A 435,973-nucleotide genomic window follows, 5' to 3' on the forward strand; every position below is an offset into this window, starting at 1 on the left:
CGGACGTAGCAGTTTGAAGAGCCCCATTACGCCCGTGAGCGAGAAAGAGCTCAGTCCTTTCTAGCTTAGGAAGCGTTCGAAACACTTTGTGATTTTGTAAGTAAAGAGCTCTGCCATACGTACCTATACTTCTTTAATCACTGCACTAGATGAGCACCACAAATAAACAAGAATTGACAAAAACACGAGAAAAAAGCAGAATGTATAAGTGATCGTGTAAGGACCCTCAAAGTAAATTTTATACACAATGCACTGAATGTGTCAATATTTAGTACATGTACATGAAAGATAAAACACAATGAATCATATATCTTTTTATTGCGATCGTAATTAAATGGACACTCCAAGCGCATTTCTTCCGTCGCCGCGAGGTTCCGTGTGGTGGGGCGATAAAAGCGCGGTTCGCGCTGCGAGGGGCGCCGACGATCGCGGCTCGCCCACGGGAAAGAGACGGGCAGAAAGCCTCCCGTCGTGCGCGATGCACCCAGCGGCACCGGGGAGAGGCGATCCTGCTGCCAATGCGCATGTCGCGGCTGCAGACCGTACCTTGAGAGCGATCTGCGCCCGGGTCAGAGTCTAGGGTCGTCGGTGGCTCGTAGCTTTTGTGCGTGCTGTCTGTTCTCGGCGCTCACTTTTCCTTGATGCGATAGACAACACAATAGCTAGATAGATAGCGCATTTATTCGTGCCAGTCTCAATGCACTAACAATCAGGATTACCAATGCCTCAAAGTGCTTGCGTGGCAGCGCCTGGCAGACAGCGAACAATGACATAAATGTACAAAAAAGATGATGCAGACGTTGAAAAGAACCTGACAAAAAGTGAATTAAATAGCACAGAAAATCAACTACAAAATTTGTATAGGGACGAAAGAGCTACACAATAGAAAGGAATGAGCATTTTGCAATGAAGTCAGTAACAGCAGATAAACACAGTTATGGTGGAGGAAGCGACGAAGAGATTATTATTATCATTATTATTATTGTTGGATGGATCGCAAGATTTAGTTTTTCATTGCGAAAGCAATACTACTAGCACTATCGGCCCATCGGTGGTCGTGGCGCCTCCTTACACAGCTGCGCGTCACGTGACCATGTGACGTCACGCCAGACCGAGAGACGGGGCCCCAGCTCGCGGCATCGATGGTGGAGGCGAAGCCTTGCGCGCAGCTGCTGCGGCGCTACCGAGAGAGGGTGCTCGCTGGTGTGACGTCACGCTAGGAAGATAAATGGGGCTACAGCTCGGCTCCTTGCAGTGGTCGGCGTGCTGCCTTGCGCTATGTCGGATGATGTATAGCCTTAAGTTTAACAAAGGGCAACCATGTCCACATCATCGGCGGCACCAAGGCGCAGCCAAGGGTATTGCTTTCGCAACATTCCAGGCTTAACCAAGCTAAGCCTTCAGCCAATTTATTTTTCACTTCGTCACTCTAATGTCACTTCACTCGCTGCTGCTGCTGCCACGTTTTCTCACTCCAGCGTTTTGGCACGGAGCTTACGCGGTCGTCGAGCCAGATGTTTGCTTGTAAGCGCGTGACACCATGGGCGTTAATTTAGTTGCGGGTGGCTATGTTTGCAAGCCTATAAAACTACTATCCTTACTTCGTCCACGAATTTCCTACTGCAATCCTACTGCAATCGATGTATCGCCTTCCCGCCAAATGGGAGATTTTGTCAATTTTTCTTCTGACGAAATGTTATTCCGTTCAACTATGTGAAAGTAACATTGTAGTTAAGCGGTGCAAGATCGCAATCGTTACCAAATCTTTTAAACGGTATATAGAAAGGGGTGCTTTGACGCACATTATGCATCGGTACTAGACTTTGGAGGTGGGATAGTGACACGTGTACTTGTTTATATTTATCCGCCGACCTCGTTTCACCGCCTAACGAATGTTATCACACAGCGCAGGACGCGCCAGCATGTATCGGATGTCTCTGCAATGTTATCGATGGTTCTACCCGCGTTCTGTGACCGAGCCTTGTGTAAACTGATTGCATGTATGCGCGACGTGAATAATGTACAACTTTGTGGAAGACACGCGGGTCTCAGCGATTACTCTGGAACATTCGACGACTGATGTATGAAAGCCGACGCGCTTGACCCGCTGATCATATTTCGATGACCGCCGATCGTGTTCGCCGCTATTCCTCTCCTTTGAATGCAAGTTGCTTTTGTGGGCACAAGTTTGCCCAATAAAACGCTAGTTGCACCTTTCACTGTCACTACGACGCGACATCTGGTGGAAGTGCTTGCGCGTTCCTGTACTAGACGCCCCCGCAAAGCCGCGATCCAAGCACGAAGCCCGAGGACAACACCACTGTCGCCATGGACCAGCGAGCTGGCCGCAGGCTGCAAGGACTGCCCCGGAGCACGGACGTTTGTCTGATACGACCAGGAAGATCGTTACCAAGTCAACGACCACAATGGCAGCACCAGCGTCCCCCATCGTCCTGCAAGAATCTAGAGAGCCACCCACCTTCCGTGGAGCTTCGGCAGAGGATCCAGAAACCTGGCTGGAGAAATTGGAAAGGATCTCGGTCTTCAACAACTGGACCTTTGAGTGCAATCTGCACCCGCCGTGGTTGCTCCGTGGCTATGGTGTTGCGGTGCTTAGCACGAGGTCGTGGCATCAAATCCCGGCCGCGGTGGCCGCATTCCGATGGGGGCGAAATGCGAAAACACCCGTGTACTTATATTTAGGTGCACGTTAAAGAACCCCAGGTGGTCCAAATTTCCGGAGTCCTCCACTACGGCGTGCCTCATAATCAGAAGGTGGTTTTGGCACGTTAAACCCCATAATTTAGGATAATCTGCGGCACGTGTACTTCTCCTTAGAAGATGCCGGGAGGACCTGGTTCGAGAACCGGGAATCGACCCTTACTACGTGAGGCTGTTCCGGTAACTTCTTACGGCCTTTCACGGGCATCGTCCGGAAAGAAAGGGCCGAGGTTCTATTGGAAGCCCGAGTGCAGCTACCAAACGGGAATGTTGCAATCTTTACAGACGAAATGAGCCGCCTATTCCACCACGCCGACCCGGAAATGTCCGAGGAGTACAAGGTCCGCCTACAGATGCGCGGTGTAATTTTTCGCAGGAATAGTACGAAGCCCACCGAAGACCATAGACGCGTTTCTTGACGAGGCCACCAGCATCGCAAAGACAGTGGAAGTGCGGAACCGGCAATTCAACCGCCGCACGAACTCGACAAACTACGTCGGAATTCAGTCACTCGTCACCGACGACCAGCGCGAGGCTATCCCAGCGGTCTTGCGGGAGGAGTTAGAGAAGCTGTTCCCTTCATCACAGCCTCATGTGGCTTCGACTGCCGACGTCGTACACGAAGAGCTCCAACGACAACTCGGAGTAGCCGAGCATCAGCAGCAAGCTATGACATACGCCACTGCAGCCCGCCGTCACGCTCTCCCTCCGCGCTCACGCCAGGGCCCAGTGACGTCGTCCACCACCACCCCCGCCACCAGCATGCCAAGCCGTCACCGCACGCAGCACTCCAAGAAAGACTGAGGTTTGGCGCGCCCCCGACCACCGTCCACTTTGCTATCACAGTGGAAGAGCCGGGCACATCTACCGCCGATGCCCTTACCGCTAAATGGGACTGTGAGGGTTCGCCATCAACGCACCGCGCCCACAGCAATGCGAAAGCCCACGTGACATCGCCGACTATCTCACTGTCACACAGTGGAGCCCTCAACGACCGTCCCGTTCGCCGTCGCCATGCCGCTACCTGGCGCCGCAGCGAAGTCCATACACTGGCCCAGCCCGGGGCCGGTCCGTCAGCCCATATCCGAAAAACTAAAGTTAGGAACCGATGGAGGTGCGGCTGCTGTTTGTCGATCTGACAGATATCCTCTGCTGGTGACGAAGACGCCGAAAAGATGATCTCGACCATACATCAACGAGACGCCGCAGTATTGACGAAGCCATAAAGTCTACAACACACCGACGAAAAAATACGCGACGTTCAAGCTTCAGTTCAACACTACGCAGCCGTGATGCGACGCCAAGACCCAACTGCAACGCAAGACAAAGAACAAGGGACCTCGACGTGCTTCTCGACGGCCACGCAGTCACTGCCTTAGTTGATACAGGAGCCGACTGCTCCATCATAAGTGGACCCATCGCCGCCCAGTTGAAGAAGGTTAAGACTGCAAGGGAAGGCCCTCAAATTCGCACCGCTGGAGGACACCTAATAACGCCGACTTTGGATCGCAAGAATTACAGTTCAAGACCGGACCTACCCTGCCACCTTTGTCATACTCCAAAAGTGTTCAGGAGACGTCATTCTCGACTTAGACTTCTTAAACCAACACGGCGCAATCATCGACCTGAAGTCGCTGTCCGAAGATCAGGCGATACCGCCGGAGGGCTGTCGCAGTCACCATGCCTTGAGTGTGCTCGAACACTAAGTTAGCATCCCACCTCGCTCTAGCATTGTCATTCCCGTCGGCACGAAAACACCTGCACTCGAAGGCGCCATCGAGGGTGACCGAGGAAAAACGAAAGTGTTGCTGTCAAGCTTCAGCCAAGAGTTCAAACACATCAACAAGGGAACGACGATCGCATACATCGAGTAAATTATGGAAACAACAATGCGTGTGCCCTCTCGGAGTCTGCCGCATCTACCCCAACGACCGTAGTTCCCTAACCAGACTTCCACATAAATCCAAGTCTCCCCATGATTAAGCAGCAACAGCTCAGAAGTCTGCTTCGACAATACAAAACCTGCTTTTCGTCGTCATCGAGGATTCGACAAACAGCAGTGGCAAAGCAAAGCTGATAACTGAAGAGTGCATTCGACCACTCCGCCAGAGCCCTTACCGAGTTTCGACGCGAGAACGTGAAGCTATAAGACAACAAGCTGACGAAATGCTGCGCGACATCATCCAGCCGTCTAAAAGCCCGTGGGAATCACCTGTTGTCTTAGTGAAGAACGGACGTAAGCCTACGTTTTTGCGTAGATTATCGTCGACTGAACAACCTGACTAAGAAGGACGTGTACCCTCTTCCACGGATAGACGACGCATTGGATCGACTCTGCAACGCTAAATATTTCTGGTCGATGGATCTGAAATCTGGCTATAGGCAAATAGAAGTCGACGAGAGAGGTCGCGAAAAGACGACCTTTATCACGCCAGAGGGCTTCTACGATTTGAAGGCCGTGCCGTGCGGACTGTGCTCGGTGCCTGCAACGTTCCAGCGCTTCATGGACACGGTGTTAGCAGGGTTCAAATGGCAGACCTGTCTTGTTTACTTGGATGACGTCGTCGTTTTCGCCGTAAATTTCGACGATCACCTTTGGCGGCTTGCGACAGTACTAGAGGCCATCAAATCATCAGGGCTCACTCTGAAGCCGCGAAAGTGCCGCTTCGCTTATGATGAGCTTCTGTTCTTGGGCGACGTCATCAGCAAACCTGGAGTCTGCCCGGACCCACAAAAGACAGCCGCCATCGCAAAGTTGCAGCGGCCTATCGACAAGAAGGCAGTGTGTAGATTCCTTGGCATGTGTGCCTACTACAGGCGCTTTGCCAAGGACTTATCACGCATCGCTGAGCTGTTGACACATCTAACTGAATGTGATGTCGAGTTCAAATGGGAAACGCCGCCGATGCATTTGAAGAACTCAAACGACGTATGCAGTCGCCACCGGTACTTGCGCACTTCGACGCCGATGCAGAAATCCGTAGTGACGCCAGTAGCCTAGGCATCAGTGCCGTTCTAGTCCTGAGGAAAAACGGAGTTGAACAGGTGATAGCAATTACGCTAGCCGGTCACTGTCAAAAGTGGAAGGCAATTATTCTACGACCGAAAAGGAATGCCTCGCCATCGCTTGGGCTACAGCAAAATTTCGCCCTTAACTGCATGGCAGGCCATTCAAAGTCGTCAGCCACTATGACGCCTTGTGCTGGCTAGCGAACTTAAAGGATCCTTCAGGACGATCGGCATGGTGGAGCCTCAGACAACAAGAATATGGCATCGCTGTGACCTACAAGTCTAGACCAAAACATTCCAATGCCGATTGCCCATCACGTGCCCCCATTGAACCGCCACCACAAGATGACGAGGATGGCGACGCCTTCCTTGGACTAATAAGCACAGAACGCTTCGCGGAACAGCAACGAGAAGACCCGGAGCTGAAAGGCCTCGTCAAGTGTTTGGTAGGGCACACCGACGTTAGGTCATTCAAGTGATAATTGCCTTCATTCTTGCTTCAAAACAACCTACTATTAAAATAGAACTTCTCACCAGTCCGCGGCAACTACCTTCTTCTTGTTCCCTCAGCGCTGCGTCCAGAAGTACTGCACGCCCTGCATGAAGATCCAACCACTGGACACCTAGAATTCTCTCGGACGCTATCGAGGAAAGAGGAAAGGTATTTATTTATTCAGCATTGATTTAGACACAGATTACTGGCCACGCCTGATCGCCGACGTTGCCCGTTACGTCAGGACATGCCGAGACTGTCAGCGACGCAAGACACCTCCGACAAGGCCAGCGGGATTACTAAAGCTGATCGAGCCTCCTTGCCCGCCATTTCAGCAGATCGGGCTGGATTTGTTGAGACCCTTTCCGACGTCAGCAACAGGAAATAAGTGGATCGTTGTTGCGACGGACTACCTCACGCGCTTCGTTGAAACGAAAGCTCCGCCGAAGTGTAGCGCAGCGCATGTGGCGAAATTTTTCGTGGATAACATCCGTGAGCAACATGGCACCCCAGAAGTCCTCATTGCCGGCAGAGGAACGGCCTTTATAGCCGAGTTCACCCAAAGAATTCTGCAATACATCCAGAGAAGCCACAGGAGAACCACTACCTACATGCCACAGACGGATGGTCTTACGAAGCGCCTGAATAAAACCCTCGCCGACATGCTAGCCATTTACGTCGACGTCGAACACAGCAGACCTGGGATGACGTCCTGCCATCAACTTCCGCTCACATCACGGCGGTGCAAGAAACACCACAGATCACGCCGTTCCAGCTGGTTTACAGCATAAACCCGATGACTACTTTCGACGCCAAGCTGCTGCACGTCATCGACGAAGGGAGTCTTGACGTCGCCACCTACCTCCAGCGCGCCTAAGAAGCCCGACAGGTCGCCCGCTTACGGATGAAGAACCAGCAGCGTACTGACAGCCGACACTGCAACCTCCGATGTCGCTGCGTCGAGTAGCAGCCTGGCGACCGTGTTTGGGTTTGGACCCCAATGCGCCAAAGTGGATTCAGAAAGAAACAATTGCGTCGCTTTCTCGGGCCCTAGAAGATAGATCATCCGACGTATTGGCAAACTCGACTATGAGGCCGGGCCAGACGGCATTTCGCATTTAGAAGGGCGCCGCGCACGATCTGAAGTGGTCCACGTGATGCGTCTTGAAGGGCCGCTGAGACGGTTCGTACAAATATGGTAAGTGCGTAGGGTACAGCTTAAGTAGAACATTCCCACCACAATTTAGGCGAAGCATTACGTATTAAGGGAGCTACAAGCGATTACAAGTTACCCTCCTCCCTAGCTATGGTTTTCCTCCTCAACTCGTTCGCCGAGCGATCGGCACTAAGTTCCGCCTTCACTGATTCTGCGTCACGACGCGATGTCACATAAAACCCTCTTCGTCCATCACATCCAAGTCACATCGTCCCCTTCCGGTTGTTTTGGAGCACGCCCCCGCCCGGGCGAAAGCTCTCCGCTAGCGGCTTGGCCGTCGATCACCAGCGAGAGCTATCCAAGCAGCATGCGTTGCAATCTGTCGGTTGTTGGTCATTTGCGTCATGGACCCGGAGCTTGAAGAGCGCTTGCGCCGGATGAGCGAAGAGATGGGTTTCGACCCATAGAGCGACACACCTTTTCGCAATCTGCTCCACGCTGACGACGGCAGCAACGATTCGCCACCGCCAGCCTCACCGAATTCCCCTGACGCCCTTAACGGGGACAACAATCACCGGTAAGACTTAACGTGAGTGAAAGCATGCGCTGGTGCTTCGCACAAAAGACCGCGCTTGAATACGCGAAATTGGGACACGCTTTGCGACGCCCCTAGAACTTAGTCGCGTTTTACAGCAGTACACGAGCGCTGCCGTGAAGCCCACTGAAGAAGCCAATATGGTTTCAAGACATTGCACGTGGTCGCAGACGGCGCTCTTAAGATTTAACGTGAGTGAAAGCATGCGCTGCTGCTTCGCACAACAGCACGCGCCTGAATGCGTGAAATTGGGACATGCCGTGCGACGCTACTACAACTTATTCGTGCTTTACAGCAGTACACGAGCCTTGCCGTGGAGTCCGCTGGAGAAGCCAATATGGTTTCAAGACATTGGACGAGTGCGCAGACGGCGCTTTAAGCCTTAACCTGAGTGTAAGCATGCGCTGCTGCTTCGCACAAAAGCAAGCGCCTGAATGCACGAAATTGGGACACGCTATGCGACGCCACTACACCTTAGTCGCGTTTGACAGCAGTACCCGAGCCCTGCCGTGAAGCCTGCTGGAGAAGCCAAAACGGTTTGAAGACATTGCACGAGTGTGCAGACGGCGCATTTAAGACTTAACGTGAGTGAAAGCATGCGCTGCTGCTTCGCACAAAAGCACGCCCCTGAATGCGCGAAATTGGGACACGCTGTGTGACGCCACTACAACTTAGTCGCGGTTTACAGCAACACGAGCGTTGTCGTAAAGCCCGCTGGAGAAGCCATTACAGTTTCAAGGCACTGCACGAGTGTGCAGACGGCGCTGTTAAGACTTAACGTGAGTGAAAGCATGCGCTGCTGCTTCGCACAAAAGCACGCGCCTGAATGCGCGAAATTGGGACACGCTGTGTCACGCCACTACAACTGAGTCGCGTTTTACAGCAGTATACGAGCGTTGCCGTGAAGCCCACTGGAGAAGCCAATACTGATTCAAGACATTGGACGAGTGCGCAGATGGCGCTCTTAAGACTGAAGGTGAGTGAAAGGATGCGCTGCTGCTTCGCACAAAAGCACGCGCCTGAATGCACGAAATTGGGGCACGCTGTGCGAAGCCACTACAACTTACTCGCGTTTTACAGCAGAACCCGAGCGCTGCCGTGAAGCCTGCTGGAGAAGCCAAAACGGTTCGAAGACATTGCACGAGTGTGCAGACGGCGCATTTAAGGCTTAACGTGAGTGAAAGCATGCGCTCCTGCTTCGCACAAAAGCACGCCCTTGAATGCGCGAAATTGGGACACGCTGTGTGACGCCACTACAACTAAGTCGCGTTTTACAGCAGTACCCGAGCGCTGCCGTGAAGGCAGCTGGAGAAGCCAAAACGGTTTGAAGACATTGCACGAGTGTGCAGACGGCGCATTTAAGACTTAAGGTGAGTGAAAAAATGCGCTGCTGCTTCGCACAAAAGCACGCCCCTGAATGCGCGAAATTGGGACATGCTGTGTGACGCCACTACAACTTAGTCGCGGTTTACACCAACACGAGCGTTGTCGTGAAGCCCACTGGAGAAGCCAATACAGTTTCAAGGCATTGCACGAGTGCGCAGACGGCGCTGTTAAGACTTAACGTGAGTGAAAGCATGCGCTGCTGCTTCGCACAAAAGACCACGCTTGAATGCGCGAAATTGGGACACGCTGTGGGACGGCACTACAACTTATTCGCGCTTTACAGCAGTACACGAGCGTTGCCGTGAAGCCCACTGGAGAAGCCAATACGGTTTCAAGACATTGGGCGAATGCGCAGACGGCGTTCTTAGGACTTACCGTGAGTGAAAGCATGGCCTGCTGCTTCGCACAAAAGCACGCGCCTGAATGCGCGAAATTGGGACACGCTGTGTGACGCCACTACAACTGAGTCGCGTTTTACAGCAGTACATAAACGTTGCCGTGAAGCCCGCTGGAGAAGCCCATACGGTTTAAGACATTAGACGAGTGCGCAGAAGGCGCTCTTAAGACTTAACGTTAGTGAAAGCATGCGCTGCTGCTTCGCACAAAAGCACGCGCCTGAATGCGTGAAATTGGGACACGCTGTGCAAGGCCACTACAACTTAGTCGCGTTTTAAAGCAGTACACGAGCGTTGCCGTGAAGCCCACAGGAGAAGCCAATACGGTTTCAAGACATTGCACTTGTGCGCAGACGACGCTCATCGACTTAACGCGAGTGAAAGCGTGCGCTGCTGTTTCGCAGAAAAGCACGCGTCTGCATGCGCGAAATTGGGAGAGCCTTTGCGACGCCACTACAACCTATTCGCGCTTTACAGCAGTATACGAGCGTTGCCGTGAAGCCTGCTGGAGAAGCCAATATGGTTTCAAGACATTGGACGAGTGCGCAGACGGCGCTTTTAAGACAACGTGAGTAAAAGCATGCGCTGGTGCTTCGCACAAAAGCACGCGCCTGAATGCGCGAAATGCGGAGATGCTGTGCGACGCCACTACAACTTAGTAGCGTTTTACAGCAGTAGACGAGCGTTGCCGTGAAGCCCAGTGCAGAAGACAATTCGGTTTAAAGACATTGGACGAGTGCGCAGATGGCGCTCTTAAGACTGAAGGTTAGTGAAAGGATGCGCTGCTGCTTCGCACAAAAGCACGCCCCTGAATGCGCGAAATTGGGACACGCTGTGCAAGGCCACTACATCTTAGTCTCGCTTTACAGCAACACGAGCATTGTCTTGAAGGCCGTTGGAAAAGCCAATACAGTTTCAAGGCATTGCACGAGTGCGCAGACGGTGCATTTAAGACTTAACCTGAGTGAAAGCATGTGCTGCTGCTTCTAAAAAAAGCACGCGCCTGAATGCGCGAAATTGGGACACGCTGTGGGACACACCTACAACTTATTCGTGCTTTACAGCAGTACACGACCGTTGCCGTGAAGCCTGCTGGAGAAGCCAATACAGTTTCAAGACATTGGGCGAGTGCGCAGACTGCGTTCTTAGGATTTACCGTGAGTGAAAGCATGCGCTGCTGCTTCGCACAAAAGCACGCGCCTGAATGCGCGAAATTGGGACACGCTGTGTGACGCCACTGCAACTGAGTCCTGTTTTACAGCAGTACACGAACGTTGCCGTGAAGCCCGCTGTAGAAGCCAATAAGGTTTCAGATATTGGACAAGTGCGTAGATGGCGCTCTTAAGACTTAACGTGAGTGAAAGCATGCGCTGCTCCTTCGCACAAAAGCACGCACCTGAATGCGTGAAATTGGGACACGCTGTGCGACGCCACTACAACCTAGTGGCGTTTTACAGCAATACACGAGCATTGCCGTGAAGCCCACTGGAGAAGCCAATACGGTTTCAAGACATTGCACTTGTGCGCAGACGACGCTCATCGACTTAACGTGAGTGAAAGCGTGCGCTGCTGCTTCGCACAAAAGCACGCGTCTGAATGCGCAAAATTGGGAGAGCCTGCGCGACGCCGCTACAACTGATTCGCGTTTTACAGCAGTAGACGAACGTTGCCGCGAAGCCCGCTGGAGAAGCCAATAGAGTTTCAGACATTGGACGAGTGCGCAGATGGCGCTCTTAAGACTTAACGTTAGTGAATGCATGCGCTGCTGCTTCGCACAAAAGCACGCGTCTGAATGCGCAAAATTGGGAGAGCCTGCGCGACGCCGCTACAACTGATTCGCGTTTTACAGCAGTAGACGAACGTTGCCGCGAAGCCCGCTGGAGAAGCCAATAGAGTTTCAGACATTGGACGAGTGCGCAGATGGCGCTCTTAAGACTTAACGTTAGTGAATGCATGCGCTGCTGCTTCGCACAAAAGTACGCGTCTGAATGCGCGAAATTGGGAGAGCCTTTGCGACGCCACTACAACCTATTCGCGCTTTACAGCAGAACCTGAGCGCTGCCGTGAAGCCTGCTGGAGAAGCCAAAACGGTTTGAAGACATTGCACTTGTGTGCAGACGACGCTCATCGACTTAACGTGAGTGAAAGCGTGCGCTGCTGCTTCGCACAAAAGCACGCGTCTGAATGCGCGACATGCGGAGATGCTGTGCGAAGCCACTACAACTTAGTAGCGTTTTACAGCAGTAAACGAGCGTTGCCGTGAAGCCCACTGGAGGAGCCAATACGGTTTAAAGACATTGCACGAGTGCGCAGATGGCGCTCTTAAGACTGAAGGTGAGTGAAAGGATGCGCTGCTGCTTCGCACAAAAGCACGCCCCTGAATGCGCAAAATTGGGACACGCTGTGTGACGCCATTACAACTTATTCGCGCTTTACAGCAGTACACGAGCGTTGCCGTGAAGCCTGCTGGAGAAGCCAATACAGTTTCAAGACATTGGACAAGTGCGTAGATGGCGCTCTTAAGACTTAACGTGAGTGAAAGCATGCGCTGCTGCTTCGCACAAAAGCACGCACTTGAATGCGTGAAATTGGGACACGCTGTGCGACGCCACTACAACCTAGTCGCGTTTTACAGCAGTACACGAACGTTGCCGTGAAGCCCGCTGGAGAAGCCAATACGGTTTCAAGACATTGCACTTGTGCTCAGACGACGCTCATCGACTTAATGTGAGTGAAAGCGTGCGCTGCTGCTTCGCAGAAAAGCACGCGTCTGCATGCGCGAAATTGGGAGAGCCTGTGCGACGCCACTACAACCTAATCGCGCTTTACAGCAGTATACGAGCGTTGCCGTGAAGCCTGCTGTAGAAGCCAATATGGTTTCAAGACATTGGACGAGTGCGCAGACGGCGCTTTTAAGACAAAGTGAGTAAAAGCACGCGCTGCTGATTCGCACAAAAGCACGCGTCTGCATGCGCGAAATTGGGAGAGCCTGTGCGACGCCACTACAACCTATTCGCGCTTTACAGCAGTATACGAGCGTTGCCGTGAAGCCTGCTGGAGAATAGAATTGAGGCGTGCAGACAGGACACAAGAGTAGAGAAGTGGACAATACGAACGCCGACTATCAACTGAAGGGAGCACAGAGGCGAAAAATGAAAGAAGACACAAAACTCATCTGCGCATGCTCAGGAATGGTAACACTACGTGTCAATCGGGTACACGTGCTGGTCTACGTGAGAGATAACTGTTAAGGCACTTAATCTCTTCCTTATGTAAAGTAATCGAAGGCTGACTCACGCACGCACTTCCACCATTATAGATATGCCATGCCTCTACCATAAGACGCGTATCTTCATTCTTATGCCTGTACAGTATCGCGCATTCATCTAACTCTGGCTTGCAGCTACAATCTCGGCAATGTAGCGAAAGATTAGAAGGCGATCCACCGGTTAACGACCTTTTATGCTCCATTAGCCTCTGATTGATACACCGTCCCGTTTGCCCTACGTAGAACTGGCCACAGCTAAGGGGAATTTGATAAACCACATACATACGACACTCAGTAAAGCTGTTGTTCTTATTGTGCTTCACTGGACAAATATCTGTTCGTTTTTTGCCTTTAACCCGCTCCTTTTTATTCTGTACGGCAGCGCATATCTTACCTAGCTTATTGGGAGCAGTGAAAGCAACATTAACATCATATCTACTAGCAACTTTTTTAAGCCTGTGCGACACTGAATGAATATACGGAATAGCCACTACTCTTTTTTTGCGATTACTGCTCTCTGTAATTACGTCCGTCCCTCTCGAAACCGACTTCTTTAGGCGCTCAGCTACAGTGGCCACCGCTACACTAGGATAACCTGATTCTAATAGGCGCCGGACCTGCGCATTAAAACTGGCGCTCATTTTATGCAAGCAAGATCTTGTGAGGGAAGACTTAAGGCACGACATGGCGATTCCGTTTTTTACTAATTTAGAATGCTTGGATTGAAAGCTTGGATTTCAGTGTGTTTTTTCTAAACATGAAATGGAAGTGGACAACTAGCATTTTATTTCATATTATAATACAATGCGAGGATGTTTTGTGCAAGGAGTAGTTGAGTACTAGTGAGAGAATTTAACTGAGGAGTGCTTTCATCATCAGGCAAGTGCTTGAATGTCCCGGGGGAGTCTCTAATCATGTCCTGCATTTAGCTCGATTTCTCTGTTATTAAGGCTCTGTTCGCGATAACACTGGCGCCTTAGAGATTCTCGAGCACTATCACTTTAGCTTGACTTAGTATTTGCTTATAGTGTCCCTTTAAATAACGGCTTAAGTGCCTTTCACAGGCGTCTAAAACAGCATTTTTAATGCCTAAACATCCGGTCTATAGCACTAAGTCCTACACTGCGCCTCTTCGATTTTCGGAGTTCTGGCAGCTCGCTGGGAGCCAGACGGCAGTCAGCTAGTTCCGGTTCTGACAGGAAGTCGCGTGGGCTGGGATCCCAAGACAACCCGAACCTGCCGGAAGTTTGCAAAATCGAACGCCTGTACAGCTGGCCAAATGTAAACATGCTACCAGTATGGCAGCGCCCGTCGAGGCCGACGCGCGCTCGGCGTAGTCGGCCCATTTATGCGTTGCCAGCTTGAAAACGAGAAAACCATGGCCAGGCGGCGCTACTGCGCCTCTCCTGACAGCGCCCCAATGTGGAAACGCCAAGCATCGCGGTCGCGTCATGGCGTAGTCTCCGCTTCGTTTACGTTGGGCCGTCCGCGCTTTTCTTCGCTGCTCGTTCTCACGGCGCTCCGTTTTCGACGGCGGCAGATCGCCTTCTTGCGCAATAGCGATGCAAAGATTGCCGTGCGGTTTCAAGAAGGTTGCCGACGCCGACAGCTTTTTTTCGTGGCGGCAACCTCACGATAGGGGAGCGTCTGCTTCCGAACGTGTACGGCATTGAACAAATTGTGGACGGTGATGTGAGAGTGAAAGCCAAGTGCGTGTCACAAGTGTCCGACAAGATCGTAGACGACGTCGAGTTAGAGGTACGCACCATGTTCAGAAATTTAGCCACGTTTATTTCAATTACACCATAAGTCACACTGGCAGCAGGAACTTCTGTTGTCATACTACTCGATCACTGCAGATCCATTGGGCTGCTTCTTGACGGTTCCGTCACTTCACAAAGGCATGTTCTGGAGTCTGTTTCACACGTGTCTTGCTGCTGCTCAAGAGCTGCGTCGCTGCAGTACGAAAGCACATGTCCCGGTGGTGCTGACTGCTGAGAAGACTGTTGTGATTGCCATTGGTCTGTTTGGCGCCGCTTCCATCTGCATCGCATATAAATGAAACAGTATGTGTGCCTATTTGTTGTGGGGATTAAATTACTCCCAATAATATGTTTGCAAAGGTAACGTTCCTGTGATTGTGTGCATATATTATTCTACAAGAGTCGTACCCCTACAAGTTATGATACTTGCACACTTAGATACTTAGAAAGCATGGGCAAACAAGAAACATAACGCGCACGTCTCGAGCGGCTGCTTTCCGATCTGCCGCTTCCCGACGCACGCAACGACCGCGGCTTGCATTAAATACGGTCTGCTACCACACAAAAGTAGCGCGCGGCCCCTTTCGTTATCTGCACAACTAGTAATTTAAGTTGCAGCGTTTGGAAAAGGGAAATAACTTTCTTGAGCTCGTCCATGCCGATCGCGAGGGAAGGCACAGTGCAATCAAATAAATTCGGGGGTTCTAAGTGCCAAAACCATGCCAAAACCACGAAATCATTATGAGGCCCGCTGTAATGGGGAGTCTCAGGAATAATTTTAACCTCTGGGGGTTCTTTAACGTGCACAAAAATCAAAGCACACGGTAACAACGGTGTTCTTGCATTTTGCCCCTTTCGAAATGCGGCCGCCGTGGCTGGGAATCGAGTACGCGTCGTTGAGCTTAGCGGCGCAACACGCATGCATTTACCGCTAACAAACGGCGGATGCCACCACAATTCAACAACGCGACACGACTAAACAAACGGCCGTGCACTAAAAACGGGCATATGACTATTCCGCTTTCAAGATATAACACGCGAATGCGAAAGTATGAGACTTACTTGGCCGCGCACTGCAGTTATCCATGCTTGCCGTCTGTCCTTATCGTACCACTTCCCAGGAAATCTGTAGAACTTCACGGACGGCGTAGGACCTTTCGTGTTTTCGAGGCTGCTGTGGCAATCGACAACACATCAGTATTGCCTGCCACCTTTCCTGGCTGATGAGGTCGCACTCGGCATCGCAAAAACCACGCGCACGAGCGCTCCCGCCGTACAGAACACGGGCGCGCGCCAGCGCAGCGACGACCCTCGAAACTTCCATCGGTCCGCTAGGGGAGCATTCGGCGCTGGTGCCGCGCGGGCAAACTTTAGGTTGCCTCGTCAGGAATACGATCACTTTGGCGCGACTCGGCGCAGGACGCGTACTCGGCCAACCTCGCCTTGCGCAGCGCAACAGGTGGTCTCCGACGAGGCGCATGACAAGACGCGAAATCGTGATTGTATACTCGAAAGCGATGGCTGGAGGATCCCTGCTCGCAGCGATCACGTCGACCACCGGCGACATTGATGAGTTGGCGTTGTGTCATCACAAGACATGAAAAAGCAGGTTATCGGGTACGTACGTCTCATACGCATAAAATTTCGCGCCTACCTGTTTGGGCTCGGATTTCAGGAAGTTTGTGGTGGCTGATGGTGCTTCTCATTTAAGGAGCTGGGAACGCGGCTGGCGCGTGAAAATGCACGTCGCCTGTGACCAGCGAATCGTTTCACACGAAAAACAACATTGCTCGCAATCATGAGAGCAATAAGCCAGTGTACGTGTGTCTAAATGTACTGAGTGTAATCAGTGTATTCTTAGATCAACGGCCTGCAAGTTCGAACACATATCGGTTTCGAGCTGCCACCTAAGCATACGACGGAGAGGCGGAGCGAACACGGGCTAACTGCAAAGCCTTCGCTAACTGCAGAGAAAGAATCGATAGATATACATACGCGAAATATGTGAAAATGAACGCCACCAGAGAAAGACGAACCAAAAATGTACCGCAATGTGTGAATGAGCGCCTAGAGCTTGCGTGGAACACGATGCAGATAACATGCACGCATGAGAGCGCGGCGTGCTGATCATCGCCGCGAAGAAGCAATCAGGGGACACACCCACACACAAAAGCTTCAAACGGTTCACCACGGCTCGCATCACACCGCTTCGCGATGCGGAACGGAGCGTTAGCACTTAAAAAGATAACGCTAGAAGTAAGAAAATCCGAAGATGACCGTAGACAGTTGACTGAGCGAGGTAAATTTAAGTCCTCAAGCGCCCGCGTTGCAATCCGTGAAGTCCCCGTAAAGATGGCGGCGAGCTCCCATCGCCTCTTTTAGTCGTCTGCTAGCCAGATAACTTCCAGAGAGCAGCCAGACCAAAATCGTCCTGGCAAGTTCTGGCAGCCCGCGGGTAGCCAGAACCGTCCAGCGCGAGCAAAACGAACGCCCGGCGGAAGTGCGTAGGGCGGTGGGCGGAGCAAACCGAGAAAAACGGAGACGCTCTGGCTGGCTCTGGCAGCCCGCGGGTAGCCAGAAGTGGAAAATCGAAGAAGCCCACTCTAAGAACAGTTTACACCCTTTGGCGTGCCTCTTCTGCCACACAACGATAATCGTCATCTGCCTTGATGCGTTTCCTTTCTTTAACGCACCCGCCGTGGTTGCTCAGTGGCTATGGTCTTGGGCTGCTGAGCACGAGGTCGCGGGATCGAATTCCGGCCACGGCGGCCGCATTTCGATGGGGGCGAAATGCGAAAACACCCGTGTGCTTAGATTTAGGTGCACGTTAAAGAACCCCAGGTGGTCAAAATTTCCGGAGTCCTCCACTACGGCGTGCCTCATAATCAGAAAGTGGTTTTGGCACGTAAAACCCCAAATATTATTTCTTTAACGCTGCGAGCCCGGAACTTTCCAGTAACGAACGGCATGCGCGTTATCAGCACAGAACAGTTTACACCTTTTGGAGTGCCCCTTCTGATAACGCGCGTGCCGTTCGTTACTGGAAAGTTCCGGGCTCGCAGCGTTATAGAAAGGAAACGCATCAAGGCAGATGACGATTATCGTTGTGGGGCAGAAGAGGCACGCCGAAGGGTGTAAACTGTTCTTAGAGTGTACTATGCCTCACACGACGTATGCTGTGGGTGCGAGGGTGAGCCAAGAAGGATGGTGGCTTGATGCTTCTAGCACGGTTGTGGGTGCACATGGTTGTCAGCATGGCTGAAGGCACATGTGACCCGTGCGCATTATCTTGGAGATTATCTATGCCAGGTGCAAAGGCTTGCCAAGCGGAGGCTTCATGTGCGCTGTCTTTTTAGGCGTTTAGTGCTGGATGTCGTGTAACTAGGTTTCGTAGACGCATTGAAGCGAGAGGCAGACGAAGTGTTAGCTTCTCTTTGCTTCTGCTCTTCATAATAGTGTCATCCAACTGTGGGCTACACTATCAACCGTGGTGATTGAGTGGACGTGAAAGCTTTGCACGCTTCGCTTGGTACTGCCGATGTGGAAATATCATCGACACTACATGACGCCGTACTTTGATCACCGAATCCCACATTCAACAAAGTGACAGCTCTTTTTTTTACTGAAATTAGTTTCTCCCAATTTCCCAATAATTTTGAATATTTTATGACCCCCTTCTTGAAAGAAAGATTCGCTGGCAACTGTATACTTACTTGCATAAAATGTTGCGTTTCAGTAGAACGAAACTTCAATATATAACGTGCCGATTTTAAGGACTTCATTATGTCGAGGTTTATGTACGCGCTTATAAAAGTTAACTTTAAATCTAAAAACTGCAGGGTGTTACGCAGTGGAAGTTCATTTGTAAATGAGAGCCCTTGCTGTGGTTTCTAAATATGGTTCAACTGCTAGAACAGTGCGTCAGGAAGCCTTCTCAGTTAAAAATAACCAAGAAATCTTTTACGTCAAAAAGCCTTGAAATAGCTGAAACACCTTCACTTTAAAAGACACAAGCAAAAGAGCTACAAGAACCACAAGCCCTGCAGTGGTTTGTTATGTTCACAAGTTCACCCCTAATCTCAAGATGGGTGGCATTATGTGCAGGGTGGGATTGCGAGAACAGCTTTTGTTGCAACTTCTGGGGCAGGAAAATCTTCATTTGGGAGCAGAACATCTCGAATTTGGTGCAGGTTAAACGTGTGGAAGAGGACATTTTTGGAGCGGCAAATTTCAAATTTTGGGCAGCTGTTTTGAGACTAACACCCCATGGAGCAGCTCAGTAAGCTAAGGGGCCACAATTTGTAGATTAGTCCTTCATTTTTGGATTAACTCCTGCCATTTTTATTAACTGCCTCACAGCTGTCATAGAACTGACTTCAGAGTATGCAAAAAAACTGCAGTCTTCCATTTTCTAGTGTTTAAAATATACAGTGAAGTCCCTATAATTTCAACTCCTATAATTTGAACTAACGGATAACTCGAACTGTACTTTGGGCCCCGTCATGGCAGGGGACCTTTAAAGGGAGAGAAACTCTTCGCGTATGATGAGCAAAACGAGAACAACGTGAAAGTAGGAGCCAATTTTTAAACAAGTGGACTTTTCTTCAAGGCCTTGAAGAAGACAAATCCACTTGTCAAACGTTGGCTCCTGCTTTCACCTTGTTCTCGTTTTGCTCATCGTCTTGAATTTCCATCTCCTACCTTCCCCATGTTTTCTTGGTGTATGAACACATAAAGGTGCAAGACCGATATTTCATGCAAAATTCCCGATTCCACCTACCACTTATCGCAGAAATAACTAGAATGGCCAAACACAAACCAAAATTACAGTTGAATGCTAAGGCGCGTGCAACTGCTTTTTTTTTTTTTTTGCCCAAGCCATGGTCAGACTACATATTAGAGGGATTTTCTACCCACCAGGTACCAGCAGGGACCACGTGATGCCGGTGCAGTAGGGGACCTACAACTCCATTCCATGCATGGCTATAGGTAATAACTTTGGGCATACCAAAGGGGTGCGTCCTCGGCTCCCTGTTGTTTTTAATCTACATAAACAACTTGCCAGAAAACATTTCTTCCTGCATGCGAATCTTCCCTGATGATTGCATCATATATTGTCCAATAACCTGTGCCGACGACCACTTAAGGCTGCAAATCTGCCTTTACCACATTAACAACTGGTGTAAAAAATGGATTATGTCGCTGAATACTGAAAAATACTAAATAATCTCCTTCACACGCAAGCAAAACATTTCCATCTATTGCTACACCATTAACTACTAACTGTCGCAGGCATCATCTTATAAGTAAGTACCTTGGTATTCATTTCATATCCAGCCTCTCCTGGTTTCATCATATTACCACCAGATGCGGAAAAGCTTCAAAACCTTCAGCATATTTACGTCCAAATTTACATAACTGTCCCATTCACGTTCAACTAGCTTCTCAGTCCATTGTTTACTCACAGCTTGAATTTGCCGTATCTATCTGGTCTCCCTGCCAAAATTACTTAATTAACATGCTTGAAGCGGTTCAGAATAGGGCCGCTTGTTTCATTTCACGCAATTATGACAACCATAACAGCATAACGCAAATTAAGCTCAATCTTTCACTTGAACTCCCTACTGCTCGTCACGAAATTGCCCTTTCATGTCTTTTTCACAAACACGCATACAGCAACAGACCATTCCCACTTCAGTTGCACAATCACTTTTCACACGATTATATGGGTCAACTCACGCCTTCAACTCATCCGCTCTTCCTCGCACCATACGTTTGTGGAATGGTCTTCAAGGCAACATCGCATCCGAACCAGACCACGATAGTTTCCGTCAACTTCTGCACTCTTTCTTTTCGCAATAAGAGCTTACTAGTTTTTCCAATCTTGTTTTACTTCCTGTGCCATGTCCTGCATCCCGCCTATGTATTTATTTAGTATTTGTTATTTTTACAGCTTTAAGACCAAAGACATCTATCATTTTTTGTACCATTGCACGTGTTTTTCTGTTGTTTTTCTTTCAATATCTCACTTTGTGCCCAACTGCACTTTTTATATTGATAAATGTTTTTACTGTGCACATGATTAGTTCCTGCGTTTTTGTCGTGCCCTACCATTGTGCCTCTTGTAAACACTGTCGACTGTTCCTGCGCCTAGAATCCACATATTTGGCTGCCTATCTTTGTTTGTAGTTGCTTTTCTTTTTCTGTTGTCATTATGATTGGTATACTTTATTGTTCTTGAGTCCAGTTTTGCCATATGTATAATGCCAGCCAATATTTCTTTTTCATGTTATCCTTTTTCCTGCCCAACCTTATATTTGCCGTCATACCACATTATCATCGATTCCTCTCCATTTCTTTGTGTTAAATTGCAAATTTGAGCCGTATGTTTGTACACTGACAAGTTACTTTGCCCTTTTATTACCCCCCTTACTCAATGCCGCAAGGTATCTTCAATAAATAAATAAATCGTTTTCCATATTGTAGACGTTCTTCCAGCAATTCTTATCGCAATTTGCATAAAAACCTTTCGTCATCAAACATGTTTTTGAGCATTATTAACTATTTTGTGAATTTACAAGTGCGCTGTTCCCCCATGGATGCAATTTATTTATTTATTTATTTATTTATTTATTTACGGTATCCTCAGAGTAAGTATGTGAGAGAAGTAAGTGAGAGAAACACTAATGTGGCTCCCAGAAGCTGCTCGAGCACTTTGGCATTCACATACTGCTATACTGAATCCTTTTATTGGCATCGCCGACGCACATATTACTAAACGCAGCCAACACTGACCTATGGGCACCTTATCGAACCAATCAGGCTTCCAGTGCGAGTGCCTTCATGCCTATCAGTCTATATCAGCACAAGCATGCCCATGCAATTCACTTCTTTCCATTTGCTTTTACAAACTAAACATTTTATTTTTGTGGCTTAACAACACAGGCATAGCAGCCAGTACATGGCCAATAAATTTGCGGTGAGGCCTCTGTTAGCAAGCATCAAGTATGTTTAATGCAATTATGGGTTGCGAACCATCTTATTGCAGTGTAGCTTTGTATCCCTTAGCTAAGCCTTTCACTTTATGGTCCGCTTGGTGCTAACACCTATAGCACCATGCAAGAAGAAAATATTTGACGAAGGTGGTAGCATTCTCGAAACATATGCACTTCAAGTGACCGAAACGAAGGTCCCGAGACTTCGATACGACTTTTGCGCAGCTACAGTGTTCCTAGCATTTCAACACACAGCCTATTCCTAGCAGCTTATGCTACGTACAAACTGTCGGACATTGTAGAGACTTCATGATCACCCAATTTAATCAGGTTCTAACATTTCTTCACCAAAGTACAAATTCCATCGTCGTTTTAACAGACACCGCAGATGACTTCGCAATCTGTGTTTCTTTCACTTTTTCTTGTCCCCTACCTGTGTAGACAGTCACCATGCGGTAGGCTCACGTTGGATGGCCAGCACAGAAATCATGCCACTGCCGTCATCTACAATGCGGTTTTCATCATGCTGAAGTCGTCGCATACACTTGCAAGCCACCCATACCCAACTACTGAACTTACAGGAACATGTTGGTCCTCCTGGTATCGGTTTGCGAAACGTCAAACAACATTAGATAGCCAGGTACCTGCAAAATGCTTCGTATAACATAGGCTCCCACAGTGCAGGGGATCTGCACAACTTTTTCTTTTTTTTTCTGATTTACTTCGTATGCTTCATGCGAAGACCACCGGTCCTTGCACATTAGCGTTTCAATGTTTGTTAAATTAAACAAATGCAAACATCCTGGTCGCATGCTTCGATTCTCACATACATTTGGCTGCTTGGTCTACATGTTTTGCATGTGTTCAGCCTTTGAAAAATGTTTTGGTTATAGTGCAGTACTGCTTATGAGCATATTCATGACTCTGGCGACTTACGCTAAAAGCGGTTTATGCTGTATATTGCTTCTGCTGTAATAAGTCTGAAATGAGCTGCTTTCACATTAAACTGGTTGTCTCAACAGCTGTAAAAGAATAGTTAGGTGGGCTAGTTGGTAACGCATATTAATAAAAACTTGGAGCACTCGTGTGGGGTGTGTTTCTTTTTCTACGTCTTTCGTGTATTTAGCGCTCTAAGTTTTTAATAATCAACAGTTTCATCAACTCATTTTTTTCGCGAACGGCAACTGACTGGAATGGCCTTACCCACCATATCGCTGCCATAACCTGTCCATCCACATTTTCGACTTCTGTAAACGCCTGCATCTCATAAACCCCACCCCTTATGTAACACCCCAAAAGGGATCTCTAAGGAAAATAAAGTGATGTGATGAGTTGTGATCCATCTTCTACACGTCCGTCTTTATGTCTAATTATTCATGGGTATGCACCCTAAGTACATCAGTTGGAAGAGCTGCCCGTGTCGCTGTAAATGTTTTTGCCTTTTTGTGCGTGTTCTCTAGGTGGAAAATAATGTGCAGCAAACACCTTGCTTATTTTGCTGCACTGAAAGAGTGGCACCATCTGGTAGTGTCAGGGCAAAACACAGTGTGCCTTATTTTGCCATTACAGTGAGAAATAGTGGTCATTGTTTTGTTAACACAAATTATACATTCTTGTCAAGCATCACCACAAATTAAGCTCCTTCCGATTTATTGCGGGCAAAACAGACAGTAATGCAACAAATCGTGTCATTAAGCTGCATGCACTGTGAAATGCCACCCCTATGTGAAATCTGAGCATGAACATGCCTGCAGTTGAAGGCAGGCAAGCCACATATACCCAGCACTCCCATTGACACATTAATATTCCGCAGTGTGTGGAGATGGCTTACAGGTTAATTGAGCATGCCAAAAATGAAAAAGAATTACAATATTCACCTGCAGGCAGGCAAGATTACATCTGCACATGTGAGCATGTCTCTTGTGGCAGATTGTGTATCACACACTACGCTAAAGATCATGATGGCTAAAACACTAAAATATTTCATGCATGGAACATAAAATTGTGTGGTCAGGTTTCACCATGCTGAGCAAATAAAGACATGCATCTTATACAGAGGTACAATTTTTATGCCACCTTCTCTCACCAAAACGAGTGCCTGCATGGGGGATGAGACACAACGTCACTTACACATAAGAAAATACAACAATTGTAAGTTGATAATTGAGAAGGCAATGTTATGGTGATGCATGTCCCCTGTAAAGGGCACTAAACCATGTTCAGCTGAACAGCTTATTTGCAAGTGGAACATCTATACAAGAAATATTCTCCCACACAAATCTTTCAAAAAAGCCGTAGTAACAGCTGGGCAGCAGGTGTTTGGACCAATGCTCTCCCCCGAGTGTTGTGGTCTGCAGCCCAAAGCTAATGCTTTGAATACACAAATCCATGTGCTGTATGTCTACTGCTGACTTCTGCTGCATTCTTAGCAAACAGTGCAGTGGATTGTATGTGAACGCCATAGGGTATGTCTTAGTATCGCACCAGTGCCACGAGGCAGAGAGATGCTGGGAATTTCTTGCTCACTGCAGCATGTTAACATATGACCTGGAAAGCAGTGATTAGGTGATCAGCCCACTGCAATTGTATGAGTTGTTCATACCTGTTTAGTGATAATATTATTTACAAAAAGAAAATACACAGGGGTAAGAAAAATAATGAACAGGCCTGAAGGTAGGTAAACATAAACATGGGCTTGTACACACGGTAGCAAGACAAAGGTCAGGTGGTCAGTGCAATATAGGCATCCACAATACTTAACTAAAGCAACATGAGTAATGCCACTGTTAAAGCTAAAAAAATTAGGAACTATTAATAAATAATTAGTGCAATGTCAGTCCTCCTTTGGTAACAACCAAGGGGTGGCTGTGCCCCAGGCTGCAAGGCGTCCCAGCAGCTCAGTGCGCACTGTCGCTGTCACCTTGGTGGCCAGGCTGGTGGCAGCCGCAGCCACAAACACCACGTTGTAGGTGAGCACCAGTGGAAAGCTGGCCAGCCACTCAATGCGGCCAAAGTCGCCCAACAGGTCAAAGTTGGTGATGCCTGCATGCAATGATGAGCAACCCAGAGCACGTTTTTGTAAACAATTGTGTACGCTGTGCATTTCTTGCTTTTCTGGCTCAAATAAAAACCGCACTTCTAAAATTTTTAAGCATTTAGGTTATTCACCATCCTTTGTGCGACAACCTGCTACAGCTTCAGAGCTTTCTTTATGAAGGGCAATGATAACATTGCAGAGGTGGGAACACAGCAGCAAGTAATAGAAAACATTGGTAGCTACTCATTCTAGTTGAGATTCAGGGGTAGAAACCTCTCAGATCCTGCTTGAAACGCCAAAGCCCAAAAACAAATGTAATGTTCAGCGCATGCTCGGTATGCTGATTTACTTTGCTAAGTACGTGCCGCGAATATCGGAGTGGACTGCGCTTCTGCGAGTGCTTATCAAAGAGCGCACATGTTCGAGTGGATGGAAAACCACAGGACAGAGTGAAAAAGCACCTCACAGATTCTAAGCACAATGCCCGTGCTTGCTATTTTTGATCCTCAGAAGCAGCCTAAGATAATGTGCGATGCATCCAAAGACAGAGTAGGCGCAGCGCTCTTGCAGTGCCACAATGGTGGTGAGGCCAGTGGCCTATGCATCTCGTGTGCCAACACAAGCTGAACAGCGTTACACACAGAATGAAAGGGGGACTCTCAGCATTTCATTCAGCTGCGAGAAGTTTCACCAGTTCACATACTGCCACAAAGTCGTTATTGAGACAGACCATAAACTGCTCCTATCCATTGCTGCCAAAGGGATTTGTGACATGCCACCCTGCCTTCAGAGGTTTTTGCTAAGGCTTCTGAAATACGACTTCCTATTGCAGTGTGAACCAGCAAAACACCTAATCTTGGCTGACACGCTGTCAAGGTCATCGCTGGTGCTGCGGACGACATGGAGGTGCACACGGTACAAATCCTGGGCTACTTGGTCACAGATACTACGTGTCAGAAGCTGGTGCGTGAAACTGCTTGTGACTGCTACCTAAGCACAGTCATATCCAGCCTATTGAGCAGTGAGAGCCTTCAAGGTGAACTAAAGCCATTTACGTCAGAGCTTTCGGTCGTGAATGGAATACTGCTAAAAGGAACGAAAGTGGTCCTACCAAAAAGCATGTGATGTGAAATCTTAGGATGAATTCATGCTGGGCACCTGGGATTGCAGAAATCCAAAGGAAGAGCACGAAGCCTGGTTTTTTGGCCTAGGCTCAGCAATGACCCTGCCCTACCTACCTGCTGACTTAGAGTTACTCTACTTGTCGAAAGTTTTCTTACAAGCAACCGAAAGAACCATTAATGATACGCCGAGTCCCATTCTGCGTATGGTTTCGCATCGGTGTGGACATTTTTTTCGTTTGGGGGATGTTCGAACATCGTGGCATATCACGCGCTTTCAAGCTTGCTAAAAGTCCAGAAACTCCTGGACGCCACTGCAAAAACAGCGATTTCGGCTCTCAGCACCATATTCGCCAGATATGGTGTATTCCTAGAGGTGTGCACCGACAATGAGCTGCAGTTTTCAAGCTGCTAATTTGCTGAATTCACAAGAAAATACGACTTCCCTCACAACACATCAAGTCAGCACTTCCCACAGTCCAATGATCTGGCCAAAAAAGGTTTTCAGATAGTGAAGCGCCTCCTGAAGAAAAGCGAAGACTCGGGCAAAGACGGCAGATCCCCGGGAGAACTTCTTCAAGGCAGGCGCCTCAGATCTAATGTACCAGACATGCAGTCTACGGCGATCAAGAAGCATCGTCAGCACAGCGGCGGAAAACATTTATCGCCCTTGGATAAAGGGTCCATCGTAAGGCTTAGGAACGCAACATGGTCACGGAAGGGAACTGTGGTTAGAAGAACTTCTTCGAAGTCCTACGAGGTGGAAACAGAAGATGGTCGTGTGTATAGACGTAACAGACGGCATCTCCTTCAGACTCACGAGCAGTGTGCAGCAAGCATAAGTGATGATGCCGACTGCGGTTCCCCAGACAGTCCGTCCGCTGACTCTGGTGCCCCTGCATCAAGCAGCTGTGGTGTTACAGTGCCTACATATCCGCGACCACAACCGTCGTCCGCCGAGGGCGCGGAACCTATGACAGCTCAGCACGTGAAAGCAATTCCTCCAAGGCCAATACTGGTCTCGAGGAGGTCGGGTCGAACAGTCAAGCCACCAGAGCAACTTAGTTACGATGAGGGCTTTAATCAACTGACCTGAACTGTGAGGCTTCTGAACTGCTGTGCTTCTTTGTTAAACTGTTATTGAACTGTTGTGCTTCTTTACTGAACCTGAACTGTTGTGCTTCTTTATTCCCCCCAGAGGATGTATCAGGCATGCGCTGTATGCTCACCTTATCACAACAGCACGAACACACTCAGTGCTGTTGACTGTTATAGCACTCTTGCCTATATAACGACATGACAATAAACCCTACTCTCATTCCTGTTCCTGCTATCACGTAGTGCCTCAATCTTTTGCAAGATGCACATCGCTTCGCTAAGAATACAATCACGTTGTCTAAATAACACAAGCATGCACATCTTTTGAACCCATGAAGCAGAAAGTCCATCATTCGTTCGAATGTGTATGGGGTATTACACAGACCAAAATGCATGACTTTGAACTGGTAAAGCCCATCAGGAGTTACAGAAGCCATTTTCTTGTGGTTCATGGGGTCCATAGCAATCTGCCAATATCCAGATCAAAGGTCGATAGAAAATACGTAATTGACACCATACAGAGAAACAAGGGCATCATGAATTTGTGGTAACGGGTAAGCGTGTTTCTTCATAATGTTACTGAGGTGCCGATAGTCCATACAAAAGCACCACAATCTGTCTTTCTTTTTCACTAAAACAACAGGGGATCCCCAGGGACTGGAGGATGGCTCGGTAATGTTCCTCGCAAGGATCTTGTTGACTTCCTGCTTGATGACGCTTCGCTCAGACACAGACACTCAATAGAGGCGACAGTGAACAGGGCTGGCATCGCCTGTGTGTATGCGATGCATGACAACGGATGTCTAGCCCAAATGCCAATCACCAAATGTCCCAAGAAGACTTGAGAATACGTCTGAGGGCGTCGGTGTGCTCAGGCGGAAGGTCACTGGCGATCGAGCTATGAACTGTGCGCCTGCTACAAGTTGTCAGCACCGGAGCGCTCTTCTGAGGACGTGTGGCGTCCATTGCAGAAGCTTCTAGCTGGAAGTCTTGCAGGGGGCAAATGTGGACTATGGAAAACCACTCTGGAAGTACTTGCTTGATGAAGCTGAAATCCACAAGTGGAAGGCAGGTTCTGTTTGTTGTAATGCACAGGACCGTGTAGGGTGCAGCAACATCGTGTGTGAGCAGGACATCAGTAAGAGGTGTCACATAGTAGTCGCCATCTGGAACAGATTGCAAACATGACAATTCGAAATACATCACAGTTTTAGATGGCAGGTGAACAAAATCGCTGCAATGTAAGTGACACGAAGGAGGTTGGTCACTGGGTTCACAGAGGCGAGGGAGTTGAAGGCGGAGGATACCGGTGGAGCAATAAATCAGAGTAGAATTAGCAGAAACAAAATCAAATATAAGTATGAGGCCATGAGGGCACTGCGCAAGGACTATTAAAATAACAACCACCTGGTCCCCAGCAATGGTAACGCGAGCTTTGCAGATTCCAACAACCGTGACCACAGCACCGTCAACGACACATGCGACTCGGGTCGTGGGAAGTGCAAGGATCTTCTTCATGGAACGATGGAAACTGGCACTCATGACAGAGACATGTGTCCCTGTATCAACCAAAGCTCTGACAGAGACGGTGTCAACATGGACTTAAAGTTCTGGTGGACATGTGTTGGCAAGAGACGCCATGAAGTCAAGCATTTATTTAGACAGCAACACGAACATAACAGACAGCAACGATTCACTGGCTTCGCCTTATAAAGGGAGCATGGGTGCAACCGAGGCATGCCATTGGCTAGCAATACAAAAGCACATGTGAACAGTGACCGCGTGCATCAGATACGCGGCGCACAGTGACTAGAGACAACACGCTTGATAAACAATGCACAGATACAACACTTCTCCTCCAACAAGATCAGAATGTGTCATACGTCAGACGATCCAGCTTCCGCTTATCACGAGCACTGCACCTGGGTAGCAAAGGTGAACTGGCATCGCTCTGTTGTGACGTTGATGCACTTTGCGCTCCATGTGAGAATGGGTAACCATCACTCTGATCCAACACTGGCCGGTTTGAGGCAGGTGCAAGAGACTTTCACTTTAAAACAGTTCACTTGCATGGGGAAAAGGTACATCATTTTCTTTCACAACACCACCAGGCTTTACACAAGAATGTCGCAAATCGTCCGTATGCACAAACTGCGTCTGCCCATCCACAACCACAAGGTACGTCATTGCTGATTTCACATCCACAATCTTGCCTGGATGCCATTTCACCTGTTCCCCACATACTAAACGCACAAACACTCTATCCCTAACAGAAAATACTCTGGGTGAACTCCTCCTCTTGTTTGCACTGCGTACATTCCTCCCAGATTTGGCATTTATTGCATCATCTGGTTTCAATAATGACAACCTTGTGCGCAACTTCCTCCTCACGCAGAGTTCAGCAGGTGTTTGGCTGGGAAATGTATGCGGCGTTGTTCTATAAGCGAACAGAAAATTATCGATTCTGAGTTGCAGTGACCTGAAACTTTCATTCCTTTAGTTTTCCAGCAATTGCTTCAACAGCAACTGCTTTACTGTTTGAACCGCACGTTCGGCCGAACCGTTGGACTGTGGATGATATAGCGGAGTAAGCGTATGCTTAACCCTGTTTGCCAATAGAAAGTCCTCAAACTCTTTTGCACGAGACTGCGGCACGTTATGAGTGAGTACCTCTGTCGGTAGGTCATGACCTGTAACAACAAGCGCACTGTTTCGATCATGCTTTGCGCGGTCGTTGACATCATGACTCTTATTTCCAACCATTTGGAATAGGAATCTACAGCTAAAAGGAACATCTTTTTTTCTTTTTCAGCAAAGTCTAGATGTATCCTCTCCCACATGCTTGTGCCCCACTTCCAAGATGAAAGCGGCGCTAGTGGCACCACAGATTTTGTGCTTTCACAAATTTCACACAGCTTTACAATTTGTTGCAAGCAGTTGCCTATCTTTGGCTACCAAACCATTGACCTTGCAAGGGCTTTCATCTTTGTAATGCCAATGTGTTGCTCATGCAACAAACACATAACTTCACTTTGAAGTGAATGTGGTATCAGGACTCTGTTGCTCCACACCACACAACCGCGATCCACAGAAAGTTCAAATCGCCTCACGAAGAAAGGCTGATAATGAGCATCCACAGCATGCGGCCATCCGTGCCATACCATTTCACAAACAGCACTGAGAACCGGTTCTTTCACAGTTTCACGCACTATATCTTTCGCAGTTATGGGGAGTTTTTGACAGGCGAAAAATAAAAGATTTCTTCTGCCTCGTCACCGGCTTACGGCAGTGGAAGGCATGATAATCCATCTGCATCTTTGTTTCAGGTCTGTCCAAAATACGAAAGCAGTAGTTTGCAAGAAAAATTCCCCAGCGGTGCACACGAGCTGCAGCTACTGCATTTGTGTGGTGTTTTGCCTCAAATATGACTGTGAGCGACTGGTGATCAGTGATTACACTGAAAGTACGCCCGTACAGATATTTATGAAATTTCTTCACTCCAAAAACTGCAAGCAGTTTTTTTTTCCACTTGCGCGTAGTTACACTCAGCAGGCGTCATCGTCCGTGATGCAAACGCCATTGGTCGCTCTACGCCCTCAACCACATGCAACAGCACTGCGCCTAAGCCGTAAGCATAAGCGTCACATGTCAGCTGTATATCCTTCTTTACATCATACAGTTCCAAGACCATGTCGGCACTGTTCAAATTCTTACAGCGACTGAAACATGCGTCACACTGGCTCGACCATTTCCATATGCTACCCTTGCGCAACAGTTGGTGGAGAGGTTCTAGCACATTTGCTAGGTCAGGCAAAAATTTGGCGTAGTAGTTTACTAGGCCCAAAAATGCCTTTAGCTGAGTCACATTACTTGGTTTTGGCACTTCTCGAATCGCCTTTACTTTTTCCACAGCTGGGTGTATGCCATGCTTATCTAGCTCTTGCCCCAAGTAACAAACAATTTCTTGGAAAAATTTGCATTTCTCTGATTTTATACAAATACCGTGCTTGCTGAGTGTTTGTAGCACTTGCTGGGAATGGTCATAGCACTCTGTCAGGTTTTTATCTGCTATTAACACATCGTCCAGGTAACAGGCTGTCCCAGGGATGTTTCGTAAAACCTGGTCCATCACGGCCTGAAACATTGCAGGTGCGCTTGCCACTCCATATGGCGATCACCGGAACCTGAAAAGTCCCATGTGCGTATTCACCGTGAGCAGTTGCTGTGCCTGCTCATCCAGCTCAAGCTGTAGGTAAGCCTTCGACGAAACCAGTAAGGTGAACACGGTCCCTCCAACCAGTGACGCGAATATGTCTTCTGGCAGAGGCAGTTGATAGTGGTCAAGTTCAATATCCCGATTGACCGTGACTCTGTAATCCCCTCATATCCTAATCTCTTTTCCTGTTTTCTTTGGCACGATAACTAGCGGTGTAGCCCAATCACTGCGCCCGACTCTGTACACCACACCAGCTTTCTCAGGGTCACGCAATTCATTCTCCACTTGTTCGCGCAAAGCATATGGTACTGGTCTCGCCTTACAAAAAGTTGGATGAACATCGGTTTTCATTCGGATACTACCAGTGAATCTTTTGATAGAAGCACAGCCTGGCTCAAACACACCACCATACAACTGTTTCAACTTCTTTTCAGCTTCCGCTGCTACCATCTGCCTGCCCTCCTGTACGTTATACACGTCACGTTGCAACTGCTGAACAGCATTCTGCAGGTCAACTTTTAGTGTAGTCATCCAATCGCAACCTAAAAGCGTCGGCACGCGGGCTTAATTTTCTTGCTTTGCAACTGTCAGAGGCAGATTGTAGCTTCGGTTCTGATAAGATACATTGACATTTGCTATGCCTTTCACTTTGAGTGCAGTGCCATTATACACTCCTAGGCGCACGTCATCTTTGGAACATGGGTAGTTTGGAAAATTTTCATCAGTCTCTTTCAGACATTATGCTCGCAGCTGCTCCCGTTCCATCAGAATCTCCTTGCCGTTTACTTTTACTTTAAGCACAATAGGCGGAGAGCTAAGAACTTGGTTACTCGTACCAACAATAAGCAAGGCTGTTGATGGCAAGGTCTCCTCAATTTTGTGCACGACCTTTGTTTTGCATATTTTCGCTACATGCCCTGGCTTCGAGCATTGGAAGCAGGTATTTTTGAGAAAAGGACAACTCACTGGCGCGTGCAGTCCGCTGCATCTATGACAGGGGCGAACAATGCCTTTCCCACGTTGTTTCCTTGGACCGTTTTGGGGGGCATGCTGCTCGTTGCTAGCGGTCTTCGTCGCATGTCACCTGCCTTGCGTGGTGGGCTCCCGATGCCAGTAAACGTCGGCAGGACTGGTAGTTGACCCCTCCGGTAGCATTTCTCTGGTGTCTTCTGCGCCTTGCCTTTACTACTTCAAGCATGAACCAACTAGCCCAAGCAAGAGTTTTACTTGAGCACATTTCTTCTACATTGGGCCCTTTCTTTCAACAAAGCTTTCGCACCGATCCTGCCATTTTCTGCATCAACCTGATCACCGTCTCAGCTTGCCAGTCTCGAGTGGCGCCGGTCCTGTCATTTGTGTTCTTCCCGAGTCCTGGTCTTCTGCGCCTTGCCTTTACTATTTCAAGCATGAACCAACTAGCCCAAGCAAGAGTTTTACTTGAGCATATTTCTTCTACATTGGGTCCTTTCTTTCAACAAAGCTTTCGCACCCATCCTGCCATTTTCTGCATCAACCTGATCGCCGTCTCAGCTTGCCAGTCTCGAGTGGCGCCGGTCCTGTCATTTGTGTTCTTCCCGAGTCCTGGTCTTCTGTGCCTTGCCTTTACTACTTCAAGCATGAACCAACTAGCCCAAGCAAGAGTTTTACTTGAGCACATTTCTTCTACATTGGGCCCTTTCTTTCAACAAAGCTTTCGCACCGATCCTGCCATTTTCTGCATCAACCTGATCACCGTCTCAGCTTGCCAGTCTCGAGTGGCGCCGGTCCTGTCATTTGTGTTCTTCCCGAGTCCTGGTCTTCTGCGCCTTGCCTTTACTACTTCAAGTATGAACCAACTAGCCCAAGCAAGAGTTTTACTTGAGCACATTTTTTCTACATTGGGCCCTTTCTTTCAACAAAGCTTTCGCACCCATCCTGCCATTTTCTGCATCAACCTGATCGCCGTCTCAGCTTGCCAGTCTCGAGTGGCACCGGTCCTGTCGTTTGTGTTCTTCTTCCCGAGTCCTGGTCTTCTGCGCCTTGCCTTTACTACTTCAAGCATGAACCAACTAGCCCAAGCAAGAGTTTTACTTGAGCACATTTCTTCTACATTGGGCCCTTTCTTTCAACAAAGCTTTCGCACCCATCCTGCCATTTTCTGCATCAACCTGATCGCCGTCTCAGCTTGCCAGTCTCGAGTGGCGCCGGTCCTGTCATTTGTGTTCTTCCCAAGTCCTGGTCTTCTGCGCCTTGCCTTTACTACTTCAAGCATGAACCAACTAGCCCAAGCAAGAGTTTTACTTGAGCACATTTCTTCTACATTGGGCCCTTTCTTTCAACAAAGCTTTCGCACCGATCCTGCCATTTTCTGCATCAACCTGATCACCGTCTCAGCTTGCCAGTCTCGAGTGGCGCCGGTCCTGTCGTTTGTGTTGTTCTTCCTGAGTCCTGGTCTTCTGCGCCTTGCCTTTACTACTTCGAGCAATATGTCCAGCTCGGCTGCAGTGGAAACAGATAGGTTTCTCATCAGCTGTTCTCCAGTCCTACAGGTTTCTGGAACGACGAAGGGTGTACGGTCTGTGACGAGGCCTGTCCACAGAGACTAGGACAGCGTCAGGAGTGTTCATGTTGCAAACAGTAGAGCAGAGGCCAAGGTTAGCAAATTCCTGGTGAACAACAGCCGGTATAAATGAAACAGCTGGCATCGAGGTGTCAGGTACCGTGGGTTTATAAGCCGGATAGGTGGCCTTGAATTCTTGGTGGACAATGCACGTCACACCATCTGATGTTAATGGATGACAAGGAGTTGCCTCGTAGGACGATGTTGCAGTGGTATTCGGCAGACACTCGAACTGAGGCGAGATGCACTTACTCTAGATGACGGCACTGTCACACTGTCGACGGTCGTCACGTTGGTGAAGACAAGCAGATTGAATGCATAGACTGCAATACCCTTCAAAATGTGGGTGAACTTGTTAGCCTCAGACATCTTCTGGTCAGCTTGTAGACACAAGGCCAGGCTGTATGTACAACAAGTAAGGCATAGTTGACATCTGGATACATACCGCCAGTTGTTTCTTGGCAACAAGCTCTCGACCAAACAGGTTTTCAAAAAGGTCGTGGAGCTCCTGCTTGAACGTGTCCCAGCTGGTAAGATCGTCCTCGTGGGCCTGAAACCAGATGCGAGGGGTGCTGCCGAGGAAAAATATGACATTTGCCAGCATTATAATTGAATCCCAGCCATTCTGTTTGCTGACTTGCTCATACATGCTGAGCCACTCATGCATGTCAACGCTCTTCGTCCTGGGAAATGTCCTGGAATCGTGGGCCTGTGCGAGGGTGATAAACTGGGTAGTGGTCGCAGGCGTAGCTGGGGCGACGTGTCATCACCTGGAGGCATGGCAGTAGATTCGTGGGGGGGGGGCATGCGCTGTGAAGCTCCATCGTCAGAAGTGCCCCACACCTCCACCAAATAATATTATGTGAAAGAACAGTAGCAAAACTATTTACAGGATGTATTTACAAAGGTAACAAGCACTGCCCAACATGGAAGCCAGCCAACATCAATTAAGGCATGTCGTCATCAGATCAGCAGCAGTTACTTATGGGTCATCATCATCATCAGAATCAGCCTGTTTACGCCTACTGCAGGGCAGAGGCCTCTCCCATACTTCTCCAACAACCCCGGTCATGTACTAATTGTGGCCACGTCGTCCCTGCAAACTCCTTAATCTCATCCGCCCACCTAGCTTTCTGCCGTCCCCTACTACACTTCCTTTCCCTTGGAATCCAGTCCGTAACCCTTAATGACCATCGGTTATCTTCCCTCCTCATCACATGTGCTGCCCATGCCCATTTCTTTTTCTTTATTTCAACTAAAATGTCATTAACTCCGTTTGTTCCCTCACCCAATCTGCTCTTTTCTTATCCCTTAACGTTACACCCATTTTTCTTCTTTCCATAGCTCGTTGTGTCGTCCTCAATTTAAGTAGAACCCTTTTCGTAAGCCTCCAGGTTTCTGCCCTGTAGGTGAGTACTGGTAAGACACAGCTATTATACACTTTTCTCTTCAGGGATAATGGCAACCTGCTGTTTTTGATCTGAGAATGCCTGCCAAACGCACCCCAGCCCATTCTTATTCTTCTGATTATTGCCGTCTCATGATCCGGATCCGCCGTGACTACCTGCTCTAAGTAGGTGTATTCCCTTACCACTTCCAGAGCCTCACTACCTATTGTAAATTGCTGTTCTCTTCCGAGACTGTTAAACATTACTTTAGTTTTCTGCAGATTAATTTTTAGACCCCCTCTTATGGGTATGGGCATATCCCATATGGGTATATCCCACTAAATCCAAAGGTCAACGTCATCGCCTTCTAGTATAGCACGTAGCAATGTAAATGTGCACAGCGCGCAAAATCATGCACTGCATGAAACAAGACATCGCAACAGCTCGTGCGCAACGCCATCAGCAAAAGTGCGCAGTGCAGAAAAAAAAAAAAACAAGCGAGGAGAAAAAGAACTGAAGGCAGGTCCCGTGATGTATGCGTCATGCAATCCTCGAGGTTCAGTATGGGAGAACGCAGGGAAGGAATTTCGCTTGCGGAGGCTAGATGGGGCGAGTGGAGTGAGTGTCTCACTATGCAGTGGAGCTCGCCTTCTGAAATCGTGGGTTCCTGCACTGAACTATTTCTATCTCGGCTATTAATGAGCCGATTTGAAAAATTTTTGCGGCAGAACGCTCCCTAGAGGACACGTGGCAATCAGCAGCGTATAACCAAAATTGGCTATGGGGCCTGGTGAGCGGCCCTTTAGGCAATGGTTCACACCACCATCACCACCACATAAAAGTTTTTCTTCCTCCTTCTGCTCTCCATTACAATGACAAAAGAGAAATGAAATTCTGTACTGGATTGATGAGTGGCAAACGAGCCAGCTGTGGAAGAAAACGACGATGGTCGAGCCATTGCTGATGCTGGTAGTTGATGATGATGATGATGATGATGATGACGACGATGACGACAGTTTCTCGTTGCCAATGAATGGCTCATACCCCCTTAAGCAATGAATGGCAAAAGAGCCACCTGTGGAAGGAGATGACGATGACAAATGTGTGAGCAGTGCGACGCGCATGTTCACATGGTTGTGTGCACCAACAAGCTAGTTCGTCGGTTGTTCGCAGACGATGGAAATGCTCTAGCCAAATACTGATTCGCTGCGAAAAAGTGGTCATGTAATCAAAAAGCTGTGAGAAACACTACATTAAACACTGCTCTGAAACATACGACTAAGTGAGTAGGACTTTTGCAAAGTGATAAGTGAGCAGGACTTTTGCATAATGATAAGTGAGCAGGACTTTTTCATAATAATAAGTCAGCAGGACTTTTGCAAGGGCCTTGCACACATTACAACAAAGTTACGTAAGCTGTAAATTCATATACTGAAATTATTGCTTCACATGCTCTAATGGATGCAGTTTACAGAACTGCGATATCTGTTTTTGGTGCATAGTTATGAACTTGTAAACTTGATGCTTCTATGTTTGCTAAACTTTCTGATTTTTGCCAATTTTTGTAAAAACTTTCCAAGCCGTAAATCAAAATTCTGCTTCCTAGAGTCACTTCAATTCCAATTTCTCACTCAAATGCAACCAATTTCATTCAAATGGGTTCAGCAGTTGTGTCATAAAAGCATTTATGCGCTATACCACGGTTGCTCGATGCAAAGCAAGGTGCGGCCAGCTACGTCGCGCCGTGGACAATAGGCGGGCGCGTCTCGGCCAAGTTTACAGTTGCGACCTCTTTTCTTGGTGAGGGCGCCACTGCTCGGGGATGCTTTTGAGACTTCGCGCCGGGGCTAAGAGGGCGTTGGTTCTCGCGTCAGAACGTGTTTGCCTCGTGCTCTGTGCTAATCTCGTGCTTTCTCGCGTGCGTGTGTGTAAGCAAGTTTGCCTGTGCTTGCTGTGCTTTGTTAAGGCTCTTCGGTGTGTGTGTGTGCCGTAGCCCGCCTCGTTCATTAGGCACGACGCCGTGCAACTGTTGTGTGCCACTCTGCGACGCAAATGCCAAAAAGGACCCGACTGTAAAATATCAGAAGTTCCCCTGCGACTTGAAGCGTCCAGAAGCGTGGCTGAAAAATATCTCTCATCAATGAGTGTCGGGAAAAGGAAGCAAGTGGGAACCAAGCTATAGGTCTCTGGTATGTTCCCTGCACTTTATAAAAAGTGACTATAAAAAGAACACGAAACTTAGGCTCCTGCGTCTGAATGCAGTAACGACCGTCTTTTGTAAATATCCACAGCACCTGCAAAAAGGGAATGTGCAGCCAAAAAAACGCCATCAAAGAAACTTTACTGATCACACAGTAGGTAAGGCAAGCGATAATTGCGGCAGCTCAGGAGAAAGCCCCAACATCGAAAGTGTCTTGCAGTTTCTCAGCAATGAGGTGGAAGCTCTAGTTCCAGAGACTGCCTTGGAATCACGCTCTGAACGTAGTTTTTCTGTTGACCAGGCCTGTCAAACTACATTTGATATTGTGGACGTCCTAGAACAGTCAAAGAAAGCAGTCAAAAGATTGAAAAAAAAAAGTTGCCCGTTAAGGAGAAGAGTTGAAAAAATTGCAGTCCAAACGGGACGAAATGAAAAACCGCCTCTTAGTTTATGAAAACAACAACGAAATTCAGTCCTTTATTCAGGTATTACAAAGAGCGGAAAAAGGAGACAAAGCTGCTGTTTTTATCAGCAATCAAGTGGCCACTTCAGGGAATAAAAAACCTTCCTACAATGAAAGAATCCTGCGGGAATGTGTTTCATGGAAAGCGTGCTCAAATAACGGGTATGAGCATGTTTGAAGCAGAGGCCTTTTGAAGCTTTGTTAAAAGGGGCGCACTCCTTAGATAACCTCTAGCATCACTCAATATGCTTCGTTTTTATGAGAAACAATCCACTGATGATTATTTACAATGATAAGCATTCTTATTTCATCTAAGTTAGTTTGCATTACTTGGGAAACTTTGTACAAGTTCTTCCTATGTAAAATTTTTACTTTGCATACGTGTTTACGAGAAGCGAATAAAAGTACTGATAGATTGCTTCAAGCAGAACCTCTCGATGGAAGTGCATCACCTGGTCGTGCATCATACGGGCAACCGTCACGGATAGCGTTAAGGCGTATTCTAGAACAGATTTCCACCCCTGTGACAATCTGTTCCGTTTGTGGTGTAATCAGCACTTACAATTATGACTTAAAAGATTTTGTCTGCAATTTCCAAATATAGAATGCATTATTTACGCCTTGACTGGAGTGGAAATTGCGCATGCCGACGTAGCTGTGAAGGCGCTCTCTATCAGCAGCCATCCCCGAGCAGTGGCACCGCAGCGGGCGCATGGAGAACTAGGCCCGAGACGCCATTCAGGCGCGACGCAGCGGGCCGCACCTTGTGATTTTTGATCGAGCGGCCGTGGCTTTACATATATTTTAATAGGCGGCATTGGAGTTGACCTCAAGCTAAAGCTTCCCCTAAATAGCCACTAATTAGGAGGAACTTTTAATGTCTGTCAGACAGACGAAGCAGAAGTACACCTCTCTCGCTCCAGCCAAAGTAAAACAAAAAACAAGCAGCCATTCTGTTTGTGTGTTTTATTATTTCTCTAAACTTCAATTCGTCAATTCAAGCAACAGATCACACAAATAACAGATGTTGCCGTGAATAATTCTGGAAGTCACTTGTCACCACAAGCGATGTCACACTGCGGACCCGACCACGTAGACACAGGCATGCAACTATGTCACCCTCCAGCTTGGAGGGTAGGGGGTAGGGATGATGGGGGGTTCTTGAGCTTAGTGCACTCTGCAAGGATGTGTGCTAGAGTGCCTTTTGATCATCTGCAAAACGGGCATGAAGTGTCATGCTCTGCTGGGAACATCTTGTGCAAGAGCACGGGATGCGCTCCCCAGCACCAACACCCCCCCCCGCCCCCGAGCGATGGGAGACCTTGTTGTTCAGCCTCAACCTACCGCCACAGCTCGCGCTGGCAGCTAGGGGCCAGGAACTGCTGGACGCATATGGGACCTGAGAAAAAGGTTCCACCCCATCTGGTGCCAGCGTGCCCTAACCGTTACTAAGGGCTCAGTATAAAAGTTGACTCTCTCTCTCTCTCCGGCTTGGAGTGCAGTTGCCGCGAATGAAGGGGAAAATGGCATATGGATTGAAACTTCAAACCTTTCTGGGGTGCATAGCAATGTTATTTTTTGCAGACACGATCGTTGGCACCTATTGTATGCTCAGCTCTGCCCCTGGTAAGGGGCCCTATAAAGGGCCCGAAATGAGCCAGATATCGAAATTTATTTGCTGTGTTGCAGTTGTGCACCAGTCTGCAATGAACACTAAGCCACGAAAATTTTTCGAAATGCTGCCGTAATAGCGGAGTCACACGCGTTTGATGAGTGAAATGCTACCCTCGCTTGTTTCGCTCTTTCCTTCGCTACTCTCTGTTTTTTGGCTGGTCTCCTTCTCGCCGAGTGCTCCTCCAAATGTCACGACATACATCATCGCCTACGTGCTTTTCGAAAAGCCATCCACTACCGATTATCCTGACTCCACGATTTTCAGCTACCCGTTCCAATCCATGCTCTTGCGAAGCATGCCGCTATGGACCCTGTTTTGCACACACATCTACAAACGCTCGCCAGTATAATTGATCTGCACAGTGCATGCCTTGTGAAGCACCTGCACTGGAGACGATGAGCTGCCATCGCCGATTTCCCCAGATCGTGGTGATGATATGGGTTGGTGCGTTCTGCTGTTTTCGTTCACTGGCTGTTAACCCGTTTCGCGGTAATGGCACCATCAACGCAGGTGCCCGTGTCATGAGGAGAACGTTTGCTGTAGGGAGGTGACAGACTTTGTTGCTAAAGGATCGCTGCATTACACGGCACCCATATCTGCCCAGCATATGTCTGAATCCTGGTATCCTCAAGGTGGCATACTACGCTTTCCGGGAACTCGGCAAGCAAATAAAAGGAGAGTTACACAAGTGAGCAAAATATGCGTTCATTACAACGTTACTAGGTTAACTCATGGAAACAACAACAGCTGGAAACATTAACAAACTCACTGTCTTACAAAAACGTATTATACGCATTGCATTTAAAGTGCCGTATTTCTTCCACACTGCAGGCCTTTTCCATCAACACAACATTATACAGATGAAGTCCATGTATAACTACAGACTGTGCTATAAATATAAACTCGCCATGATGAAAAATGACGACTCCTTGCTTAGACTTGCTGGGTTAGAGCAGAGCAGAACTGTGTATGATACCCGCACAACAGAACCTTGGAATGTTAAGAAATGCTGCACAAACTATGGCAAACAAATGTTGCAGCATACCTTACCGACACTTCTGAACCATTTGTACTGCTACGAGAATATTGATTTATCTAATATTTCTCTGAAAGAATTGCCCCAAATGTTCGTGTAGTTTTGTACTGTACAAGTACAATGTACTGCGTACTGAACGTGCATGTCTCATTCTCTGTACCGAACATACGTGTTTTTTTTGTTGTTTTATTTGTTTTTCTCCTCACGTTTTGCTTGTTGTTGTACTCCGCCGCCGTCAATGCTGCACTGTAAGAGGAAGCCAGGACCTCTCAAGCTGTCTATACAGCTTTTTCCCTGGCTGTTCTCGCAACACCAGTTGCGGAAAATAAACGTTCAACCTTCAACCTTCAACTCCAATGCACTCAATCCAGGCATTGCACAGGGCGTCATCATGAGGCAGCCGGTGTTCCGTCATTTTGTTTTTCCAGTTGGCTCTCTTGCAGCCAAGAACTGCACACGGATGCCTTCTAGCCATTGCAAAACACTGTTAACTCCGTTCGTGCAGCTAATCAGACCGGTAAGCACGAATGTATTAGAACGCGAGCGATTTGGCACTTGTGTTGTGGGCTGTAGTTACCGATTCGCAAGTGTGCACAAGCAAGCAACACGACAAGAAAGAGAGGGGAGTGCGCATACCTGCTAGCGGACTAACCAGAAGTCATAGTTCTTGTTCGACCAACCGACAGCGTCTTCTCCTGGTGACATCACCAAATGCACCCTGGTGACGTCACAACAAGCAATGGGGATACCGAAAAGGCCCAGAGGGGAGCACGGGATTTCTTTATTTTGTGTACCCATGGCACGTAGCACTGCATCGTTGATCGTGACTGCATTCTAAACTCAATGCGTGTGTTTACTTGAAATGTTTAAAATATATATAGTAAAATCTCATTAAACCGTACCCGCATAAACAGTGGTTTCGTTTTAAAAGTAGTAAAGTCAAATCCCCAACTCAGGGCCATTGAACATAATGTGTTTTGTATCTGCATAAACCATACCAGCTTATTGCATACGCAGTACACCACTTTTCGTCGCACAAACACGCTGGTGCGTCGTCTTCATTGGGCGGCCCGGCAGAAACACAAGCCTCAGAGATCTGAACGTCAGTGCATGAAGTCACATCAACATTAACATCATTTCGGCACCATCCCAGAGACTGTTGTGGCATCATGCAAGCAAGGACTCGCATCATGCTGAAGCTCAGATAAAAAAGATGCCGAGTGCTCAGCACAGAAGAAAAATTAGACATTGTTCGTGCTGCCAAACGTGACACAAAGGAGTCGACGCTGCCACGCAACATGGTCTACTGTGGACTACGGCGTGTGGCATTTGGAATGTGAAGAAGTTGCTCGGCAGTGCTGCTGCGACTGCGAAGAGATGTCAGCTGCGAGGTTCGACTTTTCGCCATTGTTGCCTTTGTTTTGCCGAAGTGTCGCCTAGCGACAGTGATAAGGATGACATGGAAAGCAACAGCACAGGCGATTCAGGCCTGACAGTGGCAGAAGCTGCGCGTTACGTCAGCCTCAAGAATGCAATCATCGCAATGAGAACAGCACCCCGCAATGAAAAGGTGTCCCGTGACTTCTGCAATGCTACCGCGCCCGTGCACGGAGAATATGCAATGCCAACGAAGAATCTGCAATGCGAGTGTTTGCCGCGAAGAGGGGCTGGTTGAAAAGCTGGCTCGCAGCTTCAGTAAGTTTGAGGCTGCTGCTGTCATTGCTAGGCCGCTGCGGCATCAAACGAAAATAACACTTTTACCACGCAAAGTATATAAATACTGCATGCTTTTTTTCCCCTTTCATCGCACTCCCTCTGAGTTCCGTTTTTGACAGGTAAGTGGGCAATCTTATACTATTTCGGTTAAACAGTAATACCGTTTAGTACCTACTTTTCCCAAGCTCCGGCCAACTATAGTTTAATGAGGTTTCACTGTAGAAGGTGGCTTAAGGGCCCTTGAAGGGGGTATGAGCCATTCATTGCCTTACGTGACTGGGCACATTTAATAAACACAGGAGATACGAGAATGAGTATGTGTGCCTTTCGTCACAATAAACACCAATGAGGACAATAAATATCTTCGTACCTTTGTTCAAAATTTTATGTCATCTCTGTGTCATGTGATAAACAGCTTTGCAGGTCATCCACAGTCGCAGAGTGGAATGGCTCATGATTATTTTTTTAGTACTACCAAACCTATCATGAGCCCACTTTTACAAGCCTACCAAAAATTTAGTTCTTTCAAGGACAAAATAGATTTACATTTTAATTTACTTAAAAAGGCATTACCCAAAGCAGAGAGAGCTACCAAATAATGTTTTTTTTAACGTTTAATTTAACCATTCATTAATGTATATTAATGAGAAGGATGTATTTGCTTTTTGATACAACCATATCTGCTGAACCCCAATTCTAGTTTCAGTGAGGTAAAACTGGCCGCAGTTTGGCCGCTGTATTCCAAGAAGTCTTCTTTGTTGCGACTGTTTCACCGTCCATGTTGTGGTCAAAACTGATATTACACCCTGCATAATAAACGTCCTTTCAGGAACGACATATACAATAAAACCTCGCTATAACGAAGTTAGAAGCCAAAATTACTTTGTTATATCCATGCAGGCACAAGGAATTCATGCTCTATAGAAGGACATGCGCAGTCGAGCGATGGAGTGAATGTGAGACCCACACGAGAGCTGAGGTACATCTGATCTTCAAACTGACAGCCATGGGTCATAGTAACTACAGTGGGGCAGTTGAAGTGAGAGATGCAACCGACAACAAAAACTGATGCCATGGTTGATGCTGTGATATTGCATACTGGAAACACCTTAGATCAGTGCTACACACAGGTTAACACAGGTTCAGGGTGTAGCGTTTACCACGTGATGGAGGCAGTGGACCTACAATGTTAATGTGAACATGGCCAAAGCAAAGCGATAGTGGGGAAAGCAGAATTGTGGAAGTGGCAACTCTGTCTGGTGGGTTGTTTTTGCTCACTTAAAATGCATGCACTAACAAACCCATCTACGGACGTCGGTGTTGATGCCGGGCCATACGAGAGGCAATGAGACACTGAGTGGCATGGATGCCAGGATGGCTTAAGTCAAAGGGGGGACACAAGTCTTAGAGACAGAAAAATCGCAGGAAAGTCACTTTCTTGAAAATATTTTTTTGGATTATACAGTGTCTGATGCATTATCTCAGAAATTTTCACGCATCTTGGACCAATATCTTGGTCGTGATGATGTTTTATATTGCATCGTTTGGACAGAATCCAAGAATGAAAAGAATGCTTATTCAGGAAACACGCAGGATATATATATTCGTCAGCATTCACAGGCACGTGTTGCTGTAATCTTCGTGCTGTCAATCAGTTCAAGCTGATACATGTGACACATGCGTAGTGGCTGCAATGGCTGCACAATACATCTTTCTCAGTTTTATAGTTTGTTAAAGCTGAGATACACGATACACTTGATTGAAATTGTGGTCATACTGCAGCCATCTTGGCTGACGAGTTATACACTTAGACCGTCTTGGGAGCGGTGTTGTAAGTTGAGTCAGGTTTGCATGCACTTCAGTTGGGGATGTTACCGGCTGGTCGTCCTCGGTTTCCGGCTCATCACTGTTTAGGTCATTGTGTCGATATGGCTCACGCATTGGAATCAGGTGTCTCCGATTCCGACGAAGTACTTGGTCATCTTCAGTAACAATGCGATAGGACCTAGGCGCTGCCGGTCCCACGACCTGCACTTTGCGGGTCCATGCTTTATCTAGGATCCTCACCACTTCCCCTTTTCGGAGTACTGGTTAGTCCTTTTGTGGGCGCCATGTTGTCTATGCTTAAACACAAAATATTTAGGTTGCGAGCTGAAGTCTGGAAGCCTGGTTCGTAGTCTCCTGCCTTGCAACAGCTCACCCGGGGAATGACCATCCTCCAGTGGTGTAGATCGGTAGCTGAGCAGGCCCAGCCAGAAGTAGTCGTGATTTTCTTGTGTTTTTTTCATGATCCGTTTTACTATTTGGACGCCTTTCTTCGCTAGTCCATTGGATTATGGAAAGCCAGGACTAGATGTCGCGTGCTTGAAGTCGTACCTGGACACAAAGGTGGCACACTCGTGAGACATGAACTGGGGCGCCATTGTCAGTGCATACCTCGACTGGGATTCCATATCGCGCAAAAATGCAGCTCAATTTAGCAATGCTCATGCTCGACATGGTATCGCCCAGTTTTTCCAATTCTGGGAAGTTTGACTGCGCATCGAACACGCACAAGTACGAGCTTCCCCCATGCTGAAAGATATCAACGCCAACTCTGTACCAAGTGTGATCCGGCGTTGGTCTGAGCATAAAAGGCTCGCTTGGTTGCCTGTATGCGTACTTTCGGCAGACGGCGCAACTTTTTGACATAGTTCAAATATCTGCATTAAGTATGGGCCAAAACACCAATCATCAGGCTCGTGCTTTGCATTTGTTTACGCCCAAGTGCCCTTCGTGTATACGTTGAAGCATTTCGTCCCTCATAGACTTTGGAACAACTACTTTGGTTCCTTTTAGCACCATTCCCTCTATTCGTGACAGCTCAGTAGCAAAAGGTTTCATGCAGCCATCAAGATTGCCGCTGCCCCTGATGTAGCGCATCACTTTTTGTAACTCCGGGTCACTCGCAGTTGCGGCAATTAAGCAGTCAAGAGTTTTTCTGCTTACCAGTTTCGAGACTGCACCAATTGAGTGACCCTCTATTTCTTTTGTCCAGTCACTCGTGTCTCCTCGGTGGTTGATGGGCGTTGACCCTGAGAGCATGTTGGCCAGCAGCAGTTGCTTCCCTGGTAAAAATTCGAGCACGTAGTGTTGTGACGCCTGTTTCTTGAACCTCAACCGCCGTTACTATTGGGTGGTGTGGCGTTGTCAGCAGGCTACAGGCACCCGGTAGACCATGGTGACCAGGCAGGGACGAGGTGATTTCTATTAAGAAACTTGCATTGTTTATTCAGTGGTTAGTGAAGGATAAGAAGATGAGAATGAATGAAAGATACATCATGGGGCCCCTTAAATAGGCCCATTAAAATCATAGGTGGGATCTTGCTCACATTCACGTCATGTGACATGCAGTGAGTCCCCCTCAGTGCTTTTTGGCTGCTCCCACTTTCCTTGGCGATGTTGCACGTTCCCGTTGGTGCTTTGCGGCTGCTCCTTCTCTCCTGGGCGAGGTTGCATGTCCCCGTTATTGCTTTGTGGCTGCTCCCACTTTCCTAGGCGACGTTGGTTCGCGGGAAAGGGTCTCGCCTAGAGTCGGACAGTTCGTGGAAAGGGTGTTCACGCACACATACAAAGGGGCCTGTAAACACTGCGGGGCATCAGCCAGAACGGCGAGCACTCAAGACAACCATAACAAATTAGGAATCCATCTTCCGTTTCTATGAGGCATGGTGATTGAGCATCCTTTTTGCCCGGGGTATTACATGCCAACCGTAACAGCAGCAACCACTTGAGACAACCATAGCAAACTAGGAATCCACCCTCCATTTCGATGATGCATGGTGGTTGAGCATCCTTTTTGCCTGGGGAGTTACACGCCAATCGTAACAAGTCGTAGTTCAGTAAGCGCATGAAGAAACGCTGAAGACGCAGCGGCATGTCACTGATTCCTTTGGATGCAATGGCTAGTAGTGGTCAGTGGTCGGTCTCTATGAATATCTTACGCCCATATGCGAAGTGGTGAAATTTTTCACACCTGAACGTTATGCCCATTGCCTCTTTTTCAATTGGCGAATATCATTGCTCAGTCTCATTCATCACGTGCGATGCATATGCAACAGGCCGCCAGCTGTCACCGTGAAGCTGTAGAAGTGCAGCGCCGAGTCCACTTTTAGAAGCGTCAGAAGAAATTTTAGTTTCCCTGGCTGCATCGAAAACAGTCAACGCAGGTGCGCTGCTTAGCCATGTGCAGATGGCTGTCTATTCATTTGCGTGGTTGGCCGACCATTCAAACTTGGAGTCCTTTTGATGATACTGCGTAAAAGTTTGGTCTTTTCTGCCAGATTCAGAATGTATTTTCCAAAGTAATTGGCAACACCTAACATACTGTGCACTGCAGCTTTGTCCGTTGGCTGCAAGATTTCTTCAAGGGACATGTTCACTGTGGCATTTGGCCTTATTCCGTCTGAGCTGATGACATCACTCAAAAAGTGAACTTCAGTAAGCCCGAACTTGCACTTGCTTGTGTTAGAAGTTAAGCCAGCGTTTTTTGCCAGTTGCAATACATTTTGGAGGCGTGTTTCATGTTCTTCTTTAGTAATGCCCCAGACAAGGACGTCATCTACATATACACGCACCCCTGGAGCCCTGTCAAAAATTTCGCTCAATGTTTTTCGAAAGACTTCAGTAGCCGAGGCAATACCGAAGGGCAGCCTCAGAAAGCGGTAGTGACCAAAGGGCGTGCCAAATGTGCAGATTTTTGATGCAGCGTCATCCAAAGGAATTTGGTGGAAACCTGAATTCGCATCGAGGTGGGAAAAATATTTAGAGCCAGCGAGCTCAGCTTCACTGCCTTCACGCTTAGGCATCTGATAGTGCTCACATTTCAGGCGTTCACTGATATGCCTAGGATCAATGCATACACGTAGTGTGCCGTCCTCTTTACGTTTAATAACAAGTGGGCTCACCCAGTCCATTGGTTCGGTCACTTTCGTGATAATGGCACCCCGTTCCATGGGGTCCAACTCCTCCCGCAGTGGTTCTTGTAGTGTCAAGGGTATGCGCCGTGCTGGCTGGACTAGAGGTATGAAACCAGTGCGTAATATCATCCGATACTGACAGGCAACAATGCCTGTTCCTTGGAAGAGTTGAGGAAATTCCTGCAGTATTTCGTTGGCAGTGCTAGCGTTGACTGCATCTACTCACCCCGTGACCAGTCCGAGCACGTCACTTGCACATAGTCCGAGTATTGCCTGGTTGCCTTTTCTGACTATGAAGAAGTTGAAACTCCCAGCCTGATCTTTTATGGTCACTGGTAACGTCGCAACGCCTAAGTGTTTGATGGCGTCACCACTGTATGATCGAGGCAAGGAACTGCTTGGCTTCAAACTTTGCGTCCCTTTGCACTTCCGATAGATTGAGTAAGGCAGCAAGTTAGCTTGAGAGCCTGTGTGCACTTTCTTGAAGGCATCCTGGCTGGCCACTTCAGCATTTACGATCCAGACCGTCGAGCTTCTCACACTGCAAGTTTTTACATCAAGGATGTCGAAGGTGTCCTGCATGATGACGACTTGGCCTACTGTTGGCCCTTTCTTGCAACATGCTGCAAAATGATTGGCACCACCACCATACAAAACACGTCTTCCCGAACGCTGGACACCTAACGTTCGTGCGACCGGTTGCATTTCATGCATTTAAACGGATGCTTCTTTACCGACACGACCTGTTTTTCCGCCTGAGCCCATGCCTCATTCTGCTGGTTGGACAGTTCAACAGCCTCGCAGATTTGTTCAGTCTTGACTAGCATAAGGTTTTTCACTTTGACAAGCTTCTCTCGCAACTTGGGGTTATGTACACCAAACACAACCTGGTCGTGGATCATTGACTCAGTTAATTCAGCGAAGTTGCAGCTTCGAGACAGCCTTCGTAGGTAGCGCAGGAAATGCTCAAAGGGCTCAGGTTCATCCTGGGTTCTTGACCAGAAAATGTACCTCTCATAAACTTCGTTTGGCTGTTCTTGACAGTACTCTTTAAACTTGCGCACGACCGTCATATAATAATCTTTGCGTTCTGCCTCGAGAAAGGTGAAGTTGTTAGATGCCTCAAGTGCATCATCACCAGTAACACTCGGCAGCAGCGCAGCCTTGACAGCTTCTGACCTTGTTTCTTTCATAGATGCCGTCACTTATAGGAACAGTTCGAACTTCTGGATAACAGGTTCCAATTCTTCGCGATGTTGCTGGATGAGGCAGAAAGTTGCAGAAGCTCTGGTGGCTTGACTAGCTCCATTGCTAGTCAAGCCACCGTCAAGTCACGCACGCAATCCTCGGACATGCGGCTAAACATTTCACGCATAGGGAGTCTCCAACTCGGCAATCATGCACATAGTGCGCGGACTTCTTGGTCCGTCACCGATGCATTTAGTGCATCGGTACCTCCGACTGCGCAAATAAGCTCGTCGAGTGTCGACTCCTCGAGCCCGCGACTAGGCATTTCGCGCGTTGGCACCTTGGACTGTGCGACGTAAGCACATCGTGCGTCGGTGCCTTGTATCTGCGGCTAGGCATTTCAAACATCGGCACTTCAGGCCTGCAACCAAGCATATTGCGCGTTCACTTTGTTATCATATTGTCACCATAGTTCCTAACAATATCTATCATACAACCCCTTCATAAAGAGAACCTCATCATGAGCTCTGTTCACTAGGCCCCTTGGTCTGGCACAGACACCTGGCTGCAGAAGTAATTGAGGCATCATACAAAAGTAAAATTCTGGAAAGCACCTAGCAGCTGCATATCTATCACTGGCTGTCTGATCCTATGTTCTGCAGCCATTGTCCCAAGTAAAGATGACTTCGGAGCCTGCTGACACTCAGAGCCTTCATTCAGTAATTAACATGGTCAATTCTACCAAAGAAAGAAAAAAAAAAGCCTCACTGATTGTACTGGAGATTGCTGTCAATCAGGCAGCCTGCTGGTACAGGCTGCCTGAATGTACACTGGAACTATATTCACACCCACACAGGGTTCTGCACGTCAATTGGTTTGAAACCTAGGCACCATGCTATTTGTAGAGCAGCAGTAGCAAAGAACGCCCTATGAAAAGAAAAAGGGGTGGGGGAAAGTACATCAGACCAGAGGCCACATGTACAAGAAGCCCCACATCACAAAACACCCCAGAGACTACAAATTTGGTGCCTTTTAGAGAACTGATGAGAAGGTGAAACTTTGAGAGCCATTTTCTCAAAACTGTTTTTCTGCCTTTCTGCTCAGTTTCTGGAGCTAATTTCTTTGTTACCGTTTAACATATTTTGACTCTGTTTTATATATATATATATATATGTATATTTTTTTTTGTCACGTTCCTTGGGCTGCAGTGCAGGTCGTGACATTCTCGCTTTCTTATCTTGACCCTTTGTGAGTTTACGATATGGCTATTCGTCTACCCTGAAAGTGTGCTTGATGTGAAGGTAACATAAAATATGGCACTCCAAAATTTGTGTTGTGAAAAAAAAAATGCAAGAATGTCACGACCTTCAGCATGCATTTAGCTATGCAGTCAATACTTAACAAGCCTTCTATCACGTTTTTTATGTTCCCCAGGCTCTCCAGAAAGTAAGAGGGGGAAAAATTGTGCTCAATAAAATTAAATAAAATGTTCTCAAGATATTGCTCTGAAACTTTTATGGAAGTATCAGGGAGACATTCTAAACATTTGTGCCAATTTTCATTAAAATCCATGAAGAGATAAGGAAGTTGACTTTCAAAGTCACGTCACCCCTTAAACGAGTGAGGGGTTCTGCTATCCCGGCGCCTACATTTAGGTAGCATGGAGGACTCCTTGCGGAAGGTAAGGAAACGGTCTAAGGTTAGGAGCATTTCAGAATACGGCCCTAAAACTCTTGCATCCCCGCATCAAATACGTCAAGTAACACTGGTCTTTCTCACAGCCACGCACAGCAGTTTACTTGCACACAAGCAGCAACTCACCATCGCACTTCTCCAATGACCTTTCTATCTGGCATGTGCCTGGCTAAGCGAAACGCGCAGTGGTGTGAAAGATTGGTGCATTCACTTCTACTGAGCAGCATGACGTGCAGGCAGGCGCTGCTTCATGCGACCTCCAAGATCTCTCTGGTAAAATCTCGGGGGTCAAGCACAAGCCCGTGCGGCTATGAGTGGTGGTGAAAAAGGTTAGTGCATTCACTTTACTCACTTTCACTCTACGACGCGCCGCACAGGCAGCCGTAGCTGGGCCTAGCCTCAGGGATCTTCCCGGCGCAATATCAGGGGGCCATTCACTTCTGTTTTCTGCCGGACGCTGTGAGGGCTGGCAGCTGCATGGCCTTTCAGATCGCATAGGCATCGGTGGAATCACTGAGACCACGAGCCAGCAGAGTCAAGCAGGCACAGCGAAGTTCGGCTGCCTCCTCAACCACACAGCGCAGTCATGTGTTGTGCGCCACATGTTGCTCGACCGCGACGAGCCAAGTGGAAAGCAGACGCGAAAGACCATCACAATGGAACAGAAGGCAGCTATCTAAAGGCTGTTGTACCAGGTGCTAGGTCGTGTGTTGCACATGCCGAACATTTTTTTGTTGCTTCATTCAAATTTTATTGCATGCGTGGCCATGTAGCAGTTCTGCGGGCTGCAAAGCCGGCTTCTTATTTCTATGTTTACAGTTGTGCACCCCAATGGGCATACACTGCAGTATATGGCAATAATTCATAGTACAACGAAGCAACGGATATAACAAAGTAATTTCGGCTCCCCCTTCATTTCTGGCAAGCAGACAACAAAGTGTGGGCCACCAGGGAAGGCTCACCCAGAGTTCTTGCCAGGACGGGCAGTGCAGAGCTGAGCACTAGTAGGACTGCACAGTTGCCGATGATCTGGGTCAGCGTGGCTGATGATGGCTTGGGTCGCAGCCGACAGAACATAGGCAGGGTGAAAAAGCCCACCACAGATGCCAACCACAGGTAGCTGGCACAGCTCAGGAAAAAAACTTAACTGGCACAAAAGCATGAGACTTCACCTCAGGGCCAACTCTAATTTTCATATTCATGTAAAATACATAACTGTTCTCATCACACAACCACTGGGACAACCTAAAAGAAACCTGCAACATTTAAGAGATAACGCTGCATTCTTCCAACCGCAAGCAGCACATTTTTGATTCAGGGCATACTTTCTTTTTACAAAAATTTACCAAAAAAACTGTTAGGCTCCAATAAACTTAAAGCACAAAATTTATAAATGTATAACTCTGCACAAAAGACAGATATCGCACTGCTGTAAACTGTCACTGCAAGAGCATCTGAAGCAGACAAATTAGTTTTTCACACTTTGAAGTGGGATGCCTTTTAACCATGTTTCATAACTAGACAGCAAATATCCCACCACACATTCTGCACTGTATAGAACTGTAGTAAGCACACACTACATGCTATTCTTGCTCTCCCAATAGCGCACTTTATGAAAAAAGAAACTGTTAGTTAGTTGAATGTGGTTTAATGGCGCAAAAGCGGCTAAGGCTATGCTGCAGCAAACATGAGGTGTTTTATAATCCAGTTTAGGAAGTAAAAGGCCGTGTTAATAATCCGTATTTTATGTAAAAATCCTGTGTCATCTAGAAATTTACGCACGTCAGATAGTGGGGCTAGCAGATCATCACCTAAAATTAAAGCAGGGTGTAAAGGTATGTGTAGTTGATATAACCAGTGCAAAAGCTTTCATCTGTGTATTTCAATGTGTGTACATGTCAGTAATATATGCATAACTGTTAGTGGTTCTTGGCATTTCTTGCATGTTGGTGTGTCTTCTGTCGTAAGTAAATACAGTGGAACCTCGTTAATTCGAAGTCCGTTGGACCACGAAAATTATCGAATTAACCAGGTTTTCGAATGATCAAAAATGGACAAAAAAACTATAAATAAACATACGAAACGTGGCTGTATCAACACTGCACCTTTATTTCGCCTGAAAAACGATCACTTGAAGTAGTCATCGATGCGCGACTGCTTGGCGCGGTAGTTAGCTACATCGTAGGCTGTGTCCTCCAGTCTGCTTACAATACGCAGCAATTCACTGTTACACTCAACAACACCGCTACACTCCACAAAACTGCGCACTGCGCACAACGTTCAGCCACTCAACGACTCAACGACTGCAGCTAAAGCTGGTGCTCGGGCGGGCTCAACATTGCCTTCACCTTCGTTGGAAGGCCCGTTGTCACATATTTCTCCTTCCAAGTCGGCATAAGACGTTTGGACATCAAGTTCCACGCTCAAATATTTCGCTAAGGTCAATCCGTTGCTCTTGTCGCCATTTTCTTCATCGAAGTCGGTCATGCGCGCACACAATGACTCTCCTTCATCATCCAGGGTGCAGTTGGCATCAGATGCATCCTCGGAACTGTCATCTTGTTGCTTGGAAAAACCGGCATGCATAAAGCAACGCCTGATCATATCTCCATCCACCTGCTTCTAGGCGTACACGATTAGGCAAATGGCACCCAGTAGGTCCCCGGAATATTGTTCACCATTATCATAGCACAACAAGATCCTTTTAAGCAAATCGCAGCGATAAATCTTCCTCGCTTGCAGAATGACGCCTTAGTCCATAGGCTGCCATACAGCTGTAACATTCCGCGGCAGGAAGACAAGCCTAGCTGCTGTCAAATTCTGGATGTCGGCATGGGCTGGGCAGTTGTCAACAACAAAAACAACTTTTCATCCCGCGGCAGCAAACTTACGGTCAAGGTGCCTCAGGTACTCCTCGAACAGTGCTGCCGTCATCCAAGCCTTTTTGTTACTTCTGTACAGCACGTCATCCTTAGAAGGAAGTCGTGCATTCTTGAAGCACCGAGGCTGCTTCACTTTTCCGATGATCAGCAGCAGGAGTTTGTGACTGCCGAATATATTCGCACCAAACAGAACGGTTATTCTGTCCTTGGGTTGTTATTTTCCCGTGACTACTGCATCCTTTGGGGGCAAATGTCTTCATTGGCAGCATTTTATAAAACAATGCGGCCTCGTCCATGTTGTAAACATCGTCCTCCGCATACTGCTGAAGCAGTGGAGCGAATGTATGCTTTTTCCCATTCTCGACAATATTTGGGTCGACGCTCCCGCTTTCGCCGCACACTGTCACGAATGTGAGGTTATTGCGGTCTTTAAATTTGGACAACCAGCCTTTGCTGCACTTAAATGCTTCATGGCCCAGCTGCAGTGCAAGCTCATCAACCTTTTCGAGCAGCAGTGTGCCGTTCACAGGACGGTGTGCTGTATTTGCATGCTGAAGCCACTTTATCAAGGCATCTTCAACATCTGGATACGTAGGAAAACGAATCCTTGTCCGCTTCGTCGAATGCGTCTTCCCATAGGCCTCGAGGATCTTTGTCTTATTCTTCAATATTGTCTAAAGGGTCGATAAAGGCACCTTGTGCTTTTCCGTCCGCTGTGTTTTGGAGCTCGCCCATTTTTCAGCCTTCTCAATCAGGCACCCTTTCTGGCAGAGAGTCAGAGTTCTGTACTTCGACATTTTTCTTAACACCAACACCGCACACGTGGTCAAGAATAACTAGCAGAGCACAGAACATGTCTGGTCGCGGCACCGAACAATCAAAACACTATGAGCAGTGCCTGCCACAAGCTAGACAAAGAAACAACATAAACGTAACCAGAAAAATTTAGACCTCGCGGTACCTGGTTGTTGCTTTGTCAACAAAACCTAGTCTCCAAAACCGGCTGTAGCACTGTGCAGATCCCTGAGGCACAACAAAGCGCCGGAAACAGAAAGTTGATTTGAAGTGCCACCTGGCTGCCACTCCGGCAACTATACTGTCGCCTCGATGACTGGCACACGATCTTTTTTTTTTCCGGATCACAGAGGCACGGAAAAATCACAGAGGCCATGGTTTAAACTGACGTATTATCTGGATATGGGCAAGCTGGCTGTTCAAATTATCTGGCAAAATTTGCATACGAATTGTTGGGACCGCCAAAAACCTTCGAATTACGTGGGATTTCGAATAAATCGAGTGCAAATTAACGAGGTTTTACTGTAATTGTGGGTGAGGTGTGTGTGCCCAATACGTAGTCGGCATAAAACTACTTTGAAGAACCGTTCTTGATGATAACATGTCTTCCACTCACCAACTATTGGTTTTGTGAGATGTACCTTGTTGTCGGCACAACGGTCCCATTCATGTTGCCATTTTAATGTTATGGCTTTTCTAATCACACGGATACAACTTTATATGGAAGTGTTGTGTTTGTTATGTCTTTGTATGCTGCCATCGATGCACATCTATCAGCTGCTTCGTTACCCGGTATCCCAACATGGCTCGAACCCAGCAGAAACGAATTGACCTCTCGTATTTGTTAAGCGCCACCATGTTTAATATGTCTCCTATCAGGGGGTTCACACTCAGACTTGAGATGTAGAGCCTTCAGTGTGCTTAAAGAATCAGTGTATATGACTGTATTTTCATGTTTATGTTTGTGGTGACCGTAACGAAAAAAGAAACAGGGGCCACACTTGAATGTACAAAAGTGCAAGCATGTGATAAGGATACAGGATGAGCACAATCTCCAATGATGAGCCGATGACACCCAAAGCTGAAAGTGAGCTGATACCCAATGAGAATTGCTGAAACAAGCAGTACACTGGCGTAAGCGGCATTTCCCCTTTGAGAAAAGCTCTTGAGGAGCAGGAAAAATTGCAATTTCCAAGAAGACACTTCAGGGCCAGGCAATTTACTTACCATGCCATTCTACCTCAAAACAAAATGTTCTGAATAACTGCACGGTGATTACAATATGATTCTTGCACAAGTCAGAAGCGCACCTGACACAATGGCTGCTTGCAGTGCATTATGTGCAATGATTTCCACAGGGTCTCTAGGCATGCTGTATGTGCTGTACTAGAAACATTATACAGGAATGATTTTCTTAAATGCTCCTTAACCTTAAAATAAGCAACAATAATCATGTCAGTGGTGAAGAAAATCCATCTTTTCTCATTTATGAAAGAGGACAGTGATGCACATTTAAAACATTCAGACAGCCATCTTAACACTAAAACAAATGTCATAAAATGTTCATTTGGACAATGATGCAGAACATGGCAGGTGAGTTTGAAAGTTATGGCCTGCTTATGCTGGGAAACATGAACATGCGAAGTTAGAAGAAACTCCTCTTGCAAGCATGCTTTGTAATTTTCTATTTCAAAATTTATTATGCCAAAAGTGTGAAAACTATTTGTTACGTTGTATGCATCCACAACCTTTTTTATAAAGCTTCCCAACTAGTCAAAACATGTTTCATTGTCAAACTTTGCAAACAACACTTTACCTTCATGTGGCCTAGAGCAGACGAGTGAAAATAGTCATTTTTGAGACTGAATCAAATATGAATTGAGAAGTGGCAGAAGTGAATATAACTGACCACTTTTCAAGTTGTTCTTCAATAATGAGTAAGTGCTTTCACCATTATTATAAAATAATGTTCACATCCAAGTATATTCATAATGCTAGCAAGTTTCTATCATTACACTGCATATTATGAAGCGCTGTTCATTACAAGCAAAAATGAAGCATTAGGAACAAATATGCAGTTTTTTCGCATGCTCAGAACTCTTTTCGAGTTCAAAGCAGCTATTTCATGGCAGACCAGAAACACAAGGAAGAGAGGACAGGCAATGAACATTACCTTATTATGAAAGGATTAAAGGTGTTGCAATGCTTCAAAAAATGCCAAACATGCACTCACAAAGTAATTGTAAAAAAATTGTACATATATCATACAGCCATTCTAATCAGTACAGAAGCTGGCAAATTAGTTATGTGGAAATCCACAAGAATGGGCAAGTTTCAGTAAAGGGATTTCCACAAAACTGTTATTCCGTGCATTGCTCTTTGAGTTGTTCAATCTCTCTCACTCTTTAAGAGCAGCTCAGATGGTGGAGCGACTGCGCTGGAAATTTGGTGGCCTCTGGTACATACGCTCAACCAGGACAAAATTTTCTTAAACTACTAAGCTTTCTTTCTAAGAAACCTGTCTGGGTTTTATTCACAGCTCCACGCTACTGTCAGGTGGATGGGATTCGTTCCCTTGTGGCGGAGAAGCTACACTCTATTTGTCGATCAGAACGGCCACAGAAACACCCAAGATGAATTCTAAAACTTCCAAAGGTGCACTGCAATATTTGCTTCACAACAGTGGTGCAGCCTGTCCTCATTGCAAACATGCATTCAACTTCTTGTGGAGAAGCCCCCAAACTGGAGCTCAATCCCTCCATTGATGTGGCTTTTAGATGCCTCTACTTTTGCTTGAATTGTGCTGCGATGAGCTGCTGCTGCTGCTGGCACAAGTATTCACAGAAGTCAAACATGAGAAATGATGCAACAGAACAGCTTGTTGGCCTAGTTGGTGCTTGCTAAAAGACATGTTTTTTGCCACAATTGAACACTCACAAAAGAAAGACATATAAAGACAACACAAGCGGCACTTCCAACTGATTTATTTTGGGCTGTGACCCAAGAATATATATATATACACACACGCATGCGCTGGCTGTTCACAGATCTACGCTACCCAGCGGTCAGACAATCTAGTTTCTGATTTATAGAGCACGATAGATTTATCACTAATGCAATTTGTTCCTTTCTTTTTTATATAGTAGGCTTCCATCAGCTCACGTGTGGTTTGAAATCTACTTCTGCCAAGAATCCTAATCTCAGGAAACCGTGGTTTACACATGCAGGCCTTGCAGTGTGCAGGCAAATGTGCCACACCATCTTTCATTAGATTTAGTTCGTGTTCCCTGGCTCGTTCATTTATGCAGCGTCCAGTCTCTCCTATATAGGACTTGCCGCACTCAAGGGGAATTTCGTACACCATGCCTGTAGCACATCTCCCGTAGGACGTGCTATGCTTCTTGCCACAGCCTTGCGAACCGGTCTCGTCGCGTGTGGTTTTCGAATAGAGTCCACCCAGTTTGACGGGGGCAGAAAAGGCAATGGGTACACCATACCGGCCTGCCACCTTCTTGAGGTTATGGGAAACCTTATGAACATAAGGAATCACTGCAGGTCTTACGGTTCTGGCTCTTTCTTCCTCCCTTGTGGCGCTGGTACCTTTAACTTTCCGCAAAAGGCTTTCGGTGACTGAGGTCACCAATGAGTCAGGGAACCATGCTTCTTTCAGTCGCTTAATCTGATTATTGAACGAGGCCTGCATCGTGTGTGTACACGATTTTTTGAGGCCAGACTCCAGGCAGAGCATAGTGTTGTGTCGGCAGCGGCAGGCAAGCGGGGGGCCCCGACCAGCGAACGCCCGGCTAACGCCGGCGCAGTAAAGGAGGCGCGGAGCGAACTGCTCCCGTTGAAAACCGGAACGAAGACTCGGCCATCCTCGGCCGTTTATTCCTAATAAAGGGTTCACACGCCAGATGACACCTCCCAATTGGTCCAATGTTCATCACATGACAGAAGGGGGGTGCGCCATCTAGCTCAACAACTACAAAACATACATATGCGATGGCACATAGATCTGACAGGGGGCGACACTATACTACATCATCCCCCCCTGGAAACAAAGTAACACACAGTGAAACGCGCACACACGACGCGCACTTAAGTCCAAAGATTTCAGTTCATTCCCCCCCATGTTCACACACGCGCACCAGTTGCACACAAAGCACGCACTTAACTCCACAACAAATTCAATCCGTCCCCGCCCAAGTTCACATACACGCGCACCAGTCTTGGGCACTAAAAACACAGGCAGTCACTCAAACAAAGTTCAACAAGGAACACGGCACAAAACACTGTACCGCAACAAGGAACACATTTTACCTGTGTGAACGAAAAATGTGAACTGCCTCCTAAATGTCACAGCGAGGCCCCTAGCCGTGGCATTTCGAAGACGGCAAAACGCTCTGCATTCAGGAAACATAATCGTCAAGCCGCGGAGGCCGTTTTTTGACACGATGAGGACGCGTGCGTACCTCAGAAGAACTTTGGGGGTTGCGACGCGTTTCGGTCGACTTTAAAGACCCAGTCGTCCCACTACTATCTCCCTCCCCCTGGTTGGAAAGTTGAATGTGGTTGTCGTTCGAAGCTGGAGAGGGTTGCCCAGGACGCTCCTCTCGAAGTCCCAACAAGTCCTGGGATGCTACCAATTCCCCCACGGAATCTGAAACTATTGCTGACTGTGTAGGCTCGGAAGCGATACAGTCAGATGCACTACTTAAGCGGTGCCTATGAAAGGACGATGTCACGCCAGACGACTCATCTGAATGACTATCCAGGTTTGAATACGAGTACAAAAAATCTTTGTCAGTCGTGGACAATGTACTATGGTTTGAATTATCGACTACTGTGGTTAACTTAGACGCATTCCACGTCTTCCCATCACTGAGTACAAAAGAGGATGGTCCTACCTGGGCCTTAACTGTACGAGGCGTACTGTACTTAAAAAATCCTTTCTTGGCAAGTTTTACTTTGACGGTGTCTCCCACCTTGATACGAGTTGCCTGAGCACCTCTACGTTTGTCTACATACTGTTTAGTTTGCCGCTGTTTCTGCGAGACTCTCTCGCGAACTTGCGGAAGAGAACTGTCCTGAACCGTTATGTGCTTACGCAACCTGAAGTTGCTAATATCTATCTTTTAACGAGGTTGACGACCATGAAGTAGGAGAGCTGGGGAGAGACCCGTTGTAGCATGTGGCGTAATCCTATAAGAACCCAAGAATTCTGAAATGCTTTTCGAAGCATCTCGACCTTCAATCCTGGCTACCTGCAGGTGTTCCTTAATGACTCGGTTGAACCTTTCTATTTGACCATTACCCTGAGGATAATAGTTGGAGGAGAAAAAATGAGCGATTCCTTTTTCCTTTAGGTAATCTTGGAATTGTTTTGAGACAAACTGCGGACCATTGTCTGTAACTATAGAGTCTGGCAACCCTTCACGGCTGAAAGCCCAGTCAAGAAGCTTAATGACATCATCTGTGGAGATGGAATTAGTACCAAGTACTTCTGGCCACTTTGAGTAGTAGTCAACAAGGGTGACTAGATACCTAGGGTAGGACGTGTTTAATGGGCCAATGATGTCCATTCCCAATTTCTGCCAAGGCCCGTTCGGCCATTCAACTGGTTGCAATGGAGCTACATGAGGCTTTGCAGACTTGTCTGCCAGCTTGCATACATGACAATGCTTTACATACTGTTCAACAGTGCTATCCATCTGGGGCCACCAATAGCGTTCACGAAGAAGCTGCTTAGTACGTACTATGCCCTGATGATTTTCATGTGCCAGCTGTAGAAATGTAGGTATGAGGACACTGGGTATTACCACACGATCACCACGCATGAGTAATCCATCTACAAACGACAATTCTTCATTCACATGAAAGTAAGCTATTAAAGCATTGTCTATGTTTTTCTTAGAAGGCCAACCCTCTGCTAGGCATTTACTGACCTTCTGAAGCGTCTCATCCGTACTCGTTGCAAGTTGCACTGTTTCCTTGTCAACGACTGATGTGACCAAGGATACTATTTCTTCCTCCTGAACTACATTCTGCGAATCCTTTACAGGAAGTCTAGACAAGGCATCAGCGACTAGGTTTTCAGATCCTTTGCAATATTCAATCTGAAAGTTGTAATACAGGAGCCTGGCTGACCATCTTGAAATGCGAAGAGGTCGGCGACCTGAGTCGCCAGCGGACAGTAATGCAACTACTGCATGATGGTCAGTTCGAAGAGTGAACCACCTACCCCAGAGGTACACATGCCATTTTTCACATGCGAACAGACATGCTAGCGCTTCACGCTCTCCTACAGAATACTTTCGTTCAGCTACAGACAATGTTCTAGGTGCAAAAGCTACAGTTTCTAGCTTAGAACCATACGGTTGCTGTAACACAGCACCAACACCAACATCAGATGCATCAGTCGTGACTACCACAGGCAATTCAGGGTTGAAAATCTTAATGACAGGGGAACATGTAAGACGAGCTTTCAACTGATTGAAGCTACGTTGTGCATCATCAGACCAAGCAAAATTTTGCCCTTGCCTGAGCATGAGACGAAGCGGTTCTACAAGTTCTGCATAATGATCAATGAACTTGGCATAGTAACCAGCTAATCCTAAGAAGGATTGCAGTGACTTAATATCTGTAGGAGCAGGCGCATTCAGGATTGCTTTTACCTTGCTCTCTGTAGGCGAAATGCCTTCAGCTGAAATTCTATGGCCCAGAAAAGTCAGTTCTCTCACAGAGAAGACACATTTTTCATTCAGTTTCATACCACTGTTTGAAATACAAAGCAAGACTTCTCTTAAGTTAGCATCATGCTCAGGTTTTGAGCGACCCCATACCAAAATGTCATCAAGGTAACAGACAACATTCTTACAACTCTGCAAGATTTGCGACATCATTTTCTGAAACACTGCTGGCGCGGATGCCAAGCCAAAACAGACACGCTTGAACCTGAATAAGCCTTCATGAGTTATGAATGTCATGAGATCTCTACTACCTTCTTCCAGTAACAGCTGGTGGTAAGCAGATGCTAGATCCAGCTTAGAAAAATATGTGGCACCATGAAACATTTGCAATAACTCTTCTACGTGCGGCAAAGGATACCCATCAATGACAATTGCCTTATTCGGTTCCCGTAGGTCAACACAGAGCCGGATGGCTCCATCCTTTTTGCGCACCACGACAAGTGGAGACACCCATTCAGAAGCCTCGACGCGCTCGATGACGTCGCAGTCCTCGAGACGTCGCAGTTCATTCGTCACCTGGTCACGGAGAGCCAGGGGTAGTCTGCGCAACTTGGATGATACTGGTTTCATACCTTGCCGCCGATGTATTCGGTGCACGAAGTTTTTGACGAGTCCCAACTCGCCACTGAAGAGGTGATCAAAACCCGGAGGCACACCTGTGGGGCTCTGTACTGGAGGAAGCGTAGCCAGGCAGCATGTCAGCGACGTACCGTCGATTTGTATTCCCAAGCGCTGGATGGCGTCAAGACCCAGCAGTGATGTTCCTGTAGACGTTACATGGAACGTGACTGAGCACGACCTTTGAAGAAACTGGACAGTGGCTTGGAAAAGGCCTTGAATGTCGATGCGTTGCCTGGAGAAATTCCTCAAGTCCACTGCTGTTTTTGACAGTCTGTGCTGTCGACCAAAGTGCTTCCCAAAATCCTCAGCAGTCATCAATGAGACTGACGCTCCTGTGTCCACGAGCAGCCGCATGGCGACGTCGTTAACCACGACCGGGATTTGTAAATCCCTTTTAGCTTCCAACGTGCTCACCGTCAAGACAGACGCGGACGGCTGTCCTGCGGAAGTTGAAGACAGCGTCTCTGCGGAAGAGACGCGCTGAACAGTACGGGTTTTTCGGCATACGGATGCAAAATGGCCCAACGTGTGGCAGGCGTTGCACCGCCGGTTCCTTGCGGGACAGTTCCTGTATGTGGCAATATGCTTCGTGCTGCCACACCAGTCGCATGTACTGCGGTCGAAATTAGGGTCCTTTGCATCCTGTGCTTCGTTGCGGGTCCCGGAGGAGCCTCGCGGAAAATGTTGATAATCTGGGCGGCCTCTTGGAAGACGTCGGCCATCTTGGCGGCTCCTCGGAAAAAGTCGGCCATCTTCATGGCCTCCCGGACTGCGTCGGCCATCTTGGCGGCTCCCCGGAAGAAGTCGGCCATCTTCGCTCGTCGACGGAGCGCCAAGATGAGCTGCCTCGATTCTCTGTATTTTCTCCGAGTCGAACGCGCGGTTTGCTCGATGTAGGGCTTCTAACGAGCGTCCGATCTCTTCTGCCTTGTCCAGGGACAAGGTTTCGCCATGGGCCAGCAACTTTTCGCGAACGCTGGCGTTCGCTATCCCGTGTATGATTTGGTCTCGGACGCGCTCGTCATAGCTTGTGCCGAAGCTGCACTGTACCGCCTTCTCCTTCAATGCGGTCACGAATTCCAGGAAGCCTTCTCCCTCGAGCTGCTTTCGGCTGGTGAACTCGTGCCGTTCCGCCAGGACATTTGTTGACGCGGCGAACAGCCGGTCAAGCCGCTGCAAGAGTCTCGCAAAATCTGACGCTGGCGGGACCGCATCACTTGTCGTTGACGCTGCGCCGGTCGACTGCCTTGCTGCTTCGCTTGAAGCTGACGCTGCGCTGGTTAACTGCCTTGCTGCTTCCTGCTCCTCGGCTGCGAAGTGCTTCCGTTGTCCCTCACGCCCGAGAACGCTGACGAGCGCAGACGCTCGCCGTGCGTCCGTCCAGTCGCCGCCGCCGGCCGCTTCGAGGTGGGCGAAGCTCGTTCGTTTCCCGGGGCTTCGGTCGGAACCGCTGCGGGAATCCCATCCTCGTCGCCAATGATGTTGTGTCGGCAGCGGCAGGCAAGCGGGGGGCCCCGACCAGCGAACGCCCGGCTAACGCCGGCGCAGTAAAGGAGACGCGGAGCGAACTGCTCCCGTTGAAAACCGGAACGAAGACTCGGCCATCCTCGGCCGTTTATTCCTAATAAAGGGTTCACACGCCAGATGACACCTCCCAATTGGTCCAATGTTCATCACATGACAGAAGGGGGGTGCGCCATCTAGCTCAACAACTACAAAACATACATGTACGATGACACAGAGATCTGACAGGGGGCGACACTATACTACACATAGCAATTCCACGCTTCACAATTTTGGAATGGCATGAATTATACGGTAGCAACCCTTTCTTGGCACGTGGGAAATATTGCCAACAAGCTTGTCCATCATGAAAGGTTAATCTTAAATCTAAAAATTGCAGGGTGTTACACTGTGGCACTTCATGCGTAAACGAAAGCCCTTTACCATAGTCCCTAAATATGTTTAAAATGTCATCGCAGCACTTCAATGAGCCTTGTCTGTTAAAAAGGATTAAAAAGTCGTCCATGTATCTAAACACATTTAAAATGTTTAAAGTGCTGTCCTGTTTAAAAGCCTCTTCGAGCAGGCGGCCAACACTAGATAAGAATATGTTGCACAGCAGCAGCGCAATACACGAACCAATGCAAATGCTGTGTTTTTGCAAAAAAAGCTGATTGTCAAAGGAAATAAAGGTACTATTAAGATAGACTTCCAATAATGTTAAAAAGTCCTCAAGTGTAACACCAGCTGCATATTGAAAAGCTATGATGCCACTTTCTTCTATGCACATCTTTACGGCAACAAAAAGTGCATCATGTGGAATTGAATAAAACAGATCCTCAACATCCACAGAAAATGCATTGCCTATGGATTGTTTGTTTCTTAGAAACTGCACTATGTCTTGTCAATTGACCTGTCGAGAAAGGATCATTTACTTTAACAGTTTTTAGCACCTTTAGAATGTGCCTACTAAGTAACAATTGCCACGTTCCACGTTCACTCACGATGCTCCTAAACGGCACATTGGGCTTGTGCGTCTTAGCACTGAAAAATATGTTTAGCGCTGTAGCTCTCAGATTGTTAATATCCTTGGCCAACTTGTCCAAGCTGAACTCCTTACACAGCCTGACAACTTTGCTCTTTACTTTTGATTCAGATTTCTTAATCTGTACAAAGTTTTTGTTTACAGCCTCTGTGGCTTTCTCATTGTACATTCCTCTAGGAAGTACCACAAAACACCCCTCTTTGTCTGCTTCCAAAATAACTGGGTTATGATCTCTGCAAAACGTAACAGTCTTCCGCATAACAGCAGCATCACGACTTGACCTACACCCTGAAACGCTTTTTTTCTAGACTGTCCACACCGTCAAGCAAACCTCCTTCTTTGTCCTCCTGGGGAGCTTTCTTAGCCACATTTCTGTTAAACGCTGCAAGTTCATGCACAGGAACGCCGGGCTCAATGCTGTACTTAGGTCCTTTCGTAAGAAGATTTGTGGTACTTCACCTGACCGTTGGTGACCTCAGTCACCGAAAGCCTTTTACGGAAAGTTAAAGGTACCAGCGCCACAAGGGAGGAAGAAAGAGCCACAACCGTAAGACCTGCAGTGATTCCTTATGTTCATAAGGTTTCCCATAACCTCAAGAAGGTGGCAGGCCGGTATCGTGTACCCATTGCCTTTTCTGCCCCCGTCAAACTGGGTCGACTCTGTTCGAAAACCACATGCGAGGAGACCAGTTCGCAAGGCTGTGGCAACAAGCACAGCACGTCTTACGAGAGATGTGCTACAGGCGTGGTGCACGAAATTCCCCTTGAGTGCGGCAAGTCCTATATAGGACAGACTGGAAGCTGCATAAATGAACGAGCCAGGGAACACGAACTAAATCTACTGAAAGATGCCGTGGCACATTTGCCTGTGCACTGCAAGGCCTGCATGTGCAAACCACAGTTTTCTGAGATTAGGATTCTTGGCAGAAGTAGATTACAAACCGCACGGGAGCTGATGGAAGCCTACTATATAAAAAAGAAAGGAACAAATTGCATTAGTGATACATCTATCGTGCTCTATAAATCAGAAACTAGATTGTTTGATCGCTGGGTAGTGTTGATCTGTGAACAGCCAGCGCATGCGTGTATGCATATATATATATATTCTTTGGTCACAGCCCAAAATAAATCAGTTGGAAGTGCCGCCTGTGTTGTCTTTATGTGTCTTTCTTTTGTGAGTGTTCAATTGCGGCAAAAAACCTGTCTTTTATGAGAAATGATGTGTTGCACTTGGCATTTACAGTGAGAATGGGCTATGCCACAACTGTGGATGAAATTTTGCAGTGCAGGAAATCTGCCTTGTAGGTGTTGTAACTTGCCTGCATGGTTAGTACTAACTGCCTACAGTTACATGGTGACTGAGAACCTGTCCCATTTTGTTTGAAAGTTCAAGAAATTCTGCCTTCATCCGAGTCCTTAATGACAGGGAACTGGTAGTTTTCAACAGCCTAGATTGCTAAACCGGGGCTCTGTTTCTTGCCTAATCATGTAGACAGTGGAAGTGAGTAACACAGTCGAGTCTTCAATTAACCTTTTCTGCTGTGCTGTACTCGAAACAGCTTCATACAGGAATTCATAGACAATAAAGTGATGTTCGTACTACATGGCTCATCACACTATACATGTCAAAGTGTAAAACTTTGTCTTTCACTCATAAATCTTAATTCACAGTTTATCTACAACATTAACAATAGTATTATATTCCTGACTACACAATATAGGTATCTGAGCATGCACCTTACAGCTAACCTATCATGGTCTGAGCACATTACGCATGTCACTGCCAATGCATCCAAATCATTAGGGTTTCTGTACCGGAACTTGCATAGTGTTCCATCTGCCTCGTGTAAACTGGCTTACTTAACGTTCGTGCGACCCCAGCTTTAGTATGCATCTCCCATTTCGTCACCACATCGTAAATACCTACTGGAGCGTTGGAAATTATTCAGAATAGGGGAAGTCATTTGATTACTCGTAATTACAGTAATTACTCGCTGTGATATTGCATTGCTGTCATTGTTCCATAAATTCCTTCTCTGTAACGGATTATCCTTGCCATGCTTGAAACACCACATCTTTACATTGCGCAGATCATACAATAGTTTCAGCTATGCCCATATATATGGCGTGAGGCAACCATTTAACTTTTCCCCATTGCATCGCACTATCCATCTCTCGAACAGCCTTTCAGATAGCACTGATTCGCTTAGAAATCATGCCTTTTGCAGCAATTTGGCCAAATATTTTTCTCCACACTGCATGTAGAGTTGAATTAGCACATGCATGGATACTTATCAATCCCATAGTGTTTATGTTTCCAACGCATTGTCACGCATTGTGCCATGTTCTTTTCTTTTTAACATTACGCAATGTATATTGACCCAACACAAAGTAACTTGCTGCTTTTATGCAATCCTTCTTGCTGTTATTGCTGTACTTCCCATTTTTATGCAATGATTATATGTTCAGTTCTTTTTCTTTCTTTAACATCTTTCTGGTTTGCGTGATATTCAACATTGCTTCGTTTTGAGTTAATATTTGAATCATTGTATGCATTGATATCTCTTTACTAATTGCATGTTGTGATAAATTGTACCATATGCTCCCCTTGCCCTATGCCTCTTCATAGGCCTGTGAGGTCTTCCTAAATAAAATAAATAAAACAAAACAAAACATTCAAAATCCAGTCTAAACAATTATGCAAAAAGTCAACAATTTTGTCACCTGATAACTAGACTACGGTGTGTTATGAGCAGGAGGAACAAAAGTTTTGGACTTACGCCAATGTGCACTGCTGTAAGCAGGTGGTCAAAAAAACCAAGATAACAATCATGTGAGCAGCACATTCCTCAGAGCAACCTAGTCACTTTGAATATGGATCTATCATGACTCAGCTGCACAATTTCTGGGCAATCAGTGCCGCACTTTTCACTAGAGCACCTTCAGGCTGACTGCTAGCTCGCTAATGCCAGCACACACCAGTAAAATCAGCTTCAAGATGCTGAGTCGGTAGCAGTGGAACTTCTAGCTGCAGGTCTCACTAGTTGATTGCACTTTTGTACACATACAGCAAGATGCTGAGTCATCTACTGGGCAGACATGTGTTGCAATAGTCTTTTGCAAATTGATGTCCTAGGTTTATCTGTTTTTGAATGTAGCAATGCTTAATAGTCACATCTACAACATCTTGCACACCACATACATAACTTATCACAGCAGTTTCCTCATCTCACAAAGGGTACAGAAAGTAAGAAAGCTTTCAATGCACAAAAGTATATTCACAGCACAGGTGAAAGGAGCTGATGTAACAGGTTTTCTTACAAGCTGTTTTTTTCCTTTAAAATTTACAGCAACAAAACATAATTATTTGTTGTAATTATTTAAACACTAGCTTCCAATGCACTTTAATACACAGTTGAGCACTCACTGAACAAAATGCCACCTCACACAGCTTGACCAGAGCCATAAACACATTAACAAGCTTGCATCTGCACGAACTATTTCAACAGAGGTACGCAAATACTCGAATATTCATTTTTGAATCTAATAGCAAATGTTTGAATAATTTGACTTCCAAATCAAATATCTCGTGCTCAATTCCTCCAATATTTCATTTTTCTAATATTTAATATATTCGATGATTGACCCAGCCGTGGTTGGTGCCTTGATGCACATTGTGTTTTGATGGCACGCAGACTGCATTGATACAAGGTTAAACCTCGTCAACCAGATCAATCGAAATGATTGACACTATGCGTACAAAAGGAGTAACAAAAGCAGAACGCATGGAAAGCACGGCAGCATGCGTGAAGATCGGGCTGATTAGACACAGGAATGTAAGCTGGTCATATCAAATATGCAAGTTCAATGTCTACGCATGCAGATTGGCACATGTGCTCACAGTAGTTGCCAGCTGATCGACTGTGGACCTGAACTCCACTTCAACAGCTCGGAATCTAACCCAAACGCGTGATCTTGCGACCAATTGCCAATGAGCCACCTGTACGAACACATCAGCAACAAGCTTTGCACAACAGTTTGCAATGCCACCGGCCTGTTATCACACTGGCTGGTGGTGTATTTTCATCAAGGCCACAGTATTGGCAGCACTGTCTGGCCCGTTAGGCCTAATCAGAGCTGCTTCGTCAGGTGTCGGCAACTAAAGTTACCGTTTCATACTGAATCAATGCACATCTCCAACGAAAGCGCGGTGACAGAGGGACAGGCGCGGTGGTGCCAGAGGGGCTGGCATTCTTATTGCTGTTCACAATGAGCTGTCCCGCTACCCTGTCAGTATTTCATGTGACCACGAAATTCTATGGCTCATCTGCCATGCCGATCCCCAACTAATCATTCTTGGTGTATGCTACAGACCCCCTAACCATAATCCTGATTTCCCCAGCAAACTTAAGGGGGGATGATGCAACTGAAGTGGTCAGATTGTCAGAGTTTTCTCTTTTTCGATTAATTTTTTTTTTTCATGATCTATTGACCTTTACTTACCTCGTGGTGAAATATTATAATGAAATACTGGATACAAATAGAGAAAACAGCAGTTTCCTAAAGTGCTGTCATCAAAAACTGCAAAAAAAAAATCGGGCTTTGGAAAGCCCGTGGCACCGCGGATCACTCGTCGACAGTGAACTAGAAGGTTTTGAAAGCTCCTCGTAGTTCACTATAGCTCGGCTATCTATTGATGCAGTGCTGCCGTTTTGGTACCATCATAAAGTGGAGAGATCGGGGCTCCGAAAAATAAACCAGCAAACACAGGCGAAAAAAAGGCAGATGCGGCATTGCGATTGGGTGCAGTAGTCACGTGGGATACAGGGCACCCTCCTATTGGTTGCTGTAGATTTGGATTGCTGAAAAACCTCTCTCGCGCACATTTGCACAGCAGCAAGGTGCGTGATCCAATTGACGTCAGTGACGATCATGGCAGCTTAACATATGTGTTCTGTGATGATCGCTAAAGGAATCAAGTCCCGAACAGCCCATGTGTATGGAAGACCAGAAAAGGAGGCGAAAAGAGGGAGGCAGCCACTCATAGAAGTGGATGATGCCGAGCTTGTCGACGAGGCATGACCGGCGCACGTGAGTGACCGGGAAAGCGCATACGGGTGTGGTGCTGACGACGTGACCGTGGGCTATGATGAAGGCGTGTCAGCGAGCGATGGTAACGGTGTGTCCGCGTGTAGTTACGACGGCAACGCGATTTCGGCGAGAGCAGAAATTTTGCATCAAATATTCAACTTCGGATTTCAGCTCCAACTCTCACTACTAAAGAGGTTGCGCGACCAGAGAAAAGAGCGGACGTTTTGAATGCGCTGTCATCTACTTCTACACAACGCATGGATGCACGACGATCAAAAAGGCAACTACGGTAAACGAAACTGCTGCAAGAAAGCAAAAAGCAACATCAAAATGTAAAGAAAATGTGCCATCCCAGGAGGGTTTTAGGTGCTCGAAGTCACCGTAAAAGCCTGCGTATAATACGAGTTTTTTTTCCTATTACAGTAAAACCTCGTTAAACTGTACCCGTTTAAACAGTAGTTTCGTTTTAAAAGTAGTAATGTCAAATCCCCGACTCAGTGGCCATTGAAAATAATGTGTTTTTTATCTGCATAAACAGTACCAGCTTATTGCATACGTATCGGTTAACACGTAGTGTTTCCACTTTTCGTCGCGCAAGCACGGTGGTGTGTCATCTCCATCGGGTGGCCCAGCAGAACAACAAGCCTCAGAGATCGGAACAATGGCCTCCAAGTGCCCTGTGCATTTGCGCGTGAAGCCACATCAACATCAACATCATTTCGGCGCCGTGCTAGAGAGCCTTGTGGCGTCATGCAACCAAGGACTCTTGTCACGCCGAAGCTCAGATATAAAAGACACCGGGTGCTAAGCATAGAAGAAAAATTAGACATTGTTCATGCCATGTTTGTGCTATCAAACACGACACTAAGAAGTCGACACTGGCATGCGACAGGGATCTGCTGTTGACTACGGTGCGTGGCATATGGAATGCGAAGAAGTTGCTTGGCAGCTGCGACTGCGAAGAGATGTTGGCAACGAGATTTGACTTTTTACCTCTGTCATAGCTGAAGTGTCGACTAGCGACAGTGATGAGGATGACACAGAAAGCGGCAGCATGGGCGATTCAGGCCCGACAGTAGCAGAAGCTGCACGTTACGTCAGCCTCACAAATGCAATCGTCGCGACGAGAACAGCACCCCGCGACTTCTGCAGCTCTACCGCGTGTGTGCACCGAGAATATGTAACGCCAACGAGGAATTTACCATGTGAGTGTTTGCTGAGAAGAAGGGGCTGGCCGAAAAGCTGGCTTGTAGCTTCAGTAAGTTTGAGGCCACTGTCATCGCTGCTAAGCTGCCGCGGTATCAAACGAAAATAACACTTTTGTCGAGCGAAGTGAATAAATACTGCATGTTTTTTTCCCATTTCATCTCACTCTCTCCGAGTTCCGTTTTTGACAGTTAAGTGGGCGAGCTCATGCTATTTTGGTTAAGCAGTACTACCTGTTTAGTATGTACTTTTTCCGAGCTCCAGTCAATTATGGTTTAATGAGGTTTCACTGTATTAGCATCCCAAAGTTTCGCCTCGTAGTATATGCAGGTCTGAACGAAAATTTCAGTCAGAAATTTGGACTAGAAGTTTTGGTTTTGTTATTGCTGCGTGGCTATGGCTCGACTTTGTTATTGCTGCATGGCTGCAGCTAGGCTTTCTTGTTGCTGCGTGGCTACGGCTTGGTTGTGTTATTGCTGCGTGACTACAGCATCATTTCTTTATTGTTGAGTGCGCACCCTGGCAGCCCACGTGCAAACCACGCTTCGCAAAATGCATCTTCTTTTTTTATTCCGCATTGAAGGACCAAGATGTCCGGACCACGAAAACAGTACTTGGCTGCTTTCAAGAGAAAGGTTATTTTAGCCACACAGGACATCGGCAACAGTGCGGCCGGGAGGCAGTTTGGCATCAACGAGGGAAGCAGTCGGGGATGGTGTCGACAGAAGGAGACCCTTTTCGCGTGCAGCGGAACGCGAAGAAGCTTTCGCGGCCCGAAGTGTGGGACATTCCCTGAAATCGAACTAGCTGAATTTGTACGCCAACAGTGAGCTGCGCATCTAGCTGTGAGCGTGGAGCTTATGCAGGCAAAAGCTAAGGAGCTTGCAAGAGAAAAAGGGCTACCGAGCTCCACCTTCAAAGCAACAAGCACTGTGCCATGCTGGTTCTTTCCTTACACCACCGAACTTCAATTTCGCAAAAGCTGCCCGAATCATTCAAAGAGCTGCTTCTGGCTTTCTGGCACCACATTATTTCGCTGCACAAGTCCAAGAACTTCCAGCTAGGGCTAATCAGCAATGCTGTCCAAACGCCTGTTTATCTGGACATGCCATTACCCCTCACCATGCACAAAAAGGGTTCCAAACAAGTTTATGTCCAGTATACTGGCAACGAGAAAACGCGAGTTACCATCATGTTGTCGTGCACGGCAGAAGGACACAAGCTTCTGCCCTATGTCATCTTCAAGTGCAAGACAGTGGATAAAGGTGAGGAGCTGCCAATATTGTGGTCGTGAGATGCCATGAGAATGGCTGAATGAACAGGAATCTTGTGCTTGACTGCATAAAGTTCGTCTGGTGTAGGCGGCCTGGCACACTGCTGTCGTTCCCGTCCATCCTTGTGCTGGACGCATTTCGTTCCCGTTTGGCCAACTCAGTGAAGTACCTGTTGCATGAATCCGGCACTGAACTAGTCGTGATCCCAGGCAGGATGACGTCTCAGCCTTTAGATGTTTGCGTGAACAGGCTGTGTTATGCAGATTGGATGCGCTCAAGTGAGCCTGCAGTGACGCCGACCGGGCGGCTGAAGCGGGCTTCGCCAGCCGCGCTATGCAAGTGGATTGTGGACGCATGGGCCAGCATACCAGAGTACCTTGTGCATCGCGCATTCAAGAAGTGCGTCACCTCGAACGCGCTCGATGGCACAGAGGATGAGTACCTCTGGGAAGATATGTCCAACAAAGAACTATCCGAAGAGAGTGCAGCTTAGGAAGACAGTGATCGAAGTGCGGAGTGCAATTTAAATAAATGTTTTCCTTGAGTTTTCCTGACTCGTATTATATGTGGATAAAACTCTTTTTTTCCATTTCGCATCCCAAAAATTTCACCTCGAACTATATGCAGGTTCGTATTATACGTGGGTTTTACGGTAATATTTAAATGTTTACAACAAATGAAACTGAGCTCCATTTTCTCAGCTTTCACTTTCTGTGCAGTTGCTTTCAGTCATCCCAGTGCCATTTCACAATGAACGAAAACAAAATTGTTCTGTCTTTTGCACTTACAGCCTGAAAAATTTATGAATGCAATAAAGCTGTCCATCTTTAACTGCACCTCATAAAGAGATTTACGATGAATTTTCACAAAAGTTGTTAGTAAGATAATATGCACAGGAAAGTTAGAAAAATATTTTTATGCTCATTTCAGCATTTAAAAAATAAACTAATCGCTTTATTGCACAGAATGGGCATTTGCGAACATGGCAATGTGGAAATCTTGGCAAACTTATGTGTAATTAATTAATTTGGGGGCTACCATTAAAGGTTGTCAAATGTTGTAACTCGAAAACTATATTAGATAGCACAATACTAATTTCAGTTCAGCCAAATTTCACCAATTTATTCCCATAGATAAAAAGTTTTCATTGCCACGTCCCCCCTTAACAAAATTCTGAACAAATTAACCAAAAAATATCCTAATGTGTGTATCTTGATTTTCGGTGACTTTAATTACCCCAGTATTGGTTAGATTGCATTGGAAAAACTTCAATAAAAGTCCTGCAGGACACATGTCAGCGCGCAGTGGGCATCTCCCACGCAGGTACCGACAGGGAGTACCTGGTGGCCGGTGCACGAGCCTGCTGGACGGCTCCAGCAGGCTGGTTGGACTACAGGTAACTACAGGTAACTTGGAGACTGTCGAATTTCTTGACTTCTGTCTAAACCATAATCTGACACAATGGATAAATGAACCAATCCGTGTCACGCAAGATAATGCAAACATCCTTGATCTTATTCTAACCACGCACCCTGAATATTTCTCATCCATTGCTTACCTTCACAAACTCAGTGACCACAAATAACTCATGCTACATTTTCTTTCAAACCGTCTTGGCACCAGTAACACATGAAAAAAATTCGCCTCTACGAAAAAGGGAGCTACTCTGCTATAAACGACAAACTGCAGAAATTTTACCAAACAAACGAGTCCGCTTTTGGAAATCGGTCTGTGCAAGGCAACTGGTTATTATATTAGAACAAGACAAATTCTTTAGTTGATAAGCATATTCCACTTATCTCTATTACTACTAACCGCCACAAACCATGGTTCACCAATACCTTGAAAACACTTGAGAACAAAAAGAAACGGCTATTTCGCTCTGCAAAGTTAAAACCAAATGGCGACTCGTAGGACAGTTACTATCAAGCTGAGCACACCTATTTAACAGCAGTTTACCAACGTAAGCATTCTTTTTTCACTCAGACCTCCCCCGCATGATAACTGATAATCCTCGTAAATTCCAGCAGACCGCGAACCCTCAGCCTACTCGCACTACCAGCCTACTCAGCCTACTCGTACTACCGGGACAATGATCCTGGTAGTACTCTTTCAGACTCTGAGTGCACTAATACAAGTTCAAGTTCAAGTTTATTCTTCTTCTAGTACAGACAAGAAACATCCTCCCGGGCTAAAAGCTGCTGTCAGCAGCTTGACTGGACCCAGGAGGCGTTATACATGGCAGCGCGATAACAGTAACTTTTTAGTACAAAAAAACTTAAGCAGAAATTTACTAAACATAAATTAAACATAAAATTGAAAACTCAGATACATGCTTATGACAGGATATGTAAGAAACAACAAGACATTTTTGTACAAATAAAACAAAAAGGCAAAAAAGGAAACATGGTCATTTATATTGTCACGTGGTGGTGACGTTAAGAACACAGTAGCAATACTGTGATAGACAAAACTAACTTTTATTGGGCGAACCTGTGCCCACAAAACAGGCTACACTTATAGCGCAACAATAGCGGCGAACACGCTCGGCGATCGTCGAAAATCTAATCAGCGGTTCAAGCGCGTCGGCTTTTATACACAATCGTCGAATGTTCCAGACTAATCGTTGGGACCCGCGTGCCTTCCATAAAGTTCTACATCACTCGCGTCAGGTGAATAAATCAGATAACACAAGGTTCAGCAACAACAGACTGCGGATAGAAGCATCGATAACTTTCCAGAAACTTCGGATACATGCAAGCGCGTCCCGCACTGTGCGATAAGATTTGTTAGGCGGCGAAACCTGGTCGCCCGATAAATATAAATACACGTGTCAATACCCCCCTCTTAAAAAGCATCGTCCCGATGCTACTAAGAGAGCGAAACAGAAAGGGACACTTATTAAACATAAGTAACAGAACAACGAAAAGAAATAAAGTCCAAAGGTCAGTTACGCGAAGTCCCAAAGTTCGTTAACGCTGGTGGTATGGCTTGAGCCGCACAACATGGACAATTTCAGGTCGTGAGCGGCGCCGCTGTGACAGCGAAATGCCGTCTGGCACGACCTCGTAGTCCAGTGCGCCAATATGTCGGATGATCTTATACGTTCCAAAATAGCGACGCAAAAGCTTCTCGCTCAGTCCTCGTCGGCGTATAGGGGTCCAAACCCAAACACGGTCACCGGGCTGGTACTCAACAAAGCATTGTCGGAGGTTGTAGTGTCGCCTGTCAGTCCTCTGCTGGTTCTTGATCCGCAGGCGGGCGAGCTGTCAGGCTTCTTCGGCGCGCTGGAGATAGCTAGCGACGTCAAGATTTTCCTCGTCAGTGACATGGGGCAGCATGGCGTCGAGCGTCGTCGTCGGATTCCTGCCGTAAACCAGCTTAAACGGCGTGATCTGTGTTGTTTCTTGCACCGCCGTGTTGTAAGCGAATGTTACATACAGCAGGACGGCATCCCACAACTTGTGTTCGACGTCCACGTACATCGCTAGCATGTCGGCGAGGGTCTTATTCAGCCGCTCCGTAAGACCATTCGTCTGTGGGTGGTAGGCAGTTGTCCTCCTGTGCCTTGTCTGACTGTAGTTCAGAATGGCTTGGGTGAGCTCCGCTGTAAAGGCCATTCCTCTGTCGGTGATGAGGACTTCTGGGGCACCATGTCGCAGCAGGATGTTTTCGACAAAGAATTTCGCCACTTCGGCTGCGCTACCTTTCGGCAGTGCTTTAGTTTCAGCGAAGCAGGTGAGGTAGTCCGTCGCCACGACAATCCACTTATTTCCGGTTGTTGACGTCGGAAAGGGTCCAAACAAGTCCATCCCGATCTGCTGGAATGGTCGGCAAGGAGGCTCGATTGGCTGTAGTAATCCGGCTGGCCTTGTCGGCGGTGTCTTGCGTCGCTGACAGTCTCGGTATGTTCTGACATAACGGGCGACGTCGGCGGTCAGGGGCGGCCAATAATACTTTTCTTGTATCCTTGATAGTGTCCGGGAAAATCCTAGGTGTCCAGCGGCCGGATCGTCATGTAGGGCGTGCGATACTTCTGGACGAAGTCCTGACGGCACAACAAGAAGGTAGTTGGCGCGGACTGGGGAGAAGTTCTTCTTCACGAGTAGATTGTTTTGAAGCGTGAAGGAAGATAATCCGCGCTTAAATTCCCTGGGGACAACGTCGGTGTGCCCTTCCAAATATTCGACGAGGCCTTTTAGCTCCACGTCTGCCCGTTGCTGTGCAGCGAAGTCTTCCACGCTTATCATTCTGAGGAAGGCGTCGTCATTCTCGTCGTCTTGCAGCGGCGGGTCAATGGGGGCGCGTGATAGGCAATCGGCATCTGAGTGTTTTCGTCCAGACTTGTAGGTGACAGTGATGTCGTATTCTTGTAGTCTGAGGCTCCACCGCGCGAGTCGTCCTGAAGGATCCTTTATATTCGCTAGCCAACACAACGTGTGATGGTCACTGACGACTTTGAATGGCCTGCCATAAAGATAAGGGCGAAATTTAGCTGTAGCCCAAACGATGGCGAGGCATTCCTTTTTGGTCGTAGAATAGTTGCCTTCCGCTTTTGACAGCGACCGGCTAGCGTAAGCTATCACCTGTTCGACTCCGTTTCTCCTCTGGACTAGAACGGCACCGAGGCCTAGGCTACTGGCGTCAGTATGGATTTCTGTATCGGCGTACTCGTCGAAGTGCGCAAGTACCGGCGGCGACTGCATGCGCCGTTTGAGTTCGTCAAATGCGTCGGCCTGCGGTGTTTCCCACTTGAACTCGACATCACATTTCGTTAGATGTGTTAGCGGCTCCGCTATGCGTGAAAAGTCCTTGACAAAGCGCCTATAGTAGGCACACATGCCAAGGAACCTACGCACTGCCTTCTTGTTGATGGGTTGCGGGAACTGTGCGATTGCAGCTGTCTTTTGCGGGTCTGGACGGACACCAGATTTGCTGATTACGTGGCCTAGGAACAGAAGCTCATTGTAAGCGAAGCGGCATTTTTCCGGCTTCAGAGTAAGCCCTGACGACTTGATGGCTTCTAGTACTATCGCAAGCCGCTTGAGGTGATCGTCGAAATTTCCGGCAAAGACGACGACGTCCTCCAAGTAAACGAGACAGGTCTGCCACTTCAGTCCTGTTAATACTGTGTCCATGACGCGCTGGAACGTTGCAGGCGCCGAACACAGTCCGAATGGCATAACCTTGAACTCGTAGAGGCCGTCTGGCGTGATGAAGGCGGTCTTTTCGCGATCCCTTTCGTCGACTTCTATTTGCCAGTAGCCAGACTTGAGGTCCATCGATGAGAAGTATTTAGCATTGCAGAGCCGATCCAATGCGTCGTCTATCCGTGGGAGGGGGTATACGTCTTTCTTCGTGATTTTGTTCAATCGACAATAATCGACACAGAAACGTAGGGTTCCGTCCTTTTTCTTCACTAGAACAACTGGAGACGCCCACGGGCTTTTCGATGGCTGGATGATGTCGTCGCGCAGCATTTCGTCGACTTGGTGTCTTATAGCTTCGCGTTCTCGCATCGAAACTCGGTAAGGGCTCTGGCGGAGTGGTCGAGCGCACTCTTCGGTTATTTTGCGATGTTTGCGACTGGGGTTTGTCGAATCCTCGATGACCTCGAAAAGCAGTCTTTGTATCATCGAAGCAGACTTCTGAGCTGTTGCTTCTTAATCACGGGGAGACTTGTATTTATGTCGAAGTCTGGCTCGGGAACTACGGTCGTCGGGGTAGATGCAACAGAATCCGAGAGGACAAATTCCTCGATGTATGCGATCGTCGTGCCCTTGTTGATGTGCTTGAACTCCTGGCTGAAGTTTGTCAGCAACACCTTCGTGTTTCCTCCGTGCAGTCGAGCGATCCCTCTTGCGACGCAACTTTCACGGTCGAGCAGTACACGTTGGTCGCCTTCGATGACGCCTTCTACGTCAACGGGTGTTTCGGGGCCGACCGAAATGACAATGCTGGAGCGAGGCGGGATGCTCACTTGATCTTCGAGCGCCCTCAAGGCGTGGTGACTACGAGGGCTCTCCGGCGGTATCGCTTGATCTTCCGACAGCGTTATTGACTTCGACTTCAGGTCAATGATTGCGCTGTGTCGGTTCAGGAAGTCCATGCCGAGAATGACGTCTCGTGAACACTGTTGGAGGATAACGAAGGTGGCAGGGTAAGTCCGGTCATGAACGGTAATTCTTGCTGTGCAGACTCCAGACGGCGTAATGAGGTGTCCTCCAGCGGTTCGAATTTGAGGTCCTTCCGATGCAGTTTTAACTTTCTTCAAATGGGCGGCGATGTGTCCACTCATTACGGATTAATCAGCCCCTGTGTCCACTAAGGCGGTAACTGCGTGGCCGTCGAGAAGCACGTCGAGGTCGGTGGTCCTTTGTCTGGCGTTGCAGTTAGGTCTTGGCGTCGGATCACAGCTGCGGCGTGTTAAACTGAAGCTGGAACGTCGCGTCGTCAGGTTGTCTTTCGTCGTCATATTCTTTACTGCCAGACTTCGTCAGGACGGTGGCGTGTCGTCATGTCGTCGAGGTAGTTTCTTCGGCGTCTTCATCGGCGGCGGAGGATCTTCGTCAGTTCGACGAACAGCAACCGCACCTCCATCGGTTGCTGCTTTTAGTTTTCCGGATATGGGCTCGTAGAACGGCCCCGGGCTGGGCCGGTGTATGGTCGGCGCTGCGGCGACAGGTAGCGTCCTGGTGACGGTGAACGGGATGGCCGTCGAGAGCTCCACTGAGTAGCGGCGAGGTAATCAGCGATGTCACGTGGGCGCTCGCCAAGCTGTGGACGCGGCGTGTTGACGGCGAAACCTCGCAGTCCGATCTCCCGGTACGGACATCGTCGGTAGACGTGACCCGCTTCTCCGCAGTGGTAGCAGCGCGGGCGGTGGTCAGGAGCGCGCCAAATGTCCGTCGTCCTCGCGTAGGTGCGCTGGGCGACGGGTGGTCGTGCTGGCGGTGGCGGCGGCGGACGACGAAACTGCGGCGTGACAGGGCCCTGGCGCGGTCGCGGAGGGGGTCCTTGATGGCGTGCGACGGCGGCGTAGGTCATCGCTTGCGGCTCAGGCTGCGGCGATTCAGGGGCTACTCCAAGTTGTTGTTGGAGCTCCTCACGCACGGCGTCGCCAATCGAAGTCACTTGAGGCTGTGATGATGGGAACAGCTTTTGTAGCTCCTCCCGCACGACAGCTCGGATAGTCTCGCGTAGGTCGGCGGCGGCCAGTGACTGAACTCTGGCGTAGTTTGTCGAGGTCGTGCGGCGGTCGAATTGCCGGTTTCGCATCTCAAGTGTCTTCTCGATGCTGGTGGCCTCGCGAAGAAACTCGTCGACGGTCTTCGGTGGGCTTCGTACCATTCCGGCAAAAAGTTCCTCTTTCACACCACGCATCAGCAGGTGGACTTTCTTGTCCTCGGGCATTTCAGGGTCGGCGTGGCGGAAGAGACGGCTCATTTCTTCCGTGTAGATCGCGGTCGTCTCATTAGGTAGCTGCACCCGGGTTTCTAATAGCGCTTGGGCTCGTTCTCGGCGTACGACGCTTGCGAATGTCTGCAGGAAGCCGCTTCGGAAAAGTTCCCAGGTCGTTAAGGTGGCTTCTCGGTTCTCGAACCACGTCCTGGCCGCGTCTTCCAATGCGAAGAAGACATATCGCAGTTTGTCGTCGCTGTTCCAGTTGTTAAACGTAGCGACTCTCTCGTACGTCTCAAGCCAGCTTTCTGGGTCCTCGAAAGTTGAACCACGGAACGTCGGAGGCTCCCTGGGCTGCTGCAGCACGATGGGCAATGCCGGGGCTGCCATTGGGGTGGACTTGGTGGCGATCTTCCTGGTCGTCTCAGGCAAAAGTCCGTGCTCCGGGGACAGTTGTTGAAGACGGCGGCTTGCTCGATGGTCCGGGACCGCGTTGGTGTTGTCTTTGCGTTTTGGGCTTGGATCACGGCTTGTCGGGGGCGTCCGGTACATGGACCAAATGCACCTCCACCAGATGTCACGTGGTGGTGATGTTAAGAACACAGTAGCAATACTGTGATAGACAAAACTAACTTTTATTGGGCGAACCTGTGCCCACAAAACAGGCTACACTTATAGCGCAACGATAGCGGCGAACACGCTCGGCGATCGTCGAAAATCTAATCAGCGGTTCAAGCACGTCGGCTTTTATACACAATCGTCGAATGTTCCAGACTAATCGTTGGGACCCGCGTGCCTTCCATAAAGTTCTACATCATTCGCGTCAGGTAAATAAATCAGATAACACAAGGTTCGGCGACAACAGACTGCGGATAGAAGCATCGATAACTTTCCAGAAACTTCGGATACATGCTAGCGCGTCCCGCACTGTGTGATAAGATTTGTTAGGCGGTGAAACCTGGTCGCCCGATAAATATAAATACACGTGTCAATATGCACCGTTATACATGAATATATATGTTATAGGTTAACGAAGTACATCTTCAACTCCTTACGAGATAATTTATTAGCGTGAACATGATTATTTAGAATTTTCGGCAAATTGTGTTTAATAGATTGTAACTTATACTCGGTGCGAAAGCACGGTACAAGCCAAGGTTCAGGGTTTCTGAGATGCACAGGTATGTCATAGTGCTGCAGGGTCGCTAGTGATGTAAAAAAATCTCTCCATTCTTTCTTTGCAAAATAAAATATTTCAAAAAGACGATATTCGTAGTATCGATCTACCCATATGATTTGGTATGTTTGCGACAATGTTTTTGTTGTTGATCAGGCTTCAATATTAGCAATGTGTCGGAAAAGCGCCTTTTGTAATGCAACTATTTTATTTATGTTAGTTCGTGTTGTGGTTGCCCATACTAAACTGCAATAATTAAATTGCGATAGCTCATAATACTTTCAATGTCGCTTTTTCATCAGTTTTTACAATTGAGCCTGAAGTTCTCCTAGACATTTTCTTCAGCTGCCACGTCTACAATGCCGGCCATACATTTTTCGGCCAACGGCATTGCATTACTAATAGAAAAAGTAAAAGTATTCGTTCGCGGGTGTTCATGAAATCACCTCTAGACTATTAAAAAACACTAAACATATTTCTGCCGCATTATTAACTTTGTTGTTGACCTCACAGTCTTTTGTCTTCTCGCACTCTACCAAATGAATGGAAAGTAGGCAAGGTCGTTCCGATCTACAAGTCAGGTAACCGATTTTCACTGTTAAACTAGCAGCCTATCTCCATAAAGCATACCATGTAAAATCATCGAGCATATCATTTACACTCATACAATGTACTTCCTTGATTCCAATAGCTTTTTTTCATCCATCACATCATGGTTTTCCCAAGGGACTATGTTGTTAACTCTGTTAGCCCTCTTCTTTCATGACCTATCATCACCATCATCATCACTATCATCATCATCATCCTGGTTACATCAGCCTTTGCCCTGGGAGGGCAAAGGCCCCTCCCATACTTCTCCAACTACCCAGCCATGTACTAATTGTCCCTGCAAACTTCTTAATCTCATCCGCCCACCTAACTTTCTGCCGCCCACTGCTATGCTCTCCTTCCCTTGGAATCCTGTCCGTAACCCTTAATGACCATTGGTTATCTTCCCTCCTCATTACATGTCCTGCTCATGCCCATTTCTTTTTCTTGATTTCCACTAAAATGTCATTAACTCACGTTTGTTCCCTCACCCAATCCGCTCTTTTCTTATCCCTTAACGTTCCACACATCATTCTTTCCATAGCTCGTTGCGTCCTCCTCAATTTTAGTAGAACCCTTTTCGTAAGCCTCCAGGTTTCTGCCCGTGCGTGAGTACCGGTAAGACACAGCTGTTATACACTTTTCTCTTGGCTTTCTTGCCATCCATTGCCAGAGATGCAAGTGCAAACCAAGATTTAAAGAAACAGTGATCATGAGTAGAAGCAGGTGTGAAATGACGCGCTTGATAATAGAAGCCAGATACATAGCAACATTCGGCGATGCATGCGTCAGTAAAACTTCCATTTCATTATCATCAAAAGAGCTGAATTATCTTTGTTCGCGTTGAATGTGTACATGTCTTTGAATATGTGAATCAAGAAACTGCCTACATGTGGTTCCCAGTTTATATCTTTTGTTTATTTTTCCAAAAATGTTACACGTGGTGTATGACGGGTCGAGGGTGTATATATAGCGACGAGAACGAGAAATAAACCTGTGTTGAAAGTAGCGCTGTGTGTGTCAGATGTGCCTTCTTTTGTCCTTGTCTAGCTTGCGCTATAAAAAAATAAGATATGCTTTCTTTATGGAGGACTACGGTGGTTGTGGAGCCGCTATAGATATCTTTCAGTATTTTTACATACGGTTCGTCTACACCCTGATTCCATAATGCCTCCATGACTGCTGAGGTTTCGACTGAATCAAACGCTTTCTCGTAATCAATGAAAGCTATATATAAGGGTTTGTTATATTCCCCACATTTCTCTATCACCTGACTGATAGTGTGAACATGGTGTATTGTTAAGGAGCCTTTACGAAATCCTGCCTGGTCCTTTAGTTGACGGAGGTCTAAGGTGCTCCTGATTCTATTTGCGATTACCTTAGTAAATACTTTGTAGGCAACGAACAGTAAGCTGATCGGTCTATAATTTTTCCAGTCTTTGGCGTCCCCTTTCTTATCGATTAGGATTATGTTAGCGTTCTTCCAAGACTCCAGTAAGCTCGAAGTCATGAGGCTTTGCGTATACAGGGTGGCCAGTTTTTCTAGAACAATCTGCCAACCATCCTTCAACGAATCTGCTGTTACCTGATCTTCCCCAGCTGCCTTCTTTTCCATAGCTCCCATGGCTTTCTTTACTTCTTCTGGCATTACTTGTGGGATTTCAAATTCCTCTAGACTATTCTCTCTTCCATTATCGTCATGGGTGCCACTGGTACTGTATAAAGCTCTATAGAACTGCTCAGCCACTTGAACTATGCCATTCATACTAGTAATGGTACTGCCAGCTTTGTCTCTTAACGCAACGCATACATCTGATTCTTGCCTATTCCTAGTTTCTTCGCTGCTTTTAGGCTTCCCCTGTTCCTGAGAGCATGTTCAATTCTATCCATATTATACTTCTTTATGTAAGTACCCCACTAATGCTTACTATTCAAACTTTCTCATTTGGGCTTGCATCCAGCTGTCTTACGATGGATTAAAGAATTCCTCACTTACCGCTCACAGTATGTCAGCATCAATAACACTGCCTTAAACCCTGTCCCTGTATCATCTGGCGTCCCCCAGGGCTCTGTTTTGGGCGCCCTATTGTTGCTCATATGCATAAATGATCTGCCACTGAAAGTTTCTTGCACAATTTACATGTTTGCAGACGATTGTATTACCGTATTACCAGATGTGGGCTCAGTGGCTGTGCCACAACACAGTTGTCTAATCCACTCGTCTTCGCCATGCAGGTTTGCTCGCCCTTGATCATCTGCGTCATGCTCCCTGCTGTCTTTTGCGCTCCCTAGGCGACCACGATAGAGCATGCGCCCTAGTGCGACGTGGCTGATGGAGGGACATTCTGCGCAGCAATCCCCAACACCCCCTTTTCCGCTCTGCTGACTCAAGACAACTTGACCCTCAGCGCAGATTGGAAGGCCCCATCGTCAGCAACCGCACTCAATGTGCAAACTATAGATGAGCAGCGACCATCCACCACACCCTGTGGGCTCGGTGGCTGTGCCACAACACAGTTGTCTAATCCACTCGTCTTTGCCATGCAGGTTGGTAACCATCGGACTTTATTCACAAAAAAAAACCAGCAACTACTTTTTGGTACAGCTTCCGAGCCTCCAGTGTTGCCTTGCTACCTGTATCGAGTGCTTTCATGTTCTTCAGTCCCTATTACTGATGTGTGGTGACATTGAGAGCAACCCTGGCCCCGACAAGCTAGACGTAATCCTTGACGAACTAAAAAAAATGTCCGCTGGCCAGACTGAATTGGTTAATGAAGTGCAGGAGCTCAAGGGCCAACTGCTGTCAATGGACCAGAAAATGACTAACCTGACTACGCGTCTCAGAGCCTTAGAAACTCACTGCAAAAGTCTACCTACACTCCGCAGTGATGTAGAGACGATTCAAGCCATTTCAGCTGCAATGACTCGTTTAGTTAATATGCTAGAAGCTCATATAGATGATGCAGAAAATTGCTCCCGGCGAAACAACCTACTTTTCTATGGTTTACCCGATACTAACACCACTGAATCGTATTCGCTTACAGAAGACCTAATCATTCACCACTGCTCTGACCACCTAGACACCCAGTTAAGCCCTAACGACATTGAACCCGCCCATCGCCTCGGACGTCACTCTAAGGACAGGAAACACCCAATTATAGTTAAATTTAAATCCTTTAAAACTAAGGAATCAATTCTTTCAAAAGGTTCAAAATTCAAAGGCATCGACTACAGCATAGGTGAAGACCTTTCACGCCGCGTTCAAATTTGCCGGAAACATCTTGTCGCTTTTGCCAGGGCAAAACCCATACCTTTTTCCTTGAGATTTAAAACATTGCATATTGGCCCAAAACGTTACGTTTTTGATGGACTTTCAGAATCTGTAAAAGAAATATCTTTACAATCAACTCATCCTTGCTGGTCATCGCGCTATCCCCCACCTACACCATGTGCCAACGTTTCACAATCAGTAGTCTTTACTAACATTCGCAGCTTCTTGCCAAAATGCGATATCGTATCAAACCTTGTAACTTCGTCAGGCAGCAATCTACTTACATTAACCGAACCGTGGTTGAACAATGGTATCACTGACTAGGAAATTCTGTTTGACGCACAATTTTAATCTTTTTCGCGCTGATCACAAGTATTCTCGCGGGGGAGGAGTTCTAATAGCAGTCAGCGAACAATTGTCATGTTCTGCCATTAATGTCGCGTCAGACTTAGAAATGTTGCGGATTATATGCTGTGCTTCACCACTCACGTTATTAATTGGTGTGTGTTATAGGCCACCTCGCAAAAGTCCTGACTTTCTCCGCATGCTCCACAATGCTCTAAGTAAACTAGTTTCAAACCATCCTAAAGCACACATCCTACTATTTGGGGACTTCAATTACCCCAATATCGACTGGAGTAATCAACCTCAGCCCATAGTTGGTCAAGAAGAGCTAAATGACTTCATTGATGTTTGCCCTAATTTTAACTTGACCCAAGTTGTATCCGAACCGACACGCGTCGCAGGGAAAGCAGATAACACTCTGGATCTCATACTGATCACTCATTTAGACAGCCTTAATTTCATTACAGGACTCCGAGAAATCAGCGATCACGTAGTAATCTATGCCAATTTTCACTTCTCACCTGAATTAAAACAAACTTCCCAGAAAACTATTAGTATCTACGATAAGGGAAGCTACGAAGCAATCAATACTGAAATAACGAACTTTCTGTTGGTCTTTGAAACGACCTATCTTTCCAGAAGTGTAAATGAGAACTGGATCCTTTTCAAACATAAAATTATTGAACTAACGAATAAATACATTCCGTCATGCCGTTCACTAAAGAAAATCAGAAACCTTGGTTCACAAAGACACTAAAAAGGCTAGAAAACAAGAAAATACTTGCATTTCGTACAGCTAAACGCCACGCAAATCCCCACGCATGGGAAAAGTATTTTGAAGCTGAGAACGCATACTTGGCCGCGATTGGAAGTGCTAAGCACTCATTTTACAAAGTAGTGCTACCAAAAATTATAGTCGATAACCCCAAGAAATTCTGGAAGGTGATAAACCCGAAGGAAGCACGCGCTATCACCCTCACTAACAATGCTGGTGAAATCATGGCTGATACCGACCGTGCAGACACCTTTAGCACTGCATTTTCATCTGTCTTTACCGACGAACCTGAAGCGCCATGTTTTAAGTTACCACTTATTATTACTACAGCCATGGACGCTATGTCGTTCAACAGTAGTGGAATTTCGTGCATAATAGATAAAATAAAAAATTTATCTGCCGCCAGCATAAATGACATTAATCCAAAAATTTTGAAAAACGCTAACCTAGCCTGTTCCAGTATTTTCTGTTTATTGTTTTCACAATCACTCTATGAAGGAACTATTCCAGATGACTCGAAAGTGGGGAAGGTCGTTATCGTGCACAAGACAGGTAATACTGATTCACCTCTTAATTATTGGCCCATTTCATTAAAAAGTATACCCTGCAAAGTCATGGAACATGTCATTTACTCCCAAATCATGCAATTCTTAGATTCCAATAACATCTTCCATCCGTAACAGCATAGTTTTCGTAAGGGTCTTTCGTGCGGGACTCAACTAGCCATTTTTCTTCATGACATTCACGCCAACCTTGATATTAATCTACAAACTGATGCCATCTTCCTAGACTTCGCTAAGGCGTTCGATAAAGTACCTCACCAATGCTTGCTTCTTAAACTTTCCCAGTTGAACCTACATCCAAACATCATCGCGTGGATTAACAAATCCCTCATGCATCGCTCTCAGTCTGTCTTCATTAATAACCAATCCTCCAATCTGCTCCCAGTCACCTCCGGTGTCCCGCAGGGTTCCGTCCTCAATACCTTGTTATTCCACATTTACATTAATGACTTACCCCAGTGCATATCTTGTGAATACAAATACCTTGGCCTTGTTTTCACACCCAGTATGCCTTGGTTGAAGCACATCGATTTAATAACTTCAAAAGCCCTGAAAAAGTTAGGCTATCTGCGCCGCACACTGACCACAGCCCCAAGAGATACTAAACTACTCATGTATAAATCACTAATCCGGCCTATACTCGATTATGCTTCTCCCGTCTGGAATCCACACAAACAGTGCCACATTAATCAAATTTAAGCCATCCAAACGAAAGCGATCCGCTTCATATGTCGTAGGTACGATAGGGATTTTTCGCCGTATACCGCGCTTTCATCCCTAGGCTTAGAACCGCTCTCAGATCGCCGACGCACGGAATCACTAAAGTTTTTGTATTGCGTTATTAACTCTTCTTGCCGTGTATCTTCGGATAACTACCTAACTCCTGCGAAACCATCTAATACTAGAAGTCACCATCACCTAAACATCTCACCTTATTTCGCCCGTACGGACACATTTAAATACAGTTTATTTCCCCGTGCAATCGAGTACTGGAATTCCTTGCCTGGTGCTACTCGTTCTTTTCCTTTAAACTTATTCTTGGCGGCCATTGAATAGTTTCGGTTTGTGTTTGTTTGTATTGTTCGTATTGGGCCTGTATTGTTTACTATTTTCATTTTCTCTGCCTTTCACACCCACTCCTGCAATAGCCCGCTCGGGCTGCAGTATGTACAAATATATAAATAAATAAATAAATAAATATCCGCTTGTTCACTGATGATTGCGTTATCGTGCGGTAACTAACCCTTCTGACCAAGAATTCCTTCAGGCAAACCTAAACCACGTGCTAAACTGGTGTTCGCAGTGGATGATGACACTTAACCCTAACAAATGTAAGTACACATCTTTTCACCGCCGTTGCAACCCTTTTGTTTTTGAATATACCATTTCTAACTCCCCTGTTGACATCGTCCAGTCTTACAAATGCTTAGGTATCACCATTTCTGATTACTTATCTTGGCGTCTGCACGTGACTAACCCAATATCATCAGCTAATAAAACATTAGGTTTCTTAAAACGTCACCTACAGGAAGCCCCTCAACACGTCAGACTACAAGCATACACCTCCCTTATCAGAACTAAACTGGAATATGCATCGCCTATCTGGAACCCTCATCGAGCATATTTAGCAAATGCCATCGAAGCTGTACAAAACCGGGCTACCAGATTTATTCATTCTTCATACTCATACGACGTTAGCATGTCATCTCTAAAATTTCAATCAGGTTTGTGAGATCTTTCCGCTCGCCATCGCATTGCCAGTCTTATTTTGTATCACAAGTTCTTTTATTTGCCCTCAGACAAGAACCATACATCCGCGCACCCTCACCACGCAGATCCCGTCACATCGGTCACTCTTTAAATTTAGTGTCCACCAGCCTGTATTACTACATTCATGAACTCATTTTTTTTCACGAACGGCAACTGACTGCAAGAACCTTCCCCACCATATCGCTGCCATAACCTGTCCATTCACATTTTCGACTTCTGTAAACGTCTGCATCTTGTAAACCCCACCCCTTATGTAAAACTTCAAAATGGGTCTTTAAGGAAAATAAAGTGATGTAATGTATCTACTTGCATAATGATTACACTTTTTTGTCAAAAAATTGCCACAATTTCAGGGATGCCATCATTATGTCCTGCAAAAAGAAAACATTTTTTTTCATCCTGCATTTGCTGCGGGATAACAACAGACCAACAAACAGGCGGCTGCCGCTGTAACAGTGCAGGACATCAAAACAAAAATGGCAGCCGGCAGAACAAGCCGAACGTGCATTGAAACAGTTTCTTCCATATCAGTAAGGAATAATATTCTTAATATCGGCAAGTCTGCAGCAATAATGTAGCCACGTCCACTTTGAGGGCACAGAAACAGAGATGGGCGTGTTTGGCTACCAGTGACATAGCAACACACGGCAGGTATGCTGTGGAAACTGCGGCATTTGTCTTCACTACTATCCTAATATGGCACGTTTCCGCTAAGGGTGGGCGAATATCTTAGCTGTGTTACAAACGTCAGCGTATGAATAGGGTACACTTCTAACGTATCAGTGTAAACGTGGCTACTATCATTGCCACTCACGATTTGTTGCGTGCGCACGAGTGCAGACGAGAAGAAATGAAAGGTGCCTGTTTTGTTGTTGTTAACCACAACCATTATAAAGCCTACAAATAATAAAGCGAAGGCAAATTTGGTTGTAGCCTTTTTTTTTTTTTCATGGAAGTGTGGAAAGTGATGAAAGGAATGAAATGGGCATCTGCTTAAGAATATTTGATGCGTGCAGACCTCTTGGTATGTCTTGAAGAGTCGTTCACATAGCATTCGACAGCATTCGACAGATGGTAAGCGTGACCATCCTTAGCTAGACTTCGCACGCGACGTATCACTGAGGCAAGTTCGGGGTGCGATCATTACACAGGAAAGGAAACCAGTCGAATTTGTGACCATTACGCAAGTGCAATCATTATGCAAGTAATTACGGTATTTATTATCATCAATAATGATGATGATGAACTAACACTAACAACCATGTCACACTGCAGCACACCGTAAATATCCCAAACTGGTGCGATCATTGGCTAATGGTTCTAAATCCCACTAAATGTGAAGCAATATCTTTCACTCGGTCTCGTAACCCTCTCCTTTTTCTGTACACAATTTCTAACACTCCCACTGAGACCGTTAATTTGCTTAAATATCTAGGTGTCACTATCTCTCAACATCTCAATTGGCTTCCGCATGTGTCCAACATCAATTCAATTCAATTCAATTCAATTCAGTTTATTTTTCATTGATAATAATTTGTACAAAGGAACTGTTGGGCCTGTAGCCAAAGGCTAGTGTAGGCCCATAGTCATATTTGTAGTAGCAGCTACAATGTCATGCGCTTATCTAGTTTTTTAATGATACAACCTAATATAGTTAGGTGGATACATGCAATCAAAAACATTACAAAAGAAAAACAGTGCATATCAATCAATGGTAATAAAACAGAACTGTCAGGAGAATACATGCACATACACAATGAAAAAACCGAGATAGCATATTATACGTAGAAGTGACACATTTGCAAGGGTCTGTGTTGAAGTGTTTAGGCTTTCTGAAAAGATTCAGCACAGTATGAAACAGGTGGAGAACCAGACTGACAAAAAATCACGTACTTTTTGATAGGTATAGCTTTTTAACAGTAGACACGAAGTTGTTGGCCATTTTTACCTCAAGAGGTACTGTATTCCAAATTTTAGCACCATGAAACTCAAGTAGTCGTTGGCCATACGTGTTACGAGCGATTGGTAGGTTAAAATTTATATTTGTTGCACCCCTTGTATTGCGATTAGGTGTAACAAACAGGCTTGGTGATAATGAGTGATTCCCATGTAAGATATTGTTAATCAAAATTGCAACTTTCATTTCGCATGCCAGAGATAAAGGTAATATACCGAGACGACAGAACAGCATGTCAGTATTATCATGTGGGCTTGTGTATGTCATAATGCGCAAGGCCCTTTTCTGTAACCGAAAAACGGGATCTATGTATGTTTTATATGTGCTTGACCATGATTCAGAACAATATGTGATGTGACAGTGAAATATGGAAAAGTAAACAACTTTAAGTACGCTAAGGTCAAGATATTCCCTGCATTTTATTAATAAATAGCAAGCCGAAGCTAATTTCGCGCATATACTAGATATATGTGGTCTCCAGTTCAAGTTGCAGTCCAATAATACCCCTAAATATTTTATGTGATCGAGCTGTTCTATTGTTCCACCTAGAAGGTGAATTTGCATGCCAATTGTGTCACCCCTGGAATAACGGGAGTTGAATACTATGTATTTTGTCTTATCTCTGTTAAGTGTTAATTTATTACAAGCAAACCAAGTTGATATGTTGGATAACTCGCTGTTTATAGTGTTCTGCAATATTCCAGGAGATTTACCTGAAAATAATAGCGTGGTATCGTCAGCGTACATGATACATTTTGGTGACTTTAGTATTGTTGGGAGGTCGTTTACATACAGCGAGAACAGTATGGGCCCCAATACTGATCCTTGCGGAACTCCTGTGACTATAGTAGTATACTGGGAAACAAAGGAGCCAAATTTTACATATTGTTTTCGACCATTTAGGTAGCTTGAAAAGAGGTCCATTGTCATTTCGCTAAAACCATAAGTTCGTAATTTTTTTAGAAGTATGGAATGACAGACCGTGTCAAATGCTTTCTTTAAATCTAAAAATAATCCTACGGCAATCTCGTTTTTGTGTAGGGCTGTGTTTATACTCTGGGTTAATTCTAACACTGCTGAAGACGTTGATCGATTGGCTCTAAATCCATGTTGGCAATCTGTTAGAAGCTTGTTTTCGTTTAGGTAGTGCTTCAGTTGAGCCGCGATTACCTTTTCAAATACAGTATTTATTATGCTAAGCACAGAGATAGGCCGATAGCTTCCAGGGTCATTGACGTCACCATTTTTATATATAGGAGAAACTCTTGCTATCTTTAATATATCAGGGTATGTGCCTCGAGTTATACAGTTATTAATTATTTTAGTGAGTACTGGCACAAGGATATCCATATTGTCTTTCAATGCTTTTACAGTAATGCCATCGTGGCCAGTAGCTTTGTAGCAAGGCATGCCTAATATAATTGAGGTTATGGTATGCTCGTCCACTTGAACCAAGGAAAAACATGCATGGATGATGGAGCAATCGACATTGCTTTCAGTAACTGGAATACGCTCCGCTAGTTTTGGGCCAATGCTAGTAAAATACGCATTAAAAGTGTCGGCGCACTTGGCATCGACATGTTCAGGAGCGATTGGTTTTTTATTTGGTTTATCAATTACTGCTTTTATAATTTCCCACATTTTCTTGGTATTGCCTTGTGCTTGTTTTATTAGGAATGCGTTGTATTCTTTTTTCCGCCTCCGGATAACAGCTACTACGTGGTTACGAGATATTCGATAATTTTGCAAATAATAGGTGTTATCTCTATGTTTTTTCCATTTTTGGTACCATCATCTCATCTAGTAACAAAACCCTATGTATTCTGTATTCCATTTGGTAACATCATCTCATCTAGTAACAAAACCCTATGTATTCTGAGACGTCATTTACTAAACACCCCTCCTCATGTTAAACTCATCGCATAAAGTCTCTAATTCGTCCTAAACTCGAACATGCATCAGCAATTTGGATAACTAATCAAATTTCTTATAAATGCACTAGAGATGGTGCAGAATCGTGTCATTAGGCTCATCCATTTGCCGTTTTTATACAACATAAACATATCTTCATTAAAGGCAGAAACAGGTCAGCCCCCCCTTTACTGCTGCCGTTGCATCGTTAGTCTATCCCTTATTCACAATATATATCATAGTTCTCTCAATCAGATATATTACATCTTGCCACCAGCTCACATATCACTTCGTACAGGACATTTTCTAAGTATTGCTCACCCCCGAACCCATACTCTCACCTTTTCGTCCTTTTTTTTTGCACCCACCACTGCAGACCAGAACAGCCTTCGCCACATCATCTTGGCCATCACCAACCCACATGCCTTCATTGACACTGTAAGAGCTCACTACTCATCCTGAATGGTCAACGTCTTTTCCTTTCTGTACACCCACCATTATGTAATAACCCCCCCCCCCCATGAGGCCTTTAGGGTAAAAAAAATGAAAGTGAAAGCAAGTGTATGGAACGACCATTGTTCATGGTCGCCATATTTGCAAAGCACTGCACAGTTGTCCCTTGTTTTAAATGTCGTTTGTAGGCATGCAACAGTCTCTTTTTGTAGACTCAAGCAACCCATCAAAAGACCAGCTTTGGATTTACATAGCGGGCTTGAAAACGTTATCCAACTAGCATGCCGACCCGCGCTGCAGGCATATTTTACACAGGTGGCAGATGGACGTGGCCAGACAACAAGGAGGGAGGGAGGGAGGGCATTGCGTGAACTAGTTGTGGGCCTCCCAATTCGAGAATTCTTTAACGTTGACGCCGACTGCAGTCGACCCATGCGGCGCCACTGAAAGCATGGGGCGGTGCCCAGTCACATGATATGCATTCCCCACTCTGTGATACAGACTGGCCTTAACGAGCTGACGATTACACATAGAAACCACCTGCCATAAAGATGGAACCGCCCCACCGTTTTTTACTAGAAAACTGGAGAGCAGAACTTTCTAAGCAATACAAGAATGTCATTAGCACAGTATGGCCCACTGTTGAACTGAAAACCCCATTGGTATTCAGGACAACTTCACTCTTTTTTTTTTTTGCTTCAGGGGAAAAAAGCACTTGATTCTATTCATAAAAATATTTTCCAGACTTTTGTGTACGATCTGGGTGGTTATCAGTGCTGGAATACTAACTTGGTGTTCTCTTTAATAAGAGTGGAGCATACTATGCCTCATGATTCCTAGGTACCTAAGTTACTGATACCTAGCAAGACTTTTGTCACATAATCTAAGTAACTTCCTGAGCATGCGCAGCACAATGCTTTTTGCACAAAATTTGTAAGCACAAAATATTGTGTCAAGATTGTGTCAAGATTGTGTCAAGTGTGTGTCAATATTCAATATTCAGCCTTTTTTATTATTCGATTCGATATTTGATTCGAAGTCACCTATTCAGTACTCGCACACCCCTAATTTCCAAGCAAATGGTGGAGGATGGAAGGACGTGCAGGTGCATGCTGTGAAAGAAGCTGACAAGGCACACTGCAAAACTATATGCTGAATATACATACTTGCAACATGCTCTGCTGCATCCTAACATTAAATTTTCCAGCTGCTTCTAGCACTTGCACACTAGTCCCTCACGTGCATATGTATATCTGCTAAGCAGTGAAAAAAATTTGCAAGAAACCCCGGAGCCTAGAAACCAAAATGGAATGGGTGAGCTTTTCCGGAGCGCACACCTTTTGTGCCACTCATGCCATTTATTAACAATGATTTACCTTTAAACAGAGCACCCAAGCAGCAGCAAACTTGAAGCAGCAAGGACTGAGAAGCAACACATTTTTTTTATACATTGTTATGATCGGCCAGTGGGGACAGCGGCCTTCAAACCTCTCGATTTCCCGATACAAATCACTTCAGCTTTGTGAAGTTAACAGTATGTACCATCAGCCAGACCAGTGTCGACACAATGGTGCGACAAGTTTGGCAGAAGACAACGTGCTTGATCGATGCCACTGGGCCGACGACCACGATATTGAGACAAAGAAACTACCTGGAAAGTGCATTCTGCATCGTTTCATTAGGGTCGGCGCTAGCCACCATAACTTACCGTCCCAAAAACCAGCTAACTGCTGGGCTATTCCATGAGCCAGATGTGTCAACTGAGACAACAGTATTATAGTATGGTCCTATAATAATATAGGACCATACTTGGTCCTATATTATTTAATCTATATATCAATGACCTTCCTAACATTTCTTCCTCACCTAATATCATCATGTACGCAGACGATACTAATCTTTTCTTTGCAAATTCTTCCTTGCAATGCATACAAAAAGAAATAAATGATTATTTAAATTTATTATCTGAATGGCTGTACATAAACAAACTACAATTGAATGTCAATAAAACCAAATATATAATATTTAGACCGATAAACAAGCCATTGCCTGTTAATATAACTGTTCTATTTCAAGCAAAGAGGCTAGAACAAGTAACAACGCAAAAGTTTTTGGGGGTATGGTTCCAAGAAAACCTCTCCTGGGATAATCATGTCAATAAGCTCTGCAATGATCTTAGCAAAGTAGTAGGCTGTATGTATAAAATAGGTGATTTAATTCCTTTATGGCTAAAGAAATCAATATACTTCGCCCTTTTTTTCTCGAAGCTATCTTATTGTGTCTTGATCTGGGGAACAACTACAACAAAAAACTATGATAAGTTATTAGGCTTGCAAAAACAAGTAGTCCGAATTTTTGAAAACTACCATGGTAGGCCGCGTGACTTACCCACACACAATCTCTTCGACAAACATTTAATGATCCGAGCAAATCAAGTATTTTATTATAGATTACTCTTACACATAAAAAAACACAAGCTCCATGTTGTCAGCATACCCACTTCTTTTCGATACCCATTACGTTATCAAATCAAGAAAATACCATTCACGCGTACTAACTACGGACGTCAGGATATAAGCTATCAAATACCTAGGCTACTAAACATTGTTGAGCAAAAAATTGATTTCTGTGCGCCTAATTTTAAGCAATATATAAAAAACCTACTCATACACTATCAAATTAATTACACATAAATTGCTCTCACACTAATTTTTTTTTTAATAATGCACTATATATGTATTGCTTAACCTGCGCGGTAAATGTGATTGCACAAACAAAAACTGTAGCATAAATGTCTTTTACACATAGTCATTGTATAATGTACACATTATCTTGTTTACTTGTCTTTTGTACATCGTACTTGCTTGTTTTCCTGTTATATTTGCTATTTTGTTTGTACATCGTATCATCATGTAACCCGAACGCACTTAGGAGCAAGAGCCCCTGTCAGGCCGTATGGCCTTTAGCTCTTGTTTCCTCTTTCTTTATGTAATGAAGAAAGGAAATAAACTTCAAACTTCAAACTTCAAACTTCAATGCGTGTCTCCTCCATCCTCTGGGGCAGTGAGCCGTGTGCGCCAGAGGGTACTTTGCCAATTTCTGATTTCAGTTTCTTGGCTTCTGATGCCGTGTGGGCTCTCGATAACGGTATGATCCACATTGCCAGCTTGTAATGTCTACTACCGGTGCCAGAGTTATTTCAATTCTGGATGAAAAAGGACTGGATTCCAAGTGAAAGTTGAAACTGAAAGGACCGTGTATTTCTATCATAGTCAAACGCCATGCTTACTTTGCCAATTGCATTTGGTGAACAAAGCTGCCAGAGTGATTATGCACACCCTTGCCCTCAAGGCGGAGCCTTCGGCGACTTTGGACGCTCCGGTTGGAGAAGGTGTGACCGCATATTTACCTGACCTAGGGAGGGTAAAAGGGATATAAGAGGACTTTTTCGGCACCTCTGGTGTGCTGGTGTGTGCCGATGTGTCCTGACGTGCTCTCCCAGAAAGATGTAGGTTGGTCTAACTGTAGCTCATGCTATGAAAACAATGTACTGCAATCTGTGCTCCAGCCAGTACGAGTATCACTTGTTTTGTAAATAAGTTTGTCTCTCCTATGTAAATAGACCTCCTGTTCCATTTCTCCATCCTCTCAGCCTCGTACTCATCACTAAAGAAGCAACCCTCACCAGGAGAGCTTGGACGGCGGTGCAGGCCAGCTAAGCCTACGTGTGATGCCCCAGTAGCATAGGCCAGTTACACATTCGGAGACGCACCGGCAGTGTAGGCTTAGGCTAAAGAGCCACCCTCAGTGTGATGCCCAACTCTGAGGCCACGACCCTTAAATCCTACAAGATTCACAACTTTCTCATGACTTTGCTATTGCCGATTTCATCAGCATCAGGAACATGACTCTATAAATTTGATTCTAGCATAGCAAGACAAGAGGCAGCGCTTCCTACATGCAGTATGGAAGGAACCTGGCACAACAACTGGGCTCGTTGGAGGAGGACCAAAGCAAGCATGGCGTTTGACTATGATAGAAATACACGGTCCTTTCAGTTTCAACTTTCACTTGGAATCCAGTCCTTTTTCATCCAGAATTGAAATAACTCTGGCACCGGTAGTAGACATTACAAGCTGGCAATGTGGATCATACCGTTATCGAGAGCCCACACGGCATCAGAAGCCAAGAAACTGAAATCAGCAGACGCAGATCAAGAGCAAAGCTGCTCAACATAGAAGCCATGCTGACTGCATTCCCGTCATTCGACCTGTACTCGGATTCGACATCGCTCGCCCCACAGTGAACTAAATGGCAAGCTCGTTTTGACAACTTTCTACTGGCAGCAAACATACAGAATACAGCCCGCAAACATGCTATGCTGCAACAGTACACAGGAAATGCGGTGCATGACACTTTTCTGACGCTTCCTGATCGAGGCAGGGACTATAAAACAGCAGTCACACAGCTGAACACACGTTCCACGCCAAAAAAGAATTAGGTCCATAAGAGGCATGTTTCCCGTCAAGAAAAGCAAAGCTCCAAAGAAACAGTGGACCAATTTCAAGTTAGGCTCAGAAAGTTGGCTGCAACATGCAAGTTTGCGAACGAAGAACAAGAAATCGTATAGCAAATGATAGAAGGCACCAATTCAGCTGAGCTGTGCTGCAGTGCACTACAAGAAACTCATGGAAATAGACCGCAGCCTCGAGACCACCGAAATTCCAGCAACCAGCACAGAAGGCCGTGAGCATGTCAAACTTGTGCAGAAAGTTACTAAGAAGAAGCAGTGGCGTCACAACACACCTTCGAGCCGCCAGTCAGAATTCAAGCTGTCGAGCAACCGTCCAGAAAACAAGCAATCTGAGAAGTGCAGCTGTTGTGGAGGAGCATGGCACCACAAAGGAGGGGAAATGAGCTGCCCAGCATGGGGAGCCACTTGCTACAAGTGTCAAAAGAGAAACCACTGCGCCAAGTTCTGCAGACGAAGACCAACTGTACACACCATTGACGTCACACAAACCCCCGCGAGCACACAGCAGGATACAAGCATGGAGGATTATGTTTTTCATGTGCAAAGTCACAGCCAAGAATTACCAGTGGTAAAAGTTACAATCGACAACACACCAGTTGAGTTTTGTGTAGACTGTTGAGCAGGTGTCAACGGTATCGAAGAGATAACACGGTGAAAGCACCTACAAACGATGCAGCTAGAACACAAAACCACAAAGCTAATGCCATGTGGGTTCACCAAGAAATCCCAGTCATGAGAAAGTTTTCTGCAATGTTCTGTACTCAGGCCAGATCATCGAAGCGACAGTATATGTCATAAGAGGGGCACATCGATCGCTTCTGAGCTACAAAACAGCATCAGACCTAAAGCTCGATCAGCACAATACTTCAGCTGGTCACTGAACATAGTAGTGTTGACGAAAAGAAAGAGTTTCCAAAGCTGCTTGGCAAGGTCAGCTGGCTCAAAAACTTTCAATACCAGCTGAACATCTCACAAGACGTCCAACCAGCAGCCCAACAACACCGTTCCATTCCCTTCCAATCGAGAAAACCTGGAGAAGCTGGACATCATAAAGTAACCGGACCAACACCTTGGGTGTCGCCAATCATCATCGTTGCCAAATTTCATGGTCCCAACGCAGTCAAAGTGTGTGTTGACATGCGAGAAGCCAACGTGGCCATTGAACGAGAAAGATAGATTGTGCTTACTGTAGAAGATATTATCAGCATTCTGAATGGAGTTAGAACTGAAAGAGGGCTACCATCAGCTTGAACTTGGTGAAGAATCCAGGATGATAATCGCTTTCGCTACCCATTGTGGTCTGAGAAGATACAAGAGGTGGTTGTTTGGTGTCAACGCTGCTGCAGAGATTTTTCAATATGCCGTAAGACAAGTACTTCCGTATGAGGACAGAATAATCAACATCAGTGATGACATCACCTCTGGATGCACCATAACAGACCACAACCAAAGACTTCGTCTGGTGTTAAAACACCTGGAAGACACCGGGCTAACTCTGAACAAAAACAAGTGTGTCCTAGGCCCTAAGAAGCTGAAATTCTTTGGGCACATGTTTTCTTCTGCCGGAGTCAGTGAAAACCCAGAAAAGGTCGAAGCAGTAGCCAGAATGACACCACCAAAAAGCCCCACCTAAGTCAGAAGTCTCCTCGGCATGGTAAACTACAGCAGCTGATTCATTACTCACCTAGCCTAGATGGTGGAGCCATTCAGAAATATCACACATGCTGGTACAGAATTCTGTTGGAACGAAGAGCACCAGAAGGCCCTGGATGATATCAAGAAAGAAATATCTCAAATGTGCACTCTAGCATACTTCAATAACACGAAAGAGATCCACATCATTACTGATGCTGGATCACATGGGATAGCAAGGGCGCTGGGTCAAGAAGATCCAAGAGACAAAAGCCGCAGCATTCTGACATACTTTAACAGAGCATTGACACCAGCAGAGAGAAAATATCCACATGTTGACTGTGAAATGTTGGCCATAGTGGCAGCTATTGAACACTTTCACACGTACCTCACAGGCAGCAAGTTCTAGATGAAGACATACTACCTGCCTTTGGTGTCTATGATTCGAAAGCCAAGCACGAAGCTCTCAGCAAGGCTTGAATGTTTGAGCCTGAGGTTACAGCATTACACCTTTGACATTGGGAAGAACAACCCTGCAGACTTCCTGTCAAGGAATCAGCCACCTACCGACAGTATAGTCCCCAGCCAAAAAGCAGGTGCGACAGAAGAGTATGTCTGCTTCATCATGGACTCAGCCATTTCAAGGACACTGAACTTTGCAAGAAATTGAGAAAATGTGTGCAGAGGATGCTCAGATGTAGCTCTTGACCAAGGTTCTGCAGACAAACAGCTCAAAGACTTGTGAAGACCTGTGGAAAAGCGACAAGCTGAAACTATTTGCTCAAATAAAGGACGAGCTCACAGTTGCAGAAAATGACTTTGTGCTAAGAGGAACATGACTGGTTATTTCCTAAGGAGCACAAGCCCAAATCATTCCCCTCACACACAGAGGTCACCAAGGCATGGTGAAGACCAAACAACTAATTAGAGAGAAAGTGTGGTTTCCAGGGATTGACAGAAAAGTAGAAGCGGCAATAAAGGACTGCAAAGCATGCCAGAGAATTGCGGTTGAGAACAAGTCATAACCGCTAATCATGACACCTCTTCCAGATGGACCATGGCAGTCTGTGACAGTAGACTTTGCCAGCCCCTCACCTAGCAACAAATTCACCCTAGTCATTGTCGATGAATACTAATGCCTTCCTCTGTCAGCAGCACCTTCGTCGCTATGTTTGAAAGATGTGACTGAGGGACTAAGCGACATGTTCACAGTACGCGAAATGACACAGACATTAAAGACAGACAATGGACCTCCGTTTTTTGGGAAGGCTTTTCTGGCTGTTCACTGACTCCTGCAGAATAAAACATGTACTCCCAAAGAATTTCAGCTTCTTAGTGCCTAGGACACACTTAAGAAAGAATTTGCATAGTTCATGAAATCTTCTGGAATTCATCATCATTGTTTCACTCCTCTGTTGCTCCAAGCCAATGAAGAGGTCGTAAGGTTCATAACAAACACCAAAAATCTGGTGAAGAGTGCTGGTGTTGAGTAGAGAGCTAAAGAGAGGTGGAGCTCAATGAATTCCTCTTAAACTACAGGGCGACATCTCACTAAGCAACTGATTTCACACCTGCTGAACTGCTATTTGGACGAAAGATTAGAATCAAGCTTCCTGAAGTTCCTGAGATGTGCACGCATTCGAAGCTGGCAGACAACAGGCAGCAGGCCCTCTATACGCAGTACGGAAGGAACCCGGCGTCAAACTGGGCTCATTGGATGACCGCCATGAGCAAAGCATTCAATTGCAATACAAATAAACAGTCCTTTCAGTTTCAACTTTCACTTGGCATCCAGTCCTTTTTCATCCAGAATAGACATAACTCCTGCACCGGAAGTAGACACTACATTGATCTAAGTAAGTATCCGCCTGGCTTTCTTTTGCCATCAGAAGGATTTCAATGCGCTGAAAACCAGGAAGCCAAGTCGAAGTAGAGAAGGTCTTCTCTATTCGACGCTTGCTAAAAAACTATTAAAAAATGCAGGTGCACACATGTACCCGAGTGCGCGCCTGCATTTTTTTGGAGTTGTTTTTACAATCGTCGAATAAAGAAGACGTTCTCTATTTCGATACGGCTTCCTGATTTTCAACATACGGTGCTCTGACCATGATATCAGATCTACACTTGAAGACCCCTGATCATGAAGCGAGCTACCTGAAGAGGACGACCGACTGATGGGATCAACGCAACGACGCTGCGACAGAATCTAAGAACGATCCACGTCATCACGAAGCCACCGATTCCCGATGTGACGACATGGAAAGACTACGACGGAAGCGTGCTATCATTCGAGCGGCGGTCACCAGGATCATCAACACCATGAAAACTCTTATGCAGACAGAACCAACGCCATATCGTGAGCTGACCAACCATCTTAACCTATTAAAGATAAAGGAAACTATGCTTACGGACCTTCATAACCAAGTAGAAGAGCATGTTACCGATGATAACCTTGAGGACGAGCTTCAAAGCGCCGGACAGTATCAAGAATATATCGTCCTCGCGAAATCCCGCGCTGAACGTGTTTTATCCGCTTTGCAATCAACGACTACGCACGCATCTCACGATGACTGTGAGATGCATGCATTAAGCTACCTAAGCTCAATGTGCCTAAGTTTCATGGTGACCAGAATTTTGGGATCAATTTGAGTCTACTGTTCACCAGAATCGATATATCACAGACGTAGACAAATTGAAATATCTTTGGAGCTATTTGATGGGTAAAATGGAAGGTATCAGCGGCCTGTCGACAACTAACGAAAGCTATAGCACAGCTATAGAACTTCTCTAAATAAGATTCGGTCAGAAGAACCTGATTGTTAACGACCACATGCGTCGTCTTCTAAACCTACATAAAGTTTGTTCTTGTGAAGATTTCCAAGGGCTTTAAAGGTTGCACAAAGAAGTGCAGACTCACGTGAGATGCCTGCATAACCTTGGCATCAAAGAAAAAAAATATGGAGTGCTTCTGAAAACTGCTTTAATGCAAAATATTCCGCAAAAAATGGTACTCCGTTATACTCAGCGTATGTTGTCTTCGACAAATACAGGCGTTACTAGTGACAGGCTAAATGAAATGTCTGTTTTTCTAGACTTCTTGAACCTTGAAATAAGAAGCCGGGAACAGACTAATGATGACTTCTGACAAAATAGAACAAGCCTCAACCTCAAAACGACAATCCAATGAGCATTTCCAAGGTCCTGCATCTATGTTAACCATGAAACTGACTGCAGAGAGTTGTATATTATGCGGACACAAAGATCACTCGGAGGATGCCTGCCCAATAAAACTAACATTAGACGAGAAAAAAGATACTCGCAAATTAGGATGTTGTTTCCGTTGCGCTACTCAATTTCACAAAGCCAAGGAATGCCGAAGCTGGAAGAAACTAAGCTGTGCGAAATGCAAGAGACGACACATCACCACGAAGTGTGACCCAAAATGAAAGCAAAAGAATAGAGAAACGCAGACAACTGTTTCCTGCTCGTCAACTGACTCGCTAAAGTACACAGTTCTTCTGCAGAACGCCCAAGTTTGGGCTGTGGGTACTGGAAGCAAATGCTTTGGAAGAATGTTGGTTGGTGGCAGTCAGCGCAGCTTCATCACGGATGCGTAGGAAGCTGAAAGCCACTGTGATAGCCGAAGAGCAGCTCACCATCTCAAGATTTGGAAACGTTTCAGCACCGCGGAAATATTATCGGACAGTACGAGTCACACTGCATAGCCAGTGCGACTCAAACTCACTGGAAGTAGAGGCTATAATGTTCCCGAAATATGCAATGACTTGTCAGCATTGACAGAAACAAATGTACTTGCAAAGTTGAAAAGCAAGAACTTACGTTTGGCTGACGTCAACGCAGTTCAGGTCTCGCCTGAGCCTGAGCGTCCTTATAGGTGCAGACTATTACTGGCAGCTCATCAGCGTAAGAATTCCTCGACTGGATGACTCCTTGACCGCCATCGAAACTATCATAGGATGGACACTTCATAGAGATACCAGAAGTCCACCTAAGCTCTACAAGCCAAAAACCGTAAGGAACTTCAACATATGCCTAACGGAAGCCAATGTTTCCCAGCAACTCGGGTCTTTCTGGGAAGTAGGACATCTGGGACTGACTAACGAAGACTGACTTTCAAAAGATGACGAACACGTCCTGAAGAACTTCGTGGGAACAACTGTTAGAAACAATGGTCGCTATCAAGTTGAACAGCCATGCCGCAGCATTTGTTCCCATCTTAAAAATAACCGGGATGTCACGTTAAAGAGGCTGGAGTCCTTGCAGAGAACGCTATATCGAGAACCAGAGTTTCGGAAGCAATATGACACTGCCACTAGGAGCTACTATAACAAAGACTTTGCTGAGAAGGTCACAATGGACAGTACGAGTGAACATATCACGTACTACATGCCACATCGAGCAGCAGTGCAACGCGACAAAACTACGACTAAAGTATGGGTGGTATTCGACGCCTCTTCTCATCTTTCGGACTCGCCTTCACTCAACAATGTCTTGTGGACAGGGCCGAATTTGAACCCCAACATCCTTGACTTACTGCTGAAGTTTCGCAGCTTCAAGATTGGAATTTCTGCCGACATCGAAAAAGTGTTTTTTCAAGTGTCACTGGCTGAACACGACTGAGACACGTTTCATTATTTCTGGTTTGAAGAAGGGTCTTCCAATATTGAAGAACTGCGCATGACAAGGGTTCCTTTTGGCGCCTGCAGCAGTCCCTTTCTCCTTGCTGCAACTCTGCAGCACCACTTCCAATTGATATCGGATAAATCGGAAGCTGGACTAGATAGCAAAGCTCTACATTCGCTACGCGTCATCGACCTCAGATCTGCACTTGAAAAACAAGGACTACCGAAAAGTGGGAGCAAGAAGGAACTTGTTGAGTGACTGAAGTTACAACTTAAGATGGAGAAACTGAACGAGGAGTCTTTGAAAGCTGAATAATGTGTGCCCAACCTTGACCTCCAAGATGAACTGACCGGATGGCATGAGTTTGTCAGGCAGTACTTCGCAGCCCAACAACAAGCATATGCAATGCAACTTAAAGAACGCAGACTGGCCAAGATGCAGGCCTACTGCAGTGTTCCAGAACAAGTGGGTGGTGAAGAGGCTGCTGCAGCACCAGAGGTGCTCAAGCCAGCTGGGTATGAGAAGGGCAGCCACCAAGTGTCTTGCGAGCATCCACGTAGAGGCCGCACCTGCCCATCTTTTATAGATCCAGGAGGGGATGCTAGCCATAGTCCCAATCAAGGAAAATTGCCTGTCGAAGCAAATGATGCAGTGGACCCTTGCAGAAAGAGTAGTCTTCACCAGCAGGAACAACAGGGGAGCACAAATGAAGTTGCAAGCCAGAGTTCAAATTTAAAAGCAGCCAAAGTGAGTGCAGCATGCATGACATGGTGCAAAGGATTGTACTGTCACCTCGAAAAGGAGCAGTAGCACTTGCTGTTTCCCCCCCACCAACTGAAGAGCAGTAAGAACAGCGGTACCCTTCAAGAAGGAAACAAGGGCAGTCTGCCAGTGAAGAAATTGTCAATGCTTTACAGTCTAAATGCACAGTAGCCATAATCAATGATGACAAAGACTTGTGTGATGCAGAAATATGCCAAACAACACCAGCTGGCCACCAGGACAGACCTGTTGAAAAATGTAAATATATGAAGGCTAAACATACATGGATAGAAAATCCGTCCCCAAGGCTCCAAATAGAAACACACGAAAAAAAAAAAAGCAAGTCGTGTTATATACTCATCTTCAAATGTGCAGTCGTCAGAGCAGTTCGTCTGGAGCTTGTCACCAGTCTTACTTACGACAAATTCTTGATAGCATTTAAACAATTTGTGGCACGAGAAGCAATTTCTGAGATTGTATATTCTGACAATGCCAAGACATTTAGAAAGGCCTCACGGGAGATCCAACGACATTATGAATTAATGAAATCACAGGAAGTACAATCGTATTTCGGAAGTCACAGGATTGTTTGGAAGTTTATCACTGAACAAGCTCCCTGGTGGAGAGGATTTTGGGAACGACTCATTAGATCTGAAGTCTACATCGAAGAAAACACTGGGAAACGATTTCTTTAACTATGAAGAACTTTCAAGCATGCTCTATCAAGTTGAAGCGATGATAAATTCACGACCGATAACATTTGTGCATGCAGAAGCCTCTGAACCAATGCCGCTTACGCCAAGTGGTTGCCTCAGAGGCGAAATATTGACTGTGCTTCCTCCAGACTTGTTCAGCACAGCAACAAGAAATACACCGTCGTAACGTGAATTACGTACGTCACGCAAACACAGAGAACATGTGTTAAACAATATCTAGAACTGGTGGCGACGAGAGTACCTCCAAGAACTTCATTCAGCTCACATTAATGAAACTAGGCACTCAGAATCAGTGAAGCTTGGAAACACAGTACTGATAAATGAATTAAACTCGCGAAGACAATTGTGGAAGAAGGGACAAGTGACAGAATTATATCCGGGCAGCGACGGCAAAGTTCGCTCACGCAAAGTACACACTTCTAGTGACAACACATTGTGGACAACCCGTACAGATGCTGTACCACCTAGAATCTGCTAGACAAGCTCCATTTTGAAAAGGAACAAGCACACACAAATTGTTCTGCTGGGTGCTGTTAAATATTATGCTCCGAAAAAGATGAGAAGAAGACAAAGTTAGAAGCGAGCGTGGAGCCAAGTACATACACATCTGCATTTTTTTAGTTGTTTTAACAAGCGTCGAATAAAAAAGACGTTCTCTACTTCGGCTCCGCTTCCTGTTTTTCAACACTATTGGAAGACTCTTCTTCAAACCAGAAGTAACGAAACCCATCTCGGTCTTGTTCCGCCAGCGACACTTGAAGAAACGCTTTTTCGATGTCGGCAGCAATTCCAATCTTGAAGCAGCGAAACTTTAGCAGAAAGTCGAGGATCTTGGGGTTCAAATTCGGCCCTGTCCACAAGACGTAGTTGAGTGAAGGTGAGTCCGAAGCATGAGAAGAGGCGTTGAATACCACTTGTACTTTAGTTGTAGTTCTGTTGCGTCGCACAACTGCTCGGTATGGCGTGTAGTATGTGGTATGTTCACTCGTACTGTCCATTGTGACCTTCTCAGCAAAGTCTTTGTTATAGTAGCTCCTAATGGCAGTGTCATATTCCTTCTGAAACTCTGGTTCTCTATGTAGCGTTCTCTGCAAGGACTCCAGCCTCTCTAACACAACATCCCGGTTATCTTTCGGCTGGGAACAATTGCTGCGCCATGACAGTTAAAGTTGATAGCGACCATTGTTTCTAGAACGACAGAAAGCTGAACTAGTTGGTAAGGATTCATTATGCAATAAAGGTGAGGCATGCAGACAGGACACAATAAAAGTGGACAACAGGAACGGTGTTCGTGTTGTCCACTTCTCTTTTGTCCTGTCTGCACACTTCACCTTTTTTGCATAATGAACCATTGTTTCTAATACTTGATTCCACAAAGTTCTTCAGGATGTGTTCATCATCTTTCGAAAGTCTCTCTTCGTTAGTCAGTAACAGATGTTCTACTTCCCAGAAAGACCTGATTTGCTGGGAAACATTGGCTTCCGTTAGACATATGTTGAAGTTCCTTATGGTTTCCAGCTTGTAGTACTTAGGTGGACTTCTGGTATCTCCATGAAGTGTCCATCCTATGATAGTTTCGATGGTGGTCAATGAGTTGTTGTCTATGAATTCTTCCGCTGACGAGCTGCCAGTAGTAGTCTGCACCTATAAGGACGCTTAATGTAGGCTCAGGCGAGACCTGAGAGTTGACGTCAGCCGAACGCAAGTTCTTCCTTTTCAACTTTGCATGTACATTTGTCTTTGTCAATGCTGACAAGTCATTGCATATTTCGGGAACTTCTATAGCCTCTATTTCAAGTGAGGTTGAGTTGTACTGGCTATGCAGCGTGACTTGTACTCTCCGATAATATTTCCGCGTGGTTGAAACGTTTCCAAATCTCGATATGGTGAGCTGCTCTTCAGCTAACACAGTGGCTTTCAGCTTCCTAGACAATTCTTCCATAATGAAGCTGCGCTGACTGCCACCAACCAACATTCTTCCAAAGCATTTGCTTCCAGAGCCCACAGCCCAAACTTGGGCAGACTGCAGAAGAACTGTGTACTTAAGCGAGTCTGTTGACGAGCTGGAAACAGTTGTCTGCGTTTCTGTATTCTTCTGCTTCCACTTTGGGTCACACATAGTGGTGATGTGTCGCCCCTTGCATTTCGCACAGCTTAGTCTCTTCCAGCTTCGGCATTCCTTGGCTTTGTGAAATTGTCTAGTGCAACGGAAGCAGCATCCTAATTTGCGTAGTTTCTCCTTTTTCTCGTCTAGGGCAGACATCCACCGAGTGATCTTTATCTCCGCATAATATACAACTCTCTGTAGTCAGTTTCACCTTGGAAATGCTCATTAGATTGTCGTTTTACGGTTGAGGCTTGTTCTCTCTTTCAGAAGTCATCATTAGTCTGTTCCCGGCTTCTTATTTCAAGGCTCAAGAAGTCTAGAAGAACAAACATTTCATTTAGCCTGTCACTAATAATGCCTGTATTTGTCAAAGACAAGATGCGCTGAGTATAACGGAGTACTATTTATTGTGGAAGATATTGTATTATAGCAGTTTTCAGAAGCACTCCATATTTTTTTTTCTTCGACGCCAAGGTTATGCAGGGATCTCATGCGAGTCTGCACTTCTTCAAGCAACCTTTAAAGCCCTTGGAAATCTTCACAAGAACGAACTTTACGTAGGTTTAGAAGACGACGCATGTGGTCGTTAACAATCAGTGACTTCTGAGCGAATCTTATTTTGAGAAGTTCTGTAGCTGCGCTATAGTTTTCGTTAGTTGTCAACAGGCCGCTGATACCTTCCATTTTACCCATCAAATAGCTCCAAAGATATTTCAATTTGTCTACGTCTGTGATATATCGGTTCTGGTGAACAGTAGACTCAAATTGATCCCAAGATTCTGGCCATTTATTGGGGTCACCATGAAACTTAACATTGAGCTTAGGTAGCTTAACATGTGCGCGTGCTTGATGAAAGTCATAGAGAGATGCGTGCCTAGTCGTTGATTGCAAAGCGGATAAAACGCGTTCAGCGCGGGATTACGCGAGGACGATATATTCTTGATACTGTCCGACGCTTTGAAGCTCGTCCTCAAGGTTACCATCGGTAACATGCTCTTCTACTTGGTTATCAAGGTCCGTAAGCATAGTTTCCTTTATCTTTAATAGGTTAAGATGGTCGGTCAGCTCACCAGATGGTGTTGGTTCCGTCTGCATAAGAGTTGTCATGTTGTTGATGATCCTGGTGACCGCCGCTCGAACGGTAGCATGCTTCCATCGTAGTCACGTCGGGAATCGGAGGCCTCGTGATGACGTGGATCACTCTTTGATTCTGTCGCAGTGCCGTCAGGTTGATCGCGTCGGTCAGTCATCCTCTTCAGGTAGCTCGCTTCATTATAAGGGGTCTTCAACTGTATATCTAAATCCAGGTCACGGCACCATACTGTTGAAAATCAGGAAGCCGTATCGAAATAGAGAACGTCTTCTTTATTCAACGATTGTAAAAACAACTCCACAAAAATGCAGGCGTGCGCTCGGGTACACGCTCATTTCTAACTTCGGCTTCTTTTCATCTTTTTCGGAGCATAATATTTAACAGAATGGAAGGTTCAAAGAGTATTTCCTGTAGAACTTGGTGCAACATTCGTAACATTATAAAGCAATCCAAAGTTTGTTAACCTTACAGAAAATTCAGAAGGGTTGGCAGGTATCCATATGCTCTCTGAACTGGCATAATGAATCCTTACTACTGTCCAGCTCTCTAGGACGTGCACAATGCCACTACAGAGCATGCTGTACAACCAAATAGGCTGGTGCCCATGTTCATGGCAAAGCAAAAAAAAAAAAGAAGATCCTGTGTATAAGTCTCTAACCTCTCCATGATTATGCAGGCCACTGTATCCATGTTTAGGAGTGCACACACTATGCCTTGCAGCATGCGATCACTGTCCTTCATTTGGGTATGTTCCAAGGGCTAGTCAAAATACAACTTGTATTTTGACTAACCTTACCTCAACCTGAGGAGAGCACTTACCTCAACCTGAGGAGAGACTGGCAGAGCTTTGATGCCAATCAGGAGCTGCAGCGTGTTGTGGATTACCATCAGCAGAGAGATGATCTGGGGAAAGCCAGGCCGAAGGCGTCAAAGCCAAATAGACATTTTGTCCAAGTTAAGCCTTCTCTGTGCTCCAGATTAAGACTATGCATTTCTAATTCAGTAAAGTACATTAGCACACTGTCTATAAAAAAAAAAAACTCACATATGAAATGCATCAAGAGTGGTCTCGCTTGCCATATACGTTATGCCACCACCCCACAGACGGCCAGTAAACAACATATTCATCACCTACTTGGCATCAATATGTCTTCACCTTTCCAAGAAAATATTACCATAACTATCATGCCCTGCTCTTACGTTTCTGATTATTTCACCCTCACTGCAAATGAACTGAACTTTTTGGACGTGGACATATTATTGGACCCGGCAAATCAACAGACAGAACGTAGAGGGAAGGTAGCAGTAGTGCCCTACCTGTATAAAACGGCACATAGTCTTAAGAAAATGGCTAGCCGGGTGGACACAAAAGTGGTCTTTTCAGGACCAGGAAAGCTGGCAAAAATATGTCGATTAAAGGACCCGTACCTATAGCCAGCTGTCGGATGCTCAATGAATCATCGTAAAGCACCAGTGGGTTCAGGAATACTTTGTTTAGTGCAAAACAACAGACACAAGAAAGACGACAGAACAAGTGGGTTGCATAGAAGCTATTGTTTATGAGCTCCCTGGTCCTGTGGGAAAAAATACATCGGATAGACAGGAAGGTGTCTTAATGGCCGATTACGGGAACATAGCCTAAACGTGAAAAATAAGCAATATGGTCATCTGTCAACTCACTGTCAGGAATGTGGCTGTGCATCGGTGCATGGATCATGCCAGGTTCTTGCGACGCACAAAGATAAAGATGTGCGAGAGATTACTGAGGCTCAGGCTATCTGTCGGAATAGTGATACGTGTATTATTGCCCCTTCGGTCGACTTGCTAGATAAGGAGACGGCTTTTTGGATGGTTAAGATTTGGATGAGGTGCACTGTGCATGGGTTAAAAAGGTGCGTTTCCTGAAAATCAAGTTGTCGAAGTTAGCACATTGGGGTGTCGTCTCCCTTCTGTCCTTGTTTGTTGGCACTAAATATGCTTTCCAATGTATATATACGCTCATCACGGACTAATAATGAGGAGTGTTGTTCGATGTATGGCCTGGGCAGTTCACTTTGCGGCTCTCCGGCGCCCGTGGCATAGTCAGGCAGGGCACAACGGTGGATACAACAGTTGGCGACAAGGATTGAAGCGCCCAAAAGCGGAAGAAATGAGCCTACATCAGCTTCCCGAGTTCCTGCTGGCACCAAGGAAGCCCGCCATTCCTTGGACGCAGTGGCACCGCCTTTTCAAGAATTATCTCCTGGCATCGGGGAGCGACGCCAACCTACCTGCGCGCATCACAATGCTTTGCTACTGCACTGTTTGGGTATTGAAGGCCAACGCTTGTACTATGCATTGCCAGAGAAGAAACCGTTGATGCCAGATGCAGGGGAAAAGGATAAAGGTGGCACGTGCGACGAGTACAATGCAGCAGTTAGACGCTTACTTCACTTCTAAAATGAACGTCATCATGGAGCGGCATAGGTTTGGACAGTGCATCCAACTGCCTGGGGAGACCGCAGCAGCATTCGTCATGATGTTACACGAGTTGGCATTGAGTTGCGACTACAGTGAGCAAGTTGACGATTTTATTGGTGACCAACCTATAGCAAAAACGAGAAACCATGTTTTTCGGGAACGCCTACTTCTAGAAGGCACTTCACTTACTCTTGAATGTGCGCTGGCTATTACGAACAATATTGAAGAAGATACGAAATACTTGCTTGAGCTGCATTCATCCGCTACGAGCATTCAAAAGGTCGAAAAACGTCAGATTCTATGCCGTACAGAATCCCGATTACCAGCGCAAGTCTTGTTTTCGTTGCGGGTCTTCGCAGCATCTTGCAGATTACAAGAAATGCAAGGTGCAGAATAAGATATGCAGCGAATGCGTCAAACGAGGACATTTTCAGCGTGGAAGAGCGGCATACCAAACGAGCGGGCCCTCACAGTCCGAGGAGTCGATACCTGCAGTACATCCAGCGATTTCAACGTCTTGCTTCTCATGCAACCTAGCAAAGCAGGAATACACATCCAAGTCCTTGTGCAAGATGTACCCGTATGTTTCCTCATAGATACAGGCTCTGCTGTCTCGATTCTGTGCACCATCAGGTATTCAAGGTTGAAATGCCTTTCCATGCAGCCAACATCAGCGTCCCTTTATGATTTTTCTAGGTGCAGGACAAGCACAGAGGGGTGTTTGACAGTGCCAGTCACCTTCCAGAGTCGACATGCTGACATACTTTTCTACATCAACGATGCCACTGACATCCTTGGCATCGACGCCATCAAAGCACTGCGGCTACACATCAATGGTATGTCATTGCAATGCACCCACATTATGCAAGTGCCATAAAGCCTTGATCCGGAACTTTTTTGGCAGTTTTCGCACTTGTTTGATGGAAAATTAGGTCTGGCAAAAAATTTTATTCATAAGGTCAAGATAAGAAAAGGAATCCTGCCTGTCACTGCTTAGTTACGACGCATGCCATTTTCGGTACGAGATCCAGTACGTGAAGAGCTGCAGTGCCTTGAGCATGATGATGTCATAGAAAACGTTGATGGGTGTCTGAATGGGTATCGCCAATTGTAGTAGTTGCAAAGAAAAATGGCAAGATAAGGATTTGTGTCAATCTGTGTGAACCAGGTTTCTGCCCCGTAGGTGAGTACTGGTGGTAGGTGGTACTGGTGAGTACTGGCAGAAACCTGGAGACTTACGAAAAGGGTTCCACTCAAATTGAGGACGACGCAACGAGCTATGGAAAGAAGAATGATAGGTGTAACGTTAAGGGATAAGAAAAGGGCAGAGTGGGTGAGGGAACAAACGCGAGTTAATGACATCTTAGTTGAAATCAAGAAAAAGAAATGGGCATGGGCAGGACATGTAATGAGGAGGGAAGATAACCGATGGTCATTAAGGGTTACGGACTGGATTCCAAGGGAAGGGAAGCGTAGCAGGGGACGGCAGAAAGTTAGGTGGGCGGATGAGATTAAGAAGTTTGCAAGGACAGCATGGCCACAATTAGTACATGACCGGGGTTTTGTTGGAGAAGTATGGGAGAGGCCTTTGCCCTGCAGTGGGCATAACCAGGCTGATGATGATGATGTGTGAACCAAACAAAGCGATTGTTGTTGACAACTTTCTGCTGCCGCACATGGAAGAACAATTGCACAAACTTCACAGAGCAGAGTATTTTTCCATGATTTATTTAGCAGCCGCCTACCACCAAGTTTTTCTGACTCCTGAAAGCAGAGAATAGACTACCTTCATCACCAATAGTGGATTATAATGATTCAAATGAGTCTGCTTTGGCGTTGCATCAGCCCAGTCTGCCTTTGTTCACTATTTGTTCACCAGCCTGCCTTTGTTCACGATGTTCACTATTTTGCAGAACTGCAAAAACACTTTGTGCTACATCGATAATGTCCTTGCGTATGGAAGCACACATGAGGAACACTTCGAGAATGTGGCAAGAAGCTGTTCTTCTGAAAACGTAACACCGTTTGGCGAGCCACAGTAGGAATGACAATTTTAATATAAATAGCATAAATTGGCTTGCTCTTGATTGTTTCAATTTAATGCCCCCATGTTGAATGGCAGCATAAAGCAGAAAGCCTTCACTCTCACACTAGGCCAGGCTCACCGTGAGGCTCAGCAGAGCCAGCATGGCCAAAGGGTAGCCCAGGTTCCTCCTCCAAGGGGATGCCAGCTGCTGCAGAGCTGCACATGCCAAAAATCAAGACAAGGCCAAGCAAGCGTTACCTTATGTCGACAAGCCCTTGTGATGAAGGACAGGGCCTGCTAGAGCTTCTCCCATAGTGTAGATCGCTGCCACGACAAGGTTTACATAACAGTCACAACACAGTAACCCATTCATGCAAAAAACAAATCACAACTGGAATCATTTGTCTGCCTAATTAGTAAGCACCACTAACATAGGACACTTTCGTGAAGCAGCACCAACCAGCATTACATTATGTGCCCCATCACCTAGTAAAATTTGTTTTACATTTACTTTTCTGCGTTACATGCCTATTTGTTTGATTTCATAATGCTTGCTAAACATTTGTTCTTATTCATTTCTGCATGACTGTACAGTAAAAGCTCGTTAATTCGAAATCGCTTAATTCGAACCGCCGGTTAATTCGAACTGATGCCCGGGTCCCTGCAAAGCCCTATGTATATCAATGGGCCGGAACGCCCGATAATTCGAACGTACCGGTACTCACGTCGGTTAATTCGAACTAGGAGCCGGCAGCCGACATTGCTTCTCGTAAATAGAAGTCGCCTCGTAACGAGTACAATGCATTGAATTTTTTTTTAATATGCACAGCGACGAGAATAAATAAGCCAGCGCGCATTTTTGCACGCACGAGGCGAGCCGCCAATTTCCTTGCTGGAGCCTCCAGCGTTGTTGTTGTTGCGACTGAGGGAAGGATGAAAAGTGCACGGGCCTGCCGATTGGCTCAGTCCGAGCCATCACCGCTGCCGCGTGCAGATAGAGGAGAGTTCAAAGATAAGAGGAAAAAAAGAAAAGACGCGCGTCGCAACAACCGCGTACGCCGCAGCGGACGCTGGCAGAAAAAACAGATAAGCGGCCGAAGCCGCGCTCGCTCATCGCTCGCTGCACACCACTCTCCGGCGCATGCCGTAGCAGGTTTTCTCTGACGCGCGGGCGCCGCCGCCGCCGATGCTCCGGAGCAAGCCGTTTCAGGTTTTCGTTGCGCTGCGGCGGCTGCGATCGGTGGAATGCACGAGTAGTCATTTCTTGTCGCATTTTGCATGAGCTTGCTCGTTTGTGTGGTATCTCGCCGCTGACGTCTCATCGACTGTGCCGATCATGGCGAGCCGTGGAAAGTACTCGGCAAAGGATTTAAAGACTAAAGTTGAAATATGTTGGGCAAGTTGCAGACAATGCTTCTCGAGTCGCGGCGAAGAAAGCGCAAACAAATGCAAATCTCCGATTATTTTTCATGTTGATATGCTTCGATCATTATTCTTTTGTTAATAAACATGTTTTTGAAGCATAAATAGTGTCATATTTCATCATTAAGCCTGACGCTCACGTGGGTACATTTATCATTAGTTCCAGGCGCATAAATTGATTGGATATCTTTATTTCCTTTGGTATTTGGACTCGCATGATTTTAATACCCGCAATCGCCGACCTCAAAGAGTAGTAGTGCGTATTCCTCGATGACGATCCCTGATATGGCTATTTTGGCTTCGGCCCTAGCAGCCAAATGCAATGGCCATCTTTTTTTTTTTTTTGCCGCCCGCTCGTTAATTCAAACTCCGCTTAATTCGAACAATTTTTCAGTCCCCCACGAGTTCGAATTAACGAGCTTGTTCTCAATTTGCACATACAAATACAGTAAAAGGTGAAAGCAGGAGCCTGCTTTCACCTTGTTCTCGTTTTGCTCATCGCCTTGAATTTCCATCTCCCGCCTTCCCTGTGTTTTCCCTGTATTTGCATGTGCCTTTCTTACTCAATCAATGACCAATTTTTCCAACACCCCTTTGTTTGACATGCCTGGTAATTCGGACACATTCGCAGTGCCGCCACATACCCTGTGAAGTCAATGTACAAGGAAGTCTGAAATTTTGGATAAAAAACAGTTCACTGTTCAAATTTTCAAACTTTTAGCCATGAACCGACATTAATTGAAGCCACCACCACCACCATTTTGATTATCTTACAGCCTTGAACTGTCGTACGCTGATCCATTGGCAGCTGTAGCCACTGTGGTCAATGTAGCCACTTGTGTTTGGCCACATAGTGTCTGATGAGGTCAGAGCTGACAACATCAGTTACGCCTTTCGTAGTTGTATCCGTCATATTCCTCATTGCATTCAGCGTCTTTTTCGTCATCGGGGTCTTCATGTCATCGTTCATTGATAATGGGGGATGTGGGGAAGTTAGAGTACTGGCAGTCTCACCCCCAGAGGTCGCTGCGACTAGTTTCCCTATTGCGGGGTAGGGGACCTGCCCCTAGTGACCTGCCCCTAGTGACGCCGGCAGAACTGTGATGAGTCGGTGAATTGTAGCGCACAGGAGATGGAGAAGGAGAACGTGATCGGGGCACTGTCATATTTTGCGGCTGACTGTTCACAGGAGCGTCATTGTAGGCGCGTTGACCATCCTATAGAGAATAGTCATAGTTGGCAGGAAAGCTTGGCAGGAAAGCGGCGCGACAGTTCTTCCACTTGTGGCAAACTCGATAGACGTGTCCAGCTTAACCACAATGGTAGCACATTGGTCAATGATCGACAGTGCGCCACAAATCGGTTTTCCGACGCTGATAGTTAGGTAGCAACTCTCCATGGAGCCCAGGAGTTGCATGCGCATGTTGAGGATACAGCATTGTTTGTGCTGGTGTGATCAGCGGGGTCGGTAGAGTTGACAGGAGTGACAATATTGCCACCTGGTGTTTTGAGTCAGCAAACGGTCAACATTGCATGCCCAGCAATGCGGCGAAGAAGACGATGAAGTCAAAGGCCCCGTGCCAGCTGGAGAACCTGCCTTCGTGTCTGGCATTCGTGTCTGGCATTTTTCATGTCTGGCTACTGGTACTGTTCCTTACTCTTGCCTTAGCGCATGACGAACTGGTGGAGGTGCGGGGTATAATCTATGCACCAAACCCCTCTGAGCAGCAGGAGCTCCAGCCGTGGTTACGCCTGTACACTGCGCCAGCAGAAGGATCCGTGGACAAGCCCCTGAGTTTAGACTCCTCCCAGAGAAAATGGCAGCTCCGACCACCCCAACCGGTATGGAAGGCACAACACCGATTCATTGTACACTACTCAATCTGCGAACGCCGAATTCCTTCCACGGCGCCATACATGAGGATGTTGAAGATTGGCTGGTGCACTATCAACGTGTTTCCGCATTCAACAAGTGGGATGATGCAGACATACTGAAAAACGTATATTTCAGCCTTAACAACGGCGCACGTGTTTGGTATGAGAACCGTGCAGATGCTCTAACTTCATGGGCAGAATTCAAACGCCGGATTCTTGAGACGTATGCGAGCCCTGATCGTCGAGCATGATCTCCAGTCCCGTATACACATGCCGAACGAAGGTGTCGTAATGTATGTCGAGGACATGACGCGTCTCTTTCGACGAGCCAACCCCAGCATGTCGGACGAAAATAAGGTGTGGTACCTGATGCACATGGGTGAAAGAGCAGCTGTTCGGCGGTCTCGTGCGCAGTCCTCCCAAAACTGTGTCAGAATTTCTTTCCGAGGCCGTCACCATGGAACAGACTTCTGGGCAGCGGGCACCATCATACAAACGCCAAGTGAACTCTGCCTCATCTACGAACGTCTCCGGAGCTCTCGGGGGCCCCGTCAATTTCTTTTGAGAGCTCATTCGTACCGTAATCCGCGAAGAACTCCAGAAACTGTCGGTACCATCACAGCCAACGCTCAGCTCCTTGTCCAGCGTTCTCCGTGACGAAGTCCAGCATGCAATAAGAGAACCATCTTTCAACACAGAAGCTCGACCGCTAAGAACTGACATCCCTCATATGTCGTATTCACAAGCTTTGAGGCAACCTGCTTCACCTCCCTCCCCGCTTCGCACCACGTGCCCGGCCATGCTACAGCCTGTACAAGCGGCCCGTATTACCAGGACCCCCGATAGGCCCCAAGGAAATTAGACGTGTGGCGGGCACCTGATCGTCGTCCCCTTTGCTTTCGCTGTGGCAAAGCTGGGCATGTCTACCGACAGTGCTCCTATCGAGAGGTCGGACTATGCGGATTCTCAGCAAACTTGCCGCGGCCTAGGTTCGACCAGCATCCTCCTGAAATTGAAGAATATGTTGCCCAGCAGCGCGAATCCCCATCAGCTCAACACCAGTCACGCTCCCCTTCGCCGCGGCGGTTCTCCGACTCGCCGTACGTATTCGAGCGTGGTGCGGGGTCGGTCGCCCAGCCCGCGCCGGGAAAACTAACCACAGCGGCCTTCGGCGGCGAAGCCCATCAGTCTGGACGTGCTCAAGAAACCCTACTGAAGCGTATGCAGACCGACGATACATCAACAGGAACGCTTGGGTATTAGTATCAGTACTAATACCCAAGGTAATAGTAGTAGTGGGTATTAGTAGTACCTGCTGATTACGGAAGAATTTCCTTGGACATTCCTGTACTGTTCAACAGTCGTGAATTGACAGCTTTAGTGGACACTGGAGCAGATTATTTTATAATTCTTCTCGTCTGCACTCAACAAATCGCAAGTGGCAACGACAGTAGCCATATTTACACTGATATGTTAGAAGTGTACGCTATTCATACGCCACCACTTCTAATACAGCTAAGATAGTCGCCCACCTTTAGCAGAAACGTGCCGTATTAGGATAATAGTGAAGACAGATGCCGCAGTTTTCGCAGCATGCCCGCCATGTGTTTTTATGTCACTGCTTATGTCACTGTTTAAGCGCACCCATCTCTGTTTCTGTCCCCTCACTGCCACAAACTGTCCTCACTGTCCCCTCACTGCCACAAACTTGACGATATTAACAATATTATTCCTTACTGATACAGAAAAGCTGTTTCAACGCACATAATGTACTCACGAGAAGAAAAAAAATCGCATTCAGCCTGCTCTGCCAGCCGCCATTTTTGTTTTGGTGTCCCACACCATTCCCACATTGTTACAGCGGCAGCCGCCTCTATGGCAGCTGACTGTTTGTTGACCTGTTGTCATTCCGCAGCAAACGCAGGATGAACAACAAAATTTTCTTTTTGCGGAACATTTAACCCGTGTAATGATCACACCCCTGAATTTGCATCAATTTTTTTTTGACAAAATAGTGCAATCATTATTGCGAGTAAATACAGCAACACAGGCTTCCAAGAGCGGGAGTGACTTGGCATTACAGGGATGCCCTCTCCCCTCATGCAACACCTAGCCTGCTACCGCGGCCCCCAGCAGGTGTTCCCTTTCAGCCGCTCTGCTTCGTCAAGCCGTGCTCGTGAATTGGCATAGCAGCCAATAGTAATTTACCTGCCGTTTCGCTGCTACAGACAACAGATGCCGGCTTTTTCGCACAATAGGCCACTTGATGCTTTTGCATCGAAATATGGCACCAAACAGCAGAAAGCCCAGTAGCACACGTCGAAACAGCTAGGCCTAGCATTGCAGAGCACACTACAGCACAATATGACCACACAACCATGTACCAAAGACCATATGGCGAAACACAAGGTCTGTTTGATTCACCTTCACCACCTGAACTAGTTATCGAGGAGCTGCACACTGTCATTCATTTCAGCAGTGCAGCAATGGCACCCTCTGAACCACACCGTTAATTTCAAAAGATGCAGATGATGATGTGTGGTGTTTTATGGCGCAAGGGCCAGGTTTGGCCAAAGAGCGCCATGACAAGTGGTAGTGTTGACGATGTATTGTGGATGACGTGCACAATGAACTCATCATGGTAGATGTGATATGGCTGTAAAAGGGCCTAAAAGCTTCCGCTGTAAGTGTCGTAGAATATATAGGTGCTAAAATAATGACGGTGACTAGGATGTGATGAGGGCTATGGCAATGGGCTTTCGTTAGAACATGGTGCAATAAAACATAACACTGAGGCCAGCATTTCAAGAGAGCCCTTGAATGCAGGTTTGTTGGTCGTGTGCTACAAGTTGCCTGGCCAAATGATTTTCAGAGTGTTCGTTTCCGCTAAAAATTCTAAGACTGTTTCCAAATTAAAAAGCGGTTCATCGCTAATAAAAAATGCACGGTGAAGGGGTATATTCCACGATATGCAACAGGAAAATACTTTTTCCTCTCTGTTTCTATTGCAGGGCACTGAATAAGAACATGGAGGACTGTGAGACTATTGCTGCACTTAACACAAGTTGGAGGATCGCCCCCAGTCAACAGGTGAGAGTGGGTACCGTACGTGTGGCCTATCCTTAATCGGCAAAGAATTACTTCCTTGTACCTTGCTATTTTTCCATTTATCCAGTTCCCGAGTTTTGGTTTTATTATGTGAGGCTCATTCATTGCTTGTGTATCCCACTCGCCTTGCCAATGGTTCCTCAATTTACTACGTAGAAAAGGCTTTAGGTCTGTGGCAGGGATGGGGATATTTCAATCTGCATCGCTAAAAATTACTGACCTAGCGCTTTGGTCAGCAGCCTCGTTGCCTTTTATACCTTTGTGGCCAGGTACCCAGCATATGACAATCACTTGATTGCACATATATAGGGAGCACAACAAACTGAACAGCTCACTAAAAAATGAGTTCTTATATTTTCTTGGACTAAGTAGGGCTCAGACTACACTTAGTGAATCTGTAAATACAATAGCCCTAGCAAGTTTTGTGAACCTTATGTTTTGAATAGCCGGAAGTATAGCGTAGGCTTCCGCTGTAAATATACTTGTGTGTGGATTTAGTGCCCCGGATACTGAAAATGAAGGTCCCAGAGCTGCGTAGGAAACTCCTTTAGAGGACTTGGAAGCGTCTGTATAGTATTCTGTACAGGAGTACTTCTCCTGAAGTTCACGAAAGTGGAATTGTATATGTGCTTCTGTCGCCCTCTTGGATATTTCTACAAAAGAGACGTCGCATTCAATGGCCTGCCATTCCCGTGGTGGGAGCAGACGAGTGAGTGCCATTAGGACATTCTCTGGGACTAAGACACCTGTTTCTTCTGCCAGTGTTATCAAACGAAGGTTTAACGGAGCTCTAATAGTTGGGCAGTTACGAAACAACCTGGCTGTAGATACTTCACAAATAGATGAGTGACATGGATGCTGCACGTCTGATTTAACCTTGAGAGCATAGGAAAAGGTTAAATATGTCCTTTGGAGATGTAATGACCATTCATTACACTCCACATACAGGCTTTCTACGGGACTTGTCCTAAAAGCGACTGTAGCCAGGCGTATACCCAAGTGGTGAATGGGATCTAGCATCTTTAAAGCACTAGGCGCAGCAGAGCTATATACTATTGCTCCATAGTCGAGGCAGGACCGTATAATGCTTTTGTAGAGGCTCGAAAGGCATCTCCAGTCACTTCCCCAAGATGTGCGGGACAAGAGCTTTAGTAAATTCATTGTCTTCATCTCGCTCTCATATACTTAAGGTGAGAGGCAAATGTTAGTTTCGAGTCTAAAATTATTCCTAAAAATTTATGTTCGTTCCTAACAGATAGCGGCTGTCCATTAAGATAGACAACAGGGTCAGGTAATATACCTCTCTTTTTAGAGAATAGAACGCACGTGCTTTTTTGCGGGTTTAACTTAAATCCATTCTCGTCCGCCCACTTAAATATTTTGTCTAGGCCAAGCTGTGCACGTTGCTCACAGATAGAAATATTGCATGATTTAAATCCTATCTGTACGTCATCCACATACACTGAATAAAACATTGTTCTTGGTATGACCCTATAGAGGGAATTCATTTTTACGATGATTAGCGTGCAGTTCAGCACACCACCTTGTGGCATACCTGTTTCCTGCGTAAATTGACGAGACAGCACTTGACCAACCCTCACACAGAAAGTATGATTAGAGAGGTAGCTTTGGGTCAGGTTCAACAGATTGCCTCTGACACCCATACCAGCCAGATCACGAAGAATTCCAAAACGCTAGGCTGTGTCGTATGCCTTTTCCATGTCTAAAAATACCGCTAATAAAAACTGCTTGAGCACGAAGGCATCTCGGATATTCGCCTCCATGCGGACAAGGTGATCTGTCGTACATCTACCTTCCCTAAAACCACACTGCAAGGGGTCTAGTATTTTGTTGCTCTCAAGACAATGAATTAGGCGTCTGTTTACCATTTTCTCAAAAAGTTTGCATAGGCAGCTTGTGAGGCTATAGGCCTGTAGCTGCAGACCGAAGTTGGATCCTTGCCCTCTTTGAGAATAGGAATTACGACTGCTTGCTTCCAGGCAGATGGAATGTAACTGGCAGAGAATATGGAATTAAAAGAGTAATAGCAATGTTTTGTGTCTTTCGGCGTGTAGGTGTTCAATCATCTCATAAACTATTCGATCCGCTCCAAGAGCTGATTTATTGTAACAGTTCAGTGCAGCCTGAAATTCCACCATATTAAATGGTCGGTTGTAAGGTTTATTTTTATTTGCTTTCCGGTTCAGGGGCTGTCGTTCCGCTTGTTGCTGATATCTTAGAAACGTATCTGAGTAATGGGATGAACTCGAGATGTACTGGAAATGTGCCCCTAGCGAATCAGCTTGGTCCTCAATAGTGTCTCCTTGTGTGTTTACTAAAGGTAGAGGGTGAGTTTCGCAGCTTTTTATTTTGTTGACCCTATTCCAGGCTTTCCGTTCGTCTGTATATGGATTGATGCCACTGATGTATTTTTGCCAACTTTCCCGCTTGGCCCGGCGGCGTGTTCTTCTACCTAGCGACATTATTTTCTTGAAATTGATAAGATTCTCGGCAGTTGGAGATTTGAGAAGGTGACTCCACGCCTTGTTTTGATTCTTACGAGCTTCTTTGCACTCCGCATTCCACCAGGGAACACGTCGCCTAGTGGACGATCCATTTGATTCAGGGATACACAGTGATGCCGCATCAACAATAAATGCTGTCAGGTATGCCACGGCGTCATGAATAGGAAGTGCAGAGATGTCTTCCCAGGTCATGCGGGTGAGTTCTTTATAACGTTTCCAGTCGGCTGACTCGACTATCCAGCGGGGGACGCATGGGGAGCATTGATCATGTTTTGTTGATTTTATGACGATTGGAAAATGGTCGCTCCCATATGGGTTTTTAAGCACGTTCCACTCTAGATACGGTACGAGTGTAACAGATGCAATGCTCAAACCGATCGATGAAAATGTTTTGTTTGCCACGCTATAGAATGTAGGCTCTTTTATTATTTAGTAAGCATGCACCTGTAGTGAAGAGGAGGCTTTCTACTAAGCGTCCCCTGGCATCACAACGACAACCTCCCCAAAGAGTGTTGTGTGCATTGAAATCTCCGACGAGAATATAAGGTTCGGGCAGTTCATTAATAAAGCTTTGGAATCATGTTTTTGAAAGATGGCAGTTAGGGGGGATGTATAGTGAGGAAATTGTTACTAGTTTATTAAACAGTATCGCACGGACGGCAACTGCTATAGGGGTATTTTAAGCTGTAATTGCCGGCAAGCAACACCCTTATCTACAATTATTGCCACACCGCCAGACGAGGCAAGGGCGTCGTTCCGGTCTTTTCGGTATATGGCATACTGCCGGAGAAAGTTCGTGTGTGAAGGATTAAGATGTGTTTCTTGGACACACAGCATCTTTGGACTGTACTCATGTAAGAGTTCCTTAATGTCGTCTAGGTTGTGGAGTAAACCCTCGACATTCCATTGTATTATTTGTGTATCCATAATGTATGTGTTTTGTGCTGTGTGTCTAAGAATAATAGATTAGATTACCTCACGAGACCTTTCCAGGCCCCGTGAAACGAGATCTCTCTATCTTGCGGGTGCACTCGAGGGAGCTGCGCCGCTCCTTGGGCATCTGAGACGCCAGGTTTGTGCTCGTATCCATCACCTCTTCTGAGGCGGTGGATACTGCCCGCAGAGCGGGCACTTTCGCGGGAGTGGTGGGCCGATCTGCACCGGCAGTGGCCCTGGGTTCAACAGGCCCGGAGGCCAGCTGGCCCTCATTTGCGGGAGATGGAACAGCGTTGGCTGTTCCAGTCAGGGGGGTGGATGGCGTGACCGCCGTCACTCTCCGAGTGACTTGGGCGGCCGCCGAACGATGTGGCGCTGCCCCCCGCCGTGCCACATTGGTGTAAGAAGGACTGGTCTAATTGTTGGAATGGAAACACTTGCGTGCCTCTGGGAAAGTCAGATTTAGTTTCACCTTGAGTTCTATTATTTGTTTTTCTTTTTTCCACGAAGGGCAGGATCGAGAGTAAGCAGGGTGGTCTCCTTCACAGTTGGCACAGTGGGTTGCTGAACTGCAAACATCAGAAGAGTGTTCGATGGAGCTACACTTGGCACAAGTAGCACGCCCTCTTCAGGTTTGGGACCTGTGCCCAAAACGTTGACACTTAAAACATCGACGTGGGTTTGGAATGCATGGCCTGACATGTAGCTTGCAGTAACCGGTCTCGATTGATTCAGGAAGAATACTGGTTCCAAAAGTTATGATAATGTGCCTAGCTGGTATTTCTTTGTCATCTCGTCTTATTTTAATCCTTTGCACCTTGACAACGTTTTGTTCTTGCCATCCTTCTAGTAATTCACTTTCACTAAGTTCCAGAAGGTCATCTTCCGAGATGACCCCGCGCACTCTATTCATCGTCCTGTGTGGGCCTACTGAGACGGGAATGTCCCCAAACGCTACAAGTTTTGAGAGTCTGTCGTACTGTGGCTTGTCGCGAACTTCGAGAAGAAGATCACCACTTCCCATCTTTGTTACTTTATACCTTGAGCCTATTGCTTCAGTGAGGGATTTCGCTACAAGAAAAGGTGATATCATTCCAACTGTCTTAGTTTCGTGTTGACTGTGAACGATGTGGTATTTCGTAAAGGACTCTTTTGGTTGCATAATAAAGCTGAAAGGTTCATCGGTGCGCCCCCTCTTCAGGGAGCGATCAGGTAATAGGGGAAAAGCTTCAGCCATAAAAAATTGGAAAATTCGGCGGTGATGGTGGCCACCTACCACAGAGCCCAACAAGGGGACGCTACAAGGTCGGGAAAATACCTGCAGATGCCAGCCATGCATCGCCGCTATAACCTAATATACGATACCCAAGGTTGGATAACTACACCAGGTTAACCCTCGCCACCTGGAAGTCTGGAAGTAATAAAATGCGAAGAGAAGACAGGAAAGATTGAAAGTGAGAGAGAAAGACGAAGATTGAAGAGAAGGACAGGAAAAGATGACTGCCGATTTCTTCCAGGTGGGTCAGCCTGGAGGTGCCGTCTATGTGAAGCCGAGGCCGAAGAGGTGTGCTGCCTCCGCCGGGGGGCCTTAAAGGTCCAAACACCCAGCATCGGCTCAACCTCCAGGATCCCCTTTTCCCCAGACACGGCTAAGCCGCGCACGGCTACACGCGGGAGGGTCCAGCCCTCGTGTGCTCGGGTACGTGGTGTCGCAACACAACAAACGCCTGCTGACGCAGACGCCCCTGCGGGGAAAAGATGCAGAAAAGGTGCAGGGCTGGTTCGCAATTTTCTGCACCCTTCCTACTGATGGTGCTGACTTGGTGCAGACATGCATGTGTGAAGCAACAGCGCCGCAGAAGATGCCAAATACTGAAACTCTTTTTTTTTACCTTGTCATGTTCTTATGCTGCGGTCTTTGCAATCACCTATATATATGTTCTTCGTTTTAATAAAAATTTAGTTGAGAGTTAGCGCTCATCCTGTCTGCTCCTTTCTGTGTCCGTGTTCACTTCGCACTACAAGCCAAGACCATGTTACCGTACCAACTCGCCCAACTGTCTATCCTTTTGCAATGAAACCCCACTTACATGTATATGTGGTGTCTGTGCAATGTGGGGTGTGTTGCTTACATGTCGCAAACTGCACATGATTGAGACATTTTCAGTGTGTCTACCAAGTTGAGATTTCCAAATTCCCCTAGTTTTCCAGGTTTTCCCTGAGCACCTTTGCGTAATTCCCTGAGCGAGCCAGAACTTTATTTTATGTCAAGACGAGCTGACAACAAGTTGCCCGATGCTGTCACTCTCTAGTAAGCATGTTGAAACAAATAAAATGATGAGTTAATCCAGTTTGAATAGCAAGGAGTAATATCTATTTTATTCAAAAAGAAAACAAAGAAGGTGATAGTAAAATGCACAGCGGGAAAAATGGTAAAACCCATTCCGAATCGATTCGAATATTTTCAAATATGAATGAAAAGGAGATGCATACAGAAGTAAATATTTACAAATATGAGCTATTTCCATCAACTGATAGCAAGCTCATCGGTACGAGGCCTGAACTTTGTCACAACTAAGATTCTTTCTCAGCAGTTGGGAAGTCAACCTCAACTGTCCTGACATACTCTCAGCCCGTCTAAAATACCTCAGTGTTGGGTTTCACTGCTTTAAAGAGTTTATTTTGGTTTGGACGAGAGACACCTGCATCTCGGTGTCAGCCAACACTGTTTTCTTGAGCTCAAGCTCCTTCAATGAGGTGGCAGCACGGTTCCTTTCTTGTTAATTCCACGGTGCATTGGTCCTTTCTGTTCTCATCCTCCTTCCGCCATGCGTTCACCCCAGGGATCGTTTGAAGCATCCTCTTGATCAGTTGTACAGTCAACGTCCAATTTTTCGGACTCCCTAGGCGCTGCGAAAACATCTAAAAAATTGGGCAGTCCGAAAAAAATGAATGCATGTCTTTAACTGCCCTTAACTCTTTTGTTACCACGCGTACTAAAATCGAATACCGGTGATCGATACTTTCGATCGCAAATTTCAACATGTTAGAGCCATTTCATATCCACTTAAGGCCATCCAGTAGATAGTACAGGAACTGAACTTTCAGAATCGGTTCAACTTTTCGCGCTCCGGTGATGTGATTTTTGACGGACTTTTTCGCAAACGAACGCGCGTATGTTGTAGCAAAAAGAGGCATGGCTGTCACCTTCTGCCGTGCTCGAGAAAAAATTATGTTGCTCACGATTACACTGCACTAGCATCAAAATTTTGTAATCAAATGACTCCCAGTAAGCCAAGAATTAAATTATATCCCCAGCTATGCCGTCCGGTAGTGCTGAGCAGTGATAATTAACCGAAAATGACGCCAGCTGTTCACTAGTGAGCTTTGGTTTGGAGTCCAAGTCGTTTTATTCCACCAAAGTATATTTCTGAAGGTAAGCCGCATGTCTAGAATGTGGACCTGGCATTTTGAACCACTTTCCAAGAGTATCGGTTTCACTTCTCGTAAAATCGAGGCAAGGGGTGCTGCCGGTGTCACTGTGCAGTTACTGAAAGTGGCTCCCATGGCGTCATACCGCGCGGCTGTGTCGCGAGAAAAGCATTGCGCTTGCAACTATGCTCCACCTGCACTTCCATTTAGTAGTGAGGACTCTGAAGATGACAGCAAAGCAGATTCAAGCTCTGACGGCAACAATGTTTTGAATCAGCATGGGACATCCGCTGTTCACCGGCGAGTTTCCGTTATGGCCTTGAGCGGTCTCCTTCCTTGCGAGCACTTATCTGCCGATCTTTTTGCACAACCTGAGAGTTTCCCTGATTATCTTCAGGGCGTATACTTCACTTCGTTATGATATGCTGCGATCGGCAGCAAAGAAACTTCCGTTCATGCCAAGAAGACCACCTGCAGCACAAAACAGTTTGCAATGGCACGGGATTTCTTTCTACTCTTCTTCTTTGCAGAAGTGATAAAGACAACCTGCAAAAATGCAAACAGATATGCTTGGATTCATAATCTTGTAGTTGCCCAGCTACGCTGAGAGCGATTGGTCCTGGAAGAGGTGCATGACTCTAGACGCACTGGTGAAGTACGTTTCCTGGACTTCTCATCGGACCATCCTCAGAAGATACCGAAAAGACGGAACTGCAATTTGTGCTACGAGGACCGCAAAAATGAACACATACCAGACATTTTGTGAGAAAAGTGCGGAGTGCACCTATGCTTCACAAAATCCAGGAACTGCTTCACTGCATGGCATGAGCAATGAACTGGTCTTAGTTTCTTTTTTTGTATCTAAAGAACAGCAGTGTACTGAACATTTATTTTTTCAGACACTATTTCTGGGTTACTTATCTTTCAAACGTATATTCGGAATTTCCTTTGATGTTAATGTTTTAGCAGATATCGCTTTTTTATTGTTTTTATCAACTGGCAGCAAAAATGGCACTTTCTAGAATTTTTATGCTTTACCGAAAAAAAATTGTTTGGCAACGTATGTTCTTGGAAATAGAATTTCATTATGCACAACATGCTATGTTGCAATGTGTGCTGGAATATTATTTGTAGTGGTAATTTTTTTTTTTTTCGAGACCTATAAGATACTACCATTTTCTCGCTGTAACGAAAAGTTAAGGGCTCAAATTTTCACAGGCACGTTCGAAAAAGTTCTGAAGGCCTGCCAGTACACTTATTAGGCATATCGGTGCTCATACTGTGACAGGAGTCAGGAGTGCACGCGTGTATAATTAGGGAATACATACTGTGTCCCGTGACAATTGCCCCTTCCCATGCTTGTTATGCTTCACCACGTAACAGTTCTTTATTGAGGCGAAGCTAACATTCAGAGACTGGCATTACGCAAGCAACATGCTGTGTTTTGCGAGTTTCGAAGCCAATTGCAAGGATGTGTGGGCAAGGCAGACTAGGTGCGGGCATGTGGCCTCACAAGCCTTTACTCTGCTTTATGCAGGTGCTCGTTCTTGGTTTGACCGGAGCGACGTATCACCGAAACTGTTGTTCTACCGGATCTACAAGCTGCCAAAATGTGCCTGTTCCTTCCACGTGTTTTCTTAACACGTCAGCAACGATGAAAACTTATCACGAAAACCGCTTCCTCCCACGTCACACCAGCTTAGGTCCCACGCACTCCAACCCTAGCACCACCTACACATCATGTGACATCAGTGGGCTGCTGTACAAAAGGACGACTGCAGCTGCACAGTATCAGTGGGCACAGTGGACCAAATGCGGGCATGTGGCCTCACAAGCCTTTCCTCTGCTGCAGGTTAGTTACTACTCTGCCTCATTTAGGAGCGATTGCCACTGTCTTTTGGTCTTGCCGTGACCCCGGCGTTGTGCTAGTATTGCTTACAAAATGTACTGTATGTGCTTACTTTTGCTGTGTGGTGACGGTGAGACAAATCCAGGCCCCCATATTGAAAAATTGCTGCAAGAAATACTGGCAGGACAAACCAAGTTGGTTGAAGATATGGTGATGCTTAGAACGCAGCAGAACAATATGGAAAAACTTATTACTGATAGGCACAATCGTTTCGCTGCTTTAGAAAAACATGTCGCTCGTGCAGATCAACTCGAACAAACCATTAAATCTCTAGAAACCAAGACAGTGGAATTGGAAGATAGGAGTAGGCGTTCCAATTTGATACTATTTGGCCTTCGGGAAAAAGCCGCTGAAGCAGAAACCGAGCTTAAGCAAAAAATTGTGACTGACATATTTTCCCATATGCTAAACGTAAATTGCAGCTCGATTGGAAGAATCCACCCTTTAGGGAAGACTGGTAAACAAAGACCCGTTATGTTCTTGCAGGACTTCAATGAAAAACACGCAATCTTAAGAAACGCCCACAAACTAAAAGGGACCAGAATTCCTGTACAAAATGATTATTCAATGAAACCCTCAGAAAATGTAAACTGCTTTGGGATAGCGTGAAGGCTGAGAAATTAGAAGGCAAAAAAATTAGTTTGATAGACGCGAAACTGCGGGTCGACAATGAATACTTTAGATAGAAGGATGCCACGAACACCAGGATTAAAATTCATGAATACCGCAGTACTTTAAAAAAGGAACGACTTCCTCCCCCTCAAGAATTCTGACCGCAGTGTTATCAACAAGAGTGATCAGCTTGACGCAACTATTCTTGTGCATAACCCACACATTCTCATCATCACAGAAACATGGTTGCGTGAAGAAATAGACAATACAGATGTCTTTCCCTCTAATTACCATGCTTTCCGTCGTGATAGACCTACTAGAGGTGGCAGTGTTGCTATTTTGGTAAGACAAAATATCTCGGCAGTTCTCCTACGTCAAGCTGCTAATCTTGAAACAATCTCTTTAAAAATTTTATGCCATAACGCCTCTGTTTTGCTTTTTGCTGTTTATTGAGCTCCTGATTCCGCTCCGCAGTTTCTCAATGATTAACGTGATGACATGGCGTCTTTTGTACACAAAAAAAATTTTTCTAATAGGCGATTTCAATCTTCCGGGAGTTGACTGGATTTGCGGAACTCCTGGTGCTGATGTTAATATAAATAATGAGCACTTGTGCGGCATCATCTTGATGCACAACTTGCAGCAAGTGGTTACTGAGCCAACACGAATTAGCACTGCTTCCGCCTTAATACTTAAACTTGTGTTTATTAGCCGGTCTTTAGATAATTATTCGGTCTCTCGTGAACATGGCATTTCTGATCATGAACTTGTGGTTCTTTTCTTGCTACCTTGATCCTCCCAAATCTACTCATTGTAAAACTATTACTGTAAAAGATTTTCCACGCGCCAGCGATGAACGCATACTGGATGATCTTGACTTTTGTCTTAGCGGTTTTGTGGGACATGACACTGTTCAATTTTGGGATGAATTTAAGAATATTTATATGCACTGTATCGAAAACTTTATTCCAACTAAAACAAAGAAAACATCTAGAGGTACTCCCTGGATGACGCGTGACATAGTGCACATAAAAAGAAAGGTTAAGCGACTAAGATCACAGGGTATTTCTCGTGACATAGTAGGACTCTACCAAGTAACATTAAATGAGGCTGTCAGTGCTGCTAAGCTTCGCTATTTCCAGTAAACACTCTCTAACTTCATCAGAACTGTTCCTTCCAAGTTTTGGCGCTATCTCCGTAAAAAAAGTTAATCAGTTGACCATATTATGCATGAGGGCAATCCTGTCGTAGCTAAGCAAGATATCGCTCATCACTTCAATGCTTATTTTACCCGTGTCTTTTCAAACTCGCCCGTTTCCCCTCGTGTGAATGGCATAGCACACAATGATGATTTTAGTTTTTTTTTTCTTTGTCTGGGATCTTTTCTATGCTTCTGAATATAAAAACGAAAACGTCTCCAGAGCCTGATAACCTACCAAACGCGTTCCTTCACAGGCACGCCAAAATGCTATCTCGCTTTCTCGTTATCTTTTGTGCGTCCCTTTCATCAACAATGCTTCCTAACGACTGGCTTTGTGCTCGTATTGTTCCGTTACTAAAGATAGGCAATCCATCACTAGTGGCAAACTACCGCCCCATATCACTAACCTCATCTTGTTGCAAACTTGTAGACACATTATTGCTTCTGAAACCAATAATTTTCTCGATGATAGAGCTATTCTATCTCCTATGCAGCATGGTTTTTGAAAGGGCCTCTCCACTGTAACCCAATCAACCACTGTAATTCACAGTCTCGCTAGCAGTGCCGACAAATCAGCGCAAACAGACATTATATTTTTGGACTTCAGGAAAGCATTTGAACTTGTATCGTATGCAAAGCTAATAGAAAAACTTGAACATTTCAACATTTGTTCACATCTCGTAAACTGGATTCGCGCTTATCTTTCCAACCGTACACAATTTGTAATAGTTGATAATTGTTCTTCCAGTATCCTTCCTGTAACTGGTATTCCTCAGGGTAGTGTTCTTGGACCATTATTATTTAACATATATACTAATGACATTGCAGGCATTGTTACTCAGCCCGTACAAATAAAACTATTTGCTGATGACTCCCGAACTAGACGCTGCCTTCACGGAAGCAGAAGTCCGAGAGGCGATACACAACCTAAACAGCAGGTCAGCCTCAGGACCCGACGGCGTAACCAACCGAATGTTACATAACTTAGATGACCAATCCGTTACATTACTCACGAAAGACATCAACCACGTGTGGGAAACAGGAGAGGTACCAACGCAATGGTGCACTGCCTTGGTGGTCCTCATTCCCAAACCCGGCAAACCCCTTAGCCTGGTCAATTTACGACCCATCTCACTTACTTCATGCGTGGGTAAAGTAGCAGAGCACATCATTTACAACCGTCAGGCTACATTGAGGAACACGAACTCCTCCCATACAACATGGTAGGGTTTCGACCCCACCTATCCACTCAAGATGTCATGTTACTCCTAAAGAGACAGATATTCGACGTTAAAACAGGAGACGTTCAAGGCATCCTCGCCCTCGATCTCACGAAACCATTCGATACCATCCCGCACCGCTTCGTACTGGAGTCTGTGGCAGGCCTCGGCCTTGGCCAGAGATTTCAGGAGTACGTATGCTCCTTCCTTAAAGACAGAGAAGCCCGACTGCGAGTCTTAGAACTAGAGTCGGACCCTTACACGCTTGGCTCCCTCAGAAGACCTCAAGGCTCAGTCATCTCTCCATTACTATTTAACATAGTGAAGAAGGGACTCGCAGACAAACTACGAGACATCCTGAACGTAAACTGCGCTTTATACACAGATGACATCACCATTTGGAGCCCAGGAGGCTCCATGGCAGACATGGAGCAGGCATTACAGTCTGCCCTAGATGCCATGGAAGACTATCTACTAGACACAGGAATGAAACTATCCTCCACGAAATCGGAACTCTTACTATTTCGCAAGTCTTGCCAAGGAATCCGCTCCCTAACACCTCTAGACGAACTTCTGATCGCACTACACACAAGAGACAGACAACAGATTCCGCGAGTCGACCACGTACGCATTCTTGGGCTCCTAATCGAAGCCACCGGATGCCACGGACACACGATCAAACATTTAACCACCAAAACCGAAAACATGATCAGACTCATCCACAGAGTCTCAGGGCGCAGGAAGGGTCTCTGCGCAGATAACCTTTTGCGCGTATACCACGCATTCCTTATGAGCTACATTAATTACGTCGCCTCTGCCCACAACTGGATGAAAATAGAAAAGACGAAACTAAACACACTCATTCGCAAGAGCATCAAACAGGTCTTGGGCATTCCACAAAGAGCAAGTGCAGCAAAGGTTGACCAGCTAGGCATGCACAACATCGACAAAGTGATTGAGGCTCAGACTATGGCACAAATACTACCTCTATCCTCATCCAAAGCCGGCAGACTAATCCTACACGAAGCTAATAACTCCCCATCTCCCTATTTTGAGCACGCGATTACCCTACCGAGCGAAATTAGAGACAACTATAAGGTTTCACCATTTCCCAGGAACGTCCACCCACAACACAATGTAAACAGGCGCCGGGCCTGCGCCCGCGCGATTCTCGACCACGTCGACGCGGATCGTGAAGCCACCGCATTTGTGGACGTGGCCCAGTACAGCAACTCATCCACTTTCGCGATAGCAGTCGTGGACAGTAACGGAACCTTACGATCATCTGCATCGGTTAAAACGACCACCAGCGCTAAAGCAGAACAGATAGCCGTAGCCATCGCCATGGCAGACCCCACATTTACCCATGTCCTCACGGACTCGCGTGCCGCAATTCGGGCCTACGAAAGCGGCAACGTATGTAAAGAAGTAGCGCACATACTACTAGCGAGCTCAACGGTGAGCAAATGACGCCTCTCCTGGTTCCCCGCTCACATGGGGAAAGACATTCACCCGTGAAAACCAAACCTCAATCAAACGGCCCACAACCGTGCGCGCGAACTTGCCCGCCGCGACGGTCCCACCGCCTCCAAGGGGCTGGACATTCAGTTTAATGACCCACTACTCACTTATTACGAAATAACCTCACACTATCCCAAAGCCAAACAAACCACTCAACACTTCTAATCTCAGGCCTATATCACTAACCTCTTGTCTAGGTAAAACATTCGAACACGTCATCCTCAACCGACTCAGTATATACATGGAGGACAACAATCTTTATCCATCAGAAATGGTAGGTTTTCGAAAATCTCTCTCATGCCAAGATATCATGCTTCCAATGAAGCATGACATCATTACACCCAATAGCAGTCTAGATACGCAAGCAATTCTCAGTCTGGACCTCCACGGAGCCTTCAATAACGTTTCACATTCCGCCATCCTCCGAGAGCTTAATCTCACTGGGGTTGGCGGAAAGACATATGACTACAGATGTACCTTCTTATCCAACCGTACCACAACGATACACATAGGCACAGAGCAATCCCTTTCATACGCTTTAAGTAGCTACGGCACGCCCCAAGGCTCAGTGCTGTCGCCTTTTCTTTTTAATCTTTCTATGATGCCAATGGTGCAAGCATTGCGGTCTATTCCCGATCTCAAGTTTTCACTCTACACCGATGACATCACTCTTTGGACAACTAGCGGGTCCGATGGAGAGATTCAAGGAACTCTACAGGCCGCAGCAGACGCCATCATGGCTCATGCCGGGGCTATGAATCTCACATGCTCCCCTCAAAAATCAGAGCTACTTCTTCTGCCATCCCACCGGGGGGCCAGAAAACACGTCTAGTATACAGGTCATCCTAAACCACATCCCCATTACTAGAGTAGATAGGCTCCGGGTGCTCGGTTTACACATTCAAAGCAACCGGCTCTACACATATACCCTACATACACTCCACACCACAGTCGATCACACCCTGCGCCTTCTAGGGCGAGTCTCCAATAAACATAGCGGACTAAAGCAGGCCAAACTTCTCCGCTTGATTCAGGCCTTCGTTATCAGTAAGATTACATTCACACCACTATATCTACATTTCCTTAAATCAGAATCTGATAAGATTGACACTCTTTTACGCAAAATATATAAATTCACTCTGGGGGTCCCCATACGTACCTCCACTGAAAGGCTAATGCTTACTGGAACTTTCAACACACTTACTGAACTCCCAGAAGCCCACCTCACATCCAAATATAGCAGACTTTCTAACACCGCCACAGGTCGACACATTCTACAACCTCTTTCTATCACTCCGGCACCCGTCATCAAGACTAAATATACCATTCCACATCACATACACGAGAACCTCTGCATCCCCCCACTTCCTAAAAACATGCACCCTGTGCATCACAAACAGCGCAGGAGGCAGCGAGCAAAGGCTCTCCAAAAACAATTCTCCACCTCTAAAGACATGCTTATGTTGATGCCGCCGAATATGGGAACAGAATGGCAATATCAGTCATTAACTCTCACGGCCAGGTCGCTGCCGCCGCCTCCATTCCTGGCTCTTCCTCGGCGGAGGCGGAGAAAGCGGCCATAGCCCTGGCCCATACAATCCAAAATTCATCAGTTATCATTAGCGACTCCAAAGCAGCCATACATAACTTCGGAGCGGGTAGGGTCTCTAAGCCAGCCCTTTCTCTCCTTTTGGCCCATCATTTCCATCTAACTGTGGCATTAATCTGGACTCCCGCGCATGCGGGCCTTGCCGGAAACGAGGCGGCTCATGCCAGTGCCCGAGGATTTACAGTCCGGGCTCAGGCATCAGATGTGTCAGACCTCGCCACGGAGGAGGTGCCGGTTACAGCGCGGGATCGACTTATTACTTACCACGACATCTGTACACACTACCGATTAGACCGCTTAACCTTTCCGCCACTCATGGGCAAATCGCCGCATAGGTGTGAAGTTCTATGGCGACAGCTGCAGACTCACACCTTTCCTTCCCCTTACCTCCTCCACCACATTCATCCCGCCATTTACCTTTCTCCCTTTTGTAAATTCTGTGTCTCGCCCAAAGCAGACTTAAACCACATCATGTGGGGGTGCCCTAAGCACACCCTTTCCTCAAGCAATTAATATCTAGTGAGGAGCAGTGGGAGGTTGCCTTGCACAGCTTCAGGCCCGATCTTCAGGAGGCCATCCTGGAGTGGGCTGGGAGGATAAAGGAGGCCTACTTCAAGTAGTTCCTCCCCACCCTCTATTCCATTGCCCCCTTCACTTTAAGAGGGATAAATAAAGTTTTTCATCATCATCATCATCACACTACTGAAAAGGCAGAATGAAATACCCGCTCCCGCACTCCAAACTCGAACGCGCGCAGGCGGCCTCGTTTAGAATGGTACAAACGGACTCGTATCCGTCACAAGGCCTACTGAGTCACTATAACTCAGACATCCCGGCAAATTGCCCAGACTGCCAAGAACTCTATTGTTCACTCTTGCACATGCTATGGCAATGTACCGCGTTACCAAAGGGCCCTCTCTCCAGTGAGCCCGAATGGGAAGAAGCACTCAAAAGCCCGGACCTCAAACTCCAGCTCAAGGCCGTCCAGAGGGCCCAAGAACTGGCGGAGCGTCACCACGTTCCCGCCCCGACTTGGGCGTCGCCTACGGTTTCGGCCTGAGGAGCTCCCCGCATGGGATCTCTAACGGCTTAAAACTCCTCAAGACCTCACTGAAGTTCTTGACTGACTGACTGACTGATGACTGTCTCATGACTGTCTCCTCTATATCGAAATTACCTGCCAACAAGATCAAGTTACTCTAAACTCTAACCTTCAAGACATACTAGCTTGGTGTGCACGCTGAGATATGCAGCATAACATTGATAAAACAGTATTTATGAATATCACTAGAAAAATTAATAAATTGTCGTTTACCTATAGCTTAGCGTGCAAACCTCTTACGGAGGTGAATGAATATAAGTACCTCGGTGTTACAATAGCCAGTAACCTTAATTGGAACTCGCACATCTCTCATCTTTGTGACTCAGCTTTTAAAAAGTTTTGCTACCTCAAGCATAAATTAAAACACGCTCCTTCTGAAACCCATCTTATCGCCTATGCCTCTCTTGTACATCCTAAACTTGAGTACGCAGCTATTGTATGGGATCCCTATACTAAAACTAACATCGATACTCTAGAAATGATACAACGTAAAGCGGCTTCAGATTCATCTTCTCTAAATATCACTCATCTTCTCTAAATATCACTCAAGCGATTCCCCAAGTGAGTTCATGGCTGAACACAATATTCAGTCTTTGCAACTCAGGAAAATTCACACACTTAAATTTCTCTTCTAACTGAGTAACAATAAACTATCTCTTTCTCCCGAACCTTATATAACACCCCTTACTGCCCGCCGAACAAGACATCTCCACGCTGCCTCATTAACACCTTATAATGGTAGAACCAACATGTTTATGTATTCCTTTTTCCCTCGCACAGTAATGGAATGGAACAGCCTACCTTCTAGCAAACTTGTCAGCACTGACTCAATAGCGTCCATTACTATATAAAATTAATGCTTGTTGTTATAAAATATTGTTTCAATTTGTATCGTTATGCAACATTTATTTATTTATGCATCGTAATAATTTTGAATTATATACTCCTCTTTTTCTATATTACATTTCCAGTGCTTCGAAATTGTGTTAATGAAACAGCATTTCAATTTGTATTTGCCACTCTCTATGCATTGTTTAGGTGCTTTACTCATCATGCATTCCTACTTTCTATTACATTTTTTTGAAGCTTTTTTCGTCAATCTTTTGTTTTTTTTGTATGTACCTTTCACCTCCTGCCTTGGCCTTCTAAGGTCTGCAGTATTCCTAAATAAATAAATAAAATTACAAAGGTGGAGTCACTGCCATCACTGACAGCAGCAAATTCTTGCAAAGAAAAACACAGCACCGCACGGCAAGGAGCTAATGAACGTAGAAGCAGCTAGGCCTGCATTGCGTGGTGGTACCTACGGCTGCCAGCGGATCTGCGTGTGAGAGCACCGGTTCAAGGCGGCTGGATAATCGAAATGGCAGCGGTGGTGGCTTTGATTAATGCCATTTCAGACCTGCAGTCAGGGCAATATACATCGACTCTATGAAGTATGTGGTGGTGCCGCAAAGCCGTGCGAATTATCGAGCATGTCCGAAAAATCTGGAAAATCCGTCGTTAACTACTCTGGCAAATACCTTGTGCCAATGACACGGCGTCAATGCCGATTCGTTGCAATTCATCTGTTACTGGAGCCAGCATTCACACGACTTTCGCACCCTTTCATTAAAATTACAGCCTATTTTTCTTGATAGAAGCACAAATTCCGAGTGTTGCCCGAGTATTTCCAGACTATTAAAATTCCCTGAGAATTCCCGGTTTTCCCGGCTGGTAGACACACTGATTTTGTTAGTAGGGGTGCTGTGAAGCACGTTGATCTAGGTACATCCACAGCAAAAATGATGTGCCAGGAACGAATGGAAGCGCGTATGAAGTTGATTCGTGATATATTCATGAAATGGAAGGGCAAATTTCAATTGACACAATAGCTTGATTTTATAAGTTGGTGTCTGTACTGCACTGGTAGATCTGTAAAATCGACAAGCCTAACAAATAAGGCTATTGGACTCGCTAGCGACTGTATATTGCTACGGAACAGTATTTGCGATGAAAAAGAGGTGAGCAGGGTGAACACGACAATGACGATTAGAGACTACCGCAGGCTGTTGCCTCTTGGCCAAGTGTGGCGTATTGCCTTGTAAATATACTCGTATCTTGCTTTTCATCGGCGCCTTCCTACCCAACATATCTGGTGGAGGTGGACGTTCCCTGTTGGAGGTGGACGTTCCCTGTACCTAGTCATGGCGCTTCGCAGTGGACGATACGTCGAGCCTCCCTTCATGGCTCCCGGCGACGACAACTCGACTCCGCCGGCTCCAAAAACCTGCTGCCACTTCAACGACCTACATCACTCTCCCCACTCCCCGTGATCCTGGCATATTCTCGGGCAAAGATGGGGAAGACGTCGAGGACTGGATCAGCCTGTACAAACACGTCAGCCACAATAATCGGTGGGACCCTACTATCACGCTCGCTAACGTAGTCTTTTACCTCGGTGGCACACCTCGAATTTGATTTCGAATGCACGAAGATGAGCTCACCAGTTGGGATTCGCTTAAACAAAAGCTCCGAGACTTGTTCAGCAACCCCTACGGTCACAAACTTGCCATGCAGAAGGCGCTTTCTGGCCGTGTGCAGATGTCAACAGAGCCCTATGTCACGTACATTCAGGACATCTTGGCTCTGTGCCGCAAGGTTAACACACACATGACTGAGTCAGATAAGATTTCCCACATACTCAAAGGCATTGCTGACGACGCCTTCAACTTGCTCGTTTTGAACGTGGCGACGGTGGATGCAGTTATAAAAGAGTGCCGTCGCCTGGAACTCGCTAAAAGCCGACGTATCAACCAGCAGTTTGCCTGTCTGCTCAACACCCAGCGACATCTTGCTGTGCCGACGCTCCTCGTCCCAACAACAGTGGCGATGTTACCAAAATCGTCCGGCGTGAGATCGAGGCCGCCTATCTGGCTGCCTTCAACTCCAGCCCCTCCAACGCACCTGCAGTCACGGTTTCCCTGATCCAGGCAGTTGTCTGCCAGGAGTTCGCCAACATGGGTTTGCTCACCACCACCACTTGCTCACACCATCTGCTCAGCCCGTCACCCTGATACCCACCCAGCTTCTTCGATTCCACCCCGTCCCGCATCTTCTTACGCACCACGTTTCCGCAACCCATCTGAATGGCACACAGCTGACAACAAGCCCATTTGTTTTCACTGCAATCGAATCAGGCACAATTCTCGGCACTGTCGCAGTCACTGGAGTTCCCCAAACTGGTCTACTTATACTGCCTACTCTAGCCCCCCAAGTGGCCCTTTTCGTCCCTATGCTGCCTGCTCTGATAATGGCGCCACAGATTCTCCTGCGCCGAATCGCCCCCATTCTCATTCGCCTTCACCCCAACGACGACAGTCTCGCTCCTATTCGCCGACTCCCTTCGGACGCCGCTTCTGACGTTGCATTGCTTCCTATGCCGCCAAATCCTTTACTAACGTTGCCCACCCATCTGAACCTTTTTGACGTGCAAGTCGACGGTATTTCTGTATCTGTCTCATAAACACTGGGGCGCATTTGTCGGTAATGAGCACTAACCTTCGTAACCGGCTGAGGAAAATAATCACTCCCGCCACGATGCCTGTTGTCCGTGTCGCCGATGGCGGAACAGCCCCCGTAATTGGTATGTGTTCCGCCCGCGTCTCCTTCGCCGATCGCTCCACTATCGTGCTATTCACAGTCATCGCTCACTGTCCCCACGACATCATCCTCAGCTTAGACTTCCTCTCCGCACATTCTGCTCTCATCGATTGTTCTGCCAGTACTTTCTGCCTTGACCTGCCTTGACCTGCCTGTTCTGGATCCCGCTGAACCACACCCCAGTCGCCTCAGTTCCGTAGACTTCGTTCGCTTGCCACCTTCGGCACTGACTTACGTTGACCTAGTGTCATCCCCACCAGTCCCCGACGGTCACTACGTCGCAGCTCCTATGCAAGACGTCCTCCTTACACACAGGATCACAGTACCTCAAACAGTTTTATGTATTACGGCGAATTGCGTCTGCCTGCCAGTGGTCAATATTGGCTTGACAACACAAGTGCTGCCACGCGGGATGTCTCTGGCCCAGCTTTGCTCATTCGAGGATCACTCAGTAGCATCTATTGCAGTAGAAGACAATTCAGCCAATCCTCCTCTACCATCGCAGTTGGCAACTTGTACCATCGCCGACTTACAGAAAATGATTGCGCCCGACATGCCATCCGAGCACGCTCGCGAGCTCTACCTGATTGTTTTCCTACCACGATATTTTTTACTTTAACGATCGTCCTTCGGCCCAAACTACAGCTGTTAAACATCTCATAATCATCAGCGATGCCCCTCCTATTCATCGCCGGCGGTATTGAGTATCACCGGCTGAGCATCAAGTTATTCACAGCAAAGTTCGCAAAATGCTTGCCAAGAACATTATTGAACCGTCATGTCCATGGGCGTCACCTGTTGTACTGGTGAAAAAGAAGAATGGATCATGGCGCTTTTGGGTGGATTATCGGCACCTTACCAGGGTTACCAAAAAGGACATATATCCCCTACCTCGGATTGATGACGCCCTTTACTGCCTCCACGGTGCTCGCTATTTTTCCTCTATTGACCTTCGCTCCGGCTACTGGCGGATTGCCGTAGACGATCTCTACCGCGAGAAGACTGCTTTTGTAACCCCCGACGGCCTGTATCAACTCAAAGTGATGCCGTTCGATATACGTAACGGCCCTTCCACTTTTGAACGCATGAAGGACTCCCTTCTCCATGGTTTCAAGTGGTACACGTGCCTGTGCTACTTGGACGACGATATAGTATTCTCCCCAACGTTCGCTACGCACCTCGAGCACCTCTCAGCAGTCCAGGACGTTTTTCGTCGAGCCGGTCTGCAACTGAATGCATCAAAGTGCCAATTCAGCCGTCGCCAGATTACCGTCCTTGGCATCTCGTTGACGCTAACGGAGTGGAACGGGACCTTGGCAAGATCCATGCTGTTACGCACTTCCCTGTTCCAAAGTGTGTCAAGGATGTGGGCAGCTTCATCGGCCTTTGCTCGTACTTCCGCCGTTTCGAGAAAAATTTCGCGGCCATAGTACGACCACTACCCGAGCTTTTGAAAAAAGACGCCCCTTTCCATTGCGGCCATAACAAGGCATCTGCATTCGCGCTTCTAATCGACCTTCTCACAACGCCTCCCGTTCTGGCCCATGTCGATCCTTCTGCGCCTACCAAAGTCCATACTGATGCCAGCGGTCACGGAATTGGCGCAGTAGTGGCACAATGCCAGCGCAGCCACGACCGTGTTATCACTTACGCCAGCAGACTCCTCTCGCCCACGGAGTGCAACTATTCCATCACTGAGCGTGAGTGTCTGGCCCTAGTTTGGGCGGTTGCGAAGTTCCACCCATACTTATATGGCCGACCCTTTTCTGTTGTCACAGACCATCACGCGCTTTGCTGGTCATGCTCCCTGAAAGATCCTACAGGAAGACTTGGTCACTGGGCCTTACGCCTCCAAGAATATTCGTACTCTCTCACCTACAAATCTGGCCAACTACACAAGGACGCTGACTGCCAGTCTCGCTATCTGGTAGACGAGCCTGACGATGCCGACAGTAGTACCGCCAACAGCATTTTCTCTGTGTCTGCCTTCGCTACCATTGCCGAAGAGCAGTACGGAGACCTATCACTGCGAGTACTCATCGAGCGTCGGCGCTGTACACCTACCGACGTATCCGTTCGCCGATATGTCCTCCAGGGTGGCATTCTGTACCGAAGGAACTTCCTCCCTGACGGCTCTGATCATCTTCTTGTCGTGCCAAAACATCTACGACAGACTGTGCTCTTTGAGATGCATGACGCACCCACTGCAAGACATCTTGGGGTAACCCGCATGTACGACCGCGTCTGCCGCCACTTCTATCGGCCTGTTCTCGCTCGCTCCAACCGACGCTATGTTGCTGCCTGTGATCCATGCCAGCGTCGGAAAACACCTCAGGTGTTACCTGCCGGTCATCTCAAGCCAATCACCGTCCCTGTGGAACCGTTCTTTCGTGTTGGATTAGACCTCCTCGGTCCCTTTCCCACGTCATCCTCTGGGAACAAATGGGTAGCCGTCGCAACTGATTACGCCATCCGATACGCTAACATTCGCCATAGCTATCCCAAGTAACATCGACATCATCAAATTTGATGGAAACCGCCCCTCAAGATTTCTTCGCCAGTGGGCAAGGCAGCACCCGAAGGATGCAGTCACGGCTAAACCTGTTCGTCTTTTTCATGCAGGTTAGTAGATATCGCAATTCCTGTGAATTTAAAAGCGATTCCCTCTGTTTGGTTGTGCTGCCTTGCCCAGGCGTCTTGCTTGAATGTTTTGCTGAGTGTTTTGACTCATTTTGTCTGCTTGCACTGTTGTTAAGCGGTGACGTTGAGCTTAATCCAGGCCAAGGGATAGCAGATCAACTCGAAGAAATTCTCCGAAATCAAAAAGCTTCTTCATGTGAACTAAAGGCTATCGGAGTTAATTTAAGCTAGACTCGCACATTACCTCGACAAACGAGAGATTGTCTTCCATTGAAGGTAAACTGGAAGTGCTTTCACAGACAGCTAAAAGGATGGAGACATGCGAACAAACGCTTGTGGAACTAAACGAAGAGATTGCTTCGCTAAGGAGAAATGTGGACAACATTGAAAATTATTCTCGACGAACAATCTGCTCGTGTATGGGATTCAGGAGTCTGAAGCAGAGACGGTAAATAGTCTTAAGGAACATATTCTAACAGAAATTTTTGAACGTAAACTTGAAATAAAAGTAGAGAGCCTAGAAAGTTTACACCGCCTAGGAAGAAAAGCGGTAGGGAAAGCGCGTCCAGTGATTATAAGGTTTTTTTACTTCACTGAAAAAGCGGAACTTCTCAGAAATGCTTCGAAGCTGAAGGGAACTCAAACGTACATTTCGGAAGACTTCTCACCTAGGCTAAGAACAATTAGAAAGCTGCTCTGGGCTACTGCTAAAGATAAGGAGCCTGAGGATAAAGTGTACCTTAAGTATGATAAATTAGTCATTAACAAAGAGGTCTACGCGTGGGACGAAAGGAAAAATAAAAGGTTTAAAGTACCTGAAGCCGCTTCACGCGGTATTGATCACAGTTATGAGAGCGGTGTAACGAAAGCCTCACAACCGGGGAAAAATGCAGGTTGTCCGCGAAGGAAACGCGCCAATGCTTCTAGTACTTGACAAGCCACAGGTTCAGAATCACTGTCTTTTTTTTACGCCCATGGTTCTTCGAATCAAACGAAGCATAAACCGCCATCGATTAATATTAATGCCGGTAGTTGTCGTGACGTCAAGACGACCCCATCGCCAGATACGTGCCAGTTACGTGTGATATCCCTGAATGCTAGAAGCATTGTAAACAAAATAGATAGCCTTGAAGTTCTGCTCATTTCTTACGATCCTCACCTACTGGTGATTTCCGAGACATGGTTACATAGCGGTATTCTTGATGAAGAAATTGTGCCACCGGACTACGTCATATACAGACGCGATCGCGGCTCACGTGGTGGAGGCGTTGCTGTGATTGCGAAACGTACAGTAAGCGTAACGCTGCTAACAAATTGATCAGCATGAAAGTTTATTGTTGCACGTTACTGCGCATGGTCTCACTTTTCTTCTTTGTGCTTTATATCGTGCACCTGATGCAGCGGATTCTTTCATGTATAGTTTATTTGACCGCTTACTGCCTTACCAAAACCGGAACTTAATTATTACCGGTGATTTTAATTTCCCTGCTATTGATTGGGATAAACCGTATTATGGCCTGTCTGCCTCATGTGATATTATTCTTGATCTGATGTTTTCTTTAAACCTTAAGCAAACCGTTCATGCATACACCAGAGAGACATCTGTCTTAGACCTTTTCTTTGTTAGTCAAACCTTTTTTGATGGAGTGCTTAGTGTTGAAGCTGGAATCTCGGACCATCGTCTCTTGTTCTTCTGTTGTGTTTCGTCAGTTGTTGCCGGGATGCGACCGATTAAAATGATCAAGGACTACGCACGCGCTGACGATAACACAATCATCGACTCTTTACAATCACAGTTAGATAACCTTTGCAGCAATGACCTTCATAGTTTATGGCAGCACTTTAAGAATACAGTACAGTATACTATTGAACATTTTGTTCCCCTTAGAAAGGTTTGTATTAATTGCCGCAATCCTTGGATAAGTCGTGAAATTATTCAAATGAAACGTAAAGTAAGGCGCTGTAAGAAGAAAAAAATACCTTGTCCGCAACAGTTCCAGGTTCTAAAAGAGGAACTTGCCTATAAGTTAAAAATAGCAAAGTCCCGTTATTTTGACACCACGCTCTCCGAATTTATCAGAAGTGATCCCCAAAAATTTTGGAATTTTCTAGGTCACAGGACTGACCACTTGACCAAAATTCGAGTTAATAACAGCGTTGTAACCGACTCCACGATCATAGTGCAAAGTTTTAACTCGTATTTTCAAAGCGTGTTCCTTATGGAACGGGCAACCACAGCAAGAATTCCAGTTGAAGATCCTGGTGACGTACCAACTATCTCTGTGAACGGTGTTGTGTGTATGCAGCGTAAACTCGCAGATAAAAAATTCGCGGGGCCCGATGGGCTTCCAAATGCCTTTTTGAAGCATTTTGCAGCACAGGTGTCTGTTTTCTTAACGAGGATCTTTCAAGTCTCGTTACTTTCGGGAGATGTACCGGAGGACCGGAGGATGGCCCGCGTTGTGCCACTTCTAAAAAAAGGGGACAAGCTAACCATTTCTAATTATCGACCAATCTCAATCACTTCCTCTTGTTGCAAGCTGCTTGAACACATAGTATCGGGTTATCTTAACTCTTATCTTGCTGAAAACAACATTTTATCACCTGCACAACATGGCTTTCAGAAAGAAATGTCCACTGTGACACAGTTAGTTACAACAATTCATGATTTTTCTGTTGCGCTTGATAAATCGGGGCACATTGATGTACTTATTTTAGATTTCCGCAAGGCATTTGACACAGTTCCCCACAGTAAACTTATTTATAAACTGGAAAGTATTGGCGTCCCTACTTACCTTGTTAATTGGATTAATGCTTATTTAAAACACAGGACACAGTACGTAGAGGTTAATGGTTGCAAATCTGAAGTGCTTCCAGTTACGTCAGGTGTACCCCAAGGAAGCGTTTTAGGCCCACTGCTATTCTTAATTTATATTAATGATTTGCCGGCTGCTATTTCCGAAAATGTTTCTGTCAAGCTTTTTGCAGATGACTGCATTCTCTTCAAGAGCATAAACGAGCGTAATTATCATTACCTCTTACAAAACTCACTATTAGCTGTTCATCAATGGTGCCTTAAATGGAATATGCAACTTAACCTAGATAAAACTGTCCTCTTGCGAATTTCGCGCAAAAAACAGGTTTCTCCTTTCTCTTACAGCCTTCTAAATCATTCTATTATGGAGGTCACACATCATAAATACTTAGGGGTTACAATAACAAACGATTTAACTTGGTCTGAGCATATTGCAGACATTTGTTCCTCATCATTTTCCAAGCTGTGCTTTCTGAGGCGGAAGCTTAGAGGCGCTCCAAGTAAGCTTAAACGTCTTGCATACATAACATTCATCAGATCATCAGAATTAGAGTACGCGTCGGCCTTATGGGACCCGTTCATAAAGATGGACATTTACCAGCTTGAGATGGTGCAAAGGAAAGCGATTAGGTTTATTTATAACAAATACAGAAGGCTTGATTCACCTACGACACTAATGAAAACAAATAACATCCAACTACTTCAAGTACGTAGGAAAATGTCCCGTTTGTTGTTTTTGCATAACCTTTTAGCATATAAACTAAACATTTCGCATCCCACAGAACTTAAACAGTTATCGTCTAGACGAACACACCACACAGGAAGTCATTTACTGGAACCAATTTTTGCAAGAACTGAAACATTCAAACACAGTTTTTTCCCGAGGACCGTTTCCGACTGGAACTGTCTTCCAGGGGCCATCTTCCAGTCCCCTAATTTTGTTAAAGCTCTAGAAGAGCATTTGTTTGACTGAATGAGAGCTGCATATGTGCGCAAGCGTACATATATGTATGAATATGTACATGTGTATACATATTTTTCTGCTTGTCTATTAGCAGCAATCTGTTAAACTGCTGTTCTTTCTTTTTATTTTTTGATGTCACAGTGTATTTACATGCCTTGTATAGCCCCTCCTGCATGGGCCATAACTGTTGGCCTGCAGTATTCTGAAATAAAATAAATAAAAATAACACGCGGGCTCTCTCTACCAGTTGCACCACTGACGTCGCAGACTTTCTCTTGCAGGACATTATCCTACTTCACGGCGCGCCACAACAGCTGCTTACAGATTGTGGTTGTAACTTCCTCTCGAAAGTTATCGCCGACATTGTGTGTTGCTGCTCCATTCAACAGAAGCCGACTACCTCATACCATCTTCAAACCAATGGCCTGACAGAGCGGTCAAACCGTACCCTTACCGACATGCTGTCCAAGTACGTTTCCAAGGACCACCACGACTGGGACATTGCCCTTCCTTACGTCACATTTGCGTACAATTCTTCCCGGCACGACACCGCCGGATTTTCTCCATTTTATCTATTGTACGGTCGCGAACCGGCCTTGCCCCTAGACACGGCACTTCCTCCTGCTGCGATCTCAACAAGTGAGTATGCGCGCGACGCCTTCGCCCTCACCGACCATGCTCGCCAGCTTGCCCGTACTCGACTGACGGCCTCGCAAACCACTCAGCAGCGTCAGTACAACACCCGCCACCGTGACGTACAGTTTTCGCCTGGTGCGCTCGTCCTCCTGTGGTCACCCTCTCGTCATGTCGGACTTTCAGAGAAGCTCCTTTCGCGATACACAGGGCCCTACAGCATGCTGCGCCAGGTGACGCCTGTGACATACGAAATCGCTCCTGTGCATTCAACCTCGTACTCTACTCTGGCATCTAGTGATGTTGTGCACGTCAGTAGGCTCAAGGCCTCGTACACTGCTTCCGATTCCAGCATTTAGTCGCTCCGGGACAACGCTTTTGCCGCCGCGGGTAGTGCTACAGAACAGTATTTGCAATGACAAAGAGGCGAGCAGGGTGAAGACGACGACGACGATTAGAGGCTAGTGCAGGCTGTTTCCTCTTGGCCAAGTGCAGCGTATTGCCTTGTAAATATACTTGTACATAGCTTTTCGTCGGCTTCTTCCTAAGTAACAATATTTAGAACTCGTTTTGCCCTAATTTAGATGCAAATGAAAAATTATAAAATAATTTATCTTTATACAAAAATCACAAACAAGCTCTAAAGGTCAGGCATTTTACAATAAAATTGTAAAAGTTGACAGGTACGCAGAAAGCATCTTCTCCAAGTTGAACCGAACTTTTGAAAGGACTTGCTGAGGACTTAAGACAGATCTTTATTTTTTTAGATTGAAGGGTTTATTTCACTATTTCAGCACATCAGTACACAACAGAATGTATTTAAATGGTGAGGATAGCGGGAAAATGCTGATTTAGCATCTTGACTAGCCTTGCCACCTCCTGGTTACATGTCACAAAGTTGGTACATTTGATGTAAATAATGAGGGCAAAAAGAAAGAATTTCACTGACAATTGGCGGCGTCTAATGAGCACTTCGGAGATCACGCCTTGGCCTCCGGGGCGGCTCAGTGCCACTCGTCCGCTACCATCATGGAATATCAAGTAGAGGGAGAAAATACTCTCCCGGAGGAAGTCACTCAAGAGCAGGGATGGCAAACCGCAGGTGCTAGAAGAGCTGGCGCCAAATCGCGGGAAGCTAAGCCGAACGCCATGGCAACGCCTTTGGCTCCCCATAGCTACAAGTCTAGCGGCACAGCGCTGAAGACCAAGATTATTAGGGCGAGCCGAATGCCTGTTCTTCCCAAAGAAGACACGGAGATCGTTATTAGACCAAGAGGTCGGCTGAACATTTCCAAAATTGGAGCAGCCACAGTGGCTGACGCAATACTTGCAGCCTCCGGCATCAGCCAGCACGAGCTCACACAAGACACTCTGTGCCCGAACTTAGAGCAATACATCATGGTGGCCAGCACTCCCAGACGGGAGAATGCCGATCAATATGCCCGCATCAAGCAAATCCGAATCACGGGCAAGATTCACGAAATCTGCGCGTACGAGACAGCCCCGCACTCCACGTGCAAGGGGGTCATACGTGGCATACCGTTACAAGACGACCCAGCGACGGTGGATGGCAAGATTGTTAACCAGAACAACCCTCTTGCACTAGCAGCCAAGACAATCGCTCAGACTGGGACCATCATCATTGCCTTTGACGGGCAGCGGGTACCGAATTTTGTCAGGTACGGAACGCTCCTGATGAAATGTTCCCTATATCGAAAGCAAATGGACGTATGCCACGCCTGCGGAAGACTCAGGCATCGCGCCGATGTATGTCCAACGCCGAGTGACGTCATCTGTCGGGGATGCAGCCTGCCAAATCCCGATGAGCAGCATCAATGCACCCCAAAATGCAAGATCTGCGGTGGTCCGCACCTTACAGCCGGTAAAGAGTGTGCGCATAGATTCAAGACGCCGTACATTGTTCGCCGACGACGCTTCGATCGTGCCATGCAGCAAGAGCAGCTCCCCACGCCAGCACCAACAGCACCAACCGCACCATCCAGCACCAACCGTAGGGGCAGAAGACGCTTGCGCTCGAGAAGCCGCTCTACAAGCCAACGGGGCTCCAGAAGTCGCTCTACCTCGAGATCGCGACTCACATCACCTTCTCCAGCGCGCTCCAGCTCCAGAAGGTGCTCCAAGTCCCGTACTGGGAACGACCCATCCAACAGCTCATGTTCGAAGACCCCCAACGGCGGAAAAGACAAGTCCTCTCTAATGTGGGCCGATAGGGCCCATGGCAATCAAACGCAGGCGTCCAACTCTCAAGACTCGCACGACCTGCGTCTTACGAATGAGCTCGAAGAGCTCAGTTGTGCCAATGATAGTCTTAGAAAGGAAAACACTCTGTTCAAGCAGGAAATCAGTCGGCTAGCCGCCGAGATGGTGAAAATACGAAGATTGGCGCTCACACAGCCAGCTTCTCAGCCTGCCGCACGCTTTTCGGCCATGGACACAGTGGAGGCCCCTCCCAAGACGGTTGCAGTGAAGCGGCGAGCCCTGGATGACTCAAGGGGAGACGAGATGGTAGAACTTCTGTCTGACCTCAAGAACGCCATCTCCAACATACAGACAGGTCTCTCTCACGTACAAGAAATGATCGCACACCCTCAGCTGGGCCTGGTCGCCCTCAGCGCTAGAATACTTAGGCTGGAGGGAACCAGCCACGGATCTTTGCCAAGCACATCTACAGCACAAGTCCCAAAGTTGCACAGCGTCATTGCCTCACCGATGGAGGGTGCCATTATGAATGCGGCACTTTCGCAATCCATTCCCAAGCCCAAACATGGATAACGGAACAAACGTCATAACAATGTGGCAGTGGAATTGCACAGGGTTCGCCAGCAAACGGGCGACCCTGCGACAATACCTAAAAAGCGTAAAGGACAAACCCCAAGTAATCGCCTTGCAAGAAATGATCACGTCACCTATCAAGCTCCCCGGTTTCCTTACGGTGGCTTCCATCGAAGGAGGAAGGGGGGTCGCTATCCTGGTCAGTAAAAAGTTCACGTGCCTTCAGCGAGACCTTGGTCCCGCGGACAATGGGATCGAGTATGTCATGGCCGAACTCCTTGTCGAGCCCCTTACGCAGTGCTTAAGAAGAAACAGTATCTTCATACTGAATGTTTACTGCAGACCCAGCGTTCACAGAGCCAGGCCTGGTGGTATTCTCAAGAAGGCCGTGCATTTGGCCGGCTGTCAGCCTCTAGTCGTCATGGGGACTTTAATGCCCAGCATCAGGCGTGGGGCTATTGTACCAATACGAAGAAGGGTAGAGACATATGGGACGCGGCAACGGAGGAAGATCTTACGCTGATAACCGATAAAGACTTTCCAACCAGGAGAGGGAAATCGGTATGCCGAGATACGACTCCGGATCTTACCTTTGTCAAGAACCTGGAAAACGTCAAGTGGACCAACACAGCCATGGACCTCGGTAGCGATCATTGCATCATCGAAGCTGTGATCAAGACTGCCCGCAACAAAACGAGTACCTCTAGATTCACTGACTGGGACTTGTTCCGAGCCAACCGCTCCGAGCGCGTCCTTAACGATGATATGGACCTAGACTCTTGGTGCGACGAGATAAAGAAGGATGCGGCTAGAGCCACCAAGGAGGCGACAACCGATCTGGAGGTGGACAGGATGCACTGTAGGCTGGCGCATCCTTTGGAAGCCAAGCAGGCACTGCTCGTGAGATGAAAGACTCAGCGCCATAACAGAAGACTACGCAAGAAAATTTCCGATATAAAAAAGATGACAGAGGCTCATTGCAAGGTGCTATGCAAGCAGCAATGGGACGAGCTGTGCGACTCGGTGGAGGGCCAGCTCAAGAACGGTAAAAGCTGGGGTCTCCTTAAGCACCTACTGCACGATGGCAACACCAAGTCCAACCAGAAGAGAGCTTTGGCGAAAGCTGTCCATTTGGCCACCAACTCGACTCCAGATGAGGCAGTCACGGAGCACCTCATTGACAAGTACCAGGTGGCCACGGACAATCCGGTGCCCCCCCAGTTTCCCGAGTATGAAGGGCGTGACGTACCATCTATGGACGAGGATTTCACCGTGGCTGAGGTCAAGCGAGTTCTCGCATCCCTCAACGGCAGATCTGCCTCTGGGCCCGACGGGATCACCAACAAAATGCTCAAGCATCTCGACGACGCCTCAATCGAGTTTCTTACGTGCAAGATGAATGATATCTGGGGCAGCGGCCTCATTCCCAAGAGCTGGAAAGCAGCCTACACAGTACTCATACCGAAGCCAGGTAAGGCGCCGAGCATCGACAATCTAAGGCCCATCTCCCTGAAGTCGTGTGTTGGAAAGATGGCCGAGCACGCCATGCTTAACCGCGTCACTGACCATCTCGAGTCTAACGAATGCTATACACACAACATGATTGGCTTTCGTTCGGGGCTTTCGACTCAGGACGCCATGAGACTGATCAAGCACCAGATCATTGACTTTACCTCCGCCGACACTAAGGCAATTCTCGGCTTGGATCTGGAAAAGGCTTTTGACAACATATCGCACGCCTTTATTCTCAAGAGCCTGACAGAGTGTAACGTCAGCAAACGGGTGTACAATTTCGTGCAATCCTTTCTTTCCTCAAGGTCCACTAGACTCAAGATTGACGAGTTTTTGACCCACGAAATCCAGCTTGGGCCAAAGGCAACACCTCAGGGGGCAGTGATCTCCCCGACGCTGTTCAACATCTCCCTAATCAACCTGTCGAGGGCCTTGAACAAAATCCCCAACATTAACCACACGATCTACGCGGATGACATCACCATCTGGTGCTCCAGTGGATGTGAAGGGCAGGTTGAGGGTGCTTTGCAAGAGGCCATCGATGTGACGGAGCGGTATCTTATCCCCACCGGGCTAAGGTGCTCGCCCGCTAAATCTGAGCTCTTGCTCTACAAGAAGAGGCCCAGAGGCGGTTCACACCGGTCCTGGAAGCCAGCAACAGAGAGCCACATTACATTATTCACCGGTAAGGGCTCCCCAGTACCGCAGGTAGACACTATCAGGGTCCTAGCAATGTTTATCGAGTCGAACGGGGCCAATGGAGCTGCCCTCAAACGCATTTGTTCCAAGACCGAATGCCCTCAGCCTGATTCGAAGAATCGCCAACAGGTACCGCGGAATCAAGGAAGACAATCTGATCCGGATTATCCACGCCTTCGTGCTATGCCACCTCGCTTATTCAGGGGCTATGCACAACTGGCTCGTATCGTAGCGCAACAAGATCAATGCCCTAATCAGAAGAGTCTTCAAGCTTGCCCTCGGCCTTCCCATCCGAACGCACAAAAAAGACCTCCTCAATTTGGGAATTCACAACACGTTAGAAGAAATCGTTGAAGCCCAAGAATTTTCCCAGTTTGCCAGACTCTCCGGTACCCCAGCGGGCCGAGCCATACTTGGCAAGCTGGGACGTAACCCCATGGTCGTCAGTCTCGATGCTGTGAAGCTGCCCAGCGACGTAAGGTCCCAGATTTACATACACCGGATGCCACGAAATATGCATCCCACCTACAACGAAGGACGAAGACGAGCCAGGGGTAAAGCTCTGCTCACCAGTGCCCGCTTGAATAAGGACCGAACATGCTTCGTAGACGCTGCTTCGTACGTTCAAGAAGAGGCCTTCTCCTCAGTGGTCATCGACTACGATTCTAAAATCCTTAGCTGCGTTACCGTCCGCACTTCTAATTCCAGCGTTGCAGAGCAAGTTGCTACTGCTCTTGCATTGACGGACAGTGCACATGACACGATTTATTCAGATTCTAAGACCGCTGTCAGGGCCTTTCAGATGGGAATGGTGGCTCCCCAGGCCCTACGTATCATCCAAAGTGCCATAGACATGAAACATCACTCTTTGGCCTGGTTCCCTGCGCACCTTGGAACCATTGAGGGTGCCTCGATCAAACCCAACGAGGAGGCACACTCGGCTGCACGAGGTTTGACTGACCATGCGCTGGGCAACGCGTCCTCTCCTGGGCGACCCGAGCCTCTCTGCTCGTACAACGAAATCTGCAAATACAATTATCTGTCAAGAAGAGTCCTACCTTCGCCGCACTCTTGACTGTGCAGGGCCCAGGCAGTCACTCTCAGACTTCTGCAAACAAGCACTTACCCGAGCCCCGCGGCGCTGCACACAATGTACCCCGAACGGTTCCCAAGCCCGGACTGCCCTCTGTGTGGTGATTATGCGGACTTCGAACATGTCCTGTGGGGCTGCGCCTCTGCCGGTCCCCCTTTCACTGAAGAGGAAATGATGAAGCTAATTAGGGCCCAGAATCAGACCTCTCAAATCCTGGCAGTCCAGAGGGCTCGCAACAGGGCCGTCAGGTTCCACCTGATGGTCCCTGAGTGGGCCTAGCCAGGTGGCGTGGAGTTTGCTTAGGTCTATAGTGGACAAAATAAAGTTGTTTCACTCACTCACTCACTCACTGACAATTACGATACTCTCTAATGCCAATTTCGAGCATAGCTGTTTAGGCATTTTGAATTTGCAATATATTATAGCAAAGAATCTGATTCTGAAGGACAAGGTGCTCTTGGCAGCGGCAGTGAGCCTTTCTGCAGGGGCCGCTGCTTGCTAAAGCTTGACGCCGCCGCCGCCGCTGCCGCGTGCTCCCAAGAAAATGCGCCCCCATACTGTATGTGCCATAGATGGTGTGAGCGAGGGCTTAGCCCGCGTTCCACGTGGCTATGACGACCAGGTAGCTCACGTGCTGTCCCGAAAAGTACGCCATCGGCATGTAAACGTGAAACTTGTGGGGATGCGCGACCCTCGCACCTCCCCTGATGTTTTTCCCGCATAGCGCGTCTCCTGTAATCTCGCTTCGCCGCGTGGCCTGCGTGACGTCCGCGGCGGTCAATGTGGTTGAAGCGCAGTCCGAGAGATGGCGCGAGTGTTGCACTACTAACGCCGCCGACAGGCGAGGTTACTTGGGCGCCGGGAGGAAGGCGCTTGCTCTCTTGGGTTGGAGACAGCTAGCAGCACGGACGTGCCGCGCGTGCAACGACCCTCTTTCCCGGCGGGTCGGCGAACAGCGCGGACATTCCGCGCGCGCGGCGACCGATGCTTCTGCGAGACCGCCTCGCGTGGCCGCCTTCGAACGCGCCACGATTCGCGTGACTATACACGCGAACGAGCAGGTGTTGGGATCCAGGATGGGGCGAACACATTCGCTCGCTTCCGGTCGCGGTAAGTCGGACTTCTAGATTTGTCGCGCGCCCATCGGCATGTTTTGTGGATAGCAACTCGGCTAGCAGGCATTGATGTATGAAAGGTGCAATAAATGCCCTTGTGATTGTTTGCACTACTGTGTTGTCGTTCCTTTGTCCCAAGAGTACGGTGTGAGAATCCCACATCAGACCCCACAAACTCAAGTTTCCGAAGACACAAGTTTCCTGGCATCATCTACAGGATTCCATGTGAACACAACGACTGAGTATATATCGGCGAGACAGGCAATTTCGAACAGCTGATGCAGCATGTTAGTTGAAGCAGCATGTCAATGATGTGAAAAAGAAAAAAGCTGCATGAAACGCCTTCGCAAAACATGCAGGTGACTTGGGCCACAGGGTTGATTGGGATAATGCCAAGATATTAGAAAAAAAAAATTGAATTCAGGACAGCCCTTGGAATCCCTCCTAATCCAAATGACAGATAGCACCCTCAACCGGAATGACGGAACCCTCCCCATCTACACGCGCTGCTTACGTCCTATTTTAAAGCCATATAAACATTGTATAGCACGTCCTTGATTCCATTGTGAACAAGGCTCCTGTCAGGAGAGCCAAAACGTGTTTTCTTGTACTTTTTCAGTGGCCGGTGTTCTTCTTTTTACCCTTCTTCAAGATGCCTTCCGACCAGACAAGCTTCCGTCAAAACCTCGACTTCACTTCCTTCTACTGTAAGACTAAATAAAATGCTACTTGTCCAGTTCTATTTTTATTGAGAATGGCTCTTTAGTATCTCGGCTTATGGCTACAAACAGACAGATTGAAAACATCAGTCTGTCTGTCTGTCACATTTTATTTGGTGCTCTTGTGCCTGCAGCATTGTCTCAGAAAAATATCATTTCATGAGCTTAGTGCAGTACTAATGATTTAGTACCGTTTCTTGTTCTCGCCTCCAGTCATTGTTTAGTCCCACCTGCTTTCTCAGTATTTGTATGCAATACCAGTATTGTGATCAATTTTGTTGATTTGAATGATTGCAATGTACAATTTATTCATAAAATCGATGTACCCACTCCTGCCACGGCTCCCAAAAAGTAGCCGGCAGTACCTGACAAATAAATAAATAAATTTCATTTTTAGAAAAAAGAACTCACTGAAATTGCCCTTGACAACGACGTGGGTGGTCTAAAAATTTCGTTTTCGCTTGACTCCGCACCGCCCATGCTTTCATGTTTCAGTAGTTTAGTTATCACGTAGTGCTGTGCTAGTTTTGCTGGTTTGCGAAACTTGCACAAACTGCAAGTAGCAGAGAATTCAACTTCCATGTGATCTCACGGGATGCCCAAATGGTCTACACCACTTGACCAAGAAGCAGCTGCAGCGGTGAATCTGCCGCTCTGTTTTGGCTTGGTACCGCCATCTGCTTGGTGCTGTTTTACTCACCAATGGCAGCAAAGGGTGGTGATGGCATATGCAACGTCACCACTACCCCTGTTGGATGGCAGGATATTTGAATTGCGATAAAAGTATTCAGACCCTTAGGTGCAATTTTCTCGTAAACCAAGTCTTTTATTGTCACGAAACAAGCATTGTGAGGTTTCTGGAATGGTAATTAAACAGTGCACGTCGACTTAGCATTTGCCTTTAGTGACCCTTTAACCGTATGAGGGTTGATTTTTTCGCCATATGCGCCCACCCAGGCTCAATTTTTTTTTATTGCAGATTCTAATTCTTCTTAGGGACTTAGTTCGAAAAAAATTTACCGTAATTTTTTTAGGATGACCGTAAAGTGAGAAAAAAATATTTTGCATTGGTATATATGTACTCTTCATTCATGAAAAACAACAATAAAAAAAGGAAATAAACTTATAAGAATTAAAAATTTGATGCATTGTTATAGTTCAAGGCTTGGAATATGCGCACAAGAGAATATTTTGCAACTCTCACCTGTTCCTGCTCTTACACTAATATTTACGTCCATAGCGTAATCGAAGTGCGTAGGTGGGTGCACTCAACAAAACTGTGCGGTTGTGCGCCCGTCAAAAAAGCTAAATGTGTGGCAAACTTCCGCTAATCTTCATCTTATCGTGAACCAGAGGCAATTAGTTTTCGAGAGTGTCTAAAAAAAAAAGCTACAGAAACGCATGCACGGCGGCATCCTTCCTATGCACACTCTTGTGAGCATTAAATGAGCCTGAAACAAGCAGTAGCCCTTTGAGCAATTAGTAATGAGATAGCCATCAGTTTTGCAAGTGAAAGAAGCCAAAACCACCCGCAAAACAAAACCCAAACCGCCACCCACCCCCGCATGTGCCAATGCACGAGCGGTAGTATATAGACGCGCGGCAGCAAACTAGTGCTAAAACAAACCATGCAACGAAAACCGAGAGAGGTAGGCGTGCGAAAAAAATTCCCTGTATTCCCACATAGTGGTAGCACATGATAGAAAAAAAAAAGTTAGGAAATTGGCGGGCTTTTCAAATGTACAGACGATGCCGTAAAGATACGACATTGACCATTTTTGGACTTGTTTGCGGCACCGTATATTTACGTCATTGATCCTCAAAGGGTTAAGGGAGCAGGCTACACTTGAAAGGCAACTTTTTTATTTGTGGGCAGATCTGAACGATGTTTTCACACTGTGTATTTTAATGTGAATATTCTAAAAGCATAATTAATTACGTCATAGGATAAGTAGTTTCCGATATACTCAAAAAGATTCTATATGCTGGGTTCTTTGTTTGGAGGAAAATTAGCATCTAAACAGAAAATCTCAACAGAGTGATTTGAGTATAAAGACTATCTAGAATGTTCAGGGAATGTCATGAAGTATTAATCAATGTCCTACGCCAATTTGAACGAGAGTTAGAGCTTATAAAGGTTGTTAGAACAAATGCCATCTTCACATATCAAACATGTGACCCATTTCAAAAAATTTTTGAGAGGAGCACTGCCTTGAACAAAGGCATATTGCTTACTGTATATATTTATCTTTCTGGCAAAAAAAATTGCTTTAATCATGCCGATAGCTGAAATAGGACAGAAGCTATTTTACCTTCAAAGTTGGAAGTGTGTCAAAATTGTTTTGAGAAATCAAGGAAAAACATTCTGCAACATCTTTATTGGGAACATACCAAATCTCAAGGAAATGCATCCAAAGCATAATCTGGATGCATCCCATCCTTATGCCTCTTCTTGGCCGGCTTCCTTGCACTCAAAGAGGCTTCTTGCTTCTTGCTAGAGCTAGCACTTGTGGGGGTTCCACTCTGCATGCGACTAGGGCTGAACGCGAGCTCTGGATCTAGCCCCACGCAGTCGCTTCGTGGTACTCCCAACCCGTAGCGCGGGAATCACGGCTACGTCGGGTTCGAACGAATAAGGCAACCAGTGGTGTCACTGGTAATAACGTTTATTGCTATTAGCAATAGCAAACACTCGCAGAGGGTCGTCCTCTCAGTAATAGTAGTAAATAGGCTTGCCTTGTTGTCTGGGTTGGTCAGACAAACGAGATCCCTCACGAGATGCGGCACGTGCTTTCGTCCAGGCGGTCCAGGTGTCGGCGTCCCAAGAGAGAGAGTCTCCCCCGGTGGCGCGCTTTTATGCCTTTTTACCTCTTTGCGAGGGGAAGTCCTCCTCGCCCACCGGATACGTTTCCCTTTCCCGTGAGCCCATGGGGGAGGGGGGTACGCGCGTCATAAGAGCGACGGGAAAAGGGATGGTGCGTAGTGCCTCTCTCCCTTGTCTACGCCGGCTCGACCCGTCCGCCACGTGCGAACGGGACGTCGCGGGTACGCAGGAGGAAATGGAGGCGGGTGCTATCCACATCCTCCTTCCCTTAAGAAGGCCCTCGGACGCAGAGTCGGACGCCGCTTTGTTCGTCAAGAATGGCCCAGAAGCCGGTCTCCTGGGGCTCCTCCGCCGCCTCCCTGTTGTCGCTGTCGGCCACTGCCGCAGCATTTTCGCTCGCTGTGCCACCCGTCGTCTTCACGGCTGGCTGCTCCACTGCTGGTGGTTCTGCCGCTGGCTGCTCCGCTAATAGTGGCTCCGCTGCTGGCTGATTTGCCGTCCCAGCAGCGGTGCCTGGGTGTCCGGCCACCACGTGGAGCAGCCATTGCGCGAACTCGTTCTCACGGGCCACTCGGGCCAGCATGGCCTGGACTGCTCCGTTTGGTGGTCGTGGCTGCGGCGGTGGCGTACTGGTTCCTCTCGTCCAGAGCCGGTGCAGGGCCCCTCAGTTGTGGCTCTTGTGGATGCGAACCGAGCCACAGCCGCGCAGTCTTGTACCCGTCAACAGGGGCAGGTAGGCGCCCCCCACCCTCCGGTCGGCATCGCGTAGAGTCCGGCCCCGGAAGAGCCGGAACAGCTGTTCCGGAGGTGTTCCGATTCGGGCCCTCTTCTGCCGGCGCCAGGGTCGGTCGGTTACGTATGCGGCTGGCGGGTCAATGCCATCCTGTGACGTCCAGGTAGCCATGTCCCAGGTGCCGCGGCTATGTTGCCTGGGGTTCGTTGCGCCGGGTTCCCTTGGTGGCCCTGACTGGGCCTCGGACAGACAGGTCAGGCGGCGAGGTGATGGGTCCCCGAGGAAACGGTGACGTCGTCCGCGATGGGCTGGCCCTGCGGGCATCCGGGGTGAGGCCTGGCGACGCCCCTGGTGGGTCGAGGGCCCTGGAGGGGACACGTCAAATGGTGGGCGTCCCGCCGCCGAGTCGTCTTGGCGGCACTTAGAGTTGGCGTCGTGGTCCATCTGCGCGGTGGAAGTCGACACAGATAAGGTTAACACTCGCATTGCACATAACGCCTTGTACTCCGCCGGAAACATCAAACGGGCCCGGTAGTGCCGGAAGGTTTCCTCTTGCTACGCAAGTTGTAGCGCAGCAGCGGGCTCGTCCTTCGGTGCTGGCTGCTCTCTCTCACCGACCGTCGTTGAAGGAGGGTCTCGTTTTCATCCCACTGCTCATCACGCGGCACGTAGCGTTTCAGGTCGCATACATGTACCAGCCCGCCGATTGGCTTTCCTTTCATGTTCTCGAGCCGGCAAACGTGCGAGGAAACCTCTCGCACTTGATACGGCCCAGTCCACTTCGGCGCCAGCGAGGCAACGAACTGTTTGCTAGAATCACTGAGAATGTGCTGGCATCGAAGCACCAGATCGCCCACTTCGTAGCGGACGTTCCGATGCGAGCGGTCGTACTATGCCTTCTGTTGCGCCCTAGCAGTGCGAAGATTACGGCGTGCTTTGTGTAAAGCTTGTCATCTTGGCACGTAAGTGCGTTGCATATTCCGCTGCGATCCGCGAGAACTCTATCCATCGGACTCAGCAGCTCTCTACCCAGGTTGAGAGAAGAAGGCGCATACCCAGTCTAGCGGTTCACTGTCGATCGTAATGCAAACCCGATCTCTGGAAGGTAGGTATCCCAGTCCTTATGTCTTTCAGAGAACGCGACAAGCATGTGCTTAATGTTGCGATTGACCCGTTCAGTAGGGTTTGACTGAGCATAGTAAGTTGTCGTTTTCTTGTGCTTAATGCCAAGTGCAGCACACGAGTCGGTGAAAACCTTCGTGGTGAAGTAGGACGCATTGTCCGTTATCAACTGCTCCGGAAAGCCAAATCTAGTGAAAACCTCGATCAACTTATCCATGATCACTCGTGCCGTCAGTTTTCGCAAGGGGAAAAGTTCGACCCATTTACTGAAGTGATCTGTGACTACAAGCAAGAATTTGTTCCTGCTCGGTGTGGTGGGATACGGTCCAATGACGTCACACGCCACGATTTGCCAGGGGGCTTCTTCGATTTTCGGAGTTCTGGCAGCCCGCTGGGAGCCAGACGGCAGCCAGCTAGTTCCGGTTCTGACAGGAAGTCACGTGGGCTGGGATCCCCAAGACAACCCGAACCTGCCTGAAGTTTGCAAAATCGAACGCCGGTACAGCTGGCCAAATGTAAACATGCTACCAGCATGGCAGCGCCCGTCGAGGCCGACGCGAGGAACACGATCACTTTCGCGCGATTTCGCGCGACTCGGCCAACCTCGCCTTGCGCAGCGCAACCGATGGCCTCCGACAAGGCGCATGACAAGACGCGAAATCGTGATTGTATGTTCGAAAGCGATAGCTGGAGGATCCCTGCTCGCAGCGATCACGTCGACCACTGGCGACAATGATGAGTTGGCGTTGTGTCATCACAAGACATGAAAAAGCAGGTTAACGGGTACGTCTCATACGCATAAAATTTCGCGCCGACCTGTTTGGGCTTCGATTTCAGAAAGTTTGTTGTGGCTGATGGTGCTTCTCATTTAAGGAGCTGGGGACGCGGCTGGCGCGTGACAATGCACGTCGCCTGTGACCAGCGAAACGTTTCACACGAAAAACAACATTGGTCGCAATCATGAGAGCAATAAGCCAATGTACGTGCGTCTAAATGTACCGAGTGCAATCTGTGTATTCTTAGATCAACGGCCTGCAGTTCGAACACATGTCGGTTTCGAGCTGCCACCCAAGCATACGACGGAGAGACGGAGCGCACACGGGCTAGCTGCAAAGCCTTAGCTAACTGCAGAAAAAGGAGATACATCCGCATGCATACGCGAGATATGTGAAAAGGAACGCCATCAGTGAAAGACGAACCCAAAATGTACCGCAATGTGTGAATGAGCGCCTACAGCTTGCGTGGAACACGATGCAGATAACATGCACGCATGAGAGCGCGGCGTGCTGATCACCGCCGCGAAGAAGCAATCAGGGGGGACACACACACACACACAAGCTTCAAACGGTTCACCACGGCTCGTATCACACCGCTTCGCGATGCGGAACGGAGCGTTAGCACCTAAAACGATAACGCTAGAAGTAAGGAAATCCGAAGATGACCGTAGACAGTTGGCTGAGCGAGGTAAGTTTAAGTCCTCAAGCGCCCGTGTAGCAATCCGTGAAGTCCCCGTAAAGATGGCGGCGAGCACCCATCGCCTCTTTTAGTCGTCTGCTAGCCAGAGAACTTCCAGAGAGCAGCCAGACCAAAATCGTCCTGGCAGGTTCTGGCAGCCCGCGGGTAGCCAGAACCGTCCAGCGCGAGCAAAACGAACGCCCGGCGGAAGTGCGTAGTGCGGTGGGCGGAGCAACCCGAGAAAAACGAAGACGCTCTGGCTGGCTCTGGCAGCCCGCGGGTAGCCAGAAGTGGAAAATCGAAGAAGCCCAGGGAGTCTGGCTGTCGATAGGCTGCGTGAGGCCGGGTGGTCGTACACCTCGGGGCTTCACGCTTTGGCACACATGACATGAGCGGGCGTAGCGCATCATGTCCCGTTTCATGCTTGGCCAGGTAGCGAGACAGCACAACTCAACGTAAGTCTTGGGGCTGCTCGCGTGCCCAGCGATGCACGAGTCGTGAAAGTAGCGTAGCAGTGCTCCTCGCAACGCGCGCAGTATCACCATCTTAAACACCTCACTTTCGTCGTCCTCGGTGCAAATATACCTCAGCAGGCGCCGTCGGAATTCAGCAGATAAGAATCCAGCGCGCTAACAACTGTTCCCGAGCGCTTAGCACAGACATCAATACCAGCTGCCTCCATGTGTGCGGCGGCCGCACCACCCTGCTCCCGGAGCTCAGCGAGCACTTTTCGACAAAATGAGTCCTTCTGCTGAGCCTCGAACAGCTCCTCTCTGCTGAAGATGACTCCTGCGGAACTGACAACATCTACGTGGTTCACAACCAACCCAGGATCGCAACAACCCAGGATCGACGGTTGTTCCGCGTCCCTTACTTAAGCCTCTCCGTCGCCTCGGACTGGCGCTCACGAAAGTGCGTCAGTTGCGGCATTGCTTTTTCCTTTGCGGTAGCGCACGGTGAAGTCGTAATGCTGCAGCAGCAGTGGCCAAGGCGCCAGGCGGCCACTCGGCTCGCTCAAGCACCTCAACCAAGTGAGAGCCATGTGGTCAGTCTCAACCTTGAATGCCACTCAATCGATGTAATAGTCGAACTTTCGCAGAGCGAAAACTATCGCGAGGCACTCCTCCTCTGTCACCGAGTAGTTCCTTTCGGCCGGCGTCAATGAGCGACTCACGAACGCAACCGGTCGGTGAGTGCCTCCGTGCTTCTGAAACAAAATTGCACCTAGGATTAGGTCGCTTGCATCTGTTTGAATCGCAAACTCCCTATTCAAGTCGGGCAGCTGCAATTCGGCCGTGTCAGCGAGCACCTCCATGAGGCCACGCAGTGCCGCCTCCTGCTCCTGACCCCAAGTCCACCGTTCGTCTTTCCTCAAGAGCTTCGTCAAAGGCGCTTGCACTGCCATGCAGTCTGGAATGAATTGGCGATAAAAGTTCACCAATCCCAGAAAGCGCCTCAGTTCCCCGATATCTTTCGGCGATGGGTACCTCAGTATAGCCTCGAGCTTATCCTCACTCGACAGGATGCGGCCATTTTCCAGCGTGAATCCCAACAGCGCTATTCCGCTCGCAGCTAGCTGAGCTTTGTTCGGGTTCAGCGTGATACCCGCGGACCTCAGCCTGTCTAGGACATCTCTCAAGTGGTGCAAGTGCTCCTCGAATGTTTTCGAATATACCACTGTGTCGTCCAGATATGCGAGGGCATGTTGCCACTTCACGTCTCCTAGCACTCGGTCCATCAACCTTTGATAAGTACCGGGAGCTCCGACCAAACCAAAAAACATTCTCTTAAATTGAGAGAGCCACCGTGACAAGTGAAAGCCGTTTTCTCTTTGTCACCCTTGTCCATTTCGACTTGAAAGTATTCATGACTAGCATCGAGCGTCGTAAAGTACTTCGCCCCGCCTAGGTTAGACACTAAAGAGGAAATGGAGGGTAGAGGGTACGCATCCTTCTTCGTAACCTCATTCAGCCTGCGGTAGTCTACACAAAGGCGATAGGTATTGTCCTTCTTCGGGACTAGAACTACTGGGAAGCCCCATGGGCTATTTGACCTTTCCATCACGCCTGGGTCGATGAGTTCGTCTAAGGCGCTATCAAGTGCTTTCCACTTAGTCAAGCTAATCGGCCAAGGATTAGATTTTCATGGCGCTGCGTCACCCGTGTATATCCTGTGCCTGACTGGCGTAGTGTGGCCCGGACGGTCAGTGAAAATCGCGTCATATTCGTACAACAGCGATGACAGTCGTGCCCGTTAACAAAAGCAGGTGCGTTACTCCTCGCAGAACAGTGGCGCACTGTTGTGCCACCGTGTCTCTCTCCTTGCCTGCGCCGATTACGGTTCGCTCGATTGGCTGTGGCCAGGTGTGGCCCAGTCGCACCGCGCCCGGAGACTGGCGTGTCTCCGCTGCCACGGGCGCTTTTGCGAAAAGCTTTAAAGCACCCGTTCCGTTCTCTCGGTAACCCCCGTTGCCGATGTCTATTACAATGCCCGACTTGACAAGAAAGTCTCGACCCAAAATAACAGGCACTGATAAACCCGGGAGATGTACAAGGCGTTGTCGCGTGACGCATTCCTCCCAACGGATCACTAACCTAGCTGCAATGCTCGATTGTGCTGTGCCGGACGCCAGTCGGAAGGTGGTGTCATTATCTCTCAAGCGGATATTGCTCTCGTGGAGATGATGCAACACCTCGTCACCAAATAATGAAGTGCTTGCTCCGGTATCCAATAATGCAGCGAATTTTTTTCGGGCTATCGTTAGCTCGATGAACGGCGCCTGCGAGTCTGCAACACCTCCTACGCGACAAGCCAAAGGCGCAAGTAGCTCAATACCACCGGCTATGTTCGACATCGCCGCACGGGACCCAAGGTGGATCACCGGCGGCCTCGCCCGTTTCCCGAGCCACGCGCTCGGCCTCGGCCCGGCGTGTGGCCGCAGTCACAGGCGATGTGCCCTGATCAGCCGCATTGGTAGCAGCGGCCGCTGAAGCCTCGGTGGCCTGGGCGGCCGTCGCTCCACTCTGGCCCACCGTAGCTTCCTTGAACTGCGTTCAGCGTGTGCCGCTCCTCCAGTCTCGCATCGGCCTCTCGTTCCTGTCGCGGCGCGCTGAGTGCGGCATTAGTCGGTGCTGTTCTCAGCGCGTAGGCGTACGGGTCCAAAGCACGGTCTAATAACTCCCAACTATGCTGGACCTGCTGCTCCGCGAACGATGCTGACACGTCGACTCTAGACGAGTGGAAAGTGATCGCGCCGCCGTTCCACGCGCAGCGAGGCTCGAGTGACAGCGCCGCGGCTGGAGGCGGGCAGTACGCTCGCGCCGCGAGAATGTCTCCCTGGATTCACTTCGCCTCGGCGGCGAGTTCGTCTAGGTCTCTAAACCTACGCCCTCTGAAATAGGCCGCGAAAGTGGCATGCGCCTGCCGTGTGACGCGCTTAACTTTCTCTTCATCGGTGGCGAGGGGGTTCACGAGACGATAAAGTTCGTCCATCGCTCGAACATATTCCAGCAGGGACTCGTCCGGATGCTGGGTACGAAGCTCCTGCTCTCTACTCAAATGCCACTCATAATTGGCCAGAAGTTCGCGAAAGTTCGCGCGGAACTTTTCTACTGCGCTGCATTGGTGTCCAGTCAGTCGGAACCATCAAGCCGCCTGGTCGGTCAGTGAAACCGCGATCACGCGCGCGACTAGTTCGGCGTCTGAAAGCCCGGTTGCCTGCTGGTAATACAGCAGACGGTCGAGGTACTCACTTGCACTCGTGCGATCGTGGTACCCACTGTAGGTAGGCATGTATACTTTAATCCGTGGTCGCTCGCTCTGCGACGAGGCCTGCATTGTGCCTTGCAGGGCGCCGGCTAAGCTCTGCATGATTTGCAACGCATTTTGCAGCATTGCCTCGCTAGACGGCAAACTCTCGCCCAAAGGGCCGGATGCCTCCGCCGTCGGGGTTGTGTTATTTAGTGGCACGTGTGCCTGTGTGTCCGCATCGCGATGCGGCGAGGGGCTCGACGTGGTAGGCCTCGTATTGGGGTTAACCTCTGCCCACATGGCATTTGCGCCAGCCTGACTGTTCCGCATGAAACACTCAAAACCAAAGCTGCTGGTTTGTTCAGCAGCTGCCGCCGCGTTAGCAATAGGCTGCTGACTTTGCGTCGCTACATTTGACAACATGAACAAATCTGAGAGGTCAGACAAGCCAGCCGCCATTGTTCGCTGAAACGTAGGTAGTCCTAGCGCCAACACACACCAGAAGACTCGCCGTGTTGCTGAATTCAATCCACGTTGGTAGCGCCAAATGCGGGGTTCCACTTTGCGTGCGGCTAGGGCTGAAGGCGAGCTCCGGATCTAGCCCCACGCAGTCGCTTTGTGGTACTCCCAACCCGTAGCGCGGGAATCGCAGCTACGCCGGGTTCGAACGAATAAGGCAACCAGCGGTGTCAACGGTAATAACGTTTATTGCTATTAGCAATAGCGAACACTCGCAGAGGGACGTCCTCTCAGTAATAGTAGTAAATAGGCTTGCCTCGTTGTCTGGGTAGGTCAAACAAACGAGATCACTCACGGGATGCAGCAGGTGCTTTCGTCCAGGCGGTCCAGGTGTCGGCGTCCCAAGAGAGAGAGTCTCCCCCGGTGGCGTGCTTTTATGCCTTTTTCCCTTTCTGCGAGGGGAAGTCCTCCTCGCCCGCTGGATACATTTCCCTTTCGCGTGAGCCGCGTGGGGGGAGAGGGGTACGCGCGTCACAAGAGCAACGGAGAAAGGGAGAGCGCGTAATGCCTCTCTCCTTTGTCTACGCCGGCTCGACCCGTCCACCACGTGCGAACGGGACGACGCGGGTACAGGAGAGGAAATGGAGGCGGGTGCTCCCCACACACTTCGGCAGAGATCTTTCTCCTTTGCTCTCTGAGATGCACTGCCACAGATATTCATGTATAGCTGCCATAGAATTGCAGCATACATGCATGCAGATTCCCAGTGTTGAAGCATAGGACAGCTTTCGCAACAGTAGCTTACACGGCAAAGAGAAATGCATGCTGTTCCTTTGAGATCGAACTCCAAATCACAGAATGTAAGGAGCGGTAGGTTGATCTAACAATGGCGCCGTCGCTGCATGCCTCTGCGAAGGCTCGACCTTCCGTGCCATTGCTGGTGCCAACCAAAGCCCCTCAAGTGTGGCCTTTTCACGGGTGGGCGCCTTGCGCACTTTTCCGACACCGAACATCAGTGTCTATTCTCATACGGCCGGAGTCTGCATCGCGCACGCTGTCACGGGAAGTGTCCTCGTGCACCTCGCAGTCACCGATAGCATCCCTCTTTATCCTAATATGGCCCGAGTCCACACAGTCAGGGGAAGCGACCGCACGCACACCCGTCACCAATAACACTGATGTTTGCACTTACGCGGCCGGAGTCCATACTGCACGTGCTTGCCGGGGAAGCGCCTTCAGTCACGACGGCGTTATCTGGTGATGTCATAGCTAGACTGTTCCTCAGATGCTCCTGCAACGCAGTAGCAGCTCCAACACGCTTTCTGCCCCTGCCTTTCTTTTGTCATGCACGCATGAAATGATGCAGAGATCAGAAGTTCGTCGCACCGCCGGGCATGATGAACCACATGATCACGTTAGGTATAACACACCTCCGAAATAACTCTTCATAATGACGATGCAGGCACAACAATGCTGAAAACAAGCTTCCCTAGCCCATCAAAAACCACCATTTTGGTCATGTGCACCGACCAACCAATAGAAGCTCACGCTGCATATTATTTTGCCGTTGCTTTCTTCTCTTTAGCCTGGTGAGCAGGGTTGCTTGCTGAAAAAAGATGAAACGCTGGAAACACGAGCTTTCCAACAAGAGGCAGTGGTGGAGCACATAGTTTGTGGGCTGCGGGTGGTTGAATTAGGGCGACTTTAGACTTCAATTTAGAGGTCCGCATGCGCACATTAGCCGTTTGTATCTTTTATATTTGATAAAATGTGCACAATTTTGAAACCATAATCTGCAGATCAGTGCAGAAGGGTCTTGGCAACGTGAAAATGGAGAGATTGAATTTTCGGGTCAATTTTCGTATTTCAAGTGCTGCATCCCCCCTTAAGCTTTGCGATAGCATTCAAATATCACTGACTGCTTCTCATGCTTCCCGGCAAACTGCAGTTTATGTAACCATAATGTTTACCAAGACTGGCGAACGCTATGCATGAAGGCGAGCTTTCTGGCAGAAATGCAGCCTCTAGCGCGGGCTGCGGACGCGAGTGCCACCTGGATGGTGTTGCAAGGAACCAGACACACCACTCTATGGATAGTAGAAATGCTGGAAACGGGGTTTGTCTTCGAATTTCTGCATAACAAAATTGTTTTCTCGTACAGCATAGACCATTTATAATGTAACCGCCTATAGTGCGGGACCGCATATATTGCGGCTTTATGTGACCACCAGTACGCCTCCCATAGAGTTTAATGTGTCAGCATACCGTTTAGCGCGCGGTCGCGCACGACGGAAGTCCGGGTATAGTGCGGTTTCTCCGAAGAGAAGGGAACGCACCCCCCGGCACTACAATGCCTGCACCCTCTACAAAAAGGGAGAAGAAAGCCACGAAACCCATCACAAGAGGGGAGAAAAATAGAGGAGAGAGAGACTGTGCAGCGTGCGAAGAAAGAAGCACAACTAGCCGCCTTATCTGGTGCTTTTCTTTGTGCAGCGCCGCGAGGGCGGGGCCAAGCCAGACCGAGCACCCGCGCCGCCGTCGTAACCGGGTGGGTCCCACTCAGTGGGAGAGAAGGGGAAACGTTGGGGAAGTCCATTTGCTAAGGGTGGCCGGTTGACATGCTGGCTTTGCACATGCGCCACTCCTTTTCTCCTGTGTGGGTACGCGCAAGTCGTCGTCTTGTGATACCGAAGTGTGCTGCCAGCGTTGTAGGCCTAGCTACCGGAAAACGTGTTTCCTTCTCTTGCGTTTGTGTCACGCTGGGCTAAGTTGCCATGGCGCCTGATCCTTCCAACTCGAGAAAACGACAAGCTTTATCCTTGGAGACGAAGCAAAGTATTATAAAAGACGTCGAAAGTGGCCTAAAGAAGGTTTCCGTCGCGCAGAAGTACGGCATCGCCGACACAACAGTGTCGGCAATTTGGAAGAACAGGGACAAGGTGCAACAGCAACTGCAAGAAAATTGTGGATCACTAGAAAGGAAGCGGATATGTTCATCAAAGTATGAAGATGTCGACGCCGCTTTATTCAAATGGTTCTGCGAGGTGCGAGCCCAGAATGTGCCCGTGAGTGGTCCGATTCTACAAGCAAAGGCCAGGTCATTTGCAAACTTGTTGGGCCACGATAGTTTCAACCCATTAAATGGGTGGATTCAGCGATTTAAGGACCGGCACGGAATAAGCTGCCGTGTTATTTCCGGGGAGAGCGCACAAGTTGATGATTCTACTGTTCAGGCCTGGCTCAGTATAAACATGGAGACCATGCTGGCGAAGTACGCCGAGCGGGACATTTACAATGCGGATGAGGCTGGCGTGTTTTACAATTTGCTCCCAAACCACACACTCGCACTGTCCCACGAACGCTGCTCTGGTAGAAAGGCTTCGAAGGAGCGGTTTACCGTTCTCTTCTGCACCAATATGGATGGCAGCGACAAGAGGCGCTTATTTGTGGTCGGAAGGTTGGCGCGGCCGCGCTGTTTCAAAAAAAAGAGGGTGCCTGCCGATTACATATAAGGCCAACAGAAAGTCATGGATGACTCGGGAGCTATTTGCAACTAGGCTTAAAAAATTTGACGAGGACATGGTGTTAGAAAAGCGACAAGTTGTCCTAGTTCTTGACAACTGCAGTGCCCATCATGTAACTTTAAAGCTCAGTGCAGTGAGCCTCAAGTTCTTGCCCGCAAATACCACAGCCAAGAGCCAGCCGATGGACCAAAGCGTAATCACTGCAGTGAAAGCGCATTATAAAAGACGAATCTGTGAAAGAGTGCTATTAACCTTCAGCGAGACGAAGCAATGAAGGTAAACCTGCGGAGTGCTATAGACATGATCACGGCATCTTGGTGGCAGATAAAAGCATCAACCATCGCCAAGTGTTTCGCAAAGGCGGGGTTTGTGCGCAACGCCGTGGTCAGCGATCCTGATGTGAGGAGCGACGATAGCCACCGCGGCGACGATGTCGACGCAGTCCTCAATGTGGATGATGTGTGGTCGGATCTGGTGAAAAAGAACATTGTTGGACAGGACGACATGTTCGAAGGCTTCGTGAACGAGGATTGCGATGACTTTGTCTGCAAAGAAGCAGACTCAGACGAAGCAATTGTAGCAGCAGTGCGTGATCGCGATGACAGTGTATCGGACGATGACGATGACGAAGGAGACAGCACACCGGGACTTCCGCACAGAGATGCACTGGATTACATAAGCAAGCTCAGGGTGTACTGCGCGCCGAAGGGCTTGAGCGAGAAAGCTTCCCAGCGTCTGATAGCTATTGAAGATGAGATGGTGCATAATGCGGTGAAGGCTCAGCGCCAGACGAAAATAACAGCATTTTTTCATTGATGAAAAAAAATAAAACATTTTGTTTAGTGTCCAATTCTGGTGCTTTACTGCGCGTTAAGTTGTAAAATACATAATAAAAGGTGGGTTGACCATATTTGCATGTGAATAAGAGTCTAAAAATGGCTCATTTGATATAGTGCAGTACCGCTTATAATGCGGATTTTCCCGACTCCCGCGACCTACGTTATAAGCGGTCCATGCTGTATATTAAAATTACAATCCGACGTTATCATGTCTGTAGGTTGAGTGTAAGTCATACTTTATGATTGTTCTGACGCATTTTACTTTGAGAATATCAATTAGTTCAATAACATCTCTGTGCTACACGGAGGGCCTGCATGGTTAGGTATATGTGGGTCAGGATAATTTTTCGCTCACAAGACGGTTGACGTTGGACACGGGATGCCAGATTTTCTGCGACATGGGGCCCTTAACAATATAGTAATCTGTATCCAAGGATCTCTTAAAGCGATATGTGCTCACATGGTACTATGTGCACATGCGAAAAACTGACACAGTAGAATCTCGATGATACAAATCTCTGGGGACGGCGGAAAAATTTGTATCACCCAAAACTAAATTCAACCAGAAACGTTAAAAAACCCAGAAAAATAGGGAAATTAAGGGGATACGCTGCAATGAAACAGACAATTTGCTCAAAATTTTCTATTTTGCAATTTCTTTTTCTCTGCAATCGTAACACCTTTCTTACTCTCATGGCGAAATATCTGGAAGATATACCAGGGTGTCTACCAAGTTGACATTTCCAAATTCCCTGAGTTTTCCAGGTTTTCCCTGAGCACCTTTGCGAAATTCCCTGAATGAGCCAGAACTTTGTTTTATGTCAAGACAGGCCGACACCACGTTGCCCGATGCTGTCACTCTCTAGTAAGCATACTGAAACAAAAAAAAGACTTAATCCAGTTTGAATAGTAAGGAGTAATATCTATTTTATTTAAAAAGAAAACAGAAGGAAGGTATAAAATGCACAAAGAAAGAAATAGTAAAGCCCATTCCAAATTGAGTCGAACATTTTCAAATACGAATGAAAAGGAGATGCATACATAAGTAAATATTTTTTTAATATCAGCTATTTCCATCAACTGATAGCAAGCTCATCTGTATGAGGTCCTGAACTTTGTCACAACTAATTATTAAGGTTCTCTCTCAGCAGCTGGAAAGTCAACCTCAACTGTCCTGACATACTCTCAGCCCGTACACAACATCTCAGTGTTGGGTTTCACTGCTTAAACAATTTATTTTGGTTTGGATGAGGGTCACCTGTGTCTCAGCGTCAGCCAACACTTAGTTATTTTAGCTCAAGCTCCTTCAAAAAGGCGCCGGCAATTCCTTTCCCGTTAATTCCTCAGTGTGTCGGTCCTTTCTGTTCTCATCCTCCTTCTACCACGCTTTCACCACATGGATCATCTGAAGCATCCTCTTGGTCAGTTGTACAGTCAACATTTGATTTTTCGGATTTCCGAGGGGCCGCAAAAAAGAAAACGAAAAAAAAACCGGGCAGTCTGAAAAAAATTAATGCATGTCTTTAACTGCCTTTAAGGGCTAAAATTACCACAGGCAAGTCTGAAAAAGCTCTGAAGGCCTGCCAGTACGCTTATTAGGCATATCAGGGCTTGTACTGTGACAGGAGACGGGGTGCACGCATGTGTAATTAAGGAATACATACTATGTCCCGTGACAATTGCCCCCTTCCCACGCTTGTTATGCTTCACCGCCTAACACTGTTGTACTGAGGCGAAGCTAACTTTCGGAGACTGGCATTACGCAACGCGCTGTGCTCTGCGAGTTTCAAAGCCAATCGCGAGGATTACAAAAGCGGAGTCGGTGCCATTGGTGATAGCGGCGAATTCTTTCAATGAAAAACACGGCACCGCACGGCAAGAAGCTTAATAGCGAACATAGAAGCTGCTAGGCCTAACGTTGCCGCGGTGGTGGTTAGGGCTGCCAGCGGATCTGCCTGCGAGAGTGCCGGTTCGAGGCGGCGAGATAATCAAAATAGCGGCGGTGGCGGCTTTGATTAATGCCATTTCAGACCTGCAGTCAGGGCAGTATACATTGACTATATGGAGTACGTGGTGGTACCGCAAAACCGTCCAAATTATCGGGCATGTCCGGAAAATCGGGCGTCTAGAAAATCGGTCGTTAACTACTCTGGCAATACATCGTTCCGATGACACGGCGTCAATGACGATTCGTTGCGATTCCTCTGTTACTGGAGCCGGCATTAACACGACTTTCGTTCCCTTTCAATAAAGTTACAGCTAATTTTCCCTGATGGAAGCACAAATTCCCTGAGTTTTCCCTGAGTTTTTCCATACTGTTCAAATTCCCTGAGAATTCCTGGTTTTCCCGGTTGGTAGACACCCTGATATACGCAGCAAAATTTGACAAAATTACACTTTTTAGTGTCATCATCATCATCATCATCAGCCTGGTTATGCCCTCTGCAGGGCAAAGGCCTCTCCCATACTTCTCCAACTACCCCGGTCATGTACAAATTGTGGCCATGTCATCCTTGCAAACTTCTTAATCTCATCCGCCCACCTAACTTTCTGCCGTCCCCTGCTACACTTCCCTTCCCTTGGAATCCAGTTCATAACCCTTAATGACCATCAGTTATCTTCCCTCTTCATTACATGTCCTGCACAAGCCCATTTCTTTTTTTGTTTTTCTTTGATTTTCTTTTTCTTTGACCATCCTATGGTCACTGCAGTGCACCTTGCCGAGCACGTCTACATCTTGTATGATGCCAGGGTTAGTGCAGAGTATGAAGTCGATTTAATTTCTAGTCTCACCATTCGGGCTCCTCCACGTCCACTTTCGGCTAACCCGCTTGCGGAAAAAGGTAATCATCCTCAATTCATTTTGAACCATCCTGAAATTTGCATCAGGCATGATTGTATCACCTAGATTCCACTTTGAATCCAATTTGAAAGGTACAGGTACAGGTGATGTGGTATCCTGTGTTAACTTCTGGTTTCGGTTTTGGGTCTTTACATCAGGGCGCCACTCAGCGCCAAATGCTGTAAAGACCCAAAACCGAAACCAGAAGTCAACACAGGATACCACAGATTGCTCATTCTCTTCTAATAGAAACTTTGATTTCGGTCAGGAAATATTGAGAACCTGCAATGTTCAGTCAGAAGTTGACAGTCATTTCTGCAAAACAACCTGGAATACACAAGGGCAACAGATGGTGTTTGTAGACAATGTTTCTTTAGTGGCAATCCAGGCTAATCCAGATGTATTATAGCAAATTACCCTTCTACAATACTAGGAAGTCAAATGTGCACCCACCTAGTTCTCTGCGCATCTTGCTGAGCTGCGACAGTTTTCGTTGAAACACAGAAGCAGCACAGCCATTTGTTCCATTTCTGTGACCAGGCACAGAGTAGTGGATCTCCAACTCTGCACACAGATTCCAATGCATGTTTAGAGGGCCATCCTATGATCACTCGTGCTTATTTCAAAGCACAGGAGCTTAGTCATCTCAAACATGGCTGCAGTTATAGATCATACGTATGAACTAAGGCAGCACTTTGTTCTTCACTGTATTAAGGCTCCAGTGCTTCTATTTCATGCATTATACTTCCACATTACAACACATGCAAATTTTTCCAGTGTGCTACAGTGGCTTTTAATTTAACATACAAGTTCTTTAGGTGAAGACACATTCCTTTATTCAGACAGAATGACGCTGCTCTAGGAAGCCACAGAAACCCAAAATATTCTCAGCAACAAGAACAGTGTGCGACTACAGCTGCAGCAAAACATTCGAGATCCAGACGAGATAAGACACTAAAATGCATGCAACTAACACTGTTGGAGCAATAATCATTTCAGTTCACTACAAATGCCCATCGAGGTAAAAGAAAAAGCAGTCACGAAGCAAAGCACTGCAGCAAAGTCGTTGCAGCGGGTTTTAGCAAATGGCAGGCTGTTGATGTGTGAGGGACCCCCCCATTGCTCGTGCAGTCACCCAAGTTAGTGTTGAACCTTGTTAAAACCAAGTTGCATCTGACATGAAAATACTTATGTTGCAACCAATATTCGTAATAAGCATATATTTGCTATACGCTGATATTGGTAGAAACATTTTATATTTACTTCCATAATATCCGATAACGTGCTACATGGAGGATTCACTGTTGCTACAGCGACGAAGTTGGGCAGCTCTTTCAGACACAGCCTAGTACCTGCATCCGCACCAGCCCAGTGCCTGTGAGAGGCACCGAAGCACCCATGAAAAACACCCACATTAAGTAGCTGTTGTCATGGGACAACTACTGCACCAATTTTGATGAAGTTAGTTCTATTTAAAAGTAAAAAGTAAAATCTACCAGATGTAGGGAGTATATTTTTTCCCTGAAGCCATCAATCCTTTCACAACATTCTTGAACAGAAAAAAAAACGAGAAAATTAGAGAGATTCTGAGAATTGCCTAAAAATGCATGCAAGCATTCCTTGGCTCAGCTGTTACTTAGCTTTTCATTTTGTTTCCCAAATTTCAGTTGGCCCAACCCTACTATTGGCTTCCCCACGCATTTTCTATGGAGCCCTAGGTATCCCTATGGGTAAGGGATCATGCTTTTCGCGTTACAGACCCAATTTTGCTAACTAAATTCTCTCCGATCAAGTCTTTGTTTGTTTCAATTGCTCGTTGTCACTTATAAAGCTACCAATCGTCCACATTTACGCTATTATAATGACTACATGTCTTAATTTCGCAAATTACACATTTTTGTGCAGATATAAGGCATTACACTTCTCGCGTGACACATTTAGCTGGGGTACTCGCCAAAGAATGCTTATGGATTAATAAGTTTACAACTCTGACTCGGCAATAAAAACACTATATCCCAACTCTGCAAGAATTGCATCTATTATAACATCTATAGTGGGCAAAACAGATGTTTTATACACCATTCTGAAACAGCACTAACTTCTGAGAGCTCCTGCAAAACCTTCATAAGCCCTGTAAGTTACAGCTTACATGATTTTTTTCTAATGCATTACCATTAGAAGTGTCAAAGTGGGAAAAAATCATGCGGATCCCATGCACTGTGGGAATCAACGTAAGCAATGCTTTCTATGCTGTTTGCTTTGATTCACAATAATTAGCAGTGACCTAGACAGCAAAGGTTTAATTTATTCAGCATTTAGTACAATACGAGATTGGTGAGTTCATGTTAAACGTTATCTTGCATGCAATACTACTGTTTGTCTGAGTAGTGCACAAAACACACAGCGAGACGCATGTGCCTGAGGCGTTGTTGTGTGCCATTGTTCATAACCTTAGAGAAGGTAGCATTTTCCCGGCATATCGCATCGTGGCATAAGTGTTAAACTCTAAACGAATTATGGGGCTGCACGTGCCAAAACCACAATCGGATTATGAGGTATGCCGTAGTGGCGGACAACAGATTAATTTTCACCCCCTGGACTTGCTTAGAGAGCGCTTAAACCTAATTACACGAGTGTTTTTGTATTTCACCCTTGCCGAAATTCAGCCACATCAGTCAGGATCAAACCCGCAACCTCAAGCAATGTCATTACCCCAGGGCTACCACGGTGGACCCATAAGTGTTGATTTTACATGCAACCGCTTCCATGTGTCATCTAAATGCTATGGTGCTTTAATGCGGCTTTGCATCTGCACGTCGTGAGTCAGTTGCCGGCTTGACAAAATTTGCATGGTGTTTATTTTTCAGAAATAAGAAACATACCGCACGACATCTTAAACGTAACATTGTCCAGCTTGTCTGCAACCACTCTCGTGTCTAGTAGTACCGTTTGCCTGCATTCTTACATCGCCTTTAACCTGTCGCGCCCTCCTCCCATGTGTGGGAACTGCGAGGGAAGGGTGGCAAGGCTGTCATTCACTCGTTTCATGGCTGCTTCAATTCTACCTATTCTCTGCAGCCTCTCCCTACCTTCTCTCTACCTTTCTATCTCCCCTCTAGGCTGTTGCATGCTAGTAGGAAGATAAGCACGGCAGTTTCTGCAATGCATCTGTGGCGGGCCACAGGTAATTACAGCTGCCAAGATGGTATTATGCCAAAGAATGGCATAATAATAATTAATAATAATTAATTTGGTAATTTGGTAATTTGGCCTAGGCAGCTCCACACGGCATTGTGAGAACCATCGATGCGAAGCTCCAAATGAGTTTCTTGCGTCATGTTTCGTATCTGTCTATGCTCCTGCCCTGTATATTCCGCACTAAACCACTTCCCAATACGGCGGTGCAATACTGCAGCAGCAGCGGTGGAAAAGTCGAAGGAAGAGGCAACGAAAGCTTTGCTTTAAAAAGTGTACATATGTGAAGCGTGGAAAGCTGGTCACATGGTGCAAAGGCGGGAGAGCTTAGGGGAGGGGGAGAGAGAGAGAGAGTGTGTATGTGTGTGTGTGTGTGCATGCGTGCGCACGCGCACGTGTGTGTGTGCGTGTGTGTGTGATGTGTTTGCGCGTGCGTGTGGAACCTCGATTATACATCCCCTTGGTCATGCAACTAGCCACGTTTTACTACGAGTTTTAAAATGTATTTTGTATTTTACTTTTGTATTTAATTTGTATTTGTATTGATTTGTATTATGACTGCTTTTTGACGTGGGAACACGATGTTAAAGAAAGAAAAAAAGGAACTCGCAAGTGGGTTTCCTGACTTCTGCAGGGAAATGTGGGCTGAAATGAAGGAAATAAAAGATAGTCTGCGCTTCTGTAGCGACACCTGTGATAAAGTTAAGGCAATTGCTAGTGACATCAAGGTGCTACATGAAGAAATAAAAGCGTTAACAGTTCAGAATTAACATCTCAAAGCAGAAAGCGAGAGACTTGAAAAGAAAGTTGACGAGCTCGAACAATATCAGCGAAGTAATAACCTGGAAATTAGGGGTGTGCCAGAGGAGCTTCACTCGACCTCAATGATAAAACAGATCTGTGAACTTGTGGGTGAAGCGGTAACTGATACTGATATCAACATTTGCCACATGGTGGCCATGGCCTGCGGTAAGGATAAGAACATCGTTGTACGGTTCATATCGTGAACCAAGGACAACATGTTCCTTGCCAATAAAGAAAAAAAAAAGACGCAGTCATCTGAAGATGTGGGATTTGAGGGCACCAGCACCACTACCATTTACATGAATGAGCACTTAAAGGGAAGCTGAAACAGTTTTCAATTGCCATGAATTACTGAGGTTGGGAAGAACAGACCTATTAATTTATGGTTCTGAATTTTTTTTTCTGCGTTTTGTTAACGTAAGGGACGGAAATCGCTTTCTAAATTCCCCCCCGCAGACACGCCCCCGTCACATCCTGGGGCGCCGGGTGAGGAGGCAGCCGGAGGAGAGAACCGGCGAGAGTGACGTAATTCCCGGGGACCGTGCTGCCAGACCGGTGTGCTGGCCTGTGCTGGCATGTTTCTTTCCGTCCTGCGCTTTAGTAAACGACGCTATGAGAGATCTGTCACCACTCACGTTTGTTTGCTTTTGCGATTTTCGTGAATTGTGCTTCCTTTCTGTAGTGTGTAAGTGCCTACAGCCAAGGGCGCCCAACATGCCCTCATTCTGTGCAGCATTTGCCTGTGCAAACACAGGCGGGCGAGACGATGTGGTGTTTCACATGTTTCCGAAGGACAAGAAGCTTGCACTTAACTTAACAGTTATCTCTCACGTAGACCAGCACGTGCACCCGATTGACACGTGGTGTTACCATTCCTGAGCATGCGCAGATGAGTTTTGTGTCTTCTTTCATTTTTCGCCTCAGTGCTCCCTTCAGTTGATAGTCGGCGTTCGTGTTGTCCACTTCTCTACTCTACTCTTGTGTCCTGTCTGCATGCCTCACATATTTTGCACAAGAGAAACGCCTCGCCACCTCCAAGAGCGGCCTTTGCCAAGAGGAAAAAGCTTGAGATAAGGGTTTTTATGTGCAGACGGGCAATTTTTTAACAGATGATCACCTCAGTGTCGAACAAACGACCTTACAGCGGCCTATGACGAAGCGCGGTGGAGGCACAGCCGGGAATATGCACATGCGTGCAAAAAGCTTGCCCTTTTCATCCTGTTTTGCCACTCCACTTTGTCATGGAACACTGTACTATGGCTGTTTGTTCGGCGCTATTTTGATATGGTGAAATAACTGGCCGGGGGTATGCTTGCCCAATCAGTGATACTTGTTATTTGTCCTAGCACGCGGTGTCCGCAGGTTTAGATGTTCAGCATTCGTGTTCAAAACGCATGACATGAGGCGTTACGGTAATATTTTCATGCTCGCATTAGAGTAGTTGAACTCGGCGTGTAAAAACTTCGTTCCGGAGATATCGCACTCACAGCTTGCTGCCAGCAGCGAAGTGCCACAAAAACGAGCGTCGGCACAGCCGCGCCCGTGGCAAGGCGAATGGGCTCAAATAATGAAGTAACGTTGCGAGGTATTGAACTTGTCAGCGTTCGACGTGGTCTAGCCCAATACAGGCATCGCTGCTGGACAAAAAAAATGTTTTCTTGCCCTTTTACCTAGAGAATTAGATATGCATCATGAATGGCAAAATTATTATTTGAAAGTAATTATATTACAGTACTCATTACTTTCTTATTACGCTCACTGATTTGAATTACATTAGCGATTACCGCTTTCAAAAAAGTATTGGTATTACTTTACGATTGCTTCCAAACAGTTTTCATGTATACAAGCAAAAAGCAAAGTATAAAGGGACGCCAAATTTTCTTCAAGGTAACATACACTTGCCACCATTTCATGCCCTCCCCCCATATACCTCCGTGACACCTCACCACACTACCAACGTTCTGGCGCCGTACACAGCTTACTGGTGCACATTTAATGTAATTAATAAATTACTTTAGCCATGAAATTACAGGCACCAAATAATTCACATTACTAAATCACTAGACAACTAATCCATCACATGAATTATTGAAAAAGTATTTCAATTACTGTAAGTAATCCAACAGTTGTCATGTTTGCTGATATGCATGATATGCTGAAATTCATGACATCCATGCCTTGCACTCAGGTTCTAGCAGAGCTCCTTGAGAACCGAGCCCCTGATGAACCTGTTCCACTACCATCACCAATCGAAGAGTTTGAAACAGCCAGTGTGACACAGCCATATAATGTTAAAGACTTTGAAGTAGCCAAACGCGGCACTTATGTTCGCGATCGTGTATCAACACACAAAAAACCATGAAACTTTAGACAAGCATATTTGAAGTAGTAGCTTAGCGCAAATAAAACCACAGACACAAGGAAGACAGACAAGGACAAGCAAATACGGTGACTTGTTCAAGGAATTTTAAAAATATCGCAACAAATTAAACACTTATATCAAGAAAGCCAAACTTGCATATTATGAAGTTTATTATTATGTTTCCTTGTGTCTGTGGTTTTATTTGCGCTAAGCTACTACTTCAAATATGGACGACCAACTAGCCCAACAGTCAACTCTTTTAGACAAGCAGCGGCAAGGTGCTTGGCATCGCGGAATTCAACCCGTGTTTGCAATCTAATGAGAAGTTAATGCTTCGGTATTCTTCCAGCAGCAAATTCCCAGGGACACTTTAACGCATTTTCTTCTCCCGTCATTGGAAGGTGCAGCTACATGAAAAAAACATACATGCTAGCTAAGATTTCCATCGCGCGAGAAGGTGCACACATTGCTCTTGCTGTTGGCACAATCAAAATCGTCGTTGCTGCCATTGCCGCCATCATATTCTGTATCGGCTGTTGGTTCGAACATGTACGGCGGAGATACAACTGTCCAAGACAGCGAGAATGTTCCATAATGCTTACAACTAAGCTGTGAAGCCAGAACAGAACCGCGTAGTACGCTCTGAAGCGGCGGCGCAAACCAGCGGTCCTCGTGAATGACGTCACAGCGGTCCCGACCAATCACGGGCAACAGCGGCACTGGTGCTGGTGAGCATTTTCGTGCAAAAAACAGCCGCTTACGTTTGTTTCCACCCTTTTTATACAAGATATTTGTGTACGGTGGACTCAAAACTGTAGAGTGCCGCAGGGAAATCATTTTTTTCTAAAAGTGTTTCAGCTCCCCTTTACCATGACAGAACAAGCAAATTCTTAGTGTTGCCCTCGCGGAAAAGAAAAAGGCCAGATGGAAATATGTTCGGGTCAAAGATGAACAGACCGCTGCCATTAGAATTGGAAACAAAGAAGATATCGCCCGCATCAAATAATCTTAGACGTCATAGTGCTGGTCCGGATTTCTCATTAAATCAGTATTATGCTCAACTCAGCCTCTTTAATTACTGAACCGTCCACACAAAAATCAAATCTTCCAATATTTACACCCATGTTTTTCCTTATTACACTTGAATGTCCGTAGCATGAGGAACAAGCAAGATGAGCTGGACATTTGGGTAAAGGGCCTGCAAATTAATTTTGATGCATTCATGTTCACAGAAACATGGTTAAGCAAGGATGAGCCGCCTTCCCCTAGTTTTACTGATTACATGCCAATACGATTAGACAGAACCGGTAGAGGTGGTGGCCTGATTATTTATCTACAACGAAAGTACACATATCATATTGTCGATGAGTGCACAGTTATGAATAGGGATATAGAGTGCCTAATGGTGAAAAGGAGCACGTTTTTAGTTACTGACCTGAACAGACCACTGACTGGTTACAAGTGGCATTTCCTACAGCATTTAGAAAATGTAGTAATCAATTGTATTAATACTAATAAGCAGTTCTTTCTCTTGGGAGATGTAAACATCGACAGAGTGGCCAACGACTCTTCTGCATGCGACTAAAAATTAATCTGCAGAAAACTAAACCAATGTTTAACAGTCTCGGAAGAGAAAAGCAATTAACAATAGGTAGCGAGGCACTGGAAGTGATAAGCGAATACATCTACTTAGGGCAGGTAGTGACCGCGGATCCGGATCATGAGACGGAAATAATCAGAAAAGTAAGAATGGGCTGGGGTGCTTTGGCAGGCATTCTCAGATCATGAACAGCATGACTGAGCTGCGTCTTACCAGTACTCACCTATGGAGCAGAAACCTGGAGGCTTACGAAAAGCATTCTGCTTAAATTGAGGACGATGCAAGGAGCTATGGAAAGAAGAATGATAGGTTTAACGCTAAGGGATAAAAAAAAAATGAATCATGACTCTTATCCTCATATGGGTGCGAAAATGCTATTCGTATGCCAACCCGAATTACTTCACGAAGTTCTACTTCTATAGACATATGTGCTTCAAACCTGAATGCATCAGATTTCAAAGCAGGAGCATTATCATGCAACATCAGTGACCAACTGCCTATATTCTTTGCCACACAACACACCATAACCACTAACTATAAACGAAGTAGGCTTGGTTGGTGAATGATTCCTCCTTAAGCTATTTTCATTCTTTAATTGAGTGGGCTGACTGGTCAAATGTGTACTTACAGCAGGATGCAAATTCTGCGCATGAGGTTTTTCTTCGGGTCTTTCCTAGTTGCTACAATGATGCATTTCCACGGAGAGAGTGCAAAAAATGCAATCGGAAAATTGAAAAGCCCTGGATTGACACTGCCTTACTAAATCGCATCAAGAAGAAAAATAATATGTGTCATAAATTCATAAAATGCAAATACGGTGACTTGTTCAAAGAATTTTAAAAATAGCGCAACAAATCAAACACTTATATCAAAAAAGCCAAACTTGCATATTATGAAGTTTATTATTATGTTTGCTAGGACAAGAACAGATCTGGCGAAGATCTGGAGACTGGTAAATTACATTACTGGCAGAAACCCATCACCGGTTCAGGCTAACCAAATAGTAATCAATGACTCTTTAGGAGGCAAGACACTAGCAGATGAAATTAACGAGTATTTCATTTATGCAGCCGTACCCAAGCCGTCTGTTCAACAAAGTGGGCTCTATTGGCCTTCTTGTCGAGTCAATTCACCTGTTTTGAATGCCGTTACCGAAAGAGAAATCAATGGTCATCATCATCATCATCATCATCATCATCATCATCATCCGCCTGGTTACGCCCACTGCAGGGCAAAGGCCTCTACCATACTTCTCTACCTACCCCGGTCATGTACTAATTGTGGCTATGTTGTCCCTGCAAACTTCTTAATCTCATCTGCCCACCTAACTTTCTGCCGCCCCCTGCTATGCTTCCCTTCCCTTGGAATCCAGTCCGTAACCCTTAATGACCACCGTCCTCCTCATTACATGTCCTACCCATATCCATTTCTTTTTCTTGATTTCAACTAAGATGTCATTAACTCGCGTTTGTTCCCTCACCCAATCTGCTCTTTTCTTATCCCTTAACATTATACACCTGTCATTCTTCTTTCCATAGCTCGTTGCGTCGTCCTCAATTTGAGTAGACCCTTTTTCGTAAGCCTCCAGGTTTCTGCCCCGTAGGCGAGTTCTGGTAAGACACAGCTATTATACACTTTTCTCTTGAGGGATAATGACAACCTGCTGTTCATGATCTGAGAATGCCTGCCAAACGCACCCCAGCCCGTTCTTATTCTTCTGATTATTTCCTTCTCATGATCCGGATTTGCCGTCACTACCTGCCCTAAGATGTATTCCTTTACCACTTGCATTGGAGCATAGGAGAGATCGTACCTCCCTGCCTGACGCCCTTCTTTATTGGGATATTGTTGCTTTCCTTATGGAGGACTACGTCGGCTGTGGAGCCGATAGATATCTTTCAGTATATTTACATACGGCTCGTCTACACCCTGATTCCGTAATGCCTGCATGACTACTGAGGTTTCGACTGAATCAAACGCTTTCTCGTAATCAATGAAAGCTATATATAGGGGTCGGTTATATTCCGCACATTTCTCTATCACCTGATTGATAGTGTGAATACGGTCTATTGTTGAGTAGCCTTCACGAAATCCTGCCTGGTCCTTTGGTTGACTGAAGGCCAAAGTGTTCCTGATTCTATTTACGATTACCTTACTAAATACTTTGTAGGCAATGGACAGTAAGCTGATCGGTCTATAATTTTTCCAGTCTTTGGCATCCCCTTTTTTATGGATTAGGATTATGTTAGCGTTCTTCCAAGATTCCAGTGCGCTCGAAGTCATGAGGCATTGCGTATATAGGGTGGCCAGTTTCTCTAGAACAATCTGCCCAGCATCCTTCAACAAATCTGCTGTTACCTGATCCTCCCCAGCTGCCTTCCCCCTGTGCATAGCTCCCAAGGCTTTCTTTACTTCTTCTGGCGTTACTTGTGAGATTTCAAATTCCTCTGGACTATTCTATCTTCCATTATCATCATGGGTGCCACTGGTAATGTATAAATCTCTATAGAACTCCTCAGCCACTTGAACTACCTCATCCATATTAGTAATGATATTGCCGGCTTTGTCTCTTCACACATACATCTGATTCTTGCCAATTCCTAGTTTCTTCTTCACTGCTTTTAGGCTTCCTCCATTCCTGAGAGCATGTTCAATTCTATGCATATCATACTTCCTTATGTCAGCTGTCTTACACTTGTTGATTAACTTCGAAAGTTCTGTCAGTTCTTATCTAGCTGTAGGGTTAGAGGCTTTCATACATTGGCGTTTCTTGATCAGATCTTTCGCCTCCTGCGATAGCTTACTGGCATCCTGTATAACAGAGTTACCAATGACTTCTATTGCACACTCCTTAATGATGTCCATAAAACTGTCGCTCATATCTTCAACACTAAGGTCCTCTTCCTGAGTTAAAGCCGAATACCTGTTCTGTAGCTTGGTCTGGAATTCCTCTATTTTCTCTCTTACTGCTAGCTCATTGATCGGCTTCTTATGTACCAGTTTCTTCTGTTCCCTCCTCAAGCCTAGGCTAATTCGAGTTCTTACCATCCGATGGTCACTGCAGCGCACTTTGCTGAGAACGTCCACATCTTGTATGACGCCAGGGTTAGCGCAGAATATAAAGTATATTTCATTTCTAGTCTTGCCATTTGGGCTCCTCCACGTCCACTTTCGGCTATCCCGCTTGCAGAAGAAGGTATGCTTTACCTGCATATTATTCTGTTCTCCAAAGTCTACTAATAGCTCTCCCTTGCTACTCCTACTACCTATGCCATATTCCCCCACTGACTTGTCTCCAGCCTGCTTCTTGCCTACCTTGTCATTGAGGTCTCCCATCAGTATAGTGCATTTCGTTTTGACTTTACCCATCACCGATTCCACGTCTTCATAGAAGCTTTTGACTTCCTGGTCATCATGACTGGATGTAGGAGCATAGACCTGGACGACCTTCATTTTGTACCTCTTATTAAGTTTCACGACAGGACCTGCCACCCTCTCATTAATGCTATAGAATTCCTGTATGTTACCAGCAGGGGCGTAGCTTATGGGGCTTCAGCCCCCGCCGAAATTTTTTCGTGCTGTACATGGACCGTCGACCAAAGCAACACCCAGCGCCAGAAATCATTCTGAATTTTGTCTAGAATGTACTTTTCATGCTCGAAAAGACATTTCCCCACGAACATTGTGAACTCGGGCTGGATTTCGCGGCAACGCACATGCACTGGGAGTCATATAACGCAAGCAGCCCCATCAGAGCACAAAGTTTCAAGGGCGTGAAGATGGCAAACGGGCTCGCCGCAGAATCGCGCGGAGGCCGCGGAATCTACGGAGCGCGTGGATGTCAATTCCGAAACTTTATGGGTATAAAGTTGTCATAAACTTTTGAAGTGAAAGGTGCATTGACATTTACAAAGTTGTGCTCTAGATATTCAATTTCGGAGGTTTGTGGGTTTGATGTTGTTATAAACATTTGACACCAACTGTGCATTGACTCTTCTTAAGTCTTCTATCGGAACATACGAGACAAGCCAAATCAACACATTATCAGGCAAGTTGACAAAGCATGCAGCGAGGTCCGATGAGACGAACCGTTGTGGTGGTTTATTTGAGCTATCATGTCCCGTAAAAAATATCACAATTTTTTTTTTTTTTTCACCTATGCCAAAGCATCCATGTCAAGACACTGAAGCCAGCCAGGGTAACTACGGTCTTATCGATTTATTTCCTACTTTGACTTTTGTTTGCGAGGATACATTGAGCCTCTTCAATTTTTTCCCTCTCGCTACCCTATACGCTCGGGCTGCCAGAGCCAGCCAGAGCGCATCCGTTTTTCTCGCGTTGCCCCGATCACCACGCGAGGCACTGTGGTGCGCGTTTGGTTTTTTCTGGCTGAGTGGATTTTCGCCTGGCAAAGTTTTGGACACCTTCTGGCTAGCAGACGAGAAAAATAAAAAATGGTCGCTCAGCACCATCACTGTGAGGACTCGACGAATTGCACCGGTCGCTTGAGCACAACCTCTTCGGAAAGTCTTGTCTCGCCGGTGTAGGATGCCGAGCACTATGCGTATGGTTCTCGGTGGATCAAGCGTCTCACGTTTTCTTCTATATTCACTCGGTAGCCACATTAGGTGCCCGGTGCAGGCATTCAATTATGGCCAAAAGGCTTTCCTTGCGTGTTTTTCATTTCCTTACCTTTTTTTTTTTCATTTCGGTGTCCCCAACCCACAAAAGGAAAAAAAATACATTGTTGCAGAGCAGCAAATTGTCGCATGGTGAAAGTTCGATTTTGTTACTTCTTTTGCGGAAAGTAATCGGCCACGGGACATTTCATTTGCCGGATACTCTTATTACATTAGTGTGATAGCAATTATATGAAGACTCCAGGCGCATTCCTGCTGTCGCCGTCTCCTTCATGTTTCGTATGAAGTCCAAGGGCGATAACTTCTTGACCACGCCGCATGCTGTATGTGCGAGTAAAGGCATAGGGGAGGGGGAATGTTTGAGCCCACGTTGGTGGCTCAGTCTTGTGTGCGCAAAGGAGAAAAGCAGGGAGCAAGCACGCCGCCTTCCGTCGCGCGCGATACATCGGGTGTAGTCGATGGAATGGGGGCAGGATCTAGGATTCTGTGAATCCGTGATTGCGCAGCACGTTTATTTGCCTTCTTTGATGCATTATATCCAGTGACTTATTCTCAGATACGTAGATTTATGGGAGACTTACATGTATACTTAAATATCTTGTTGCGAGGTTTTCTGTATACGTGCAGTGAACTTTCTTTCCAGTGACACTTTTTTGCCCTTTATGAAGGATTTGTATATTCCATTGTAACTTCGCATTTCTAATGAATGAGGGCAAGTCAAGTGAAAGCAAGCTTACCCATCTCACGCAATAATGGTTCAGTTTATTATATGCAAGGCATGTGCGTAGAAGAGAGGGATGTCTCATTTACAAAAGTGACAGACAGGTGTGAGGATAAAGGTTCTGTAATGCTCTCATACATTCGGTTGAACATGGTTGCGTGACATATTGGAAACTCCAAAAGTTGAACAGCATGGTGCCGTGAAGTTTTTGACTGCTGAAGGTATTTCGTAAAAAGAAATCAGTCACCGTATGGTTGCCAAGTACGTTGAACATCGCATTTCATTGGCCGCTGTGAAGCGTTGGAGCAAACGGTTCAAATTAGGACGTGAAAGTTGCTAAGACGATCCAAGACAGGACTAAAGCAATCGTGAAATCACCCTTAACCCTTTCACTGCCGGGTTTTTTCCTCACTGCCACACACTCCCTGCCAGATTTTTTTTTACATATTAGTTTCTTTAAAATCTTATGCTAGTAACACACTACAATGCTCTGAAGGTCATGTAAACATTTTTATTCTGGATTATCTCACAGATATCAGTTTTCCTTAAAGAAATTGGCACTCAACTAATTAGCAATAATTATCTGCTAATTAGGATGTCCAGGTGCTTAGAATACTTTTTTGGTGTGGTATTCTTCAAAACAAGGCACCACACAAAGCGGCACCTGGCAGCTAGAACACAGATAGCGAGACTCTTTTCGTTGCTTTGGTCGATGCTGTGTGTTAGCGCAGACGCGGCAGACTCGTGTTGGGTTTTGCTTCGCGGTAGTCGGTGGTATTAGAGACAGGAAGTGGCGCGCTGTCAGCCGTGTTGGATCTTCACCCTTCGACGGGCGTCCTCCCTTTGGCTTTGAGTTTCCTTCGAGGTATTTCTCGATGAGCTGGCGGACAAGTTCGAGTCGAAAGTCTGCCATGCTTCTTTTTTTACCAGAAGCTGTGATTTGCAGTAAATTGCTGTTGAGGATGGTAATGTCCAAGAGGTGAAAGAAGTACTTCTTGTACCACTTCATGCATTTCTTTGTGACTGTGCCGGTCACGGTCACAACCATGTCTACCTTGTCTACAGCACCCATGCATATGTTGTACTTGGAGACACACAGGGGAATCCTTTTGTTCTCGCCCGTCTTCCTGTCTACCTTCCCGGACTCTACCATGCCACTCTTATGCTTCGTCGTGAGCATGAGCACTTCACGTTTGTCTTTCCAGCGGACGAAGAGAAGCTGATCATTGCACATCTCGCTGGTTTCCCCTTCTTCCAGTCTTTTCTCATCGCGTGGGATACCCTTCCGGTTCTTCCGGACTGTACCGCAAGCATTGGTCTTCTTTTCGAAAAGGTAGGTGAAGAGGGCGGGACTGGTGTACCAATTGTCAACCCAGAGGACGTGCCCTTTGCCCAGGTACTTGTCCAGTAAAGTGATAACAACTGAGGCTCCATATCCCATCTCAGAATCGTTGATCTCAGTTGAGGATCCGGTGTACAACACCATGTCCAGCACTACGCCTGTCTTCACATCACCGAGTACGAATGATTTTAGGCCGAATCTGCTTCGCTTGGATGGGATATATTGCTTGAATGCTAATCGCCCTTTGAAAAGAAGCAGGCTTTCGTCAATACAGACATCCTGGTATGGAGATAGCGCACCTTGAAAGTTTTTCCGAAGCGTCAAGAAAACCGAGCGCACCTTGTGCAGCCTGTCACCATGAATCTGATCTTCATTATTGGAGAAATGAAGAAACCTCAAAATGAGGAGGAAGCGGTTGCGACTCATCAGCTTCGAGAATGCAGGTGTACTCAAGAGGGGATCCGTGGACCAATACTGCGCAATGCTGCCTTTTCTTGCATGAGCCATGAGCATTACGACAGCAAGAAATAAATAAAACTCACGTGGAGTCACATCTTTCCACTGGTGTATACGTGATCCTGGCGTCGGTGTCAGCGCGGCACGTACTTGGCACTGGAAAATGTTCGTTTGGTCCACAATTGCTTCCACAATGTCCGGCGTGAACAAACTTTCAAAAATCTCGAGCTCACTGGACGCCGCTGTGATGTCATTGCAGATTCCTGAGTGAGCTGGATCGAAAGCATGCACCTGGGGTTTGAACTCTTTCTTCTTCCAGCAGAAATCCCGCTCGCCAAGTTTCCTCTTCTTTCGCGGATTTCTCGGTGGTAGGGGCTCTTCATCACTCTCATCACTCGACAAGGCACTTACATGGGCTGCTTCCTCGCTGTCACTGTCGTCGGAGTCCGAATTCATAAGCAGTTCTTGAATTTCTTCGTCCGTCAAAGAGCGGACACACGTGGAACGCTGCCTCGCCATGGCTGCTCTGCCGAGACGAAGACGAAGCGACGCGGACGTAGAAACATGCGCGCCACCTGTTGAAAAATCATCCTACTGGTTTTATGTTATTTATGTGGGATCTCCATAGATGGCGCTACATGCTTGTATATTTTTCTTTTAGACGAGTATTATCGGGAGCGGCAGGGAGTGAGTTAAAAAGCCAAAACGAGTATACTCGGGCGAGGCAGGGGGTGTGCATGTGTGGTCGCCCGAGTTATCTCGGGAGTGGCATTGAAAGGGTTAACAAAATTGCAAAAGTTGATGAGGTGATGAGACAAGAGCGGAGGATAAGCATAGATGAACTGGCAGAGCATATGAACATCAGTCACGGTTCGGTTCACGCCATAATTCATGAATACCTCGGTTATAGGCTCTTGTGTGCATAATGGATGGATAAGATTTTTAATCACCACCAGAAGATGGAGCAGTTCTGCGCTGCCTTGACTCATCTCATCCGGTATCACAATAAAGGTGACGACTTCTTGTCTGCAACTGTGATCGGGGACGAACCATGGTGCCACTACTACGACCCTGAAACACGACGGCAAAGCTTACAGTGGAAACATTCGAGTTCACCACCCGCAAAGAAAGCAAAGGCCGTCATTTCCGGTGGGAAGGTGTTTTTGGCTTTTTTTCTCTATCGTCAGGGGCCATTACTGATAGAATTTGCTAAACCCGGAGAGACTATCAATCATTTCCGATATTGTGAAATGCCAGATCGGCTGCGCGTCACAATCAAGAAGAAACGACGTGGGAAATTGACGAATGGGGTCATATTGTTCCATAACCTGGCTATGGTGTTGGGCTGCTGAGCACGAGGTCGCGGGATCGAATGCCTGCCACGGCAGCCGCATTTCGATGGAGGCGAAATGCGAAAACACCCGTGTACATAGATTTAGGTGCATGTTAAAGAACCACAGGTGGTCGAAATTTCCGGAGTCTCCAACTACGGCATGCCTCATAATCAGAAATTGGTTTTGGCACGTAAAACCCCATAATTTATTTTTCAATTGTTCCACGACAATGACCGTCCCCACATCGCTGATGAGATTAATACAAAACTGGCAAAGTTCAAATGGGAAATACTGCAACATCCGCTATACAGCTGAGACCTGTCGCCTTGCGACTTCCACATTTTGGGACAAATGAAAAAACAGCTCAAGGGAAACAGATTTGTGTCGGACGATTATGTGAAAGAGTCAGTTGCAGGCTTTTTGAAGCAGCAACCCAAGGAGTTTTATGAGACGGGAATCACGCAACTCGTTAGTCAATGGGAGAAATGTCTAAATGCTCACGGCGACTATTTTTAAATAAAGTACCCCGTTTGTCATATAAACGCATTGGCTCACTTTCATTTGACCTGCCCTCACATATTTTGCAGATCGGCTTTATTTTGTGCTCTCTGTTAGGACAATAATTTTGGGGCAATTACTCACGATACACGACCGGTGACAGCTGCTCCTGCATAATACATTGGAATAAATGACAGCGTCATTAAGGGTTTTCACTGGCTGTTGCATATGTACAAAAATGTTAACAAGGTTCTTGATTGACAAAGTTTCATTAATATATTTGTCCTCAACATGTTCACTTCATGGCCTTTACATTTTTCATATCAGTGGCATGCACTGCTTTGCTGGTTTCGAACTGATATAGTTCTAAAGTTCGTGTGATATTTTCTTTACTTATTAAATAAACAAAAACACGGAAGCATTGATAGCAGTTATTTTGGGCACAATTTTTGGCACGTACGAGTATATTTTCTAATAAAAAAATACATGTTTTGACAGTGCATAGCGTTCAAGAATTCGATTGCAGCATCTTTGACAAGGGCTATGCAGTTATTATTCATGTATCTGATCCCTTGACAAATTGTTTAAGAAGAAGCTCTGGCTTGGGCCCAACTCCGACGTGGCCTATTCAAATACATGTAAAACCCAGAAATGCTTTTCTGAGATAACCCCTAAATCGCTTTTAATGAAATTTGTTGCATTTGAGAGCAAAAGCTAAATTCTAGTATCTGTTGGAAGCGGAATTTCGATTTAGGGCCTGAATCTTGTTTTAAATATTTTGAAAAAATTCAAAAGTGCGAAAGAAATAGAAGCACGACGTTTTAAACTAATAGCTCTGCATGAAGAACAAATATTACAGTTCTGTAAACGGCATCTATTATAAGAGTCAAAACGGACAAATTTGGGATGTCAATTTGTACCTTCCGTAACTTGGTTACGTGGTGTACAAGGGTTCTGCAAAAGCAGCATTTCCATTATACACAACTTTTTTAGATTCATGAGTGACATTTCAGCTTTGTCCGCTGTAGATGTACTACTACATGCGATTCACAGAATTGTGATATTATTTTTCATTGTTAAGTTACAGAGTATTAAACGTAATAGTTTCGTTTCCTGGAAATTTGCAATTTTTGACAATTTTTGATAAAGAATCGACAACCTAAATGAAAACTTCGAAACCATAAATCAGTAGAATTCAAGTTTTTCTTTTTTAATGCAACAAACCTCATCAAATTGGTGCAGTGGGTGCCGAGAAAAACGAATTCATTTTTTACATGAATTTACCTTATCAAAAGCTACTTATCGTTTCGGCATCAGTTTGTTAAAATAGATTGTGCTTCTTCAAAACAGCTTGACATTAAACTAGGTGTCCCTCAAGGTTCGATGTTTGGCCCGTTACTTTTCTTCTTATATGTGAATGACATTACGGAACTACAAAGAATACCCACAATAACCATGTTTGCAGACGACACTAGTTTATTCTTTACAGGTAGAACACTGCATGAAATTGAACAATCGGCCAATCTGTATTTAAATAATTTATCCACATGGTTGCAACAAAACAAACTTCAGTTGAATACAATAAAAACAAAGTAGATGATATTTAAGCCAACCAATAAGCATAAAAAAATGATTGACTTACAGTACAGAGGACATAACTTAGAACAAGTAAGTGTGCAAAAGTTCCTTGGGGTATGGTTTAGTGAAGAGTTGTCTTGGACTCCTCATGTCAATCATCTGCTCTCCGAACTCGCGAAGTCTGTTGGATGTACTGTAAAAACCGGAATATAGGTCGAACTTTTTTTCAAAAAGCTATTGCGAAAAGTCGACACTTGTCTTATATACCGGGAATTGGCAGAAAAACTATGGAAGTCTTGCAACAATGGGCGGATGAAGTAAAGAAGTGCCTTCGCCATCGCCATCAGCAGCAGCACGTCGTGGCGACATTGTGGTACTATAGAGGTCTAGTCGATTCAGCCAAGTTTCTCTGCACCTTCTGCACCTATTCACGGTTCACTGCACCTAGACCCTCAATTCCCTGAGGTGCAGCAGTACACCCTGTACCCCCGTGCTCGATTGAACGGGGTGCAATGCAAGGTGCCGCCGCGGTGCACTGCACCCTTGAACCTTGCAGCGAGTGGGTGCAGCCCAGCACCCCCTCCACCTTTTCAGTTGTGGTGCCGTGCACCTTTTTGTGAATTGAACACACCTTAGGTGTTCTGTGATGGCATCGCCCATTTGCGTTTCATCATCATCAGCAGCAGCAGCCTGGTTACGCCCACTGCAGGGCAAAGGCCTCTCCCATATTTCTCCAACAACCCCGGTCATGTACTAATTGTGGCCATGCCGTCCCTGCAAACTTCTTAATCTCATCCGCTCACCTAACTTTCTGCCGTCCCCTGCTACGCTTCCCTTCCCTTGGAATCCAGTTCGTAACCATTAATGACCATTGGTTATCATCCCTCCTCATTACATGTCCTGCCCATGCCCATTTCTTTTTCTTGATTTCAACTAAGATGACATTAACTCGCATTTGTTCCCTCACCCAATCCGCTCTTTTCTTATCCCTTAACGTTACACCTATCACTCTTCCTTCCATAGCTCGTTGCGTCGTCCTCAATTTGAGTAGAACCCTTTTCGTAAGCCTCCAGGTTTCTGCCCCGCAGATGAGTACTGGTAAGACACAGCTATTATACGCTTTTCTTTTGAGGGATAATGGCAACCTGCTGTTCATGATCTGAGAATGCCTGCCAAACGCGCCCCAGCCCATTCTTATTCTTCTGATTATTTCCGTCTCATGACCCGGATCCGCAGTCACTACCTGCCCTAAGTAGATGTATTCCCTTACGACTTCCAGTGCCTCGCTGCCTATTGCAAATTGCTGTTCTCTTCCGAGACTGTTAAACATTCCTTTAGTTTCCTGCAGTTTAACTTTTAGACCCACTCTTCTGCTTTGCCTCTCCAGGTCATTGAGCATGCATTGCAGTTGGTCCCCTGAGTTACTAAGAAAGGCAATATCATCAGCGAATCGCAAGTTACTAAGGTGTTCTCCATTAACTTTTATCCCCATTTCTTCCCACTACAGGTCTCTGAATACCTCCTGTAAACGCGCTGTGAATAGCATTGGAGAAATCGTATCTCCCTGCCTGACGCCTTTCTTTATTGGGATTTTGTTGCTTTCCTTATGGAGGACTATGGTGGCTGTGGAGCCGCTATATATATCTTTCAGTATTTACATACTTTACATACTTTACATATATCTTTCAGTATTTTTACATACGGCTCGTCTACACTCTGATTCCGCAATGCCTCCATGACTGCTGAGGTTTCGACAGAATCAAATGCTTTCTCGTAATCCATGAAAGCTATATATAAGGGTTGGTTATATTCCGCACATTTCTCTATCACCTGATTGATAGTGTGAATACGGTCTATTGTTGAGTAGCCTTTACGGAATCCTGCCTGGTCCTTTGCTTGACAGAAGTCTAAGATGTTCCTGATTCTATTTGCGATTACTTTAGTAAACACTTTGTAGGCAACGGACAGTAAGCTGATCGGTCTATAATTTTTCAAGTCTTTGGCGTCCCCTTTCTTATGGATCAGGATTATGTTAGCGTTTTTCCAAGCTTCCGGTAGGCTCGACGTTATGAGGCATTGTGTATACAGGGTGGCCAGTTTCTCTAGAACAATCTGCCCACCACCCTTCAACAAATCTGCTGTTACCTGATCATATTGTCACGACCTCGACACAGCATACAGCCACTCGGTGCAATTCGGTGCCACATGCTAGGCATGTTGGGTGGCTCCGAGAAGAAGAGAACGACGAAGGTGCCAGGACAGCGACATATATAAAAGATCTTTAGCGTCGACCGAAGTCTTTTGTGGCTTTGTCTGTGACAAACTGGTGGAGGCGCTGGGTACACGTCTATGTACTCTGACTCCCAGGAACAGAGCGTGGACAACCTACACAAAAGCCGACGGCTTCAAAGACTGCCTCCGGAATACAGCCTCCAAGATCTGCAAGGATGTCCACTACAACCGCAAGCCAGACACAGGAGACGTACGGTACGGGACAGCCTCCTGCGTCGCTGGTTTTCCACAACCCACGCTGGCCGCAGCCATTCCATGGTGAGCCTTTTGAGGACGTGGAAGACTGGCTCGACGAATTCGATCGTGTGGCTGACGTCAATTATTGGGACGAGCAGAAAAAGTTAAGGAACGTGTACTTCGCCTTAGAGGACTCTGCCCGAACATGGTTCGCTAACCACGAGCCATCTACCACCACTTGGCAAGAATTTCAAAGGCAGATACGCGATACGTACAGCAGCCCCGCAAGAAAAGGGCGAGCAGAGCAAGATGATGATATGTAGTGTTTATTGGCGTAAGGGCCAAGTGTGGCCAAAGAGCGCCAAGGCAGTGGTGACGAGTACTGAATGAACTGATGTGATGTGGCTGTACAGAGGCCTAAAACTAAGAGCTATAAGTAGCATAAAATAGTCAAGGAATAAAAGTATGAGAATGGCTGAAGTAGGGTATGCTATAAGTATAGGATGTACAAGAATGGTGTAATAGTGTTACATGAATAAAAATGGAAAGGTGATTGTTGTTGACGAATAGCACAACAGCCTCGGCTGATCCCTTGAGTACAAGGGCCTGGAGGCATGTGCTAGAGCAAAGGTTCACATCGCAACAGTGGCTTCTCGCAAGAGGCCGTGTTACGAATTTCTTGCACAGAAAACGTGCAGCGTGTCAACGTCGCTTAAATAGGCTAAGGTAGATTGCATGTGAAATAGCGGTTCTCTGCCTAGAAACAGTGCCAGGTGAAGTGGTATACACTGACTGTATGCGAAAGGGAAGTGTTTTTTCCTCTCGACTAGTGTTTCGCGGCATTCTAGGAAGACATGCTGAACACTGAGTGTCTCCCTACATCTACTACATATTGGACGTTCACCGCCACTCAACAGAAAGTTATGTGTACCGTAAGTGTGCCCTATTCTGAGACGACAGAATAGGACATCACTTCATCTAGACTTGGTCAGTGATGGCCAGTATCCTAGATGTGGCTTAACTGTGTTGAGTTTATTATGGGTTTCAGAGTCCCATTTATGCTGCCAGTAGCTTCTAAGTTTTTTCCGTAAGTATGGCTTTAGGTCTGAGACTGGGACGGCTGCGGACATGTTGGAAGCTTTTGTGTCTAAGGAGGTAGCAATTCGGTCTGCCAGGACGTTACCTTCAATACCTCTGTGTCCAGGCAGCCAGCATATCGTTACGTGCTGGCCAGAGGCATAAATGGTACAGAGGAGACAGAAAAGATCTGCAATTACTGGATTTGTGTGGTTGAAGCATGACATCAATGCTTTCACAACGCTTAATGAGTCTGTGAATGACCGCCTTATGTAATTTTAACTGTTTAATGTGTTTCGCAGCCGACCACAGTGCATAAGCCTCTGCTGTAAAGATGCTTGTTTGAGGGTGCAGAACATCGGACTCGGAAAAGGATGGGCCGACGGCTGCGTATGACATGCCAGCATGTGATTTAGACGCATCTGTGTAATACTCTGGACAAGGGTATTTAAATTGTAATTCCATTCACATGCATATGAATGTGCGCCTCTGGAGCGTGCTTCGTTACCTCCACAAATGACGTGTCACAGTCAATGATTCGCCACAACCACGGTGGAAACGGCTTGGTAGAAGCCATTAGACTATTTTCACGGATAGGAACATCCATCTCCTCGCTCAGCTTTGTCACACGGATCAAGAATGGCTCTCTGGCTGTAGGTTTGTTATGAAAGAGTGTTGCAGAGGTCGTATCGTTTATGGTGGGATAACAAGGATGGTTTTTGTTAGCATGTACTTTCAGAAGATAATTGAATGTAGAATATGACCGCTGCAGATCGAGCGACCGTTCATTCGATTCGACATAGAGGCTTTGAATCGGACTCGTCCTAAAGGCGCCGGTGGCGAGGCGGATACCAAGATGATGCACAGGGTCCAGCATCTTGAGAGCACTGGGTGTAGCTGAGTGATACACAACGGCACCGTAGTCTAGACGCGATCGTACAAGGCTCCTGTAGAGGTTCATGAGGCGTTTCCTGTCGCTTCCCCATGTTGTATGTGACAGTATTTTCAGGATGTTCATTGTTTTAAGGCATTTAGCTTTCAAATACTTGATATGGGGAATGAAGGTTAGTTTTTAGTCGAGTATTATGCCTAAAAATTTATGTTCAGTGTTGAGTGGTATGTGTTGTCCATGCAGCATAATATCAGGATCTTGTATCAAACCTCTCTTTCTAGAAAAAAGTACACAGGAGCTTTTGAGGGGGTTTAGCTTGAAGCCATTTTCATTTGCCCATTGTGAGACCTTGTTCAGTCCGAGTTGGACATGGCGCTCGCAGACAGCAAGATTACAAGACTTAAATCCTAATTGCACATCGTCTACATATATTGAAAAAAACATTGAGGATGGAATGACTTTGTGGAGGGAATTCATTTTCACAATGAAGAGGATGCAGCTAAGCACGCCTCCTTGTGGCACACCAGTCTCTTGAGTGAATAGCCTGGACAGGGCATTGCCCACTCTAACACGGAACGTGTGGTTAGTCAAGTGGTTTTCTATCATATTTAGCATGTTGCGCGTATGCCCATCGCAGAGAGGTCTCGGAGGATTCCAAATCGCCATGTTGTGTCATAGGCTTTCTCCAAGTCCAGAAATACAGAGAGAAAAAATTGTTTGTGTATATAAGCCTCCCTAATATTTGCCTCAATGCGAACTACGTGGTCTATTGTTGACCTACCCTCCCTGAAACCACACTGAAGGGGATCAAGTAGACGGTTGCTTTCTAGGAAATAGATTACACGCCGATTTACCATTTTTTCATATAACTTACACATGCAGCTTGTTAGTGCCATTGGCCTATAACTACTGGCTAATGCAAGGTCTTTGCCTTGCTTATGAATTGGGATGACAATCGCTTCTTTCCATGAGGATGGAATATGCCCAGATACCCACATGGTGTTGTAGAGGGACAGAAGTGTGTTCAATGTTTCTGGATGCATATTCTTGATCATTGCATACATTATGCGGTCACTACCTGGTGCTGAGTTGCTGCAGGAAATGAGAGCAGCCTTCAATTCAGCGAGACTAAAGGGACAGTTGTAAGGTTCATCGGCTGCGCATTTTCGTTCAAGGCGCTCTCGCTCTATGCGTTCCTTGAACTTTAGGAAAGTTGATGATGATGATGATGTGTGGTTTTTTTGTGGCGCAAGGGCCAGGTTTGGCCAAAGAGCGCCATGACAAGTGGTAATGTTGACGATGTATTATGGAACATGTAACTTGGCTGTAAAGTGGCCTAAAAATATTCGCTGTAAAGTGCGTAAAATTAACTTGTTATAAAATTATGGCGATGACAGATGACGAATACTACGAACATTAAAATCCATCGCAAAAGAATGATGCAGAATAGAAAATATATGAGAGGGTAAAAATGCCTGGAGCAATGTTGCCTCGCCAGAGCCCTTGAAACACAAGGGCCTAGAGGCAAGTGCTACACGAAAAAACTATCGCAGCGCCATCCACTGAAGAGAGGAGACGCTACAAACATGTTGGGCTAACAACATGCAACACAACATCTTTCAGATAACTTAGGACTGCGTTAGTGTCGAAGAGCGGTTCTGGGCCAAGTAACATTACAGGATGAAGGGGAATATGCTGCCGGTATGCTAACGGAAAATGTTTCTTTCTGTCAGATTCGGCTTTCCGACACTCCAGGAGGACATGGAGGATGGTCAGCCTCTCTCCGCATCTCCCACAGGCTGGAGGCTCACTTCCAGTGAGTAGGAAATTATGGGTGCCAAACGTGTGTCCTATTCTGAGACGACAGAATAGGACATTCGTTCGGCGCGATTTTGTAGTAGACGGCCAAAATCCTAACTGTGGTTTTATCAGGTGGAGCTTATTATCCGTTTCCGCATCCCACATGTGTTGCCAGTGATCTCGCAGCCTCCTTCGCAAGAAAGGCCTCAGATCTGTGACAGGCACTGCAGCGGTAGGGTTAACAGCTTGCAATGTGATTGACGTGGCCATCTCGTCCGCCAGAACGTTACCTTTGATTCCCCTATGGCCAGGGACCCAGCATATTATGATGTTCTAGTTAGTTGAGTACGCTTTGCACAAGACCGAATAGAGTTCATTAAATACGGGATTTTTATGTTTGCTGAGTGACATTAAGGCCTTCACGACGCTGAGAGAGTCTGTATAGATCGCTGCTTTTGGAAGTTTCGATTTTCTTACGTGCTTTACAGCAGAGAGTAATGCGTAGGCGTCGGCCGTAAAGATACTTGTTTCCGAATGCAGTACATCGGATTCCGAAAACGATGGGCCGACGGCTGCATAGGATACCCCAGCATTTGACTTCGAAGCATCTGTGTAAAACTCTGCGCAGGAGTGCTTGTGCTGGAGCTCTAGGAAATGCATTCGGATTTCGGCCTCAGGAGCGTGCTTTGTAACTTTTATAAAGGATATGTCACACTGTATCACCTGCCACTCCCAAGGAGGTAAGAGCTTGGTTAGGTGCATTAATCGATGCTCGAGGAGTGGGACATGCATTTCCTCACTAAGCTCCTTCACACGCAGCGAGAAAGGCTGTCTTATGGAGGGACGATTGCTGAAGAGTGTAGCACACGTCATATCGGTAACGTTATGAAAACATGGATGTTCAGGATTGGAGCGTATTTTAAGGAAATATGTAAAGCTGATGTATGATCTCTGTAGGCGGAGAGACCATTCATTTGATTCTACATATAGACTTTGTATGGGACTCATTCTGAAAGCGCCAGTGGCCAGTCGGATTCCTAGATGGTGCACTGGGTCTAGCATCTTTAGTGCGCTCGGGGCGGCAGAGTGATAAATCACGGCACCATAGTCTAGTCGCGATCGAATGAGGCTTTTATATAGATTCATTAAACACTTTCTGTCACTACCCCACGTAGTCTGGGATAGAAGTTTCATTATATTCATTGTTTTCAGACATTTTTCTCTAAGATGTTTAATGTGGGAGACGAAAGTGAGTCTGTAGTCAAGTATGATACCTAGGAATTTGTGCTCTTTGCTGATAGGTATTCGTTGTCCACACAGTTCTAAGGAAGGATCCGGAACCAGGCCTCTCTTTCTTGTAAAAAGAACGCAAGAGCTTTTGTTAGGATTGATCTTAAATCCATTCTTGTCTGCCCACACTGAGACTTTGTTCAGGCCATGCTGTACCTGTCTCTCGCAGACTGCGAGGTTACAAGATTTGAAAGCTATTTGAATGTCGTCCACGTAGACAGAGTAAAAGATGGCGGGTGGTAATGAAGCACGAAGCGTGTTCATCTTCACTATAAAGAGCGTGCAGCTGAGCACGCCTCCTTGGGGTACACCCGTTTCTTGCGTAAAAGGGCGTGAAAGTGCATTGCCGACTTTTACTCGGAAGGTACGATTTGACAGATAGCTTTCTATTATATTATGCATATTACCGTGGATGCCCATTTCTGACAAGTCTCTTAAGATTCCGTAACGCCACGTCGTATCGTACGCCTTCTCCATATCGAGGAATATGGATAAGAAGAATTGTTTGTGTACAAATGCGTCCCGGATATTTGCTTCTACACGTACAAGGTGGTCAGTTGTGGAGCGTCCTTCTCGGAAGCCGCACTGATAAGGATCAAGAATTTTGCTCTGTTCAAGGAAAAAGATGAGTCGCCGATTTATCATTTTTTCGAACACCTTACAAATGCAACTTGTAAGGGCTATCGGGCGGTAACTTGCCACTGAGGAAGGGTCCTTGCCTTGTTTCAAAACAGGGATCACAATGGCTTCCTTCCATGCAGCTGGAAGGTACCCTGCATCCCAAATGGTGTTGAAAAGTGTGAGTAGTGTAACCTGCGTGTCATTGTGTAAGTGTTTGAGCATTTCATACATGATTCTATCAGATCCTGGTGCGGAGCTGTTGCATGCGCTCAAGGCAGCTCTCAATTCGGCACTACAAAAAGGACGGTTGTAAGGCTCATTCTCTCGACCTTTTCTTGTTAATGGCTTACGTTCTTCTGTTTGTTTGTATTTGAGGAAGGATTGTGTATAATTTGTTTGACTTGAAACGCTCTCAAAATATTCCCCAAGTGAGTCTGCCTGGTCTTGCAGTGTATCGCCCTGTGTGTTTACCAGGGGGAGTGAATGTGTTTCCCGCCCTCTAATCCTATTAACTCTGTTCCAGGCTTTGGCCTCATCCCTAAACGAGTTAATACTCGATAAGAACTTGTGCCAGCTTTCTCTTCTGGCCTGTCGGCGGGTTCGCCTGCCTTGGAATTTAGTTTTCTTAAAGTTCATAAGATTCTCTGCAGTGGGAGAAGCGCGTAGCAACCCCCACGCCTTGTTCTGATTCTTACGGGCGATCCTACATTTGCTGTTCCACCACGGTACACGTCGTTTGCATGCCAGACGACTCGCTTCGGATATGCATTTTGATGCGGCATCTATTATGAATAATGTAAGATACTCCATTACAGCATACAGCAGCATCAATTTCTAGAGAAGACATGTCGGCCCATGAGATGTTAGTGAGAGTTCGAAATTTCTCCCAGTCACCTGTGTCTATCTTCCACCTAGGAGCTTGCGGAGGATATTCGTTTTCTTTAGATGTTCTTATCAGTATAGGGAAGTGGTCGCTCCCGTAAGGATTGTTCGTGACTTCCCATTCGAGTTTGGGCAGTATGGACGGGGAAACTATGGTAAGATCTATTGAAGAAAAGGTTCTGTTTGCTAGGGAGTAATACGTGGGTTCCTTCTTATTGAGCAAGCACGCACCTGAAGAAAAAAGGAACTGTTCAACAAGACGACCTCGCGCGTCTGTACGAGTGTTGCCCCACAGGGAGCTGTGCGCATTGAAATCGCCAAGAACAACATAGGGTTCTGGCAACTCGTCTATAAATGACTGAAATTGATGTTTGTTTAATTTGTAGTGTGGGGGTACGTAGATCGAGCAAATGGTGACGAGTTTATCCAGAAGAACAGCTCGAACCGCCGCTGCTTCAAGGGGCGTTTGTAGCTGTAAACGCTGACAGGAAACACTTTTATGAATCAAAATGGCAACGCCGCCTGATGATACGACAGCATCATCGCGATCTTTGCGAAACTTAATATACGGTCGGAGAAAGTTTGTATGTTGTGGTTTTAGGTGTGTTTCCTGTAGACACAGCACTAGTGGATTGTGTTTTTGGATAAGCTCTTGCACATCATCAAGGTTCCTAAGAAGACCTCTGATGTTCCATTGAATTATTTGTGTATCCATATTGGAGGTCAGTAGGTGCTGTGTGTACAGAAGTAGTGATTATCGAAATTACAGAGATTAAATTACAGAGCCCTTTCGAGGCCCTGTAAGGGGGGTTTTGCCCTTTCTGGAGCGTTCGAGGGATCCTCGCCGCTCCTTAGGCGCTTGGGGCGCCTTGAGGATAGGTGTTGTGTCCATTGCCTCTTGTGAGGCGCCGGACAGGTGCTCTTGCGAGCGAGAAGTTATCAGGGCGAGTCCCGCCTTGGAGGGCAAGACCGCTGCGCCCACCAGCCCGGAGGTCGATGGGGCTCCCTGGGGAATTTGGCTGCGCCGGCTGTTGCCAGCGCTGGAAGGGGCCGGGGTGGTTGGAGCAGCCTCAGCTGCGCCCAACTTCGGGGTAGAAGGTCCCTTCTGCTCGGTTGGCGGAGCAGCGCTAGCTGCAACCACCGTGGGGGCAGACGGCGTAAGTGCCGACTCACTGTTTGTGGGTCGGACAGGCGCCGGACGCCGTTGTGACGCTGCCCCCTGACGCGCCACTTCGGCAACGCTTTTCTTTGGCAGGTATGCAACCCGCCTGCGTGCCTCCTTGAATGAGATATTTTCTTTCACATTGATCGTTACTATTTCTTTTTCTTTCTTCCAGGATGGGCACGACCGTGAGTACGCGGCGTGCTCCCCATCACAGTTTACACACTGGAGAGCGTTCTCACAAGTTTCAGTGGTGTGTTCTGTGGCACTGCATTTAGCACAAGTTTGGCGGCCGCGGCAGCTCTGCGAGCTGTGGCCGAAGCGCTGACATTTGAAACAACGGAGTGGATTGGGCACGTAAGGCCTGACACGGAGCTTTATGTACCCGGCCTCGATTGATTCGGGCAGGACACTTGAATTGAATGTGAGAATTAGGTGTTTGGTCGCAATTTCCTTACCATCGCGCCTCATCTTTATTCTTTTCACATTAACAACATTTTGCTCATTGAAGCCCTCTAGGAGCTCTGCCTCTGTCAACTGAAGCAGATCATCATCTGAGACAACGCCGCGTGTAGTGTTCATAGTGCGGTGCGGAGTCACTGTCACTTGAAAGTCTCCAAAAGACACTAGATTAGGTAGCTTTTCGTATTGTTTCAGGTCACGGAGCTCCAAAAGGAGATCTCCACTTGCCATCCTTGATGCCTTGTAACCTGGACCAAGAACCTCAGTTAGAGACTTCGAAACTAGAAATGGGGAGATCGTGCGTACTTGTTTATCTGACTTTTCCGAATGAATTACGTGAAATCGCGGGAAGTTGGGTCTTTGTCGTCCAAAAAACTGAAATACGTCTTCGGTGCGCCCTCTTTTCTGAGGGCGATCTGGGAGGGTAGGGAAGGAACTAGCCATAGAATAATTTAATTTTCGGCAACAACGCCAACCACCCACCGTGGAGCCCTACAAGGGGACGTTACAGGGACTGTAAGAACAGGTCCTGCAAACGCCAGTTGTACGTTATCACTATAACCAAATATGAGATAACCTAGGTTGGTTATTCACACAAGGTTAACCCTTGCTGCCTGGAAAATTTGGAAGTAAACGGAAGCCAGGAGAAGACAGGAAAGATGAAAAGTAAGAAAAAGACGAAGACGGGAGGGAGAGAGAGACAGGAAAAGGCAACTACCGATTTCCCCCGGGTGGGTCAGTCCGGGGGTGCCGTCTACGTGAAGCCGAGGCCAAAGGGATGTGTTGCCTCCGCTGAGGGGCCTTAAAGGTCCTGGCACTCAGCATCGGCTCAATCCCCAGGATCCCCTTTTCCCCGGACACGGCTAAGCCGCGCACGGCTACACGCGGGAGGGTCCAACCCTCGTGTGCTCGGGTACGTGGTGGCGCAGCACACCAAGCGCCTGCTTGCGCAGACGCCCCTGCGGGGAACTTTAGGAAAGTTGGCGAATAGTGTGATGCACTAGAAATATTTTCAAAATGCGTACCCAGGAAGTCTGCCTGATCTTCCATGGTGTTGCCTTGAGCGTTTACTAAAGGAAGCGGTTGTGCTTCCCTGCCCTTTAATCTGTTCACCCTGTTCCATACCTTACCCTCATCTTTGTAAGAATTGATACTACATATGTGCCTTTCCCAGCTTTCTCGCTTAGCACCTCGTCGTGTTCTTCTGCCCTGTGATTTTGCCTTCTTGAAATTAATGAGGTTCTCCGTAGTTGGAGAGTCACGAAGCAGGCTCCAAGCTTTATTTTGTTTTTTCCGTGCCTCTTTGCATGCGTCATTCCACCAAGGCAAACGACGCTTATTGGCAAGTCCGTTAGTTTGTTTTACGCATTTTTCAGCGCCGTCAAAAAAAAAACCTCTTAAATATGCCACTGCAACATCTATGTTTAGAGAACTCATATCATCGTACTCTAAATATGTGATCTCTTGAAACATTTTCCAATCCGACGAGTCGATTTTCCATCGGGGAATCTGTGGAGCGGGATCAGCTCATTTTCTTAAAGTTAAGAGAATAGGGAAGTGGTCACTTCCGTAAGGGTTTTTTAGGACCTTCCTATCAAGGTACGTCATTACAGATGGAGAGGTTATGGTTAGGTCTATTGATGAATATGACCTATGTGTGGTGCTATAAAATGTGGGTTCTTTTTTATTGAGAAGAACTGCACCGGTACATAAAAGAAAGTCTTCTATAGTACGCCCTCTTCCATCACAGCGCGAGTCGTCCCATAGCGCATTATGTGTGTTCACATCACCTGTTAAAATGAATGGTTCCGGAAGCTGATTGACTAGTGTTTCAAGATCCCTTAGTTGCAAGCAATGTTCGGGTGGTATGTAGAGGGAACAGACCGTAACCAACCTGTCGAAAAGAATCGCCCTAACCGCTACTGCCTCAAAATTAGTTTGAAGGTGGAGGTGTTGGCAAGCAACTGACTTCTGGGCTATAATAGCCACGCCACCAGACGCGGCATGGGCATCATCGCGATCTTTCCGGAATAATGTGTGTTGTGTTAGGAAATTTGTATTTGATGTTTTCAAGTGTGTTTCCTGAACGCAGAACAGCCTAGGATTAAATTCTTGTATTATTTCTTTGATATCATCTAAGTTGTTTAGAATGCCACGGGCATTCCAATTAATAATTTGTACATCCATTTTATGAGGATGAGAAATGTTCCGTGTTCAGGTGTGTAGTGGTGTACTTTAGGTAACAGGACCGTCGTCTGGCCCTGTTATGGGTTTTTTGTTTGTTTTGGCGAGCTCGAGAGAGCCATGCCGGTGTTTCGGCACCAAACGTGCCGGTGTTGTGTCCATTGCCTCCTGGGAAGCACTGGACGCCCGCGCATGCGGGCTTCTCGCTTGTTTGTCAGACCTCGCCTGGCGAGGCGTGGTCTTGAGGCCCGACGTACCCGGGGTAGCCGGCCTCTGTGTCTTGGTAGGTGGCGCAGGTTTAACTGCCTCCACCTCGGGGGCGGGGGATGCCACAGCCAACGACTCGCTGTGCGCGGGCCGGGCAGGTGGCGCAGGCCGGTGCAGCGCTGCCCCCTGACGCGTCGCATCGGCGCACGTTTTGGTGTGGATGGGGAGCACCTTTTTCGTGCTTCCTTGAAAGAGATATTTTCGTGTACTTTTAAGGTGATTATTTCCTTTTCTTTTTTCCAGTTGGCACAAGATCGGGAGTATGCTGGATGTTCACTTTCACAGTTTACACAGTGAGGTGTTGCTTCACATTTATCTGAGGCGTGGCCTTGGGCTCCACATTTCGCACATGTAAGTTTACCACGGCAGCTCTGCGATCCGTGGCCAAATCTTTGACATTGGAAGCATCTTCTTGGATTAGGGATGTATGGTCTGACAGCTATCTTCGTGTATCCAGTTTCTATTGTTTCTGGCAGATCGCAAGTGGCAAAGGTGAGGATCAGGTGCTTTGTAGGAATTTCTTTATTTTCTCTTCGGATAACGATTCTTTGTACGTTAATTACATTTTGCTCCTTCCAGCCTTCTAACAGCTCCGTTTCGGACAAGTCAATGAGATCTGCATCAGATACTACACCGCGTGCTGTGTTCATACACCGATGGGGTGAAACGGTAACAGGTATATCTCCAAATGCCACAAGTTTATTTATTTTGCTGTGCTGTTCTTTATCACGGATTTCAAGGAGGAGATCCCCGCTCGACATTTCGGTGACCTTATAGCCTGGGCCAAGTGCATCAGTCAAGCCTTTATCAACAAGGAAAGGAGATATGGTTCTAGCTGGTTTTTCTGTTTTTTCGCTGTGAACGACTTGGAATCGGGGGAAAATTTTTTTTGGTTTGAAGAGGCTTAAAATTTCATCGGTGCGTCCCCTCTTTTGAGGGTGACGATCAAGCAGACGTGGAAAAGCAGGTGTTCCCATAATATTTCGGACATTTTAGGCGGCAATGGCGGCCACCCACCATGGAGCCCAACAGGGGGACGCTGCAGCACTTAACGTGCAAGGCTGCAGATGCCAGCCGGGCATTGCTGCTATAACCTAATATAACATACCCAAGGGAGGGCACATACACAAGGTTAACCCTTGCCGCCTAGAAAAATTAGGAAGTGACGGAAGAGAAGAGATGATAGGACAGTAAAAGAAAGAAGATAGAAAAGAAAAAGATTGAAGGGGGGGACAGGAAAAGGCGACTGCCGATTTCCCCCGGGTGGAGCGAGCAGAGCAAGCCCTTCAGAATAGGGTCCAAAGGCCGAACAAAAGCGTAGCCATGTTCGTAGAAGACATGTCGCGGCTTTTCAAGCGTGCTGACCCTGGCATGACAGAAGTGAAGAAAGTACGCCTACTGATGCGTGCAGTTAAAGAGCAGCTGTTTGCTGGACTGATGCGAAGGCCTCCAGCTACAGTAGCTGTGTTCGTCAGTGAGGCAACAACAATGGAGCGAGCCCTTCAACAACACTCCTCGGTCTACGATCGCCAAATCAACCTGCGATCAGCATCTTCTCTTTCGATACCCTATAACACCGATGCGCTTCGAGAGCTTGTGCGTAGTGTCGTGCGTGAGGAGCTCGACCGGCTACAGGGTGTGGGACTTCAACCAACTGTAACATCCCTCACAGATGTCGTCCGCGAAGAAGTTCGCAAGGCAGCACAGCCATTCGTGCAAACCAGACCTGAAGCCACCCCCGTACTGACTTAAGCGCAAGCAGTGAGGCTACCTGCGCAACCCGGGAACCACCGTAACCCGCCTTCTTCTGAAGAACCGCTGCGTCACTTCCAGGGCCAAGGTTCACATACAAATATGTACGGGTCCACGAGCCCCCGAATCAATACGCGAAAGTCAGACGTGTGGCGCACACCTGACTACCAGCCACTCTGCTTCCACTGTGGCGAAGCGGGCCACTTGTACCGTGCCTGCTACTACCGAAGAATTGGACTCCAGGGCTATCACCCTGGCGCTCGTTGCCCACGTGAGGGAGAGCACCCGAGAGAAATCCAGCAATATCTGGGCAGTCAACCTTCGTCGCCGTACGCGCAGTTCCCACCGGTTGAACAGTCCCTGCCAACGACCCGATCTCCGTCTCCGCAGAGGCGCCAGTCATGATCACCACCTCCTCGACGATCGGCGTCACCTAGCCACTACACTACGTTCTCCGCTTCCGTGGGTAACCGACCCACGAGCTTAAGTCGGGGAAACTGAGAACAGTCACCTCCGGAGGTGGGGCCGCTGTCCAACGCACTTCGAAAGATCCTCCGCTGCGACACCCCGACGACGACGATAACGACGACTGCGCACCTTCGACACCTTTCTTCGAAAACCGTGAACCTGTTTCAGCCGACATACTCGTTTCTGTAGATAACCACCCAGTAACCGCTCTTGTCGATACTGGCGCCGATTATTCTGTCATGAGCGGACAACTGGTTACGGCACTTCGCAAGGTGATGACACTGTGGCCAGGACCTAAGCTCCGTACAGCTGGCGGTCATGTTCTCACGCCGATCGGCAAATGCACTGCGAGGGTACAAATTCACGAGGTCACATTTGTCGGTTCATTTATTATACTGGAAGAGTGCTCTACACAGGTCATACTCGGCATGGACTTTCTTCGGGAGTACAACGCAATCATAAACCTTCGCGAGTTGCTTGTCACATTTTCCGGCGAACACGCAACTCATTCGGACGACTACCACCCACAGTCCACGGTGTTACGCGTTTCGGGTGACTGTGCTACTTTACCACCCCGGAGTACTGCGTTGATCACCGTAAAAACATACGATGATCCTCCCCATCTCAGAATCGCTGAAGGCAATCTGTCAGTCTTGTTGGCTCGACAGGTTTGCGTAGACCGCGGCATCTTGCAGCTGTCGTCACGGACTGCTCAGATTTTAGTGACCAATTTCAATCGTGAATACCAGCACTTCGCCCCACGAACTGCCATCGCCTATTTGGGGCCAGTCAGTGATTTTCCCGCTTGTTTAACTGTAGGGCAAAATGATGGAGATTCTAACTGTGACGTACCAGCCAACAGGAATATTGATGTGAATTCTAAATTATCAGGTGAACAACAGGCTAGCATTTGAAGCCTTTTACAGTCTTTTGCAGACTGTTTCGCTTCAACATCGAAGGTCAACCAAACGCCTATTGCGAAACACAGAACTATTACAAATCCCAATGAAAGACCCGTGTGCCAACGTGCCTACCATGTTTCTCGTAAAGAGCAAGACGCCATCCGAAATCAAGTCCAACAAATGCTTACCGACGATATCATACAGGCCTCCACCATTCCATGGGCGTCGCCTGTGGTTCTGGTGAAAAAGAAAGACGGCACACTGCGTTTTTGCGTTGACTGTCGCAAGCTTAACAACGTTACGAAGAAGGACGTTTATCCCCTTCCCCGCATCGACAACTCTTTGGACCGCCTTCGAAATGCTCGATACTTCTCATCGATGGACCTTCGCAGTGGCTACTGGCAAATAGAGGTTGATGAGCGTGACTGTGAGAAAACCGCATTTATTACGCCTGATGGACTCTACGAATTCAAGGTCCTTCCTTTCGGATTGTGCTCTGCACCTGCTGCTTTTCAGCACATGATGGACACGGTTCTATCAGGTCTCAAGTGGCAGTCATGCCTTGTCTGTTTAGATGATATCGTTGTCTTTTCAGAAACTTTTGAGCAGCACCTCCAGCGCTTACAAGCAGTTGTTGACGCAATTCGTACTGCTGGCCTGTCTTTAAAGCCTGAAAAATGCCATTTTGGGTATGACGAACTCAAATTTTTAGGCCATGTCGTCAGCTACGAGGGCATTCGACCAGATCCCGACAAAACCATTGCTGTTGCTTCATTACCAACACCTTCGAACAAACACGAACTCCGCCGTTTTCTAGGGCTTTGCGCATATTATCGACGCTTCGTGGCTAACTTTTCACGGATAGCTGAACCGTTGCAACGGTTGACTAAGGATAATGTTCCGTTTGTCTGGGAGCAGGACCAACAAGAGGCCTTCTGTGAACTCCAGAAACGTCTGCGCACACCTCCTGTTCTAGGACACTTTGACGAAGACAGTGACACCGAGTTGCACACGGATGCCAGCAATGTTGGCCTTGGTGCCGTACTCGTACAGTGGCAAGATGGAGGCCGAGCGCGTCATTGCGTACGCAAGCCGCACTTTGTCTCCAGCTGAAAGGAACTATTCCACTACGGAGAAGGAATGCTTGGCCGTTGTGTGGGCAATTGCTAACTTCCACCCATATTTGCACGGCCGATCGTTTTGAGTTGTGACAGATCACCATTCATTGTGCTGGCTCGCCAATCTGAAGGATCCATCTGGCCGTCTTGCATGCTGGAGTCTTCGCTTGCAAGAATACGATATGATGATAGCGTTCAAATCCGGGAGTAAACACACCGACGCCGACTGCCTGTCACGTGCTCCATTTCAACCGTCGCCATACAACTTTGATGAAGAGAACGCATTTCTGTCCATTCTCACAGTATCAGACATCAGCAAGCAACAGCGCGATGATTCAGAACTCCGGCCTCTCATCGACTACCTTGAGAACCGTCTACCAGAGCCGCCTCGTATGTTCACCCGCAAATTATCCTAGTTTTTTCTCCGCGATGGCGTTCTCTACAAACTGAGTTTTCACTCGACCGCAACCGCCTGCCTTCTTGTAGTGCAGTCTTCACTACGTGACGATATCCTGCGGGCCACTAACGACGAGCCATCTTCGGGCCACTTGGGATTCACACGGACGTTTTCACGCATACGCCAAAAGTACTTCTGGCCTAACCTTTGCCGTGACGTAAAGCACTACGTGAAGACATGCCGCGACTGCCACAGACGCAAGACCACACCCGTGCGTCCGGCTGGACTTCTCCATCCCGTGGATCCTCCGCAGATCCCTTTTCAGCAGGTTGGCATAGATTTGCTTGGACCATTCCCCACGTCGAGGGCTGGTAACCGTTGGATTGCTGTTGCCACAGACTACCTTACCCGTTACATTGAAACCCGAGCACTCCCACGAGGCACTGCTAATGATATTGCGACCTTCTTTGTACACGGTATCGTACTCCGCCACGGTGCTCCAACAGTGGTTATAACGGACTGGGGCACACCATTTAGAACGCAGCTCAAAGAAGATATCATGCTTCTCAGTGGTACAGTTCACCACAAAGCCACTGCTTACCATCCACAGACGAATGGGCTCACAGAAAGGCTAAACAAAATGATCGCTGATATGATTTCCATGTATGTTGACGTCGACCACAAGAACTGGGACGACGTTCTCCCTTATGTTACGTTTGCATATAATACAGCCGTTCAAGAAACTACCGGCTTCACCCCTTTTCGCTTGGTACACGGCCGGGAAGCTGTCACAACGTTGGACGCAATGTTTCTACCCACCTACTGTTCTAATGTTGTCACTGATGCTGCGGAATTCGCTCGATGCGCCGAAGAGGCCTGCCAGCTCGCACGAATGCGTATCCACCAACAACATCAGAACGACGCCGACTGGTACAATCTTCGTCACCGCGACGTCACTTATCAACCCGGTGACAAAGTATGGGTGTGGACACCGATCCGCCAGCGTGGTCGGTCGGAGAAACTTTCGCGCCGCTACTTTGGACCTTATAGGATCGTTCAACGACTCGGCGACGTCACATACGAAGTGATTCCTGAAGCAGAAGGCACCACTCGCCATCCCCGACGCCCACGCCTGTCTGATGTTGTTCACGTCTCTAGATTGAAGTTATACCACTCCCGCTGAACGCAAAGCTCCACACCCCTCCCACCATCTACGTCTGCCTTATCAGTATCCCCGTGGCAATCTCCAGTGCATCAATGTTCCGCAACGAGACGATGCTTCAAGGGAGGGGGGTAATGCCACGACCTCGACACAGCTGACAGCCACTCGGTGCAATTCGGTGCCACATGCTAGGCATGTTGGGTGGCTCCGAGAAGAAGGGAACGACGAAGGTGCCAGGACAGCGACATATATGAAAGATCTTTAGCGTCGACCGAAGTCTTTTGTGGCTTTGTCTGTGACAAACCACAACAGCCAACAAACACTGACACCAAGGACAACATAGGGGAAATTACTTGTGCTTAATTAATGAAATGATGATATGTAGTATTTATTGGCGCAAGGGCCAAGTGTGGCCAAAGAGCGCCAAGGCAGTGGTGACGAGTACTGAATGAACTAATGGCTGATGTGATGTGGCTGTAGAGAGGCCTAAAACTAAGAGCTATAAGTTGCATAAAATAGTCAAGGAATAAAAGTATGAGAATGGCTGAAGTAGGGTATGCTATAAGTATAGGATGTACAAGAATGGTGTAATAGTGTTACATGAATAAAAATGGAAAGCTGATTGTTGTTGACGAATAGCACAACAGCCTCGGCTGATCCCTTGAGTACAAGGGCCTGGAGGCATGTGCTAGAGCAAAGGTTCACATCGCAACAGTGGCTTCTCGCAAGAGGCCGTGTTACGAATTTCTTGCAAAGAAAACGTGCAGCGTGTCAACGTCGCTTAAATAGGCTAAGGTAGATTGCATGTGAAATAGCGGTTCTCTGCCTAGAAACAGTGCCAGGTGAAGTGGTATACACTGACTGTATGCGAAAGGGAAGTGTTTTTTCCTCTCGACTAGTGTTTCGCGGCATTCTAGGAAGACATGCTGAACACTGAGTGTCTCCCTACATCTACTACATATTGGACGTTCACCGCCACTCAACAGAAAGTTATGTGTACCGTAAGTGTGCCCTATTCTGAGACGACAGAATAGGACATCACTTCATCTAGACTTGGTCAGTGATGGCCAGTATCCTAGATGTGGCTTAACTGTGTTGAGTTTATTATGGGTTTCAGAGTCCCATTTATGCTGCCAGTAGCTTCTAAGTTTTTTCCGTAAGTATGGCTTTAGGTCTGAGACCGGGACGGCTGCGGACATGTTGGAAGCTTTTGTGTCTAAGGAGGTAGCAATTCGGTCTGCCAGGACGTTACCTTCAATACCTCTGTGTCCAGGCAGCCAGCATATCGTTACGTGCTGGCCAGAGGCATAAATGGTACAGAGGAGACAGAAAAGATCTGCAATTACTGGATTTGTGTGGTTGAAGCATGACATCAATGCTTTCACAACGCTTAATGAGTCTGTGAATGACCGCCTTATGTAATTTTAACTGTTTAATGTGTTTCGCAGCCGACCACAGTGCATAAGCCTCTGCTGTAAAGATGCTTGTTTGAGGGTGCAGAACATCGGACTCGGAAAAGGATGGGCCGACGGCTGCGTATGACATGCCAGCATGTGATTTAGACGCATCTGTGTAATACTCTGGACAAGGGTATTTAAATTGTAATTCCATTCACATGCATATGAATGTGCGCCTCTGGAGCGTGCTTCGTTACCTCCACAAATGACGTGTCACAGTCAATGATTCGCCACAACCACGGTGGAAACGGCTTGGTAGAAGCCATTAGACTATTTTCACGGATAGGAACATCCATCTCCTCGCTCAGCTTTGTCACACGGATCGAGAATGGCTCTCTGGCTGTAGGTTTGTTATGAAAGAGTGTTGCAGAGGTCGTATCGTTTATGGTGGGATAACAAGGATGGTTTTTGTTAGCATGTACTTTCAGAAGATAATTGAATGTAGAATATGACCGCTGCAGATCGAGCGACCGTTCATTCGATTCGACATAGAGGCTTTGAATCGGACTCGTCCTAAAGGCGCCGGTGGCGAGGCGGATACCAAGATGATGCACAGGGTCCAGCATCTTGAGAGCACTGGGTGTAGCTGAGTGATACACAACGGCACCGTAGTCTAGACGCGATCGTACAAGGCTCCTGTAGAGGTTCATGAGGCGTTTCCTGTCGCTTCCCCATGTTGTATGTGACAGTATTTTCAGGATGTTCATTGTTTTAAGGCATTTAGCTTTCAAATACTTGATATGGGGAATGAAGGTTAGTTTTTAGTCGAGTATTATGCCTAAAAATTTATGTTCAGTGTTGAGTGGTATGTGTTGTCCATGCAGCATAATATCAGGATCTTGTATCAAACCTCTCTTTCTAGAAAAAAGTACACAGGAGCTTTTGAGGGGGTTTAGCTTGAAGCCATTTTCATTTGCCCATTGTGAGACCTTGTTCAGTCCGAGTTGGACATGGCGCTCGCAGACAGCAAGATTACAAGACTTAAATCCTAATTGCACATCGTCTACATATATTGAAAAAAACATTGAGGATGGAATGACTTTGTGGAGGGAATTCATTTTCACAATGAAGAGGATGCAGCTAAGCACGCCTCCTTGTGGCACACCAGTCTCTTGAGTGAATAGCCTGGACAGGGCATTGCCCACTCTAACACGGAACGTGTGGTTAGTCAAGTGGTTTTCTATCATATTTAGCATGTTGCGCGTATGCCCATCGCAGAGAGGTCTCGGAGGATTCCAAATCGCCATGTTGTGTCATAGGCTTTCTCCAAGTCCAGAAATACAGAGAGAAAAAATTGTTTGTGTATATAAGCCTCCCTAATATTTGCCTCAATGCGAACTACATGGTCTATTGTTGACCTACCCTCCCTGAAACCACACTGAAGGGGATCAAGTAGACGGTTGCTTTCTAGGAAATAGATTACACGCCGATTTACCATTTTTTCATATAACTTACACATGCAGCTTGTTAGTGCTATTGGCCTATAACTACTGGCTAATGCAAGGTCTTTGCCTTGCTTATGAATTGGGATGACAATCGCTTCTTTCCATGAGGATGGAATATGCCCAGATACCCACATGGTGTTGTAGAGGGACAGAAGTGTGTTCAATGTTTCTGGATGCATATTCTTGATCATTGCATACATTATGCGGTCACTACCTGGTGCTGAGTTGCTGCAGGAAATGAGAGCAGCCTTCAATTCAGCGAGACTAAAGGGACAGTTGTAAGGTTCATCTGCTGCGCATTTTCGTCCAAAACCTGTTAAATATGCCACAGCATCGTCTATGTTTAAAGAACTCAAATCATCGTACGGTAAATATGTGATTTCTTGAAACATTTTCCAATCCGACGAGTCGATTTTCCATCTGGGAATCTGTGGAGCGGGATCAGCTCGTTTTGTTAAAGTTAACAGAATAGGGAAGTGGTCACTTCCGTAAGGGTTTTTTAGGACCTTCCAACCAAGGAACGTCATTATATATGGAGAGGTTATGGTTAGGTCTATTGATGAATATGACCTATGTGTGGTGCTATAAAATGTGGGTTCTTTTTTATTGAGAAGAACTGCACCGGTACATAAAAGAAAGTCTTCTATAGTACGCCCTCTTGCATCACAGCGCGAGTCGCCCCATAGTGTATTATGTCCGTTCACATCACCTGTTAAAATGAATGGTTCCGGAAGCTGATTGACTAGTGTTTCAAGATCCCTTAGTTGCAAGCGATGTTCGGGTGGTATGTAGAGGGAACAGACCGTAACCAACCTGTCGAAAAGAATCGCCCTAACCGCTACTGCCTCAAAATTAGTTTGAAGGTGGAGGTGTTGGCAAGCAACTGACTTCTGGGGTATAATAGCCACGCCACCAGACGCGGCATGGCCATCATCGCGATCTTTCCGGAATAATGTGTGTTGTGTTAAGAAATTTGTATTTGATGTTTTCAAGTGTGTTTCCTGAACGCAGAACAGCCTAGGATTAAATTCTTGTATTATTTCTTTGATATCATCTAAGTTGTTTAGAATGCCACGGGCATTCCAATTAATAATTTGTACATCCATTTTATGAGGATGAGAAATGTTCCGTGTTCAGGTGTGTAGTGGTGTACTTTAGGTAACAGGACCGTCGTCTGGCCCTGTTATGGGTTTTTTGTTTGTTTTGGCGAGCTCGAGAGAGAGAGCCATGCCGGTGTTTCGGCACCAAACGTGCCGGTGTTGTGTCCATTGCCTCCTGGGAAGCACTGGACGCCCGCGCATGCGGGCTTCTCGCTTGTTTGTCAGACCTCGCCTGGCGAGGCGTGGTCTTGAGGCCCGACGTACCCGGGGTAGCCGGCCTCTGTGTCTTGGTAGGTGGCGCAGGTTTAACTGCTTCCACCTCGGGGGTGGGGGATGCCACAGCCAACGACTCGCTGTGCGCGGGCCGGGCAGGTGGCGCAGGCCGGTGCGGCGCTGCCCCCTGACGCGTCGCATCGGCGTATGTTTTGGTGTGGAATGGGGAGCACCTTTTTCGTGCTTCCTTGAAGGAGATATTTTCGTGTACTTTTAAGGTGATTATTTCTTTTTCTTTTTTCCAGTTGGGACAAGATCGGGAGTATGCTGGATGTTCACCTTCACAGTTTACACAGTGAGGTGTTGCTTCACATTTATCTGAGGCATGGCCTTGGGCTCCACATTTCGCACATGTAAGTTTACCACGGCAGCTCTGCGATCCGTGGCCAAATCTTTGACATTGGAAGCATCTTCTTGGATTAGGGATGTATGGTCTGACAGCTATCTTCGTGTATCCAGTTTCTATTGTTTCTGGCAGATCGCAAGTGGCAAAGGTGAGGATCAGGTGCTTTGTAGGAATTTCTTTATTTTCTCTTCGGATAACGATTCTTTGTACGTTAATTACATTTTGCTCCTTCCAGCCTTCTAACAGCTCCGTTTCGGACAAGTCAATGAGATCTGCATCAGATACTACACCGCGTGCTGTGTTCATACACTGATGGGGTGAAACGGTAACAGGTATATCTCCAAATGCCACAAGTTTATTTATTTTGCTGTGCTGTTCTTTATCATGGATTTCAAGGAGGAGATCCCCGCTCGACATTTTGGTGACCTTATAGCCTGGGCCAAGTGCATCAGTCAAGCCTTTAGCAACAAGGAAAGGATATACGGTTCTAGCTGGTTTTTCTGTTTTTTCGCTGTGAACGACTTGGAATCGGGGGAAAATTTCTTTTGGTTTGAAGAGGCTTAAAATTTCATTGGTGCGTCCCCTCTTTTGAGGGTGATGATCAAGCAGACGTGGAAAAGCAGGTGTTCCCATAATATTTCGGACATTTTAGGCGGCAATGGCGGCCACCCACCATGGAGCCCAACAGGGGGACGCTGTAGCACTTAACGTGTAAGGCTGCAGACGCCAGCCGTGCATTGCTGCTATAACCTAATATAACATACCCAAGGGAGGGCACATACACAAGGTTAATCCTAGCCGCCTAGAAAAATTAGGAAGTGACGGAAGAGAAGAGATGATAGGACAGTAAAAGAAAGAAGATAGGAAAGAAAAAGATTGAAGAGGGGGACAGGAAAAGGCGACTGCCGATTTCCCCCGGGTGGGTCAGTCCGGGGGTGCCGTCTACGTGAAGCAGAGGCCAAAGAGGTGTGTTGCTTCCGCCGGGGGGCATTAAAGGTCCGATCACCCGGCATCAGCTCAACCTCCAGGATCCCCCTTTTCCCGGACACGGCTAAGCCGCGCACGACTACACGCGGGAGGGTCCAACCCTCGTGTGCTCGGGTCCGTGGTGTCGCAACACATCAAACGCCTGCTGACGCAGACGCCCCTGCGGGGAATTAATGAATTAAAGAAACGATAAGTTCATGGAAAATAAAGTGGATGAAAAAACAACTTGCCTGAGGTGGGAACCGAACCTACACCCTTTGCATTTCGCATGCGATGCTCTACCAATTGAGCTACCGCTGTTCTTTGTTGGCTTCTTACCTCGTCAGGCAACCATGCCTTCAGTCTCTCTACCACCCGCAGGATGATGTAATCTTCCTGCAAATAAAGACCGACCGACCGACCGACCGACCGACCGACCGACCGAGCTGCTCAGACTCCTCTTGACAATGTGGGGAAGTGGGTGCGTCGCAGGCAGCGAAATTGCTGAAGCAGAAGAAAATGCAGGACTAATTTATGCGAAACTAAGCTAGTTTCATCAATAAAGTGATTTTATAAATGGTATGTGCTTTTATGACATCCACTTATTTAGCAGGCTTATATCAAGTTATGCAGAATATAACCAACCCTTATATTTAGCTTTCATTGATTATGAGAAAGCGTTTCATTCTGTCCAAACCTCAGTAGTGATGGAGGCATTACGGAATCAGGGTGTAGACGAGCCGTATGTAAAAATACTTAAAGATACCTATAGCGGCTCCACAGCCACCGTAGTCCTCCATAAGGAAACCGACCAAATCCCAATAAAGAAAAGCGTCAGGCAGGGAGATACGATCTCTCCAATGCTATTCACAGCGTGTTTACAGGAGGTATTCAGAGACCTGGATTGGGAAGAATTGGGGATAAAAGTTAATGGAGAATACCTTAGTAACTTGCGATTCGCTGATGATATTGCCTTGCTTAGTAACTCAGGGGACCAACTGCAATGCCTGGAGAGGCAAAGCAGAAGAGTGGGTCGAAAATTAATCTGCAGAAAACTATAGTAATGTTTAACAGCCTTGGAAGAGAACAGCAATTTACAATAGGTAGCGAGGCACTGGAAGTGCTAAGGGAATACATCTACTTAGGGCAGGTAGTGACGGCGGATTCGAATCACGACGCAGAAATAATCAGAAGAATAAGAATGGGCTGGGGCGCGTTTGGCAGGCATTCTCAGATCATGAACAGCAGGTTGCCATTATCCCTCAAGAGAAAAGTGTATAATAGCTGTGTGTTACCAGTACTCACCTACGGGGCAGACACCTCGAGACTTACGAAAAGGGTTCTACTTAAATTGAGGACGATGCAACGAGCTATAGAAAGAACATGGGTGTAACGTTAAGGGATAAGAAAAGAGCAGATTGGGTGAGGGAACAAAGGCGACTTAATGACATCTTAGTTGAAATCAAGAAAAAGAAATGGGCATGGGCAGGACATGTAATGCGGAGGGAAGATAACCGATGGTCATAAGGGGTTACGGACTGGATTCCAAGGGAAGGGAAGCGTAGCAGGGGGCGGCAGAAAGTTAGGTGGGCGGAATAGATTAAGAAGTTTGCAGAGACGACATGGCCACAATTAGTACATGACCGGGGTTGTTGGAGAAATATGGGAGAGGCCTTTGCCCTGCAGTGGGCGTAACCAGGCTGATGATGATGATATCAAAATATGAATAAAGGGAAAATCAGACAGGCATTATTACGGGTGGATGTCTGATTTTACCTTTATTCATTACTTCTCTCCACCTTGCGGGTTTCCGCAGAACTACTACGTCATATCAAATTATGCTTCATATCGAACTGATAGGCGTTTTTTCGCGAGTTCGATATAACCAGGTTCGACTGTATTAGCAAACAGTTTTATTATAAATGCGCAAGCAAACGACCACAGAGAGAAAGCACACAAGAACAGGCGCAGAGTGACGATTTCAGTGATGATCTCCGGAACACAGCTTACAGGAGGGGGAACACAAAAACCACTCTACTGCGGGCTATGGTTTTTCCATTTACATGTAAACCCGGCAGGAAGGACCCTCTGTTGGATGCAAATTGTGAAGCACCTACCGTGGCTTGTGATGTAGGCCCTGCGATGCATGTTTTCCTCTTCCATCACAGCGCAATGGTATTCGTCCTGAATGTCCCGCAGAAACTGCCAAAACAGAAGACAGTTACGAAGAATACTTTGATTTGGGCGAGTTAGTTCATCATGACAATTTTCATAAAAAAGCACTAAAGATGACGAATATGAAGGAACACTTACCAACAGGACTGATGCTACTTCCAACTAACGTTTATTACAAATGGCCATGTATTTATGCTCTGCGCATCAGGTACATCATGCACTCATCATCATACACACAAAGATTGAAATGAATTAGATCAAACACATGATTGTATGGTCAATCAGTTCAAGGGCCTAGATATCTCGAAAGAAACGTCACTTCTTTTTCTGGCAAAACCAAAGATGCAGACGACAAGTGCTCACGCACTTGTCACCTGCTTTCATTATAAAATATGCTTCAACTTTTTCTCATTTTGTTATTGTGTTTTCTTTCCTCAAGAAGGTTGTGTCACCAAACATGGGTGTACATGCGCACTTTTTGAAGTGCTTAGCCAAGTGACTGCCGTATCCTTTTTTAACATCATTGGTGTAATGTCTAGCCCTGTCATTGAAGCACTGGCTAGTTCGTCCAATATAAACCGTACACAATCTAAGGGTATTTGATACACAACATCTGAAGTGCATTCGGTGTAATTGGTACGGTGATTAGTGACATTGTAGGCGTTTCTGGTGCTTCTTGTTTTGAAGGTTACATACCAACTTGCCCAAATCAAGGTATTGTTGCAACAAATTTCTTCTACAATGGGCTCCATCCTCTCATCACCAGCTACAATCGACTCTGTCATTGCCTGCATTAACCTTATTGCCATATGTACCTGTCAGTCAAGAATGTTGTCATACTACACCAAGAAAAAACTCATGCATGCAGAAGTTCAGGCCATTTTCGGGCTTGTCGAGCCATCCTAGGGACACGTCAGAAGAATGTGGAAGCTCTTAATATCGTAGAAGTGAGGCCAAATCTGAATCTACAATGACTGGCTGAAAGTGTTAATTCGTAAGGGTAACGACCCGAATAATGACTTGAGAAAGCTGAGATAATACAAGTTAGCAGGAAAGACTACAGAATTCATCTAGCAACGTACAAGGCTCACATTACCTAAACAGGCAGCAAGAAGTTCCAAAGCAAACAAGGTCACCATCTTGGGAGACGCTAGTCTACCTGGCACCGTAAGCAAGACCCTGGAGAAAGGCCCGAAATACAGTTTCAAGCCGCACCTCAGCAGGCAGCAGCTCTTGGCTATAACAAGAAACATAGGCGTTAGAGCAAAAGAAAGTGACCGTGATTGAATCATCACTGAAGCTGTGGACTGCGTCCTGAAAAATAGCCAATTGTGGAATGGTGTCCAGACCTCCGCTAGAGAGGATAGTCACTTGCCTTAAGGATAAAAAATTGCTCAATCCCGAAGCAGATAAAGGATGATTTGTGGCGTTGTCAAAAAGCCTGATGAAAGAGAAGGCTAATGAAGCTATAAACAAGAACTTCAAGGTGACTGACTGGAGAAACAAAAAACAGCACTAAAACTGTTGAAAGACATGCAGCTGGACTCTGTAAAAAAAGTGGGCGAAATCTGCTGAAAATAATTACCTGGAAACCTTCTTTACGTGCAAGGCCCATAAGCTTGAATATCCTTTGCATATTCGTCTGATTTGCATGATCGTCTTAGAGAAGGCGTCGTGGTAGCTCCAAGTAGGATGGTTCCTGCAAGGGCGCCTAAAGTGACTACTAATCGAAGATCCCTTCATGGTGAGGTGCTCTGATGATGTTATCTTAGAGCTGCAAGATGGTCCTGGATCTGTGGCCACAGCTTTCTCACTAGACGTTGAAGACCTATTATTCTGTGACGCGTGAAGGCATTCTATGTGCTGTTCGTGAAACTGATGAAATGGGTGAACTGAAATTCCAGAACTTAGTATGCATGAACTGCGACGATTTCTTTACCTTCTTAGAATTTTGCTTCGATTCGACTGCCATTTTGTCACAATGGCTGTTATTACAATCAACGCACAGGAATCTGTATTGGTTCGTCAATAGCCCCAATATTATGTGATATTTCTTTTGCATCCTTTGACAACTGTGCTAATGCAGAACTGCGAACTCAATCATTTGTGTATTTAGGTACGTCAAACTATCTAATACCCTTAACAATTCATCAGTTATGTGTCTTGACGATGCTGTAGCAGATTGTTTAAAAATTTTTCCAAAGTTTCCCCAGGGGCTCAAGTTAACTTTTGAACTGCCTAATGGCAACTGTATTCAGTTTCCGGATCTTAAAATTTTATTTTCCTCGGATGGCCACGTATGCTGGAGATACAACCCAAGATCAAAGAAAAGTGTTTTGCCTTTCGATAGCGCCCATCCGAAATTGATAAAGAGGGGCATAGCCACCACACGCCTTCAGAGTGCTTTGCAAAAGTTATGTGTTCAGCAAACTGAGCATAGCCTGTCTAGCCAAGTAGACAGATTGAAACTTGCTGGTTTTCCAGTGACTGTCATTTCATCATAATGCAAAGAAGGGGTAAGGCGTGCAGACACGGACACCACTTCTCTTCTCTTGTGTCCGTGTCTGCACACCTTACCCCTTCTTCGCATTATGATTCCTTACAAACTAGCTCAGCTATCTGTCGTTCTAAGTGTCATTTCATGACTGTTAAACATTGCTTCAAACAAAAACGAGGAAGGAGGCATCCAACTAAAGATTGCGACAAAAGACCTGTACACGTAATCCCATACCTCCACAATGTTTCACATAATTTGAAAAAGGTGGCAAACCGACACAATGTCAATCTAGCTTTTTCAGCGCCTTGTAAATTGTCAGCAGTGTGTAACCTTCAAAACAAGAAGCACCAGAAACGCATGCAATGTCATACTAATCACTGCACCAATTACACCAAATGCACTTCAGATGTGTATCAAATACCCTTAGATTGTGGATGCATTTATATTGGACAAACCGGCCAGTGCTTCAATGACAGGGCTAGACAGCACAGCAATTATGTTAGAAAAGGATACGGCAGTCACTTGGCTGAGCACCGCAAGAAAAGTCCACATGCAACATCCATGTTTGGTGACACAACCTTCTTGAGGAAAGAAAACACAAAAACAGAACAAGAAATAGTTAAGGCGTATTTTACAAGGAAAGCAGGCGACAAGTGCATCAGCTGTCCATCTTTGGTTTTGCAAGAAAAAGAAGTGACGTTTCTTTCAAGATACGTATCTAGACACTTGAACTGATGACCATCCAATCATGTGTATGATCTGATTCATTTCAATCTTTGTGTGTGTCATGACAAGTTCATGATGTACCTGATGCACAGAGCATAAATATATGACCATTTGTAATGAATGTTAGTTGGAAGTAGAGCCAGTCCTGTCTTATGTGTTCCTTCGCATTCGTCTTCATCCTTAGCGCTTTTTTATGAAAACGGTTACGAAGAAATTGCTCAGCGCATGTGTCCACCGTACCTTGGGCTTGATCACCAGCTCTCCAAGCACCGTAAAGAGACGAGCAAATCCCACTGGCGTGCAAACTGCATCGTGGCAAAGAAATTGCAAAAACAAGACAAAAAGTGGGCTAAACGTGAATGAAGCAAAAAAAGAGAGAGACCTGTGACAGCATGAGGTCACCCGACTCTACACAATGTTGTGCAAATGTTGTTCCAATGCTCCCAATTTTTCGCAATTTTCTCCAATCTCTCCAAATGTTACTTAATGTAGCTTAACACTTGGAAATTACTTAATGTCCTTTATACTGTGTGCTATATTACAGCCCCTAAAATAAGGCTCAGAAAGAAGGCGAAGCTAGGAAATATGGAAAAATTATGTCATGTAACTGAAGCACCAGAATCAATATTGTAGGCAGAGTGCCGTTTATTCAATGCCCTTGACATGTTCTTATTAAAACGCGACAGCGCTAAGGAGCTCATGTCGTGGAAAAGGCGGTGTCGGCATAGGTGTCGATGTCGGCGGAGTTGACCGTGAGCGATAAATCCCGGCAGGCACCTCATGAATAAAAAACAACTTGCAAGATGGGCTGGGTGGGAATCGAACCAGGGTCTCCGTAGTGTGAGACGGAGACGCTACCACTCAGCCACGAGTTCGATGCTTCAAAGCGGTACAGAAGCACCTCTAGTGAATGAGGTGTTGCCTTAGAAACGAGCCGTAGAAAGTTATACTGTGGTGTATATCGGTAATTATGAACATGTAACTTACAGAAGTCGCAGTTACACGAGTAGCGAAGTGCGTTTCCGCTACATTTCTTCTGCGCTTTCCACACACGCAGAGCCATCTTGTGGCAAACACAGAAGGCCCCCTCCTCTCAATGTACGGCGCTGCCCCGACAGGTGGCACGGCACGCGCGCATTGGGGCTGTGCGGGGACCGGTGCGAGGAGTGTCGCAGCCTGGACTCCCTCTCCCCTGACGACGCTTCGCCTTGCTACCTCACGGGTTGCAGAATCAAGCGTCCTTCCTTTCTTTAAATCACTATCTGTCTATCTCTCTGCCCATGCTGATTATGACGTTTGGTTGGCGTGCATCGTTTCCCCCTCCAAGACACCGAGTTTTGGTTTGTTCCGCTTGCTCAGGCGCACGTTTCATTGCCGCACCTAACGCTGCGTTGCTCGACGCTCACCGCATCCGATGCGGGGTGCCTCGTAAGTGATCGCTGCGCCGTAGCCCATTGTCTTACACCCCTTGGCAGGTCGACGGAAACGCTGTCACGTTCCACTCTTGATGATATGTAGTGTTTATTGGCGCAAGGGCCAAGTGTGGCCAAAGAGCGCCAAGGCAGTGTTGATAAGTTCGCAATGTAATTATGAGTTCTATGGGGTTAATGTAAAGTGGCTGTATAGGGGCCTTAAAAATAGTCGCTCTAGAGTGCGTAAAATCTATATGTAATAAGATTATGTCGATGACAAATGACGTGTTCTATGTGTAATAAAATCCACCGTGAAAGAGTAATGCAATACAGAAAATATATTAGATGGTGAAATTACCTGGAGCACCACTGCCTCGCCAGAGCCCTTGAAACACAAGGGCCTAGAGGCATGTGCTATATGAAACAGATATCACAGCGGTATCCTCTAAACAGAGGAGACGCTACGAGTGTGTGGGGCTAAGAACATGTAATACAACATCTTTCAGGAAGCCCAGGACTGCGCTGGAGTCAAACAGCGGTTCTGGGCCTAGTAACATTACTGGATGAAGGGGGATGTGCTGGCGGTATGCTAAGGGAAAATGTTTCTTTCTTTCAGATTCGGCTTTCCAACACTCCAGAAGGACGTGGAGGACGGTGAGCCTCTCCCCGCATCTACCACAGGTTGGAGGCTCGTTTCCGGTGAGTAAAAAGTTATGTGTGCCAAATGTGTGTCCTATTCTTAGACGACAGAATAGGACATCTGTCTGGCGTGATTTTGTTACGGAAGGCCAGAATCCTAACTGTGGCTTTATCACGTGGAGCTTATTATTTGTTTCCGCGTCCCATAGCCGTTGCCACTGGTTCCGTAGTTTCCTCCGTAAGAAGGGCTTCAGGTCTGTGACAGGAACTGCAGCGGTGGGATTAGCAGAATGCGATGCAACTGACGTGGCCATCTGGTCCGCAAGAACGTTACCTTCGATGCCCCTATGACCTGGCACCCAGCATATGATGACATGCTGATTACCTATATATGCTTTACACAGAGCAGAATAAAGTTCGTTAATTACCGGATTTTTGTGGTTAGAGAATGCCATCAAGGCCTTCACAACACTAAGGGAATCCGTATATATGACTGCTTTCTGGAGTTTTGATTTCCTGATATGCTTCACAGCCGACAGTAGTGCGTAGGCCTCAGCCGTAAAGATACTAGTCTCCGCATGCAGTACATCGGTTTCCGAGAAGGATGGCCCGATGGCTGCATAGGACACCCCGTCGTGTGACTTCGATGCGTCTGTGTAGAACTCCGTGCAGGAGTGTTTGTGCTGGAGTTCCCGGAAATGCATCTGGATTTCAATCTCTGGAGCGTTTTTTGTAACTTCCATGAAAGATGTATTGCATTGTATCAACTGCCACTCCCAAGGAGGTAGCAGCTTGGCTGGATGCATTAGGCGAAGTTCGAGGAGTGGAACATGCATTTCATGACTAAGCTCCCTCACACGCAGCGAGAAAGGTTGTCTTATGGAAGGACGATTACGAAATAGTGTAGCATATGTCATATCATTAATGGCGTTAAAACAGAGACGTTCGGGATTAGAGTGGACTTTCAAAAAATATGTTTGGCTGATGTATGTTCTTTGGATATGAAGTGACCACTCATTCGATTCTGCATATAAACTTTGTACGGGACTCGTTCTGAAAGCTCCAGTGGCTAAACGGATACCCAGATGGTGAACAGGGTCTAGCATCTTTAGTGCGCTCGGGGCAGCAGAGTGATAAATGACGGCACTATAGTCTAGTTGCGATAGAATGAGGCTTTTATATAGATTCATTAAACACTTCCTGTCACTACCCCACGTAGTCTGGGATAGAAGTTTCATTATGTTCATTGTTTTCAGACATTTTTCTTTAAGATGTTTAATGTGGGGGACGAAAGTGAGTCTGTAGTCAAGTATGACACCTAGAAATTTGCGTTCTTTGTTTACAGGTATCTGTTGTCCACACACTTCTAAGCAGGGATCTGGAACCAGGCCTCTCTTCCTTGTAAACAAAACGCAAGAACTCTTATGAGGATTGATTTTGAATCCATTTTTCTCTGCCCACCCTGACACCTTGTTCAAACCATGCTGTACCTGTCTCTCGCACACTGCGAGGTTACAGGATTTGAAACCTATTTGAATGTCATCCACATAGACGGAATACAAAATGGCCGGTGGTAAGGAAGCACGAAGTGTTGTCATCTTAACAATAAAGAGTGTGCAACTGAGCACGCCACCCTGGGGTACACCGGTTTCTTGTGCAAAAGGACGGGACAGCACATTGCCTACTTTCACCCGGAAAGTACGATTGGACAAGTAGCTTTTTATTACGTTTAGCATATTACCATGAATGCCCATTTCTGACAAATCTCTCAAGATTCCGTAGCGCCAGGTCGTATCGTACGCCTTCTCCATATCGAGGAATATCAATAAGAAGAACTGTTTGTGTACAAACGCGTCACGAATATGTCCTTCGATACGTACAAGATGGTCGGTTGTGCAGCGCCCTTCTCGGAAGCCACACTGAAAGGGATCAAGCATTTTGTGATGAGTCGCCGATTGCATGGATGAGTCGCCGATTTATCATTTTTTCAAATACCTTACACATGTAGCTTGTAAGGGCTATCGGGCGGTAACTTGCCACTGAAGAAGGGTCTTTTCCTTGTTTCAAAACAGGGACCACAATGGCTTCTTTCCATGCCATTGGAAGGTACCCTGCGTCCCAGATAGTGTTGAAGAGTGTAAGTAGTGTTACTTGCGTGTCATTGTGTAAGTTTTTGAGCATTTCATACATGATTCTATCGGATCCCGGTGCAGAGGTCTTGCATGCGCTCAAGGCAGCTTTCAACTCGGCAGCACTAAAAGGGCAATTGTACGGTTCATTCTGTCGGCATTTATTGATGAGTGGCTTGCATTCTTGTATTTGTTTATATTTTAGGAAGGGTTGTGAATAATGATTTGAGCTTGATACACTCTCAAAGTGGTCCCCCAGTGAGTTGGCCTGATCTTTCAGTGTATCGCCCTGTGTATTTACTAGAGGGAGTGAATATGTTTGCCGCCCTTTAATTCTATTTACGCAGTTCCAGACTTTCGCCTCATCTGTAAACGTGTTAATACTTGATAAAAAGTTCTGCCAACTTTCTCTTCTGGCCTGCCTGCGGGTTCTCCTGCCTTGAGATTTTAATTTCTTAAAGTTGATAAGATTCTCTGCAGTGGGGGAAGCGCGTAGCAACCCCCACGCTTTGTTCTGTTTCTTACGAGCAATCCTACATTCGTCGTTCCACCACGGGACACGCCGTCTGCATGCCAAACCACTTCCTTCAGATATGCATTTAGATGCGGCATCCATTATGAACGCTGTAAAATACTCCACAGCGGCATCGATTTCTAGAGAAGACATATCAGCCCATGAGATTCTAGATAGATTTCGAAATTTCTCCCAGTCGGCTGTATCTATCTTCCACCTAGGAACTTGTGGGGGAAATTCATTTTCTTTAGATGTTCTTAGCAGTACGGGGAAGTGATCGCTCCCGTAAGGATTGCTCGTAACTTCCCATTTGAGTTCAGGCAGTATAGACGCGGAAACTATACTAAGATCTATTGACGAAAAGGATCTGTTTGCAAGAGAGTAATATGTGGGTTCTTTCTTATTTAGAAGGCACGCTCCAGAAGAAAAAAGGAACTGTTCAACGAGACGACCTCGCGCATCGATGCGAGAGTCTCCCCACAAGGTGCTATGCGCATTGAAATCGCCAAGAACAACATAAGGTTCTGGCAATTGATCTATATAGGATTGAAATTCATGTTTCGTTAATTTGTAATGTGGGGGTATGTAAAGAGAGCTAATGGTGATGAGTTTGTTTAGGAGAACAGCTCGAACCGCCACTGCTTCGAGAGGCGTTTGTAGCTGTAAACGTTGACAACGCAATGCTCTTATGGATAACAATGGCGACACCGCCCGATGATGCGACAGCATCATCGCGATCTTTGCGATAAGTTATGTACTGTCGGAGAAAGTTTGTATGTTTGGATTTTAGGTGTGTTTCCTGTAGACACAGCACTTTTGGATTGTATTTGTGGATGAGTTCCTGCGCATCATCAAGGTTTCTAAGAAGACCTCTGACGTTCCATTGTATTATCTGTGTATCCATATTTGGAGTAAATAGGTGCTGTGTGTACGGAAACAGAACTATTATTTACAGAGATTTCAGAGATTAGATTACAGAGCTCTTTCGAGGCCCTGTAATCGGGGTCTTGCCCTTTCTGGAGCGTTCGAGTGAACCTTGCCGCTCCTTAGGCGCTTGGCGCCCCTGGAGGATAGGTGTAGTGTCCATTGCCTCTTGTGAGGCGCCGGACACCTGCTCTTGCGAGCGAGAAGTTACCAGGGAAAGTCCCGCCTTGGAGGGCAAGACCCCTGCGCCCACCAGCCCGGAGGTCGATGGGGTTCCCTGGGGGATTTGGCTGCACCGGCCGTTGCCAGCGCTGGAAGGGACCTAGGAGGTTGAGACAGCCTCGGCTGCGCCCACCTTCAGGGTCGATGATCCCTTCTCCTCGGTTGACGGAGCAGCGCTAGCTGCAACCGCCGTGGGGGCAGATGGCGTAACTGCCGACTCACTGCTTGAGGGTCGGACAGCCGCCGGAGGCCGTTGTGACGCTGCCCCCTGACGCGCCACATCGGCAAAGGTTTTCTTGGGCAGGTATGATACCCGCCTTCGTGCCTCTTTGAACGAAATATTGTCTTTTACTTTTATAGTTACAATTTCTTTTTCCTTTTTTCATGAGGGGCACGACCGCGAGTACGCGGCGTGATCCCCGTCACAGTTTACACAGTGGAGAGAGTTATTACATGCTTCAGTGGCGTGTTCAAGGGCACTACATTTCGCACGTTTGGCGGCCTCGGCAGCTCTGCGAGCTGTGGCCGAAACTCTGGCATTTGAAACACCTTAGGGGATTCGGTACATATGGTCTGACACGAAGCTTGATGTACCCGGCCTCTACAGACTCGGGCAGAATACTTGAACCGAATGTGAGTATTAGGTGCTTCGTTTGAATTTCTTTACCACCCCTTCTGATCTTAATTCTTCTGAGATTGACAACGTTCTGCTCACTGAAGCCCTCCAAGAGCTCAGCTTCTGTCAGCTGGAGCAAATCGTCATCAGACACAACGCCGCGGGTGGTGTTCAGAGTGCGGTGAGGAGTTACTGTCAATGGAACATCCCCAAATGACACTAGACTGGCCAACTTTTCGTATTGTTTCTGGTCATGTAGTTCTAACAGGAGATCACCACTTGCCAGCCTTGATACCTTGTAGCCTGGACCAAGGACATCAGTTAAGGACTTGGAAACTAGAAAAGGGGAGATATTTCGTACCTGTTTATCGGATTTTTCAGAGTGGATGACATGGTACCGTGGGAAGTTCGGTCTTTGACGGCCAAAGAACTGGAATACAGCTTCGGTGCGCCCTCTTTTTTGAGGGCCATCAGGAATTGGAGGAAAGGAACTTGCCATAGAAAAATGTAATTTTCGGCGATAACGCCAACCACCCACCGTGGAGCCCTACAAGGGGACGTTACAGGGACTGTAAAAACAGGTCCTGCAAACGCCAGCTGTACGTTATCACTATAACCAAATATGAGATAACCTAGGTTGGTTATTCACACAAGGTTAACCCTTGCTGCCTGGAAAAATTGGAAGTAAACGGAAGCTAGGAGAAGACAGGAAAGGTGGAAAGTGAGAGAAAGACGAAGGCTGGAGGGAGAGAGAGAGACAGGAAAAGGCAACTACCGATTTCCCCCGGGTGGGTCAGTCCGGGGGTGCCGTCTGCGTGAAGCTGAGGCCAAAGGGGTGTGTTGCCGCCGCCGAGGGGCCATAAAGGTCCAAACACCCGGCATTGGCTCAACCCCCAGGATCCCCTTTTCCCCGGACACGGCTAAGCCGCGCACGGCTGCACACGGGAGGGTCCAACCCTCGTGTGCTCGGGTACGTGGTGTCGCAACACACCAAATGCCTGCTTACGCAGACGCCCCTGCGGGGGTTCCACTCTTGAAGGCAAAGCTTAAGCGTCCTCCAATTTTTACATAGGCGAGACCAGGCTGTGTATAAATGTCAAGTAAAAACACGTAGCTTAGAGGAACTTCTTGTTGGGCCAGTTGGTGCATATTAGCAAACAGTTTTAAACTGCACAAACAAACGACCATGGAGAGAGAGCACACAGGCGCAGTTAGAACTTTTTGTTGGGCGAGTTGGTGCATATTAACAAACAGTTTTATAACTGCACAAAGAAACCACCACACAGAGAGAGCAGGACTGTGCACATAAGGACTGTGCCTGTCCTTGTGTGCTCTCTTTCTGTGGTCATTTGTTTGCTTAGTAAGCACGAAAGGTCATTACAGCATGAACTCTTCTGAAGTTATTTTTTTTTTCGATATGACAACTTGTAAATAAGCAAGAGTGTGTACTTGTGGGGATTAAGGTGAGCCTTATGCCTCAGTGCAGGCATTCACCAGTTCTGTTGTCGGTACGTGTCTGTTTCTACTCACAATGATTTTCAGGGGCGGTGTTTACCACAGACTTGTTTGCGGCAGTGGCATTTCGCCCTGCCACTTGTGGTGGCTGTGGCGCTACAGCAATGCGACTGGCGCGATAGGCAGAACAAGTGCGAGAGAGACCTCTCCGGGACAGTGCCCGCCTGGTACGTACATGTCATCCACCAGCCCCTTTGCTAGGGCCTCGGATTTGAGCTCATCTACTGTGCCTTTGCACCTATGGTGAGCGCGTACCTTGTGATGCTCCTTTTTCCGAACTGAGCATGTGTTGGTGGGCTAGTTGGTTAAGCATGATTACAAAGACGGTGCCGAACAAAACAACACACGAAGAAGGGGAACACGAGACAGCACGTAGGCGCACTAACAACTGAGTGTTTTATTTCTTGACATAGTAATATATAGCTGCTGTCAAGGATCAAAACAACAAGAAATAAACAGGGCAGTCATCTGCATCGCACAAGGAAGCGAAGATACAGAATAACATTTTTAAGAGTCACTCTCAAGATATGCCAGTTCCTTTGTCGAAAGCGAAACTGAGGCTTCACTGATAAATTCAAGTCCGCGCTCTTTTATCTCAAGCGCTTCCAATATCTCCCTTGTGAGTTGATGGCCAGCTCTGTACAGAACACTGGTTCTATCGAAATCTGGGATGCACTTATGAGCCTTACAATGCGCACTTAAAAAACACTCAGTTGTTAGTGCGCCTACGTGCTGTCTCGTGTTCCCCTTCTTCGTGTGTTTTGTTCGGCGCCGTCTTTGTAATCATTTTCCCGAACGCTAAGCCGAAGGGTGGTGCCTAGTACTCGCGTGATCACACTGTGCCGAGCCGCACTTATCAGAGGCCCAAGTCGATAGAGATTGCCTGTGCTCTCACGAGTGGGCCCATTGGTTATTACAAGAGCTAGCAGCATAGCTGCAGGAACTTTTCCTAGCAGCGCCCCTTTTCTGCATTTTTTGCCCTTTGATTCCCATTGACTCCCGGGACAGGGTGTTTGTGCAGTGTTGGGTCCCCAATCCCCAGTCTTTCTGAAATTGGGTGTTGATTGCAATGTTTTTAGGGCCAAGAGCAGGAAGGTTTTGACTGAAGTACTCCAATCAAACACTTCTTGGAGTGGCCAAGCTAATGATGGCAAAGAAGTTGGTCACTTTGAATTAGAATAATTGTTTGCTTTTAATCTATATAATCAATCAATACTCTTCATAAAAGCTGAGGTGCATATGGCAAAGGCATTTTCTTAGAATTAGCTATACTAGCTCTGCTTTCTAACTGCAGTTATGCGACGAGTGCATGTGCCTCTTGCATGTGCCAGTGTACTCTATTTGAGGAAATGCATTTGAATAGCCACAGACACATTCTATCTGTTTAGACACTTGACTTCATCTTCTACAACCCCTATCTAGCACATTTATTTCAGGATATCAGCTTCAAGTGGACACAATAGCCGAATGTGTATGCTGTCCTAGTTGCCTTACGTGCCGACCACAGTTGAAACCTTCCAAAAAATGTTGCCAACTCTTTTTTTTTTTTAGGTGAAACGAGTTTATGGTCAATTATCATCTCAGAGAAATAAACACTGGAAGTGGTCAAAAAAAAAAAAATAATGGGGTTTTACGTGCCGAAACCACTTTCTGATTATGAGGCACGCCGTAGTGGAGGACTCCGGAAATTTCGACCACCTGGGGTTCTTTAACGTGCACCTAAATCTAAGTACACGGGTGTTTTCGCATTTCGCCCCCATCGAAATGCGGCCGCCGTGGCCGGGATTCGATCCCGCGACCTCGTGCTCAGCAGCCTAACACCATAGCCACTGAGCAACCACGGCGGGTTGGAAGTGGTCAGATGTCATTTGGGCTGCTGTCTCACCTCAGCAGATGGAGGCCATGGTGATTGAGAACCCTGAAAAGCTGTTCACTCGTATGCGTACTGAGCGATCTCAAACCGCAGGCGCATTTCCTTTCTGGACACCACAGAAGTACACAAAAAATAAATTGCAGCCCTGTATGACTGCAATCCTTGGTTCAAAGGGGGGATGGCCATGCTCCTTTTTCCATCCGCAATTCTGAAATCCACTGCTAGGCGTCCTCAAATGAAGCTCTGACAGGCAGCACACACTATACAGTCACCGTCTAGTAATTTGGATTCGGTGGGGATCACCTGAAGTACAAATAATCGTGAATCCGAAATAACGGATTCAGAAAAAAATGAGTATCCTTATTTGAAGTGGGCAAGAAAAGCTTGTCAACACGTTGTGGCACTGACATATGTTGCATGTGACCTGTATTTTGACCATTGTCTCAATGTTGCTACATATAGACATAAGTATAGACGTAAGTATAGTGCATGTGCCAAACATAGTAGAACCTAGTTGATACGATCCCATTGCATACGATTTCCAGGCGCCGACATTTGTGATCGAGAACCAAAGAAATGACCCAATAAAGTTACGCTTATCTTTTACTGGTTCATACAATCCCGGAAAACAATTTTTCAACACAACGTTCAGTACATTGGCAAACTGTGATCATGTGATGCGTTTTCCGGTCACTAGATACCATGCAAACAAGAAAATGCACGAGGCACATGCGATCGAGAACAGTATATAGCCACCCACCGCAGCAGCTTTACCGCAATACTTACCTGCCTGTCTCAAGTCAAAACGCTGGCGCACACTCAGTTTCTTATTCCGGTACAAGCAAATCATCTCTGGAGCCATCGCAAGCTGAATTCACAGCTATTGCTACCAACTCTACCACAATTAGTCCCTTCACTTATCTGTTTCACAGTGCGTGGTGCTCTAGGAAGCGAACTGTATGCTTTTATTAGGTGATAACCCAAATGCACCATCATTTCCTGCTGCAGACTGCCACTGTATATATTTTCCAGCCGCTATAGTCTATGTAGACAAGCAAAAGCGCAAGGCGAGTGCGATTAAAAACAGTAGGTGCCTGCCACATCAGCTTCCCTACAATACTTGCCCTCCTACATAATGTCAAAATGCCGGTGCGCACTTACTTTCTTATTCCTGTGCCTGCAATTCTCCTTCTAGGTCATCAAAAACCGCATTCACTGCTATTGCCACCAAACCTAGTGCAATGAGCATCTTCACCTATCATGTTTCACAGTGTGGGGTGTGGTGCCGTTGGTTGTCTTTTTAGTGAGCAATAATCCAAAGGCTCGATTTCGTTTCGGTTTCTCGTCACCATCTTTAACTGTTTCCCTATCATGGGGAAAACATTTTGGAGGACGCTTAAAGGGCCCCTAAAACGGCTCAGACAAATATTGTAGACGCGTAGGGCACAGCTAAAGTTAATCATTTGCGCCACAATTTGTGGGAAGTGTCTCATATTAGGAGAGCTACGGACAATTACAAGTTACCCTCCTCCATAGCTGTGCATTTTTTCCTCAACTCGTTCGCTGAGTGATCAGGGCTTAAGCTCCGCCTTCACTGGCTCTGCGTCATGACGGCACGTCATGTCATCGACTTCCGGTTCTCTAGGAGCGAGCATGCGAAGCTTCTCCAAACTCTTTGCCAGCTGCTTGGCAGTCGACCCCAAGCGAGAGCTATCGAAGCAGCGTGCATTGCGAGCATTCTGTCGCAGCGCTGAATGTGTCTTGTATTCCAGTAACCACAGGCAAGCTGGGCATTTCGACGGATGGCTGGAGGCACAAACTAAAGTTGATGTAGGAACTTTAGCGCAGACGTTTGTGAGCGGCCTGATCAGTCTTCACTGTCCAGCCACCTGTTGGCACGGAGCTTAACCAGCCAAACAAAGCGCTAATATTGCACTACCCAAGTATAAAACATTTTATACATTTGCAAAAACATATTAATTATTACACTCCCACGAAAACTTTACACCAGCAGCAAAGAAGAATACATTTCGTTATTGCTACTTTGTGTGGTTGAGCTCTGTGCCACCAGGTGGCTGCACCGTGCAGACCATTCACATCTATGCTTCTGCTCATCCCATGAAACGGCACAGTCAAACGGCCAGGCCCTGCCCCCTGCGCTTGCGTTTGCCTGAATACCGGTCTCGCGAAACGCTACTGCGGTAGTAATCCTCTGGTGTAAAGTGACGGCTGCAAACACACAAATCCTGGCGCTAATCAGATAGCGGCAGTCCAATGCACTGCAGCCAGTCCACTCATCTGCTGCATTGCAGAGGGACACGATGTCGCAGCTTGACATATTGCCAGTCGCTACATTTGCAGCCCACAATGCAACAAAGCGAATCATGGTGCTCGCTAAAAGAATGAGACCGACTGACTGCGGAGCTCTCATCAAAATGGAGCACGTAACACAAGGAGACGACGCTTGCTGTGTGCCGGAAGTCTTAAGTGTAGTGAGAAATTGTTCTTGTGCTTTCTGTTACTTTTTTTTCTTAGAAACAAATTAACTAACATTCCAACTATTGCGAACAAGATTTGTTCACCATCAAGTTAGAAAAATTATTGATGATGCAGCCTGGGCAGCCAACCGCACAGCTCGCCCTACTAACGTCATTGGGGCAAATGACATCAAATGGATAGGGGCGGCTCACAATTCAGCCGAGCGATGTGCTGCGATTGGCAGCAATGTACATTTTTAAAACCTTATAATAAATTACACACTTTATGCGGAGCACTCAGATGTGTCAATTAGAGTAGGGCCTTCATCAGAAGCACCTACTCCGAACCTACTCTAACCTACTTCATCAGAAGGAACTACTCTAACGACTTAGTATGCTTGTACAAAATCATCAAAATCGTTTCAGAGTCCCTTTAAGATTCGCCTTTAAGAGTGGAATGCAATAGCATTCAAAGATCCCTTACTGCTTCTCACGCTTCCTGGCAGCAGCTACTTATGTAACCGTGATGTTTACCAAGAAGCGCTGACGGCGAATGCTATGCACGAAGGCAAGCTTTAAGGTTCTTTTTTTTTTTCTGCTCCTTCGCCTCCACCATGTGAATGTGTGGAGGCGAACGCTGTATGGATGGTGGTGCCGTATGGATGGTGGAACCAAGCTAGGCACACTGCTCTATGGATCGTAGAAACGCTGGAAAGGGGATTTGTGTTTGAGTTTTCACGTAACAGAATTGTTTTCTCATATACAGTCGAACCCAGCTATATTGAACTCGCAAAAAAAGCCTACCAGCTCGATATAGAGCATAATTCGATGTAAGCCTGCTAAATAATTGAATGTCATAAAAGCACATACCATTTATAAAATCACTTTATTGATGAAACTAGCTCAGTTTCATACGAAAAAGTCCTGCATTTTATTCTGCTTAGGCAATTTCGCAGCCTCCGACGCACACACTTCTCCACATTGTCTAAGGAGTCGAAACAACTGAGGCCACAAACTTCCGCATTCGCGCAGAAGCACCAAACTAGTGCGAACGCACCAATAATTTTGGAGGATGTGGGCAAAGGACCATCGTTGCTTTCCTCATTATGCCCACTTTCATTTGTGCTCAGTACGATGTCCACAATGTAGTCTTCGTTTTCGGGCGTTCTCGTGGTCACGACACCATCATTTGCACTCACAAACTCGTCCACTGTTGATTCGTCAACCGCTTCCGGAAATTCTGACAGCTCACTCAGAACTTCGGCAACACAGGCAACGGCTTTGTTGCACTCATCAGAATTTACAGCCATCACTAAGCACGCGGAAGTCGGTACGGATGAAGCAATTTTTAATGAACTACTCGTACACGGCCGTGCATACGCGTTGGGCACCATGGCACTGGGTCGAGAGTTAGTCCGCTTTAGTTTCCCCCTTTTTCTTCAAGATCGCGCTGAGACTGCTCCCCGGAATCTTGCACACTGGGGGACATCCGACTTCTCACCACGTTCGACCAGATTCATGATTTCGAGCTTCACGACAAAAGGCGAATTCTGCTGCTCCATCACAGCAACACTGCGGGAGAAGGCCTACAAGGCGCACACACAATGAAGCAGAAAAAGCAGCACGACAACTCGCACTTTCGCCATCTTGCTCGACAAGGGCACAAGAGCCTCCGATTGGTTGTCTGAGCAAGCACTGCGGGCAAGCCAGGATTAGTTCCTGTAACTATCTCTGTAATATATCTCTGTAACCACTCATCAGATTTCCAGAATATTTTTTTTTTTTACTGTGCATCTAATAAATTTCTGAGGGCAAGACAAGCCCATTATTTTTACATATTGTGTCTGTGATTTGCGATATTTAATCAAAATTTGATTGATGAAATCTTAATCGCCAACACTAAATTTGGTTGTCTGCTGAAATTTTTTACAAGGAAATTTTAAAAAAGGGCTCTGTCTTGCCCTGAGGTATCCATCTGGGAATCATCATAGTGAATTTCACAGTTGCAGAACCTGTTGAAAATTCTCCAGGCCTGGAATGAGAAAACCATGTGCACCATTCTGACATATTGCTGTAGCTTGAGAACCAGTGAACATAACTCCATGAAATTTTGTAGTTCTACTAATGCTTTTGCTACGAGTCTATCCTGAAAATTCCATTAAGATATCTTAATAAACAAGAAAGCTGGTATCCGAGGGTAGCCTCTCCCCATAAGGGGCAACCTGGTGTACGAAACTTTGTTATTAACTCTGGAGATTTGAAACTTTCAGTTTATATTCAGTTTAGTGAGGTGATTGCAAATATGTAATCAGTTTTTTTTTGTGCTTAATGAAAAAAAGTTATGCGATCTTAATTATTATAAATTTGGGATGTGACTTGCAAGAAATTTATTGAACTAAGAGACCTAAAATTAACTAGGTATGTTTTTGAATGTTTGAAGAGTGCACATATAAAGTTTGGTATTTCTATCTACATATTGGTCAAAGTTATCAAAATTTGAATTAGCAACTTTGGAACACAATTTTTTGTTGTTAATTCTTGCAAGATTTGAGAAAGTTGCATTACACTAGCATACTATATTATAGTTTTCTTGCACTCTCTGACTGTTTGGCATTCAGGAAAAAGAAAGAATCGTGCAAATCAAAGAACTAGCAGAGACAGTGCACATTCCAAGTTTTCGGGTGTGCAAAAATCATGATCTGAGAAAAACGCAAAAAATGTTTAGCAATGTGAAAAATACTTTTTATGTGATAAAATCATGGAATTCACCACTACAATGAATCTGAATGCTCCTGGAGAATAGTCAGAAGCAGGCTTTTCCTTGCGTCTCTTCTTGATGGCTTCCTGGAATGCTGCCGATGATGTGCACTATCTGTCTGCGTTGACCACACGGCAGCTGTCTTTCTTGGTTGCTTGCCTACTGCCTGTGCAAGTTTGTTGCACGTGCAACTCACTGAGTATGTGCGGGCTAAACTGGTGGCTTCCGTGGTTGAACCACATAACAGCTTCTGCCATGGCAACCTTAACAGCAAATAGTGATGCATTCTTTTCTTGCCAAGTTCCAGATGATCAAATGCAGCGAATCATTGGAATTTTGCGTCTTCAACTTCTGGCCCCTCTGCAAGAGCTTCTTATCAGAGAGGCAGTGCATTGCTTACAGCATATGGCAGATGCTTTTTGAGGGCGGCTCAGTCTTTGCAATGACTGCATTATATTTGCACCATGAATAAGGGCTGTGGGGACAAACGTAGTAACGTGGTAACATGTAGCCCATACTGCTGTGTGCATCTCATCCACATTTCCCAAATGTGATTTGAGCACCCAACCATAATAGCTTGTCAGCTTATTTATGAGGTCTCCTGTCAGGCCACCCTTACCCCTGATGCGCTCACCATTTTCCCCTTTCTGCTTCTGCACAAGATTCCGCAGCGTCGTTCCCATGCGTTTCTGCACGTGGTTTGCACAGTCTTCCTTTTCCACGGGTGTGAAGCCATAGACTTTTGCTTCATCAATGGCACTCTATCATCTGCTATGGCCATAGGAGAGCATGGTTGTGTACCTCAGTTAAAACGGACACTTGGGCGAGTTGGTAAGACATATTTGAAACAGAACAGCGCGGTTTTAATGGGGAAAAGGAGGGAGAAACGACAAGGACGAGCGCTGACTTTTGCAAGTGAAGTTTATTGCTTGGAACAAGCAATATATGTGAGCTCCAAACAACAGTAGAAACAAAAAAAAAAACATCCATATATTCACAGTCAATCATACATGCCACACTGAACAAGGGAGATAACTGTAATCATCATATCCCCCCCGCTAAAAATGCCAGTTCTCTGGACGTAATCGATAAGGAGGGGCTACTGACGCATGCGTCTTTTGACCAGGCGATGTGCGCTGCTTCGATGATTTCATGCGTTAGTTGGTTACTATGTTTACTTAAAACTTGTGTTCAAGCGAAGTCAGGGTGGCAAGCCCTGCTGTCGCAGTCTCTACAGTGGATGCCAAGATGCCCTTTTACAGTATTATGCACATTGTTGTTGTGCTCCTTCAGCCGTTCATTAAGGCATCTCCCCGTTCGACAGACATAAAGCCTGCCACATGACTACGGAAAGGCATAGAAAACTACGTCTTTAAAAGAGACGAATTGACTTTCATGTTTAATGCTACACTCTCATGGAACAAAATCAGTATTAACCATTTTGCACATCTTCCCAAGCTTATCCGGCAGCGAGAAAACTACTTTGACACATGCTCTGTTAGCTAACTTTATTATTCTATGGGAGACATGATGAATATAAGGCACTACAATGGTTTTTACTTTTTCCTTTCCTGTCATCGAATCTACCCGTTGTTCTTTTTCTGTTTTTGCTCAAACTACTGAGGATAGTTTCTCACACTGACACTAGCAGCTGCTTGGGATAACCAGCCTTTTCCAGACGATCTGTTTGATGATTGAAGCTATCTCACATGGAGTGCAAGATAGCTGCCCCGTCAAAACATCGCTGTTCTGTTTCAAATGTGTACCTCAGGCCATGAAGGGAAAGTGAGCGCTGAAATAAAATTAGTAATGCCTCCCCCTCCATCTGGCCTGCCTTGGAAGACGTGTTCTTTTGAGATAAATGCTGCGACTACCAGTCAGCATAATCCGGGGTTTCAGGTTTAGGGCCAAGCTCACAGCCAAGGCAGAAATTCGAAAGGACAACATAGTCCAAAACATGACCTGAAAATAGCTCTATCACTGTGGCCACTCCAATGTGAGATGAATGTCCTTGAGTGTGCCAAGTGCCATCAAAAGAAACTGCAATATTACCTGCATTTCCAAATACATTCTTCACAGAAATGGCACACTTAGCCATATTCTAAGTGCAGGCACTAGTTGTAGCAAGATTTAGCTTTGATTTCAGACAGTGCTGATAGGTCTTGTGGTGAAGGCCTCTGTGCGAAACTCCGATAGCGGCAAAAATATAGTCTGCTTATTTCCTGTGCTTTGTACGGCATGCGCCGCGAGAACATTAATCTCGAAAGGACTGCAGTTGGCAGTGCCACCAACTCGTTGCGTGCTCCATTTCGTGTCAATTTCGCCGCAGTTGCTGCAGAGAACTTTCAGCTTCACGGCAATGCCGTACCCCCACGAGTCCCACTCTATAGTCACCACTCTGCGGCACACTCGGCAAGCAGCAACATTCAGTAAACAGTTTACCATGTCAAGGTCAATGATGGTGTACGTTGTTCTCGACACGTTTTCAAGACGGGGCTCACTTGTTAGGCACTTCACCTTGCGCTCCGTCGCTTAAACTGAGGAGAGTTCCGCTGTTTTTTCCTGTGCTTGTTGCTCAATCTAATCTCACTCCACCGCCGTGAGATACGCCGTGTCGATCCTCGCACGGTCTGGCCGAGTGCGCATTTCCGTAGCACACGCGCCCGTGACGACCGCCGCCCCACAATCTGTTACCAGGGTGTCTGCTGTATGGCCACAGTCCGCCATCGACATCGCAAGCGGCACCTAAGTTTTCCGTAGCACAAACAGAGCGCCAACGCCGTCAACCGCTTTCAGGACCGGTGCGGTGACAGCCGTCACTATCGCCTCTTCCCGTTGTGTTGCACCTAACTCCTAGGTCACACCGTCGTTCTGCGGCGTCTGCACATCCACTGGTCCGACAAGGTCATCAGATGTCACTGGTAGTTCTGATGCATCTTTTCGCTGCACCGCGCACTTTATTTTACGCTTCCTGAATTTATGCACTGTACGGAATTTCCAAGCACGGTTTGGCATCTCGACCGAGTGATGGTTCAGGCAAAATGGCGTCACCAACACGCGGCGTTCCTGCGCTCCAATCAGAATGCGTTATTTAGTCACGTGATGGTTGCAGACCAGCAGGATGGTGGGATTGTGCCTCTTGTTCTTGCCTGGTTGATCCCTTCTGAAGCAACCTTGAATGCTCGTTTTCAGCGGGAAAAAGAGCAGGAAGGACACGCTTTCGAATGAGACCAAAATGGCGACGCTCCGGTGATCGGTTTCGAAATTGTGAGCGGTGCAAGATGGGGCATTTTCGATGCGTCTAGCAGACAAAAATGAGCGTCTCGCATGATAAATATGGCGTTCTTTTGCCCAAAGACCCCCTTAAAACAGAAGGGCCTGGAGGCATGTGGTAAACAAAACTACTGACACTGCAGCATCCTCTTTAGAGAGTATGCGCTACGAAATTATTGGGCTAATAACATGTAGGACAACGTTGTTCAAGATACCTAGAACTGCTTTGGTGTTGAAAAGCAGTTCTTCACCAAGAAACATAATGGGATGGAGAGGGACATGACAGCGCTAAGCTAGAGGAAAATACTTCTTTCGCGATAGTTTCTGACCTGAAACGTGCATATACTCACATAAAATTTTGTTTCAGAAACATTATCTTACAGATAACTAATATACAGTCAAACCTCGACATATCAAACACAGATATAGTGAATTATTACATATATTGAACACTTTCTATATCATCTAAACATCCACATACATTTTTAATTTTTTATTTTGAACAGGGTCGGACGTAAAATAGATATTGTTACGATAGGGTGCGTTTATTTAAAGATGAATTGATGAATAGGGGCTGCGCTGACACTGAGCCGCTGCAATGACAAGCGCACTTCGTTATCCACTTCTTCTGTTCTCTTTGTAGCTTTAGCGTAACACTCCTCCCTTCACAGACAAAGCCCGCTGGGCAAGTAACTGTTACATCCACTCGGAATCAGGGGGATGACAGCATTTCAGACGGGCTACGTCAACAAACTGCGTCTTCTTAGACCGGTAGCCATTAGAAATGAGACGAGCAATCGAATAGGTCATATCACTTAGGCAATTGGTGGTGACGAAGGGCCCGGTGTAAAGAGCCAGAAACTTCTGGCACAGGCCTTGCTTGCGAAGTGGTGTCCAAAGCCATACTATGTCCCCTTTGTCGTATGACACATTCTTATGGCGTGAATCGTAGCTGATCTTGGAGCGGTCCTCCGATGCCAATATACCGAGCTGAGCTATGCGGCGTGCTTCCTCAGTGTGGCAGAGTCTGGGCAAGAGAAGAGTCCGCATGAGGCGTAAAAGGTAGAATGGTGTCAAGGAAGCTGCGGGGTGGTCTGACATAAAGAAGATAGAAAGGACTGTAGCCAGTAGTTTTATGCTTTGCAGTGTTGTAGGCGTACGTGATAAAAGGTAAGATATCATCCCAATTTTTGTGCCTGGAATCGACATACATTGAAAGTATGTTGGTCAAGTTCTATTAGTGTGCTCGACGAGACCATTTATCTGGGGATGATACAGGGTCGCGTGGCGAAACTGGCAAGCGCAGAGACGCAACAGCTCTTCAACTACATCGGCCACGAACTGGCAACCACGATCACTCACAATAACATGAGGGGGTCCATGACGCAGTATGACGGAGGACAGGGGGAAGCTCAAAACGTCAAGAGCCGTGGCCGTTGGCATCGCTGTGGTTTCAGCATAAGGGGTCAGATGGTTGACGTAGACTATAATCCTACGGTTGTCGTTTGTTGAGCGTGGGAATGGGCCGAGAAGGTCCACTCTAACCATTCTGAAAGGAGATGATGGTGGCACCACAGGTTGAAGGATTCCGACCGGAGCAGTATTAGGGCGCTTGAATTGCTGGCACTTGTTATAACTGGCCACATACTTTTCTATATCCCGTCGTATACTAGTCCAGTAGAAACGGCCCTGAATCCGGTGGTATGTTTTGGTGAAACCTAGGTGCCCAGCGGTCGAGTCGTCGTGCATAGCACGGAGCATGTGGGTTCTCAAATTCTTAGGGAATACTAAGAGGAGGCGGGCGCCATCAGCTGCATAATTCTTGTAGAGCAGGCTATCTTGAATGGCAAGGCCATTTTTACCTGTTGGTTGAGCAGCTGAGGCAAAGAGGGCATCCAGGCTGCAGTCGTCACAATGCTCTTCCCAGAAAGTAGCTAGGTCGGGAAAAAGATTGTAGTTGATGGCGGCCAGAAAGTCATCGAAATTGTCGGTGTCACATGCACTTGTTGGTAGAGGGAGCCTCAGAAGACAGTCGGTGTCCGCATGGTGTCGGCCACTCATATAACAGACTGCAACGTCAAATTCCTGCAAACGTAGTACCCATCGAGCAAGGCGGCCAGACGGGTCGCAGAAACCAACCAACCAACATAGTGAATGATGATCAGTAACGATCGTGAAGTTGCACCTGTAGAGATATGGGCAGAACTTCTGGACTGCAAAGACAACAGCGAGACACTCTTGCTCAGTGACGGTGTAATTCTGTTTGGCCTTGCTCAACGAACAGCTGGCATAGGCAATGGCATGCTCGGCATCACGAAAACGCTGGACAAGGACGGCGCCAAGGCCGATTCCACTCGCGTCAGTGTGCAATTCTGTTGGGGCAGAAAGGTCAAAATGGCAAACTATGGGTCCGGAAGAGAGTAGGAACTTCAGTTGACAAAACTAGGAATCTCAATGTGCTGTCCAGGTGAAAGGGTTATCTTTACGCAGCAATGAACTCGGAGAGTAGGCAGTGTCGGCAAAATTAGGTACAAAACGTCGGAAGTACGAGCAAAGACCCAAGAAGCTCCTCAGCTCACATTGTGACTGCAGTTGTTTAAGGCCGCTAACTGCAGCGATCTTCTGTGCGTCTGGTCACACCCCCTGCTTGTCCACTAGATGTCCAAGTACTAGCACCTCTCGTTGGCCAAAGTGACATTTGTTGGAGTTGAGGGTAAGGGAAGCTTGTTCAGGGCACGTCAGAACAATGTCCAGTCGATGGCTGTGCTCTGCAAAAGTGCGGCCAAAAATGACGAAATCGTCTAGATAACACAAACAAACTTCCCATTTCAGGCCGCGCAGTACTGTGTCCAAGAACCTTTCAAATATTGCAGGCGCAAAGCACAAGCCAAACGGCATGACTTTTAATACAAGCAAACCGTCTTGGGTCACAAAAGCGGTTTTCTCTTTGTCAGCTGAATGCATGGGTATCTGCCAGTAGCCCAATCGGTGGTCTATAAATGAGAAGTAGGTGTGCTGATGGCACCTGTGCCGTGTGTCATGTGTCTGCGTTATCGGGCACTCTCGCCCTGATGTCTGAAACGTTGTCTGTCCGTGACGTCACTTGTCACATGAGTGCTTGCTGTAGATATTCTGCTTGCGTGAAATAAAGGTTGTTGTTATCGTGCCGGGATCGGAGCCAGGCTCAGTTCCTTCCTGCCCGCTGCCCGGCTGCGCTAGGCATCCTGCTAGGGCCGAAACACCCCAGTAGGATGCGGAATTAAGGCAGTCTATCGATAACGTCGTCGATCAGGGGAAGTGAATAAGCAACCTTTTTCGTCACAGAATTGGGATGCCGGTAGTCGACAAAAACCTCCAGGACCCATTTTTCTTTTTCACGAGGATGACGGCGCGGCCCAAGGGCTAGAGGAATCTTGGATGACACCCTTGGCTAGCATGTCGTCGATCTGCTTAGCAATGATCTTGCCCTCTGACCCGGACATGCGGTAAGGCTTCACCCTGATGGGATGCGCAGACGCCGTGTCGATCCTGTAGTGAGCCCACGTAGTTGAAACGAGAACTTTGTTAGTGTTCTGCGCGAAATCAAATAACGGCGCATGCTTGCTAAGGACACTGACCAGGGCTTGAGGCTTCTCTGAGGACAGTGACTTGTTGATCATTTGTAAAAAAGCTGACGAGTCTTCAGGGACACCGTGGTCAGCCCCTCGGTAATCGTGTGACGTGTCATCAGTTAAAGCGTCTATGCCGAGATTGGTATCCACTTCAAAACAGGCAATTTGCATACCACTGGATAGCACAACAGATTGGGAGGCTAAAATGGACACCTACAGTGTGGTTGTTCCGCAGGCCAGAGAGAGGACGCATCGAGGTACGAGCACACTTTTCTTCACAACCATTGAAGGCACAGGCTCAACAATTGCATCAAATGTATCGGCAGCAACACCGCAAGCAGCAACTCGAACTCTCGATAAGGAACAGGCCGGTAAGACAGCATCTTCAATGATGGTGAGAGGGCGTGAACAGGTAGCAGGTTGGTCAGTAAGAGGAGACAGAAAAAGCTCGCCAGTACCACAGTCAACAGTGGCACCACGCTGTTGTACGAAATCAAGGCCAAGAATTACGTTGTGAGTGGATCGAGCAAGCACTGCAAATCTGGCTTGATACACATTATCACAGAAATAAATGTTCGCGGTGCACACACCAATAGGTTGGAGCAACTCTCCGCTCAAAGCACGAAATGCATTAAGTGTTATCCCAGCAAAACATCACTTTACGGTCTAGTCGGGTTTTGAAATCCAGGCTGATAACGGAGACACTCGCTCCTATGTCCACTAAGGCCACCGTAGCAACATTGTCCACTAAAACACGAATCCATGAATCTTTATATGACACATGGTGACTGGCAGAGGCATAGGGGCATGTAGTTGATGATGACTGGTGATCTCACCTCCACTGGTCGCGCCGCCTAGTTTCCCAGCAGCAGTGAGCAAGATGTCATCGTGGAGATGGAGACATGTGCTGGCGTGAAGGCGGCTTCAAGCTCCGCACAGAAGCTGGTGAATGCTACGGTAATTCGCGTGGTGGTTTGTCCTGCTATCAAAATCAGAAAGCCAGCATGTCCCGTCGCCATGCCGATCGCTACGCCGATAAAAAGTGCGCGGTCACTCATGGGACGGCGGTGACGTGCGACGGCGATGAGGACAAAATCTGGCGATGTGACCGCAAATACCACATTGGAAGCTGGTGGAGCACTCACGGGACATACCGAAATTGTGAGTAGCAGGATAAATGGCACGGCCGTCCCACTCTTGAGAAACTGCAGGTGGTCTGGGTGAGTAACCATCGTGAAACTACACCGAAGCACTCCGAAGCACTTCCTGACTTCGTCTACGAAATTTTCCCATGTAGCCATGCTTTCTTCGTGGTTTTAAAGCCACACAGACACAGTTCACAGGAGAAAGAAGGCAATGTTGTTAAGCTAGGCGGTGGCTTTCCAGCCATTAAACAACTTGCACGTTGGTAAAAGCTGAGCCATCTGTCCACGTCTTTCTCGGCTTTTCCGGCGAAGGTTCTTGGTTCGATGTAGGGCTGCCATGGGTTGCTGGAAGAAGGTGGCAAGTTGTCGCCGTCGTAAGCCATTTGTGGTAGCAGACCCGCAATTCGGTTACTTCGGCGAAGCTCCCCAGATTGTGCTTCTGCAGGCGATTCGTCGTCATTCTTGGGGGCGCCATTGCTTTACCCCGCACAATCCACTAAAACTGTTACGATGGGGTGCATTTATTTAAAGATGAATTGATGAAAAGGGGCCACACTGAAACCGAGCCGCTGCATAGACAAGCACACTTCATTCTCCTTTTCTTCCATTCTCTTTGTAGCTTTAGCGTAACAATTCGAAGATAGCAGTGGCGTGATGGGCATTCCCGACAGCTGCGCACTATAGCTGCACACATCAATCACGCCAAGGGCGCCATTTGAAGGTAGGGGCATACGCACGCGGCGGCTTGGCTAGTTCAACACCATCAACGACGGATTGCATTTGCCGCAATGACTCCTCTTCAGTGCCGCGCTCTGCACCTGCTGTGCCTCGTGAGGACTGGCAGTTTGCAACCACAAAGACGTGTGACAGCGCGCGCTCACTGATGGACACCTTGGCAGATGCCATTAATTACTTTGTTATCAACAGTGTTTGAAAATACTTCGATTGACAGACGTAGAGATCGGAGCCGAGGTTGATCCCGCAAGCGCTGATGTTGCCCCACTCCCAGCTTCAACTGGGACTGTAGCTGCTTTTGCCCTTCTGCGCCGCAACTGCGGCACGATAGAAGGCACTGGCCTATCGCTTGTTGATCATATTGACTATATTGAGGACTCCGTGTTTAAGCATGTGGCTGCCAATAAAAAGCAGGCTACACTGCTGCAGTACTTTCAGCCAAAGAAATAAATACTTTGTGTGAAGCTTCAAATGAGTATTTACTGCACCACGATTGGAGCGCAATCTGGGATCGTTGTTTGGAGCGCGCGATCAGTTGCGCCACGTCGACTCTGCGCAGATGATGAAGTCAGCATGGCCTAGGCTATGTGCGCACGGCGCAACAGAGTGCGTGCGGTGCAACCAAATGCACGTCCCAAACAACGATTTCGGATCGCATCCTTGGTTCATTGATTTGCAGAAGTTTTTTGTGTTTTTTTACGTGATTTTATATATTCAACTATTTCACGATCACCGCGCTGTTCGGTATTTTGAGGTTCGACTGTATTTGCGTACAGAGCTACGCTTTGCTGATTTTTATTTCTTTAATATTTATTTATTTAATAGATATACATGCTTACACAAGTATACAGAATCAGAGCATGAGGCTGAAAGAGGACCTCCTGTCAGAAAATATATATACTTGTGCAAATATACAGCATAAAACAGCAATACAGTAGTCATTAAGCGGAAAATTATACAAAGTAAATGTAGTACAAACTGCAAAATAATATATAAGGTCAATAGCTAGTCGCAGAATTAAAACAGTAGTTTAAGGCATTCGCAACAGAACAAACTAAAAATATTTATGAAGGCTACAAATGAGAAAAAAAAACTAAAGAAGAAGGAAAAACAGGAAGGAAGTGAGCAAGAGTGAAGTGAATAGCTTAGATATGCAGATTATTTTGGCTATCTAGTAGAAAAGTGAAAATACTGTTTTCTTGAAGCAACCTAAAGACAAAGAGCGCTTGACATCTAGTTGGAGGCTGTTCCAAGTAGATAATGCTGCGAAATATCCAGATTGTTTTCCATAATTAGTATGTATTAGTGGCAATAAGAAATTGTTGTTAGCTGCAAATCTTGTGAGGTTCAAGGTAACCAAAGTAGCCTCAGAAAATATATATACTGGGAGAGGATTACGTGTTACCTTATATAACATTACGGCTAATTTATATTTAACAAGATTTTTTACTGGAAGTATTCAGTGGTTGAGAAGCATACCAGAAGTATTGCAGTAGCATCAGGGTGTCTACAAAGTTGACATTCCCAAATTCCCCGAGTTTTCCAGGTTTTCTCCGAGTGCCTTTGCGAAATTCCCTGAGTGACACAGAACTTTGTTTTACGTCAAGACAGGCTTGACACTATGTCACAAAGCACCCGCAAAGCAATGGACTTACGGAGCGCCTCAACAAGACTATCGCAGACATTGCTGAAGTACTAAAGCGCCAAACAGACGACACAAGAAGAGTCACGGACGAGCGCTTTCCATGTAAGCGCTCATCCGTGTCTCTTCTTGTGTCGTCTGTTTGGCGCTTTAGTACTTCATTAACATGCACCAACTAGCCCAACAAAAAGTTCTGCTGGAATATCTCACAAACATGCTGTGCATGTATGTTGATGTGGAACACAAGAACTGGGACCAAATATTACCCTACGTAACGTTTGCTTATAATACGGCTTAGCAAGAAACAACAAGAATGACGCCATTCAGTCCCCTCCACAGTCGAGAAGTGACTACAATGCTGGATGCTATACTTTCTCATGATTTCAGTGATTCCGAGACTGACGCCGCAAATTTTACAGAGTGCGCCGAAGAAGCAAGACAGCTCGTGCACGCGCACATAGCTAGCCAGCAAGACAGTGATGCCCGACGTTACAATCAACACCATCGATGCGTCGTCTACCAGCCTGGCCAAAGAGTCCAGGTTTGGGCTCCAGTATGCCGCCAAGGCCTCGCAGAGAAACTTCTGCGCCGATACTTCAGACCATACAAGGTTCTACGACGCCTTACGACATCAAATATTAAGTCGTTCCTGACAGCCCATCCTGCTCGAGGCACCGTCACGATCTGCCTGAGATTGTGCACGTGGTGTGCATGAAACCTTATTTTGCTGAATGACATGGACACTCTCTGGTTTGCTGGACACTTAATGCTACCCGCCGAGCATCGGGGCAATGCTGCTTCAGGAGGGGGGCAAATGCTGCAACGGCATCTGTGCCCAACCACGTTGACGATGAAGACGACGATTTCATGTGTGCAAGCGAGGTGCTAGTGAAGAAGAAGCCTGGACTGAGCGCTTGCTTTAATTTTCTCGATTATATACCGCTCTCCGCTCTTGTCTCCAGTGAGCCGTGACAATATATATTTCAAGGTTGCTACCGACATGCCCCACAGCAAGCGTCACATAAAACATGGTAGTGCCTTCACCAAAGCGATACTCTGTAACGATACATATCATTCAGAAGCAAAATGGAAGTAATTTAGGTTATCAAAATCTTCAATCTGCGGTAAGCTTAATGTTCATGCTCGATTCCTTGCTATCACTACACAGAAATGGCAAAAACAGGTCGCACCTACAAATGTGGACACCGTGACTGAAAGTGATATGAGCTACTTCTATCAATTTATAGCAAGCTCATTGGTGAGAGGCCTGAACTTTGTCACAAATGAGATTCTCAACAACTGGTGTATCAACCTCAACTCTCCTGACGTACTCTCAGCCTGCGCACAATGTCTCAGTGTTGCGTTTCACAGCTTTAAAGAGTTTATTTCAGTTTGGGTGAGGGACACCTGCATTCCGCCATCAGCCAACACATTGTTTTTTGAGCTCAAGCTCCTTGAAAAAAACGGTGGCAGGCTTCCTTTCCCGTTCATTCCTCATACATTTCTGATCTCCTCCTCCTTCCTCCGCACGTTCGCCTCACGGTCCATCTGAAGCATTCGCTTCGTCAGCTGTACAGTCAACATACAATTTTTCGGACTCCCTAAGGACCGCGCAAACGTCCGTAAAATCAGCCAGTCCGAAAAAATGAATGCATTTCTTTTACTGCTATTAAAGGCTCAAATCGTCAAAGGCACATCCGAAAAGGCATACCAACATGCTTATTAGGCATATCGGTGCCTCTACTGTGACAGGAGATGGCGGATAGACACGTGTATATTTAAGAGATACTGTGTCCCGCGACAATTGCCCCTTCCCGCGCTTGTTATGCTTCACTGCGTAACACTCATGTACTGAGGTGAAGCTGACTAAGATTATGCAACACGCCGTACTTTTCGAGCTTTGAAGCCAATCGCGAGGACCACAAAGACGGAGTCAGTGCCATTGCTTACCGCAGCGAATTCTTTCAATGAAAAACATGGCGCCCAATGACAAGAGGCTTAATAGCGAACGCTGAAGCAGCTAGGCCTAGTGTTTACCACGGCGGCGAGATAATCACAACGGTGGCAGTAATGGCTTTGATTAATGCCGTTTCGGACTTGCGGTCACAGCAAAAGGTCCGGAAAATCGGACGGCGAGGGCTCTTGCGTCCGAAATTTCAGACGTTCTTAGACATTGACTCTATAGTGCCGCGGAGCTGTCGGGCGTCCGGAAAGTCGGCCATTGACCGTACACTGGCAACTCCTCCAGCCGACGACACGATGTCAAAAGGCGATTCGTTACGATCCCTCTTTGTTACGCGAGCCAGTATTGCTGCGACTTTCGTTCCCTTTCAATAAAATTACAGCTAATTTTCTCTGATAGAAGCACAAATTCCTTGAGTTTTCCCTGAGTATTTCCAGACTATTCTAAATCCCCGAGAATTCCCGGTTTTTCTGGTTTTCCCGGTTGGTAGATACCCTGAGCATGAGCTGAACGACACTATTTGGATGGCTTGATTCTGCAAATGCTGTAGTGGTGATATATGAGTTGGATATGTGTTACCCCACGCTGTAATGCAACAATTGAGATGGCTGTGAATAAAAGAATAATGCAAGGTTAGCAATGTTGGTTTGCTAAAATAATATCTAGATTTAGGTAAAATTCTAATATCGGTAGAAATTTTTCGCTTCAAATAGGCGATATGCTTCGTAAATTTAAAGTTTAAGTCAAGAATTCTTCCAAGGAATGAGCATTCATTACCTGCACTGATGTCAAGAGAGTTTACGCTGACAGCTGGAATGAATTCTGGTGTCCTATGATTCGAATGAAAAAGCATAAAACATTTTTGGTAGGACTTATTCTTAGCGATTTAAGTTGGCACCACATTAAAATATTTTTCAGATCAGTGTTAGCTTAGTAGTCAGAGAAGTTAGTGAACGATCGATTGCAAGTAATGTAGTGTCGTCAGCGTAAAGGAAGGCCTCAGTTTCTGTTAAACAACCGGGTAGATCATTTATATAAAGCAGGAATAGTAGTGGGCCAAGTACAGACCCCTGCAGGACCCCTTTATTGATTATTCTGAAATTAGAAAGTGAGGAACTAAAATACATGGCTTATTGTCTATCTGTTACGTAACTTTTTATAAGTGCTAATGCTGAGCCATCAATGACTACTGCCCGTAGTTTAGCAAGATGACGTGGTTTATGGATTCAAATGCTTTGGATAGACTGATAAAAACTGATCCTGCATAGAAACCGGCATCTAAAGCACTTTTTATTTTATCCATGAAAGAAAGTATGTATAGTGCAGTCAGTCAAGGATCCTACCCTGAAGCCAAATTGATTTTGTGAAAGAATGTTAAATTTTGAGAAGTATTTGGTTAAGCGCTTTTCAATACATTTTTCGATAACCTTGCTACAGAAAGGAAGAATAGCAATAAGGCGAGAATTAGAAATGTAGGAGCGGTCACCCTTTTTCAATAGTGGAATAATTTTTGCTTTTTTTTAGTTGACTTGGAAATACTCCAGTCTTAAAGATCAAATTGGTAATATGAGACAACAACGGGCGAGCAATAAGATTAGCTACTGATTGAATATTAATAGAACTGATTTCATTCCGACCTGCTTCTGTAACCTTTAAATCATGTATGACATTGATATGACATTGAAACATGTATGATGAGCCGTATGTAAAAATACTGAAAGATATCTATAGCGGCTCCACAGCCACCGTAGTCCTCCATAAAGAAAGCAACAAAATCCCAATAAAGAAAGGCGTCAGGCAGGGAGATACAATCTCTCCAATGCTATTCACAGCGTGTTTACAGGAGCTATTCAGAGACCTGGATTGGGAAGAATTGGGGATAAATGTTAATGGAGAATACCTTAGTAACTTGCTATTCGCTGATGATATTGCCTTGCTTAGTAACTCAGGGGACCAATTGCAATGCATGCTCACGGACCTGGAGAGGCAAAGCACAAGAGTGGGTCTAAAAATTAATTTATTTATTTATTTATTTATTTATACAATACTGCAGGCCTCATTGAGGCCCAGGCAGGAGGGGCATACAAAATAAAATACAGAATAATTGCATTTGCAGACGTAAGAACAAAAGGACCAAATTAGTGTGCGCAATAGCAATGGAGTCCACCAGCTGCGAGAACCAAATGGGTAAAAAGAACACTCGGTCTTGTAACCAAACAATTCCCAAAACAGAAGTGAAGAGTAAATGTACAAATGAACCGTCAGTACAATTTTAAGCAATGAGAAGGAATGTAACACAAAGATCAATTTCAGTTATTAATATGAAATCAGTAGTTCAAACGGTCAATGGAATCAGTACTGTTTAGTAGCGACTGAGGTAAATTATTCCAATCGGTTATAGTGCGTGGGAAAAAAGAATATTTAAAAATGTTAGTTCTGGCATTATAGGGAGTTAGAGAGTCAGCATGACGATGACGTGTTCGGCGTGCTGTCATTGGCGTTACATAAGGCTCAGGAGTGAGGGCGAGGAGATTATTTTTAAGAAGAAAAAGAAATTTCAGCCGTTGTATTTTTCTTCGTATTTCCAATGTCTGAATGCCATGTTGTCTCATTATTGCTGTCGGGGAATCAGTCATACGGTATTTCGAAAAAATAAATCTGATTGCTTTACGCTGTACTCTTTCTAGTGCATCAATGTTAGTTTTCGTGTAAGGGTCCCACACTATGCAGGCATACTCCAGTTTTGGCCTTATTATTGATGTGTATGCTAAAAGTTTAGTTTCAGCGGGAGCTTGTTTTAGTTTATGACGTAGAAGACAGAGTTTACGAAAGGCTGAGTCACATACGTTAGAAATATGAATGTTCCAGTGCAGGTTATGAGTTATTGTGACGCCAAGATATTTGTATTCCCTAACCTCGGTTAATGGTTCAGATCCGAGAGCGTAAGGAAAAGATAGGCTATTTATTTTTTTAGTTATCTTCATGTAAACTGTTTTGTTAGCATTTACCTCCATGTTCCAACGATTGCACCAAGAAAGAAGGTTTTGAAGATTATTGTTCAGGGTTATCTGATCATCGCAACCGGTTACCTCACTGAACAGAACACAATCGTCAGCGAACAGTTTTATTTGAACTGGTGCTGTGACAACGCTGGCAATGTCATTAATATAAATTAAGAATAATAAAGGCCCTAAAACACTACCCTGAGGGACGCCTGAGGTAACTGGAAGTTCATGGGAATGGTAAGTATCGATACTAACAAACTGTTTTCGGTTAGTGAGGTATGCTGAAACCCAATTAACAATGAAACAAGGAATGTTAATTAATCGAAGTTTTTCAATTAACTTGGAGTGTGAAACAAGGTCAAATGCTTTCCTGAAATCTAAAAATATTACATCTACCTGGCTGGATTTGTCTAGAATATTCGCAAAATAATGAATAACCGATGTTAATTGGGTGACAGTAGAAAAACCTTTTCGAAAACCATGTTGCTCAGGTGAAAGTACACTGTTATCACTTAAGAATTTAGTAATGTAGTTAGCTATGATGTGTTCTAGCATCTTACAGCATGATGACGTTAGCGATATTGGGCGATAGTTACTTATCAGCGTTAGGTCCCCTTTTTTCGGTACAGGTACTACGCGTGCAGTTAGCCAGTCAATAGGAAGAGTTGCTGTGGATAATGAAGCACGAAAAATGATCACAAGAAACTTGGACACCATTTCTGCGTATCGGCGCAGAAAAACATTCGATATATTGTCAGGACCAGGCGTTGATTTGGTTTTTAAGTTAAGAAGCATAGAAACTACGCCAGGTACAGATACAAGGTCCGAGTTTGCAACGGACAAAGAAAAAATGGGGATCGATATATCACTTGTATTTGCAAAGACACTATGGAAGTATGTGTTGAAATGCTCTGCAATACTTTGCTTTTCGACGATAAGAACGCCGCCATCCACTATTTGTTCAATTGGTTTGTTTTTTTTACTCAAATATGTCCAAAATTTTTGTGGCGCGGTACGAATAAAATTGGGCAGAGTGTGGTTAAAATATCGCCGTTTAGCATGCCCAATAGACGAGCTTAATTTAGCTCTTGCGGTTTGAATTTGCGTTATAGGGGCGTTCTTTCGTCTCCAGCGTTTAATCTTTCTTTTCAAGTGAATGACTTCCCGCGTAACCCAAGGGTTAACTTTCGCTGTTTTCTTTGTCTTGTTTGGTACAAAATTTTGAACACAATATGTGCAAAGTTCTTTAAACCTGTCCCAAAGTTCTATAACATTGTTTCCTTTAAAGTTGCTGAGGTGAAAATCTAGATAATCTAAAATAGTTTCGTCCCTGGCACGTGAAAAGTCCTTCACTACAACACTTTTTGCATTACTGCGATTGCATTTTTCCAAGCAGCATGAAAAACATACCATTTCATGATCAGGTATGCCGCGTTCAACAGACACTGATAACTTTTCGACATTTCTATTCACAAACACGAGGTCAAGTATTGACGACGAAGATCCGTATACTCGCGTGGGTAAAGTTACAACTTGATGTAAATTGTGGCATAAAATTATATCACGCATATAATTGACATGGGGAGTAAGTTCAGTGCAAGAAGTATTATCCTCCCAATTAACTCCTGGAAGATTGAAGTCTCCTAACAGAAATATTTTTTTTGTGTGTGTGAACGAAGTGATATGCGTACGCAAATCACTCATGAATTGAAGCGGTGAACCGGGTGCTCGATAAACGGCAAACAACAGGAAAGATTGTCCCCAACAAGAAATTTTTAGGCTAATAGTTTCTATATCGTCAGCCTGCAGAAAACTAAAGTAATGTTTAAAGAGAACAGCAATTTACAATAGGTAGCGAGGCACTGGAAGTGGTAAGGGAATACATCTACTTAGGGCAGGTAGTGAAGGCGGATCCGGATCATGAGATGGAAATAATCAGAAGAATAAGAATGGGCTGGCGTGCGTTTGGTAGGCATTCTCAGATCATGAACAGCAGGTTGTCATTATCCCTCAAGAGAAAAGCGTATAACAGCTGTGTCTTACCAGTACTTACCTACGGGGCAGAAACCTGGAGGCTTACAAAAAGGGTTCTACTTAAATTGAGAACGACACAACAAGCTATGGAAAGAAGAATGATAGGTGTAACATTAAGGAATAAGAAAAGAGCAGATTGGGTGAGGGAACAAATGCGAGTTAATGACATCTTAGTTGAAATCAAGAAAAAGAAATGGATATGGGTAGGACATGTAATGAGGAGAGAAGATAAACGGTGGTCATTAAGGGTTACGAACTGGATTCCAAGGGAAGGGAAGCGTAGCAGGGGGCGGCAGGAAGTTAGGTGGGCAGATGAGATTAAGAAGTTTGCAGGGACAACATGGCCACAATTAGTAGTATATGATCGGGGTAGTTGGAGAAGTATGGCAGAGGCCTTTGCCCTGCAGTGGGCGTAACCAGGCTGATGATGATGATGATGATGATGATGATGATGATGATGACGACGACGACGACATTGATTATTTCATCTGGGCCAGTTGGAAATAAGTACAATGATTGTAAGCATCGCTGAAATGATAGTTGAGTATAAGTGGTATGATCAGAGGAATGGTCACAGTAAAACTCATTAAATGTGCTCACAATTTCTTCTGCTTGTTGATACGTGGCGTCTGATGAATGAAGCTTGCTTAATGGTTTAGCTCGATGGAGTCGGTTCAAAAAGGAATTTATTATTTTCCACTGCCGTTTTGAATCTGTGCCGGCTTGGGCTATTCTGAATTCATAATAATTTCTTTTGGTTACCCTGAGCTGCCGGTTTAGCAAGTTACAATAGATCTTACAGCAAGTTTTGTGCCGAATGTTAAAAGGGCGTTGTTCAACTTTTCGGTACAGGTTATCTTTTTTACATAGGCTAGTTAGAAGACCATTAGTTAGCCAAGGGTTCTGTAATGCTGGGACATGTGTTCTGCATTTTACAAAGCTTGTAGAATTAGCAATACATTTCTTTATGTTCCCCGAAAAGTCATTAAATGCAGATTCAGCATTTGACTCTGAAAACAGAGAACACTAATTTAGCTCACCAACACGAGTGATGAAGTCTTCTTTATTAATCACAGCTTTATAGAATTCATGACAAGATTTATATAGTTGACAAGGAAACTTAAAAAAGACTGGAAAGTGGTCAGTGATGTTAACTTCAAGTACACCGCAAACTGGAGGGCACATAAGGTTAGAAAATATGTGATCTATTAAGGTGGCCGAAGCCCCTAAACTACATCTAGTTGGAAGGGAAACCAATGATTCGAAGCCAAATCCATGAAGGCAGTTAGTGTAGGCAGTAGTAGCAGAGCTGCAGTCATCCAAAAGATTGATGTTAATGTCACCAAGAAGCACAACATTATTCCTTTCTGAAGACAAGTTACCAAGTATATTGTTCAGTTCATTGCAAAAAGTGGATTTTGAAGTTGAAGGTGAACGATAAAGGCAACCGACAATGGTCTGGCTCGCATCCTCCAGTTCAATCCATACAGCTTCACAATTTGGAACTGAAAATTATATGTCTTCGTTTGTAACCCACATCTGGAAATATAAATACAGCGACACCTCCGTAGCTCTGATGAGGGCTGTAGCAATATTCCAAGGCATAAGAGGGAAAACCAAATAAATCATTATCTGCATCTGAAAGCCAAGTTTCAGAAATGCAGATGAGAGAAAATGTGTGGTCTAAAGATGCTAAACAGTTGTAGATTTCATCATGGTGTTTTTTAGGCTTCGAGCATTAAAGTGAATCACAGATAGGCATGGCTTCCCAAAAAAAGGTTTAGGTTGTTCAGTTGAAAAATAAGATGACATTATCGAACGCAACAAAATAGGTTAGTTCCTTGACCCACCCACAGCTACCGGAAGACAGATAAATCACCCTCGGACAGGATACGAAAGACTCGACTGTTGCACGTACTTCTTGCTTTTATTTGGCAGTTCTCGGTCCATAGAAATTGCCATCCTTTGTCCCTTTTCAGTGATTGAGCCTTTGCAAACAGCACTTTGTTTTCTCTGGTCAGGTGATCATTAATAGAAATGGGAACATGATTCGGTCCTGCGAAGCTGAGATCTTTCGAATTTAGGCGAGCCTTTCGTGCCTTAAAAACAAGATCCTGCTTCTTTGTCCTTGAGCAGACCAGAGCAATAATGTGCTTATTGCCCGTTCCTGACCTCGTTGGGATGTGGTGAACAACATCGATGTCGTCGTCAGAAATTGGACAACATATTTTTTCCCCGCCAGCTTTCATGATCGCAAGACAGTTCTCGCCCTGTGTACACGCTACTCACTTTATTTCCACATTGTTTATTCTTGAGCGCTGCTCAAGTTCTGACAGGCATTTGCCGACTGCTGAAGTCTAGGGTCTGACAAAAACTTGTCTGGCGAGGAAAGAACATGGCTGAATAAGTGTACACTCACCAACTGAAAATACAGGGCCGAGTGCTTCATTCTACATTTTTAGTTCTTTGTTAGCTGCAGTCAAAGTAGCATTTTGAGCTCGAGCTTCTTCAGCCATTGAGTTGAGCATGTCAGCACTTTTTATCAGAAAACCCATTTCACATGTCAAGTCAACAATGTTTAGTTCTGTAGATAGCTTCAGCGAACACTTTTTTACAAGATAAGCGACTGCCTCGTCCCATCGACCCTTGAACATGGCTTCTAACTGATCAATTAGTTTCGCGCGCTCCGCACAAGTAGGCATAGTGGCAAGCACAAGAATAATACGAGCACTTGGAGCAGCAGCAGTCACGGAAGAAACGGTAAATTGAATAAATGCTTGACCAGCAGCGGCACTAACCTGCAAAAGCAAGCTGAAAGTTTTTCTTGATGTTCACAGTTTCTGGCCGTGACCACTACTGCCAAATGATGCCAAGTCGATTCTGCCGTCCTTATCCCAACAAAAGCGTGATGTCAGGATCAGGAAAGTCAGTTTGTTTATTTCACCCAAGGTGGTGCTAGTTGCTTTGACCAAGGATGCCGGTACACTGTGTAACATTGGCGAACCGTGACTCACGATAACTGCAGTTTGATGCAGTTAGACCTGGTTAATTGTAACTGCAGTTATCTTTGCCACTGTAACAAGGGTAATAAAGGCAAAGTTTAAGCGTCCTCCAATTTTTGAAAAACAAATCTCTCATAACATTCAAAACCTCATTACAAATTAACGCAACATGCTTCTTCAAAGTCATAATTCTTCTGAGCAACTTGCATTATCTCTTTGAAAAATATGACACAAACTTTTTACGGCTTCTGAACATTTCCCTGGCAGTGCAGTTTTGTCCAATCAGGAAGCACACACCCAGATTTTGTACATTCGTGTTCCATCAACTCAACATTTGCAGCTGCCAGATCCTCTCATGTGGCCCACCAGCAGGCAAGGGAGAAGGACTACTCACTTAGCAACAGCACAACTCCAAAACATGACAGGCATGAATACAAGAAGGGCAGGTATCCACTCCACAGGGCTGCAAAATGGCACAAAATGAAAGCAGAAATATGAATATGTAGCTGCCACAGCTACATAAGCACCTGGCTAATCCAGTCTGGTCGGCAACATTTCAAATGCAAAAGCCGAAATGGGTGGGTTATGAGAGACATTAGTGTGGGTAGTTACAAATTTTGACCCCCTAGCTCCCTCAACCAAGACTGGTTTGTTAAGCACACATTAAAATCAGCCCCACACACACAGATAAGACGATGACACAGACAGTGCATCACTGCTGGTACACAACTGTGCATTCAGTGTGAGCACACGAGATCAGCATTTAGGCTTGCCAGCTGCAGTTCAAGATAAGCCACTGGCCAACATGCATACACATGTCCAGAATGTGCAATTTCAAGTCGCTCCTGGCGAATACAATCACCAACCAATATCTTTAGATTGAGAGGGCAGCACGCGGACCTGTACTCCACTACTAAGGCCGTCAAGTCTAGCTCATGCACATGATCTACATGCTTGTCAGTGATGAGGTCTGCTGCTACAAACATGTTGAAGCTGAGCTGTGTCATATTTCTACTTGGACCGAAACTGGCACCCTGGTGGATTTGTTTTTCTTATTTTTTTTTGTTTTTTAAACAAACCTACAAGGCATTGCTGCAAGGAAAATTTTTACTGTAAAGTACAGCTCTAGGACAGTGCAGTGAAATCATTATAGTAAACTAATCAACAATAGTTCTGCCAGGAAAAAGCAGTAACTTGGCAGACTTTTGTAAGGAATAGGGCCTCTCAAGAAATGTTCCTTACTGAAGATGCCTATAAACACTAATACATATGAAGGATAAACCCTTATAGTTTCTGCAGGCAAAGTTGTGCAGCATTGCACCCAAAAACACTGATAACTTTCTTGCATCACACAGTCGACATTTGTCATCAAAGGTGAAAAGCACTACACAATACCAATATTATCATCATCATCATCATCTGCCTATTTTATGTCATCTACAGGACAAAGGCCTGTCCCTGCAATCTCCAATTACCCCTGTCCTGCGCCAACCGATTCCAACTAGCACCCACAAATTCCCTAACTTCGTCGCACCACCTAGTCTTCTGCCGTCCTCTACTGCGCTTCCCTTCTCTTGGTAGCCATTCTGCCACCCAACAGTTACCTAATCTACGCATTACATGACCTTGCCAGTGCCATTTTTTTCTCTTAATGTCAATTAGAATATCGTCTAGACCCGTTTGCTCTCTGATCCAAACGGCTCTCTTTCTGTCTCTTAAAGTTATGCCTAGCATCCTTCGTTCCATCGCTCTTTACGCAGTCCTTAACTTGTTCTCAAGCTTCTTTGTCAGTCTCCAAGTATCTGCCACATATGTCAGCACTGGTAAAATGCACTGATTGTATACCTTCCTTTTCAGTGATAACAGTAAGCTTCCAGTCAGGAGCTCATAATATCTGGCGTATGCAATCCAACCCATTTTTATTCTTCTGTGAATTTCCTTCTTATGGTTGGGGTTCCCTGTGATTAGTTGACCTAGATAAACGTACCTACTTCTTCACAGACTCTAGAGTCTGACTTGCGATCCTGAACTCTTGTTCCCTTGCCCAGTACACATGATAAGTGTGCATGTAAATTTTCCCTTTCAGAAAAAATATTTTGAGAAAAGCCTATGTGCAGCACTGCAATATCTGTAGTTAGGACAAAAATCCACAATGGTCAAGCAATTCACGGGTAACACTTGGCATGCACAATCTGACTGTTTTAGCCTCGTTCTTTGTTTAAACAGCAACAGACTAGGATGACCTTCCTTCCGATTCCATCCGCTGCCCGTCCTTATCTGTTTTCTTCTTTTTTTTTTCTGCACACTGCTTAAGTAATGTGGGTTCTTTAAATTGATGATTGTATGCACCCAATAAAGCAACATTTAATCTCATTGCTCTGTTTTTCAGTGACCATTTTGCCACTGAAAAGAATTTAAAATTAAAAACCAGCTTTTTTTTTTTGATGCATTGTAAGACTAGTGAGTTCCAAGAGATGTCAAAGTAACTTTGAAGCAACGAGTTAATATTATTCAGCGATTAGCCCTCTACTGGAATGAATATCAAATAAAGAAGTTACTTCTTTGCATAGTATATACAGCAGAACCTCCTTGATACAATCATGTTTCGTTCGATTTCCAAGCACCAACATTCGCGATCGAGAACACAAAAAATGACCCGATACAGTTGCACTTCTTTTTTGCCGATTGAAACGTTCCCGGAAAACACTTTCAGCAGTAACCTCTAGTACAAACTCAAACTGCAAACATATGACTCGTCTTCTGGCCACTATATCCCCTGTATACAAGAAAAGGCGCAAGCGATTGAGAACATAGCCACTCAGTTTCCCTGCAGTACTCACCCACCCAAGTCACATGAAAATGGCAGCGTACACTCCGTTTCCAATTTTGGTACCAGCAAATCTCCTTATGGGTCATTGCACACCACATTCAAAACTATTGCCACCAGCCTTATTGCGATAAGCTTCTTAATCTATCTGTGTCACAGCATGCGTGGAGGAAGATTGGAAGGTTACTGTATGCTTTTAAAAGGTAATAATCCAAACAAGGCACCGTTCCCTGTTGCAGGCAGCCCGAAGTGAGCGCCAAGTTTTTGCTCGGGCGGAATTGTATTCTGGCGAAGTCCAGTGGCTAAATTTACTTTTGGAAACACCACACACTACAATAATGATGATGCGCATCTCAGAACATTTTGGCCTCACCAGCTCGACAAGCATCGGCGTCTCGTGCCACAATGATTCGCGCCGAGCACTCAAAACTTACTATCAAAGTGCCGCACTTAGAGGCTGCTGACACATGCTGAATACGAGGAGCGTCAACGTAAGCATGCCGAAGCCACAAAAACTGCATGCGTCTCGGGCCTCAGCAGCTTGGCGTCTCATGCGGCAACCATTTGCGTTGCGTTGATGTCAACTACAGTTGAGCCTGCTAATTATTTGAGTCCATTCGGAGCATACATTTATCCAGTTAGAACTTCTCGTGCTTTTTTCTAAAACGTATGGACAAGGTTCTACTGTACTCAAAATCTTATTTTACTGAACTTGCACGTGCCTACTTTGTGCACAGTGTCATAACAATGGGCTTTCTGTGCTGGCAGCTAAACTCATATGATGTCACAGCAGTGCAATCACAGCAGTGCAATGAGCAGTGCACAGCAGTGCAATGAGACGCCGAGACACCGATACACGAGAGGTTCATGACGGGGGTCAGAATTAATTTTGACCTCTTGGGATTCTTATATCTGAACTCAATGCTAGTTCTTGCATTCCACCCCAATGGGAATGCCTGACTCAAGATCAAGCCATCAGTCTTGCGTTTGGAAGAAATAGCCACAAGAGCAGGTTTTGCACATAGAAGAAAGCAAGATATCACTAGTGAAAAGTGACAGCAACAAAAGGCAACCTCGACATGTGACTGTGACTGCAAGACATAGTATGGCAAACATGGCAAAAACGGGCCAAAAGATGAAGGGAACAAACGACACGGATATTGTTTGCCATATTATGTCATCGTACCAACAAGCCTGTCTAGAAACTATTCTGCTGGCTGCATACAGGTGGCAGTGCTTAACTTGAGCACATATAATGGGTACAGCACTGGCTCTGTGTGGAGGCAACGCACCAAAGAAAGAGTGGATGCTGGCCCGGCCATAGTCCAAGATGGCTGACAGCAGGAAGGTCATGCCAAAGAGCAGGGCAGCCCCCAGGGTGAGCACAAGGAAGGTCTCATAAAGGCGCGAAATCAGCCCCTGCAAAGGATCATCCGCATTTGGCTACTCGCAGGCCTTCATTCATTCAGACCTTTAAAGTGGCTATCGTGCAAGCATAACATGAGACTCCTACTGCAGGAACTGCAATAACGCAAGAACTTGCATGTCAGTAAACACAAGACAGCAACAACATTAATAGAAGTACACTCAAACCCACTTATAACAATATTCAAGTACCACAAAAATTTCACTGTTATACCTGGGTAGCACGACAAAAATCAAAATAGGGGGATGGCAGAGCTGACATGAGAAAACTATAACGGCAGGGAGGCCAGTTCCCCTCCTCACCACCTTCCCCCATCTGACTGCTGATTATGTTCACTCATTTAACTGCTTCCTGGGTGCTCAGATCGCGTGCAACAAGCCGCGGCTGTCGGCATTAAAAAATGAGACTGCTATAACAACCTCAAAGAGGGGTCACGGGCGGCAAGCGATATGTGAGCTCCGTCGAGACAGCACTTTAGTGGCCCCAAAAGGGGCTTTTAAAAAAACGCAAGGAGACTGCCACAGCAGCCTGTTAGCTTGAGAAATCTAGAAGAAACGCTGAGGCAAGATCGCCACAAGCATGTCGCCACGTACTTCTCACTGGCTTGCACAAGAAAATCCTATGTCCGTCAGCCTTACATGCTTTACACGAAGCTTGCAGACGTGTTTCAGGGGCAGAAACCTGGAGGCTTACAAAAAGGGTTCTACTTAAATTGCGGACGACGCAACGAGCTATGGAAAGAAGAGTGATGGGTGTAATGTTAAGGGATAAAAAAAGGGCAGATTGGGTGAGGGAACAAACGCGAGTTAATGACATCTTAGTTGAAATCAAGAAAATGAAACAGCCATGGGCATAGGGGTCTTGCCATTGCTGGGCAAGACCCCTATCAGCCGTGACAGTGGAGTGAACACAAAGGTGTTGCAGGCTTAGCTTTGTAGTACCAATATAAAGATATCGTCGACACGACATGAAACCGTATCTTTGGTTGTCAACTCTCAAGTTCACCAAATTGACATTTTTCTAATTGATATTCGTATTTTCCAATTGCTTGATACATCGGAAAATTTCCAGCCCTTTTCACATTACAAAAATTTAGTTGGTGACTGTACTTAATTGCAAAAAGGATGAATTTCAGTCAAAGTTCTGATATAATAAAGTAAAGGGCCACTTCTACCAACTTGGTTAAAATGAGGTTTAACTGTACTGTGAAATCGGGTGTGATGAGACAATGAAACAATTACTCGTTAATATGCAGTGATCCTCAAAGCTGACTCTCGTTGCTTTAAGCAGCATGTATTAACTCAGGCAAATAATAAATGAAATAGATTGCTCAATTACACTGTAACAATATGACGTCTTAATTCAATTTCAAAGATTGTCAGTGTTATGATATTTCCACATGTAGTATGGTGTCAATGTGACAGTACAGTCAAACTCATTTATAACAATACCGGTTTTAACAATATTTTGGTTATAACAATGAGAAGCTGCTGCACCGTCAACCTTTCTATGTTTTCTATGGTGAAAACACCTGCTTACTTCAATGCCTCGATACCGCATTATCGGTTATAACGATGAAGTCTGGCTGCTGGTGTCCGTGCCAAAAGGTAGTGAAATGCGAAATGCTTAAAAAGAAAATTGGCAGTGCCTTAGCAGGGCTATGCCAGGATATACTTAGCGAAAGCTAAGGCATAGCGTGGTTAGCCTTGGTTAATCTTGATTGCAAGTCCAGGTGAGTCTGGTTGTCTAGCTATGTTGCGGCGTTTAGCCAGTCGTTCGGCGCACTGTTCGTCTGTTTCCTGGGCAATTCATTTCTTAATCATCTCGTTTCAATGTCGATTCCAGGCCTTCTCCTGCTTATCAGAATTGTCGCCGTCCATACTGCTGCCTCAACTGTGGCTGCGGCACACGTGAGCTCTAATTTTCAATCCTCCGACATGTTATGAGGCATGCGACGCAGCTGGCGAAGCGAGCGGAAGGTGAGCGCAACGACGAAGAATACGGGGTGATGTCATACCAAATGGCGGCGGCAGAAAGGTACGGCACGGCGCAGCGGCGGAACACCTGTGGCACAGTGCTACTAGTGGCGTATGCGCAGTAGTGACTAGGGAGCAAGAGAGAGAGAGAAATATCCGCGGCGAGGTGCGCTTTGTGAGGTCATGTGCCTCCTCGGAGCACCAACACGGCGAAATCGTAAGTTTGCGGCCAGTAAATCTTTCGCTTCGAAAAACACGGCGTTCGTGTTGTCCACTTCTCTACTCTTGTGTCCTGTCTGCACGCCTCACCTCTTTTTTGCGTAACTATATACAACACCTGGGTACCTTTCTTTCGGAAGCTTGTCTTTAACATTTACAAGCACGTCTTTCTGCTTTTTCGCTGGCACATATGCAACGTGCAGATCAAAAGAATGAAGTGTACGGGCTAGGGCCTTGCTAGTACAGGGAGCACAAGATATCACAGCATGTTTACAAGGAGCAAGTGTGGCAGAGGAAGCACTAGACAGGTGAGATAGGTGGCACTGCACTGAAGCCACAAATGCAGTAGGATAGTTGTTGCGTGAAAGTTCAAGATGTATGGCTTCCAAATCTCCAAAAACCTATGCACATGGGAGGCTACTTAAACTTCATGTCAATTCATCCTGCTTGCCACAAGCATTCCATCGCCACATCGCCGATACAACATTCACAACAAACCTGAAGTTATCCTAAATACCTAGAAAAAGATTTGGAAGTTTGTGGTAACTGACACCACGAGGGGGCGGGCAATGGACAATAAAAAGCAGAGTGCATGACCTGTGTGGGCAGTGCGCCTACGCCCAAACACAGGTAGCATGCCAGTCATAGGAAAGATAAGTGTAACGCGGACGCTGCAGACTGCACCGAGTACCGAGAGCGGGTGGAACTGTTCCTGACTGTGAACAACATGCCAGATGGTAAAAAGACCGCTGTATTTCTAAGGTGTTGTGGGGCCACAATGTATTCCTTGCTGCGAAGCCTACTGGCCCCTGACAAACCTGCCGCAGTGAACTTAGTGGCAATTTTTGAGGCCCTCACCAACCACTTCGCACCAAAGGTGTCGGAAGTGGTAGCAACTTTCAAGTTCTTCTCACGACATAAGCGGAACTGTCATGGGGCAACAAACATAGAACAACCTAGGCGTTGCGAACGTAGGTGTTTCAGCTGCGCCGGCGCCCATCAAGCGCGCCACAGCCAACACACCAACTCAGTCTGCTAAAAATACGGGCAGCAAGGGCATCTGGCAAGTCTGTGCAAAAGTGATAGTGAGTTAGTAAACAGAAAGGCGCGGTGCGCTGATTCGAGGCACGTGAACACCATGGATGAAGTGCTTGGGGCATCCGGAGCAAGTGAAATGCCAGAAGTGTACGACCTTTGGGCACTTCAGGCAGCTGGGCCGGCGCCTATGCGCATTCCGGTTATCATTAACGGGGTTCCACAAGAGACGGATAGTGCAGCGGTGGCGTAGAGGTAGAACATGCGCCTCGAGTGCAAGAAGACCGTGGATCGAATCCCGGTGCAGCGCAATCTTCAACAGATTTTCTTTTTAAAATCTGCATGTTGATAAAATTGCATAAACAGGCCTGGAGTCTGGCCCGATCCCGGTGACCAGAACCAGTAAGACATTCCCTCACCAGAGCAGGAATGGCCACCCTGGGGCAGCACTTCGCCACAACCTCCTATATGAATACAATAATCAAACGCCGGTACTCAGTCCCCTTCAGCTGCGAAGCAACTCACCATGGCAGTGGTCAGACCTGCGACGCAGCAGAGGGTGGTAAGAATCCCTGGATCCAGACAGGCTGCCATTGGAATCTGAACCTGGCAATGTTTACCGCTAGAACATTATCTAGTGAGGCGAGTCTAGCAATGCTATTGGAGGAATTAGATGGCAGTAAATGGGATATAATAGGGCTCAGTGAAGTCAGGAGGACAAATGAAGCATATAGAGTGTTAAAAAGTGGGCACGTCCTGTGCTACTGGGGCTTAGCGCAGAGACGAGAACTTGGAGTCGAATTCCTGATTAATAAGGATATAGCTGGTAACATACAGGAATTCTATAGCATTAACGAGAGGGTGGCAGGTCTTGTTGTGAAACTTAATAAGAGGTACAAAATGAAGGTTGTACAGGTCTACACCCCTACATCCAGTCATGATGACCAGGAAGTCGAAAGCTTCTATGAAGACGTGGAATCGACGATGGGTAAAGTCAAAACAAAATGCACCATACTGATGGGCGACTTCAATGCCAATGTAGGCAAGAAGCAGGCTGGAGACAAGTCTGCGGGAGAATGTGGCATAGGCACTAGGAATAGCTGGGGAGAGTTATTAGTAGACTTTGCAGAACAGAATAATATGCGGATAATGAATACCTTCTTTCGCAAGCGGGATAGCCAAAAGTCGACGTGGAGGAGCCCTAATGGCGAGGCTAGAAGTGAAATAGATTTTATATTTTGCGCTAACCCTGGCATCGTACAAGATGTGGACCTGCTCAGCAATGCGCGCTGCAGTGACCATAGGATGGTCAGAACTCGAATAAGCCTAGACTTGAGGAGGGAATAAAAGAAACTGGTGCATAAGAAGCCGATCAATGAGGTAGCAGTAAGGGGGAAAAATGAGGAATTCCGGATCAAGCTCCAGAACAGGTATTCGGCTTTAACTCAGGAAGAGGACCTTAGTGTTGAAGATATGAACAACAATCTTATGGGCATCATTATGGAGTGTGCAATAGAAGTCGGTGGTAACTCCGTTAGACAGGATACCAGTACACTATCGCAGGAGACGAAAGATCTGATCAAGAAACGCCAATGTATGAAAGCCTCTAACCCTACAGCTAGAATAGAACTGGCAGAACTTTCCAAGTTAATCAACAAGCGCAAGACAACTGATATAAGGAAGTATAATATGGATAGAATTGAACGTGCTCTTAGGAATGGAGGAAGCCTAAAAGCAGTGAAGATGAAACGAGGAATAGGCAAGAATCAGATGTATGCGTTGCGTTAAGAGACAAAGCCAGCAATACCATTACTAATATGAATGGCATAGTTCAAGTGGCCGAAGAGTTCTATAGAGATTAATACAGTACCAATAGAACCCACGACGAGGATGGAAGAGAGAATAGTCTAGAGGAATTCGAAATCCCACAAGTAACGCCGGAAGAAGTAAAGAAAGCCTTGGGAGCTATGCAAAGGGGGAAGGCAGCTGGGGAGGATCAGGTAACAGCAGATTTGTTGAAGGATGGTGGGCAGATTGTTCTAGAGAAACTGGCCAACCTGTACACGCAATGCCTCCTGACCTCGAGCGTACCGGAATCTTGGAAGAACGCTAACATAATCGTAATCTATAAGAAAGGGGACGGCAAAGACTTGAAAAATTATAAACCGATCAGCTTACTGTCCATTGCCTACAAAGTATTTAGTAAGGTAATCATAAATAGAATCAGGAACACTTTGGCCTTCTGTCAACCAAAGGACCAGGCAGGATTTCGTAAAGGCTACTCAACAATAGACCGTATTCGCGCTATCAATCAGGTGATAGAGAAATGTGCGGAATATAACCAACCCTTACATAGAGCTTTCAATGATTACGAGAAAGTGTTTGATTCAATCACAACCTCAGCAGTCATGGAGGTATTGCGGAATCAGGGTGTAGACTAGCCCTATGTAAAAATACTGAAAGATATCTATAGCGGCTCCACAGCCACCGTAGTCCTCCATAAAGAAAGCAACAAAATCCCATTAAAGAAAGGCGTCAGGCAGGGAGATACGATCTCTCCAATGCTATTGACAGCATGTTTACAGGAGGTATTCAGAGACCTAGAGATAAGAGTTAATGGAGAATACCTTAGTATCTTGCGATTCGCTGATGATATTGCCTTTCTTAGTAACTCAGTGGACCAACTGCAATGCATGCTTACTGATCTGGAGAGGCAAAGCAGAAGGGTGGGTCTAAAAATTAATCTGCAGAAAACAAAAGTAATGTTTAACAGTCTCAGAAGAGAACAGCAGTTTACGATAGATAGTGAGGCACTGCAAGTGATAAGGGAATACATCTACTTTGGGCAGGTAGTGACGGCGGATTCGGATCGTGAGACGGAAATAACCAGAAGAATTAGAATAGGCTGGGGTGCGTTTGGTAGGCATTCTCAGATCATGAACAGCAGGTTGCCATTATCCCTCAAGAGAAAAGCGTATAGCAGCTGTGTCTTACCAGTACTTACCTACGGGGCAGAAACCTGGAGGCTTACAAAAAGGGTTCTACTTAAATTGAGAACGGCACAACAAGCTATAGAAAGAAGAATGATAGGTGTAACATTAAGGGATAAGAAAAAAGCAGATTGGGTGAGGGAACAAATGCGAGTTAATGACATCTTAGTTGAAATCAAGAAAAAGAAATGGATATGGGTAGGACATGTAATGAGGAGAGAAGATAAACGGTGGTCATTAAGGGTTACGAACTGGATTCCAAGGGAAGGGAAGCGTAGCAGGGGGCGGCAGGAAGTTAGGTGGGCAGATGAGATTAAGAAGTTTGCAGGGACAACATGGCCACAATTAGTAGTATATGATCGGGGTAGTTGGAGAAGTATGGCAGAGGCTTTTGCCCTGCAGTGGGCATAACCAGGCTGATGATGATGACTAGAGGTGGAACTTGATACAGGCACGAGTGTCAACCATAAGTGAAACAAAGTTCATGCAACTGTTCCCATTAGCTGCCTTGGAACTATCCAACGTACAGCTGAGGAGTTTTTGCGGAGACACGGAACCAGTCGCCGGAAGGTTTGTGGCCGATGTAATGCTTGGGGAGTAGGAGAGACGGCTACCTCTGTTTGTGGTAAAGGGGCAGTGCCCAGCATTGTTTGGTAGAAAATGTCATATGTAAGAGGCAGGGGAAACAAAAAGAAAACAAGAGGATGATGTGCAACGGACCAGTTCAAACGGCACGAGCCCTCGAGGCGCGCGACCCGAGGTGTGATCGGAGAAGCCGCGGCGCCAAGGTGGGATTATCGATTTGGCAAGCAGGTTGGAGCACCAGCTTCGTACTGGCAACGGGAACGGGACCCATAGAGGTTCGGACAGGCCTGTGACGCTGGCGACCCAGGGTGTGGCCGTCAACCTCGGCGACGTTCGAGCGAGGCTCCCTGGACCTGCTGCAGCCTCCCACAGCAGTGCCGGGCACTCCAGGAATCAGATTCCCCTTCTCCGGCAGACCAGCACAGACGATAGTCCCCCAGGCTTCTCGTCGGCACTCGGAGAGGCAGCAGCGGAGCCTGGTGTTAGGCCTAGCCAGGCAGGCCTGAATGCGACGTCGCCAACTTAGTTCGTGACGCCGGCATCCAAGACAGAGGAGCTGGCCAGCCGATACTAAGGATGCAAAACTTGCAGAGTCGGCAGGAGCACTGACAGTGTCCAAGAGCCTCCGCACATCGGACTTGGAGTGACGTGCTCCAACGGAACCTTGTAAGCGTGTTCCTTTTTTTAAGCGGTCAGCCATAGGCCAGGGTTGCCGGACTTTCACGTGGAACGCACTAAGGACGAACGTAGGGGATAATAAAGACATATTTAGGCTACTCATGTGTGGAGTTTATCTTTGTCAGTTGAGTCTTGAGTTTTGAATGTGTTTTATTTTGGGTTTGTTATTAGTAAAATCTGTTTGCTGTGCTCGCCTGCGTCTCCCGACTCCATCTCTCCCAACAGCTGCACGGCCCCGACATCAGTGAGTGACAAGGAAATACTCCCAAACCTCGAGATGTGAGAGAGTTGCAAAGTTATTTGGGTTTGGTGCACTTCTATAGAAAGTTTCTCTCCGACATGTCAGATGTACTGCAGCCATTGAACGGCTTGCTTACCACTGGAGCAAAGCGGCGCTGGACGGCAGTTCAGCAAAGAGCAAGGAGCTGCTTGCATCCGCCTATGTCTTGGCTCATTATGACCCCTCCAAACCCATGGGGTTGATCACTGATGCTTCTCCTCATGGCCTGGGGGCAGTCCTGGCACAGAGAGGGCCTACTGAAGAAGAGTGGCCGATAGCCTTTGCATCAAGAAGCCTCACAGCCACTGAGAATTATTACAGTCAATTGGATAAGGAGGCCCTTGGTCTCGTGTTCGGTGTCGCGCAAAGTTCAGGCAGTATCTCTGGGGACGGAAATTTGAAGCGGCTACCGATTACAAACACTTGCTGGGCCTGTTAGGTGCTGAGAGGCCTATTCTGGAAACGTGCTTGCCGAGGCTTCTTTGCTGGGCGTTGCGGCTGGCAGGGTACAGCTACAGTTTGAGCTGTAGGCCTGGAAGCCTGATAGCCCATGCAGATGGGTTAAGTAGACTCTCCTTGCCAACAAGTGATTGCTCTCCAGGGGCGCCTGCAGAGGTATTCACACTTCAAGGTGTCTATCCCTGGGTCCTTTCATCAAACGTGGTTGCAGAAGCCACCGCAAGAGATCCAGTGTTGTCAAGAGTGCTACAGGATTTATGGTCTGGTCATGTTCAAGACATGACCAGACTCTCGCCAGCATCAGAGGGGGGGGCCGTATGTGTCCCGATTCAATGAGTTGAGTGTGCATCAGAACTGCGTGCTCTGGGCAAACCATGTTGTGGTACCCTCCAGCCTCCAAGGGGAAGTCCTCAAGGTACTACACGAGAGGCACCCTGGGGTCACAAAAATGAAAGCCATCGCCCGAAGTCATGTGTGGTGGCCGTTGTTAGACAGTGGCATCGTAACCACGATTCAAGAGTGCTTCGCCTCCCAACAACAGAGACTATTGAGACCAATGCCTATGATGCTGTGGCCGTTCCAAGACAGAGCCTCGTCAAGGATCCACGTGGACTATGCGAGACCTTACCAGAACTCCCACTCTTTTATTGCAATTGACGCATTCTCCAAATGAATTGAAGTTTTTCCCGTTTCATCACCCTCAGCGGAATGCATGATTGCAGGCATGCGGGTCATGTTTGCGAATCAGGGCCTCGCAGACATGGTGGTATCGGACAATGGACCCGCATTCACGAGTGAAGCGTACAAGACATTCTTGAAGAATAATGGCATGAACAGAATGTTAGTACCTCCCTATCACCTGGCTTCTTATGGTGCAATGGAGAGAGCCGTTCAAACTATGAAAGTAAAATTACAGAAAGTTGGCCCAGGGGACCTTCGTGCACAAATTGCACAAATACCGTTATCATATACGTCGACACCCCATGAGGTCACAGGGGAGTGCCAATCCAAGCTGTTGATGGGACGAAGGCTCAGGACTGCATTGGATCTGCTGCGGCCAGACCTAAGGAAAACAGTCCGCCAGAAACAACTCGCTGAGAAGATGGACTACGATCAAAGAACGAAACTGAGGGTGCCAACACAACCACAAGACAGAGTATTCACCAGGAATTTTAGGCCAGGTCCAAGCTGAATCCTTGCTGTAGTCACCAGGCAACACAATTCACAGGTGGAGGTACAATTAGATGACGAGCGACAATGGACCTGGCATCACGACCATGTAAGGCCACAGTCGATGCCCGACCAGCACAACCGTCGATGCTCCAGCCCTTCTACTGCACACTCGGAACACACATTTGACTTTATCCTAAGCGACCGGAAGTAAAACTGACAGTGGTTGACCCGAAGCAGCGACAAGCTTGGAGAGTCAAACACTACTATCTGGCGAGCCCTATCAGCTGGAGCCAGTGACACCATAACATCAACACGCACCGATTGCTCCGCGCCACCTTCCACAACTTGGCTTCGTTGGAGCACTAGGGAACGCCGTCCAGTGCTGTAATAGCTCCATGACTGCTGAGGTTTCGATTGAATCAAACACTTTCTCGTAATCATTGAAAGCTCTATGTAAGGGTTGGTTATATTCCGCACATTTCTCTATCACCTGAATGATAGCGCGAATTGTATTGTTGAGTAGCCTTTACGAAATCCTGCCTGGTCCTTTGGTTGACAGAAGGCCAAAGTGTTCCTGATTCTATTTACGATTACCTTACTAAATACTTTGTAGGCAATGGACAGTAAGCTGATCGGTTTATAATTTTTCAAATCTTTGCCGTCCCCTTTCTTATAGGTTATGATTATGTTAGCGTTCTTCCAAGATTCCGGTACGCTCGAGGTCAGGAGGCATTGCGTGTACAGGGTGGCCAATTTCTCTAGAACAATGTGCCCACCATCCTTCAACAAATCTGCTATTACCTGATCCTACCCAGCTGCCTTCCCCCTTTCCATAGCTCCCAAGGCTTTCTTTACTTCTTCCGGCGGTACCTGTGGGATTTCGAATTCCTCTAGACTATTCTCTCTTCCATCGTCGTCGTGTGTTTTACTGGTACGGTATTAATCTCTATAGAACTCTTCAGCCACTTGAACTATGCCATTCATATTAGTAATGGTATTGCCGGCTTTGTCTCTTAACGCAACGCATACAACTGATTCTTGCCTATTCCTCGTTTCTTCTTCACTGCTTTTAGGCTTTCTCCATTCCTAAGAGCATGTTCAATTCTATCCATATTATACTTCCTTATATCAGTTGTCTTGCGCTTGTTGATTAACTTGGAAAGTTCTGCCAGTTCTATTCTAGCTGTAGGGTTAGAGGCTTTCATACATTGGCGTTTCTTGATCAGATCTTTCGTCTCCTGCGATAGTGTACTGGTATCCTGTCTAACGGAGTTACCACCGACTTCTATTGCACACTCCATAATGATGCCCATAAGATTGTTGTTCATATCTTCAACACTAAGGTCCTCTTCCTGAGTTAAAGCCGAATACCTGTTCTGGAGCTTGATCCGGAATTCCTCATTTTTCCCCCTTACTGCTACCTCATTGATCGGCTTCTTATGCACCAGTTTCTTTTATTCCCTCCTCAAGTCTAGGCTTATTCGAGTTCTGACCATCCTATGGTCACTGCAGCGCGCATTGCTGAGCAGGTCCACATCTTGTACGATGCCAGGGTTAGCGCAAAATATAAAATCTATTTCACTTCTAGCCTCGCCATTAGGGCTCCTCCACGTCGACTTTTGGCTATCCCGCTTGCGAAAGAAGGTATTCATTATCCGCATATTATTCTGTTCTGCAAAGTCTACTAATAACTCTCCCCAGCTATTCCTAGTGCCTATGCCACATTCTCCCGCAGACTTGTCTCCAGCCTGCTTCTTGCCTACATTGGCATTGAAGTCGCCCATCAGTATGGTGCATTTTGTTTTGACTTTACCCATCGTCGATTCCACGTCTTCATAGAAGCTTTCGACTTCCTGGTCATCATGACTGGATGTAGGGGTGTAGACCTGTACAACCTTCATTTTGTACCTCTTATTAAGTTTCACAACAAGACCTGCCACCCTCTCGTTAATGCTATAGAATTCCTGTATGTTACCAGCTATATTCTTATTAATCAGGAATCCGACTCCAAGTTCTAATCTCTCCGCTGAGCCCCAATAGCACAGGATGTGCCCGCTTTTTAACACTGTGTATGCTTCATTTGTCCTCCTGACTTCACTGAGCCCTATTATATCCCATTTACTGCCATCTAATTCCTCCAATAGCACTGCTAGACTAGCCTCACTAGATAACGTTCTAGCGGTAAACATTGCCAGGTTCAGATTCCAATGGCGGCCTGTCTGGATCCAGGGATTCTTACCACCCTCTGCTGCGTCACAGGTCTGACCGCTGCCATGGTGAGTTGCTTCGCAGCTGAAGGGGACTGAGGGCCGGCGTTTAGATAGATAGATAGATAGTACTTTTATTCGTGTCAATTCTCATACACCAAAATCAGGCCTACCAAAGCCTCACCAAGGGCTTGAGTGGCAGCGCCTGGCAGACAGCGAACATTAGCAAAACAAAGGAAAATAGAGATGGTTGCAACGAACTCGACAAACAAACAAAACAAAAAAAGAAAAATTTAACAACTCATAGAGACAGATATAGAAACATAATTACAAGAGCAAAAGGATGACAGTAATGCGAAATTAAGAGAGTAACACTCGATTAAATCATTATGGGGCAGGAAGTAATGCGGAGACATACCGCAAAATTTTTTTCAGGGCGTATTTTGTTCTCATACGGAATACACTAGGTGGCATACTATTGAAACAGGCAGGTACGTAGTATTGACGCGTGCGCTTTCCGTACCGGGTTGAGGAGCGAGGAATGCAGTAACGGTATTTAGGTCTTAAATCACGTGCAGGAGCATATGGAATGGTGAACTGACTGTACCAGAAATGTTTAAGCACAATAGTTTCTGTTAATAGAGCGTTAAAATTTGGAAGCTTTAATCTTCTAAAAATATCAATGTTATTACCAATGGGCAGGTCGTAGGCAATATTCTTTAAAAGTAAACGTAGAAGCGAATTCACCCTGCGCTGCCAACGAACCGTGCAGTGACCATAAATAGTGATGCCGTATCTAAGCACACTATAAGCTAGAGCGTGTGTAACACATTTACGGACAGAAAAAGGCATAAAATATCTAATATTATACAGGACACAAGATACAGCGCGAAGTCTTTGACAAACAAAAGAAAGGTGCGAGTTCCAAGACAGATCACTGTCGAAGATCAGGCCAAGATATTTGACCGAATACGCATATTTTACTGGTACACAGTTACAATGAGAACAGGAGGAAGTGTGCAAATAAACAGGATGACTCAACTCAATTTTTTTTAAAGGGTTATGAAAACATATAAGTTGCGTTTTAGAAGTATTAACATTGATAAGGTTAGACTTAAACCAGTCCATGGCTTTAATAGCTGCCATCTGTAATGCGGTAACAGCATCAGTGTATTTCTTTGCGCGCGCAACAATGACAGTGTCGTCGGCATACTGAAACAATGAAACAGGCATATTGTTAGCAAGATCATTAACGTATAGATTGAATAACAAAGGACTCAATATAGAACCTTGTGGGACTCCGGAAGTAATTGCCGTGAAATTGCTATGGAATCTTGAAATTGACACATACTGGCGCCTATCTTGTAAAAAGTTAGTAAGTAAGTGTAGAAACGAACCTCGAAATCCCAATGTAGAAAGTTTATCAAGCAGAAGAACGTGGCAGATACTATCAAAGGCCTTGCTTACGTCAAGAAAAAGAGAGCATACGACTTCATTCTTATCAAAAGCTGAATTTAGTGTGTCAGAGAATTCTTCAAGAAGATCTGTTGTTCCTTTTCCTGGTATGAAGCCATACTGACAAGGTGATAGAACATTGTGCGTATTCAAAAAATTAGTCATGGTAAGTAATAGATGCTTTTCAAAAATTTGGCCAATGCATGGTAGAATAGAGATAGGTCGATAATTGCTCATCATGTTTCTGGAGCCACCCTTATACAAAGGTATAACTTTAGCAGTTTTCATTGAAGTCGGTATTATACCTCTGGAAACGATACTATTAAGCATAACTAGTAGGACACCCTTAATCGCTTCAAAATTTCTGCACAATTCAGAAACAGTGAGGCCGTCATGACCAGGAGACTTGCTACGTTTAAGACTGAAAAGTATACACCTTAAATCACTTTCGGTAATGTCAGGAAGGAAAGCAGATTCCATCACACTGGGAGGCATAGGACAGTCATTAGGCGGGGTACGAGATGCACCAGAGACCAGAGAAAATAGTTTGTTAAAGTCATTCGCAATGCTCTGTCCATCTTTATGGAAATGAGATATGAAATATGTATCATTATAGATAGCAGCGCTCATTCCTTTCAGGTTATTCACCAATGACCATGTTTTCTTGCTGTTAAAACGTGCGTCGTTAAACTGAGACCTAAAGTGATTGCGCTTGGCCACACGGATCATGGCATTAACTCGGTTTCGTTCATGTTTAAACTGCAATCGTAGTTCAGAACAGTTTGGAGCACGTCTTGATCGAGCCCAGAGCAGATCTTTCTCTTTGATGGCTTCCAGTATTACGGGTGACATCCACTTATTGTCTAAATTTCGTTGCTTAACGGTCACCATGCGTGAAGATTCGGCTTTGTGTGAACGAAAAACCTCGACGAAACTGTCATATAAGTCTGCAGGGGACACATTGTCAATAAAAGAAGCCCAATCGTACTTTGCTATTCTTTCATCGAAACGCTTATAATCAAGTACTGATACGCTTTGGTGGCTGCGCAAAGGTGCAGGGTGGCTGGAACCATCCGTTAACGAGCTGCAGACGAAATAGTGATCTGCAAGCTTGAGTTCAACAACAGCAGACCGCACCAACAGGTTTTGAGAACGCACGTTTATGTGGTCGATGCAAGACGAGACTAGCTGCCCAGATAAGTATTCCTCACGTGTAGGGCTGTGGATTCTAGTCTCTAGTCCCCACTTTGATAAAGTGTCAAGATAATCTGCGACCGTTGGTACTGTTGGGCGTAGAATATCGATATTCATATCCCCGATAATGCACACGTGTTCTTCACTGGAAAACGAAGATATTGCAGAATCAAGCTCGGCTAAAAAGATTCGACCGTTACAACACGGAGGGCGGTAAATTGCGAGTAGAATCAACGACAACCAAGGTGTACTTAGGCAGAGCGCAACTACTTCTGCTTGAGTAAATGGAATACTAATTTCGGCAACGGACCAAGAATCTTTAACAAAAACTGCGATTCCTCCTCCTGTTCGTTGTAGACGAGTATAAGAATGTAATTGGTAACCTGGCAGCGAGAAATTTGGTAACACATCTGACGAAACGTTCACTTCCGTGAGAGCAACAACGTCAAAATTTGAATGAAAAGGGTGAATCAGCGCACAAAAATGGTCCCAATGCTTCCGTATACTGCGAATATTAACGTGAGTAAACTGAAATGAATTGCCTGTGTGATGCTGAAAGAACTTCTGGACTTCAGAAAAATGAGAACACTTCACGAAACCAATGTCAGACATGGTTATGTTAGTTTTTCAAGGTCAGAAAGCTTGTTGACACGAATGAGAGGCGCGCCTTCGGACTGTTTTGCAAGGATCTTCCCATTTTTGGTCCAGATGAACTCAAAACCCTTTTCTTTGCCACGAGACTTTGCTAGACGGAACAACTCGCGATTAGCCCGAGACAGGTTATCGTTGAAAAACAGCCGAGGAGACTGATCGTCATGCACCAAATCACGAAGGCCCTTCCGGGCCCCGAGCCACTTCTGCTTAACAGTAATTGAGCGTGTTTGCACTAGAATTGGTGGAATATAGTCGCCTCTGGATGGCAGCCGATGCACTGCCGAGATATCTGCTTGTTGAAAATCGGTTATGTTTAGCTTGCCTGCCAAAGTACTTAAGAAAGAGTGTAAGTTTTCGTCAGATTTGACAGGAAGGCCGTGAATCTCGAAGTTACATCTTCTGCCATATTGTTCGAGGTCATTTATTTCCCCACTCATCCTGTCAATCACCTGTGTCTGGGAAACTACTGTTGAAGAGAGCGATTGAACTTGTGAGCGAAGGTCTGCAAGCTCATTCTGATTAGTGGTCACTGTAGCAAGCACCGAGTCATACTTCGACGAAAGGAAATCAATAGCGGACCGTATGTCCTCGACTGCCGAAGCAACCTTTTCACTAGCTTCCCTGACCAACAATAGTTCCTCGATTTTCACCATCAGTGTTGAAACAGTTGTAGTCAAAGAATCTAGTTTCATATTCAGAGCAGACAGTTGCTGTGAGAATGAACTATCACCTGGGTTGGATGCCTCGTCTGGTTGCTTAACCGAATCAACCTTGCATGAAGGACACTTCCACGTTTCACGTGTCACTGTACTCATCTTCTTGTAGGCGCTATCAGAAACTGACGAGCAGTTTTTCCCCAGGTGGAATTCGCCCTCACAGGTAGAACAACTCATAAATCTTCCATCTCTCGGTATGGCTTTTGAACAAGAAGTACATAAAGAAGACATGGTGCAGTCAGCGGCAAAACCCAAAAACTGATGAATTACAACAGGTGTAATCAACACTCACCTGCCAAAAACGAAGCAAACGTTTAGTCTAGGACAAAGGTTTGCCGCTGACTGCAACGTTCCACGAAGTTGACGGCCTTTAAATAGTCGGTGATCAACGCGATTGATTATTGTATTCATATAGGAGGTTGTGGCCAAGTGCTGCCCCAGGGTGGCCAATCTTGCTCTGGTGAGGGAGTGTGTTACCAGTACTGGTCACCGGGATCAGACCGCACTCCAGGCCTCTTTATGCAATTTATCAACATGCGAATTTCTTTTTTCTTTTTTTTTTTCTTTTTTTGATCCGGTGGAAAATTGAGGGGCACCAGGATTCGAACCACGGTCCTCTTGCACGTGAGGCAGATGTTCTACCTCTACACCACCGCTGCACCTTTAAGAATGAGACACGCATATGAGGTGGATGGTTAAAGTGGTATTAAACAATACCGTCCACTGCGAAGCTCTGTGACGAGGTACAGGGAACATCCACCTCCACCAGATATCTTACATAGGAAGACGCAGACGAAAAGCTATATACAAGTATATTTACAAGTGAATACACTGCACTGGGCCAAGAGGCAACAGCCCACGCTAGCCTCTAATCGTCTTCGTCGTCTTCACCCTGCTTGCCTCTTTGTCATCGCAAATACTATTCCGTAGCATTATGCTTACAAAATGTTTCACACAACAAGACAAACTCTTTACCGGGCAACCAAAAGGTCCTTGAGCCTGAGTTTTATAAGGTGCAACCAGGGTCCTTCAATACTTTCTAGCTGGTCATGAAGCATCCACGTAACACAATATATAACATTACAACGCTATATAGCACCTGCAGTGCACACATCATGGCACTGGCGCAAGTAGAAGGTGGACTGGAGCAGACGTTAAACGGATGTCGGAGGCATTATGTGCCTACACTTGCCTTGCGCAAGGGTCGAGGGCATGTATTGGCACGTGAATATTGTCGACACAGCATGCAATTGTCGCCCTGTTTCTCTACAGTGTTCAGAAACTTAAAAACAAACTATTTCTAAACAACTACAATGCCTTGTTTCATTTCCAGGTTCAACTGCGTTCACTACAGTGGCTTAATTCATAATCAAAATTGCATGCTTGTACTACTACATCGTTAGAAATCGAAAACAGAAGTCATGTTGCACATTCATGTAATTGCATATAAAAAAGCCTGGGTTTCAATCTGACAAAGCTAACCAAATGATTAGTAAAATAATTACCATGTTACAAAACTTATTATCAATTATTACTAGATTATTATTCAATTACTTAGTTATTATAAGCTAATTGCTAACGAACTGCTAATCACCAAATAATAACAAAATTAGCAAATCTAATCATCTGATTAACTAATGAAACAAATAGGTAATCACTCAACGAATTATCAAACATAACTTACTATTTAGTCTAACAACTACACTAACTAAATAATAAGTAACGTAACAAACTACAGTAACAAAACATGCTCAACCAAAAACTAATTACATAATAATTAATACACCAACTAAACTAATTAAATAATTAAGGTAACTAACAAGACTAATGAAACTAGCAAAGCTAACCAACTAATTAACTAAGTTATCTACCTGAAATAACAGCTATTCACTAATACCTTACCTAACTATAACTAAGCAAATATAATTACCATCTTAACTAATCAACAACAAGCCTCAATACAATGAACCTAGATTTAACAAAATTTAAGATGTAATGAACTATTTTCATTTCCCAATCTTAGTTGTGTATTTATTTTTTCGATTTAACAATGTAACTTCGTCACAAGGTTTCGATTTAACAAAGTTTTTGGCCATTTCAATTATGTACTTCGAGCCTGTATGGCTAGTAAATCTAGCAAAAAACTATGTCGGCCGAGGCAAAAGTTATTGCAAGCATCCTTCTGCATGAAAACTTTGAGCAGCAAAACCACTGTCAAAGCGCACACGCTAGGACGCGGTAGAGAGGAAACACCGCTGTGCCATTTGTCGCATCAGTAAGCAAGAGCTGACCATTCCTCGTGCGCAAGAGTGAACACCCTGTAATGGTGCAAGCTGCACCACACATGCTGAAGTTGTTTTTCATGCTCAACCTTTAAAACCTCGAATTAACGAAATTCACGATTTTACAAAGTTTTTCGCTGCAAGTTCAACTTTGATATATCAAGGTTGGACTGTAATTAATAACTAACACACTGAACCCGCAAACCAAATATAACTGACTTACCCAACTAACCAACTTGACAAAGTGCAAATAGAGACTGCCGAATAAAACAGTTTGTGCAAGGAAGGCTACTAGGGGGGAAGGGGGCAACGTCAGACATAAAACATTGCCGTGAACAATTTAATCGCTAACCCATCGCACATTAAATTATTTTGCCAAAAGTTCCAATTGCATGTTCACTCTACAAACAAGTTGAAATAAATGTGGGCCTTTCGTTGTTGCAGCCATCTGGCATAGCAGATTGTTCACCTTCTACTTGCGGCAGCACCTCTGGTACCACCTTCTATTTCTATATGAAACATTCAGGGCAGTTTCATGACCAGATGAAAAGGACTGAAGGACTTTGGTTTAACTTTCGTCGTAGATGTTAAATAATATTACAGCTTTGCATTTTTGCATTTTATATCATTCTGTTTGAATTGGTGAAGCATGATAATGCTTACTTTCACACTTTGAAGGCAATACTAGTTTCTAAATGCATTTGAACCAAGATCAATCTTCTCTTTAGGTTTGGGACCTGGCAAAAGAAAATGGTAGAAATCACTGCTGTTTCTCACAGAACAATACAACTCCTCTTTGATGCTTTCAGGATAATATTACAGTCAAACATCGAGCAAGGAGTGTAAGAGCTTGTACTGCAGCATATGCAATGATGGTGAGGATTGTCAGAAAGCAGATAAAAGATTAAGGGAATGTCAGGAAGAGATTAAGGGAATTGGGAAAGGAGTTTGCATGAGTAAAGGTTGAAACAGAAACATCACAAAACACTATCTGGGCATGCATTCGATCACAGTCCAGAAGGCACATGCTTTGGATGACCTTACGAAGTCTAATCACTCAGATGTGCCGTACACTTCGCAAGTATTTCTATCAGAAGTGGCATTGTGCAGTGCTGTACACTGACAAAACAATTCACCAGTGAACAAGTTTCTGATGCCAAAATGATTGAATTCCGATTTCATTAGTTCAAGAAGTGAATTAATGTGGCTGCTACATTAATCAAAAGGGGCCCCAGGCATGGTTGCAGTATGCGCTAGTGCATCGTTGACTGGCAAAACAGCATTGGTTTTCACCTACCAGGGAGTGAAAGGGAATGGTCAAACCACCTGAGGGACATTCTGGAGAAGAAGGCATTACCCTGGAAGCAATCTCACTTCAAAGGTTGATTTCAGGCCTGTACACAGGGACAAGGTGTTTCAGCAATGGAGCAGCAGCACCCAGTTTTCGGACTTGATCAGTTTGCACTAGCTGCCTTGTTCACCTGACTTATATGTACTCAACTTTCCTGTGTTGAGGGCAGGGCCTGTGTTACTTTCCACAAGAATATGAATAGCCTGCAGCATGCCCTTCCAAAGGAATCGGATGAAATCGATGAACAATATCTCCGTTCCACTGTGGATGCATTCTCGAAGAGTTTGAAGGCCTGCACCAAGGCACAGGAAGGGCTTTACGAACTCTGGCCATTTTTTTTTGTAGACCTCAGTGTTTCAATAAATTGTTCATTAAGTTTCCCACCCACACCTTTCTTGGCAAAAACCTTTTAGGCACCCAGTAATTAAAAAGTTTCGTTCTTGTATGAAATAGTACATTGTAGACAAATGTGACGATCAGCATAGTGATCACGGTTGTTTATCATATTTTTGTGTGCTCGTATAGTAAACTGAAAAGATTTTGCGCCAAAAAACAACACACACAAAAAAGACGACGACACTGTGTTAGTGATACGTCGGTTTTTCTTTACGATGCTGAGCTGAAGTTTCTATCGCGCCTACTCTGATAAAACCTTGTACTCCATGTTGCCTTGTACGCATGTGCGGTGTTGTGGAAGGCTATATATGTCGAGTGCTTTCACCCTCATTAAAAAGTTGAAGTAGCGCCCGTGGTGTCGTCCGCTTTTTTGTGTGTGTTGTTTTTTAGCACAAAATCTTTTCAGTATGCAAGATCACCAACTAGCCCAGCACTTAACTCTTCTATCGTATAGTAAAGATTACCTTCGCAAATTTGTACACATGTGCTTGCTTCAAATGTTGCATCAGAACAGTTGTAGAGCATGTTAAAAACACCCTATGTGCTGATTGCAACTAACTTTGCTCCTGAAGTTTGGCCCAAATGGTGTAATGACTCACCTTTCGAGAACCTGGGAGCCCCTCAGACTCCGTAAACAGGTACGCAAATGGCAGCAGAATGAAGATGGAGATATTGGAGAAAAGAAAGATCTCGTTCCAGAGTCCTGTGCCAGGAAACAGACGCCCACTCAGTGCAGCAGCCGCAAATAAATGGGCCACAATATAAAATGGGCTATGATGTACAGAAACTGCACAGTTGGTTACCGGGGATGCCAAAGTGCTCTGTATTAACTTCGACCTCATGGGGTTATATTAAAGTGCAGCCAACCTTACGGGAAACAGTGTTTTTGCATTCCACTACAATTGGAATGACCTAGCCAGAAATAGTCAAATCATGCTAACTTTTCAACTAACAAATATCAGCCTTGGTAACACTATTACCGTGATAGAGTAGAACTTCATTGATACGATTCTGTTTCGTACGATTTCCCAGTTCCAATGTTCCCAACCAAGAACACAAAAAATGACCCAATACAGTTACGCTTCTTTTTTTACTAGTAGTTAATACGTTCCCAGAAAATACAGTCAAACCCGGATATTTCGAATTATTGGTTATATTAAACACATAGATTATCGCCTTGAAAATCCTGTGCAAATGCATAGGAAAGTTGCATCATATACCGAACTCTAATTTCGCAGGTCATTTGACATATCGAACCCCTTGCCGCGCACTGGAAGGTGTGCTTCCCCAAAAAGCACAGGGCATCTCCTACGCCCATGTTCGGTCGTTCGCCGCGAGACGCCGTGTGACGTTTGCAAGCTGCGTGCGCAGAGAAAACTGGCTTGGTGACGGCTGGTCTAGAGCAGCGCTGCGCCCTGGAAGGTGCGCTTTCCCTAAAGCCTTTCATATCTCCTGCGGTCGTTCTGTGCGCAACGCCACATGACGTTTGCAAGCCACGTGCGTGAAAGAATGAGGAAACGGCTTGGCAATGGCTGGTATAGAGCAGCACAGTGCCCTGGAAGGTGCGCTTTCCCCAAAGCCCCTCACATCTCCCACGGTCGTTAGGCGCACGACGCTGTGTGACGTTTGCAAGCCACGTGTATGAAAGAACGAAGAAACCGGCTTGGCAACGGCCAGTCTAGAGCAGCGCCACACCCTGGAAGGTGCGCGCTTTCCCCAATACCCCTCGCATCTCCCGCGGTCGTTTGGGGCGCAGCGCCCCGGGGCGTTTGCAAGCCACGTGCGTGAAGAAACAAGAAAACCGGTTTGGCGAAAGCCGGTATAGAGAAGACATGGCCAATGGAGCCATAGTAGGGGAGACAATGCGAAAAAGCAAACAGCGGTGTGAGGGAGGCATGCACGGCACATGCCGCCATTATGGCCATTACTGCCGAGTGCTGCCAAGCTCTCTCTCCGTCCTCCCCACTTTTCTTTTTCTCCTTTGTAGCAGTACGCAGGTGCCGAAAAACCAGATCAGTGCATGCCACACAGAACACCTGTCGCTTTCTTTTGCGTGTGGTGAACATTCCGTGGGTGGTGTGGGTGACATGCGGCTTTGTCGTGTAGTGCAAGCTAGGGTGGTTGCAAACGTAAACAAATGGAAATTTTTCTACTTTACAACCAAGCTGGCGATCATACAGAGTGTCGAAAAGGGCAAGAAGAAGTTCTCGGTAGCTGGTGCATTTGGCATTCCACGGAGCACTTTAAGTACGCTGCTCAAAACAAAGGAAGATATCAAGCTTAAAGCAGCTGAGCAAAGTCACTCTGGAGCATGTTCTGCGTGCCCTGCGGCTTTTGAGAAAGTTGAGAAAGCATCGTATCCGTAGTTTCTGGAGGTCCGAGCTAAAAACATTTTCGGGAATGGCCCTATGTTGATGGAAAAGGCGAAATGGTCCGCAGCTGCTCTCGGCGAGAAAAACTTTTGCGGTGACACTGGGTGGCTGCAGAGGTTCAAAAGCCGCCACAGCACTGTCAAAAAGGCCATTTCAGGCAAAAGTGAAGCTGTCAGCAACCAGGAAATGCAACAGTGGCTTTCTGACGAGTGGTCGAAGATCACCGCGAGTTTTCTTCTGCAGAAATGTTCAATGCGGATGAGCGTGGACTTTTCTGGCAAATGCTGCCATGCAAGATGCTCGACCTCCGAGGGAGCACATGTCACGGTGAGAAGATGAGCAAAGTGCGCATTACGGTTTTGCTCGCAGCAAATATGAATGAATCTTGCAAGCTGAAGCCATTGGTGATTGGAAGAAGTCTGTCACCTAGGTGCTTCAAGAACTGCAAGCAGCTTCCAGTACGCTACAGCTTTAACAGGAAAGTGTGGATGACATGGCAGCCTTTTACGGAAATGGCTTAAGGCATGGGACACTGAATTGGGCAAGTCAGTCCGCCAAGTCTGCCTTCTCGTTGACAAATGCTCGGCCCATCACCCCACTTCCAAGCTGAAGAATACAGAATTGAAAATTCTCCCGCCTAACAAAACACCGATGTTGCAGCCACTGGACTAGGGCATCATAAAGGCACTGAGGGCTAGCTACAAGAGTAGACTTGTTCAGCAGCTCCTTATTTACCTCCACATGAGAGTCAATCTGAAGGCTAACCTGTTAAGGGCCATTCAGATTATCAGTCGCGCCTGGAACAACGTGAAGCAGGCCACCGTAGCCAATTGTTTCCACACAGCAGGTCCTGTAGTGGCCATGAACGAATGTCCAGAAGTCTCAGATGAATAGGGATATTTGCACAAGGCATTTCGCAACTTGTCCCGTTTTCCAGGTGTTGTCCCACATGAAGTGACTGTTGACGATTTTGTCGACGCTGACAGCGATGTTCAAGCTGTAGCCGCTCTAGCTGACGAGGACATTGTGGCAGGAATTGCTGGCATCTAACAGGAAGGCAATTCCATGGTGATGAAGGCTGGATTGGCCAGTCTGATTCAGCGTTGTTGCTGTGGAATGAAGGGCACCAGACAATTGCACCTGGAAAGTCTCAAGAAGATCGAAAGCAGTGTTTTCAACTTTATTTCCTAGAGCAAGAAGCAGCCATCAAAGATTAGTGATATTGTATTCTCTCAAATAAAGTGTGCTTTCACGTTGTGCATATGGACTTTGCTGTTCTTGAATGCTCCGATAAGTCACGATTTGTCGCGACCGCAAGCAGCGTCTCAAGACAATTTTTGTATATTGAATTATCGATACATCAAACTATTTCGCAATCCCCTTCGAGTTCAACATATCCGGTTTCAACTGTACTATCTTTCAGCATCAACGTGCAGTGAATTGCCTAGCTGTGATCATACAATGGGTTTTCTGGCCACTAAATCCCATATGAACAAGACATAGCGTGAAGCACACACAATCGAAAGCAGTAGGTGCCTGCAACAGCAGCTTCCCCGCAGCACTCACCCGCCCGTGTAATGTGAAAATTCCACCACTCACTCGGTTCCCTGTTTCAGTACCAACAAATCTCCTCAAAAGTCGTCACCATACACAGCTATCGCTACCAAACCTATTGCATCTTCACCTATTGTTTCACGGTGGGTGTGGCATAGGAAGCATGCTGCCAGCTTTTAATAGGCGATAAACCCAAACGTGCGACCCGCTGCTGGGAATGGCAGCACAAAGTAAGCATCACATTTTGCTCTCGCTCGCAGCATTTCCGGCATTGCCCACCAGCTTGATTTCACTTTGGTTTTCCATCACAGTCTTAAAACGACAGCACACATCTCAGGCAACTTGCGCCTCATTAGCTCGAGGCACATCAGCTTCTCATGCTGCAACAATTCTCGCTGAGTGGGCATGTCAAAACTTCCCACCAAAATGCTCCACCTGAAAGAGCAGCTGACACAGGCCGAATTTGAAGAGCACGAACGTAAGCTTGCCGAAGCCACAAAAGTGACAACACACTTTTCGGACTACTCAAGCTCCACCAGCTGGGCAGCATGCATCGGCGTCTCACGCTGCAATGATTCACGCTATAGTTCACATTACACAGATGTAAACTACATTTGAGTCTGCAAAATTTTTAGTGACCTTGAATCACATTTTTCCCAGTTCGTATATTTTTTTTTTTCTGAAACGTATGAACAAGGTTTTACTGTAATTAGAAGAAATTAACTAAAGCTTTCTGGCATGCTTTTTTTTAGCTTTTGTTACCTTCGTTTACTGATTCACTTGTTCGAATGCACATAAATTTTGCTTTATTTGTCAATGTATAATGCTGTATAATGTACATGTAGCTGCTTGTACTTAGCCTTTATATGTGTACCATATCTATTTGCACTTTCACATGCAGTAACTGCTGCAGTTGCACTGCAACAAGGCACAGTCCCCGTCAAGGCAATTAATGGCTTTTTGGCTGTGTCCCCAACATTGTGTATTCAAATAATGATTTTACTGAGATTGGATTCAGTATGCACAAATACGTATTTCCTTTTACACCAAAGAACTGAAGAGGCACAGCTTCATTAGCTGCTTTAAAAGGACCAACAACTATTTTTTATGGCAACCACTTTTCTTTCTCACAATAACAAATGCTTCAGAGTGCGCCACCTTGCAGAACTAATGGCAGAAACCCAGTGAAACCAATACAACTAGCAGCTTATCAATATTTTATTGCTGAGCTAGTTGGTTCGTCTTATTCCGTGAAGACGCAACCAAGGGCGGAAAAAAGCTTTAGGACTGGAAGGACCGTCACTTGCAACTACAGTTAAACGTAGACATAACTGACTTCAATATAAAAAAATTCTCAATTTAACAAAGTACATATTTAACTTTTTGTAACCTCCCGTTCATAGAACACCATGTGTTTAGAACCTCACTATAACGAAGTGTTCTTGCATGCAATTTCAATATAATGAAATTTCACTGCTGCTGCAAAGGAATGCCGAGACAATAAATGGAACCTTCCACGGATGCAGATGGTCAAATTATTGAAATACAAGCGGCTGCTTGCAAACGCACCTCTCCAACTGCGCACCGCATGACAAGAGGGACCACCAAAGTGGAGTCGCATCATGCTTCGTACAAAGTCCAAGTGCGATAAACCTTGTTGCGCCCTGCACACTGTTTGCTTTAGGTGCAAGTGAAAGTGGACAAGGATGAGAAAAAGAAAGATGGTGACTTAACAAGTGCCGCCTTCCCACGCGAGCAAAGGGAAATGCTCAAATACTCACATACGGCGCAGAAACCTGAAGCCTTACGAAATAAAACATTAGGTTTCTTAAAACGTCACCTGTGGGAAGCCCCTCAACACGTCAGACTACAAGCATACATCTCCCTTATCAGAACTAAACTGGAATACGCATTGCCCATATGGAACCCTCAAGCATATTTAACAAATGCGGTCGAAGGTGTACAAAACCGGGCTACCAGATTTATTCACTCTTCATACTCGTACGACATTAGCATGTCATCTCTAAAATTGCAATCAGGTTTGTGGGATCTTTCTGCTCGCCGTCGCATTGCCAGTCTGGTTTTGTATCACAAGTTCTTTTATTCACCCCTAAGGCAAAAACCATACATCTGCGCACCCCCGCCACGCAGATCCCATCGCATCAGTCACCCTCTTCAAGTTTTGCGTCAACAAGCCTGTACTTCATGAACTCATTTTTTTCACAAACGGCAACTGACTGGAACAGCCTTCCCCACCATATCACTGCCATAACCTGTCCATCCACATTTTCGACTTCTGTAAACGCCTGCATCTTGTAAACCCCACCCCTTATGTAAACACCCGAAAAGGGGTCTTTAAGGAAAATAAAATGATGTGATGTGATGTGAATGAATACTGTGGAATGCTCTCGGAAGAAATATTATTTCAGCAAGTACAAAAGCATCGAACGTTCGGTGAGATGATGAAGTGATGGCATAAAACTGATTCCAGTGTTTCCGAAGGCTGCGAATGTTCACATGCGCAACTTTAGAACTGCTGGTGGAGGCATCAGAAAAAAACTATTTTCATCCGCAAAGTCAGTGCATTTTATACTCGCTATGTCAGCCATGTCTTGGCAATCTTATCCAAATTCAAGAATTTTTCAACTCAAATGAAAGGTGCTCCCTTAGACTTTCTCTCCAGAACCTTTCCGTTTCTCATCCACATGAACTTATAGCCATTTTCCTTTCCTTTGGAGCGGGCCGACTGGAAGAGCTCTCGGTTCATCTGCATCAGGTTTTTGTTAAGGAACAGACGAGGAAACTTCTCCGGCTGAGCAAGATCCGAGAGACCTTTCCGAGCATGAAACGATTTTTCTTTCACTGAAGTGTTCTGTACTTCCACAAGAATAGGCGGGCTAGTGCTAGACTTATTCTGGGACGGTAAACGATGTATCCTGCAAATTTCATCTTTCTGGAAGTTCCTTAAGCCCAGCTGTCCAGCTAAGTCACACATGAAAGACTTCAGACACATGAAAGATAAGTCTTCGCCAGGTTTCAAAGGGAGGACATGGATTTCAAAATTGCAACGTCTGCCATATTGCTCAAGTTCATTTATTTGCACCATCATTTGTTCTAGAATTTCAGCCTGAAGGGCGACTGTACTGTAAAGTGACTCCACTTGAGCCCGTAGATGAGACACTTCGGTCTGATAAGTAGTCACAGTAGAATCATATTTTTCAGAAAGGAAATCAATAGAGGCTTGAATGTCGGTCACCGTATCAGCCATCTTTTCACAAGTTGCCTTGAAAGAGAGCAGTTCCTCAACCCTCACCATGAGCGTCTGAACAGTGCTGGTTAGTTGGTCCAGTTTGGTATTAATATTCGAGAAGTGGGGATCAAGCGAGCCATCGCTATGACTGCAACCAGTACCAGACCTACAAATCTGACACGTCCATGTTTCACGCACGGAGCAAGAAACATTTAGGAGTGGAAACTCCGCTGTTTGCGGCGACCAGAAAAGGTCACAAGCCCACAGAGCCGTTATCGTGCTAGGTGCACCTGGCGGCCTGGAAAGAAAGTACCGCCGTTGAGAGCGCGCCGCAGCCGCCTGCCCGGGCACTGCATTTTTAAATTTTTTTTTTTCACTGCGGCTTCTACGACGCGCCGCATGGCGCCGTTACTGCATGCGACCCCATCGGCGCATACAACAATTGTGACCTTATCTGGTCGCCCGCGCTCGCTTGCGCTGATGGGAGTTTCACCTCCTAAATGTCTTACTCCGCGGTTTCACGTTTATCAGCGGACATTTTGGTGTAAACACTGTCTGTTATCGCAGAACAGTGTTTCCCTAGATGGAAACTTGCTTTGCAACCGGAACATACAAGGAATTTGCCCTCTACTGGCTGGTCGCATACCGAACACACAGAAGGCATTGCAGTGCAGTGCAGTCAGTGGGCTGCATGGGACACGATAGGACCTTATCACACTTGTACTCTATAAGGAATATGATGCTGCTCCGCTTCAGCTCTTAGTGGCGCAGAACTTTATTGGAGAGGTACGTTTGCAAGCAGCCAATTCAACCACCCGACTATCTGCATATGTGGAAGTTTCTATTTACAGTCTCGGTATTCCTTCACGGCTGCAGTGAAAGTTCGTGTACAAGTTCGCGTTCGTGAAATCGTGTACAAACACACTTCATAACAATGAGGTTCTAAATACATGATGTCCTATGAAAAAGAAGTTATAAAAAGTTAAATTTGTAGTGTCGAGAAGTGTGTTATATTGAAGTTCATGATATCGAGGTACAACTGTACCACCATCTAGCTGATCGACATATGGAAACAACAAAACTAATTGCTTGTTTGTTCTTCTTCTTTTTGCTGCTGCAGAAAATTTGGGCAGGGGTGTTGGGATATATAAAGTTCACATTTTATGCCCAGCTTTAATATCTGCAACATTAGGAGGAATAAATATGTTTCCAATTAAGTACAGGTTACCAGAAGTGGGCTTACCGTGGATGAGTGAACTGTTGAGCCACTGCATGTAGAAGCTAGACGGGTAGAGCAGCAGCACCTCGTTGCTGATAATGGACACAGGCAGAAGCAGTGCTGCCCCAAGGGACACCGCAAGACTGAAGCAGCACATCCAGAGGCTGCGCACATTTTCCTTTGACATTTGATTGTTTCACCACACAACCCTAAGCGTAAGTATAACAAGGTAATGGATGCATTTTAGCTGCTTGACCAGACCCAAAAGGCAGCAATGAAACAATCAGTTCAGGAGACTTTCTACTAACATTAAATAACACTAACAAGAAACTGGGTTCAGTTCACCTTCATAGCTGCACAGGCCTCTTGTGGGATACATGCGCACTTTATTAAAAACATTTGCCAGTAGACGCAGCACACAGGCAAATTTTGCCTCTGGAATGCTGGCCCTTCCCCCATAGCGGGCATGCGCCATTATTTGAGGAACAAGCACCCAATCAAGATGGTGGTCTTTACCACAATGCAGTCCTAGCTAATGAGTCCACAGACAAAGTCACTGAAATTTGCTGTGTATTGGCAACTCCAGAATTCGTTACTTGTGCTAGCAACGCTGGCCAAATAAGCAAATATGGATAGGACATCACAGTTCACAGTGGCTCTTTTGTTTGGTGCTGTGCTCAAGTTTCCTGTTTGCAGCATAGAATCAAGGTGTTTCCTATAAGCCAAAAGGGTCATGCTGCCGATGATCTCTGATTAGTCTAAAGGCTCTCAACGACGAAACCGCAGAAATAGATACACTGTGTGAGTAAACATTTGGCCTGCCTAGCGAGCTGCATCAGTGCTTTCTTAAAGACAAAGACCCTTTCAAGCAAGACTGAGGTTAATAAAAGTAAGAGTTGGTGCATAGCGAGCCTCCCAGAAAGGTGCAAGCAGTGTTGCTCTCCACTGATACAGATACGATACTTGACTGTTTTCAACATCCATACATGCAACTCCGCACTGTGAATCATGTTGCAGTGTACCACATAGCACCCCAGCATATATAAGCAGTAACGTCTGTCATGCTTTCAGAAGGTAAATACAGATATTGTTCACTGATAGAACGAGGCTGAAAACCATTAAGTTATGTGGTCAGTGTGTCTTGGGATAAAAACAAATGAGAGTTCCGTTTCTTAGTCGGGGTGCCCCTTTCTTTTTATAGTTAGCCGATACGTGTGATAAGGTCATCTGCGTCCGATGACTGGTTTTTGTTCACACTCGCAGTATGCAGTGTTCAGAGGCAAAGCCCGGACATGGGAACACAACAGGCACCTGCTGCCTGTAGAAATTCTCAAACCCCATTGAAACGTCAGAAGTAAATAACAACCAATTGGACCAAGTTGCATTTTTTCCAACAGGTTTCTGAAATTTGGCAACGGTTTTCTTTCGAGTTGCATGACTAGGAAACAAATTGAACCAGTTGTAATTGAATTTAGCTGTGAGCACAGAGTCAGAAATCAAACTAGCGGCGCTGTACACAGGTCAAATGCTCCAAATCTGGAACGAGCGCTGTTTGCAGTAGCTTCTAAATTTCTCGTGGCCACATAACCTGACAACACCCCCGCCCTCAATGAGAAAACAGCATTTTCTGCTTACACCGCTTAACTAATACATGCTATCAAAACAATACATTGCCTTAATGACATAACATAACTTAACATAACAGGTATAACATGTGTCATAATCAACTTTAGACCTTCCGAGATAGTGTTCCTGCTACCGGTGCCTACGGATAAAGTACATCATCGAGAATATTTCTGCTGCTTAAGGCATTAGTAACACTAATGCTCGTGCAGAAACCTAAGCTATCCCAAGCAAATGAAGCTTATGCATACATCACTAATTTACAGAAGTGTCTGCCTAAATGCCTAAACAAAGCACACTCCATGATTTGAAATGCCAGCAACATATTTAATATATATAAAAAGACAGGAATGGTCTTACTCGCTGGGAGAAAAGAAGCCATCTCGAGTGAAGTGGTTCAAACAAAGCACCATAGTGTCAGTCATCTTTTCTCAATGTGTAAGATTATTATCAATGTCGGTCTCTGATGCACATTGTCTGCTTCTTTAGGGCAATGATGAAATCGTACACCATGACAATTCATACATCACATTTCTCAAATAGTGCATCATGACGATTTGAGAACTAAGAGGCATTCCGTACACGTCATGATAGGAAGCCCTCATTGCTTCAAGCCAAAACCTGGATTGGTTGTTTCTTGGAGCGGCCACTAGGGGGCGAACGATTACTTAAAACCATAAATATATATGAGGTACATGTTTTAGTTTATCATTAACAAACTTTTTAAAAATCACTTCTTGCGCTATGTTCCTCACACAGGCAGAAGACATTTTGTGCACAAAAATTTAAAGTAAATATTTGACTAATTAACATTTTATTGCTAATATAGTGCTACAGGATAGTATTTCCAATGACGAAGAGCCGAGCAGTAAGAAGACGATGACGACGATTAGAAGCTAGCACGGGCTGTTGCCTCTTGGCCAAGCGCAGCGTATTTTCCTTCTAAATATACTTGTACATAGCTTTTCGTCTGCGTCTTCCTACGTAATGTATCTGGTCGAGGTGGACGTTCCCTGTACCTGGTCACGGAGCTTCGCAGTGGACGATACGTCGAGCCTTCCTTCATGGCTCCCGGCAACGACAACCCGACTCCGCCGACTCCGACACCTGCTGCCACCTCGACGACCTACATCACTCTCTCCGCTCCCCGTGATCCTGGCGTATTCTCAGGAAAAGCTGGGTGAGACGTCGATATGCCTGTATGACGTCGATGTATGTATGTCGTAGACGTCGATCAGCCTGTATGAACACGTCAGCCGCAATAACCGGTGGGACCCTGCTATTATGCTCGCCAACGTAGTCTTTTACCTCGGTGGCACACCTAGAGTTTGGTATCGACGCACGAAGATGAGCTCACCAGTTGGGATTCACTTAAGACACAGCTTCGAGACTTGTTCGGAAACCCCTACGGTCGCCAACTTGCCGCGCAGAAGGCGCTTTCTGGCCGTGTGCAGACATCAACAGAGCCCTATGTCACGTACATTCAGGACGTCTTGGCTCCGTGCCACAAAGTTGACACCCACATGACTGAGTTCGACAAGGTTGCCCACATCCTCAAAGGCATTGCCGATGACGCCTTCAACTTGCTCGTTTGCAACAACATAGCGACGGTGGATGCTGTTATAAAAGAGTGCCGCCGCCTAGAACTCACTAAAAGCCGATGTATTGACCAGCAGTTTGCCCGTCTGCCCAACACCCCAGCGACATCTTTCTGTGCCGATGCTCCTCGTCCCAACAACACTGGCGATGTTACCAGAATCGTCCGATGTGAGATCGAGGCCGCCTATCCGGCTGCCTTCGACTCCAGCCCTTCCAATGCACCTGCAGTCACGGTCTCACTGATCCAGGCAGTTGTCCGCCAAGAGTTCAAAAACATGGGTCTTCACACCATCTGCTCGGCCCATCGTCCTGATACCCGCCCGGCTTCTTCGATTCCGCCCCATCCCGCATCTTCTTACCCACCACGTTTCCGCAACTCATCTGAATGGCGCACTGCTGACGACAAGCCCATTTGTTTCCACTGCCATCGAATCGGGCACACTTCTCGGCACTGTCGCAGTCGCTGGAGTTCCCCGACCTGGCCTACTTGTACTGCCTACTCTCGCCTCCCAGGTGGCCCTTCTCGTCCCTATGCCGCATGCTCCGATAACGCTGCCGCTTATTCTCCTACACCGAACTGCTCCTATTCTCGTTCGCCTTTGCCCCAACGACGGCAATCTCGCTCTCCCCAGCCCCGTCGCTCCTATTCGCCGACTCCCTTCGTACGCTGCTCCCAGCCGGAAAACTAGATGATGCAGCGCCTCGAGGTGACGCTGCATTGCTCCCTACGCTGCCAAATCCTCTACTGACGTTGCCCACTCATCTGAACCTTCTTGACGTGCAAGTCGACGGTGTTTCTGTGTCTGCACTCATAGACACTGGGGCGCATTTGTCCGTAATGAGCGCTGACCTTCGTAACCGGCTCAAGAAAATTATCGCGCCCGCCATGACGCCTGTTGTCCATGTCACCGATGGCAGAACAGCCCGCACTAGCTTCTAATCGTCGTCGTCGTCTTCTTACTGCTCGGCCCTTCGTCATTGAAAATACTATCCCGTAGCACTTTAAACTAATTACTTCACAGCCCATCTTGCAATTTATGATTTATGGCGAGCTACTTAACACATTGAGAGGATGACACCCATTTCGAGATACGCATTCCCAAAGCTTTCAATGAAAAGCACAGGTGTTCCAGTAACTTTTTGAGCTTCAGTGTATAAAAAGACGTTTTCTTAAAGGGACATTAAAGGCAAATATTAAGACTACATGGACTGTTGAAATATATTTCCAGAAACCTCACAGAGCTTGTTTCGTGCAAAGACTTAAAGGGACCCTGAAATGATTTTGGCGATTTTCTACAAACGTACTGAGTCGTTAGAGTAGGTCCTTCTGATCATTAATTGACTCATCTAAGTGCTATGCATAAAGCGTGTAATTTATTATAAGGTTATAAAAATGCACATCGCTGCCGGTCGCAGCACGCTGCTCGGCGGAATTTTAAGCCGCCCCTACCCATATGACGGAAATCACCCATATGACGTCAGTAGGGTGAGCTATCCGATTGGCTGACCAGGCCGCGTGATTGATAATTTTTCCAACTTTATGGTGAACAAATAATCTTCGTAATAGTTGGAATGTTAGTTCATTTGTTTTTATAAAAAGAAAGTAACATAAAGAGAATGCACAGGAACAATTTTTCAGTACACTTCAGCACTTCCGGCACACAGCAAGTGTCATCTGCTTGTGTTACAACGTACTCCATTTTGACGAGAGCTCCGCGGTCAGAGTCGGTCTTAGTCTTTTCGCGAGCACTATGATTCGACTTTGTTGCCTTGTGGACTGCAAACCTAGCGACTGGCAATATGTCAAGCTGCGACACCGTGTCCCTCTGCAAGGCTGTATACAAGCGAACTGGCTGCTGCGCATCGGACTGCCGGTATCCGATCGGCGCCAGGATTTGCGCGTTTATGGCCGTCACTTTACACCGGAAGATTACTAACGCAATAGCGTTTCGCGAGTCCGGTATTAGGGCAAACGCAAGCGCAAGGGGACAGGGTCTGGCCGCTCGACTGTGCCGGGATGAGCCAGGAGATGAGCAGAAGGGCAAATGTGAATGGTCTGCAAGGTGCAGCCGCCTGGTGGCACAGAGCTCAACCATACACACTAGCAGCAACGAAGTAAGTGTATTCTTCTTTGCTGCTGGTGTGTATTTTTCGCAGGAGTGTAATCATCAACACGTTGCTTTTATAAATGTTCAAAATATGTTTTACACTTGGTTAGAGCAACATTAGCGCTTTGTTTGACTGTTTAAGCGCTGCGCCAGCAAGTGTCTGGACCGTGCAGACCAATCAGGCTGCTCACGTACGTCTACGCTCAGGTTCCTTCATCAGCTTGAGTTTATGCCTCCAGTCATTTACCGAAATGACCAGCTTGCCTGTGGTTACCGGAATACCGGACACGTTCGGCACTACGACAGAATGCTCGCAACGCACGCTGCTTCGATAGCTCTCGGTCGACGGCGAAGCGGCTAGCAGAGAGGTCTCGCGCGGGAGGGGGCGTGCTCCAAAACAATCGGAAGTGAACGATGTGACGTCGCATCGTAACGCTGAACCAGTGAAGGCGGAGCTTAGCGCCGCTCGCTCGGCGAGTGAGTTGAGGAGGAAAAGCATAGCTAGGGAGGAGGGTAACTTCTAATCGCTTGCAGCTCCATTAATACGTAACGCTTCACTTAAATTGTGGTGCGAATGTTCTACTTAAGCTGTACCCTACACGCCTACAAAACTTGTCCGAACCGTTTCAGGGGGCCTTTAATTTAAGGAAACATCTTGTTTGAAGGGTCTGCATACCTTTAGCGTAATTCAAATAGCCTGCACCCGAGCAAGGAGTGGTGACGTCGCATACACCATCGCCGCCCTTTACTGCCATCATGAAGTAAAATGGCACCCAGCAGATGGCGCTACGATTTTCTTAGCAAAGAGTGACACCGAGCCAAGACAGTGTCAGATTCGCCGCTGCAGCTGTTCTTGGTCAAGCAGCATGGACCGTTCGGGCATCCCACGACATCACATGGATGCGGAATTCTCTGCTGCTTGAAGCTTCTACAGGTTTCCAGAGCCAGCAAAACTAGCACAGACGGTGCGATAATGATACTACTGAAACACAAAAGCATGGGCAGCACAGTCAAGCGAAAATGAGACTTCTCGAATGGCCATGTTGTTGTCAAGAGTAATCTCAACGAATTCTTTTTTCTAAAAATCTAATAGAACTGGACAAGTACCATTCTCTTCCGTCTTATAATGTAATGCAATGATCTCATTATTGCGAGTGGTTGAATACAAGTGACAGAATAATAATGAAGCATGCCAACATCATTGGACTAGTACTTGAATGTGTTGGGCAAATCTCTAATTGTGTTCCACATTTACCTTGATTTTTTTTATTACTAAACCTGTTCTGGTTAGAATGTTGATTAAAAAAAAGGTTCTAAGCCTCCCTAGAAACACTAGCACGGAATGACTCCTCCAACTGGGGCTACACAACACGGCAACCAAACTGTTTGAGGCACAGCAAAAAGCTCAGTGGTAGCGTAGAGGTAGATCATCCGCCTCGCACCAGAGGACCGTGGTTCAAAACCCGGTGCCGCGCAATTTTCTGCCAGATTTTAAAAAAAAATTAAAAATACATTGTAGATAAAACTCTATAAACAGGCCTGGCGTGCGGCCTGATCATGATGACCAGACCCCGTAATGCACTCCGTCACCAGAGCAGCATTGGCCACCCTAGTGCAGCACTTGGCCACAACCTTTTAAATGAATACAATAATCAAACCTCAGCCCTCAGTCCCCTTCAGCTGCAAAGCAACTGACCACGGTGGCAGTCAGACCTGCAACGCAGCAGACGGTACTAAGAATCTCTGGGTCTAGACAGGCCGCCATTGGAATCTCAACCTGGCAACGCTTAACACAAGAACGTCATCTAGTGAGGCGAGTCTAGCTGTGCTATTGAAGGAATTAGCGCGATGTAAAAGAGATATTATAGGGCTCAGTGAGGTTAGGAGGACAAAAGAAGCATATACAGTGCTAAAAAGTTGGCACGTCCTGTGCTACCGGGGCTTAGCGGTGTGGGGATGCGCGACTCTCACGCTTCCCCTGATATGTTGTTTTCCCTCATGGCTTCCATCTCCTGTAATCCGGCTTCGGCGCGTGGCCTGGGGCCTGAGGCGGTCGGTGTGGTTGAAGCGCAGTACGAGAGATGGCGCGAGTTTTGCACTGCTAAAGGCACCTCACAGTGGGGTTACTTGGGCACAGAAAGGAGAAGGCGCTTCCTCTTTGGTTCGGGGTCGGCAAGCTGCATGGACGTCCGCGAGTGCACCGATCCATGCTTCAGCGAGACCGTCTCGTTCGAACGCACCACCGTTCACGTGACCGTACATGTGAACGACCAGGCATTGGGGTCCAGTATGTGGCGAACATATTCGCTCGTTATCCGGTCGCAGTGAGTCGAACTTCTTAGATTTGTCGCACGCCCATCGGCATGTTTTCTGGATAGTTAATCAACAAGCGCAAGACAACTGATATAAGGAAGTATAATATGAATAGAATTGAACATGCTCTTAGGAACAGAGGAAGCCTAAAAGCAGTGAAGAAGAAACTAGGAATAGGCAAGAATCAGATGTATGCGTTGCATTAAGAGACAAAGCCGGCAATACGATTACTAATATGAATGGCATAGTTGAAGTGGCTGAAGAGTTCTATAGAGATTTATACAGTACCAGTAGAACCCCCGATGACAATGGAAGAGAGAATAGTCTAGAGGTATTCGAAATCCCACAGGTAACGCCGGAAGATGTAAAGAAAGCCTTGGGAGCTATGGAAAGGGGGAAGGCAGCAGGGGAGTATCAGGTAACAGCAGATATATTGAAGGATGGTGGGCAGATTGTTCTAGAGAAACTGGCCACCCTGTAAACGCAATGCCTCATGACCTCGAGCGTACTGGAATCTTGGAAGAATGCTAACATAATCCTAATCCATAAGAAAGGGGATGCCAAAGACTTGAAAAATTATAGACCGATCAGCTTGCTGTCAGTTGCCTACAGACTATTTATTAAGGTAATCGCAAATAGAATCAGGAACACCTTAGACTTCTGTCAAGCAAAGAGCAGGTAGGATTCCGTAAAGGCTACTCAACAATAGACCATATTCACACTATCAATCAGGTGATAGAGAAATGTGAAGAATATGACCAACCCTCATATATAGCTTTCACTGATTACGAGAAAGCGTTTGATTCAGTCGAGACCTCAGCAGTCATGGAGGCATTACGGAATCAGGGTGTAGTCTAGCCATATGTAAAACTACTGAAAGATATCTATAGCGGCTCTACAGCCACCGTAGTCCTCCACAAAGAAAGCAACAAAATCCCAATAAAGAAACGTATCAGGCAGGGAGAAGGATCTCTCCTATGCTATTCACAGCGTGTTTACAGGAGGTATTCAGAGACCTGGACTGGGAGGAATTGGGGATAAGAGTTAATAGAGAATACCTCAGGAACTTGCGATTCGCTGATGATATTGCCTTGCTATTAGTAACTCAGGGGATCAATTGCTATGCATGCTCACTGACCTGGAAAGGCAAAGCAGAAGAGTGGATCTAAAAATTAATCTGCAGAAAACTGAAGTAATGTTTAACAATCTCAGAAGAGAACAGCAGTTTAGGATAGGTAGAGAGGCTCTGGAAGTGGTAAGGGAATACATCTACTTAGGACAGGTAGTGACTGCAGATACGAATCATGAGACTGAAATAATCAGAAGAATAAGAATGAGCTGGTGTGCGTTTGGTAGGCATTCTCAGATCATGAACAGCAGGTTGCCATTATCCCTCAAGAGAAAAGCGTATAACAGCTGTGTCTTACCAGTACTCACGTACGGGGCAGAAACCTGGAGGCTTACAAAAAGGGTTCTACTTAAATTGAGAACGACACAACAAGCTATGGAAAGAAGAATGATAGGTGTAACATTAAAGGGACACTAAAGGTTACTATTAAGTCAACGTGGACTGTTGAAATACCATCACAGAAACCTCAAAACGCTTGTTTCGTGCCAAGGAGAGACCTATTTTAAGAGAAAATGCGTTCTGAGGCGTCCGCGTACCTCTAGCGCAGTTCAAATCGCCCGCCCTCCGATAGAGGAGTACTGACATCATTGTCTCATAGTGACGTTGCGCCATCGGTGAGTAGAACGGCGTCCGCAGACGGCGCTACGGCTTTTCTGCACAAAACGCAAACGCGCGGCCAGAAACAGAGCCAAGACGGAGCCGACAGCAGAGCGAAAGTGGGAGTATAGTGGCTAGCGGAAGGAGAAACAAATTACGACCCACGGCACACAGAAAGTCCGTTTTCGTTAAACTATAGGCTGCGGCGAGCTCGCAGCGTGGTCGGCGTGGTCTGTGAGCCTTTTCGCACTCCCAACAGGGCATAAAAAAGTGCAAATCGACGCAAAACTCGACCTAGAAACGTGCTTTGCCACAGCCAAGCTGGCATGACTCAGATGTCGTTTCCCGCACCGCCACCAGGCGCCGCTACTATACCTCAAACTCCAGCGCAATACGCCCATAAGCTGGTACTTCATTCTATGACGCAAACTTCGACGCTCGTTGCAATTGACCCTGACACCGACAGATTGGCTCGCGATGGTGGGCTCAACTTCAGCGCTTTGAGCACCGATGAGCGCGACCTGCTGCTGAGGGCTCGCACTGCCGGCGTCGTTGCGTACTACGACGGCGGCCTCGACACCGGCTCTCCGTAGCGGGAAAGCAACGAAAGCTTCCCACGACATCACATGGACGTGGCATTCTCGCTGCTTGTTCCAAATGAAAGTTTCGCGAGCCAGCAGAACCCTCACAGCACGACGCAATAACGAAAGTACTGAAACTCCAAAGCGTGCGCGGCGCAGAGTCGAGCGCGCAGAGTCGAGCGAAAACGAAACCTTTCGAACACTTATATTAACTGAAGGGCAACGTCAAAATGTTATTTTTTCTTAGAATCGAATAGACGTAGACAAGTAGCATTTTTTTCCGTCTTATAATCGAATGAAATGATATTTTTAATACGAGTAGTTGAGTATTAGTAACACAAATTATGAGGAGTCCTTTCATCACCGGGCTAGTACCGGAATGTCGCTGGGGGGTCTCAAATCGTGTCATGCATTTACCTCAATTTCTCGGTTACTAAAGCTCTGTTCGCGATTAAATTGCCGCCTTAGACGTTCTAGAACATTGCTCTACCACTTTAACTTGAGTTTCTGGTAACCTTTAGTGTCCCTTTAAGGGATAAGACATGAGCAGATTGGGTGAGGGAACAAATGCGAGTTAATGACATCTTAGTTGAAATCAAGAAAAAGAAATGGGCATGGGGAGGACACGTAATGAGGAGGGAAGATAACCGATGGTCATTAAGGGTTACGGATTGGATTCCAAGAGAAGGGAAGCGTAGCACGGGGCGGCAGAAAGTTAGGTGGGTGGATAAGATTAAGACATGGCCACCGCCGCCGCTGCTGCTGCTGCTGCTGCTGCTGATGATGATGATGAAACGCTCAAATTAGTCAGCTCTCAATCACAAGGGCAGGCACCGAGATCTTACTGGAAGCAGCCATACAGCCCTCTTCATGCCACCAGAGAAGTCGCAACTATGCACAAACGCCAAGGCAATAACAGTTGATCCAACCCCAAGAAACATACACCCGACCCACAACGAAGGGTAGAGAAAAGAGAGAGCCAAGGTAATCCTCTACAGCACCAAACATAATGAAACGCAAGTCGTCTTTGATAACGCGGCCAGATATTGGAATCGAGGCACCTACGCGGTCTCCATGGTGGACACCCATGGCTCGCTTGTCAACACAGCCACGGTAGTTACCAACTTCACTCATGAAACAGGAGAAATGGCCATTGCGGTGGCCCTTCGAAGCTGCAAAGGAGCCTCCGTCATTTACTCGGACTCAAGAACAGCCATTAGAACCTTCTCCGCGGCCCTCGTCTCTTGGAAAGCAGCTACGGTTGTCAACAAAATCTTCTTCCAAGAAACGGAAGTTATAACCTCATATCCCCACATATCACATGGTTCCCAACCCACATGGGCAACATTTCCTGACATCCTGACTGTAATCCGAACGAGCAAGCACACCAACTGGCGCAAGAACTCGCATTCCACGTCTGCGGTCCACCCCCCCTCGCTTCAACCAAGCCTGGAGGGACTTAGACAACAAATACCTGCTCGTGTCATACCACGAAATCACTACAAATCAGATTAGAAAGATTAGAATGTATAATTTTTCCTCCTCCTCACCCAAAGCTCGAAAAAGCACAGGCCATCAGTTAGTTAGTTTGTTCTAGAGAAACTGGCCACCCTGTACACGCAATGCCTCATGACCTCGAGTGTACCGGAATCTTGGAAGAACGCTAACATATTCCTAATCCATAAGAAAGGGGACGCCAAAGACTTGAAAAATTATAGACCGATCAGCTTACTGTCCGTTGCCTACAAAGTATTTACTAAGGTAATTGCAAATAGAATCAGGAACACCTTAGACTTCTGTCAACCAAAGGACCAGGCAAGATTCCGTAAAGGCTACTCAACAATAGACTATATTCACACTCAATCAAGTGATAGAGAAATGTGCAGAATATAACCAACCCTTATATATAGCTTTCATTGATCACGAGAAAGCGTTTGACTCAGTTGAAACCTCAGCAGTCATGGAGGCATTACGGAATCAGGGTGTAGATGAGCCATATGTAAAAATACAGGAAGATATCTATAGTGGCTCCACAGCCACCGTAGTCCTCCATAAAGAAAGCAACAAAATCCCAATAAAGAAAGGCGTCAGGCAGGGAGATACGATATCTCCAATGCTATTCACAGCGTGTTTACAGGAGGTATTCAGAGACCTGGATTGGGAAGAATTGGGGATAAAAGTTAATGGAGAATACCTTGGTAACTTGCGATTCGCTGATGATATTGCCTTGCTTAGTAACTCAGGGGACCAATTGCAATGCATGCTCACTGACCTGGAGAGGCAAAGCAGAAGAGTGGGTCTAAAAATTAATCTGCAGAAAACTAAAGTAATGCTTAACAGTCTCGGGAGAGAACTGCAATTTACAATAGGCAGCGAGGCACTGGAAGTCGTAAGGGAATACATCTACTTAGGGCAGGTAGTGACGGCGGATCCGGATCATGAGACGGAAATAATCAGAAGAATAAGAATGGGCTGGGGTGCGTTTGGCAGGCATTCCCAAATCATGAACAGCAGGTTGCCATTATCCCTCAAGAGAAAAGTATATAATAGCTGTGTCTTACCAGTACTCACCTACGGGGCAGAAACCTGGAGGCTTACGAAAAGGGTTCTACTCAAATTGAGGACGACGCAACGAGCTATGGAAAGAAGAATGATCGGTGTAACGTTAAGGGATAAGAAATGAGCAGATTGGGGGAGGGAACAAACGCGAGTTAATGACATCTTAGTTGAAATCAAGAAAAAGAAATGTGCATGGGCAGGACATGTAATGAGGAGGGAAGATAACCGATGGTCAATAAGGGTTACGGAGTGGATCCCAAGGGAAGGGAAGCGTAGCAGGGGGCGGCAGAAAGTTAGGTGGGCGGATGAGATTAAGAAGTTTGCAGGCACGGCATGGCCACAATTAGTACATGACCGGGGTTGTTGGAGAAGCATGGGAGAGGCCTTTGCCCTGCAGTGGGCGCAACCAGGCTGCTGCTGCTGCTGATGATGGTGATGATGATGATCAGTTACAGACAGTTGCAGAACATACATCCCACCAACGACACTAAGCAGGATCAATCCAGGCCTTTCTACTGAATGCCCGCACTACGGCCATGATACAACAACTTCGAACACATGCTCTGGCTGTGGCCTGCTAACGCGGGCACGGACTTTCCTGACCAGTCCTCCTGGGGCTCAGCGCTCAGAAGCACAGAGCTCATCGCTCAGCTCAAAGCTGGCCAGAGGGCCTGAGCTGTCGCCAAAGGACTCTGTCTGCCAGCCCCGACATGGGTGGAGCTGCCAGATTGATTTTTTTTTCCTCAGGACCTAAATAAAGTTCGCACTCACTCACTCATTACTAAACCACTGTTCACAATAATATTGATTCCTTACGCATTCTCAAGCAGTAATCTATCACTTTAGCTTTATTTAATATTTGCGTTTGGTGTCCCTTTAAGTAAGTGGAAGAACAGGGCATATTTATGGCAACTTTGAGTAGAATAGTTTGGTGCTAATTAGTGCCAAGCAGATGAGCCTGATGTGAGATTACTGGCTTCAAATTGTTTATTGTATTTGTGCACTAATGCAATTAGTTGAAAAATTACTGAAATTTGGTTAATTGGTCAATTATGCATATTGGGTGCAATTATGCATTGGCATATGCATATAGTGGGCAGGCCAGCAGCAGTATCGGCAACATGTTCAGCAATCACTTCTGCTTTGCTCTACAGGTTTTGGCGGCCCTTCTGGGCGGACTGCTTCCACTGCATGGCTGCTTCTCAGTAGCTACATGCATGGACCAGACCTACAAGCCTATGCATCACGGGAATCATTGGTGGCCCTGCGACTGCGCATCAACAACAATCGACGTGGATGTTTTCAATGAACTGACTGCAGAAACTCTGGCACGTGCCAGATGTCCGGTGATTAAGGTGCCCTACGTTCCACGAGTAAGAACATATTGCTCTTTCTCGACAACTGTGACGTCACATCACGTGGCTCGCCAAGCTCCTTTAAAAGACCGAGCAACATCGCCTTTCATCAGTGGGCAGGCCAGCAGCAGTATCGGCAACATGTTCAGCAATCACTTCTGCTTTGCTCTACAGGTTTTGGCGGCCCTTCTGGGCGGACTGCTTCCACTGCATGGCTGCTTCTCAGTAGCTACATGCATGGACCAGACCTACAAGCCTATGCATCACGGGAATCATTGGTGGCCCTGCGACTGCGCATCAACAACAATCGAAGTGGATGTTTTCAATGAACTGACTGCAGAAACTCTGGCACGTGCCAGATGTCCGGTGATTAAGGTGCCCTACGTTCCACGAGTAAGAACATATTGCTCTTTCTCGACAACTGTGACGTCACATCACGTGGCTCGCCAAGCTCCTTTAAAAGACCGAGCAACATCGCCTTTCATCAGTGGGCAGGCCAGCAGCAGTATCGGCAACATGTTCAGCAATCACTTCTGCTTTGCTCTACAGGTTAGTAAAAGCATTCCTATGTAATGTTACCGAAGCGATGACCTGTTTTTGTTGCTGCTGCCCTGCCCACAGTGTATCAAATGTATTTTGAAAAATACTGTGTTTGCCTACTAAGCTACTTCTTTCGGGCGACATTAAGACAAACCCAGGACCTTCTGAAAAGGAGCTGCTATCAGAACTACTACATGGCCAAAAGATGGTCCAAGGAACTATAGAAGGAATTGTCGTTACACAGAATGAAATCAAAGAGCAAGTCTCGACACTAAGCAATAGAATAGAGGACATTGAGCAACAGTTATCCAGTTTGGGCTCACTGCCGAAACAAGTAAGTGAAATAAAAAAAACAATTACAGAGTTTGACAGTCAATTATCATTTCTCACAAATAAGGTGGATGAATTAGAAAACTGAAGCCGTCACAATAACCTTATTGTTTATGGATTTGAAGAGTCGGGAAACGAGACATTTGAAGAACTTGAGAAGATAAAGGATGACCTAATAACAAAGAAGATTCCTAGGTATAACGCCTACAGGTATTGAAAGAAATCTTAAATTATGGAGTTTTGTGTGCCAAAACCACTTTCTGATTATGAGGCACACCGTAGTGAAGACTTTGAAAATTTCGACCACCTGGGGTTCTTAAACGTGCACTTAAATCTTGGCTGTAACACTAATGGGAAATATAGGCCAGTTATAAAATTTCTTGACTATCGGGAAAAGACGTCCATTTTACATGCATCCCACAAACTAAAAGGCTCGTCGTCGTCTTTGTCCGAAGACTTTTCAAAGCGCGTTTGTGAGGTGGTGGTGGTGGTGAAAACTTTATTGAAAATGCCCGGCGATTTGGGTGGGGTGGGGCCATAAGCACCCCAGCCTAGGTGACGGCCTCGAGTCCTTGGACCCGGGCGGCTTCCTCGGCGTGCCGGACGGCCCACAGTTGATCGGCGAGGTCGTGGCTGAGCAGGGCCGCCTCCCAACGCGCCCCTCGGTTCGAGACTGCCATTTCTATCCCGTTCGTCGGAGTCTCCTGCTGCTGGCTACCGGCGCATGCCCACAGCATGTGCTGCAGCGTCCCTCTGGCTCCGCACGCTTTACAGTCGTCGGACGGATATATGTCGGGGTAGCAGAGGTGAAGGATCACCGGGTTAGGATATGTGTGTGTCTGCAATTGCCTCCAGGCAACCGCCTGTTTCTTGTTTAGGTTGGCGTGCGGTGGTGGGTATTTACATCTGTTCAATCTGTAGTGTTGCGTGATGTCTCTGAAAGTGGTCATGCGATCCCCCCACGTCCACTCCTGCATCGCTCTCGCGGTGGGCGAGACGTCGGGATTGCCGGCGGGCGCCGCGGCTCGGCATGTAAGTCCTCGAGCCGTGGCGTGGGCCGTCTCGTTTCCCGAGAGCGGAGGGTCCGTGTGGGCGGGGGTCCATACGAGGAAACGGTCGTTTTTGCGGCAAATATTGCCCTGTTGAATTTGGAGAATGTGGGCCGCTTCCCGGGAGATCCGGCCGCTAGCATAGTTGCGTATCGCTGCCTGCGAGTCGCTGATTATCACCTCGGCATCCGTGGTGGCCACCGCGAGGGCTATCGCTGCTTCCTCGGCCGCCTCCGTCTCTTCTGTGCGTATCGTCGCGCTCGCGACGCAAGTTCCGCTATGGTCCGTGACTGCAACCGCGAAACCACGCTGCCGCTCGTAACGGGCCGCATCTACGTAGACAGTTTCTTTGTTGCTGCCGTATTTCTTTTGTAAATCTCGCGCGCGCCTGTTGCGCCGGCCAGCGTGATGCGTCGGGTGCATGTTCTTGGGCAACGGCGAAACGGCGATGCGCTCGCGAATCGGTATGGGTATCGCAACCTTTTCGCCCTGCTGTGTGTAGTAGCTGATGCCCAGCGTCTCGAGAATGTGTCGTCCGGTTCTGCTTTTTGACAAACGCTCGTACTGCGCGATGTTGTGCGCTTCTATTATCTCGTCTAGGGTATTGTGTAAACCCAGTTCGAGAAATTTATCCGTGCTGGTATTGATCGGCAATCCTATGGCACGTTTGTACGCTTTGCGGATGAGGCGGTCTAGTTTAGTTCGTTCGGCCACCTGCCACTTGAGGTAGGAGGCGACGTACTTTATGTGACTGGTTACGAACGCTTGTACCAGGCGGATCGTATTGCTTTCTTTCATTCCGCTATGTCTGTTCGTGATGCGTATCAGTAACCGGATCGTTTCATTGACCGCACGCTCTAGTCTGCGTACGGTTTCGCCGTTGTGGCCGTTGGCCGACAGGTGCAAGCCCAGTACCCTAATTTTGTGAACATGCGGGATGATGGTGCCGTCAGATGTGACTACTCTAATTTCTCTGTCGGCGTGCTCGGCTGCGGAATCGGAGCTCCTGGGTTTGCGACCCCTGCGCGTGGGTCTGTAAAGCAGCAGCTCCGATTTGGCCGCGGAGCATTCGAGGCCCGTGTCACGTAGATACTCCTGCACCGCGTCGACGGCCGCCTGTAAGGTTTGCTCTACGTGGCCGTCATTTCCCTCAGCAACCCAGAGCGTAATGTCATCGGCGTACAAGCTGTGGTGGAGGCCTTCTATCTCTGCCAGTTTCTGGGGTAATCCGAGAAGCACGACGTTAAAGAGCATGGGCGAGATGACAGAGCCCTGCGGTGTGCCCGTGCAACCTATGTCTATGTCTTGCGATTCCAGTCCGCCGATCACTTGTTTTTCGAACAGATGACACTTTCCTAGCAGACGACACACGCTGCCAATTTGCGATGTCTATGACTGTGCCACACTCTCCCTCTCGTTTTCGGCAAGGAGGCTGAAACAGTAGACAAATCGTTTGCATGTGTCATATTATTTATTTATTTTGTTTTTTATCGGGTGTTGTCACCCATATGGGTCCGGACAGGGGACTCTATGGCAGTCGGTACTCCTCGTTCGCAGCACATGTTGCAGTTTTTTGTTGTTTTTTTCGTTTATGACTCCGGCCTAGTGCGTTCGAATAGGTTGGCCTTTTCTTCAAAGGGTCATGTAGCCTGACCAGAACAAGGGACGTCGCCTTCCTGCTGGAATGCCTATAGGCAAAAAGGGACGCGCAAGCTCCCTCAGAAATTGACCGTGTGCCTCGTCTCGGCCTTTTGTATCCGGTTGCCGGCCCAGACGGCGCATGAACACCTTGCGGCAATCGAGAACAAAAGCCATTGAAAGACCACCATACGAACCAACCATTTCGTTCGCTTCTCTACGGACAGTTATACAAATGCGCAAGAAGACCTCCAAGCTAAAAATAAGCTAAAACCAAAATAAATGTGACTATAAAATTGATTTGCACTCAAATGCACTGTCGCCTAAAAGTAGAGCAGTGACTTGAAAAAAATAGTGAAACCTGCAACTCAAAAAGCGCATCAAAACACCGAAACTTGAAGACCACTTAAACCCGCTAGGAACGCGCGCTTTCAGCAAGCAACAGTGCCCATCACAGCGGCGGATGTAGCCAGATGGAATAAATTTACCCAGACTATGCTTCAGCACTTATGCCCTGGTAGAAATTGGAGAAGATACATACCTTTTGCTGTACGTGTCTTACGCTAATAAATTTATTGTTAACCTCGAACACAGATGAGCAACCTGCTTTTGCATTGAAGCACTGTCTTGACTTGACGAAGCAAGTCAGCTTGAGCGTCTATGAAACGCGAAAGCCAACTTGGGCGTTTTGAAGTCCACCTTTTGCTTCGGGCCGACTTCTTCAAGTCAAGTCCAAGCACAATCCAAGTTAGATCTCTGCATTCGGGGGTTAGGCCTGACTCTAATTTTGGTATATCCCGTTTCCAGGGTTTCTGGTAGCACGCTCGATGCAAAGGTAAGGATGAGATGCTTAGTTGGAATATCTATGTTGTCTTGCTTGGTCCTTATTCTTTGCACTCGTATCACATTGTGTTCTTTCCAGCCCTCCAGGAGCTCTTCCTCGCTTAGGCTCAATAGATCTCAATGATCAATAGATCAGAGATTACTCCTTTACATGTGTTCAATGATTGGTGGGGGGTAACGGTGATTGCCACATTACGGAATGCTAGGAGATTGAAGAGTTTGCCATGCTGTTGAGTGTCACGAACCTCAAGAAGAAGGTCGCCACTGCTCATTTTTGTCACTTTTTAGCCAGCACCTAGTGTGTCGGTAAGGCATTTAGCTACGATGAAAAATGAGATAGTTCTGACTGTCTTTTCGGGATCTTGACTGTGTATCACATGAAACAGGGGGAAGTTTCTTTGTGCTGGCTGAATAGCTGAAAGGTTTCTTCGGAGCACCCTCTTTTTGAAAGAGGACGATCGGAAAGGGGGGGGGGGGGGGGTGATGACATCTTAGCCATGCAGAATTAATTTATTTTCAGTAGCTACGCCAGCCGCCTACCACCAAGCCCAACAAGGGGACGCCACAAGTCCGGGTGGAAACGCAGATGCCAGCTGTACGTAGCTACTATAACCTAATATAAGATACTCAAGGTTGGATACATACACCAGGTTAACCCTTGCCGCCTTGAAATTCGGAAGTGAGAAGAAGTGATAGGAAGACAGGAAAGAAGAGACAGCAAGAGGGAAAGCAAAAGATTGAATAGAGGGACAGGAAAAGGTGAGTGTCGATTTCCTCCAGGTGGGTCAGTCTGGAGGTACCGTCTATGTGACGCAGAGGCCGAAGAGGTGTGTTGCCTCCGCCGGGGGGGGGCCTTGAAGGTCTAAACACCCAGCATCCGCTCAACCCCCAGGGTCCCCCTTTCACCAGACACGGCGAAGCCGTGCACGGCTACATGCAGGAGGGTCCAACCCTCGTGTGCTTAGACCATGACATCGAGCGCATTGCAGCGACCTGCCACGTGTGCAAACATTACCAATGCCTCAGGCTAAAGAACCAGTAAGTTGGCCCTATGCACGCGAAAGGTTGTCGCGCTTGCATATAGACTATGCGGGACCAATCAAAGGGAAAATTATTCTGGTAGTTGTCGACTCACACACAAAGTGGATTGAGGCGGTTCCCATGTCGCAGGCGAACGCTCACAGCACCATTAATGCCCTCAGGACAATATTTAGCCGTTTCGGTATACCGCGAACGGTCGTGTCAGACAACGGGACGCCATTCACAGCATGGGAGTTCGAGCAGTTTATGAAGCGAAATGGAATAGTACATATTCAGGCACCCCCCTATCACCCCCAGAGTAATGGCCTAGCCGAGCGAGCCGTGCGCACCGTCAAAGAAGGCTTGAAGAATATAGGAGGCAGTTGCATCATAACGTCGTTGGCCCGGCTGTTGTGCAATTATCGAAACGCACCACACCAAGGAGGCCCTTCTCCTTCAGAGATGCTATTAGGTTACCGGTTGCGCACAAGACTGGACATGTCTTTTCCTCCCAGAGCCTGCCCTGCTAACGCTGTGAATGACTCAAGCTGGAACTTTGCACCGGGAGACTATGTGTACGTGCGAAATTACGGCGTCGGCGATAAGTGGGCCCCAGGCACTGTGGAAGCTACTTCCGGCGCTCGCCTCCTGGATGTTAAGACTGCGGACGGGTTTGTCCGCCACCACTTGGATCAAGTTCGTAAGCGGACCACAGATGAGACCCCAGCAGCCGTCGACCTGTCGCGGCTTCCTACAATGGGTTCCCCGGTATTAAAAGAACCAAGGACCTCTGAAACACCTGAGAAAATACCAGAAGCGTAACCTCAGGAGCTATGTCGCTCCACACGATCAAAGAAACCTGTCGTGCGTTTAGGTTACTAAGGGTGAAGAAATGCGGTAACCCATGAACATGACAAGCAAGCTATTTCCTTCAGTGCGCATGTGTGCACTCTTTCTGTCACACCTTCCCTCTCCCCTTATCTTTTCTTTATATTTCCGAGCATGAATAAACCCGGCGTTCTTCGGCTGGAATGACTGTCTCGTTCACTACGGGAGGGGCGTTGCCTCCACCCGTCAACTATCGCAACAGTTATCAACTTTATGCCCCTTACATTTTGTATTACTGTATTACTCAATATTTTATATGTTCCTGAATAATTAAGATATGCCATAAACTTTACTGTGCTGCTATGTCTACTCCCATGTTGCACTGCCATCATTGAACTTTGTTCTCTCAAATGATGATCCTTTTTGTTTGTTTGCTAATCATTAGCGGCCTTTCTTTTTTTCTGGCTTCTTTTGCAAATATTTGACCAGTGCTCGTATAAATAAATAAATTCATTCATTCATTTACAGTGTAAGTAATGTATACCTTTTCGAGTATCCCAGCTCCATAAATCGATTTGTGCTAAATACCAAAGGCGATTTTTAAAAGTTCCAGTAATGTTAATGTACACAGGCTATATATTTGAAGCAAACTCTCATGAACTCAAAGTCCGATACGTCAAAATATTCATTAAGTGAACATCTTTTGAGGGTCGTGGTCGTGGTCTAACCCATCTGTATTTCAGCTCTTAAAGGGACCCTAAAATGATTTTGTACAAACTTAATGAGTCGCTAGGGTAGGTCGATCTGATCATTAATTGATGCATCTATGTGCTCCACATAAAACATGCGATTTATAATAACGTTTTAAAAATATACATTGCTGCTGATCGCAGCACGCTAATTGGCTGAGTTTTCAGGTGCCCCTGACCAAATGATGATGACCATATGACGCCAGTAGGGTGAGCTATCTGACTGACTGCCCAAGGCGTGTCATCAATAATTTTTCCTGTTTCTATAAAAAAGAAAGTAACAGAAAGAGAATGCAAAAGGACAATGTATCACTACACTCAAGACTTCTGGCACACAGCAAATGTCATCTCCTTCTGTTACCATGTGCTCCGTGTTGACGAGAGCTCCGCGGTCAGTGTTGGTCTCGATTCAGACTGGGATACATAGCGCAAAAAATTTTCACAGGGACAAGCAGAACACAGGACGAGCGCTAACTTTCAACAAATGATTTATTGCAGCTGGTGAGTATATATATACTCACTGGGACGCCACTACAATAGAGCAGACTGAAGGGGCATTGTACGAAGCAAAAAGAAGCATTGTACGTTCGTTCCTGTCATGCGCTCTATCTAAGTCATGTGCTCACTTGCTAGATGAAGGCCTTAGTAAGCAGGTGGCTCGTCTGGAAGCAGCGAACTATCCGAAACATATCATTATCTCGGTTGCTGAAGGCCTGCATCGTCAAAAGAAACTAACTTCACGCATGAGCGATGAGCAGAGAGCGGACTACGTAAGAGAAAGGAAAGAAGAAAGGGAAAAACGTAAAGTGGCCGTAATTCCCTACTTTCATAAGGTTTCCCACAACCTAAAGAAGGTCGGGCAACGTTCTGGTGTAAACGTGTTTACAGCACCTAACAAACTCTTGAGGTTGAGTGTGATGAGCTGTCCCATGAGGAAACCAAAGCCTGGTTGCGCTACCGCGCACAAAGATCCTTTTGTTGCATGCACCCGTAACGTTGTGTATAAGATCCCACTCTCGTGTGGGAAGTACTACGTGGGCCAGACGGGCAGATGTTTAAACGTGCGTCTGGCGGAGCATAGCAACAAAGTGGAGAGCATTGCAATAGATGGGCATCTGGCTGCCCATTGTAGAAAGTGTGACGCGAAGGCTCCATGCTTCCCGCTATTCGAACGAACCGTTGTTGTCTATCGCCACAGGAATAAGATTACGAGGGAAATTGTGGAAGCAGCTGAGATAGCCAGAGCAGGTGAAGAGTGCGTTAGCACGCCGTCTATATTTTTATCAAGGAAAGAGCTTGAATTTTTGGGCATAGTAGTCACATGACTGTCTTTTTCCTCCTCCCCTTCAGTCTGCTCTATTGTAGTGGCGTCCCAGTGAGTATATATATACTAACCAGCTGCAATAAATCATTTGTTGAAAGTTAGCGCTCGTCCTGTGTTCTGCTTGTCCCTGTGAAAATTTTTTGCGCTATGTATCCCAGTCTGAATGCATCCCACCAACACGCCCAAACTTCTTCCCTGCTAAATTGGTCTCGATCTTCCTTTTCGCGAGCACCATGGTTCGCCCTTGTTACATTGTGGGCTGCAAATGCAACGACTGAAAAATATGTCAAGCTGCGACATCGCGCCCCTCTGCAAGGCAACAGACCAGTGGAGTGCCTAGAGTGCATCAAACTCTCGGTATCCAATAGGCACCAGGATTTGTGCGTTTGCAGCTGTAGTTTTAGGCCGGAGGATTACTAACAAAATAGTGTTTCACATGTCCGTTATTCAGGTAAACGCAAGCACATGCGGACAGGGTCTGGGCGTTTCATGGGATGAGCAAAGGTGCAAACGTGAACAGTCTGCTTGATGCAGCCACCTGGTGGCACACAGCTCAACCAAACACTGCACTTCATTACTGCTGTATTAGTTCTTTCTACTTTGCTGCTGGTATAAATTTTCAGCAGGAGCTTAATCGTGAACACATTGTTTTTCTAAATGTTTAGAATGTTTTACACTTGGTTACGGCAATATTAGCTCTTTGTTTGGCTGGTTGAGCTCTGTGCCACCAGGTGCAGACCAATCAGGCCGGTCACATACTTCTATGCTAAAGCTCCTTCATCAAAGAAATGGTAGTTTGCAGGGGCTTTAGTTTCCACCTCCACCCATCACTCAGAACAACCAGCTTGCCTGTGATTACTGGAATACTGGATACGTTCGGCACTGCAACAGAATTCTCACAACGCACACTGCTTCGATAGCTCTCACTTGAGATCGACTGCCACGAAACATATGGAGAAGCTTCGCACACTGGCTCCAAGGCAACTAGAAGTAGACGATGACATGATGTCCCATCATGACACAGAGCCAGTGAAGGCAGAGCTAAGCCACGATCACTTGGCGAACTAGTGGAGGAGAAAATGCATGGCTATGGAGGAGGGTAATTTGCAATCGTCCATGGCTCTCTTAATACGAGAGGCTTCATACAAATTGTGGTGTGAATGATGTACTGCAGCTGTACCCTATGAACCTGCAGAATTTGTGTGAACCATTTCAGGGACCCTTTAAGACATTTTTGCACTGGACTCCGGACATCTGGAAATCTCAACTTCAAAATACCAGAAGGAAGGCAGCGGGGCAATGTCACTTGTACTCACTTTGGACTCGGCGGCAGCTCACTAACGAAGCTATACCTCACTACTACCACTCATGTACACTAGGTCGGCTGCTTGCTGCCACTTTGTTGTGGCCTCTCGCGGTGAGAAGGGAGTCGGTCTTCTTCTTGGGTGTTAGCATTATTTTGCCAAAGTGGAAAAAACTGTATATGTGTTAAGTGTGGGAAGTTGGTCATGTATACATACTTTGTGTGTGTGTGTGTGTGTGTGTGTGTGTGTGTGTGTGTGTGTGTGTGTGTGTGTGTGTGTGTGTGTGTGTGTGTGTGCGTGCGTGCGTGCGCGTGTATACAGTCACAGCAGTGTACACATAGCATTGTATGTATACAGCAAAACAGTGGAAAACAAACAAAGCACATACACGGCAACATTGATAAGGTTTGTGAAGAGCAAAGTGTCACACACGCGGGATGAAGGCGACTGGAAGTGAGAATGGCCTCATCAACGTGAGTCTTACAGTTTCATCCTGGAAACATAAACAACATCCGTAGGCTGCAGGCAACGGGAACGCCTACTCGTGTCTTCTGGGAGAACATTGCAGTTCATCTCGCTGAGGTGACGGAGGACTCTGTAAGGGCCAAAATAGCCGTGCACCAACTTTACCGACCAGCCTCGTTGGCGAATCAGGGTCCATAACCAAACTTGATCATTGGGTTGGTAGACAACCTCGCGATGGCGAGCGTCTCTGGGAGTCTTTGGAGTGCCGATTCTGGATTCGCTCGCGTGCAAGCTTGCGAGCTGCATCTGCATGCCAGGTTATTTCCTCCTCGTCAATGGTAATGTCGTATTGTTCAGGGAGGAGCATGGCGTCCAGCATGGTGGTTCCATGTCATTTTATGAAAATTTTCTGTTCTTGCAAAGTTTTAATGAAGAACTGACAAGAATAATCAAAAATGTGAAACCAACAGTCACTAGATTCTAAATTTTTCTTTTAAATACAACCAACCTCGTCAAATTTGGTGCAGTGGTTGCCGAGAAAAATGAATTCTTATTTTACATGAATTTTGACAGGAGCAGCCGAGCTAAAGCTACCTCTTAAGGAAGGGCCCGAGCAAGTCCATGACGATTTGTTGAAATGGTTGTGTTAGTAGTGTAACAGGCTCCAGGAAACCGGCTGGGCGCTGAGGTGGAATCTTTCGGCACTGGCAGTCACGGCAAGTTTTCACATAATGCTTGACTTCCTCAGCAAGCTTAGGCCAGAAGTAGCGTTGTTGAATTTGGGCCAAGGTGTGGGCGAATCCCAAATGGCCTGAAGAGGGCTCATCGTGGCAGTCGGACAGAATATCGGCACGCAGCATGGATGGAACGTCAAGGATGCCCAGTCGCTGACGGGCAGAAATTCTTTTTCATTTCATTTCATTTCATTTTATTACCTTAAAGACCCACGAGGGGTATTACATAAGGGGTGGGTACATATATTTTGGTGAGCGAGTGTTAACAGAACGAAACATGACTGGTAACATTATTGGCAAAGTTGGATGAGCACGTGATGGCTGCGATGTCGTTGGGTAGGTCGTTCCAGTCTGCTGCAGTACGGGAGAAAAATGATGCGGCAAAAGTGGTAGTTCTGGCACGAGGTCGGGAAACTAGCGGATGACGAGTGCGATGAGATATGCGGGCTGGAGGGACGATGTAGGGTGCGCGACCTAGTGAACTATGGAAAAATTTATGAAACAAGCAAAGGCTGGCAATGCGGCGACGAAGTGATAAGGGCAATAAGTCGGATTCAGCTTTCAAAGCTGACACACTGATGTCGTAAGAATATGATGACTGGATGAATCTGGCTGCTCTGTTTTGGACTGATTCGAGTGCATTTATAAGGTAAGCTTGGTGTGGTACAAGACATCGTTGCGGAGACGGAACAAAGATGGTGAGCGCATGAATGTCCGTGGAGGATGCAAGTCAGATATACTATTCACAGCACAAAGGAAATGACCGGCATCATCAACATCAGTTAACACCGTTGCAAGTGGAGCGCGCGCGAAAGGCAGTCAGCGTAAGTGTGCCTCCGTCCAGACTTGTAGGTGACTGTTACATCAAATTCTTGAAGACGAAGGCTCCAGCTGGCAAGACATCCTGAAGGGTCTTTGAAATTGGCTAGCCAACAAGGAGCACGATGGTCGGTAACCACACTGAACGGATGACTATATAAATATGGCCGCAACTTAGCAATCACCCAGACGACAGCTAAGCGTTCCTTTTCAGTGGCACAGTAGTTCGTTTCTGCAGAGGTTAAGGTACGGCTAGTGTAAGCTATAGCATGTTCGACGCCCTCTTGCCACTGCACAAAATTAATTTATCATTTCTTTATTTCGATTAGTAAGTAGATGTAATTTCCCCTAAGTTGTCCTTGGTGTCTATGGTTGTTGGCTTCCTATGATATAATTAATAAAAATCGGGCCATTAGGTTACCTTTATTCTTATATATATATATATATATGAACAATATCATGATATTGTAATAATGATTTCATATAATATAATGATATTGTCACGTGGTCATGACGTCAAAGAACACAGTAGAAATACTGTGAAAGGCAAAACTAGCTTTTATTGGGCGAACCTGTGCCCACAAAAAAGGCTACACTCAAAGCGCAACGAGAGCGGCGAACATAGTCGGCAATCATCGTAAATCTGATCAGCGGGTCAAGTGCGTTGGCTTTTACAGATCAGTCGTGGAATGTTCCAGATTAACCGATGGGACCCGCGTGCCTTCCACAATGTTCTACACCATTCGCGTCACGGGATGAAATCAGATAGCACAAGGTTCGGCGACAACAGACAGCCGGGTAGAAGCATCGATAACTTTCCAGAAACGTCGGATACATGCAGGTGCGTCCCTCGCTGTGAGATTACAGCGGCGAAACGTGGTTGCCCAATAAAAATAAGTACACGTGTCAATACACCCCTCTTAAAAAGCATCGACCCGATGCTGCAAACAAACGAAGGTAATAAACAAAAGCACTCGTAGCAAAGAAAAAAACAAAAATGACGAAGTTCGTCAGCGTCTGTAAAAGGGTTTAAGGCGCACAACGTGGACCACTTCAGATCGTGCGCGGCGTCGCTGTGAATGCGAAATGCCGTCTGGCACGACCTCATAGTCCAGAGCGCCAATACGTCGGATGACCTTGTAGGGTCCGAAATAGCGTCGGAGTAGTTTCACACCGAGTCCTCGACGGCGTATCGGGGTCCACACCCAAACACGGTCGCCAGGCTGGTACTCAACGAAGCGTCGTTGGAGGTTGTAGTGTCGGCTGTCGGTCCTCTGCTGATTCTTTATTCGCAGGCAGGCGAGTTGTCGGGCTTCTTCGGCGCGCTGGAGATAGCTAGCGACGTCAACATTCCCTTCGTCAGTTACGTACGGCAGCATGGCGTCAAGCGTCATCGTCGGGTTTCTGCCGTAAACCAGCTTAAACGGCGTGATCTGTGTCGTTTCTTGCACCGCCGTGTTGTACGCAAAGGTTACGTACGGCAGGACCGCGTCCCACGTCTTGTGTTCGACATCGACGTACATTGCTAGCATGTCAGCGAGGGTCTTGTTCAGGCGCTCCGTGAGACCATTCGTCTGCGGATGGTAGGCAGTTGTCCTCCTGTGGCTTGTCTGGCTGTACTGCAGAATGGCTTGGGTGAGCTCTGCTGTAAAAGCCGTTCCTCCATCGGTGATGAGGACTTCTGGGGCACCATGTCGCACCAGGATGTTCTCGACGAAAAATTTAGCCACTTCGGCTGCGCTGCCTTTTGGTAGAGCTTTAGTTTCGGCAAAGCGGGTGAGATAGTCCGTCGCCACGACGATCCACTTATTCCCGGATGTTGATATCGGAAACGGCCCCAACAAATCCATCCCAATCTGCTGGAATGGTAAGCGAGGAGGTTCGATCGGCTGTAGTAATCCTGCTGGCCTTGTCGGTGGTGTCTTGCGTCGTTGAAAGTCTCGGCATGTCTTGACGTAACGGGCAACATCGGCGGTCAGACGCGGCCAGTAATACCTTTCCTGTATTCTCGACAGCGTCCGGGAGAATCCAAGGTGCCCAGCGGTTGGATCGTCGTGTAGGGCGTGCAGTATTTCTGCACCCAACGCTGACGGTACAACAAGAAGGTAGCTGGCGCGGACTGGTGAGAAGTTCTTCACGAGCAGGTTGTTTTGTAGCGTGAACGATGACAACCCGCGCTTAAATGCCCAAGGGACAACGTCAGTGTTCCCTTCCAAATACTCGACGAGGCCTTTTAGCTCCGGGTCTGCTCGTTGCTGTTTAGTGAAGTCTTCCGCGCTTATTATCCCAAGGAAGGCGTCATCGTCCTCGTCGCCTTGCGGCGGGGCATCGATGGGGGCACGCGATAAGCAGTCGGCGTCGGAGTGTTTTCTTCCGGACTTGTATATTACCGTGACGTCATATTCTTGTAGTCTGAGGCTCCACCGAGCCAGCCGTCCTGAAGGGTCCTTTAAGTTAGCTAGCCAACACAACGCGTGATGGTCGCTGACCACTTTGAATGGCCTGCCATAGAGGTAAGGGCGAAATTTCGCTGTGGCCCAAACGATAGTGAGGCATTCCTTTTCGGTTGTAGAATAATTGCCTTCCGCTTTTGACAAAGACCGGCTAGCGTAAGCTATCACGTGTTCTTGTCCATCATTTCTCTGGACCAGGACGGCACCAAGGCCTAGGCTACTGGCGTCAGTGTGTATTTCGGTATCGGCGTGCTCGTCGAAGTGCGCAAGTAAGGGCGGCGACTGCATGCGTCGTCTAAGTTCTTGAAATGCATCGGCCTGCGGCGTTTCCCACTTGAACTCGACGTCACATTTAGTTAGATGTGTTAGCGGCTCCGCGATGCGTGAAAAGTCCTTGACAAAGCGCCTATAGTAGGCACACATGCCAAGGAATCTGCGCACTGCCTTCTTGTCGGTTGGCTGCGGGAACTTTGCAATGGCAGCTGTCTTCTGTGGGTTGGGGCGTACTCCTGATTTGCTGATCAAGTGGCCTAGGAACAAAAGCTCATCGTAAGTGAAGCGGCACTTTTCCGGCTTCAGAGTGAGCCCCGATCACTTGATGGCTTCTAACACTGTCGCAAGCCGCCTAAGGTGATCGTCGAAATTTCCGGCGAAGACAACAACGTCATCCAGGTAGACAAGGCACGTCTGCCACTTCACTCCGGCTAACACCGTGTCCATGACGCGCTGAAACGTTGCAGGAGCCGAGCACAGTCCGAATGGCATGACCTTGAACTCGTAGAGGCCGTCTGGCGTGATGATGGCAGTCTTTTCGCGATCTCTTCTTGTCGACTTCTATTTGCCAGTAGCCAGACTTCAGGTCCATCGACGAGAAGTATTTAGCGTTGCAGAGCCAATCCAATGCGTCGTCTATCCGTGGGAGGGGGTATACGTCTTTCGTCGTGATTTTGTTCAATCGACGATAATCGACGCAGAAACGTAGGGTTCCGTCCTTTTTCTTCACTAAAACAACTGGAGACGCCCACGGGCTTTTCGACGGCTGGATGATGTCGTCGCGCAGCATTTCGTCGACTGGGTGTCTTATAGCTTCGCGTTCTCGCGTCGAAACTCGGTAAGGGCTCTGGCGGAGTGGTCGAGCGCACTCTTCGGTTATTATGCGATGCTTTGCGACTGGGGTTTGTCGAATCCTCGATGACGTCGAAAAGCAGTCTTTGTATCGTCGAAGCAGACTTCTGAGCTGTTGCTTCTTAATCACGGGGAGACTTGGATTTATGTCGAAGTCTGGCTCGGGAACTACGGTCGTCGGGGTAGATGCAACAGAATCCGAGAGGACAAACGCATCGCTGGTTTCCTGAAATTCCTCGATGTATGCGATCGTCGTGCCCTTGTTGATGTGCTTGAACTCCTGGCTGAAGTTTGTCAGCAACACCTTCGTGTTTCCTCCGTGCAGTCGAGCGATCCCTCTTGTGACGCAAATTTCACGGTCGAGCAGTAGACGTTGGTCGCCTTCGATGACGCCTTCTACGTCAACGGGTGTTTCGGGGCCGACCGAAATGACAATGCTGGAGCGAGGCGGGATGCTCACTTGATCTTCGAGCACCCTCAAGGCATGGTGACTACGAGGGCTCTCCGGCGGTATCGCTTGATCTTCCGACAGCGTTATTGACTTCGACTTCAGGTCGATGATTGCGCCGTGTTGGTTCAGGAAGTCCATGCCGAGAATGACGTCTCGTGAACACTGTTGGAGGATAACGAAGGTGGCAGGGTAAGTCCGGTCATGAACGGTAATTCTTGCCGTGCAGATTCCAGTCGGCGTAATCAGGTGTCCTCCAGCGGTGCGAATTTGAGGGCCTTCCCATGCAGTCTTAACCTTCTTCAACTGGGCGGCGATGTGTCCACTCATGACGGAGTAATCAGCACCGGTGTCCACTAAGGCGGTAACTGCGTGGCCGTCAAGAAGCACGTCGAGGTCGGTGGTTCTTTGTGTGGCGTTGCAGTTAGGTCTTGGCGTCGGATCAAGGCTGCGTCGTGTTGAACTGAAACTGGAATGTCGCGTCGTCAAGTCGTCTTTCGTCGGTGTAGTCTTGGATTGCTGACTTCGTTGGGACTGCGGCGTGTCTTCATTAGGTCGTCGAGGTAGTTTCTTCGTCGTTTTCGTTGGCGGCGGAGGATCTGCGTCAGTTCGACGATCAGCAACCGCACCTCCATCGGTTGCTGCTTTTAGTTTTCTGGATATGGGCTCGCAGAGCGGTCCCGGGCTGGGCCGGTGTATGGTCGGCGCTGCGGCGACAGGTAGCGGCCTGGTGACGGCGAACGGGACGGTCGTCTAGGGCTCCACTGAGTAGTGGCGAGGTAGTCGGCGATATCGCGAGGGCGTTCACCTTGTTGTGGGCGCGGTGCGTTGACGGCGAAACCTCGCAGTCCCATGTCCCGGTATGGGCATCGGCGATACACATGGCCGGCTTCTTCGCAGTGATAGCAGAGCGGGCGGTGGTCGGGGGCTCGCCAAATGTCCGTCTTCCTCGCGTAGGTGCGCTGGGCGACGGGTGGGCGTGGTGGCGGCGGCGACGGCGGACGACGGAATTGCGTCGTTGCAGGGCCCTGGCGTGGTCGCGGAGGGGGACCTTGACGGCGTGCGACGGCGGCGTAGGTCATCGCTTCTGGCTGGGGCTGCGGTAATTGAGGTTGCACCTCAGGAACCCCAAGCGATCGCTGAGCCTCATCTTTCACGATGTCAGCGATGGAAGCTACTTGAGGCTGCGACGAAGGCAGGACCTTGCGCAGTTCTTCACGAACAATGGCCCTGATGGTCTCTTGAAGGTCGTCCGAACCCAGTCCTTGGATGGCATACTGCGGCGTGTGCCCCTGGCGGTTATATTGCCGGGTGCGCATCTCCAGAGTTTTCTCGATCATCGATGCCTCTGCAGAAAACTCAGCCACAGTCTTCGGTGGGTTACGAATAAGTCCGGCGAAAAGTTCTTGCTTGACGCCCCGTATCAGGAAGTGAACTTTTTTCTCCTCCGACATTTCCGGGTCGGCGCGCCGGAAAAGACGGGCCATCTCCTCCGTGAAGATCGCGATCGTCTCGTTTGGCAGCTGCACTCTGGTTTCTAGTAGTGCTTGGGCTCATTCTTGGCGTAGGACGCTTGTGGAGGTCTGCAGAAAGCCGCTTCGGAACGGGTCCCACGTCATTAAGGTGGCTTCTCGGTTCTCGAACCACGACCTGGCAGCGTCTACCAATGCGAAGAAGACATGTCGCAGTTTGTCGCCACTGTTCCAGCTGTTAAAAGCAGCGACCCTCTCGTACGTCTCGAGCCAGGTTTCCGGGTCCTCGAATGTTGAACCGCGGAACGTGGGGGGCTCCCTGGGCTGCTGCAGCACAACAGGGGATGCTGGGGCTGCCACTGGGGTGGACTTGGTGGCAATGTTTCTGCTCGTCTCAGGTAGAAGTAGGTGCTCTGGGGGCAGTCCTTGCAGTCGGCGGCTAGCACGCTGGTCTTGGGCGACGTTGGTTTTGTCATCGGGCTTCGGGCTTGGATCGCGGCTTTGCGGGGGCGTTCGGTACATGAACGCACAAGCACCTCCACCAGATGTCACGTGGTCGTGACGTCAAAGAACACAGTAGAAATACTGTGAAAGGCAAAACTAGCTTTTATTGGGCGAACCTGCGCCCACAAAAAAGGCTACACTCAAAGCACAACGAGAGCGGTGAACACAGTCGGTGATCGTCGTAAATCTGATCAGCGGGTCAAGCGCGTCGGCTTTTATAGATCAGTCGTGGAATGTTCCAGATTAACCGATACGACCCGCGTGCCTTCCACAATTTTCTACACCATTCGCGTCACGGGATGAAATCAGATAGCGCAAGGTTCGGCAACAGCAGACAGCCGGGTAGAAGCATCGATAACTTTCCAGAAACGTCGGATACATGCAGGTGCGTCCCTCGCTGTGAGATTACAGCGGCGAAACGTGGTCGCCCGATAAAGATAAGTACACGTGTCAATATAATATAATGATTATATATAGTCTAATATAATATAATGACCTTCAAAGGCAGTAACGTCGGAGTGCTTTCGTCCAGACTTGTACTCCGCTGTCATATCTAATTCTTGAAGCTTTAGGCTCCAACGCGCTAGTCGACTGGAGGGATCCTTCAAGTTCGTCAACCAGCAAAGTGAGTGATGATCGATGACAACACAGAAGGAACGGCCATAGAGATACGAGCGAAACTTCATAACTGCCCATACCACGGCAAGGCATTCCTTTTCTGTGTTTCAGTAATTAGACTCGGCACGTGAGAGTGTCCTGCTTGCGTATGCAATGACTCTCTCAGCTGAGTCTTGCAACTGCACGAGCACAGAACCTAGACCTACATTGTTTGCATCCATGTGAATCATGGTAGGAGTGTCCTCGTCAGAGTGAGACAGTACAGGAGGTGTTCACAGGCGAGAGATAATTAAATGCTGCTTGTTCTTCGCCCCATACAAAGGCAACGTCTTCTCGTGTAAGGCACGTTAACGGTGAAGCTATATGTGGAAAATTGGCTCTAAATCTTCAGTAATACGAGCAGAGACCTAGGAAACGCCTCACTGTCTTCTTATCTGTTGGCGTTGGAAACTCTGCTAAGGCCATGATCTTGTGGCGGGCAGTACAGACACCTTGATGACTCACAACATGACCTAAGAACTAGAGTTTCTCAAAACCAAAGCAATACTTTTCTGCTTTCAGTGTTAAGCCGGCGGACCGGATCATTTGTAGAAATGCCAGCAGCCGTCTCAGGTGTTCCTCGAATGTTTCTGAAAAGACTATGACATCGTCGAGGTATACTAGGCATGTCTGCCACTTCAGGCCTGGCAGAACCATATCCACGAGTTGCTGAAAAGTTGCAGGAGTTGAGCATAAACCAAAAGGCAGGACCCTGAATTCGTAAAGCCCATCAAGCGTTACGAAAGCATTCTTTTCTCGGTCTCTCGTCAACCTCGATTTACCAATAGCCAATTTGAGGTCCATCGACAAGAAGTAGCAGGCATGCCTCATCCTGTCGAGAGAATCATCGATACGTGGTATACATCTTTCTTTGTCACCCGGTTCAGCTTACGGTAGTCGACATAAAAACGTAGACTGCCGACTTTCTTTTTGACCATCACTACCGGCGATGCCCATGGGCTTTTTGATGGTTGGATAACGTCATCGTTGAGCATTTTCTTCACTTGCTCTCAGATCGCTTCGCTTTCTTTTGGTGCTACACAGTACGGGTTTTGTCAGATTGGTCTCGCTGTCTCCTCTGTGATAATGCGGTGCTTCGTCAGTGGCGTCTGACCAACTCCACAGGTCAACAAGAAGCAATCGCGAAAATAGTGAAGCGGGTCCATAAGGCGCTGCCTTTCTGCTGGTGATAAGCTCACGCACATGTCAACAGGTAATGGTGCCGAAGCGTCTTGCTCTTCTTGTTGTAATGCAAAGCATTCGCCGAATTCCACAATATCGTCGAGGTAAGCAACTGCTGCACCTTTTGCAATGTGTCATCATTGCTTGTTTAAGTCTGTCAGCAGCAGTTCTGTTTGCCCATGCATTACTTTGACAAGACTTCTGGGCGTGACAATACCTTGAGTGAGCAAAAGTATAATTATCTGTTCAGCAATACTTTCCCCATCGTACTCTGTGTCGCACCTGATGGGAACAAGACGTAGTTCTGCACTTTCATCCCGAAAAAAGGTTAGTATACCTTCTGGTATGTTGATGGCGGCACCATACTTGCGTAAATCCATACCTAAGATTACATCTTTGCAGCAGTCAGGAAGAATAACAAAATTTGTGACGAATGACCAATCCCCTATGTTGATCTTTGCAGTACACTTGCCAGTAGGTGTCAGTAGCTGGCCTCAAGCACCTCTAATGTGCAGCCCTGACCATTTCATTTTCACCTTGCGAAGTCTGTCCACCAGTTTTTCAGTTACAATTGAAAAGTCTGCGCCAGTGTCTACTAGCACCATCACGTCGTGGCCGTCAATTGATACAGTAACATCAGCGCTAACAATCTCCTCTGTCGTCAACTTACATCAAGCTGGTGTCAGCTTGACGTAATAGTTCTGCGGAAACCCGCCAAGGTAGACAGAAGTAATTATTAAGGGAAAATCAGACATCCACCTGTTCATAGCAAATGCTACAAAGGAAACCCATGTGGTTTCCTCGAAAGAAAAGCCTCGCAGTTGAAGAAAATGGCTTTCTTCAACTGTGAGGCTTTTCTTTCGAGGAACCCGTATGGGTTTCCTTTGTAGCATTTGTTACGAACAGGCGAATGTCTCATTTTCCCTTTATCATCCGGCTAGATCGGCTTCTCATTCGACGGCAATGGGGAATTTTCGGCAATTCGACGTGTGGCAACCTTCCCCCCTGAGGTCGTGGCCTTCAGTTTCCCAGGTGTGGGCTGGGAGATCACCCTTGGGCCACATTGGTGGTACTGCGTCTTGCAGCTGGAAAACGATGTCCCAGAGAAGGGGAGCGCGACCAGTAACCGGGAGAATCAGCTTGCCAGCTCGTCGAATCCTCGTCGATGTTAGCTCGGCTGCCGTCAAAAGCACGACTAGAAGCAGTGGATGGGAACGCTTGGTACCCTCCGACGTGATAGGGGCAATGACGGCAGATGTGACCCGCTTCCCCACAGTGGAAGCACAAGGGCCTGTAGTCAGCTGTGCACCAAATGTTGGTTCTGCGAAGTGGTGGTCACGTCGGTTGTTCCCTATGGTACCAAGGTGATGTCGGTGCTGACTGCTGGTGATACTGTAGCGCCGGCATCGGAGCTGGCGGTCAACGGACAACATCTGCATGGCTAGGCTGCCATGTCTGGGAATGTGACTGCGGTGTCGGCATCGGAGGTGGCAGTCGATGGACAACATCTGCGTAGCTGGGCTGCCACATCTGGGAATTTGGCTCGGGAGCCGCAAACGCTTGCTTTATTTCTTGGCACACAACTTCAGCTGCTGACGCAGCTGTGCATTCATTTGGCATGGCAGTGAGCTTCTTAATTTCTTCCTGAACCAATTCGCGTATCAGCTGGCACAAGAAACCCTCGTCTGTAACCATCACTGCTGCGGCGCTTGCCGGTCCAGTGTTGGTCAGGTGATCATACTGGCAGCTGTATAGGTGTAATGCACGCTCCATGGCCGTCGATTCTTTAATAAATTCCTCGACGCTTGTTGGCAGGTTCCGCACAAGACCGGCAAACAGCTGCTCCTTTACACCGTGCATGAGGTGGCTCAGTTTTTTTTGCCTCAGGCATATCGGGGTCTGCCCGACGACAAAGTTGAGCCATGCCCTGTGCGAACATGGCAACAGTTTCATTCGGCTTTTGAATCCGTGATTCGAGAAGACGCTACCGCGTGGTCTCGCCTTTTGGTGCTCCCGAACATGTGGAGGAACTGGCGGCGGAACTCATCCCAGCTTGGCCAGATTCCCTCGTGGTTTACAAACCATGTGGGGGCTCCGTCTTCAAGAGAGAAATACACATGGGATAGCTTCTGCCGAGCGTGCCACTCATTATACTTGGCTATGCGCTCATATTCCTCGAGCCAGTCTTCTGTATCATCATAGGCATTGCCGTGGAACCTCACGGGAGATCGAGGAGCTAAAAGAGTCGCCTGGGTCTGCCATGGCTTGGGCACTCGTGGTAACAGGCAGACTTCCTGGTACGGGACCAAATTCTGGGTTTAGGCCTAGTAGGCGACGGCTGGCGCAGTGAACGGGGGTTTCGACACATGGAAAACGTCCTGGGCTTGATGTGGGGCTGTTGACAGGCATCCCAAACACTTACCCCACACCTCCACCAGTGTCACGATTCGCAAGCAGCAGGAAATGATAAAAAAAAAGGCAGGACACTTTAATTGCAGGCCAACTGAAGAAACGATCGAGCAGGGACCTCCTCTTCTCTTCCGCAATGCATGAGATCTTCTACCCTCTACGCGCCGCGTACTGGATGTGGCAATATAGTGCAACTGATGGTGGTCTGCTCTGGCTCACCGTCAGTTGCACTTCGCTCCTCGAAGAGGTAGAACATGTGTCGAGTGACCTCCTGATTGAACAACGCTTTGCAATGTGGTGAATGTAGTTAAAATCATGAATCCAATACCTCAAAAGAAGTGCAACGTAATGATAGTGCATCTCCTCACATTTACGGCTAAATCACCACTGAATGCTCTTTCTGTCATTTAGGGTGCTGTGGCGCATCAATGTGGTCACAAAATATTAATCATGACCTCGGGGAAAATGCTCGGCACTTTGGGCAGGCACGATAAGCCCACATGTTGCACCCAGGAGAAGCCAGCCAGCAACCCCACCCCACAGCATTTCAGCGAGATAGTGGCTTGCGACGATGAGGCATAAATTCCATGTGACTCGGAGGCATCTGCTAAAGGTGTGACAATTACATTCATCCATAGCTTTGGTTTTTGAAGTTAAATTGTCCGGAATTCGTTATAATGGGAAATGTAACAGCATCAGCTTTTTGGATGTATGAAAGCAGTTATGCTCAGATTAGTGGCTTCAAATGTTGCATTAGGAGCAATTGTCCTGACTCGGTGCTTAACATGCAGTCTTGGCACAGTGGCAGTAACGCTATTGCCTGCAGACAGACATCTCTGGTGTCGATGCACTCGAAAGTTAGCAAAAATATTACCAGCGGTACTTTGGAAAGGCTCCATGTGGCATAAAAAGTTTTGAGTTAACGGGGATTTACTGTATGTAGTTACGTGCACGTTTATCATGAGACATGGTGAGGGCTGAGCTCAGTTGGGCTTCATCTGGAACCGATACAATCCGACCATCTTTCTCCTTTCTTTCCCATAGGCCACTGGCTGCTTAGATTTCTTTCAATAAAAGTGAGTGCTAGTGACATTTGGCCTTGCACAACCACAGCACCCATCCTGCAAGTCAGTCAGTTCGGCAGGATAAGTTATAGAGCCTGAGAGGGGTGACACATGCGCATGCAAATATCTGTGCACACTTCCTCTTTCTGCAGCCGTACACGCTACACGCACTGAGAAATGTAACCTCTCTGCAGGTCGTGCTTTCTGAATGGTGTCGTTTACACATGCTTGCACTTTGGAATATTCAAGTGTCCGCTGTAAGCGAGACAGTTGCGGTATCCACAGCAACAAATGTGAAAAAAAAAAAAACTTTATGCTTTATAGGCAACATGGACCTTTTTCACTGTCAGTGGTTTTCTCGGCATCAATGTCTCTTTTGCGCACACCACTCCACGTACGAGGGTGTGTGGCGGCAGAATCGATGGAATATAGCAACAGCGCAGGCCAAGAGCAATCAGCAACGTTTTCGTGGATAGTTCATTCAGTAACAACTGACAAACTGATGGGTAGATGGGCCAAATAGCTAGATTTGAGGCTTTCACTATAACAACCTTTAAGGATAACAAACAATTTACCATGGTCTCCTAAAGTTTGTTATATTGGCATTTCACTGTATTGAGTGTGTAACAAGGCAGCCTAAAATAAGAAAAGGGACTGTGATCTCATGCTTTGTGGTGTAGAAACCATAAGTCCTGAAAGGCAGGATGCTGTCTCACTTGTGAGCTGAATCAACGTACAGACTCAAGCAAAAGTTTGGAGACCACAGCATCAGCAAAAAATTCACTGACGATTATGATACTCCCTAATGCAAAACTTGAGCACAGCTCTATATGCATTTTCATTTCATGATATTGTTAGAGGAAGAAAGCAGGCCACGAGTGAAAATAATGTATATTTACAACTGGTGTATATGGCGTTCAGGCAACTGCCAGACTTCGTCTTCCTCTAGTCCAATTAAACTTCTTCCTTCCCTTCACCGTAACATCACCCTCCCGGCGGGGTAGCTCCGTCCCGGTGCAAGTTATAGAGCCTCACTTAATAGGGGGACATAGGCCTTGAGCCTGGCAATGTGAACAACATCGCTGGTGACGTTGGGAGGCACTGAAGGCTGACCGACTGGGGCGATATCGTATGTCACGTCGGATAGTTGGCGTAAGATCTGGTACGGACCAGAATAATGGGAAAGTAGCTTTTCTGACAAGCCGACGCGACATGAAGGCGTCCAGAGAAGGACAAGGAAACCAGGTGAAAAATGGTGGTCTCGGTACCGAAGGTCGTAGCATCACTTTTGAGAAGCTTGCGAGACTGTGAGGCGATGACGGGCGACATCTTGGGCCTGGGCGGCTAAGTCAATAGCATCGCGAGCGTAACCAGTGTTGGGTGATTGTACTGCGGAAGGTAGCAACGTGGCAAAGGGCAAGGTGGGGTCGCAGCCATACAAAAGGTAAAATGGTGAAAATCCGGCAGTGTCGTGACGGGACAAGTTGTATGCGAAAGTGATGTATGGTAAAGTGACGTCCCAGTCGCAGTGATCCTCGGGAACGTACTGTGGGGTTCTCCTCCGTACTCTTGGGGCAAAGGAACGACAACACAGTAGTGCAAACAATCACAAGGGCATTTATTGCACCTTTCATAGATCAATGCCTGCTAGCCGAGTTGCTATCCACAAAACATGCCGATGGGCGCGCGACAAATCTAGAAGTCCGACTCACCGCGACCGGAAGCGAGTGAATATGTTCACCCCATGCTGGATCCCAACGCCTGGTCGTTCGCGTGTGCGGTCACGCCAACGGGGGTGCGTTCGAAGGCGGCCACGCGAGGCGGTCTCGCACAAGCATCGGTTGCCGCGCGCGCGGAATGTCCGCGCTGTTCACCAACCCGCCGGGAAAAAGCATGCCCGTTCTGCCCTGCGCCCCCAAGTAACCCTGCCGTGAAGCGGCGTTAGCAGCGCAACACTCGCGCCATCTCTCGCACTGCGCCCCAACCACATCGACCGCTGCGAGCATCACGCAGGCCACGCGCGAAGCCGGATTACAGGAGACGCGCCATGCGGGAAAACAACATATCAGGAGATGCGTGAGAGTTGCGCATCCCCACAGTACATGGGAAGCATTTCAGTTGTGCAGTTGAATCGCTCGGTAAGGCCGTTCGTTTGAGGGTGGTACGCGGTAGCAATCTGGTGTTCTGTAGAACAGGAGCAGAGCAGATCATCGACGACCTTCGATAGAAAGTAGCGGCCTCGAACCATCAGCAACTGGCGAGGGCTGCCATGGTGCAGGACGACGTCGTGTAGTAAGAAGTCGACGACATCTGTAGCGCAGCTGGTTGGCAGCGCTCGTGTGATGGCATATCTCATGGCATAATCGGTTGCTACAGCAATCCATTAAATTCCTTTGATGGAAATTGGAAAGGGGCCAAGGAGGTCGAGGGCCACACGGAAGGGCTCTGTAGGAGTATCAAATGGCTGAAGCAAACCAGCGAGAGGGATCGCAGGCACCTTCCGGCGCTGACACAGGCCGCAAGAAGCAACATAACGGCGCACAGAGCGATAAATGCCGGGCCAGAAGAAGCGGCGCCGCAGGCAGTCGTATGTATGAGTGATGCCCAGATGTCCAGCAGTAGGGAGCGTCGTGAAGTTGCTGGAGCACAGCGAGTCGAAGGTGCTTGAGAACGGCTAGGAGGAGCTCCGGGCCATCAGGACGAACGCTACGACAGTATAAAGTTCCACATGCCCTCACTAGTTATTAGCGCTCACGACAATATTTATGCTCAGCATGCCAGACTGTCACGCACTCATCCACCGAATACAGAACATGCGCATGAGCATAATAACAAGTAGCCCAAATAGGGCAGTCATGCAGAACATGTGCGCTTACCAGTTTTGTGGCGCTCACGCTTTTCTTTCGAACTCTTTCCGCTTTTGCTTCAGGTTGTTCCAGCATTTTTTCAGTTGCAGGTGATCGCCCGCGTAATCCCGTGGTTGGCATTATATTGTTTTGCTATTTCATTCCATGTCTGATTCTTCTTCGTCAACGACGTGACATCTGCCTTCTTGCATTCCACAATATGCTTGTAGTCGTTCACGAATGTCGTCAGCAGGCTCTTTTCGTCTTCTGTAAAATGGGGTGCCATCTTGCGTTGCGGTGCATTCTCTTGGGAGGAGACTGTACGTGAGTGCCACATTTCAGCATCAAAGCCTGTTGACAGGACAGCAATTTCGTACCAAATGCGACGCGCGGCCGTCGCGCGAGCCCCATAACTTGTTTTTCGAACAGATGACACTTTCCTAGCAGACGACACACGCTGCCAATTTGCGATGTCTATGACTGTGCCACACTCTCCCTCTCGTTTTCGGCAAGGAGGCTGAAACAGTAGACAAATCGTTTGCATGTGTCATATTATTTATTTATTTTGTTTTTTATCGGGTGTTGTCACCCATATGGGTCCGGACAGGGGACTCTATGGCAGTCGGTACTCCTCGTTCGCAGCACATGTTGCAGTTTTTTGTTGTTTTTTTCGTTTATGACTCCGGCCTAGTGCGTTCGAATAGGTTGGCCTTTTCTTCAAAGGGTCATGTAGCCTGACCAGAACAAGGGACGTCGCCTTCCTGCTGGAATGCCTATAGGCAAAAAGGGACGCGCAAGCTCCCTCAGAAATTGACCGTGTGCCTCGTCTCGGCCTTTTGTATCCGGTTGCCGGCCCAGACGGCGCATGAACACCTTGCGGCAATCGAGAACAAAAGCCATTGAAAGACCACCATACGAACCAACCATTTCGTTCGCTTCTCTACGGACAGTTATACAAATGCGCAAGAAGACCTCCAAGCTAAAAATAAGCTAAAACCAAAATAAATGTGACTATAAAATTGATTTGCACTCAAATGCACTGTCGCCTAAAAGTAGAGCAGTGACTTGAAAAAAATAGTGAAACCTGCAACTCAAAAAGCGCATCAAAACACCGAAACTTGAAGACCACTTAAACCCGCTAGGAACGCGCGCTTTCAGCAAGCAACAGTGCCCATCACAGCGGCGGATGTAGCCAGATGGAATAAATTTACCCAGACTATGCTTCAGCACTTATGCCCTGGTAGAAATTGGAGAAGATACATACCTTTTGCTGTACGTGTCTTACGCTAATAAATTTATTGTTAACCTCGAACACAGATGAGCAACCTGCTTTTGCATTGAAGCACTGTCTTGACTTGACGAAGCAAGTCAGCTTGAGCGTCTATGAAACGCGAAAGCCAACTTGGGCGTTTTGAAGTCCACCTTTTGCTTCGGGCCGACTTCTTCAAGTCAAGTCCAAGCACAATCCAAGTTAGATCTCTGCATTCGGGGGTTAGGCCTGACTCTAATTTTGGTATATCCCGTTTCCAGGGTTTCTGGTAGCACGCTCGATGCAAAGGTAAGGATGAGATGCTTAGTTGGAATATCTATGTTGTCTTGCTTGGTCCTTATTCTTTGCACTCGTATCACATTGTGTTCTTTCCAGCCCTCCAGGAGCTCTTCCTCGCTTAGGCTCAATAGATCTCAATGATCAATAGATCAGAGATTACTCCTTTACATGTGTTCAATGATTGGTGGGGGGTAACGGTGATTGCCACATTACGGAATGCTAGGAGATTGAAGAGTTTGCCATGCTGTTGAGTGTCACGAACCTCAAGAAGAAGGTCGCCACTGCTCATTTTTGTCACTTTTTAGCCAGCACCTAGTGTGTCGGTAAGGCATTTAGCTACGATGAAAAATGAGATAGTTCTGACTGTCTTTTCGGGATCTTGACTGTGTATCACATGAAACAGGGGGAAGTTTCTTTGTGCTGGCTGAATAGCTGAAAGGTTTCTTCGGAGCACCCTCTTTTTGAAAGAGGACGATCGGAAAGGGGGGGGGGGGGGTGATGACATCTTAGCCATGCAGAATTAATTTATTTTCAGTAGCTACGCCAGCCGCCTACCACCAAGCCCAACAAGGGGACGCCACAAGTCCGGGTGGAAACGCAGATGCCAGCTGTACGTAGCTACTATAACCTAATATAAGATACTCAAGGTTGGATACATACACCAGGTTAACCCTTGCCGCCTTGAAATTCGGAAGTGAGAAGAAGTGATAGGAAGACAGGAAAGAAGAGACAGCAAGAGGGAAAGCAAAAGATTGAATAGAGGGACAGGAAAAGGTGAGTGTCGATTTCCTCCAGGTGGGTCAGTCTGGAGGTACCGTCTATGTGACGCAGAGGCCGAAGAGGTGTGTTGCCTCCGCCGGGGGGGGGCCTTGAAGGTCTAAACACCCAGCATCCGCTCAACCCCCAGGGTCCCCCTTTCACCAGACACGGCGAAGCCGTGCACGGCTACATGCAGGAGGGTCCAACCCTCGTGTGCTTAGACCATGACATCGAGCGCATTGCAGCGACCTGCCACGTGTGCAAACATTACCAATGCCTCAGGCTAAAGAACCAGTAAGTTGGCCCTATGCACGCGAAAGGTTGTCGCGCTTGCATATAGACTATGCGGGACCAATCAAAGGGAAAATTATTCTGGTAGTTGTCGACTCACACACAAAGTGGATTGAGGCGGTTCCCATGTCGCAGGCGAACGCTCACAGCACCATTAATGCCCTCAGGACAATATTTAGCCGTTTCGGTATACCGCGAACGGTCGTGTCAGACAACGGGACGCCATTCACAGCATGGGAGTTCGAGCAGTTTATGAAGCGAAATGGAACAGTACATATTCAGGCACCCCCCTATCACCCCCAGAGTAATGGCCTAGCCGAGCGAGCCGTGCGCACCGTCAAAGAAGGCTTGAAGAATATAGGAGGCAGTTGCATCATAACGTCGTTGGCCCGGCTGTTGTGCAATTATCGAAACGCACCACACCAAGGAGGCCCTTCTCCTTCAGAGATGCTATTAGGTTACCGGTTGCGCACAAGACTGGACATGTCTTTTCCTCCCAGAGCCTGCCCTGCTAACGCTGTGAATGACTCAAGCTGGAACTTTGCACCGGGAGACTATGTGTACGTGCGAAATTACGGCGTCGGCGATAAGTGGGCCCCAGGCACTGTGGAAGCTACTTCCGGCGCTCGCCTCCTGGATGTTAAGACTGCGGACGGGTTTGTCCGCCACCACTTGGATCAAGTTCGTAAGCGGACCACAGATGAGACCCCAGCAGCCGTCGACCTGTCGCGGCTTCCTACAATGGGTTCCCCGGTATTAAAAGAACCAAGGACCTCTGAAACACCTGAGAAAATACCAGAAGCGTAACCTCAGGAGCTATGTCGCTCCACACGATCAAAGAAACCTGTCGTGCGTTTAGGTTACTAAGGGTGAAGAAATGCGGTAACCCATGAACATGACAAGCAAGCTATTTCCTTCAGTGCGCATGTGTGCACTCTTTCTGTCACACCTTCCCTCTCCCCTTATCTTTTCTTTATATTTCCGAGCATGAATAAACCCGGCGTTCTTCGGCTGGAATGACTGTCTCGTTCACTACGGGAGGGGCGTTGCCTCCACCCGTCAACTATCGCAACAGTTATCAACTTTATGCCCCTTACATTTTGTATTACTGTATTACTCAATATTTTATATGTTCCTGAATAATTAAGATATGCCATAAACTTTACTGTGCTGCTATGTCTACTCCCATGTTGCACTGCCATCATTGAACTTTGTTCTCTCAAATGATGATCCTTTTTGTTTGTTTGCTAATCATTAGCGGCCTTTCTTTTTTTCTGGCTTCTTTTGCAAATATTTGACCAGTGCTCGTATAAATAAATAAATTCATTCATTCATTTACAGTGTAAGTAATGTATACCTTTTCGAGTATCCCAGCTCCATAAATCGATTTGTGCTAAATACCAAAGGCGATTTTTAAAAGTTCCAGTAATGTTAATGTACACAGGCTATATATTTGAAGCAAACTCTCATGAACTCAAAGTCCGATACGTCAAAATATTCATTAAGTGAACATCTTTTGAGGGTCGTGGTCGTGGTCTAACCCATCTGTATTTCAGCTCTTAAAGGGACCCTAAAATGATTTTGTACAAACTTAATGAGTCGCTAGGGTAGGTCGATCTGATCATTAATTGATGCATCTATGTGCTCCACATAAAACATGCGATTTATAATAACGTTTTAAAAATATACATTGCTGCTGATCGCAGCACGCTAATTGGCTGAGTTTTCAGGTGCCCCTGACCAAATGATGATGACCATATGACGCCAGTAGGGTGAGCTATCTGACTGACTGCCCAAGGCGTGTCATCAATAATTTTTCCTGTTTCTATAAAAAAGAAAGTAACAGAAAGAGAATGCAAAAGGACAATGTATCACTACACTCAAGACTTCTGGCACACAGCAAATGTCATCTCCTTCTGTTACCATGTGCTCCGTGTTGACGAGAGCTCCGCGGTCAGTGTTGGTCTCGATTCAGACTGGGATACATAGCGCAAAAAATTTTCACAGGGACAAGCAGAACACAGGACGAGCGCTAACTTTCAACAAATGATTTATTGCAGCTGGTGAGTATATATATACTCACTGGGACGCCACTACAATAGAGCAGACTGAAGGGGCATTGTACGAAGCAAAAAGAAGCATTGTACGTTCGTTCCTGTCATGCGCTCTATCTAAGTCATGTGCTCACTTGCTAGATGAAGGCCTTAGTAAGCAGGTGGCTCGTCTGGAAGCAGCGAACTATCCGAAACATATCATTATCTCGGTTGCTGAAGGCCTGCATCGTCAAAAGAAACTAACTTCACGCATGAGCGATGAGCAGAGAGCGGACTACGTAAGAGAAAGGAAAGAAGAAAGGGAAAAACGTAAAGTGGCCGTAATTCCCTACTTTCATAAGGTTTCCCACAACCTAAAGAAGGTCGGGCAACGTTCTGGTGTAAACGTGTTTACAGCACCTAACAAACTCTTGAGGTTGAGTGTGATGAGCTGTCCCATGAGGAAACCAAAGCCTGGTTGCGCTACCGCGCACAAAGATCCTTTTGTTGCATGCACCCGTAACGTTGTGTATAAGATCCCACTCTCGTGTGGGAAGTACTACGTGGGCCAGACGGGCAGATGTTTAAACGTGCGTCTGGCGGAGCATAGCAACAAAGTGGAGAGCATTGCAATAGATGGGCATCTGGCTGCCCATTGTAGAAAGTGTGACGCGAAGGCTCCATGCTTCCCGCTATTCGAACGAACCGTTGTTGTCTATCGCCACAGGAATAAGATTACGAGGGAAATTGTGGAAGCAGCTGAGATAGCCAGAGCAGGTGAAGAGTGCGTTAGCACGCCGTCTATATTTTTATCAAGGAAAGAGCTTGAATTTTTGGGCATAGTAGTCACATGACTGTCTTTTTCCTCCTCCCCTTCAGTCTGCTCTATTGTAGTGGCGTCCCAGTGAGTATATATATACTAACCAGCTGCAATAAATCATTTGTTGAAAGTTAGCGCTCGTCCTGTGTTCTGCTTGTCCCTGTGAAAATTTTTTGCGCTATGTATCCCAGTCTGAATGCATCCCACCAACACGCCCAAACTTCTTCCCTGCTAAATTGGTCTCGATCTTCCTTTTCGCGAGCACCATGGTTCGCCCTTGTTACATTGTGGGCTGCAAATGCAACGACTGAAAAATATGTCAAGCTGCGACATCGCGCCCCTCTGCAAGGCAACAGACCAGTGGAGTGCCTAGAGTGCATCAAACTCTCGGTATCCAATAGGCACCAGGATTTGTGCGTTTGCAGCTGTAGTTTTAGGCCGGAGGATTACTAACAAAATAGTGTTTCACATGTCCGTTATTCAGGTAAACGCAAGCACATGCGGACAGGGTCTGGGCGTTTCATGGGATGAGCAAAGGTGCAAACGTGAACAGTCTGCTTGATGCAGCCACCTGGTGGCACACAGCTCAACCAAACACTGCACTTCATTACTGCTGTATTAGTTCTTTCTACTTTGCTGCTGGTATAAATTTTCAGCAGGAGCTTAATCGTGAACACATTGTTTTTCTAAATGTTTAGAATGTTTTACACTTGGTTACGGCAATATTAGCTCTTTGTTTGGCTGGTTGAGCTCTGTGCCACCAGGTGCAGACCAATCAGGCCGGTCACATACTTCTATGCTAAAGCTCCTTCATCAAAGAAATGGTAGTTTGCAGGGGCTTTAGTTTCCACCTCCACCCATCACTCAGAACAACCAGCTTGCCTGTGATTACTGGAATACTGGATACGTTCGGCACTGCAACAGAATTCTCACAACGCACACTGCTTCGATAGCTCTCACTTGAGATCGACTGCCACGAAACATATGGAGAAGCTTCGCACACTGGCTCCAAGGCAACTAGAAGTAGACGATGACATGATGTCCCATCATGACACAGAGCCAGTGAAGGCAGAGCTAAGCCACGATCACTTGGCGAACTAGTGGAGGAGAAAATGCATGGCTATGGAGGAGGGTAATTTGCAATCGTCCATGGCTCTCTTAATACGAGAGGCTTCATACAAATTGTGGTGTGAATGATGTACTGCAGCTGTACCCTATGAACCTGCAGAATTTGTGTGAACCATTTCAGGGACCCTTTAAGACATTTTTGCACTGGACTCCGGACATCTGGAAATCTCAACTTCAAAATACCAGAAGGAAGGCAGCGGGGCAATGTCACTTGTACTCACTTTGGACTCGGCGGCAGCTCACTAACGAAGCTATACCTCACTACTACCACTCATGTACACTAGGTCGGCTGCTTGCTGCCACTTTGTTGTGGCCTCTCGCGGTGAGAAGGGAGTCGGTCTTCTTCTTGGGTGTTAGCATTATTTTGCCAAAGTGGAAAAAACTGTATATGTGTTAAGTGTGGGAAGTTGGTCATGTATACATACTTTGTGTGTGTGTGTGTGTGTGTGTGTGTGTGTGTGTGTGTGTGTGTGCGTGCGTGCGTGCGCGTGTATACAGTCACAGCAGTGTACACATAGCATTGTATGTATACAGCAAAACAGTGGAAAACAAACAAAGCACATACACGGCAACATTGATAAGGTTTGTGAAGAGCAAAGTGTCACACACGCGGGATGAAGGCGACTGGAAGTGAGAATGGCCTCATCAACGTGAGTCTTACAGTTTCATCCTGGAAACATAAACAACATCCGTAGGCTGCAGGCAACGGGAACGCCTACTCGTGTCTTCTGGGAGAACATTGCAGTTCATCTCGCTGAGGTGACGGAGGACTCTGTAAGGGCCAAAATAGCCGTGCACCAACTTTACCGACCAGCCTCGTTGGCGAATCAGGGTCCATAACCAAACTTGATCATTGGGTTGGTAGACAACCTCGCGATGGCGAGCGTCTCTGGGAGTCTTTGGAGTGCCGATTCTGGATTCGCTCGCGTGCAAGCTTGCGAGCTGCATCTGCATGCCAGGTTATTTCCTCCTCGTCAATGGTAATGTCGTATTGTTCAGGGAGGAGCATGGCGTCCAGCATGGTGGTTCCATGTCATTTTATGAAAATTTTCTGTTCTTGCAAAGTTTTAATGAAGAACTGACAAGAATAATCAAAAATGTGAAACCAACAGTCACTAGATTCTAAATTTTTCTTTTAAATACAACCAACCTCGTCAAATTTGGTGCAGTGGTTGCCGAGAAAAATGAATTCTTATTTTACATGAATTTTGACAGGAGCAGCCGAGCTAAAGCTACCTCTTAAGGAAGGGCCCGAGCAAGTCCATGACGATTTGTTGAAATGGTTGTGTTAGTAGTGTAACAGGCTCCAGGAAACCGGCTGGGCGCTGAGGTGGAATCTTTCGGCACTGGCAGTCACGGCAAGTTTTCACATAATGCTTGACTTCCTCAGCAAGCTTAGGCCAGAAGTAGCGTTGTTGAATTTGGGCCAAGGTGTGGGCGAATCCCAAATGGCCTGAAGAGAGCTCATCGTGGCAGTCGGACAGAATATCGGCACGCAGCATGGATGGAACGTCAAGGATGCCCAGTCGCTGACGGGCAGAAATTCTTTTTCATTTCATTTCATTTCATTTTATTACCTTAAAGACCCACGAGGGGTATTACATAAGGGGTGGGTACATATATTTTGGTGAGCGAGTGTTAACAGAACGAAACATGACTGGTAACATTATTGGCAAAGTTGGATGAGCACGTGATGGCTGCGATGTCGTTGGGTAGGTCGTTCCAGTCTGCTGCAGTACGGGAGAAAAATGATGCGGCAAAAGTGGTAGTTCTGGCACGAGGTCGGGAAACTAGCGGATGACGAGTGCGATGAGATATGCGGGCTGGAGGGACGATGTAGGGTGCGCGACCTAGTGAACTATGGAAAAATTTATGAAACAAGCAAAGGCTGGCAATGCGGCGACGAAGTGATAAGGGCAATAAGTCGGATTCAGCTTTCAAAGCTGACACACTGATGTCGTAAGAATATGATGACTGGATGAATCTGGCTGCTCTGTTTTGGACTGATTCGAGTGCATTTATAAGGTAAGCTTGGTGTGGTACAAGACATCGTTGCGGAGACGGAACAAAGATGGTGAGCGCATGAATGTCCGTGGAGGATGCAAGTCAGATATACTATTCACAGCACAAAGGAAATGACCGGCATCATCAACATCAGTTAACACCGTTGCAAGTGGAGCGCGCGCGAAAGGCAGTCAGCGTAAGTGTGCCTCCGTCCAGACTTGTAGGTGACTGTTACATCAAATTCTTGAAGACGAAGGCTCCAGCTGGCAAGACATCCTGAAGGGTCTTTGAAATTGGCTAGCCAACAAGGAGCACGATGGTCGGTAACCACACTGAACGGATGACTATATAAATATGGCCGCAACTTAGCAATCACCCAGACGACAGCTAAGCGTTCCTTTTCAGTGGCAGAGTAGTTCGTTTCTGCAGAGGTTAAGGTACGGCTAGTGTAAGCTATAGCATGTTCGACGCCCTCTTGCCACTGCACAAAATTAATTTATCATTTCTTTATTTCGATTAGTAAGTAGATGTAATTTCCCCTAAGTTGTCCTTGGTGTCTATGGTTGTTGGCTTCCTATGATATAATTAATAAAAATCGGGCCATTAGGTTACCTTTATTCTTATATATATATATATATATGAACAATATCATGATATTGTAATAATGATTTCATATAATATAATGATATTGTCACGTGGTCATGACGTCAAAGAACACAGTAGAAATACTGTGAAAGGCAAAACTAGCTTTTATTGGGCGAACCTGTGCCCACAAAAAAGGCTACACTCAAAGCGCAACGAGAGCGGCGAACATAGTCGGCAATCATCGTAAATCTGATCAGCGGGTCAAGTGCGTTGGCTTTTACAGATCAGTCGTGGAATGTTCCAGATTAACCGATGGGACCCGCGTGCCTTCCACAATGTTCTACACCATTCGCGTCACGGGATGAAATCAGATAGCACAAGGTTCGGCGACAACAGACAGCCGGGTAGAAGCATCGATAACTTTCCAGAAACGTCGGATACATGCAGGTGCGTCCCTCGCTGTGAGATTACAGCGGCGAAACGTGGTTGCCCAATAAAAATAAGTACACGTGTCAATACACCCCTCTTAAAAAGCATCGACCCGATGCTGCAAACAAACGAAGGTAATAAACAAAAGCACTCGTAGCAAAGAAAAAAACAAAAATGACGAAGTTCGTCAGCGTCTGTAAAAGGGTTTAAGGCGCACAACGTGGACCACTTCCGATCGTGCGCGGCGTCGCTGTGAATGCGAAATGCCGTCTGGCACGACCTCATAGTCCAGAGCGCCAATACGTCGGATGACCTTGTAGGGTCCGAAATAGCGTCGGAGTAGTTTCACACCGAGTCCTCGACGGCGTATCGGGGTCCACACCCAAACACGGTCGCCAGGCTGGTACTCAACGAAGCGTCGTTGGAGGTTGTAGTGTCGGCTGTCGGTCCTCTGCTGATTCTTTATTCGCAGGCAGGCGAGTTGTCGGGCTTCTTCGGCGCGCTGGAGATAGCTAGCGACGTCAACATTCCCTTCGTCAGTTACGTACGGCAGCATGGCGTCAAGCGTCATCGTCGGGTTTCTGCCGTAAACCAGCTTAAACGGCGTGATCTGTGTCGTTTCTTGCACCGCCGTGTTGTACGCAAAGGTTACGTACGGCAGGACCGCGTCCCACGTCTTGTGTTCGACATCGACGTACATTGCTAGCATGTCAGCGAGGGTCTTGTTCAGGCGCTCCGTGAGACCATTCGTCTGCGGATGGTAGGCAGTTGTCCTCCTGTGGCTTGTCTGGCTGTACTGCAGAATGGCTTGGGTGAGCTCTGCTGTAAAAGCCGTTCCTCCATCGGTGATGAGGACTTCTGGGGCACCATGTCGCACCAGGATGTTCTCGACGAAAAATTTAGCCACTTCGGCTGCGCTGCCTTTTGGTAGAGCTTTAGTTTCGGCAAAGCGGGTGAGATAGTCCGTCGCCACGACGATCCACTTATTCCCGGATGTTGATATCGGAAACGGCCCCAACAAATCCATCCCAATCTGCTGGAATGGTAAGCGAGGAGGTTCGATCGGCTGTAGTAATCCTGCTGGCCTTGTCGGTGGTGTCTTGCGTCGTTGAAAGTCTCGGCATGTCTTGACGTAACGGGCAACATCGGCGGTCAGACGCGGCCAGTAATACCTTTCCTGTATTCTCGACAGCGTCCGGGAGAATCCAAGGTGCCCAGCGGTTGGATCGTCGTGTAGGGCGTGCAGTATTTCTGCACCCAACGCTGACGGTACAACAAGAAGGTAGCTGGCGCGGACTGGTGAGAAGTTCTTCACGAGCAGGTTGTTTTGTAGCGTGAACGATGACAACCCGCGCTTAAATGCCCAAGGGACAACGTCAGTGTTCCCTTCCAAATACTCGACGAGGCCTTTTAGCTCCGGGTCTGCTCGTTGCTGTTTAGTGAAGTCTTCCGCGCTTATTATCCCAAGGAAGGCGTCATCGTCCTCGTCGCCTTGCGGCGGGGCATCGATGGGGGCACGCGATAAGCAGTCGGCGTCGGAGTGTTTTCTTCCGGACTTGTATATTACCGTGACGTCATATTCTTGTAGTCTGAGGCTCCACCGAGCCAGCCGTCCTGAAGGGTCCTTTAAGTTAGCTAGCCAACACAACGCGTGATGGTCGCTGACCACTTTGAATGGCCTGCCATAGAGGTAAGGGCGAAATTTCGCTGTGGCCCAAACGATAGTGAGGCATTCCTTTTCGGTTGTAGAATAATTGCCTTCCGCTTTTGACAAAGACCGGCTAGCGTAAGCTATCACGTGTTCTTGTCCATCATTTCTCTGGACCAGGACGGCACCAAGGCCTAGGCTACTGGCGTCAGTGTGTATTTCGGTATCGGCGTGCTCGTCGAAGTGCGCAAGTAAGGGCGGCGACTGCATGCGTCGTCTAAGTTCTTGAAATGCATCGGCCTGCGGCGTTTCCCACTTGAACTCGACGTCACATTTAGTTAGATGTGTTAGCGGCTCCGCGATGCGTGAAAAGTCCTTGACAAAGCGCCTATAGTAGGCACACATGCCAAGGAATCTGCGCACTGCCTTCTTGTCGGTTGGCTGCGGGAACTTTGCAATGGCAGCTGTCTTCTGTGGGTTGGGGCGTACTCCTGATTTGCTGATCAAGTGGCCTAGGAACAAAAGCTCATCGTAAGTGAAGCGGCACTTTTCCGGCTTCAGAGTGAGCCCCGATCACTTGATGGCTTCTAACACTGTCGCAAGCCGCCTAAGGTGATCGTCGAAATTTCCGGCGAAGACAACAACGTCATCCAGGTAGACAAGGCACGTCTGCCACTTCACTCCGGCTAACACCGTGTCCATGACGCGCTGAAACGTTGCAGGAGCCGAGCACAGTCCGAATGGCATGACCTTGAACTCGTAGAGGCCGTCTGGCGTGATGATGGCAGTCTTTTCGCGATCTCTTCTTGTCGACTTCTATTTGCCAGTAGCCAGACTTCAGGTCCATCGACGAGAAGTATTTAGCGTTGCAGAGCCAATCCAATGCGTCGTCTATCCGTGGGAGGGGGTATACGTCTTTCGTCGTGATTTTGTTCAATCGACGATAATCGACGCAGAAACGTAGGGTTCCGTCCTTTTTCTTCACTAAAACAACTGGAGACGCCCACGGGCTTTTCGACGGCTGGATGATGTCGTCGCGCAGCATTTCGTCGACTGGGTGTCTTATAGCTTCGCGTTCTCGCGTCGAAACTCGGTAAGGGCTCTGGCGGAGTGGTCGAGCGCACTCTTCGGTTATTATGCGATGCTTTGCGACTGGGGTTTGTCGAATCCTCGATGACGTCGAAAAGCAGTCTTTGTATCGTCGAAGCAGACTTCTGAGCTGTTGCTTCTTAATCACGGGGAGACTTGGATTTATGTCGAAGTCTGGCTCGGGAACTACGGTCGTCGGGGTAGATGCAACAGAATCCGAGAGGACAAACGCATCGCTGGTTTCCTGAAATTCCTCGATGTATGCGATCGTCGTGCCCTTGTTGATGTGCTTGAACTCCTGGCTGAAGTTTGTCAGCAACACCTTCGCGTTTCCTCCGTGCAGTCGAGCGATCCCTCTTGTGACGCAAATTTCACGGTCGAGCAGTAGACGTTGGTCGCCTTCGATGACGCCTTCTACGTCAACGGGTGTTTCGGGGCCGACCGAAATGACAATGCTGGAGCGAGGCGGGATGCTCACTTGATCTTCGAGCACCCTCAAGGCATGGTGACTACGAGGGCTCTCCGGCGGTATCGCTTGATCTTCCGACAGCGTTATTGACTTCGACTTCAGGTCGATGATTGCGCCGTGTTGGTTCAGGAAGTCCATGCCGAGAATGACGTCTCGTGAACACTGTTGGAGGATAACGAAGGTGGCAGGGTAAGTCCGGTCATGAACGGTAATTCTTGCCGTGCAGATTCCAGTCGGCGTAATCAGGTGTCCTCCAGCGGTGCGAATTTGAGGGCCTTCCCATGCAGTCTTAACCTTCTTCAACTGGGCGGCGATGTGTCCACTCATGACGGAGTAATCAGCACCGGTGTCCACTAAGGCGGTAACTGCGTGGCCGTCAAGAAGCACGTCGAGGTCGGTGGTTCTTTGTGTGGCGTTGCAGTTAGGTCTTGGCGTCGGATCAAGGCTGCGTCGTGTTGAACTGAAACTGGAATGTCGCGTCGTCAAGTCGTCTTTCGTCGGTGTAGTCTTGGATTGCTGACTTCGTTGGGACTGCGGCGTGTCTTCATTAGGTCGTCGAGGTAGTTTCTTCGTCGTTTTCGTTGGCGGCGGAGGATCTGCGTCAGTTCGACGATCAGCAACCGCACCTCCATCGGTTGCTGCTTTTAGTTTTCTGGATATGGGCTCGCAGAGCGGTCCCGGGCTGGGCCGGTGTATGGTCGGCGCTGCGGCGACAGGTAGCGGCCTGGTGACGGCGAACGGGACGGTCGTCTAGGGCTCCACTGAGTAGTGGCGAGGTAGTCGGCGATATCGCGAGGGCGTTCACCTTGTTGTGGGCGCGGTGCGTTGACGGCGAAACCTCGCAGTCCCATGTCCCGGTATGGGCATCGGCGATACACATGGCCGGCTTCTTCGCAGTGATAGCAGAGCGGGCGGTGGTCGGGGGCTCGCCAAATGTCCGTCTTCCTCGCGTAGGTGCGCTGGGCGACGGGTGGGCGTGGTGGCGGCGGCGGCGGCGGACGACGGAATTGCGTCGTTGCAGGGCCCTGGCGTGGTCGCGGAGGGGGACCTTGACGGCGTGCGACGGCGGCGTAGGTCATCGCTTCTGGCTGGGGCTGCGGTAATTGAGGTTGCACCTCAGGAACCCCAAGCGATCGCTGAGCCTCATCTTTCACGATGTCAGCGATGGAAGCTACTTGAGGCTGCGACGAAGGCAGGACCTTGCGCAGTTCTTCACGAACAATGGCCCTGATGGTCTCTTGAAGGTCGTCCGAACCCAGTCCTTGGATGGCATACTGCGGCGTGTGCCCCTGGCGGTTATATTGCCGGGTGCGCATCTCCAGAGTTTTCTCGATCATCGATGCCTCTGCAGAAAACTCAGCCACAGTCTTCGGTGGGTTACGAATAAGTCCGGCGAAAAGTTCTTGCTTGACGCCCCGTATCAGGAAGTGAACTTTTTTCTCCTCCGACATTTCCGGGTCGGCGCGCCGGAAAAGACGGGCCATCTCCTCCGTGAAGATCGCGATCGTCTCGTTTGGCAGCTGCACTCTGGTTTCTAGTAGTGCTTGGGCTCATTCTTGGCGTACGACGCTTGTGGAGGTCTGCAGAAAGCCGCTTCGGAACGGGTCCCACGTCATTAAGGTGGCTTCTCGGTTCTCGAACCACGACCTGGCAGCGTCTACCAATGCGAAGAAGACATGTCGCAGTTTGTCGCCACTGTTCCAGCTGTTAAAAGCAGCGACCCTCTCGTACGTCTCGAGCCAGGTTTCCGGGTCCTCGAATGTTGAACCGCGGAACGTGGGGGGCTCCCTGGGCTGCTGCAGCACAACAGGGGATGCTGGGGCTGCCACTGGGGTGGACTTGGTGGCAATGTTTCTGCTCGTCTCAGGTAGAAGTAGGTGCTCTGGGGGCAGTCCTTGCAGTCGGCGGCTAGCACGCTGGTCTTGGGCGACGTTGGTTTTGTCATCGGGCTTCGGGCTTGGATCGCGGCTTTGCGGGGGCGTTCGGTACATGAACGCACAAGCACCTCCACCAGATGTCACGTGGTCGTGACGTCAAAGAACACAGTAGAAATACTGTGAAAGGCAAAACTAGCTTTTATTGGGCGAACCTGCGCCCACAAAAAAGGCTACACTCAAAGCACAACGAGAGCGGTGAACACAGTCGGTGATCGTCGTAAATCTGATCAGCGGGTCAAGCGCGTCGGCTTTTATAGATCAGTCGTGGAATGTTCCAGATTAACCGATACGACCCGCGTGCCTTCCACAATTTTCTACACCATTCGCGTCACGGGATGAAATCAGATAGCGCAAGGTTCGGCAACAGCAGACAGCCGGGTAGAAGCATCGATAACTTTCCAGAAACGTCGGATACATGCAGGTGCGTCCCTCGCTGTGAGATTACAGCGGCGAAACGTGGTCGCCCGATAAAGATAAGTACACGTGTCAATATAATATAATGATTATATATAGTCTAATATAATATAATGACCTTCAAAGGCAGTAACGTCGGAGTGCTTTCGTCCAGACTTGTACTCCGCTGTCATATCTAATTCTTGAAGCTTTAGGCTCCAACGCGCTAGTCGACTGGAGGGATCCTTCAAGTTCGTCAACCAGCAAAGTGAGTGATGATCGATGACAACACAGAAGGAACGGCCATAGAGATACGAGCGAAACTTCATAACTGCCCATACCACGGCAAGGCATTCCTTTTCTGTGTTTCAGTAATTAGACTCGGCACGTGAGAGTGTCCTGCTTGCGTATGCAATGACTCTCTCAGCTGAGTCTTGCAACTGCACGAGCACAGAACCTAGACCTACATTGTTTGCATCCATGTGAATCATGGTAGGAGTGTCCTCGTCAGAGTGAGACAGTACAGGAGGTGTTCACAGGCGAGAGATAATTAAATGCTGCTTGTTCTTCGCCCCATACAAAGGCAACGTCTTCTCGTGTAAGGCACGTTAACGGTGAAGCTATATGTGGAAAATTGGCTCTAAATCTTCAGTAATACGAGCAGAGACCTAGGAAACGCCTCACTGTCTTCTTATCTGTTGGCGTTGGAAACTCTGCTAAGGCCATGATCTTGTGGCGGGCAGTACAGACACCTTGATGACTCACAACATGACCTAAGAACTAGAGTTTCTCAAAACCAAAGCAATACTTTTCTGCTTTCAGTGTTAAGCCGGCGGACCGGATCATTTGTAGAAATGCCAGCAGCCGTCTCAGGTGTTCCTCGAATGTTTCTGAAAAGACTATGACATCGTCGAGGTATACTAGGCATGTCTGCCACTTCAGGCCTGGCAGAACCATATCCACGAGTTGCTGAAAAGTTGCAGGAGTTGAGCATAAACCAAAAGGCAGGACCCTGAATTCGTAAAGCCCATCAAGCGTTACGAAAGCATTCTTTTCTCGGTCTCTCGTCAACCTCGATTTACCAATAGCCAATTTGAGGTCCATCGACAAGAAGTAGCAGGCATGCCTCATCCTGTCGAGAGAATCATCGATACGTGGTATACATCTTTCTTTGTCACCCGGTTCAGCTTACGGTAGTCGACATAAAAACGTAGACTGCCGACTTTCTTTTTGACCATCACTACCGGCGATGCCCATGGGCTTTTTGATGGTTGGATAACGTCATCGTTGAGCATTTTCTTCACTTGCTCTCAGATCGCTTCGCTTTCTTTTGGTGCTACACAGTACGGGTTTTGTCAGATTGGTCTCGCTGTCTCCTCTGTGATAATGCGGTGCTTCGTCAGTGGCGTCTGACCAACTCCACAGGTCAACAAGAAGCAATCGCGAAAATAGTGAAGCGGGTCCATAAGGCGCTGCCTTTCTGCTGGTGATAAGCTCACGCACATGTCAACAGGTAATGGTGCCGAAGCGTCTTGCTCTTCTTGTTGTAATGCAAAGCATTCGCCGAATTCCACAATATCGTCGAGGTAAGCAACTGCTGCACCTTTTGCAATGTGTCATCATTGCTTGTTTAAGTCTGTCAGCAGCAGTTCTGTTTGCCCATGCATTACTTTGACAAGACTTCTGGGCGTGACAATACCTTGAGTGAGCAAAAGTATAATTATCTGTTCAGCAATACTTTCCCCATCGTACTCTGTGTCGCACCTGATGGGAACAAGACGTAGTTCTGCACTTTCATCCCGAAAAAAGGTTAGTATACCTTCTGGTATGTTGATGGCGGCACCATACTTGCGTAAATCCATACCTAAGATTACATCTTTGCAGCAGTCAGGAAGAATAACAAAATTTGTGACGAATGACCAATCCCCTATGTTGATCTTTGCAGTACACTTGCCAGTAGGTGTCAGTAGCTGGCCTCAAGCACCTCTAATGTGCAGCCCTGACCATTTCATTTTCACCTTGCGAAGTCTGTCCACCAGTTTTTCAGTTACAATTGAAAAGTCTGCGCCAGTGTCTACTAGCACCATCACGTCGTGGCCGTCAATTGATACAGTAACATCAGCGCTAACAATCTCCTCTGTCGTCAACTTACATCAAGCTGGTGTCAGCTTGACGTAATAGTTCTGCGGAAACCCGCCAAGGTAGACAGAAGTAATTATTAAGGGAAAATCAGACATCCACCTGTTCATAGCAAATGCTACAAAGGAAACCCATGTGGTTTCCTCGAAAGAAAAGCCTCGCAGTTGAAGAAAATGGCTTTCTTCAACTGTGAGGCTTTTCTTTCGAGGAACCCGTATGGGTTTCCTTTGTAGCATTTGTTACGAACAGGCGAATGTCTCATTTTCCCTTTATCATCCGGCTAGATCGGCTTCTCATTCGACGGCAATGGGGAATTTTCGGCAATTCGACGTGTGGCAACCTTCCCCCCTGAGGTCGTGGCCTTCAGTTTCCCAGGTGTGGGCTGGGAGATCACCCTTGGGCCACATTGGTGGTACTGCGTCTTGCAGCTGGAAAACGATGTCCCAGAGAAGGGGAGCGCGACCAGTAACCGGGAGAATCAGCTTGCCAGCTCGTCGAATCCTCGTCGATGTTAGCTCGGCTGCCGTCAAAAGCACGACTAGAAGCAGTGGATGGGAACGCTTGGTACCCTCCGACGTGATAGGGGCAATGACGGCAGATGTGACCCGCTTCCCCACAGTGGAAGCACAAGGGCCTGTAGTCAGCTGTGCACCAAATGTTGGTTCTGCGAAGTGGTGGTCACGTCGGTTGTTCCCTATGGTACCAAGGTGATGTCGGTGCTGACTGCTGGTGATACTGTAGCGCCGGCATCGGAGCTGGCGGTCAACGGACAACATCTGCATGGCTAGGCTGCCATGTCTGGGAATGTGACTGCGGTGTCGGCATCGGAGGTGGCAGTCGATGGACAACATCTGCGTAGCTGGGCTGCCACATCTGGGAATTTGGCTCGGGAGCCGCAAACGCTTGCTTTATTTCTTGGCACACAACTTCAGCTGCTGACGCAGCTGTGCATTCATTTGGCATGGCAGTGAGCTTCTTAATTTCTTCCTGAACCAATTCGCGTATCAGCTGGCACAAGAAACCCTCGTCTGTAACCATCACTGCTGCGGCGCTTGCCGGTCCAGTGTTGGTCAGGTGATCATACTGGCAGCTGTATAGGTGTAATGCACGCTCCATGGCCGTCGATTCTTTAATAAATTCCTCGACGCTTGTTGGCAGGTTCCGCACAAGACCGGCAAACAGCTGCTCCTTTACACCGTGCATGAGGTGGCTCAGTTTTTTTTGCCTCAGGCATATCGGGGTCTGCCCGACGACAAAGTTGAGCCATGCCCTGTGCGAACATGGCAACAGTTTCATTCGGCTTTTGAATCCGTGATTCGAGAAGACGCTACCGCGTGGTCTCGCCTTTTGGTGCTCCCGAACATGTGGAGGAACTGGCGGCGGAACTCATCCCAGCTTGGCCAGATTCCCTCGTGGTTTACAAACCATGTGGGGGCTCCGTCTTCAAGAGAGAAATACACATGGGATAGCTTCTGCCGAGCGTGCCACTCATTATACTTGGCTATGCGCTCATATTCCTCGAGCCAGTCTTCTGTATCATCATAGGCATTGCCGTGGAACCTCACGGGAGATCGAGGAGCTAAAAGAGTCGCCTGGGTCTGCCATGGCTTGGGCACTCGTGGTAACAGGCAGACTTCCTGGTACGGGACCAAATTCTGGGTTTAGGCCTAGTAGGCGACGGCTGGCGCAGTGAACGGGGGTTTCGACACATGGAAAACGTCCTGGGCTTGATGTGGGGCTGTTGACAGGCATCCCAAACACTTACCCCACACCTCCACCAGTGTCACGATTCGCAAGCAGCAGGAAATGATAAAAAAAAAGGCAGGACACTTTAATTGCAGGCCAACTGAAGAAACGATCGAGCAGGGACCTCCTCTTCTCTTCCGCAATGCATGAGATCTTCTACCCTCTACGCGCCGCGTACTGGATGTGGCAATATAGTGCAACTGATGGTGGTCTGCTCTGGCTCACCGTCAGTTGCACTTCGCTCCTCGAAGAGGTAGAACATGTGTCGAGTGACCTCCTGATTGAACAACGCTTTGCAATGTGGTGAATGTAGTTAAAATCATGAATCCAATACCTCAAAAGAAGTGCAACGTAATGATAGTGCATCTCCTCACATTTACGGCTAAATCACCACTGAATGCTCTTTCTGTCATTTAGGGTGCTGTGGCGCATCAATGTGGTCACAAAATATTAATCATGACCTCGGGGAAAATGCTCGGCACTTTGGGCAGGCACGATAAGCCCACATGTTGCACCCAGGAGAAGCCAGCCAGCAACCCCACCCCACAGCATTTCAGCGAGATAGTGGCTTGCGACGATGAGGCATAAATTCCATGTGACTCGGAGGCATCTGCTAAAGGTGTGACAATTACATTCATCCATAGCTTTGGTTTTTGAAGTTAAATTGTCCGGAATTCGTTATAATGGGAAATGTAACAGCATCAGCTTTTTGGATGTATGAAAGCAGTTATGCTCAGATTAGTGGCTTCAAATGTTGCATTAGGAGCAATTGTCCTGACTCGGTGCTTAACATGCAGTCTTGGCACAGTGGCAGTAACGCTATTGCCTGCAGACAGACATCTCTGGTGTCGATGCACTCGAAAGTTAGCAAAAATATTACCAGCGGTACTTTGGAAAGGCTCCATGTGGCATAAAAAGTTTTGAGTTAACGGGGATTTACTGTATGTAGTTACGTGCACGTTTATCATGAGACATGGTGAGGGCTGAGCTCAGTTGGGCTTCATCTGGAACCGATACAATCCGACCATCTTTCTCCTTTCTTTCCCATAGGCCACTGGCTGCTTAGATTTCTTTCAATAAAAGTGAGTGCTAGTGACATTTGGCCTTGCACAACCACAGCACCCATCCTGCAAGTCAGTCAGTTCGGCAGGATAAGTTATAGAGCCTGAGAGGGGTGACACATGCGCATGCAAATATCTGTGCACACTTCCTCTTTCTGCAGCCGTACACGCTACACGCACTGAGAAATGTAACCTCTCTGCAGGTCGTGCTTTCTGAATGGTGTCGTTTACACATGCTTGCACTTTGGAATATTCAAGTGTCCGCTGTAAGCGAGACAGTTGCGGTATCCACAGCAACAAATGTGAAAAAAAAAAAACTTTATGCTTTATAGGCAACATGGACCTTTTTCACTGTCAGTGGTTTTCTCGGCATCAATGTCTCTTTTGCGCACACCACTCCACGTACGAGGGTGTGTGGCGGCAGAATCGATGGAATATAGCAACAGCGCAGGCCAAGAGCAATCAGCAACGTTTTCGTGGATAGTTCATTCAGTAACAACTGACAAACTGATGGGTAGATGGGCCAAATAGCTAGATTTGAGGCTTTCACTATAACAACCTTTAAGGATAACAAACAATTTACCATGGTCTCCTAAAGTTTGTTATATTGGCATTTCACTGTATTGAGTGTGTAACAAGGCAGCCTAAAATAAGAAAAGGGACTGTGATCTCATGCTTTGTGGTGTAGAAACCATAAGTCCTGAAAGGCAGGATGCTGTCTCACTTGTGAGCTGAATCAACGTACAGACTCAAGCAAAAGTTTGGAGACCACAGCATCAGCAAAAAATTCACTGACGATTATGATACTCCCTAATGCAAAACTTGAGCACAGCTCTATATGCATTTTCATTTCATGATATTGTTAGAGGAAGAAAGCAGGCCACGAGTGAAAATAATGTATATTTACAACTGGTGTATATGGCGTTCAGGCAACTGCCAGACTTCGTCTTCCTCTAGTCCAATTAAACTTCTTCCTTCCCTTCACCGTAACATCACCCTCCCGGCGGGGTAGCTCCGTCCCGGTGCAAGTTATAGAGCCTCACTTAATAGGGGGACATAGGCCTTGAGCCTGGCAATGTGAACAACATCGCTGGTGACGTTGGGAGGCACTGAAGGCTGACCGACTGGGGCGATATCGTATGTCACGTCGGATAGTTGGCGTAAGATCTGGTACGGACCAGAATAATGGGAAAGTAGCTTTTCTGACAAGCCGACGCGACATGAAGGCGTCCAGAGAAGGACAAGGAAACCAGGTGAAAAATGGTGGTCTCGGTACCGAAGGTCGTAGCATCACTTTTGAGAAGCTTGCGAGACTGTGAGGCGATGACGGGCGACATCTTGGGCCTGGGCGGCTAAGTCAATAGCATCGCGAGCGTAACCAGTGTTGGGTGATTGTACTGCGGAAGGTAGCAACGTGGCAAAGGGCAAGGTGGGGTCGCAGCCATACAAAAGGTAAAATGGTGAAAATCCGGCAGTGTCGTGACGGGACAAGTTGTATGCGAAAGTGATGTATGGTAAAGTGACGTCCCAGTCGCAGTGATCCTCGGGAACGTACTGTGGGGTTCTCCTCCGTACTCTTGGGGCAAAGGAACGACAACACAGTAGTGCAAACAATCACAAGGGCATTTATTGCACCTTTCATAGATCAATGCCTGCTAGCCGAGTTGCTATCCACAAAACATGCCGATGGGCGCGCGACAAATCTAGAAGTCCGACTCACCGCGACCGGAAGCGAGTGAATATGTTCACCCCATGCTGGATCCCAACGCCTGGTCGTTCGCGTGTGCGGTCACGCCAACGGGGGTGCGTTCGAAGGCGGCCACGCGAGGCGGTCTCGCACAAGCATCGGTTGCCGCGCGCGCGGAATGTCCGCGCTGTTCACCAACCCGCCGGGAAAAAGCGTGCCCGTTCTGCCCTGCGCCCCCAAGTAACCCTGCCGTGAAGCGGCGTTAGCAGCGCAACACTCGCGCCATCTCTCGCACTGCGCCCCAACCACATCGACCGCTGCGAGCATCACGCAGGCCACGCGCGAAGCCGGATTACAGGAGACGCGCCATGCGGGAAAACAACATATCAGGAGATGCGTGAGAGTTGCGCATCCCCACAGTACATGGGAAGCATTTCAGTTGTGCAGTTGAATCGCTCGGTAAGGCCGTTCGTTTGAGGGTGGTACGCGGTAGCAATCTGGTGTTCTGTAGAACAGGAGCAGAGCAGATCATCGACGACCTTCGATAGAAAGTAGCGGCCTCGAACCATCAGCAACTGGCGAGGGCTGCCATGGTGCAGGACGACGTCGTGTAGTAAGAAGTCGACGACATCTGTAGCGCAGCTGGTTGGCAGCGCTCGTGTGATGGCATATCTCATGGCATAATCGGTTGCTACAGCAATCCATTAAATTCCTTTGATGGAAATTGGAAAGGGGCCAAGGAGGTCGAGGGCCACACGGAAGGGCTCTGTAGGAGTATCAAATGGCTGAAGCAAACCAGCGAGAGGGATCGCAGGCACCTTCCGGCGCTGACACAGGCCGCAAGAAGCAACATAACGGCGCACAGAGCGATAAATGCCGGGCCAGAAGAAGCGGCGCCGCAGGCAGTCGTATGTATGAGTGATGCCCAGATGTCCAGCAGTAGGGAGCGTCGTGAAGTTGCTGGAGCACAGCGAGTCGAAGGTGCTTGAGAACGGCTAGGAGGAGCTCCGGGCCATCAGGACGAACGCTACGACAGTATAAAGTTCCACATGCCCTCACTAGTTATTAGCGCTCACGACAATATTTATGCTCAGCATGCCAGACTGTCACGCACTCATCCACCGAATACAGAACATGCGCATGAGCATAATAACAAGTAGCCCAAATAGGGCAGTCATGCAGAACATGTGCGCTTACCAGTTTTGTGGCGCTCACGCTTTTCTTTCGAACTCTTTCCGCTTTTGCTTCAGGTTGTTCCAGCATTTTTTCAGTTGCAGGTGATCGCCCGCGTAATCCCGTGGTTGGCATTATATTGTTTTGCTATTTCATTCCATGTCTGATTCTTCTTCGTCAACGACGTGACATCTGCCTTCTTGCATTCCACAATATGCTTGTAGTCGTTCACGAATGTCGTCAGCAGGCTCTTTTCGTCTTCTGTAAAATGGGGTGCCATCTTGCGTTGCGGTGCATTCTCTTGGGAGGAGACTGTACGTGAGTGCCACATTTCAGCATCAAAGCCTGTTGACAGGACAGCAATTTCGTACCAAATGCGACGCGCGGCCGTCGCGCGAGCCCCATAACTTGTTTTTCGAACAGATGACACTTTCCTAGCAGACGACACACGCTGCCAATTTGCGATGTCTATGACTGTGCCACACTCTCCCTCTCGTTTTCGGCAAGGAGGCTGAAACAGTAGACAAATCGTTTGCATGTGTCATATTATTTATTTATTTTGTTTTTTATCGGGTGTTGTCACCCATATGGGTCCGGACAGGGGACTCTATGGCAGTCGGTACTCCTCGTTCGCAGCACATGTTGCAGTTTTTTGTTGTTTTTTTCGTTTATGACTCCGGCCTAGTGCGTTCGAATAGGTTGGCCTTTTCTTCAAAGGGTCATGTAGCCTGACCAGAACAAGGGACGTCGCCTTCCTGCTGGAATGCCTATAGGCAAAAAGGGACGCGCAAGCTCCCTCAGAAATTGACCGTGTGCCTCGTCTCGGCCTTTTGTATCCGGTTGCCGGCCCAGACGGCGCATGAACACCTTGCGGCAATCGAGAACAAAAGCCATTGAAAGACCACCATACGAACCAACCATTTCGTTCGCTTCTCTACGGACAGTTATACAAATGCGCAAGAAGACCTCCAAGCTAAAAATAAGCTAAAACCAAAATAAATGTGACTATAAAATTGATTTGCACTCAAATGCACTGTCGCCTAAAAGTAGAGCAGTGACTTGAAAAAAATAGTGAAACCTGCAACTCAAAAAGCGCATCAAAACACCGAAACTTGAAGACCACTTAAACCCGCTAGGAACGCGCGCTTTCAGCAAGCAACAGTGCCCATCACAGCGGCGGATGTAGCCAGATGGAATAAATTTACCCAGACTATGCTTCAGCACTTATGCCCTGGTAGAAATTGGAGAAGATACATACCTTTTGCTGTACGTGTCTTACGCTAATAAATTTATTGTTAACCTCGAACACAGATGAGCAACCTGCTTTTGCATTGAAGCACTGTCTTGACTTGACGAAGCAAGTCAGCTTGAGCGTCTATGAAACGCGAAAGCCAACTTGGGCGTTTTGAAGTCCACCTTTTGCTTCGGGCCGACTTCTTCAAGTCAAGTCCAAGCACAATCCAAGTTAGATCTCTGCATTCGGGGGTTAGGCCTGACTCTAATTTTGGTATATCCCGTTTCCAGGGTTTCTGGTAGCACGCTCGATGCAAAGGTAAGGATGAGATGCTTAGTTGGAATATCTATGTTGTCTTGCTTGGTCCTTATTCTTTGCACTCGTATCACATTGTGTTCTTTCCAGCCCTCCAGGAGCTCTTCCTCGCTTAGGCTCAATAGATCTCAATGATCAATAGATCAGAGATTACTCCTTTACATGTGTTCAATGATTGGTGGGGGGTAACGGTGATTGCCACATTACGGAATGCTAGGAGATTGAAGAGTTTGCCATGCTGTTGAGTGTCACGAACCTCAAGAAGAAGGTCGCCACTGCTCATTTTTGTCACTTTTTAGCCAGCACCTAGTGTGTCGGTAAGGCATTTAGCTACGATGAAAAATGAGATAGTTCTGACTGTCTTTTCGGGATCTTGACTGTGTATCACATGAAACAGGGGGAAGTTTCTTTGTGCTGGCTGAATAGCTGAAAGGTTTCTTCGGAGCACCCTCTTTTTGAAAGAGGACGATCGGAAAGGGGGGGGGGGGGGTGATGACATCTTAGCCATGCAGAATTAATTTATTTTCAGTAGCTACGCCAGCCGCCTACCACCAAGCCCAACAAGGGGACGCCACAAGTCCGGGTGGAAACGCAGATGCCAGCTGTACGTAGCTACTATAACCTAATATAAGATACTCAAGGTTGGATACATACACCAGGTTAACCCTTGCCGCCTTGAAATTCGGAAGTGAGAAGAAGTGATAGGAAGACAGGAAAGAAGAGACAGCAAGAGGGAAAGCAAAAGATTGAATAGAGGGACAGGAAAAGGTGAGTGTCGATTTCCTCCAGGTGGGTCAGTCTGGAGGTACCGTCTATGTGACGCAGAGGCCGAAGAGGTGTGTTGCCTCCGCCGGGGGGGGGCCTTGAAGGTCTAAACACCCAGCATCCGCTCAACCCCCAGGGTCCCCCTTTCACCAGACACGGCGAAGCCGTGCACGGCTACATGCAGGAGGGTCCAACCCTCGTGTGCTCGGACCTGTGGTATCACAACGCACCAAACACCTGCTGCACAGACGCCCCTGCGGGCAGTAACTGATAACTTCGTTTTAGCTGCATTAAGAGTCATCAACCATGTTGAACACCATGTGCTAATAGCGTTAAGATCGGTTTGAAGAATATCTTTGTCATTGTCACATGAAATTAATCAATATATTACGCAGTCATCGGCGAAAAGTCTGATGTGGGAAGACACACAGTTAGGCAAGTCATTATTATAGATTGAGAAAAGTAAAGGGCCAAGAACACTGCCCTGTGGAACACCGGAGGTCACTTTGGTAGAAGAGGAATTGCTGCTTTTAACAGACGTGTATTGTACTCTGGATGAGAGGAAATCCTTAATCCATCCAATAACGGTTGGGTGTATGTTAAGGTTCATCAGCTTCAGTCCTAGTCTATGGTTAGCAACGTGATCGAAAGCTTTTGAGAAATCCAGGAAGATAGCATTAACTTGAAACCCTAGGTCTGGGTATGAATGTAAGTCATGTAAAAAGCCAGCTAACCGTGTGTCGCATGAATAAACACGACAAAAGCCATGTTGATAATCAATAATTTTGTGGTCTTCTAAGTAGTTAATGATTTCAGTATACAAGATGTGTTCAAGCAATTTACAAATAGTACTAGTTAAGGAGATGGGGCGGTAATTTAATAGGCGAGTTCGGTCTCCGGACTTAAAAATGCTGCCTTCCAGTCATGCGGAATAGTGAGTTTATAAAGACTGCAAGAAGAGTGCACACAATATATGTTATAAACTAGGCGACAAACGTTTTAACACTTTATTATTAATGCCAGTGTGATCAGATGCCAAAGAAACTGTTCATTTAGTAAAGAAGAATTACCTGCTTCGCTAACAATTATTTCTGGCACTAATATGTTAATGAGATTGTCAAGGAATGGTGACGATGTGGTGTCTTCCTGTGTAAATACAGATGAAAATGCGCTATTCAATAAATCGGCACATTCCAAGTGGTGGACCATATCACCGTGCTTATTAGCTAGTGTAATTAATACCCATGATAGATGGGTGAAGTTAATGCCATCAAAAGTTTAAGACCTTAAGTTTATTAATGTCATTATATTTTGATTGCTGCTACACATGCATACTAAACTTGCAATGGCGATAGCTGCAGTGAAACGATTAAGTTTGCTTGCCAATCGTAATACAATAAAAAAAGTTTTCTAGGGAGCAGATGTTTAAGAAATGACCTGAGAAACATTAATAGGCGTATTGTATGTAGATTACTTCAGGAAGGTCATTGTTGCACCCAGCCGTAAACTGTTTAAGCCAAAGCTAGCTCGACGGCCAATCCATAGTGTAGCCAAAGCATTGAAATTGGAAAAATGGCACTCACAGCTTCCAAGCTCCCAAACAGCGATCCTGAAGAATTTGATTATGTGCTCCAGTTTGTTGTGACATATGTGCTTCTTCGAACCAAACATAGTCAAGAAATTAGAAAGCTTCAGTATTAGGCGAACAAGGCACGGAGCCGCCACCGTGCAATCGAGCAGCTTCTCCTGGCTAGCGCACTCATGATTAGTGCTCTAGCCATGCGTAGCGGCAAGATCACCTGGTGATCTCTACGAAAATAAAGAGCTCCTTTTAAGAAATTGAAGAATACATTAGCTGTTTTTATCTACAAGTTAGCTTAATATCGTCAGAATGTGATCACCATGGCCACGGCGGGGACATTGGAAACGAGAGTACACATTTGACGGCCAAGTGAGTTGTAATTTATTTATTTCACGTACTTTCAATGCCTGAAGGTGTGGAGTCAAAACAAGAAGTACAGTAAAAATACAAACAAAGTATTAACAAAAAATATTAACAAAAGGCGTTCTGAACAGCGGTCTTGAAGTTGGTAGAGTCAGTGATGAGTGCGATTGATGCGGGAAGGCGATTCCAGTCTGTGCTTGTCCTAGGGATGAATGAGTCACTGTAGCGGTGAGTATGGCACAATGGCACCCCGATTTAAAGGCTGTAGTCAGTGCAGGCCGAAATGTAAGACGGAGGGGCAAGAAGGGTTTCTTTTAAAAGGGGGTTCAAGTGAAAAACTTTGTGAAAAAGGGAGAGACGGGAAGATTTGCGGCGTGACAAAAGATCAGGTAAGTTAAAGAGTTCGTTTCATTGAAGAGATACTTGCCATAGTGAGAATAATTGGATAAGACAAAGCGTGCACCACGGTTTTGAATACTTTCAAGAGTAGAAACTAATGAAGACTGAGTCGGATCCCAAATGGCTGAAGCATACTCCAATTTGGAGCAAACTAAAGTTTTGTAAAGAGTTAGCTTCAGGGAAGAAGGGGCAGAGCTAAAATTATGCCGCAAGTAACCAAGCATGCGGTTAGCGTTTTTAGTAACATAGTCAATATGCGAGTGCCGAGAAAGGTTATTTGATATGTGAAGGCCAAGATACTTGTAAGAGGTAACTGACGTCACAGGTGCACCATTAATAAAGTACATGTGCGTGACAGTGTTACAAGGTATACGCATGACCTCCCATTTATTTGAATTTAGTTGCACACACCAATTAGAACACCACTCAGTTACGTGGTTAAGGTCGTCCTGCAGCTCTTGGGAATCTGAAGGATTAGTAATTTTACGGTAAAGAACACAGTCATCCACGGAAAGCTTTATGGAAGAGGAAAGAACGCAGTTCGGAAGATCGTTAATATAGATTAGAAAGAGAAGTGGACCCAGGATTGAGCCTTGAGGAACACCTGCTGGTACATTAGAAAACCGAGAATCACGGTTAGTAGCATTTACAAACTGCGTCCTGTTACAAGAAAATTTTTTATCCACTCAAGATTTTTGTCCAAGTTAAGTTCAGTCAGCTTAAGCAGAAGCAAATCATGGGTCAGAGAGTCAAAGGCTTTGGCAAAATCAATAAATACGCAGTCAATGTCAGTACCTAGATCAAAAATTGCAACGAGATCGTTAGTAAATGATAAAAGCTGTGTTTCACAAGAAAAGAACTTATGGAAACCATGTTGACAGGGGTTGAAAAAGGAGTTTGATTCTAAAAACTCAGCCAAATGTTATATGCTCGAGAATTTTACATGAAATGCTTGTTAGTGAGATAGGCCTGTAATTGCTGGGTAAGTGTTTGTTACCTGATTTGTTAACTGGAATCACCTTTCCCACGCACCAGTCGTGTGTAAGAACAGACTGCTGTAATGACTCAGTAAAAATGTGCGACAAAATAACAGCAGAAAATACATTAGTACACTTCAATATTTTTGAATTCAGGCAGTCTGGGCCGGCAGAGGAGGACCTTTTTTGACTGTTAATTAAGCAGCTAACACCAACCCAGTCAATAGAGATTGAATCCATGGGTGAAAAACCAGAATTGGATACAAGCGCTAATCTATGTGGCATAGTAACATGGGAAGAAACATCATTAAATACATTACAGCTTTCTTCAGGAGTAACAGGTTCATCATTGGGGTATGTTAATTGGATTATTTTGCTTGGAGTACCGTTAACTATGGTCCAGAATTTGCAAGGATTGGTTTGCAAGATAGACGGAAGTGTAACAGAATAAAAATGGTGTTTCACACTAGCAGCGGCTGCATTGTAGTGACTTTCAGTGCGGTAGTAAGCGGACCAAGTAACGTCACTGCATGAAGCTTTTGCGCGATGAAGCAACCGTTGCTTTCTTTTTTTCTTTTTTTTTCTTTTTTTGTTACATAGTCGCTTCAAAATGGGGTTGAACCAAGGGGACCGTGGCTTACAAGCGACTGTTCTTTGCAGTACGAAACATTCTATTAGTGACAACAATTTATTTTTGAAAATGCACCAGTTTTCTTCAACACAGTGCTGATCGCAATCAGCGATGCAAGAAGCTGCAAAATTTTCCACTTCAGTGGTAATGGAAGCCAAGTCGGCTTTGCTGTAATTGCGGATCACCTTCGTAGTTTTCTTAACAGGAGCCCGTGTGTTGATATGAAAAGTGAGTGCAAGGTGATCACTTAAGCCATTTTGAGTAAAGAACTGTGTCAGTGTTCATGGTGAGAATCAGGTCTAGTATGTTAGATGAAGAGGCAGACATGCGCGTCAGCTTTAGTACAAGCTGGGTGAAGTGGAAGTCCAAACAAGTGTTTGTAAACTGGGTACTCTGAGAAAACTGGGACCTTGCCGTGTCGTTATGCCAAATGATATCGGGTAAGTTGAAGTCACCAAGAAGAAAAAGGGGCACGTTAGGGTATCTGACAACTAATTTGTTCCAATGCATCATGAAGGTCATTGCAAAATGATATCGAAGCAGTTGGAGGGCGATAGCATGTGCAAAAAATGACATCTCTGTTGTCGAGTACAATGCACATGCAAACAAGTTCAAGTGATGTTTCTATGGAAACTGAGTTCGCAGTGAGCGTTTCAGTAACTGCAATCAAGGCACCTCCACCTGATCGCACACCATGATCACAGCGATAACATGAATACAGTTTCTTACAATAAAAAATTTCGAAATTTTTTATCCGAGCAGAGCGCCATGTTTCGGTGAGACATACAATGTCAGCAGCGCATGAATCAATCAGTGAGGACACTGCAGCACGTTTATTTAGTAGACTTTGCACGTTAGTGAAAAAAGCTGACATGCTGTTATTACATTGCTCATGTGCTAGCTATGTCAAACCATTTTCTTCTATAGCTTGAGGCTGTATCATCTCTAATGAAAGCGCATGTGCTATCTACCTGCACGATTGCCCCGTGCATATACCCGCCCCTCACTGTTACTAACCCTTTCCACCTTCGACTATAAATACCGATGCAGAATAAAGGCGTGGGGATTTTGCTTCTTGACAACCCAGCTGTTTCACACAAGAACGAAACATGGTGTCAGAAGTGGGGTGCAAGGCTACCAGCTCAAGCGAATGGTACCTGGGATAGGTGAATGTGAGAAGCAACAACATGGAGCACCTGAGGCAACCTGAACTGCTACGCCTGACAGCGGATGGCGGGAGGAACTGGAAGCGGTTTGCAAAGCCAATCCAAGGTCGGAAGCGGCGAAGACGGCCCCACTCCTCAGCGTGGCGAGGAAGGAAGCCTTGGACGTTTTCAACAATTTTTTGTTCAGCGGAGAAGAGAACAAGGAAGACTACAATACCGTGATTGCCAGGTTCGAAGAATACTGCACGGAGCAACAGAATGAAATCCACGCGCAACATGTTTTCCGTTCTCGCAGTCAAGGTGAGGCGGAGCCTTTTGAGCAGTTTCTACGCGAGTTGAAAAAACAAGCGCAGCACTGTAACTTTGGGACCATGGCAGACGATATAGTACGAGACTAAATTGTTTATGGAACAAACTCGCCAAGGCTTCAAGAAAAGATGCTCAGGGACAAAAACCTGATCTTGGAAAAGGTTATCATCCTATGCAAGGCAGCTGAAACATCAACATGCCAAAACGAATTCTGGAAGAAAACAAAGCAAGAACTCGATATGAACACTGTCACAGCCAGCAAGAGCACTCCTAGAGGGTCCAGGCACGACCTAAAATGCAACTGCTGCAACAGAAGGCATGCCATGAGACACTGCCCAGCTTACAGCAAAGTCTGTTACTTGTGTAATGGACGAAATCACTTCGCATGTTGTTGCAGCGAGAAAGAGTGCGTATACGAAGTGCAGCATCAGAACGACGACTTCGAAGTACTGAATGTCGCCAGCAGCAGCGCAAGCAGAGAACGAGACTGGCATGTGAACGCATGCATTGACGGCAAGTCATCAGCATCATCATCAGCCTGCTTACGCCCACTGCAGGGCAAAGGCCTCTCCCATATTTCTCCAACAACCCCGGTGATGTAATAATAGTGGCCATTCCGTCCCTACAAACTTCTTAATCTCATCCGCCCACCTAACTTTCTGCCGCCCCCTGCTGCGCTTCCCTTCCCTTAAAATCCAGTCCGTAACCCTTAATGACCATCGCTTATATTCCCTCCTCATTACATGTCCTGCCCATGCCCATTTCTTCTTCTTGATTTCAACTAAGATGTCATTAACTCGCATTTGTTCCCTCAACCAATCTGCTCTTTTCTTATCCCTTAACGTTACACCTATCATTCTTCTTTCCATAGCTCGTTGCGTCGTCCTCAATTTGAGTAGAACCCTTCTCGTAAGCCTCCAGGTTTCTGCCTCGTAGGTGAGTACTGGTAAGACACAGCTATTATACACTTTTCTCTTGAGGGATAATGGAAACCTGCTGTTCATGATCTGAGAATGCCTGCCAAACGCACCCCAGCCCATTCTTATTCTTCTGATTATTTCCGTCTCATGATCCGGATCCGCAGTCACTTCCTGCCCTAAGTAGATGTATTCCCTTACGACTTCCAGTGCTTCGCTGCCTATTGTAAATTGCTGTTCTCTTCCGAGACTATTAAGTGTAGCGAAGAGATTGTAGAAGAGACGCTAGTGGGTTCAGCGCTACTGGCTCTAAACGCTAGTGGGTCGAGCGCTCCTGCTCAGCAACGGCTCTCGTGCTTGGAAGCTCCGACTGCCCTGCCCGTCGACGTTGCGCTGCTCCCGAGCTCTGTCAAATAAACACCTTTAGAATTGGTGGAGGTGCGGGGTAACCTCAGACGATCATCCTGGAACTCCAGTCCCGTACCTTACCATCTACCATGCCCCAAGACGCCTCCCAGCAAATGCCTCCTCCTGCACCCACTGCGTGTCCCGGGGTGCCTCATCATCGCGACCCTCCTATCTACACTGGAGCGGATGACACTGACGTGGACGAATGGCTCACGGCGTACGACAGAGTAGGCGACCATAACAAGTGGGATGAAGCAGCCAAATTGAGCCATGTTCTGTTCTACCTCGCTGGAGTGGCCAGCCTGTGGTATAACAACCACCAAGCAGAGTTCCAGACATGGTCGGAATTTAAGACTTCCCTCGCCGATGTGTTTGGGCGCCCTGCTGTTCGCAAGCTGCGTGCCGAGCAACTTTTGCGAGAACGAGCTCAACAGCCAGGCGAAACGTTCACCAGCTATATCGAAGATGTCCTGGATCTATGCAGGAAAGTCGATTCGACCATGGCGGAGTCTGATCGCATCCGAAACATACTGAAGGGCATAAAAGACGACGCCTTTAACATGTTGCTGGCCAAAAGTCCACGCTCTGTGGCTGAAATTGTCACACTGTGCCAGAGCTATGAAGAACTCCGCAGGCAGCGGTCACTGACCCGTCGATCTCTACCGCGTGACGAACACCTCGCTGGTTTGGCTGCCATGTCCAACCAGGCAGCGTTGCTCGCAGAAATGAAGGCGTTCGTTCGCGAGGAAGTTGCCCGGCAACTCTCGTTGATGGATTTTGCACAGCCGCATTCGGTACACGCGCCTACGCCAAGTTTTGCGCCTCCGCTTCGCCGCGTCATAGCGCAAGAACTGCACGAGGTTTTGCCTGAGCACCACCAGCGTGTTCCTGCGGCTGCGCCTCACAGCTACGCCGAAGTCATGGCCAGGCCCCAACAGATGCGGACGGCTGTGCCACTCAGCTACGCGGAAGTCGTCACCCAGCCTCAACAACTCCCTCAACGGGGACCTCTCACGTACGCCGAAGTCCTCGCTATGCCCCGACAACAGCCGGCTATGCAATCACTTCACCAGGCGCCACGTCCAACGCGTCCTTCCACATGGATGGGACCTGCCGCAACGACTCGGTGGCGTACAGCGGACAATCGACCAATATGTTTTGCGTGCGGCTATGCAGGCCACGTCGCACGCTACTGTAGTCGCGTGCAGTCGCCTAGCGCTACACCTTATGGGCCAAGTTCTATGGCGAGTTCTCCGCGCCCTTATTACGATGACGAACCTCGGGCTGCGTCACCACCATTCTGCCGGTCCGCTAACATCCGCCGCTCAACTTCTCCACGCCGACGCTCTCCATCACCGATGCGGCCTCGTCCCGAAGCTCGGGATGAGGAAAACTAATCGTCGCAGTCCATGAGGCAAGGGCTGCGACGCAGTCGAAACGCGGAAGTCCTCAACGTAGCCCGACCAATGTGATAGATGTGTTAGTTGACGGTGTGCGCACATCTGCCCTCGTGGATACCGGAGCCGCTGTATCAGTTATGGACGCAAAGCTTTGTCGCTTCCTTCGAAAGGTTACGACGCCCATTGGTGGATTCGCCCTCCGCACAGCAGGCGCACAGCGTATTCACCCGATTGCGGCGTGCACCGCTCGTGTTCTCATCGAGGACGTTGTATACGCCGCCAAATTTATTGTGATTTCCTCGTGCTCCCACGAAGTTATCCTGGGGTGGGACTTTCTCGCCCACCACGATGCCGTCATTCATTGCGCACGGGCCGAACTAGAACTGTCGCCGATAGCAGATATGACGGTTGCCGATAATGCTCCTTTTGCGAACAAACTACTCGTCAGGCACGACACAAACGTTCCTGCCAACTCGTCAGTGATTGTGTCAATGCAGTGCAGCAGCCTCTCTGACGCCATCGCACTACTTTCTCCGTCGGGCCGCTTTTACACTCGAAAACGTCTGCTGCTGCCTTTTGCGACTGTGAACGTCAAACAGGGCTCCACAGCTATTTTTGTATGTAACCCCTTCTCATACCCTGTGATGCTGCTTCAAGGCGAATGTCTTGGCCACGTAGAAGTGCTCGACGCCGTACAAATTACGGATGTTCCCGAAGACACGTCCTGCGCCAGTTACAACACGCTCGGTTCTCTGTCGACGTCTGACCCTTTGCCCACAGGTGTGTTCGATTCATCTATTGCCGATGGCCTCACCCCACCTCAGCGTTCGCAGCTTCTGCGCATCTTAGAAGAATTTCGTTCTTCTTTTGATGTCGAGCAACCTTCCTTGGGCCGGGCGTCTGCTGTCACGCACCATATTGACACTGGCTCCCAACCACCATTGCGGCAACGACCATATCGCGTCTCCGCGACGGAACGTCGTGTGATTAATGAGCAAGTGGACGATATGCTTCGCCGTGAAGTGATCCGACCCTCGAACAGTCCATGGGCATCCCCTGTCGTCCTTGTTACGAAAAAAGACGGCTCGATACGGTTCTGTGTAGACTATCGCCGCCTGAACAAGATCACTCGCAAAGATGTATACCCGCTGCCGTGAATTGATGACGCCATCGATAGCCTACAAGGAGCAGAATTCTTTTCATCTCTAGATTTACGCTCCGGCTATTGCCAAGTACCCATGGCTGACGTCGATAGGCCGAAGACAGCCTTTGTCACACCCGACGGCTTATACGAATTTAACGTCATGCCGTTTGGACTTTGTAATGCGCCAGCAACTTTTGAACGCATGATGGACACAGTCCTCCGCGGTTTGAAGTGGCACACGTGCTTGTGTTATCTCGACGACGTTGTTTTTGCCTCTGACTTCACCACGCACCTTCAACGCCTACGGCATGCTTTGACTTGCTTAGCGAACGCTGGCCTTCAACTGAACCTAAAGAAGTGCCGCTTTGCAGCGCGGCAGCTTATGATACTAGGCTATGTCGTCTCGAAGGATGGAATCCTCCCCGATCCAGCCAAACTTCGTGCCGTAGCTGAATTTCCTAAACCGACGTCCGTCAAAGAATTGCGCAGTTTTGTAGGTTTGTGTTCCTACTTCCGGCGCTTCATTCGCAATTTCGCCGCCGTCATATCACCCCTGACGAAGCTCCTTGGCAGCAACGGACCTCTCCATTCGTGGTCGTCCGAGTGCGACGAGGCGTTCACTAAGCTCCGTTGTTTGCTGACGTCTCCTCCCATTTTGCGCCACTACGATCCAATGGCACCTATTGAGGTACACACAGATGCCAGCGGTGTTGGCCTCGGCGCTGTCTTAGCACAGCGCAAAGAAGGGTTTCCTGAATATGTTGTGGCATACGCAAGCCGTATGCTTCCTAAAGCCGAGACCAATTACGCCGTCACGAAAAAAGAATGCCTGGCGATCATCTGGGCGCTTACCAAGTTCCGGCCCTATTTGTATGGTCGCCAATTTGATGTCGTCACGGACCACCATGCACTATGCTGGCTGTCGTCATTGAAGGATCCCTCAAGCCGTCTCGACCGCTGGGCGCTTCGCTTACAGGATTACGATATCCGCGTACTGTACCGCAACGGACGCCAGCATGCTGATGCTGACGCCCTCTCACGTTCTCCCTTACCAGACGACAATGCCTGTTGCGCAATATCCCAGCTTGACGCTTCTTCCGTCGACATTGGGACCATCGCTTCTGAGCAGCGCAAGGACCCCTGGATTGCCTCCATCATAGACTGCCTTGCTGATCCGTCATCACAGCCAACCACTCGTGCATTGCGCCGTCAAGCTCGCCATTTCGCCATTCGCGATGACCTGCTTCATCGACGCAATTACACCTCTGACGGCCGCCAGTGGTTATTAGTTGTACCTCGAAACCTGCGTTCTGAAATCTGCGCATCGTTCCACTCTGATCCACAGTGTGCGCATTCGGGACTTTTCAAAACCTACCAGCGCCTCCGACGACGCTACTACTGGCGAGCAATGTACAACTACATTCAAAAGTTTGTTCGTTCATGCCCCGACTGCCAGCGCCGAAAATCTTCACCCCACCTCTCGCCAGCTGGCCTGCAGCCTCTACCCTGCCCTACCCAACCGTTCGGGCGCGTTGGCATCGATTTGTATGGACCACTTCCCCTCACGTCGGCTGGTAACCGCTGGGCCATTGTGGCAGTAGATCACCTTACACGATACGCTGAAACCGCCGCTCTCCCAGCAGCTACAGCGCGCGATGTTGCATCATTCCTGCTTCGCCGATTCATCCTGCGGCATGGTCCACCTCAAGAATTGCTCAGCGATCGCAGACGCGTCTTCCTGTCGGAAGTAGTTGAAGCGATTCTCAAAGAGTGCCACGTTGTTCATCGTACGACTACGGCGTACCACCCTCAAACGAATGGCCTCACAGAACGCTTCAACCGTACGCTCGGCGACATGCTTTCAATGTACGTTGCCTCCGACCACACGAACTGGGACGCCATTCTGCCATTCGTCACCTACGCGTATAATACTGCTACGCAGAGCACCACTGGATTTTCACCCTATTTCTTGCTGTATGGTCGACACCCTTCGCACACCATCGACACCATTCTTCCGTACCGGCCGGATGCATCCGAGTACGTCCCTATTTCTGACACGGTCCGATATGCAGAAGAGTGCCGTGACCTCGCACGGGCCTTTACTTCCGATGATCAAGAGCGCCAGAGGAGCACTCGCGGTGACGCCACTGCCACGGTCACCTTCGATCCGGGAGCGCTCGTGTGGCTCTCAGTCCCTTTAACTGCCCCTGGCCTCTCATCAAAACTGGTCCCTAAGTATGAAGGCCCTTATCGTGTTCTCGAACGCGCATCTCCTGTAAACTATGTCATCGAACCAGTTGAGCCATCTGAAGACATGCGCCGCCGGGGACGAGACATTGTCCATGTCGACCGTTTAAAGCCTTACTACGACCCGCTCATCGTGACGAGCTGTTAGGTCGCCGGACGGCTCCCTTCTCGCTCCCGGGGGGTGGTTGTAGCGAAGAGATTGTAGAAGAGACGCTAGTGGGTTCAGCGCTACTGGCTCTAAACGCTAGTGGGTCGAGCGCTCCTGCTCAGCAACGGCTCTCGTGCTTGGAAGCTCTGACTGCCCTGCCCGTCGACGTTGCGCTGCTCCCGAGCTCTGTCAAATAAACACCTTTAGATAAGCATTACTTTAGTTTTCTGCAGATTAATTTTTAGACCCGCTCTTCTGCTTTGCCTTTCCAGGTCAGTGAGCATGCATTGCAGTTGGTCCCCTGAGTTACTAAGCAAGGCAATATCATCAGCAAATCTCAAGTTACTTAGATATTCTCCGTTAACTTTTAACCCCAATTCTTCCCTATCCAGATCTCTGAATACCTCCTGTAAACAGGCTGTAAATAGCACTGGAGAGATCGTATCTCCCTGCCTGACACCTTTCTTCATTGGGATTTTGTTGCTTTCTTTATGGAGGACTACGGTGGCTGTGGAGCCGCTATAGATATCTTTCAGTATTTTTACATAGAGCTCGTCTACACCCCGATTTCGCAATGCCTCCATGACTGCTGAGGTTTCGATTGAATCAAACACTTTCTCGTATTCATTGAAAGCTCTATGTAAGGGTTGGTTATATTCCGCACATTTCTCTATCACCTGATTGATAGCGCGAATACGGTCTATTGTTGAGTAGCCTTTACGGAATCCTGCCTAGTCCTTTGCTTGACAGAAGTCTAAGGTGTTCCTGATTCTATTTGCGATTACCTTAGTAAATAGTTTGTAGGCAACTGACAGTAAGCTGATCGGTCTATAATTTTTCAAGTCTTTGGCGTCCCCTTTCTTATGGATCAGGATTATGTTAGCGTTCTTCCAAGATCCCGGTACGCTTGAGGTTATGAGGCATTGCGTATGCAGGGTGGCCAGTTTCTCTAGAACAATCTGCCCACCATCCTTCAACAAATCTGCTGTTACCTGATCCTCCCCAGCTGCCTTCCCCCTTTGCATATCTCCCAAGGCTTTCGTTACTTCTTCCAGCGTTACCTGTGGGATTTAGAATTCCTCTAGACTATTTTCTCTTCCATTATCGTCGTGGGTTCCACTGGTACTGTATAAATCTCTATAGAACTCCTCAGCCACTTGAACTATTTCATCCATATTAGTAATGATATTGCCGGCTTTGTCTCTTAACGCATACATCTGATTCTTGCCAATTCCTAGTTTCTTCTTCACTGTTTTTAGGCTTCCTCCATTCCTGAGGGCATGTTCAATTCTATCCATATTATACTTCCTTATGTCAGCTGTCTTACGCTTGTTGATTAACTTCGAAAGTTCTGCCAGTTCTATTCTAGCTGTAGCGTTAGACACTTTCATACATTGGCGTTTCTTGATCAGATCTTTTGTCTCCTGCGATAGTTTACTGGTATCCTGCCTAACGGAGTTACCACCGTCTTCCATTGCAGACTCCTTAATGATGCCCACAAGATTTTCGTTCATTGCTTCAACACTAAGGTCCTCTTCCTGAGTTAAAGCTGAATACCTGTTCTGTAGCTTGATCTGGAATTCCTCTATTTTCCCTCTTACCGCTAACTCATTAATCGGCTTCTCATGTACCAGTTTCTTCCGTTCCCTCCTCAGGTCTAGGCTAATTCGAGTTCTTCCCATCCTGTGGTCACTGCAGCGCACCTTGCCGAGCACGCCCACATCTTGTATGATGCCAGTGTTAGCGCAGAGTATAAAGTCTACTTCATTTCTAGTCTCGCCGTTCGGGCTCCTCCACGTCTACTTTCGGCTATCCCGCTTGCGGAAGAAGGTATTCATTATCTTCATATTATTCTGTTCCGCAAACTCTACTAATAACTCTCCCCTGCTATTCCTAGTGCCTATGCTATATTCCCCCACTGCCTTGTCTCCAGCCTGCTTCTTGCCTACCTTGGCATTAAAGTCGCCCATTAGTATAGTGTGTTTAGTTTTGACTCTACCCATCGCCGATTCCACGTGTTCATAGAAGCTTTCGACTTCCTGGTCATGACTGGATGTAGTGGCGTAGACCTGTACAATCTTCATTTTGTACCTCTTATAAAGTTTCACAACAACACCTGCCACTCTCTCGTTAATGCTATAGAATTCCTGTATGTTACCAGCTATATTCTTATTAATCAGGAACCCGCACCTAGTTCTCTTTTCTCCGCTAAGCCCCGGTAGCACAGGACATGCCCGCTTTTTAGCACTGTATATGCTTCTTTTGGCCTCCTAACTTCACTGAGCCCTATTATATCCCATTTACTGCCCTCTAATTCCTCCAATAGCACTGCTAGACTCGCCTCACTAGATAACGTTCTAGCGTTAAATGTTGCCAGGTTCATGTTCCAATGGCGGCCTGTCCGGAGCCAGTGATTCTTAGCACCCTCTGCTGTGTCGCAGGTCTGACCGCCGCCGTGGTCAGTTGCTTCACAGCTGCTGGGGACTGAGGGCCGGGGTTTGATTGTGTTGTTCATATAGGAGGTTTTGGCCAAGTACTGCACCAGGGTGGCCAATCCTGCTCTGGTGAGGGAGTGCGTTACCGGTTCTGGTCACCGGGATCAGGCCACACTCCAGGCCTGTTTTATGCAATTTTATCAACACGCTGATCTTCTTTTTTTCTTTTTTATCCAGTGGAAAATTGCTGGCACCGGGATTCAACCACGGACCTCTTGCACGTGAGGCGGGTGTTCTACCTCTACGCCACCGCTGCCTTTAGTATGTCACCTTTAAGGTGGACACAGGATCGCAGGCAAATGTGTTGCCACATTCAATATTTCGCAAGTTCAAGATGACTAGTCTGATGCCTAGTTGCGCCATTATGAGATCCTATGGGGGCAACATGATCAAGCATGTTGGGAAGTTTTCAGCGCCAGTCAAGACGGGCGACTGCGAGGCGTGTGCAAGTTTTTTTGTGGCAAAGAAGGACCACAGCGCTATTTTAGGCTTAGACACCAGCGAGAAGCTAGGAATCGTACAGCACGCTGTTGACTGCATGACGACGAGCAACACTGAAGCAATTGTGAAGGAGTTCCCACGTCTTTTCCATGGAACAGGGCGCGCCCCGCGTGAATACAAGATTGCACTGCACAAGGATGCCGTGCCAGTCGTCCAGCCAGCTAGAAGAGTGCCCCTGTCCCTGCGAGTGCCTCTCCATACTGAACAAGGCAGAATGGAAAAGGAAGGCATCATCTAGAAGGTCAGCAGCCCCACAGATTGGGTAAGCCCCCTTGTCATTGTACTAAAGAAAGACAGCAAATTGCGAGTCTGCATGGACCCAAGACGCATCAATGAAAACATCAAGAGGGAGCACTACCAAATGCAGCGCAGAGAGAATATTGAGGCAGACTTAGCAGGCGCGAAGTTTTTCTTGCGTCTCAACGCAAATGCGGGATTTCATCAAATCGCATTAGACGAACAGTCATCGAAGATATGCACATTCGCGACGCCCTTCAACCCCTATAGCTTTCTTCGACTACCGTTCGGTATAACCTCGGCTAGTGAAGTGTTTAAAAAAGCCCTTAACGAGGTTTTTGATGGCCTGCCAGGTGTACGCGTGTACGTAGACGATGTGCTAATCTGGGGAGGGACTAGGGCCGAACACAATGAGAGGCTGCGCAGAGCATTAGAAGCAGCTGAAAAATCAGGCCTTACTGTCAATGCATTTAATGTCACTTTGGCCTGCCAGAAGTACTATTCCTGGGTGACATTAGCAACAAGGGCATTAAGCCAAATTCAGATCTCGTTGACGGTCTTTTAAAAATGACAAAACCTCAAGACAAATTGGCGGTACAAACACTGCTGGGAGTCGTTAACTACTTCTGGCAACTGGCATCCCGGCCATCACAAATGATGGTAACCTAATTAAAGAGGACAAAGGAAAAGCAGAAGTATTCGACAAGTATTTTCATTCAGTTTTTACAAAGCCATGTAGCATTGCTATTTCTTACACACCGATACCATTACCGGAAATGGAAAACATTGCCGTGAGCAAGGAAGGAGTGGAGGCTTTGTTGTTTAACCTAAACCTGCATTCAGCTCATGGACCCGATGGAATTTCTAATCATGTTTTGAAACAATGTTCGAGAGAGATAGCGCCTTTCTTAGTAATATTATTCAACAAGTCGCTAGATAATCAAAAACTGCTCGAAGATTGGAAGACAGCTAACGTGACTCCGATATTTAAAGAGGGCGATCGTACACACGTAGGCAATTACAGGCTGATATCTTAAACTTCCGTTTGCTGTAAGACTCGCGAACATGTCCTGTACTCTAATCTGATGAAACATTTTCAAACAAATAACTTTTTCACTTCGGCTCAGCATAGGTTCCGCTCTGGTTTTTCGTGCGTCACACAACTAGCCGAATTCACTCATGACATTGCACTCAGCCTGGACCATGGTGAACAGATAGATGCACTCTTTCTTGATCTGCGGAAAGCATTTGATGTCGTCCCGCACAATCTACTTTGCTTAAAATTATCATTCCTAGGCCTTCCTGAACATATTTTTGGCTGGATAAAGGATTATTTACACCTGCGCAAACAGCAAGTTGTTCTTATTGGGGTAAACTCGGCTCCAATGCACGTGCTATCGGGAGTGCCTCAAGGCTCTGTGCTTGGGCCTCTTTTGTTCCTAGTTTATATTAATTATTTAGTAGTAGGCCTTAAATCAACGGTTAGACTGTATGCCGACGACTGCGTCATGTATTGTGCAGTGAAATGTTATGCCGATATGTCGGTCTTACAGGACGACCTCGAAAAAGTATCTATTTGGTGCAAGCGGTGGCAGATGACTCTGAATACTGGTAAATGCTACCATGTGCAGTTTACAAAGAAAAAGAAAAAAATTCCCCAGTTCCTATTGCGTAAATAATATTGCACTCAGTACCGCTAATGATGTTCAGTACCTCGGAGTTACGTTTTCTGAAACGCTTGACTGGCCTAATCATGTTAACTTAATTAGCGCGAAAGCTTACCGTCTTCTTCACTTTTTCCGACGAAATTTCAAGCATTCTCCTTCATCACTGAAGGCAACCTTGTATTTAACAAACATCAGGCCTATTCTAGAACATGCATGCGTTATCTGGGATCCATACACTTAAAACCTCACAGAAAAAATAGAACGCGTCCAAAAGCAAGCAGCACGCTTCGTAACAGGAAATTATAATTTTACTACCAGAGGATCCAGAATACGGGAAGGGTTGGGTTGGAAAACTCTTTCTTCACGCAGGAAAATCCTAAGATTGAAATACCTTTATAATATAGATAAAAGTAAAACTGGTATCGACAAAACACTGTTCATCAAGGAGCCGCATTACGTTTCATCTAGGAGAGACCACGCTAACAAAATTAGAGCTTATCAGTGCCGTACCAATGTGTTTAAGTATTCATTTTTTCCTAACACGATTAGCGATTGGAATGGGCTCCCTAATGAAGTGATGGCAGCTTCTAGTTTTGAAAATGCTATAGGGAGCCATATTCTTTGATTGTTCTGTTATTCATTTCTGCACATATGCTACTTTTTTTTCTGTTTTTTTAGTTAGTTGCTTTGTCCCTCACTTTGTTTTGTACTTTGTTAGTTTCTATTCCGCTTTTGCGAATTTCAGTGCTTAAACTATGTTGTATTTACTGATGTATTCTTTTGATGTTGCTGAATATGTTTCCATTGTGACCACCTGTATTTTAACCCCCCTACGATAATGCCGTACAGGCGATGTAGGTATACCGAATAAATAAATCAAAAAGCAAGTACCTACCATCACTCTCGTAGCGTACGTCTACTTTACAATCCCTTGTAAAACAAGGTGTCACCTTTGATTGGACACCAACCCACGATAAGGAATGGCAGGCTATATGTCAGGATTTAAGCAATGCACCATTGCTTGCTATATTTGATCCGAGTCTGGAGACACAAGTAACTGCAGATGCCTCACAGAGTGGTGTTGGTGCGGCGCTCCTGCAACGTCATGGGGACTGCTGGCAGCCTGTCGCCTAGGCGTCAAGAGCTTTGACAGAATCGGAGCAAAGATATTCACAGATTGAAAACGAGGCGTTGGCTTTAGCTTTCGGTTGCGAAAAGTTCAATCATTTTGTTTATGGCCACCCCCTCATCCTCGAGAGTGACCACAGTCCACTGATAAACATATCAAAGAAAGGCATAAGTGATATGCCACCCAGAGTGCAACGATTTTTCTTGAGATTGATGAAATGTGACTACACGCTAACATTTATTCCTGGCAAACAAATGGCCTTTGCTGATATGCTGTCCTGATCACCTGTTCCAGGACTCAAGGCAGCTTCAGACACGAGTGACATCAAGATCCATGCCGTCATGGTCGTATCGGCACTCGTAAGTAACGACAGCTAGAAAACTTGCATGGGAAACGGCTCTCGATCCACATCTTGGCACTGTGTTAAGAAAGCTTGCGAAGTGAAGACCTGTTGATAGCCCCCTGAAACCAGTGGCCGCAGAGCTGTCCATAGTAAAAGGCATATTATTGAAAGGGACGAAAGTAGTCATACCGACAAGCATGCGCGGCGACATATTGAAACGGATCCCCGCAGGCCATCTGGGCCAAGTAAAGTGCAAAGCTAGAACAAGGCAAATGGTCTATTGGCCGAACATAAACTCGGACATTCAGTCCTTGATTGAAAGATGTCCAACCTGCAAGACATTTGCTTATAAGCAGCCATCGGAGCCTTTAATCATGCAACCAACGCCTACGCAGCCATGGTACAGTATCGGCGTCGATCTTTTTCAGTACTCGGGAAGGGATTATTTGTGCGCATACGACTCGATGTCCAATTTCCCTGAGGTAGCGCTGCTGCCTGAGACAACAGCCAGTGCTGTTATCGATAGGCGATAGTCGAGGTTTGTACAGACAACGGCCCACAGTTTAGCAGCCAAGCGTTTATTATTTTTGCAAAGTGTTACCACTTCAAACATGTGACATCAAGCCCGCAGTATCCCCAATCAAACGGGCTCGCAGAGAAGGGTGTACAGGTGGTGAAACATATTTTAAAGAAAACAAAAGCTGCAGGAGAGTGTTTCTGGCTGGGCTTGTTAAATTACAGGGCGAGTCCTGCTGAAGATGGCCGGTCTCCTGGGGAACTGCTGCAAGGAAGGCGGCTGCGCACACTATTGCCAGACTTCAATCCAATGTCGGCGACTCTTGTCAAGAAACACCGGCAGAGAAGTCGTCATAGGCACACCTTTCCAGGCCTCAGCAACAATGACGCGGTACGCTTGAATGGAACATGATGGGCCAGGAAAGCCAAGGCGGTCAGATCGGCCAGCCCACGATCGTTCTATGTGCGCATAGAGAACAATACTGTGCTGAGACGCAACCGTCGGCATCTTCTGGCGACGAAGGAATCATATGAGGTTGGCTCATCAGACGACGAAGATATGACCGACAACCAGACCCCATTTCAAGGTGTGGCGTCAACTACTACTGCAGCCTCGCCCGTGGTAGCTCAACAGCCGTCACCTCAACCATTGCGACGCAGCCAACGACAGACGCGGCAGCCAGAGCGTCTCGGTTATGACCAGCAGTTCCAGCAGACGAGCCAGCGGTATTATTTTCGTCATGTAATTACTGTTTGGAAAGAAGGTGTATCATATCTGATGAAAGCGCATGTGCTATCTACATGCACGATTGCCACGTGCATATACCCGCCCCTCACTGTTACTAACCCTTTCCACCTTCGACTATAAATAACGATGCAGAATAAAGACGTGGGAGATTTTGCTTCTTGACAACCCAGTTGTCCAGTCTGCTCGTTGCACACGAGAACGAAACAGAGGCGACCGAAGTGAGGAGCCTGCTGCTCGTGGCATGTCGACTTCACATACATTGTCAGTGGTAGAACAATAAACGTAGCACTTCTTGTTCAAAAATAACTTGGTTAGCCATATTGAGTATGTCTGGCCCAATGCCTTAGCAAAATCAAGTAGCTTTTTCCTAATTGGTGCGTCGCTCGGCAAGAATCTTCACCCGCAAATACCCTGGTGGATTTCAGATTAGATTTTAGTGCCAGAATTTTATCCTTTAGTTTTGAGCAAGGAAATTTCATTATAATTGGGCGAGTCTTATTAGCAATATATGAGCCAAGTCAGTGGGCTCAGCATACCATATTCTTGGGGACCTCAAACTTAAGATGATGAGATAAAAATTCACATACCAATTTTTCGGACTGCGCCCATCTTTCTGACAAAGTGTCAGAAATACTATAAAATATTAAGTTATCATGGCGGGAGCAATCTTCTAGATCATCAAGACGTATCAGGAGAGAGGCATTTTCGGTTTTAAAGGCATGAGCTACAACAGCAGGTATATCGGCTGACGACGGGTTAAGCTCAAGTGATTCAAGAAGCGATTTTACTGTCGTTAATATAGTGGTTAAATCACACACTTGATTAGTTAATTGAGCTTGCTTTTCTTTTAATTTGGCGAGACCACTCATTACCTCTGTGTGTCATGAATCTATTTTTGCTGAAAGGGCAGAAATGGCTGCAAGTTCTTTGTATTGCATGTCAGATGCGGGTCCCGGAGTAAGTTCAACGTCACCACATAGGATGAGTAGCCTTTCAACAAACGCACATTCACAGTGAGGGAAAAAATACACTTGGGCACGGGAAAAGCAGCAGACAGACGTTACTCGTATGTTTAGAGTAAAGAGACGGAGCTTCTAAAACCTGCATGTAGAAGCAAAAAGGGTTTAGCGGCGACTGCATGGTTACCACTTTCCCATGCCCACTGAAAGTGGCCGGACAAAGGCAGCTGCTTAAGTAGAGCCAGAAGGGAGATGTCACTCCTGGCGGCTGTGAATCCGGGTGCAAAGGTATGAAGATGGCGCCCTGGATTACTTGCTGGCACCAAAGATCTTGACTTGCGTCAGATAGCAGGACTGGCAGCCATTAAAGATGAGCACTGGTGAAACCGCACATGCGCAGGTCGAGAGATACAGCCATGCTCCAAGAAGCACTATGAACTGCATGTAGAAGCAAAAAGGGTTTAGCAGTGACTGCATGGTTGCCAATTTCCCGTGCCCACTGAAAGTGGCTGGACGAAGGCAGCCACTTAAGTAGAGCCAGAAGGGAGATGTCGCTCCTGATAGCTGTGAATCCGTGTGCAAAGGTATGAAGATGGCGCCCTGGATTACTTGCTGGCACCAAAGATCTCGACTAGCGTCAGATAGCAGGACTGGCAGCGGTGTCAGTGAGTCATTAAAGATGAGCACTAGTGAAACCGCACATGCGCAGGTCGAGGAATACAGCCATGCTCCAAGAAGCTCGATGAACTGCATGTAGAAGCAAAAAGGGTTTAACGGCGACTGCATGGTTGCCGCTCTCCCATGCCCATTCACTCAATTGTAAGAACGCATCACACCGCAAGAAAGACCAATTTTTCAAAGAAAGTGAAGAATATATTATTTGTCATTCACTAAGAATCCGTTTAGTCTCTGCAGAATGTGGAGACATTGGGAACGAGAGTACGCATTTGGTGGCCAAGTGAGTTACGAGAACGCACTATGTCGTGAATGGCATTACGCTTTAATGCCATTAAGCATGTCCATGTGGCATCCCGCAAGTAACATTGATGTTTAACCCTTCGAGGGTCCATTTTTTTTTCATCATATGCGACTACCCAGGGTCGATTTTTTTTATTGCAGCTTCCGATTCTTCTTAGGGACCTATTTCGAAAAAAATTACTGTAATTTTTCTAGGGTGACCGTACAGTGAGAAAAAAATATTTTGCATTGGTATATATGCACTCTTCATTCATGAATAACAACAATAAAAAAGGAAATAAACTTATCAGAATTAAAAATTTGATGCATTTTTATACACCCAGTTCCAAGGCTTTGAAAATCCGCACATGAGAATATTTCGCAAGCCTCATATGTTCCTGCTCTTACACTGATACGTACATCCGTAGCGTAATCGAACTGTGTAGGTGCGCGCACTCAAGAAAACTGTTTGGTTGTGGGCCCATCAAAAAAAGCAACACGTGTGACAAACTTCCGCTAATCTTCATCTTATCGCCAACCAGCTAGGGCAATAAGTTTTCGAGAGTGTTAAAAACAAGAAAAGGAACAGAAACGCATGCACGGCGGCATCCTTCCTATGCACACCCCTGTGAGCACTAAACGAGCGAGAAACAAGCGGCCCTTTGAGCGATTAGGAATGAGATAGCCATCAGTTTCGCAAGCGCAAAAAGCCGAAACCACCCACAAAACAAAATCCAAATGGCCGCACGCGCGCGTGCATACCAATGCGCGAGCGGTAGTATGTAGGCGCGCGGGGGCAAACTAGAGCTAAAACAAACCATGCAACTATGCAACAAACCATGCAATTATGCACCAAACTGCACATTGCTGCTGGATGAATGGGGAGGTGGGGCCAGTCAAGCTGCTGTTCCTGCAGCTTTTTTCGTGCTTTCCTAGTCACAATTTCTACTTTTGTGTGAAATAAATACTGACACAAATACCAATTCCTTCTATTCTAAATTTAAATGCATCTGCTTGCATGCTATTGTGTTTGCAAGTGACATGCCTTCCTAGCAAGATTGAATCTCGCTTCATGCACTACACAAATCAGACAGTCTTTCTTCCATTTGGTCTGATGGTGCAAACCCGGCGACACACGTCGATATCAGAATCAGCTATTGGCTCTTGCACGATGGTTCCAATCCTTTTGCACGGGTCCCCTTTTTGAGGTTCACCTTCCAATTCAATTCAAGTTTTTTACATATTGACATGTGTACTTATCTTTATCGGGCGACCACGTTTCGCCGCTTAACAACTGTAATCGCACAGCGAGGGACGCACCTGCATGTATCCGACGTTTCTGGAAAGTTATCAATGCTTCTACCCGGCTGTCTGTTGTCGCCGAACCTTGTGTTATCTGATTTCATCGCGTAATGCGAATGCTGTAGAACTTTGTGGAAGGCACGCGGGTCCGAACGATTAGTCTGGAACATTCAACGACTGCTCTATAAAAGCCGACGCGCTTGACCCGCTGATCACATTTACGACGATCGCCGACTGTGTTCGCCGCTCTCGTTGTGCTTTAAGTGTAGCCTGTTTTGTGGGCACAGGTTCGCCCAATAAAAGCTAGTTTTTGCCTTTCACAGTATTGGTACTGTGTTCGTTGACGTCACGACCATGTGACAATATATTATAAATAGCACATAGTTGTGCGCGTACAGAAGGAGGTCCTCAGGGTTAATCACTGTGGGCACGACCTTTGCCTTGTTGGTATGAAGCAAAGCAAATGAAGGGGAGCATATATTACAAAAAAAATACATATATAACTGAGTCAATAATGTTCTCTGGTAGATGGCGATTATTTATGGTTTAAAAACAGAAACAGTTCCAGGATTTTCTTAAACATTTGCAAGGAAGCAACAGATTTCGTGTGTGAGTAAGTTATTTCAGAATGCTACTGGAGAAAAATGCGAGGCAAATCCATCATAATTAGTACAGGTAGTAGGCAAGAGCAAGTTACGATGGGTAGTAAAGCAAGTTTACGTAGGATTAGAGAGCACATGTGGAAAAATTTCTGAAGTGACAATATGTTTATAAATTTTAAAGAACATTATGCCTATATTATAAATATAAAGGCTAGACAAATGCAAAATATTAAGGTCGACAAAAATGAAAATGAAGGTAAAAAACTATGCAGCAAACTTAGTATTGCAAACAGTTTGTTTCTGGAGTTTAATCAATGGGGAGAGATTAACAGAGTAAGGTACATGTGACGTTGAGTAGACCATAAATATGATCAGTTTGGCGCAAACAAACGGAAAGGAACAAGGGAAGCGAACATGGTGCTCCCCTTGTTCCCTTCCGTCCTTCCAAGTTTGGGCCAAAGAGGTCATATTTATGGTCTATTCAACAATATGAACCGACTAGCCCAGTAACATGTACTTCTGCAAGTATGACGAGATGCAGTATATATTGGCCAAGTTTATGTATGGCTCATGTTGCGAGTACACGGAGATGGGAGTAGAATCTGGTTTTAAGAAGGGCACATATGCCAAAACATATTCTAATGCTGACTGAATAAATGTGTTTATGAAACATAAGATGAGTGGTAACAATGACTCCGAGAAAACTAACATGATCAGATAAAGTCTGGTTGCTGATGAAAATACAAGAAGACATAGTTTTCCTGTTTGGTGAATGAAAAAGCATCAAATATGATTCAGAAGTGGCAATTGATAGCCAGTTTGCAGCACATCATTGCACCAGGGAATTTAAATCTGCTTGTATATTGGAAATTAAAACATTAGAGGGGCCCTGAAACACCTCTCGGGCTTGGTGAAATAACATAGTCTGCAGGTAGCACACACTGCTGTGAACACCTCAGCCAAATTTTGCTGTCTAACGCGGTCCACGGAACTCGCAAGCGAAGTCACCTTTCTCTCAAATGCTCTCTTTCCAACAAAGGCCCTGTCCTCACTCTCTCCTAGACGCACTATTTCGTCATTCCCTCAGCTGCTATTGGCCGACAGCTGACAAGCTGCAGTCAGCTACATGGCATAGATACCACAGCGGCCGCGGGGTGCTCCCGCGGGGTGCTGCCACGGGTCCACTGGCTAAGCGCACTGCAGCTCGCTGAGGGCAACCGTGCTTGTTTAGTGCATCGTAGGCACCAGAGGCGGAAATCATGGCATCTACATTAACATTCAAAATGAAAATCTAGCTGAACGCCACAGTGACATGTTGAAGGCTGAGCTTTATGGGCTTCCCCACTGCACCGTAGCCCTCGCAGTACAAGGCACTGAAGAAGAAACGAGAGCACAGCGGAGGCTTTGTTTGACTGCCAATAACTCTGCTTCTGCTGAACGCATTGAAGTACTTTTTGTGGCAAAATATTTCTAAAATAGCCTATTTCCGCTTCAGATGCCTTTCTCCACTTCGATAAAATGTGGTTCGGGGCCCCTTTAGGGTGAGAGCTGTGCGCAAAGATGGTCATGTTGTCTGCATACACGATACACTTTGAGCAAGAAAGGCAATAAGGCAAGTCATTAATGTATGTTAAAAACAAAAGGGGCCCTAAAATAAATCCTTCGGGAACTGCTTTAAAATAATATGACAGATTAAAAAAGCAATCATCAACAAAAAGCTGCCATCTATTAGACAAAAGAACTGTTTAGCAGTGATAGCACTAACCCAACAATACCATAACAATCAAGCTTCAAAAAAGGAATGTTATGACGTAGTAGTTCTGCGGAAACCTGCAAGGTGGAGACAATTAGTAAAGGGAAAATCAGACATCCACCCGTTCGTAGCAATTGCTCCAAAGAAAACCCACCTTGCAGGTTTCCGCAGAACTACTATGTTAAACACTTGCCTTTGCTTCGTGTGTTGTCGACAAATTCAACTTCACCCTGCCATGTGCTAGCCGCCTGGTTAGCTCAGATGGTAGAGCGGCTGCCCCGGAAAGGCGGTGGTCTTGGGTTCGACTCCCGGACCAGGACAAACTATTTCTTCAACTCTGAGGCTTTTCCTTCAAGGAACCCGTTTGGGTTTCCTTTGTAGCAATTGCTACGAACGGGTGGATGTCTGATTTTCCCTTTATTAAAGGAATGTTATGGTCAATAGAATCAAAAGCCCTAAAGAAATTTATAAATACAGAAGCTGAAGTATCACCATGATCAATGTAAGACTTAATATTTATTTATTTATTTATTTACTGAAGATACCTTACAGGCCCCTTGACAGGGCATTGAGTAAGGGGGGTAATAGAAGTGCAAAGTAACTCATCAGTGTACAAACAAATGGCTCAAATTTGCAATTTAACACAAATAAATGGAGAGGAATCAATGATAATATGGTATGACAGCAAATATAAGCTTTCGTAGGAAAAAGTATAACATGAAAAAAAAATATTGGCTGGCATTATACGTATAGCAAAACTGCACACAAGAACTATAAAGTATACCAATCACAATGACAATAGTAAAAAGAAAAACTACAACCAAAGATAGACCGTGAAAGATTAACCGTGAAACCTGCGATGGCAGCATTTGTAGACAACCCTGAGCGGAATCCAAGCTGCGAAGTTAGCATGTTAAATTTCACATAGCACTTGTGTAGTCTTGTTTCTATAAATTTCTCTAGAACTATGTCAACGAAGGGAAGAACAGAAATCAGATGGTAATTTTCAAATTAACATTTCTACTGTTTTTAATACAGGTAATAAACTTGAAAAGAATTTACATAACGTGATGACTTTGAGTGATGCACTCAACGGGTGACATGCTGTGCTTCTGTCGTATTTTTGTTAATGGGGCTACATATTGTCACGTGGTGGTGACGTTGAAGAACACAGGAGCAATGCTGTGAAAGACAAAACTAACTTTTATTGGGCGAACCTGTGCCCACAAAAACAGGCTACACTTATAGCACAACGACAGCGGCAAACACGATCAGCGATCGGCGAAAATCTGATCAGCGGGTCAAGCGCGTTGGCTTTTATAGATCCGTCGTCAAATGTTCCACAGTAACCACTGGGACCCGCGTGTTTTCCACAAAGTTCTACACTATTCGCGTCGTGCATACATGCAAACAGATTACACAAGTTGCAGGGAAAGACAGCGGATGGAACCATCGATAACATTCCAGAAACTTCTTTTACATGCAGGCACGTCCTGCGCTGTGCGATAACATTTGTCAGGCGGTGAGAAGTGGTCGCCTGATAAAGTACACATGTTAATATAAAATCTTGTGTACTCACGATATTCGGTACACAATGGCATCTTCATCATCCTCTGAAAACATCAAACAACAAATCAGAAGCAATGACAAGAATAAGCCCAGAGCAAAATACTGAAAAGTATGCAAATTTCGACAAAGTACTGCATACCTAGAGAAATTAAACAAAATGGCACTGTTTAACTGAACATAAAGCCATACGAAGTGCTTAGTAGCAATAACTATGTTTATTCATGGGAAGATTCATTCCCTGAGCATATTGGGGGCGAGGACTTACGGAGTCGCCATCTGTCGGAAGCGCTGCCCTTGCATAGTATGAGGGATCACGCGGCACGCTCCTCATAGGTTTGGCTTACTGCGCTCAATAAAAACACCACGTGGCAGCCCTCCTGGACATTTCTGTAAGTAGTCTCAGAACAAGAGAAATTTCTAACTGCTGAAATAATAATCTTGGGCAAAGTGAAAGCACAGAATTGTTTATAGATGCTATCTCTTTACCGAATAAGTATAGTGAACGCCGCTGTGCGCCGTCATCACGATGGATTCTCCCGAACCGGCTTCTCGAGTGTAAGGTAGGCGAATGTTGAGAGCAAACAATGTGAAGTATTTTCTTACAGTAGGCTGTCTGCATAACCAGATGGAGCACAACAGAATGAAGCCTCAATGCAGCGATCGCACAGGTTCGCAGCGACCGACTGCGCGTCTGCATGCATGTCTGCGCACAATGTTTTGCTTTCGCTGCGTGCACGTTTTCGCACCATGCTGAGTTTTAGGCCGCAGAGTACGAGCATTTGACAGTACACAAACAACCCTTGTCGTGTGGACGCTATCAGAGCTGTTCAAAAATAATTTCGTTATAAAGATGTCGACGCCTACGGCGACTGTGATGTGCCGTCATGACAATTCAATCTTTCTTTTCTAAATTCTTGGACGATTCAATATTATTTCTCAAGCTGTGTTGCACTTTATTTTCATCAGTCTTCTCAGCGTGTGATTTCCCGCTGCTTCTTTTTCATAAACCAGTGTATTAATTCATAACACAAACATGACCATATGCCATGCCTTTTTTTAATGTGCTTCTTACCACTCCCTTTCCATTCCAATGAAGTTGCCAGTATCTAGCATCAACAAGTTCACAGACCAAACCATCATGACAGCGGGGCAGCGGACATGTATCTCGGTGCACGTTTTCTGCCCCTCACCGAACATCGCAGACTCAGTGCCGTAGCAGAAATCATTGCGTCTGCGCTTGCTGCATACCCGAGTTGTAGCCAATGGCTGTTTGCCGGTTTTACGTTTTGCGAGCCAAGCTTCATGTAGCTTCTTCTCCTGCGGCTGCATGCGAATAAGGCTGACACCGGGCTTCGTTGCATACGTCCGGCACTGCGGCAACGAGCATGCAGTAGCCTACCGTGCTGCATGCCTCCAAAGGCAGCCACTACCTATTATAGTGCTTTCAAATTTGTCAAGCAGACACCCAAGGCGGGAAAGCCTCACCACTTAATCAGAACCACGCAACAAGTGGAACTTTAAGCTTTCGTTCTCAGTTCTCTTCAGCGCTTCCGAAGCAGCCGACGTGGCCGCTTTCTCCACGTGATCCCTCATGTCACGTCATGCCGACGGTGGCGCCTGCTTTTCCAGTGATGGAGCTCGCCCCCAATAAACAAAAATCTATAGACAGTGCTGAACACACAAGCTCTTTTTTGAGCCTGCTGTGTCATCTGTTTTACGTACTGTTAATAAGCACTGTCCTCTTTCATCAGCTACATGTAGCTTAATACCCACATATTCACACCTTGGTGCACTCAAAAAACACATGCCCACAAAGTTTCTCAACTATTGTTACAACATCAAATGCCATGTTTTACAGTGCATGAGTAACTGTTTCTTGCATAAGGTCAATCATAGCCTCCTATACTTTTTCATGCACGCGTAATGGTGCCCCGGAGACCGTCCATGGCCCTCGGCTCTCCGTGGCGGCACTCGCGCCCCATACTTGCATTCCCTCGGACTTGCTGACCGAGCTCGCTTCTCATCCCTCATCGGAAGCCAGAGCGTGCTCGTTAATTGTACATGAAATGCACGTGAAACAGAAGCTACTTTACCATAAACAAAGGGACGCCTTCATTGGCGAACCAGACTATGGTGGGAGCTTTCCTAAGGAAACAACAAATGAGCCTTTGCTGGCCAGCTCACTTCTGTGCTTTGTCCTCAACAGCCTTTCAGTTTCGTTCAAAATACCCGTGGCCTACTTCGTCTTGAGAAATTGCACTGGCCGCAAGCTACACACACTCATGCAACACATCCTGAAGGAAGTTGAAGACATAGGATTTTCGTCATGCATATTGTCACCGACAACCACAAGATCAATGTCTTAGCGTTCCAACTTCTATGCAACAGAAGCCCCATGCATTTTATTGAGCACCCAGGAACACCGAATCGAAAGCTTTTCCTAGCATTCGATCAGTGCCACTTGGTTAAAAACGTGCGATTGCAGTTTTTGTCGCGTGACATAGGAAAAGGCGGCGAAATAACGGCGAACCACTTAAAGAGCCTCTACAAAATGCAGCAAGGCAGCCTTGTAGGGCCAGTTCGATTTCTAACAAGAAAACACGTGTTCCCCACATATATTGAAAAAATGAACGTGAAAAGAGCAATTAATGTTTTGTCTCCTGCCGTGACAGCTGCAAGCTCCTGCAAAAGCAAGGGGGCCACACATGCGACGCAAGTTTTGCGGGTGTCGGTAGGACGGTTGAATTCGTGGACACTGTGCACTGCTGGTTCATGCTCATGCACGTGAGCAATTGTACCTAGCACATACACCAGAACAATGCCGACTGCTAGCAGTTCGAATCTACAAGCGATGAACGGCTAAACTGGCTTGCAACAAGCTTCCTCGGCTACCTGGCCGATCTCAAAAGCCAGTCCTGGCGAAGAACTTCTTAACCAAGGAAACATACGAAGGCCTGGTGTTGACAACTCGTTCAAATGTTCACTGCATTCAATATATTCTTGAAGAGATATGCTTTCACTTTGTTTTAAGGAGGAAAATGTCGTCTGACCCAATCGACTCGTTTTTTCGCTGGCTGAGGAAGTCAGCAGGCTCGAATGATCAGACGGATGCCCGAGCTGTTCTCTCAGGTATTGAGAAGACTCCGAAGACTGCTATCGCATTGACTCAAGTATGAGCAACGTATTGCAGCAGAAGGCAACAATAGCTTATCAACGCTGCCGCAACAGAAAAACACAAGGGAAGGAACCAGCAAAGAATTCCCTGCAGATGCATGTACTGAGCTCACAGAGCGATTCAAGCGAGAACAGCCTCTGCTTCCTACTCCAGATGTTGCAGCATTGGCTATGGTAGGCAGCTACTTCGCAAGAGCTGTACAAGAAAAGATAGAATGTGTGGAGTGCATCAGCCTGTTAACAAAGGCAAACGCCTCGGCGCCCTCGCTGATAACGCACCAAGACCGTGGTGGACTCAATTACCCATCTGGACAACTTTTAGTGGTTTTCTATGCATTTGAAAAATTTATCAATGTTCTTCTCGCAAGAAGGCACATGAATCACCCTTTGAAGGAGACTGTGATTGAAGGCTGCAATACTCCGCAAGCGCGAAACCTTGATAAGCTCAACGCCAGGATACCAAATGAACCTGCTGAAACTATTGCTGGCAAAGTTTTTTTGCCCAATAGTCATAAATTTTGCAATGAATGCAACAGGCAAACACGACTTGGCTAAAGTGTCTGAAATAGAACTAGTGTCACGAAAGACCCTCATAGTGTGAACTATGATGCCATAGTTCGGCACTTTCTGATGAAGCGCTGACTCTCCACAACATGTTTTGTGTTGCTTACTTCAGATGCACATTGTCTAGAAACATCAATTCAACATGCGATTTAATATTATAGTTTGATGTCAAATACGAACGCCAAACGTGTCTCCACGAGCGCGCACAAGCAGCGTCGTCCGCTCTGGGACAGGATGGATGGATGTGAGGTAGGAGCGTCCCCTTTGAAACGGGGTGATGGCAGTTGCCACCATGCTAAGCTGTTTATATCTGTTTAACTGTGTTGTAAGTTATTAAAATTTGCCATTTTCTTTAAATACGTCTTCCTACAATTTTCTTTAAATACGTCTTCCTATACTTTTAACCTTATGTCACCTCTTTGCTTTTGAGCCACCAATCCTCCAATCACTTTTTGCTAATTTCTACCGCACATTTATTTACATGAATATTGTTATCTCTAAACCCTAGGGCCTCAGGAAGCGTGACTGTGCCCGTATCGACATCGGGATGGAAACCATCACATTTTAGTATGAGGTGTTCTATTGTTTCTACAGATTTACCACACACAGTACACGTGTCTTGTTCTTTGCTAAATTTCTTTTTATAGCTCCGCGTTCTACAACATCCTGACCTAGCTTCAAAGAGTAGGGCACTGCCTCTTGAGTTATCATAAAACGCTTCCTGATCTGCTGTTTCCAGCATCGGTATAGTTCAACACTATGCGTCTTTTCCATCGAATTTATCCAATTTTTACCTTTTGCGTTTTTAACCTATCGTTTAATGCTCTGTCTTTCTCTGTCCTCTTGTCTGGCATACTTACTGGTTAGCTTCCTAGTTCTTTCGCGCCATTGTGAGTCAACGCTCTTTCTGTATAGGTATTTAAATACCTTAGCTGCCCCCCTGTTACCGTCCAATTTCCTCAGGCATTTTTCGGATAGGATTTTACTCTGAGCTTCCCGTGCTTCGAACGATGCCCCGCCTATATCCCCCTGTACTGCTTCGTTTGTGGTTTTCCCGTGGGCACTTCAACAACAGTTCTCTGATTTACTTCTAGTCTTGACTGAACTTCTGCCCTTAAGCACAGGACCGCATTCCCGAAAGTAAGCTACGGCACCATTACTCCCAAATACCTCTTAGTACCTCATACCTGTTACACCCCCAAAATGCCCTGTTTCATTATCCCAGCATCTTTTCGCCCTTTTGCTATGAAAGACTGTTCATGCTTTTCCGTGTACATCTGCCCTTTGTTTGTCCATACCCAGAGAGATTTGTATTCAGCCACTCAGGGTAGTTCATGGCCTTGTATTGTAAGCTCCTGGTCAGTTGTACCGTTGAAAAACATCCCACCGGACGTAGCTGCACTAAAACTAAAACCCAAACTGTCTCTTTCATCTCCACAGTAATTACCCAGAGTTTGCAAATCTTCCTGGCTATCTGCTAACAGTACAATATCGTCCGCATACATTAAACCCGATAGTCGTTGCTTAGCAACCTTTCCGCCTAATCTGTATGACAGATTATACCCTAGATTGCTTCCTTGTAGCCTTCTTTAGGGATGGATGGATGGATGATTGATGCTCAACCCTTTGAATCGGGCGGAGGCGGCGCGCGCCACCTAGCCTTTAATGTTCTATATGCATGCATACCTATGTATTTACTCCTTTACTTTTGTGTTGATATTCTCCACCAATCAGATAGTATCCGTTTAGTTATTTCTACCTGTTCAAAGTCTATTCTACTTTCACTGTCTTTAAAGCCCAAAGCTTTGAATAGTTCCCCGTTAGATTCAACTGCAGGGTGAAGTTGTTTACAAGCAAGTATCAGGTGTTGAGCCATTTCCTCCTCCTCTCCACACGCATCGCACACCAAATCAATCTCCTGGTATCTGGCTCGGTATGTTTTAGTCCGCAGTACACCTGTCCTGGCTTCAAACAACAATGAGCTTCCCTTAGAGTTATCGTAAATATTTTCTTTGGTTATTTCTTGCTTAAACGTCCTGTATGTCTCCAATGCCGATTTGGTTTGCATCTCTGTACTCCACATACCCCTCTCTGTCTCCTTAACCTTTTTCTTGACAGATGATTCCTTACTTGTCCCCCCGCTACTACCCAAGTATTTGCTTGTCAATTTTCTAGTTCACTTCCTCCACCTCGTGTCAACATTCCTCGTGTATAAGTAACTGAAAACCTTCCTAGTTCACCGAATTTCACCCATTTTTCTCAATCGCTCCTCAAATGCTACCTTGCTACTAGCCTCTCTGCCCTCGAAAGAACACCATCCCAGATCCCCCTGCACTCCAAGATTTGGTGTCTTGCCATGTGCTCCCAGAGCGAGCCTACCCACACCACGTTGCCTAATTTCCAACTGTTGCCAGGTCTCTGCTCTAATACATAGAACTGCATTGGCAAAAGTCGGGCCTGGAAACATTACCCCCTTCCATATCCCTCGTACTACCTATTGTAGTTCCACAGTGCCCTACTCTTCATAATCACTGCACTTCTGTTACCTTTAGTCGTTAGATATTTTTCGTACTCTGTCAGATACTCAATGCCATTATTTATCCACACCCCAAGGTACTTGTATTTATCAACTATCTCCAGCGTGGCCTCCTGTATCTTATGCTCGCCGCAAATGTTATCATTAAAAATCATGACTGCCGATTTTTCTTTGCTAAACTTCAAGCCTAATCTGTCTCCTTCTGTACCACTTATGTCCATTAATTCCTGCAGATCTTCGGCATTGTCAGCCATTAATACAATATCATCCGCGTACATCAGTCCTGGTAATGACTGTTCAATTTACCTTGTTTGAAAAATGATAGGTTGAAGCCGAGTCCGCTTTGCTGAATTTTGGCCTCTAAACCTTGTAGGTACAGCATAAACATCAGAGGTGACAATGGGCGCCCCTGCCTAAGCCCCCGCCGAATCATTACAGGCTCCGAAACCTGCTTTTCCCATTGTATAATCACCCGGTTACCTTTATGGATATCTTTTAAGATATTGGTTACTCCATCTTGCACTCCTAAAGTTTCCAGAATGCCCCACAAGCCCTCTTGAAGTACACTGTCATAGGCTCCCTTGATGTCCAAAAAAGCCAGCCATAGGGGGTCTGTGTTCCTTTTCAGCTATGGGTATGGGAAGGCAGCGCGATCTGGTGGCGCACGCATGAACTAGGCGGTACAGACGCGCGCTTTGTTTCTCCCATCAGCATAGAGTTTCCTACAAAAATTACTAGAGGGAACTGCAGTCGTTGTCCTACCATGGAAATGATGGGAAGTACATGGATTTGTCTGATCTTCGTGCTTATGGATTCAGACATTCTTGTGGCTTTGTATATTACGCTACATAAATCGTATTGTCATATATTCCAGCGCAATCTTTATTCTTCGAAGTGCAGAAGACGCCGCGAACGCGTACAATTGCTATTAATTGCAACGATTGAGCTTGTCTATGTGCCCAAATCGAAACGCACCAAGCATCTCAAAGCCCTGGCATGCCCTCGATGAATTCATAAGTGCGTTTCATTCGCTTGTCGATACATGCGTCCGTAGCTTAATGGTTTCAATATCAGGCTTCTGTACTAGAGTTCCTGTGTTCGAATTCTGCTGTCGGGCAATTTTAATGATGTTTATTTAATTATTTATTACGCAATAAACTGTTGAAAATGACGAGTTTACAAAGTCACAAATCCGTTTGAAGCCAAAAAGGACGAAGTTTAGGCAAATCCATGTACTTCCCATAATTCCCATGCTAGGACAATCGCTCCCATTGTAGCTCACGTAGACACTAGCGCCAGAGTTCCCTCTAGTAATTTTGTAGGAAACTCTATGCCCGTCAGTGGGCAGGCATGAAAAAATATAGGAGGCTATGAATCAATAAACAAATTGAAGTTATAAGACTTCGTTTGCACTACAATAAGCTTTCAAATATTCATGGAGTTTAGGTGCAAAATAGAATGCTCACCAGCAAAGTAGTACTCTTTCTTCTTCTTAAACTTCGAAATCAAAAGGTACGCAAAAACGTAGAGGATAAGAAAAAATAAAAAGTGAATCTGAAACGGGAAGCAAACAGCACTTTAAAGATCTACATGCAGGCAAATGATATGTTATTAGAAGTTCCGAAAGCATTCGGTTCCACGCTAGACGAACAGTTTATGCGGTATGCTTACAACGCGCCGACAAGAACATTATCTCATGGCATTGTACATACTCCGTCACAGGTCAGGCTCACTAAACTTGCAAGGTGAGATGCCGTGCACAACAAGCGCTTAAAAAGCTTAAAGCATGCAAACTGCTGAAAGCGGACACGCGAAATGCATATGAATGAGCAATACGCGAGCGACAACGATGGAAAACCCGAGTGCCCAAAGATTAAAACACTTGTCAAGCTGACAAGCAAAGCTGACACGAACCAGTACTTCACGGATTGCATTGTGAAAGAGGCGCTCCCTAGCATCCGTGTCATTCTCCATTATTCAGGCAGGATTAAGTATCACTAAATGGCAGCAGTTTCTCGCAGTGTTTCCGTTGAAACTACACATGTCTGCACCAGTATATTGTCAAAACCTTTGACAGTCAAACGTCGACAAACGGTTGCGGACCACTGTCCTGACGGTGAATTGGATTGGATTCCTTGGCCGGCCTGCTTCGGCCCTTCGTCGGCCGGCGTTGCGCGTACCTGGTGGTTCGAACGGGTGCGTTGCGTTCACAACGTCGCTGTAACGCCCTCGCTGCGTACACCCATATAGCCATAGAGTGTAAAAAACTCCATAGAGTTTCCTACAAAATTTTGTAGGAAACTCTATGGGAAACTCTATGCATATAGCCAACTATGGCTGATTTAACTTGGCTCCCGTTAGATTTTTAAAAGGCGGTGGTAGTGCGCTCTGGACATTTCTTGTGAGCGTCTGTGAAACAGAGTGTAACCTTTATCTATGGTGAAACCTTTTCGACGTGTTTCTGCGTTGTATTTTCGATTTAAGTGGTCTTCGCTGCCGTGGTTTGTTTGTTTGGCTGGTTAGTGGCCGGCGTTGAGCGTACCCGGTGGTTCGAACCTTTTGAGGCCCGCGTTATTCGCGTAGCCATATCCACGTTTTAGACGAAGCCTTTTACAACACCAGCCAACACGAGCCTCGCAGACACATGGGTACAGTGTACTAGCATAATTACAGTGGGCGCGTTAAGTTAGCGCGCTCCGAACTCCAAAGGAGCACGCTCGAGTGCGCTCGAGTGCGACGCCTTCGGAGCTTAACTTAACGGCCATTTTCGCCGACTGTTTTCGGGTGCACGAACGTGCCGTCTGGCGAATGTTATGTTGCTTCCGCATCCGCTATTGCACTTCGCGCGCTTCTCGAAAATGGCCGCGCCGACCGTACTTCTGCAGCCCTTGTTTAGACGATGAAGAGGTAGAAGAACTTGACGCGCGGCGACGGAGGCAGCAGCAGCAGCTTACGATGCGATGCAAGCTCAAAGCGCGCCAACACGTTGCCGATCTCGCCTGACAGCAGCTTCAGACGCCCGGCAGCGCGGCGGCGAGAGGAACGAGTGGGCAAGGAGAACGGACTTGCATTGGTGGAAAGAGTAGGAAACACGTCATTTTTCCGGAAGCCGTAGCAGGTGCGCGCTCTCGCGCACCGTTTCCAGGATGGTGCGCGTAGAGCGCGCTCCGCAATCACGCACCGGAAGTCGCTTTTTAGCCGTTAAGCTTAAAAGAGCGCGCTCTGCTGGCTAGAGCGCGCTCGAGCGCCTTAACTGTCGTCGTTCGCACTTGAAGCAAGTGTGCGCCACTTCTGCTTCTGCGCGTGGTTTGTCGTTGTTGTTGTCGCGGAGCGTTGTTTCTTTCGTGCCTTTTCCGGCGTCAGTGTTTATGATGCCGCACAAGCGGAGGTTAAACTACTGTTACGCGCCAGGCTGCGCAACTGGCTACGCAAGAACAGCTCAGGACCGTAAGTTATCACTTTTTAAGGCTCCGTAAGATGAACAACAAAGGCTTGTTTGGCAGCGAAATCTCCACAGGTTTGACAAGCCGCTGGACCCTGATTGTGCAGTTTGTGAACTGCACTTCGAGCCCCATTTTTTTTTTTTTTGAGGCATATGTACACGTGATAAATGGAACTGAAGTTAGAATTCCGAGGGGGACTCCAACACTTGCTCCTGACGCAGTCCCGACCCTTCTGCCCAACTTACCCGCCTATTTGAGCAAGTCCACTCCGACTCCGAGGCCTCAGAGGAAGAGACGGCAGCTACAGATGCCATGTGATACCAGCAGTAAAGCCCGCCGCGCTGACCAGTGTCATCAAGAGGGCGATCATGGTGCGGAGGCTGCAGTGAGCAGCGAAGACTGCGCGGATATTGCCGAGGGAGACATTGTTAGCGTTGCCGGCCTCCGGGGACTCGCACTTCCAAGAAAATCGTGGGCGCTGCACGAGTTCCTGGATTTTACTGGTGTGTGCTACGTGTGTTGTGCACTGAATGCGCCCACGAGTGAAATTACAGTTGCGAGAACAGTGTTTTTCAACACTGGAATCGAAGGAATCGTGAAGTGCAAGGTACATCTTTTGGGCAAGCTAATAGAAGAAACACATATTGTGTCGATCCAGCAAGCTGAAGATGTTGCTAACAGCTAACATGATTGGATTTTATGTAGTAACCAGGATGCACTTTTACATCAAAGGATTAAACAAGTCTCGTGATGCAGCGCGCAGAAAGTCGCACCAACACTTGAAGCTTAGTCGCTTGTGAGGGTAATGATACCAAGCCGTTCGACAGTAGTGAACTGAAAAGCGATGATGTGCAAATGCACTGGTGTGCTACACGACAACTTGGTTGTTTATTCTTCGTAACTCTGCCAGCCATCTGTGCATACCAAGATAGCAGTGGTAAACCCATTCAAAATTCCTTGAGATGAAAAAATCTAAGAACGAGGGTATTGAATGGTAATAAAAAATAATGAAATGTCGCCAAGAAACCTAGAACATCCATCCAATACAACGCAGTATATGCCAATGCGCTACGTTCCAAATCCGGCGTAAAAAGAAAAATTAGAACATCGGCGTCACTCAGTGTAAATGCCGCAGCGATTTCTAAAGTTTGATACACGGACAGGAGCTAATATGAGCCGCCAAGAACAAGCCTCTAACTACGAGCAACAAAAACAGCGCTAAACGACGGGACGAGCGAAGGGACACAGACAACAGCGCTGACTAACAACCAAAGTGATCGTAATCATGAACCAACCAGCCCAAATGCGTACTCTTTTGAAGCCTCTAACGTCGCGACAAAGCATATTAAAAAAAAAAATTATGGGGTTTTACGTGCCAAAACCACTTTCTGATTATGAGGCACGCCGTAGTGGCGGACTCCGGGAATTTCGACCACCTGGGGTTCTTTAACGTGCACCTAAATCTAAGTACACGGGTGTTTTCGCATTTCGCCTCAAAGCATATTAAGGAAACAATGTTAAGCGTCATTGCATTTTATCTTGGCAAACTTCCTTCTTTATGCGTTCCTATCTCGGGGTAGGCGATTTCATGTTGAGCATACACAGAAATTTTTTTTATATCGTCATTAAAGGATCTTGAAAGCGACGAGACAAGCTTAATTAAGGCACCTAATTTGTGGGAAGTGCACCGTCAGTGGGAAGAGATGTATCATACGAAGTGTATATATTGCAGCCCGCTATCCAGCTCAGCCACTCGCGAAAATCACGGTAAGCGTTTGCAAATATTGCTTTATGTTTTGCTCGTTCACGGAAAAAAAAGTGTGATAGTAAGCCATGGCAAAGAGCAATGAATACCATCACGAGATGTGAAGCATTGCGGCTATGTCTCCGGCCAGACGATTCCACAACTACAACGCGCGCAGGCGACACTATTTGAACCTTTCCACATTCATAACGAAGCTGCAAAGAGCAGAAATCGGAAGCGAAATATTTTGTCCTTTGCTAGGCTTGCATTACTTCGTGGTGACAAACTTAAGCCGCCCAAAACGATGGACAAAGCGGTTGTCCTAGCAGCCGACGGCCCGAAAGCTGCCGCGCCTTCAAGTGCGGTCGACTACAGCGCCGCCGCACCTTTCTTCCGCTTCAGGCCCTCTCCAGGGGAGGCGGTCGCGCCACTAGAAAGTGTTCTAGGGCTCTATTCTGGACACGCATGGCGGCTGCACGGCCGCCATTAGCCGCCATGTTTACTCTCTGATTGGCTGTCGAAAGGTCACGTGTTTTGAAATTTGTGCCGGGAAGCGGAAGTATTGCAAAATGCAATTTTGCGTTTTCATCAAGATGACGAAACGTGACGTGGAGCTGCAAATGTTATGGACTAATACATTTTTTTGGTCCTTGGCAGATATATTGTGATGTTAGCGCTTCAAAAAGAATGTGAGCGGTAGCGTGCAGAAGCCAGTGCAATGCATCTGCAATTGCGCGAATATGTGGTGGCGATTCAAGATATGCGCCATGCCAGCTTGCTGATTGGCTGAAGGAATATCTCATGAGGAGCGTCACAGGAAGGGCTGTTTCGTAAACGTCATTTTGACGATGCGTGACGTTGCGCAGGGCCGCCATTGCTGAGATTTTCCGCCATAATTTTTGCTGCGACGAGCCGCGCGAATTATGCTAATGGGCAGCCATATGCAATGGCAGCCGAGAGGAATGCGTATCGCCACATTTTCCCCGTCGTTTGGCGCCACGAAAATATTTTGTTCATAACGCGTGCTCATAGTATTTGCATCGCTCTCGGGTGGTGTTGGCATTTGTGTTTGGGGCCATTGTTTTTTAAAAGAACGCGTTTATACGAAATAATATTGGTTGAATATAGCAAACTTTCAGCAATGTTGTCCACTTTTCACTGCTGCATTTCTATTGTAAGCGAGATTAATGCCTTTTCGCACAATCAGACGTTATGACAACGGCCTCTTTCTAATTTATAAAAAGAAATGTACGCAAGGTGGCGCCTTGAAGTTTCCTCCCGCGGTGCGAGTAACTAGCGAAATGAACAAGAGATGGCAGCGCCGGCGCTTGCGTCGCGCTAGTGGTTATCTCTGGCGCCCGCAACGCTATCGGTGATATTCGGCCGTTTCTGAGCCAGCCGAGTCGGGCTGAGTCACTTGCGTTTCACGAAATAGCGATAACGTGGCCTAGAACGTGCGCGCATCACCACTGGTAGGTCGCGTATGTTGTCTCAAGCAAGGAAACAAGGGCATTGGCGCCAACATGCGATGACTCATTGCATTTTCCGGGGACACGCATCCTAGCTATTGAAGCAGACGACGGCTTGTACGCAGCAGACGACGGAAGCGCGAAGCGTTTTCGACGGAACAATCATACGCTTTGAGATAGCTGCTTTATTTTTACTGCGGAGGAAAACTGTTTTGCTTTACTGATAACGCTACATTCAGTGCCTTCATTTCAGTTTCTTAGGCGAAACGTCAAGTTGGCGTCACGCTACGTAAGCAAAACTGGGCCACCGGCGCCATTTTGTTTGCGTCGCGCCTACGTCACGCACCGAAGAAAATGGCGGAATGTCCAGAATAGCGCCCCTAGTTCACTATAACATGGGTATGGTGTCTAGAATGTAATGGCTAGTGTACCGTCCACCCGCTGTTTTCAATGGAGGAGTGTGGCGCCGCCTGCAATGAATGCCCACGGTGGCCGACAGAGGTCGCTGCCGCACGGGTGGGTGCAGACTGCGCGTGTCGTCTGCTTCGCATATCAGTTTCGCAGCTTTTGCGTCGGTTTCTATGTTGGCGTTTTCAGTGTTATTACAGCGTTGCGTGTTTGTTCTTGGTGTTGTCAAAGAGTGAGTGCGTCGCTACTGTGTTCGTGTGCCTGTCATTACAAGAACTATGTGGCGGCGGTGAAAGAATTCCGAAGAGACAGTGCAAGGAGAGGACCTGCTTTGTGCCGTTGTGTCGAAGCGGTTACCGCTTGAACAAAGGGTGTGTATCCTTGTTCACTCCACCAGTGATACGAAGAGGCAGCAGAATGGGCAAGAATGATCAGGAGAGCGGACAGAAGGCCGGTACCAACTGCTGTGGTTTGTGAAAAACATTTCGAAAACAGCTTAGTCGAACGCGCGTTCTGTATCACCGCGATAAACCACGCCTGAAACCTTACGCTATACCCACGATATTTCCTGCGTATCCTAAACATGCACCTTACTTTTCGTGAGTACCAGGGGAAAAAACAAGAAAAAAGGAGCAGTAGTGCTTTGATCTACTACTGTTATGTTGCACGAAAGATCACTGCCCAAAATTCTTGACCACAGTGTGCAGGCTTCCTTTGCGTAAGTAAAGCTGAAGCTAGTGCCGACGCTGCTTCACTATTGCACTACGCATTTTTGACAATGGAGGCCTTGTCTATCTTAGTCAGACCTTGTTAACCGCTGTGAAGGCTGTGGAAGATGCTTTTACTGTGTTCTTTAGCAAAAACAAGTTACATGTAGCGAGTCTAGCTGATTTTTCAGGTCAGCTGCAGACACTAGCCTTTCCCCAACTAGGGTGCCCAGAGCATGAAAAACCAGCTTTGACAACACTTGTGAAGTTCTATGTTTTCTTGAGGTTTCGGTTTTTTTGTAAAAGCCATCAACAAAGAGAGGGAAGCGCAAATTTCAACGACAGAAGCTCTTTAAACTGCGTCACTGCCACTAGATCTATCTTCTTCATGTATGTGTGCATTATCTCATCTAGGCCTGTCTTATATGCCCACGTTTGACTTGTCGCGCGAGAATAAAATATTTGTTACGCTTAAATGAAACATCTGTTTCCCATTTTCGTTCACTTATATCAGACATAAATAGAAATCTGCATGTGTATACCAGGTATTAAAAAATGTATAGTACACAGAACAACGCGTGCAGTCCATTTTACAGGCAAATCTTTTTACTTATTCTCCTATCCTCGTGGCCCAATGGGCATTATATATATGAGGACATGGGTACATAGTAGGGGTGTGCGAATATTGAAATTTTCGAATACGAATCGAGTACGAATAAGGCGAAAAACTGTCTTCGAATATCGAATCGAATATATGTGTAGTATTAAAAAATTGCAAAACGAGGTAACAATAGTTTTATTACCCTTTTAAAAATAATATTGCATTTTACGAGGTTGCTTCAGGTTAAAGAGGCACTCATTTTAGGTAATGCACCAGGTAATGTCAGGTAATGCTCTGTCAGGTAAACGCTTGTTACAGATTTTCGCGAAGGAAAATTGACTGCTCAACATGTTCAGAAAGTATATATATAAGGGCTCTCTATGCACTGTGACAACATTTTTCCAGGTAACATTTTCTAGGTGCATATTTCATTGCGCATACTTACAAAGCCCGAAAGTACATCATATATTGTTGTGAAAGAGCCCTGGAATAAATGCTTGGTAAAAAAAAATCGGAACTGATCATGTCTCACGGGGCCTGATGCAGATAGACTGGAACAGAGCGTACACATTCATAGTAAGGTTCGTTACAGCACTTAAGATCACAGTACTGTAACGCTGTATCGGCGTTTGGTACCTTCTTTTGTCATTGTTGTGTGTTGCGCCGTAACGAACCTAACTATGAATCCCAACCATCTAGCATACAGATAATGAGCGGATCATGTGAAGCTCTCAGTGAATAAACATGTTCTTAGGAGAATGTGGAGCAAGCATATAATTCGTTAATTGCTAAATTATTCACAGTTTGTCCGAATATTCGCCGTTTCGACAATTATTCGGCCATCCTCGAATATTCGGGAATTTACGAATATGCATTTCTCGAATCGAATACGCTTCGAATAAGGAAAATATTCGATTCGTATTCGAAATTTCGAATATTCGCACACCCCAAGTACATAGTTTACAAACAATCAAAAACACTCAAACCTATGAGGACAACGTTAATAAGATAATAGGCAGAAATATCAGCAAATAAAATAAAAAGAAAGTACAGCGAAATTCAAGTCATTTCAAAAGATGATCGGTTACAGCAGTTTTCAATGGTTATGCATTAATATAACATCAATGGAACAGTAACGTAACCTTAGAATTCCTTTACTTTATTAGAATGAAAAATGTAATCTAGAACTTGCCCTTAAAAAAATACGCAGCCATCATATGGCTAGAATAAAAAACTAGTGTCCTTAGCTATCGCCGAAAAGACACGAAGGCGAACGCCTTGTGAAGCCTACTGTAATTCACCTTAATGCACCCTAATCTTCCTTAATTAATAAACCTTAATCCCCCTAATTCAACCTAATCCCCCTTAATCCAATCACTATATTCAATAGTTCAATTTGCTAATCATTTAGCATCTCTTATACACGGCTGAACATGCTTTGGTTCGTTTCTGGCCTTCCTTGGATCGTGTGATATGTTCTGCACTTCGCAACACGGCCTTGGAACATAGAGATCTAAGGCATTTGCCTTAAAAATTACGTTTTCTCTTCGCCAGCCTAGATACACATCAGGTTCCCCGCTCGAAGCCGAGCTGAGATAGCACACGCTTGTCACGCAAGCGACAAGCGCTAGAGAAGCCTCTTGTAATCGAAACAAACCCTGATTTATAAATCAGGTGCCCACATTTGAACTGTGCTGCTGCTACGGCTTAATAAAAACAAAAAGCGCAGCAGCTCGCTTGCCGATGCTGTGGAAACACGGCGGGCTACGCAGACCCGATGGTGCCGCGGCACCCACCCGCGCTGCAGCGCTCCTAGCGGCAGCCGCTGGCATTCATTGGATCCGGTGCCACCCGGGAGGCCGCGGACGGTACACTAGCCAGTATATTCTAGGCCATAGAGTTTCTCACTATAACACCTAGAGGGTAATCTGGCGCCACCGTCTAAGGCAGTTTCTTAAGGGGGCACCGTGCCGTCATGGGAATGACGGTATATGTATGGTGGCTAGAAGGGGGCAGTGTGACGGGCGCCTTATCCGCGCCGTGGAGGAGGAACGCGCGGAACGCGGTGAAAATTTATCCACCGCTAGGGGCGCTGCTGTATTCACAGGTGCCACGTTTGCCCGGCCACTGACTAGGCTACGCCGGCTGCGTTGACGCTTCCCCATCGCCTCTGTCGTTGTCTGTGAAATTTGTTTGCAGTGTTCGGTCGTCGGTTTGCCACACGAGGAATGGACTCTTCAGATTGAGACTGTTGGATTTAGCGAACCATGCCGTCAAGCCGCTCAAGTACGTGCTTCGTACCTGGATGCAAAGGCGGTTATCGATCTTCCTCGCAAAAGTTTTCTGTGTTTAAAGCCCCAACTAATTTCTTGCGAAGGGAGCAATGGGCCCGAAATATTAAACGGGCTGACAAAGAGCTTACCAACGACAGCGTGGTTTGTGGACGGCGCTTCGAAGAAAGATTCGTTGAAAGGACCTACCGGCACACAATCAACGGTGAGGTTGCAGAATTGCCTCGCGATCGTCCGCGTCTGAAAGAAGACGCCGTGCCTACTGTGTTCCCTGACGCACCTAAGTATTTTACGAAGAAAGCTCCGATGAAAAGGAAAGCGAGAAATATATGTGAGCAGCGTCGACCTGTTGCAAAACGGCAAAAGCTTAATGCAATCAACAGGCAAGACGCCCAGCAAGAAGACGCCGCAGCGCACACGCAGCTACGCCAGGAGCCAGATATACCAGATATCATTGCCTCAGATAAGCAGCAGGCCGTGGAACTTGAGCATGTGTGTCATAATCTCCGCCTACCTGATGCAACATTGCTTCCAAGTGAACGTGACAGTGTTTTCTTCGGAGTCTGTGCGCTCGAAGGCGAGCAGGTTGACCACATATTGCTGCCCAAGTTAGTGAAATTCAAGTCGGAAAGCAACCAACCGGAATCATTGCGTTGCTCTGTATTTCTCAGGGGCCAGCTGCGCTCACAGTGCACTGTTTCTTCGCCGGAGGAAGCGCAGTCAGTGCTCGACAGCACACATGCACTTGTATTGTGTGGAGGCTGCGGCATGAAATCAGAAAAGCAAGGACGATATATATCTTTTGGTGGGTGTTACTTTTCCATCAAGTGCACTTACGTATGTGAAAGCAAAGGCCCCTGCATTCATTGCAAATACCTGAGAAAACTGCTGCAGAATCAACTTTCACGAAAGCGGCGGAACGGGGCGTCTGAATCCAAGCGTCTGAAGAAGCATGCTAACACACGCCGCAGCTTGCATACTGCTCAGAAAAAACTGCTGAATGCAGAACGGGACCTAGCAGCGATGCGTCAGGCAAATCAACAAATCGCCGATGAGGTGCTTAGCGCCCGCATTAAAAGCTTGCCTGAAAAGCAACAAATGGCTCTCAGGGCCTGCTTCCAGGCTGCTACAAGAAAATCAACATCTGGGATGTTGTACGAGAAAGAATGGATATTAGAATGTGTGCTTCTGCGGATGAGAAGCCCTAAACGGTATGAACAGCTCCGTAAGCAAAAAGTTATTATCTTGCCCAGTCGTATACGAGACATCATTGAAGATATGTTAGAAATTGGGGATCTTGATGGGGCTAGGCACGACCGGCTTTATTACTCGCGACCTGCGCACTACGCCGGCTCCTATGGCGGCGCGTGTCCGCGTAAATATCACGTGACTGTTCAGGAGGGACGGCGCGCCGCAACAGGTGGCGCCACAAGCTACCCTCATTTCGGCAGCACCCGCCGTACGCTTCTGTTAGCTTCAGTACGCTTGCGTTACCATGTAACCGGTAGGCCGAGTTAAACCGCATCGTTTGAGCACGCACCGCAAAGACGTGTTAATATTCATCAGATGCAATAATCGCGGACAGCTTTCTGTATACAGCGGTAGTTAAGAGCGCGAGCTGTCAGCTAACGCGCCTAATCTGGCTCATGAGCGCGCGAGAACAGCGCAGAAGCAAGCGTCTCGATCGCGCTCGTAGCAATTCCCCTAAAGGCTGATAGCGGTATTATTTTTCTTTCTCAGCGCAGCAGTTTTGCGGCTAAAACAAGCTCAAAGAGCGGTTGTACTGGTGGGCGCGGCTCTGGTGCTACTCAATTAAGCGGCGTTTTTTTTTTTTTTTTGCGCGCACAGCTGCACAACCTGAACACGATTGCTTCTGCTCTGTAGCTAGCAACATCCCGGTGCGAAGCCGCGCTATTTTCCACCAATTTACGACAAAAAGCGCGCTATGCACACTTACTCGTTTTCAGGAGCATTCACCCGATTGTTATAGACGCACTCTAGATGAAAAATGAATAAAACCAGACTAGAAAAGCTTGTTTGCCAGACACAATAGCCGGTCGTGGCCAGAACTTTATTTCAGGTCAGCCAGATTCTTACACTTTTAGGACCGTTCGTGATTTCGGTTTGGCATTAATTAATTTTCGTTTGGCGTGCTCTTCTGTGAGATCAGAGGAAAAATTGGACAAAAATGGCCTCATAAACTTGTGGACAATCAGCTTTAGCTGGGCCCTTCTGTGAGGCTCTGTGGTGTCCTTCAAGCACACAAACAACGGATTATTTATAAGTGACGGCAGCACTAGGTCTGCAAACTTAAGCGGCGTTGGCTCCGTAACAAGCACAGGAGCCACACTTGATGCAGCACCTTCCAGGCGGCTGAGGAACCCTACGAAAGCCAAGGTAGGGTACTGAAAGCCCTCCTCGGTCCATGCCTGTTATGATGGCAGTAGTAGTAGACTGAGAGGCTGGTGTTCTCAAATTAATGAGACAGCCCTCACATGTGATACCCTTCGCTGTGCGCCCGCTCGATTTGCAGAGCGGAACGCAGCAATACACCATCGCGGGCGATGATTTTTACGGCCTACGAAATGTAAAGGCTCTCAGCAGTAATTGCGTTCTTGGCACGTATGCGGGCAGCAATCAGAACAGCCGGAAACACGGTGTTTAGACAAGCACAAAAACACAACGAAGAAGCCGCCACTGCTACCGCTACGCCAGCCCGCACTCGGCGTGGGGGTAAGTTTTGGCGCCACGGAGAGCAGCGGCGGTCGGGCGAACTAAGAATGAACTAAACAAGCAGTAAAAAATCGGCGGCTACGGAGGCGGCGCCGGTGAACAGGTCGCGAAGTAATAAAGCCGGTCGTGGGCTAGGTCTACACTGCAGTGTCTGAACACTGACCACAGTAGCTACGTAATTGAGAAAAGCGATAGCCGTCTTATTTTTTACATTGCTGGCTATGTTGCAAGAAAGTTCAACAAAAAAAGCTGCTGCACTGAGTGCATTTCTACCCTTGCCAGAAAGAAACCAGAAGCCGGAGTGAAACCAAACAGTGAACTGGTCAACCACTTTGACAAGGGAGGATTGTTGTATCCTTGTGAAAATCTGGCCAAACTGGTAGAGACCCTAGAGGATGCGTTTACTTTCTTTTTTTCTGCTGAAAACCTGCATTCCTTCAGCATCCATGATTTCATGCAGTTCTTAGCAGGCATCAAACTGGGTCGAGTTGGCTGTGATGTTCACTGCAAAGAACTGACGGCAAAAATAGTGCTGTTTTACAAACTCACACGTATGCACTTCTTGACAAAGGCTTTAAATAAACACAGGACTGCCCAAAGGGAGCGACAGAAGCATTTGAAGTTGAGGAGGTGCAGGTAATTTGGCCTCCCCCGAATGTGATGAAAAAAACATGTGATGAGAAATGTGTGATGAATAAACAGGTTCTCGAACGTCCCTTACGTGTATTGAGTGTGCATATAAAGTGAAGGATAGTGTATAAAGGAGAGAAACAGTTAAAAGATAATTAATGAAGATGTTCGGTGTAACAGACACCTGACTATAGCATTGCAATTTCTACTGTAAAGTATAAGCTCTCCAAGCAAAAGGGAAATAGAAAATTAGATTTAAATGATTTGAACACTGAACAAAACCTTTGTGAGCGAAAATAAACGCTACACGCGAACCATTGCTTCTTATAAGAGAAAATATATTAAGCAGTTTACACTCCAAACAAAGCGCACAGAGAAAAAAACACTCAAAACAGTTTGACTATGCGCTCAGATTAGTGGATTAATTCAGATGAATTTGGTGAAACATGTCAAAACCGGTCAATGTTGAGAAACATTCAATTATAAACTAAATGCCAGTTGCGTCTATCAGAAACGTGGTTTTTGTTTACGTTAAGCAGCATCATTTAAAATTTCAAACGCATCTGTTTCAACGAACTAACAAACTAATAGTTCATGCCCTGTTAACGCGGCCTGTAATTATTGAAAACAAGATGAAAGTAAACACATGCGGCCCAACGCGAAACCGGCCAGCGCCGCTGGCACCTGCCGCGTAGCCAGCGCCGTCTACCGGGGCCGCCATCTTTCATCACAAATTTGTGCACCCCTCCGCTCTCGCCCCTCACACTACCCCCCTCTAGCCACCATAGTATATGTGTCTGCGAGGCTCGTGTTGGCTGGTGTTGTAAGAGGCTTCGTCTAAAACGTGGATATGGCTACGCAAATAACGCGTTCTCAAAGTAAAATCTTAATAAAATGTTTCCATTCACGCATATTACATCTTTACTCACCCACGATGCATGACCAAGCGAAAAAAAGCAAGAACAGACGACCAACTGTTTCAAAGCGAGCGCGAACCTTGTCGTCTGTGTTCCAACTTTAGCGGCCCGCTGATACTTTTTACGTAACATGTAGTCGTACACACAATAACAAGTTCTCATAGTTAAATAAAACATGTTTTCGCGTAATAATAAAGCTAAAACAGCTTTTCCCGTGCTGTTCTAGTAGAAAATGAATCATTGTGACAGACGGAATGGTACTTGCCAAGCGCTTCTTCAAGGTGTCCTGTGTCTACGAGGACGATGCCAATCCGAATCCACAATATACCGGCATTCCCATGCATGGATGGATGGATGGAAGGTAGGAGCATCCCCTTTGAAACGGGGCGATGGCAGTTGCCACCATGCTCAGATTTTTATTTTGCCTTTTATTTTTATCTGTGTTGTGTGTTATTGAATTTCTCGATTTTCTTTAAATACGTCTTCCTACCCTTTTAACCTTATGTCACCTCTCTGCTTTTGAGCCACCAATCCTCCAATCGCCTTTTGCTAATTTCCACCGCACATTTATTTACATGACTATCATTATCTCTGAACCCTAGGGCCTCAGGAAGGGTGACTGTGGTCGCATCGACATCGGGATTGATACCATCACAGTTTAGTATGAGGTGTTCCATTGTTTCTACATATTTACCACACACAGTACATGTGTCTTCTTCTTCGTTAAATTTCTTTTTATAGCTCCGTGTTCTAAGACATCCTGATCTAGCTTCAAAGAGTAGGGCACTGCCTCTTGAGTTATCATAAAACGCTTCCTTCCTGATCTGCTGTTTCCAGTATCGATATAGTTCTACGCTATGCTTCTTTTCCATTGAATTTATCCAATTTTTACCTTCCGCATTTTTAACCTGTCGTTTAATGCTCTGTCCTTTTTCGTCCTCGTGTCTGGCATACTTACTGGTTAGCTTCCTAGTTCTTTTCCGCCATTGTGAGTCAACGCTCTTTCTGTATAGGTATTTAAACACCTTAGCTGCCCACCTGTTATCATCCAATTTCCTGAGCCGTTTTTCGTATAGGATTTTACTCTGAGCTTCCCTTGCTTCGAATGATGCCCAGCCCATATCTCCCTGTACTGCTTCGTTTGTGGTTTTCCCGTGGGCACCTAGTGCTAACCTTCCCACAGCTCTCTGATTTACTTCTAGTCTCGACTGAACCTCTGCCCTTAAACACAGGACCGCATTCCCGAAAGTAAGCCCTGGCACCATTACTCCCTTCCAAATGCCTCTCAGTACCTCATACCTGTTGTAACCCCACAATGCCTTATGTTTTTATCCCGGCATCTCTTCGCCCTTTTGCTATTAGAGACTGTTCGTGCTTTTCCGTGTACATCTGCCCTTTGTTTATCCATACCCCGAGATACTTGTATTCGGCCACTTGGGGTATTTCGTGGCCGTGTATTGTAAGCTCCTGATCAGTTGTATCGTTGAAAAACATCCCACCGGACTTAGCTGCACTAAATCTTAAACCTAAACTGTCTCCTTCGTCCCCACAGTAATTAACCAGAGTTTGCAAACCTTCCTGGCTACCTGCTAACAGTACAATATCGTCCGCATACATTAAACCCGGTAGTCGTTGCTCAACAACCTTTTCGCCTAATCTGTACGATAGATTATACCCTAGATTGCTTCGTTGTAACCTTCTTTCCATGCTTATCATATATAGCATGAACAGCAGCGGTGATAGAGGACAACCTTGCCTTAATCCTTTGTGAACCTCGACAGTTGTCGTACTCTTGATTCCTTCCCATGTTATTTGAACATTATTTTCTCGATATAGTTCCTGTGGAAAATCAATTACCTCATTACCGATACCTTCAGCTTTTAATATGTTCCACAGGAGTTCCCTGTTCACATTGTCGTACGCACCACTTATGTCCAGGAAGGCTAAATACAGAGGTCTATTTTCCGCCTTAGCTATTTCTATGCATTGGGTAAGCACGAACAGGCTGTTATCTAAGCGCCTACCACTTCTGAACCCGTTCTGAAGTTCTCCAAGTATTCCATTACTTTCTACCCATGACTGCATTTTTAATTTCACCGCCTGCATCGCCAGCCTATATATAACCGATGTTATCGTAATTGGTCGGAAAGATTTTATGTTCTTCTTATCACCTCTCCCTTTATAAATCAAATTCATTTTACTCTGTTTCCAGGTGTGCGGAATTTGCTTATTCGTTATGACTGCCTCCAATGCTTTTATCAGCGTTTCCTTGCTTCTTGGGCCAAGTTCATTAATTAACTTGATTGGAATTTCGTCTATCCCCGCGGACGTGCATTTTGGAACATTTGCTTCCGCCTTTTTCCAGTTAAGATTGGTCAGTTCTAAGCTGTTTTCTATTATGCTATCCTGTGTTGCTCCCTCATTTGGGGCGATTACCCTATCGTCTTTCCTAAATGACTCTGCTATAACTCAACCAATGTAGTTCACAGCGTCATCTCCCTCTAAACAATTTCCTTCGGTATCGTGAATCTGTTCCTCTTTTCTGTGATTAGCTTTACCCAGCCAGCTTATATGGTTCCAGAATTTTCTTGACCCCCCTTTAGTTGCATCGCGAACTTCAGCCAGCCAGCGATCAGAGGACTGCTTTATTTTTGCCTGGACGAGGACCTGCACTTGTTGTTTCTTTTGTCGATAATATTCCCATTTTTGGCCTATTTCCTCTTCAGATAACTGCGCCCTCTTTGCTTCTCTGTGTTCCCGAGATGCCCACCGTCGTTGTTCGATGGCCTCTCTAATTAACTTCGTGGCTTCCCCTTCCCTCTCCAGCGGTTTACTCCTTTTACCTCTTTTATTTTTGTATTAATGAGTAGTTCTGATTATAATCCCACCTCTCCATGGGATTTTTCTTTATTGCTTCCTCTATGCCAGCCGCTATTTGCGCTATTTGCGCATCATTTAATTTTGCGTACTCTTTTTGGCTTCCCCGTATTTCTCTTTTGAGTAGGGCTCCCAACTGTAGACTAATACGTTTATGATCACTTCCGAGGCTGTACTTCCCCTCTTCGTCTATTTCCATTATTGCTAGCTTGCTATACAATCCCTGCGACATTAAGCAGTATTCAATGGTCGTTTGTCTGTTACGGGACTCCCACGTGATTTGTCCCTCACACTTAGTTTCTCTATTTGCTATAACTAGGTTGTGTCGTTCACAGAAGTCTAGCATCAACTTCCCATTACAATCTGTGTATCCATCCAGATCCTCGATGTGGCCATTCATGTCACCCAGCAGACAAATATCGGCACCTTCTCCAAACTGCTTTATATCGTCATCGAGACACTTCACTAGATCTTTGTTCTCTTGCCTGTATTTGTCCCCTGTCCCTAAATAAACTACTCCTAGCCATGCCTTTTTACCGGCAATTGTACCTGATACCCAGACATGTTCTTTGCAAGTTAACTTTATTCTTTGCCAATTTGTTCCTTGGTGTATGAGCATACCTACTCCTCCTCCCTTCCTCTCCGTTGTTGTTCTATTGCTCCCTTCCCAGACGTAGCCTTCAATCAGCGGTGGGTCTTCTAGATCCCTGAGGTGTGTTTCGCATAGCGCGTATACACCTACTTCTTCGTCCTTTAACTGCTGTTCTATTTCTAACCACCTCGTTCTCTTTCTACCGCCTTTCATGTTTATGTACCTGATCCTGGTGCTAAATTTATTTGTAGTTTTCTTCCTGGACCTCCTAGTGGCCATTTTATTGGCGTCAGTCTCTATTGTTGAACTTTCTACACTGTTTCTACCTACCCCTACGCCCTGAGGCGCAGTGGACCCCCTAAAAAAGCTACTGCCCGACCGGCCAGGCGCCAGCCGATCTCGGCTCCTAGCCTTCCATTAAAGTGGATGCCATCTCGTGTAAAGCCTCCGCCAAAGCCTGCTCTATGCACTTCTCTGTTTATGTCTGCCACTTCAAATCCTTTCTCCTGGCTTAGCTTTCTTATTTCACAATTTACAGCCACAACGTCCTTGGCAATTGCTCCGTTCCTTCCTTGCACCTCCGGCACTGTGCATACCACGATCTGGACTTGCTGTGCTATCGCCCTTAAATCGTCAAGTCCCTCCGCTAATCTTTCCACTACTTTTGCAGCTTCACCATACAACACATCATTTAGCCCCGCCGCTACCACTACCAAATTGCGCTCTGCAACATTCTCAGAAAGCTCGCTTTTTGTTTCTTTCAGTACTGCGTCCATTGTCCTGCCTGGGAACGTCCCGACTGCTACCCGCTTATCACCCTTTGCACGCTCCATTATAGCTCTTTTGCACCTCCTCATATTTGAATCACCACCGATAAGTACTAGGGCATTCTTTCCCTCTCTCCTAACTTCCAGGTTGTGCTTATCATTGGCTATGAGCTCATTCCTTGGGGTTAGCTTGTTCCCCTCCTCTCCTCGCGCTCGCTGGCGCCCCTGTGGCTGCAGCGTCGCCTCCCGCGGGGCGTGTTGCGCTGCTTCGCTATAACTACGCCGATTCACCGGCGGCGAGCTGACTACCGCTTGCTCTGCCCCCCTGCCCCCGACTTCGCATGTAGGGTCTACCCTACTTTCCGTGCTTTTGCCCCCGACTTGGTGTCCCGACCCATCATTCTCCGCTGCGCGCGTCTCAAGCGCATCGAGACGCCTATGCAGTTCTGCTCTCCTATCCTTCTCTTCTCCAAGCTCGGCCACGGTTCTTACTAATTGCGCGGCCTGCACCGCTTCCACCTTGACCAAATCGGCGACTTTCGCCTTCAAAGCTAACCGCCTCTCCCGCTCCTCCTTCAGGTCTGCTTTCAGCTCCTCGAACTTGGCTGTCCAATTTCCTTCCAGTTTTTGGACTGCTTCCCTGACCTTTTCGCACAGCCTGCACGTAAAGCTAGACTCCTCCGCGTCTGCTAAGCTCTGGAAACTGGTCTCGAGCGTCGAGGGAGCACCAGCGCAGGCACTCGTCGCACTGCACTCGCTCCGCATCCCCCGCGGCCTTCCCTTTGTTTGGTTTCATCGCTAGGCCTACTTCCTCAGGCTCAACGAGCACGTCCGCCAAATCACTTCGAAGAGCTAGCTGAGATAGTTACATAGGCCTATCAAACAGGTCCCGCCTAGTACCCAGGCCCAACGAGGGAAACCGCCAGACCCAGACAAAGCCGGCACGTTTACCACGCTTACCACGAATTCAAAATTTGCGCCCCCGCTCCATGCAAAACAAAACTCTTCAAAAACATCAGCCAACAAGAAGAAAAAAAGACCACCTAGCCACGAACGAAGTCGCTGAAGCCTCGACACAGGAGCGTCCGCACGCCCAATTACTATTTAAATACAAAAAAACAGCAAATAAAAACAGAAGCAAGCTCAAAGCATGCACAAAAACTTATGATTTCGTCGTCGCCACGGAGCCCCGAAACGCACGTCCATCCGCCACAAAATCCAAGACTGTTTACCACATACCACAGCGCAGCAGCGCCAGATTTCCCTCTAGGTAATGTAGTGAGAAACTCTATGTTCTAGGCACTATACACCAGAACACCGTGAATTCAAAGAGCGCCGCCATATTGATGAGCGCCGGTCGCGCCATCTATCCCAAGCGCCGCGAAGTAGCAGGCCTGGGCTGCCACGCCGGGAGATGCGACCCGGCGCGTAAGCGAAACTTGGGCTTTTTTGCTGGGCGGAAGGCGTGTTTCGCGTTTTTTCTAGCCTGTCATTTTCGCTGTCTGGATTCAATCAAACTTCAAGACCTCATGCAAGTCCGCAATGGCCACACTGAGTGCTGTGCAGACTGCAGAAGCGAATACATCGTGTAGGTACGCTATTACGTTTGTACAAACCGCGCGCTGTATGCTAGAACACTTGTGAGCTTTTTGGCACGTAACCTGTGAAGGAATTTACAGCACTGTGTTGGTGCCATATATTATTAAAGCACGCAGAACACTGTCATCTGCACTTTCAGTTTGGTCTTGTTTGTCATGGTCTCTACTGGGTTGGCCGCGTTTGGCAACCAACTGGCGAGGTCGTTTGACTGCCTGGTTAGCAGACGCCTGCCCTTCACCACCTGCACATTGAAGACAAAATAGATGTTATAGTAAGAAGGGCTGTAGTTCTTTCCCATGCCATCACTGTTGCGAAGATATAAAGTCCTCTCAAAATGAAATAGAAAATACACCAGGCCAATTGTATCGTGCAACCACTTAAGAGTACAACATTCAGAACAAAAGCCTAGAGCACTCGAACAAGCAGCATATGATGCTAAACCTGCACTCATTGGAAAATGAGGTACTACAGTAGTTATAATGTTCAACTACATGTGCAGTCAAAGCCCGTAAAGCATGGCGAGCATGACAGATGCAGGTGTTGTACAGTTGCACAAACCATGACAGGGCGCGTAAAATTACCATCCCTACTTAAAGCTGCATCATCAGGACCCCTTTGGTACAAGACAACAACCGCACCTGCATTCCAAGAAATTAGCCCCACCAACTGCAGCTACCTGGTACCAGACCTGTTTCGCTTGTGCGAGGCCATCGGATTGTTGGCGCTCCCTTAGAAAAGAAAACAGTAAAAAAAAAACTAGTGAGAACGATCAAGATTTTGTTACAAAATACAAGAATAATTAAGCACCTTATTTTCCTCGCCATATGAACGGAAATATTTTGCGCTTTGCCCCGCATAACAGCCCGCACGCAGTTTAGAGCTCAGGAGGCTCAAATGAATTCGTTACGAATGACACCTGCAACACCAGCTCGTAAAGGTAGGTGCGCTGCAAGAACACCTTCGGCGACGAGTAGTCGTCGTTTACGTTTTTGTGGACGCATGCTACGTGACGAGCAGACTTCGGTTTACTTTCATTAGCAATAACACTCACCAGCAAGGGTTCACGCTTAATGGTCATTCCGTGCACCAGCTGCAAGTATCGCTAACCGCAAACTCAACTGTTCCGCTTAACCGTCGGGAGCTCTGCCTGAATGAAAACACGAAAAGGCTTGCCTTTTTGTTATAGCCAAGGCGAAGCACCGGCACGGCCGGGATTCTGCTCTGTAGGCTTGTTGCCCAGAAAGTGCTCGGAGCAAACCTGCGTGTTACACGTATTACGTTTGTAGGGCGCAAAGTTGAACGTGGCACCAAAATATACACAGATCGAATACTCACTCGTGCATTTTCACTGGGTTGGTAGTTCTTCCTATTCACTGCAGCTATCCACCGGCGGCGCAGCTTGGCATTCTTCGTTGCGGATGGAAATCGGCGCAGGCTGAAAACACCGCACCGGCACGATTCCCTACGTGTGTTGTGCTCTTCGCAAACAGCGCTAAGCAACCTGCTCCTTTTCCGCTGGTTGTTTTGGCATCCAAACACGACGCAATGATGCCCAGATAACTTCTACTTTGGATCCGTGTGAACGGGCACATCTCCGCACTTTGGAGCCCTAGAGCTGGCGCTTGCCATGTCTACTGGTCGCCGGCGAACACACTTTGGCAGCCCAGTACAAAATAGCGCCGGTCGACCGGGCAACCCGGGTGCGAGAGTATGCGTTCGGTTAGTCTGGGTGCGAGACTAGCGTGTTCTGGTCTATAACCTGCAGTGGGACAGCGCAACGCAAAGCTCTCTGCCTTTGTTATGTTGCTCGGAGTGGCAATAGCGCGTTGGGCCAGCGACTGGGACGATGCTTGTGTCGCGATGTGGCGTCGAAGCCCTGACGAGAAAGTGGAGGCATCGTAAACGTTGAAAGAATATGTTTTGATCGTTTGGACTTTTGTTTGTTAAGTGTGTTAGGTTGGCACTGTACCGTGACGTGCTTTATGAAGCTTCAGAATAGGAAAAAGAAGGCACTACTGATACAAGACATATACAGTTGTATTTCTAGTGGCTTGACAATCAAATTTTATTGAGGACTTCATTATGCATTGCTCGTTTATGGGCTCATTGAAATGAGTGTTTTAGGTCTTTGAGAACACAAACTTACTTGTGGTAGGAAAGGTTGCTGCTTCCTGGCTGTAGTCTAGTGTCACAAAATGCGTAAGTGCAAAGCCACGCCATAACGCTTCGCAAGCGGTACGTCAATATAAAATATGATGAAGCATACTCATAGTTGAGTTGAGTTGTTGTAGGCTACTGGCGGGATTAGCCTTGCAGTTGTTTCCGGCAATTGCTCCACCGTAGCGACACTTAAAATAATTAAATCACGTAATCCGACACAGACCTCCCAATTACAAATGTTCACTCCTCAGTTCACCATGTTGAAGCCAAATCCGTGTCCTGTAGGTAATTTAACAGAAGGCGAGAGACCGCCTTCCTACACAACCGGTTCCCGCGCGGGAAAACTATGTCCTGAAGCGAACTGTGAGGAAGTCCTGTGTTCTTGAGAGACCCGAATAACTCCCTCCTTTCCGCGTTATACACAGTACAGCACATTAGTTAATGTTCTATGTCACCACACACACCACACGTTGAACATAATGGTGATAACGCCAGGCCAGTCTTAAACATCCACGCAGGGGTACGAGCAGAGCCCGTGCGAATGCGGAGCAGTAAGGTTGCTTGGTTTCTTTGGAGACCCTTGATCACACATGGCTTGTGAGGTGAGCTCCACAAAGAACTGAAGTGGCACGACACCGCTTCTCTGAAGAGTCTCCTGTCTTCTTGAGGCACTTTTCTCGAAGGATTCCCAGACAGCGCTCTATGGGCGAGGCTGTCCGCCATCTCGTTGCCTATGATACCTATGTGTGATGGCACCCATTGGAATCGTATGGAGAAGCCTTTGACACTGAGATTTTGCACCGAACGTAGGGAGCTTAGAGATAAGGCATCAGTAGGGAATCCGTGCTCTAACCTTTGAAGGGCGGATTTCGAATCTGTAAGAATGACCACAGGTTGAGGCGTACAAAACCGTAGCTTTTTGAGAGCTGCCTCAATGGCAACGCTTTCGGCCGTTGTGGAGGACACGACTGCAGTGAAGCGAACGGACCAATCAAAGTTCAAAGAGGGAATGTGAAAAGCAGCTGCACTAGATCCTCTGACCTTGTCCACAGAGCCATCAGTAAAAATTTGAAGATGACGTGCATATTCCGTTTCAAGATGTTCCAGTACGAGCGAACGCGTTGCTGCCAAAGGAGAACTCCGCTTAGCACGAACGTGAGGAACTGCCAACGAACTATCGAGGCTCGCGAAAGACCAAGGTGGTTTCGACCTCATAATTCGACCTCTAGCGTCAAGACCCAGGTAACCAAGAGTATTAAGGGCCAAGTACGCTCGGGACTCGGATCTCTTTCGAAGGCGCTGTAGAAGGGCTCGGCCAGCTGCCGTCTGTTTGAGGCGGCCAATTTGCATCGATAACCTTTGTGAAGCGACTAAGCTAAGAGGTCTCGATAGAGATTCATAAAGTACTGCATTGTTAGGAGCAGTCTGCGGAACGCCAAGAGCCCTTCTTAGGAGGCCACTAGCGTCCTAGCTAGCACTGCCGCAGATGTGCTTAAAAGTATGTGAAGGCGTGCAGCAATCGTGACAGCCGACGCAGCCTTTCGAAAGAGCGAGAGACAGTTAGCAAGTGCCTGTCGTCTGCGAGAAAAGACTCGCGTTTGCAGCGAGCAGGCGTCGTAGCAGACGACACTTGTAGCATTCCACTCAAGGACGCAACACTTTCTCACAATACATTTTTATTTCCATAAATACTTGATGAGCATTTTTATGTAAGTGCATGCACGGTTGTTATTGCTCTTGCAAAAATAAATAAATAATTATTTTGGGGGGTTAAATCGGGAACAGAATCGCACAAGTATGCATACCCTGGTGTGTCCTGGTGACAAACCATAGTAAACCATGCTTCCATCTTAAAGTCATACAAAGTTTATGTAGCGTCTTGTACATTATATAACATATTACAGAAATAAAATTAGATTTCACGCGATAATATTTGAGTATAGCTTTGTTTACTGCGCTGCAAGCAAACGCCACTAGTCTAAAGATCGAAGTCAATCCGAAGCCTGTACTTCCCATCATTCCCATGTAAGTTGAGGCTACCCTATTGAGGCAGCGCTCATGAGAACCCCCCGTAGACATAGAGTTAGTAGAACAACTCTAGAGGAAAAGCTGGGCCGGAAAAGTGGGAACCTCTAGGGCGCCGCCCTGTTGCTACTGGTCAATGTGGCCAGCGCAATTACTATTGAAAGAGCTGAAAACAAGTACAGGTCACCTCATGCTTTGTCATCTAAAACGCATATTTGATGGCTTTATGAAGGTGGTGCGTTAATATTAAGTTTACAGAAAGCGATCGCTAAGTCCGTGACTTGTGTAAATCACGATGTACGCATTCATGCAATAAAGGATGACGCGAATTTCGGTTTCGAATCTGTTTTTTGGATGCGTAGTAGTTTCGTACAGTTTAGGTTTGACATGCGATCGCGCGTCGACATCGGATGGCACACTCGTGCCTTATGTGCCACCGAAGCCCCGAAGTGCTCTGGCATATACCTCCACATGTAAGTAAACGAATGTATCTCCTTGTTGAGAATATCACGCGAGTAGGGAGCTCTTGTGGTGCATCACAATCGTTTGAGAAGCGTCACTTTTCTACATGCGGAGCGGTGATTTTATTTGCAGGTTTCCCTTCAGTAGGAAATTGCTGCAGGCGGACCAGCGCACTGGAATTGTACTGGCGAAGCCACAAGCAACTCAAAGAATCTGTTTAATTGTTGCACTTTGAACAGTCATGCTTCTACAAAGGCCACAGCAGAAAAACAGCCTGATGCCGAGTATTTCTGTGCCACGAAGTAATCAAGAGGCGAGTGCCTACGAAATCGAGCTCTTTCATCGAGACTTAGAACGACAGAAAGCTGAGCTAGTTGGTAAGGATTCATTATGCAAAACAGATGTGAGGCGTGCAGACAGGACACAAGAGTAGAGAAGTGGGCGGCGCTCGTGTTGTTTACTAAATACTCTACTCTTGTGTCCTGTCTGCACGCCTCACCTCCGTTTTGCATAACAAGTGCATCAACCCACATATTAATAGCGTAGGCATTTTGTTAACTGTGCAATATTTTCAACACTTCCTTGCATGCCATTTCATGTGGATTATCTTTTCTGGTCACAAATTTGTGCAGCGAATCTATTTGCATGATCGACTCCGGGCCTGTGGGACCGTTCACTTGCACTTGATGCTGAGTCTTTTACATGTATCCATAAACTGCAGATGTGCACATCAGATCCCTGCGAGCATTTTCAAAATTCACTTATTATAGACAACAGGCACATATACAATACTGACATAATCTCAAATACCACTAAGCAGTTGGGACACATTTTTGTTGATCATACTCGCAGGTAAAATAAGTAGATCATGTGGACAGCTCCAGCTCATTTTCCATAAATCAATGTGTACAAGGGGTATGCAAAAATAATTTTTTTCTCGCACACCGATTATTTTGCTGTATAAGCAAGAGAACCCACCACGTTAGTGTAACGTATCTTGTACATCACGCTAATATGTGCTTTAATTTACCAAGTGAGATGAGTTACTTTTATGGCTCATTCAGTCATATCACACTGCAAGCTGCATTCATCAATCTTCAATTGGATTTTGCAAATGTTTAATGAAACATGTTTCCCAAATTTTATGCAGACATGCAATGGCAAGCCCTTCCGTGTGTTCCAAAGGTAAAATTTGAGCTCTGAATTAAAGAAGACATTTCAAGTCAGAAACAAGCAAAAATAGTGAATGCAGAGTATCAGAAGCCCAAGGTACAGAAATTATGAGAAGTGTCGAATGATTTTAAGGAAAGAGTCGTATTTGAAAATGCAAGACTGTTCAGTGGAGGTCAAGCAAGTCAATATAGGTAGAATACTCTGCAAAATTATGCGAGAGAGGGGATGTCAAACTATGGGTCAGGAAATGCGTTGTTTTTCTGCAAAACAAAAGCTGATTGCCATTACATAAGTCACTTTAGCGTCATGAGGCTGCTGCTTGATAAATTCAGAAATAGACCAAAAAACAAGACACGCAAAAATAAAAAACAAATTTAATGATGCTCTCTCCACACTGGGATAAATAAAAACAAACACATCACATCTAATGTGGACATATCAGACGCCTTTAACACAAAAGGAAAAATTCAGTTTCGAGCTATGGCACTTGCCGCATAGATGTGGGTGGCCTTGCACTAATAGTGATAGTTACCACTGCATTTAGAAATTAAAAGCATTCATGCAGACAAGGATGATTCTTTATATTTTTGGCTACCACTTCAAATGCCTCCACTAAGTGTTACAATGCTGCACGCAGCCATACTAAGGATCTCGCAGCAACACCTGCAGGTAAAAGCAAAAAGCAGTCAAAGTGCTGGTGTGTACTGGACACTATGTTTGAAAACATTTAGGCAAGAGGAGTGCAAGAAGCAGACATAACTGCATTTATTTCCATAATTCCCCATTTGAATGGCCTTTTCTTTATGCTTAGACAATGCCTACGCCTAGCCACAGCAGCTCCCTCATACAGACTCCGCAAGCCAAGAGGCCGTGGAGGCAAAGGCAGGTAAGAGGCAAGAAGCAATAGCACTGGTTTCGACATTCATCTAATTTCTTTCTTTTTCTTTCGTTTAGGCAGCCAGCACACCCCGAACAGCCACCTTGACTGTGGGTGTGTCACCCTAGTCACCAAGGAAACATTTGAGGGAAAGCAACAGGCAATGTGAACAGCCACTTCTCCATCTAAACAATACTCTTTCTCTCGGATGACTCCTACGCCTCGCCACGCCAGCACACTTGTGCACAAAGATGCCGCGGAGGCACGTGCAGGTCAGAGGCAAGAAGCAGTGACACTGGTGTCGACATTCACCCAATTTTTTTTACTTACACTGAGGCAGCCAGCACACCTCGAACAGCCACCTTGACTGCAGGTGTGTCAGTAGATTCCTGTCGTACATATGCTCATAATAAACTTGAAGGCAAATGGGACAATGATGCATTGTTTTTTTGAACATTTATTGTACACATACAATATATGTTATACTTTGCAGCGCTACAGAGCATATTTTGAAGCTTCCCCCTATATTTTGCACATTTACTTACGTATGTGTTGTGTGGCCCTCAATGCAGTTCATGTTGTAGCAGCTGCTTTGTCTGTGTATTGCACATTGGCTAAAGCTCATGATATCCACATACTTCTCTCACATATGCACAATAAAGTTCTATGTAGTCCTCAGTGTCACAACAAAAAATGAAAGTAAGCAATCCGATTGTGGAATTGTGTTTATTACAGTGATTCCTATGACAGTTACTGACAAGTTGACAACTTGAACTGGTCAATCCGTCCATAGCCTCCTCTATTTTTCAAAAATAAAGGAGGCTATGATCCGTCATGGCAAGGAATTGTATGTATACATAAAAAAAAGGGGGATATGTGTGTGTTTGTAGTGGGGGTATAGGATTAGGGCGGTACGAAAAAAATGTACCAACTCCGTCTAGACCCATTCTGTTAAGGTACCGAAACAAAGCGTATTATGCATAAAGTTCATACAACCAACTCTGATACTACTACACACGCCAGGCGACGCGAGCTACATGCCATGACGCATTCGCGACTGCACCGGATGCCCTCCATATTATTCTCGTTAATCGTGTTCACTGCACCGAGGCAAAAGAAAGATCATGGGCGCAGGTGCCTTTAAAGTACCTCGACCTTGCGAGGCACTGCTGCGCGTGCCAGGGGAGCTGTCCGTGCGAACACTCCCTGGCACACACCTGACTCGGCGGCCCCAACCTACGTACCGTTCTGCTTCGAGCTTTGATCCCCCCACTTCTCCCTTGGGTGCCCTCGAGTTCCTGCGCCGCCTGCTTTATTATAATCTCAGGTGCTCTCCTGAGACTTCCGTTTGTCGGTTACATGCGCCTTACAGCTGGATCAGTACTTATAATAATAAAAAAAAACGCGATCTATCGTCGCGACGATAGATCGCGAAAGCGGATTTTGAAGCATACCGCGTCCGTGCGAACAGAATTACGGAACGCCAACGAGGAATCTGACCACAGCTTCAAGGTAACCTCATAGAGAATGGTAACCTCGTCGAGTGACACTCCTGCAACAGGCGTGACCGCTGAAAACCGCATACCGCCGGAAACTTCAACAGGATCATCCCTCGGTTGCATAACTGCCACCTGTACGGCCAACATGGATCGCACCCACACCGTCCCGCAACATAGATTAAAGAACCAACTTATAAAGCCCAAACACACGGCTGCACGCACACATCAAAAGAAACTACAAGCGAGACGCCATTCCTCCGTGCGAGACGCCATGCTGCTACGCTGCTACGGTTGCCGGATTAAAACTGACTACTGTCGCCAAGTCTAGCAAGCGTCTCAGGGGCTGGCAACCGCGGCGCGTAGCAACATGGCTGCGCTCTTGAGGTTCCCGATTTTAATGCATGGGCCCTATGGGTAGCTTGTCCTCTAGAGTCAGTATAGTAACTCTATGCCCGTAGACACTAGCGCCACATTTCCCTCTAGGTATTTATTTAGAAACTCTATGGTGCCACCCGAGAGGCCGCGGACTGCACACTAGCCAGTATAGGCCGGCGCTGGGTGCACGCACGTGGCAGCAGACGACCCCAAGTGGAGTCCGCTGCTGCCACGCATGATGACGTCACAAAAAGAAAACTTAGAAAAAAATACATGAAATGCTAACGTTATCGTTTTGTTGTTAAATACACTACGCCTAAATAAATAAAACATTTATTTTGTGCAGCGTTTTAAAATCGAAAATGACTGTCGGCGCCTACACGCGTGCACGCAGTGGGAGGACCGTTGCGATTCCTTGTGGCTGTGTGGTGTGTACAAATCACTGTGTAATATCGGCGAGTACGAATAACGTTGCCGTTACGAAGCTACAGAAGCTTCGAACGAACTGTGCTGCATCCACGAAACAGCACGACATGTCGCATCATTTGGACTGTTGGTTTCGAAGAGTCGTGGTAGCACAGCGCCGACTGCATATTGGGTCACTGTGTAATATCGGCGAGTACGAATAACGCTGCCGTTACGAAGCTACAGAAGCTTCGAACGAACTGTGCTGCATCCACGAAACAGCACGACATGTCGCCTCATTTGGACTGTCGGTTTCGAAGAGTCGTGGTAGCACAGCGCCGACTGCATATGGTGCCGACACGGATCATGCATATTGCAGGGTGTGTCGTATGTAGCGATTCTTTAACTTGTGTGTACGCCTTCTGGCAAAGTCGGATGCCTATTTGTCCTTGGACACCACGTCGACACACTGCTCTCGAGCTCGAAAACGCAGAAGTGGTGCGCGTCGGCATTGACGTCGATGTAGGGTGCATACACATTTCCAAATCGCTGTGCAAAGTAAGGGCTCCTTTTGTCGATGAGCAAAGTGCGTTCAAACATTTCGCGTTGCCTTACGCACGCAGAAGCCTAGTAACGAAAGCCTGGACGTGAAACGTGAATCTAACAGAAAGGCCTGTTCCCGCCTGAAGGCAATGTCAGCAAGTGTCCGTGACGAGTGTCAAGTGACTCACACGAGGCTGGGCGTTGAAAAGTGTCTCTCGAGTGCCGCTGCTTCAGTCTGGCCAGGGCCCAACCCGCGTTCATGAACCATTTGAAATGCCCAGTGTATTAGTTGCTATAGATTGTGGTGCAGCGAGACAGCCATTCCATAGCAGCCATGAAAATTACCTGTGGAAGTAATAGTAATGCGATAGGCTTTCGTGGTGATTGTCATTATGTATCACATGCATCGGAGTGCGATCATTTACACCCTGTGCTTGTGTTTAGATGAATGCTTTATCTTCTGAAGATACGGTACAGCACCTGGATCTTGAGTGGATCTTTCACTGTGCAGGCTATACCAAAACCTCTCTACCTTTGTGTGCTTCATTTTTGCCAACTGTCTTTGCTCCACAAAGAAGGCAAAGTTTCTTTCACTGAGTTTCACTCACTAAGGGAACAGGCTTGTGCGACTTGCAATCAACAGGGGTCAAACACATGTGGTAGAGCTTTAGTTGTACAATATTCAATTGGGTGCCATTGTACATGCACCCCTAGGAAATCATTTGCTATGGCAAATACTAACGTAGTGGCATTTCTTTTTAAAATTTGTATGCCTTAATAATATTGTTAAAATATAGAAGTATGTCTGCAAATTTAATAAATTTGGAGATCCTGACGTAATTCCTAATGCATGTTGGTACATTATATTATTCCCAATGGACTCCTCAGTATCGCTGTTATTTCTCAGCATTCTCCCACAACAGGTATTCTTTCATCTCTGAAACAAACGAAAGTCCTCCCGCTTTTCAAATCTGGTGACTAAGGCATTTGTAGCTATATATAGATTGATCTTCTTAGCACCTTATTCAAGTAAAATGTTAGAATACATAGGTTATAAGCATACTGTTGAATTCATTGAATCGCATAATGCCCATGTAAGTTCTAACATGGTTTTTTGCATGGATTTAGTATGATGTCGCAGTTAACTCACGACGTCACTCATGCTTGTGTTTTCTAGCAATGTCAATCATGATTAATAGTTTGCACTTCATTTGCTTGCTTTTTTTCACATTGCATGGTGTGTGCATATTATTCTTGTATGTATACCTGAATAAAAAATTCAGTTGCAAGTCAGTGCTCCTGTTGCGTTTTCACTGTCCTTCATACTTTGTGCACTGTTTCTACTCTTTCAAAAACGCACTAACTCGTCCAGCTCTCAGTATGGAAGCTTAAAGTCAGCTGTTAAAATGAGAATCCAATAAACATGGAAACTGTCTGTAGGACAATAGCAATGATTTTGTTGTTTGCAACATGCAGTTTGTACATGTTGGTACAAGAAGATTTCAGAGAGATATACAGAGTGTTACAGTGCGTAAGCTTGAATGGTCCCGTCCCTGCCATGAATACTGCAATATCATCATAAGTGTGCACAGGTCTTGCACTGCAAGCCAGAGACTTGCTCCAGGGCTTTCTTATTTTATTAAGTGTCAGCTGCTTGCATTGATAATGTGGTTGGTAAATTGCTTACCTATTTCCCACCTAAGTTCTCTGCATTTCATTCTGCTGTATTTATCGAATTGTTTTCAGCACTGTTCTTTCAATGACATCAAGGGTTACATTCATTTTGTGTCAAGGTGTTTTCTAATGCACCAAGATTAAAGATTCTGACAAGTTTTCAAAGCTGACACAATGGCAAAAATATTCTCAGCCATAAAGTGTGCTCATTGAGACACCAGGCACCCTGTCCCACAAAACATCAATCAATTCTATTTTTAGATAAAAGCACATCAGTTTCTTATTTGTCAAGTTACATCTCTAGGCACCACATGGTCTTTCCAAAAAGAAGGTTGCACAAGTATTTAAATGCACTGTTTAAAAGTTTACTGTTAAGACTTGTCTTTCCTTCATTTCAGTTGCAGTATGTGAAGTAGGTAGCAAGAGTGTTCAGCTTTAGTGCATCTGCTGTTGACAGAGCTAAGCTTACATGAAGGTGAAAGGGCATCCCTGCATATATCAACCCAATGTAAAGGTATGGCTTGATAAAGACATGTTGTGCTGGAAAGGTTAATTAAAGGTCAGCAGGATTCTCTGGTAATGTGGCATGCACAATACAGCTGGGATACAATATGCAGATCACTTTGCAATTACTCATTCGCTTCCTGCTTTCTTTCTGCAGCATAAGTCTGCATGCTATGGTGTTATTTATCTTCATAACATCATAAAAAAAATTGCAATTCATTGCTCCACCAAAGGCACCATCAGCCAGCTAAGCCATTCTTGACATAAAGCTTCTCAGCCTGGTCTCTACATATGTTAGCTTTGAGAATGTCTTTTCACACAAACTTATCACAGGAACTCTGGAAAGGAGGTCAAGAACGCAACATAAATCTTTGGAAACTGATTTGTCCAGCCCAGTATCATTTTACAGTCCTGGCTTTCTTGATGCCAGTTTCGAACTTAAGAAGCTGCAGCTTAGCATGCAAGGTGTCGAATTATATATATTTCAGAGGAGCTAGATTTGAAAAGCCATTTTATTATCCCCCACATAAAGGTCCAAAAGGCTCTACATGAAAACTATGAGATAAACTTGCGTAAATCCCACGCAATGTGAAAATTGATGTTATGTGAAGTATTTTACAGGTAGTTGGCTATGCCAAGGTGAGGTATTGCTATCGGTGATTCGAAATGAACACTCGTGTGAAACTTCCTTTTGAATTTCAAATGGAGGTGACCAACAACGGGTGGGTGTGCTGCTGCTGAGACACCTGAATCTTTTCATGTGAGCCATCTGGTTCCAACGCAGGTAGCGTGAGAGTCGCATGACAAAGCTGGAATGACGACAACGCAGCGAACACGATGGCATCACAAACATAACACATCCACACATCTAGTGGCACAAGCTAATATACAACTTGGGCTACTGGGTTGGCATAAAAACATGTAAGAGTAACAACCCCATTATTGAAATCTTTCAATACAAACTATAACAAAAAATTTTGTGCTTTGTTGCACCTATAAAACTACATCAAAAAAACGTATACTAACATAAGCAAATACACAATAAACAGTCCATTACAGCAAAAGCAATATTGTATTACTTATGCGTATTACTTTATTGATGAGGCCATGAAAGTAGAAATGCCAGGTGATAACACTTGCCAAAGCTCAAGCAAATGTCTCGTTTAGTCCACTTCCTGTTTGGCGGACTTTAATTTGCTGGTCATTGATGCTTGTACACGTTGACATAGCTCCTGCCAGTCATGGCAAAAGCTGATATTATTGTGATTATGGCATGCAGTTTTTAAACTCCAAGCCCAGCTGCTGCTCTTTTTTTTAAGCATAGCTTCCTTCAGCTGCAGCAATAATATAAAATTAATATGTGCTGGGCCAATGTACAGATATTTCTGTACTCTTGCATGTCATCCTATCTTTTTACTTCTCCCATTTCTGCCCAGAATGATGCAGTTGATTCGATTTCCAAGGTTGCTTTTGCATTGCTTGTAATTAAGCTTGGAAGGCAGCATTCTCCACTCTTTTTCTGTCCTTGCTGGATTAAGCAACAAGCGAGAATACTACTTCATGTGGCCCAGTGGTTGCTTTATTTTGTCCTCCAGTGTAATAGCAGTTGCTACGAACTTAGCAAGAACCTGGTCCAGATGCCAGCAATCCTTTCTGCACCTTCGTCAGAGATGTCTGACAATGCAAATTATTGGCAGAAAATTTGCAGATCATGCACTTCAACTTGCTCACCAGCTTCAATGCATGTTGCTATGCAACGCTTGCAGCAGTTTGTGCAGTTAACATATTCCACTGCCAAAAAAACTTGTGTGTCTGTATCAGCATCACTCTTTTCTCTGGTGTTTGGTCGGATGAAGTTCTGCAAGAGAAGAATCTGCCAGTCATCGCACGAATTCTTGGGTATACATTAACCAAAATATTAATTGAATTGGTTTAAGCAATGTAGGTAGTTGGGCGAGTTGGTTCAGCATTGCAGGCTTGTAAATGTATATAAGATACAAGAACAATTAAAAGAAAGCACAAGAATCAGTAGTGCATGTGCTACATGTGTGTTGTCCTTTCTTTTGTACTTGTATTTTAGGTGCATTTACATGTCTGAAATTGTTTAAGCATGTCACATCTTAGTTTCAACAGGTATGGCTGACTAGATATTGTGTGGTTTTTGGTTTTTCTGCATGGGGTTTACATCTGAGAGAGAAAGAAAGGAACAAGGAAGGCCGGGTAAGTTAACCAGACGTACATCCAGTTGGCTACCCTGCATGGGGGTGAGGGTATGAGGGTTTAAATGAAAAAAAGGAGGCAAGTCGAGACAGTTCACTCGCACAAAAGACAGATTGTGTCTATAAGTATCTTTTCAGATTCGTTTATTTTAGAAAGTCATAAGAGCATGTATGCATAGCTTTCTTCATTAATATGGCCAAGCACCCAGGATCCTAGCCTCTGTGAAAGGTCGACTATCCAGTTGTGTGGGTAAACTCTAAAAGGGCTGACATTGGATATCAAAGACTGACAGGGGAGGTGTTCAATGGTCTTTTTGCAGTTACAGTGGTCACATTTAATAACGAAGGACAGTGAATTTGTAAAGGCACTTGATCAAGTATGCCTCTAATTACCAGGGGTTACAAAGAAGGCCCAGATGTCATAAACAGTTCTAATAGAGCTTTCTCTCACCCCGAAGGAGAAATGGTGATGTTGCAGCACGTGCAAACATCTTTGAAAGTGGAGGCTAGTGAGTAACAATGGTTCTTGAAAATGTAGCCTGAGAGCTCACCACTTTCAAGCAAACGAGATGGTACTCAAGCAAGATGGTGGAATGTTGAATATGTGCTCTGAGCCCTTTAGTATGTATAGCTATATAGGCCGAGATTAGGCCTCTCTGCTGATTGCAATTGTAACGATTCAACTGTCAACAATCATGAGTGTGTTTTACACACAGTAGATTCAAGAAAATGCTACCTCGAGACGCACCATGGCTGTATCACCAATTTAACCACTTCAGAGCTAAACTTGCATTTCAAAATGCTAAAGGTCTCGTTAACGGCCATGTGCTCAAGAGGGATTTATTTAGAATTATTTGTCTAGCATATGCCATACATGTACCCCTCTGTTGTGTTAACTAGGACAGGGACCATTGATTTATATTTGCAGAGGCTTTGTAACAGTGAGGGCTGTCTTTAGGAATTCAGTAGCCACACAATACACGATTTGTGGTGCAACCAAAAATATATGTGAGCTGTGCTCCACAAAGACTATGAGAAAATCACTTTTGCGATAGTGCATTTCGCACGGATGTAAGTGTAAGTCAGTGTGCTTTTTTTCTTTTTTTGCTCACTTCCTTTCTTTAGTCCCTTGCCGTCTAACATGGAGAATAGTTTTCCAAGCCTGGGGCTTCTCTAGATGCAATTAAATTTTATCTTGAAAGAGAGAGAAGAGCTAGACGTTGAAGATTTCACAGCCACTGACAGTCCACAGTACACTCTAAAAAAGTTTACATCCTTTAGGGCTTGTCTTGTCCTACAGCGATAATCGTCATATCTGCCTTACTTGCATATTTCCTTTCTTGAAAACTCAGTGCTCGATACTTTACTGTTGAGACTGCTGTGTCAAGCTGATTACGCACAAGCCGTTCGTGACTAGGAAGTACCGGCTTCGCAGCATTAAAGAAAGGAAGTGTGGGCAACATAAATTACGATTATTGTTTGGGGACAAAATACAACCCACAGGGGCAAACTTGACCGCAACATAGACATCTTGTGGGCTAAATTGTACAAAATGCAGTGCAGAGGAGCATATGTGCTAATATATATATATATATATATATATATATATATATATATATATATATATATATATATATATATATATATATACACACACACACACACACACACACACACACACACACACACACACACACACACACACACACGTGGGCAAAGGTCTTGTATGTGTTTCTTAATGGTTGTTTTTTTGCTTTATCTTCACCACAATACAGACAAGTTATGTGGTGAGTTATACAAACTAACTGCATTGCTGTGAAGCATACTGAGATTGAAAGGGGGCTCAGTTCAACTCTCACGGGGACTATAATAAGAGTCCCTAATTACACACGTGCGTACACGTCGTCTCCGGTCACAGTATGAGCACAGAACCATCTTATATGTGTACCGACATGCATTCAGAGGTGTTTCTGGTGTGGTGTTTTAAACCGTTTTTTTGCCCTCAGGATTCCTCTCTGTTTGCGCCCTCTTTACACAACCGCTCGCGAACAACAATAAAGCCAACTAATAAACCCAGCTATTCGCTGCAATGCATAATTGTTGTCTGCAAATGGGCTTTGCAGCAGCATTAAGTATTATGCAGTGAAGCGCTATCGTAAAAATTTTTAACTCCGGTAAACACATTGCGCTTCATCATGTTTTCGCAATGTTCAGTGTCTCGCAGGCAGCCAGTATATATATATATATATATATATATATATATATATATATATATATATATAGTTCATCGCAGCCACTGCAACTGCTGAGAACATATCGTAAAAACTTGATTTGCACACACACACACACACACACACACATATATATATATATATAAGTGTGTGTGTGTGTGTGTGCAAATCAAGTTTTTACGATATGTTCTCAGCAGTTGCAGTGGCTGCGACGAACTAGCTTTTACACCAAAATCTATCGGCTTCATCGCATAAAATTTTTGCTGCAGTAAAAATGTATTCGACGTGTACCATACATATCCGACTGCACTGGTACAATAAACCATCCACAAAATTAAGCCAATAGCTGTTTAGCTTGAATTTCGTTTAATGTCTTCGTGCGAGTGAGATGTTTCCAACTTTCTAGTTTTTTGTCAGTGAAGTTCATTATTACGTTGTACTGCAAAGAAGCTGCATGTCAGAAGCACATATTCTTTACTCGTTGCACAGTGACTAACAAATTAGTGGTTCTTGCCATGAACTGCTGTCCATATTCACAATGGTCACAGTGATCTCACAGTTCCTGCAAATCAGTACTCATTCAGCTCATACTACGTGTCTTTTGGTGCGCGCTACCAATCAGTGATTCATTCTGTCTGCTGTTTGCAGTCGTCCATTAAAGCTGTATGTGTTAGTACTTAGAAACTGGGACAATATGCAATGATTTACTCATTTTTATGTGTTGTATTTACATTTTTTAATTTTTTCCTTTCTTATTTCCATTGCAATACAAGGCATTGTGCAGGCTAACGATGTGGTACTTGTAAATTTATTAAGATAGCTCTGTTTTTTGAACACTCTAAACATGCATGGTTTTGAATTTGTCTTCGGTTATATGTGTAAACGGCAGGAACTCCTTTCTGGTATAACGTTCTTGGTTGCAGTGAAGGATGTATAAATATAGCTGATTTCGTAATAGCTTCACGATTTTTTTGCGCCGCAGTTCTTTGATAGCGCACTACCAATACATACAGAATACACTATAAAAATGTCTTTCCGCACTACACATTAGAATTTTTGGCGAGGTGTTTGCACCTGTGAAATTCAGGAGCCGTTGTGTTGTGGCTGCCCAATTTACGTGTCCGACATTTGTGGCACGTTCGCTAGTATAGGAAACAAAGGTGGCAGTCAGGAACTGCTCTGCTTCCTTTTTGCCCAATCATGTTGGTGTTCTGATGGTCTATCTTTTAGGTAGTCAGGGTTGTCAGTTGATAGTTCTGTATCTACTGTCATCGAAAGCTTCATAGTTAGCCTTTGCAAAACATGAAATAGATTATCATATCTTGGAGGTGAAGCAGTGCACTGACAAGGACAAGGCGAAGACACCTAAGAATTTATGACACTAGCTGCAAGGTATGATGATTAATCAGCAACTAGCCCAGCTTTCCACATTAATGAAATATATCATTTACTTGTAGCGTGAAAGAATGACGCAATAGAAATGTCAGCTTTTCATATGAAAGTATGCATGCACGTGATTCATGCATGTGTGCATTTTTGATCCAGCAATTCCACAAAGGCAGCCCTGTCAGAATAATTTATTCTTATGTGAGAATAAACCAAAGTTATTGTTGAAATGTTCTTTCCCATACTCACTTGAATGACTGAGATGCCCTTGTACTTAACTAGGGATAGCTAGTTGGTCAGCACACTTGGTCAGGCAATGGCCTGGCCAACTAAGGTACCACTTTGCCAGAAATTAATGGTGGTTTTAAATTACACCTTATTGTGCAAGGTTTTGTGTAGAGAAAGTAGATCACCACACAATAAGTTAAATTACTGACAGTCACTGAACAAAAGAATCTTCTGCCTGGAGTCAATGTTTGGACAAAGGGACTTGCCTTATTAAAAACTGATTTCCACATAGCTCATCGCTCGCAAGGGTCGAGGAGGATATCAGGTGCGTAAGAGTAAAATGAAGGCTGTGGAAAGGGGAAGTGGAAGGCTTTGAAGGCAAGGATTAGTTTGCAATAGTAAAAGGGGTGTGCTAAGTGTTCTTCCAAGTGGAGTGACGAAAACAACCCACAAAACTTCAAATGAACCATTACATACAAGTAGGCGTCAACCTACTGTGGCAGCCTTTTAGGGAAACCTAATTAAGGTAAGGCTTGCACTGTCAACTCTGTGGACAGCTGAAAGTCTCATAATTATTTCACGTTATGTCCTGGCCATGACCAAATATAATCTGGAGCTCCTACTGTTCCACTTGCCCTTTGTATTTACTATGATATAGTGTTACCTGAAAACACATCTTTCTTGATGGACAGCTCTTAAACTTGCAAAGCCTTTGCTCACTTTCACATACTCGGGCTTCTTAAGCACAATGTCAATTTTATTAGCTTTTTGTCAATGGGTAAGTGTTCTAAGACCTGTGGTGTACAAAAATTATTTATCTTCCGATGGTGCTTACTTGTTCAACATCTCCCAATATTGCCCACCATTTAATATTTAAGACAACAGCAGTTATAGTGGACTAAGGATGACTGTATTGACTGATGGAACTACCCACATAAAAATATTTCACTTTTAGTACTCTTAAGAGTTCAGCATTTGAATTGTTGAAACATTCAAATGTGGTCAAGTACACTGGGTTACAATTATTGGATTGTGTCTACATTAGAAAGAAAAGAATGAAACTGCTGCCATGTCATGTATGGAACACCTGGCTTATAAATTAAGTCATGAACTCAAACCCTAGCAGGAACACGGATTTTGTTTTTTCTACAACAATGGTTTTTTTGTAGGATCATTTCTGATCACTAACTCAGCCACGCTAGCACCTATGAGTGGTATACATGACGGCTAAATTAATATTTGGTACATTATATTTTAAGCTTGTTTTTTTAACTAGTATATGCTCTTGAACTGATTTGACTAATGGTTGTGCAGCTTTGCTAAGGTTCCCTTCTTTATATATTGGATATGCGTTTAACGGGTTCACGGCAACTCCATTTTTATTAATCACTCTGTTGTGGCAATCTAAATGTACTGACAACCATCATCTTGCACTCATTTCTCTCCTTCCAAGTTGAAAAAGAAACACAAAAGAAAGAACCATGGTCACTAAGAAAAATGTTTTGCCTTTAATGTACTTATCTGACTAAACCTGTATTCCATACATACTAATACAACTAGGAAGACGTTACAACATGGAGCCCCTCTGGTTGCTTGAAAGTTCCGAGATTCATGCAGCTCTAATTAATATCAATATAAGTGACCTTTCCTCTGCATATGTTCCAAGTAGTACTTAATGAACAGGATTGTGGAAGTATATGCCTAATGCTGATGCTATTAAGCCAATTTGTCAAAAGACATTGCTACCTGATTTGTGTGAAGCCTGTCTGCAGCTCCTTTTTATAAGTTTAGGTGTATAAAAAAGGGTAATATTATAAACCTGATGATAAAGCAGTCATTGTAGAGAGAATCTGGTTCATATTTTAATGTCTGGAACAGGAGCCAGAAATATCACCTATCTCATCTGCCATTGTTAATGATGTGTGGGCATGTCCTACACACATCATTCTTAATCTGCTTCTGAGCCCCCCACCCGGGCCGGGCCCCTTGCTTTAAATCATTGTCCAAACAAAAAGAGCATGTAGGTGGCTGTGCTAAGACTTGTTCTTCATTATTGCCTTTCACTGAAAGCCATATGACCCCAAGCTCTTAACAGTATTCCTTTGTCTAAGCAATGCAAATTTGTGTCATCAAGCTTATTAAAAAGAACTGGTCTGCCAAAGGCATTTTCATAGTAGCCTAATAATTTACCCGCAGTTTCTTTGCAAAAGCTACCCAACATCTTTCACCGCATGCCTTGCATTCTTAGACTTTTGTCCTTGCTGTCTAGTTTTGGAATTGCTGACGTGCATCATTTCAGGCGTGCTTTCTAGCAAGATTGGGAGACTTAGCTTTCCGTCAATTGTACAAGCAATACTTGCCAGGTGTGCAGCTTGTGTTCCCCTACTTGATTCTGAAATGAAATACTTGTACACATAGTGGTATGTTTAACATTTTCCGTGCCTTCGACGAGCTAGGTTCGTCCGTGGCTTTTTGCTAAAAACGGCCAAAAACAAGCTCAGCTCATAAACAGTATTTCGCATTCTCTAGCATTGCCATGGACAAGCCAAGATGTGTCTCAATGCTTAGTCAGGCTTTTGATCGAAGGCAATGCATAATCCATGGGACAGCACAAGAAGCAAATTTATTCTTTCTGAGCAGGTAAAACACGTTGTCAACTGAGGTTTTAAAAATACATTAGCCACTTCTCATCAGAATGAAATGAATTATGGGGTTTTACATGCCAAAACCATGATATGATTACGAGGCACAACGTAGTGGGGGATTCCGCATTAATTATGACCATCTGGGTTTCCTTAATATGCGCCAAATGCACAATACATGGGTGCCTTTTCATTTCGCCTCCATCGGGGTAACAGTGCGACATGGAAGGGGATAAAAAAGCGCTTGGTAGTACATACTGCACGAGTGTGCTTAACTGAGCTGGTTAGTGCACGTTTATAATTGAATTTACCAGTGCTGAAGAGTGGCGGAGAGAAGACGACAGACAGCGTTTGAGGGGTGAAGCCTCAAAACACCGTAAATAATTCAATATAGTAGCTTCTTTACAGCCACTTTTGTTTTCCAGGAGGATACTATGCCTTGATGTCAGGACACAGTATATGGTCATGTGGGAGCAAGACATTACGATGTTATGACACTCGCTCTAGCTCATTCAGTCGTCCACTGTGCTGCTACATTGACCTTCAAAATTTGCAGTGCACAAGTCGACTGAGCTAGCCGGAGGCCTCAAGAGAGTGTCAAAACATTGCAATGTCCTTTTCTCACATGACCACATACTGTGTTGTGATGTCACTACATAGTATCCTCCCAGAAAACAAAACTGAAACCGGCTCCAGGAAAGCTATTATACTAAATCACGCCACTCCAAGGCTTGTTATTATATTTTTAGAGCTCTGAAGCCTTAATTTAATGAGAGAAAAAAAGGAATAATTGAAGATATCATGTCAGTACCTCTTCAAATGGAACTTTGCAGACAATGTTCGGCCTAAAGTGTATTGGGTGCTTTGAATAAGCATTTATGGTCTTAGGATGTGTTGTAAATGCCAAAGAAAAGTCGAAGGGGGACAGCCCCCGGGCATAGTTTTGTTGGTAAAGTACTTTATTTAAAAAACCTGAAGGAGCTAAGTAACATCTTTTTGGTGCAAATATTGGCTTGCATAGCTGTAACTGACACAATTGTTGAAGCTTGAAGCAGCATCGACTGTGTCACGGGCACTCAAGCAGTGGGCATTCCTTCTCTGGACAAAGACCTAGAGTGAGGGGGCAGGGTAGAATGGAAAAATATTGCCGTCCATTATGAATGCAAGGACATACTTTATGTTATGCACAACATACGGTATCTGTCAACAATAAACTTGCGCACAGTCATAAAATACAGATATGCCTTCTCGTGGATAGACATACATGGCTGCCTTATACATGACATTTAGCATGACAGCTATTTGGCTTTGCCAAAGTATGCAGTAGTCTAACAGCCATGCAAGACTGTATGGCAAAATCTATGCAAATTAAAGGGCAGGCTATTGCTTCATGTCAAGATAACTTGATTCAGTACAATACCAGTGCAATTTATATCTCGGTATATCTGCCCAAAATAGACCCTATTTACACATTGCACTTCTGCCCACGTTAACTCTCACACTACTGCACACAAATGTTAATGTTCTTTTCTTTCCCATTGCCGAACTCCTATTTTGTTCACCACTATAGAAGTTTGACTAATTAATAACCTTTCTGCTAAGCAAAAACTGCACACATTCAGCTTATACAAGCCACAATCCCGATTTGCTCACAAGGAACAAATTCTATTCCATCTATTTCAGGCTGAGTTTGCACAGTTATGCAATTTTGAAGCTGTGTATAATGTTTGATGTATCGTACAGTGGGGCAGTGTTATATTAATATTGTGTTCAAAAGGAAATCCTTTTTCTTTAACATAACGTATTATTTTCACTCTTTTCTTGCATTCGGGTGCTTGAGTTGTTTCCCGCAATTTTTCTGCATTCAATTGCGTGACTGTCTTTCCAAGCTGCCAAGTGCCTTTGCTTCATCCTTGTGCTCCTCTTGACGCCTTCAGTATGATGCCTGTCCGTTTGATCACACACGAAAGTGCAAAAACTCTCCTTTGACTTATCGTTCTGGTTCTGATCATGACTGCCACACCTTATCTCAAAGAATCCTTGTCTCGTTTTTCTGCAAGCTTCACCCCCCCCTCCCTCTTGCTTTGTTTTGCGTTTTTGTCTTTAGGATAAATGTTTAACATTACTTTAGCAGTGGGGCTAGATGGGCTATCAGTCCCAGTTAAAGGTAAGCTGTCGCCGTCTTCAGGGCAGACACAGCACCCATTGACCGACACAGCATAGCAGACCTGCTGACAGAGAACAGAATGGCTTTTGTGGCACAAATTCAGAATCGCCTCCGAGTTTCTGTGCTTCTGGAGCTATGACTGTAGCTTCCGCAACGCATTTATTTGCTGTGAGAATATCGCTACTCAAGTAGTGTTAAATTCTTGCAGCATTCTTTAGACCGAGTTACTTAGCTTTATCAATGGGCATCCTCTAGTCATGTGAACAAACCCAGCTCTATGGCCTGCTTATTAAAATCCTTGTTGGCTTGGCGGATGTGTAACGCGCTTTTTTGTCTAATTTGGTCAATCGGACCTCGAGCTTCACTTTACTGCAGCAGATGTCCAATTCAAAGTATTCACAAGCCTCTACGTCACTCTCGTTGAAAGCAAACTAAGTTGAACTTAACAACTATTTGTGACATAGATGTAAGTATTCTATTACTTTTCTTTGATGTCAGTGTGCAAGAATATTCCCATAATTCTCAGCCACTCAATGTCCCATATTTCAGTCTTTTAGGTCCCTAGGGCACTTGTGAGTGCACAGACAAGGATGCTACATAATTGTTAGTAAACACTAGTGATCCTTGCAGTTCATCCCATCTTTAATACTGCCATGGTGGTACTGGATGCTTGAAGGGCAAAGCTTCCAAATTTCAGATGGGATGACCTCAGCATTCCAGCCTTGCAGACCTTGGAGAGCCCATCACGATGAAGGCACAGATTATTGGCAGACACACAGCTGGTGGTTTCAAGGGCTAGGCCTGCACGATCAGCCTTCCGATGAGACTTGCTATCCCAGCCTTGTGAGCTATGGAGCAGTCATCGTTATGGTGGCAAGATAAGTCTGCACTCTATGCGCCATTCACTTCAAGGACTAGGCCGTCAAGATGGATGTCACTGAAGAAATTTATCGTCCCAGCCTTGTAAGCTTTGCAGTTGTCATTGCAGTTGTCCTTCGCATCGATAGGCAGGTCAGTGGCTGCTCCACGGGCTGGGCTGACAGGTTGTGTCATTCACCTCCGGGGGCATCCTGGCTTTGTGAACTTTAGACTGTTGTGCTGAAGGGCAAGGTCAGACAGGAGCTGAAGCAAGCAGAAGGTGCTCCCACCTCCCAAACTTACAGATGACGCCTGCAGCCACAGTACGAGTCCTGGGTATTATGGCACAAAATGTAAAGAATCGAGACAGATGCCATGGATACCCTGATCTTGCTCCTTTAATGGAACTCTAATGTGAACGATCATGATAGAAGAGTGGTGCTATCTTCCTTTTCTGTTTGCAATAGGTATGAGGGCATTCAAGGCAAGAAAACAGGAAAATTAAAGGACCTATTTGTACATATTAAGTAAGGGACTAATCACTGCGGACCATGAAGCCCTGGGTGACAAAAATGAAGGGAATAGCTGGAACATGGATGAAAGCCACATAGGAAGGTTGCCCCATGGATTGTGCTGAAGACATGCAGTCAAGACTTCACTGGACCAGGGCAACCAGTCAAAACCTGGCCAACACATCGCTACAAGAGTACGGTTTGTAACTTCACCAGGCTACAGAATTCTAACACAAGGCCTGTGAGCTCCCGCTTCTGTGGCCAGAACACAAGCTTCTCGATATGGTTCCCGCTTCTTTGGCCAAGTGTGGACATTATGTTCGAGATGTCTTGGACCCTTCGGTCAAGCCTGTAGTTGCTGGGGTGAGTGCAGGGCTGCTTCCCTCTTCTCACCTTGCAGCAACAGTGAAATGTTTTTATTGGCTGAACAATACTTTTTTCATTCGCTTTGTTTTGTGCCACTGCTTTATTTGTTGTAGTCTGCTGTTCACGTCGAAATACCATCTTACTCTCAGCTTCTAACTTAAAAATCTTTACGATTTACTTCCCCTTCCATGGGTGCATTAAACTTTTATTGCATGTATGCGATGGATTTTTTTTTTTGAGGGGAGGTACTACGAGGTTTTTGGAAAGTCACCAATTCCAAATATAAATAACCGACATGATATCTACTGATTATTGGTAGCCATGTGGAAACCGGCAAACGCAATGAATATGTAATGGCTAAAAAATCACTCCACATAGTTAGATGGTCTGTTGAGATTTTTAGGCCTGCCAAAGTTATAAGAACACGACAGTGCAAGCCATACAGTACTTAAATTTAGAATATACAAAATAGTATTCGGTTATTCACTATGTTGACTGTTTATTAAATAAAGACTGGCAGATTTTATTCCGTAATGATGCTGCGAACAGCCATGCAGCTCAGTATAGTTTCAGCCGCAATGGGTCTGTGCTGCGCAGAAATGTAAATGAAGTTTATTAATTAAATATTCACATAACATCTGACGAGAACTTAGTTGCCATATACATGCAGCCGTGCAGGTAGGTCTCCATGATCAATGAGCGCAAAAACAATTAGGCCATAAAAATAGCTGGGTGGCTTGTTTTATTCGAAATTGATTTTGCCCAAACTACACACAAATGAAAAATCATCACATAATATCTATCTCAATAAGACAAACATAAATGAGGGGGGAAATGGTACGACGAGGAGGACAACAAAGCCAGAAAAATTGGGCTTGGTTCGAAACCTGACAGCAGCTTCAAAGCATGGCCAGAAGGTTGGCCCAGGATGCTAGAAAATATATGTATGTTGGGAAGAGTTCGAGGGCATTGTGGTCAGCTTCATGCTTGATCCATAGTACTATCTGCAATGCGTGTCAATAATTGGCCTCCTGAAAGTTGTTTCCTATGTAAGCATGGCTGTATGTTTCAGCTCAAGAACAGGACCTGCTTCTGTGCCTGAATTGACAGGTGAGCACGCTTAATAAACCAGAGCGTGTCAATAGTGTACTGAGCAGGCGTATGTTAGCAGGCTAGGATTTTATTTGTCTTTAGTTATATTTCTCATCATTTTACCTGTTGCACAATGCAGACCAATGAAGGCCCAAGCACAAGAGGGAAGATGAAAAAGTGAATGCATACATGACTTTCTTTAATGACAAAATGAATGTTTTCTGCATCAATGTCATAATAAATACCTGCCAACTTTTTCAATTTCATCACAACAAGTCAGATTTTTAGAGGTTGCTTATAATTCTTCTATTGACACAAATAATTATAATGTGGGCATTTCTTAGGCACTTCATCATCTGCACATGACCATCATCACATCGTGTTCTTCATCTCTTGTGGGGACCCAGCTTAAGATTGAACTGCGCCTTCAGTGTGATCGGTCCACCATGTCTTCGGGACGTATTAAAGGTCATGCTAAATGCTACATCACAGTAACATTTTTTCATTTGCATCTTAGTAAAGGCAAAAACTGATCTTAACGGAATGCAAATATTATCAATGGGCAATTTTCAGAGCCAGACTACTCAGACCCACTCAGGTATTCAGGCTTACTGGCAGCACTGCCACAATAAAACGGCAGGTAATATTTTGGCTGACGTTACATGAATATTTTGCGAATAAACATCACAAACATTTCTTTTTCTATGACGCAGATTATGTTTGCTGCGAATATAGAGCAGCGTGCCTTTTCCTAGAGCCTCTACAGAATGAAGCCATGTAAGGTTCCCAGAAATGTTGCATAATTCAGTTTCCTAAAATCAGCTTTGCCACAATACGGTCTTGTTATGCAGTGAAGCATATGCAATGTACGACGGCGAAGCATATTATAAAAGTGGAAAGGGGCCACTGTCAGGGACATATAATGTGTTCCTTAAAGTGACAATAAAGAGAAAAATTATTTCTTCTGCATTAGTAAATTACCTTTCTACAACACCAAAAACACCACTCTTACCAGTATAAGATGCTTGGTAGACCAGAAAAAGTGCAAAAACAAAAGACGGGTGGCGACGCCTCCTTGAAGTTCCCAGACCTGGTCGCTGTGACGTCATGGATTTGGATGGTATCTTCTAGGGCCTACTTAAGTACATAGCGGTACAGACTGTCTACATTGTGTTCTAAAGGAACCAAATATGAAGTTTCTGGAATTTTTACTCAGCCAACGCTGCCCAAATGCAAAAATATACTTTGAAATCCCTGACGTCACACTGACGCAGCTGTGTCGAGGTTTTGGCGTGAATTTCAAATACTGATACTTCGAACTTCATTTTCACATCTAATAACCAAACTATTGTTTTAAAATGACTGTCTGCAGGGTTCTAAAACAATGCTTTATTAGTCTAAACTGATTTATTGTTTTGCTTTAGTGTCCCCTTAATGATACATCTGTGCACCCTCCGTCTCCTGTCAGTAAAAGCACCAATACACCTATTTATTGTACTAGCAGGCCATCAGAGCTACTTTGGACATGGCTGGGGCAATGTGAGCTGTTATTTCAAGTACCTTGCAAGGATGTAGCTATTATTCTAGAAATATTAAACACTTAAAAAACATGAACACTATAAACTTTGGCTTGATAAACAAAACGTTACTTTCTTACAGCTAGGGCTGCACTTTTCACCCCAGAACATGGGCCTTAAATCTCCACACAAACAGCTTTGAATGGCTGCCAGTAGTTATTACATGTGTCGGTATTTGTAGTATGACAGGAGACAGCAGGTGCGTGCATGTGTAATTAAGGAACACGCATGTCCTGTGACAACAGCCTCTTTTCATTTTTGACATGCTTCACCGCGTAACACAGCTGTATTACAGAAAATCTGACTTTAGGAAACCGACTTACACAACATTTTTGGACCCTTGCCCAAAGTCAACCGAATTTCTTGTGCAGAAAACAATTCCCAGAATTTTTTACCATATTTTAGTATTTTATGTCTGCAATGGTAGTACTTTTTGGATTTAAAGTTGAAGAGTCTGTAATACAAATGGTTTGTTTGTGTGTAAAATGTCTATCGGGGTATCTTAAGCACATGTGTAAGCACATGTGGTGCGCACGTCTGTAATTAAGGAACACACATGTCCTGTGACTACAGCTGTATTACGGAAAAACTGACTTTAGGAAACCAAATTATGCAACATTTTTAGACCCTTGCCCAAAGCCAACCAAATTTCTTGCGCAGAAAACAATTCTCAGAATTGCTATATTTCAGTGTTTTCTGTCTGCAATGGCAATACTTTTTGCATATAAAGTTGAAGAGTCTGTAATACAAATGGTTTGTTTGTGCGTAAATTGTCTATTAAGCACCAAGTAGAACACAAAAGCGAGATGACATACAACACAGAAAAGCTTAAATTTGGCCTGACAGCACAAGATAGCACGAATTTTAGTTCTTGTGTAAATGTCTTTTGACCATAAGTTGAAAAACCCTGTTCACTTAATGTTGAAGATAAAAGCTATAAGGAAAAGTACACAAATTCTTAAGGAATGAAAATGCACAAGGTAGGCTCATCAGAAAGTATAAGCTTTGCCTTTTAGTGAGAGTTTCTTGCAAATTTAAATGTGGTTTGTAATGAGAGCTAATTTTGAATGCTGATAATTGTAAAAATTCTATCACATTGAAGTCGTTTAATAAGGATCTAGCTTCGCTTTTTCCTCCAAGTTTGGCGTCGGCATCTAACCAAGTAGACGTAGCAGGATACAGCTGTACAATGGACAGGGAAAACGTGAATATTTACAGGACAAAAGACTCCTGCCAGATAGACTTAGCGGAAGGGCTCTGCACTTGTGTGATGGGTGTATTTAATAGCTCATGCAATTCAGAGATGCTCAAACAGTAAACATGTTTAGTACCTCGTAGCGGCATGACTGTCACCTCTAACGCAGGCGAAAAAGATGAGCTCACATGCAGGTAGTGCGAGAATAGATCACGCTAGCGCACTTGACCAAAGCGGCCGCGGTGTCAGCCTGCCCCCAGATCCCGTGGCACCATGGCTGGCTTAAACAAACAGTGGCTACGGCAGCTACTTCTTCGCTCTGCCTCCCTCAAAGTGATGACACAGCTGACCGAGCCCAGCCTTCCCACAACTTGGTGACCAGGACGACTGAGCCCTGCCATGCCAGCATCAGCGCACTGACTTTACCAAGGCAAATAGTGATGTGACCTCGCACGGTTTGGCAGAAGTCTTGCGATTGTAGGGGGCATGGGAATTCTACATTGACATGCTGGACATCTGGTTCATCCCGCTAAACAACCATTTCCTTCTTAACAAGGTTCCAGGCTCCGGCTCTCAGCCCCTGCTCTGACTTGTACAAGGACTTGTGGGCAGCCGTCCTTGCTCACTATGTCACCTCGAGCACTCACTCTCCTCCAGCTGGTGCTCCATCACAACAGCTCTCGCCATCTATCGTGTCATTCTGAATATGGTCGTCCCACATCACCTGCTTCCACCCGTGCCGGTCGTCGGCATGCGCCGACCCCAGCATCAAACCTCTACGTGGTCCATGAGCTTCCTCCCCCAGCTCAAAGGCAGCTGCTCGACGATTCTTTCCAAGAAATACACTGGGCTAAACGCAAGCGCCTTCGGCTACTTTACAGCTCGTCGCTGTTCTTCCTTAGACGTCCCCACAAGCTGCCCGCTTTCCACTCGGGGCAACTCACTCATCGCCAATTCAGAGGCTCAGCCACCGACTCAACAAGGTGCAAATTTCACTCTCGCTGGCTTGGCGTTGCCACAAGCACAACCTTCGTGATGCATTGAGTGACCACTGCAACCCTGATGCTATCGGCATTCGAGATTCCACTGAAAGCAGCAGCAGGCAAGCTTTCCGATTTTGTGCTCACATCTTCCGCAGATGCATGGCCTACCGAAATTTTGCAGGAGCAACTTTGCCATCTGGTTTCTTCAGCTCGAGAATCACTTCTAAGTCAACAACATGAGTGACCAACAATTGCGCTATCTCTACGCAAGTCCCAAGCTGCCAGATGGTCTACTTTTGGAGCTCCGACTTCTACAGGCCCATGCATCTACGAGTGCCTGTGGCAGGTTGTGATTTCTCACTTTGGTATCATATGTGGCTGCGCTTCACTCACAACCTATGCTGCCGGTGCTGCCTGGTGTATATCTCTCAGATTGCGAGAACCCGACACTACCAATGACGACACCGTCTGCACACTTTACTTGGGGGCTTTACCATTGGACTTTATTTCAATTGCACTTCGCACTAGGAGATGGGCTCTGTAGCCGCACGGCTGTCACTTCCAACATAGGCAAAGAAGATGGGCTCACGCACAGGCAGAGCAAGAATAGAACATGCTAGTGCACGCGACCTGAACGGCTGCTCCCAAGATCCCGTGACACCATGGCTGGCTGGCTTGAATAAGCCTAGTTACCTCTTCATGCTGCCTCCCATAAATTGGTGACCAGGACGACCAAACCTAGCCTTCGCACAACTTCTTTGTACATACACCTCCGCTCACAGTGCTTCCGTCGCAAGTCTGAAAACACTGCCTTAGCCTGCAAGTCATTATTGCATTCATGTAATTAACAATGAGGACTTGTTAATTTGAATTCCAGCAAAAGGGTTAAACAACTACACAAGTCGGAAATCAAAATGGAGCGACTCCCATGCATTATGGGAACCAATGTTATGGTAACATTTTGCTGGTAACCCAACATTGTTATGATTAACGTGAAGTGTTGCTAGGCGGACCAACATGTTTGTGTAAAATGAACTATGTGTGTAACAAAAGCAAAAAGACGTCAGTGACTATGATTGTGTGGCACTGACAGCATGATTTCTACTCCGGCCATTTGAAGTCAGCTTACAACATGCAGACTTTTGCGTTCTACATGTGTACTGGTCGAGCATATGAAAGAGAAGCATGGATTGTCAAGTTATCAGTGATTATGTGTTATACAATCGTACGTACCTATGGCTATGTCATGTGATGTATGTTAAAACAATGATGGCTTCATAGGTTTCTCAGCCCAAAGCAGTTTTTTTAAAAACCATAAGGGATTTCTTCGAAAAAAAAAAGCTTCATAGCTGAAAAAAAATTTTCTCCAGGTCCTGGGATGGAACCCAGGACATTGTGCTAAAGTCAGGTTGATGAGAATTTTCCTTTTCGTGAACCCTCCTTGATTTTGCGGGCTTCCACAGAACTGATTTGCCACTAATCGGTCTTAGGAGCAGGCAAATGGTCGACGGCCCTAACTTTGACCGCCTAAATGCCTTGGGGTAGCATACAACAGTTTATTGGCTACTAGCCTGCTTCTAAGGTCACATGCAATTAAAATGAATTATATTAACTAACACATGCAGGATTGTTTTAATAACATATGCCTCCATGAACTTATGCACTGCCCAAGATCATAACACGCAAAAGGCACAGTTCACATTAGTAGGCCTTCCAAAGCGTGCCAAGATGCACACCATGAAATTTATTTGAATTGTTTGAGTGCTTCCTATTATGGCCATTTAATGGGACACTAAAGGCAAATACTAAGTAGATGTTGCCTATTAAAGTAGCATTCCATAAACCTCACAGTGCTTCTTCCATGCCAAGAAGAGATAGTTTACGAGAAAATTGCATCTGAAGGGTTCGCATACCTAGAGAGCAATTCAATTCGCCTGCTCCTGAGGACAGAGTGGCGACGTTGTGCTATCACTGCCCTTCACTTCCATTGGTGAGTAAAACAGT

The 435,973-nt window shown here is 46.5% G+C and overlaps 2 protein-coding genes and 3 long non-coding RNA genes across 20 annotated transcripts; 4 read left to right on the top strand and 1 right to left on the bottom strand.

Moving 5' to 3' along the window:
- The first annotated feature begins 12,353 nt into the window (after positions 1–12,353).
- Positions 12,354–23,283, top strand: LOC139059013 (uncharacterized). The gene is made up of 3 exons (XR_011513799.1): positions 12,354–12,482; positions 19,707–19,775; positions 22,223–23,283. It is a non-coding gene; the product is annotated as an uncharacterized lncRNA (long non-coding RNA).
- Positions 23,284–23,414: 131 nt separating this feature from the next.
- On the bottom strand, positions 23,415–386,281 carry lili (LMBR1-like protein). Of its 15 annotated transcripts, none has more exons than XR_011513797.1 (16): positions 385,953–386,279; positions 385,505–385,592; positions 377,775–377,808; positions 286,399–286,538; positions 278,579–278,682; positions 258,196–258,322; positions 254,471–254,539; positions 218,828–218,892; positions 215,307–215,391; positions 170,621–170,731; positions 111,662–111,738; positions 107,856–107,939; positions 66,547–66,560; positions 54,887–54,960; positions 51,134–51,291; positions 24,684–24,823 (listed from the first exon to the last, which is right to left on the bottom strand). XR_011513797.1 is itself a non-coding variant. In XM_070536776.1 (15 exons), the coding sequence occupies exons 1-15, from the start codon at positions 386,010–386,012 to the stop codon at positions 24,615–24,617; spliced, it is 1,485 nt and encodes a 494-aa protein (XP_070392877.1). In that variant the 5' UTR covers positions 386,013–386,278; the 3' UTR covers positions 23,415–24,614. The 15 variants fall into 15 exon arrangements, 13 of the variants coding, with proteins under 13 accessions (XP_070392877.1, XP_070392888.1, XP_070392886.1 ...); XR_011513798.1 differs by lacking the exon at positions 24,684–24,823 and adding an exon at positions 28,084–28,203; XM_070536776.1 differs by lacking the exon at positions 66,547–66,560 and having other exon boundaries at positions 23,415–24,823; positions 385,953–386,278.
- Positions 350,474–370,741, top strand: LOC139059571 (uncharacterized). The gene is made up of 4 exons (XR_011514205.1): positions 350,474–350,533; positions 365,659–366,244; positions 369,310–369,374; positions 370,100–370,741. It is a non-coding gene; the product is annotated as an uncharacterized lncRNA (long non-coding RNA).
- An 8,726-nt stretch (positions 386,282–395,007) lies between the features above and the next one.
- Positions 395,008–397,582, top strand: LOC135904053 (uncharacterized). The gene has a single exon (XM_065434642.2). The coding sequence runs from the start codon at positions 395,008–395,010 to the stop codon at positions 396,217–396,219; it is 1,212 nt and encodes a 403-aa protein (XP_065290714.2). The 3' UTR covers positions 396,220–397,582.
- An 11,799-nt stretch (positions 397,583–409,381) lies between these two features.
- LOC139059572 (uncharacterized) lies at positions 409,382–413,272 on the top strand. 2 transcript variants are annotated; one of them, XR_011514206.1, is made up of 4 exons: positions 409,382–409,474; positions 409,596–409,840; positions 411,448–411,522; positions 411,591–413,272. It is a non-coding gene; the product is annotated as an uncharacterized lncRNA (long non-coding RNA). The 2 variants fall into 2 exon arrangements; XR_011514207.1 differs by having other exon boundaries at positions 409,596–409,776.
- Positions 413,273–435,973: the final 22,701 nt, after the last annotated feature.

This window comes from Dermacentor albipictus, chromosome 4 (assembly GCF_038994185.2).
Source record: "Dermacentor albipictus isolate Rhodes 1998 colony chromosome 4, USDA_Dalb.pri_finalv2, whole genome shotgun sequence".
In the NCBI taxonomy this organism is placed as follows: Eukaryota; Metazoa; Arthropoda; class Arachnida; order Ixodida; family Ixodidae; genus Dermacentor; species Dermacentor albipictus.

Excerpts from the sequence above, each read along its gene's own strand:
- lili (XM_070536775.1), bottom strand. The coding sequence starts at position 386,012 with ATGGAGAATGACACGGATGCTAGGGAGCGCCTCTTTCACAATGCAATC. Across the intron at positions 54,961-107,855 it reads CAGTCTCTCCTCAGGTTGAG|CAATTCTCATTGGGTATCAG; the intron begins GTAAGTGCTCTC and ends TGCTTGTTTCAG. Across the intron at positions 51,292-54,886 it reads TTGGAGATTGTGCTCATCCT|CTACCTGTGGTTGGCATCTG; the intron begins GTATCCTTATCA and ends GAGCTGTGCCAG.
- LOC135904053 (XM_065434642.2), top strand. The coding sequence starts at position 395,008 with ATGAAAAGGAAAGCGAGAAATATATGTGAGCAGCGTCGACCTGTTGCA.